Below are 576,716 nucleotides of genomic sequence, written 5' to 3'. Positions count from 1 at the left end.
TCAATTGGGGGGAGCGGGGAAGCAAATTTTTATTTTTATTTTTTCGTTTTTTCGAATTATTTTTTTCAGGCATCAAGATCGCACGAAAATATGAACATTTAAAAAATACACTTGGTGATGAATGTTATTATTTATGCAGGAAAACGATAGGCAAAAATAACATTCAAGATAATATTGATCGTGAAAAATGTTAATCTTCAAACGTTTTTTTTCTTCATGTTTTGTGAAGTAGTTTTTGTCAAAATTTAGCCCGATTTAGAGTTTAGGGTTTAGTGTTTTGGGTTTAGTCACTAAACCCTAAACCCTAAACCTTAAACTCCTAAACACTAAACTCTAAACTGTTCGTGTTAAAAACTCAATCTAAATCCTAAATGTAAACCTTAAATCTAAACTCTAAATTTCTAAACCCTAATATCTAAACCCTCAAAATACGCTCGAAAAACACGATAATTGTTATATATTATTTCTTCGAGCTTTTTTTTGCCAAAATAAAAACATTTATCACAAAGTGTATTTTTTTAAATGTTCATATTTTCATCCAATCTATAATGTTCCTGGAAAAAAAAATGAAAAAAAAATGAAAAAAAAAAATTGCTTCCCCCCAATTGGTTACTTCCTCATTAATCCTACCACTATATATATATATATATATATATATATATATATATATATATATATATATATAATTATAATACAATATTATAAAAATATGTAATAATACAATTTAGATTTTGCTAGCTGTGTATTTTACTCTCGTGTATAGGTGAATCCGATTTAGATATAAATTTAAGTAGGTTAGATGAGATGTCGTTTTGGAGAAGATTGAGAAGGAAACGACCATTTTCTGAATACCATTTAGTATATAGGATAATATATATATATATATATATATATATATATATATATATATATATATATATATATATATATATATATATATATATATATATATATATATAATTATAATACAATATTATAAAAATATGTAATAATACAATTTAGATTTTGCTAGCTGTGTATTTTACTCTCGTGTATAGGTGAATCCGATTTAGATATAAATTTAAGTAGGTTAGATGAGATGTCGTTTTGGAGAAGATTGAGAAGGAAACGACCATTTTCTGAATACCATTTAGTATATAGGATAATAATAGGTCAAAGTTTGTATGATCTCTTCTATATAATGAATTATATAGATATCATTACTTTACTTATAACTTATTATCTAACAAAAGCTTAAAATGATAATGTGACCTTAAATACTATTAATTTTTTCTTAAACAATATTATGTCATATGTCAACACAATAGTATCTTAAGTGATGTCATTTATAACACCATACTTTTTTAAATACACGCCGGAATATCATTTATCGAACAATGATACACAGAGTATGTATATATTAAACATATTATTGGTATACATTACAATTCAATTGATGTTACTTTTTAATACAGTTATACAAAGTTGTTTCAGTCATCGGCGTTTCTCACAATGTCAAACATAACCAAAACATAACTATCTTCTCTCATTCCAAGCATGCAAAATAATATAACCTGCAGAAAAGAAAATGTGAGGGATTAGTACAACGCTAAGTGAATGAGATACATCAATACATATCACTATATAGTATCAAGTCTAGCATCGGGAAACATAGCAATCGGCTAGCTATACAATAGCACTAAGCAGCTATTCACTAACAGGGCTAATAATAGCACTGAGCGGCTATTCAAATCACATAGCGTCAATCAGCTATACCACAAGAGGATCGTTGACCCTGCCAAGTCTACATCTACTAGCCGACCAGGCTAGAGCTCTACCGATAGCTCTAGTTGTCATACAGTATAATCCTCCTAACGTAATACATGTGTTGATTGCAATATATTATCTGATACAATAACATTTTTAGTCCAACCCATTTATTCAAGGTTGACCTCTTCCATCCCATCTATTCAAACGGTTCCGTCCCTTCTATTCAGAGACGGTACAACACTGTGCACATAAATCACATATAACCTAAGAGTATGTATCATAAACAATACCAACAGGGCAGTCTAAGCATGCAATCTATTCATGCAATATAATCATGCAACCTGACAGCAGTAGTACAACATACTATTTATCATTACAACACTAATCAAAATGCATAAATAGATTATCATAATCTATACTAAAAATACTAGCGGGTAGTAATTACACTTGTTAGTAAATATCAATACCCGTAAGTGTAACAACCCAACCCATATGCAAAATAAAAAAAAAATTGTATAGCATAGTGGCGCGGCGCGCCAAAACGGCCTGTCCAACTTTTCCTTTTTTGTGAAAAAGATCTTTGACTTCCCGACACATTTAGATCAAACGGTTTTCACAACATATTTCAATAGTTAAAACTAACACGTTCCAATAATAAAATGAGTCTTACGAGACCGGGCCCACATCGGCCGTTTTACGACTTTTGTACGAAAATACAAGTTTTCAACCACATGATTTGTAATACAAAATAAGGGCCGAGCATGGCGATTGGGGATACGCTACCCAATCCTAATCGAATCCAAAAGCAAGCCTTCTAAAGCAACTACGCAAGTCTACTAGTCTCCGCTTACCCGAGCCACTGCATCCATGTAAATCTATAAAAAGTCAACAACGAGAGGGTAAGCTAACGCTTAGTGAGTGATAACATACTACATACATATATATGTATAAAATGGACACACCACACAAATATCAAATACCGCATACTGAAGCATCCATGTATAAGGCAACTACACTAAGCATACCGTACGATCTCTAAGCAACAAGCTAAAGATATCAACAAAGTATAAGTTCACCAACGACGATGTGAACCACGACAAAAAGCTACACCCGGAGGGTTAGCTACAACATAACGATACATTAATATATATAGAACAATATATAATCAATAAGGTTAACCCCTTAACCCATTACCGAATACCAAAACATCACAAGGAAGATTGGCCGAACTACACGAGCCTTAGTAATCCGAAACCACATGAGACTACTATCTTCATTAACACAACATCGAGGTTGGCCGAACTACACGAGCCTTAGTAATCCGAAACCACACGAGATTACTACCTCAATAAGATGACCGAACTACACGATTCACCATGAATCCGAACTACACGAGATTTGTCTTTGATAAGATGACCGAACTGCACGCGTCATCGTGAATCCGAACTACACGCAATTCACTTCACCAACTCAAACCCACGGTTACGGGATTATAAAATCCACCACATCGGGGTTATCCACATCACGACAATATCAACCCTTCGCCATTGGGGTTATAACATCCAAATCACAACCACTGTGATAACGTACACACAAACGTGTACCTCGCCAAAGGTGGTCAACCAAAACGCACAACCGTGCCAATTGGACTCATACAAAAGTCCATCAAATCCACCTATATGTGAAGTGAGCTCTATAACCGAGAATCACTTCACCCGACCCGCACCCATCCTACACATACACATGTACATAGGATATTAACACTCACCTTGTCGCCTTGATGAACACTTCCGAATAATCCGCAACTCGCCGAAGGAATGTACCTATTCCATTATCATAAATACCACAACACAATTAGGATGGATTTACAAACCAACCCAATTCGACCCTTAGTGCAATTTCGACCTAATTGCACTTCCAAGCACAAACCGTGCCCAAACTAACCAATAATTACTAACACAAGTGATAATGGTCCTAATATGCCAATTAAACCCGAACACAATTGTTAAACACTTATCGTTCTCAAAATCGCCCATAAACCCTAATTTTGACCCATAAAGTCAAAATCTCACCAATTACAAGTTTTGACACCAAAACATATTTAACTCGGTTTTATACTTCAACTTAATCCATTTTAAGTTTATAAACCTCATCGAATCGACATTCGGGTCATAATCATCAACAAACCCTAATTTTGACTCTAGTCAAAATTAGTCAACCACAAGAACCCTAAAGGTCTCCAATACATCAATAATCACTAATACTAGTAATTATACACCATTCTCAAGTCTTAAACATGGTTAAATCATTAACTAACCCAAAACCCGCCTTTTAACACTTATAAACCCGAATCTTAGTGTTAATCTTCAATTAACAACTAAATGGGTTCCATCTATGAATCATACAATCAAAAGCCCCAAATTTGAATGATGAACACAAAAACGAAATTCGGAGTAAGAGCTTACCACTAGTATCACCGCGTAGCTAAGAACGAGGGGAACAAACTTGTCTACTACGCCAAAGATCAAAACCCGCTTCTTCCTTTCCAAAAATCCCTTAGAATCAAATGGGTGTTTGAGTTCTTAAGAGAAATATGAAAAGAAAAGGAAAAAGAAATGAATAAATGAAATGGGTGGATGAGGTTAAGTCCCCAAATCTGACTCAAATGTGAAAAGACCAAAATGCCCTTTTAAAAACTCTAAAATAGCCAAAGGGGTCTGCCAGCGACATATGGCGCGGCGCGCCATAGCCCCGCGCGGCGCGCCACTGGGCAGAATCAGAATCCAGGTCTTACAACTCTCCCCCACTTAAAATCGATCACGTCCTCGTGATCTTCACCACTTAACCAATCCGGACCCACTCAACGGTCCTCAATCATATCCCAATCCGAACTTTCCTAGACAATTCTTCCCAACAAATCGCCTCTAACAACTAAAATCGTCACCCGCGATTTATCAAACCCGTAATCCCGAGCACTAAAACCATGCTCAATCCCTCACACCGGGAAATACTCAACCAGTCTCGAACCGAGATATCAACCCCTAGCATACCATACCAAGTACATCACTAGTAACCACCGCACATCAAAATAAAGTCAACCATCTAAACTGACGAAGACCGAAAAGAAGCGAATCCTTACGGATTACCCTTAACACTAAACATCCCTTGTAGTGCGCAATGCGACCAATACGCAACTACCGTAACATCATAATCCAACGGTTAAAACCGATAGCGCCCAAAACGATTATGGCAACGCTAGATCCTAAGGTGTACAAAATCGACTATTGTCACACCCGTAACAACATGTGAGCGAAACACGGCTATCGCATAACTAAACATACAACATGGTCCTCGCGACCCCACCATTGGCGTATCAAACGACCAATAGATCAAACATCATGGCCCTCACGACCCCACCATCGGTGTATAAAACAACCGATAGATCACACATGGTCCTTACGACCCCACCATTGGTGTATAAAACAACCAATAGATCAAACGTTATGGTCCTTACGACCCCACCATCGGTGTATAAAACAATCGACAGATCACACAACACGAAGGCTGGCCGAAAACTACACTCGCCTTAGTGAATCCGAAACCACACGCGACTCACTACCTTCACCTCAACAACAATCGGGATTGGCCGAACTACACGCGCCTTAGTGAATCCGAACTACACGAGAGTCACTATCCCAGAGGAATGACCAAACTACACGAGTCATTTGTGAATCCGAACTACACGAGACTCACTCCTCAATACAATGATCGAAACCACACGAGTCATTTGTGAATCCGAACTACACGCGACTCACTTTCGCAATAAGATGACCGAAACCACACGCGTCATCGTGAATCCGAAACCACACGCGATCCACTACCATGATGAAGTCAGCGGACCCCGAAGGTCATGCTTCACCAATCTCAACACCGGATGAAGTCAGCGGACTCCGAAAGTCATGCTTCACCGATATAACACCACGCTCATGATGAAGTCAGCGGACCCCGAAAGTCATGCTCCACCAATCACGTACTACCATGATGAAGTCAGCGGACCCCGAAGGTCATGCTTCATCAATCAACGCCCTTTTGTCCTCGAACAACGAGTAGCGTAACATCACGCTCTGCTATGCCATAGTGAATCCTAACGGATACCACTAACCATTCACACAATCGAGCAAGAACCGCCTATATCAAACATAGGTACCCAACAATAGTTCTCTAAAAGAGAATCCGATACACACATCCCTTAACCGAGGAATTTCACCTTGCTCGCCAAACACGTCCTTTATCTCTCAACGAGATTTACCACATTACCACCTCGGTGGTAACTTACATCCAAAACCATAAGTACAATTTAACCGAAATTGTACTTTACCACAAATCGACCAAACTAGGTCCCAACGCAAACTTCTGGATCTACCAAAAGTATCATCCGAAGTCTCAAACTAAAAACCTCCCCGTGCGGGAGTGCAACTCTCCCACTTGGAACTACGTTCCATATCCACAACTCGTACAACCGTACAATGCTACCAAAGGTAGACTTTACCAACAATTGGGCTCACACGACCCATCACCATAACTTGCTCCAACCTTGAGCATACGAAGGATTTCAACCAATCCTTAAACACTTCGAACGAAAAGTGTGCCGCAAATTACACCACTCTACTCTCGTAATCATCCAATTGCTTTAGTTTGTCAAATTTCACCCGATCACTCATGTACCTAAGGGTTTCACTTCGGTACCCTAAGTACAATGTAACCGCAATACAATCGGAGTTGAACACCACGCTAGTAGGTATAAAAGAGGCACCTAATGTCGCGTCACGTAGACTCTTTTACCAACATACATCGAGATCCAAAACACTTGATTTCAAGGGTTTCATCCCACCCGCCGAACCTCATGGTTCATCAACTTCAACACACAAGCGAACACGCGCTTAACAACCGAACACCAAAACCCATTTCCATGGCTTGGTAGAAATATTTCCCAAATACTAAGGAATGCTTGGTTGCACCAAGTCTTACGCCCTTCGCCCGACAATCAAACGTCACCATAGGGTACTTCCATTAGGAACGTCACCCATAACAACAACATGCACAACACAATGCATTTAATAAACTCAAACTCAACGGCGCATAATAAATAATTAAAGGACATATTTATTAAAATGAAACGTTCCTTAACGTCTCCTTGCCGCACCCCTCCCCGCTAACTTGGGACATTCCGACTTACGATGTCCTTCCTCTTGACAATTGAAACACACCATGCCATCACCCTTTGGTACCGCACATTCCCAAGACTTGTGACCCCTCATGCCATAATTGTAACATCTAGATGCACTAGAATCCGATATACCCGTCCGTGTACCACCCGTGCTCACACTCGGACCCTTAGTCCTCTTACTCGGAGCACCATACCAAACAACCCTTCTCTCACTTGCAGGTTCACTCTTCTTGGATCGTGAATACGACTCGAAACCTCTAGCCAATTCGAATAACTCCGCAAACAATTTCGCTTGACCCCGGCTAATTTTATTCTTCAAGTCATCATTTAAGGTCCGATAGAAATCTTGCATCAACAAATGATCATTCCCCAAATACTCCGGACAAAAATGAGCCTTCGCCATAAAGGTCGTCTTGAGAGTATTCAAATCTATAGAACCCTGTTGCAAATTTCGCAACTCATTACGCAATTCCGACAAATCGGCTGAAGTTCGGAACTCCTCGAAGAATTCCTTCTTAAACTCGTCCCATGATAACGCCATAAACGGTTCACCACCGACAAGATCAATCTTACCATCCAACCAATCCTTTGCTCTACCCCGCAACAAGCTCGTAGCAAGCCTTGTCCTCTTCTCGGGAGGACATTTAATCGTTCAAAAACACCCTTCGACATCCGAGATCCAAGTGGTGCTTACGAAGGGATCCGGTTTCCCATCGTACATCGGAGGTTTAGTCCTCATGAAACTCTTAAGACAACGCTCCATTTCACTGCTACTCCAAATTTTGGAATACCTCCTATTCATTGTTTCTTCCAACGCACCCATTTGCTCCGCAACGGCGGCCGCAACTCTAGCGTTAAACTCCAAATTGTTCGTCTCGATCTCGTTTCCCGTCGTCATTCTAAGGAATGCAAAGCGATTAGATCACGAACGTATAAAGCACACACACAATACCGCCCCATCTTGCTAAACACTCATCGTACATCACTTGTTAGACACGATTTGCACCCGTAATAAGGTTTGCAAGTCCTTATTACGCACACACACCGTATCGACTTGTTAGTACAACGACCGTCTCGCTCGATGCTATAAACAAACACAAACGAAATTCTACGCGATATAAACACACGCGAGAATTATCATCACAACACAATCATATATTAATAATATCCACATTACTAATATAAACGTTAGTCAACCTATAAACAAGGCACTAACTAAACCCATTTCGACCCGTAATCCTACAAGTCCCGCAACAAATTAAGCACACACAAAAGTTTAAGTCTAGGCACCTATCTCAAGTCACCTAAATCCCTTAGACCATGCTCTGAAACCACTTGTAACAACCCAACCCATATGCAATCGAAATATGCAAAATAAAAAAAAAATTGTATAGCATAGTGGCGCGGCGCGCCAAAACGGCCTGTCCAACTTTTCCTTTTTTGTGAAAAAGATCTTTGACTTCCCGACACATTTAGATCAAACGGTTTTCACAACATATTTCAATAGTTAAAACTAACACGTTCCAATAATAAAATGAGTCTTACGAGACCGGGCCCACATCGGCCGTTTTACGACTTTCGTACGAAAATACAAGTTTTCAACCACATGATTTGTAATACAAAATAAGGGCCGAGCATGGCGATTGGGGATACGCTACCCAATCCTAATCGAATCCAAAAGCAAGCCTTCTAAAGCAACTACGCAAGTCTACTAGTCTCCGCTTACCCGAGCCACTTCATCCATGCAAATCTATAAAAAGTCAACAACGAGAGGGTAAGCTAACGCTTAGTGAGTGATAACATACTACATACATATATATGTATAAAATGGACACGCCACACAAATATCAAATACCGCATACTGAAGCATCCATGTATAAGACAACTACACTAAGCATACCGTACGATCTCTAAGCAACAAGCTAAAGATATCAACAAAGTATAAGTTCACCAACGACGATGTGAACCACGACAAAAAGCTACACCCGGAGGGTTAGCTACAACATAACGATACATTAATATATATAGAACAATATATAATCAATAAGGTTAACCCCTTAACCCATTACCGAATACCAAAACATCACAAGGAAGATTGGCCGAACTACACGAGCCTTAGTAATCCGAAACCACATGAGACTACTATCTTCATTAACACAACATCGAGGTTGGCCGAACTACACGAGCCTTAGTAATCCGAAACCACACGAGATTACTACCTCAATAAGATGACCGAACTACACGAGTCACCATGAATCCGAACTACACGAGATTCGTCTTTGATAAGATGACCGAAAGTCATACTTGATTTATAATTCGGGCGGATGAGCAGACTAAACTAAGAAATGGAACAGATTAAACAATATAAATCAAGTATGTTTCCTTTCATTGAGGGAAACCTACTCCATATATATATATATATATATATATATATATATATATATATATATATATATATATATATATATATATATTAGGTTTTAGAGCCCGTGCCTTGCACGGGTGGGTAAAAACCGTGCAAAAACATAAGTTGTGAAACTATCTGCGAAAAGCGTACCTAACCCACCCAAACTTATCATCTTTACACATATAGAATTACTCATATTTTAGTAAATTCATACCTTCCATCACTTTACGGGCTTATCATTACCTTACCTGAGATTAGAACATGGCAACGTTGGCAGTATGACACCATCAAATCTGACTCTGTTTTTATCATCTTTTCATATCTTGAATTAAATTTGCAATTTGATACTGATACCACGAGAAACCACATAAAACTAACACAACCACAAACTTGAGTACTTCATTTTTTAATTTTTTAATTTTTTAATTTTTTTATTTTTTTGAGAAGGTGTGTTTGTAAGTTTAATAACACTCTTCATCCAATTAGAAAATGTCTGTAATTGAAGCACACAATCTAAAATTAATGCAGATACTAAAAATTTATGTGCAACAATTAAGTTTAAATGTTCTTTATAATAACTCGTCTCATACTTACCAAAGCAATCATCATATCATTGAACTCCTCATTGCCCCAATGTTCCTTGTAGGCTCCCTGCTCGATCAGCGTGACAACTGTCAATTATTTCATGCCAATAGTGTGATCAATATAGCTTTACTAAATACCCTTTAATTGTTTTAGTCATAAGTACAATAGTTATTATGAAGCTCCTTTGGACTTGTTATCCAGATATCCAACCCGTTCATATTGTCACTTTACCTATGTTTTCCCTACTTCCCCAATATTTATAATAATAAAACTAATATATACGGGTTGTGAACCTATTATCATTACAAATACATTGATCGAAACAGACATTGATATAAAATAAAATTAATATACAAGATCTCAAGTAACATGTATATATTAGTATAGGATGATCAAAACGGGCAATGATCAAAAATAAAGTTTTAATGAAGTGATCACTTACCACTTATATATATATATATATATATATATATATATATATATATATATATATATATATATATATATATATATATATATATATATATATATATGTATATATATATGTGTGTGTGTGTGTATGTGTGTGTGTGTATTTATATATAAAAGGATTATTAAAACTGACCGAAAATTTGAGATCTCACGCTCAACTGTGTCAATCAAAATCGTTGTAAAAACTCAGTCGGTGCTAACCGTGGCTGACCTGTTAGGTGAAGAATTATAAATGGTGAATTTAAAATAACGTTGACAATATTTATATAGTAATAAAAAAATTCACTATATAGTGTTATTTAATATAAATCGATCAAAGCAACATTTATATATTTCGATGTCAGCTATTCTCCTTTAACATAAAGTTTGAATGGACTAAAACCATTGACTTTACAAAATCTCTTGTTCCTCATGCACCGTTGGGAACAATATGGCAATATCCCCATCCAGGCTTTTCCCAGTCACCATAAACTTTGCATTCATGTTCTCCTTCACTAACCTCCTCAGATTTGTCCTCACAACATAATATGCGCTCTTCTCCACCATATCCGAAAAAACACTCTTCATGTCCCTTTCTTTTCATTCAAAGATTCAATAAACGTTTGGTTTGTTACTTAAAAAAAGCTCTTAGAAGGAGATGTAATTGATATGTTCACAACCCTATGGCTTCTAAAAATCTAATGTGGACTTTTCCTAAGTTTAGAATCTCATACCAAGAGTAATCAAAATCTGTAATCCATTCATCCGCAATAAATGGCTCAGTCCCTCTAAAACTCACTATTATATCTGCACATTTTAGCTTGTCACTAAATATGGTAACTTGTAACTCACTATTATATCTACACCTTTTGGCTTGTCACTAAATATGATAAATTGTGTTTATCTCTCCTTTTGATATTGTGTCCACACACATAAATAATCTCATCACTTATTGGGATTGTAAAATACTTTAATCAATAAAGAAAACAAAACCAACTCAATCAAGTACATAAAGTTACGAATCTTTTTCGTACCATTTCAACCGTTGTAAAAGTCAACAAAATGCATATGTTAAGAAAATTCGATGGCAAAATAGTTATCATCTAAAATCAATAACTTTGAAACATATTATACTTCAATTGTCGACAATTGTTAATGTAAAAAATGTGTACGTAACTAGAGGGTGGTGAATAGTTACTTAATACTATTTTTAAAACTTTTTTAGTGATCAATAAGATTTGAACAATACTTGATCACATTAATCAACTCAAACAATTGTGTGGTGTGTTTATGTTTGTAATAATGCGGAATGTAAAGTAAAGAACATAAACAGAAGGATTTATAGTGGTTCGGGTGGATGTTAACTAATCTACCTTAATCCACTCCCCGATTCACTAATCGGGATTTTTGCTTCACTAAGCACATTTCTCCAAATCCAGTGGAGATCCGAATTACAAGCCTTGTACTTCTCCTTAGACAACAAACCTAATCCTTCTATCTCTTTGAAAGATTACCTCCAACTTAGATCAACTTGTTTTCACCTTGGACAAGTATTAATCTCCAATGAGATTAATCAACTTCCTAATTCCATTTAAGGAAGAAGATAGCTAAGCTAGCATATGCTTCTAATTACAAAGTACAAAGACTCCCCCTTTTCTACTGATGACAATCCTAAGAAAATTATAAGGATCATTACAACACTATGCAAACTTACAAAGATAAGAATTTGAAAGTAAGTTTACAAATACCCTTTTATAATCTATGAGATTATAAAACTTCTCTTGCTAATCACAAACATATTTAGAAGTGTTATGTTCTTGTGATTCTCTAATGATTTTGTAACGACCCGGCTTTTTCGACTTGCTTTTATGCTTGTTACTTTCACAAAACTGCGTATATGTGCGTACTGAGCTAGTTTATGCTCTGGGATCTTATTTAATGATTAATTACTTTCATTAATATCTTACAACGTGCTATTAAGTGTGTAATCACTTAACTTGATCCCCGAATACTTTTACGACTGTTGGTGTCACTTGACGTTTGGTCATAATCGGAATATTATGACTACGTAATACTAATAATTATTTTATAATAACAATTACTTGAGTTTTTGAATGCTTAATTATACTTAGTAATTTACTAGAACACAATAGTTAGTCTTGTTGGACTTTCTACCTTGTTGGACTCAAGCCCACCCTACTTTAGCTAATGGACTATTTAATTAGCCCAATTTTAATAAGTTTATGACCCATATTAATGAAAGACAAATGCCAATTTATTAGAGGGAATATACTAGCATTTTTGTTAACCATAATCACAATTATTGCATGTGATCCCAACATAAGCACCAACTTTAGACAACCATTAACCAAAAAGCAAAAGTTGTCCCCCTTGTCTCCCCCCAAACCCCACGGCCTAAGCACCCCTTCCCCTATAAATACCACACAAACCTCACCCATTTTACACTTCATCTCATTCACAAATTACACACACTTACTCTCTAATTCTCTCTCTAGTCTTTCTCACTCTAAAAAGTGTAAGTTTTAAATTTTCTTCTTCTTCTTCTCTTCTTCATATTCACGACATCATCATCATCATTTAAAGGATCAAGCTTTTTAGTTTTTGATCTTGTTATATCTTGTAGATTCAAACTTGGGTTTGAATCCTTCAAGAACATGAAAGATTCAAGCTTTCTAGCTTTGAATCTACATTTACTTGTTAGATCTAGATTTTCTAGCTTATGATTTCTTTATTTTGTTATAAAGATCAAAACTTGTATTTATGATCTTCATGTAACTTGAAGATCTAGTCTTTTGCTTTAAGGATCTTCAAGAGCATTAAAGATCCAAGCTTTCTAGCTTAGGGTTTCATTATTTTGTTAAAGATCTTAGCTTTCTAGCTTATGGTCTCATTACTTTTATTAGATCTTAGCTTTCTAGCTTATGGTCTCATTAATCTTGTAAAGATCCAAGCTTTCTAGCTTAGGGTTTTCTTAATACTTGATATCTAAGTTATCGTTGTAGATCTCACTTACTTGAAACCTTTTTGTGATTGTTGTGATGATAAGGATGCATGAACTTGTGTAAAAAGGACAAAGGTTGAAGCTTTATTGGGTTTATGCAATAAAGAGGCAACCTTGATGTTCAAAACTTGTAGAACGATAGCTTTTACTCTTAGTTGTGTGTTGATGGTTGAAACTTGGTCAAAGAGATGCTAAAACATCAAAGATTTGTACACTTGAAGCTTACACGCATCAAGGATGAGAACCGTGATGAGCATCAAGCACCAAGGAACCCACCGGAGCACTTGTTTACTGTTTTTTGGGGTCTGATCAGACTCCTGGACTTCTGTAAAATTGATTTTCGGATATTTCGTTTCGAGTAGGTGACTTTTCATTTAGGCCTCGCCTAAATCCGATATACGGTTTAGGATTTATAGCCTTCCAAAAGTCACTACGCCTTTGTAATGTTGTGCTGAAATTTCTGACCTACTCGCACTTAAATCGTCGCCACGGTCAAATAAAGACGAGTTAGGTTCTGAAAATTGGATAACGGTTAAAGGACTCACATACAGAGCCTTGGCCACTGACTACGTGTCTTTTAGATTTGTATAGAGGTCGTAACAGCTGTCCAAAGTCAGCCTATTGTTTCGATCTCTATTCTTGATAACTTACTTTAGCTTTGATGAATGATGATGATGATGATGATGATGATGACACTTAAACTTAATTTATGCCCTTTTAAACTTATGGGGACAACATACTGACTTAGTAACCTTTGACTTAGGCTGAGGACCTTTTGGATCGACCAACTTACTTGTCTGGACCGACTTACTACTTGCATACGTTTCATATCGACTTTTACTGCTTATTCACTGTGAGTTATAGCATCCCTTTACTACTTTTTAGTATTTTTGGGACTGAGAATACATGCGCTTTTTACGTTTTACATACTAGACACGAGTACTTAAACTTTATATATGTGTGGGTTACAAAACGGCACAAAGATTCCCCTTAGCTCGGTAACGTTTAATCATTGGTTTCCTAACCGTGAACGCGAATCTTAGATATGGATCCATAGGGTTTGACAACCCCACTCGGGCTAGTCGCGCTAGCAGACAACGGGTGTTTAATACTTTGAGGACAAACGCACTCGCCAAGTGCACTTTTAGGGGGTGATATACATACGTTAAGTCTAGTTACCGGGTGCCCACGGTTAAGCATATACTCTATCATACTGTTTTGAAATGCTGTTTGAAGCACTGAAATCTCGTGGTCTACATTACTTTACTGATTACAAACAAACTATTGATAGTGACTTGTCATACTCAAAGTAGAAAGTCTAACATTCTTGAATACAAGTCATGATAATCATTTGAGGCAATCTCAGTTTTGTCATAATCCTTTATTTGTAATTAAAACATTTGTTAAATCTCTATTGGTTGGTCAAAATGTCATTGATGATACAAACCCACTTTAATCACAAAGTATGCTAGTATTCAAATTTGAACTTGTTTGCAATTAATTAAGTGTGTTAATGATGTCTTGATAATTTAAGCAAGTAATAACAATTAAGCATGTTGCAAGACATCAAGTTAAATTAAGTTTAAGTTTATTCATAAACTTAATTTTAGACTTAGGCAAACCTATGTGTGTTAATTATTCATTGTCTTTTAAGATCACTAGATTATGATATTTTAAGCATTATCCAAGTTGCACAAGCATATATTGAAGTAGTCCAAATACTAGTTGGTGGAATCCAACTTTTACCATATAGCAAGACATGGTTCATACATATACATATTAAGTAACTACTTGGCATTTAGCACTTAGCACATAGTCAAATAATACACATATATTAATAGCAAGTAGTCATGTAATATCCATGTAATGACTAGCAAGAGATTACTAAATAATTTATAATTAAATATATAGTGATAACATAGCATTAAGCTAAGGATATGTAAGTTTTACTTGCAAAGTGGCATTTGCAAGATTAATGTATAAGTATACATTAATATCCAACACATGTACAAGGAAGGAGCAATTGTTGGTTGAGACTTGGTGACCATCCTAAGAATGTCTAGATACATTTTAGATGTACATGTTTTCCTAAAACTCTTATGTGTTATCCTTAATCAAGGCTTAATCGTCATTAAGGTGTCATAAGACGTGATTAACCAAGATTAGTGTTCTAGTGACCAAAACTCCTTTGGGTATGAAGGAGGCAACTATTCTAAGCATCTTTGAACAGGTTTCATGAATTATAGATGTCCCGAAGTATTCGAACTAATATCGATGGAATTTGGGACAGAAGCATCTACGGTCGATCCACGATCGGCTATGGAGTCGATCGTGCATTCCAGATTTAATAAATCTGGTTGCAAGTCTCCACGGTCTGACCTACGGTCGACCGTGGTCCTAACTGTGTAGCTCAGTTTTCATTTTAAGCTATTTGGTTTTGGTCTTTTGCTAGTGTATGTGTGGATTAATGAACTTGTATATTTATGTTAAGATGTCTACCATCACCTTTAGTTATGTGCATATGTCATCATTAAAATACTTATTGTTATGGGTTAAGATTAGTATAGTCATTAAGTATAATCCCACATTCTCCCCCAATAAAATGCATATAAGAAACATACATAACTTAATTCTGATTGCTTGACCCGCGTCCACATAATCGATATTACATTTGTTGTTACACAACCCAATGATTCATATCACAAATATAAAGATGCGTAAATAAAATAACAAAGAATCAATTTGTATGTAGATCGGAGTAATATTTTGTTTTTAAAGATTTCATTAATGAACCTCTTAGACGAAGGTGCAGATTGAAGATTGATTAAGTTAGATAAATAGAACAGATTAAAGATTGCCATACCTTTACAATGATTGAAGCGTGATTGATGATTTCAACAGTACAAACCATACTTCTGTTTTAAATGAAACGATTATGAAGCATTAAGATTTGTTAAAAAAAAAACCCTAATTGGTGTTCTCCAGATAAGAAGAAGCTTCGATGTTTAAGAGGATTGAGTAAATTTTGTTTTAAAACAACTGGTAAATCTGGTCGATGTTTTTGGTTGATGAATTAGGTCGATGCGAATCACCATCGTCAAAGGAAAAATATGGGTGTTTTTGGGGAGAGAACAAAAAGTTAACCTCAATTTAGTCTGAAAACTGATCGACCCCTCTTTATTTCTTGTTTCTAGATTTTTTTAAATTATAATTAAATGGATATACATATACCCTCTTTATTTCTTGTTTCTAGATTTTTTTAAATTATAATTAAATGGATATATATATATATATATATATATATATATATATATATATATATATATATATATATATATATATATATATAATCAGATTTAATCACAAAATGACACATCAGTAAAATACTTTTTGATTTATATATGTATAGATAGATATATAATAAAAGGATCATGAGAGAACTTAAGTAAGAAGAACCGATAGCATCATGCAATTGTAAATAAATAAATTTCGGGAAAAAAATTTGGAAGAAAAAATTGAAACTTTTTTCTTTAAAAAAATCGGTCTGACACGTGTCAATTTGTGTGACACAGATGGAGTCACGTGTCAGTCTGTGTGGAACAAACTGAGTCAAGTGTTTGTCTGTCTGGCACAAACCGAGCCACTTATTGCCATAATTTGCTAAGAACACAGCTTATGGCTCGCCACCCGCATCCGCCAATGTTCACAACTCGCCATCCACTCACATGCGTAAGCAGCAAATCGCCAAGGGTTCCTGATGTTAAAGCTAAGGGGTATAAAATACTATTAAATTTTAGCAGGAAATACTATTAAATACGATACAATTTTACACAAGATATTTATTTATTTATAGAATGGATATACTTAAACCTTGCTACAACACTTATAGGCAGTGTACCTAATCGTACAGTAGTGTAGTTTTTAGTAAGTCCGGTTCGTTCCACAGGGAAAATCTTTAAACAAAGCTTAACGCTATATTAGTTTACTTTTATAAAAATACAAATATATATATAAGTAATATTATTATTATAAAGGGGGGGGGGGTTTACCGTTTAATGACCGGTTTATCGATTTTAAAACTTTAGTCGCAGTTAAAACCAAATGTGAAATATTAAATAAATAAAAGACTTAATTTAAAGCGTAAAGTAAATAACGATAATGAAATTGTGATAAATAAAAGTGCGATCAAATAAACTCGCGATAATTAAAAAGTACGATAATTAAAAGTGCAATTAAATACAATAACAATAAAATAAAATGCGATAATTAGAAGTGCAATTAAATATAAAATAAAGGAAATTAAATATGAAATAAAAGAATTATGCTTATTTAAACTTCCGTAATCATGATGTTTGACGTGTTGATTTTAGTTTTATGCCCATGGGTTAATTGTCCTTTGTCCTGGATTATTTAATATGTCCGTCTGGTTTTTGTCCATAACAGTCCATCAGTCATAAATATAAAGTGCGAGTGTCCTCGTCAAATTATCCTTATACCCGAAGTCAAATATTCCAACTAATTGGGGACTTAAACTGTAACAAGATTTTAATACTTTGTTTAATAATTACACCAGGATGTCGACTGAGTGTAACCCAAGGTTTTAATACTTTGTTATCAATTATGCCAAGTGTCCTTGTACATAATTTCACCCCTGTTTTAATAATTCTAGTGACTATTAATCCATTCCCGTGTCCGGTTAAATGAACGATTATTCGTACATATAAATATCCCGCCCATCGTGTTCGATTGAGTGTATATGGTTATTTATAGGGACGTTCAATTGCAAATCTTTATATTAAAATTAACAAACTATCATTTAGTTAAACAAATATAAAGCCCATTAAATCCAAACCCCAATTATGGTACAAAGCCCAATTACCCAATTTTAGTAATTAGCCCAACATCATGATTACTTCGGATTAAATAAGCATAATAATAACTTAGCTACGAGACATTAAATTAAAAAGGTTGAACATAACTTACAATGATTAAAAATAGCGTAGCGTTACACGGACAGAATTTCAACTTACACCCTTACAATAATTGCTAACATACCCTTATTATTAGAATTATAATTAAAATTAAAATAAAAATATATATATATATATATATATATATATATATATATATATATATATATATATATATTACGTATATATTGAGAGAGAGATTGAATTATGGATTATTTTTTTACGATCAGAATGCGCGAGCTTTATAGGCTGTTTCAACATTTGGGGCTCCGCGACTCGCGTAATTTTTGCACTGCAAACTCCGCAACTCACGGAGTTTGCTTTTACAGCTCACACAAGTTTGGAGCCTTTCTTGCCGACGGTTTATAATATATTATATAATATATAAATAATTATAAGAATTATTTAAATATTATATTATATTTATGTGCATAGTTGACTTGTAATTTTTAGTCCGTTGCGTCGAGCGTTGAGAGTTGACTCTGGTCCCGGTTCCGGATTTTCGAATGTCCTTGCGTACAATTTAATATCTTGTACTTTGCGTTTTGAATCTTGTACTCTTGTAATTTCGAGACGTTTCTTATCAATAATTGGAACCTCTTTGATTGTATTTTGTACTTTTGAGCTTTTTGGGCGTTTGCGTCTTCAATTCATCGAATCTGTCTTTTGTTTTCACCTTTTATTATTTAAACGAATATCACTTGTAAATAGAACAATTGCAACTAAAAGCTTGTCTTTCTTGAGGAATAATGCTATGAAATATATGTTCATTTTTAGCATTATTAAATATTCCCACACTTGAGCGTTGCTTGTCCTCAAGCAATACATAACTTGAAATTAAATCACACAAATCACTTCTTTATTCTTCACACTTTATACATCAGTGATTTTGATACGGCGGTATAAACAATGATAGTAACGATGTGGTTTACAGTCCCACATGACTATAAAAATTTAGATCCATTAAGGAAATTGGATCTTTATGAAAACATTTGATCTTTTGAAAATTAAATCTAGTTTTTACCCTAGATAAGTTTTCTGGAATAACCCTTCACCGGTGTTTGCAAATTATTTTTGTGGGTTTGGTGGGTTTCATATTTGAAAATTTTAGCTCAAAACTTATGGTTTTGTGTCACCCACTTGCTAACCTTGTATTAGGAAAGCAACACGTCCAGTATACTTGTCCCATATATTACCTTTTGATAAACTACCATCCGGTTGTAAAGGAAAGCGTTGAACAAGCAACTGTTAAGGCAATGTCCCCTGACATGCTTTTCATTATGGTCTATAACGTGTCGGACGCAATTACTATCCTTGGTAGGAGCAATAGTAAAGCTCACCCTTATAATTTTTTGGTCTGGCACAAGGTCCTGTCTTTGACCATGCTATGCAACTACCGTTTTTACGGTTGACACCCGATTTGGTTCAGGTGACCTAATGAATTCCAGGTGAATTCCTAGGATTTTACGTTCAATGGTAATGAACGCATTGAAAATGGGTTTTTAGAAAACAAATCGGTTTGTAATTTTGATCAAAATATTTTCTCGTTCAGGCTCGAGTTTAGATATCATTGAATTCCATGAGTTTGTAATTCTCAATCTTTAAGGTCAATCTCAAGGATTGAGTAATATCAGGCTTAAAAGCTGATTTTTGATCTTTTAAGGAGATTATCCTTTCTGGGGATCTGATTCATTAGTCTTATCCAGCTAATTTGCACGGTGCCCCCCATTGTACGAGATAAATCCTTCTCATGGTTAGGATAAATCTGACCACTTGGCGACCCTATTTTATGCTGAGGTCCGTGGATTTCCTGCTGATTTTAGTGATGACTTTTCTAGATTTTTCGTCAACCTACAGCTGGTCTGGACGACAACTTCCTGACCTAAATCAAGAAGCGCGTTTCTTTTTCGGAAGACTTTACTTCCTTTTAATGATGGAATTGATTCATCGTGTAGATCCATCTCTTCTTTTCTTTCATCGGGTAAAACAGTTTAGTTTAGTCCAAAGCAAAAGTATTTTCAGTTATTTGTTACAGAAATATGTGACATATGTTTAAGATAACTTGGTAATTTTTCCCACACTTGGCTTTTATTTTCCTTTTTATTGTCCTCTATTCCATTTTAAATGAATTCTAACATTTTGGTTTGTTTCTCAATTTATGTCCTTTCCAAGGTAACAATAATTTCGGTGTTAACACCTAGTTTTATCGTTCATAAATATGTATAAACATGATTTTGAGTTCATTTAATTGAAAATTTTGAAAATTTTTACTAGAATTGGGTAGTCAGTATATAAGACTAGGGCTGTTCTTTATTATCAGAGAGCACTAGGTTCTAATACAACTAATGCTTTACTAGTATTTTTAATGGTAACCAAGTGTTTAAGATAAAAATTTTAAAAATCCGAAAGAATTTAACCCCTTCCCACACTTAAGATCTTGCAATTCCCTCATTTGCAAGAAATCAGTAACAATTTAAATTATTGAGGGTGATTTATGTGAAAATGATTAAATTTTACCAAAGTTTCCAAATATATTGGCATTTGTTTGCTGAATGATAAATGGTGCATATCATTTGTTCATTCCGTCTTGTTGTTATATCACATTTATTTTGCATCTTGTCGTCAAAATTAGTTGCTTTTGCTGAACTTAATGCCAGTCTTTGAAAATGCGTTGTTTTACCCTGTTGTATACATAAAATAAACTGCAAACATATATACATATTTTTGAAGTTTGGTATATTACCCCACATTCAAAAATTATTAAAATCTAATAATAAAATTTAGAAAATTATAAAAACTAATACAAATCCAACATAAGTATTAAATGTATCAACATTACAAATTATAAAATAAATAAAATTAAGTAGACTAGGGATGATACTGATACCAGAAGGGGTTCCATGCATAACCATATGTGCTATAAAATGCTTCGGCTGGGTTATACGTAGGATACGGTGGTTGGATCTCTATAGACCAGGGAGGGAATATGGGCGATGGAGTAGGAATATAGTTTCTACCTATATGTTGGCAATAAGCTATGATTTGGTTTTGATGAACTTGCCAATCTTCAAATGCTCTATGTCTAGCATTTTTATACTCTTGTGAAGCTATAAACCTTTGCATTTCTGCCATTTCATTTCCCCCTCCTACATTACCTTGCTGTTGGTTTCTCTCAACCTGTGGATGCCTACCATTATATTGTACTGCAGCGTTATTTCGCCTCTTCAAAACTTTTGCACCATGGTATACATTTAAACCTATTGTATCTCGGGGTTCTGGTTCTTCGATTAGTAATCCCCCCCGACTTACATCCACACCAAGATATTCAGCAATCAAAGTAATAAATATACCACCTCCTATTATGCTATGCGGTCTCATCCCCCTAACCATAGCTGATAAATAATAACCCACACAATAAGGTATACTTACAGCACTTTGTGGGTCTCGAATACACATGTGGTAAAACAAATCCTGTTCATTTACCTTTTCCTTGTTCTTACCTCGTTGTGTAATCGAATTGGCTAAAAACCTATGAATTACTCTTAATTCAGCTCTATCTATATCCAAATAAGAGTAATTTCCCCCTTTAAATCGGTGATGGCTAGTCATTTGACTCCATACACCATGCGTATCAAAATTTTCGTCTATCTTCCTACCGTTCAATATCAACCCTCTACAATCGGCAGATGCTAACTCCTCAGGTGTATATATACGTAAAGCTTGAGCCATGTCTAGTAAAGACATGTGGTGCATCGAACCTCCTAACAAAAATCTAATAAAAGATCGATCGGTTAAACTAGCTACCCGATCATTTAATTCTATACTACACAACAATTCTTCACACCATACTTTATATACAGGTCTACGCATGTTGAATAACCGTACCCAATCGTTAAAAGTAGAATTACCATACCTCTGTGCAAGTAATTCTCTAATTTGCCCGGCCAATTCTACAGCTTCTAATGGTCCCCATTCTATGACCCTAGGTACTTCAATAGCTTTAGAATGAAGAGTATGCAAACCCCTTTGGTATTTTGAATAATCTATCCAAAGTCTGTCAAATCTCAGGTTCGGGTGCAAATCTTCCAAGTGCATATCAGAAAATGTCATGACTGGATGAGGTATATCTTGTTTGTAGTAGTTATCCACCTCCTGTTGTTCCGTATTCTCAGCAGGAGCATTGCGAGCTTGGGATGAAGATTCACCCCTTTCAGTCTGCAAAACACATCAAACACAATTTTTGTGCATCCAAATATGCATTAGTGTCAGCAAAATCATCAATCAAAATAATTACAATGACATGTTTAATTTATATCAAACTTAAGCTCATTTTCATATTTTCATCAAATCTACACTTTTTCAAATAAGCATATACGAAAATGTTCGCCAAGTTCATAAGCATTCAACTCAAATAACATGTCAAAATAATCATTACTAGCAATTAAACAAGTTTCAAATGGCATTATCTCTCAAAAATCAAGTTCATGAATTTTAGACTTGAAAAAGTCCACTTTAATTCTCAAAATCATGCTTAGGCTCAAAGTTTGGATCATTTAACTACCTAAACATGTTACACTACTTAATTTAGCAACAATTCATGACAAAAATCGGCCATAACCTGTTTATATCAAAAAGCCCCAAATTGCTCAAGAACACAAACCCTAGATTACTCAAAATTTGAAGTTTAAGGCTTCTAATTATGTTAAATAGCATCAATCTAGGTTATACAAGCATAATACATAAATAATTTAAGCATAATTACACTAAAAAGCATCAAAATCAAATTGGGTATAAAATTGCTCAAGAACACTAATTTTCGGATTAAATGGTGTTTAGGTGTAGAAATTTACCGTTTTTCTTGAGTAATTCCTTGATAGCATCCTTCTCAACATGATTTTAGTAAAAGATTTGATGATTAACGGTCAAAAATTGCGAATTTGGTGTGTATTTTTCGGGGTTTTTTGGGTTATTTTCGCAGTTTTTATGGTGTTAGGATGTTCAACTAATCAGTTTTGGCGTTTTATTTTTTTTCTGTATTTTGGTCCCTCCGCGAGTCGCGGTGTTTGACCCTTCAAACTCCGCGAGTCGCGGAGTTTGTATTTTTTTTTTAAACATCTTATATTAATTAAAACAATTAAGTAATTAATTTTAAAATTTTGTTTCCCTTGTTATTTAGGACGAGGTCGTTTCGGATCGATGTCCTAGTCCGTCCTTCGACAAAATTTTAAAATTTGTCTTTTTGTAGCGATTGTTTTAAAAGCTAAGATTTTTGGGTTTTTTTAATGTTTTTGGCATACTTTAATTCAATAAGATTAAAAATAATGATAATAAAAGTTCTCGTTCCTCCCTCGGGTAAAGCAATTTCGGTTCAACGACCTAGTCTTCAACTTACGACGAATTTTAAAAATCATATTTTTAACTTAGCGACATAAAGTAAATTTTTGTTTTTAAATTCACACAACTTAAATATAAAATTCAAAATTAATATTAAAAATTCACACCAAACTTAAAATTTAAAATGCATAAAAATAAAATTCATATTTTAAAAATTAAAAAAATTCACACCAAACTTAATTTAAAAATTCATATTATAAATTCACACCAAACTTATATTAATTTTTCAAATATTTACAATTTTAAATATATTGATTTTACAAAGTTTACAATATTAATTTAAGATTTATATATTAATTTTAAAAACATGGTAAAAATAAAATTAAAAATCTTTTTGGCTTTTATCCCACTTTAATCAATCAAATATTATCAAAAATATGCGCCCCTTTTTTCGGTAAAGTAATTTCGGTTCCAAGACCTAATTTAACTCATGACGAATTTTTGAAATATTTTGGGTTGATTGATTAAAGATATTTATACCTTAAGAATAAACGTTAAATTTCGCAGTGATGTAATAAATTTTTGTATGATATCAATAATTTCGGTCGCCAAACCTAATTTTATTCAATACCAATTTAATACTTTATAGCGAACAAATTAGCGTTTATTATCAAAAGGTTAAAAATAAAAATAAAAACTGTACAGACTTACCTGTGAGATAGTATTCTTAGTTATATGATCTATCCCATTCATAAGATAGTCGGTTTAATTGGTTTTCCATAGCTACATAGGCGTAACCTCGAGCATTTAGTGTCTTTTCTTCTAAACATATGAACGGTCCGTCTCTGCATAAAGTAACAAATTCGGTATTTGAATAGATTTGATTATTTGAACATTTACCTCCATGTGACCATTTTCCGCATTTGTGACATCTTTCTAGGTGTCGTGCTCTTCTTTTCGCTGCGGATTTTGATTTTCCTTTACCAAATTGTAACTTATTATCTTCGCATCTGGATTCTTTTCTTACTCCGTCCAATCTTTCTCTGATTACTGATACTATTTCACTTGGAAGTGTGTCATTATTACGTTTAGTGATCAAAGCGTGTAGCATTAGACCATGGTTTAGTTCACAGGAAGTCTTCATTTCGTAAAAACCTAAAAAAATAAAAATTCAGAATGGGGGGAGAAGACTAGTTCTTTAGGGTCTGCTAGGGAAAGACCATTCGGGTTCCATTTTCGAGAACTACACGAAAACAGACAATCTAACTCTAACAGAAATACATATTATCCTTTAAAGACTTGATTCTCCCCACACTTAGTTAGCTGTGGTATCGAAATTGTGATTAACTTCGTTGTCAACTTCCATTGGACTATCTATGTAGTGTTTAACTCTGTGACCATTAACTTTAAATTCAATTCCATTTGAATTTATTAATTCTACTGTTCCGTATGGGAAAACTCTTTTGACTATGAATGGTCCAGACCATCTTGATTTCAATTTTCAAGGAAATAGCTTGAATCGTGAATTGAAAAGAAGAACTCTGTCTCCTTCTTTAAATTCTTTTGAACTTCTGATTCTTTTATCATGCCATTTCTTCGTTCTTTCTTTATAGATTAATGAATTTTCGTATGCTTCATGTCTTAATTCTTCTAATTCGTTTAGTTGACTTAATCATAGACGTCCAGCTTCATGTATATCAAGATTACATGTCTTCAAAGCCCAAAATGCTTTGTGTTCAATTTCTACTGGAAGATGACATGCTTTTCCATAAACAAGTCTAAAAGGTGTGGTTCCAATTGGAGTTTTGTAGGCTGTTCTAAAAGCCCAGAGTGCATCCTCCAATTTAATGGACCATTCCTTCGGATTTGATCCTACGGTTTTCTCTAGAATACGTTTTAAAGCTCGGTTGGTATTTTTAACTTGTCCACTTGTTTGCGGATGATATGCGGTGGAGATTTTATGAGTTACTCCATATCTTTTAAGAACTTTCTCAAGTTGATTATTACAGAAATGAGTACCCCGATCACTTATTAAAGCTTTCGGTGTTCCAAACCTTGCAAAAAGACGTTTTAAAAAGTTGACTACAACTCGTGCATCATTAGTTGGGAGAGCTTGTGCTTCCGCCCATTTAGATACATAATCAATGGCTACGAGAATATAGATATTATTTTGAGATTTTGGAAATGGACCCATAAAGTCAATACCCCAAATGTCAAATACTTCACATACTTGGATGACATTTTGTGGAATTTCATCACGTTGACTTATTTTTCTGGTCCTTTGACAAGCATCACAGGATTTGCAAAGAAGGTGTGCGTCTTTGTAAATTGTAGGCCAATAGAATCCAGATTCATAAACTTTTCTTGCTGTTAGTTGAGGCCCATAATGCCCTCCCGTTGGTCCTGTGTGACAATGGTTTAAAATTTTACTAGCTTCATCTCCAAATACACATCGGCGTATTATTCCATCTGGACAACTTTTAAACAGATGTGGATCTTCCTAAAAATAGTGTTTTATATCAGTAAAGAATTTCTTTCGTTTTTGGTACGATAATCCTTTTTCAAGGAATCCACAAACTAAGTAGTTTGCATAGTCTGCAAACCATGGAATTTTATTATAATCTATCTTCAATAGATATTCATCAGGAAAGTTGTCTTGTATGGCCGATTCATTTAGAACTTCTAACTCAGGATTTTCAAGACGAGAAAGATGATCAGCGGCGAGATTTTCTGCTCCTCTTTTATCTCGGATTTCAATATCGAATTCTTGTAAGAGTAAGATCTAGCGGATTAATCTTGATTTGGCATCTTGTTTTGAAAATAGGTATCTAAGAGCAGAATGGTCGGTATAGACCACCGTTTTTGCTAGAACGAGATATGAACGAAATTTGTCAAAAGCAAAGACAATAGCAAGGAGTTCTTTTTCAGTAGTTGTATAGTTCATTTGTGCTCCTTGTAACGTCTTACTAGCATAATATATAGGTTGAAATCGTTTTTCAATCCTTTGTCCTAAAACGGCTCCCATTGCAAAATCACTTGCATCGCACATTAATTCAAACGGTAGATTCCAATTTGGTGTTATCATGATCGGCGCATTAGTGAGTTTCTCTTTAAGAATATTAAAAGATTTGATACATTCATCTGAAAAGAAGAATGGAGCATCCTTTTCTAGGAGTTTATTCATAGGAGTGGCAATTTTAGAAAAATCTTTTATGAAACGTCGGTAAAAACCGGCATGCCCTAGAAAACTCCTAGCTCCTCTAACATTGGTGGGATGTGGAAGTTTAGTAATTACATCTACTTTAGCTCTATCCACTTCAATTCCTTCTTTTGAAATTTTATGACCAAGAACGATGCCTTCTTTAACCATAAAATGGCATTTCTCCCAATTAAGAACTAGATTTGATTGTTCGCATCTAATAAGCATTCGTTCAAGATTAGCTAGACATGTTTCAAATGTATCACCGAAGACTGAAAAGTCATCCATGAAAACTTCCATGCATTCTTCTATCATGTCGTGAAAAATCGCCATCATACATCTTTGAAAGGTTGCAGGGGCGTTGCAAAGTCCAAATGGCATGCGTTTGTAAGCAAAAATACCATAAGGGCACGTGAATGTGGTTTTCTCTTGATCTTCGGGTGCTATTGGAATTTGAAAATATCCGGAAAATCCATCAAGAAAACAATAGTAACTGTTTCCGGCTAATCTTTCCAATATTTGATCAATAAAAGGTAAGGGAAAGGGATCTTTTCTGGTGGCGTCATTTAATTTTCTATAATCAATACATACACGCCATCCTGTTACAGTCCTTGTAGGAATAAGGTCATTTTTTTCATTTGTAATGACAGTCATGCCACCCTTCTTAGGCACGCATTGAACTGGGCTTACCCATGGACTATCAGAAATTGGATAAATTAGACATGCGTCTAGCAGTTTAATAATCTCTTTCTTAACTACATCTTGCATATTAGAATTTAGTCTTCGTTGGCGTTGCACATACGTTTTATGACCTTCTTCCATAAGGATTTTATGTGTGCAATACGAAGGACTTATTCCTTTAATATCATGAATTTTCCATGCAATGGCTGGTTTATGAGCTTTCAACACAGAAATGAGTTGTGATTTCTCATTTTCAGTAAGAGAAGACGATATTATTACAGGTATTTCAGATTCACCATGTAAATAGGCGTATTCCAAATGGTTTGGAAGTGGCTTTAACTCTAATTTTAGAGGTTCTTCTATCGATGATTTATATCGATATCTGTCTTCTTCTTTTAGCATTTGAATTTCTTCTATTGTTGGTTCATATCCATTAGCTATTAGTGTAGCTAACATTTCAGCTTCATCAATTTGTTCAGTTCCTTCTCCTACAGAACATTCTCATGTTCCTTGTAATTCTGGAAATTCTTCTAATAATTCTGCATGTGCATCTATAGTTTGAATATAATAAAATGTATCATCTGCAGATTGTGGTTGTTGCATTGCTCTATCAACTGAAAAGGTAACACTCTCGTCCTCTATACTTAGGGTCAATTTCTTACCGAACACGTCTATTATTACTTTAGCCGTGTTTAAGAATGGTCTTCCTAATATGAGAGGAACTTAAGAATCTTCTTCCATGTCCAGAACAACAAAATCTACTGGAAATACTAAAGTACCAACTTTAACTAGCATGTTCTCCATTATCCCTCTAGGATATTTTATTGATCTATCGGCTAGTTGTATGCTTATTCTTGTTGGTTTCAATTCTCCAAGGTCTAGTTTAGTGTATAGTGAAAACGGCATTAGATTTATACTAGCACGTAAGTCTGCTAATGCTTCTATTGAACTAAGACTACCCAGAAAACATGGAATTGTGAAACTTCCTGGATCAGATAGTTTTTCTGGTATCTTATTCAACAGCACTGCTGAACAATTAGCGTTCATGGTAACAGTCGAGAGTTCTTCTATTTTCTTTCTATTCGTGATCAGATCTTTCAAGAATTTAGCATATCTAGGCATTCCTGAAATCACATCAATGAAAGGAAGATTTACATTTATCTGTTTAAACATATCCAAGAATTTGGATTGCTCGGCTTCAAGTTTCTCTTTCTTCATTTTACTCGGGTAAGGAAGTGGTGGTTGGTATGGTTTAACATAAGGTTTAGCCTTAACTGTGTTATCTTCATTAACCTTTTCAACTACCGGTTCTTTTTCCTTATCTTGATCAGGTTGTGGTTCTTGTGGAGTAGGAATAGCTTCATCAGAAGTTACAGGTATTTCAGGTGGTTTAAGTGTTGTACCACTTCTTGTGGTAATAGCTTTACTGTTTCATTCCGGGGGTTAGCATTTGTATCACTAGGTAGACTTCCCGGTTTTCTTTCACCTATTAACCTTGCTAGGTTACTTACTTCTTGTTCTAAGTTTTGAATAGAAGCTTGTTGATTTCTAAATGCTTGAGCATTTTGTTCATTGGTTTGTTTTTGAGATGTGAAAAACTGCATTTGAGTTTCAACTAGCTTTGTCATCATATCTTCTAAATTCGGCTTTTTATCATCGGGTTGTGGTGGTTTGTTTTGAAAATTAGGTCTTTGCTGGTTGTAAGTATTGTTGGATACTTGTTGATTGCTAGGACTTTGTTGGTTGTTGTATGGAATATTTCGATTATAATTCTGGTTTTGATTGTAGATCGGTCTTGGCGGTTGATAATTATTCTGATAATTATTTCCAGGCCTTTGGTTTATGTATGAAATATTCTCTCTTTGTTCCATTGTTAATTCAATACTGAGACAATCTTTTGTCAAATGTGGTCCTCCACACTGCTCACAACTAATTCGTATTGAGTGAATATCCTTAGTCATCTTTTCCATTCGTCTCTCGACAGCATCTATCTTTGCGGAAATGGAATCTAAGTCATGGCTAGAATCGGCTCTAGCTGCTTTAGATGATCTAACGATATCTTTTTCTTGGTGCCACTCATGTGAGTGGGAATCAGTGTTATCAATAATTTTATAAGCATCAGTTTCGGTTTTCTTCATAATGGAACCACCAGCTGCTATATCTATGTCTTTCCTTGTAGTGATGTCGCATCCTTGGTAGAATATTTGTACTATTTGACAGGTGTCTAAACCATGTTGCGGACATCCTCTTTATAACTTTCCAAATCTTGTCCACGCCTCATATAGAGTTTCATTCGGTTTCTGTGTGAACGTAACAATTTCTCCTTGAAGTCTTACGGCTTTAGATGCAGGAAAGAATTGTTTAAGAAATTTTTCAACTAAAACGTCCCATGTATCAATCGCCCCTTCAGGTAACGATTCCAACCAATCTTTGGCTTCTCCCTTTAAAGTCCAGGGAAATAACATGAGATATATCTGTTCATCCTCCACTTCTCGGATTTTAAATAGAGTGCAGATCCTATTAAAGGTACGAAGATGTTCATTTGGATCTTCCTTCGGTGCACCACTAAATTGGCATTGATTAGTCACCATGTGTAGAATTTGTCCTTTGATTTCATAATCTGGCGCATTAATGTCTGGATGAGTAATTGCGTGACCTTGGCCAGTGCGTTTAGCTCTTATTCGGTCTTCCATACTTAAAGGTTCTAGATTCTCCATAATTGAATTTGTTGAATCGGAAACATAGAGGATTCTGATTTAATGGTTCGTTCCTCAACAATCTCTGTTTGAATGATTGGTGGTTCTGGAGGAAAGTTTAGTGGTTCAGGATCTATGAATCGTCCCTGAATATTCTCCGGATTCTCAATTGTGAGGGCGGGTTCAAAAAATGGATTATCGAAAAATTTGAACTGGAGTACTTGGTCGACTGGATGACGATTCTAAAGAAAAATCAACGGCGGTAATATTTGCTAAATGTCTTGATCTAGTTACAGGCGGTGAACGTACAAAAGGTGGTGAACGTCTTGCTCGGTGCATTCACTGAATATCCTATTAGTTTTTAAAAGGAAAGAAAAATTATATAAGTTATCCAATTAATAGACTTTTCTGATTTTGCCCACGTTTCGAATAGCCAAAAGATGCAGCAGAGGGGCAGGATTCGTTTGGTCTCAATATAATTGAGGACTGTTTGGCTCCAATAACCCGGTCCACGTACAAATCCAACTATTACTACGAACCAGAAAATTTTGATGTCTATCAATTTAACCACTTAAAATAAATTTTCGTAATTTTAAGAAATTTAGATAAGAAGTAGAATAAAAATCTATGTCCTAAAACTAGAATAGCGAGAAATAAGAAAGAAAAAGAGCGTGTCGGAAAAAGATCGAAAAATAAAAATAAGAAAGAAAAAGAGTGACTTATAGAACTTAAAAACACTCGACTAACCCAACCTTATTACTATCACTAACTTAAAATTATAATCGCAAATTGAGATTACTAATTGGAATGATAATTGATACATAGGTAAAAGGCGTCTAAAAATATTAAAGCTTACAAGTAAAACTATATCCCAAATGGCAATAACTTAAAAAGAAACTAAAACTTAAAAAGGCGTCGCAAAATTCTAAAGCACCTAAATCTTAGTTTAAAGAAAAAGCACTTAAAGAATTTTACGGCAAAGTCTAAAAATCTAGAAATAAAAATATAACTATGGCAAAAACTAAGTTTAAAACTAAAAACGAGCGAAAAATACAAATATTACGCTAAAATAATTAAAAAGGAAAAAAAATATAAAAATATACAAAAAGTTGTAAAAATTACAATTTTTATAAAAATATTATTTTTATATTATTTATTTTATTAAACTATTAATTTTATATTTTAATTAAACTAATTTAACTAAAATACAATTTAATTTAAAAACTTAAAACTAATTATAATAATAAATAAGTAATTAGGGTTAATAATAATAAATAAATAATAATTACCCCGTATTTAATGCTGATTAAGGTTTCTGTCTGCGTGTCAGAGTGTCTCCGCGAGTCGCGGTATTCGAAGCTGCAAACTCCGCGAGTCGCGGGGTTTCAATTTTCAGATGATAGGTTGATTAAAATTCGACGTGTTTTTTTTTATATTCTGTTTTATATTTTCTGTTTAAATAAAAATATTTATATAATAAAAATTTATATTAAAAAATAAAAATAGAACTACTTTATAATTTTAAAAATATCTTAAAAATAGTTTTATATATATATTAATTTATTTTCGTTTTTTTTATGTTTTAAATAAAAATATTTAAATAAAACTTATATTTTTATAAATTAAAAATAAAGAAACTTTATAAAACTTAAATATTTAACAAAATCTTAAAAAAATATATAAATTTTTGTTTTCTTTTTATATTTTCGAATAATTAAAAACGTATTTTTACAAAAGTGAATTTTAATAAAAGTAAACTAAAAATAAAAATATTTTTTTTCTTTATTTGGCGTTGCGCTTCCTGCTTTTAAGTTTGATTGTTCCCCGGCAGCGGCGCCAAAAACTTGATGTTAAAGCTAAGGGGTATAAAATACTATTAAATTTTAGCAGGAAATACTATTAAATACGATACAATTTTACACAAGATATTTATTTATTTATAGAATGGATATACTTAAACCTTGCTACAACACTTATAGGCAGTGTACCTAATCGTACAGTAGTGTAGTTTTTAGTAAGTCCGGTTCGTTCCACAGGGAAAATCTTTAAACAAAGCTTAACGCTATATTAGTTTACTTTTATAAAAATACAAATATATATATAAGTAATATTATTATTATAAAGGGGGGTTTTTACCGTTTAATGACCGATTTGTCAATTTTAAAACTTTAGTCGCAGTTAAAACCAAATGTGAAATATTAAATAAATAAAAGACTTTGTAACAGACTGAAACCCGGGCTAGTTGTAAGTGGACTATTTTTGCCCTTTGGGTTTGTGCTTAGTCTTAAGTGCTTTTTATTTTAATTATTTAATTAGTGTTTTATTATATTTGTGTTGTGACCAGTTTGTGACAAGGGTCCCAGAACAGGTTTGTTTATTTTATTTGGACCTCGTTTGGGTTACCTAATCTTGTGCGAAAGATATCAGATAACTGGTAAATACCCGTGTGTTGTGAGGTGGGAAAATAGCAGCCTTAAGTGACTAGTGTACTGCCTTCTTCTTCCCATTTCTAGAAATTTCCCAAACCAAACCGTACGCACTTCATCTCCCATCTCTAACCCTAGATTCCTAAATTGTGTTCTAGAGCTCAAATTGTTCTTACCATCTTGTTTCTTACAGATTACTGAGTCTATCAAGGTAAGTAACATGTGTTTTTGTGTTCAATTCGTTGTTAAATTCATGGTTTTGTGTGAGTTTTGTAAAAAGCTTGAATTTGTGTCAAAACAAGTGATTCAAGTGTTGTTATGGTCAAATTATTGTGAATTTTGAGTCTATAACAAGTAGTGAACAAGTTGTGGTCGATTTTGGTGTTTAAAACGAGCTCTAGATCGAGATTTGAGGATTTCATCGTGAAGTCCGTAGCCTTTGTTCAGTTTCTGAGGAAGATGAACACAGTCGGCCGACTGTCGGTCGACAGTCGACCGACTGAGGGTGAACCGACCGACTGAGGGTGAACCGATCGACTGAGGGTGAACCGACCGACTGGCGAGTGAACCGACCGACTGAGATTTGCCTTCGGCCGATTGATGTATTACCCAATGAATCGACCGACTGGACAGGTCAGTCGACCGATTGTGTCGACAGTCGACCGACTGTAAGTGTCAGTCGATCGACTGTGTGTACAGGGCAGAATGTTTTACCAAAGTGCCTTTTTCTAGCCGTTATGCTGCCCGTTTATATTTTGGTGTTCAGGATGTAAATTTTGGAAGTGCATAAGTGTTAAGCATGAAACTTTTAGCGGACGCATTTTTATGCATTTGCTATAATTCGCTGTCAGTGTGTCTAATCTTGATGGGAACACTATTCTAACTTGGTTTTTGTTATTCTCAGGAGATAAGGACAAGGAAGAAGCTCAGAAATAATAACTGAGCAGTTGCTGGTAATTGGTGAGTGGGTCTATCTACGGATAGAGTTTAAGTAGCATATCATGCTACTGTGGTTGACTCTTTTACCATGCATAGTGTAGGAATTGTCACGATAGAATAATATCGTTTGCCTGATGTTGTATGTGAATTATGTGTACACTGTGTGAATGGCACCAGTCGGGCCTAGGGAGACTGGGGACTCGAGACCGTGCCTAGGAGAGGTTAGAGTCCGTATGAGGTCAACCGTGCATAGGGGAGGTTGGGTCCATAGACTGCTAATTGTAGAGTATAGTGTGAATGATGCATCCCCTGCATCTGGATAACTATACTATGAATTGAGTAGCAGGGACTATCGGTAGACTCAAGTCCGATCAGCTAGGAGTCGTGTGCTCGTACAAGCCGCCGATCCTCGTATTGTCTTATTGTATGCTAGTTGATAGTTAGCATGTGTTGTTGTTAGTGTATAGCTTGTGTGTGACTTAAGCTATATCTGTTAGATAGATTCCATTCACTTAGCGGTGCGCTAATCCCCCACATATTCTCCCCTTGCAGGTTTAGGTACTGCTAGTCGGGAAGGGTGCTTTTGCAGAAGACATGTTTGACAACCCAACTCTGATGTGGACTTTTGTATAAATAATGTTTTGTGATAACGTAACACCATTGTGTAAACTTAAACGTAATGACGTGACTTATATTGTGTTTGTTAATAAAGTCTTCCGCTGTGTATTTTAAAAAAAAAATGGCCGGTGTTACAAGTTGGTATCAGAGCATGGTTTGGCAGCAAATACGTGAGCGTACTTTGTTCCCAAACCCTGAGGCAAGTCAAACATGTCTGTGGGAGTGGGAGCTAAGTGAAAATAGGATATACGTGTGTTAGTTGTGATTGAACTAACTGTTATCCACTAAGCTTTTGTGTAAGCTGTTTTGTAGCACAGGTATGGCTGATAGAAACGCAACTGGCCCATCCAACCCCGGAACATTTAGAGCACCAGAAGAGGGTGTTGAGTCTGATGATGATCAGAGTAGTTACATCCTTCAATTAGAAAGTAAGCTAAAAGAGGCTGAGGACAAAATTAATGAGCTTGAATTGGCAAGGCATTCGGGAAATGATGATACACCACCTGGATTCCCAACCGCGCAATCCCAAACGATACCTAATGTGCACCAGAACCAGTTTCAGAATCAAATACCTAACCAATATTATATGCCACCGCAAAACACTTTTACTTACCAAAATCCCATGATGATGAACCCGTACCAAATGCAAATGTTTCAACAAGCTTACATGCAACCACCCAAAAGATGTACTTATAAGAACTTCCGTGATTGCAAACCCTCTGAGTTTTCTGGAAGTACTGATCCGACTGTAACTCTCAATTGGTTGCGAGAAATTGAAAGGGTATTTGAAGCGTGCCAGTGTGAACCCGAGCTGAAAGTGACATATGCTAGTCGAATGTTGAAAGGTAGGGCTATGATTTGGTGGGATTCTTTGATTTCCAGTATACCGAAAGAACAAGTGAGTATGATCACTTGGGAGCAGTTTCATGGAAAGGTGTGTGAACAGTACTGTAATCCATTTGATATGAATCGAATCAAGACTGAGTTTCTTGAAATGAAGATGACACCTCAAATGACGATCGATGAGGTAGTAGAGAAGTATATGGATAAACTAAGGTTTGTACAACAGTGGGTGCCAGACGAAGCGTCTCGTATACAACATTTTGTTAATATCATTTTGCCAGAGTACCGAACTTTTGTTAGAACGGCTACATCGTTGTCTCAAGCGGTTGTGATGGCTAAGATGGTAGAAAGTGATGTTCAGGCCGCCAGAAATATAATGTTTGGTAATGTGCTACAACAAGGTGGGCAAGTATCTGGTCAATCAGGATCTAAATCCAAGAAGTCTAGTGGGTTCAAATTGAAGGGTAAAAGTGGTCAGAGTAGTTCTGGGTCTGGATCAGGTAAAGGGAATTGGTGTCACACGTGTCGATCTTCTCACAGTGGTCAGTGTTCTGAGGCCACAAGAAGATGCTTAAAGTGTGGTATTGTTGGGCATGAGTCTTCAGCATGTCCGTATCCGAATAGTGTGTGTTGGAGTTGTCATAAACCAGGGCATCGTGCAGTTAGTTGTCCGTCGAAAAGTGGTAGTTCCGGGGCAGGGTCAGGGGCGCGTTCAGCATCAGCCGTAGGGTCAACTGCCTCGAGTGGGTAGAAGAGGAAGAACCCTCCAACAGCAGAGGCTAGAGCTTTTCAGATGTCAGTTGAGAATGCTGTGGCAACCGACGAAGTGATCACCGGTATGTTTCTAATCAACTCAATACCTGCTTGTGTATTGTTTGATTGTGGTGCCAATAGGTGTTTTATGTCCCTAGATTTCTATGCTAAGTTGAATTTACCAGCTAATGTGTTACCCAAGCCGGTTAGTGTAGAAGTAGCCGATGGTAAGATCACACCAGTCACAACATATGTGTCTGGGGTTTGTATAGAGATTGAAGGGAAGTCTTTCCCGGTGACTTGTTTAGTGTTACCTATTCCTAGCTTTGATGTAGTATTAGGAATGGATTGGTTGAGCTCGCTTAGGGCTAATATTAAGTGTGATAGGAAAATGATTACCTTTCGTTTGACCGATGGAACCCGTGTTGTGGCCCGAGGGGAGCGGGGCGGGTATAATTTTCCGTTGATAACCATGATGAAAGCGAAAAAGTCGATAGAAAAGGGTTGTGATTCATTTCTTGCGTATGTGATTGATGCGAAGAAAGAAAAGAGAACTGTGGCCGATATTCCAGTAGTATCAGAATTTCCCGAAGTGTTCCCAGATGAGTTACCAGGTCTGCCGCCGGTAAGGGAAGTCGAATATAAGATTGAGTTGGTTCCTGGAACAACTCCAGTTGCAAAAGCTCCATACCGATTAGCGCCGTCTGAAATCTGTGAAATGATGTCACAGATTCAAGAGTTATTAGATCGTGGGTTTATCCGACCGAGTTCTTCACCGTGGGGTGCTCCGGTATTGTTTGTTAAAAAGAAAGATGGGTCAATGCGTATGTGTATTGATTATCGTGAATTGAACAAAAGAACTGTGAAGAATAAGTATCCGTTACCTCGAATAGATGATTTGTTCGATCAGTTACAGGGTGCTTCATTCTTTTCTAAGATAGACTTACGATCTGGATATCATCAGGTTCGTGTTGCTGAATCAGATATACCGAAAACAGCGTTCAGAACAAGGTATGGTCATTATGAATTTCTTGTCATGCCTTTTGGGTTGACGAATGCGCCAGCAGTCTTCATGGATCTAATGAATAGAGTGTGTCGTCCATTCTTAGATAAGTTTGTGATTGTGTTTATTGATGACATATTGGTGTATTCGAAAACAGAGAGTGAACATGCTGAACATCTGAGGTTGGTTTTGAACTTGTTAAAACGTGAGCAACTATTTGCAAAATTTTCAAAGTGTGAATTTTGGTTACGTGAAGTGCAGTTTTTGGGTCATGTGATTTGTACCGAGGGTATAAAAGTTGATCTGACAAAGATCGAAGCGGTAATGAATTGGAATTCTCCGAGGACTCCGACTGAGATTAAGAGTTTTCTGGGATTAGCTGGTTATTATCGCAGATTTATCAAAGATTTCTCCAAAATAGCGGGTCCATTGACTAAGTTGACTCGTAAAGATGTAGCCTTTCGATGGACTGATGAACAGGAAAAGGCTTTTCAGATTTTGAAACAGCTACTGTGTCAGGCACCAGTGTTAGCTTTACCAGAAGGTTCAGACGACTTCGTGGTATACTGTGATGCATCATATGCTGGGTTGGGTTGTGTCTTAATGCAGAGAGATAAAGTAATCGCCAACGCCTTGTAATGACCCGCACTTTTTCGATCAATTTATACTTATAAGATTAATATTTACATAAATTAAACCTTACCAACATGATAAGCAATCCAAATTGTTGAGACTTATGTTTTCAAAGAGAGTTTTACACAACGATTGACCGTCTAGTTTGACCGATGATATCACGAACTATACAATATATGATAATTATACGTTTGTGTATATATATATGTATATATACATATTTAACATGATCTAAGGATGTTTTAATACCTCATTTTGTATTAATAACAATAAGTTATAAGTATATTTTGAAACTACTAACTTAAGTTTTCAAAACAATAACCATACGTAACGTTATTTGATATAAATACTTATAACCTATAATGTTTATACATATATCGTATATATAATGTATTTAATCACTTTTTAAAGACTTAAATACATAAAACAATATAAGTATATTCACAAAAGATAGCTATATTTGAATTCTCATTCCATTTTTCACAAAATTTCTATACGTATATCTAGAGTACATGTACTCGTATCATACCTAGCTTTTATACGTATTTACTATTGGTATATACACATCAAATCACCACCAACCAGCCCTTGTTCATGCCTTATGTATAAGGTAACTCTTTTGTTCATGCCTTATGTATAAGGTAACTACTTTTGATGTTTAGTATGACTAATTACATAAAAATACAACATGAAATTTTGTCCATGTTTTTCCATTAATCATGTTTTTATGGCCTTAAATACATCTTCCATTTTCAAATTTTACTACCTCATTTCTTTAACCAAAAACACACTCTTAAGAAACTCCATAACCATTCAGCTAAAATCCATGAAGATCTAGCCATAAAAACATCACTTAATCACCATAAGAAAACTCTTACAAAAACACTTCAAGAATCCTTCCAAGAACACAAGTTTACTTCCAATCTTTCATCCAATTCCATCACCCTTTTGGTTCTAGGTTCTTACTCCTCTTTTACAGCAATCTTGTCCAAGTAACTTGAGGTAGTAACTTTGTTCATAACCTTATTCGATTCATATATATATAGCTATCTTATTTTGTGGTATAAAATTTTAACAACAAGAACATAGTTTGAATGTTTTCAAACTTGTTTGCAAACTAAATAGATCCTTCTAACTTAACTTTTAAAATACTTCAAGACCTGTAATATAACATAAATATATGCTAATTTAACAAGGTATAACTTGGTTTTTCAAAGAACACCTTAAAAACTGTTTTTACGACGTCGGAGTGCAACCGGGGGCTGTTTGGGGTTGGATAATTAAAAACCATCTTGAACTTTGAATTGGAGGTTTATTTTCTGGAAAAATGATTTTTACTATGAATATGATAACACATAAAAATTTCATGATTTAACTCAAAGTATAAGTATTTTTAGAAAAATAATCATTTAAGGTTGTTTACATGATGGAAAATGATTAACTTCATAAGTTTCACTAAAGTTTGACCTATGACCTGTGATTTCGAATACAAACTAAGGTATTTACAGTTCATAGTCTTAAAGAGGGACTCGATCCAAGGAAGTGGCAAGTTGAATCAACGAAAACGGAGTTGTAACGAAGAAACTATGACCAAAACGAGATCGGATATCTAAGACTAGTTTAGCTACGAAAATAATTGGAGAAAATTAAATAAATCACATCTTTTTAAAATAATATGATATTTTATATATATGTACTCATAATTTAATTTTATATGGTTCAGGATCCCCCGTAAACAATACGATAAGATTAATCATAAGATCCCATGATTGTACGCAACACGTCATTTGACAACACCGGTACTTTATGTACGCAACACGTCATTTGACAACACCGGTACCGTGGGTCAAGATTAATCTCGACCAATATATATACGATGGGGGTTTTTATTTATTTCATTGGGGGTTTATTAAACACCTAAAAATGAACCATTAAAATTGAATTACTAACATCGGACTGCTAACTACGGACTAAGGAATTATTAAAAGTATTAAAAGTATTATAAGTATATATATGTGACGTTTGTTTAAAAAGAAAAGGTATTGATATATTATATATGGATAGGTTCGTGATATCAATCGGAGACCAAGTCAAAATTACATATCTTCAAGATGAAAGTGAGTATATAGTCCCACTTTTAAACTCTAAATATTTCGGGATGAGAATACATGTATTTTATGTTTTACGATATGGACACAAGTAACTGAAAAATATATTCTACGTTGAGTTGTACCACTGGCATACTTCCCTGTAGCTTGGTAACTATTATTTACAGTGGTATTGTAAACGCGAATCCTGTTGATAGATCTATCGGGCCTGACAACCCCAACCGGACTGGACGACCAGTATTCAACGGTTGCACAGTACTTCGTTTCGTGACTACACTTGGTACGGTGTAGTAAGATTTCATAATAAAGGGAATATGCGACGTGATTAAATGTTAAGTATGGTTACCAAGTGCTCAACCACTTAGAATATTCTTATTAAAATGTTTACATATGAAATCTTGTGGTCTATATTTATATCGCTGCCGGCATTAAACCTATATCTCACCAACTTTATGTTGACGTTTTAAACATGTCTATTCTCAGGTGATAACTAAAAGCTTCCGCTGCAACATGTTGAATTTAAGCAAGATCTTGAGTATGCATATTTGTGTCAAAAATAAAACTGCATATCCGAGGAATTGTAATGTAAAATATGCTAGAAATCGTATTGTTATCATCACATGTAAAGTTTGTAAGTCTAAGATTATCGCTAAACGATAATCATCTTTATATTGTCTAAAGCTTGTATTAACATAAGAGTTATGGTTTGTAATGTAAAATAAATGCAGTTGTTCTTTTAAAAATGTCGCATATAGAGGTCAATACCTCGCAATGAAATCATACGTTATCTAACACGTTCTTATGGTTAAGGACGGGTTATGACATGTGGTATCAGAGCGGTGGTCTTAGCGAACCAGGTTTGCATTAGTGTGTCTAACCGAGAAGTCGTTAGGATACATTAGTAAGTCTGGACTTTGACCGGGTCTGATTTTTAAAAACCATTGCTTATCATTGTTGGTTAAAATTTATATGTAAATATTATGTAGTACTAATGGGTTAGTTGTTGTGTGATAGATGTCGGGCTCAAAACTTATTATCACATTCAGCGACTCCGAACCAGAATCTTCAGATGGTGTTCCAGTCATTAACCTATCCGATGACGAAAATGATATCTTTGGGGAAGACTCACAAATTCCGGATGAACCGACTATAGAGAACCCGGAAAGTGAACCCGAGGAGGAAAGTGAACCCGAGGAGGAAAGTGAACCCGAGGAAGAAATACAGGAAATTACAAAAGACAAGTTCGAACTAGGAAAGAAACGAAAGGCTAATGAATTAGAAAATTCAAATCCCGAGTTTAGTAAGGATGATGTGGCAACAACTCCACTAGACACTACCACCCCTATTCCCGCTATTCCTATTCGTTCTATTCCGGCATCCAGTTCTTCAGCCCCACCGCCAAAATATAGGCAGATAGCTAGGATAAGTGTTAGGCCATTCCTTGAACCTAAACGTCCTAGAAAATAGACCAAACGATGCGCTGCCGTATTAAACCATGGGATCATATAATGTTTTGTATAATATTATTAGTGTGGTTTGCTTAATGTTCGATGTAAGATAAGCATATGTAAAATAGTGAAGTATGAAATGCAATAATTTTCCATGGTTAAGTATTATTTAGATTGTAGTAATTGGTTCTTTACTAAGCTATTAAGTATGAACATTAACGGGTAGGTACTACCCTAGATATAATTATAAAATGCTAATAAGAAGAAAAGGCTTTTATAATAATACCTGGTTCATATTATTAACAAGCTATAATGTACTATAAATACACACTACATCTATAATATTCCATGTGAATAATTATTTTCTTTCATTAGGAAATGGCGCGATTGAATCGAATGACGGAACAAGAAGTTGAGGAATTCATCAACCAGCGAGTCAACGACAGAATGTTATGGGTCGAAGCTGCAAGAGCTGCTGCAGTTAACCCAAATCCTCGTGTAGGATGTACCTACAAGACTTTTCAAGCTTGCAAGCCCTCATCATTCAGTGGAACGGAAGGACCGATCGGTTTAACCCGGTGGATAGAAAAGATGGAGACTGTGTTTAAAATAAGTGGTTGTGTTGAAAAGGACATGACCAAGTATGCATCGTGCACTTTACAAGATAGTGCACTCACGTGGTGGAAAAATTATGTGAAGGCTGTAGGAGGAGATGTAGCTTATGATACTCCATGGGAAGAATTCAAAACAATGTTAATCAACGAGTATTGTCCAAGGAACGAGGTTAGGAAGTTGGAAGATGAATTACGAAGCCTGAAGGTTGTTGGTACTGAAATCACCAACTACAATCAGCGATTCATGGAATTAGTTTTGCTATGTCCTGAATTGGTTCCAACCGAAGAACGGAAGATTGAAATGTACAAAGATGGTTTGCCCAAAAAGGTCAAGGCAAATGTTACAGCATCGGAACCTAAGACAATTCATGAAGCTATAACCATGGCAAACGAGTTAATGGATCAGGTCATCTTGGATAAGAAAGCATCCAATACTGATGTGAAGGTATCAGGTAACAAAAGAAAGTGGAATGGAAATTATGGTCGAGGTAACCAACAACAATCTTTTAAGAAACAAGAAATCACGCAAGGTGCGGGTAGTGGTTTAAGCTTTGGTTACAAAGGACAAAATCCTTTATGCAACCGATGCCACAAACATCACTCTGGTTACTGTAATGTGGTATGCAACAAATGTAATCGAAAGGGTCATCTTGCTGAAGATTGTAGGGCTCTCGTTACAAATACAAATGGTACCAAGACTCCTGCCACCAATGCAAATAGAACTGCTTTGGCTACCATTACTTGTTATGGGTGTGGAAAACAGGGTCATTATAAGAGCCAGTGTCCGAATCCAGAGAAGAATAATGGATCTGCACGTGGAAGAGCATTTGTTATTAATGCTAGAGAGGCGTGTGAAGAACCGGAGCTTATTATGGGTACGTTTACCATTAATAACTTATCCGCATCTATTATATTTGATACTGGTGCTGATAGAAGTTACGTGTGTAGAGACTTTCACGCTAAATTGAATTGTTCATCATTACCTCTAGATGCTAAGTACATGATTGAGTTAGCTAATGGTAAACTAATTAAAGCCGATAAAATTTGCCGTGATTGTAAAATAAATTTAGCCGGAGAAACATTTAAGATTGATTTGATACCCGTAGAATTAGGAAGTTTTGATGTAATAGTCGGCATGGACTGGATGTCCAAAATAGGAGCTGAAGTTGTGTGCGCCAAGAAGGCAATTCGCATTCCTCGTAAGGATAAAACGCCAGTAATGATTTATGGAGAGAAGGGTAACTCAAAGCTAAAACTCATTAGTTATTTGAAAGCTCAAAAGTGCTTGAAGAAAGGGTGCTATGCTATCTTAGCACATGTTAATAAAGTCGAAACGAAGGAAAAAGTGAAGAGCATCAATGACGTGTCTGTGGCAAGAGATTTTCCTGAAGTCTTTCCGGAAGAGTTGCCGGGATTACCTCCATTTAGATCTGTAGAATTTCAAATAGATTTAGTACCAGGAGCTGCACCAGTGGCTCGTGCGCCATATAGACTTGCACCGTCCGAATTAAAAGAACTTCAAAGTCAGTTAAAAGAATTACTGGACCGTGGATTCATACGACCAAGCACTTCACCGTGGGGAGCTCCAATTTTATTTGTTAAGAAGAAAGATGGATCTTTTAGGATGTGTATAGATTATCGTGAATTAAATAAGTTAACTATCAAGAATCGGTATCCACTACCGAGAATTGATGACTTATTTGATCAACTGCAAGGATCATGTGTGTACTCAAAAATTGACCTAAGATCGGGCTATCATCAATTACGCGTCAAAGAAGAAGATATACCGAAAACTGCTTTTCGGACACGTTATGGTCATTACGAATTTTTGGTCATGCCGTTTTGGTTGACAAATGCGCCAGCTGTATTCATGGACCTCATGAATCGAGTTTGTAGTCCATATTTAGATAAGTTTGTTATCGTTTTCATTGATGATATTCTTATCTATTCCAAGAGTGAGCAAGAGCATGAGCAGCATTTAAGGTTGATATTAGAGTTGTTGAGAAAAGAACAGCTATATGCTAAATTTTCTAAATGTACTTTCTGGTTGAAAGAAGTGCAATTTCTTGGCCACGTTGTTAGTAGCAAAGGAATTCAGGTTGATCCAGCAAAAATTGAAGCCATTGAAAAATGGGAGACTCCTAAGACACCAACGCAGATACGCCAATTTTTGGGTTTAGCCGGTTATTATAGAAGGTTTATTCAAGATTTTTCCCGAATAGCTAAGCCGTTGACAGCATTAACGCAAAAAGGGAAGAAATACGAATGGACCTCGGAGCAGGAGAACGCATTTCAATTACTGAAGAAGAAGTTAACTACGGCGCCTATTTTATCGTTACCTGAAGGGAACGATGATTTTGAAATATATTGTGACGCTTCGCGACAAGGTTTTGGTTGTGTTCTTATGCAACGAAAGAAAGTTATTGCATACGCATCCTGACAATTGAAGATTCACGAGCGGAATTATACGACGCACGATCTAGAACTGGGAGCAGTCGTGTTTGCGTTGAAGATATGGAGACACTACTTATATGGGGTTAGATGCACTGTGTTTACTGATCATAAAAGTCTTCAACATATTTTTGATCAGAAACAGTTGAACATGAGGCAACGTAGGTGGGTCGAGCTGATAAACGACTATGATTGTGAAATTCGTTATCATCCCGGGAAGGCGAACGTGGTGGCCGATGCTTTAAGCAGAAAGGAACGAGAACCAATTCGAGTTCGAGCGATGAACATAAAAATTCGCATGAATCTCAACTCACAAATCAAAGAGGCTCAACGAGAAGCACTTACTAAAGAAAATATAGGAAATGAAATAATGAAGAAGTATGAGAAGCAACTCGTTATGCGGGAAGATGGAACTCGATATTTTGCAAATCGTATTTGGGTACCGAAGTTGGGTGGATTAAGGAAGTTGATATTGAACGAGGCACATAAGACAAGATACTCAATACATCCTGGAGTTGGAAAGATGTATCAAGATCTTAAGACACATTATTGGTGGCCTAATTTAAAGAAAGACGTTGCAACATATGTTGGGGAATGTTTAACTTGTTCCAAAGTCAAAGCAGAACACCAGAAGCCGTCAGGGTTACTTCAACAACCAGAAATTCCAGAATGGAAATGGGACGGTATTATCATGGATTTCATCACGAAGTTACCAAAGACTGCCTGGGGATACGACACCATTTGGGTAATTGTTGATCGTCTTACCAAATCTGCACATTTCTTGCCTATAAAGGAAACAGATAGAATGGAGAAATTATTACGATTATATATAAAGGAAATAGTTTCAAGGCATGGAATACCTATTTCCATTATATCTGATCGTGATAGTAGATTTACCTCAAAGTTCTGGCAATCACTACAGGAGGCACTAGGAACTCGTTTGGATATGAGTACCGCATATCATCCGCAAACCGACGGGCAGAGTGAAAGAACAATTCAGACTCTTGAAGACATGCTCAGGACATGTGTGATCGATTTTGGAAACGGATGGGATAAATATCTACCATTAGCAGAATTCTCGTATAATAATAGTTATCATGCGAGCATTAAAGCTGCGCCATTCGAAGCATTGTACGGAAGGAAGTGTAGATCTCCTATTTGTTGGAATGAAGTAGGAGATCGACAATTAACTGGTCCCGAGATCATACACGAAACGACTGAGAAGATAGTACAAATCAAGGAGAGATTGAAAACAGCCCGTAGTCGCCAAAAGAGCTATGCCGATGTCCGAAGGAAACCATTAGAGTTTCAGATCGGTGACATGGTTATGCTAAAGGTGTCACCTTGGAAAGGTGTAATACGTTTTGGAAAAAGGGGTAAACTAAACCCAAGGTACGTAGGCCCGTTCAAGATCATCGAACGCATTGGACCGGTAGCTTATCGACTCGAGTTACCGCAACAACTCGCCGGAGTACATAATACCTTTCACGTCTCAAACCTTAAGAAGTGTCTTGCAAAGGAAGATCTCACCATTCCTCTTGAAGAAATCCATGTCGACGAGAAACTACAATTCGTCGAAGAACCAATCGAAATCAGGGACCGTGAAGTTAAACAGCTCAAGCAGAGCAACATACCGATCGTTAAGGTTCGTTGGAATGCTCGAAGAGGTCCTGAGTTTACTTGGGAACGAGAGGATCAGATGAAACAAAAGTATCCACACTTGTTTCTCGATGACGCAAAATAGGTACAATTTTAAAATTTCGGGACGAAATTTATTTAACGGGTAGGTACTGTAATGACCCGCACTTTCTCGATCAATTTATACTTATAAGATTAATATTTACATAAATTAAACCTTACCAACATGATAAGCAATCCAAATTGTTGAGACTTATGTTTTCAAAGAGAGTTTTACACAACGATTGACCGTCTAGTTTGACCGATGATATCACGAACTATACAATATATGATAATTATACGTTTGTGTATATATATGTATATATACATATTTAACATGATCTAAGGATGTTTTAATACCTCATTTTGTATTAATAACAATAAGTTATAAGTATATTTTGAAACTACTAACTTAAGTTTTCAAAACAATAACCATACGTAACGTTATTTGATATAAATACTTATAACCTATAATGTTTATACATATATCGTATATATAATGTATTTAATCACTTTTTAAAGACTTAAATACATAAAACAATATAAGTATATTCACAAAAGATAGCTATATTTGAATTCTCATTCCATTTTTCACAAAATTTCTATACGTATATCTAGAGTACATGTACTCGTATCATACCTAGCTTCTATACGTATTTACTATTGGTATATACACATCAAATCACCACCAACCAGCCCTTGTTCATGCCTTATGTATAAGGTAACTCTCTTGTTCATGCCTTATGTATAAGGTAACTACTTTTGATGTTTAGTATGACTAATTACATAAAAATACAACATGAAATTTTGTCCATGTTTTTCCATTAATCATGTTTTTATGGCCTTAAATACATCTTCCATTTTCAAATTTTACTACCTCATTTCTTTAACCAAAAACACACTCTTAAGAAACTCCATAACCATTCAGCTAAAATCCATGAAGATCTAGCCATAAAAACATCACTTAATCACCATAAGAAAACTCTTACAAAAACACTTCAAGAATCCTTCCAAGAACACAAGTTTACTTCCAATCTTTCATCCAATTCCATCACCCTTTTGGTTCTAGGTTCTTACTCCTCTTTTACAGCAATCTTGTCCAAGTAACTTGAGGTAGTAACTTTGTTCATAACCTTATTCGATTCATATATATATAGCTATCTTATTTTGTGGTATAAAATTTTAACAACATGAACATAGTTTGAATGTTTTCAAACTTGTTTGCAAACTAAATAGATCCTTCTAACTTAACTTTTAAAATACTTCAAGACCTGTAATATAACATAAATATAAGCTAATTTAACAAGGTATAACTTGGTTTTTCAAAGAACACCTTAAAAACTGTTTTTACGACGTCGGAGTGCAACCGGGGGCTGTTTGGGGTTGGATAATTAAAAACCATCTTGAACTTTGAATTGGAGGTTTATTTTCTGGAAAAATGATTTTTACTATGAATATGATAACACATAAAAATTTCATGATTTAACTCAAAGTATAAGTATTTTTAGAAAAATAATCATTTAAGGTTGTTTACATGATGGAAAATGATTAACTTCATAAGTTTCACTAAAGTTTGACCTATGACCTGTGATTTCGAATACAAACTAAGGTATTTACAGTTAATAGTCTTAAAGAGGGACTCGATCCAAGGAAGTGGCAAGTTGAATCAACGAAAACGGAGTTGTAACGAAGAAACTATGACCAAAACGAGATCGGATATCTAAGACTAGTTTAGCTACGAAAATAATTGGAGAAAATTAAATAAATCACATCTTTTTAAAATAATAAGATATTTTATATATATGTACTCATAATTTAATTTTATATGGTTCAGGATCACCCGTAAACAATACGATAAGATTAATCATAAGATCCCATGATTGTACGCAACACGTCATTTGACAACACCGGTACTTTATGTACGCAACACGTCATTTGACAACACCGGTACCGTGGGTCAAGATTAATCTCGACCAATACATATACGATGGGGGTTTTTATTTATTTCATTGGGGGTTTATTAAACACCTAAAAATGAACCATTAAAATTGAATTACTAACATCGGACTGCTAACTACGGACTAAGGAATTATTAAAAGTATTAAAAGTATTATAAGTATATATATGTGACGTTTGTTTAAAAAGAAAAGGTATTGATATATTATATATGGATAGGTTCGTGATATCAATCGGAGACCAAGTCAAAATTACATATCTTCAAGATGAAAGTGAGTATATAGTCCCACTTTTAAACTCTAAATATTTCGGGATGAGAATACATGTATTTTATGTTTTACGATATGGACACAAGTAACTGAAAAATATATTCTACGTTGAGTTGTACCACTGGCATACTTCCCTGTAGCTTGGTAACTATTATTTACAGTGGTATTGTAAACGCGAATCCTGTTGATAGATCTATCGGGCCTGACAACCCCAACCGGACTGGACGACCAGTATTCAACGGTTGCACAGTACTTCGTTTCGTGACTACACTTGGTACGGTGTAGTAAGATTTCATAATAAAGGGAATATGCGACGTGATTAAATGTTAAGTATGGTTACCAAGTGCTCAACCACTTAGAATATTCTTATTAAAATGTTTACATATGAAATCTTGTGGTCTATATTTATATCGCTGCCGGCATTAAACCTATATCTCACCAACTTTATGTTGACGTTTTAAACATGTCTATTCTCAGGTGATAACTAAAAGCTTCCGCTGCAACATGTTGAATTTAAGCAAGATCTTGAGTATGCATATTTGTGTCAAAAATAAAACTGCATATCCGAGGAATTGTAATGTAAAATATGCTAGAAATCATATTGTTATCATCACATGTAAAGTTTGTAAGTCTAAGATTATCGCTAAACGATAATCATCTTTATATTGTCTAAAGCTTGTATTAACATAAGAGTTATGGTTTGTAATGTAAAATAAATGCAGTTGTTCTTTTAAAAATGTCGCATATAGAGGTCAATACCTCGCAATGAAATCATACGTTATCTAACTCGTTCTTATGGTTAAGGACGGGTTATGACACGCCTCGCGACAGTTGAAAGTTCATGAGAAGAATTATCCAGTGCATGATCTTGAAATGGCTGCAGTAGTGTTTGCTTTGAAACTGTGGAGACATTATTTGTATGGAACTCATTGTGTTATTTGTACAGATCATAAGAGTTTGCAATATATCTTCTCACAGAAAGAATTGAATATGCGTCAGAGACGGTGGCAAGAGTTGATCAAAGATTATGATTGTGAAATTAAATATCATCCGGGTAAGGCAAATGTGGTTGCAGATGCGCTAAGTCGTAAAAAGTCAAGTGAAAATGTGAAATTCCTTCGTTTGAATATAACTTCAGATTTGATTAACAGCTTAAGAACCGTTCAGGCCTGTGCTTTGGAGGACGAACATATTAAATATGAATAAATGATCAAACGAAAAGTGGACTTAAGTGATGACTCACGTGGACTAAAGACTTTAAACAATCGTGTTTGGGTACCTAAGCTTGGAGATTTGAGGCATTTAATTATGACAGAAGCTCACAAATCCAAATTGACAGTACATCCGGGTAGTAATAAGATGTATCATGATTTGAAAGCAGTGTATTGGTGGCCGACAATGAAAACAGATATCGCTCGATATGTTGAAAAGTGTCATATATGTGCTCAAGTGAAGGCAGAACATCAGAAACCTTATGGTTCGCTACGTCAGTTACGGATTCCAGAGTGGAAATGGGAACATATAACGATGGATTTTGTGACCAAACTACCAAGAACTCAGAAACGACACGATATGATTTGGGTAATAGTGGATCGTCTAACTAAAAGTGCTCATTTTCTTGCTACTCGTGAAACAGCTTCGTTAAGTGAGTTAGCCGAATTGTATGTTAAAGAAATAGTTAGTCGACATGGTGTGCCGTTATCGATCGTTTCAGACAGAGATTCCAGATTTGTGTCGAATTTTTGGAACAGTCTTCAAAAAAATTTGGGTACACATGTGAATTTAAGTACAGCTTATCATCCTCAGACAGATGGTCAGAGTGAAAGAACGATACAGACTTTGGAGGATATGTTAAGGGCTTGTGTGTTAGAATACGGTGGTTCGTGGGATACACATTTACCGTTGGTCGAATTCGAGTATAATAATTCATATCATTCGAGTATAGGGATGCCGCCCTATGAAATGTTGTATGGTCGTCGTTGCAGAACTCCGACTTGTTGGTTAGAAGCTGGGGAGAAACAGTTTGCAGGTCCCGAAATTGTTCAAATGACAGCCGAAAAAGTTGCAATTGCGAGAGAAAAGTTGAAAGCCGCTAGAGATAGGCAGAAAATGTATGCTAATCCGCGTAGACGTCCGGTAACCTTTAATGTGGGTGAACGAGTGTATCTGAAAGTTTCGCCGTGGAAAGGGGTTATCAGATTCGGTAAACGTGGTAAGTTAGCACCGAGATTTATTGGTCCATTTCAGATCAGTGAAGTGTTGAATGATCAGACTGTGGTGTTAGATCTTCCGCCAGAGTTAGCCGGTATTCATAATACATTTAACGTGTGTTATCTTCGTAAGTGTAAAGTCGATGATGAAACGCAACTTCTTCCTTTAGAAGATTTAAGGGTCGATTTGAATAAGAAATTGGTGGAAGAGCCGGTCCGTGTAGTTGACCAAAAGGTGACTAAGTTGAGATATAAAGAGATATCGATGGTGTTGATTGAGTGGAAACACAGTTTGGGTTCTAATCTTACGTGGGAAACGGAAGAGTTGATGAGAAACCGCTACCCTCATTTGTTTGACCAAGACCAGATTCCGAGGACGGAATCTCCTTAAGGGGGTGGATTTGTAACAGACTGAAACCCGGGCTAGTTGTAAGTGGACTATTTTTGCCCTTAGGGTTTGTGCTTAGTCTTAAGTGCTTTTTATTTTAATTATTTAATTAGTGTTTTATTATATTTGTGTTGTGACCAGTTTGTGACAAGGGTCCCAGAACAGGTTTGTTTATTTTATTTGGACCTCGTTTGGGTTACCTAATCTTGTGCGAAAGATATCAGATAACTGGTAAATACCCGTGTGTTGTGAGGTGGGAAAATAGCAGCCTTAAGTGACTAGTGTACTGCCTTCTTCTTCCCATTTCTAGAAATTTCACAAACCAAACCGTACCCACTTCATCTCCCATCTCTAACCCTAGATTCCTAAATTGTGTTCTAGAGCTCAAATTGTTCTTACCATCTTGTTTCTTACAGATTACTGAGTCTATCAAGGTAAGTAACATGTGTTTTTGTGTTCAATTCGTTGTTAAATTCATGGTTTTGTGTGAGTTTTGTAAAAAGCTTGAATTTGTCTCAAAACAAGTGATTCAAGTGTTGTTATGGTCAAATTGTTGTGAATTTTGAGTCTATAACAAGTAGTGAACAAGTTGTGGTCGATTTTGGTGTTTAAAACGAGCTCTAGATCGAGATTTGAGGATTTCATCGTGAAGTCCGTAGCCTTTGTTCAGTTTCTGAGGAAGATGAACACAGTCGGCCGACTGTCGGTCGACAGTCGACCGACTGAGGGTGAACCGACCGACTGAGGGTGAACCGACCGACTGAGGGTGAACCGACCGACTGGCGAGTGAACCGACCGACTGAGATTTGCCTTCGGCCGATTGATGTATTACCCAATGAATCGACCGACTGGACAGGTCAGTCGACCGATTGTGTCGACAGTCGACCGACTGTAAGTGTCAGTCGATCGACTGTGTGTACAGGGCAGAATGTTTTACCAAAGTGCCTTTTTCTAGCCGTTATGCTGCCCGTTTATATTTTGGTGTTCAGGATGTAAATTTTGAAAGTGCATAAGTGTTAAGCATGAAACTTTTAGCGGACGCATTTTTATGCATTTGCTATAATTCGCTGTCAGTGTGTCTAATCTTGATGGGAACACTATTCTAACTTGGTTTTTGTTGTTCTCAGGAGATAAGGACAAGGAAGAAGCTCAGAAATAATAACTGAGCAGTTGCTGGTAATTGGTGAGTGGGTCTATCTACGGATAGAGTTTAAGTAGCATATCATGCTACTGTGGTTGACTCTTTTACCATGCATAGTGTAGGAATTGCCATGATAGAATAATATCGTTTGCCTGATGTTGTATGTGAATTATGTGTACACTGTGTGAATGGCACCAGTCGGGCCTAGGGAGACTGGGGACTCGAGACCGTGCCTAGGAGAGGTTAGAGTCCGTATGAGGTCAACCGTGCCTAGGGGAGGTTGGGTCCATAGGCTACTGATTGTAGAGTATAGTGTGAATGATGCATCCCCTGCATCTGGATAACTATACTATGAATTGAGTAGCAGGGACTATCGGTAGACTCAAGTCCGATCAGCTAGGAGTCGTGTGCTCGTACAAGCCGCCGATCCTCGTATTGTCTTATTGTATGCTAGTTGATAGTTAGCATGTGTTGTTATTAGTGTATAGCTTGTGTGTGACTTAAGCTATATCTGTTAGATAGATTCCATTCACTTAGCGGTGCGCTAATCCCCCACATATTCTCCCCTTGCAGGTTTAGGTACTGCTAGTCGGGAAGGGTGCTTTTGCAGAAGACATGTTTGACAACCCAACTCTGATGTGGACTTTTGTATAAATAATGTTTTGTGATAACGTAACACCGTTGTGTAAACTTAAACGTAATGACGTGACTTATATTGTGTTTGTTAATAAAGTCTTTCGCTGTGTATTTTTAAAAAAAAAATGGCCGGTGTTACAGACTTAATTTAAAGCGTAAAGTAAATAACGATAATGAAATTGCGATAAATAAAAGTGCGATCAAATAAACTTGCGATAATTAAAAAGTACGATAATTAAAAGTGCAATTAAATACAATAACAATAAAATAAAATGCGATAATTAGAAGTGCAATTAAATATAAAATAAAGGAAATTAAATATGAAATAAAAGAATTATGCTTATTTAAACTTCCGTAATCATGATGTTTGACGTGTTGATTTTAGTTTTGTGCCCATGGGTTAATTGTCCTTTGTCCTGGATTATTTAATATGTCCGTCTGGTTTTTGTCCATAACAGTCCATCAGTCATAAATATAAAGTGCGAGTGTCCTCGTCAAATTATCCTTATACCCGAAGTCAAATATTCCAACTAATTGGGGACTTAAACTGTAACAAGATTTTAATACTTTGTTTAATAATTACACCAGGATGTCGACTGAGTGTAACCTAAGATTTTAATACTTTGTTATCAATTATGCCAAGTGTCCTTGTACATAATTTCACCCCTGTTTTAATAATTCTAGTGACTATTAATCCATTCCCGTGTCCGGTTAAATGAACGATTATTCGTACATATAAATATCCCGCCCATCGTGTCCGATTGAGTGTATATGGTTATTTATAGGGACGTTCTATTGTAAATCTTTATATTAAAATTAACAAACTATCATTTAGTTAAACAAATATAAAGCCCATTAATAGCCCATAGTCTAATTTCCACAAGTGTCGTTCTTTTGTCCAAACTTCAATTATGGTACAAAGCCTAATTACCCAATTTTAGTAATTAGCCCAACATCACGATTACTTCGGATTAAATAAGCATAATAATAACTTAGCTACGAGACATTAAATTAAAAAGGTTGAACATAACTTACAATGAGTAAAAATAGAGTAGCGTTACACAGACAGAATTTCAACTTACACCCTTACAATAATTGCTAACATACCCTTATTATCAGAATTATAATTAAAATTAAAATTAAAATATAAATATATATATATATATATATATATATATATATATATTACGTATATATTGAGAGAGAGATTGAATTATGGATTATTTTTTTGCGATCAGAATGCGAGAGCTTTATAGGCAGTTTCAACATTTGGGGCTCCGCGACTCACGTAATTTTTGCACTGCAAACTCCGCAACTCGCGGAGTTTGCTTTTACAGCTCACACAAGTTTGGAGCCTTTCTTGCCGACGGTTTATAATATATTATATAATATATAAATAATTATAAGAATTATTTAAATATTATATTATATTTATGTGCATAGTTGACTTGTAATTTTTAGTCCGTTGCGTCGAGCGTTGAGAGTTGACTCTGGTCCCGGTTCCGGATTTTTGAACGTCCTTGCGTACAATTTAATATCTTGTACTTTGCGTTTTGAATCTTGTACTCTTGTAATTTCGAGACGTTTCTTATCAATAATTGGAACCTCTTTGATTGTATTTTGTACTTTTGAGCTTTTTGGGCGTTTGCGTCTTCAATTCGTCGAATCTGTCTTTTGTCTTCACCTTTTATTATTTAAACGAATATCACTTGTAAATAGAACAATTGCAACTAAAAGCTTGTCTTTCTTGAGGAATAATGCTATGAAATATATGTTCGTTTTTAGCATTATCAGTTCCGCTCGTTGGCCTGCAACGGACCGTTCACGAATTTATGTGGGTCCCGCGAGCAAGAAAGTCTTCTTTTTTTGTTCAATTTGTGCTTCAATCGCTTAAATCGTTCTATTTGTAATGAAGATTTTCTTGTTTTTCTATTTTTAATTCTGGGTTTTAAACTATTTTAATGGAGTATTGATGTATGATATGCTTTATCTATATTTAGAGATGAAAGAGACAGACCCACATAAATATATAACATAAATATTTAAATTAAATATTAAATATAATATTATGATAATATCCCTAATGACTTAAATTAATGAAACGTGTTTTTTTTTAAAATACTCCATAGTAAATAGTTGATGTTATAATAATAATAATAATATAGATATGGATAGTCAATTTTGGTGTATACATATAGTCAATTTTGGTACACAAAGTATGTATTTTTATATTGAGATTTTAGGCTATAAATACTCATGAATGCAAGCATTAAACTTGCACCATTTCTCACACTTACAAAGTGTTTCTTTCTTTCTCTCCATTATCATCTTTGTTCTTACACTTCATTATTAGTATTCTAAATCAAGAATCAAATCACTAAAGGTAGTTATAAGCCTACTGAATTATAACATCAAGAATCAAACCACTAAAGGTAGTTATAAGCCTACTGAATTATAACATCAAGAATCAAACCACTAAAGGTAGTTATAAGCCTACTGAATTATAACACGTTATCAGCACGATAATCTTAATACTAAATATGGTTGGCTCTGCCACCAAAATGATATATGGTCGGTTATACCACCAAAATGATATATGGTCGGTTATACCACCAAAATGATATATGGTCGGTTATACCACCAGAATGATATAGGTCGGTTATACCACCTGAAAAAATATATGGTCGACACTGTCGCCAAATTTTCATTTATGTTTACTAATATTTATATTTTTGTTATATAACATTTATTTATGATTGCTTACACATGGTCGACACTGTCACCTACTTATCATTTATGTTATATTAAATTTATGTTTAATGTTTATATACTTATGAATATAAATTGACTCAAATTTATCATGATGTTTGTTTTAATTTTTGATAATAGAAAATGTCGAATCTGGAAAAGCTTAAATTTACTCCTTTAGAATCAACTGGAAACAACTACATGCCATGGGTTATAAAAGTAAAAATGCATCTTAAATCAATGGGCATTCTTGAAACCATAAATGAAAACAACACTTGTTCTGAAAAAGAACAAGCTACGGCATGTTGCTTTATTCATCAACATATTGATGAATGCTTACAAAATAATTATGTGACTGTAGAAGATCCCCATGTTTTATGGGAAGGTCTCAAAAGCAGATTCAATAATCAAAGAGAAATTTTACTTCCAGCTGCAATGGAACAATGGAGAACATTAAGGTTCCAAGACTTTAAGAAAGTAAATGAATACAGCTCAGCTCTGTATAATACATGTTCATAACTTAAATTCTGTGGACATGAAATTAGTGATGCAGACATGATGGAGAAAACTTTCTCCACAATGAATGCTGCAAACATCACAGTGCAAAGAAATTTGAGAATGCTAAAGTTCAAAACATATCCTGAACTTAATTCATATCTCTTAGTTGCAGAGCAAAATGATGAGCTATTAATGAAAAATCAGCAATCCCGTCCTACTGGTACACTTGCAATCCCTGAAGCAAATACTGCAAATAATTATAAACAGGGACAAGGACGCGGGCAAGGTCGTGGTTATAATAACCATCACCATCATCATGCCAAAAGCCATAACTATGGTAGAAACCATCCTTATGGTAATGGTAATGGGCGTGGACGTGGTCGTGGTCGTGGCCGTGGTGGTCAAAGAAATAGTAATCCACGAAAATATAAATATCAACCACAAAACAAGCCCATTAAACAAGATGTTGAAGAAAATTCTTCTAAAAATTCTGAAGAATCTTGCTACAGATGTGGTAGAATGGGCCACTGGGCTAATACTTGCCGAACATCTAAACATCTTGTTAAGATGTATCAGGATTCGCTGAAAGGTAAAGAAAAGGAAGTAAATTTTGTGGATAATATTGATCCAACAGTCACTGAGAAACCATCTGATTTATATGAAGATTTTTTGAATGTTTAAGTTGTGTGTCTTTTGAAAAATAAACGATTTAATATCGTCTGTCTTTGTCATTATGTTTGCTAAATGTTTCAGTACTATCTATTTGCGTTTAAAATATTGTGTAATATTAATGTACTCACTATTTATTTCTTATATATGAAGTTCAATATGAATTTTGCTGGAATACAACATCAATCAAGTGGTGGAGATCTCTGTATAGCAGACAGTGGAACTACACACACTATACTTAAATCCGAGAAATATTTTATTGATCTAAAACCAACGGAAGGAACTATACATACAATATCAGGACCTGCTAACTTGATAAAAGGGATAGGAAAGGCAAATTTCATACTACCAAATGGTACAAAATTTTTAATAAATGATGCCTTATTTTCTCCCAAGTCAAGCAGAAATTTATTGAGTTTCTCCGACATATACCTTAACGGGTATGATTATCAGTCAGTGACAACAGAAAATGAGAAATATTTAAGTATCACTGACAAGAGTCATGTGGTTGAAAAACTGCCAAGACTTAGTTCTGGATTACATTATACACATATAAATGTACCAGAAATACATATGGTAGTTAACGAAAAATATATTGATCCTGGTGTATTCAGTTTATGGCATAACAGATTAGGCCATCCAGGATCAACAATGATGAAAAGGATTATTGAATGTACTCATGGACATCCACTAAAGGATAGAAAAATCCATCATGATACAATGGTTCCATGTACATCTTGCTCTCTTGGAAAATTGATAACTAGACCCTCACCACTTAAGGTTGAGAAAGAATCACCAATGTTTCTTGAAAGAATTCAAGGTGATATATGTGGACCAATTCATCCACCATGTGGACCATTTAGATATTTCATGGTTCTAATAGACGCATCTAGCAGATGGTCTCATGTTTGTCTGTTATCAAGCCGTAATGTGGCATTTGCAAAATTTCTTGCCCAAATTATTAAATTGAGAGCTCATTTTCCTGATTACACCATTAAAAGGGTGAGACTTGATAATGCTGGTGAATTTACATCTCAAGCATTTAATGACTATTGCATGTCTATAGGAATTGTTGTTGAACATTCTGTTGCTCATGTGCATACACAAAATGGTTTAGCCGAGTCATTGATTAAACGTTTACAGTTAATCGCTAGACCATTGAAAATGAGAACAAAACTCCCTGTATCTATATGGGGTCATGCAATTTTACATACTGCTGCATTGATTCGCATCAGACCAAGTGCAAGTCATAAATATTCCCCCCTACAACTTGCTTTTGGTCAAGAGCCAAATATTTCCCATCTTAGAACATTTGGTTGTGCAGTGTATGTTCCAATTGCGACACCACAACGTACAAAAATGGGTCCTCAAAGGAGGTTGGGAATATATGTTGGATATGAAACATCTTCAATATTAAGGTATATTGAACCTATGACAGGTGACGTTTTTACAGCACGTTTTGCTGATTGTCATTTTAATGAAACATTGTTCCCTAGATTAGGGGGAGAAATGAAAAATAAAGAAAATGATGTTTCATGGTGTGAACCTCAATTAAAGTATCTTGATCCTCGCACAAAAGAATGCGAGACAGAAGTTCAAAAGATAATGCATATACAAGAACTTGCAAATCAATTGCCTGATGCATTTACAGATACAAAAACGGTGACAAAATCATATATACCAGCAGTAAATACTCCAGCTCGAATTGAAATTCCAAAAGCTGGCAATAACGTCACTCATGAATCTTTGCCACGTCAGAAACGTGGAAGACCAATCGGTTCAAAGGATAAAAATCCTCGAAAAAGAAAATCAGCTGATAATGAAGTAAAAGAAAGTGTTCAAGAAGAACCACAAATCAGTACTCCTACTGCAGAGGAGATTGATGATGTCAATACAGAAATTGCAATCAATTATGCATATTCAAAAATATTATGGAACCGAAATGAAATGAAAAATCTTGATGAGAAATTTTCATTTAATGTTGCATATGACATCATGAATAATGATGATGATCCAGAACCAACATCTATGGTTGAATGTCAAAATAGACATGATTGGGCTCAATGGAAAGAAGCAATACGAGCTGAATTAGAATCACTCAATAAAAGAAAAGTTTTCGGATCCATCATTCTCACTCCTAAAGATGTGAAACCTGTAGGATACAGATGGATTTTTGTCCGAAAAAGAAATGAGAAAAATGAAGTTACAAGGTATAAAGCTAGACTTGTAGCTCAAGGTTTTTCTCAAAGACCGGGAATTGATTATGAAGAAACTTATTCTCCTGTTATGGATGCAATTACTTTTAGGTACTTAATCAGTCTGGCAGTTTCTAAAAATTTAGAAATGCATCTCATGGATGTTGTGACTGCTTATCTATATGGATCACTTGATAGTGATATATATATGAAGATACCTGAAGGATTTAAGGTACCAGAAGCATCAAATGCAAAACCCAAAGAAATGTATTCGATTAAATTACAAAGATCTTTATATGGGTTAAAACAATCGGGACGTATGTGGTATAACCGATTAAGTGATTACTTGATAAGCAAAGGGTATACAAATAATCTTACTTGCCCTTGTGTTTTCATTAAGAAAACAACATCCGGATATGTGATCATAGCTGTTTATGTTGATGATCTTAACATCATAGGTACAAATAAAGAGATCCATGAAGCCATTCAACTTCTAAAGAAAGAATTTGAAATGAAAGATCTCGGAAAAACCAAGTATTGCCTTGGTTTACAAATTGAGCATATGCCTAATGGTTTACTTGTACATCAAACAACATATACTGAAAAGATTTTGAAACGTTTCAATATGGACAAAGCAAAACCATTAAGTACTCCTATGGTTGTTAGATCACTCAATGTTGAAGCTGATCCATTTCGTCCATGTGAAGATCAAGAAGACATTCTTGGACCAGAAGTACCATATCTTAGTGCAATTGGAGCTCTTATGTATCTTACAAATTGTACAAGACCTGACATTTCTTTTGCAGTTAATTTGTTGGCAAGGTTCAGCGCTGCTCCTACCAAAAGACACTGGAATGGGATCAAACACATATTTCGATACCTTCGAGGAACTACTGATTTAGGATTATTTTATTCTAACGAATCAAAACAAGATTTGGTTGGTTATGCAGATGCAGGTTATTTATCTGATCCACATAAAGCTAAATCTCAAACTGGATATGTATTCCTAAATGGAGGTACTGCAATATCATGGCGTTCTCAAAAACAAACACTTGTTGCTACATCGTCAAATCATGCCGAAGTGATTGCATTACATGAAGCTACTCGAGAATGTTTTTGGTTGAGATCAATGACACAACTCATTACTGATTCTTGTGGACTAGAACGCGATAAAAGTCCAACAACTATCTATGAAGATAATGCAGCTTGCATAGCACAGATGAAAGAAGGGTATATCAAAAGTGACCGAACAAAACACATACCACCTAGATTCTTCTCATACACTCAAAATCTCATTAAGGACAACCAGATTGAAATGAGATATGTGCAATCTAGCAAAAACTCTGCTGATCTTTTCACGAAAGCCCTTCCAACTGCTATTTTCAGAACACACGTTCATAACATTGGCATGAGACATGTTCAAAAGATGTAACAGCTGAAGCGATGTCTACTTGAGGGGGAGTCAACTCCATGCTGCACTCTTTTTCCCTTAGCTAAAGTTTTTTCCCACTGGGTTTTCTTTAGCAAGGTTTTTAACGAGGCAGTAATTTATAGTTGATCTTCAACAAAATAAAATTGCTATCCAAGGGGGAGTGTTATAATAATAATAATAATATAGATATGGATAGTCAATTTTGGTGTATACATATAGTCAATTTTGGTACACAAAGTATGTATTTTTATATTGAGATTTTAGGCTATAAATACTCATGAATGCAAGCATTAAACTTGCACCATTTCTCACACTTACAAAGTGTTTCTTTCTTTCTCTCCATTATCATCTTTGTTCTTACACTTCATTATTAGTATTCTAAATCAAGAATCAAATCACTAAAGGTAGTTATAAGCCTACTGAATTATAACATCAAGAATCAAACCACTAAAGGTAGTTATAAGCCTACTGAATTATAACATCAAGAATCAAACCACTAAAGGTAGTTATAAGCCTACTGAATTATAACAGTTGATGATATTTATTCATAGTTTCTATTAAAATTCTATAATAATAATGTCATTATTAGGCTAATTTTTTTGTTAAAAGAAAATCAAAAAAAAAAAAAAAAAAAAAAATCTAAGCATGGTGAGTAATGTCATTAATCTAAATAATTTTGAATTAAAATTAAATCTTATTAATTATTATTATGATTAAATCTTATTAATAATTATTTTAATTATTAAAATTAAATAATTTTAAATTATTTTAATTAAAATTATTTTGAATTTTGAATTGAGTAACAGAAGGTATAAAAGCTAGGCAGAAGGAAACAATTCTATATTTATATTTTAATTTACACTTTTAAAATAAAATGACAACCAATACTATCACTTGATTGAATGTGAATTGTTTAATATGCATTTTAGGTGTTTGATGAAATGTTCAGGTGACGAGTTTCTTAGTCGGACTCTGTGGTTCCACGGGTCATTAAACTAAATGACTTTAGCATTTACGTTTACTTAATACCTAAAACATATCATTAAACTGTTTCGTTTAAACAAACCCGTGATTTCACGGGTCATTTACTAGTATAATATAATATTATGTAATGTTTTACTTTATTTAATAAAATGTTATTTTTAATTATAAAGTGTATTTAAATAAAAATTAAAAATGGATAAAGTTTGATGGTGAAGTTTATGATAGGGAGGAATCAGTGGTGGATCCAGGAAAAATTTTCATCGGGGGCGAATTTTTTTTTTTTTAAACGTGGGGATTTTTTTTGGAAAAATATTGAGGTTTTGGGGCAAAATATATAGTTTTTTGAGCAAAATTTGGAGGTTTTTGGGCAAAATACGAAGGTTTTGGGACAAAATATGAAGGTTTTGGGCAAAACATGAAGAGTTTGGGGCAAAAAAAAATTCCACCGGGGGCAAAATCGAAAAACCGAAAAAATTTGCACTAAAATTTCGAAATCCACCGGGCGCGGCCGCCCCCTCCTTAACACTTTGGATCCGCCTCTGTGAGGAATTAGTGAAAGTTAGTGAAATGAATGTTAAAGGTGTTTGTGGTGATGTGGTGGTGATGTGGAGGAGAGAATGTTAGTGAAAGAATAGAATGATAGGGAGCTAAGCATCATTTGGAGTACATCCGTATATGAATCTGTTATTTATTCCCTCACATTTTTGAGCTACGTCCTTACATTTTTATCTCATACTTTACTATTTGACTAAAAAAAAATAAAAAAAACAAATGATACTTTCTCCACTAAATTACCTCGTTGTTATAATTAAAACCACAAAGTTCAAGATAAACCCAACTTTACACCATTGAAAGATATGCATACCAACTATTGTGTCACAAACACATGTTTAACTACGTCCTCAAATTGCCAGAATCAAACCTAACACCACAACAATGACCTCAAATTCCTAGTGTCATGTTGGTGTGATTGTTAAAGACCATGTTACATTCAACGTAATATTTGGGTCACTAGCCGCGTTAACGAGTTAAGCAGGTAATAAATCTTTCAAGTTTTAGCTCATTTAAGTTGGTCTGGAATTTGATAATACGAAGTATCTGATGATATATGAGTCGGAACTAAACTTATTGTTTGATTATTTTACTAGTCGAGTTTTTTAAAAAATGATATTTTTCGACTCAGCACGTTTGAGTATATTTGTAAATTCTGAGTTGAAGGGGGTCTAGATAAAGGTCATGTCGTTAGAATCTTATATTGAATTTTAAATAACATGATTTTAACCCAAAATGTGGAGTATAAATGAGCTAGTATGAGTCTAAGCTCGAGCTATAAAAATAAAATAATAACAATAAAATAAAAAGGGGGATGATTCTCACACACACTTTTTTGATCCTCACACACCAATTGAGTATTATTAGAAGAGTAAAAGGTTAAAATAGGTGTGTGAGGATCAAAAAAGTGTGTGTGAGAATCATCCCCCAAATAAAAATAATGAATTTATCGAGTTAATTAATATTTGTGACTAAACAACTTGGACTTCAAAATTAGTGTTTTAAAACATTATTCAAATTACTAAACGACTCAAACTAAAACACACACACACACTCTTCTATGTATTAAAAAGAGTTTAATTTTTTTTTTTTTGAACGGCAAGCTTGCATCAGAAAAAGAGTTTAATTTTGAAGCAAGTAATTATTGAACGAGTTTGGGTCAGATTTCTCGATATTTAATTCAACTCGAAAGAGTGTATATCCATAAATATTATAGCCATTTAGCACATAAAGTACGTGCAAGAAAATACAGACTCCGTGATTACACTTATGACACCCATAAATAACACTAGATTATAAACAATCACCAAAACAAGTAATTTGTATATATTTTAAGCAAACTCATATCACTAGAAGCTGTTAAATTTTGACTTGTAAAACACTATTGATTAAACGCAAATTTAATAAAAGATGACATCTCAAAATTATAACCTTTAGATTTAAAAGTAATAATTGATCGAGCCTAGATTCATCTTCCTTACGGAATTGAATCTAGGATCGAGTGCAATGAGGAGGATTGGGGTGTTGATGTTTGTTTTGGGCCCGATCATCACTTTAGCAATCAAGTGATCAACCACCCCGACCCGGTCTTGATTATTGATTTGCACAATTCACGCTAACACAATGTAAAGATTCTTTGGGCAAGGTCACAAGTGAAAATTACAAAGGCTAGAGCAAATGGCAGAGAATCAACAACCTATAAATGAGAGGTCAAGCTCCCTATTTATAGTATTCAGAATATTCACGGATTCTTGCACTCCTGTGCGGATTCTTGCACTCTTGTGCGGATTCTTGCACTCTTGTGCGGATTTCAGCACACTTGTGCATTGCGGATTTCAGCACACTTGTGCATTGCGGATTTCAGCACAAGGTGCTAAAACTTAGTGCAATCCTTGTGCAATGCGCAAGCTAGTGTTATGCGCACTATCAATGTGAAGACCCGTCCTAATCCATCCAGACGAAGTCCATATCGATTATAAACGATTCACAACAGTTGATTACATCGCGAGGTACTTGACCTCTATATGATACATTTTACAAACATTGCATTCGTTTTTGAAAAGATAATCTTTCATTACATCGAAAGTTGACAGGCATGCATACCATTTCATAATATATCCAACTATAATTGACTTAATAATAATCTTGATGAACTCGACGACTCGAATGCAACGTCTTTTGAAATATGCCATGAATGACTCCAAGTAATATCTATAAAATGAGCAAATGCACAGCGGAAGATTTCTTTCGTACCTGAGAATAAACATGCTTTAAAGTGTCAACCAAAAGGTTGGTGAGTTCATTAGTTTAACATAAATAATCATTTCATAATTTTAATAGACCACAAGATTTCATATTGTCATTTCTCATAAACATACGTCCCATGCATAGAGACAAAAATATCATTCATATGGATTGAACACCTGGTAACCGACATTCACAATATGCATATAAGAATATCCCCATCATTCCGGGATCCTCCTTCGAACATGATATAAATTTCGAAATACTAAAGCATCCGGTACTTTGGATGGGGCATGTTGGGCCCGATAGATCTATCTTTAGGATTCGCGTCAATTAGGGTGTCTGTTCCCTAATTCTTAGATTACGAGACTTAATAAAAAGGGCATATTCGATTAGATAATCCAACCATAGAATGTAGTTTCGATTTACTTGTGTCTATTTCGTAAAGCATTTATAAAAATTGTGCATGTATTCTCAGCCCAAAAATATAAAGGGTAAAAAGGCAAATGAAACTCACCATACTGTATTTTGTAGTAAAAATACATAAGACGACATTTAACAATGCATGGTTGACCTCGGATTCACGAACCTATATCATTTGTATATATATTAAAACATATACTCGTATTCGAATGAATCTATATATTATTTTTAATAATATACTTGTTAAATTATTTGTTATATAGATATAGATATAGATATATTTGATTTATCTATTTGATTTAATTAGTGTTTATCTTTCATTATAACATATTAATAATAATAATTTATATTAGGGTTTATATAAAAAATATATATATGTATATATTAATTGATATATTTCATATATAGCTTAGTTACTATAAAATTATAGTGATATGTGATATTAACATTCTTGTAATGTATTTTTATATAAACATAATTATTTGTAATAATAATAATAATAATAATAATAATAATAATAATAATAATAATAATAATAACAACAACAACAATATTCTTAATTATAACTATAATCATACTAATAATAATGATAATATTCACAATACTTGATAATGTTAATAAATGATAACTTTTATAAGTACACTTATATTAGTAATAATAATAATAATAATAATAATAATAATAATAATAATAATAATAATAATAATAATAATAATAATAATAATAATAATAATAATAATAATAGTAGTAGTACTAGTTGTATTAACACTAATAATAATTCCTTTTCTAATATTACAAATAACAATAACTAATGATATCAATGATCAATGATAATAATGATAATAATAATAAAAATGAAAAGAAAGGTATACCCTCATGAAAAGCTTTTCTAAAAAGAATGACCTTGGACCGGACTCGAACCCATGACCTCCCGCTCAACCAATAACACCACAAACTATCGAACCATTCTTTTGTTCCTGAACTAATACCCATTTTAATTATTTGTAACCCTCCTTCTGTTTCTTCTTTATGAACAACCCATTTAACATTTTCATCTTCAAACCTTTTCATTTAAATCAACAACTAATTCGTCATTATCATCCTCACCGTATAACATAATCATCATCATTAATTTCGCATCATTATCATAACCATTTTATTTTCCTTCGATCACAGCTAACACGAAGAGAAAGAAAAAAAATATATAAATCATTCAATCGTTGCTGTAGGGCAATTGGGTGATAATTCAGCCTAATGGAACACAGGAGTTTGAACATGGCCCAATTAATAAATGAAACACAGCCCGTTTAACAATTGAAACACAACCCAACTAATAAATGAAATATGGCCCGATTAACAATTGAAACAAAAATCTGGAAACAAAAAATAGCAGGTGCAGTTTAATCATTTTCTTCGTGTGGGTGTCGATGGTGGCTGTTCCCAATTGACGGTGTCGGAGTGGTGGCTACAATCAGCAGTAACAGCGGCAATGGATGGTGGTTTCGGGGATGGTTAATCATGATGTATCAGAAATTAAACCTCAGAAGTTGTTTCGCGAAAAAAAAAAAATCATAGCAACAATGACTTTTTGCAGGTTTTAATGGCGGTGTGTGGTGGATGTTTGGATTTGGTTAATCGTAACAGAAAGTATAGCAGCTGTACAATGATTTGTCTTGGTGATTCATGAAGTAAATTTAGAGAGAGATAGGAGAGAGAGAAAGAAGGGTGACGGGATTATGATGGTTTTGGATGGTGGTTTAGTCCGACGACATTTGTAGTTACAAAATAATAGGTGTGGCAGTGGTGTTGTAGGAGTTGCGGGGTTGCGTGGTGTTAGGGTGGTGCAAGGTGGTTTGCTTCACGATTAAGTTTAAGAGAGAGAGGAAAGAGGTTGAGGTGGCGGTTGATGGTGGTATGGTGGCGACCAGTGGTGGCAGCGGTGGAAGAAGGTGGAGATGGTGAGGTGGTTCCCTGTTGAAGAGAGTGATGGTTTTCGGGTTGATGAGCAAGTATATCTATATGCATATGAGTTTCATGTATATATATATATATATATATATATATATATATATATATATATATATATAGATATATGCATATAATAAATATAGGATAGTTCAGTGAGTGGTAAAAGTAAAGGGATAAACACACAGCAACTAGCACACTTATTTCAAATTAAATTTTTCGGATGATTGAAAGACAAGTGGGTTATCCACTATATAATATATAATTTATGTCTAGTCATTGAAATATAGGAATCGAAACAAATTGTTAACAGTGTGTCACTAGTAAAGCAGCCCTCATTATTGTCATATACTACCGACAGTTTATCTAGGATGGCCATATCGTGTCCATTCCTAAACAGTTAATGTATAAAAGTGTCCCTAAACATCTCAAATTTTTAGATTAAACATATTTAATTATTTCACTCATTATCGTATAGAATTTGGTCATAAATTATTAAATAAAAATTACATCAACTGTCCCTCTCATTTATGAGTAAAATATAAAAAGTGTTAAAATTAAATACTTATATCCTAAATATACTTTTAATAAGCCTATAGCTTATATAACTCATTTTCGTATCACCGTTTATTTTAAAATTACATAAGTTGAATTTTAACTTGCTTAATATCAATCGGATCAGCAGACGAGTATTACAATCATTTAATATTTATTTTTAATATACTTTATATACATATATATAGATTCAGGCTTTATTATATAATTAAACACATTAAATATATGTTTTCAAATAAATAAATTTAATATTTAATCTTATATATTTACAATTAATATTCATGTACATATATATATATATATATATATATATATATATATATATATATATATATATATATATATATATATATATATATATATATATATATGAATCTATTTACAAACAGTTGTTCGTGAATCGTTGAGAGCAGTCGAAGGTCAATTGAATATTTGAATCAGTTCAAACTTTTGAGACTCAACATTACAGACTTTGCTTATCGTATCAAAATCATATAAAGGTTAAGTTTAAATTTAGTCGGAAATTCCCGGGTCATCACAATCAAGTCCCCCAAGTTCGGTATTATATATATTAAATATATAACGTCAAACTTGTAAATATGCAATCATAGGGAATATAGCAATATATACACTATCAAGTCCCCCAGTTCGATATTATAAACTGAAAGTATATGATGTCGAACTCTCAGTGTACAATGTGCTTTGTTCATGAAGTTATGCGCAACTCATGGCGCTTTTTTATCAAAGAGAAAATCATGTTGCAACGTTTATTTATATAACGCTTTGTTATATATTCATAATTTCTAGACTTGTCCTTTGCAATTTCCATATTCGTTATTGTGCACATAACAAACACGTACTTATGCGAAACAATCTTTTATATATTATAAATCTTCTAAGTCCACCGAAACGATCCTTACGCAAAATATGTGTTTTTTGCGAAGCATCTAAGCATGGCTAGATCAAATACTTAGGAAAAATGTCACAAGTTCCAAATTTTCGCAAACACTTGTAATTTTATGTTATTCATCCAAGCGGGCTTTCTTCAACGCTTAGGCATTCATTGCATTTTTGCACTCCAAGTGGTTTTCACTTGAAAAATTAAAGTACGCGTCCGCACTTGATAAAATTTGACCACGATTTGACACTTTTTTGCATAGTATAATATTCTTGAAAAATTTGCCCGAAGCATATATGAAGCAAGTCAATTGAAGCTTATGTTAATATAACATATAGCACATGACATATTTTAAGCCTATCTTGCCAATGTGCATTTGTATTATAGGAACATATGGTTTTAGCCTTCATGACTTCATGCACCGTGTGCAAAATCAACAACAATTGCGGCTATTATTTCAAGCAATGTAACAAAGAGCTTTTAGCACAAATAATAAAATTGACATAGCCAAATGCTCATGGACTTAGAAAATGTTGCACAAATAATAATTGTTGCCATGGCCATATGCTCATGGACTTAGACAATTTTGCAACGTGCGTTTTGCACAAATGATGATATTGCCATGGCCATATGCTTATGGACTTAAGTAATGTTGCGCAAAAAATATCGCAAAAATTAGTGCCTTCAAGGTAATGCTCAAAAGTTTGCGCAACGTATTGCATGAAATTCAATTATGCAGCGCAAAGCTTGCATTAAATCTTGCAATGTGCAGCCTTGCACAAAATTTTACCATGTTACATAAAATCTTGCAAACTTTCATAAAATCTTCTAATGTGCGAAAAATCATTATTGCACAAAAAATTTATTGTTGCACAAAATATTGCACTGTGCAGCGCTTAGCATACACAAAATTTCATTCCGCAAAAACTTTATTTTTGCATAAAAACTTCATTGTGCAAAAACTTTATTTTTGCACAAAATTTTGCAATGTGCAGCACTTAGAATGCACTAAATCTTCGTTGTGCAATCTTTTCTGATTGCACAAAATCATAAATCCGCAAAAACTTCATTTTTGCAAAAAATCATCGTTTTGTGCAAACTTTATTTTTTGCACAAAATCTTGCAATTGTGCAGCGCTTAGAATGCACTAAATCTTCGTTGTGCAATCTTTTCTGATTGCACAAAATCATAAATCTGCAAAAACTCATCGTTTTGTGCAAACTTTATTTCTTGCACAAAGTCTTGCAATTGTGCAGCGCTTAGCATGCACTAAATCTTCGTTGTGCAATCTTTTCTGATTGCACAAAATCATAAATCCGCAAAAACTTCATTTTTGTAAAAAATCATCGTTTTGTGCAAACTTTATTTTTTGTACAAAATCTTGCAATTGTGCAGCGCTTAGCATGCACTAAATCTTCGTTGTGCAATCTTTTCTGATTGCACAAAATCATAAATCCGCAAAAACTTCATTTTTGAAAAAATCATCGTTTTGTGCAAACTTTATTTTTTGCACAAAATCTTGCAATTGTGCAGCGCTTAGCATGCACTAAATCTTCGTTGTGCAATCTTTTCTGATTGCACAAAATCATAAATCCGCAAAAACTCCATTTTCGCAAAAAATCATCGTTTTGTGCAAACTTTAATTTTTGCACAAAATCTTGCAATTGTGCAGCGCTTAGCATGCACTAAATCTTCGTTGTGCAATCTTTTCTGATTGCACAAAATCATAAATCCGCAAAAACTTTATTTTTTGCAAAAAATCATCGTTTTGTGCAAACTTTATTTTTTGCACAAAATTTTGCAATTGTGCAGCGCTTAGCATGCACTAAATCTTCGCTGTGCAATCTTTTCTGATTGCACAAAAATTGCTTTGTGCGGCCTTTAACATGCACAAATCGGCCTTTAGAATCAGAAATTATGTCGGAATCAAAAGTTAAATTTGAATTGGAAAAGACTTACGAATCCAATCAGTAGTTTAATTTGATTACCGATGTGTGACTTAATTCGTCCCACGGATGGCGCCAATTGATCGAGCCTAGATTCGTCTTCCTTACAGAATTGAATCTAGGATCGAGTACAATGAGGAGGATTGGGGTGTTGTTGTTTGTTTTGGGCCCCGATGATCGTCTTTCACTTTAGCAATCAAGTGATCAACCACCTCGACCCGGTCTTGATTATTGATTTGCATAATTCACGCTAACACAATGTAAAGATTCCTTGGGCAAGGTCACAAGCAAAAATTACGAAGGCTAGAGCAAATGGCAGAGAATCAACAACCTATAAATGAGAGGCCAAGCTCCCTATTTATAGTATTCAGAATATTCGCGGATTCTTGCACTCCTGTGCGGATTCTTGCACTCTTGTGCGGATTCTTGCACTCTTGTGCGGATTTCAGCACACTTGTGCATTGCGGATTTCAGCACAAGGTGCGAAAACTTAGTGTAATCCTTGTGCAATGCGCAAGGTAGTGCTATGCGCACTATCAAGACCCCCAAGTTCGGTATTATATATATTAAATATATAATGTCGAACTTGTAAGTATGCAATCATAGGGAATATAGCAATATATACACTATCAATAATGATTTAGAACTATCAGATCAAATTAAATAATAATATTAGCAAATTTATACTATATTAAATATGGTAACTATAGATTAACATAATTTATTCATGATAACTACTAACCAAACAATTAACAATAACAATTTATTTTATGGTAACTATTAACTATTAACCTAATATTATCGTTAATACTTATTATTATAGTTAATCACACGTAGGCAAATATTTAAAATTAGTGTAATGACCCGTGAAACCACGGGTTTGTTTAAACGAAACACTTTAATGATATGTGGTATGTATTAAGTGAATGTAAATGCTAATTCATTTAGTTTAATGACCCGTAAAATCACGGATTCTAATAAATAAATTTCTCGTTGTTTTTACAAACATATTGAGACATGTATTTTCGCATACATATGTAACGTAATCAATCTCGTAAAGAAAATTCATATTTGAATATTAATAATAATTATAATTATAATTGATAATAAAAATAAATAATAGTAATAAAGTTTGCTTATAAATCAAATATTTATATTTTTGATAATAATTAATAATTATTAGTAATAAAAATTCCTCTTAAAATATTTTTAAAAATTATAATACAATTATTATATAAAGGTCATAAAATATGCTTCAAAATTTGTACATGTGTTCATTGCGTGTTTTGTAGAAGATTGTACAATTTATTTTAAAGTTTGTAAATATGGTCATTGGGGTGTTTTATCATAAGGTTGTACATAATGCATCAAATATTGTACATAAGGTCATGGGGTTGTTCAATCATAAAGTTGTATGTTGGTACGATTTTCCGTATAGCGACTGTAAGGTACCAGTACAAGATAATAGCTGCTCAGCGTGTGGCGTATGATGTTGATTGTTGTTTGCCCTCGAGAAATAATCTCTGCAGACCCAGAACACGGATGAGAGATCCGTGGGGTGGCCTCAATCAATCTGGGGATCAATATGTAATTGATCCGTCTAGCGTATTGCTGCTAAGCGGCTAATGTGCGTTGTAGTGACCCGAACTTTTCCATGTTTATATATATTAAATGAAATTGTTTTTTATATGATTAAGTGTTTCCAACATGTTAAGCAATCAAACTTGTTAAGGCTTGATTAATTGAAATAGGTTTCATATAGACAATTGACCACCCAAGTTGACCGGTGATTAACGAACGTTAAAACTTGTAAAAACTATATGATGACATATATATGATTATATATATAGTTAACATGATATTATGATAAGTAAGTATCTCATTGGTATTTTAACAATGAGTTATATACATAAAATTGTGTTTATTGAATTAAGAAACTCGAAACGATATATATAACGATTATCGTTATAACAACGTCTTACTAATCACATATGAATCATATTAAGATATTGTTACACTATGTTTAATCATGATAAATGATAAGTAAACATGTCATTATGTATATTAACAATGAACTACATATGTAAAAACAAGACTACTAACTTAAGGATTTCGAAACGAGACATATATGTAACGATTATCGTTGTAACGACATTTAAATGTATATATATCATATTAAGATATATTAATATATCATAATATCATGATAATATAATAATTTAACATCTCATTAGATATAATAAACATTGGGTTAACAACATTTAACAAGATCGTTAACTTAAAGGTTTCAAATCAACATTTACATGTAACGACTAACGATGACTTAACGACTCAGTTAAAATGTATATACATGTAGTGTTTTAATATGTATTCATATACTTTTGAAAGACTTCAAGACACTTATCAAAATACTTCTACTTAATAATTCTATACAAATCATATCCTAGCTAACTTATATTGTATTATACATGTATTCTAATATATTATGTAATCTTGGGATACCATAGACACGTATGCAAATATTTTGACATATCATATCGACCCATCTATATATATTATTTGAAACAACCATAGACACTCTATATGCACTAATGTTGGAGTTAGCTATACAGGGTTGAGGTTGATTCCAAAAATATATATACTTTGAGTTGTGATCTAGCCTGAGACGTGTATACACTGGGTCGTGGATTGATTCAAGATAATATATATCAATTTATTTCTATACATTTAAGTATGGACAACTAGTTGTAGGTTACTAACGAGGACAGCTGACTTAATAAACTTAAAACATCAAAATGTATTAAAAGTGTTGTAAATATATTTTGAACATACTTTGATATATATGTATATATTTGTTATAGGGTCGTGAATCGACCAGTGGCCAAGTCTTACTTCCCGACGAAGTAAAAATCTGTGAAAGTGAGTTATAGTCCCACTTTTAAAATCTAATATTTTGGGATGAGAATACATGCAGTTTTATAAATGTTTTACGAAATAGACACAAGTAAATGAAACTACATTATATGGGTGAATGATCGAAGCCGAATATGCCCCTTTTGCTTGGTAACCTAAGAATTAGTAAACCGATCTACTAATTGACGCGAATCCTAAAGATAGATCTATTAGGCCTAACGAACCCGATCCAAAGTACCGGATGCTTTAGTACTTCGAATTCGTTTTTATCATGTCCGAAGGATTTCCCGGAATGATAGGGGATATTCTTATATGCATCTTGTTAATGTCGGTTACCAGGTGTTCACCATATGAATGAATTTTATCTCTATGTATGGAATGTATATTGAAATTTGAAATCTTGTGGTCTATTTTTATGATTTGATAATATATAGGTTAAACCTATAACTCACCTACATTTTTGTTGACGTTTTAAGCATGTTTATTCTCAGGTGATTATTAAGAGCTTCCGCTATTGCATACTAAAATAAGGACAAGATTTAGAGTCCATGCTTGTATGATATTATGTAAAAACTGCATACAGGAAACTTATTTTTGATGTAATATATTCTTATTGTAAACCATTATGTAATGGTCGTGTGTAAACGGTATATTTTAGATTATCATTATTTGATAATCTACGTAATGCTTTTTAAACCTTTATCGATAAAATAAAGGTTATGGTTGTTTTAAAAATGAATGCAGTCTTTGAAAAACGTCTCATATAGAGGTTAAAACCTCGCGACGAAATCAATCAATATGGAACGTTTATAATCAATATGAACGGGACATTTCAGTTGGTATCCGAGCGTTGGTCTTAGAGAACCAGAAAATTGCATTAGTGTGTCTTACCGAGTTTGTTAGGATGCATAAGTGAGTCTGGACTTCGACCGTGTTTTTCTTCAAAAACGATTGCTTAACATTTTTTTGTTGGAAATTATATATTATTAACATGTAAATATAATGTGATATATTAATCTCTTAACGTGTTTGATATTGTGTGATAGATGTCTACCTCTAGTACAAATCCCATTGATTCATCTAATAATAATGAAGAGTCGAATATATTTTGGGAAGATTCACAAATTCCCGAAGAGGAACCGAAAGAGGAGGAACCGGAAGAGGAGGAACCGGAAGAAGAGGAATCAGAAGAGGAGGATTCGGAAGAGGTGGAACCAGAAGAAGAAGAGGTTCCGGAGGAAGAAATATTGATACCTATAGTAAATCGATTAAATAAAAGAAAATCCTCAACCAACGGACCAAAGTTAATAATGGTCAATGGTGTTTCCGCCGAGGAAGCAAAATATTGGGAAGATTACCAATTTTTCGATGAATCGGATCTCGATGAGGATTCCGATGATGTTATAGAAATTACCTCGACCCAATTTAATAAAGCAAAAGAAAATAATAAGGGAAAAGGTATAAAAATAGAGAAACCCGATTCCAACCCCGATGACCTTTATATGTATCGACAACATCCGTATTTCCTAAAGTGTAATAATGACCCGGGAACCTCTAAACCACCAGGTTTTTCTAAACCATTATGGAAAATGACGGCTCGGATTAGAGGAACACCATATATTCCTAGAAAATTAGGAAAATGAACCAAGTCCGAAGAAGAAGAAACCAGTGATTCAGATTAGAGTGTTGTAATCATGTTGTGTATTATATGTATTGTAGGGTGCTTGTACTTTTATGTTCTATGTAAAAATTGCTTGTATTGTTTGTTAATTATCTTTTACGAATCTAATCCTTATCTATTTTACAATATAAAAACAAAATGGACGTTAAGGGTAGACAACTGAATATTTTAGAAGACCTACCAGAGAATATGATTGAGGAAATCTTGTCTAGAGTCGGTCAGAATTCATCAGCACATTTAGTTATGGCGAAATTAACTTGTCAAACATTTGAAAGACTTTCTAGAAATGCCTTAGTTTATAAAAGGCTTTCTTTTGATAGGTGGGGTATATCACATTGGGGAGACCGTAAGTTACGCCGTGTTTTCTTTAAAGCATTAAATGCGGGGAACCCAAATGCAATTTTACGCTACGGGTTAAGAACCTATTTTGACTCAACTTATCCCAACATAGGATTTCGTGAATTAGAAAGAGCTTCTAACATGCAACATAAAGAAGCATGTTATGCTTACGGGTTAGTGATGTTCGCTTCTTACCAAAGTGAGAAAAAGAACATCGGATTGCAACTTTTAAATAAAACTTTCCCACAAGTGACGAATTCAGTAGTTGGGGTGAGAAACAAGGTTTTTAGATTATTACGGGGCTGTTGGACATTACGAAACCCTAGTCCTTTTGACGACATTACAACATGCTGCCTAGCCAATGGTCATAACGGTTATTTTCCACAAGACCAAGGATGGGAATTCGTCTTAGTAAAACCATAATGCATGACTTGTTTCTGGACTTATGAATTACGTGTCTTTATTTCCTTTGCTGAACAACTTGCGTATTAACTAGATTTATCTTCAAAACTGTCCTGTATCATAGTGTACTATATTTCATGTTATATGTAATATAGCGAAGTTGTAAGTTTGAAGAATATTTGTATGTGATATATTATTATAATCAGTTTTTCATATGGAATTGTAGTAGTTGAATTGTATATTAGCTACTAAGTATGAACTTAACGGGTAGGTTGTACCCGAATTTAAACTTATAAAACGCTAATATGAAGAAAAAGCTTTTATAAATGAGTTCATATTATGCTACGAAATACTATTGACTACTCTTAATATTCTATATGATTAACTCGATTTAGTTGGCTATTTTGAAGGAAATGGCACCGACTACTCGACACACCATGAATATGAGCGAAGAGGAATTTTGTACCTTTCTTGCTGCAAACATAGCCGAAGTACAGGCTGTGCTACATACCAACAATAACTCTGAATCTAGCAATGCAGCTAACGGTGCAAGAAATCGTGTAGGATGCTCCTACAAAGAATTCACTGCCTGCAAATCTTTGGAATTTGATGGAACCGAAGGACCAATTGGATTGAAACGGTAGACCGAGAAAGTCGAATCGGTGTTTGCCATAAGTAAGTGTACTGAAGAGGAAAAAGTTAAGTACACTACGCATACCTTCACAGGTACTGCGTTAACATGGTGGAACACCTATCTTGAACAAGTAGGACAAAATGCTGCTTACGCACTACTGTGGTCGGCATTCAAGCAATTGATGAACGAGCAGTACCGTCCTAGAAATGAAGTCAATAAACTCAAGGCAGAACTTAGAGAGTTACGAACACAAGGGTTCGACGTTACCACATATGAACGATGATTCACAGAGTTGTGCCTATTGTGTCCGGGAGCATTCGAAGATGAAGAAGAGAAGATCGACGCGTTTGTAAAAGGGTTACCAGTAAGGATTCAAGAAGATGTGAGTTCACACGAGCCCGCTTCTATACAGAAGGCAAGTCGAATGGCTCATAAACTCATAAATCAAATTGAGGGAAGAATTAAAGAGCAGGCGGCCGAAGAAGCCAACACGAAACAACTCAAGAGGAAGTGGGAGGAAAACGGTGACAAGAGTCACCAGTACAACAACAACAACAATTACAACCACAATCGCAACAACTATCCCAACAACCGCAACAACAATCGCAAGAATAACCGCAATCCTAACAATAACTACAACAAACATCCCAACAACAACAACAACTACAACAACCGTTTCAACAACAATAACAATCCCAACAACAACAACCTCAATAACAACAACGGTAACAAAAACTAAAAACAGCCATGTCATAGGTGTGAAGAAAATCATCAGGGGTTTTGCACGACATTTTGCAACAGGTATAAAAGAAATGGTCATAGCGCGACAAAGTGTGAGGTCTACGGACCAAAGTTTAACAGAACTAAAGGAAAAAATAATGTCGGAACAAGTAATGCCGAAACGAATAGTGTCGGAGCAAGTAATACCAACACTGTTTGTTATAAATGTGGAAAACCGGGCCACATTATTAGAAATTTCCTGAATCAGGGGAATACTAATGGGCAGGGTCGTGGAAGAGTTTTCAATATTAATGCGGCAGAAGCACAGGAAGACCCAGAGCTTGTTACGAGTACGTTTCTTATTGACGATAAATCTGCTTATGTTTTATTTGATTCGGGTGCGGATAGAAGCTATATGAGTAGAGAATTTTGTGCTAAATTAAGTTGCCCATTGACGCCTTTGGATAATAAATTTTTAATTGAATTAGCAAATGGTAATTTAATTTCAGCAGATAATATATGTCGGGATAGAGAAATTAAACTGGGTGATGAAACGTTTAAGATTGATTTAATACCAGTCGATTTAGGGAGTTTTGATGTAATAATTGGCATGGACTGGTTGAAGAAGGTAAGAGCAGAGGTCGTTTGTTACAAAAATGCGATTCGCATTATGCGTGAAAAAGGAAAACCTTTAATGGTGTACGGAGAAAAGAACAACGCGAAATTAAATCTTATTAGTAGTTTGAAGGCGTAAAAACTAATAAGAAAAGGTTGTTACGTCATTCTAGCACACATCGAGGAAGTTAAACCTGAAGAGAAGAACATCAGTGATGTTCCCGTCGCAAAAGAATTTCGCGATGTATTTCTGAAAGAATTACCGTGATTACCCCCACATCGATCCGTTGAATTTCAAATAGACCTTGTACTAGGAGCTGCACCAATAGCTCGTGCTCCACACAGACTCGCACCCAGCGAAATGAAAGAATTACAAAGTCAGTTACAGGAACTTTTAGAGCGTGGTTTCATTCGACCAAGCACATCACCATGGGGAGCTCCTGTTTTGTTTGTCAAAAAGAAAGATGGCACATTCAGGTTGTGTATCGACTACCGAGAGTTGAACAAACTTACCATCAAGAACCGCTACCCACTACCGAGAATTGACGACTTATTTGATCAAGTACAAGGCTCGTCTATTTATTCAAAGATCAATTTACATTCTGGATATCATCAAATGCGGGTGAAGAAGGATGATATTCCAAAGACTTCTTTTAGAACGCGTTACGGTCATTACGAGTTTATGGTTATGCCGTTTGGATTGACTAACGCACCTGCTGTGTTCATGGACCTCATGAACCGAGTGTGTGGGCCATATCTTGACAAGTTTGTCATTGTTTTCATCGATGACATACTTATTTACTCGAAGAATGATCAAGAGCACGAAGAACATTTGAGAAAAGTGCTAGAGTTGATGAGAAAAGAAAAATTGTACGCTAAGTTTTCAAAGTGTGCATTTTGGTTAGAAGAAATTCAATTCCTCGGTCATATAGTGAACAAAGAAGGTATTCAGGTGGATCCAGCAAAGATTGAAACCGTTGAAAAGTGGGAAACCCCGAGAACTCCAAAACGCATACGCCAATTTTTAGGGCTAGCTGGTTATTAAAGGAGATTCATCCAAGATTTTTCTAAAATAGCAAAACCCTTGACTGCATTAATGCATAAAGGGAGAAAATTTGAATGGAAGGATGAACAAGAAAAAGCGTTTCAATTGTTGAAGAAAAAGTTAACTACGGCACCTATATTGTCATTACCTGAAGGGAATGATGATTTTGTGATATATTGTGACGCCTCAAAGCAAGGTCTCGGTTGTGTATTAATGCAACAAACGAAAGTAATTGCTTATGCGTCTAGACAATTGAAGATTCACGAGCAGAATTATACGATGCATAATTTGTAATTAGGCGCAGTTGTTTTTGCATTAAAGACTTGGAGGCACTACTTATATGGGGTCAAAAGTATTATATAAAAACCACAAAAGTCTTCAACACTTATTTAATCAGAAACAACTGAACATGAGGCAGCGCAGATGGATTGAATTATTGAATGATTACGACTTTGAGATTCGTTACCACCCAGGGAAGGCAAATGTGGTAGCCGACGCCTTGAGCAGAAAGGACAGAGAACCCATTCGTGTAAAATCTATGAATATAATGATTCACACTAACCTTACTACTCAAATAAAGGAGGCGCAACAAGGAGTTTTAAAAGAGGGAAACTTAAAGGATGAAATACCCAAAGGATCGGAGAAGCATCTTAATATTCGGAAAGACAGAACCCGGTATAGGGCTGAAAGAATTTGGGTACCAAAATTTGGAGATATGAGAGAAATGGTACTTAGAGAAGCTCATAAAACCATATACTCAATACATCCTGGAACGGGGAAGATGTACAAGGATCTCAAGAAACATTTTTGGTGGCCAGGTATGAAAGCCGATGTTGCTAAATATGTAGGGGAATGTTTGACGTGTTCTAAGGTCAAAGCGGAGCATCAGAAACCATCAGGTCTACTTCAACAACCCGAAATCCCGGAATGGAAATGGGAAAACATTACCATGGATTTCATCACTAAATTGCCAAGGACTGCAAGTGGTTTTGATATTATTTGGGTAATAGTTGATCGTCTCACCAAATCAGCACACTTCCTGCCAATAAGAGAAGATGACAAGATGGAGAAGTTAGCACGACTCTATTTGAAGGTAGTCGTCTCCAGACATGGAATACCAATCTCTATTATCTCTGATAGGATGACAGATTTATTTCAAGATTCTGGCAGACATTACAGCAAGCATTAGGAACTCGTCTAGACATGAGTACTGCCTATCATCCATAAACTGATGGGCAGAGCAAAAGGACGATACAAACGCTTGAAGACATGCTATGAGCATGTGTTATTGATTTCGGAAACAGTTGGGATCGACATCTACCATTAGCAGAATTTTCCTACAACAACAACTACCATTCAAGCATTGAGATGGAGCCGTTTGAAGCACTTTATGGTAGAAAGTGCAGGTCTCCGATTTGTTGGAGTGAAGTGGGGGATAGACAGATTACGGGTCCGGAGATAATATAAGCAACTACCGAGAAGATCATCCAAATTCAACAACGGTTGAAAACTGCCCAAAGTCGACAAAAGAGCTACACTGACATTAAAAGAAAAGATATAGAATTTGAAATTGGAGAGATGGTCATGCTTAAAGTTGCACCTTGGAAAGGCGTTGTTCGATTTGGTAAATGAGGAAAATTAAATCCAAGGTATATTGGACCATTCAAGATTATTGATCGTGTCGGACCAGTAGCTTACCGACTTGAGTTACCTCAAAAACTCACGGCTGTACATAACACTTTCCACGTCTCAAATTTGAAGAAATGTTTTGCTAAAAAAGATCTCACTATTCCGTTAGACGAAACCCAAATCAACGAAAAACTTCAATTCGTCAAAGAACCCGTCGAAATAATGGATCGTGAGGTTAAAAGACTTAAGCAAAACAAGATACCAATTGTTAAAGTTTAATGGAATGCTCATAGAGGACCCGAGTTCACCTGGGAATGAGAAGATCAGATGAAGAAGAAATACCCGCACTTATTTCAAGAAGATAAGTCAACACCTCCAACTGCTTAAAATTTCGGGACGAAATTTATTTAACGGGTAGGTACTGTAGTGACCCGAACTTTTCCATGTTTATATATATTAAATGAAATTGTTATTTATATGATTAAGTGTTTCCAACATGTTAAGCAATCAAACTTGTTAAGACTTGATTAATTGAAATAGGTTTCATATAGACAATTGACCACCCAAGTTGACCGGTGATTCACGAACGTTAAAACTGGTAAAAACTATATGATGACATTTATATGATATTATATATAGTTAACATGATATTATGATAAGTAAGTATCTCATTAGGTATTTTAACAATGAGTTATATACATAAAATTTTGTTTATTGAATTAAGAAACTCGAAACGATATATATAACGATTATCGTTATAACAACGTCTTACTAATTACATATGAATCATATTAAGATATTGTTACACTATGTTTAATCATGATAAATGATAAGTAAACATGTCATTATGTATATTAATAATGAACTACATATGTAAAAACAAGACTACTAACTTAAGGATTTCGAAACGAGACATATATGTAACAATTATCGTTGTAACGACATTTCAATGTGTATATATCATATTAAGATATATTAATATATCATAATATCATGATAATATAATAATTTAACATCTCATTAGATATAATAAACATTGGGTTAACAACATTTAACAAGATCGTTAACTTAAAGGTTTCAAATCAACATTTACATGTAACGACTAACGATGACTTAACGACTCAGTTAAAATGTATATACATGTAGTGTTTTAATATGTATTCATACACTTTTGAAAGACTTCAAGACACTTATCAATATACTTCTACTTAACAATTCTATACAAATCATATCCTAGCTAACTTATATTGTATTATACATGTATTCTAATATATTATGTAATCTTGGGATACCATAGACACGTATGCAAATGTTTTGACATATCATATCGACCCATATATATATATTATTTGGAACAACCATAGACACGCTATATGCAGTAATGTTGGAGTTAGCTATACAGGGTTGAGGTTGATTCCAAAAATATATATACTTTGAGTTGTGATCTAGCCTGAGACGTGTATACACTGGGTCGTGGATTGATTCAAGATAATATATATTAATTTATTTCTGTACATTTAACTATGGACAACTAGTTGTAGGTTACTAACGAGGATAGCTGACTTAATAAACTTAAAACATCAAAATTTATTAAAAGTGTTGTAAATATATTTTGAACATACTTTGATATATATGTGTATATTTGTTATAGAGTCGTGAATCGACCAGTGGCCATGTCTTACTTGCTGTAACAACCCAACCTGTTAACCTTCCGAAAATGTGCCACACAAAAAAAAAATTTCTGGAACAGTTGATCTGGACGGCGTCCAAAAGCTTGGACGGCGTCCAGAACTTAAGACTGGGACGGCGTCCAGCCATCTGGGACGGCGTCCAGATGTACTAAAACATTCTGATCAGTTTTTCGAACACACGAGGGCGAAAACCCGTTTCCCGACACTTTTAAACCAAAACACTTTCACAATAGATTACAATAGTTTAAACTAAGAGTTTTTCACAATAAAAACCGATTTTACGACACCGGGCCCACATCAACCCAAAATACCACAAGTGACTATTTCGAGCCATTAGTTTATACAAAAACATAGACCGAGCATGGGATTGGGGACACGCTACCCAATCCTAATCAAATCCAAAAGCAAGTCTTCTAAAGCAACTACGCAAGTCCACTAGTCCCCGCGCTTACCCGAGCCACCGTATCCGTGCAATCTATAAAAATGTAAACAATGAGCGGGTAAGCTAACGCTTAGTGAATGATAATATACTACATACATATATATGCATAAAATAGACACCCCTCACAAAACCAAATATCGTATACCGGAGCATCCAAGCATAAAGGCAAGCTAGTCTAAGCATACCGTAAGATCACTAAGCAACGAGCTAAAGATACATCAACAAAATATAAGTTCACCAACAACGATGTGAACAATGCCAATAAGCTACACCCGGAGGGTTAGCTACATCACGACAATACAACATTATATGTATACAATATATATATATATATATATATATATATATATATATATATATATATATATATATATATATATATATATATATATATATATATATATATATATATATATATATATATATATATATATATCGAATAACATAATTTGCTTACGCTTACAACACAATAACCATGGTTAACCAAATCTTCGCAAGGGAATGACTTCGCGAAACATGTCATCGATGTTCATAACATCCGTTAGGGTACTTAACACCTCGTATCACTAACCCCTAGGGTGGCACCTTAACACCTCGGCACTTCACCCCGAGTGGCATCTTAACACCTCGATGCTTCACTCATTATTTTACAGAGTGGTGTCTTAACACCTCGACACTACACCCCTAGGTGGCATCTTAACACCTCGATGCTTCACCCCGAGTGGCATCTTAACCCCTCGATGCTTCACACATTATTTTACGGAGTGGTGTCTTAACACCTTGACACTACACCCCTATCTGGCATCTTAACACCTCGATGCTTCACCCCGAGTGGCATCTTAACACCTCGATGCTTCACTCATTATTTTACGGAGTGGTGTCTTAACACCTCGACACTACACCCCTAGGTGGCATCTTAACACCTCGATGCTTCACCCCGAGTGGCATCTTAACACCTCGATGCTACACTCTTCACGTGAAACGTGGTGTCTTAACACCTCAACACTACACATTTCACGCTACAACAAATAGATACATTATATACCTACGCATATAATTATTCCACTCACTATATTAACCCTTCGTCATTGGGGTTATATAAGTCCACATCACACTCCTATGTGATAACGTACACACAAAGTGTGCACCTCGCCAACGTGGTCAACCAAAATGCACAACCGTGCCAATTGGACCTATACACAAGTCCAATAATTCCACCTATACGAGAAGCGAGCTCTACAAGCAAGAACCCCTTCTCCCGACCCGCACCCATCCTACACATACATATGCATATAGGATATTAACACTCACCTAGTCGTCTTGATGAATGCTTCCAAGTAAACCGCAACGCGCCAAATGGAAAGTACCTATTCCATTATCACAAACACAACAACACAATTAGGGTTGACTTACAACCCAACCCAATAGACACCTAGTGCAAATTCGACCCATTTGCACTTCCAAGCACGTAACGCGCCCAAACTAACCAATAATCACTAACACGAGTGAAAATGGTCCTAACACACCAATTAAACTCGAACACAAGTGTTAAACACGTGTCATACCCATTTTGACACCAAAACCCTAGTTGTGACCCATTTCAAAATTAGTTAGCCAAACTCACCCAAAAGAGTTTCAACACTTCCATTATCACTAAACGTAGTGATTAAACTCAAGATCAAACCCTAATCAAGGCTAAAATGTCAACCAACCCAAAACCCGCCAAGTGACAAGATTAACAAGTCACCATGAACCTACTTCATCATCTAAAAGGGTTTCACAACACTCTAGCTCAAAACCCTAACTTGAACATCAAATCTAACAAATGAAATTTGGAGTTTGAGCTTACCAATACCACCATAACGTTGCTAGGAGCGAGATGAACAACTTTAGAACCCGAGCTTTTGCGAGAATCCGACTCCTTCTCCAAATCCACCTCTCTCTCTAGAACTTCTACTCTCTCTCTAAATAATGTTGGGAGTGTTTGTGAGGATGAAATATGATCCACAAATGACCAAGGAACCAGCCTTGAAGGCTCTAAACCGGCATCTAAGTGATTTTACCATTTTACCCCTTTTAAAATAATTAAAACAGCTGGCTCGATAGACCATTTGGACGACGTCCCAAACTTTGGACGGCGTCCCACCTTTTGTTGCTGGACGGCGTCCCCCCTATCGGGACGGCGTCCCACCTTTTTTTGCTGGACGGCGTCCCCCCTATCGGGACGGCGTCCCACCTTTTGTTTCTGGACGGCGTCCCTCCTATCTGGACGGCGTCCCGACCTACTGCAAAATCAGAAACAAAAACAGGGTGTTACAACTCTCCCCCACTTAGAATCGATAACGTCCTCGTGATCCTCGTCACTTAACCAAACGGACCTCACTCCACGATCCTCAACATAAGTCCCAATCCGACTTTCCTAGTCAACTCTTCCCAAGGAATCACCTTTAACAACTAAAATCGTCTCCCGCGATTTATCAAACCCACTATTCGAGCACTAAAACCATGCTCACTCCCTATCATCGGGAAAACTCAACCAATCTCGGACCGAGATATCAACCCTTCAGCGTACCATTATAGGTACAATGCTAGAAGCAACCAAGTCTCAATCCTAAAGTCAACAATCCGAAACGATGAAGACCGAACCACATGAATCCTTACGGATTATACTTACTACTAAACATCCTTTGTAGTGCGCAATACAACCAATACGCCACTATCCTAACATCATAAACAACGGCTAAAACCAAAAGTGCCCAAAACGACTATGGCAATGCTAATCCTAAGGTGTACAAAATCGGCTATTGTCACAACCGTGACAACATGTGAGCGAAACACGGCTATCGCATTACAAATCACACCACACGGTCCTCACGACCCCACCATCAGCGTATAAAACAACTGATAGTTCCCACAACACAACTCAAGAATGGTACTCTCATTTCCCACCGGTACTCGCATTTCCTGATAATGTTATGCCATGCCGACGTAACACTACTCTCCTGATGAAGTCAGCGGACCCCGAAGGCCATGATTCACCAATCTCAACACCGGATGAAGTCAGCGGACCCGAAAGTCATGCTTCACCGATATATCACCTCGCTCATGATGAAGTCAGCGGACCCGAAGATCATGCTTCACCAATCGCATACGCACTTTCGGCCTCAAACAACGAGTAGTGCAACATCGCGCTCTGTTACACTATAGTGAACCCTAGCGGATACCACTAACCATCCATAATCGAGCAAGAACCACCTATATCGAACATAGGTACCAAACAATAATTCTCCAAAAGAGAACCCGACTCACACACATCCCTTAACCGAGGGATTTTACCTTGCTCGCCAAACACGTCTATTATCTCTCAACGAGATTCACCAACATACCACCTCAGTGATAATTTACAAATCCAATATCATAAGTACAAGTTAACCAAAATTGTACTCTACCACAAATCGACCCAAACTGTGTCTCGACCAAATTTCCGGATCTACCAAAAGCATAATCCGAAATCTCACACTAAAACTTCCTCGTGCGGGAGTGTAACTCCCCCACTTGGAACTACGTTCCAATATCCACAACTCGTACAATGCTACCAAAGGTAGACTTTACCAACAATTGGGTTCACACGACCCATCACTACATCTTGCTCCAACCATGAGCATACAAAGGATTTCAAACGATCCTTAAACACTTCGAATGAAAAGTGTACCACAAAATGCACAAACTATACTCTCGCAATCATCCAATTGCTTTAGTTTGTCAGATTTCAACCCAGTCACTCATGTACCTAAGGGTTTCACTTCGGTACCCTAAGTACAATGTAACCGCAACACAATCGGAGTTGAACACCACGCTAGTAGGTATAAAAGAGGCACCTAATGTCGCGTTATATAAACTCCATTACCAACATACATCGAGATTCAAAACACTCGATTTCAAGGGTTCCAACCACCCGACGAACCTCATAGTTCATTAACTTCCACACTATAGCGTACACGCGCTTAACAATCGAACACCAAAACCCATTTCCATGGCTTGGTAGGAACATTTCCCAGATACTAAGGAATGATTGGTTGCACCAAGTCTTACGCCCTTCGCCCGACAATCAAACATCACCATAGGGTACTTCCATTAGGAACGTCACCCATAACAACAATATGCACAACACAAGGCATTTTACAAACTCAAATTCAACGGCACTTAAAAAATAATCAAAGAACATATTTATTAAAACGAAACGTACCTTAACGTCTCCTTGCCGCACCCGTCCCCGCTAACTTGGGACACTCCGGCTTACGATGTCCTTCTTCTTGGCAGGTGAAGCACACCATACCATCACTCTTTGGTACCGAACATTCTCAAGACTTGTGACCCCTCATGCCACAATTGTAACATCTAGATGCACTAGAGTCCGGTATACCCGTTCGCGTACCACCCGTGCTCACACTCGGACCCTTAGTCCTCTTACTCGGAGCACCATACGAAACAACCCTTCTCTCACTTGAAGGTTCACCAACCTTTAATCGCGTATACGACTCAAAACCTCTAGCCACGGTGAATAATTCCGCAAACGATTTCGCGTGACCCCGGCTAATCTTATTCTTCAAGTCATCATTCAAGGTTCGATAGAAATCTTGCATTAACAAATTATCATTCCCCAAATACTCCGGGCAAAAACGAGCCTTCGCCATAAAGGTCGTCTTGAGAGTATTCAAATCCATAGAACCCTGTTGCAAATTTCGCAACTCATTACGCAATTCCGACAAATCGGCTAAAGTCCGGAACTCCTCGAAGAATTCCTTCTTAAACCCGTCCCATGATAACGCCAAAAAATGGTTCACCACCGACAAGATCAATCTTACCATCCAACCAATCCCTCGCCCTACCCCGCAACAAACTAGTAGCGAGTCTCGTCTTTTTCTCGGGAGGGCATTCAATAGTGCGAAAACATCCTTCGACATCCGAGATCCAGGTGGTGCTTACCAGAGGATCCTGTTTCCCATCATACATTGGGGGTTTAGTCCTCATGAAGCTCTTAAGACAACGCTCCATTCCACTACTACTCCGAGATTCGGAATACTTCCTATCCATTTCTTCACGAAACGCACTCATTTGCTCCGCAACGGCGGCCGTAACTCTAGCGTTAAACTCCAAATCGTTCGTCTCGATCCCATTTCGCGTCATCATTCTAAAGAATGCAAAATGATTAGTCCACGAACGTATAAAACAACACGCATAACACCGCCCCATCTTGCTCAACACTCGTTGTACATCACTTGTTAGACACGATTTGCACCCGTAATAAGGTTTGCAAGTCCTTATTACGCACACAAGCTGTATCGACTTGTTAGTACAACGACCGTCTCGCTCGATGTTATAAACAAACACAAACAAAATTCTACGCGATATAACACACGCGAGAATTATCATCACAACACAAATAATATATTAATAATATCTGCATTACTAATATAAACGTTAGTCAACCTATAAACAAGGCACTAACTAAACCCATTCCGACCCGTAATCCTACAAGTCTCGCAACAATAAGCACACATAAAAGTCTAAGTCTAGGCACCTATCTCAAGTCGCCTAAATCCCTTAGACCATGCTCTGATACCACTTGTAACAACCCAACCCGGTAACCTTCCGAAAATGTGCCACACAAAAAAAAAATTTCTGGAACAGTTGATCTGGACGGCGTCCAAAAGCTTGGACGGCGTCTAGAACTTAAGACTGGGACGGCGTCCAGCCATCTGGGACGGCGTCCAGATGTACTAAAACATTCTGATCAGTTTTTCGAACACATGCGGGCGAAAACCAGCTTCCCGACACTTTTAAACCAAAACACTTTCACAATAGATTACAATAGTTTAAACTAAGAGTTTTTCACAATAAAAACTGAGTTTTACGACACCGGGCCCACATCGACCCAAAATACCACAAGTGACTATTGTCATAATCCGTCCTTAACCATAAGAACAAGTTAGATAACGTATGATTTCATTGCGAGGTATTGACCTCTATATGCGACATTTTTAAAAGAACAACTGCATTTATTTTACATTACAAACCATAACTCTTATGTTAATACAAGCTTTAGACAATATAAAGATGATTATCGTTTAGCGATAATCTTAGACTTACAAACTTTACATGTGATGATAACAATACGATTTCTAGCATATTTTACATTACAATTCCTCGGATATGCAGTTTTATTTTTGACACAAATATGCATACTCAAGATCTTGCTTAAATTCAACATGTTGCAGCGGAAGCTTTTAGTTATCACCTGAGAATAGACATGTTTAAAACGTCAACATAAAGTTGGTGAGATATAGGTTTAATGCCGGCAGCGATATAAATATAGACCACAAGATTTCATATGTAAACATTTTAATAAAAATATTCTAAGTGGTTGAGCACTTGGTAACCATACTTAACATTTAATCACGTCGCATATTCCCTTTATTATGAAATCTTACTACACCGTACCAAGTGTAGTTACGAAACGAAGCACTGTGCAACCGTTGAATACTGGTCGTCCAGTCCGGTTGGGGTTGTCAGGCCCGATAGATCTATCAACAGGATTCGCGTTTACAATACCTCATGTAAATAGTAGTTACCAAGTTACAGGGAAGTATGCCAGTGGTACAACTCAACGTAAAATATATATTTTTAATCACTTGTGTCCATAACGTAAATCATAAAATGCATGTATTCTCATCCCGAAATATTTAGAGCTTAAAAGTGGGACTATATACTCACTTTTGCCTTGAAGATATATATATTTTGACTTAGTCTCCGGTTGATATCACGAACCTATCCATATATAATATGTCAATATATTTTCATTTTAAACAATCGTCACATATATATACTTATAATACTTTTAATGTCTTCTTAGTCCGTAGTTAGCAATTCAATTTTAATGGTTCATATTTAGGTGTTTAATAAATAAATAAACCCCCATCGAAATAAATAAAACCCCCATCGTATTCGTATTGGTCGGGATTAATCTTGACCCATGGTACCGGTGTTGTCAAATGACGTGTTGCGTACATAAAGTACCGGTGTTGTCAAATGACGTGTTGCGTACAATCATGGGATCTTATGATTAATCTTCTCGTATTGTTTACGGGTGATCCTGAAATATATAAAATTAAATTATGAGTACATATATATAAAATATCATGTTATTTTAAAAAGATGTGATTTATTTAATTTTTCTCCAATTATTTTCGTGGCTAAACTAGTCTTGGATATCCGATTTTGTTTTGGTCATAGTTTCTTCGTTACAACTCCGTTTTCGTTGGTTCAACTTGCCACTTCCTTGGATCGAGTCCTTCTTTAAGAATTTGAACTGTAAATACCTTAGTTTGTATTCGAAATCACAGGTCATAGGTCAAACTTTAGTGAAACTTATGAAGTTGATCATTTTCCATCATGTAAACAACCATAAATGATTATTTTTCTAAAAATACTTATACTTTGAGTTAAATCATGAAATTTTTATGTGTTAACATATTCATAGTAAATATCAATTTTCCAGAAAATAAGCCTCCAATTCAAAGTTCAAAATAGTTTTTAATTATCCAACCCAAAACAGCCCCCGGTTGCACTCCGACGTCGTAAATTCAGTTTTTTTAAGGTGTTCTTTGAAAAACCAAGTTTTACCTTGTTAAGTTAGCATATATTTATGATATATTACAGGTCTTGAAGTATTTTAAAAGTTAAGTTAGAAGGATCTATTTAGTTTGCAAACAAGTTTGAAAACATTCAAACTATGTTCTTGTTGTTAATATTTTATACCATAAAATAAGATAGCTATATATATATGAATCGAATAAGGTTATGAATAAAGTTACTACCTCAAGTTACTTGGACAAGATTGCTGTAAAAGAGGAGTAAAAACCTAGAACCAAAAGAGTGATGGAGTTGGATGAAAGATTGGAAGTAAACTTGTGTTTTTGGAAGGATTCTTGAAGTGTTTTTGTAAGGGTTTTATTATGGTGATTAAGTGATGTTTTTGAAGCTAGATCTTCATGGTTGTGAGCTGAGATGGTTAAGGTATTTAGGGTTCATAAGTGTGTGTGTATTTAGCTAGAGATTTGAGGTAAAAATGAATCAAAAATGGAGTACTCTTAACCCCTTTAAAAACGTGAATGGGGGGAAGACAAAGACAATTTTCAAGTTTGTAATCTTGTTAATTAGTCATACAATAATACAAAAGTAATTACCTTATACATAAGGCATGAACAAGGGCTGGTTGGTGGTGATTTGATGTGTATATACCAATAGTAAATACGTATAGAAGCTAGGTATGATACGGGTACATATACCGTAGATATACGTATAGAAATCTTGTGAAAAATGGAATGAGAATTCAAATATAGCTATCTTTTGTGAATATACTTATATTGTTTTATGTATTTAAGTCCTTAAAAGTGATTAAATACATTACTTATACGATATATGTATAAACATTATTGGTCATAAGTATTTATGTCAAATAACGTTACGTATGGTTATCGTTTTGAAAACTTAAGTTAGTAGTTTCAAAATATACTTATAACTTATTGTTATTAATACAAAATGAGGTATTAAAACATCCTTAGATCATGTTAAATATGTATATATACATATATATACACAAACGTATAATTATCATATGTTATATAGTTCGTGATATCATCGGTCAAACTAGACGGTCAAACGTTGTGTAAAACTCATTTCAAAAACATAAATCTCAACAATTTGGATTGCTTATCATGTTGGTAAGGTTTAATTTATGTAAATATTAATCTTATAAGTATAGAATGATCGAAAAAGTGCGGGTCATTACAGTACCTACCCGTTAAATAAATTTCGTCCCGAAATTTTAAAATTGTACCTATTTTGCGTCATCGGGAAACAAGTGTGGATACTTTTGTTTCATTTGATCGTCTCGTTCCCAAGTAAACTCGGGACCCCTTCGAGCATTCCAACGAACCTTAATGATCGGTATGTTGCTCTGCTTGAGCCGTTTAACTTCACGATCCATGATTTCGATTGGTTCTTCGATGAATTGTAGTTTCTCGTCGACATGGATTTCTTCAAGAGGAATGGTGAGGTCTTCCTTTGCAAGACACTTCTTAAGGTTTGAGACGTGAAAGGTATTATGTACTCCGGCGAGTTGTTGCGGTAACTCGAGTCGATAAGCTACCGGTCCAATGCGTTCGATGATCTTGAACGGGCCTACATATCTTGGGTTCAGTTTACCCCTTTTTCCGAAGCGTATTACACCTTTCCACGGTGACACCTTTAACATAACCATGTCCCCGATCTGAAACTCTAATGGTTTCCTTCGAACATCGGCGTAGCTCTTTTGGCGACTACGGGCTGTTTTCAATCTCTCATTGATTTGTACTATCTTCTCAGTCGTTTCGTGTATAATCTCGGGACCAGTTAATTGTCGATCTCCTACTTCATTCCAACAAATAGGAGATCTACACTTCCTTCCGTACAATGCTTCGAATGGCGCAGCTTTAATGCTCGCATGATAACTATTATTATACGAGAATTCTGCTAATGATAGATATTTATCCCATCCGTTTCCAAAATCGATCACACATGCCCTGAGCATGTCTTCAAGAGTCTGAATTGTTCTTTTACTCTGCCCGTCGGTTTGCGGATGATATGCGGTGCTCATATCCAAACGAGTTCCTAGTGCCTCCTGTAGTGATTGCCAGAACTTTGAGGTAAATCTACTATCACGATCAGATATAATGGAAATAGGTATTCCATGCCTTGAAACTATTTCCTTTATATATAATCGTAACAATTTCTCCATTCTATCCGTTTCCTTTATAGGCAAGAAATGTGCAGATTTGATAAGACGATCAACAATTACCCAAATGGTGTCGTATCCCCAGGCAGTCTTTGGTAACTTCGTGATGAAATCCATGGTAATACCATCCCATTTCCATTCTGGGATTTCTGGTTGTTGAAGTAACCCTGACGGCTTCTGGTGTTCTGCTTTGACTTTGGAACAAGTTAAACACTCCCCAACATATGTTGCAACGTATGTCTTTAAATTTGGCCACCAATAATGTGTCTTAAGATCTTGGTACATCTTTCCCACTCCAGGATGTATCGAGTATCTTGTCTTATGTGCCTCGTTCAATATCAACTTCCTTAATCCACCCAACTTCGGTACCCAAATACGATTTGCAAAATATCGAATTCCATCTTCCCGTATAACGAGTTGCTTCTCATACTTCTTCATTATTTCATTTCCTATATTTTCTTTAGTAAGTGCTTCTCGTTGAGCCTCTTTGATTTGTGAGTTGAGATTCATGCGAATTTTTATGTTCATCGCTCGAACTCGAATTGGTTCTCGTTCCTTTCTGCTTAAAGCATCGGCCACCACGTTCGCCTTCCCGGGATGATAACGAATTTCACAATCATAGTCGTTTATTAACTCGACCCACCTACGTTGTCTCATGTTCAGCTGTTTCTGATCAAAAATATGTTGAAGGCTTTTATGATCAGTAAACACAGTGCATTTAACCCCATACAAGTAGTGTCTCCATATCTTCAATGCAAACACGACTGCTCCCAGTTCTAGATCATGCGTCGTATAATTTCGCTCGTGAATCTTCAATTGTCGGGATGCGTATGCAATAACTTTCTTCCGTTGCATAAGAACGCAACCAAAACCTTGTCGCGAAGCGTCACAATATATTTCAAAATCATCGTTCCCTTCTGGTAACGATAAAATAGGCGCCGTAGTCAACTTCTTTTTCAGTAATTGAAATGCACTCTCCTGCTCAGAAGTCCATTCATATTTCTTCCCTTTTTGCGTTAACACTGTCAACGGCTTAGCTATTCGGGAAAAATCTTGAATAAACCTTCTATAATAACCGGCTAAACCCAAAAATTGGCGTATCTGCATTGGTGTCTTAGGAGTCTCCCATTTTTCAATGGCTTCAATTTTTGCTGGATCAACCTGAATTCCTTTGCTACTAACAACGTGGCCAAGAAATTGCACTTCTTTCAACCAAAAAGCACACTTAGAAAATTTAGCATATAGCTGTTCTTTTCTCAACAACTCTAATATCAACCTTAAATGCTGCTCATGCTCTTGCTCACTCTTGGAATAGATAAGAATGTCATCAATGAAAACAATAACAAACTTATCTAAATATGGACTACAAACTCGATTCATGAGGTCCATGAATACAGCTGGCGCATTCATCAATCCAAACGGCATGACCAAAAATTCGTAATGACCGTAACGTGTCCGAAAAGCAGTTTTCGGTATATCTTCTTCTTTGACGCGTAATTGATGATAGCCGGATCTTAGGTCAATTTTCGAGTACACACATGATCCTTGGAGTTGATCAAATAAGTCGTCAATTCTCGGTAGTGGATACCGATTTTTGATGGTTAACTTATTTAATTCACGATAATCTATACACATCCTAAAAGATCCATCTTTCTTCTTAATAAATAAAATTGGAGCTCCCCACGGTGAAGTACTTGGTCGTATGAATCCACGATCCAGTAATTCTTTTAACTGACTCTGAAGTTCTTTTAACTCGGATGGTGCAAGTCTATATGGAGCACGGGCAACTGGTGCAGCTCCTGGTACTAAATCTATTTGAAATTCTACATATCTAAATGGAGGTAATCCCGGCAACTCTTCCGGAAAAACTTCAGGAAAATCTCTTGCCACAGGCACGTCGTTGATGCTCTTCACTTTTTTCCTTCGTTTCAACTTTATTAACATGTGCTAAGATAGCATAGCACCCTTTCTTCAAGCACTTTTGAGCTTTCAAATAACTAATGAGTTTTAGCTTTGAGTTACCCTTCTCTCCATAAATCATTACTGGCGTTTTATCCTTACGAGGAATGCGAATTGCCTTCTTGGCGCACACAACTTCTGCTCCTATTTTGGACATCCAGTCCATGCCGACTATTACATCAAAACTTCCTAATTCTACGGGTATCAAATCAATCTTAAATGTTTCTCCGGCTAAATTTATTTCACAATCACGACAAATTTTATCGGCTTTAATTAGTTTACCATTAGCTAACTTAATCATGTACTTAGCATCTAGAGGTAATGATGAACAATTCAATTTAGCGTAAAAGCCTCTACTCACGTAACTTCTATCGGCACCAGTATCAAATATAATAGATGCGGATAAGTTATTAATGGTAAACGTACCCGTAACAAGCTCCGGGTCTTCACACGCCTCTCTAGCATTAATAACAAATGCTCTTCCACGTGCAGATCCATTATTCTTCTCTGGATTCGGACACTGGCTCTTATAGTGACCTTGTTTTCCACACCCATAACAAGTAATGGTAGCCAAAGCAGTTCTATTTGCATTGGTGGCAGGAGTCTTGGTACCATTTGTATTTGTAACGAGAGCCCTACAATCTTCAGCAAGATGACCTTTTCGATTACATTTGTTGCATACCACATTACAGTAGCCAGAGTGATGTTTGTGGCATCGGTTACATAAAGGATTTTGTCCTTTGTAACCAAAGCTTGAACCACTACCCGCACCTTGCGTGGTTTCTTGTTTCTTAAAAGATTGTTGTTGGTTACCTCGATCATAATTTCCATTCCACTTTCTTTTGTTACCTGATACCTTCACATCAGTATTGGATACTTTCTTATCCATGATGACCTGATCCATTAGCCCGTTTGCCATGGTTATAGCTTCATGAATTGTCTTAGGTTTCGATGCTGTAACATTTGCCTTGACCTTTTTGGGCAAACCATCTTTGTACATTTCAATCTTCCGTTCTTCGGTTGGAACCAATTCAGGACATAGCAAAACTAATTCCATGAATCGCTGATTGTAGTTGGTGATTTCAGTACCAACAACCTTCAGGCTTCGTAATTCATCTTCCAACTTCCTAACCTCATTCCTTGGACAATACTCGTTGATTAACATTGTTTTGAATTCTTCCCAAGGAGTATCATAAGCTACATCTCCTCCTACAGCCTTCACATAATTTTTCCACCACGTGAGTGCACTATCTTGTAAAGTGCACGATGCATACTTGGTCATGTCCTTTTCAACACAACCACTGATTTTAAACACAGTCTCCATCTTTTCTATCCACCGGGTTAAACCGATCGGTCCTTCTGTTCCACTGAATGATGAGGGCTTGCAAGCTTGAAAAGTTTTGTAGGTGCATCCTACACGAGGATTTGGGTTAACTGCAGCAGCTCTTGCAGCCTCGACCCATAACATTCTGTCGTTCACTCGCTGGTTGATGAATTCCTCGACTTCTTGTTCCGTCATTCGATTCAATCGCGCCATATTCTTCTATAAGAATGAAAAGAAAATAATTATTCACATGGAATATTATAGATGTAGTGTATATTTACAGTACATTATAGCTTATTAATAATATGAACCAGGTATTATTATAAAAGCCTTTTCTTCTTATTAGCGTTTTATAATTATATCTAGGGTAGTACCTACCCGTTAATGTCCATACTTAATAGCTTAGTACAGAATCAATTACTACCATCTAAATAATACTTAACCATGGAAAATTATTGCATTTCACACTTCACTATTTTACATATGCTTATCTTACATCGAACATTAAGCAAACCACACTAATAATATTATACAAAACATTATATGATCCCATGGTTTAATACGGCAGCGCATCGTTTGGTCTATTTTCTAGGACGTTTAGGTTCAAAGAATCGCTTAACGCTTATCCTAGCTGTCTGCCTATATTTTGGCTGTGGGACTGAAGAACTGGATGCCGGGATAGAACGAATAGGAATAGCGGGAATAGGGGTGGTAGTGTCTAGTGGAGTTGGTGCCACATCATCCTTACTAAACTCGGGATTTGAATTTTCTAATTCATTAGCCTTTCGTTTCTTTCCTAGTTCGAACTTGTCTTTTGTAATTTCCTGTATTTCTTCCTCGGGTTCACTTTCCTCCTCGGGTTCACTTTCCTCCTCGGGTTCACTTTCCTCCTCGGGTTCACTTTCCGGGTTCTCTATAGTCGGTTCATCCGGAATTTGTGAGTCTTCCCCAAAGATATTATTTTCGTCATCGGATAGGTTAATGACTGGAACATCATCTGAAGATTCTGGTTCGGAGTCGCTGAATGTGATAACAAGTTTTGAGCCCGACATCTATCACACAACAACTAACCCATTAGTACTACATAATATTTACATATAAATTTTAACCAACAATGATAAGCAATGGTTTTTAAATCAGACCCGGTCAAAGTCCAGACTTACTAATGTATCCTAACGACTTATCAGTTAGACACACTAATGCAAACCTGGTTCGCTAAGACCACCGCTCTGATACCACATGTCATAACCCGTCCTTAACCATAAGAACGAGTTAGATAACGTATGATTTCATTGCGAGGTATTGACCTCTATATGCGACATTTTTAAAAGAACAACTGCATTTATTTTACATTACAAACCATAACTCTTATGTTAATACAAGCTTTAGACAATATAAAGATGATTATCGTTTAGCGATAATCTTAGACTTACAAACTTTACATGTGATGATAACAATACGATTTCTAGCATATTTTACATTACAATTCCTCGGATATGCAGTTTTATTTTTGACACAAATATGCATACTCAAGATCTTGCTTAAATTCAACATGTTGCAGCGGAAGCTTTTAGTTATCACCTGAGAATAGACATGTTTAAAACGTCAACATAAAGTTGGTGAGATATAGGTTTAATGCCGGCAGCGATATAAATATAGACCACAAGATTTCATATGTAAACATTTTAATAAAAATATTCTAAGTGGTTGAGCACTTGGTAACCATACTTAACATTTAATCACGTCGCATATTCCCTTTATTATGAAATCTTACTACACCGTACCAAGTGTAGTTACGAAACGAAGTACTGTGCAACCGTTGAATACTGGTCATCCAGTCCGGTTGGGGTTGTCAGGCCCGATAGATCTATCAACAGGATTCGCGTTTACAATACCTCATGTAAATAGTAGTTACCAAGTTACAGGGAAGTATGCCAGTGGTACAACTCAACGTAGAATATATATTTTTAATCACTTGTGTCCATAACGTAAATCATAAAATGCATGTATTCTCATCCCGAAATATTTAGAGCTTAAAAGTGGGACTATATACTCACTTTTGCCTTGAAGATATATATATTTTGACTTAGTCTCCGGTTGATATCACGAACCTATCCATATATAATATGTCAATATATTTTCATTTTAAACAATCGTCACATATATATACTTATAATACTTTTAATGTCTTCTTAGTCCGTAGTTAGCAATTCAATTTTAATGGTTCATATTTAGGTGTTTAATAAATAAATAAACCCCCATCGAAATAAATAAAACCCCCATCGTATTCGTATTGGTCGGGATTAATCTTGACCCATGGTACCGGTGTTGTCAAATGACGTGTTGCGTACATAAAGTACCGGTGTTGTCAAATGACGTGTTGCGTACAATCATGGGATCTTATGATTAATCTTCTCGTATTGTTTACGGGTGATCCTGAAATATATAAAATTAAATTATGAGTACATATATATAAAATATCATGTTATTTTAAAAAGATGTGATTTATTTAATTTTTCTCCAATTATTTTCGTGGCTAAACTAGTCTTGGATATCCGATTTTGTTTTGGTCATAGTTTCTTCGTTACAACTCCGTTTTCGTTGGTTCAACTTGCCACTTCCTTGGATCGAGTCCTTCTTTAAGAATATGAACTGTAAATATCTTAGTTTGTATTCGAAATCACAGGTCATAGGTCAAACTTTAGTGAAACTTATGAAGTTGATCATTTTCCATCATGTAAACAACCTTAAATGATTATTTTTCTAAAAATACTTATACTTTGAGTTAAATCATGAAATTTGTATGTGTTAACATATTCATAGTAAATATCAATTTTCCAGAAAATAAGCCTCCAATTCAAAGTTCAAAATAGTTTTTAATTATCCAACCCAAAACAGCCCCCGGTTGCACTCCGACGTCGTAAATTCAGTTTTTTAAGGTGTTCTTTGAAAAACAAAGTTTTACCTTGTTAAGTTAGCATATATTTATGATATATTACAGGTCTTGAAGTATTTTAAAAGTTAAGTTAGAAGGATCTATTTAGTTTGCAAACAAGTTTGAAAACATTCAAACTATGTTCTTGTTGTTAATATTTTATACCATAAAATAAGATAGCTATATATATATGAATCGAATAAGGTTATGAACAAAGTTACTACCTCAAGTTACTTGGACAAGATTGCTGTAAAAGAGGAGTAAAAACCTAGAACCAAAAGAGTGATGGAGTTGGATGAAAGATTGGAAGTAAACTTGTGTTTTTGGAAGGATTCTTGAAGTGTTTTTGTAAGGGTTTTATTATGGTGATTAAGTGATGTTTTTGAAGCTAGATCTTCATGGTTGTGAGCTGAGATGGTTAAGGTGTTTAGGGTTCATAAGTGTGTGTGTATTTAGCTAGAGATTTGAGGTAAAAATGAATCAAAAATGGAGTACTCTTAACCCCTTTAAAAACGTGAATGGGGGGAAGACAAAGACAATTTTCAAGTTTGTAATCTTGTTAATTAGTCAAACAATAATACAAAAGTAATTACCTTATACATAAGGAATGAACAAGGGCTGGTTGGTGGTGATTTGATGTGTATATACCAATAGTAAATACGTATAGAAGCTAGGTATGATACGGGTACATATACCGTAGATATACGTATAGAAATCTTGTGAAAAATGGAATGAGAATTCAAATATAGCTATCTTTTGTGAATATACTTATATTGTTTTATGTATTTAAGTCCTTAAAAGTGATTAAATACATTACTTATACGATATATGTATAAACATTATTGGTCATAAGTATTTATGTCAAATAACGTTACGTATGGTTATCGTTTTGAAAACTTAAGTTAGTAGTTTCAAAATATACTTATAACTTATTGTTATTAATACAAAATGAGGTATTAAAACATCCTTAGATCATGTTAAATATGTATATATACATATATATACACAAACGAATAATTATCATATGTTATATAGTTCGTGATATCATCGGTCAAACTAGACGGTCAAACGTTGTGTAAAACTCATTTCAAAAACATAAATCTCAACAATTTGGATTGCTTATCATGTTGGTAAGGTTTAATTTATGTAAATATTAATCTTATAAGTATAGAATGATCGAAAAAGTGCGGGTCATTACAACTATTTCGACCCATTAGTTTATACAAAAACATAGACAGAGTATGGGATTGAGGACACGCTACCCAATCCTAATCAAATCCAAAAGCAAGTCTTCTAAAGCAACTACGCAAGTCCACTAGTCCCCGCGCTTACCCGAGCCACCGCATCCGTACAATCTATAAAAATGTAAACAACGAGAGGGTAAGCTAACGATTAGTGAATGATAATATACTACATACATATATATGCATAAAATGGACACGCCTCACAAAACCAAATACCGTATACCGGAGCATCCAAGCATAAAGGCAAGCTAGTCTAAGCATACCGTAAGATCACTAAGCAACGAGCTAAAGATACATCAACAAAATATAAGTTCACCAACAACGATGTGAACAATGCCAATAAGCTACACCCGGAGGGTTAGCTACATCACGACAATACAACATTATATGTATACAATATATATATATATATATATATATATATATATATATATATATATATATATATATATATATATATATATATATATATATATATATATATATATATATATATATATATATATCGAATAACATAATTTGCTTACGCTTACAACACAATAACCATGGTTAACCAAATCTTCGCAAGGGAATGACTTCGCGAAACAAGTCATCGATGTTCATAACATCCGTTAGGGTACTTAACACCTCGTATCACTAACCCCTAGGGTGGCACCTTAACACCTCGGCACTTCACCCCGAGTGGCATCTTAACACCTCGATGCTTCACTCATTATTTTACGGAGTGGTGTCTTAACACCTCGACACTACACCCCTAGGTGGCATCTTAACACCTCGATGCTTCACCCCGAGTGGCATCTTAACACCTCAATGCTTCACTCATTATTTTACGGAGTGGTGTCTTAACACCTCGACACTACACTCCTAGGTGGCATCTTAACACCTCGATGCTTCACCCCGAGTGGCATCTTAACACCTCGATGCTTCACTCATTATTTTACAGAGTGGTGTCTTAACACCTCGACACTACACCCCTAGGTGGCATCTTAACACCTCGATGCTTCACACCTCGATGCTTCACCCCGAGTGGCATCTTAACACCTCGATGCTACACTCTTCACGTGAAACGTGGTGTCTTAACACCTTGACACTACACATTTCACGCTACAACAAATAGATACATTATATACCTACGCATATAATTATTCCACTCACTATATTAACCCTTCGTCATTGGGGTTATATAAGTCCACATCACACGTCTATGTGATAACGTACACACAAAGTGTGCACCTCGCCAACGTGGTCAACCAAAATGCACAACCGTGCCAATTGGACCTATACACAAGTCCAATAATTCCACCTATACGAGAAGCGAGCTCTACAAGCAAGAACCCCTTCTCCCAACCCGCACCCATCCTACACATACATATGCATATAGGATATTAACACTCACCTAGTCGTCTTGATGAATGCTTCCAAGTAAACTGCAACGCGCCAAATGGAAAGTACCTATTCCATTATCACAAACACAACAACACAATTAGGGTTGACTTACAACCCAACCCAATAGACACCTAGTGCAAATTCGACCCATTTGCACTTCCAAGCACGTAACGCGCCCAAACTAACCAATAATCACTAACACGAGTAAAATGGTCCTAACACGCCAATTAAACCCGAACACAAGTGTTAAACACGTGTCATACCCATTTTGACACTAAAACCCTAATTTTGACCCATTTTAAAATTAGTTAGCCAAACTCACCCAAAAGAGTTTCAACACTTCCATAATCACTAAACCTAGTGACTAAACTCAAGATCAAACCCTAATCAAGGCTAAAACATCAACCAACCCAAAACCCGCCAAGTGACAAGATTAACAAGTCACCATGAACTTACTTCATCATCTAAAAGGGTTTCACAACAATCTAGCTCAAAACCCTAACTTGAACATCAAATCTAACAAATGAAATTCGGAGTTTGAGCTTACCAATACCACCACAACGTAGCTAGGAACGAGATGAACAACTTTAGAACCCGACCTTTTACGAGAATCCGACTCCTTCTTCTCCAAATCCACCTCTCTCTCTAGAACTTCTTCTCTCTCTCTAAATAATGTTGGGAGTGTTTGTGAGGATGAAATATGACCCACAAATGACCAAGGAACTAGCCTTGAAGGCTCCTAACTGGCATCTAAGTGATTTTACCATTTTACCCCTTTTAAAATAATTAAAACAGCTGGCTCGACAGACCGTTTGGATGGCGTCCCACCTTTTGTTGTTGGACGGCGTCCCCCCATCAGGACGGCGTCCCACCTTTTGTTGCTGGACGGCATCCCTCCTATCTGGACGGCGTCCCGACCTACTGCAAAATCAGAAACAAAAACAGGGTGTTACACTTCCCGACGAAGTAAAAATCTGTGAAAGTGAGTTATAGTCCCACTTTTAAAATCTAATATTTTGGGATGAGAATACATGCAGTTTTATAAATGTTTTACTAAATAGACACAAGTAAATGAAGCTACATTATATGGGTGAATGATCGAAGCCGAATATGCCCCTTTTGCTTGGTAACCTAAGAATTAGTAAACCGATCTACTAATTGACGCGAATCCTAAAGATAGATCTATTGGGCCTAACGAACCCGATCCAAAGTACCGGATGCTTTAGTACTTCGAATTTGTTTTTATCATGTCCGAAGGATTTCCTGAAATGATAGGGGATATTCTTATATGCATCTTGTTAATGTCGGTTACCAGGTGTTCACCATATGAATGAATTTTATCTCTATATATGGAATGTATATTGAAATATGAAATCTTGTGGTCTATTTTTATGATTTGATAATATATAGGTTAAACCTATAACTCACCAACATTTTTATTGACGTTTTAAGCATGTTTATTCTCAGGTGATTATTAAGAGTTTCCGCTGTTGCATACTAAAATAAGGACAAGATTTGGAGTCCATGCTTATATGATATTATGTAAAAACTGCATTCAAGAAACTTATTTTTGATGTAATATATTCTTATTGTAAACCATTATGTAATATTCGTGTGTAAACGGTATATTTTAGATTATCATTATTTGATAATCTACGTAATGCTTTTTAAACCTTTATCGATAAAATAAAGGTTATGGTTGTTTTAAAAATGAATGCAGTCTTTGAAAAACGTCTCATATAGAGGTCAAAACCTCGCGAAGAAATCAATTAATATGGAATGTTTATAATCAATATGAACGGGACATTTCAGTTGTTATCCGAGCGTTGGTCTTAGAGAACCAGAAAATTGCATTAGTGTGTCTTACCGAGTTTGTTAGGATGCATTAGTGAATCTGGACTTCGACCGTATTTTTCTTCAAAAACGATTGCTTAACATTTTTTTGTTGGAAACTATATATTATTAACATATAAATATTATGTGATATATTAATCTCTTAATATATTTGATATTGTGTGATAGATGTCTACCTCTTGTACAAATCCCATTGATTCATCTAATAATAATGAAGAGTCGAATATATTTTGGGAAGATTCACAAATTCCCGAAGAGGAACCGGAAGAGGAGGAACCGGAAGAGGAGGAACCGGAAGAAGAGGAACCAGAAGAGGAGGATTCGGAAGAGGAGGAACCAGAAGAAAAATAGGTTTCGGAGGAAGAAATATTGATACCTATAGTAAATCGATTAAATAAAAAAAAATCCTCAACCAACGGACCAAAGTTAATAATGGTCAATGGTGTTTCCGCCGAGGAAGTAAAATATTGGGAAGATTACCAATTTTTCGATGAATTGGATCCCGATGAGGATTCCGATGATGTTATAGAAATTACCTCGACCCAATTTAATAAAGCGAAAGAAAATAATAAGGGAAAAGGTATAAAAATAGAGAAACCCGATTCCAACCCCGATGACCTTTATATGTATCGACAACATCTGTATTTCCTAAAGTGTAACAATGACCCGGGAACCTCTAAACCACCAGGTTTTTCTAAACCATTATGGAAAACGACGGCTCGGATTAGAGGAACACCATATATTCCTAGAAAATTAGGAAAACGAACCAAGTTCGAAGAAGAAGAAACCAGTGATTCAGATTAGAGTGTTGTAATCATGTTGTGTATTATATGTATTGTAGTGTGCTTGTACTTTTATGTTCTATGTAAAAATTGCTTGTATTGTTTGTTAATTATCTTTTACGAATCTAATCCTTGTCTATTTTACAGTATAAAAACAAAATGGACGTTAAGGGTAGACAACAGAATATTTTAGAAGACCTACCAGAGGATATGATTGAGGAAATCTTGTCTAGAGTCGGTCAGAATTTATCAGCACATTTAGTTATGGCGAAATTAACTTGTCAAACATTTGAAAGACTTTCCAGAAATGCCTTACTTTATAAAAGGCTTTCCTTTGATAGGTGGGGTATATCACATTGGGGAGACCATAAGTTACGCCGTGTTTTCTTTAAAGCATTAAATGCGGGGAACCCAAATGCAATTTTACGCTACGGATTAAGAACCTATTTTGACTCAACTTATCCCAACATAGGATTTCGTGAATTAGAAAGAGCTTCTAACATGCAACATAAAGAAGCATGTTATGCTTACGGGTTAGTGATGTTCGCTTCTTACCAAAGTGAGAAAAAGAACATCGGATTGCAACTTTTAAATAAAACTTTCCCACAAGTGACGGATTAAGTAGTTGTGGTGAGAAACAAGGTTTTTAGATTATTACGGGGCTGTTGGACATTACGAAACCCTCGTCCTTTTGATGACATTACAACATGCTGCCTAGACAATGGTCATAACGGTTATTTTCCACAAGACCAAGGATGGAAAGTCGTCTTAGTAAAACCAGAATGCATGACTTGTTTCTGGACTTATGAATTACGTGTCTTTATTTCCTTTGCTGAACAACTTGCGTATTAACTAGATTTATCTTTAAAACTGTCCTATATCATAGTGTACTATATTTCATGTTATATGTAATATAGCGAAGTTGTAAGTTTGAAGAATATTTGTATGTGATATATTATTATAATCAGTTTTTCATATGGAATTGTAGTAGTTGAATTGTATATTAGCTACTAAGTATGAACTTAACGGGTAGGTAGTACCCGAATTTAAACTTATAAAACGCTAATATAAAGAAAAAGCTTTTATAAATGAGTTCATATTATGCTACGAAATACTATTGACTACTCTTAATATTCTGTATGATTAACTCGATTCAGTTGGCTATTTTGAAGGAAATGGCACCGACTACTCGACACACCATGAATATGAGCGAAGGGGAATTTCGTACCTTTCTTGCTGCAAACATAACCGCAGTACAGGCTGCGCTACATACCAACAATAACTCTGAATCTAGCAATGCAGCTAACGGCGCAAGAAATCGTGTAAGATGCTCCTACAAAGAATTCACTGCCTGCAAACCTTTGGAATTTGATGGAACCGAAGGACCAATTGGATTGAAACGGTGGACCAAGAAAGTCGAATCGGTGTTTGCCATAAGTAAGTGTACTGAAGAGGACAAAGTTAAGTGCGGTACGCATACCTTCACAGGTACTGCGTTAACGTGGTGGAACACCTATCTTGAACAGGTAGGACAAAATGCTGCTTACGCACTACCGTGGTCGGCATTCAAGCAATTGATGAACGAGCAGTACCGTCCTAGAAACGAAGTCAATAAACTCAAGGCAGAACTTAGAGAGTTACGAACACAAGGGTTCGACGTTACCACATATGAACGATGATTCACAGAGTTGTGCCTATTGTGTCCGGGAGCATTCGAAGATGAAGAAGAGAAGATCGACGCGTTTGTAAAAGGGTTACTAGTAAGGATTCAAGAAGATGTGAGTTCACACGAGCCCACTTCTATACAGAAGGCAAGTCGAATGGCTCATAAACTCATAAATCAAATTGAGGGAAGAATTAAAGAGCAGGCGGCCGAAGAAGCCAACACGAAACAACTCAAGAGGAAGTGGTAGGAAAACGGTGACAAGAGTCACCAGTACAACAACAACAACAATTACAACCACAATCGCAACAACTATCCCAACAACCGCAACAACAATCGCAACAATAACCGCAATCCTAACAATAACTACAACAAACATCCCAACAACAACAACTACAACAACCGTTTCAACAACAATAACAATCCCAACAACAACCTCAATAACAACAACGGCAACAAAAACCAAAAACAGCCATGTCATAGGTGTGAAGAAAATCATCAGGGGTTTTGCACGACATTTTGCAATAGGTGTAAAAGAAATGGTCATAGTGCGACAAAGTGTGAGGTCTACGGACCAAAGTTTAACAGAACTAAAGGAAAAAATAATGTCGGAACAAGTAATGCCGAAACGAATAGTGTCGGAGCAAGTAATACCAACACTGTTTGTTATAAATGTGGAAAACCGGGCCACATTATTAGAAATTTCCCGAATCAGGGGAATACTAATGGGCAGGGTCGTGAAAGAGTTTTCAATATTAATGTGGCAGAAGCACAGGAAGACCCGGAGCTTGTTACGGGTACGTTTTTTATTGACGATAAATCTGCTTATGTTTTATTTGATTCGGGTGTGGATAGAAGCTATATGAGTAGAGAATTTTGTGCTAATTTAAGTTGCCCATTAACGCCTTTGGATAATAAATTTTTACTCGAATTAGCAAATGGTAATTTAATTTCAGAAGATAATATATGTCGGGATAGAGAAATTAAACTGGGTGATGAAACGTTTAAGATTGATTTAATACCAGTCGAGTTAGGGAGTTTTGATGTAATAATTGGCATGGACTGGTTGAAGAAGGTAAGAGCAGAGGTCGTTTGTTACAAAAATGCGATTCGCATTATGCGTGAAAAAGGAAAATCTTTAATGGTGTACGGAGAAAAGAACAACGCGAAATTAAATCTTATTAGTAGTTTGAAGGCGTAAAAACTAATAAGAAAAGGTTGTTACGTCATTCTAGCACACATCGAGGAAGTTAAACCTGAAGAAAAGAACATTAGTGATGTTCCCGTCGCAAAAGAATTTCCCGATGTATTTCTGAAAGAATTACCGTGATTACCCCCACATCGATCCGTTGAATTTCAAATAGACCTTGTACCAGGAGCTGCACAAATAGCTCGTGCTCCATACAGACTCGCACCCAGGGAAATGAAAGAATTACAAAGTCAGTTACAGGAACTTTTAGAGCGTGGTTTCATTCGACCAAGCACATCACCATGGGGAGCTCCTGTTTTGTTTGTCAAGAAGAAAGATGGTACATTCAGGTTGTGTATCGACTACCGAGAGTTGAACAAACTTACCATCAAGAACCGCTACCCATTACCGAGAATCGATGACTTATTTGATCAACTACAAGGCTCTACTGTTTATTCGAAGATCGATTTACGTTCTGGATATCATCAAATGCGGGTGAAGGAGGATGATATTCCAAAGACTGCTTTTAGAACGCGTTACGATCATTACGAGTTTATGGTTATGCCATTTGGATTGACTAACGCACCAGCTTTGTTCATGGACCTCATGAACCGAGTGTGTGGGCCATATCTTGACAAGTTTGTCATTGTTTTCATCGATGACATACTTATTTACTCGAAGAATGATCAAGAGCACGAAGAACATTTGAGAAAAGTGCTAGAGTTGCTGAGAAAAGAAAAATTGTATGCTAAGTTTTCAAAGTGTGCATTTTGGTTGGAAGAAGTTCAATTTCTCGGTCATATAGTGAACAAAGAAGGTATTCAGGTGGATCCAGCAAAGATTGAAATCGTTAAAAAGTGGGAAACCCCGAGAACTCCAAAACACATACGCCAATTTTTAGGGCTAGCTGGCTATTATAGGAGATTCATCCAAGATTTTTCTAAAATAGCAAAACCCTTGACTGCATTAACGCATAAAGGGAGGAAATTTGAATGGAAGGATGAACAAGAAAAAGCGTTTCAATTGTTGAAGAAAAAGTTAACTACGGCACCTATATTGTCATTACCTGAAGGGAATGATGATTTTGTGATATATTTCAAAGCAAGGTCTCGGTTGTGTATTAATGCAACGAACGAAAGTAATTGCTTATGCGTCTAGACAATTGAAGATTCATGAGCAGAATTATACGACGCATGATTTGGAATTAGGTGCGGTTGTTTTTGCATTAAAGACATGGAGGCTCTACTTATATGGGGTCAAAAGTATTATATATACCGACCACAAAAGTCTTCAACACATATTTAATCAGAAACAACTGAACATGAGGCAGCGCAGATGGATTGAATTGTTGAATGATTACGACTTTGAGATTCGTTACCACCCAAGGAAGGCAAATGTGGTAGCCGACGCCTTGAGCAGAAAGGACAGAGAACCCATTTGTGTAAAATCTATGAATATAATGATTCACACTAACCTTACTACTCAAATAAAGGAGGCGCAACAAGGAGTTTTAAAAGAGGGAAACTTAAAGGATGAAATACCCAAAGGATCGGAGAAGCATCTTAATATTCGGGAAGACGGAACCCGGTATTGGGCTGAAAGAATTTGGGTACCAAAATTTGGAGATATGAGAGAAATGGTACTTAGAGAAGCTCATAAAACCAGATACTCAATACATCCTGGAACGGGGAAGATGTACAAGGATCTCAAGAAACATTTTTAGTGGCCAGGTATGAAAGCCGATGTTGCTAAATACATAGGGGAATGTTTGACGTGTTCTAAGGTCAAAGTGGAGCATCAGAAACCATCAGGTCTACTTCAACAACCCGAAATCCCGGAATGGAAATGGGAAAACATTACCATAGATTTCATCACTAAATTGCCAAGGACTGCAAGTGGTTTTGATACTATTTGGGTAATAGTTGATCGTCTCACCAAATCAGTACACTTCCTGCCAATAAGAGAAGATGACAAGATGGAGAAGTTAGCACGACTGTATTTGAAGGTAGTCGTCTCCAGACATGAAATACCAATCTCTATTATCTCTGATAGGGATGGCAGATTTATTTCAAGATTCTGGCAGACATTACAGCAAGCATTAGGAACTCGTCTAGACATGAGTACTTCCTATCATCCACAAACTGATGGGCAGAGTGAAAGGATGATACAAACGCTTGAAGACATGCTATGAGAATGTGTTATTGATTTCAGAAATAGTTGGGATCGACATCTACCGTTAGCAGAATTTTCCTACAACAACAGCCACCATTCAAGCATTGAGATGGCGCTGTTTAAAGCACTTTATGGTAGAAAGTGCAGGTCTCCGATTTGTTGGAGTGAAGTGGGGGATTGACAGGTTACGGGTCCGGAGATAATACAAGAAACTACCGAGAAGATCATCCAAATTCACCAACGGTTGAAAACTGCCCAAAGTCGACAAAAGAGCTACGCCGACATTAAAAGAAAAGATATAGAATTTGAAATTGGAGATATGGTCATGCTTAAGGTTGCACCTTGGAATGGCGTTGTTCAATTTGGTAAACGAGGGAAATTAAATCCATGGTATATTGGACCATTCAAGATTATTGATCGTGTCGGACCAGTAGCTTACCGACTTAAGTTACCTCAACAACTCGCGGCTGTACATAACACTTTCCACGTCTCAAATTTGAAGAAATGTTTTGCTAAAGAAGATCTCACTATTCCGTTAGAGGAAATCCAAATCAACGAAAAACTTCAATTTTTCGAAGAACCCGTCGAAATAATGGATCGTGAGGTTAAAAGACTTAAGCAAAACAAGATACCAATTGTTAAAGTTCGATGGAATGCTCATAGAGGACCCGAGTTCACCTGGAAATGAGAAGATCAAATGAAGAAGAAATACCCGCACTTATTTCCAGAAGATACGTCAACACCTCCAACTGCTTAAAATTTCGGGACGAAATTTATTTAACGGGTAGGTACTGTAGTGACCCGAACTTTTCCATGTTTATATATATTAAATGAAATTGTTATTTATATGATTAAGTGTTTCCAACATGTTAAGCAATCAAACTTGTTAAGACTTGATTAATTGAAATAGGTTTCATATAGACAATTGACCACCCAAGTTGACCGGTGATTCACGAACGTTAAAACTTGTGAAAACTATATGATGACATATATATGATTATATATATAGATAACATGATATTATGATAAGTAAGTATCTCATTAGGTATTTTATCAATGAGTTATATACATAAAATTGTGTTTATTGAATTAAGAAACTCAAAACGATATATATAACGATTATCGTTATAACAACGTCTTACTAATTACATATGAATCATATTAAGATATTGTTACACTATGTTTAATCATGATAAATGATAAGTAAACATGTCATTATGTATATTAACAATGAACTACATATGTAAAAACAAGACTACTAACTTAAGGATTTCGAAACGAGACATATATGTAACGATTATCGTTGTAGTGACATTTAAATGTATATATATCATATTAAGATATATTAATATATCATAATATCATGATAATATAATAATTTAACATCTCATTAGATATAATAAACATTGGGTTAACAACATTTAACAAGATCGTTAACTTAAAGGTTTCAAATCAACATTTACATGTAACGACTAACGATGACTTAACGACTCAGTTAAAATGTATATACATGTAGTGTTTTAATATGTATTCATGCACTTTTGAAAGACTTCAAGACACTTATCAAAATACTTCTACTTAACAATTCTATACAAATCATATCTTAGCTAACTTATATTGTATTATACATGTATTCTAATATATTATGTAATCTTGGGATACCATAGACACGTATGCAAATGTTTTGACATATCATATCAACCCATCTATATATATTATTTGGAACAACCATAGACACTCTATATGCAGTAATGTTGAAGTTAGCTATACAGGGTTGAGGTTGATTCCAAAAATATATATACTTTGAGTTGTGATCTAGCCTGAGACGTGTATACACTGGGTCATGGATTGATTCAAGATAATATATATCAATTTATTTCTGTACATTTAACTATGGACAACTATTTGTAGGTTACTAACGATGACAGCTGACTTAATAAACTTAAAACATCAAAATGTATTAAAAGTGTTGTAAATATATTTTGAACATACTTTGATATATATGTATATATTTATTATAGGTTTGTGAATTGACCAGTGGCCAAGTCTTACTTCCCGACGAAGTAAAAATCTGTGAAAGTGAGTTATAGTCCCACTTTTAAAATCTAATATTTTGGGATGAGAATACATGTAGTTTTATAAATGTTTTACGAAATAGACACAAGTAAATGAAACTACATTATATGGGTGAATGATCGAAGCCGAATATGCCCTTTTGCTTGGTAACCTAAGTATTAGTAAACCGATCTACTAATTGACGCGAATCCTAAAGATAGATCTATTGGGCCTAACGAACCCCATCCAAAGTATCGGATGCTTTAGTACTTCGAATTCGTTTTTATCATGTCCGAAGGATTTCTAGGAATGATAGGGGATATTCTTATATGCATCTTGTTAATGTCGGTTACCAGGTGTTCACCATATGAATGAATTTTATCTCTATGTATGGGATGTATATTGAAATATGAAATCTTGTGGTCTATTTTTATGATTTGATAATATATAGGTTAAACCTATAACTCACCAACATTTTTGTTGACGTTTTAAGCATGTTTATTCTCAGGTGATTATTAAGAGCTTCCGCTGTTGCATACTAAAATAAGGACAAGATTTGGAGTCCATGCTTGTATGATATTATGTAAAAACTGCATTCAAGAAACTTATTTTTGATGTAATATATTCTTATTGTAAACCATTATGTAATGGTCGTGTGTAAATGGTATATTTTAGATTATCATTATTTGATAATCTACGTAATGCTTTTTAAACCTTTATCGATAAAATAAAGGTTATGGTTGTTTTAAAAATGAATGCAGTCTTTAAAAAACGTCTCATATAGAGGTCAAAACCTCATGACGAAATCAATTAATATGGAACGTTTATAATCAATATGAACGGGACATTTCATGCGTTTCGAGTGAGAAAGAGCTGTGTGAGAGAGAAAGTGTACTTCTCTCCGACTGAAGTTCAGATGTGAAATGTGGTGACCCAGGGGGTCTATTTATAGGCGCAGAATGCCCAAAATTCTCGGGATACACGTGTTAATTAATGAGTGGTTCTGTTACACGAAATATCCGGAAGGTCGGTGGCGTGTGCTGACGTGGCTGCGTGCCGTTCACGTGCTGAATTAAAGGGCTTAAGCATAGAAGCTGCCTGCAGGGCTTACGCTTGACGCTGGGCGGCCTGCTGCACGCTGGACGGCAAACACTGAAAACTGCCAAATTTTATTATCTTTTATGCTTTTTGATCCACCTTTCTATATAGAATTGGTGTTTTTATGCGTGTATCCCCTAGGATACACCATTAAGTCCCCCCAGTTTAATGCCTTTATTTTTGCAAAAGATAAAGTCATTAAACTAAAAAATAAAAGATGCCCTTTTTTCTCGAAGACATAAAACTGTTGTAGGCGTCTGCTTTCCTGCTCTGACGTCACATTTCAATAATGAAATTGCCCCCAAAATTTTTTTGATTTATTTTCAAAATTTAAATTTTTGTCCAATTGATCTGGCCCATACACGTGTATCAATCTCATCCCTTCATTATCAACATACTTGACTATAAATAGCCCGTTCCCTTTTCACTTTTTTCCTTTTTCGAAAACTGATTATTTGCTGTGAAGATAACTGCAATTATTTATTTTAGCGATCTGTTAAGTGCAAGGTCAGTGATCACTCATCTTTCTCTTTTGCTTGAATTTTTATTTTTCATACTACCATGGCCGAATCCAGCAGCACTTCTTCCCAAAGAAATAATCGTGACGTTAGCACCATCCCTTCCAGTATTACTGAAGCCGATATAGAACAATTATGTAGAAAGCACAGAAATCTTAGATTGTTAAATCCTATTGTTCCTTCGCCTAGCGATAGAGATAATAAACCTCCTAAGAAGATGATTGCTCTCTATAAGCTACAATTAACTGTAGGAAACCTCCGTATTCCTCTCTCCTCTTTTCTTCAACAGGTTCTTTCCCATTATGGAATAGGTCTTAGTCAAATTCATCCGTTAGGGTTACAAAAAATTATTCTTTTTGAAATGTACTGTAATGTTGTAGGAGAAGTCCCAAATGTAAATATTTTTCATGAACTGTTTAGAACTAGATTAGTTAGCAGATGCTGGTATACATTTGACTGTATGTCAAATAAGGCTTTTACTGGGGTGAAGGAAACTTCCTTAAAAAATTGGAAAGATCCCTATTTCTTTGTCAATGAAAGGGTTATTCAGGATGCTTGGGCATGTGTTCGTAGATGGAGAAAAACAACAATAGGAGTTAACAAGTCCATCACTTAATCTGATGGTGAAAATTCGATTCTTGAAACATTAAAGACTTTTCAGTTTCTACAAAGGTCATACAATGATTATGAAGCCATTTTGGTGCTCTGCAAAATGAGTAATAATTGGCGTGCTAGATATATGCCGGTGCTGTGCTGGGAAGGTCGTGGCAGGCACCTTTATTGATATATTTTGCCCATTGTTATGTTACCATGAGTTGTATATGTTCTTATATATATATATGTTTCTGATTGTTTGTATATTATCTGATTGCAGAAGAAGAGATGCAGGTCTACAAGACTTTTAAGAAAACCAATCTAGATCTGTTTATTATTTCTAAGTGTCCTAAGACCCTTGTTGAAATAGAGGCTGATAAAGCCAAGGATGCTGAATTAGAGCAACAACTGAAGAGCCCAGAGCGGCCTGTTGATGGTGGAGATGGTGGTATTGTTCAACCATCTCCTGATGTTGAAATTATTGAAACTACCCCTCAACCGTCCAGCACCAAGAAGTCTACGAGGCACTCTAAACGTGAGGGAAAGCGTCTAGCGAGTGAAGCTGCTGAAAAACCGAAAAAGAGAAGCATGCATCTTATTTGTACCTTTGTAAGTAAATTGAAAATTTGTATTGATGCTCATCTTGTATATTTATTTGTTTCTTCATTTTATAGGATTGATTCTTCAAGATGATGTTGTTGATACTACTGCTTGGAAAGACGATGATAGAAATAAGGCCGCTGATGTTGAAGGTGACAGTGATGATGATGATGAAGAAACTCAAGATGATGAATCTTTTGAAACTCCCCCTTTATCCACTTTACTTATCTCAAAGGGTACTGGTACTACCCAATCTTCATCCTCTTCTCAGCCACCATCTGCAGTGCCCTGGCTGGCTTGAAATCCTTTCTTAAAGACACCATCAACAAATCTGATAGCTTTATTGAATTTCTTAAGGTATCCGTTGTAATATTTATAATTCAATACCACTATTTCACTGTTAATTGTAGTTTTATTGTATTATTTATATATTATGCAGGCCAACACTCTTACTGATCTATCCTCCTCCCTTTCTACCATAACCCATAAACAAAGTTTCCAGTCTACATGAAATGTCCCGTTCATAATAATTATAAATGTTTCATTTTAATTGATTTCGTTGCGAGGTTTTGACCTCTATATGAGACGTTTTTCAAAGACTGCATTCGATTTTTGAAACAAACCATAACCTTTATATTTGCGATAAAGGTTTAAAATATTACGAAGATTATCAAATAATGATAATCTAAAATGTAGCTTTTTCACACGACCATTACATAATAGTTTAGAATAATATTACATAATAACTTAAGTCTTCAAATGCAGTTTTTAAACAATATTGTACAAGCATGCAGACTCCAATCCTGTCTTTATTTAGCATACAACAGCGGAAGCTCTTAATAATCACCTGAGAATAAACATGCTTTAAACGTCAACAAAAATGTTGGTGAGCTATAGGTTTAATCTATATATTAAATTATATTAATAGACCACAAGATTTCATTTTTCATAATTAACTGCAGGAACACTCATCTGCAAAAAAAATATAATACAGGAACATTCATCTGTAAAAAAATCATTCATATGAAGAACACCTGGTAACCGACATTAACAAATGCATATAGAATATCCCCAAATATACAGGTACACTCATCTGTATATAAAAATCGAAGTACTAATGCATCCATAACCTGGATGGGGTTCGTTAGGCCCATAGATCTATCTTCAGGATTCGCGTCAATTAGTGGCGTTCACTAATTCTTAGGTTACTAAACAAAAGGGTGATATTCAATAAGATAATTCAATCATAGAATGTAATTTTCAAGTACTTGTGTCTATTTTGTAAATAATTTATAAAACTACATGTATTCTCATTCCAAAAATATTCGATAGTAAAAATGGGACTATAACTCACTTTCACAGATTATCACCTCGTCGGAAAATAACACTTGGCCACTGGTCGATTCACGAACCTATAACAAATATATATATATATATATCAAAGTATGATCAAAATATATTCACAATATATTTTATTATGTTTTAACGATTTAAGTTTATTAAGTTAACAGTCCAACGTTCGTAGTCCACAATTAGTTGTCCACAGTTAGTAGCACAGAAATAAATCAATATATATTATCTTGAATCAATCCACGACCCAGTGTATACAAGTCTCAGACTCGATCACAACTCAAAGTATATATATTATTTTGGAATCAGCCTCAACCCTGTATAGCTAACTCGAACATTACCGCATATAGAGTGTCTATGGTTGTTCCAAATAATATATATAGATGACGTCGATATGATATGTCAAAACATAGTATACGTGTCTATGGTCTATCAAGATTACATAATATATGTTAGAATACATGTATAATACAATATAAGTTAGTTAGGATATGGTTAGTATAGATTTTTGTCAATTCATCCCGTAGTCAAATTAACCATTTTTAACCAATTTTGTTTTACTCATAACTTCTTCGTTTTAAATCCGTTTTGAGTGAATCAACTTGCTATGGTTTCATATTGAACTGTATTTTATGAAACTAAACAGAAAAAGTATAGGTTTATAGTTAGAAATACAGGTTACAAGTCGTTTTTGTAGAGGTAGTCATTTCAGTCGAAAAAAATGACGTCTTGATGACCATTTTGAAAAACATACTTCCACTTTGAGTTTAACCATGATTTTTTGGATATAGTTTTATGTTCATAAGAAAAATCATTTTCCTAGAAGAACAACTTTTAGATCAAAGTTTAACATAGTTTTTAATTATCTAACCCAAAACAGCCCCCGGTTTCACTACGACGGCGTATGTTCGGTTTTACGGTGTCCTTCGTGTTTCCAGGTTTTAAATCATTAAGTTAGTATATTATATAGATATAGAACATGTATTTAGTTGATTTTAAAAGTCAAGTTAGAAGGATTAACTTTGTTTGCGAATAAGTTTATAATTAACTAAACTATATTCTAGTTATTACAAGTTTAAATCTTCGAATAAGATAGTTATATATATATATATATATATATATATATATATATATATATATATATATATATATATATATATGAATCGAATGATGTTATGAACATCATTACTACCTCAAGTTTAGTAGGTAAACCTACTGGAAGTGACAAGAAATTATCTAGCTTCAAAGGATCTTGGATGGCTTGAAAGTTCTTGAAGTAGAATCATGACACGAAAACAAGTTCAAGTAAGATTTTTACTCGAATTAAGATAGTTTATAGTTATAGAAATCGAATCAAAGTTTGAATATGAATTATACCTTGAATTAGAATGATAACCTACTATAAATAACAAAGGTTTCTTGATCTAAGATGATTACTTGGAATGGATTAGAAAGATTGGAAGTAGACTTGCAAACTTGAAAGTATTCTTGATTTTATGAAACTAGAACTTATAGAATTTATGAAGAACACTTAGAACTTGAAGATAGAACTTGAGAGAGATCAATTAGATGAAGAAAATTGAAGAATGAAAGTGTTTGTATGTGTTTTTGGTCGTGACTCATGGATTAGATATAAAGGATATGTAAGTTTGTTTTCTTGTAAATAATTCATGAATGATTTATAATATTTTTGTAATTTTGTGAGATATTTCATGCTAGTTGCCAAATGATAGTTCCCACATATTTGATGACTCACTAAGGGCTGCTAAGAGCTGATCATTGAGTGTATATACCAATAGTATGTACATGTAGGAGCTGTGTATTGTACGAGTACGAATACGGGGGCATACGAGTAGAATTGTTGATGAAAATGAATGAGAATGTAATTGTAAGCATTTTTGTTAAGTAGAAGTACTTTGATATGTGTCATGAAGTCTTTCAAAAGTGTACTAATACATCTTAATACACTATATGTATATGCATTTTAACTGAGTCGTTAAGTAATCGTTAGTTGTTACATGTAAGAGTTGTTTTGAAACCTTTAAGTTAACAATTTCGTTAAATGTAATTAATCCCATTATTATTATATCTAATGAGATGTTAAATTATTACATTATAATGATAACATGATGTACTAATATATCTTAATATGATATATAAATATTAAGACGTTATTACAACGATAATCGTTACGTATAGATATTGTTTTGAATTTCTTAAGTTAGTAGTCTTGTTTTATGTATAAGGTTCATTGTTAATATACATAATTAGATACTTACTTATCATTTCATTATGTTAAACATATATATATATGTTTATATATATATAATATCATATCATATACAAGTTATAACGTTAGTGAATCATCAGACAAACTGGGTGGTCAAACGTTAACACAAAAACCCTTTCAATTAATCAAGTCTTAACAAGTTTGATTGCTTAACATGTTGGAAACATTTATTCATGTAAATATTAATCTCATATAATATATAATCATGGAAAAGTTCGGGTCACTACAGTACCTACCCGTTAAATAAATTTCGTCCCGAAATTTTAAGCAGTTGGAGGTGTTGACGTATCATCTGGAAATAAATGTGGGTATTTCTTCTTCATCTGATCTTCATGTTCTAAGGTGAACTCGGGTCCTCTACGAGCATTCTAATGAATCCTAACGATTGGTATTTTATTTTGCTTAAGTCTTTTAACCTCACGATCCATTATTTCGACGGGTTCTTCAATGAATTGAAGTTTTTCATTGATTTGGATATCGTCTAAAGGAATAGCGAGATCTTCTTTGGCTAAGCATTTCTTTAGATTCGATACGTGAAAAGTATCATGTACGCCGGTGAGTTGTTGAGGTAATTCAAGTCGGTAAGCTACTGGTCCGACACGATCTATAATTTTAAATGGTCCAATGTACCTTGGATTCAGTTTCCCCCGTTTACCAAATCGAACAACGCCTTTCCAAGGTGAAACCTTAAGCATGACCATCTCTCCAATTTCAAATTCTATATCTTTTCTTTTACTGTCTGCGTAGCTCTTTTGTCGACTATGGGTGGTTTTCAACCGTTGTTGAATTTGAATAATTTTATCGGTCGTTTCTTGGATTATCTCCGGAACCGTAATTTGTCTAACCCCCACCTCGTTCTAACAAATCGGAGACCTGCACTTTCTGCCATAAAGTGCCTCAAACGGTGCCATCTCAATACTCGAGTGGTAACTGTTGTTGTAGGAAAATTCTGCTAACGGTAGAGGTCGATCCCAACTATTTCCAAATTCAATAACACAAGCTCGTAGCATGTCTTCAAGAGTCTGTATCGTCCTTTCACTCTGCCCATCGGTTTGTGGATGATAGGCAGTACTCATATCTAGACGAGTTCCCAATGCTTGTTGTAACGTTTGCCAAAACCTTGAAACAAATCTACAGTCCCTGTCAGAGATAATAGAGATTGGTATTCCGTGTATGGAGACGACTTCCTTCAAGTATAGTCGTGCTAACTTTTTTATTTTATCATCTTCTCGCATTGGTAGAAAGTGTGCTGATTTGGTAAGACGATCGACTATTACCCAAATAGTATCATAACCACTTGCAGTCCTTGGCAATTTAATAATGAAATCCATGGTAATGTTTTCCCATTTCCACTCCGGGATTTCAGGTTTTTGAAGTAGATGTGATGGTTTCTAATATTCAGCTTTTACCTTAGAACACGTCAAACATTCTCCTACGTATTTAGCAATATCGGCTTTCATACCCGGCCACCAAAAGTATTTCTTGAGTTCTTTGTACATCTTTCCCACTCCAGGATGTATTGAGTATCTGGTTTTATGTGCTTCCTTGAGTACCATTTCTCTCACATCTTCAAACTTTGGTACCCAAATTCTTTCAGCCCTATACCGGGTTCCATCTTCCCTAATATTAAGATGTTTCTCTGAACCTTTGGGTATTTCATCCTTCAAATTTTCCTCTTTTAAAACTCCCTGTTGTGTCTCCTTTATTTGAGTAGTAAGGTTAGTATGAATAATTATATTCATAGCTTTTACCGGCATAGGTTCTCTGTCCTTTCTACTCAAAGCGTCGGCTACCACATTCGCCTTCCCCGGGTGGTAACGAATCTCAAAATCGTAATCGTTCAACAACTCAATCCACCTACGCTGCCTCATGTTTAGTTGTTTCTGATCAAATATATGTTGGAGACTTTTGTGGTCGGTATATATAATACTTTTGACCCCATATAAATAGTGCCTCCAAGTCTTTAATGCAAAAATAATAGCGTCCAATTCCAAATCGTAGGATTTTGTTCGTTAATATTCAATTGTCTGGACGCATAGGCAATTACCTTTGTTCGTTGCATTAATACACAACCGAGACCTTACTTTGAAGCGTCATAATAAATCACAAAATCATCATTCCCTTCAGGCAATGATAATATAGGTGCCGTAGTTAACTTTTTCTTCAACAATTGAAATGCTTTCTCTTGCTCATCCTTCCATTCAAATTTCTTCCCTTTATGCGTTAATGCAGTCAAGGGTTTTGCTATTTTGGAAAAATCTTGGATGAATCTTCTGTAGTAACCAGCCAATTCTAAAAATTGGCGTATTTGCGTAGCGGTTTTTGGTGTTTCCCACTTCTCAACGGTTTCAATCTTTGCCGGATCAACTTAAATACCTTCTTTGCTCACTATATGACCGAGGAATTGAACTTCTTCCAACCAAAATGCACACTTTGAAAACTTAGCGTACAATTTTTCTTTCCTCAACAACTCTAGCACTTTTCTCAAATGCTCTTCGTGCTCTTGATCATTGTTTGAGTAAATAAGTATGTCATCCATGAAAACAATGACAAACTTGTCAAGGTATGGTCCACACACTCGGTTCATGAGGTCCATGAACATAGCTGGTGCATTAGTCAAACCAATCAACATAACCATAAACTCGTAATGACCGTAACGCGTCTTAAAAGAAGTCTTCAGAATATCATCCTCCTTCACCCGCATCTAATGATACCCAGAACGTAAATCAATCTTCGAATAAACTGACGAACCTTGCAGTTGATCAAACAAGTCATCGATTCTTGGCAGTGGATAACGGTTCTTGATGGTAAGTTTTTTCAACTCTCGGTAGTCGATACACAGCCTGAATGTACCATCCTTCTTTTTGACAAACAAAACAGGAGCTCCCCATGGTGATGTGCTTGGTCGTATGAAACCACGCTCTAAAAGTTCTTGTAATTGGCTTTGGAGTTCCTTCATTTCGCTGGGTGCGAGTCTGTATGGAGCACGAGCTATTAGTGCAGCTCCTGGTACAAGATCTATTTGAAATTCCACAGATCGGTGTGGAGGTAGTCCCGGTAAATCTTTCGGAAATACATCGGGAAATTATTTTGCGATAGGAACATCATTGATGTTCTTTTCTTCGGAATTGACTTTCTCGACGTGTGCTAGAACGGCATAGAAAACTTTTCTTATTAGCTTTTGCGCCTTCAAGTTACTAATAAGGTTTAGCTTCGCGTTGCTCTTTTCTTCGTACACCATTAAGGGTTTTCTCTTTTCGCGCATAATGCGAATCGCATTTTTGTAACAAACGATTTCTGCTTTCACCTCTTTCAACCAGTCCCCATGCCAATTATCACATCAAAACTCCCTAACTTTACTGGTATCAAATCAATCTTAAACGTTTCGCTAACCAGTTTAATTTCTCTGTTCTGACATATTTTATCTGCTGTAATTAATTTACCGTTTGCTAATTCGAGTAAAAATTTATTATCCAAAGGCGTCAATGGACAACTTAATTTAACACAAAAATCTCTATTCATATAGCTTCTATCCACACCCGAATCAAATAAAACATAAGCAGGTTTTTCATCAATAAGGAACGTACCCGTAACGAGCTCCAGGTCTTCCTGTGCTTCAACCGTATTTATGTTGAAGACTCTTCCTCGGCCTTGACCATTATTATTCCTCGGGTTTGGACACGTAATTATGTAATGACCCTTCTTCTCGCATCCGAAACATGTAACGTTGGCAATACTTGTTCCGGCGTTATACGTTCCTTTATTTCTTCCGCTGGTCCGTAGAATTCACACTTTGTAGCACTATGACCCATTCTGTTGCATTTGGTGCATAACTCCCTACAAAAGTCATCCGAATGATATTTCTCACACCTTAGGCATCGATTTCTCTGCCTCTTGTTGTTGTTTTTATTGTCGGGGTTGTTGTTGCGGTTGAAATTATTGTTGGGACGGTTGTTGTAGCGGTTATTGTTGTTGTTGGGGCGTTTGTTGTTGCGATAAATGGTGCGATTGAATTTGTGATTATTGTTGTGATGATTGTTGAGGTGATTGTTACTGTTATTGTGTTGGTGACTTTTGTCACTGTTTACTTCCCACTTTCTCTTGACTTGTTTCGTGTTGGCTTCTTCGGCCTCCTGTTCTTTAATCCTTCCCTCAATTTGATTTATGAGTTTGTGAGCCATTCGACTCGCCTTTTGTATGGAGGCGGGCTCGTGTGAACTCACATCTTCTTGAATCCTTTCTGGTAACCCTTTTACAAATGCGTATATCTTCTCTTCCTCATCTTCGAACGCTCTTGGACACAATAGGCACAACTCCGTGAATCGTCGTTCGTACGTGGTAATGTCGAAACCTTGCATTCATAATCCTCTAAGCTCTACTTTGAGCTTATTGACCTCGTTTCTGGGATGGTACTGCTCGTTCATAAAGTGCTTGAATGCTGACCACGGTAGTGTGTAAGCAGCATCATGTCCCACCTGCTCGAGATAGGTGTTCCACCATGTTAACGCAGTACCTGTGAAGGTATGCGTAGCGTACTTTACTTTGTCTTCTTCAGTGCACTTACTTATGGCAAACACCGATTCGACCTTCTCGGTCCACCGTTTTAGTCCGATTGGACCCTCGGTTCCATCAAATTCCAGAGGTTTACAAGCAGTGAATTCTTTGTAGGAGCATCCCACACAATTTCTTGTGGAATTAGTTCCACTGCTAGATCCCGAGTTATTGTTGTTATTTTGCATTGCGGCCTGCACTGCAGCTATATTTACTGCAAGGAAAATACGGAAGTCTTCCGCGCTCATGTTCAAGTTCTGACGAGTAGTCGGTGCCATTTCCTTCAAAAATAGCCAAAAGAACCGAGTTAATCATATAGAATTTAAGAGTAGTCAATAGTATTTCGTAGCATAATATGAACTTATTTATAAAAGCTTTTTCCTCATATTAGTGTTTTATAGTTTTAATTCGGGTAGCACCTACCCGTTAAGTTCATACTTAGTAACTACTATACAATTCAGCTACGACGATTTTATATGAAAAACTAAATACAATAATATTTCGCGTTCAAACTTTTATACTATTTTTACAAATTTACAATATCGCTATTTTACATATAGCATGAAGTATAGTACCCAATAACTTTGATACAAGGCAGTTGTGAAGACAATTCTAGTTAATACGCAAGTCGTTCAGCAAAAGCAATAAAGACACGTAATTCATAAGTCAAGAAATAAGTCATGCATTCGGGTTTTACTAGTATTATTTCCCATCCTTGGTCTTGTAGAAAATAACCGTTGTGGTCGTTGGCAAGACAGCATGTTGTAACGTCATCAAAAGGACGAGGGTTACGTAATACCCAACAGCCCCATAACAATCTAAAAACCTAATTTCTCACCCCAACTACTGAATCCGTCACTTGTGAGAATATTTTATTTAACAGTTGCAATTCGATGTTCTTTTTCTCAATTTGGTGAGAAGCGAACATCACTAACCCGTAAACATAACATGCTTCTTTATGTTGCATGTTTGAAGCTCTTTCTAAAGAACGAAGTCCTATGTTGGGATATGTGGAGTCAAAAAAGGTTCTCAACCCGTAGCGTAAAATTGCATCTGGGTTTCCCGCATTTAATGCCTTAAAGAAAACACGGCGTAACTTAAGGTTTCCCCAATGTGATATACCCCATCTTTTAAAGGAAATTCTTTTATAAACTAAGGCATGCCTGGAATGTCTTTCAAATGTTCGACAAATTAATTTCGCCGTAAATAATTGTGCCGATAAATTCTGACCGACTCTAGACAAGATTTCATCAATCATATCCCCTGGTAGGTTTGCTAAAATTTTTGGTTGTCTATCCTTAACGTGCATTGTGTGTAGAACCAAAATATAACATCGAAGTACAAGCACACTACAATATATATAGAGTAAAGTGTATATGAGGCTGTTATATATGTAGTTGGGTGTAGAACCAAAATATGATTGGTTCATATGATTAAAAAATTTTAAAAACTTTGAAAAATGTGCACCCAACTTGTTTTTTAACCAATGACATGTTGGTTCTACACCCAGGTTATATGTATAACAGCCACATATTCTCCAACCTCATATATATATTACATAACATGATTACTACTCTTCATTCCGACTCACTTGTTTCTTCCTCTTCGGACTTGGTTCGTTTCGCTAATTTCCTAGGAATATATGGTGTTCCTCTAATACGAGCCGCTGTTTTCACAAATGGTTTAGAAAAACCTGGGGGCTTAGATGTCCCCGAGTTATAATTAAAACTTAAGAAATACGGGTGTTGACGGTATTTCCCATCGGGATATTTCATGTTAACATAAAGTTCATCGAGGTTGGAATTAGATTTTTATATTTTGATGCCTTTTGCCTTATTGTTTTCTTTTGCTTTTTCAAATTGGGTCAGGGTAATTTCTATAACATCATCGGAATCCTCATCGGGATCCGATTCATCAGAAAATTGGTAATTTTCCCAATATTTTGCTTCCTCGGCGGAAACACCATTGACCATTTTTAACTTTGGTCCATTGGTTGAGAATTTTCTTTTATTTATCTATTTTTCTATGATTCCTAATATTTCCTCTTCCGGAACCTCTTCTTCTTCCGGTTCCTCTTCTTCCGGTTCCTCTTCTTCCAGTTCCTCTTCTTCCGGTTCCTCTTCGGGAATTTGTGAATCTTCCCAATATATATTCGACTCTTCGTTATTATTCAGTGAGTCGATGGGATTTGTACTCGAAGTAGACATCTATCACACAATATCAAACACGTTAAGAGATTAATATATCACATAATATTTACATGTTAACAATTTGTAGTTTCCACAAAAAGTGTTAAGCAATCGTTTTTAAAGAAAATACGGTCGAAGTCAAGACTTACTAATGCATCCTAACAAACTCGATAAGATATAATAATGTAATTTCTGGTTCTCTAAGACCAATGCTCTGATACCAACTGAAATGTTCCTTTCATAATAATTATAAACGTTTCATTTTAATTGATTTCGTTGCGAGGTTTTTCCTTCTATATGAGATGTTTTTCAAAGACTGCATTCGATTTTTGAAACAAACCATAACCCTAATATTTGCGATAAAGGTTTAAAATATTACAAAGATTATCAAATAATGATAATCTAAAATGTAGCGTTTTCACACGACCATTACATAATAGTTTATAATAATGTTACACAATAACTTAAGTCTTCGAATGCAGTTTTTAAACAATATTGTACAAGCATGCAGACTCCAATCCTGTCTTTATTTAGCATACAACAGCGGAAGCTCTTAATAATCACCTGAGAATAAACATGCTTTAAACGTCAACAAAAATATTGGTGAGCTATATGTTTAATCTATATATCAAATTATATTAATATACCACAAGATTTCATTTTTCATAATTAACTGCAGGAACACTTATCTGCAAAAAAAAATATAATATAGAAACATTCATCTATATAAAAATCATTTATATGAAGAACACCTGGTAACCGACATTAACAAATGCATATAGAATATCCCCAAATATACAGGTACACTCATCTGTATATAAAAATTGAAGTACTAAAGCATCCATAACCTGGATGGGATTCGTTAGGCCCATAGATCTATCTTCAGGATTCGCGTCAATTAGTGGCGTTCACTAATTCTTAGGTTACCAATCAAAAGGGTGATATTCAATAAGATAATTCAATCATAGAATGTAATTTTTAGGTACTTGTGTCTATATTGTAAATCATTTATAAAACTGCATGTATTCTCATCCCAAAAATATTCGATAGTAAAAATGGGACTATAACTCACTTTCACAGATTATCACCTCGTCGGAAAATAACACTTGGCCACTGGTCGATTCACAAACCTATAACAAATATATATATATATATATATATATATATATATATATATATATATATATATATATATATATATATATATATATATATATATATATATATATATATATATCAAAGTATGATCGAAATATATTCACAATATGTTTTAATATGTTTTAACGATTTAAGTTTATTAAGTTAACAGTCCAACGTTCGTAGTCCACAGTTAGTAGTACAGAAATAAATCAATATATATTATCTCGAATCAATCCACGACCTAGTGTATACAAGTCTCAGACTCGATCACAACTCAAAGTATATATATTATTTTGGAATCAACCTCAACCCTGTATAGCTAACTCGAATATTACCGCATATAGAGTGTCTATGGTTATTCCAAATAATATATATATATATATATATATATATATATATATATATATATATATATATATATATATATATATATATATATATATATATATATATATATATATATATATATATATATATATATATATATATGACGTCGATATGATATGTCAAAACATAGTATACGTGTCTGATATCGGCTAAAAAGTCACATTTTTACCCCTGATATTGAGTCCCAAAGAGCATAAAGTTCAGAGCTTTGTCAGCAAAATAATCGCTTTTTCGGTTAAATTTGTAGGTAAAGTAATTACGAAGACGATGCAAAAAGAATCAAGAGAAACGGAGCTAAAACGAAGATTCTAGGGCGAAAACGGTGAAAGACAAGAAATCAAGTTACGATCCAGTGAATCAAGGCTGACCAGACCAAAAACGGCCTGCCATACAGCCTGCCAGTATATAAACAGCCTGCCAAATACGGCCCACCAAGCGGCCTGCCAAGCAAATGTCCTGCCAAATACGGGCCACCAAACGGGCTGCCAAATGGCCTGCCGGCCGTTTTCTGGCAATTTCCTACTCTATTTAAAGGGCTTTTTGTAATCCATTTTCCACACACCTCTCTTCACTCTCTCACTACAATACACTTTCTTCCACTAGAGCTTTCAAGGCCTTCTCACCTCCGAGCGGGAAATTAAGTACCCGGAGGCGAACACCGAAGATTGTACTAGGAGCGGTTTAGAGGTTGTCAGCACTTGTAATGGTCCAGATCTCATCTGTAAACGGTGAACGCTTTCCTTAATTTAATAAAGTTATTATCTTGAGTTGCTTTCACTTTTCATGATTATCTATCTATTACAATTGTTTATCATGTGTTGAATATGTTACGAACCTGAGTTATATTTACCACTTACTCGTTAAAAGGAAGACAAGTATGTGAGTTATAGCTAGGAACCCCAGCTAAATATAAATAATAAAACCATTACTCTCTTTTGGTAGCTAAATTCTGACGTATTACGACCTAACGACACCGCACAAATAAAACCGTCCGTTTTGGCCATATCATAAGTAAAAGTAAAGTTTTTGGCGCCGCTGCCGGGGACTCTTATTTTCTGTCTGTTAAGGTAATCGTTGATTCTATCAAGGTAACTGAGATTCTTGAGTGGTGTCTAAGAAAGACAATTATACACAGACTTGGTTGTTGGATTTTCTGAAGAGTTTCCAATTATATTGGAACCAAATGGATCCTGCCTCTCCGTTGTCCGCCTGGCCACTTGTTTCGAAGATAAATTGACAAGAATCACACATGCTTAACAAGTAGAGAGTTTGTCGGTATAGGATTTAAAGTCACCATTATAGTAAACCCTTTTCAAATTATAAAAACACAATATTAATTATGGTTTTAATTTTTGTAGTTTCCAGTTCAAACTTAACCGACTACGAAGAAAGTGCGAATGGCAGTTGCTCTCCCACAACTTTAGAAACCGGCGAAGTTTTTCTTTATAAACCTAAAACAAATCTAGACCCTGATGAATCTCATCAAGACTTAGTTCTTGATCTTTGTAGTCCAAGAAGCCTGATAATTTCATCTGACTTAGAGATTTCATTGCTTTTAGATAAGTTTTACTCAAATGAACCAGGATTCGACCCTCTTCATGATCCAAAAGGGAGTTTCAGTCTTAATAAACTCCTGATTATGGAAGATGAACTACGGGAAGAATATCCAACTATTTTCAACTATCCGGATTTGTTTGAATTTAATTCCAAAGAGATACGAAACCCAGATAAAACAAAAGCTCCGTTTATTGGAAATCTGTTAAATCCTAGCAGAAGGTTAGACGTCTATAGAGCATTCATTAGGCACCTCTATTTCTCAGACTTCCCATTTTCAACATTTCAAATCAATCTGTTAAAAGAGCTGCATTCTCAAATGCGTTCTCTTCACAAACTGTTAAAAGAATGTGGGAATGACCTTTTCGTCAAGTATCGGGATGCCGAAATTGATTTCAAATTCGATTTAGAGTCATTCGTCAGTTTTCTCCCTCACTTCACCAATAAGGAAATTTCTCCAATTCATATAAACCGTTATGTCTCGGCAATGATCTCTGAATTAGAATTTTGGATTGAAAGCAAGTAACCTAACCCTATTTCAAAATATGGAAAACGAGATTTCTTCTACTTTGATCCAGCCTCATTTCTCATCAAAAGATTAATTGAAGTTTTTCCGGATTCTACCGATGAAAGAATACATCAGAATTTCTTCGCAAAAAGAAAGGAAATATATTCAGAACTCTTGTAGATCCTCACTATGTAAAAATTTCCATTTACAACTCCGCAAAGGAAGATCATTCGGGAAATATCTACAAATTTTAAATTTACTATCGGTGATCCTGACTGCGCGGAAGATCTTTTATTTCAAGACACAGTGTCAAAACTTCTTTTCGAACTTAATTATAGAGATACTGGGCCAAGGGATGAAATTTCAAACACTAAGAAAGTTAAAAGGGCTTTGGTTAAACTTATGAACGATATCGGAGGTTTACAGAAGCGCGAGTGCAAGATGTTAAGTGATTTCGAAATATTTTTAGTACACTCTGCTGATTTATTCTGGATGGTCAAAGAAGCTTTAAACTTGTCTTTCTTTTCACGTCATTTCTGGAATTTAGAACCTGTGTAATTTGAGTTTTTAATAAAAATAAAATATTTTAATTTTACTCCATGTATTTGTCTTTTTTTATTTATTTATTATTTTAGATAGTTATATAAAAATAACCGGATTAAAATCCGAGGAAAAATTTTATTTGTCTTTTCTTAAACCCTTTTAAATTTTAAAATCTTAAAAAATTAAAAATTTCGCGAGTTGGGTCGGGAAAAAAAGCCCGCGCGCCACAGGGGCCACTTTCTTTTCTCTCTTTCTTTCCTTTCTCCTTCTTTTTCTTTCTTTTTTGTGTTCTTCTTCTCCCTCCTGCTTCCCCCTTCGACGAGCACCACCACCACCACACAAACCTCAAAACTCAACCATTTTCAACAAATCAAAGCTTAAATCTTATTCTCTCGTGCCTCCTAAACTCGATTCCATCATCAATTTGGCATAAAAGGTACTATTTTTTGGTTAAAATTCGAATTTTCTTGAAAAGACAAATTTTTGACTTTTTAGAAAAACTTTGTTTTTGACCAAATTTTGGATTCCTTTATGCTTAGATAGATAATGTGATTACTTTGTGTTAGTTTTTAGACTTGATTGAGGCATTTTGGATAGTTTTTTGCTCTCGATTCACTAGTTGAGGTTTTAGGTAGAATTTGGTGAAATTCTTGGAAATTTGATGTTTTGCTAGCTTAGTTAGGCTTAGTGATGCATTAGGAATGTTTAGAAACTAATTTTGTAACAAAGTAGGCTTGTTTGCTTGAATTTGGCATTTTGATCAAAACTAGACGTAATTAGGACTACGGTTTCTTCTATAGTTAAAACGTTTTTAAAACTTAGGATTGCCTTAAAACTAGTTCAAATGAGGATATCATTGATTTGCTCGCAAAAGTGTAGCTTACTCTTTGATTTTCCTTATTTTGTACATTTTGAACAAATTGATTATTTTTTGGATAAACGGCTTTAATCGTTGACTTTAAGATGTTATAGCTCGAGTTTGATGATTAAAAATAATTAAGGTAATTAAAAATGGTCATTAGAATCATTGTATGCTTAAAAATTATCACATTTGGTTCAAAATTGCTTGTTACGACTAACTTGCTATAATTATTATTTTTAGCATTATTTATTGTAATCACGGGTACACTTTGAATTTTGCTTAAAAGTAAGTTTATAGTTCGTTTAAATGTTGTTTGTGGTAATTTGGACTATATTTGACTATAACAGGATTTTGAAAAATGCCATTTTTAAAGCCCTCATTTCGAAATTTTTTAGAAAAATATATGCATTTTTTCTAAGTCTTAATTTTTGGAACATAACCTATGTTACTTGATCTCTGCAGATGGCTAATCGTTTACAACACGAGTATGAGTTGCCCCATTATCTCCGCGGGCAAGATAACCCGACTGATAATGAGCCGGTTATGAGAGTTTGGATTAATCGGCCTAAAGCCAGTAACAAATATATCAATTGTACGATCTTGGAACAATGTGGATGGGCCGATGAGCTTAGGGGACTCTTAACCTTTCAAGCTGAGGGTAGAACACACCGAGCCTGACAACATTTGTTTGAGTTAAATGAGACGACATACAATGAGCTGTATGCGGAATTTATGGCTACTTGGAGTTTTGATTCGGATGTTGACCAGGAAGATTATAATGATCAAGAGTGTATCCAACGTATAACCTAATTCTCGCACGGTTTGCGAGATACTTGGAGTTGTATAAACCTTCACAGCTAAACCGGTCAATATTCAAGAGGGGATCCACCACCTTAAATAACATAGATCACCAAGCTTTTTGGCGTGATTACACCACTGATAATGGGCCATGGAAATCGAGTAAAAAGGCATCTAAATTCACAAACCCCGTACTCCGAATCCTCCACCACCTCCTCACCAAAACCCTCCACCCTAAAGCCCAACATGGCGGCGCTGTTATGATTGGCGATATGCGCCTAATGCACGCCATGATACATAACCAAAATATGCAGGTAGCACGTCTCCTGGCTCAGGCTCTCAATAATGAGAAGAATTCGGCAAGAACAGTTGTGCTGGTTTTAGGGGGCGTTGTTACTAAGCTGCTTCATAGAATGCGTGTCTTGGGAGATGTAGAACGATTTAACTATAGGATCGGGGCCATGTCAGAGCAAATAGGGTATAAGCTGCTGAGCAACTTGGATTATATTCGTGTTGAGGGTGAACAGTTAATCATTTAGGCGAATCCAGAGATACCTGGTTCTGAAGATCGGACAGTGCCAGGGGTGAGAGTACAGGGTTTCAGACCAGATATGAGGACACGAGATGGTAGTAGGCGGTGAGGTTCTCAGGAACCAAGGGATGAGGATGATCCCACAGCGCATGGACGGCCCACTGACACCCGTCGACACTTATCAGTTGGGGAGGGTGATCGGCCCTGGTATCTGCCATACCAGTACCACATGGGAGACCTACCCGGGCACGAGAGTTGGTTTGCCCAACACGTGATTCTGCAGAATTTGGATCATTTTGCTCACTACGCAGGCAGACAACTCCACGTTCTGCCATACCCTCATGATTACCCAATACTAGAATCCCACCGTGATCTCGGGGGAGCAGGCCCAAGCCACCAGTTCTCAGGACCTCCACCTCCACCTACACATCACTACATGCAGCATACAGTTATCACATCGCCACCTCCACAGAACACAGGGACCGGGAATTTTGTCGAGGACCTGTTCAACACCGACCATTTAAACGTTAACAGAGATACATCTACCGATGCTCAAGAATCGGTATGTGATCAGGCGGTGCACCGAAGTAGGACTGAGGGGATTGCGCACGGTATTGATGGTATGGATGTTAACCTGCAGTGGGTAGGGGTAGAGATTTGCAGGAAGGAATGGGTTGGCAGACAGGGCCGATGGTTTACACGAGCACATCATCACTAACTGGGTTAATTGCACAATCGGACGAAATAGAGTTTAGAATATCCTTGGGCATGAACACAGAGGAGTTGGCAAATCAGTTTACCACGGACGAGGAAATGACCAGCGATGGTCAGTCTAGATTGAGAAACCCAGCCAGGCCCCGCACCAGCGTAATCTATTCTCCTCCGTACCCACCACCTCAGCCGTGACCATATTTATTTTGGAACATTCGTGTTAGTACTTATGCTACATTATCTTATTTTTATACTCCCGATTCCGGGCAAGACTATCTTTATGTTTTAGTGTGTATGGTTTCTTTTAGAATAAATATTGCATGAATAAAACGTCACAAAACAAACGATAATCGTGACCGTACGAGATGGAAGCACGACTTGGAGCAAGGACGCTTTGAACAAGGATGACGTCGGCACCAGAATTGAAGAACCAATAATTAGCGCGCCATCCGACTACACCATAGGGGAGTACTACGTCTTCATCACATTTTCAATAGAATATACACAAACTACTATACCACTTTAAAAACTAAGTGTGGGATTGGCAACCCCACCAACATAAACTTTAATAACAAAATGCCTCTTTTTTAAACCTAAAGTGTAGGGTACTCCGTATCCTTAACATTGAGGACAATGTTATTTTAAAGTGTGGGATAGCAAATATTGCACATAATGATTCTTGTAAAATCCTCAAGTTTTTCACAAAATTTAAAACTTTCCGAATTATAAAACACAAAGGATGATAAAATTCTACAAAAGATCAAAAAGTTTATGCTACAAAATAGACAAAAAGGGGTAAAACATGGTTGAAAACTTTTTGATAAAAATCAAAATCAATTTTCCAATAGAGCATTGCATAACGAAAGGCGCAATTCGACCTGCTATAATTGTTGTGAGGCACCCCCAAATAAAGCTTTATAAAGCACTCATTTTTAGTGCTTCACTATACTTCCGTTAAGCGCCCCGATGTTAACATCTCGGAATCAGAACTTTCTCTTGATCTACATTTCGGAATCACACATTTTGACGAGGATGACTAAGTTAAAACCTCAGCTATTCGTGAAGACAAAAACAACCTCCGCTACACACCTCCATTTCCATTTTCACTCCACAAATCCATTCACCTTTTCTTATTTACTCTATCCGTTTCATAAATAAATAAATCCCGACTAAATCATTCTTTTTCGGAAAAACCCTCTACAAAATCGCACGAGAAAAATGCGGGCATCCAAGCCAAGTATCAAAGAAGATCGCCAAAAGGAGACCTCGAAGAGAAAAGCAAAAGTTGCTTAAAAAAAACTAGAGCAAAGTCTCTATGAATAAAGGTTCTGAGAAAAGGAGCAGAACCAGAAAAGATTCGAGAAAAGAAACTCCGGACAGTCAAAAAGAATGATGCTCACCAAGAAATTCCGGACAAAAAGCTGAAAGGATCATTGAAATTGACCTTTCAAAAAGAAACTCCTATCTATCAAAACCTTTCACACTCTAGAAACTTCCAAACCCCCATCTCTTCACAATTCAAGCTGAGTCGATAACCGAAAATTCTCGCAAATAAGTGATGGAGATTTGAGTCTTGATCAAGCCTATGACGAAGAATGTAAGCATGACTGGCTAAGAGTGACTTCATTTCTTAGAACTATAGGACACCCTAAACACTTTAGAGAAATGAGTGACCCGAGTGAGATAGCCTCAGTTATGTAACCTCCTCTCATGCTTGCGGAAAAAATTCGAGAATAGCAAAAAGAATGAAAACTAAGTTTCCGCTTTTCCGTCTTGAGGAACAAAAATAGCTTGATCACTACGAATTAAAGTCTTCACGGTTTTAAGTTCAGAAGTTTGCTTGAGGACAAGCAAAGTCTAAGTGTGGGATATTTGATATCAGCTAAAAAGTCACGTTTTTACCCCCGATATTGAGTCCCAAAAAACATAAAGTTCAGAGCTTTGTCGGCAAAATAATCACTTTTTTAGTTAAATTTGTAGGTAAAGTAATTACGAAGACGATGCAAAAAGAATCAAGAGAAACGGAGCTAAAACGAAGATTCTAGGGCGAAAACGGTGAAAGACAAGAAATCAAGTTACGATCCAGTGAATCAAGGCTGACTAGACCAAAAACGGCCTACCATATGGCCTGCCAGTATGTAAACAGCCTGCCAAATATGGCCCACCAAGTGGCCTGCCAAACGGGCTGCCAAGCAAACGGCCTGCCAAATACGGGCCACCAAACGGCCAGCCAGCCGTTTTCTGGCAATTTCCTAGTCTATTTAAAGGGCTTTTTGTCATCCATTTTCCACACACCTCTCTTCACTCTCTAACTACAATACACTTTCTCCCACTAGAGCTTTCAAGGCCTTCTCACCTCCGAGCGGGAAATTAAGTACCCGAAGGCGAACGCCGAAGATTGTACTAGGAGCGGTTTAGAGGCTGTCAGCACTTGTATTGGTCCAGATCTCGTCTGTAAATGGTGAACGCTTTCCTTAATTTAACAAAGTTATTATCTTGAGTTGCTTTCACTTTGCATGATTATCTATCTGTTACAATTGTTTATCATGTGTTGAATATGTTATCGGAAACTTATCATATTGGTATGCTGAAACCTTGACGGTCCAGAAGTTTAATTTACGAATCACCCTTTCCGCTTATTCACGTGGCTAAAACCTAGTATTAGGACCTGATCAACCCTAGGATACAATGTAAGTAGTTATGTGTGCTTAACGTCACAATAGGGATATAGTACCTACGTACGAATAATCACTTGTTCGTTATAGAAGAGCTGCCCATTTTGGTTGTGGTTAGAGTTAGCAATAGACAGTTCAGTGAACACTAGCTTACTCAGAAGCATGATTCGCGTCAGAAGCAATGTTCTTGAGATGTTGTAAGATGATCCGGGGTTGAATAATTGATCGCAAAGGAGGGACTTCTATCCCAGTTAACAGTACCTTTGAATATCTAAGATTTCACATATGTTAATGTTAAGGCATAGCATAGTGATTGAGTGGTAGGATATTGCTTTAGTTAGACCAACTAGGATTAAGAAAAGCTGAGACTTTCCTTTATGGGTAGACCACTTTGTTCATGTACCTAGGATCCATTCCATAAGGTCGTTTAAACCTTTTAGGATTAACGTTGGGAGTAGGGATATCCATCTTAGCCAGAATATTCAAGGCCTAAACTCTTAGTGACAAATCAGTTAGGATCATAGCCCAGTTGATTGAGGTTTAGTGTTTATTCTAGGAAGTTGAACTCTTGCGATAATTCCCCTTCAGAATACTATTCTTCATACCTATCTATCTTTACTTTTATAGTTAAATTACTATTCTACTTAGTTAAACTTAATCTATCACCTCTTGTCATTAGGGTTAACTATATAGGCACTTTTGTCACACATTACTGAGCAAACATACAAAAATACGAACCTGAGTTATATTTACCACTTACTCGTTAAAAGGAAAACAAGTTGGTGAGTTATAGCTAGGAACCCCAGATAAATATAAATAATAAAACCATTACTCTCTTTTGGTAGCAAAATTCTGACGTATTGCGACCTAACGACACCGCACAAATAAAATCGTCCGTTTTAGCCATATCAGTGTCTATGGTCTATCAAGATTACATAATATATGTTAGAATACATGTATAATCCAATATAAGTTAGTTAGGATATGGTTAGTATAGATTTTTGTCAATTCATCCCGTAGTCAAATTAACCATTTTTAACCAATTTTATTTTACCCATAACTTCTTTGTTTTAAATCCGTTTTGAGTGAATCAACTTGCTATGGTTTCATATTGAACTGTATTTTATGAAACTAAACAGAAAAAGTATAGGTTTATAGTCAGAAGTACAGGTTGCAAGTCGTTTTTGTAGAGGTAGTCATTTCAGTCGAAAAAAATGACGTCTTGATACCATTTTGAAAAACATACTTCCACTTTGAGTTTAACCATGATTTTTTGGATATAGTTTCATGTTCATAAGAAAAATCATTTTCCCAGAAGAAAAACTTTTAAATCAAAGTTTATCATAGTTTTTAATTATCTAACCCAAAACAGCCCCCGGTTTCACTACGACGGCGTATGTCCGGTTTTACGGTATTCTTCGTGTTTCCAGGTTTTAAATCATTAAGTTAGCATATCATAAAGATATAGAACATGTGTTTAATTGATTTTAAAAGTCAAGTTAGAAGGATTAACTTTGTTTGCGAACAAGTTTAGAATTAACTAAACTATAATCTAGTTATTAAAAGTTTAAATCTTCGAATAAGATAGTTATATATATATATATATATATATATATATATATATATATATATATATGAATCGAATGATGTTATGAACATCATTACTATCTCAAGTTTAGTAGGTAAACCTACTGGAAGTGACAATAAATGATCTAGCTTTAAAGGATCTTGGATGGCTTGAAAGTTCTTGAAGTAGAATCATGACACGAAAATAAGTTCAAGTAAGATTTTTACTCGAATTAAGATAGTTTATAGTTATAGAAATCGAATCAAAGTTTGAATATGAATTATACTTTGAATTATAATGATAACCTACTATAAATAATAAAGGATTCTTGATCTTAGATGATTACTTGGAATGGATTAGAAAGCTTGGAAGTAGACTTGCAAACTTGAAAGTATTCTTGATTTTATGAAACTAGAACTTATAGAATTTATGAAGAACACTTAGAACTTGAAGATAGAACTTGAGAGAGATTAATTAGATGAAGAAAATTGAAGAATGAAAGTGTTTGTATGTGTTTTTGGTCGTGACTCATGGATTAGATATAAAGGATATGTAAGTTTGTTTTCTTGTAAATAATTCATGAATGATTTATAATATTTTTGTAATTTTGTGAGATATTTCAAGCTAGTTGCCAAATGATGGTTCCCAGATGTTTGATGACTCACTAAGGGCTGCTAAGAGCTGATCATTGAGTGTATATACCAATAGTATGTACATCTAGGAGCTGTGTATTGTACGAGTACGAATACGGGTAGAATTGTTGATGAAAATGAATGAGAATGTAATTGTAAGCATTTTTGTTAAGTAAAAGTACTTTGATATGTGTCATGAAGTCTTTCAAAAGTGTACTAATACATCTTAATACACTATATGTATATGCATTTTAACTGAGTCGTTAAGTCATCGTTAGTTGTTACATGTAAGAGTTGTTTTGAAACCTTTAAGTTAACGATTTCGTTAAATGTAATTAATCCCATTATTATTATATCTAATGAGATGTTAAATTATTACATTATAATGATAACATGATGTACTAATATATCTTAATATGATATATAAATACTAAGACGTTATTACAACGATAATCGTTACGTATAGATATCGTTTTGAATTTCTTAAGTTACTAGTCTTGTTTTATGTATAAGGTTCATTGTTAATATACATAATGAGATACTTACTTATCATTTCATTATGTTAAACATATATATATGTTCATATATATAATATTATATCATATACAAGTTATAACGTTCGTGAATCATTAGACAAACTGGGTGGTCAAACGTTAACACAAAAATCGTTTCAATTAATCAAGTCTTAACAAGTTTGATTGCTTAACATGTTGGAAAAATTTATTCATGTAAATATTAATCTCATATAATATATAATCATGGAAAAGTTCGGGTCACTACACTATAGCTGCAGCTTTGGTGCTTCTTAATCAGCATGTGATTCATGACCTTAAAATGCAAGAGGCCCAAAAATTGATTATTTCCAATGCTACCCACAATGTTACTAAAATAAAGAAACTAGAAGGTGATTTGGAAGATGCGAGTTCGAAACTGAGAACTGCAGTGGATGCAGCAAAGAAGAAGGATGATTTGTTGCTGGTGGTGGAAACAAAATGCGTTTCGAAGAGGGTGGAGAAAGAAAAGTTTATGGAGGAGAATGATAAGCTGCTGAAGGAGAATAAAGAATTGAAGAAAATGTTAGATGAAAAGAACCGATTGGTGGAAGAAAACACTGCTGCTGCTGCTAATGCTGAGAAGAAATTGGTGGACTTAAAAGCTGGTCTCCCTGCTCTTGTGCAAAGGGTGTTGAGTTCTCCTCTCGTTGGTCAAACTTTCCATAATATCTGGTGGCATCTATGGAGAGTGACCTTTCAGACGCTATGGAGGAAGTTTTGAATGCTCTTCCTGTGAGGCCTGACCCCTTACCAGCTGCAATATCGAAACATATCAAACCAGATGCTGGTGCCAAACTGCAGGTGGCCATGGATGAAGTGACTTCTCTGAAGATTGTCTCTTTAGAAGAAATATGTGATAGGGAAAATGTGTCTGTGAAGGACATTCTAGATGTGCCTATTTCCCATTAATCTGTAATACAATCATGTAACTACTGTATACTTTATCATATGTATATATTCTGCTTTTATATTTGACTTTGTCATGTTTTGTTGTTTTTCCATGATTAACATATCTCTGCTATATGTGTTTAACCATTGCAAGCTTATAGAAATCTTATATTTCATACATCACATCATATGAAATGATTTTTGCCTTGAACTGATTTTTTATATGATGCGTGTATTGCTCCGTCATCCGTAATCCGTTGTCCGTAATGCACCATTATATAATGCGTCTTTATGAATCAAAGGTGTATTGCTACTTAAATGGTATGATGTATACAGGTTATTAAAATTGTATATCTATTTTTTTACCTTCGCTCAGCAAAACGTGTATAACCTTGTTATTGTTGTATAAAGAATATACCAAACTATTTATCCGTTCTCCGTTCTGCATTGGAGCATTTGTTTTGTAAAGGAATATTGAGAATTTTCAAACAACTTCTGAAGTATGATATGAATCAATCATAATGTTTTTATGCTATTTATATGTCATAAAAACTGATAAGTCTGTTGGAAAAAATTCTGTTTATAGAATAAGTAATGATCCGTTTAGCGTGTTGCGCTCAGGTGTTTTGCGGCTTATAAAATACACTTGTATTTAATGTTTCTGCTTTCAAAAATATAAATGGATTTATGCCGTTGTGATAAACCATTCTGTATGTCATGACATTATGAGATCTTTATTTTTGCCTCGGTGCCATCTAGTGAAGTAAACACTTTACGCTAGCCAATCCCTTGTATCTATAATGTTGACACAACAACCTCTACCATCGGGGGCATAAAAATGCCTTACCTTATGTGGGTAGGTATGAATGCTATGCTTTACATTCGTAACGCGTAACGCTTTGCGTGAGAAAAATTAAAATTTTATTGATATTCTATTGCCGCACATACAACATTTTGTGCAACATCTTCATATGGGGTGATCAATACATATTAGAAAACTACAAAAAGTGTACTGTGCTTTGTCTGAACTGATGGAAAATAAAAAACATGATAAGCAAACTGCTCTGCACAGTTAATGCTAACATACTGTCTTCCGTGCAGCGTGTTGCATCGTGCCTTTTAATGCCCCCACATTTTGGGTGGTTTGAAGTACCCATTCACATCATTTCTGTTAAACAACTATCTTGATGGCCCTCCTTGAACAAAAGTTTCCTGAGCTTCATAAATAACTGATCTCTCCCTTGCCGATCCAACGTATTCAGAGTGTTTCACTGCTACACCATTTGGTGTTGGGAAATGTAATTCTGCATGCGGTGTAGAAGTAATTGCTCCAAATTTGTGAAGAGTTCGTCTACCAAACAAAGCAATAAATCTTGATCTGCCATCAAGAACCGTAAAGTCCATAATTTCTGTTCGTACTAAAGGATGTATTCCCAGTGTTACATCCAGTTTCACTTTACCAACTGCTCTCATTGATTCTCCCGTGATACCAGCAATCTTCAAGTTCATGTAGCGAAGCCTATACTTCATGCTGAACGGATAATCTTTAAAACAATGCAAATATAAAATATCTGCTTCACTACCTGTGTCAATATAAATTCGAATGATATTTTTGTTTGCAATTACAGCTGAGGTAACTACAGGCTCCTCTGACAGACGCCAATTTGAAATGGTATGAAATATGATTTTTAGCATACATCCACCTCTCCGACCTATGTTCTCCCTCTGTTTCATTTTCCTCCACCTCATTCCATATAACCTTGATGTGCATTTTAGGGGTTGGATCCCTTTCATCATTTCTTTCTTCCCTTCTGTTCCAATCACGCCGTCCATCGTGACGCACTTTTCCTTGCCAAGCAAAATGTTTGTTTGGATCATTTCTCCTATAATTTTCCCCTGGTAAAAGATGGTTTAACTCCCCAGCTTTAATCTTTGCGATGATTTCCCTCATCAACGACTTACAGTTATCAGTATCGTGTCCATATGCTTCGTCTCCAGTAATTAAAGCAAACAAATTATCTACAGCCGTTGCACGGATGGCTGGTTGTGCTAATTTCTGCTTATATCGTGATGGTGCCGTCTTGGTCAAAATTCCATCCAGTAACTTTCCTGCCATTTCCTCAATCATAACGAACTGCTCGTCTTCTTCTCCAAAATTCCAATCATCTTCCCCAAAACCTTCACCATTGTGTTGATTCTCAGTATCATCAACCAAAGTATTCAACAGATTGAATAATTTGAATAATTTTGATTTTGAAATTGACTTTCCTTTGCTGTTGTGCTTAACATTCATATCAGATGTCTTCTTAAAAGAAACTTGTGCGTTCCTCGCCTGACTTTCCACATTCCTCCACTAGAACTTCCCATCAATGGTTTTCTAAATCTTGGTATGGTTTCATGCACTTGGTCATCTGTGATACCAGTGTACAATTGGTCCTCTTCCTCCATTGAAGTTTCTTCAAGAGTTAGCTGATCCACTGGTATATTCTCAATGATGTTTTCATCGACTGGTTCGAGTGCTATTTTTGTTGAGGTTGTTTCAGTTGCCTTCACATTCTTGGTGTTTTTGCCTGGTCTTTGAGATGGATGGTGCCAATTTTCCGTATAGCGGCTGTAAGGTACCAGTACAAGACAATAGCTGCTCAGCGTGTGGCGTATAATGTTAATTGTTGTTTGCCCTTGAGAAATAATCTCTGCAGACCCGGAACATGGATGAGAGATCCATGGGGTGGCCTCAATCAATCTGGGGATCAATATGTAATTGATCCGTCTAGCGTATTGCTGCTAAGCGGCTAATGTGCGTTTAGAGTGAGAAAGAACTGTGTGAGAGAGAAAGTGTACTTCTCTAAGACTAAAGTTCAGATGTGAAATGTGGTGACCCAGGGGGTCTATTTATAGGCGCAGAATGCCCGAAATTCTCGGGATACACGTGTCAATTAATGAGTGGTTCTGTTACACGAAATATCCGGAAGGTCGGTGGCGTGTGCTGACGTGGCTGCGTGCCATTCACGCGCTGAGTTAAAGGGCTTAAGCATAGAAGCTGTCTGCAGGGCTTACGCTTGATGCTGGGCGGCCTGCTGCACGCTAGACGGCAAACACTGAAAATTGCCAAATTTTATTATCTTTTATGCTTTTTGATCCACCTTTCTATATAGAAATGGTGTTTTTATGCGTGTATCCCCTAGGATACACCATTATTGTACATAATGCTTCATATATTGTATACTTAACATATTTATATTTTTAGTTAAAAAAAATTAATTATATTAACGACATCATCATGAAGGGCTCACAATTTTTCTTTTTATTTTTGAATTATTTTTAGGTTTAGATAATTTTTAATTATGACATCAACATTATAGAGATTTAATAGATACTTTAGATAAAGAAGTTATAGTTATCTTATTTCGTTCTCCATGTTACGTTAGTTTTTGTTGTGTATATTACTATACTATCTAAAAGACAAAAATGATGAATAGTAACTAGGGGCATTTTTGTCATTTCACCATTTTTTAAAAATTATAATTAAATTTCACTACACCAACAAAGACCCCCACACTTTTTCAAATATTCAAATCGACCCCCCAATCAGGGGGTAAAGTGTCAAATAACCATTTCCATAAAAATCTTAAATAAACTCCACCCAAATATTCAACGGGTCATATCTTCTCGCTCGCAACGAGTAAATTTTTTTCGACACCATCGTTAAACTCGAAATAATTTTAGGAACACAATGTCACTAACTATATGCAAAACGGACGCTTTTTAATAAACGCTAAATATTTGGGGTACTTTTCATACACGTTGATTTTGCGTTAAATTTTTAAAAGTCGATAATTACATAGCTAAACGCAGAGATGGACATATATTGTTAATTTAAAATAACATTTAAATCTTTCACGGGTTATACCTTGTAGTTCGACTCGAGTTGCGCTTCAACGACATCATTCTTTAGCCACGAAATAATTTTACAAACTAAACGCAATAAAATAAATTGAAAATTGAACCCCCAGTGCGAAGCGAGGGTTCAACAACTAGTTCATATCCAATTCATTAGCTTGAGAACCCATTATTTGTATTATTATTATTATTTAAAACCTACCAAATTTAAGTAACATATATACTACATCAGTCACTGTAGACTGTGAGCCAAGCATAACAACAGCTATCCCATTAACTAAAACATCAAGAAGACCAATCAGAAGTGTAACGACCCAACTTTTCGACTTATATTTGTGCTTATCACTTTCACAAAACTGCGTATTTGTGCGTACGGTGTTAGTGATATTGCTCCAAATGAACATATATTTAGTCGCAATATCTTTTCAATATGTAAAGTTTTTAGTAGTAATTGTTCTATTTTTAAGTTGTAATCATTTATATTAAATAAGTGCGAAGACGGAAGACGAAAATAACGATTTGAAGACGCAAACGTCCAAAATGCTCAAACGTACAAGTTAAACTCCAAGTGACAATTTATCGTTGAATAACGTCTAAATATTGACAAGAGTACAAGCCGTGAAACGCAAAGTACAAGATATTAAAACGTACGTAAAGACGTTCGAAAATCCAGAACCGAGACATGAACCGAGTATCAAAGTACAACTCAACGGAGCTAAAATTACAAGTCAACTATGCATAAGAATATAATATAATATATAAATAATTATATATATTATATATTATAATATTCAGCAGCCCACGTTTAACTCAATTTGGTGAGCTGGAAATGAGGACTCTGCGATCACGGAGTTTAAAGGCACAATATACAGCGATCACAGAGCAGACATATTCGAATTCTACCTATAAAAGGCCACACATTCTGCTCGAGGAAACACACCATATCAATCTCTCTCTCTGATATATATATATATATATATATATATATATATATATATATATATATATATATATATATACACACATATATATATATATAATATAAATTAGTTTAGTTTTATATTAGATTAGTTTAGTTAATGTAACGGTTAATTACGGGTTTTAAAGTCGGAACTCTGTCTCTGTAACACTACGCGATTAATAATCACTGTAAGCTAAATTATCCCTTTTTAATTATGTATCGTATTTAAGTTATTATTATGCTTATTTGAGCTGAAGTAATCGTGATGTTGGACTAAATATTAAGACGGGGTTATTAGACTTTGGACCATAATTGGGGTTTGGACAAAAGACCGACACTTGTGGAAATTGGACTATGGGCTATTAATGGGCTTTATATTAACTAAATGAGATCTCGTTAATTTAATATAGAGATTTATAATTTGACGTATTTATATATAACTACCTACGCTTGACTGGGTACGGTGAGCGGGATATTTATAAATACTAATAATTGTTCATTTGACCGGACACGGGGATGGATTAATAGTCAATGGACTTATTAAAACAGGGGTGGATTACATTCAAGGGAAATTGGTGTAATTGTTAATAAAGTATTAAAACCTTATTACAGTTTAAATCCCCAATTAGTTAATATATTTAACTTCGGGTATAAGGTTAATTTGGCGAAGAACCTCGCACTTTATAATTATGACCGATGGACTATTATGGACAAAACCAGATGGACATATCAAATAATCTAGGACATAGAACAATTAACCCAGGGTAATAAATCAAAATCAAAACGTCAAACATCATGAGTACGGAAGTTTAAGTAAGCATAATATATTTTATTTCATATTTCCTCGTACTTTTATTTATTGTGATATTAATTATTGTTATTTATTTTACCATTAGTTAAATATCGTCATTTACTTTACGCTTTGCTTAAAATATAAAATCGATAAACCAGTCATTAAACGTTAAAAGCCCACTTTTATAATAATAATAATTGTAATATATATATATTTATATATTATACAAATATAGTTATATAAAAATATAGTGTAAAATAAGACGTCTCCCTGTGGAACGAACCGAACTTACTAAAAACTATACTACTCTATGATTAGGTACACTGCCTATAGTGTTATAGCAAGGTTTAGGTATATCCCATCCACTGTTGTAAACGGCGTCCGTAGCATCCGTTGCAATGCCTGTTGCGGCGTTTTGGTGACTAAACCGTTTCAACCCCGTCCCTTTTTCTTATAAGCTGGTCAACGGTCAAAGGTCAGTTCAAATGCAGGAAAAATTGGGTCAACGCCGGTCAATAGTCAGAAATTCTGTTAAAATCCATCATAAGTCGGTCAAATCAATCAAAATTGACTTAGTTTAGTATTACATTTTGTATTATATAAATGCTAATAGCAATTATAGGTACAAACTTGTCAACGAAGGTTTTTTAGCTCTAAAATATGTATAAATATATATTTATATATATAAAAGTCAACATTAGTCAACATCCGTTTCGACCCCGTCTCGGCCCCGTTTTTTCCGTTGCGACTTTTTGAGGTCGCTATCGTTTCGGCCCCGTCTCACGTCTTTTTCAACCTTGATCCCATCTGTAAATAAATTAAATTAAAACTTGTGTAATTTGTATCGTATTTCGTAATAAAAATAATAGTATTTCGTACTACACCTCGTACACATCAAGTTTTTGGCACCGCTGCCGGGGAACTCAGTGAAAATGCTATATTTTATTATAATTATATTTTTGTATAATTTCTTATTTAAAAAAAATATATTTTGTATTTATTATAAGTGTGTGTAAAAAATATATATATAAAAAATACAAATAAAAAATATATATATATATTTTTCAGATTTTATATATAAAATTAATAAGTACTTTTATTTTTAAAATATAAGTTTAATTTAATTTATATAAATATCTTTATAATAAAAAGAAAATTAAAATTAAGTGATTAAAAATAATAAACTGGGCCGAAGCCTGATCGAAGCCCAAAGACTTCCTGGACTGCCTGTCATGCGATCGCATGAGCCAACAACACAAAATCCATGCACTCGCATGGCATGATCTGACAGAACTGAATCCTTAAAACATAATTATGCGTAGGGTTTTATTAATTATTATTATTATTATTTAACCTAATTAGGGTTTTAATTATTTAATATATATTTGTACTTAGTTTTATTATTAATTTGTAATATTAAGTTTTATTATTATTATTAATTATATAGATTAATATTTTTATATAATAATAATACAAAAATAATATTTTTATATAAATTTTTTTTATCATTTTAGTTTATATCTTTTTATAATTTTTATTTTTTTTGTTATTTAGTTCTTTATTTTTTTTCGTATCGTTCGTAATTATAGTTTTAAATTTAGTTTTGCCATAGTTATTTTTATACTTCTAGATTTTTAGGTTTTGTCGTAAAATTCCTTAAGTGCTTTTTCTTTAGCTTTACAATTTAGGCGCTTTAGAATTTTGCAGACGCCATTTTAAGTTTATAGATTCTAAACTTTTTAATGTAATTGCCGTTCTCCGAATAGAATTGCATTTAAGTTTTAATACCTTTAGGTGCAGCTTTTTAGATTTAGTTTTTAGACTGTTAAGTTTCGACGTTTTTCTTTCTCATTTTTATTTTTCGACGTTTTTCGACGCTCTTTTTCTTTTTCGTTTCTACGCGCTAGTTTATAGGACATAGAATTTTTAAAATCTTTAAATTTTGATGAACAATTATTGTAAGCGATTGAATTAATAGACACCAATTTTCTGGTTCGTAGTAATAGTTGGATTTGTAGTAGCGAGTTGTGGATTTTTCGATTTAAAGGATCCTGGCTACCTGCTGTATCTATTGACTATTCGAAACGTGGGCAAAATCAGAAAAGTTTATTAATTTGATAACTTATATAATTTTTAGTTTTATAACTAATAGGATAATTAGTAAATGCACCACATTGTAGCTAAAATTTAGTAATAAGCGTACTATGGAAAATCTCGAAAATATTTTGGAAACTCTTTCTGACATGCAAAATCAATTAAATCAATACTTTCAAACGAGTGTTGATGAAAATTCGTTCGGTCAAACTTGGATCACTAATGACGAAACAATAACTGGTTGTGAAATCTGTGGAGATTATCACTCAACATGGGAATGTTATTATTACGTTCCTATAGAAAATTATGCACCCATAGAACCTGAATGGAATGATTATGAGAAATACAATTCAAATTGGGGCTATTCCCAAGAATATATCCAAACTCAACAACCAGAGGATGAGGAAAATTATGTGTCTGAAAATTTATTAGATTATATGAAAATCAAACTCGAAGAATTTGACACTCAAAATGAACAAATGAGAGAGTTTGCAAATAGGCAAGTTGAAACTCTATCAGACTACACACCTATTGATCTGAGGAGTCGTGTGCAAGAAAATCTCATATCATCGAATTTTGATGAATTCGAGAGCTCTGAAATCACCAATTATCCCGATGATACTTTTTATTCAGTTTTACCAATTTCACAACATATCGACACATTAGCCTCTACCGACGAAATCATCGATCCATCAGTGGATGAAGAAGAAGCAAGGGTGACAAATTGGTACTCTTGGGAAAACGATAACGTTGAAAATTTTACCCTCGAGACCAAAGTGGTAGGACCGATAAGGACCGTCAATGAAGAAGAATTTGTTTCGATCCCGAAATTCACCATTCCACAACCTTCCAACCCAATATTCTCAATAGACGAGTCATCTACCGAAGATGAACTAAGAGCTGTAATAGATAATGACACCTCAAATTTCACCCAATTAGGTAATAGAGGTGAAAACTTTGATCCCGAGAATGAACGAAAAGAAATGTTAGGAATTGTCCACCCTATAGAAATATGTATGTCGGTGTATAACGATCCATTTGACCAAGTACCAGAAAAGAGACATATCCATTTACTAAAAGCTACACTTAAAAAAGAATTAAGTAGTGACGCTCGAGTGGGTCTAAACTTTAAACCCATTGATATATTATACACTACCCGAGATGTAAATAACTGGCTCGCTATTCTAATTCGTGGAACTTATTCTACCGACTTCACATGTCGTTAGCTAAGTGTGGGGAAGTCTAACCCCACTTAACGTTAAATTTGAGGTTCAGGTTAGCGTATAACTTGTTAACAAAAATGCATGATAAGTTAGGGTAAAAGACGCATTTTCAAATATTAGCAAATAGTTCAGAAAAGCAACCATTTTTGAAGAAAAACATGAGTGATAAAATAACAAAAGTAATGAACGATGAGGAGCGCCATCTATCATTTGACGAGCTTTGAAATTACAAACTGGGTATTTTTAATCACTTTTCTACACTAATTACCCTCATGAATTTATAATTATATTCTGATTTCATGCAAATGAGGGCATTGCATGATCTCAAGTGTGGGGAAGGGTTACAAATTCTCTCGGGTTTGCACTTGGTTTATTTTCCAAATTTTGTGAAAATTTAAAAAATTTTCAACTAAATGAATTCAAAATCATGTTTATACATATTTATGAACGATAAAAACTAGGTGTTAATACCGAAATTGTCGTTACCTCGGAAAGGACATAAATTGAGAAACAACCTAAAACGCTTGAATTTATTTATTAGAAATAAAAAGACGCACGAGAAAAGCCAAGTGTTGGGAGAATGTACCAAGTTATTCAATTAAAAACTATCTATCACATGATTCTGTAAAGTTATTGCAAGTGCTTTTGTTTTGAACTAAATTAACTGTTTTACCCGGTATATTGTAATAAAGATGAAAGAAAAGATGGATCTACACGATGAATCAATTCCATTATTAAAAGAAAGTAAAGTCTTCTGAAAAAGAAATGTGCTTCTTGATTTAGGTCAAGAAGTTGTCGTCTAGACCAGTTGTAGAGTCTACGAAAAACCATGAAAAGTTTTCTCGAAAATCAGCTAGAAATCCACGGACCTCAGCATCAAACAGGGTCGCCATGTGGTCAGACTTATCCTATCCATGAGAGGATCTGTCTCGTAAAATGGGGAGAGCGCCGTGCAAATTAGCTTGATAAGACTAATGAATCAGACCCCAGAAAGGATAATCTCCCTAAAGATTAAAAATCAGCTTTTAAGACTGATATTACTCAATCCTTGAGATTGACCTTAAAGATTGAGAATTACAAACTCTTGGAATTCGATGATATCTAAACTCGAGCTTGAACGAGAAAATATTTTGATCAAAACTAAAACCGATTTGTTTTCTGAAAACCTATTTTTAATGCGTTCATTACCATTGAACGTAAAATCCTGAGAATTTATCAGAATTCATTAGGTCACCTGAACCAAATCGGGTGTCAACCTTAAGAACGGTGGTTGTATAGTATGGTCGAAGACATGACCTTGCTCCAGACCAAAAAATTATAGGGTGATCTTTACTATTTCTCCTACAAAGGATAGTAATTGCATCCGACACGATGTGGACCATAATCAAAAGCATGTCATTAGACATTTCCTTAACAGTTGCTTGTTCATCGCTTTCCTTTACAACCGGACGGTAGTTTACCGAAAGGTAATATACGGGGCAAGTATACTGGACGTGTTGCTTTCCTAATACAAGGTTAGCAAGTGGGTGACACAAAACCGCAAGTTTTGAGCTAAAATTTTAAAATCTGAAATCCACAAAACCCACAAAAACATTTTGCAAACACTGGTGAAGGGTTATTCAGGAAAAATTATCTAGGGTAAAAGCTAGAATGAATTTTCAAAAGATCAAATGCTTTCATAAAGATCCAGTTTCCTTAAAGGATCTAAATTTTCATAGTCGTGTGGAACTGTAAACCACATCGTTACTATCATTGTTTATACCGCCGTATCAAAATCACTGATGTATAAAGTGTGAGAATAAAAAAAGTGATTCGAGTGAAGTGTGATTTAATTTCAAGTTCTGTATTGCTTGAGGACAAACAACGTTCAAGTGTGGGGATATTTGATATTGCTTCAAATGAACATATATTTAGTCGCAATATCTTTTCAATATGTAAAGTTTTTAGTTGTAATTATTCTATTTTTAAGTTGTAATCGTTTATATTAAATAAGTGCGAAGACGGAAGACGAAAATAACGATTTGAAGACGCAAACGTCCAAAATGCTCAAACGTACAAGTTAAACTCCAAGTGATACAATTTATCAATGAATAACGTCTAAATATTGACAAGAGTACAAGCCGCGAAATACATAGTACAAGATATTAAAGCGTACGAAAAGACGTTCGAAAATCCGGAACTGAGACATGAACCGAGTATCAAAGTACAACTCAACGGAGCTAAAATTACAAGTCAACTATGCACAAGAATATAATATAATATATAAATAATTATATATATATTATATATATATATTATAATATTCAGCAGCCCACGTTTAACTCAATTTGGTGAGCTGGAAATGAGGCCTCGGCGATCGCGGAGTTTAAAGGCACAATATACAACGATCGCGGAGCAGACATATTCGAATTCTGCCTATAAAAGGCCACACATTATGCTTGAGGAAACACACCATATCAATCTCTCTCTCTGATATATATATATATATATATATATATATATATATATATATATATATATATATATATATATATATATATATATATATATATATATATATATATAAATTAGTTTAGTTTTATGTTAGATTAGTTTAGTTAATGTAACAGTTAATTACGGGTTTTAAAGTCAAAACTCTGTCTCTGTAACACTACGCGATAAATAATCACTGTAAGCTAAATTCTCCCTTTTTAATTATGTATCGTATTTAAGTTATTATTATGCTTATTTGAGCCGAAGTAATCGTGATATTGGACTAAATATTAAGACGGGGTTATTAGACTTTGGACCATAATTGGGGTTTAGACAAAAGACCGACACTTGTGGAAATTGGACTATGGGCTATTAATGGGCTTTATATCAACTAAATGATATCTCGTTAATTTAATATAGAAATTTATAATTTGATTTATTTATATATAACCACATACGCTTGACTGGGTACGGTGAGCGAGATATTTATAAATACTAATAATTGTTCATTTGACCGGACAAGGGAATGGATTAATAGTCAATGGACTTATTAAAACTGGGGTGGATTACATTCAAAAGAAATTGGTGTAATTATTAATAAAGTATTAAAACCTTGGGTTACACGCAGTCGATAACCTGGTGTAATCATTAACAATGTATTAAAACCTTATTACAGTTTAAATCTCCAATTAGTTGGAATATTTGACTTCGGGTATAAGGTTAATTTGGCGAAGACCCTCGCACTTTATAATTATGACCGATGGACTATTATGGACAAAACCATATAGACATATCAAATAATCCAAGACAAAGAACAATTAACCCAGGGTAATAAATCAAAATCAAAATGTCAAACATCATGCGTACGGAAGTTTAAATAAGCATAATATATTTTATTTCATATTTCCTCGTACTTTTATTTATTGTTATTTTAATTATTGTTATTTATTTTATCATTAGTTAAATATCGTCATTTACTTTACGCTTCGCTTAAAATATAAAATCGACAAACCAGTCATTAAACGGTAAAACCCCACTTTTATAATAATAATAATTGTAATATATATATTTATATTTTATACAAATATAGTTATATAAAAATATAGTGTAAAATATGCCGTCTCCCTGTGGAACGAACCGAACTTACTAAAAACTATACTACTCTACGACTAGGTATACTGCCTATAGTGTTGTAGCAAGGTTTAGGTATATCCCATCTGTAAATAAATTAAATTAACACTTGTGTAATTTGTATCGTATTCCGTAATAAAAATAATAGTATTTCGTACTACACCTCGCACACATCAGTTAGATTATATTCTGGGATCTTATTTCATGTTGATTACTTTCGTTTACATTTTAGAACGTGTTATTAAGTACGTAGTTACTTAACTTGATCCTCGAATGCTTTTATGACCATTAGTGTCACTTGACGTTTAGAACGAGCTATGTATTTTGGTACACGTTTAACTTTTGTCATAATTGAAATATTATGACTACGTAATAGTAATTGTTATTTTCTAATGACAATTACTTGGCTTATTGGTTGCTTAATTACGCTTAGTAACTTACTTATGCTCACTAGTTAGTCTTAGTGGAGTTTCTACCTTATTGGACTTAAGCCCACCCTACTCTAGCTAATGGACTCTTAAGCTAGCTCAAATTAAATGGATTAATGACCCATTAAGATGTAGGACAAAAACCCATTAAGATGAGCCAACATACTAGCATTTTTGTTAACCATTACTACAAATGTTGCATGAGATCCCAACAATAAGCACCACCTTTAGACCACCACCATGCAAAAAGCAAAAAGTTGTCCCCTTGTCCCCCCATGTAACCCACGGCCATGAGGCCTCACCACCACTATAAATATCAAGCTTATTTCACCCATTTCACACTTGATATCATTCACATTTTACACACACTTGCTCTCTAATTTTATCTCTAGCCTTTATCACACTAAAAATTGTAAGTTTTAAATTTTCTTCTTCTTCTTTTTCTTTCCATAATCACGACATCATCATCATGTTTAGATCAAGCTTTCTAGCTTTTTGATCTTGTTATATCTTGTAGATTCAAACTTTGATTTGAATCCATCAAGAACATGAAAGATTCAAGCTTTCTAGCTTTGAATCTTTATTAATTTTGTTGGATCTAAGTTTTCTAGCTTATGATCTCTTTATTTTATTCAAAAGATCAAAATTTGTGTTTATGATCTTCATGAAACTTGAAGATCTAGCCTTTTGCTTTAAGGATCTTCAAGAACATAAAAGATTCAAGTTTTCTAGCTTTGAATCTTCATTACTTTGATGGATCTAAGCTTTATAGCTTAAGATCACTTTGTTTTTGCTAATATTTCAAAACTTTTGTATATGATCTTCATGAAACTTGAAGATCTAGCTTCTTGCTTTAAAGATCTTCAAGAACATAAAAGATTCAAGCTTTCTAGCTTTGAAATCTCATAATTATTTGTTAAAGGATCCAAGCTCTCTAGCTTAGGGTTCCATTACTTTGATTGATCAAATTTATGTCTTGCTTGTTTGATTGAATCAAAGTTTGTAGCTTTAATCTTGAATGAAAGTTGTATTTGTGTTAAGACTAAGAACATGATGTAACCTTGGTTCATCATCCATCTAAAACTCTTAAGTGAGTTGTATTACTTCTTAGTCTTGACATTGTGTGTTGATAATTGAAACCCACCGGAGCACTTGTTTACTATTATTCGGGGTCTGATCATACACCTAGAACTTCTGGAAAGCTGATTTTCAGATAGTTCGGTTCGAGTAGATGACTTTTCGTTTAAGACTCGCCTAAATACGATATACTGTTTAGGATTTATAGCCTTTCGAAAATCACTGCGCCTTTGTAATGACGTGCTAAAATTTTGACCTACTCGCGCTTGAATCGTCGCCACGGTTAAACGAGATTGAGTTAGGATCTGTAAATTGGACAGCGGTACAAGGACTCACATACGAAGCCTTTTCCACTGACCACGCATCTTTTCGGTTTGTATAGAGATCGTAGCAGCTGCCCGAAGTCAGCCTTTTGTTTCGATCTCTATTCTTGTTGAAAACTTACTTTATCTTTTACGAATGATGATGATGATGATGATCCTTAAGACTTAATTTATTTACTTTAGAACCTTTTGGAACAATATACTGACTTAGTAACCTTTAACTTAGGTTGAGGACCTTTCGAACCAACTTACTACTTGCATACTTTTCATATCGACTTTTACCGCATTTATCACTGTTAGTTATAGCTCCCTTTCTACTCTACTATTTTTGGGACTGAGAATACATGCGCTTTTTATGTTTTACTTACTTGACACGAGTACTTAAACTTTATATATGTGTGGGTTATATAACTGCATAAACTTTTCCCTTAGCACGGTAACGTTTAACTATTGGTTTTTGAACCGGTAGACGCGAATCTTAGATATGGATCCATAGAGTTTGACATCCCCACTCGGGCTAGTCGCGGTAGCATTCAACGGGTGTTTAATACTTCGAGAACATACGCACTCGCCAAGTGTACTTTTAGGGGGTAATATATTATTTTTACGTTAAGTTAGTTACCGGGTGCCCATGGATAAGCATATATTTTACATACTGTTTTGAAAACGAAATCTCGTAGTCTACATTACATTGTTGTTTACAAAAACTATAGCTCACCAACATTCGTTTTGACTTTTTAGCATGTTTTTCTCAGGTGCTTAGACGTTGTTGCTTCCGCTGTTAGACTGATGTTAGACTGGCTGTTAGACCTGCTGTGTTAGACTTCCGCTGCATTGTTTAGAGATGTCTCAATCATGGAACTTTTATCTTGCATTCACAACTTATGTTATTTTTGAATAATGGCTTTGCAATGACCTTTGAGTCACGTGCTTATGTTTATGCTTTCTATTCGAAGAAGCACGTTATCTTTTGTAAAACTTTTGACGTTATCTTTTCATGAATGCAAAACTAGTTTTAAACAGCATATAGTGTTTGACCTTGTAATGATCCTGTTGTTGATGATCCGTACACGATGATTTTCTACGGGGTATCACATTTGGTATCAGAGCATTGGTTGTAGGAAATTAGGTTGCATTAGTGCGTCTTGACCGAGTCGAGTAGGATTCACTAATAGGACTAATCTACAACTTGTTCGTTTATTTATTTCTGTGGAACTGTTGCATGCTACTGCTTACTTTTATTGCTGTATGAACTTGCTGCATGCTACTGCTTACTTTTACTGCTATGTGAATTTGCTGTATGCTATTGCTTATTCTCTTTACTGCATGCTACTATCTGCTTTTGATTGCATGTTACTTCTGTTTGATACTGTTCTTATTGCCATGCTATGTACTGATGTAGACGATCTAGGCTGATGTAGTTATGCCTGATTACGTGCTTGCTATATGTCTTACTGACATGGAATAAGTAATTGATTGCTATATTACTATAGCATTATTACTTATTGGGTAACGGATTTTGACTTGAGTCAAAATTCTTGATTGGAAGATCAATGGCAAACGGAAGAGGTCCAAGTGGAACACCCACTGCAGCGCAAATTGAAGAGATGATAGCTGCTCGAGTAGCCGCAGCTATGGCGAATGCCAACCCACAAGCTCCACCGGCCAACCGGAACATTCAGAATGGGTGCACTTACAATAAATTTTAGAGTTGTAAGCCACACAATTTCAGTGGAACGGAAGGGCCAGTTGGGCTGACGAGATGGTTTGAAAAGTTAGAATCTGTGTTCCGTGTGAGTAACTGCTCCGAAGTAATTAAGACCAAGTTCGCATCCTGCACGCTATCAGATAGCGCTTTGACATGGAGGAACACGTTTCCCCAGGCTCGGGGAATTGATGAAGCATATGCAACACCCTGGGAGGAGTTTAAGAGGACTATGATCGAGGAGTACTGCCCCAGAACTGAAATTCAGAAAATGGAAGCGGAGTTTTGGGAACTGAAAGTCGTAGGAAATGACCTTGATGGCTATAATCGAAGGTACTTGGAGTTAGCCTTGATGTGCCCCATAATGGTTACTCCTGAGTTCAAACGAATGGAACAGTATCTGTGGGGACTCCCCAAGGACATTCAGGGAAATGTCACCTCTTAGAAACCAGCGAATGTCCCGGAAGCTATGCGCATGGCGCACACCCTGATGAATCAAATTACCCGCCAAGAGCCAGAGAAGGTGAAATCAGAATCAGGAGCTAGTAATGGGAAACGTAAGTGGGACGGAAGTAAGGGAAAAGGTTTTGATCAGAACCCTGCTAAGAGGCATGAGAAATTTAAGGGAAACAATGACTGGAGGATCCCTAGCCCTAACCCTAACTACAAAGGTAGCCTTCCTCAGTGTAAGAGATGCTACAAGCATCATACTGGATACTGCAACGTTGTGTGTGAGAAGTGTAAAAGGACTGGACACATCGGCAGAGATTGTAAGAGCAACACCCCAGCTGTGAGGACAAACCCGAATGGACCGAGGAAGTTCTTTGAGTGCGGCCAGCAGGGTCACTTCAAGAATGAATGTCCTAACAAGAAGAAGGATGGCGGGCCAGCACGTGGAAGAGTCTTCAATATGAACGCCAGAGATGCCCGCGAGGATCCTGACTTGGTCACATGTACATTCACTATCAATAACCTATTAGCTTCTGTCTTGTTTGATACTGGTGCCGATAGGAGTTATGTATGTAGACACTTTTACTCTAAGTTAGATTGGTCATTAGTTCCTTTGGATGCGAGTATACTTGTTGAGGTGGCCAATGGAAAACTTGGGAAAGTTGACCAAATTGGCCTAGGAGGTATTATAAACTTAGCTAGTGTGGATTTTGAAATTGATTCGATACCCATTAAGTTTGGGAGCTTTGATGTGATAGTCGGTATGGACTGGTTGTCCAAGGTAAGAGCAGAAGTTATCTATGGAGAGAAGATTCTTCGTATACCTCACGAAGATGGTGAGCCATTAATGGTTTACGGGGAGAGATGTAGCTCGAAGCTGAACCTTATTAGTTGCATGAAGGCATAAAAGGTCATGAAAAAGGGGCGTTTTGCTATTTTGGCGCATGTGAAGAAGTTATAAACTGAGGAGAAAAGTGTGGATGATGTACGAATTGTGAATGAATTTCCCGACGTCTTTCCAGAAGAATTTCCGGGATTACCCCCGCCGCAATCAGTAGAGTTCCAGATTGATCTAGTGCCGGGAGCTGCACCTGTAGCTCGCGCACCTTATCGACTTGCACCTTCCGAACTGCAAGAGTCACGGAGTCAACTACATGAATTGATAGACCATGGATTTATCCGACTGAGTTCATCGCCTTGGGGCAAGAAGGACGGATCTTTCCGCATGTGTATCGATTATCGAGAGTTGAACAAGTTGACAATCAAGAACCGGTATCCCCTTCCCAGGATTGACGATCTTTTCGATCAGCTGCAAGGATCGAGTGTTTACTCCAAGATTGATTTGCGATCAGGTTATCACCAGTTGAGGGTGAAGGAGAGCGATATGCTTAAGACTGCGTTCCGAACTCGTTATGGTCATTATGAGTTTCTCGTGATGCCATTTGGTTTAACTAACGCACCTATCGTGTTTATGGATCTCATGAATCGCGTATGCAAGCCGTACCTAGACAAGTTCGTTATCGTCTTCATAGATGATATCTTAATATATTCCAAAAGCGAAGAAGAACATGAGCAACATCTTCGACTCGTGCTTGAACTCTTGAGACAGGAGCAACTCTGTGCTAATTTCTCCAAGTGTGAATTTTGGTTGAAGGAGGTTCAATTTCTTGGTCATATCATGAGCGATCAGGGTATCAAAGTCGATCCCGCAAAGATCGAAGCCATCAGCAAGCGGGAAACCCCCACTACTCCTACTCATATCCGCCAATTTTTAGGTCTCGCCGGTTATTACCGTAGATTCATCGAAGGTTTCTCTCTGATTGCACGTCCCTTGACCGCGTTAATTCACAAGGGGGAGAAGTTCGTTTGGGCAACCGAGCAAGAATCGGCATTCCAAACCCTGAAGCAGAAGTTAACCACCGCACCTATCTTGTCCCTTCCCAAAGGTAGTGATGACTTCGTTGTGTATTGCGATGCCTCTCGACAAGGTTTTGGGTGTGTATTGATGCAATAGAAGAAGGTTATTGCTTACGCTTCCCGACAACTGAAGATTCACGAGCAGAACTACACGACTCACGATCTCGAACTTGGAGCCGTCGTCTTTGCACTCAAACTGTGGATACACTATCTTTATGGAACCAAGAGCACTATCTTCACCGACCACAAAAGCCTCAAACACATATTCAATCAGAAGCAACTGAACATGAGACAACGACGGTGGATCGAGACGTTGAACGATTATGATTGTGAACTTCGTTACCATCCTGGCAAGGCAAATGTTGTAGCCGATGCCTTGAGCCGAAAGGAAAGAATGGTACCTCTTCGTGTCTGAGCCTTAAACATCACCATTCACACCAATCTCAATAGCTAAATCCGTGTAGCTCAAGAGGAGGCTCTCAAGGAGGAGAATATTTCTCATGAGCACTTGAACATTCTCGTCTCTCGATTCGAGGTTAAGGAAACTGGACTCCGATATTTTGTCAGAAGAATTTGGGTGCTTAGTTATGGGGATTTACGAAGCCTTATTCTAGATGAAGCCCACAAGTCAAGCTATTCGATTCATCCAGGAGCTGGTAAGATGTACCACGATCTCAAAGACCAATATTGGTGGTCAAAGCTTAAGAAGGATTGATGTTTTAGCAGAGTGGTATAAAATAGTTATTAAATTTAGCAGGAAATACTATTAAATACGATACAATTTTACACAAGATATTTATTTATTTATAGAATGGATATACTTAAACCTTGCTACAACACTTATAGGCAGTGTACCTAATCGTACAGTAGTGTAGTTTTTAGTAAGTCCGGTTCGTTCCACAGGGAAATCTTTAAACAAAGCTTAACGCTATATTAGTTTACTTTTATAAAAATACAAATACATATATATAAGTAATATTATTATTATAAAGGGGGGTTTTTACCGTTTAATGACCGGTTTGTCGATTTTAAAACTTTAGTCGCAGTTAAAACCAAATGTAAAATATTAAAAATAAATACAAGACTTAAATTAAAGCGTAAAGTAAATAATGATAATGAAATTGCGAATAATAAAAGTGCGATAAAATAAACTTGCGATAATTAAAGAGTACGATAATTAAAAGTGCAATTAAATAAAATAACAATAAAAATACGATAATTAGAAGTGCAATTAAATATAAAATAAAAGAAATTAAATATGAAATAAAAGAATTATGCTTATTTAAACTTCCGTAATCATGATGTTTGACGTGTTGATTTTAGTTTTATGCCCATGGGTTAATTGTCCTTTGTCCTGGATTATTTAATATGTCCGTCTGGTTTTTGTCCATAACAGTCCATCAGTCATAAATATAAAGTGCGAGTGTCCTCGTCAAATTATCCTTATACCCGAAGTTAAATATTCCAACTAATTGAGGACTTAAACTGTAACAAGATTTTAATACTTTGTTTAATAATTACACCAGGATGTCGACTGAGTGTAACCCAAGGTTTTAATATTTTGTTATCAATTATACCAAGTGTCCTTTTACATAATTTCACCCCTGTTTTAATTATTCTAGTGGCTATTAATCCATTCCCGTGTCCGGTTAAATGAACGATTATTCGTACATATAAATACCCCGCCCATCGTGTCCGATCGAGTGTATATGGTAATTTATAGGGACGCCCAATTGTAAATCTTTATATTAACATTAACAAACTATCATTTAGTTAAACAAATATAAAGCCCATTAATAGCTCATAGTCTAATTTCCACAAGTGTCGTTCTTTTGTTCAAACCCCAATTATGGTACAAAGCCCAATTACCCAATTTTAGTAATTAGCCCAACATCATGATTACTTCGGATTAAATAAGCATAATAATAACTTAGCTACGAGACATTAATGTAAAAAGGTTGAACATAACTTACAATGATTAAAAATAGCGTAGCGTTACACGGACAGAATTTCGACTTACACCCTTACAACATTCGCTAACATACCCTTATTATTAGAATTATAATTAAAATTAAAATATAAATTATAAATATATATATATGTTTTACGTATGAGAAAAGAGAAAGATGGATATGTTTTTGGTGCACCAAAGCTCGATTTTTATAGGCATGTGGGCTGGAACTGGAGCTCATGCGATCGCATGGATTTTTGCCTTCCAGGCCATGCGATCGCATGGCCAGCTGGGGAGGCTCATTTTTGGTTGTTTTCTTCTGCCGACGGTTTTATAAATAATATAATATATTAAATAATTATAAGAATTATTTAAATATTATATTATATTTATGTGCATAGTTGACTTGTAATTTTTAGTCCATTGCGTCGAGCGTTGAGAGTTGACTCCGGTCCCGGTTCCGGATTTTCGAACGTCCTTGCGTACAATTTAATATCTTGTACTTTGCGTTTTGAATCTTGTACTCTTGTAATTTCGAGACGTTTCTTATCAATAATTGGAACCTCTTTGATTGTATTTTGTACTTTTGAGCTTTTTGGTCGTTTGCGTCTTCAATTCATCGAATCTGTCTTTTGTCTTCACCTTTTATTATTTATACGAATATCACTTGTAAATAGAACAATTGAAACTAAAAGCTTGTCTTTCTTGAGGAATAATGCTATGAAATATATGTTCGTTTTTAGCATTATCAAGGATGTTGCTACTTACGTTGGAATGTGTTTAACTTGTTTAAAGATCAAAGCCGAACATCAGAAGCCATCCGAGTTACTTCAGCAACCCGAAATCCCACAATGGAAGTGGGAAGGAATAACGATGGACTTCATCACGAAGCTACCGAAGACGGTAGGCGGTTATGATACCATCTGGGTTATTATTGATCGTCTTACCAAATCTACTCACTTCCTAGCCATAAAGGAAACTGATACGATGGACAAACTCGCACAGCTATACATAAAGGAAATTGTATCTCGTCACGGTGTACCCTTATCGATTATTTCAGACCGAGATGCCTGTTTCGCTTGTAGATTTTGGCGTTCTTTACAAGAAGCTTTGGGAACACGTTTGGACATGAGTACCGCATATCACCCACAAACCGACGGACAAAGCGAACGCACGGTTCAAACCTTGGAGGAAATGTTACGAGCTTGTGTTATTAATTTTAGAAAAGCTTGGGAAAAGCATTTGCCTCTAGCCAAATTCTCTTAAAACAATAGTTACCATTAGAGCATTAAGGCCGCACCTTTCGAAGCTTTATATGGCCGCAAATGCCGTTCTCCTATTTGTTGGGCCGAAGTAGGTGAAAAGCAAATCACCGGACCCGAAATCATCCATGAAACAACCGAGAAGATCGTTAAAATTCAAGCGAGGCTCAAGACGGCCCGTGATCGCCAAAAGAGTTATGCCGACTTTAAACGTAAAGATCGCGAATTCTAAGTAGGTGACTGTGTAATGTTGAAAGTCGCACCATGGAAAGGTGTAATCCGTTTCGGAAAGCGTGGGAAGTTAAATCTGCGATATATTGGTCCTTTCAATATCTTAGAGCGTGTTGGACCGTTGCTTACCGTTTGGATCTTTCGAATCAATTGAGCGTAGTTCATCCCACCTTCTACGTGTCGAATCTGAAGAAATGTCTTGCTGAACCAGAACTAGTCATACCTCTTGAGGAGCTTACGATTGATGACAAACTCCACTTCGTGTAAGAACCTGTTGAAATTATGGACCGTGAGGCCAAGACCTTGAAACGCAACAAGATTCCAATTGTCCGAGTGTAGAGACCCGTCCTAATCCATCCGGACGAAGTCCATATCGATTATAAACGATTCACAATAGTTGATTACATCGCGAGGTACTTGACCTCTATATGATACATTTTACAAACATTGCATTCGTTTTTGAAAAGACAATCTTTCGTTACATCGAAAGTTGACGGCGTGCATACCATTTTATAATATATCTAACTATAATTGACTTAATAATAATCTTGATGAACTCAACGACTCGAATGCAACGTCTTTTGAAATATGTCATGAATGACTCCAAGTAATATCTTTAAAATGAGCAATTGCACAGCGGAAGACTTCTTTCATACCCGAGAATAAACATGATTTCAAGTGTCAACCAAAAGGTTGGTGAGTTCATTAGTTTAACATAAATAATCATTTCATAATTTTAATAGACCACAAGATTTCATATTTCCATTTCTCATAAACATACGTCCCATGCATAGAGACAAAAATATCATTCATATGGATTGAACACCTGGTAACCGACATTCATAATATGTATATAAGAATAACCCCATCATTCCGGGATCCTCCTTCGAACATGATATAAATTTTGAAGTACTAAAGCATCCGGTACTTTGGATGGGGCTTGTTGGGCCCGATAGATCTATCTTTAGAGTTCGCGTCAATTAGGATGTCTGTTCCCTAATTCTTAGATTACCAGACTAAAAAGGGGCATATTCGGTTTAATAATCCAGCCATAGAATGTACCTTTAAGTACTTGTGTCTATTTCGTAAAACAGTTATAAAAGCAGCGCATGTATTCTCAGTCCCAAAAATATATATTACAAAAGCATTTAAAAAGGGAGCAAATGAAACTCACCTAATGTATTTTGTAGTAAAAATACATAGAATGACGTTGAACAAGTATAGGGTTAGCCTCGGATTCACGAACCTAAATCATTTGTATATTCATTAATACATATAATCGTATTCGAATGAATATATATATAAGTTTATTAATTACATTATTTTTATATTAATATTATATATTTTTAATTTGTATGTTTATTCAAATGGTTAATATTTTTATAGTTATATTAATATATTGATATACGTACTTGTTTGATATTATATTTAAAAATCGATAATTTATTGTTTGTAAATGTTTATATAAATAATTTTAGTAGGTTTTATATATATATATATATATATATATATATATATATATATATATATATATATATATATATATATATATATATATATATATATATATATATATATATATATATATATATATATATATATATATAAAGTTATGTGGAGTTTTAATATAAGTGTAGTATATATAATTAATATATTTTATGTACAAAATATTTATTTGCTTAAATATGATAGTATTTGAGATTAATAAAGATAATATTAATAATCATATTATTTAATATTAATACCTATATTGATAATAATATTATTAGTAATAACAATAAAAATATTAATTATAATTGTAACTAGGGTTATGTTAACGATAATAATAGTTGGTAATTACTACTTATATTAACGGTAGTAACAATAATAAGTAACATTCATAATGCTTATTAATAATAATTCAAATACTTAATAATAATAATAATAATAATAATAATAATAATAATAATAATAATAATAATAATAATAATAATAATAATAATAATAATAATAATAATAATAATAATAATATCTTAATCATAATAATGATAACTAATACTTATTTTAACATTAATATTAATAATAATTATAATACATGTGATAATAATAATAACTATAACTAATGATAATAATACAAATAACAATAACAAGAATAATAATTAATAATAATAATAATAATAGTTCTAATAATAAAATGATACTTTACTTAAATAATATAATGTTAATAATAACAATGTTAATACTAATAATAATAGTTTTAATACTTAATGATAATAATGATCATAACAATAATGATAATATTAATAGTAGTAATAATAGTTATATTAGTAATCTTTATTTACATGATAACAATTTAATTACTAATACTAGTATTAACAATAACCATAACAATAATAGTAACAATAATATTCTTAATACTTAATAATAATAACAATAATAATAATTGAAATAATAATAATAATAAGGAATAACAACCTTTGAAGATAGTCACACAAAAAAATGTCACTGACAGGACTCGAACCGGCGACCTTTCGAAACCCGACACCCTCTCTTAACCACTCCTCTGCTCACGAATTTTCTGATTTTATCCCAAATCAATTCATTATAACCCGTAAATATTTTCTTCTATATTTTATCTTCAATACTTCGAACACCAGGTACAAAAATCAATTCAATATCTATCAAATTGTGTTACCAACAATCATTTAGGCTTTAAAACAGAATCATTTATAGTAGGTTTAGGAAGAAAAAAATATACACAACCCAGCAATCTGCTGCCACTGTTCGTCAGTTAAAAAAAAACAAAAAAAAATAGCTTTTTGATTTCTATGATGTTTTAGCTAATTATTTCTACACGAAAAAGATTTGTAATCTTCCTTAGAAACTGTATCCATCGTCAATTAGAATGAAAACAACATAATGACTCCAAATTTTACGATGAACAAATATGTTAACTTTTTGATAAACCAACTTTTACTCCGAAATTCAAATTCAATAGAAAAAATTGAAGCTTCGTATTTTGCAGATATATTAAATAGACCATTCCTAACAAGATGGCATTTACGCAATTTGAAATAAACTTTGAACTCGTGTTTTTGATAATATGAAATAGGAACAGAGGTACGACCCCTTTAACTAACTTCTGTTTAAAAAAAATATATCAGACTCTATCTAAATAAATGTAATTGTTATTGAGAGAGGAAAGTCGATGGAATTCTTGATAACCAGTGGTTAATTGTTTGATTTATTGCAGATAAAAAGATGGACAGGTCAAAGAGCAGGTACCGAAATTTATAAAAAAAATCAAAAGAAGAAAGGGATTGCTAACTGATTTGTTGGTATCTGCAGATCCCTTTATGACTTTGAATCATTTTGGAGACAAGATTGATAATGTAGAACAGTTGGATAGATACTCCTAACAGATTCGTACAAGTTTCCTATTTTATATAATTAACTAATATTATTGATCAATAAATAATAATAATAATGATAATAATAATTGTATTAATAATAATAATAATATTACTATTAATCATAAAAATGATAATAAAGATATTAATAGTAGAGTGTGTTATTTTCTTATATTTATGACTATAATAATTCTAATGATATTAATAATATTAATAAAGAGATTAATAATTATAATATTCATAATAACTTAAATTTCTAATTTTACTACTAATTATAATGATATAACGAATTAGATGTATTAATATTATACTAATGTTAATATTATTATTATACTAGTATTAATAATTAAAATAAATATGATAATATTAATGTAACACTTACATTTTAATTTGTACTTAAATATTAATGTTACAATTTATTAATCATGTATTAGTTAATAATTTTATAATACATACATATATATATATATATATATATATATATATATATATATATATATATATATATATATATATATATTGAATGTTTAGTATTTATACTTTTCGATATAATAATAATTATTTATAGAAATCATAAATTTATAATAATATCATATGTATATATATATATATATATATATATATATATATATATATATATATATATATATATATATATATATATATATATATATATATTCATACGGTAGTAACTTAATTACTTTATTTATTATTTTACATTTTTATTCAAATGATTAAAGTATACCTTATTTATTTCAAAATGTTATATACACTTATATTTATATTTATATCTTTATTTGCACACAATTGTTCGTGAATCGTCGAGCACAGTCAAAGGGTAATTGATTATATGAATATAGATTTCAAAACTTTCGAGACTCAACATTACAGACTTTGCTTATCATGTCTAAATCATATAAAGATAAAGATTAAGGTTTAAATTTGATCAGAAATTCCCGGGTCATCACAGTACCTACCCGTTAAAGAAATTTCGTCCCGAAGTTTGATCGAGGTCGTCATGGTTAACTATAAAAATGTTTTCATGACAAACATGAGTTGATACATAGAGTTTTATCATCATTGAGTAATATAGGTAAAACAATTTGATCACGTGAAGAGTATAAGTGAAGCTATCGCAAGAGAGTGAAATGAGTAAATGTGGATTCCTTTTAACCGATGACGTAGTTACGATTGATTTCGGAATTCATGTGATTTAAAGAAAATTTTCGTAATAAGATTTGGTTCTTCGCCGATTAAGGAAATCAAGATCTTTTTTGATTAAATACAATAATCTGTTCCGATTTCTCTGTCGGATATGTCACTATAAATCCACCCTCTTCGTTTCCTTACAACTCACACCTTTTATTATTTCTTTCCCAAATCATATTTCTACAACATTCGTCAATATGCTCCATCCCGTTCTGATTCTTGATATACCTTTAACTTTCATTTCTGTCATTCTTCTCTTTCATCTGCCGCCAGAAGAATCCATTCACTTCTATTATTTCCTTGGGATTATAATGTTTTTAATTCTCCCGTGTCTTTACGTTGCAATACGTATTGATATACATGGTTTGTAATTTATGTGTTATTGTCGAGCTTTATATTTTCTTTTATATTCAAGAGTTCCATACTTTTGTCTCCTCTTCCCGACTTCAAGTCAAGCGAATAATGGTCCAGAATTCGTAGGTATGGATTTTTTTTTTAAATGAACATAGTTAATGTTCTAAGAAGAGAATTGTAATGGCACGATCTTGATTTTTCAAATTACCGGAATATCAGGAAAGATAGAACTATCAAGAAGATATGTTATCAATATGTTTGAAGATTGGGTAGAATGTAAGAGTCGTGTAAATGGCACATGATGACGGTATGTTCTGTGAATCATCACGTTCCATTAGAAACTCAGCATGAATTACTGTAATATAATCACATTGATCAAGTGTCATTATATTATACTAACTCATGCATCAGTTCCCAACACTACTTCAAAAACATTTATAATTTAAATTCAAAGATTTATAGAATATAGAAACTAAAACAGTTTCCTTTTATGAGATAACACAGATAGCGTGGAGAGATAATTAATATCGGGCGATAATATTTATGAAGATATCTTCAGAAATATTGAGGATATTAATAAAGAAAGGTACGATAATATCTTAAGATTTCAGAATCAAATTGTGATGGAGAAATTCATTCACAATGATTTAGAGCGGTTAAGGAGTAAGGTTTTCGCTAAAGATTTCATCAGAAACAGAATCATCAGGATTCTTTAAATACAGGGTGTGGTCCTTGTATTTGTCCTTAGTCTCCTTCATGTTTGCTCGATTCATTTTTCAAAACTCAGATATCTGATTTGTAAGCTCGAGTGCTTTTCAGAATTTCAGAATGAAAGTTCATAATTCTATGAGATAAATGTTATATGTATAAATATAACTGTTGATGTAGAAATGCTACGAGATTCAAAACACTGATTGCTGATTTCCTGTAATTGGTATGGCAATTCTCGTTACAAGGTGTAGATGAGTATATGATTGGATTTCACTGAATATAGTAATTTTTTGGAAAGTCAAAGATCAACAGAGTTGTTGGTAAATTTACTGCTAATGTGGCGAGATGTGAAAGGTTCTCTGGTAACAATGATGAAGGGGTAATCGTTATAATAAAGCTTAGTCGAATGAACAATTGAAGGTGATTTGCTGGAGCTGTGACAAAATTGGCTAATTTGGAAAGAGATTGAAAAGTTATTTTCGGTAATAATAACGCTAAAGGGATTAGCACAGCTACGCGTTAAACGTTTTCTCAGTTTCCAAGAGTTTTCAGGTACATATCTATACGCGTAAATCCTTTCTTTCGTAGATGAAGTGCGGTTGATTCATCCTCTCGATTGAGGTGTTTTTAAGAATCATGAAAGGTTTGAATGCAGATTGGAATCGTCAAGATACAAATGAGGTTTAAGATGAATCAAGTGGCAACTTGAAGAATTGTTTAGTTTCATATGTTATAATCAATTTTTTTAATTCATTTTAATTGTCCAATGTTATTAGTTCACAGTCGATAGTCCACAGTAACAGTCCAATAATTCATATATAGTTTAATATTTAATATTCGAATTAATTAATACGTATCGTGACCCGTGTACATGTCTCAGACTCGATCACAACTTAAATTATATATATTATTGTAGAATCAACCTCAACCCTGTATAGAGAACTCGATCATTACTGCATATAGAGTTTCTATGGTTATTCCAAATAATATATATAGATGCGTCGATATGATATGTCAAAACCTTGTATACGTGTCCCGATATTTAAAGTGCGTAAAAATAAATAACAGAAATTAAATGACGATAAATAAAGTGCGTAAAGTAAATAACAGAAATTAAATGACGATAAATAAAATTGCGAGAATGTAAATTGCAATAATTAAATTGCGATAAATAAATGGCGATACGGAATTAACAGTTAACTAGGAACAGTTAGCTAGGATTTTGTTAGCGTGGATTCTTAATAATATTTCTCATAGTTAATTTGTTTGTTTCTAACAAATTTTATTTTGTCCAATGTTTTCTTCATTATGCCACTTGTTGAATTCTGATAGGTCAAAATTCAATTATGAAATCGAATGAAACTGGTTATTTTGTGGTGAACAGATTTATATATCGGTGGTTATAAATAGGATAGTAAATGATTGTTGAATCAGATTCGAAGATGTACAATGTAACTTATTAATGTGAAATCTAAATATTCTTTGGGTATTACCTACCCGTTAAAATGTTTTCACCATTAGCAGTTTGTACAAAAGAATTTTTAATTACAATCTTTATGAAAACATATATACATATATATTTCTTCAGATGTAATCATGGATTTAATGAGTTAATATGATATTAAACTCACTTGATTTACCGTTAGAACAAGAATATATAATCTCTAAAACATTAGAGATTACATGATCGCCATGTCGAACGAAAATAAATGATGTAGAACGATATGTGGAACGATGATTATACTCGAGGTACAGATTGAGATGTTGAGGCGTGTGATGTTGAAACTTGGGTTGTTGGTGGTACTGATGTTGTCGGTGCTGTTGTTGAAGCTGGTAGGTTTTGCACCACGTTTTCCAAATTGATTATTCGAGCGCGAAGTTCATTGACTTCTTCTATTATTCCGGGTTGATTGTCGGTCAGACGAGCGGATGAATAAGGTTTAGAATCTGAGTTATGATATAGTCGTGGCGAGATATTCGGGAAATGAGGGTGAAAATGGTGTTACGAACAGGTTCGCCGGTAAGTGCTTCAGGTTCTTCATCAAGAAGTGAATTCGGTTAGTGGAAGGGATAGCCGTCTGCGCGTCTCCATCGATTAAGTCAACAACGAACCCATCAGATGAATTGGGGATGGATGATTGGTTGATTCATTCTGGTGACACTGCTTTCGGAGCTTAGGTGAAACTCCATATTGGAATAGCTGTCGAAATCCGAGGAATTCGAACTGGTTGAGGGATTCATCTCGTACGATCAGATGAATGATTTTCGATAAGAAATAGATTATAGGATGTAGATTAATACCTTGCAATACATAATTTACATATGCATATATAATACTAAAATCCCATAAGTTACGGAGGAATCAACGGAAGCTGTCAGGCAAAGGTAACAATAACAGATACGCTAAGATATGAATTTTTTTGTCTATACACTATTCATGCAGTCAATGCAGTAAAACGTGTCTAGACTAAGAATGATAAGCAGGTAATTTTCTAAGGATGATAAGCAGATGATTTCCAACTAGAAATGATAAGCAAAACTTTTGACATGCAGACACGGTCGAAGTCCAGACTCACTGATGCATCCTAACGACTATCAGTTAGACACACTAATGCAAGACCTGGTTCGCTAAGACCACCGCTCTGATACCAACTGTAGAGACCCGTCCTAATCCATCCGGACGAAGTCCATATCGATTATAAACGATTCACAATAGTTGATTACATCACGAGGTACTTGACCTCTATATGATACATTTTACAAACATTGCATTCGTTTTTGAAAAGACAATCTTTCGTTACATCGAAAGTTGACGGCGTGCATACCATTTTATAATATATCTAACTATAATTGACTTAATAATAATCTTGATGAACTCAACGACTCGAATGCAACGTCTTTTGAAATATGTCATGAATGACTCCAAGTAATATCTTTAAAATGAGCAATTGCACAGCGGAAGACTTCTTTCATACCTGAGAATAAACATGCTTTCAAGTGTCAACTAAAAGGTTGGTGAGTTCATTAGTTTAACATAAATAATCATTTCATAATTTTAATAGACCACAAGATTTCATATTTCCATTTCTCATAAACATACGTCCCATGCATAAAGACAAAAATATCATTCATATGGATTGAACACCTGGTAACCGACATTCACAATATGCATATAAGAATATCCCCATCATTCCGGGATCCTCCTTCGGACATGATATAAATTTCGAAGTACTAAAGCATCTGATACATTGGATGGGGCTTGTTGGGCCCGATAGATCTATCTTTAGAGTTCGCGTCAATTAGGGTGTCTGTTCCCTAATTCTTAGATTACCAGACTAAAAAGGGGCATATTCGGTTTAATAATCGAGCCATAGAATGTACCTTTAAGTACTTGTGTCTATTTCGTAAAACAGTTATAAAAGCAGCGCATGTATTCTCAGTCCCAAAAATATATATTGCAAAAGCATTTAAAAAGGGAGCAAATGAAACTCACCTAATGTATTTTGTAGTAAAAATACATATAACGACATTGAACAAGTATAGGGTTGGCCTCGGATTCACGAACCTAAATTATTTGTATATTCATTAATACATATATTCGTATTCGAATGAATATATATATAAGTTTATTAATTACATTATTTTTATATTAATATTATATATTTTTAATTTGTATGTTTATTCAAATGGTTAATATTTTTATAGTTATATTAATATATTGATATACGTACTTGTTTGATATTATATTTAAAAATCGATAATTTATTGTTTGTAAATGTTTATATAAATAATTTTAGTAGGTTTTATATATATATATATATATATATATATATATATATATATATATATATATATATATATATATATATATATATATATATATATATATAGTTATGTGGAGTTTTAATATAAGTGTTGTATATATAATTAATATATTTTATGTACAAAATATTTATTTGCTTAAATATCATAGTATTTGAGATTAATAAAGATAATATTAATAATCATATTATTTAATATTAATACCTATATTGATAATAATATTATTAGTAATAACAATAATAATATTAATTATAATTGTAACTAGGGTTATGTTAACGATAATAATAGTTGGTAATTACTACTTATGTTAACGGTAGTAACAATAATAAGTAACATTCATAATGCTTATTAATAATAATTCAAATACTTAATAATAATAATAATAATAATAATAATAATAATAATAATAATAATAATAATAATAATAATAATAATAATAATAATAATAATAATAATAATATCTTAATCATAATAATGATAACTAATACTTATTTTAATATTAATATTAATAATAATTATAATATATGTGATAATAATAATAACTATAACTAATGATAATAATACAAAAAACAATAACAAGAATAATAATTAATAATAATAATAATAGTTCTGATAATAAAATGATACTTTACTTAAATAATATAATGTTAATAATAACAATGTTAATACTAATAATAATAGTTTTAATACTTAATGATAATAATGATCATAACAATAATGATAATATTAATAGTAGTAATAATAGTTATATTAGTAATCTTTATTTACATGATAACAATTTTAATTACTAATACTAGTATTAACAATAACCAAAACAATAATAGTAACAATAATATTCTTAATACTTAATAATAATAACAATAATAATAATTGAAATAATAATAATAAGGAATAACAACCTTTGAAGATAGTCACACAAAAAAATGTCACTGACAGGACTCGAACCGGCGACCTTTGGAAACCCGACACCCTCTCTTAACCACTCCTCTGCTCACGAATTTTCTGATTTTATCCCAAATCAATTCATTATAACCCGTAAATATTTTCTTCTATATTTTATCTTCAATACTTCGAACACCAGGTACAAAAATCAATTCAATATCTATCAAATTGTGTTACTAACAATCATTTAGGCTTTAAAACAGAATCGTTTATAGTAGGTTTAGGAAAAAAAATATACACAACCCAGCAATCTGCTGCCACTGTTCGTCGGTTTAAAAAAAAAACAAAAAAAATAGCTTTTTGATTTCTATGATGTTTTAGCTAATTATTTCTACACGAAAAAGATTTGTAATCTTCCTTAGAAACTGTATCCATCGTCAATTTGAACGAAAACAACATAATGACTCCAAATTTACGATGAACAAATATGTTGACTTTTTGATAAACCAACTTTGACTCCGAAATTCAAATTCAATAGAAAGAATTGAAGCTTCGTATTTTGCAGATATATTAAATAGACCATTCCTAACAAGATGGCATTTACGCAATTTGAAATAAACTTTGAACTCGTGTTAAGAGAGGAAAGTCGATGGAATTCTTGATAACCAGTGATTAATTGTTTGATTTATTGCAGATAAAAAGATGGACAGGTCAAAGAGCAGGTACCGAAATTTATAAAAAAAAAATCAAAAGAAGAAAGGGATTGCTAACTGATTTGTTGGTATCTGCAGATCCCTTTACGACTTTGAATCAATTTGGAGACAAGATTGATAATGTAGAACAGTTGGATAGATACTCCTAACAGATTTGTACAAGTTTCCTATTTTATATAATTAACTAATATTATTGATCAATAAATAATAATAATAATAATGATAATAATTATTGTATTAATAATAATATTACTATTAATCATAAAAACGATAATAAAGATATTAATAGTAGAGTGTGTTATTTTCTTATATTTATGACTATAATAATTCTAATGATATTAATAATATTAATAAAGAGATTAATAATTATAATATTCATAATAACTTAAATTTATAATTTTACTACTAATTATAATGATATAACGAATTAGATGTATTAATATTATACTAATGTTAATATTATTATTATACTAGTATTAATAATTAAAATAAATATGATAATATTAATGTAACACTTACATTTTAATTTGTACTTAAATATTAATGTTACAATTTATTAATCATGTGTTAGTTAATAATTTTATAATACATATATATATATATATATATATATATATATATATATATATATATATATATATATATATATATATATATATATATATATATATATATATATATATATATATATTGAATGTTTAGTATTTATACTTTTCGATATAATAATAATTATTTATAGAAATAATAAATTTATAATAATATCATATGTGTATATATATATATATATATATATATATATATATATATATATATATATATATATATATATATATTCATATGGTAGTAACTTAATTACTTTATTTATTATTTTACATTTTAATTCAAATGATTAAAGTATACCTTATTTATTTCAAAATGTTATATACACTTATATTTATATTTATATCTTTATTTGCACACAATTGTTCGTGAATCGTCGAGCACAGTCAAAGGGTAATTGATTATATGAATATAGATTTCAAAACATTCGAGACTCAACATTACAGACTTTGCTTATCATGTCTAAATCATATAAAGATAAAGATTAAGGTTTAAATTTGATCGAAAATTCCCGGGTCATCACACCGAGTCCGTTGGAATGCTAAATGAGGACCCGAGTTTACTTGAGAGCGAGAGGATCAGATGAAGCAGAAGTATCCTCACCTCTTAACAACTCTACCGTCTACCTCAGCTTAAAATTTCAGGACGAAATTTTCTTTAACAGGTGGGTAATGTAACGACCCGACTTTTTCGACTTATATTTGTGCTTATCACTTTCACGAAACTGCGTAGATTATATTCTGGGATCTTATTTCATGTTGATTACTTTCGTTTATATTATAGAACGTGTTTTAAGTACGTAATTACTTAACTGTTTCTCGAATGCTTTTATGACCGTTAGTGTCACTTGACGTTTAGAACGAGCTATGTATTTTGGAACACGTTTAACTTTTGTCATAATTGGAATATTATGACTACGTAATACTAATTGTTATTTTCTAATGACAATTACTTGGCTTATTGGTTGCTTAATTACGCTTAGTAACTTACTTATGCTCACTAGTTAGTCTTAGTGGACTTTTTACCTTATTGGACTTAAGCCCACCCTACTCTAGCTAATGGACTCTTAAGTTAGCCTAAATTAAATGGATTAATGACCCATTAAGATGTAGGACAAAAATCCATTAAAATGAGCCAATATACTAGCATTTTTGTTAACCATTACTACAAATGTTGCATGGGATCCCAACAATAAGCACCACCTTTAGAACACCACCATGCAAAAAGCAAAAAGTTGTCCCCTTATCCCCCCATGTAACCCACGGCCATGAGGCCTCACCACCACTATAAATATCAAGCTTATTTCACCCATTTCACACTTGATCTCATTCACATTTTACACACACTTGCTCTCTAATTTTCTCTCTAGCCTTTCTCACACTAAAAATTGTATGTTTTACATTTTCTTCTTCTTCTTTTTCTTTCCATAATCACGAAATCATCATCATGTTTAGATCAAGCTTTCTAGCTTTTTGATCTTGCTATATCTTGTAGATTCAAACTTTGATTTGAATCCTTCAAGAACATGAAAGATTCAAGCTTTCTAGCTTTGAATGTTCATTACTTTTGTTGGATCTAAGTTTTCTAGCTTATGATCTCTTTATTTTATTTAAAAGATCAAAACTTATGTTTATAATCTTCATGAAACTTGAAGATCTAGCCTTTTGCTTTAAGAATATTCAAGAACATAAAATATTCAAGCTTTCTAACTTTGAATCTTCATTACTTTGATGGATCTAAGCTTTATAGCTTAAGATCACGTTGTTTTTGCTAAAATATAAAAACTTGGGTTTATGATCTTCATGAAACTTGAAGATCTAGCTTCTTGCTTTAAAGATCTTCAAGAACATAAAAGATTCAAGCTTTCTAGCTTTGAAATCTCATAATTATCTGTTAAAGGATCCAAGCTCTCTATCTTAGGTTTCCATTACTTTGATTGATCAAATTTATGTCTTGCTTGTTTGATTGAATTAAAGTTTGTAGCTTTAATCTTGAACGGAACTTGTATTTATGTTAAGACTAAGAACATGATGTAACCTTGGTTCATCATCCATCTAAAACTCTTAAGTGAGTTGTATTACTTTTTAGTCTTGACATTGTGTGTTGATGGTTGAAACTTGATCAAAGTGATGCTAAAACATCAAAGAGTTGTACACTTGAAGCTTACACGCATCAAGGATGAGAACCGTGATGAGCATCAAGCACCAAGAAACCCACCGGAGCACTTGTTTACTATTTTTTGGGGTCTGATCAGACACCTAAGACTTCTGGAAAGTTGATTTTCAGATATTTCGGTTCGAGTAGATGACTTTTCGTTTAAGACTCGCCTAAATCCGATATACTATTTAGGATTTATAGCTTTCCGAAAATCACTACGCCTTTGTAACGACGTGCTGAAAAAATTCTGACCTAATCGCGCTTGAACCGTCGCCACGGTCAAAAACATCGAGTTAGGATCTGAAAATTGGACAGCGGTACAAGGACTCACATACGGAGCCTTGGCCACTGACCACGCATCTTTTCGGTTTTTATAGAGGTCGTAGCAGCTGTCCGAAATCAGCCTTTTGTTTCGATCTCTATTCCTGTTGAAAACTTACTTTATCTTTTACGAATGATGATGATGATGATGATGATCCGTAAGACTTAATTTATTTACTTTAGAACCTTTTGGGACAATATACTGACTTAGTAACCTTTGACTTAGGTTGAGGATCTTTCGGACCGACTTACTACTTGCATACTTTTCATATCGACTTTTACCGCATTTATCACTTTGAGTTATAGCTCCCTTTCTACTCTACTATTTTTGGGACTGAGAATACATGCGTTTTTTATGTTTTACTTACTTGACATGAGTACTTAAACTTTATATATGTGTGGGTTATATAACTACATAAACTTTTCCCATAGCACGGTAACGTTTAACTATTGGTTTTTGAACCGGTAGACGCGAATCTTAGATATGGATCCATAGAGCTTGACATCCCCACTCGGGCTAGTCGCGCTAGCATTCAACGGGTGTTTAATACTTCGAGAACATACGCACTCGCCAAGTGTACTTTTAGGGGGTAATATATTATTTTTACGTTAAGTTAGTTACCGGGTGCCCATGGATAAGCATATACTTTTCATACTGTTTTGAAAACGAAATCTCGTAGTCTACATTACATTTTTGTTTACAAAAACTATAGCTCACCAACATCCGTGTTGACTTTTTAACATGTTTTTCTCAGGTGCTTAGACGTTGATGCTTTCGCTGTTAGACTGCTCTTAGACTGGCTGTTAGACCTGCTGTGTTAGACTTCCGCTGTATTGTTTAGAGATGTCTCAATCATGGAACTTTTATCTTGCATTCACAACTTATGTTATTTTTGAATAATGGCTTTGTAATGACCTTTGAGTCACGTACTTATGTTTATGCTTTCTATTCGTAGAAGCACGTTATCTTTTGTAAAACTTTTGACGTTATCTTTTCATGAATGCAAAACTGGTTTTAAACAGCATATAGTGTTTGACCTTGTAATGATCCTGTTGTTGATGATCCGTACACGATGATTTTGTATGGGGCGTCTCAAGAAGCCCCAAATCATGTATTAATTAACAGTACAAAATTCACTAATCTCTCTCATCCAACTGATATATAATACTCCCTCCGTTTCAAAATAAGTGTCTTGTTTGACTTTTGAAAGTTAATCTTTTAAGTTTTGACTTCAAATATTTTATGGTTTTTGCTATATAATTTTTGATGAAAATTATATGAATAGATTGATTTTTTAATTGTATTTTCATTGGTATAACTTTCATTAATTATTTTATAACACAAAGAAAGATATTCAAAGTTAAAGTTGACGAAGAAAGACCCAAAAAGTCAAACTAAGACATATATTTTGGGACGGAGTGAGTAAGAGATTTTTTACATGAGCGAATCAAATTAGACAAGTGTAGTGATGCGTTATCAGGTCTAACTCTCCCTTTAATTCAACATGTCAAAAAACAAAGAAGGTACATATTATACAAACTAATATATAAATCAAATTTCAGTAGTACTCGATGTTGATCTTGTCCTACTATAGACAACTAAGTTTAAGATTAATAATTGACAAATAACATACAAAAAAAAATTACGATCTACAATCAACCGATCAATATGTCGATCGATCATTATATATGAATCAATTATACAATATGTGAATTTTATATGTTATTGCTTAAAATCGATTGTATAATCGCGGGTTATAAACTAGTTAAAACGTTATTTAAATTACTAAACAACTCGAACTAAGACACACACTCTTCTATGTATTAAAAAGAGTTTAATTTTAAATCAAGTATTTATTGAACGAGTTTGGGTCTGATCTCATAGATATGTAATTCAACTCGAAAGAGTGTATATCCATAATTAATATAACCATTTAGCAGACGTGCATGAAAATACGATTCCATAGTTACACATACACTTATGCCACCCAAAAATAACGCAGATTACAAACAATCACCAAAACAAGTACTGTAATTTTTTACATATAATTTATGCAAACTCATATCACTAGAAGCTGTTAAATTTTGACTTGTTAAATATTGATTAAACAATACTTAGATATATTCTTGGAAATGTGTTTACTCATTTTAAAATGGTTTATATATTATTATTGTTATTGTTATTCTTATTTATAAATGGATAAATAAATAAATAAGATTCGTTATGTAGATAATTTCGAGGTTTAAATTTTACTTTATGTAGTAAGATTTGAATTTAAGATCTCTTATTAGACCATCTTTAACAATTATAGGCGTTGTGGTGTGTTGTTGGATAGGGGCGCCGTGATTGATGGACGTACTGGTAAACTTGTAAATAATGGGTGGCGTGTTGAGTGACGTGTTGCTGGGTAGGAGTGGAGTATTTTTCATTTATTTTTTAGTTTTCTTGTATTTAATTTAATTTGTTTAATTAGTTATATTATTTATAATGACAAATTAATAAAAAAACCCTAAAAATTAAAATTAATAATACGATTACATTAAAAATCCTAAAAACATATAATTAATACTTATTAAAAACATAAAATTACTACTTATTAAAAACATTACGGCTCTAGTTATTGAGTCGACAACAAGCGTCGATTTATTGGCGACTTGACTGACTCTTAGAGGCTAAATTAAATTTCAGGCAAGATTTAAAATGCATGGAAATTTGATTTTACCATTTTTAGGACGTCTCAATTTTCTTTTTTTAAAAAAAATTTCATACTTATTGGCTGGAGGTCCACTCGGAAGCAATCTCTCTATCCGTCGAAAAAAAGAGAGGGATGACTTTATCTACTTTTCACTACTTTTGAGAGTGTTTTCACTTTGAGTGGAGAAAATGACTTGTCTTTATTCTCAGATAGGGAAAGGATTTTTGTCTACATCTCACCTCCCTTATACACCACTTACGTAGTATTGGGTTTTGTTGTTGTTGTTGTTATTGTAAAAACATAAAATTGCTACCATTCAATCGACGCTCCCGATTCGGGACTACGTCCAGAATCGGAAGGGACCGGATTAACTGTCCACATGCTTAAATCCACAAGATATAACTGAATTCGATTACGGGTTACCCTGGCGTCTTTCTTAAGCGTCTTCCAAATGTTATTATGGCAGCGCGATATTTCATTCTTCTCTTCGTTTAGATACAAAATAGTCGACCATGAGACACGTATTTCGTTTTTGAGTAAATTTTTCAACTCTGTAAAATCAAATTCGTTAATGTATAAGTCGTTAAACAGCATTTTCTGACTGCCTTTGTATGACTTGATGTTGGTCGATAGCTTACCTCCGAAATGAACGTCGAAATTAGCTGACATCAGTGCTATTGAAATGAAGTTGAAATGTATATGTATGTGTATGTATATAGTTAATGAGTTTGGTTATCTTCGTCAGTATGTACATGTATATATATTTTCAAGTAAAATATGTAACCGTTGCAAACACAGTTAAAGTATATGTATGCGTATGTATATAGTTAGAGAGTTTGGTTATCTTTATCAGTATGTACATGCATATATATTGTCAAGTAAATAAGTAACCGTTGCAAACACAGTAAAATATATCCGTTTAATTTCAAATACATATAGCAACAACAAATAAAAACATTCCACGTAGCCTAAAAGTCTGGAACACGCTTGAAAACTTCCCGTGGATTCATCCAGCACACCGTGCCCTTCGACCCACCAACACACCTTGTTTCGAGATGGGATGATTTGTTACTGTTATTTATTATTTATATATTTATGTTTATTTTATATTTTATATTTTTTATGGACCATTTCTCTTTATATTTTATATAATATAAGATAATATTATATATTATATATTATATATATTATATAAATTATAAGCATATATATTATGTTCAAGTCAAAGTTTCATAATCGTTGATAAAGTACATCTCACGTCTAATAAATAAACTAATCAACGTAAGTACGACACTTTCAACAGAACAAGTCTTGACGGGGCTAGAATAAATATGAAATATTTAACATTTTATTTTATTGGCTTTTACAAAATGACTAAACATCTAGAAGTAGGGATGGCAATGGGCGAGAAAAAACCCGTGACCCGCGGGTACCCGATCCGCGATGGGCGGGTAAACTCATTGAATCTTACCCGCGGGCACGGGTACGGGTAAAAACTTTTACCCGCTAAAGGGTCGCGGGCGGGTCGCGGGTATATACTACCCGTCGCGGGTAAAACCCGACCTGTGAATACATGAGACTTTTCTTAATTTACCCACGAATTAATACTTACAATTATTAAATTTAAAAGCTATTTTACTAGTATTTGAATAGTGATTAAAAATATAATATTATATACAAGTAAAAAACTTAATTTTCACGTCATTATGCATATAGCTTGTACATATGGTTTTATAATTAATAAAATTATGTGGATTTCCTAATAAAAAAAGTTGTATATTAATATTACCCGCGGGTTACCCGTGGGTCACGGGTATCCGCGGGTCACGGGCATGGACGAAATTTTTTGACCCACGGGCGGGTAACGGGTTTCAATGAGCAAAAAAATAACCCGACGGGCGGGTCACGGGTATATAGAACCCGTGCCCATTACCCGCGGGTGCCATCCCTATCTAGAAGATCATCACCCCTATATATAAAAAATAAGGAGTAAAGTTATTGAAAAGGACAAAAGTTGTTTGTTCCATTATCATATCATTTTACCTTTTAACAATAAAAATAAATAAAATTAATAAAAGTTCAACAGCGTTGAAGAATTTTGTAGAAATAATGCGTTGTAAGATCTAAATCTAATCAAATTGAGAGGATAATAACGACAACTAAAAGTATGCAACAACGCTAAAGTAATCTAACTTGAACGAAGAATTTAGTTTTCGGATTTATCAATGACTCTATAGGTCTTCCAATTACGATGATATGGTTACAAAGTCAAACAATGACGGTTACACCTCATATGAGATCAATAACGGTCTTATTACTTTCTAGAAGTAGATAGAAGAGCATCGATTCATACCGATGTTTCGGTCTTAGAAACAATTGCGGGCAACTTAATCATTGCCACTATAAGACCATACATTATGCATTACAACGATGAGATTTCTTTGCCCCACAACGGGCACTGTGAGACCGTTGTGGGCTCCATTGTTGTGGGGCGAACAATAATTTTTACAATGGTTGAAATGGACACGTGACGATGTCTCATTTGCTAAAAATGATGACTGAATTCAAACCAAACCGGGGACTATCCATTGCATATATATTATTAAATAAAAAAATTAAATCCTTTTGCCATATAAACACATTCTCCATATCTTTTTCAAACACAATTCTACAAATTATATTCATTCTTCCAATCTTATCACTATGTCTTCATCAAATAACGAAAATCAAAATAATTAATTTTTAACAATTAAAACAATCAATTGTTAACAAATGATTTTGGTTTTTCTCCCGGTTCTTTGTCGGGTCTTTTGGCGTTCGGGACACCATATCATCGTGGTACGGCTTTCGCATCCCCACTTCAAACCCGAGCCTTCAACAAAATTTATTTGGAACAATCCAACAACCTTTGTCGCTCGAACAACAATCCGCATACATGCACCAACAACAACAACGATGACGACGACGACGACGACGACGAAAGTTTTCAACAATGACAACAACAAACTGAGCAACAAATTGATCAATAACAATCTGATCAACAAACTCGACAAACCCAAGTCTTAAAAAAGAGACGTCACAAATGAAAAGCTAAAAGTATAATTTTATCTATTTTTTTTAGTATATATCATATCTATATATGATTCATATGTTATCTACATATAGATATTATTATTATTATTATTATATTTATAAATTTATTAAAATTTATATAGATATATATGTATATATTTATAATTTTATATATATATATATATATATATATATATATATATATATATATATATATATATATATATATATAATATCAGAATATATATAATCTATTTAGTATATAATATATATATATCAATCTGATCAACAAACTCGACAAACTCAAGTCTTAAAAAAGAGACGTCACAAATGAAAAGCTAAAAGTATAATTTTATCTATTTTTTTTTAGTATATATCATATCTATATATGATTCATATGTTATCTACATATAGAGATTATTATTATTATTATTATATTTATAAATTTATTAAAATTTATATAGATATATATGTATTTAGTATATGTATATATTTATAATTATATATATATATATATTAAATATATCCGTATGTATAATATATATATATTTATAATTATATATATATTAAATATATCCGTATGTATAATATATATATATATATATATATATATATATATATATATATATATATATTACATCAGAATATATATATAATCTATTTAGTATATAATATATGTAATGCATATATATATATATATATATATATATATATATATATATATATATATATATATATATATATACATTATTTGTGATGATTCGTGTGTGTGTGTGTGTGTGTGTGTTGTAGGAAAACAAACGGCAACTTCAAAAAGTTGTTTCGAGACACCGTGGTCAAACAAAGAAATTGTTTGATTGGCTAAGTGATACGTCGAAAATTTCAAGCATGAGAATTCACAATGGGAAAGTACATTCATAGTCACTTTAATCGAGAAATTCAACAACAACCGATGTGGATGGAAACATAATCAAGATCAATTGATATATAAATGGAGAGATGTCAACAAGTTTTCCAATGAGTTATACGGTATTTATTATGATATTGTACGCAACTGGCTTAGTGCTGCAAACGATGAAGATATTTACGACAAAGCCCTTTAATCCTATCTAAATATTTATCTTCTAGAATATAAGTGAAAAGAATATTATATGGTTTTAAAGGAACATTCAGCTTGGTATGCACCACAATCGTCCCGTGCAGATCCGAACAACCTAGAAGAAATCACTTTATCTGAAGGTGATCCAGCTAATCCAATTGATCTTTCACAAACCCAACATGACGATATGTTTGGGGAAGACAAGCTTCCTCGACCACCCAGACGCGGGAAGGACTTCACATCGGTCAATTTCATTCAAATTTAATGAATTTATGGGAGACTACAACAAACAACAAACAGAATTCATCTTTAATGTCGAGGAAAGAAGAAGAGCCGGTTGAATTCAAAGAGCATGTTGCGCTCTAATCGGCTATATCGGGTATCGCTTTCTTGAACACATCAACCGACAACATGAAGAACAATAAAGATGTCAAACGCGTGAACAAGTTTAAACCATTTTTACGACGCAAGTTTCCAGAGTACATCGAGATATCAGATGACGAGAATGAAGGTGCGGGAAATGAAGACGACGACTAATACTTTTTATTTTATGTAATTTTAAATTTTATGAACTTTCTATGTAATTTTTGTTTTTAGTTTTTAAGTTTTAAATTATGTATTATTTTAAGATTTTAATTTATAAAATTCATGTGTTTTATAATTTATATTAAATAGTTTAATTAATTAAAATATCTTTTATTTAATTAAATCTTAAAGATGATAAGGAAATGCCAAGCCAGCTTAATTTCCTTCTACAATACCACAACAAAACATTTACTACGGTGCCCTCTCTATCCCACAACAATGCTACTCCATTGTTTGTCCGTATTCATATAATTGGTATTGTAATTGTAATAGGGGTTGTAGAATCATTTCAAGGAACTTGTGACGGTTAAAGCCTTTGTAATTTGCCTCTAGCGCCTTGCTAGAAGTTTGTTTTATTAATATTATTATCGTCCAAAAAATAATCCTAATTCCATTTAATCATTTACATATAATAATTGTTGCAACAAATTTACAACTTTTATAGAAAAGCGGCACAATTTTATTATATATATACGATGGGTTATTTGGGTTAATATATATACGATGGGTTATACGGGTTAATAGTTATTCAGTAGATAACTCATCGTTAGATTTTTTTTCAACTTCAAAATATTAAAAGTCGTCGCTTGTTATATGATTCTTTACTTACTTAAAAATTAGGCGTAACGTTTATTAACTATTTTCTCTAAATCACCTGATTGACTAGATGTCGTCACTTGTGTATGTGTGTGTGTGTATATATATATATATATATATATATATATATATATATATATATATATATATATATATATATATATATATATATATATGTATGGTATGATGGAAACAAATATACAGCCATAAATATTAGAATATGATCATTTTTAGAGTGTATCGATCGAAATATCAGTTAGATATGGGTGAAAATATCACGCCATTGAGACTCGGAAATATTAAAAAATTTAATGCAATAAAAAAAGAAAAGAATATATATATATATATATATATATATATATATATATATATATATATATATATATATATATATATAGACTCGGAAATATTAAAAAAGTTAATGCAATAAAAAAAGAAAAGAATATGTATACATATATATATATATATATATATATATATATATATATATATATATATATATATATATAACTAAGAGTAATTATAATTTTATATTTATATTTATATATTAAGTATTTCAGGTGATATTAGGTTCATCCATGGACATCAAATTGTCATTCATATACGATCCAATAAACATCATATCCATATCGATATCCAGTATTCATCAATTTACATTATCCTTTTTCACTTTAAGCGAAACGGATTAGATGAATATCTATCGTATCGGATGTTCATTGTCATCCCTAATTGTAACCATTCCATTGATACATGTTTCCCTCTGATCCAAGGGTGGAAATAAATGGGGACCGGGGGGTGCCCACCCTAGTGGATTTAAAATTATCATGCCAAATATTTTAGATGTTCATATTTTTCTCCAAAGCCTCCATATTTTGCCTCCAAAGTCTACATATTTTACCCAAAAACCTCCATGTTTTGCCCAAAAAGTTAGTGTGAATGTGAACGGTTTTTTTAAAAAAATCGCCCCCGTTGATAAACATTCCTAGTTCCGCCACTGCTCCGATCACGATCCAATCAAAGCCGGTACAATGAATTTTACGCAGAATCATTACAGCATCATATTTCTCTTTTTGAAAGACCCGATGGTTTCTATTGCCTCCTTACAATTAATGATGATTTATGAATTCAATGAAATGAATAAATTTACAACTACATGTAAGAATTTGTAACTGAAAAGGTAAAGCCAAAACCTGGTTGAAAAATTGTATTTCTACCACATTCTTCAATTTTCGTTTAGTTCATAAAGTGGTTGTGACATATTGCAAGAGGAGTCACACATAATTCGTTCTTGGTAGCTTTAGTAACACATTGTTGATACATATTTCCGGCCAGCGGTTAACAAGTATCAGTGCAGGTCCAGAACTACTTAGCGAGATGGAGTAGATTGACGATTGATGTTTACCCTTGGGACGGAGTCCCTGCAGACCCAGATCATGATCAAGTACCATGGGGTATCTTAATCAATCTTGAGGAACGAAACTGAGGATTGGTCCAACTTGTGCTATGCTGCTAATTCTTCATGTGTTCTATGCCACAACTCTCAGTCCTTGAAAAGTGATGGCCCAGGTGCCCTATTTATAGGCATGGGAGCTCCTGGATATTCGGAGAAATGTGCCGTATTATGATTGATTGATTTACACGAATAACTTATAACAGACTTTGTGCTTTATGTGAATGTGGCATGTGTGCTGCTCATGTGCCGTTCTCGGGACTTAAACATAGAATGCTGCCTTTAGGGCTTACACAAAATGCTGAGCGGCTTGAATATGATTTTTAATGCTTTCCTGGATGGAAAACGCTTCACGGGTATACATTGAAAATTTCATTCTATGTTATTTTTATGCCTTTCATACATCTTTTCCGGCTTATAGTGAGTTTTTTATGCCTCCAAACCATATGGCGCACCTGTAAGTAACTAGGGGGGGTGAATAGTTACTTAATACGAATTTTAAAACTTTTTCAATGATCAATAAGATTTGAACGATACTTGATCATCTTAATCACTTTTTTCGGGTGGATGTTAACTAATCCACCTTAATCCATTCCCGGATTCACTAATCGGAATTTCTTGCTTCACTAAGAACCTTTCTCCAAATCCGGTGGAGATCTGATTTACAAGCCTTGTACATCTTCTTAGACCACAAACCTAATCCTTCTATCCTTTTGAAAGATTACCTCCAACTTAGATCAACTTGTCTTCAACTTGGACAAGTATTAATCTCTAATGAGATTAATCAACTCCCCAGTTCCCTTTAAGGAAGAAGATAACTAAGCTAGCATATGCTTCTAATTACAAAGTACAAAGACTCACCCTAATCAAGTGATGATAATCTTATGACAATTCTAAGAATTATACATCACTATGCAAACTTACAAAAATTAGAATTTGAAAGTAAGTTTACAAACACCCCTTTTATAATCTATGAGATTATAAAACTTCTCTTGCTAATCACAAATATATGTATGAATGTTATGTTCTTATGATTCTCTGATGATTTTGAGTTGTAGCATGCAAGAGGTTCAAGTCTTCAAAGTTCTCCAAGTCTTGCAATTCATATGGAGAGATAATAAGTCAGCCCTGTCTACGACTTTGCCTATGGTCGATCGTGGGTCGACCGCACGTGGTTCAGTCCAAAATATATATCCGTTGTATAACCGTTTGAATCAGTTTTGGACATCATTCCTTGGAAACTTTACTTCATTTAACACCTGCAAAAAGATACCCAACATCCTATACATGTGCTATATGCATTAAATGTCCATTTACCTTGGATGTATTGCCTTGATAGTGACTTATCATGCTCAAAGAAGAAAGTCTAACATTCTTGGATACAAGACATGATAATCATTTGAGGCAATCTCAGTTTTCATAATCCTTTATTTGTAATTAACACATTTGCTAAATCTCAATTGGTTGGTCAACATGTCATTGATGACACAAACTCACTTTATAATTTGAACTTGTTTGTAATTAATAAAGTGTGGTAATGATGTCTTGACAATTTAAGCAAGTAATAACAATTAGGCATGTTGCAAGACATCAAGTTAATCAAGTTTATACTTATTCATAAACTTAATTGTAAACTTAAGCAAACCTATGTGTGTTAATGTTTTGTTTTCTTTCAAGTTTACTAGATTATGACATTCCAAATATTATCCAAGTAGCACAAGCATATAATGAAGTAGTCCAAACACTAGTTGGTGAAATCCAACTTGTAACACATAGCAAGACATGGTTCATACATATATTAAACAACTACATATCATTTAGCACATAACACATAGTGAGGTAATACACATGTACTAATAGCAAGTAGTCAAGTAATATACATGTAATGACTTAGCAAGAGATCACTAAGTAATCTTAGAATTAAGCACATAGTGATAACATAGCCTTAAACTAAGACTATGTAAGTTTTACTTGCAAAGTGACATTTGCAAGATTAATGTATAAGCATACATTAATGTCCAACACATGTACAAGGAAAGAACAACTCTTGGTTGGGACTTGGTGACCATCCTAAGAATGTCTAGATATATTTTAGATGTACATGTTTTCCTATAAAACTTACGTGTTTTCCTTTATCAAGGCTTAAGCGTCATTGAGGTGTCATTAGGCGTGATTAAACAAGATTAGTGTTCTAGTGACCAAAACTCCTTTGGGATTGAAGGAGGCAACTATCCTAAGCATGTTTGAAAAAATTTCATGATTTATAGATGCCCAGAAGTGGTAATACATTTTTCGATCAAAAACTCGAAAAATAGGTTTCTGCGGTCGATCCACGCTCATCTGTGGAGTCGACCGTGCAACTCAGATTTTGTAAATCTGGAGTGCAAGTCTCCACGGTCTGACCTGCGGTCGATCGTGGGTTAGCCGTGTACCCTGTTTTTCATTTTAAGCTTTCTTTTGGTTTTGGTCTTTTGCTTGAGTAAATGTGGATTAGTGAACTTGTATATTTATGTCAAGATGTCTACCATCACCTTATCTATGTGCATATGTCATCTTCAAAATACTTATTATTATGGGTTAAGATTAGTATATTCATTAAGCATAATCCCATGTTACCCACATTCTCTCCCAACATTTTCCCCCTTTTTGATGATGACAAACACATAAGTGATGGTGAACATTTATCTATAAATACATACAAGTGTTAACATCACTTATCCATCTTTCTCTCCATTTTGTCGAAGCAAAAATGTTAGCTCCCCCTGGAACTAAGCTCGCCCTAATACAAATGCTCCCCCTTGAATCGTACATGATGGAAAAGAATAACAACCACAACACATAAAAACACACATAATTCTATTCATTCCTAAGAAAAGGTGCACACGCAAACACCAAACATGGTGAGAATAAATAAAGAAGCATACATAGAGCAAATGCTCTTATTCAAAGCATTATACGAAGACAATATGCATAATATCTCACATGATATATGCATGAAATCGAGGCGATGGCACTTGCCATGTGCTTCATTTGCATGATTACGAGTGGTCGAGGACATCGCTAGGGGTACCACACGAAGAAGAGTAGTTGACAAGTAGATCAAGATACTTGAATATGCGTGTGAGAATTGCCCCATAGGGAAGTGGTTGTGAAGGATCCTGCTTCAGATCATCCAGTCGGGAAGCCATTAGAAAAGCAAGCTTGACTATTTTAGGCACCACATAAGTCCTAGTTCAGTCACAGATTGATGATCGTCATCATCTTTGCGAAAGAAGATGTTGCGACGAATGATTTCCTTCCATGTCTCAAATTCAATTTGAACATCACTGTCAAAAAGGCCCTCTTGATAGAGTGTACTCAGTTTGAGATTTGAATTGAGAAATAGAGACGTGAGTGCCCTTCGTGGAATGAAACGAGGTAGGAGTTGTATACAATTGTGGGTGGTATAGAACTCAACTCCTCTAGATGGCACTTTGAGGATTTTCCCGAATTGTTTGAGTGTCAAAAGATGTTCTTGATCAAACATTGTAAATTTCACTATGCGATCAGATGAGAATTTAAAGTTTGAGTAGAATTCTTTGACGAGAGTGGGAAAGACATGAGTCTCAGGCATGAGAAATGAGTTCCATCCTACTTTAAAAATCTCCTTTTGAGTAGTAGAATAGTCATAGAAGAATACTTCACATTCTTCTTGTATGAGTCTTAAATCATCACATGATGCTTTCTTCATGTTATTCGAGATTTTATTGGTGACCCTAGAGACTTTCAGATTTAAGTGATGCTTAGAGTTAGAGAATATGAAAGGTTTAGAGGAACTCATTGCTTTGGGTGCATGAAGATCTTTGATGACCTTTCTTTAAAAAGAGGTGGAGAGGCAAATGACATTTCACAATTTTGGGAGATTGATTCATCTAAGAGTTTCCAATTACAATTAATTATATAACAACCCTTATTTTTCCACTCTGAAATGACTATAATACCTCTAGGGTTTCATTGCTGTTTTATACTTCTGTGATATAACTATTAAGGTTGTTATCCGGACACAATAAATGAAGTAATTAATACTCGTTATTGATGAACTAAACCCTAAACGTAATCATTAAATGTAAACCCTAATTATTTAATGTAACCCTAACCCTAATAATAATAATAATAATAATAATAATAATAATAATAATAATAATAATAATAATAATAATAATAATAATAATAATAATAATAATAATAATAATAATAATAATAATAATATTATTATTATTATTATTATTATTATTATTGTTATTATTATTATTATTATTATTATTAAACGTATATACTACGTATTAAAACGTATATATTCTATATTAGTGTAAATAAAATGTAAATGAATTATAAATATGGGTATATATATAAAATAATTAAGTAATAGGTTATAAATGTAAATTTAAATATAAAGATATATGAATTTATATATATACCAAAAATAAATAAATAAATAAATAAATAAATAAATATATATATATATATATATATATATATATATATAGTAAATCATGTTAATTAAATAAAGAAAAATAAAATGCAAACTAATCTAGAATGTTCCATTAAATAAAAAAAAATAAAAAAATAAAAAGGCCGAGTAGGCCGAAAATAATAAAAAAAAGAAATTAAATTATTTTTTTAAAAAAGAATATATTTATCTTGTTTGCTAAGTATTATTCAACTATAAATACACCATTAAACTTCATTATTTTTCATTAAACTTTTGGAGCTCTCAAAACCCTAATAATATTTGTTGAGATTTCGATCACGTTTTTCCGTTCAATTCTTTTCGCTTGTGGAATAACTCTTCTGTGCTATTAAGGTGAACTCATAGCTCCGATTTTTACATATTTTAATGTATTTTATAAATCTTAGGGTAAGACACATGCTTGCTTTAAATGATTTACAATTTAGACACAAGTGCCTAAACTTTTTGATATGCAACTTCGTGAGACTTTTGTTAACTTGTATTCTTACATGCAAAACCCCCGCCATAATATCGTTAATTACTGGAATTGAAATGTTGCAAGCTTAATTATTGTGAGTATGCCTATTGAGAGTGACGTCTCTACCCATTGACTGATCGTCAAGGGGGTACATAATAATGATTACCGACACCCGTACAGTGTCAGGGGTTAATGTTTAGCTCGATATTATAATTCATGGCATATTGAATATTTTGATATTTTGAAACAAATCTTGTGGTCTAAAGCTTATTATTAAACCTATGATGTTCAATCAACCATTGTGTTGACATTTTAAGCATGTTTATCTCAGATGAAGAATAGCTTATGTGCTGCCCTATATTGCTTGCCTGCTGTTGCATCGAAGTCCGCATTTATTATATCTGATCATTTGTTAAACATTAATTACTTTTGGGTTTACCATGTAAAACAATTCGTTTTCCACTGCAATTAAATTACTGAATTTATTAGACGTCTCATTTAGAGTCATTCTCGTTTATATAACCGTGTGATGATATTGGAAAAGTCATATTTACCCCCGGCCCTATTTGGGGGGTATGACAGAGTGGTATCAGAGCACAGTTTGTTATAGAGAACTAGGATTGCATTTTATGTGTGCCTTATGTGTTAGTTAGGGTGCCTTAGCAATCTATAGGACTATAACCTTTCCTAGCTTAGCTTAAGTGCCTTTCTTATTTGTCTATATTCATGCCTTAGTTTTTAGTGCTTTCTTATTATACGTTTCTTTATATTTTGCCCTTATATCTTTCCTTAGCATCCCTCTCGATACCCTGCTTCCTTTCCTAAGGATGTCATTTATGACTTCTGAATTTCACTGACATTTTCCATGTCATTTATTACGGTCATGTACATAACATTATTCTTATAATACATACCGTGGTGCTTTGGTTTGCGAACCAGAAAACGTCCTTCTAGATTCATGAAGATTCTCTCCGTGCAATCTTTAGTGTGTTGGAAACGCTTTAGGTTATGAACTCTTTAAATGGTAATTGAGCTTTAAGTCCTTAGAAAGTTTTCTAATAAATAAAATTATGTAGTTTGATCACATATCCTGACCCTATGGAGTGACCTTGGAATGGAAGTGTGAATTAGTGAAACATAATGACGCCTGATCAACGTGATTATGTTACGGTAATTCATATAGAAATTCCAATATCATGACATATGGAATAGAAAGTGAATCAAAGAAAAATTCCCAAGCCACATTCGAAAATCTCAATGTTATTACATGAAGGGTAATCATCATCTGATTTGTAGATATATGAAGAGCTCGTTTCAACCAAACTATCTATCTCATACCCATGAGTAGATTAACAATCTTCCCTATATCATAAAGGTTGTGAACTTTGCATTCATTCTTTCTTAAAAAACCTATCTCTTTATCTTTGACGCTTAATTATCACGCTTAATCACCACCATATCCTCGCTGGAAGGAATGATGCGTATTCTTAAGCAACCTGGAGTGAAAACCCAAATCGTTCAAGGAGATATGAGTGGTTCTAAACTTAATATCATCTCTTGTATCAAGACCCGCAAGTATCTAATGAAGGGATACCAAGCCATTTTGTCTCACGTTAAGGAAGTTGAATCGAAAGAGAAACGCATTGAAGATGTGCCGATCATTAGATACTTTCCTGAAGTATTTCTTGAAGAACTCCCTGGTCTCCCTCCCCAACGACAGGTTGAGTTTTAGATTGATTTGACCCCCGGTGCTGCACCTATTGCAAAGGCACCATACCGCTTAGCTTCACCAGAGATGAAGGAATTATCTAACCAACTCCAAGAACTTTTGGAGAAAGGTTTCATTCGTCCTAGCTCGCCTCCATGGGAAGCACCCGTTCTGTTTGTCAAGAAGAAAGATGACACGTTGAGGATGTATATTGATTACTACGAACTCAACAAGTTAACCATCAGGAATCATTATCCTCTCCCGCGTATTAATGACCTGTTTGACCAACTGCAAGGATCAAGCATCTATTCAAAGATTGATCTTAGGTCCGGTTACCATCAGCTAAGGGTCAAGGAAACCGATGTTTCTAAAACTGCTTTCCGAACTCGATACGGACATTATGAGTTTCTTGTCATGCCTTTTGGTTTAACCAATGCTCCAGCTGTATTCATGGATCTTATGAACCGTGTATGCAAACCTTATTTTGACAAGTTCGTGATCGTCTTTATCGATGACATTCTAATTTACTCCAAGAGCGAGAAGGAGCATGAGCAACATTTGTGATTGATTCTAGAGCTCTTAAAGAAGGAACAACTGTATGCTAAGTTCTCCAAGTGTGAATTTTGGCTACGAATCGTTCAATTTCTCGGACATGTAGTTGATAGTGAAGGGATACATGACGATCCAGCGAAGATCACTGCTATTCAAAAATGGGAATTACCTAAGAATACGAAGCATATTCGCTAATTTTTGGGACTTGCTGGTTATTATCGAAGGTTTATCAAGGATTTTTCTATTCTAGCCAAACCTCTTACCAAGCTAACACATAAGGGGAAGTGGTCCAAAGAACAGGAATCTGCTTTCAAGATTCTGAAGGATAAATTGACCACAGCCTCGATTCTATCATTACCTAAAGGTACTGACATTTTTGTAGTCTATTGTGATGCCTCGAACCAAGGTTTCGGATGTGTTTTGATGCAACGTGAAAAGGTTATTGCCTATACATCTAGACAGTTGAAGAAACATGAGAAGAACTATACCACACATGACCTGTAATTAGGAGTCGTGGTATTTGCACTAAAGATGTGGAGACATTACCTCTATGGGGTTAGAATCACGGTGTATACCGATCATAAAAGTCTTCAACATATTTTTGATCAGAAGAAATTAAACATGAGACAAAGGCGTTGGATCGAGTTATTAAATGACTACGATTGTGAACTTCGATATCATCCTGGCAAGGCGAATGTAGTTGCCGACACCCTTAGTAGGAAGGATCGTGTCAAACCGATTCGAGTCCGAGCTTTAAATATACGTATTCGTACGAATCTTACGTCTCAAATTCGTGAAGCACAACTTGAGGCATTGAAGGAAGAGAATGTCCAGCTTGAGGGACTGAAGGGTCTTGAAAAGCAACTCGAACTTAAGGGAAATGTAACAAGGTATTTCAATAACCAAATTTGGGTCCCAATTTTCGGAAATCTTCGAGAACTAGTCTTGGATGAAGCGCATAAGACTAGATATTCTATTCACCCAGGCTCCAGTAAAATGTATCACGATGTGAAAGAATTCTATTGGTGGCCTAATCTAAAGTCTGACATTGCTGATTATGTGAGCAAGTGCCTTACTTGTCTGAAGGTTAAGGCCGAGCATTAAAAGCCATCTGGTTTACTTCAACAGCCGGATATTCCACAGTGGAAGTGGGAATGTATCACTATGGACTTCGTTACTAAGTTGCCTAAGACTTCAAACGGCAACGATACTATTTGGGTCATAGTTGATCGTCTCACTAAATCTGCACATTTCTTACCGATCAAGGAAACTGACAAGATGGATAAATTATCACAACTCTATATCAAAGAGATTGTCTCACGTCATGGAGTTCCTATCTCAATCATTTCTGATCGCGACAGTCGATTGTCTCTAGATTCTGGAAAACTTTACAATTTGCTCTTGGAACTCAACTCGACATGAGTACAGCTTATCATCCACAAACTGACGGTCAAAGTGAATGAACTATTCAGACGTTGGAAGATATGCTTCGTACTTGTGCTATCGATTTCGGCAAAGGTTGGGATAGACACTTGCCTTTAGCTAAATTTTCATATAACAACAGCTATCACTCAAGTACTAAGGCTGCACCTTTTGAAGCCTTATACGGACGAAAATGTAGATCTCCATTGTGTTGGGATGAATTAGAGGACAGACAGTTAACTGATCCTGAAATCATTCATGAAACTACCGAAAAGATCGCTCAGATTAAGAAACGATTAGAAACTGCCCGCAGCCGACAACAGAGCTATGCTGAAAAACGTCGGAAAGATTTAGAATTCTAAGTTGGTGATAAAGTCATGTTGAAAGTATCCCCTTGGAAGGGCGTTGTTCGTTTTGGTAAGCGAAGCAAATTAAGTCCACGTTATGTTGGACCTTTCAAGATTATTGAAAGAGTTGGTCCTGTGGCATATCGATTAGAATTACCCACTGAGCTTAGTAATGTGCATGATGTATTTCATGTCTCGAATCTTAAAAAGTGCCTTACTGATGACACACTCATTATTCCTTTGGATGATATCCACATTGATGATAAAATGCATTTCGTTGAAGAACCGATAGAGGTTATGGATCGCTAGGTTAAAAGCTTGAAACAAAGCTCTATTCCTATTGTTAAGATCCGTTGGAATTCACGAAGAGGCCCTGATTATACCTGGGAATGTGAAGACCAGATGAAGCGGAAATATCCTCATCTTTTTCCAATTACTGATACATCAGAGAAGTCTTCCTGAAACTTCGTGACGAAGTTTAAATTAACGGGGAGGTACTATAACAACCCTCATTTTTCCACTCTGAAATGACTATAATATCTAACAACCCCTCCTAATCCATCAGGACGAATACATTACATTTGGTTACATCGCGAGGTACTTGACCTCTATATGATACATTTTACAAACATTGCATTCGTTTTTTAAAAGATAACCTTTCCTTTCATCGAAAGTTGACGGCATGCATACCATTTCATAACATATCCAACTATAATTGACTTAATAATAATAATCTTGATGAACTCAACGACTCGAATGCAACGTCTTTTGAAATATGTCATGAATGACTCCAAGTAATATCTCTAAAATGAGCAAATGCACAGCGGAAGATTTCTTTCGTATCTGAGAATAAACATGCTTTCAAGTGTCAACCAAAAGGTTGGTGAGTTCATTAGTTTAACATAAATAACCATTTACACCATTTTAACAGACCACAAGATTTTCATTTTCATTTCTCATAAATATACGTCCCATGTATAGAGACAAAAATCATTCATATGGTGAACACCTGGTAACCGACCTTAACAAGATGCATATAGAATATCCCCTATCATTCCGGGACTCCCTTTGGACATGATAAATTCGAAGTACTAAAGCATCCGGTACTTTGGATGGGGCTTGTTGGGCCCAATAGATCTATCTTTAGGATTCGCGTCAATTAGGGTGTCTGCTCCCTAATTCTTAGATTACCAGACTAAAAAGGGGCATATTCGGTTTAATAATCCAGCCATAGAATGTAGTTTTAAGTACTTTTGTCTATTTCGTCAAACATTTATAAAGCAGCGCATGTATTCTCAGTCCCAAAAATATATATTGCAAAAGCATTTAAAAAGGGAGCAAATGAAACTCACCTAATGTATTTTGTAGAAGACTATATTGAATAACTGAACAATGCAGGGTTGGCCTCGGATTCACGAACCTATATCATGTATATATATATATATATATATATATATATATATATATATATATATATATATATATATATATATATATATATATATATATATATATATTAAAACCTACACTTGTAATTGACAAGTTTATGTATTATCATTAATTGTTATTTTAGTAATTTATATATTTTATTAATTACTAATTCAACTATATTTATTTTATATACTTTATTTATTATGAAATTATTAGTGTTATTATGTGATATGTACAAAATATATTCTTATATAGTTATTTATTTGGTAACATAAAGTATGTAGTAATTTGTATCTTTTTATGATAATAATAATACTAATAATTAGATTTTTAGCAATGATATTGATATTAATAGTTTTGATAATGGTAATAAAAGTAATGTTTGTTATAATAAAAATAAAAATAATGATAATAAGGATAAGATAAAATGTTAGTTTTCATAAAATATTACTTTTAATAATAATGGTGATTTTTATGAAAATGACGATTTTATTAGAAGTTTTAATAGTCATGTTAATGAAAATAACAATATTAAAGTTAAATGATAATTCTAATACTATTATTAATAAAAATGTTACTTTTAGTAATTATGGTTACTACAATTATACTGATAACAATAATAATAATAACTATAGTAATATAATTAAAGATATTGGTTTCATTCGTAATGCTATTACCAAATATAACCTACTTGATAGTACTAATAATAATACTTATACTAATAATAGTAATAAAAATCTTATTATTAATATTAGTGATAATAATTATTACAATAATAATTCTTATGATAATAATATTATTGACAGTCATAATACTTATTTTAATGATAATAATCTAAACTATATATAAAAAAATCATAATAATACTAGCTAACATAATAATAATAATAATTATAATAATAATAGTAATAATAATACTTGTAATAATAACAATTACTAATAATGATAGTAACATAACAATAATACTAATACTAATAATCATAATAATAATAACAACAATAATAATCCTACTCATGATAATAATAATGATACATATACTAGTAATAATAATAATAATATTAATAATTATAATACTTGTAATAATTATAATTAAATGAGTAATAATAATAATAACAATAAAAATAATAATAATAAAATAAAATAAAAAATAGAGAACAACCTTTGAAGATAAGCCTTTTTTCTAAAAAAAAATTTGTCATCGCCCGGGCTTGAACCCTCGACCTCCCGTTCCACACAAACACCTTAACCATCCAATCTGTTTCTGTATTCTGATTGAATACCCATTCGAATTAAATATAACCCATTTCTGTTTCTTTCCCCTCTCCTTCCTCTTAATCGGATTCGATAAATTAAAAATTTTATCAAACATAACCACGACTAACTAGTCTTTTTAGGGACTTCAACTTATGAAAAATTGACCTGTGTGTTTGATGTTTAATTAACAGAAAAAAATGGAAGTTGCAGACCTTCGAAGCACATAATGAACCCAATTTATGATTTTGAATTTAAGATATTTTTATACCACGACTTCTACATGAAATAGGTAGCCAGTGACGTATAGAAACTTTCTAAACCTTTAATTTATCCAAAAACTTCAACATGTTTACAAATTTCACGATGAACACAGAGTTTGACTTTTTAAACTAAAAATTTGACTATCAAAATTCGTCTTTGATTTTATGAATTGAGACCTGAAAATTTGCAGATAGTATCAAGACTTGATTTAGATCACAACTGCATTTTTAGATTTCAAAAATTTATTCGAATTTGATCAGTTATTTATCACCTTCAAGAACACCATGAACTCGTTACATGATTTTAAATTTAAGATTGTTTGGCTTATGGTTACAACATGAAATAAGTTCTAATTTATTCCTAGAAACTTTCTGGATCTTCAATTGATCCTAAAACTTCAAAACGAAATTAAATTTCACTATGAACAAAATCTTTGACTTTTTGATTTTAACATTTGACTCCAAAATTCTAGATTAATAAAAAGAATTGGAGCATGAAAACTTACAGATAGTTTGTTTAAATGATTCCTAACACAATTGCAATTATAGATTTTGAAAATTAACACAGATTCGAGCTTTTGGGAAAATTTGACACGAACAGAGGTAAGAGCTGTATACTTTTGGTTTCTATTTAAATTCATCATATAAAAGAAAGTGATATTGATTGTAACTGATAATGGTAATAATAAATTGAATGATGTTGTCAAAAACACTGTGAGTTTCGATTGTTTTATAGCAAAAGATGGTCGACAGAGTTCACAAGTAATACAAAAAATAAATAAAAAATATGAAATTGAAATCGATGGCTAACTGCTTCTGTCCTTGTTGATGCTTATGTACCGTATTTATATACATATTTATTTGTATATCAGTATATATATATATATATATATATATATATATATATTTGATGTATATCAGTATTTATATATCTGTATATTTTCTTATATTTATAGATTATAATAGATCTTATTAATAAATATAATTATAATAATAATACTCTTAATATAATCATTAACAATACAAATTTATAATATAATAGTAATAATAATAATATCATTACTAATGCTAATGATAACAATTACTATAACATTTATAATAATATTAATAATAATAATATTAATAATAATAATAATAATAACAATAATAATAATAATAATAATAATAATAATAATAATAATAATAATAATAATAATAATAATAATTCTTCTTAATAATATGTTAATAACAATATCTAATAATAATACTGATAATAAAATTATAACTTTACTACTAGTTATAATAATAATGATATTATTAATAATAACAATAATATTACTAATAGTGATAATAATATAACCAATCAAATGAATCAATTTTTATATTTTATATATAGTAATATTAATACCACTGATATCAATATTTATAAAAGTAATAATAATAATAATATTAGTATAACAACTATATTTTTAACTTGTAATTACATTTTAATATATTAGTTTATTAATTATGTAATATTTAATGATTATATCGTATGTTACATGATAACCTTTATTGAATTACAATATAATAATTATTGATAACAATCCTATATATATAGATAATAATATCATATATATTTTTATTATATATATTCTTTTTAATAATAACTTAATTATTCTATTTATTATTTTATATATTACTAATTAAGTTATTATTACATATTTATTTACACACAACTGTTCGTGAATCGTCGGGAGTGGTCGAAAGTCAATTGAATACATAAACACAGTTCAAAAATTTTGAGACTTTAACCTTACAGACTTTGCTTATCGTGTCGAAATCATATAAAGATTAAGTTTAAATTTGTTCAGAAATTTCCGGATCGTCACATAATACCCCTAGGGTTTCATTGCTGTTTTATACTTCTGTGATATAACTATTAGGGTTGTTATCCGGACACAATAAATGAAGTAATTAATACTCGTTATTGATGAACTAAACCCTAAACCTAATTATTAAATGTAAACCCTAATTATTTAATATTACCCTAACCCTAATATTATTATTATTATTATTATTATTATTATTATTATTATTATTATTATTATTATTATTATTATTATTATTATTATTATTATTATTAAATGTATATACTACATATTAAAACGTATATATTCTATATCAGTGTAAATAAAATGTAAATTAATTATAAATATGGGTATATATATAAAATAATTAAGTAATAGGTTATAAATGTAAATTTAAATATAAAGATATATAAATTTATATATATACCGAAAATATAAATATATATATATATATATATATAGTAAATCATGTTAATTAAATAAAGAAAAATACAATGCAAACTAATCTAGAATGTTCCATTAAATAAAAAAAAGAAAAAAAAGAAAAAAGGCCTAGTCGGCTGAAAATAATAAAAAAAAGAAATTAAATTGATTTTTAAAAAAGGAATGTATTTATCTTGTTTTCCAAGTATTATTCAACTATAAATACACCCTTAAACTTCATTATTTTTCATTGAACTTTTGGAGCTCTCAAAACCCTAATAATATTTGTTGAGATTTCGATCACGTTTTTCCGTTCAATTCATTTCTCTTGTGGAATAACTCTTCTGTACTAATAAGATGAACTCATAGGCCCGCTTTTTACATATTTTAATGTATTTTATAAATCTTGGGGTGAGACACATGCTTGCTTTAAATGATTTACAATTTAGATACAAGTGCCTAAACTTTTTGATATGCAACTTTGTGAGACTTTTGTTAACTTGTATTCTTACATGCAAAATCCCTGACATAATATCGTTAATTGCTGGAATTGAAATGTTGCAAGCTTAATTATTGTGAGTAGGCCTATTGAGAGTGACGTCTCTACCCATTGAACTATCGTCAAGGGGGTACATAATAATGATTACCGACACCCGTACAGTGTCAGGGGTTAATGTTTAGCTCGATATTATAACTCATGGCATATTGAATATTTTGATATTTTGAAACAAATCTTGTGGTCTAAAGCTTATTATTAAACCTATGAAGTTCACTCAACCATTGTGTTGACATTTTAAGCATGTTTGTCTCAGATGAAGAATAGCTTATGTGCTGCCCTATATTGCTTGCCTGCTGTTGCATCGAAGTCCGCATTTATTATATCTAATCATTTGTTAAACATTAATTACTTTTGGGTTTACCATGTAAAACAATTCGTTTTCCGCTGCAATTAAATTACTGATTTTATTAGACGTCTCATTTAGAGTCGTTCTCATTTATATAACCGTGTGATGATATTGGAAAAGTCATATTTACCCCCAGCCCTATTTGGGGGGTATACAAATTATTATTGTATTTGTTCATTGTATACAGAGAAATAGCATTAATTAAAAGTTGTTCCACATTTATTGAGAATACCAAAGAAATGTCAGTGGGTCTGCGGTTGACATCACGGTTGACTGTGGTTCGATCGTGTAGGGTCTGTGGGAAGATTCTAATATCATACATTCACGATAATGTTCAAAATAAGAGAAGTACGAATTACAAACCCAAATAAAACATGTTTTTAACACAAGTCAAGTTTCTCAATCACTTTCATCATCAGCATTTCCTTTTGATCAACAAGTGAATGACCTCAACATCCCCTTCAGTAGCTTCTTCACCTTGGATTGTTTCTTTGTGCACTTGATTTGACTTTTGTAAATGTGATCAAGTTTACCACCAATATCTAAGTTGCTTACGGGATCGGCTGTTGCTTCCTCATCACTGTCTGAGATTTCATTTGCCCTTCTGCTTGACTCACTCGGACCTGCTTCATCATCATTTTTCCTCTTTTTTGAAGATGAAGTTTTTGAGAGTCCCCCCTTAATGAAGTCATAAGTGGGTCGATGAGAGTTAGGATGAGTGATTTTAAGGTGCTCGAACATTCTGTTAAGGTGCATTCCATAAGGGAGTCCTCGAGTGGTTTAACTGATGAGATTGCTTATTCTTGAGGCCATTAGAAAAGCCATGTTAACAGGTTTCTTCTTTTTCTAGGCACCATAGCAAGGCAAGCTGAGTGGCATGAATGTTGGAATGATTTCCAGCTTTGCAATACACATTGTAGCTGATCACACTACTCCATAGTTCATACTTGGATTTTAGATGTCTTCCCAACACACCTTTTATGGAAATCTCCTCTCGTGGAGCATCTTCCTTACACAACAAATCAGAACTTCCTCTTCATTTGAAAGAAAGTATGGAATATTGCTTAGGTCATGATAACGACTGTAGAATTCTTCACCCATTTATGGTACTCCCATTATTTCACCAAAGTCCTTGAGGGAGTATGTGTGATATTTGTTGAGAAGTTAGAAGGAAATCATCCCATTCTCGAAGGTAAAGTTTGCGTAGAATTCTTGGATGATGGTTGGATAGATTGGTCCATCAATAGTAAGATAAGACTCCCACATGAGTGGAGAGAAAGCGGTCATAAGCTCAGGTAGTTGACCGTAGGCAACTCTTCTTCCTTCAACAATCTTCCTATCACTGAGGAATTATACGTTGTATTTTAGTTTGGCATTCAGCGTTTTTGGAGGATCGTATGCTTTCTTTCCTCTTGATTCTGCATCTTTTGTTCTTGCCATTTCCTATACAAAAACACTTCAATTTAAATCAAAGTGAACATATAAATGACACAATTGTGTAGTTAATGTTTTGCAAACTTAGCTAACACGAGCATGTTCTAGTGTTAACTTTCTTCACATTCTTACTCTTTTGGTAAGAGTGTGTTTGCAAATATATGAACACGTGTTCTCACAATATTCATATAACACAATGATTTGCAAACTTAGTTATCATAAATATCTAATGTTTTAATGTTAACATTCTTCATATTCTCACCCTCTTTTGGTGATAAAGCGTTTGCACTTTAGATTATTAGTGATTTTCATAATGTTCACATGGATTCGTGTTTTGCAAATTCGAGTTTCATCAATACGCATTTGTGAACTTGATTTTCATCAACACAAATGCTTTGATGTTACCAATTTCTACATTGTTACTCTTCATTAGTGACAATGTGTTTGAATCATGTGAGCAATGAACTTATGAAAACCTAATCTAGTTGTATGATGAACCATAGAATTCAAAGTCTTAAATTGATGCAATGCTAATCATGATTTCAAAGGTTTTTGAGGTTTTCATGAACACACTTGATATTAGCATCAATTTGAGTGGGAATTTCGAATTAGGGTTTCTTCAAGCAATGTTTGAAGAATTCATCATACTAACACAATTGAACAATGAGAATTCATAGATTAATCTTAACGAGATAGAAGATTAAGGATGAGAGGGAGCAGATTCGTTGGTGTGCGGTTGAAGATCTTGAGCCGTGGAGGAGAGGGAAATAAAAACGATTTTGAATAAAATATGGAATGAGGCAAGAACAAGGTTAAAAGACCCGTCAATACCCGTGCGTCGAACTGTGGTTGACCGTAGGTTGGGTCGTGGATAATTCATGCGGTTGATCCTGCGGTCCACCGTGGGTTGATCGTGCAGCAAGGAATAGTAGATTTCTTGTCCGTTTCTTCACATCGAACTCGTTTTGGCGATTTAGTCATTTCTATAGAATACTTGAGGACAAGTTTTCTTTGCTTAAAATTGTATGATCACATCCAACCGATGTTTCATCATCAATGACACGTATGTAGGCATGTATGTGTGTGTGTGTGTGTATATATATATATATATATATATATATATATATATATATATATATATATATATATATATTATACAAATAAGGCACATTGTCCTACAACTTGCATGTAATCCATTCAAGTAAGCGTTTATTCCTAAGTCAAGCATAACCTTATTGAGATATCCTTTTAACTAATTAGAGGATGTGCAATTTTTGAGATAATGACACATTAACTTAAAACACATTAAGTTTTAGATGCACATTCCTCTTTTCTTAACGTTTGATCATTGACTCGCATTTATTCTAAGATTACCCAACCCTTGACTTATCCCTCCTATAGATTTGCTATATTTGTTTATCCTTCCTAGGTTTTCAACTTTATTGATAATTGACCTTGGACTTAGAGTACTTTGTTTATGTTTACTAGAATTGTGACTAATTTTCAAAACAATTTTATATTTAGAACAATTTCTATCATTTAAAGATCTTTTCAAATAATTATTTTTATCACTTAAAATTTTATTGAGTTGATTAACCTTTTGTAATTCTTTTTCCAACAATTTTACTTTGTCACAAATTCTAGTATACACAAATTTTCCCACTTTGTACTCATCTAGCAAATCTTCATAATTAGAAGGCTAGAATATATGTACCTCATTGCTGATCAAGCATATTTTCACGGGGTCAGGGTGAACCTACGCTTGAGTGCATAAAAGGGATTTAAGGAGTAACAATATTCGAACCTCCGACACTTAGTTGTGGATAACCCATATCGGTATCATTTCGATTCTGACAGGGTGGCCGATTTAAGAGTCCACCAACAACCTAGCATACGAGGTTGAGTGGCCCTAAGGCATGAAGGTTTTATAGTTCGAGACATACCTGAAAGTCTTTAAGATCGTAAGAAGCTTTATTCATACGATGGAGATTTGTATGATGTGGTTTACGTATGAGTAAACGAATGAATATCTCTATTAGGGTTCATGAGCTATGTATTTATAGGCTCACGAATTAGGGTTTCGGTAGAATCTCTTCTCTAATTAAATGTGATCTTGTCCCAACTAACTTTCATTATTTAAGGAAAAGAATCCGAATTGATTATACCGTACATTCTTCTAGAATGTACTGGATCCTTATGCAAGTATATGAAACTCGCATCGGATGGTATAGGTGCACAAGGTGCGACTATACCCGTGACATATGCCTTTATGTGCGGCTTTAGGGTTTTGGATGCGCATCCACACAATCTTGCGGATATGCGTATCATTAAGTCCCCCCAGTTCGATGTTATATACAATGAAATATAGTGTATGATGTTGAACTAGTAAGAAAAAATGTATACACAATGAACCTTAACGACACCTTTAAATCAGATTAGCATGCTTAATAGTGCAAATATAAATCCTAGTTGGATTCAAATGTAACCGGACAGATTGTGAGGTTATTTAAATATATATGCGTAACCGGATATTGTATTAGCATTAAATGCAATGTAAGCGTGCAGTCACTAAACTATCTTTTCGGCTGCAATTCCTGCACCCGAGGTGACAACTGTCACTGTTTACCGAAAAGGTAATGATTGTAATTATGCAACCGCCTGTTAATGCTAACATGCACCGGACCTCTTAACAAGGTACTTAACTTGAGATTGATACACGTGTACGGCTATCATTATACCCGCGTTACCTTTTGACTCCCATTTTTTCTCTATAAATAGCCTTTTGGCTTTTTCGTATCTCACAATCCTTTTCCTTTTTTAAATCGGTCTTCCTTTTTCATCTTCTCTGCCAAAAACTCAAAAAGGTATATCTCATACTCTTACACTCTGCATGATGTAACTCTAGTTACAAATTTTATTTTTCACTAATTTGTTGTTTTGATTATTGTCTTTACAGATGAAGTTGGAATCTTACACACTGAATCCAACCATCGATTCTGGTAACCAGACAAGTTCACCAGCTAGTCGTTCAGATTCATTACCTTCATTGTACCAGACTCCTAGTTCAAGAGGGTTAGGTAACCAAAAAAGGTTACACGACGAAGGTATGAATTTCATCCGACGACCTTTCAGTTGAATTTGATGTTAAGATATTTATACACCGTGTTTATTGCTTTTGCAGGTCCAAGCGGTGCAGTTCATCCTTCAAAGCACGTGTTTCCAAACCCAGAAGATTTGTCTCTACTGATTACAAATATTGATGAACTCCCGAAGGTTTCTCTACCAGCATTTTCCCAACAGTTTTCTTTCCTACAATCATGCGCCCCCCAGCAATTGATTCAGAAGCTTTCTACACTTTCTCCTACCGAGGAACTGTATTTGGACACACAATCTACATTGTTTAACTTTTCCAAGGACCTCAACCATTTGCAACTTAAATCTACTGCGCTTGCTCATCCACCATAGCCGTCATCCACAGAGACTTCTTTGCAGTAGGAAAATGCCAAACTTACTGCTCAGCTTGCGTTTGCAGTAACCACGCACAAGCAAGCTGAAGATCGAATCAATGTGATGATGTTCAAGAGGAAATAGGATGAAGATCAGCATATGGCGGAAAAGGCATTCATGGAGTCCGAGATTGCGGCTCTCTCTGCAAAACTTAAAGAGGCAGAAGGCCATGTTGTGTTTTTGAACGAGAGTTTTAGCGACTGGATTTCAGCGCAAGAATCCTGGCGTGCCAAACACGGTGTTATAAAAGCACAATATGACATTCTTCGTCAGGGCATTCCGACAATCTTTCAACACGCACTCGACTGCAAAGCGGTCGAGCAGCGTTTTGGCGCAGCGATGGTTGCTGCCCGCGCCTATGCGCGGACCCTATTCTGGAATGTCATTTGCTGGGAGATGTGCGTACCCCCGTGATTCCCCCAATATTGCTGAGTTGCTTGTCGATAGAGCCAAAGAAAAATGTGATGAAGCTTGTTCCCAACTCCAACAAATCTCAATCACCCGTCTTCAATTTCTTGTTAACGATCCCACCATCTCCGCACAAGAGATAATTTCTAATAAACTCGACTGAGTTTGTTAAGCTACCTTGGGTGGATACTTTCAACCATCCTTGGTTGCTTGTTTTTTGCCAGCGAGGGATGGGCCTTGCAGTCTCGGAGGTTTCGCATCCCTATATTATATTTTTCTTTTTCTATTTACAGCGGAGTATGCGTCTGATCGCTGTGGGCGAGGATGGCATACTCTCCTTAGTATAGGGCAAACGTTCCCGCCAATTGCCACACCCCCCCTTTTTTTATTAGCTTATATTGGCATATATTAGGTCAAATTTTGGTATATGTCTCGCTTTTATGCTAAACGGTAGACTTTATATTCTCTAACTCTAATATGTTAGCTTTTGATTGAATATAATTTCGACAATTCTTTTGTTTAAGGCGCATTTATTATGTTTTTACGAAATCACTATGCGGTTATAATGATTTGTTACAATATTATGCATTCAATAACTCTTATGTAGAATAAATGCCATGACTTCATGACGGGAGCGACCCTTCAATCGTTTCATGATCTTTTTATTCTTGCGCCAACAATCCAATGTTGTACGCAAAAGTAGGCAAACCAATGTTTATAAGTTTATACTCAAGAATTTATAAAAAATTTTATAAGTATGTACGCGTATACAATCCAATGCAAATTACCCGTACTATAGACAAACCAATGTCTATACTCAAGAGTCTTCCGGCCACGCCAATGTCCGGGTTATTTAAAAAAGTAAACCAAACTTGTATTTTATAGTCTAGATTATTCAAGTCTCTGTCTTGCACGGTGTACAAGCGTTTGAAACAAACCAATGTTTTACTACTGTCACCATTAAAAATAGTATTAGTAACCAAACTAAACTATGCCACTTGAGACTCGGAGTGTGTCCCTGTGCAGCTTAAGGGGCATGCAATCAACAAATGTAAAAAAAATGCACAAGTTATTGGCTTAAATTGTATAATTCAATTTATATCTTTTGACCAGCACTTAGCTGTCATGTTTACAATGGAAAATAAAAATTCACATGATAAAAACTTTAAACAGTTGTTTGGGGTGATCAGCCCCTCTGTAGTTTTTCATATGTAGCACCGTTTCAGTGTCTGCGCTTGCCAGGTGCGCTTTATTGCTCTTCCATCCAAACTTGCTAGACGATACGCCCATGTATCGCTTAAGCCAATAACCTTGTAAGGTCCTTCCCATTTAGGTCCAAGCTTACCCGTATCCTCTGCCCTGCTTGCTTCGTTTTTTCGCCACACCAAGTTATCCAATTGGAAAGATAATGGTTGTACGCGCATATTATAGTAGCTTGCGAATCTTTGTTTGTTGATTGCTTCTTTTATGGCCGCCATTTCTCTGCGTTCTTCAACTAAGTTTAGATTTTCACGCAGTTCTTCGCTGTTGCTAATTTCATCGAAGGAAGCTATGCTCATAGTTGGCACATTTATTTCAGCAGGTATTACAGCCTCGGACCCGTACACTAAACTAAAAGGTGTTTCATTAGTTGCACCCTTTGGAGTTGTGCAGTGTGCCCACAAAACGTTAGGTAGTTCATCTATCCAACCCCTTCGACACAATCCCAGCCTTACTTTGATTCCTAAAACGATATCTCAATTCGTAACCTCACACTGACCATTCACCTGAGGGATATACGACTGATGTAAATGTTTGTTTTATATTCAATTCTTGGCACCAATCACTAAATGGATTACCTTCGAACTGCGTACCATTGTCGCTTACTATTTCATTTGGTATTCCAAAACGACAGACGATGTTTTCCCATACAAATTTCGAATTTGCTTGTTCGAAATTGTTTTTAGTAGTTTGGTCTCTACCCATTTCGTGAAATAATCAATGGCCATTACCAGAAATTTTACACCCCCTGGTCCTGCGGGGAATGGCCCCACTATGTCGATTGCCCATTTGCAGAATGGCCATGGAGACGCGACCGGTATCATAGGATGTTGCGGAGCCTTGCTTACCGGTGCATGAAGTTGACACGATTGACACTTGCGTATTACCTTTGCAGCATCTCTGTACATTGACGGCTAGTAATATCCAAGCTGAATTATTTTGGACGCAACTGTTTTGTGTCCCAAATGCAGAGCGCACATTCCCTCGTGTACTTTCCGTATGATTGACTCCGCATGAGTTGGATTAAGGCACCGCAAATGAGGTCCCAGAAAAGACTTTCTATATAGAATTCCCTTGTCTAACAGATACATTGGTTTTTTCATCTTAATCTTTCTTGCTTCACTTGAATCTATCGGCAATGTACCTTTGGTTAGAAATTCTATTATTAGTGTCATCCAACTCTACTCCTCTTCTTCAACTGCAGCCGAAACACTGTCTTCTTCAATAGATTTTACTTTAACTTCCTCAACCCAAATTTCTTTCTTAAAATGACTGAAAGTTAATGTGGCTAACTTACTTAGCGTATCCGCCTTTTTAATCAGCGTCCTCGAAACCTGAGTTATCTGGAATAAATCGAAGTGAACTGCTAGCTCTTTCACAAGCTTTAAGTATTTTTGCATTGATTCATCATGTGCTTCGAATATTCCATTAAATTGGTTTGCAACTAACTGCGAATCAACATATACTGACAGTTCTTTAATCTCCAAATATTTTGCTACCCACATCCAGATAACAATGCTTCATATTCAGCTTCATTATTTGTGACAGGGAAGCTGAATCGCAGTGCGAAGGTATATTCCTCTCCTTCTGGACTTTTTAGGACTATTCCTGCCCCTGCGCCTTCTGGGCCACAAGCCCCATCTGTGTGCATTTCCCACAGTTGTTTGGGCGGAGGTGGTATTTCTTTTGATTCATGCGAGACTTCGATATCTCCGGCTGTTTCAGCCAGATAATCTGCTAGGACTTGCCCTTTTACCGCACTTCGTGGTGAAAAACTTATTTCATGCTCTCCCAATTCAATAGCCCATTTGGCCATGCGACCAGAATTTTCTGATTTATATAGCACCTGCTCAACAAGTATCAGTGAATGTAAATTTGCTAGGATTTATCAAGCAATTTTATATTTGTTTGACGACAAATTGTTGTTTGTTGTACCCGCTTTATCAGCTGATCTGTTAGGACCCTTATTGGGTGCGCTTGGAAATACCTTCGTAAGCGTCTAGCCGTATGCACGAGTGCATAAACCAGTTTTTCAATTGCAGGATAGTTTAATTCGCTTCCTGTCAAAGCTTTGCTAATAAAATATACAGGCATTTGTACCTGTTCGCACAGCATAATTATATAACTTTAAATGCCTAATGATTGAAAATTAGCTATTTTTTATTTTATAGTGCGTACCTGTCCTCTGTCTGCTATTAATACTGAACTTATTGCTTCCTTCGATGCTGCTAAGTATAGTATCAACGTTTCTCCCGCAATCGGCACAGTCATTGTTGGCAGCTCTTTTAGCAACTTTTTCATTTGTTTAAACACCACTTCCGCTTCCTCCCTCTACTTGAAATCCGTTTTCTTTAAGTAATTCTTCAATGTCCCGAAAAAGGGGAGTGATCGCTCTGCTGATTTTGATAAGAACCTCGTTAATGCCGCCAACTTACGCGTTAAACTTTGTACTTCTTTTTTATTTCTTGGTGACGGCATATTCTTGATTGCCTCTATTTTCTTTGGGTTTGCACGTATCCCTCGCTCAGTTATTATATGACCAAGAAACTTTCCTTTTTCCTCTCTAAAACTGCACTTCGACGGGTTGAGCTTCATTTTAATCTTTCTTAACGATGCGAACGTTTCTAAAATGTCTACCAACATACCTTGTTCTGTTGTGCTTTTTATAACTAGGTCGTCAACGTATGCTTCCAAATTTCTCCCAATCTGACCTTTGAAAGCTTCGTCTATTACCCGTTGGTATGTTGCTCCAGCATTTTTTAAACCAAATGGCATTTTGGTATAGCAGTATATGCCCTGGCTTGTGTGGAAAGCAGTCTTATCCTTGTCATCTGCTGCCATCTTTATTTGATGGTATCCTTTGTACGCATCCAAAAAACATTTGTATCGGAAGCCAGCTAACGATTCAAATTTCCAGTCTATTTCTGGTAGAGGATAATTGTCCTTAGGGCAAGCTTTATTGATATCCGTGAAGTCAACACACATGCGCCAAGACCCATCGGGCTTTTTTTTACCAGCAATGGGTTTGCTACCCACGTTTGGTACCTTACTTCTCGCAAGATGTTTGCTTTGACCAACTTATCGGCTTCTGCCTTCAAACATTCGCTTCTTTCAGGAGCCATGCCACGTTTCTTTTGTCGCACTGGCATCAGACTAGGATTTGCGTAAAGCTTGTGCTCAGCAATTTCCCTTGGTACGCCCGTCATGTCCGCTTCTTTCGATGCGAAGACGTCCGTATTAGAAGATAATATATTACGAAGCTTAAACTTTGTCTCAACAGACAATCCTCCGCCAATTTTAATTTTCTGTTCTGGATGTCACGGGTTTGCGATGATCATGCAGCTTCGAATTTGCTCTACCTCACTCGGCTGTTGTTCTGCTTGTTCTACGGCCGCAATGATTTCATCTTGCTTTTCTGACCTTATCGTTGCAATTCCTAACGGTGTTGGGAACTTGATAAGGTCTTGTATCATGGAAGGGATGGCTGCCAATTTTTGCAAAGTCGTGCTCCCTAAAAGCGCATTGTATTTTGAGTAAGACCTTACGATGGCAAATTCTACTATCTTGCTTCTCACTAACTCCTTATTATCATCGTCCACCAGCTCCAGCTCTAATTCGATGATCCCGATTGGCCATGCGGACTCCCCAGAAAATCCTGATAACGCAGTGTTAGGAGCCACTAGCTTGGCTCGCACAGCCCCTGGCAGCAAGCGGAAACAGTGCTCGTACATTATATCAACACCGCAACAGGTGTCTACATGCAATCGCTTGATGATGTACCCGCTGCTTTTGACACGCCCTTTAATTGTGATGGGCGCATCTGAGGGTTCCTGTGCTATGTCCTGGAATATGATGGGAGTGTTTTCCCATTCCTCAGATACCTCTAACTTGCTCCTCTGATTTGTCCGTCCGCTGGTTACCATGTTTATGGTTTTATCCGTTTCCTTTCCCTCATTCTTCATTTGCCACGGATATTCTTTTTCTCCATTTGGCTTATCGACTTGTGCTCTTGCACTTTTCTTCAAGTGTTGCAATCTTCCTCTTTTGAGTTCAGCAACTACCCTTTCAATTAAGTGCCGACATTCATTGGTCTCATGACCGTAATCATCGTGAAAATCAAAAAAATTTCTTTTGTCTCTGTTTCCATACTTTGATAAAGGTACTGGGGGGTCGAAACTTTTGCACACTGCCTCTGTAGCCAAAATTTCTTTTGGTGTTTTTGTGAGGTCTTTTATTAACGCAACATTTTCAGTGTGGCTGCTTTTGAACCTCTGACTTCCTCCCCCTTTATTGTTGTTGAATTTGCGATACTTACCATTATGATAATTACCACTCCTAGGTTGGCCATTACCACCATAACGTTTGCCAGACTCTGACCCTCTTCCCTGCACTCGATAATAATCATTGTTGATGTCCATATTTGAAGAGGTACTTTCGCAATTCTGCTTTATATCTTCTTGTGCCCGCATGTAATCATGCGTTTCTTTTACGGCTTCCGCGAAGGTTTCTGGAACTCTTCCCCGTAACCGTTGCCATAAAGACAGGTGTCTTTCGGTATCTATACAATGTATAAAGTTGGATACCTTCTGGCTTTCTGGCAAGTCTTGTATTTTAGCCACCTCCTTGGTATATCTGTCTATTATTTCTCCCAAGCTATCTTTCGATTTCTTCTTAATGTCGTGACATTCGACATGTGTTCTTTTGCGTACGGAAAATTGTGAAAGTTTAATAAAAATCTTGAGCGCAAATCCGTAAAACCTGTAATGCTTTGGGCTGGCAAATTATTGAACCATTCCCTTGCTACTCCTTGCAGCACTATTGGTAGCATATGGCATGCTACCGCATCACCCCAGCTGTGTGTTCTTGCAGTTCCTTCAAATTTTTGTAAAATGTTGATATGGCCGAAACGGACGGTTTTATTTTCGCGGTTTCGTTGGGCCGCGGAACGTCAGAATCAGCTACCACGAGGGCGAGTAGTGGTTGTTTTATTATTTATATTTAGCTGGGGTTCCAAGCTATAACTCACCTACTTGTCTTCCTTTTAACGAGTAAGTGGTAAATATAACTCAGGTACGTATTTTTATATGTTTGCTTAGTAATGTGGGACAAAAGTGCCTATATAGTTAACCCTAGTGACAAGAGGTGATAGATTAAGATTAACTAGATGAAATAGTAATTAGACAATAAAAGTAAAGATAGGTGTGAAGAATAGAATTCTGAAGGGGAATTATCGCAAGAGTTTAAATTCATAGGATAAACACTAAACCTCAATCAACTGGTTTATGAACCTAACTGATTTTTCACTAAGAGTTTAGGCCTTGAAGATTCTGGCTAAGACAGGTATCCCTACTCCTAACATTAACCTGAAAGGTTTGAACGACCTTATGGATGAAATCCTAGGTACATGAACAAAGTGGTTTACCCAATAAAGGAACGTCTCAGCTTTTTTTAATCCTAGTTGGTCAAACTAAAGCAATATCCTACCATAACAATATAATAAGTTTCCCATAACAATATAATAAGTTTCAGATAAAATATTCAACACATGATAAACAATTGTAACAGATAGATAATCATGTAAGATGAAAGTAACTCAAGATAATAACTTTATTAAATTAAGGAAAGCGTTCACTATTTACAGACGATATCTGGACCATTACAAGTGCTGAAAAACCTCTAGCCCGCTCCTATTACAATCTTCGGCGTTCGCCTCCGGGTACTTAATTTCCCACTCGGATGTGAGAAGGCCTTGAAAGCTCTAGTGGGAGAAAGTGTATTGTAGTGAGAGAGTGAAGAGAGGTGTGTATTGGAATGAATGACAAAGACCCATTAAATAGACTTGGAAATTGCCAAAATATGCCTGGCAGGCCGCATGCCAGGGCGTATGGCAGGGCGTATTTGGCAGGCCGTATTGATGGCAGGCCGTTTAGTGAAGGCACTTGGTGGGGCGTATTTGGCAGGCCATATCCATACAGGCTGGCCGTATAGCAGCCCGTATGGCAGCCCGTATGGTGTGCTGGTCAGCCTTGATTCCCTGGATCATAACTTGATTTCTTGCCTTTCACCGTTTTCGCTCTAGAATCTTCGTTTTAGCTCCGTTTCTCTTGATTCTTTTTGCATTGTCTTTGTAACTACTTTACCTACAAGTTTAACCGAAAAAGCGATTATTTTGCCGATAAAGCTTTGAACTTTATGCTTTTGGGACTTAATATCGGGGGTAAAAATGTGACTTTTTAGCCGATATCAAATGTCATCCGGATCTGATAACCCATCATAACTTTCGAGTGTTAGAGGCAACACCGATGCGACTGTGAAGGGATGATTGGCGATGTGTGGCACAAACTTTTCTGTTATGGGAGCTAACTCAAGGCTTTGCTTAGCTTTTTGCCCTTGCATCACCGTGAACCAATTGCTCATAAATTCGTGTACCCGCGCTGGCTCATTGAAAGTGGGTACCAAGTGTGGTGGCGCGACTTGCTGTAGACTGGACTGCGGCATAGTGCGCCCCACTTTATTGATTTCTTGCAATAGTATGGACTGGTTGCGAAGACGTACACGCCGTTGACCCTTGTTGTGATGTCAGCATGATGTATGAACCATCTAGATTTCTCAGACCCATCTGCCTGATTATTTCCTGAGCTTTATTGGTAGTGACCCTTTCAATCGGTGTTTCGGGTTCAACCGAGGTGATAAGTGGTATTGTACCCACACAGGTAGTTTTAACTTTAAAGCCTGGTGGAACCGTTTCACTTGGAGAACTGAAGCTCATAATTTTTGGTGACAGATCCTCGAATGGTTTAAAGCTAGTTCCTGTTTCCAGTAAACTTCCATCGGGAGTGTGCCACTATCCCTTAGATGATTCATTCAGGACAGTTTCTAATGTAACCGGCCCTGTTTCAATACTTGGTGTCGATGGAGGCTTTGATGTGCCCTTGGTTGGTGCTGGTGGTGTCGATGGTGTGTTCGTAACAGTCGCCGTAGGTGTTTGAAACCTTGGACTTACTGGAGAGTCTGTTCGCCCTTGGTTCTTTGCATTCTTACTTCCTCCACCCATTCTTGCTAACAATTTAAAACCTGAAAGTGACCGATTTGTTAAACAAAAAAGTTTTATGTAAAAAAGATACGTACAATAAATCATATACAACATAAATTCTAATCTTCTTTGTTTTATATAACCGGTCTCACGGATGGCGCCAAATGATCAAGCATATTTTCACGGGGTCAAGGTGAACCTACGCTTGAGTGCATAAAAGGGGTTTAAGGACTAACAACATTAGAACCTCCGACACTTAGTCATGGATAACCCATATCGGTATCGTTTCGATTCCGACAGGGTGGTGTCAGCATGATGCATGAACCATCTAGATTTCTCAGACCCATCTGCCTGATTATTTCCTGAGCTTTCTCGGTAGTGACCCTTTCAATTGGTGTTTCGGGTTCAACCGAGGTGTTAAGTGGTATTGTACCCACACAGGTAGTTTTAACTTTAAAGCCTGGTGGAACCGTTTCACTTGGAGGTCTTTTGCTTTTCAAGATAGCATCTTTTGCTTTTCTCTTCGAGGTCTCCTTTTGGCGATCTTCTTTCGCTAATTGGCTTGGATGCTCGCATTTTTCTAGTGCGATTTTGGAGTTCTTCCCGAAAAAAATGATTTAGTCGGGATTTATTTATTGTGAAGTGGATAGAGTAAATAAGAGAAGGTGAAATGGTTTTGTGGAGTGAAAAATAGAAACGAAGGTGTGTAGCGAAGGTTATTTTTGTCTTCACGAATAGCTGAGACTTTAACTTAGTCATCCTCGTCAAAATGTGTGATTCCGAAATGTAGATCAAGAGCAAGTTCTGATTCCGAGATGTTAACATCAGCGCGCTCAATGGAAATACAGTGAAGCACTAAAAATGAGTGCTTATAAAGCCTTATTGGGGGGGGGGGTGCCTCACAACAATTATACCAAGTCGAATTGCGCCTTTTGTTATGCGCTGCTCTATTGGAAAATTGATTTTGATTTTCGCAAAAAGTTTTCAACCTTGTTTTACTCTTTTTGTCTATTTTGTAGCAAAAACTTTTTGATCTTTTATAGAATTTTATCATCCTTAGTGTTTTATAATTCGAAAAGTTTTAAATTTTTGAAAAACTTGAGGATTTTACAAGAATCGATATGTGCAACATTTGCTATCCCACACTTTAAAACAACATTGTCCTCAATGTTAAGGATACGGAGTATTCCACACTTTTAGTTTAAAAAGAGGCGTTTGTGTTATTAAAGTTTATGTTGGTGGGGTTGCCAATCCCACACTTAGTTTTTAAAGTAGTATAGTATTTTGCATGAATTCTATTGAAAAGGTGATGAAGACGTAGTACTCCCCTATGGTTTCAGGACGTGCAATTTCATGGCGTGCTAACTATGGATTCTTCAATTCTTGTGCTGGCGTCATCCTCGTTCAAGGTTTCCTTGCTTCCATTTGCTTCATTCTCGTACGGTCTCGATCGTCGTTTGTTTTGTGACATTTATTCATGCAATTTTTATTCTAAAAGAAACCATACATGCTAAAAAGTAGTTATGCCCGAAACCGGGCGTACAGAAATATAAGGTAATGTAGCATTAGTAATAATATTATGAATGTTCCAAAAATAATCATGGTTACGGCTGAGGTGGTGGATATGGAGGAGAATAGATCACACTATTGCGGGGCCTGGCTGGGTGCCTCAATCTGGACTGACCCTCCCTGGTCATCTCCTCGTCTGTGGCAAACTGGTCTGCTAAATCCTCTGTGTTTATGCCCGAGGATATTCTAAATTCTATATCATCCAATCTCGCGATTAACCCAGTTAGTGACGACGTGCTCGTATAAACCATCGGCCCTGTCTGCCAATCCATACCCTCCTATAAATCTCTACCTCTACCCCACTGCTGGTTAACGTACATACTATCGATACCCTGTGCAATCCCTGCAGTAATCTGTCGGTGCAATGCCTGATCCCATACCGACTCCTGAGCCTCAGTAGACGTGTTACTGTGGTCAGTGGTCAGTGCTGAACAATTCTTCAACAAAACCCCCAGCCCCTGTGGTCTGTGGAGGTGGTGGTGGTGGCGTAGATGTGATAACTGTACGCTGCGTGTAGTGATATGTAGGTGGAGGTGGAGGTCCTGAAAACTAGTGGCTCGGGCCTGCTTCCCTAGGATCACGGTGGGCTGTCATTACCGGGTACTCATGTGGGTATGGTGGGATGTGGAATTGCCTCCCCGCATAATGCGCAAAGTGATCCAAATTCTCAAGGATTGTGTGTTGGGAAAACCAACTCTCCTGTCCTGGTATATCCCCCATGTGGTACTTGTATCGGTATGGTGGATATCGTGGATGATCACCCTCGCCAACTGATGAGTGACGGCGAGTGTCAGTGGGCCGTCCATGTGCTGTGGGATCATCCTCATCCATAGGTTCCTGAGAACCTCGTCGTCTCCTACCATCCCGTGTCCTAGTATCAGGTCTGAATCCCTGTACTCTCACCCCTGGTACCATCCGATCTTCAGAACCGGGTATCTCCGGGTTAACCTGAATGATTAACTGCTCACCCTCAACACGAATGTAATCCCAGCTGCTCAGCAGTTTATACCCTATTTCCTCTGACACGGCCCCAGTCCTATAGTTAAACCGTTCAATACTTCCCAAAACACGCCTGTTCCGAAGCAACCTAGTAATAACGCCCCCTAAAATCGGCACAACCGTGCTTGCTGAATTCTTCTCACTGGTGAGAGCCTGAGCTAGGAGATGTGCCACCTGCATATTTTGGTTATTCATCATGGCGTGTATCAGGCACATGTCTCTGATCGTAACAACACCGCCAAATCTGGCTTTAGGATGAAGGGTTTTGGTGATTAGGTGGTGGAGGATTCGGAGTACGGGGTTGGAGAATTTGGATACCTTTTTACCCGATTGCCATGGCCCATTATCTATCGTGTGCTCTTGCCAGAAAGCTTGATGATCCATGTGATTCAAGGTGGTAGATCCATTCCTGAATATTGGCCGGGTGAGCTGCGATGATTTATACAACTTCAGGTGTCTCGCAAACCGTGCGAGAGTCAGGTGATACATGTGGTTTTGGTATCGGAAATGGATGCACTCCTGATTATTATAATCTTCTGGATCAACATCCGAATCAAACTCCAGGTGGCCATAAACTCTGCATATGGCTCGTTGTATGTTGTTTCATTTAATTCAAACAACTGTTTCCATGCCCGGTGCATTCTACCCTTGGCTTAGAAGGTCAAGATTCTTCTGAGCTCATCAGCCCAACCACATTGTTCCAATATCGTCCAATTGATGTATTTGTTGCCCGCTTTATTTCGGTTGATCCAAACTCTCATAAACGGCTCATTATCATCCGGATTTTCTTGCCCGCGAAGATAATGTGGCAGCTCGTAATCATTTGGTAATCGATTAGCCATCTTTTGTGCGAAATTGATGATGGAATCGAGTTTAGGAGGCTAGAGAGAACAAGTTTAAAGCTTTGATTCGTCGAATTTGGTTGAGTTTTGAGTGTGGTGTGTGTGTGTGGGCCATCGGTTGTAAGAACAGGGAAGGGGAGAAGAAACACAAAAAAGAAAAGAGAAAAAGAAGAAGGGAAAAAGAAGTGGCCTGTGTGGCTTGCGGGCTTATTTCCCCGATCCGACTTGCACAATTTTTAAATTTTTAAGATTTTAAAATTTAAAGGGTTTTAAGAAAAGATAAATAAAATAATACCGCAGATTTTAATCCTGTTATTTTATATAATTAACCAAAATAAACAGAGAAAAGACAACTTAACGGAGTAAAATTAAAATATTTTATTTTTATTAAAAACACAAATTACACAGGTTCTACAACTAAATTCCAGAAATGGCGCGGAAAGAAAGACACGTTTAAAGCTTCTTTGACCATCCAGAGTAAATCAGCGGAGTGTATTGAAAACAGTTTGAAATCTCTTAACATCTTACACTCGTGCTTCTGTAAATCTCCGATATCGTCCATAAATTTTACCAAAGCCCTTTTAACTTTCTTAGTGTTTGAAATTCCATCCCTTGGCCCAGTATCTCTATAATTAAGTTCGAAAAGAAGTTTTACCACAATGTCTTGAAATAAAAGATCTTCCGCGCAGTCAGGATCACCGATAGTAAATTTAAAGTTTGAAGATATTTCTCGAATGATCTTCCTTTGCGGATTTGTAAATGGAAATTTTGACATAGTGAGGATTTTCACGAGTTCCGAATATACTTCCTTTCTTTTTGCGAAGAAATTCTGATGTATTCTTTCCTCGGTAGAATCCGGAAAAGCTTCAATTAATCTTTTGATGAGAAATGCGGCTGGATCAAAGTAAAAGAAATCTCGGTTTCTGTAGGTTGAAATAGGGTTAGGTGTCTTGCTTTCAATCCAAAATTCTAATTCCGAGATCATTGCCGAGACGTAACGGTTTACATGAATTGGAGAAACTTCCTTATTGGTGAAATGAGGGAGAAAAGCGATGAATGACTCTAAATCAAATTTGAAATTAATTTCTGCATCCCGATACTTGACGAAAAGGTCATCCCCACATTCTTTTAACAGTTTGTGAAGAGAACGAGTCTGAGAACGCAGCTCTTTTAACAGATTGATTTGAAATGTTGAAAATGGGAAGTCTGAGGAATAGAGGTGCCTAATGAATTCTCTATAGACGTCTAACCTTCTGCTAGGATTTAACAGATTTCCAATAAACTGAGCTTTTGTTTTAGGGTTTCGTATCTCTTTAGGATCAAATTCGAACAAGTCTGGATAATTGAAAATAGTTGGATATTCTTCCCTTATCTCATCTTCCATAATCAGGAGTTCGTTAAGACTGAGCCTCCCTTTTGGATTGTGAAGAGGGTCGAATCCTGGTTCATTTGAGTAAAACTTATCCAAAAGCAATGAAATCTCCAAGTCGGATGAAACTATCTGGCTTCTTGGACTACAAGAATCAAGAACTAAGTCTCGATGAGACTCATTAGGGTTTAGATTTGTTTTATGTTTATAAAGAAAAACTTCGCCGGTTTCCGAAGTTGTGGGAGAGCAACTGCCATTCGCACTTTCTTCGTAGTCGGTTAAGTTTGAACTGGATACTACAGAAATTAAAACCATAATTAATATTTTGTTTTTATAATTCGAAAAGGGTTTATTATAATGGCGACTTTAAATCCTATACCGACAAACTTCCTTCTTGTTAAGCATATGTGATTCTTGTCAATTTATCTTTGAAACAAGTGGCCAGGCAGACAACGGAGAGGCAGGATCCTTTTGGTTCCAATATAATTGGAGACTGTTCAGAAAATCCAATAACCAAGTCCGTGTATAATTGTCTTTCTTAGAAACCACTCAAGAATCTCAGATATCTTGATAGAACCACGCATTACCTTAACAAACAGAAAATAAGTCCCCGGCAGTGGCGCCAAAAACTCTACTTACTCCTCGTGATATGGACGAAACGGACGGTTTTATTTTCGCAGTGTCGTTGGGCCGCGACACGTCAGAATCAGCTACCACGAGGGCGAGTAGTGGTTATTTTATTATTTATATGTAGCTGGGGTTCTAAGCTATAACTCACCTACTTGTCTTCCTTTTAACGAGTATGTGGTAAATATAACTCATGTACGTATTTTTGTATGTTTGCTCAGTAATGTGGGACAAAAGTGCCTATATAGTTAACCCTAGTGACAAGAGGTGATAGATTAATATTAACTAGATGAAATAGTAATTAGACAATAAAAGTAAAGATAGGGGTGAAGAATAGAATTCTGAAGGGGAATTATCGCAAGAGTTTAACTTCCTAGGATAAACACTAAACCTCAATCAACTGGGCTATGAACCTAACTGATTTGTCACTAAGAGTTTAGGCCTTGAAGATTCTGGCTAAGACAGGTATCCCTACTCCCAACGTTAACCTGAAAGGTTTGAACGACCTTATGGATGAAATCCTAGGTACATGAACAAAGTGGTTTACCCAATAAAGGAACGTCTCAGCTTTTCTTAATCCTAGTTGGTCTAACTAAAGCAATATCCTACCACTAAATCACTATGCTATGCCTCAACATTAACAGATGTGCAATATTAGATATTCTAAGGTACTGCTAATTGGGATAGAAGTCTCTCCTTTGCGATCACTTATTCAACCCCGGATCATCTTACAATATCTTAAGAACATTGCTTCTGACGCGAATCATGCTTCTGAGTAAGCTAGTGTTCACTGAACTCTCTATTGCTAACTCTAATCACAATCTAAATGGGCAGCTCTTCTATGATGAATAAATGGTTATTCATATGTAGGTACTATATCCCTATGGTGACGTTAAGTACATATAACTACTTACCTTGTATCCTAGGGTTGATCAGGTCCTAATACTAGGTTATAGCCACGTGAATAAGTGGAAAGGGTGATCCGTAAATTAAACTTCTAAACCGTCAAGGTTTCAGCATAACAATATAATAAGTTTCAGATAAAATATTCAACACATGATAAACAATTGTAACAGATAGATAATCATGCAAGATGAAAGCAACTCAAAAATAACTTTATTAAATTAAGGAAAGCGTTCACTATTTATAGACGAGATCTGGACCATTACAAGTGCTGACAACCTCTAGCCCGCTCCTATTACAATCTTCGGCGTTCGCCTCCGGGTAATTAATTTCCCGCTCGGAGGTGAGAAGGCCTTGAAAGCTCTAGTGGGAGAAAGTGTATTGTAGTGAGAGAGTGAAGAGAGGTGTGTGTTAGAATGAATGACAAAGACCCATTAAATAGACTTGGAAATTGCCAAAATACGCCTGGCAGGCCGCATGGTAGGGCGTATGGCAGGGCGTATTTGGCAGGCCGTATTGATGGCAGGCCGTTTGGTGAAGGCACTTGGTGGGGCGTATTTGGCAGGCCGTATCCATACAGGCAGGCCGTATGGCAGCCCGTATGGCATGCCGTATGGTGTGCTGGTCAGCCTTGATTCCCTGAATCGTAACTTGATTTTTGTCTTTCACCATTTTCGCTCTAGAATCTTCGTTTTAGCTCCGTTTTTCTTGATTCTTTTTGCATTGTCTTTGTAACTACTTTACCTACAAGTTTAACCGAAAAAGCGATTATTTTGCCAACAAAGCTTTGAACTTTATGCTTTTGGGACTCAATATCGGGGGTAAAAACGTGACTTTTTAGCCTATATCAAATGTCATCCGGATCTGATAACCCATCATAACTTCCGAGTGTTAGAGGCAACAACGGTGTGACTGTGAAGGGATGATTGGCAATGTGTGGCACAAACTTTTCTATTGTGGGAGCTAACTCAAGGCTTCGGTTAGCTTTTTGCCCTTGCATCACCGTGAACCAATTGCTCATAAATTCTTGTACCCGCACTGGCTCATTGAAAGTGGGTGCCAAGTGAGGTAGCGCGACTTGCTGTAATTGAGATATGAAGCTATTTGACTGGACTGCGGCATAGTGCGCCCCACTTTATTGATTGCTTGTAATAGTATGGACTGGTTGCGAAGACGCACACGCCGTTGACCCTTGTTGTGGTGTCAGCATGATGTATACCATCTAGATTTCTCAGACCCATCCACCTGATTATTTCCTGAGCTTTCTCGATAGTGACCCTTTCAATCGGTGTTTCGGGTTCAACCGAGGTGATAAGTGGTATTGTACCCACACAGGTAGTTTTAACTTTAAAGCCTGGTGGAACCGTTTCACTTGGAGAACCGAAGCTCAGAATTTTTGGTGACAGATCCTCGAATGGTTTAAAGCTAGTTCCTATTTCCAGTAAACTTCCATCGGGAGTGTGCCACCATCCCTTAGATGATTCATTCGGGATAGTTTCTAATGTAACCGGCCCTGTTTTAATACTTGGTGTCGATGGAGGCTTTGATGTGCCCTTGGTTGGGGCTGGTGGCGTCGATGGTGTGTTCGTAACAGTCGTCGTAGGTGTTTGAAACCCTGGACTTACTGGAGAGTCCGTTCGCCCTTGGTTCTTTGCATTCTTACTTCCTCCACCCATTCTTGCTAACAATTAAAAACCTGAAAGTGACCGATTAGTTAAACAAAAAAGTTTTATGGAAAAAAGATACGTACAATAAATCATATACAACATAAATTCCAATCTTCTTTGTTTTATATAACTGGTTTCACGGATGGCGCCAAATGATCATGCATATTTTCACGGGGTCAAGGTGAACCTACGCTTGAGTGCATAAAAGGGGTTTAAGGATTAACAATATTCGAACCACCGACACTTAGTAGTGGATAGCCCATATCGGTATCGTTTCGATTCCGACAGGGTGGCCGATTTGAGAGTCCACCAACATCCTATCATACGAGGTTGAGTGGCCCTAAGACATGAAGATTTTATAGTTCGAGACATACCTAAAAGTCTTTAAGATCGTAAGAAGCTTTATTCGTATGATGGAGATTTGTATGCTGTGGTTTACGTATGAGTAAACGAATGAATATCTCTATTAGGGTTCATGAGCTATGTATTTATAGGCTCACAAATTAGGGTTTCGGTAGAATCTCTTCCCTAATTAAATGTGATCTTGTTCCAACTAACTTTCGTTATTTAAGGAAAAGAATCCGAATTGATTATACTGTACATTCTTCTAGAATGTACTGGATCTTTATGCAAGTATATGAAACTTGCATCAGATGGTATAGGCGCACAAGGTGCGACTATACCCGAGACATATGCCTTTGTGTGCGGTTTTAGGGTTTTGGATGCGCATCCGCACAATCTTGCGGATATGCGTATCATTAATCGCTTTGAACGCTAGAGCTTTCGCCTTCTTCTCCTTGATAGCACGATTCAACCTCATCCTCACTACGAGCATCTTGACCTGGAGAGTATTTTGAACCCATGTGACAAAAGTCTTCAACTTCATCTCCATCTTGATCAACCAACCAATTCCCACTAAGTGATTCAAGTGTTGTTACCTTTTCTTCAAACACATTCTTTATTGAGCAACTAAAGGATTCTTCTACTTGAATACATAGTGTATCCCAACATTCCTTTGCACTTTCACATGAAAGCATTTTAACCCTTTCTTCACATGGAAGAACTCTATGAAGTAGTGATATAGCATCAAATTGCTTTAGCATTTTGTTCACTATTTCATTATTTTGAAATGTTGATTTCACCATGTTTGAAGATTCTTGAGAAACAAAGTCTCCTTCCTTGATGATTCTCCACATGTTATAATCTTTTGCTTTGACATAGATCTTAAATCATCTTTTCCACACATAGAAATTTTTTCTATCAAATATTGGTGCTTCATTAGCCAATCTTTCTAGGTATGCCATCGTTTGAGATGATCTCAAGAACGTTTAACTCGGGTTTTTGCCCAAATTGATTTTTGACTCAATCAAAAACGTTTCTAGAGCAAATGTACGAGCAACCGCTCTGATACCAATTGTAAGTCACTAGAGGGGGGGGGGTGAATAGTTACTTAATACGAATTTTAAAACTTTTTTGATGATCAATAAGATTTGAACGATACTTGATCACCTTAATCAACTCAAACCAATATGTGGTGCGTTTATGTTTATAATAGTGTGGAATGTAAATTAAAGAACATAAACACAAGGATTTATAGTGGTTTGGGGGGATGTTAACTAATCCACCTTAATCCACTCCCCGATTCACTAATCGGGATTTCTTGCTTCACTAAGCACCTTTCTCCAAATCTGGTGGAGATCCGATTTACAAGCCTTTACTTCTTATTAGACAACAAACCTAATCCTTCTATTCCTATGAAAGATTACCTCCAACTTAGATCAACTTGTCTTCAACTTAGACAAGTATTAATCTCCAATGAGATTAATCAACTCCCTAGTTCCCTTTCAGGAAGAAGATAGCTAAGCTAGCATATGCTTCTAATTATAAAGTATAAAGACTCACTCTTTTCTAGTGATGATAATCCTAAGACAATTCTAAGAATTATTACATCACTATGCAAACTTACAAAGATTATAATTTGAAAGTAAGTTTACAAACACCCCTGCTATAATCTATGAGATTATAAAATTTCTCTTGCTAATCACATACATATGTATGAATGTTATGTTCTTGTGATTCTCTGATGATTTTGAGCTGTAGCATGCAAGAGGTCCAAGTCTTCAAAGTTCTCCAAGTCTTGCTATTTATATGGAGAGATAAAAAGTCACCCCTGTATGCGGCTTTGCCTATGTTAGACTATGGGTCGACCGCACGTGGTTCAGTCCAAAATATATATCTATTGTATAGCCATTTGAATTAGTTTTAGACATCACTCCTCAGACACTTTACTTCATTTAACACCTGCAAAAAGATATCCGACATCCTATACAAGTACTATATGCATTGAATGACCATTTACCTTGGATGTATTGCCTTGATAGTGAGTTATCGTGCTCAAAGAGGAAAGTCTAACATTCTTGGATACAAGACATGATAATCATTTGTGGCAATATCAGTTTTGTCATAATCCTTTATTTGTAATTAACACATTTGCTAAATCTCGATTAGTTGGTCAACATGTCATTGATGACACAAACTCACTTTAATCACAAAGCATGCTAGTATTCAAATTTGAACTTGTTTGTAATTAATAAAGTGTGGTAATGATGTCTTGACAAATTAAGCAAGTAATAACAATTAGGCTTGTTGCAAGACATCAAGTTAATCAAGTTTAAACTTATTCACAAATTTAATTTTAGACTTAAGTAAACCTATGTGTGTTAATGTTTTATTGACTTTCAAGTTTACTAGATTATGACATTCCAAATATTATCCAAGTAGCACAAGCATATAATGAAGTAGTCCAAACACTAGTTGGTGAAATACAACTTGTAACACATAGCAAGACATGGTTAATACATATATTAAACAACTACATATCATTTAGCTCTTAACACATAGTGAGGTAATACACATGTACTAATAACAAGTAGTCAAGTAATATACATGTAATGACTTAGCAAGAGATCACTAAGTAATCTTAGAATTAAGCGCATAGTGATAACACAAACTTAAACTAAGACTATGTAAGTTTTACTTGCAAAGTGACATTTTCCAGATTAATGTATAAGCATACATTAATGTCCAACACATGTACAAGGAAAGAGCAACTCTTGGTTGGGACTTAGTGACCATCATAAGAATGTCTAGATATATTTTAGATGTACATGTTTTCCTAAAACACTTATGTGTTTTCCTTAATCAAGGCTTAATCGTCATTAAGGTGTCATTAGGTGTGATTAACCAAGATTATTGTTCTAGTGACCAAAACTCCGTTGGGAATGAAGGAGGAAACTATCATAAGCATGTTTGAATAGGTTTCATGAATTATAGATGCCCGGAAGTGGTCAAACAATTTTTGATCAAAAACCGGACAGTAGGTTTTTACGGTCGATCCACGGTCAGCCGTGGAGTCGACCGTGCAACTCAGATTTCGTAAATCTGGGGTGCAAGTCTCCACGGTCTGGCCTGCGGTCGACCGTGGGTTAGCCGTGTACCCTATTTTTCATTTTAAGCTTTCTTTTGGTTTTGGCTTTTGCTAGAGTAAATGTGGATTAGTGAACTTGTATATTTATGTCAAGATGTCTATCATCACCTTTAGCTATGTGCATATGTCATCATCAAAGCACTTATTTTTATGGGTTAAGATTAGTATAGTCATTAAGCATAATCCCATGTTAACCCATATTATCCCCCAACAACACCATTAAGTCCCCACAATTTGATGTTTTTGTTTTATAAAAATAAAGACATTAAACTAGAAGAAATAAAATGTCATTGCCTTGGGAAAAGACTTATGTTGCCATTGTCTTTTTCCTCTATTGGTTTGACTTCCAATCATGACTTTTAGCGATTTGACCACACATGTGTCCTTATTTGGACCCTTTATTTATTTTCACCGACTCTATAAATACCTTATATATTTCCTAATATTATTTTCCATAGATCTTTACCTTTTACTTTATATACGCTTTCATCATCATCTCTTTGCAATATTCTTTCGAAGCTTTTAGGTTTCATCTTTGTCACTTCAAGGTTAGTGTTTTACATTCTTCCACTATTTTGTAATTGTCTTATAATTCTACCATGGCAGAAAGTTTGAGTATTGTAGGTAAGAAGGATACAAAAGACGTAGGTACAATTTCTACTTCGATGACTCAAGAGAGGTTGCACTCTTTACGAAAAACATTTAAACATCTCGATAAATTTAACCCAGTCATTCGTTCTCCTTCTGACATAATTTATAACCCTCCCAAAAAGAAAATTACCCTTTATGCCCTTCAAATAACTGTCGAGAATCTTCAAATTCAATTTCTCCGTTTCTTTTGGATTTTCTAGAACATTACAATGTTATCTTAAGTCAAATACACCCATACTCTGTTCAGAATGTAATCCTTTTTGAAATGTATGTAAGTAACTAGAGGGGGATGAATAGTTACTTAATACATTTTTAATTTTTTTTCGATAATCAACAAGATTTAACCATCTTTGATAAACTTAATTAACTCAAATTCAATGTGTGTAGTGTGTATCTTTGAAGTAATGTTGAAAGTAATGTAAAGAACATAAACACAAGGATTTATAGTGGTTTAGGTGGATGTTAACTAATCCACCTTAATCCACTCCCCGATTCACTAATCGGGAGTTTGATTCACTAAGCCTTTTCTCCAAACCTTGTGGAGATCCGATTTACAAATCTTGTACCCCTTGTAGACAACACATCTAATCTTTCTATCCCTTTGAAAGATTGCTTTCAACGTAGATCAACTTTTCTTCACCTTGGGCAAGTATTAATTTTCAATGGAATTAATCAACCTCCTAGTTCCCTTTAAGGAAGATGATCCCTAAGCTAGCTTTTGCTTCTATTACAAAGTACAAGATTCACTCTTTAAGTAATGATATTCCTAAGACAATTCAAAGGATAATATCACACTAATACAATTCAACTACTATATGCATTAAGTGCTTGAATCCTCTTGGATGTATTACCTTGATAGTGACTTGTGATAACCAAAGAGGCAAGTCCACATTTCTTGCATACATTTCTTGATAATCATTTGAGGTAATCTCAAATTTTTCATAACCATTTGTTTGTATTTAACACACATGCTTATTGGCTAGTCATTTGTTTGCATTCTGTTAGAACCACGAGAAGGAGTAAAACGTGTTTCCCTAGTCTTATGGAGGAAACTTTGGATAAGGGCTATATAAAGGATCCAAGGCTCCATAGATTAACTAAGTTTAGCCACTGTTATGTAGTGATTTCAAGAGAGCCGTGGAAGTCAATCTAGACCGATTGACTTTCTCTCTCAATCTTAATGGTTAATCTTCACATTCATTGATATTCATGTGTTAAGGGTCATACAAGTGGTATCAAGAGCTTTGGCCTTCATCATATGAAGGAGATCCTTTGAATATCATGAATGTTTTCCCTCTACCTTCAAACCTTCAAACCCCAAATACATGCATCTTCAAACCTTCATCCTCAAACCTTCAAATCTTCATTATCTTCATCATGAAGATATGAAGATCTTCAAACTTTTTCAAAAAATTTTTAAAAAAATTTCGACACCGAATCCTAACCAAATCTCATCTTCGGTTTCCAAATTGAATTAAACCGAAACCTATTCAAATTCATATCACAATTCCTAAACACAACTTCACATATCATAAATAATAACACGAATCACAACACATATTCATTTCTGATTATCATTCATTTCATATAACAATTTCAAAATTAGAATTCAACTTCTCAAATTTATTACAAACAGTAACAGTACCCCTGTTCATTCGTGTTCTTCATCATTAACCTCAATATTTGAAGTTCATCATTCATGATCTTCAACAACATGTGAAATTAGGAGTGCTCTTCGCCTTTTACCGAAAACACAACTTGAGGAGTTTAGAATGATTTGCTCAATCACAGATCGATTTGTGTACAGATTTGGATTCCTGCTGATCAGTTTATGCTTCGTGACCTATTAATTCAAATGAAGAAACAACAATTGATTCTAGAACTCGAAGTCAATGTTCATACCTTTTTGGTCAACGATTTAATTCAATCGAATCTGTGAATTTCTGACCTAATTGGTGATTTACGAGTGTTATATGGATGATTTTCAGCAAGTTTCATGAAGCAATCGTGGTCTAATAGCATCTAGAAATCGTGTTTTAATTTCGAGTTCATAAGAAGTAGGTCGTCACTATTCATCTTTGATTTTCATTTTACTGATGTTATCGCGACTGTTTCTTCATGAAGGATGATTAAAGATGCTGCAGAAAAGTTGTTGAGTTCCCAAAATAATTAAGGATTTGATTATGACAAAATAGAATCTATTTGCACTAAAATGTTATGTGCAGCCAGCACAAGTTTGTTTATGTATAGACAGCAAATTTCGATGTGTCAAGTGTTTAGTATGCCGCCTAGTCTACCAGCACAAGGTAGACAGTATTCTTCAAATTAGCACAGGATGTATACCCAGCAATTCAAGAATATCAAGTGACTCAGCAATGAATTACCAGCATAGCTGGAATGCAGCTTACTACACAAGACAACTATGCTCCATTATAAGCATAGTGGTTTCCTGAATGGTCTACATCAATTGTACTATTCAACAGAAGTCAAAGACAAAATTGAACAGAAAAGGACATGCGTCGACGGCTGACAAGTGACCTTACAAGACCATGTGGGAATGCAGAAGTTTAACGCATGTGCAGACATGTGTTATCCTTTTTCAACGCCTAGGGAACACAACATTCTATTTGTTTAATCAAATAGTGGTGCCAAACCGAATTGTGGTGTTCTTGCAAATAGCTACTAAAGAGGAAAGAGGAGAGCATGCTCTCTGATGCAGTTGTCTCCACAAGTACAGACATCCTATGTACCAGTAGACAATAGAATAATTACACGGTCATTAGGACTACTATAAATTGATGTATCCACTATTGTAACAACTAGTGGTGTGGGTTTGTTTATTTAGAGTCCAAATGTGTAATATCTTAGAACACCCTCTGTAGCTATACTTAGGTAAATCTGTATCAACCAACTATCATTTCACCGAGGATAGTTGTAATTCTTTGTGATTTAATCAATAAAGAATAAACCATTGAAAATTACCTTTGACTCTATCTAATTTACTTGCTTAAATACTAAACTGTGTCATAACTGTTAAGTTAATTAAAAGAATTGTATTCACCCCCCCCTCTACAATACTCATGTTGTTTATCAAGGGACCAACAACTAGTATTAGAGCTTCAGTCTTGATAATTTAATATCTTGGATCAGAATTCTCTCATGGCTGCATATTCAAATACAGCTTACCTTGAAAATGGCTCATCCAATAGACCACCCAAATTTGATGAAGATGAGTATGAAACTTGGAAGGCAAGGTTCATGCTTCACCTGGAGTCTATTGACCCACTCATGCCTGGTATTGCCACAGATGGTCCATTTATCCGAACTGAGACTATTGATAGTATTTCAGCTACAGCTGACACTCCTGCCATTCCTAGTAGAGAGGTTGTTCTCACTCCAGCTAAATGGGATGCTGAGGACAAACGTCTTGTTGGACTTGACCCTAAGATCAGAACTCTGTTAGCTATAACATTACCTAACCACCTATTCAAACTGATTAAGAGAAAACTGAATGCTAAGCTTATGTTAGACTATCTAGATGTTACTTATGAAGGCATGGATGAGGTTAGGCAGAATAAGATTATTGCTTTGAAAAGAGAGTATGAAATATTCTTTGCCTATAAGAATGAGACCCTTAAGCAAACCTTCATTAGGTTTAACTCCTTAGTTGCTGACCTGCTTACTTTGAAAATCACATATACTGATTTTGAACAAGTAAACAAATTCATTGACTCACTGTCTGCTAAATGGAAACCTGTGACTGACCCTCTAAGAATCACCCAGACTTCAAAGAACTTTAACATGTCTTCTCTCTATGGTACACTTTGGAACCATGAGAAGGCAGAAGCTAAACTTGAACTAAACTTGAAAGAAAACTTTAAGTCTGCCCCCATGATAGTGCTCCAAATGAACATATATTTAGTCGCAATATCATCCCAATATATAAAGTTTTTAGTTGTAATTATTCTATTTTTAAGTTGTAATCATTTAAATAAATAAATTTGAAGACGAAGCACGAAGATTAAAGAATTGAGGAAAAAGTGCCTCTAAAGCTAAAAAAGTGCCACTAAAGCCATAGTGCACTTAAAAGTGCCACTAAAAGTGAGTTAAAGACTTGCGCGAATTTTGGGAGTTAAGGAAAATAATTTTTTGTGCAAATTACAAGTTGTGAAACATAAAGTACAAGATATTAAAGCGTACGAGAAGACGTTCAAAAATCCGGAACCGAGACATAAACCGAGCATCAACGCGCGACTTAACGGAGCTAAAATTACAAGTCAACTATGCACAAGAATATAATATAATATATATATAATTATATTATATTATATTATATTATATATTAATTATATATATATAATTATATTATATTATATATTAATTTAATCGAGCAGCCCACGTTTTGCAAAAGAGAATATCCTGATCCAGCTAGCCATGCGATCGCATGGCCTGGAAGAGAAAATCCCATGCGATCGCATGAGCCCAGAAACTTGGCCAAGTCCTATAAATTGCAGCATTTTCGGCCGAGTTCAGTGCACCTCTTCACACTCTTTCTTTCTCTCTATATGTAATATATATATTTATAATTTTAATTTTAAATTTAATTTAAGTTTAATAATAATTGGGTTATTGTAAGCAATGTTTTACGGGTTTTAAGTCGGAACTCTCTCCGTGTAACGCTACGCTATAAATAATCACTATAAGCTATATTCTTCCTTTTTAAATTAATGTCTCGTAACTAAGTTATTATTATGCGTATTTAAGCCGAAGTAATCGTGATGTTGGACTAAATATTAAGACGGGGTTATTGGGCTTTGGACTATAATTGGGGTTTGGAGAAAAGACCGACACTTGTCAACATTGGAGTATGGACTATTAATAGATGGGGGGTATTGTCTAATCGAATGATAACTCATTGGAATATGTCGAACCTATCTTCAAATTAGTTAATCTAATAATTATTAAATGATTATGCATGTCCTATTTAGTGACGTTTATACGACATCTTTTACGATCATTTAATTAATTATTCGGGTTGGGTAATTGATTATTCAAATTGATCAAGTGGGTAAATAAATGTTCATATCTCATTAAAATAGGGGTGGATTACATACAAGGGTAATTGGTGTAATTGTTAACAAAGTATTAAAACCTTGGATTACATGCAGTTGATAACTTGGTGTAATTATTAATAAAGTATTAAAACCTTGTTACAGTTTAAATCCCTAATTAGTTGGAATATTTGACTTCGAGTATAAGGTTAATTTGACGAGCATCTTATAATTATGACCGATGGACTATTATGGGCAAAAACTAGATAGGTATCAAATAATCCAGGACAAAGGACAATTAACCCAGAGTAATAAATTAAAATCAAAACGTCAAACATCATGATTACGGAAGTTTAAATAAGCATAATTATTTTATTATATTTCTCATCGTACTTTTATTTATATTTTATTTATTGTCATTTTATTTATCACAATTTTATATATCGTCATTTAAATATTGTTATTTATTTTACGCACTTTAATTATTGTCATTTATCTTTACGCTTAAAATATAAAATCAACAAACCGGTCATTAAACTGTAAACCCCCTTTTATAATAATAATATTACGATATATAATTATATATATTTTATATAAATATAATTGTAAAAATTTGACTCACTGAGTCGACAACAATCGTCGATTTATTGGCGACTTGATTGACTCTTAGAGCCTAAATTAAATTTCAGGCCGGATTTAAAACCCATGGAAATTTGATTCTACCATTTTCATGGCGTCTATTATTATTTTTATTTTTATTTTTAAAATTTCCTACGTAAAGGCTGGAGGTCCTCTCGGAAGCAATCTCTTTATCCGTCGAATAAAGAGAGGGATGACTTTCTCTACTCTTGAGAGTATTTCACTCTGGGTGGAGAAATGACTTGTCTTTATTCTCGGATAGGGGAAGGATTGTCTACATCTTACCTCCCCCATACCCCACTTATGTGGGATTGGGTTTTGTTGTTGTTGTTGTTGTGTATAGTTGTTAAAAATATAGTATGTAATCACTAGCTCCCTATGGAACGAACCAGACTTACTAAAAACTACACTACTCTACGATTAGGTACACTGCCTATAGTGTTGTAGCAGAGTTTAGGTATATCCCATCTATAAATAATTAAAACTTGTATCATATTTCGTCGTACTTCGTAATAAAAATAATAGCATATCACGTACCACCGCTCGCACATCACCCCACCACTTCAAATTCTTCTAAAACAGATGATACTGCTCTTATTGCTGCTGCTAAAAAGAAAGCTCAAAAGGCTTTACTGGTTCAAAAGTTGACAGCAGAAGAAGAGTCAGCAAAAGATGATATTGAGAGTGGTACTGGGTCTGAAGAGAGCAGTGATGATGAAAATGATGTGGAAGGGTTTGCTGAAGGTATGGCTTTGCTGGCTAGGCAGTTTAAAAGGTTCAATCGTAATAGAACCAGCAAGTCATACAAAGGGAGTAAGAAGCCGAGTTCTAGGTATAATAGCGAATCAGTCAAAGGTCCTAAATCTGAGTGTTACAATTGTGGGAAGGTTGGACATTTTGCTGCTGAATGCATGTCCAGAAAACCTTCAATCTCACATGCTAACTCTTTCTCAAAAGCCAATAAGTACCAGAACAAGTACAAAGCTATGAAAGCTTAGATGAAGGAGAGTGCAAAGACTGATAAGAAGGGAAAGAAGTCAAAAAAGGTTATAGTTGCTGAGCATCATGACTGAGATGAAACCAGCTCTTCTTCATCTTCTGACAGTGATACTGATGATGATGATGATGATGATGATGATGATGATGCTGGTTATGCTTCTGGTAAAAACCTGTGTTTAATGGCCAAGGATGTCGAGGAGTCTGATGAGGATGATAATGGTAGTACATTTGTGTCTGATATGAGGGAAGCTGACCTGAAAAAGGATTCACCTCAATGGAAAACTGAAATGCTGTATAAGGTTGATAATTTTCGAACTTATACTGATGATGAAAAAGCTGAAATGTTTGACTACCTAAGAGTTGATCTATGTAGAGGCAGTAAACGTGAAGAAGTTTTGAAAAATGATAACAAATCTTTAAATGATAAACTTAAAAGCAAAACTGATGAAATTAAAATCTTGAAGGATGAAATTTTAAAACTTGAAAAACAAAATTTTGCTCTAAAGTCCCTTCACGTTGAGGCAGCAGATGTTAAGAACCAGCTAAACGACCTTAAAAAGGTTGTTGCTTCATGGGGTAGATCCGCTCAACGCACAGCTAAATGTGTAAATGAGCAGGTGTCGGCCTAAGTTGAAGCTTTCTTTGCTGGTGACTATGATGCGGCTGCTGCTGCTCTTGCAGAAGTTACTTTTATGGACCCCATTCTTGAAACTGATCCTGAAGTTGTCTTGCCAAATACTTTTGCTAAGATAGTTAAGGGTAAAAAGGTCTTAACAAATAAGTTTTTCAGACCTACAGAGACCCCACCACCGTCCATGAAAGAAATTTTGGAGAATGAAGTAAAAGCCAAGGAAACCAGGACTTCAATTGATTAAACTACTGATCCCTCAAGCATTTACTATATGACTCTAAAAGAAAGACGCATTAAAAGGGAAATCCCTGAAAACAATCAAAGAAAGTCGAAATCAATTGATTCCCCTTCGTGTTCAAATTTCACCAATGCTGAGCCAGCTGATGAAAATTGTACTGGTCAACCAGTAGCTGCTGACAAGCCAGCAAAACGAAATAATGGCAAGTCAAAGGCAGCAATCAAGATTTATACTAGTCGACCGGTATCAGCTGATGGGTCAGTAACTTCCCACACTGGCTCGTCGAATAACAAAGGCAAAGCAGTATATCATGATTATGGTACTGGTTCTAAGTAGAAAGTTGCCCTTAAGGGAAAAGCTAAAGTGGACCAAATTGTGGAATCATGTGCTGGGTCATCTATCACTGAGATAATGACTGTCAAGCTTGACCAGCTCATAGCTGCCATATCTGAAAGCAGACCTGATCTTACTGCCCCCATTTACTCAGTATATGACCAGTCACCGATACCAAATGTGAGAAAATGCTACAAGTGTGGCAGCAAGTTTCACTTAGCTAACCGGTGTACTCTAACCCTAACCTCATCTGCTGCTGCCTCTTCAAGCAAACCAGCATACAGGAAGAGATCATCAAAGATGACCATTTCAGAACCCATCCTTGGATGGGTTCCCAAAAAGAACTAATATCTTAGCTACTGTGTAGGGCATTCAAAACAAGCAAATCTGGTATCTCGATAGTGGATGTTCGAGACATATGACCGGAAGTAAGTCCCTGCTAATGGACTATCAAGAAAAGGATGGTCCAGTTGTTTCATATGGAGATAATTCGTTAGGTTACACAAAGGGTTTTGGTACTTTAACAAATGGGAATGTTACATTTTCAAATATAGCATATGTCGTTGGGCTTAAACACAATTTACTCAGCATAAGCCAACTGACAAGCAAAAGTAAGATAATTCAATTCAGAAGGAAAATTGGCACTATTTTTAATAAGACAGGGAAGCAACTGCTGACAGCTAAAAGACATGAGAACATGTATCAAATTGACATGAACACAGCAGTCACAACAATTGATACTTGTTTTTATTCAAAGGCAGCAGACAACCTCAAATGGTTATGGCACAAGAGACTCTCACATCTCAAATTTAATGATATTTACAAATTATCTAGTAAAAGTTTGGTGTCTGGGCTACCCACAATGTCTTATATGAAGGACAGATTATGTCCTGGATGTGAAAAAGGGAAGCATCACCATGCCTCATTCAAGTCAAAGTAGATTTCACCTGTTGAGAAACCATTTCACCTACTTCATATGGATCTTTTTGGTCCTGTTAATATAGCCAACTGTAGTGGGAATAAGTATACACTGGTGATTATTGATGAATACTCCAGATACACTTGGGTATTCTTTTTGAAGCAAAAGAGTGAAGCTGCTGATGAAATTATCAATTTTATCAAAAGAATGGAACTACTGAATGGGCAACTGGTGAAGCAACTTAGAAGTGATCATGGTACAGAATTCAGAAATGCTACATTGGAAGAATTTTGTGCTGACAAAGGTATTTCACATAAATTTTTTGCTGTGAGAACACCTCAACAGAATGGTGTTGCAGAAAGAAGAAACAGAACTCTCATTAAAGCAGTAAGATCTATGTTGGCTGAGTCTGGGCTGAAAAATTCATACTCGGCAGAAGTTGTGAACACTGCTTGTTTTATCCAGAATAGATCTTTAATAGTGAAAAGACATCAGAAAACTACTTATGAAGTTCTCAAAGGTAGAAGACCCTCAATTTCATTTCTTCATGTATTTGGCACTCCCTGTTTCATTCTAAACAAAAGGGATCAGCTAGGCAAGTTTGATGATAAGGCTGATGAAGGTATATTTCTTGGATATTCCAACATGTCAAAGGCATATAGGGTTTTCAATAAAAGAAGGGGTTGTTTTGAAGAATCTATTAATGTTACATTTGATGAAACTGCCCCTACTTCATCTTCTGGTCAAGAAGATGAGGAGTTACTATTTGAAGAGCCAACTCAGCAAGCTCTAGATGACGAAGAAGAACCAGCAGCAAATCCCTCACCAATCCATGTTGCTGGGTTCTTTGATGATGAGATGGAACACTCTGTTCCATCTGTGCCTAAACCAGGTGGATCTACTGGCTCTACTGAAGTTTTACAACTTGAGCATAGGTCTACTGGTTCTGAAGGATCTCAAGCTGGTACTGGTTACACTCATAATGAACAGCTATCTCCCACTGCTGCTCATGCCTCTGAGCCAGCTGATGATCAAGATGTTGTGTATTCCACAACAAGCTTACCTGTTCATAACACTAGATGGACAGAGGAGCATCCAATTGAACAAGTTATTGGTAATCTGGCCAGTGGTGTTAAAACAAGAAGACATGCAACCAGCAATTTTTTATGCATGTAAACTTTGTATCTACCATTAAACATACATGTCCTGAAGAAGCAATCAAAGATCCAAGCTGGGCGGGAGCTATGTAAGAATAGATCTCCTAGTTTGATAGGAATAAGATTTGGACATTGGTACCTAAACCTGATGATGAAACTAAGAAGATCATTGGTACCAAGTGGGTTTTCAAAAATAAGATGAATGAAGATGGGATTGTGATCAGAAACAAATCTAGATTGGTAGCTTAAGGTTTCAAATAGGAAGAAGGATTGGATTATGGAGAGACATATGCACCAGTGGCTAAGATGGAAGCTATCAAATTGTTCTTGGCATATGCTGCTAAGATGAACTTTAGGGTATTCCAGATGGATGTTAAGTCTGCATTTCTAAATGGGAAGCTGCAAGAAGAAGTTTATGTCAAACAGCCTCCTGGTTTTGTAAGCACTAAATATCCAGACCATGTCTACAAGTTAGACAAAGCTCTTTATAGCCTCAAACAGGCACCAAGAGCATGGTATGAGACACTTCATGTGTATCTCACTGGTATAGGTTTTAAAGTTGGAACAATTGATACCACTCTATTCTCAAAAGAGATAGATGGTGATCTCTTGCTGGTACAGATATACGTGGATGATATTATTTATGAATCTAAAAATGAGAAACATTGTCAAGATTTTTTAAAACTTATGTCAAAGACATATGAAATGAGCTTACAAAGAGATTTGCAATACTTTTTAGGATTGCAAATTAAACAACTTGATGATGGAATTTTTATAAGTCAAGATAAATATATCAAAGATATGTTAAAGAAATTTGGTCTGACCTGTTTAAAAGATATAGGGACTCCAATGGCAGCATCTATCAAAATTGATGCTGATCCTAATGGTGAACCAGTCAATATCACTTAATATAGAGGTATGATTGGGTCCCTACTTTATCTCACAGCCAGAAGACCAGATATTATATTTGCCACTTGTCTCTGTGCCAGATATCAAGCTGATCCTAAAGAGTCACATTTGCTAGCAGTAAAAAGGATATTTAGGTATCTGAAAGGTACTGCTAAATGTGGTCTTTGGTATCCCAAAGACCAGGATTTTGAGCTAATAGGGTATTCAGATGCTGATTTTGTAGGGTGTAAAATAGACAGGAAAAGTACTAATGATGGTTGCCAGTTACTGGGTGGTAGGCTAGTCAGCTGGACGAGCAAAAAGTAAAATACTATGTCCACATCTACTGCTGAGGCAGAATATGTTTCTGCTGGTAGTTGTACTGCTCAAGTACTATGGATGCAAAGCCAGCTGAAGGACTATGGTATTCATGTTACAAAAACTCCAATCTACTGTGACTACACCAGTGCAATTGCTATTACCAACAATCCTGTTATGCATTCAAGGACAAAGTACATTGACGTTCGTTATCACTTCATAAGGGACCATGTTCAAAAAGGAGATGTGGAGCTACATTTTATTTCAACAGACCAGCAATTAGCCGATCTATTCACAAAGCCCTTAGATGAGAAACGTTTTAACTATCTCATCTCTAAGCTGGGTATGCTTGAACTTTAAAATAAAAGACAATTTTGTTGGTGTGCTGGTTCTACAACATGTAGGGCAACCCAGTAAGTCACAAATTCTTTACTTACTGCCTACATGTCAAATAATCAGCACAACAAGGTCTTTTATATCATGGTTATTCAATGTCTAAAATGAAATAATAAATAGCTTACAACATTAAATGATACCTTAAAACAGAAACTCATTTACTCCCAATGATTTAAAATTAAATCTATAACATATTAAATGTATCAAAGAATTTTTAAAACTTTGTTTTGTGTCTTTAACTTCATTTTGAATTAAAACCTGCTGCATTTAATGCTTAATGGGAGGTATGAGTGTTCAAGCTGATTATACGTCATGTCAACAGTCTGTGTCCCCTCGAAAACGTGCCAGTCTGTCACATCTGCCCGCGCGCCTGCAGATGACAGTTGCCATTTTTCTCTCTCCTGCACTTTTTTTTTACTAATCCGAAAGGTTAAATAAGGTGATCCATTTCTCATGATAACCTTCGATTATTAACTCTTCAATTTACCTTTCAAAAACACACTCTTCTCTCTAATTCCCCAAATCTTCAAATCATTCATATATTCATCTTCAACAATCTTCTCAATGGTAGACCAACAACAATCACCACCCGTCGAGAACCAACCGGAGGAAACACAACAACAGCAACAACAACCAGAACAACAACCTCCACCAGCACCGGAGGAACCAATTGAACAGGGACCATTATTCAACCTTCATCTAAGTCTTGTTAAGGCTATTAACGCACCTGCACATCATCTCATTCACCTATCTAGAGGCAATGCAGCACATGCTCTCTCTTTACCCAAGTCTAAAGCCAACATAGGCTATGAGACTTTGATCGACTACATCAGGCGTTGCCCTTTGGCGAGATCTATCACCGGAGTGCCTTCTCGACTTTATCCAGCCTGCTTAGCCCGATTCTAGTACACTGCCACTATGGCCACCACTCAACAGAATGCTCCATGTATTCGTGGCATGGTTACTGAAACCCTAAATTGCTCAATCACCATTGATGCCATTTGACGTGCCCTTCAACTGCCAGATGGACCATTTGTTAATTCACCAACGAGGGATGAATTCAGGTGGCAAGTGCGGGAAATGATTGGATATACTGGTCCAATTGGTCACACGCCATTAAGGAAGCACATGCCACCGTTGTAGTACTATTTCTTTGGACTGCTGACCCAGTGCATCAGCCAGAAGTCTGGTAGCTTTGATCAATGCTCAGATTTTGAGCTTAAAATCGGTCAAGGGTTGCTGTTCAACCGAAATATTGATTATGCTAATGAAATCTTTTTGAGGTTAAGGGAGATGGTGCTTGCACCCAAAAGAACACATTTAATCTCCTTTCCAAGGTTCTTGAGCCTTGTGTTTGAAAACGAGCTGGGTGATGCTTACCAGCAGATTGCTGATGAATTGTTTGAAGTGCCTTTAAAGCAAGGGGGATGCCAAAAGATAAACCGACTACTCCATATGCTGCCTTGACGCCAGCAATGCTTGAGTATCTAGCTGCTCAAGGTGGAGTTACCCAATCGACTGCCTCTGGTGTTGCACTAACTTAGGGGGAGGGAACTCAGCGCAAGCCAGCTACCTCAACTAGAACAGCCACCATCTCACATACTGGCAAATCCAAATGTGCTAAAGCTGTCTCCATGCAAGCCACAGGGGAGATTGCCCCAGTCTCAACTGCTGCTTCTGAAAAGAAGGCTGCTATGGAACCTGGTGTGTCTCTAGACCAAACAACAAAAATCTTTAACTTAATTAAAACTATTTTAACTGCTGACTTGAAAAATGAAAGTGGAGTTAAAGGTACAATCTTGACTCCCAAGCTGACTGGTTTTAAAACTAGTGTTAAGAAGAGTAGCATCCCATACTCTTCTATCCAGGCACTTCCACATTTTTCAAAATTATCCTTCAAGAAATATCCGCTGCTGACAGTACAACCAGCATAGAACATAACTGACCCCCAAAGCAGACTTGAGCTGGCTCCTCATCGTGTTGAATCAGTTCCGGCTACTGCACAGCCCAAATGTTACTTGGATCATGATAAGAGTCACACTCCTACATCATTACCAGCCAGAACTCTTACACAATCTGGGTCAACATGTGTTTCCAATGAGTTAGTAGAGTCACAGCTACACTTACAGACACCTTACTCTGTCTCAATCAAAGGGCTGACTAAATCACCAGTCTGTCCCCAGAGACCAACAACAGATGCAATTGTTGAGTCAAATTTATTTGGTTCTGCAGTTGTTAATATAAAATGTTCTTTTTTTCAGTTCTTAGCAAGGTAGATAAACAGGCAGAAGGGGAGAAAGAAAAGAATGTTATTGTTTCTACCGATGAGCTCTCTGTTTCTGCTACTGGTGTTGGTGCTACTGATTTGCCTACCGGTGGTGCTGATACTAGTGTTGTTGCTTCTACTGCTACTGGTGACACTGGGGATCTAGTTGATGCTGGTTCAACTGTTCCTACTGGTCATGAGGAGATGGTTTCTGATGTTACTGCTACTGCTATTCCTCCTCCTATTCCCACTATTGTTGTCTCAACTACTGATTCTGAAGTAGTTGATGAGATGATAATGGAACCTCCTCTTGCCCTTGAAAAAGTTATTGATACTATTGTTAAGGAGGTGCTTGAATCCGATGTTACTGGCTCTACCACTGTTATTCCTCCAGCTACTGCTACTGAGGAAATCACTACAAATGGTGACCAGGATGATGTGCTGGTAATCTACAGGTTTCTGATTCAACACCGAATACTTTCTTTAAAGGTGCTACAAATACTGCTTCTTCACCTACTGCACAGTCACATACTGCTGCTACTGGTTCTACGAAACCCACTATGGATGCTGGTACCTCTACTACTGCTACTACGGACACTACTCCGACTTCTGTTTCTGGTGAAAAGCCCAAGTATGTGTGCCAGATACCAGATCTAGATGAAGTTGTGCCCAACTTCATTTACAGAGGAGCCTCTATCACTCCCAAGATTGCCTTGCTGGTGGATCAGCTGACTATTGATCTTCAAAGTGCATTAGTTTCAGCCAGCCCCTCTCAGCTTGACCAACCAGCCCTTGAAGAGGTATATGAGAGGCTGGCCACTCTACAACAAATTAATGAGCAGCCATACTACCAGTACTTTGGAATGGCTCCAGTTGCTTCTCCATGGCCTGGTTCTTGGAAGCTTCTCAAGTTCATTATTGATCCTGCTACTGGTAAGTGTGTCATACAAAATTTTCCTGATTCGCTAGTGCCTTCTGATTCATCAGCTTATTCCTCATCATCTTCTTCATCTGATGATGATGCTGATAAAGGTACTGGTAAGGACGAGCCAGTCATTCATGATAATGTGACTGGCTCCAAGGACAAACCATTGGATCTCAGTGATGATGATAATGATGCTGCTGCAAAGGATACCAGTGGTTCTAAACCTTTGGGTGAAGGTAAAAATGGTGGTGATCATGGTGATGAGTTAGATTCTGACCTTCCACCTCCACCACCCCATGGAGGTACTCCTGTTGTAGTTGCTAGTAATCGCCCCTCAACCAGTAGTTTTGATCATATTGAGGTGGCTGCCATTTCTACTCTAGCTATTTATCGCACTGTAGCCAGAATCTCACCAGACATCCAGAGAACCATCCGCCATAGTCTCACTGATCGAATGACTGAAGCCATTCGCAGCGCTGGGAATGTTACAATGTCCACTATTGAAGCCCATCTCAAACAAGTATGTGCTTTTGCAGATCTAGCGGTAGATGCCATTTTCCAACACCATGAAGAAGAGGAGGATATTAAAAAAAATGAATCATCTCTCATAATGAATATGCTGATCATATTGCCCGTCTTCAAGCTGAACTTGATGCTGCTAATCGCAGGATTCTTTTTCTTAATGAGGAGAATAGGATATTAGAAGAGAGGTTAGATTCACAGGAACAACACATGGCTACAATGATTCCTGCCTCTGCTTATGCTCAAATGGTGGAGGTAATGCAATGCATGGCTGCTCTTCAAGCTGATGTAAAGGCCAGTGTAAATCAAATGGCCATGGGTGTTGCAAGGAATGAAGTTCGTTCTTCAAACCTATGCCTCAGACAATATGGCATGGATCCTGGTGCCCATCTATCTCCTGCTGATGCTGACTGGAACAACTTTTCCTTTTCTGTTCCAGAGTCGGATAGTGACCTTGATGCACATGTTTCCCCATACCATCCTTCTGCCCCTGCTGATGACAAAAAGGGGGAGAATAAATCTAAGAAGCACAAAAAGAGAAAACAAACTAAGGGGGAGCATGAGCATGAAAAAGCTCCAAAGCAGCAAAAGAGAGATGGCGATGATGGTGGTGATGGTGCTGATCAAGGTACTGGTACTAAGCCCAACAATGCTCATACTGAAGCAGGTGTCAAGACTTCTGGTGAATCTTAACCCAGGGTGTCTGTCACATCTGTAGATGATATTGGTTCTGGCAGTAAGCCCAGTGATGTTTCTGAACTGGCTGTTGCTGAATCTTTTGTTGTCTCTCAAACGATCGAAAGAAAAATGAAAAGGAAATTGGAGAGGCATCAGAAGAGACGGCATGAACTGAACGATGCCTTTAATGCAAAATGGGAGGCCTATGTTTCTCGCAAAAGACACGGAATTGAGCATAGAAGAAGCCTAGACCCTGAAAAGATGGATATTCATGATGAACTGCTCAACATAAACAAATACAAGAGAGATGCTCGAAAACGAAATGCTAAGTTCATGGTGAAATATGATAAAAAGAAGGCAAATCTGTATGCTGAGCGAGCAGACAGGATTAAAAGAAAGACACCTGAACAGATGCAAGATTATTTGCAATCTACTGAGTCATGAGGAGTTAGAGCTTATGTATTCATGAAATGGCTGGACGCTATGTTAGAAATCAGCCAATCCTCTTGACCAGCATCTTCTACTCAGCCACCTGCACCACAACAGCCAGCAGAAGTCATCAACCTTGATGATGATGTTATTGAGGGGGAGTATCTTGCTATTACTTCATATCTGCCTCCACAAGAACCAGTATCAACACAAGAACCACCAGCTGAACCCAAGCCAATAGAAAAACAAAGGGTAAAATCTGCCCCTAGGGATAATCAGCCCCTAAGGAAAGAGCCCTTATTTGAGGCAGCTGGTGAAGATACTGTGACAGTTGTGCCAGCTGATACTAATCAGTCAGCTGGTACTGAAGACACAGCAAGGAGTGCTGTAAATGAAGACCCAGCCAGAATTGTGATGCTGGGTGTAACAAGTGTTGAATACCCAGCAAAGGTGGATGAGCTGGGTGCTAACCAGGATACTGATTCTGTTGATGCTACTGATTTCACAGTCTGGGGCAGGGGGAGTTCAACCTTCATTCAATCACCAATTTCCGCCTGGACCCTTGCTTATTTTGATAGGATATGGGAAGAACCTGATTTTGAACCCGTGGGTCCTTCTGGCATAGCAGAATCATTCTTCAAATATCCTCCATCTTCCCCAAAACGTAATGATAAACACACTACTTGGGAAGATGATTCAGCTGCACAAAGAGAGCCAGACTTAAGAAAGATGAATCCAGATGAAAGAGAGGCTTACAGGCTGGAGATCATTGTTCCTGAACTGCTTGAACAAAGAGCAGCAGCTATACCTGAGAGGATACGCCAAATTAGATTGTTGTACCATCCACTTAATCGGCAATTCCAAATCAATGCTTTGGAATTCAGCATTGAAGTTGGTGTGTATCTACATAATGGTGGTCAAAGGCTACATAATGATGAAGAGAAAGCTCTCTTTTATGAGACTTTGCAGCTGGATATGGACTTAAAGCAATACTGTGATGCCATGACTACTAATGAAGGCAGACAGTTGATTGCTACAACAAAATCCCTGAATATGACGATTAATGAGTATATTACAAGGGTTCAGCTTGAACAGCAAATAAAGGATGATGCTGAATATGCTGAGAGGCTGATGCTTAAGGAAGAAGAAGACAAATTGGCTGCTGATAGAAAACAAGAAGTTGAATCTTTAAAGTTAGCAAAAGCCATTGTCAAAGCTCAGGATAAGGCACTTGATGAACAGGAATCAGCTGAGAAAGCACCTACTATAGCTCCTATAAAAACTGAACGAACAATAGAGCTATCTGATCATTACTATAGGAGCAAGTATGGTGATGTGATGACCAGAAGATCCAATCCTAGCAAGATCATCAAGGTGCACAAAGGCACGAAAAGGGCCTTCAGTGTTAGCAGGGAAAATAATGTTCATGAGAGGGTAGATTACACTGATCTAAGATCCTTAGGATTCAGTGAATGGATGGAGATACTGCAGTACTTTATTGGTAAAGGTAAAAGTGGTATTAAAGATACACTAAAACCAGAACTTCAAGAGCTGTTCAACAAAGCAGTAAAGTATGAGAATGCACCAGTAGTGAATGTAGAAGAAGTTATCTCTCAAAAGCCTAAAAGGAAGAAGTCTATTGGTGCAGGTCCACAAAGGAGAGATCCCATCATTCTACCCCTTTAAATTCCAGTGTATGACCCTGCTGAGCTACCTTACCTATTCCCTAAAGCCTGGGCAGCTCTCAAAGTAAAGGAAGAAGAGCTATCTGGTGATGAATAAGAGAAAGATAAAGATAAAGATAAAGATAAAGATAAAGATAAAGATAGATAGCCTTCTTGTAATTAACTGTATCTTTTGTTATTTCATCTTTCATTGTACTGTTTTGTAAATGTTTGTATATACTCTGCTGTAATGAAAATGAAATTAATCTATCTTCAAAATCATATCAATTTATAAGATATAGATAACTCAGCAAAAGATCTCAAAACAAACCATAAAGGGATAAATTTACTGCCTATTTTTCATTAGGTCCCTTAGTGTTGGCTTTAGTGTTTTCTCTTTATGTCATAGGTTTTGTCATCATCAAATAGGGAGAGATTGTTGAGTCCCCAAAATAATTAAGGATTTAATTATGACAAAACAGAATCTATTTGCACTAAAATGTTATGTGTAGCCAGCACAAGTTTGTTTATGTATAGACAGCAGATTTCGATGTGTCAAGTGTTCAGTATGCTGCTGATAATGCTAAAAACGAACATATATTTCATAGCATTATCCCTCAAGAAAGACAAGCTTTTAGTTGCAATTGTTCTATTTACAAGTGATATTCGTTTAAATAATAAAAGGTGAAGACAAAAGACAGATTCGACGAATTGAAGACGCAAACGACCAAAAAGCTAAAAAGTACAAAGTACAATCAAAGTGGTTCAAATTATTGATGAGAAACGTCTAAAAATTACAAGAGTACGAGCCACAAAACGCAAAGTACAAGATATTAAATAGTACGAAAGGACGTTCGAAAATCTGGAACCGAAACCAGAGTCAACTCTCAACGCGCGACGCAACGGACTAAAAATTACAAGTCAACTATGCACATAAATATAATATAATATATAAATAATTCTTAAAATTATATATATATATATATATATATATATATATATATATATATATATATATATATATATATATATATATATATTATATTTATTTATTAAAACCGTCGGCAAATAAAAAAACAAAAGCATGTGAGCTGTAAAAGGAGGCCATGTGATCGCATGGCCAGGAAGACCAAAAACCATGCGATCGCATGGTGCACAGTATCAGCTCAGGTCCTATAAAGTTCACGTGTTTTGGCCGAAATTCACACATCTTTTTCTATCCTCTCTATCTCTTAGGATATATATATATATATATATATATATATATATATATATATATTAATTTTAATTTTAATTTAATAATAATAAGGGTATGTTAGCGAATGTTGTAAGTTTGTAAGTCGAAATTCTGTCCGTGTAATGCTACGCTATTATTAATCATTGTAAGTTATGTTCAACCTTTTTAAATTAATGTCTCGTAGCTAAGTTATTATTATGCTTATTTAAATTGAAGTAATCATGATGTTGGGCTAAAATATTAAAGACGGGGTAATTGGGCTTTGGACCATAATTGGGGTTTGGACAAAAGAACGACACTTATGGAATTTAGACTATGGGCGATTAATGATCTTTATATTTGTTTAATTTAATGATAGTTCGTTAATTTAATATAAAGATTTACAATTGGACGTACCTATAAATAACCACATACACTCGATCGGACACGATGGGCGGGATATTTATAAGTACTAATAATCGTTCATTTAACCGGACACGGGAATGGATTAATAGTCAATGGACTTATTAAAACAGGGGTGAATTACATACAAGGAAAATTGGTGTAATTATAGTTTAAGTCCCCAATTAGTTGGAATATTTGACTTCGGATATAAGGATAATTTGACGAGGACACTCGCACTTTATATTTATGACTGATGGACTGTTATGGACAAAAACCAGATGGACATATTGAATAATCCAGGACAAAGGACAATTAATCCATGGTAATAAACTAAAATCAACACGTCAAACATCATGATTACGGAAGTTTAAATAAGCATAATTCTTTTATTTCATATTTCATCGCACTTTTATTTACTGTCATTTTATTTATTGCATTTTTAATTAGCGTACTTTTTAATAATCTCATTTTCATTTATCGTCATTTTATTTATCGCACTTTAATTTATCGCACTTTAATTATTGTCATTTACTTTACGCTTTAAATTAAGTTATATTTATTTTTAATATTTTACATTAGGTTTTAACTGCGACTTAAGACATAAAATCGACAAACCGGTCATTAAACGGTAAAAACCCCTTTTATAATAATAATAATACTACCTATATTTATATATATATTTATACAAATATAGTTTTTAAAAATATAGCGTTAAACTTGGCTAGTTCCCTGTGGATGAACCGGACTTACTAAAAACTACACTACTGTACGATTAGGTACACTGCCTATAATTGTGGTAGCAAGGTTTAGGTATATCCACTCTATAAATAAATAAATAACTTGTGTAAAATTGTATCGTATTTAATAGTATTTCGTAGTAAAAATATAACTATTTCGTATACACCTCTACGCACATCAAGTATTTTTGGCGCCGCTGCCGGGGACTCCTAAACGCCGAAAGCGCAATGCTATAAAAAAAGATTTTATTTTTTTAGTTTTAATTAAGTTTTTGTATAAAATATAAGTTTTAAATTTTTTTTAAAAAAATACAAAAAATACAAAAAACAAGAAAAAGAAAAATATATCTATATTTTAAAGTTTAGTTAAATTAAAACGTTTATATTTTTTATTTATTGTGAAAAGTTATAAAAATTAATAAGTAATAATTTTTTTTTATTTACCAATAATTTATATTTATATTTTATATATATTAAAAACAGAAAAGAAAAAAAAATATATAATAATCAATCGGGCCTGAGAACTGTAGCAGCACAATTTTTGAACCGGATCCGAGGCTCATGCGATTGCATGGTTTGAGTTGACAGCCCTAAAACCTTTGACTGCCGAATAGGTTTAGGGTTTAATATTAATTATTATTATTAATTAAAACCTAATTAGGGTTTTATTTATTTATTAATTAGTTTTAGTTTTATTATTTTGTATTTTTAGTTTAAAACTAGTTTTATTAAATTATAAAATTAATACTTTTATAAAATAAATAATACAAAAATTATATTTTTATTAAAATTATATTTTTATAATTTTAAGTTTCTTTTTATATTTATATCTTTTTAATCGTTTATTCGTAATATTTATATTTTTCGCTCGTAATTAGTTTTAAGTTATAGTTTTTGCCGTAGTTATTTATATTTTTAGATTTTTAAGATTTGCCGTAAAATCCCTTAAGTGCTTTTTATTTAGACTAAGAATTAGGCGCTGTAGAATTTTACGACGTCGCTTATCACTTAAATTTTAATATATTTTAGTACTTTTTAAATAATTGCCATTTTGGATATAGAATTCTTTTAAGCTTTAATACCTTTAGACGTAACTTTTAATTCATAGTTTTTAGACTTTTAAGTTTCGATGCGCTACGTTCTTTTTATTATTTTTCGACCTTTTATTTTTTTCGACGTTTTTCCGACGCGCTCTTTTTCTTTCTTATTTGTCGACACTCTAGTTTTTAGGACATAGATTTTTCTATTTCTTCTCTAAAATTTCTTTAAAACTTCAATGAAAAATTATTTTAAGCGGTTAAATTGATAGACATCAAAAATTTTCTGGTTCGTAGTAATAGTTGGATTTGTTAGTGGCGAGTTGTGGGCTTCCGATTTAAAGGGTCCTGGCTACCTGCTGCATCTATTGGCTATTCGAAACGTGGGCAAAATCAGAAAAGTCTATTAATTTGATAACTTATATAATTTTTATCTTTTATAAGTAATAGGATATTCAGTGAATGCACCGAGCAAAACTTTCACCACCTTTTATACGTTCACCACCTGTAACTCGATCAAGACCTCTAGCCAATATTGTCGCCGTTGATTTTTCTTTAGAATCGTCATCTAGTTGTCCAAGTACTCCAATTCAAATTTTCGATAATCCATTTTTTGAACCCGACCTCAAAATTGAGAATCCGGAGGATATTCAGGGACAATTCAGAGATCCTGAACCACAAATCACTCATCCAGAGATTGTCGAGGAAGAAACCATTAAATCAGAATCCTCTAGTGATTCAGATTCAACAAACTCAATCATGGAAAATCTGGAACCTCTAAGTATGGAAGACCGAATGAGAGCTAAACGCACTGGCCAAGGTCATGCAATTACTCAACCAGACATTAATGCGTCAGATTATGAAATCAAAGGACAAATCCTACACATGGTAACGAATCAATGCCAATTTAGTGGTGCGCCGAAGGAAGATACAAACGAACATCTTCGAACCTTTAATAGGATCTGTACTTTATTTAAAATCAGAGAAGTTGAGGATGAACAGATCTATCTCATGTTATTTCCCTGGACTTTAAAGGGAGAAGCCAAAGATTGGTTAGAATCGTTACCTGAAGGGGCGATTGATACATGGGGCATTTTAGTTGAAAATTTTCTTAAACAATTCTTTTCGGCATCTAAAGCCGTGAGATTTCAAGGAGAAATTGTTACGTTCACGCAAAATCCAAACGAAACTCTATATGAGGCGTGGACAAGATTTGGAAAGTTATTGAGAGGATGTCCGCAACATGGTTTAGACACTTATCAAATAGTACAAATATTCTACTAAGGATGCGACATCACTACAAGAAAAGACATCGATATAGCAGCTGGTGGTTCCATTTTGAAGAAAACCGCAACTGAAGCTTACAAAATTATTGATAACACTGCTTCCCACTCACATGAGTGGCACCAAGAAAAAGATATCGTTAGATCATCTAAAGCGGCTAGAGCCGATTCTAGCCATGACTTTGATTCCATTTCCGCAAAGATAGATGTTGTCGAGAGATGAATGGAAAAGATGACTAAAGATATTCACTCAATACGAATTAGTTGTGAGCAGTGTGGAGGACCACATTTGACAAAAGATTGTCTCAATATTGAACAAACAATGGAACAAAGAGAGAATGTTTCATACATGAACCAAAGGCCTGGAAATAATTATTAAAATAATTATCAACCGCCAAGACCAAACTACAATCAAAACCAGAATTATAACCGAAATGTTCCATACAACAAGCAACAAGGTCCTAGCAATCAACAAGTATCTAATAATACTTACAATCAACAAAGACCTATTTTTCAAAACAAACCACCACAAACCGATGATAAAAAGCCAAATTTAGAAGATATGATATCGAAGCTAGTTGAATCTCAAACTCAATTTTTTACATCTCAGAAACAAACTAATGAACAAAATGCTCAAGCATTTAGAAATCAACAAGCTTCTATTCAAAATTTGGAACAAGAAGTAAGCAACCTAGCAAGATTGATAGGTGAAAGAAAACCGGGAAGTCTACCTAGCGATACAAATGCTAACCCCCGGAATGAAACAGCTAAAGCCATTACCACAAGAAGTGGTATTACACTTAAACCACCTGAAATACCTGTAATTTCTGATGAAGCTATTCCCACTCCATAGGCACCACAACCTGAGCAAGATAAGGAAACAGAACCGGTAGTTGAAAAGGTTAATGAAGATAACACAGTTAAGGCTAAACCTTATGTTAAACCATACCAACCACCACTTCCTTACCCGAGTAAAATGAGAAAAGAAAGACTTGAAGCCGAGCAATCCAAATTCTTGGATATGTTTAAACAAATAAATGTAAATCTTCCTTTCATTGATGTAATTTCAGGAATGCCAAGATATGCTAAATTTATAAAAGATCTAATCACAAATAGAAAGAAAATGGAAGAACTCTCGGCTGTTACTATGAATGCTAATTGTTCTGCAGTGCTGTTGAATAAGATACCAGAAAAATTATCAGATCCAGGAAGTTTCACAATTCCATGTTTTCTGGGTAGTCTTAGTTCAATAGAAGCATTGGGAGACTTAGGTGCTAGTATAAATCTAATGCCGTATTCACTATACGCTAAACTAGACCTTGGAGAATTGAAACCAACACGAATAAGCATACAACTAGTCGATCAATCAGTAAAATATCCTAGAGGGATAATGGAAAACATGCTAGTTAAAGTTGGTACTTTAGTATTTCTAGTAGATTTTGTTATTCTGGACATGAAAGAAGATTCTCGAGTTCCTCTCATATTAGGAAGACCATTCTTAAACACGGCTAAAGCAATAATAGAAGTGTTCGGTAAGAAACTGACCCTAAGCATAGAGGACGAGAGTGTTACCTTTTCTGTTGATAGAGCCATGCAACAACCGCAATCTGCAGATAATACATGTTATTATATTCAAACTATAGATTCACATGCAGAATTGTTAGAAGAATTTCCAGAATTACAAGGAACAGGAGAATATTCTTTAGGAGAAGGAACTGAACCAATTGATGAATCTGAAATGTTAGCCACACTCATGGCTAATGGATATAAACCAACAACAGAAGAAATTCAAATGTTAAAAGAAGAAGACAGATATCGATATAAATCATTGATAGAAGAACCACCGACATTAGAGTTAAAGCCACTTCCAAACCATTTGGAATACGCTTATTTACATGGTGAATCTGAATTACCTGTAATAATATCGTCTTCTCTTACAGAAAATGAAAAATCTCAACTCATTTCTGTGCTAAAAGCTCATAAACCAGCTATTGCATGGAAGATTCATGACATTAAAGGCATAAGTCCTTCGTATTGCACACATAAAATCCTTATGGAAGAAGGTCATAAAACGTATGTGCAACGCCAACGAAGACTAAATCCTAATATGCAAGATGTTGTTAAGAAAGAAATTATTAAAATGCTAGATGCAGGTTTAATTTATCCAATCTCTGATAGTCCATGGGTAATCCCAGTTCAATGCGTACCTAAGAAGGGTGGCATGACTGTCATCATAAATGAAAAAAATGAGCTTATTCCTACTAGGACTGTAACAGGATGGCGTGTTTGTATTGATTATAGAAAATTAAATGACGCCACCAGAAAAGATCACTTTCCATTACCTTTCATTTATCAAATGTTGGAAAGATTAGCCGGGAATAGTTACTATTGTTTTCTTGACTGTTTTTCCGGATATTTTCAAATTCCAATAGCACCCGAGGACCAAGAGAAAACCACATTCACGTGCCCTGATGGCGAATTTTCATGACATGATAGAAGAATGCATGGAAGTTTTCATGGATGACTTTTCAGTCTTCGGTGATACATTTGAATCATGTCTAGTTAATCTTGAACGAATGCTTATTAGATGCGAACAATCAAATCTAGTTCTTAATTGGGAGAAATGTCATTTCATGGTTAGAGAAGGCATCGTTCTTGGTCATAAAATTTCAAAAGAAGGAATTGAAGTGGATAGAGCTAAAGTAGATGTAATTGCTAAACTTTCACATCCCACCAATGTTAGAGGAGTTAGGAGTTTTCTAGGGCATGCCGGTTTTTACCGACGTTTCATAAAAGATTTTTCTAAAATTGCCACTCCTATGAATAAACTCCTAGAAAAGGATGCACCATTCATCTTTTTCAGATGAATGCATCAAATCTTTTAATATTCTTAAAGAAAAACTCACTAATGCGCCGATCATGATAACTCCAAATTGGAATCTACCATTTGAACTCATGTGCGATGCAAGTGATTTTGCAATGGGAGCCGTTTTAGGACAAAGAATTGAAAAACAATTTCAACCTATTTATTACACTAGTAATACGTTACAAGGAGCATAAACAAATTACACAACTACTGAAAAAGAACTCCTTGCTATTGTCTTTGCTTTTGACAAATTTCGTTCATATCTCGTTCTAGCTAAAACGGTGGTCTATACTGACCATTCTGCTCTTAGACACCTATTTTTAAAACAAGATGCCAAACCAAGATTAATTCATTGGATCTTACTCTTACAAGAGTTCGATATTGAAATCTGAGACAAAAAGGGAGCAGAAAATCTCGCAGCTGATCATCTTTCTCGTCTTGAAAATCCTGAATTGGAAGTTCTAAATGAATCAGCCATACAAGATAACTTTCCTGATGAATATCTATTGAAGATAGATTATAATGAAATTCCATGGTTTGCAGACTATGCAAACTACTTAGTATGTGGATTCCTTGAAAAAAGGTTGTCGTACCAAAAACGAAAGAAATTCTTTAGTGATATAAAACACTATTTCTGGGAAGATCCACATTTGTTTAAAGCTAGTCAAATCTTAAACCATTATCACACAGGACCAACAGGAGGGCATTATGGGCCTCAACTCATAGCAAGAAAAGTCTATGATGCTGGATTCTATTGGCCTACAATTTTCAAAGACGCACACCTTCTTTGTAAATCCTGTGATGCTTGTCAAAGGGCCGAAAAAATAAGTCAACGTGATGAAATGCCACAAAATGTCATTCAAGTATGTGAAGTATTTGACGTTTGGGGTATTGACTTTATGGGTCCATTTCCAAAATCTCATAATAATCTCTACATTCTCGTTGCCATTGATTATGTATCTAAATGGGCGGAAGCACAAACTCTCCCAACTAACGATGCACGAGTTGTAGTCAACTTCTTAAAATGTCTTTTTGCAAGGTTCGGAACACCGAAAGATTTAATAAGTGATCGGGGTACTCATTTTTGTAATAATCAACTTGAGAAAGTTCTCAAAAGAAATGGAGTAACTCATAAAATCTCAACCGCTTATCATCCACAAATAAGTGGACAAGTTGAAAATACCAACCGAGCTTTAAAACGTATTCTAGAGAAAACCGTAGGATCAAATCCGAAGGAATGGTCCATGAAATTGGAGGATGCACTCTGGGCTTTTAGAACAGCCTACAAAACTCCAATTGGAACCACGTCTTTTAAACTCGTTTATGGAAAAGCATGTCACCTTCCAGTAGAAATTGAACACAAAGCATTTCGGGCTTTGAAGACATGTAATCTTGATTTACATGAAGCTGGACGTTTACGATTAAGTCAACTAAACGAATTAGAAGAATTAAGACATGAAGCATATGAAAATTTGTTAATCTATAAAGAAAGAACGAAGAAATGGCATGATAAAAGAATCAGAAGTTCAAAAGAATTTAAAGAAGGAGACAGAGTTCTTCTTTTCAATTCACGATTCAAGCTATTTCCTGGAAAATTGAAATCAAGATGGTCTGGACCATTCATAGTCAAAAGAGTTTTCCCATATGGAACAATAGAGTTGATAAATTCAAATGGGATTGAATTTAAGGTTAATGGTCACAGAGTTAAACATTACATAGATAATCCAATGGAAGTTGAAGATGAAGTTAATCACAATTTCGATACCACAGCTAACTAAGTGTGGAAAGATTCGAATCTTTTTAGGATAATATGTATTTCTGTTAGAGTTAGATATTCTGTTTTCGTGTAGTTTCCGAAAATGGAATCCGAATGGTCTTTCCCTAGTAGACCCTAAAGAACTAGTCTTCTCCCTCCATTCTGAATTTTTATTTTTTTTAGGTTTTACGAGATGAAGAATTTCTTTGAACTAAACCATGGTCTAATGCTACATGCTATGATTACTAAACGTAATAATGACACCCTTCCGAGTGAATTGGTATCATTTATAAGAGGCAAAATGGACGGAGTAAGAAAATAACTCAGGAAAGATCATCATAAGATACATTTTGGTAAAGGCAAATTAAAGTTCGCAACAAAAAGAAGAGCACGACACCTAGAAAGATGTCATAAATGGGAAAATGGTCACACGAAGGTAAATGTTCAAATAATCAAACATATTCAAATACTGAATTTGTTACTCTATGCAGAGAAGGACCGTTTATATGTTTAGAAGAAAAGATATTGAAGAATCGAGGTTACGCTTATGTAGCTATGGAAAACCAAATCACACGACTCTCCTATGAGTCAACTAAAGCAGGTCTCTGAGAATTCTATCTCATAGGTAAGTATGTACAGTTTTTAATTTTTTATTTATTGCTTTTAACCTTTTGATAATAAACGCTGAATCGTTCGCTATAAAGTATTAAATTGATATTCAATAAAATTAGGTATGCGTAATCGAAATTATTGATATCATACAAAAATTTATTACATCACTGCGAAATTTACTGTTTATTCTTAAGGTATAAATATCTTTAATTAATCAACCCAAAATATTTCAAAAATTCGTCAGGAGTAAAACTAGGTTATGGAACCGAAATTACTTTACCGAAAAGAGGGGCGTATATTTTTTGATAATATTTGATTGATTAAAGTGGGATTAAAGACCAAAAAGATTTTTAATTTTATTTTTACTATGTTTTTAAAATTAATATTGTAAATTTTTAAATCAATATATTTAAGTTTGTAAGTATTTTTAAAAAATATTTTCAATATAAGTTTGTATGTATAAAAATTTTAATAATATGAATTTTTAATTTTATGCATTTAAGTTTGGTGTGAATTTAAAAACAAAAATTTACTTTATTTCATTAAGTTAAAATTTTGATATCTAAAAAATTCGTCGTGAGTTAAAAACTAGGTCGTTGAACCGAAATTGCTTTACCCGAGGGCGGGACGAGAAATTTTGTTATCATTATTTTTAATCTTATTGAATTAAAGTATGCCAAAAACATTTAAAAAATCCAAAAATCATTGTTTTTAAAACAACGCTTTGAAATGACAAATTTTTAAAATTTTGTCGAGGGACGAACTAGGACATCGTTCTGAAACGCCCTCATCCTAAAAAAAAAATAAAATTTAAAAATTAATTTAATTATTTGTTTTAATTAGTTAAAGGTTTATATATATATATATATATATATATATATAAAAATAAAATAAAAAACAGGGACCCCATGCAATCGCATGGGGTTTACCCTTATTTACCATGCGATCGCATGGACTTGAAAATCTAGACAGGATCAAAAAGCTCAGCGAGTTCTCTGTTTCCACTCCAACACACACATACACACGAACAAACTCATAAACACACTCAAAAATTCTCATTTTTTCACCAAATTACTCCAAATTTCTCACAAAACTTCGCTACAATCATGCCTAGGTTTGGATTTTTTAGCAAGAATGTAAAAATTACACCCCTAAACTATTAAATTTCCTAGTTTTTGTGATAATTACCAATATTTTACCTAATTTGATTTTGTTAATTTCTAGTGTAATTAGAGTTAAATTGTTAGTAATTATGCATGTATAACCTAGATTGATGCTATTTAACATGATATGAAGCTAAAAACTTTAAAAATTTTAGAAATCTAGGGTTTGTGTTCTTGAGCAATTTGGGACTTTTTGATATAAACAGGTTATTGCCGATTTTTGTCACGAATTGTTGCTAAATTAAGTAGTGTAACATGTTTAGGTAGCTAAATGATCCAAACTTTGATCCTAAACATGATTTTTGAGAATTAAAGTATACTTTTTAAGTCTAAAATTCATGAACTTGATTAAATTGATGTAAATGCCATTTGAAACTTGTTTAATTGCTAGTAATGGTTATTTTAACTTGTTATTTGAGTTGAATGCTTATGAACTTTGTAAACATTTTCATATATGCTTATTTGAAAAAGTGTAGAATTGTAAAAATTGCGAAAATGAGCATGAGTTTAATATAAAGTAAACATGTTATTGTAATTGTTTTAATTTGATATTTTGCTAACACTAATGCATATTTGGATGCACAAATTTTGTGTTTAATGTGTTTTACAGAGAAATACCGATACTGATGGTGCATCATCATCATCTAGGCAACCTTCTCCAGAACCACAACCAGAAATGCAATATGAGCCACAATATGAACCGGAGCAACAATAGGAACAACAACAACAACAACAACCTGATCAACACGTACCATACTATGATCCGCAACAAGAATATGTTAATGCCTACGTACAATTTCCAATTCATCCGATAATAGAACACCCAACAATTCATGAAGAATAGTTGCATCCCAATTTTAGATTTGATCGAAGTTGGAGAGATTACCCAACGTATCAAAGTAACAAATTTAAACTGGTAACGAAAAATGTAGAAGTGCCAAGGGTAATCGATTGGGAGCCTTTGGAAAGGGTCCAACTAGTTAACTCAGTTAGGCAGCATCTGATTCAAAGGTATGAGAACTCTTCTTTTCCCGATTGGGAATGTTTGTTCACCATTCGTAGGCCTGTATATAAGGAATGGTGTGTTGAGCTTATGAGTACTATATCACTTAATGCGGATGTAGTTAGGTTAGATGATAGAAGTTTTTATAGATTTTTACTTGGCCGTAGGATATACAGGATGTCCATGCAGGACATGGCCAGAGCTTTACAGATTTACACTCCTGGTGAATTACTACTACCCGATTGTACAAATTTGATTTATCATGGGGAGCTGGTAGATAGGAATTTTGACTCGGATGCCGTCTGGAGTCGTATGTCAAATTATAATGTTTTTTCGCTGGGAGGAAGACACTCCTATTTAGATATTAACAAAGCAGAGCTAAGTATTATACATAGATTTTTAGCTAATTCGATTACACAAAGAGGTAAAAATAAGGAGAAGATGACCTTACACGATTTATTTTACCTTAAGTGTATTCGAAACCCTAGAAGCTTTGTTAATATCTCCTACTGTGTTGGTTTTTATCTGTCCAAAATAGTGGCAGGAATACAGGACGGGGGAATAATAGGAGGAGGTATTTTTGTTACTCTCATTGGAGAGTATTTGGGTGTAGATAGGGATCAAGGGGGTTCACTGATGGTGTGTAGGGAACATGATGAGACTTTAGGATTGCGGGTCTATCAAGGTGCAAAGATATTAAAGAGCAGACGCAATCAGGCAGTACCATATCAGGGCCCTCATCCACATGTAGAGAGAGGTTCAGATGAGGAAATGGAGGAAGCGGATGACATTAGGGATGTCATTAGGGAGGCTGTTACTGACGTTTATCAGCGTATAGATGAGGTAGAAATGACAAACGAGGCTAGATTTAGTCAGTTCGAGCAGTGGCACACCGAGAATGTGTACCAGCATTCCAGGCAACGACAGCATGATAGATAGCACTATCATCAGCATCAGATCATGAGCCATCTATCACCTCAGGTACCAAATAACTACGTACCGACCCGACCTGCTTACTATCCTCCACACCAGCCCGATATGCGACCACCATTTACTCTCTACGACCCTAACCAGGCCTATCAGTACACCTATAACCAACCGTGGAACCCGACCGACGACATGAACTGGAACCCCTATCCAGATTGATACAGTTCCCGTTGGTGATTTCTATGATTTTTATCTTTTTATTATTTTTATTTACTTATGTTTAAAACATATAATATTGTGATACTTTTAATGTAATGTTTAGTATTTTTATTATGTTGTACTAATATTTCATATTTGATTTGAAAGTGGGATGTTAAGTCTCATTTCAAATTACCATGCATGTTATTATTTGTATGTATGTATATTGTCAATTGTACACAACATGGTAAAACAGCGAATTTTCAAAGACTGGCATTAAGTTCAGCAAAAGCTACTAATTTTGACGACAAAACGAAAAATAAATGTGATGTAACAACAAGATGGAATGAACAAATGATGTGCACCATTTATCATTCAACAAACAAACGCCAATATGTTTGGAAACGTTGGTAAAATTTAATCATTTTTCTAAGCTAATCACCCTCAATAATTTAAATTGTACATATTTTTGTACAAATAATTGAAGATACTTTTGTTTTGGACAAAATTAACTGTTTTACCCGGTAAATTGTAATATATTTGAAAGAAAGATGGATCTACACGATGAATCAATTCCATCATTAAAAGGAAGTAAAGTCTTCCGAAAAAGAAACGCGCTTCTTGATTTAGGTCAGGAAGTTGTCGTCCAGACCAGTTGTAGAGTCTACGAAAAACCTTGAAAAGTTTTCTCGAAAATCAGCTGGAAATCCACGGACCTCAGCATCAAACAGGGTCGCCAAGTGGTCAGACTTATCCTAACCATGAGAGGATCTGTCTCGTACAATGGGGGGCACCATGCAAATTAGCTTATAAGACTAATGAACCAGATCCCCAGAAAGGATAATCTCCTTAAAGATCAAAAATCAGCTTTTAAGACTGATATTACACAATTCTTGAGGTTGACCTTAAACATTGAGAATTACAAACTCATGGAATTCGATGATATCTAAACTCGAGCTTGAACAAGAAAATATTTTGATCAAAATTACAAACCGATTTGTTTTCTGAAAAACCCATTTTTAATGCGTTCATTACCATTTAACGTAAAATCCTAAGAATTCACCTGGAATTCATTAGGTCACCTGAACCAAATCGGGTGTCAACCGTAAGAACGGTGGTTGCATAGCATGGTGAAAGACAGGACCTTGTGCCAGACCGAAAAACTATAGAATGATCTTTAATATTGCTCCTACAAAGGATAGTGATTGCATCCCACACGTTATAGACCATAATTAAAAGCATGTCACGGGACATTGCCTTAACAGTTGCTTGTTCAACGATTTCCTTTACAACCGGACGGTAGTTTACCGAAAGGTAATATACGGAGCAAGTAAACTGGACATGTTGCTTTCCCAATACAAGGTTAGCAAGTGGGTGACACAAAACCGCAAATTTTGAGCTAAAATTTTCAAATCTGAAACCCACCAAACCCACAAAAACAATTTGCAAACACCGGTAAAGGGTTATTCCGGAAAACTTATCTAGGATAAAAGCTAGATTGTATTTTCGAAAGATCAAATGTTTTCATAAAGATCCAATTTCCTTAAGGATCTAAATTTTCATAGTCATGTGGGACTGTAAACCACAACGTTACTATCATTATTTATACCGCCAAATCAAAATCACTGATGGTCAAAGTGTGAAGAATAAAGAAGTGATTCTAGTATTTTTATTTCAAGACTATATTGCTTGAGGACAAGCAACGCTCAAGTGTGGGAATATTTGATAATGCTAAAAACGAACATATATTTCATAGCATTATCCCTCAAGAAAGACAAGCTTTTAGTTGCAATTGTTCTATTTACAAGTGATATTCGTTTAAATAATAAAAGGTGAAGACAAAAGACAGATTCGACGAATTGAAGATGCAAACGACCAAAAAGCTAAAAATTACAACGTACAATCAAAGTGGTTCAAATTATTGATGAGAAATGTCTAAAAATTACAAGAGTACGAGCCGCAAAATGCAAAGTACAAGATATTAAATAGTACGAAAGGACGTTCAAAAATCCGGAACCGGGACCAGAGTCAACTCTCAACGCGCGACACAATGGACTAAAACTTACAAGTCAACTATGCACATAAATATAATATAATATAATATATAAATAATTCATAAAATTATATATATTATATTTATTTATTAAAATCGTCGGCAAATAAAAAAACAAAAGCATGTGAGCTGTAAAAGGAGGCCATGCGATCGCATGGCCAGGAAGACCAAAAACCATGCGATCGCATGGTGCACAGTATCAGCTCAGGTCCTATAAAGTTCGCGTGTTTTGGCCGAAATTCACACATCTTTTTCTATCCTCTCTATCTCTCAGGATATATATATATATATATATATATATATATATATATATATATATATATATATATATATATATATATTATAATTTTAATTTTAATTTTAATTTAATAATAAGGGTATGTTAGCGAATGTTGTAAGTGTAAGTCGAAATTTTGTCCGTGTAACGCTACGCTATTATTAATCATTGTAAGTTATGTTCAACCTTTTTAAATTAATGTCTCGTAGCTAAGTTATTATTATGCTTATTTAAATTGAAGTAATCGTGATGTTGGGCTAAAATATTAAAGACGGGGTAATTGGGCTGTAACAACCCAACCCGTATTAAAACCGGCTAATAAAAATTTTTCCTTTTAATACGCTTTAAATAACACTTTAGGTCCCAATTGTGTTTCCATAAACATCTTTAATACAATAGAAGGTTTAATAAACCTTAAAACATTTAATACATTGAATAATTGTCCAAACGGACATACACGACCCGACTAGTTTAGTTTCCAACCAAAACCGAGCATGGTGATTTGGGACTACGCTACCCAAATCCTAATCGAATACAAAAGCAAGATCTTCTTAGCAACCTAGCCAAGATCTCTAATCCCCAAGCTTACCCGAGCTGCCAAGCATGCGAACCTATAAAAATATCAACAACGAGAGGGTAAGCTAACGCTTAGTGAATGATAATATACTACATACATATATATGTATAAAATGGACACGCCACACAAAATATCAAATACTGCATACCGAAGCATCCATGTATAAGGCGACTACACTAAGCATACTGTACGATCTCTAAGCAACAAGCTAAAGATATCAACAAAGCATAAGTTCACCAACGACGATGTGAACAACGCCAAATAAGCTACACCCGGAGGGTTAGCTACAATACAACATTACATTAATATATATATATATATATATATATATATATATATATATATATATATATATATATATATATATATATATATAAAACGAATAAGGTTAACCCCTTAACCCATTACCGAATACCAAACGCCACAATGAAGATTGGCCGAACTACACGAGCCTTAGTAATCCGAACCCACACGAGATTACTATCTTCACAACATTGAGGTTGGTCGAACTACACGAGCCTTAGTGAATCCGAAAACATACGAGATCACTACCTCAATAAGATGACCGAACTACACGCATCATCATGAGTTCGAACTACACGAGAATCACTTCCAATAAGATGACCGAACTACACGCGTCATCATGAATCCGAACTACATGCGATTCACTTCTCAACATCAAAACCCACGGTCACGGGATTATAAAATCTACCACATCGGGGTCATGCACTTCACAACAATATCAACCCTTCGCCATTGGGGTTATAACATCCAAATCACAACCACGTGTGATAACGTACACACAAGCGTGTACCTCGCCAAAGGTGGTCAACCAAAACGCACAACCGTGCCAATTGGACTCATACAAAAGTCCATCAAATCCACCTATATGTGAAGTGAGCTCTATAACCGAGAACCACTTCACCCGACCCGCACCCATCCTACACATACATATGCACATAGGATATTAACACTCACCTTGTCGCCTTGAAGAAAATGCTTCCAAGTAATCCGCAACTCGTCAATGGAAAGTACCTAATCCATTATCACAAATTCAACAACACTCTTAGATTGTATCTGCAAACCAACCCAATTCGACACTTAGTGCAAATTCGACCCAAATGCACCTCCAAGTACAAACCGCGCCCAAACTAACCAATAATCACTAACACAAGTGATAATGGTCCTAATATGCCAATTAAACCCGAACACAAGTGTTAAACACTTATCGTTCTCAAAATCGTCCATAAACCCTAATTTTGACCCATAAGGTCAAAATCTCACCATTTACAAGTTTTGACACCAAAACATGTTTAACTCGGTTTTATACTTCAACTTAATCCATTTTAAGTTTACAAACCTCATCGAATCGACATTCGGGTTATAATCCTCAACAAACCCTAATTTTGACTATAGTCAAAATTAGTCAACCACGAAAACCCTAAAAGTCTCCAAAACACCAATAATCACTAATGCTAGTGATTGTACATCATTTACAAGTCTTAAACATGGTTAAATCATTAACCGACCCAAAACCCGACATTAACAACAATAAACCCTAATCTTGGTGTTAACCTTCAATTAACAACTAAATGGGTTCTATCTATGAATCATACAATCAAAAGCCCCAAAATTGAATGATGAACACAAAAATGAAATTCGGAGTTAGAGCTTACCACTAGTATCACCGTGTAGCTAAGAACGAGGAGAACAACCTAGTCAACTACGCCAAAGATCAAATCCCGCTTCTTCCTTTCAAAAAATCCCTTTGAATCCAATTGGGTGTTTGAGTTTTTGAGAGGAAAATGAAATGAAAAGGGAAAAGAAATTAGGAAAATGAATGAGTGGGTGAGGTTAAAGCCTCAAATCTGGCTCAAATGTGAAAAGACCAAAATGCCCTTGAACTTCATTTAAAATTACAAGAATCTGGTGCCAGTTCGTGCAGTATGTCGCGCCGCAGCCTTAAATGTCGCGCCGCGACATTTGACTAAGTATGGGATCATTTTATAACTAACTTCTGATCTGGATTTATTCGAAACGCCGCGCCGCGGCTTCCTTTGTCGCGCCGCGACACTCAACGTGTCCTGACTCATTTTCTCACATACAAGACTTTAACACCCGAACATGTATCGAACCCTTCATACGCCTGTCGTTCATACACAATACACCTATAAATCATATACGGGGAAAAATGGGGTGTTACAACTCTCCCCCACTTAGATTCGATCACGTCCTCGTGATCCTAGTCACGAACCCAAACGAACCCACACTCAATGGTCGTCGAACAAGCATTTCAAACCGACTTCTACCACAAATTCGCTAACCCGATGGTTAATCAAATGACAAATTACACACTTGATCGCATCCCGAGACGTACAATACACGCAACAACCGAAGTCTACAACGATCCCTTAGACAATTCTTCTCAAAGAGTTACCCTTAACAGCTAAATTGTCACCCGCGATTTATCAAATTCTACAATTTCCGAGCATTAACACTAACTCAATCCCTCATATCGGGAAAACTCAACCAATCTCGTATCGAGATATCAATTCCCTAGCATACCCTTACCGAGTACGACGTTAAAAACAACCAAGTCTCAACCTAAGGTCAATAACCCGAAGCGATGAAGACCGAACCAAACGAATCCTGACGGATAACACCAATCACTAAACATCCCTTGTAGTGCGCAATACGACCAATACGCAACTACCGTAACATCATAATACACGGTCAAGACCGATAACGCCCAAAACGACTATGGTAACGTTAATCCCAAGGTGTACCAAATCGACTACTGTCACACCCGTATCAACATATGAGCGAAACACGGCTATCGTATCTCTAATCACACAACATGGTCCTCGCGACCCCACAATCAGCGTATAAAACAACCGATAGTTCCCACAACACGGTCCTTACGACCCCATCATTGGTGCATAAAACAACCAATAGATCAAATCACACGGTCCTTACGACCCCACCATCGGTGTATAAAACAACTGATAGATCACACCACACGAAGGCTGGCCGAAAACACACGCGCCTTAGTGAATCCGAACTACACGCGACTCACTACCTTCACCACAACAACAATCGGGATTGGCCGAACTACACGCGCCTTAGTGAATCCGAACTACACGAGAGTCACTATCGCGGAGGAATGACCGAACTACACGAGTCATTTGTGAATCCGAACTACACGAGACTCACTCCTCAATACAATGACCGAAACCACACGAGTCATTTGTGAATCCGAACTACACGCGACTCACTTCCACAATAACATGACCGAAACCACACGCGTCATCGTGAATCCAAAACCACACGCGATCCACTACCATGATGAAGTCAGCGGACCCGAAGATCATGCTTCACCAATCTCAACACCGGATGAAGTCAGCGGACCCCGAAGGTCATGCTCCACCGATATAACACCTCGCTCATGATGAAGTCAGCGGACCCCGAAGGTCATGCTTCATCAATCGCATACTCCCATGATGAAGTCAGCGGACCATAAAGGTCATGCTTCATCAATCACCAATACCATGATGAAGTCAGCGGACTCCAAAAGTCATGCTTCATCAATCAACGCCCTTTTGGCCTCGAACGACGAGTAGCGTAACATCGCGCTCTGCTACGCCATAGTGAATCCTAACGGATACCACTAACCATTCACACACTCGAGCAAGAACCACTTATATCAAACATAGGCACAAAACAATAATTCTCTAGAAGAGAATCCGACACACACCTCCCTTAACTGAAGGATTTCACTTTGCTCGCCAAACACGTCCATTATCTCTCAATGAGATTTACCACATTACCACCTTGGTGATAATTCAAATCCAAACCATAAGTACAATTTATCCGAAATTGTAATCTACCACAAATCGACCAAACTAGGTCCCAACAAAATTTTCGGATCTTACTAAAACGTCATCCGAAATCTCACACTAAAACTTCCTCGGGCGGGAGTGTAACTCCCCCACTTGGAACTACATCACGTAACCGCATGTCGTACAACCGTACCATGCTACCAAAGGTAGACTTTACCAACAATTGGGTTCACACGACCCATCACCACATCTTGCTCCAACCGAGAGCACACGAAGGATTTAAATCAATCCTCAAACACTTCGAACGAAAAGTGTACTACAATTACACAAACCACACCCTCGCAATCATCCAATTGCTCTAGTTTGTCAATTTCCATCTAGTCACTCATGTACCTAAGGGTTTCACTTCGGTACCCTAAGTACAATGTAACCGCAACACAATCGAAGTTGAACACCACGCTAGTAGGTATAAAAGAGGCACCTAATGTCGCGTCATATAAACTCCATTACCAACATACATCGAGATTCAAAACACTCGATTTCAAGGGTTCCAACCACCCGACGAACCTCATAGTTCATCAACTTCCACACTATAGCATACTCGCGCTTAACAATCGAACACCAAAACCCATTTCCATGGCTTGGTAGGAACATTTCCCAGATACTAAGGAATGCTTGGTTGCACCAAGTCTTACGCCCTTCGCCCGACAATCAAACGTCACCATAGGGTACTTCCATTAGGAACGTCACCCATAACAACAATATGCACAACACAAGGCATTTTACAAACTCAAATTCAACGGCACTTAATAAATAATCAAAGAACATATTTATTAAAACGAAACGTACCTTAACGTCTCCTTGCCGCACCCGTCCCTGCTAACTTGGGACATTCCGGCTTACGATGTCCTTCTTCTTGGCAGGTGAAGCACACCATACCATCACTCTTTGGTACCGAACATTCTCAAGACTTGTGACCCCTCATGCCATAATTGTAACATCTAGATGCACTAGAGTCCGGTATACCCGTCTGCGTACCACCCGTGCTCACACTCGGACCCTTAGTCCTCTTACTCGGAGCACCATACAAAACAACCCTTCTCTCACTTGAAGGTTCACCAATCTTTGATCGCGTATACGACTCGAAACCTCTAGCCACGGCGAATAATTTTGCAAACGATTTCGCGTGACCCCGGCTAATCTTATTCTTCAAGTCATCATTCAAGGTTCGATAGAAATCTTGCATCAACAAATTATCATTCCCCAAATACTCCGGGCAAAAACGAGCCTTCACCATAAAGGTCGTCTTGAGAGTATTCAAATCCATAGAACCCTGTTGTAAATTTCGCAACTCATTACGAATTTTTGACAAATCGGCTGAAGTCCAAAACTCCTCGAAGAATTCCTTCCTAAACTCGTCCCACGATAACGCCATAAACGCTTTACCGCCGACAAGATCAATCTTACCATCCAACCAATCCTTCGCCCTACCCCGTAACAAACTAGTAGCGAGTCTCGACTTCTTCTCAGGAGGGCATTCAATAGTACGAAAACACCCTTCAACATCTGAAATCCATGTGGCGCTAACCAAAGGATCCGGTTTCCCGTCATACATCGGAGGTTTAGTTCTCATGAAGCTCTTAAGACAATGCTCCATTTCACCACTATTTTGAAATTCGGAATACCTCCTATCCATTTCTTCTCGAAATGCACTCATTTGCTCCGCAACGGCGGTAACAACTCTAGAGTTAAACTCCTCTTCATTCGTCTCGATCTCGTTTCGCGTCGTCATTCTAAAGAATGCAAAACGATTAGTCTACGAACGTATAAAACCATACGCACAACACCGCCCCATCTTGCTCGACACTCGTGGTACATCACTTGTTAAACACGATTTGCACCCGTAATAAGGTTTGCAAGTCCTTATTACGCACACACATCGTATCCCCTCGTTAGTACAACGACCATCTTGCTCGATGATATTCGCAACGCAACATAAACACAAACATAACACAATCATATATTAATAATATCCACGTATTAATATACACGTTAGTCCACCTATCAATTAAGGCACTAACCAAATTCCCATTCTGACCCGTAATCCTACAAGTCCCGCAACAAATAAGCACACACAAAAGTCTAAGTCTAGGCACCTATCTCAAGTCACCTAAATCCCTTAGACCATGCTCTGATACCACTTGTAACAACCCAACCCGTATTAAAACCGGCCCATAAAATTTTTTCCTTTTAATACGCTTTAAATAACACTTTAGGTCCCAATTGTGTTTCCATAAACATCTTTAATACAATAGAAGGTTTAATAAACCTTAAAACATTTAATACATTGATTAATTGTCCAAACGGACATACACGACCCGACTAGTTTAGTTTCCAACCAAAACCGAGCATGGTGATTTGGGACTACGCTACCCAAATCCTAATCGAATACAAAAGCAAGATCTTCTTAGCAACCTAGCCAAGATCTCTAATCCCCAAGCTTACCCGAGCCGCCAAGCATGCGAACCTATAAAAATATCAACAACGAGAGGGTAAGCTAACGCTTAGTGAATGATAATATACTACATAGATATATATGTATAAAATGGACACGCCACACAAAATATCAAATACCGCATACCGAAGCATCCATGTATAAGGCAACTACACTAAGCATACCGTACGATCTCTAAGCAACAAGCTAAAGATATCAACAAAGCATAAGTTCACCAACGACGATGTGAACAACGCCAAATAAGCTACACCCGGAGGGTTAGCTACAACACAACATTACATTAATATATATATATATATATATATATATATATATATATATATATATATATATATATATATATATATATATATATATAACAATATAAAACGAATAAGGTTAACCCCTTAACCCATTACCGAATACCAAACGCCACAATGAAGATTGGCCGAACTACACGAGCCTTAGTAATCCGAACCCACACGAGATTACTATCTTCACAACATCGAGGTTGGCCGAACTACACGAGCCTTAGTGAATCCGAAAACACACGAGATCACTACCTCAATAAGATGACCGAACTACACGCGTCATCATGAGTCTGAACTACACGAGACTCACTTTCAATAAGATGACCGAACTACACGCGTCATCGTGAATCCGAACTACACGCGATTCACTTCTCAACATCAAAACCCACGATCACGGGATTATAAAATCCACCACATCGGGGTCATCCACTTCACAACAATATCAACCCTTCGCCATTGGGGTTATAACATCCAAATCACAACCACGTGTGATAACGTACACACAAGCATGTACCTCGCCAAAGGTGGTCAACCAAAGCGCACAACCGTGCCAATTGGACTCATACAAAATTTCATTAAATCCACCTATATGTGAAGTGAGCTCTATAACCGAGAACCACTTCACCCGACCCGCACCCATCCTACACATACATATGCACATAGGATATTAACACTCACCTTGTCGCCTTGAAGAAAATGCTTCCAAGTAATCCGCAACTCGTCAATGGAAAGTACCTAATCCATTATCACAAATTCAACAACACTCTTAGATTGTATCTACAAACCAACCGAATTCGACACTTAGTGCAAATTCGACCCAAATGCACCTCCAAGTACAAACCGCGCCCAAACTAACCAATAATCACTAACACAAGTGATAATGGTCCTAATATGCCAATTAAACCCGAACACAAGTGTTAAACACTTATCGTTCTCAAAATCGCCCATAAACCCTAATTTTGACCCATAAGGTCAAAATCTCACCATTTACAAGTTTTGACACCAAAACATGTTTAACTCGGTTTTATACTTCAACTTAATCCATTTTAAATTTACAAACCTCATCGAATCGACATTCGGGTTATAATCCTCAACAAACCCTAAAATTAGTCAACCACGAAAACCCTAAAAGTCTCCAAAACACCAATAATCACTAATGCTAGTGATTGTACATCATTTACAAGTCTTAAACATGGTTAAATCATTAACCAACCCAAAATCCGACATTAACAACAATAAACCCGAATCTTGGTGTTAACCTTCAATTAACAACTAAATGGGTTCTATCTATGAATCATACAATCAAAAGCCCCAAAATTGAATGATGAACATGAAAATGAAATTCGGAGTTAGAGCTTACCATTATTATCACCGTGTAGCTAAGAATGAGGAGAACAACCTAGTCAACTACGCCAAAGATCAAATCCCGCTTCTTCCTTTCCAAAAATCCCTTTGAATCCAATTGGGTGTTTGAGTTTTTGAGAGGAAAATGAAATGAAAAGGGAAAAGAAATTAGGAAAATGAATGAGTGGATGAGGTTAAAGCCTCAAATCTGGCTCAAACGTGAAAAGACCAAAATGTCCTTGAACTTCATTTAAAATTACAAGAATCTGGTGCCAGTTCGTGCAGTATGTCGCGCCGCGGCCTTAAATGTCGCGCCGCGACATTTGACTAAGTCTGGGATCTTTTTATAACTAACTTATGATCTGGATTTATTCGAAACGCCGCGCCGCGGCTCCCTTTATCGCGCCGCGACACTCAACGTGTCCTGACTCATTTTCTCGCATACAAGACTTTAACACCCGAACATGTATCGAACCCTTCATACGCCTGTCGTACATACACAATACACCTATAAATCATATACGGGGAAAAACGGGGTGTTACATGGGCTTTGGACCATAATTGGGGTTTGGACAAAAGAACGACATTTGTAGAAATTAGACTATGGGTTATTAATGATCTTTTTATTTGTTTAATTGAATGATAGTTCGTTAATTTAATATAAAGATTTACAATTGGACGTACCTATAAATAACCACATATACTCGATCGGACACGATGGGCGGGATATTTATAAGCACTAATAATCGTTCATTTAACCGGATACGAGAATGGCTTAATAGTCAATGGACTTATTAAAACAGGGGTGAATTATATACAAGGAAAATTGGTGTAATTATAGTTTAAGTCCCCAATTAGTTAGAATATTTGACTTCGGATATAAGGATAATTTGACGAGGACACTCGCACTTTATATTTATGACTGATGGACTGTTATGGACAAAAACCATATGGGCATATTGAATAATCCAGGACAAAGGACAATTAACCCATGGTAATAAACTAAAATCAACAAACGTCATGATTACGGAAGTTTAAATAAGCATAATTCTTTTATTTCATATTTCATCGCACTTTTATTTAGTATCATTTTATTTATTGCATTTTTAATTATTGTACTTTTTAATTATCGCAATTTCATTTATCGTCATTTTATTTATCGCACTTTAATTTATCGCACTTTAATTATTCTCATTTACTTTACGCTTTAAATTAAGTTATATTTATTTTTAATATTTTATATTAGGTTTTAACTGCGACTTAAGACATAAAATCGACAAACCGGTCATTAAACGGTAAAAACCCCCTTTTATAATAATAATAATAATACTTATATTTATATATATATATATATATATATATATATATATATATATATATATATATATATATATATATATATACAAATATAGTTTTTAAAAATATAGCGTTAAACTTGGCTAGTTCCCTGTGGACGAACCGGACTTACTAAAAACTACACTATTGTACGATTAGGTACACTGCCTATAAGTGTTGTAGCAAGGTTTAGGTATATCCACTCTATAAATAAATAAATAACTTGTGTAAAATTGTATCGTATTTAATAGTATTTCGTAGTAAAAATATAACTATTTCATATACACCTCTACGCACATCAGCTGCCTAGTCTACCAGCACAAGGTAGACAGTATTCTTCAAATTAGCACAGGATGGGTACCCAACAATTCAAGAATATCAAGTGACTTAGCAATGAAGAACCAGTATAGCTGGAATGCAGCTTACTACACAAGACATCTATGCTCCATTATAAGCATAGTGGTTTCCTGAGTGGTCTACATCAATTGTACTATTCAACAGAAGTCAAAGACAAAGTTGAACAGAAAAGGACACGTGTCGGCGGCTGACAAGTGACCTTACAAGACCACGTGGGAATGCAGAAGTTTAACGCATGTGCAGAAATGTGTTATCCTTTGTCAACGCTTAGGGAACACAACATTCTATTTGTTTAATCAAATAGTGGTGTCAAACCGAATTCTGGTGTTCTTGCAAATAGCTACTAAAGAGGAAAGAGGAGAGCATGCTCTCTGATGCAGTTGTCTCCACAAGTACAGACATCCGATGTACCAGTGGACAATAGAATAATTACACGGTCATTAGGACTACTATAAATTGATGTATCCACTATTGTAACAACTAGTTGTGTCGGTTTGTTTATTTAGAGTCCAAAATGTGTAATAGCTTAGAACACCCTCTGTAGCTATACTTAGGTAAATATGTATCAACCAACTATCATTCTGCCGAGGATAGTTGTAATTCTTTGTGATTTAATCAATAAAGAATAAATCGTTGAAAATTACCTTTGACTCTATCTAATTTACTTTCTTGAATACTAAACTGTGTCATAACTGTTAAGTTAATTAAAAGAATTGTATTCACCCCCCCCCCCCTCTACAATACTCCTGTTGTTTATCAAGGGACCAACAAAAGTGTTAGAATCGGTTTGGATTGTCAATTTGGTGTTATGTTGATTCTGGTAAATGTGAGCTTCGTTGTTCTACTGTTACATCAGATTCGGTTGATTGCAACTCTGAATCTGATTCAGTATATGTTTATGAAATTGATTCGGTATGTATCATTTGGTATTGATTTTATGATTATGATTTACATGGCAGTTATTGATTTGGTATGGCAACTCTAGGTAGTTGCTTCAATACGAGTATGATTAAGATTTGATAATACTTCATTCGGCATGAGAGTAGCAGTTATGATTCAGTATGCATAATAATATGATTTGGTTACTATACAGTGTATGGTGTATGGTGATTCTTGGACTTTCAAGGCCCAAGATGATGATGAATTAAGTTTGGGCCAACCGAGTCTTACAGGCACAACAATGCTACACACTTACATATTATAGTCCACTACCGAATTTGGTGACATTTTAACAAGTCAAGTCCTTATCAGTTTTAAAATTTTGCAGCAATGGTCCTCTAACCGAATCTGGTGGAAATTTGATAGTTTCAGTCCCTGATAGTTTTATCATTTTGCAACAACGGTTCTAAACCGAATCTGAAAGCATTTTTGACAGTTTTGGCCCCTGCAGTATATCAGAATTTTCAGGGATGGTCCTTTACCAAATCTAGCCTTCCAAAGCGTATTTTTTCACTATTTTCGAGGCTCGAATTCATACGGCTTTTCTCATACACGTTATTTATGATATTTTGGATATTTACCAAGAACGTCAACCATTTTAAACAATGAAGCTTTTATTTCATGCAAACATCATTTGGGGGAGATATGTATATAGTTGATGTGCGTGTAACTTCAATACATGTACGGTATTGGACTAGAACTTCAAAGAGGAAAAATCGAAGCGTTACTTATTTGACGAGTGAGCAAAGGAAAATGAAAAGAACTTCCACATCCTTGGGGGAGTATTGGAGACGTTAGGAACTTCGAAGGAGCCAATGCTCAAAGCCAACTATATTGATACCGACAATATATGAATAAATGAGGCTATCAAAGATGTGATGAGTACACATTTGATTGGCCGTATTCCCCATACATTCCGGGAGGAGTTTCTCAAGTTTTCGAGCTTACTAATCAAGGCAAGTGTTGGGTGGGAGCTAAGTGATTTTGAAGAAGATCTTTCTCCATTGGAGTTTAGCCAAAAACCGGGAATTTAGCAATTTTTCGATAATCGTGCTAAGTTAGAAGATGCTTGTTTCAAGATCGTTCTTAGTTCACATAGGAAAGGCCAAGTACTTTGAAGGGGGAGATTCCAAGATTTCAGAGTCTTTTCAACAACATGAAGTGATGCAATGATGAATGTCTACCTTGCGCATTCCGTTGTGCAAACTCAAAGACCGTTGAAAGAACAATGACATCAAGTTTTGAAGATTTCAAGATCTTCATCAATGGCAGTACATCTTCGGGGGGGGGGGAGTTAGTTAGCAATAGTTGATTCTTTCTTTGTAATGTTGTATGTTTTAGGGAGTTAGTTTTTGGAAACCCGTCTCACTCATGGGGGGGAGATTGTTAGAACCCCGAGAAGGAATAAAACGTATTTCCCTAGTCTTATGGAGGATCCTTTAGATAAAGGCTATATAAAGGATCTAAGGCTCCCTAGATTCACTAAGTTTAGCCACTGTTATGTAGAGATTCAAGAGAGCCTTGGAAGTCAATCTTAACCGATTGACTTTCTCTCTCAATCTTAATGGTTAATCTTCACATTCATTGATATTCATGTGTCAAGGGTCCTATCACATTCAATACACATGCTTAAGTGCTATTGGTTAGTCAACATGTCATTAACACATTATCCCAATTAATCATTATAATTCATCTTTAAGCTTGCACATAGATTAATTAGGTGTGTTTATGATATCTTACTAAGTGAAACATGTAAGTTCAATTAAGCTCATTATAAGCAAGACATTATATTAAACAAGACTGGATCATACTTGGACATGTTGCTAGACTTAAACATGTTTCTTGTGATATTTCAATGTGTGTGTTAATAACCCTTTAAAAATACAAGACCATTTAATTATGAACCTTCAATTGTTATCAACCAAATTACACTTAATGCATTTGAGTAGGCTAAGTATACATTTGTGGTTTCTAAACTTATATCATAGCAAAACAAAGATCATATTATCATTCATACATATTAAATGAGTATAAGCAAGTTGGCATAGCACATAGTCAAGTAATACTCATGTAATGATAGCAAGTAGTCAAGTAATACTTATGTAATGATAGAAAGAGTTCACTAGTGATTAATCTAAGATGAAACACATAGTGATGACATAGAAATACACTAAGGCTATGTAAGTTTACTTACAATGTGGTACTTTGCAAGATTAATGTATAAGTATACGTTAATGTCCAACACATGTACAAGGAAAGATCAACTCTTCTTTGGGACTTGATGACCATCCTAAGTATGTCTAGATACATTTAGGAGCACAAGTTATCTTTTAACACTTATGTGTTATCTTTAATCAAGGCTAAAATGTCATTAAGATGTCATTAGGTGTGATTAACCAATATTAGCATTCTAGTGACCAAAACTCTTTTGGATATGAAAAGGGAAACTATTCTAAGCATGTTGAAAAAGGTTTCGTGAATTATAGATGCCCGAAAGTGGTCAAACATTATTTTGTCAAGAAATTTGGACTGAACAACTGCAGTGGATCCACAGTCAGCCGTGGAGTCGACCGTGTACCTGGTTTCTCATAAACCAAGGTACTAGACACCTACGACATGCGGTCGACCATAGAACCAAACCGTGTACCACCTGAGTTTTGTATTCCCTTTTGTTTTCCTAATGTTTTTACTCTAAGATTTATTTGGTTTGGTCATTTACTAGAGTAAGTATGGATTTGTGAACTTGTATATTTATGTCAAGATGTCTACCATCACTTTTGGTTAAGTGTGTGTGTCATCATCAAAACACTTATTATTGTTGGTTAATATTAATATTACCATGAAGCATAAACCAACATTCTCCCCTAACATTCTCCCCTAACATCCTCCCCCTTTTTGATGATGACAAATACATAAGTGATGGTGGGCATTTATCTATAAATACGTAAGTGTTAACATCACTTATACCCATAACTTTCTCAACCTTTTGTGAAATCAAAAAGGTTAGCTCCCCCTGGAACTAAGTGCGACCTAAGAACAATGCTCCCCTATGAATCGCACATGGTGGAAATTAACAACCACAAAACACAAATCTTAAACATTTTTTCATTCCCAGGATAAAGAAGTACAAGATAGGATCATGCATTCACAGTATCTCACTAGAGATTTGTATGATGGTTACATGGATGTTGTCTAGGGTTTTTCATAGGGATGAGATGTGCTTCCTCCACAAGTGAACTTGATTAAAAATTTTCTTAGCAGTTTGTGGATTCGGTAATTTTAACGATGAAGCACGACACGTTGGATGGGTGACAATAGTGTGATGAAATGATCATCATCCAAACTATCATCAGACCCGGTGGTGCTCCACACGGGTATGTTTTCATCTTCAGTCACTTCATTGAAGGCTCTAACCGAATCATTATTGATTGGAGAATTGGTTCTATTATCAAGATGTACAGCTTGAACACCCAAGTGCTGGAAGAGTTTGGTGAGATGAGCTCTGTAAGAAGAGGAAAAGTGAAATGTCCCGTTCTTATTGATTAAAAACGTTCCATATTAATTGATTTTGTTGCGAGGTTTTGACCTCTATATGAGACGTTTTTCAAAGACTGCATTCATTTTTAAAACAAACCATAACCTTTATTTCATAAATAAAGGTTTAAAAAGCTTTACGTAGATTATCAAATAATGATAATCTAAAATATCCTGTTTACACACGACCATTACATAATGGTTTACAATACAAATATGTTACATCGAAATCAGTTTCTTGAATGCAGTTTTTACACAATATCATACAAACATGGACTCCAAATCTTGTCCTTATTTTAGTATGCAACAGCGGAAGCTCTTAATATTCACCTGAGAATAAACATGCTTTAAACGTCAACAAAAATGTTGGTGAGTTATAGGTTTAACCTATATATATCAAATCGTAACAATAGACCACAAGATTTCATATTTCAATACACATCCCATACATAGAGATAAAAATCATTCATATGGTGAACACCTGGTAACCGACAATAACAAGATGCATATATAAGAATATCCCCATCATTCCGGGACACCCTTCGGATATGATATAAATTTCGAAGTACTAAAGCATCCGGTACTTTGGATGGGGTTTGTTAGGCCCAATAGATCTATCTTTAGGATTCGCGTCAATTAGGGTGTCTGTTCCCTAATTCTTAGATTACCAGACTTAATAAAAAGGGGCATATTCGATTTCGATAATTCAACCATAGAATGTAGTTTCACGTACTTGTGTCTATTTTGTAAATCATTTATAAAACCTGCATGTATTCTCATCCCAAAAATATTAGATTTTAAAAGTGGGACTATAACTCACTTTCACAGATTTTTACTTCGTCGGGAAGTAAGACTTGGCCACTGTTGATTCACGAACCTATAACAATATATACATATATATTAAAGTATGTTCAAAATATATTTACAACACTTTTAATATATTTTGATGTTTTAAGTTTATTAAGTCAGCTGTCCTCGTTAGTAACCTATAACTAGTTGTCCACAGTTAGATGTACAGAAATAAATCGATAAATATTATCTTGAATCAATCCACGACCCAGTGTATACGTATCTCAGTATTGATCACAACTCAAACTATATATATTTTGGAATCAACCTCAACCCTGTATAGCTAACTCCAACATTCACATATAGAGTGTCTATGGTTGTTCCGAAATATATATAGATGTGTCGACATGATAGGTCGAAACATTGTATACGTGTCTATGGTATCTCAAGATTACATAATATACAATACAAGTTGATTAAGTTATGGTTGGAATAGATTTGTTACCAATTTTCACGTAGCTAAAATGAGAAAAATTATCCAATCTTGTTTTACCCATAACTTCTTCATTTTAAATCCGTTTTGAGTGAATCAAATTGCTATGGTTTCATATTGAACTCTATTTTATGAATCTAAACAGAAAAAGTATAGGTTTATAGTCGGAAAAATAAGTTACAAGTCGTTTTTGTAAAGGTAGTCATTTCAGTCGAAAGAACGACGTCTAGATGACCATTTTAGAAAACATACTTCCACTTTGAGTTTAACCATAATTTTTGGATATAGTTTCATGTTCATAATAAAAATCATTTTCTCAGAATAACAACTTTTAAATCAAAGTTTATCATAGTTTTTAATTAACTAACCCAAAACAGCCCGCGGTGTTACTACGACGGCGTAAATCCGGTTTTACGGTGTTTTTCGTGTTTCCAGGTTTTAAATCATTAAGTTAGCATATTATATAGATATAGAACATGTGTTTAGTTGATTTTAAAAGTCAAGTTAGAAGGATTAACTTTTGTTTGCGAACAAGTTTAGAATTAACTAAACTATGTTCTAGTGATTACAAGTTTAAACCTTCGAATAAGATAGCTTTATATGTATGAATTGAATGATGTTATGAACATCATTACTACCTTAATTTCCTTGGATAAACCTACTGTAAAAGAGAAAAATGGATCTAGCTTCAATGGATCCTTGGATGGCTCGAAGTTCTTGAAGCAGAATCATGACACGAAAACAGTTCAAGTAAGATCATCACTTGAAATAAGATTGTTATAGTTATAGAAATTGAATCAAAGTTTGAATATGATTATTACCTTGTATTAGAATGATAACCTACTGTAATAAACAAAGATTTCTTGAGGTTGGATGATCACCTTACAAGATTGGAAGTGAGCTAGCAAACTTGAAAGTATTCTTGATTTTATGAAACTAGAACTTTTGGAATTTATGAAGAACACTTAGAACTTGAAGATAGAACTTGAGAGAGATCAATTAGATGAAGAAAATTGAAGAATGAAAGTGTTTGTAGGTGTTTTTGGTCATTGGTGTATGGATTAGATATAAAGGATATGTAATTTTGTTTTCATGTAAATAAGTCATGAATGATTACTCATATTTTTGTAATTTTATGAGATATTTCATGCTAGTTGCCAAATGATGGTTCCCACATGTGTTAGGTGACTCACATGGGCTGCTAAGAGCTGATCGTTGGAGTGTATATACCAATAGTACATACATCTAAAAGCTGTGTATTGTACGAGTACGAATACGGGTGCATACGAGTAGAATTGTTGATGAAACTGAACGAGGATGTAATTGTAAGCATTTTTGTTAAGTAGAAGTATTTTGATAAGTGTATTGAAGTCTTTCAAAAGTGTATAAATACATATTAAAACACTACATGTATATACATTTTAACTGAGTCGTTAAGTCATCGTTAGTCGTTACATGTAAGTGTTGTTTTGAAACCTTTAGGTTAACGATCTTGTTAAATGTTGTTAACCCAATGTTTATAATATCAAATTAGATTTTAAATTATTATATTATCATGATATTATCATGTATGAATATCTCTTAATATGATATATATATACATTAAATGTCTTTACAACGATAATCGTTACATATATGTCTCGTTTAAAAATCATTAAGTTAGTAGTCTTGTTTTTACATATGTAGTTCATTGTTAATATACTTAATGATATGTTTACTTATCATAGTATCATGTTAACTATATATATATATCCATATATATGTCATCATATAGTTTTTACAAGTTTTAATGTTCGTGAATCACCGGTCAACTTGGGTGGTCAATTGTCTATATGAAACATATTTCAATTAATCAAGTCTTAACAAGTTTGATTGCTTAACATGTTGGAAACATTTAATCATGTAAATATCAATCTCAATTAATATATATAAACATGGAAAAGTTCGGGTCACTACAGTACCTACCCGTTAAATAAATTTCGTCCCGAAATTTTAAGCTGTTGAAGGTGTTGACGAATCTTCTGGAAATAGATGCGGGTATTTCTTCTTCATCTGATCTTCACGCTCCCAGGTGAACTCGGGTCCTCTACGAGCATTCCATCGAACCTTAACAATTGGTATCTTGTTTTGCTTAAGTCTTTTAACCTCACGATCCATTATTTCGACGGGTTCTTCGATGAATTGAAGTTTTTCGTTGATTTGGATTTCATCTAACGGAATAGTGAGATCTTCTTTAGCAAAACATTTCTTTAAATTCGAGACGTGGAAAGTGTTATGTACAGCCGCGAGTTGTTGAGGTAACTCTAGTCGGTAAGCTACTGGTCCGACACGATCAATAATCTTGAATGGTCCAATATACCTTGGATTTAATTTCCCTCGTTTACCAAATCGAACAACGCCTTTCCAAGGTGCAACTTTAAGCATGACCATCTCTCCAATTTCAAATTCTATATCTTTTCTTTTAATGTCAGCGTAGCTCTTTTGTCGACTTTGGGCGGTTTTCAACCGTTGTTGAATTTGGATGATCTTCTCGGTAGTTTCTTGTATAATCTCCGGACCCGTAATCTGTCTATCCCCCACTTCACTCCAACAAATCGGAGACCTGCACTTTCTACCATAAAGTGCTTCAAACGGCGCCATCTCAATGCTTGAATGGTAGCTGTTGTTGTAGGAAAATTCTGCTAACGGTAGATGTCGATCCCAACTGTTTCCGAAATCAATAACACATGCTCGTAGCATGTCTTCAAGCGTTTGTATCGTCCTTTCGCTCTGCCCATCAGTTTGTGGATGATAGGCAGTACTCATGTCTAGACGAGTTCCTAATGCTTGCTGTAATGTCTGCCAGAATCTTGAAATAAATCTGCCATCCCTATCAGAGATAATAGAGATTGGTATTCCATGTCTGGAGATGACTTCCTTCAAAAACAGTCGTGCTAACTTCTCCATCTTGTCATCTTCTCTTATTGGCAGGAAGTGTGCTGATTTGGTGAGACGATCAACTATTACCCAAATAGTATCAAAACCACTTGCAGTCCTTGGCAATTTAGTGATGAAATCCATGGTAATGTTTTCCCATTTCCATTCCGGGATTTCGGGTTGTTGAAGTAGACCTGATGGTTTCTGATTCTCAGCTTTGACCTTAGAACACGTCAAACATTCTCCTACGTATTTAGCAACATCGGCTTTCATACCCGGCCACCAAAAATGTTTCTTGAGATCCTTGTACATCTTCCCCGTTCCAGGATGTATTGAGTATCTGGTTTTATGAGCTTCTCTAAGTACCATTTCTCTCATATCTCCAAATTTTGGTACCCAAATCCTTTCAGCCCTATACCGGGTTCCGTCTTCCCGAATATTAAGATGCTTCTCCGATCCTTTGGGTATTTCATCCTTTAAATTTCCCTCTTTTAAAACTCCTTGTTGAGCCTCCTTTATTTGAGTAGTAATGTTATTATGAATCATTATATTCATAGATTTTACTCGAATGGGTTCTCTGTCCTTCCTGCTCAAGGCATCGGCTACCACATTTGCCTTCCCCGGGTGGTAACGAATCTCAAAGTCGTAATCATTCAATAATTCAATCCACCTACGCTGCCTCATATTAAGTTGTTTCTGATTAAATATGTGTTGAAGACTTTTGTGGTCGGTATATATAATACTTTTGACCCCATATAAGTAGTGCCTCCAAGTCTTTAATGCAAAAACAACCGCGCCTAATTCCAAATCATGCGTCGTATAATTTTGTTCGTGAATCTTCAATTGTCTAGACGCATAAGCAATCACCTTCGTTCGTTGCATTAATACACAACCGAGACCTTGCTTTGATGCATCACAATAAATCACAAAATCATCATTCCCTTCAGGCAATGACAATATAGGTGCCGTAGTTAGCTTTTTCTTCAATAATTGAAACGCTTTCTCTTGTTCATCATTCCATTCAAATTTCTTCCCTTTATGCGTTAATGCAGTCAAGGGTTTTGCTATTCTGGAAAAGTCTTGGATGAACCTTCTGTAGTAACCAGCTAGTCCTAAAAACTGGCATATGTGTTTCGGAGTTTTCGGGGTTTCCCACTTTTCAACAGTTTCTATCTTTGTCGGATCCACCTTAATACCTTCTTTGTTCACTATGTGACCGAGGAATTGAACTTCTTCCAACCAAAATGCACACTTTGAAAACTTAGCGTACAATTCTTCCTTCCTCAATACTTCTAACACCTTTCTCAAATGTTCACCGTGTTCTTGGTCATTCTTTGAGTAAATAAGTATGTCATCAATGAAAACAATGACAAACTTGTCAAGGTATGGTCCACACACTCGGTTCATAAGGTCCATGAACACAGCTGGTGCATTAGTTAAACCAAACGGCATGACCATAAACTCGTAATGACCGTAACGTGTTCTGAAAGCAGTCTTTGGAATATCATCTTCTTTCACCCGCATTTGATGATACCCGGAATGTAAGTCAATCTTTGAATAAACAGACGAGCCTTGTAGTTGATCAAATAAGTCGTCGATTCTCGGTAGTGGGTAGCGGTTCTTGATGGTAAGTTTGTTCAACTCTCGGTAGTCGATACACAACCTGAATGTACCATCTTTCTTCTTGACAAACAAAACAGGAGCTCCCCACGGTGATGTGCTTGGTCGAATGAAACCACGCTCTAAAAGTTCTTGTAATTGGCTTTGCAGTTCTTTCATCTCGCTGGGTGCGAGTCTGTAAGGAGCACGAGCTATTGGTGCAGCTCCTGGTACAAGATCTATTTGAAATTCAACGGATCGATGTGGGGGTAATCCCGGTAATTCTTTCGGAAATACATCGGGAAATTCTTTTGCAATGGGAACATCATTGATGCTCTTTTCTTCAGTTTGTACTTTCTCGACGTGTGCTAGAACAGCATAGCAACCTTTTCTTATTAGTTTTTGTGCCTTCAAATTACTAATAAGATGTAGCTTCGTGTTGCCCTTTTCTCCGTACACCATTAAGGGTTTTCCTTTTTCTCGTATAATGCGAATTGCATTTTTGTAACAGACGATCTCCGCTTTCACTTCTTTCAACCAGTCCATACCGATTATCACATCAAAACTCCCTAACTCTACTGGTATCAAATCAATCTTAAATGTTTCGTTAACCAGTTTAATTTCTCGATTCCGACATATATTATCTGCTGAAATTAATTTACCATTTGCTAATTCGAGTAAAAATTTACTATCCAAAGGCGTCAATGGACAACTTAATTTAGCACAAAAATCTCTACTCATATAGCTTCTATCCGCACCCGAATCAAATAAAACGTAAGCAGATTTATTGTCAATAAGAAACGTACCCGTAACAAGCTCCGGGTCTTCCTGTGCCTCTGCCGCATTAATATTGAAAACTCTTCCGCGTCCTTGTCCATTCGTGTTCTCCTGGTTCGGGCAATTTCTAATAATGTGGCCCGGTTTTCCACATTTATAACAAACTACATTGGCATAACTTGCTCCGACACTACTTGCTCCGCCATTACTCGTTCCGACACCATTTGTTCCTTTCGTTCTATTAACCCCTGGTCCGTAAACCTCACACTTCGCCGCGCTATGACCATTTCTTTTACACTTGTTGCAAAATTTGGTGCAGAACCCCGAGTGATACTTTTCACACCTTTGGCATAGCTGCTTCTGATTGTTGTTGTTGTTGCGGTTATTATTGTTGTTGGGATGATTGTTGTAGTTGCTGTTGCTGTTGTTGTTGTTGTTGTTGGGCCGTTTGTTGTAGTTGCGATTGATGTTGCGATTGTTGGGATAATTGTTGCGATTATTGTTGTAATTGCTGTTGTTGTTGTATTGGTGATTCTTATCACCGTTATCCTCCCACTTTCTTTTGACTTGCTTCACATTGGCCTTTTCAGCAGTCTGTTCTTTAATTCTTTCTTCAATCTGGTTCACTAGTTTGTGAGCCATTCTACATGCCTGTTGTATAGAGGCGGGCTCGTGTGAACTTATATCTTCTTGAATTCTTTCCGGTAATCCTTTCACAAATGCGTCGATCTTCTCTTCCTCATCTTCGAATGCTCCCGGACACAATAGGCACAATTCTGTGAATCGTCTTTCGTACGTGGTAATATCAAATCCTTGGGTTTGTAACCCTCTAAGTTCTGTCTTGAGCTTATTGACCTCGGTTCTGGGACGGTACTTCTCGTTCATCAAGTGCTTGAATGCTGACCACGGTAGTGCGTACGCATCGTCTTGTCCCACTTGCTCTAGATAGGTATTCCACCATGTTAACGCAGAACCTGTGAAGGTATGCGTAGCGTACTTCACTTTGTCCTCTTCAGTACACTTACTTATGGCAAACACCGATTCGACCTTCTCGGTCCACCGTTTCAATCCGATCGGTCCTTCGGTTCCATGAAATTCCAAAGGTTTGCAGGCAGTGAATTCTTTGTAGGTGCATCCTACACGATTTCCTGTACTGCTAGATCCAAGGTTATTGTTGGTATGTAGCGCAGCCTGTACTGCGGCTATGTTTGAAGCTAGAAAAGTACGGAATTCCTCTTCATTCATATTCACGGTGTGTCGAGTAGTCGGTGCCATTTCCTTCAAAATAGTCAAATGGAACAAGTTAATCATACAGAATATTAAGAGTAGTTAATAGTATTTCGTAGCATAATATGAACTCATTTATAAAAGTTTTTTCTTCATATTAGCGTTTTATAAGTTTAAATTCGGGTAGTACCTACCCGTTAAGTTCATACTTAGTAGCTAATATACAATTCAACTACTACAATTCTATATGAAAAACTGATTATAATAATATTTCGCGTTCAAACTTTTATACAATATTTTACAAACTTACAATACCGCTTATTTTACATAAAGCATGAAATATAGCACATAATAACTTTGATACAAGATAGTTGTGAAGATAATTCTAGCTAGTACACAAGTCGTTCAGCAAAGACAATAAAGACACGTAATTCATACGTCCAGAAACAAGTCATGCATTCTGGTTTTACTAGGATTACTTCCCATCCTTGGTCTTGTGGAACATAACCGTTATGGCCGTTGATAAGACAGCGTGTTGTAACATCGTCAAAAGGACGAGGGTTACGTAATGTCCAACAGTCCCGTAACAATCTAAAAACCTCATTTCTTACCCCAATTACCGACTCCGTCACTTGTGGAAACGTTTTGTTTAATAGTTGTAGCCCGATGTTCTTGTTCTCACTTTGGTGAGAAGCAAACATTACTAATCCGTAAGCATAACATGCTTCTTTATGTTGCATGTTAGCCGCTTTTTCTAAATCATGAAGTCCAATATTCGGATATATTGAGTCAAAATAATTTCTTAACCCATTGCGTAAAATAGCATTTGGGTTCCCCGCAATATATGCGTCAAAGTAAACACATCGTAACTTATGGGTTTCCCAATGTGCTATCCCCCATCTTTCAAACGAAAGTCTCTTATAAACCAAGACATTCTTGGAACGTTCTTCGAATGTCTTACTAACTGATCTCGCCTTAAATAGTTGTGCCGAGGAATTCTGGCCGACTCTAGACAAGATTTCATCAATCATGTCTCCGGGTAGGTCTCTTAAAATATTGGGTTGTCTATCCATTTTGTGTTTTTAAACTGTAAAATAGACAAGAGTTAGATTCATAAAAAAATACTTATTAATACAAGCAATTTTTACATATATCATAAAGCATAAGAACACTATATTACATATATTACACCACACGAATACAACTATCTTATTCCGACTCGCTCGTTTCTTCTTCTTCGGTTTTGGTTCGTTTTGCCAAGTTTCTAGGGATATATGATGTTCCCCTAATACGAGCCGTCGTTGTCCACATTGGTTTAGAAAAACCTGGTGGTTTAGAGGTTCCCGGGTCATTGTTACAACTTAAGGACTTCGGGGGTTGACGATACATATAAAGTTCATCGGGGTTGGAATTAGATTTCTCTATTTTTATGCCCTTTCCCTTATTATTTTCTTTTGCCTTTTTAAATTCAGTTGGGGTAATTTCTATAACATCATTGGAATTCTCGTCGGAATCCGATTCATCGGAGAATTGGTAATCCTCCCAATATTTTGCTTCCTTGGCGGAAACACCATTGACCATAATTAACCTTGGTCGGTTGGTTGAGGATTCTCTTTTACTTAACCGTTTTATTATTTCCCCCACCGGTTCCGATTCTTCTTCCGGTTCCGATTCTTCGTCCGGTTCCGATTCTTCTTCCGGTTCCGACTCTTCTTCCGGTTCCTCTTCGGGAACTTGTGAATCAGTCCATGAATCATTCCAATTTACATTTGACTCTTCATTATTATTAGGTGAGTCAATGGGACTTGTTCTAGAGGTAGACATCTATCACATAATATCAAACACGTTAAGAGATTAATATATCACATAATATTCATATGTTAAAAATATATAGTTTCCAACAAAAATGTTAAGCAATCATTTTTAAAGAAAACACGGTCGAAGTCCAGAATCACTAATGCATCCTAACAAACTCGATAAGACACACTAATGCAAATTTTCTGGTTCTCTAAGACCAACGCTCGGATACCAACTGAAATGTCCCGTTCTTATTGATTAAAAACGTTCCATATTAATTGATTTCGTTGCGAGGTTTTGACCTCTATATGAGACGTTTTTCAAAGACTGCATTCATTTTTAAAACAAACCATAACCTTTATTTCATAAATAAAGGTTTAAAAAGCTTTACGTAGATTATCAAATAATGATAATCTAAAATATCCTGTTTACACACGACCATTACATAATGGTTTACAATACAAATATGTTACATCGAAATCAGTTTCTTGAATGCAGTTTTTACACAATATCATACAAACATGGACTCCAAATCTTGTCCTTATTTTAGTATGCAACAGCGGAAGCTCTTAATATTCACCTGAGAATAAACATGCTTTAAACGTCAACAAAAATGTTGGTGAGTTATAGGTTTAACCTATATATATCAAATCGTAACAATAGACCACAAGATTTCATATTTCAATACACATCCCATACATAGAGATAAAAATCATTCATATGGTGAACACCTGGTAACCGACAATAACAAGATGCATATATAAGAATATCCCCATCATTCCGGGACACCCTTCGGATATGATATAAATTTCGAAGTACTAAAGCATCCGGTACTTTGGATGGGGTTTGTTAGGCCCAATAGATCTATCTTTAGGATTCGCGTCAATTAGGGTGTCTGTTCCCTAATTCTTAGATTACCAGACTTAATAAAAAGGGGCATATTCGATTTCGATAATTCAACCATAGAATGTAGTTTCACGTACTTGTGTCTATTTTGTAAATCATTTATAAAACCTGCATGTATTCTCATCCCAAAAATATTAGATTTTAAAAGTGGGACTATAACTCACTTTCACAGATTTTTACTTCGTCGGGAAGTAAGACTTGGCCACTGTTGATTCACGAACCTATAACAATATATACATATATATTAAAGTATGTTCAAAATATATTTACAACACTTTTAATATATTTTGATGTTTTAAGTTTATTAAGTCAGCTGTCCTCGTTAGTAACCTATAACTAGTTGTCCACAGTTAGATGTACAGAAATAAATCGATAAATATTATCTTGAATCAATCCACGACCCAGTGTATACGTATCTCAGTATTGATCACAACTCAAACTATATATATTTTGGAATCAACCTCAACCCTGTATAGCTAACTCCAACATTCACATATAGAGTGTCTATGGTTGTTCCGAAATATATATAGATGTGTCGACATGATAGGTCGAAACATTGTATACGTGTCTATGGTATCTCAAGATTACATAATATACAATACAAGTTGATTAAGTTATGGTTGGAATAGATTTGTTACCAATTTTCACGTAGCTAAAATGAGAAAAATTATCCAATCTTGTTTTACCCATAACTTCTTCATTTTAAATCCGTTTTGAGTGAATCAAATTGCTATGGTTTCATATTGAACTCTATTTTATGAATCTAAACAGAAAAAGTATAGGTTTATAGTCGGAAAAATAAGTTACAAGTCATTTTTGTAAAGGTAGTCATTTCAGTCGAAAGAACGACGTCTAGATGACCATTTTAGAAAACATACTTCCACTTTGAGTTTAACCATAATTTTTGGATATAGTTTCATGTTCATAATAAAAATCATTTTCTCAGAATAACAACTTTTAAATCAAAGTTTATCATAGTTTTTAATTAACTAACCCAAAACAGCCCGCGGTGTTACTACGACGGCGTAAATCCGGTTTTACGGTGTTTTTCGTGTTTCCAGGTTTTAAATCATTAAGTTAGCATATTATATAGATATAGAACATGTGTTTAGTTGATTTTAAAAGTCAAGTTAGAAGGATTAACTTTTGTTTGCGAACAAGTTTAGAATTAACTAAACTATGTTCTAGTGATTACAAGTTTAAACCTTCGAATAAGATAGCTTTATATGTATGAATTGAATGATGTTATGAACATCATTACTACCTTAATTTCCTTGGATAAACCTACTGGAAAAGAGAAAAATGGATCTAGCTTCAATGGATCCTTGGATGGCTCGAAGTTCTTGAAGCAGAATCATGACACGAAAACAAGTTCAAGTAAGATCATCACTTGAAATAAGATTGTTATAGTTATAGAAATTGAACCAAAGTTTGAATATGATTATTACCTTGTATTAGAATGATAACCTACTGTAAGAAACAAAGATTTCTTGAGGTTGGATGATCACCTTACAAGATTGGAAGTGAGCTAGCAAACTTGAAAGTATTCTTGATTTTATGAAACTAGAACTTTTGGAATTTATGAAGAACACTTAGAACTTGAAGATAGAACTTGAGAGAGATCAATTAGATGAAGAAAATTGAAGAATGAAAGTGTTTGTAGGTGTTTTTGGTCGTTGGTGTATGGATTAGATATAAAGGATATGTAATTTTGTTTTCATGTAAATAAGTCATGAATGATTACTCATATTTTTGTAATTTTATGAGATATTTCATGCTAGTTGCCAAATGATGGTTCCCACATGTGTTAGGTGACTCACATGGGCTGCTAAGAGCTGATCATTGGAGTGTATATACCAATAGTACATACATCTAAAAGCTGTGTATTGTACGAGTACGAATACGGGTGCATACGAGTAGAATTGTTGATGAAACTGAACGAGGATGTAATTGTAAGCATTTTTGTTAAGTAGAAGTATTTTGATAAGTGTATTGAAGTCTTTCAAAAGTGTATAAATACATATTAAAACACTACATGTATATACATTTTAACTGAGTCGTTAAGTCATCGTTAGTCGTTACATGTAAGTGTTGTTTTGAAACCTTTAGGTTAACGATCTTGTTAAATGTTGTTAACCCAATGTTTATAATATCAAATTAGATTTTAAATTATTATATTATCATGATATTATCATGTATGAATATCTCTTAATATGATATATATACATTAAATGTCTTTACAACGATAATCGTTACATATATGTCTCGTTTAAAAATCATTAAGTTAGTAGTCTTGTTTTTACATATGTAGTTCATTGTTAATATACTTAATGATATGTTTACTTATCATAGTATCATGTTAACTATATATATATCCATATATATGTCATCATATAGTTTTTACAAGTTTTAATGTTCGTGAATCACCGGTCAACTTGGGTGGTCAATTGTCTATATGAAACATATTTCAATTAATCAAGTCTTAACAAGTTTGATTGCTTAACATGTTGGAAACATTTAATCATGTAAATATCAATCTCAATTAATATATATAAACATGGAAAAGTTCGGGTCACTACAAAAAGGGTCATCATTAACCAGTCCATTCATTCTCTTTTCCATGAAGTAAGTCATATTGAGCGAAAGATGGTGCTTGATACACCATAGAAGGGTAGCTTCACTTGCATGAACTTAAGAAGAGAGATCATCAGCTTTACAGTAAACATTCTTGCTTATGAGATTAAGCTAAAAGTCATATTTAGGAGCAAGATGATGAGCTTAAAGACCATTCTTTTGAATGGAGATGTGGTTGATAGGTGGTTGACAAAACGTTCGTATGATGTCACCTTTTGAGACAAACACGGGAAGACAATTGAGATTTAGGCTATGATTGAAGAATTCTACTCCTTCACATGGAACATACATGATTTTTCAAAACTCTTTGAGAGTCATGGAGTATTCCTTGTGAAACAAACGAAACTTGATTTCGTTTGTTGGATTGAGCTCATAGTTGGTGTAGAATTCTCGGACAATGGTGGAATGAATGAGACCTTTTAGTGTCAAAAAGGCATCCCATTGAATTGTGGCAAAATTCTCAATGAGAAATTCAGGAGAATTCTCAACTATGACTTGATAACCTTCGGCTATTAGTCATGATCTGACTAGTAGCCTATTGTGGTTAACCAAATCCCTGACGTTGTCTGGAGAGGACAAAGGAAGATCATCAAATGAGTCATAGATCGATGATGTTAGGTCAATTCGAAAGTGATGGTTAGGGGATTTGTTTGAGTGACTCATTGTGAGGGATGAAGTTGTGAGAATCTTGCATGATTGTGCATTTCTTATAAAGAGATTGAGATGAGTCTTCAAAACATCTCTCCTTCCCTTTTGAAGTAATTAAATGTGTTGAGAAAATGAATCATAGGTAAAGATGATAGTTCATACTCATTGGAGTTAGTTTCATCTCAGCCCTCTGAAGGCACTTGAATTCTTATTGGAGAACTTATTATGCATTCAATTCATTTTGAAGGGGAAAAGATAGAAATCGACAAAGTGTCCACGGTTTGGGCTGCGGTCGACCGTGGTTTCGAACGCACAAATTATGTCATTTCATTTGTTCAAATCATTCATTCAATTAACAACTATCTATTCAAATAAACTAAAGTTTAAGTGTTTATAAAAATAACTAGTCATTACATCAATACAAATCATGATTTTACTTCCTACGTCTTTGGCTTCCTTCCCCTACATGCCTTGAATATTCCACATCAACATTCTTTTGGCATGATATAGCCTTCATAACTTTCTTCATCAACTTCTTAATGTTGGATTGATAGTTCTTTACTTTGACTTGATTCAAATATATTTTCTCCAACTTTGAATCAGTGTCTAAAGCATAGAATGAGTCTCTTGATTTTTCCAAAATCTCCTCTTCATCACTTTCAAATATGTCTTTTAGGTTGATCTGAGCATTGATCATTTTCTCATACACCTGCTCGATCATATCAGAATCATTGTCTTTATCTTGTTGCCCCTCTGATTCATATCCCATCTTCATGATTGAATTTTGGTTAAATGTCAGATGAGATGGAAGAACATGATCATTATGAGTGATCTTCAAATAAGTAAATAAATTATTTAGATGCATCCCATATGGAAGAGCTCTAGATGTATATTTGGGAACATTACTCATCCTTGTTGCCATTAGATAGGCCATGTCAACATGCTCACTGTTCTCAAAGCACCAAAGAAGAGCAAATTGAGTGGCGTGGACATTTGCGTGATTTCCCAGTTTGCAGTATATGTTGTAATCAATTCGATTACCTTATTCCAAATGTCATATCTTTGACGCAAATGTCTCCCAAGGACTACATACTCATACATCTCTTCTCTTGATGCGTTTCTTAGACATGGTTCCTTAATTGCTTGTTCAACATTTATAAAGGATGGAAGATAAGTGAGATTGTGGCCTGTGATATCGGCTAAAAAGTCACGTTTTCACCCCGGTATTAAGGCCCAAAAACAAGAAAGATTCGAACTTTGTCAGAAAAATACCCACTTCATCGGTTAGAATTGAAGAACAAGTAATTACGAAGATGGTGCAAAAAGAATCAAGAGAATCGGAGCTAAAACGGAGATTCTAGAGCGAAAACGGTGAAAGACAAGAAATTAAGTTACGGTCCAGGGAATTCAGGCTGACCAGCAAGCCAAACGGCCTGCCATATGGCCTGCTACACGGCCTGCCAGTATGGAAACGGCCTGCCATATACGTGTCACCACACGAGCCACCAAATGGCCTGCCTTGCATACGGCCTGCCAAATACGGCCTGCCATACGGCCTGCCAAACGGCCTGCCAAACAGCCTGCCAGGCGTATTTGGCAATTTTCAAGTCTATTTAAAGGGTCTTTGTCATTTATTCTAACACACACTTCAAGTCACTTCTTTCTCTCTCTTGTACAATATTAGTCATACTTTTAAGGCCTTCTCACCCCCGAGCGGGAAATTAAGTACCCGGAGGCGAACGCTGAAGATTGTATTAGGAGCGGTCTGGAGTCTTGAAGTTATCACTTTTGTATTCGTAACTCGTTTAATCTACTGCTACTTCTATCCTTTATCTTATATAATGTTTTATGATATTATTGCCATGATTAGCGAGTAGTTATCTTTAGTGTATGCTATGATGTAAGCAGTTATAATGCCGAAATAATATTATGGTCTGTGTATGTTGTCGAAATGCTTTTCGATTATGCTTTAAACTCAATCGCTTTTCCAACTAATAGAACGTAGTTATAGGCTCTGTTATTGGGAAGTCGTGAACCCCGATTCAGAGTACACTATCTATGTCACCCCTTGGTAAGAGAAGTCTATCGGATACAACGTAAGATCGACCGAGGCACACCGGTTGTAGTAAGTCTATCGAGCTTTGGATTTCGACTGAGGACTCTTTCGTAGTGAAACATCTGACTAGACCCCTAGTACATTGTCGGTCCTAGACCATGCTAGTGTAGTCACCAAGCATATAAACTTCGTACGTGCACGCTGAAGCACATCGGTTGTTGTAAGCTGTACCTTTGCTAAGTAAGGCCATGGAACATGGTTAGTGTTGACCAGTACACTGCACCATAATGCGGTCTCAAGCATTGCACCCCGCTTGAGGGATTCTTAGTTAATTAAGGAACTGTTTGTTTAGACACATAAAGGATTGGACCGTTAGGATAACCGAACGTGTTCATGGAAGTCATCTTGACTTGGCCATGGTGTTCTTTATGGTTGAACTCTTTTTAAGGGCCTAACTATCTTTTACCAATCATTAACGAAAGCATTGAAGCACATCACGTCTCTCAGATATGGTAAACCATGTATTCTATTATTCTTAAGAAAGTTTAGACCATTTTGAAATGTTAATACATCACCCAACCGAGTCGCTCAATTGGATGAGCCATCTGAACGTGTATGCCTGTAGTCAGACTGTACGGGCGTCGGGGGTAAGGGACGTTGCTGTCTATTCAGAATCTTCAAGCCTAACGCAGTACCCAGTGACATGTCTTATGACAAGGGCGTTTAGGACCAGTGTAATGAATACAAGGCCTCTGCCTATTCATGAGCCAGCATTCCATAATCTCGGCAGAATAACTGATGAAGTCATAGTATGCACTTACTTTAACCTTATCTGAATTACAAATTTTATCGCATTTACTTTATATATCTTATAAATTAGAAAATTCCAAAATAAATATTCACTACTCCCTAACTATCTTAGGCTACAATATAGGTTCGATGTTACTGATATCTCAAAAATACGACTCTAGGTCATACTTCCCTTATTTATAAGGAGTAGTAAGATTTAGGCCCCGCTAAATATAAATTTAAAACAGTACCCTCTCCCACGAGTGGCTGATCCTGGCGAGCCGCGGCCTAACGACACCGCGCAAATAAAAACCGTCCGTTTCGGCCATATCAGGAGATTCTACTAGTTTTTGGCGCCGATGCCGGGGAACTGGTATCAGGAAATACTGTTTTCAATCAAACTTATTCACAAGCATTTAGTGGTGTCTAAGAAAGACAATTATACAAGGACTTGGTTATTGGATTTTCCGAACAGTCGCCAATTATATTGGGACCAAAAGGATCCTGCCTCTCCGTAGTCGGCCTGGACACTTGGTTTGTTGAATAGTTTGTGCTAAGCTTTGTTACCGAAATACCAGGGAATCAGTAGCCAGAACCAAAAACATATTCCACCATACGATAGTTAGTTAATTAGATTAGATTACTTTAGATTACTCTAGTTTACCTTAGATTAGACCACCTTAGATTACCTTAGATTTCTTTAGATTAAATTAGATTACCTTAGAATTAGATTAGTTTGGTTTAGCTTATTATAATTTAGCTTATTTGCGAAAATTAAAAACAAAAGGCATACATAGTGTATGACCCAAACCCGATCTAGACCAGGGCCATTGTTATTCGTACCTGATCCAGACGCAATAATCTCTAAAGCACACAAGGAAGTACGAATCAGAAACCAAATGGCGTTACGCGTTACTTTAGTAGAAAACTCCAAACCCTCGATTGAAGGTCGTGGAGGACCAATCAGATTTCCAGAGATTCAAGGAAACTCGTTCAAGTTAAAACATCACAACATCCAGCTCATTCAGAATAGCTGTCAGTTTCATGGATTACCGAATGACGATCCTAATTCTCACCTTGATAAATTCATATCTCTTTCGAACTCCTACAAACAGCCAGGGATAGGACAAGATATAGTCCGGCTATACTTGTTCCCCTATTCTCTCACTCATCATGCTCAAACTTGGTTTGAAGGACTGGAAAAAGATTCCATCACGTCATGGACGGAGATGGCGACTAAATTCCTAACCAAATATTTCCCTCCTTCTAAACAAACCAAACTGAAGAATGACATCATTAACTTCAAACAAATTTATGATGAATCTCTTTACACTGCATGGGAGCGTTTCAAAACCTGCTGAAGAAGTGCCCTAATCATCAGTTAGAACGGTCAGCCCAAATCTGTACCTTTTACAATGGTCTTACGGTAAATCATATGACGACGATCGATGCAGCAGCTCAAAGGAATCTGATGAACCAAACCGTAGATGAAGCATGGGAATTGCTCGAGAACATGACGATGCATCATCATGACTGGAACAGTGATGAAACAACTTCATCATCTGCCCCACTCTCTGCACTTAACAATCAAATGGAGGCCATCAAATCCCTCACGGATAAGATGGAATCTCTTGCAAAGCAACTCGGAGAATTGAAGACGCAACCGCAGCAGGTTAACCAAGCTCAGGCTTGTGTTAATTGTTCCAACCCACAACCTACTGAAGACTATCAAGTTGAGTACGAAAATCCTGACAGTTCAGTCTGTTACGTTCAATACCCAGCTCGTCCACCAAATCCCGGATACAATCAACCACCAAGGGTTAATCAATTTCAGCGAAGAAATCAACCTTTCCGCTATCGCTATCCACCTTATCCAGCCTAACAATCTCAATTGACCTACGATCAGCCACTTCCACTCACTGGTCCCCCAGTTGAGGAAAATTCCCCTACCAACCAGATTACAAAAGCAGCTAACCCAACTCTCGGAGCTGATGATCAGTTAACTCAGTTCATCCAAGGACAACAACAGTTAAATCAGAGAACTGCAACCAGACAAGATCAGACGGAGATACTAATGAGAAATCAATTGGCTATGCTCAAAAGTTTGGAAACGCAGCTCGGACAGTTATCACAGTGCCTTGAAACCCGACTGCAGGGAAGATTGCCAAGTAATACTATCCAGAATCCCCACATAGAAGAAGCAAAGCAAATGGATTCCGTAATCCCAGAAGAAGAACCACGGAGAAGGTCAACTAGGCTCAAGAATAAATCAACATATACTCAGAAACTGACCCCTGAAACTCCAGTTCGCGTACCTTATCCTGGAAGGCTACAAGAAAAACCATCCAAACTTGATTCCTTCAAACTTGATGGTAGATTCTTGGACACTATGTCCAAAGTTCCCAACCAGAAGAGATACATCTGAAGGCTTCTTTCTACAAAGGAGAGGATACCAGACTCTAACAAAATTCCACTGAGTGAAGAATGCTCTGCATTACTCAGAAACTCTCTACCACCTAAGCTAGGAGATACGGGTCGATTCGTTTTCCCGTGTTCAATCTACCCATCTGGAACCATTCATGCGCTAGCAGATTTAGGAGTAAGTATCAACCTAATCCCCTACTCTCTCTACAAGAGATTAGAGTTAGGAGACTTGTCACCAACCAAAATGACAATCCAACTTGCCGATCATACAATTCAATATCCTAAGGGCATAGTTGAGAACGTCTTGGTGAAAGTCGAAAAATTCATGTATCCTACGGATTTCGTAGTAATGGATATTAAGGAAGACCTACACACCCCAATAGTGTTAGGAAGACCTTTCATGAATACGGCTAGGACTGTCATTGATGTGTACAATTAAACCATGATCTTACGATCACATGGGGAGAGCGTTACCTTCAAAATTGACCGACCAACCGATCTTTCTCGACAGGCAGAGATGTTTTCTATTTCCACCAGACGGATCACTTCCGATGATGAGTCATTACCACCAGCCGACGATATCGAGATGGGTGTCGAATCACAGTCTGTAGACGACCCAGAAATGGAAGAAGAGGATCTCAGCGAAGAAATAGAGAAAGAGGAGGAATCTGAAGAGGAAGAGGAAATGGAAGAAGTAAAAGAAATTGCGACAACACCAGTTCCAAGCACTGAGCGTCATGAAGAAATAATGAGGCTTGAAACGGCAGATCACAGTTTAATCATTCGCTTCAAAAAGAAGAACGACAAGGCTTAGGTTAAGGATATAGAAATTGATCCTGTAAGTATCAAAGTGGAGAATCAGAATACTGAAGGAACCCGTTCATCAGACGCATCCTCAGAGGAACCGGATACCGATGATGACAAGGAAAAGCATCACGAAGACATTCTGACTAACTCACACTTTCCAACCGAAGTAGATCAAGGCGAGCCGGACTCTTCTTCAGATCGAATTCTGGTTATATCCACACATGCAGACATGATTACCTTCATCAATGATACCGATGAATTTGAAGACATTCTCGAAGCTATCCGAAAGTCAACCATTGATTTTTCGCTACGCTTAACAGAACGAATCATGGCTATCAGAGAAGAGCACCACCTCTATCTCTGAAGAGAAGACAATGATGTTGAAATCCTAGAAGAACGCATTCAAGACTTTATCAATTCGATTCACGATCATATCTGTCACGAAGAAAGGCAACGAGAGCATAATTCAGTGGTTCGCACTATTCTCGAGACAAGTTTCTGTCGAGATCAGAAGTTCATTTACTCTAAGGTTTATAATGCCTTAGCCGGATCTGCACTTCAGTTCTCACGAAACGAACGAGCACTACTGACTCTCATCCGAAAGCATATGGAACTTTCCACCGGCCGCCCAACTTTTCACTCTGATTTGCAAATGATCGAGGATATTCACAGTCTTTTCGCTCTTCTGGATAGAGATAATTTGGAAAGCACACCAGACAGACTAGTGATTTACGTAACAATTGATCACCACACTGATCTGATTATCAAAGAGTTACAAGACACTGTTATGGAGGAAGCAAGACGAAACAATCCGTTCTCTCACCTTGAACCAGATCAAGTCAACATTGCCACCGATGTTACGAAGCAGCTATCACGTATCTTCCACGAATCCACAGATCCTAGTTTCATATTTAAAGCTGGATGTCGAGAGATATACTCAAAGACGGTAAAATTAATACTCAGATCAGGATTGCTGTTCACTTCTTTCCAGCTTCGTCTCTTAACTAATCTGTGCAAAGCTACAGACTCTTACTGTGGAGATCACCGTTTTGAAGACTTCGAAATTCTAAAGATACAGTTTCTTACATTGTTTGAAGACCTCCGAAATGAGCATCCAGTCAGAGAAATCATCAACACCAGCACTGCAACCATGATTGACATTCATGGGTCAACCAGCAGAGCTGCGGATCACATTCTCATCAGACTTCAAGACTTATCAAGAGCCGAAACTGCGCACTACTTATCGTTCAGAAGATCTTCAAGAGAAGTACCAGACTTGTTACCACTATTGGTCCGACACTTTCTCAGGACTTATCCACCAAGACTCGCATTCCCTCAAGAAGACCAAGATCACAACCATCAACGAGGAATGTTTGCTTTTTGAAGAATCACTACGGTCGAGCCAACGACCTTAAACAAAAGCGCTTCCCGGGAGGCAACCCGTGCAATAAAGTAGAGTAGAAGAATAAAGGATGACAAATGAGCCGATAAAGAAGCAAGGAAACCAGCCGCATCTACTAGGGGTATTTCTTTCTTTTCGCTACTAGCTCAAGATTCAAACTATACCACATCCTAGCTTATCACTAAGTGTGGGATAACACCCAATTAAAACACTAGACAAACACTCCTAAATCTTCAACTAAAACTCCTAAGTGTGGGATACACTAGGAACATTGAGGAAAATGTTCGTCTAAGTGTGAGATGTTGGTATCTTTTTATGCTATATCATAATAAACCATTACGAAGATTCCAAGTCCTTAAGCCAAATTTCAAATTTTTTACAAAAGAAACCCTTTTCGAAAAAGTATTTTTGAAAACCTAAAACGTTTGTCAATAAAAATAAGGCTTAAGTAAGGTGGAAATCTTGTTAGATTGAAATCTCTAATAGAACATTGCATGACTAAGGCATTATCGACCTAAATTGATTATGGTGAGGCACCCCAAATAAAGACCAGCATTCATCTTTAATTCTTCACTATTTTCCGTTGAGAGTGCAGATGTCTGTGCTCAGAATCAGAACTTGCTTTAGATCTACATCTCCAATCAGCAAAGCGTTATTCGATTGTAATTAAAATAGCTACCCATTTGTCAAACATAAGCCTTCCACACCTCCACTACTTCTACTCCACCATCACATCCATATCACCTTTACTATTTCTAAAAAAACCCAGAAAATGAGATTTCTTCCGAAAACCCAATGTTATAAACCTCTCAAGTATCATGGCAAAGGTCTTGAAAAAGTTTACCGGCAAAAATTTTATCGAGATGAAGTCTCCAAAAAAAAAATGATGAAGTTCTGAAAAAAGGAGCAGAACTAAATAAGAGAAATTCCGAAGAGAACTCTACCGAAAATGATTATCAAATGAAGAAAAGTTCAAAAGTGCTTCTCAAAATATTTCAGCACTCCTATCTATCTGAATAAAAGTCTGTATAAAGACTACATTACCCATAAATTCCTACCACTACCACTCCAAAATTCCTTCTCCATCATTGACAAATAACCCATAAAAGCTGAGATTACTACCGTTCTCGCGATAGCAGCAAGGATTTAAGTCTTTATCAAGCCTATGACGATGGGTGCAGCATGACTGGCTATGAGTGTATTCATTTCTTAGATCGGTAGGGAACCCTAAACACTTGAGTGATTTGAGTGACCCGTGAAAGCTAGCCTATGTCATGTAACCTCCTCGCATGCTTGCAGAGATAATTTCAATCCTAACATAGATGACTCACCTTATCTTTTTGCTCTTATAATAAAAGCAAACCGCTTAGGCTATTAGAAAAGAAACGCCGAAAAAATTCTTTAAAATGAGAGTTTGCTTGAGGACAAGCAAATTCTAAGTGTGGGATATTTGATATCGGTTAAAAAGTCACGTTTTCACCCCGGTATTAAGGCCCAAAAACAAGAAAGATTCTAACTTTGTCGGTAAAATACCCACTTCATCGGTTAGAATTGAAGAACAAGTAATTACGAAGACAGTTAAAAAAGAATCAAGAGAATCGGAGCTAAAACGAAGATTCTAGAGAGAAAACGGTGAAAGACAAGAAATCAAGTTACGATCCAGGGAATTCAGGCTGACCAGCAAGCCAAACGGCCTGCCATAAGGCCTGCCATACAGCCTGCTAGTATGAAAATGGCCTGCCATATACGTGCCACCACACGAGCCACCAAAAGGCCTGCCTTGCATACGGCCTGCCAAATACGGCCTGCCAAACTGCCTGCCAGGCGTATTTGGCAATTTTCAAGTCTATTTAAAGGGTCTTTGTCATTCATTCTAACACACACTTCAAGTCACTTCTTTCTCTCTCTTGTACAATATTAGTCATACTTTCAAGGCCTTCTCACCTCCGAGCGGGAAATTAAGTACCCGGAGGCGAACGCTGAAGATTGTATTAGGAGCGGTCTGGAGTCTTGAAGTTGTCACTTTTGTATTCGGAACTCATTTAATCTACTGGTACTTCTATCCTTTATCTTATATAATGCTTTATGATATTATTGCCATGATTAGCGAGTAGTTATCTTTAGTGTATGCTATGATGTAAGCAGTTATAATGCCAAAATAATATTATGGTCTATGTATGTTGTTGAAATGCTTTCTGATTATGCTTTAAACTCAATCGCTTTTCCAACTAATAGAACGTAGTTATAGGCTCTGTTATTGGAAAGTCGCGAACCCCGATCCACAGTACACTATCTGTGTCACCCCTTGGTAAGAGAAGTCTATCGGATACAATGTAAAATCGACCGAGGCACACCGGTTGTAGTAAGTCTACCGAGCTTTGGATTTCGACTGAGGACTCTTTCATAGTGAAACATCTGACTAGACCCCTAGTACATTGTCGGTCCTAGACCATGCTAGTGTAGTCACCAAGCATATAAACTTCGTACGTGCATGCTGAAGCACAGGGGTTGTTGTAAGATGTACCTCTGCTAAGTAAGGCCATGGAACAAGGTTAGTGTTGACCAGTACACTGCACCATAACGCGGTCTCAAGCATTGCACCCCGCTTGAGGGATTCTTAGTTAATTAAGGAACTGTTTGTTTAGACACATAAAGGATTGGACCGTTAGGATAACCGAACGTGTTCATGGAAGTCATCTTGACTTGGCCATGGTGTTCTTTATGGTTGAACTATTTTTAAGGGCCTAACTATCTTTTACCAATCATTAACGAAAGCATTGAAGCACATCACGTCTCTCAGATATGGCAAACCATGTATTCTATTATGCTTAAGAAAGTTTAGACCATTTTGAAATGTTAATACGTCACCCAACCTAGTCGCTCAATTGGATGAGCCATCTGAACGTGTATGCCTGTAGTCAGACTTCACGGGCGTCGGGGGTAAGGGATGTTGCTGTCTATTCAGAATCTTCAAGCCTAACACAGTACCCAGTGACATGTCTTATGACAGGGGCGTTTATGACCAGTGTAATGAATACAAGGCCTCTGCCTATTCATGAGCCAGCATTCCATAATCTCGGTAGAATAACTTATGAAGTCATAGTATGCACTTACTTTAACCTTATCTGAATTACAAATTTTATCGCATTTACTTTATCTATCTTATAAATTAGAAAATCCCAAAATAAATATTCACTACTCCCTAACTATCTTAGGCTACAATATAGGTTCGATGTTACTGATATATCAAAAATACGACTCTAGGTCATACTTCCCTTACTTATAAGGAGTAGTAAGATTTAGGCCCCGCTAAATATAAATTTAAAACAGTACCCTCTCCCACGAGTGGCTGATCCTGGCGAGCTGCGGCGTAACGACACCGCGCAAATAAAAACCATCCATTTCAGCCATATCAGCCTGTGTGAAAGAACCTTTTTCCTTCAGTGGGAACTTCCAATATTCTGCCAAAGTCTTCAAGTGTTAAATTGTATCACTGCTTATTGATTCTGAATACAATATTTCCATCTTTGAATAGGAAACTTGGATAGAACTCACGAATCAATGTGGGATATATAGGACCTTCTAGATTGAGGAAAGGATCCCATCCCAAATTAGTAAAGGCATGAACCATCTCAGGAAAATATTCAATTTTGATCCTACATTCCCTTGGCAAACTTCCGGTAGCTTATGAAATCTCTATTATACACCGACTTCCTTTCATTTGGAGGAGGGTTGTAGATACCCTTTCCTTTGCTTGTCATTTTCTACACAATATCACTTTAACTCAAATTAAAGTGTACATATAAATGATTCAATTATGGAATCACTATTTTGCAAACTTAGTTAACATTAATACATGAGTATTTCGATGTTAACTTTTTGCACATTCTCACCCTCTTTTGGTGATAATGTGTTTGCATTTAAATTTATAATGATTTTCACAATGTTCACATGTGTTAATGTTTTTCAAACTTGATTATCATTAATATATGATTGAATTGATGTTAACATTCTTTACATTATCACTCTCTTTTAGTGATAATGTACTTGCAACATATGAACAATAATTTTATGAAAACCTAATCTAATTTTATAATGAACCCTAGAATTCATAACTTGAATTAATGCATTACTAATCATAATTTCAACGTTTTGGATGTTTCAATAACACATTTGATTGTTTGCATCAATTTAAAATTTAGAATTTTCTAGTTAGGGTTTCTTTAAATGATGTTTAAAGATTTCATCATATAAACACAATTGAATGAAAGGAGTTCATAGATTAATCTTACCGAGAGTGAAGATTAAGATTGAGTAATAGCGAGTTCTTTGGTGTGCGGTTTGAAGCCTTGAGCTGTGAGAGAGAATAGATGTATTTGATTCCGATGGAAAACGAAAAGTGAGGGTTTCATTTAAAATACAACAGCTGTCATGGAGCCTGTACAGTCGATCTGTGATCGACCGTGTCCAGCCGTGGAGGAGAAACACTTTACGATTGAGTGTGTGGTCTGTCGTGGTTCGACCGTGCAGCTTCTTGTAGAGAACTTTGACTGTGTTTACAAATCGAGCGTGTTTTGTTGATTTTCTCATTATATAGGATACTTGAGGACGAGTTTTCTTTACTTAACATTATATGATTACATCCAACCGATGTTTGATCATCAATGACACGTATGAAGGCACGTTTATATATATAGATACACATATACTATTGTATATACATAAGGAACTTTGACCTACATTTAGCATGCAATCAAATTTCACATCCTTTCAAGTTAAACATTCATTCCTATGCTAAGATTATTCACATTAAGTGTTCTTTATGGTCATTTTGAGGATGTGCTATCGATTATCAAGAATGACACATTCACTAATGTACTTAAGGACCATTAAGTTTTATATGCACTATATTATGCCTTTTCATTGTAAGAAAATCTTTCATTAGTTTAGAAAAGTTTTGACAAGATTATCCTTACGTGTATTATGATCATTGATTCCCATTTATCCTTAAACTACCCAACCCTTGCTTTATTTCTTCCATTGAATTATTATTGCTAGATTGATTTAACTTTCTCAAGTCTCCAATTTTCATAATAATTAACATTGGGCTTAGAGTACTTGTTTTGTAGGTATTAGAGTCGTGACATGATTTCAAATCAATTTTGTTTCTTGATGATTTAAATTTCTCTTTGGCCTTTAAAGACATTTTTAAATCATTGTTTTCATCAACTAAAACTTTGTTAAATTGATTGACCTTTTGTAATTCTTTTTCAACAATTTTATCTTGTCATGACTTCTAGTTTATACAAATTTTATCATTTTGTACTCATCTAGCAATTCATAATAATTAGTACGATATAATACATGTACCTCATTGCATTGAACGCTTGAGTTCTCCCCTTCTTCTTCTTCTTAAAAGCATGATTCAACTGCATCTTCACTGTGATCATTTTGAATAGGAGAGTTACTTGAAGTCATGAAACGAAGATCTTCATCTTCATCTTCCTCTTGAATATCTTCCCAAGCTTCTTCAAGAAGCTCAAGTCTTTCCAACATTCTCTTAAACAAATTTTTCTTCAAGCAACTTGAGGTCTCTTCATCTTGAGGGCATAGTGTATCCCAACATTCCTTTACACTTTCACATGAAATTATTATGATTCTTTCTTCACTTGGAAGAATTCTATGAAGTAGTGACATAGCATCAAATTTCTTTAGCACTTTGTCCATTACTTCATAATTTTGAAATGTTGAGTACACCACATTTGAAGATTCTTGAGGAACAAGGTTTCCTTCCTTGATGATCCTCCATATGTCGTAATCCTTTTACTTGACATCAATCGCAAATCTTAATTTCCACACATAGACATCCCTTTTATCAAATATTGGTGCTTCTCTAGCCAATCTTTCTAGGTATGCCATTGTTTGAGTTGATCTCAAGAATGTTTAACTCGGGTTTTTGCACAAAATCATTTGTGACACAATCAAAGATGTTTTTAGATCAAAGGTTTGAGCAACTGCTCTGATAGTAATTGTAAGTAACTAGAGGGGGGTGAATACTTACTTAATACGTTTTTAAAACTTTTTCGTTGATCAACAAGATTTAACCATCTTTGATCAACTTAATCAACTCAAACTCAATGTGTGTAGTGTTAATGTTTGAAGTAATGTTGAAAGTAAAGTAAAGAACATAAACACAAGCATTTATAGTGGTTGAGGTGGATGTTAACTAATCCACCTTAATCCACTCCCTGATTCACTAATCGGGAGTTTGCTTCACTAAGCCTTTTCTCCAAACCCGGTCGAGATCTGATTTACAAATCTTGTACTCCTTGTAGACAACACATCTAATCTTTCTATCCCTTTGAAAGATTTGAAAGATTACTTCCAACTTAGATCAACTTATCTTCACCTTGGACAAGTATTAATTCCCAATGGAATTAATCAACCTCCTAGTTTCCTTTAAGGAAGATGATCCCTAAGCTAGCTTTTGCTTCTATTACAAAGTACAAGATTTACTCTTCTAGTAATATTCCTAAGACAATTCAAAGGATAATATCACACTAAGTAAACAAACAAAGATAGTAATTTGAAAGTAAGTTTACATCAATTCTACAATCTATGAGATTATAGAATATCTCTCTTGTTAATCACAAACATATATGAGTGAAGGTCTTGTGATTCTTCTAATATATTTAGAGTTGAAGCATGCAAGAGAGTCCACATTTGAATCTCTTCAAGTCTTGCTATTTATAGTGAGAAATAAAAAAGTAGCCGCTGTCACGGCTCAGCCCACGGTCAACCACACGTTGTCTGGTCATTTTCACCTAGCCATTGTATGGCCGTTTGAATCCATTCAAACCTGATTCTTTTGGCCTCTTTACTTCATTTAATACCTGCAAAAAATATACCCAACATCCTATACAAGTACTATATGCATTAAGTGCTTGAATCCTCTGGGATGTATTACCTTGATAGTGACTTGTGATAATCAAATAGGTAAGTCTACATTTATTGGATACATTTCTTGATAATCATTTGAGGTAATCTCATATTTGTCATATCCATTTGTTTATATTTAACACACATGCTTATTGGCTAGTCATTTATTTGCATTCAATACACATGCTTAAGTGCTATTGGCTACTCATTTGTTGGCATTCATTACACATGCTTAAGTGTTATTGGCTAGTCAACATGTCATTAACACATTATCCCAATTAATCATTATAATTAATCTTTAAGCTTGCACATAGATTAATTAGCTGTGTTTATGATATTCTTACTAAGTGAAACATGTAAGTTCAATTAAGTTCATTATAAGCAAGATATCATATTAAACAAGAATAATTCATACTTGAACATGTTGCTAGACTTAAACATGTTTCTTGTGATATTTTAATGTGTGTGTTAATAATTCTTTAAGCATACAATACAATTTGATTATGAACCTTCAATTGTTATCAACCAAGTTACACTTAATGCATCTGAGTAGACTAAGCATACATTTGTGGTTTCCTAACTTATATCATAACAAAACAAAGATCATATTACCATTCATACATACTAAATGAGTATAAGCAAATTGGCATTTAACACATAGTCAAGTAATACTCATGTAATGATAGTAAGTAGTCAAGTAATACTTATGTAATGATAGAAAGAGTTTACTAGTGATTAATCTAAGATCAAACGCAAAGTGATGACATAGCAATACACTAAGGCTGTGTAAGTTTACTTGCAATGTGGTACTTTTCAAGATTAATGTATAAGTATATACATTAATTGTCGACTAAAGTTAAGAGGCAAACAAAGGCAACCTATTTTTTATAATTTAATTGAAGATTTTAACAAAAGTATATACAAATTCAAAATTTTAAGTACTTCTAAATTTTTGAGCCTTTGAATGATTGCACATTTTGTCTCTACTCGAAGACCGCATCTGAAAATGAGGAATCATTGTACTTTAACTAAAACTATGAATCACACAAAAATAATATATATGGTTTGAAACGGAGGGGTATGTACACGGTTCAATTTGGATAAGGTGGTTATGGTTTGGGTCTAATCGTGGACCATATGTGCCCAGTCCTGCTCGTGTGGTCCATGGCAATTTGGCACCCATGGTTCGCTTCAATTCTCATGCCTGCTCACTTTATTTTTTCTAAAATAACGAGAACTATTAAAAAATAGAAAACATTTTGAGACGAAAAATAAATTCTCACGCCTATTCACATCCATTCATATCATACCAACAATAAATAATGCACTTACTATATACTGTGATGTTCAATGTAAAAATCAAAGGAATTTTTTTTTTTTAACGGCGAATTTGTATCAGCTGATCATTTATTTCAACGACCCTCATCATTTGCACCCACGCACGCTAGAAGGAAACTCCTACCCGAATTGCTTGGCAACTAATCGCGGGATCTGAATTGCTTGGCAACTAATCGCGGGAAATTGGAGATAAAATACTATCAAAATATGATAACTATGACAATGACATGAAAAAATGCTAACGAAATATGTTGATAGATTAGAGATAGCTATCCACTACACCAAATAACTTATTAATTTATTGATGAGAGAAACTTTTTAATTATTGTAGCTATTAGATGACTAGAGTGCTCTTTCAAACCCACAGAAACTTTTTAATTCGGTTATGTCTTGGTTAGAGTGGTTTTTTTTGTCTCCGAGCCTTAATTTGTGGTGATCCTGTTGTAACTGGTATCTTATCTTCTTTTTGGAGTTCAAGTTTTTTATATGGTTTTTGTTTCTTTGCCAAAAAAAATAAAATAAAATAAAAAAGAATTATACAGGCATTCATTTTCTTTATAAAATTATATCGGTAAATCCTATAATTACGGAGTAAAATACACAGCAGTGATCCTAAACTTAACATCAATTAATTGATTAATGAAATAAATTAATCGGCATTAGAATTAAGATCACCGTTGTGCATTTTTAAAAGAAAAAAAATTACATGAGACATCCCTTAAGTTTACCCTAGATTTCATTCGAGGTCCATTCAATTTTTTTGACATAAGGATTCCCCGTACTTTTCACTCATTTCGTGAGGGTCCCTGTCAATAAACAGCGGTGTTCTACATGTTTCGAGATCTACCAACTGTTAGAAATCTACCCACCACCAAACTTAAAAAACATCATGAAAATGGGTAGTAAGAATGGATTGAAGATAAATATCCACTAACTGCTAAAAATTTCCGCTAACGTTCGTCATACCAATGGACTCTGTACGCAATATTTGTAAACCACAATGATTGTCCTTATCAAAAAAAAGTTATGTGACTAAACTGCAATTTAATACAGTACAAATCACGGGAATTGTCCTTGTAATTTTATCAAATTAAAATTTGCACTTTCGTCTTTTTCACTTTCCCTATTGCTCCCTATAAATTAACATTCATATATTTAATGCTCTATTTATGATATTACATTTTTTAGTTAAAAACTCCTATATCTACGAGTAACTAGTAAATAAATAGCCACATCTACAAACTTAATACTCCGTACTAAAGTTATCTCTAGAGGGAGGATAACTAAATGTAGAAGGTTCATTTGTTTCATTGTGTTCATCAAAGACCAAATAACAAAAATATTTGATTGAGGTTAAATATTACTAGTTAACTACTCATTACATACTCATGCACATTAAAAAAAGATTTTTTTTTTTTTCAATAATGAAGGCGAAATATCCGAAATCAAGCATTGGAATGCTAGGCGTTATGCCTTTGTGACATATTCAAACCCTGCTCATGCTCGTTTAGCTGTGACAAAATTCAATGGCTCCGGAATTTTCGGGAAAACGATTTACGTGGAATGCCCAAGAGTCTGATCGTCTAATGACAGAAGGTTTGTCGAGAATCATAAACACTCACTTTGTGCATTAACAGATTGTAGTAAACAATCTGTCAATGCATAAACTGAGCAGATCTATCAAAAGCATAGTTGAATTTATCACTACCCTTTTGTTTTTATCGAGACACTTGTCGTTAACATATCCACGAATTAATCGATGTTTCGTTAGTTGATTCGGGGATTTGTGTGAATACACATGTATGGGTTAATGAGTTAAACGATCCCAATTTAGTTAATCGTGTGCCGTTTGACGGTTTTGATGCAGAATGGGTTAAGAATTTAACTTGTGAAGTTTCAAAGGGTGGGGTAGATATTGAAGGAGCTAGTGTAGTTGATGTTGGGATTATAGTGATTGATGATGGGGATACAAGTTTGAAAGCGGTTGCTGACAATGTAACTGAGTCATTGGTTGCTGAGATGGATAATGTTGGTTCGGTTGCAGCTGTCTGTGCTGATTTCTAGTTCGGTTGCTGATTCCATTTCTATTTCTAGTGTTGCTCGAACGAGTAAGGTTGGTGTTGCAGCAAATGTTTCGGGTTCGAGACATGTAAATGAATTGGGTCGGGTTATGCCCGGTTTGCAGCAACCATTTCGGGTTTAGGAAATGCAGATAGATTGGGTTGGGTTAAGCCTGGTGTTAAGGTTAACGACAAGGTTCAGGAACAAACGATGATAGGAAATCAGTCGATGTTTGATAAAGCGGGGGATGATTTTTGTGTGAAACCAGTTGCTTATGATACATAATATAAGGATATTGATTTGGATCTTGAAGGTCAAGGGTTCGGCAACAAAAAAAAGGAAATTGAACGAGATTGTAAACGTAGTTTCGATGACAGATGCTTCTCATTCGAATGGTTTGAAGACGACATGTTTGCTTGATGATTTAGTTTCTGTTGATATGTGTAACAATGAGGGTAGAAATATTGTATTTGTTCGGATGCGTCGTGCATTGGTTTTTGTCGAGGTTGGGTTACGCAATGGAGTAAATTTCGTGGGCCTGGTATGAAGAGGTTTGGTTCAAAAGGCAAAGCAAAGGAAAAGGTTGTGAAGAAGGCTGCGTCGGGTAAGTCTTTTAGTCTACGGGATAAAATCGAGGACGATGAAGATGGGGTTGAGATTCAAAGTTTTTTTTAATGGCGCTCAAGAGGTGGAGTCTTGTAAGTGGTCTTAAGTGGATTCGGGATCAGGCCAGTCGTCATGTAAAGCATGGCATGAGTCCCCTTTCGTCGGGCACTATCATTGGTGACGGGACCAGAAACGGTTTGTCTTTTTCTTTTAAGGCTGGTGTGGGAAATGACATTGACATCAACAATGACGATGTTGAGGTTCCGGTGGTGTGCCCTAAAAATAGACTTGAGGATAATGCACTCGGTTATTGGGGTTTTTGTTTTGTTTCATTCGTATGGAGTTTGTTAGCATAGTTAGTTGATTTGTTTCTTTTTGGTTTCATCCATATCTTTAGTTTGGAAGTTTTCTATGTTTGTTTGGTTCATTTCGGGGATCAATTTTAGTTAGCTTGTGTTCAATTAGTTTCGTTTGGCTTAGTTTTCAGCTTTCAAGGCTCGTTGCGTTTTTTATTTGTACTTTGTTCTTCTTTTTCTCTTCCCGAGAAAAAGATTTAGTTATAAAATTTTAGTTTTTTGCCAGAAAAAAAGAAACATACTCATTCACATGTCACCATCGAAATAAGGATTGTTCGTCCCTTGATTAACAATAGGAGTATTGTCTAGGGGGTGAATACAATTCTTTTGATTAACTTAATTAATGCAACGGTTAAGTATTCAAACAGACAATTTAAATAAGAGTCAAAGGTAATTTTCAACGGTTATTCTTTATTAATATAAATCACAAAGAATCACAACTGTTTTTGGCGGAATAACAGTCGTTTGATTACAGATTAAGTTATATCTAGAGAGGATATCTTAAGCTATTACACGTTTGGACTCTATTTAAATAAACCCACACCACTACTTGTTACAATAGTAAATATTTCTATTTATAGTAGTCCTTTGATCTGTGTAATTAATCTATTGTCCACTGGTACATAGGATGTCTGTACTTGTGGGGACAACTGCATCAGAGAAAATGATATCTTCTTTACTCTTTGGTAGCTATTTACAGGAACACCCCAATTCGGTTTGGCACAACTATTTGAATAAACAAATAGAATGTTGGGTTCCCTATGCGTTGACAAAGAATTACACATGTCTGCACATGCATTAAACTTCTGTATTCCCACGTGGTCTTGTAAGGTCATTCGCCGACACGTGTCATTTTCTGTTCAACTTTATCTTCGACTTCTGTTGAATAGTACCATTGTTGTAGACCACTCAGGAAACTACTATGCTTGTAATGGAGCATAGGTGTCTAAGTGTTGTATGCTGCTTACCAGCTATACTGGTTCTTCAATACTGGTTGACTTAATCTTCTTAATTTGTTGGGCACTCATCCCGTGCTAAATGAAGAATACTGTGTACCTTGTGCTGGTAGACAAGGCAGCATACTATAATACTCGACACAAAAACAAGTGTTGTCTATACATAAATAAACCTATGCTGGCTGCACATAACATTTTAGTGTACATAATTGTTGTTTTGTCATAATTAAATCCTTAATTATTTTGGGAACTCAACAATCTCCCCCTATTTGATGATGACAAAACCTATGACATATAAAGAAAACTCTAAAGCCAGCACTAAAGGACTTAATGAAAATAAGCAGTAAAGTTTGTCCCTTTTTGGTTTATTTTGGGATCTTTTGTTGAGTTATCTATATCTTATAAATTGATATGATTTTGAAGATAAACTCATTTCACATTCATTATATGAATATACACAATAATTACAGACCAGTACAATGAACATGAAATAGCAAAAAGATATAATTCAACAATAGAAGGCTATCTATCTTTATCTTTATCCTTTTCTCTTTCTTCTCCAGATAGTTTTTCTTCTTTTACCTTTAAGGCTTGTCAGGTTTCAGGAAACAGTTCAGGCAGATCTTCAGGCTTGAAGGGTTTAAAGTTTTCTGGAATGATAATTGGATCTCTTCTGAATGGCCCACCAGTAGATTTCTTCTTCTTTTTTTTGAGCTAGTACTTCTTCTACTATTACTACTGGTGCATTACCATATTTAGCTGCCTTGTCAAATAGATCTTGTAACTCAAGGGTCAGTACATCCTTGAGATTACTTCTTGTTTTTCCAATAAAGTACTGCAACATTTCCATCCATTCATCAAATCCAAAAGTTCTCAGGTCTTTATAATCTACCTTCTCATGAATATTGTTATCTCTGCTGATACTGAAGGTCCTTTTAGTCCCTTTGTGACACTTGATGATCTTACCAGGATTAGACCTTCTGGTCATCACATCAACATATCTGCTTCTGAAGAAATGATCAGATAATTCTCTTATTCTTTCAGTCTCGAGTGGAGTTACTTCAGGTACCTTTTCAGTAGCTTCAAGCTTGTCCAGAGCCTTATCCCGAGCTTTAACTATGGCTTTTGATAATATGATTGATTCAGCTTCTTGAGATCTATCAGCAACCAATTTAGCTTAATGTTCCTGAAGCTTCATTCTTTCAGCATACTCAGCATCATCCCTTCTTTTTCGTTCCAGTTGAATACTTGTAATATACTCATTACAGTAATATTCAAGGAGCGTGCTGAGTGAATCAATTCCCTGCCCTCATCAGTAACCATGAGGTTGCAGTATTGTTCTAAATCCATGCCCAGCTGCACACCTTCATAGAAGAGTGCCTTTTCCCTATCATTATGGAGTCTCTGGCCATTATTTCTTAAATACATGCCAATGTCATTGTTGCAATCCATAGCATTAATATAGAATTGTTGATCCAGGGGATGATATAATAATCTGATTTGGCGTATTCTTTCTGTTCTCCTTGATACCTGTATGCTCAGCAATTCATCAATAGAAATTTTGAGCCTATGAGTATCACACCCCCAGTTAGGGCCTAGGCGAAATGTGACTTAATATCAAATAAACCAACATATTATAATATACGAGAACAATACTAAATGATAAAATAAAATTTATTGAGAGTACGCAGCGGAAAATGAAATGTCGTTACAATGATGGAAGTAACAATAATGTAAATGTTCAAATGCAAAAGTAAATAATGCGATATCTCTTGATCCTATGTCCAAGTAGCATCACATAAGTAGTAAGTAAGAAAGCTTGAATCAATCAGCACCTGAGACAAAACATGCTAAAGTGTCAACCAAAAAGGTTGAGTGAAGTTCATAGGTTTAACAAATAAGTTTGACCGTTATTTTAGACCACAAGATTTAGTTTGTAAAGTTGATCTCCCGCAGGATCAAAAAGTTATGCCAGTGCATGATATTTAGACTAAACGTTCAAGTTTGCCCCAAAGACAAGTTGTAGTTTATACTTGTCGGTTTAATTTCATTATTAAGTAATACAATAACTTAGTCAAATGTATCGGGGACGTTACTCTCGATAGGCCTACCCCAATAATTAAGCATGTAATCAACGAGCAATTAAAAATATCACTGTAGGGACTTAGTCGGACATAGCCGGATATAGCATAGTTTAGCAGTTGGTACTTGTGTCTAAATTGTAAATATTAAAAGCAGCATGTGTCTCACCCCGTAAAGTAAATAAGTTGTGCACAAAGTAAAGTGGGGCTATGAATTCACCTTAGTAAGTAGAGAGAGAGAGAGAGAGTTATTCCTCGGAATAGAAAGTTGGATGAGTGAGCAGAAAAGTCAACCTATTGACATTTAAGAGTAGTAAGTGTTTTTGACCAAGTTTAAGTAGATGTTTAAGTATGATAATGTTGTAAGTATAGTTCGTTTTACTAAGTTTCCTTTCCTAGTAAGTTTCTATTTTTAGAAAGTTTCCACTTTTAGTAGATTTCTTATCTTAGTAAGTTTCTATAACTAGAAAGTTTCTACTTTAAGAGTGTTTTCCATTTTAGGATACTTGCCGTATTAGATAAGCTTCCAATCACCCATTTCCCTTCGAATGGCCATTTCAGGTCTAGGGGCTTGAGCTATAGGATCCTTTAATCAGAAATCCAAACCCTTCCGCCTAGAGTTTCGTAGAAACCAATCGTCAAGAAAGTTCGAAGATCTATACATCTCTAATACATATCCCAAAATGTTTTTATGTGTTATAATATAAGTAGTAGGTTATAGGTGTTAGTAATAGTAATAGTGTATACATGTTAATTAATAGTATAACTAATATTAGGGTTTCATTAATTAGGGTTAGTTAATTAAATTAGTATTTTAATGATTAGGGTTTAGGGTTTTGAGGATCTAAATAATATGAATGTTAAGATCATGCACGAATATGATTATGAATATAAACATGAATTGAAAGAAATATTTAAAAGTTTTAAGATTTTGGATCATACCTTGTTAATGATGATGAAGATTAACAAGAAACAAGAAGAAAACTTGGTGATGAAGATCAAATAACCCAAATAATGAAGAACACGCTTGAAAATCTTGATGAACACGAAGAACAAGCTTGAAGATCCGAATACCACAAGAGAGGGAGAGGGATAGATTGTTTTTGAGAGAGGATTTTGGTGTGATTTGTGAATGAGAAACTAGGAGTCTAGGGGTGTTTATATAGTGCAAGTATTAGAGTGTTAGTCAACATAAGGATGTTCTAATTAATAATTTTAATTTATTTTATAATTTTTAGTCAACAATAGGTGGTACTAGTTTATATATATATATTATTTTATTTTTTTAGTCAACATAAGGATGTAATTGTTTAAGATTCTTTAATCTCATTATTATTATTATTATTATTATTATTATTATTATTATTATTATTATTATTATTATTATTATTATTATTATTATTATTATTATTATTATTATTATTATTATTATTATTATTATTATTATTATTATTATTATTATTATTATTATTATTATTACATTTACTACATGATAAGTATTATTTTCTTTTTACTAATTCATGACTTGTATATATATTTTTTATTTAGTTCCCAATTGTTTTATTATTTATATAAAAGTCACTTTTTATTTATTACTTATAGGTTATTAGTTATAATATTACATAAATGCATAAATTTTAATTAGCAGTGAGTGTCGACTAACAGTTTATTATTTTCATCTTTTATTAACTTGTCAATTATTGCACAAAGTTAATTAATATGTTTTATAACTCTTAACACTTAACAATTGTTGATTAAAGTTTAATCATTAAGTTTTAATTATATTGTTTGGACATTTAATATTGGAAAAAAAATATAGAATGGAAAAATGAGGGTCGTTATAGTACCTCCCCGTTATTAGAAACTTCGTCCCAAAGTTTTAAGTAGATTTCTTGTTTGCATCAGCAGTTGAGAAGAGATGGGGATATTTCAGTATCATTTGGTCTTTGCGTTCCCAGGTATATTCGGGGCCTCTACGCGAATTCCAACGGACTTTAATGATAGGTATGTTACTTTTACGCGTTTGTTTGACCTCTCCTTCCATGATTTCTATAGGTTCTTTAACGAAGTGCATTTATTCATCAATGCGGATATCATCCAAAGGAATAACAAGTGTGTCATCAGCAAGACACCTTTTAAGATTCGAGACATGAAACACATCATGTACTTGGCTAAGTTCAGTTGGTAGTTCTAATCGGTACGCCACGGGACCGACTCTTTGAGTGATCGTAAAAGGTCCAACATATCGTGGACTGAGTTTGCTTCGTTTACCGAAACGGATAACACCTTTCCAAGGGGATACTTTCAACATGACTTTATCTCCAACTTGGTATTCTATATCCTTTCATTTCTTATCGGCATAGCTCTTTTGTCAGCTACGAGCAGTTTCTAATCGTTGCTTAATCTGAGCGATCTTTTCGGTAGTTTCCTGAATGATTTCAGGACCAGTTAAATGTCTGTCCTTGAGTTCGTCCCAACACAAAGGGGATCTACATTTCCGTCCATATAAAACTTCAAAAGGTGCAGCTTTAATGCTGGAGTGATAACTGTTGTTGTAAGAAAATTTGACCAAAGGTAGATGTCTATCCCAACCTTTGCCGAAATCGATTACACAAGCACGTAGCATATCTCCATGGTTTGGATAGTTCGTTCACTCTGACCATCAGTTTGCGGATGATAGGCTGTACTCATGTCGAGTTGAGTTCCAAGAGCAGATTGTAAAGTTTTCCAGAATCTTGAAACGAATCGACTGTCGCGATCAGAAATAATCGAGATCGGACCTCCATGACGTGAGACAATTTCTTTAATATAAAGCTATGATAATTTCTCCATCTTGTCGGTTTCCTTATCAGTATGAAATGTGCAGATTTAGTAAGACGATCAACTACGACCCAAATAGTATCGTTACTGTTCGAAGTCTTAGGTAACTTAGTAACGAAGTCCATAGTGATACACTCCCACTTCCACTGCGGAATACCAGGTTGTGTCAACAGACCAGAAGGCTTTTGATGTTCGGCCTTGACTTTCAAACAAATGAGACACTTGCTAACATAAGTAGCAATGTCGACTTTCATATTAGGACACCAGTAGAATTGCTTCACATCGTGATACATCTTACTGGAACTGGGATGTATAGAGTACCTAGTCTTATGTGCTTCATCCAAGACTAGTTCGCGGAGATTTCCGAAGCGAGGAACCCAAATTCTGTTGCCAAAGTACCGTGTACCATTAGCTTTCACTTGAAATTGGTTCTCAAAACCTATAGGTCCTTCACCTTCGATAAGTGTCGATTTAATAGCTTCCAATTGAGCTTCACAGATTCGTGATATAAGATTCGATTTGATTTTCAGATTTAGAGCACGAACGCGTTTAACATCATCTTTTCGACTAAGAGCATCGGCAACTACATTTGCCTTGCCGGGATGATATTTTAGCTCACAGTGATAATCGTTCAGTAACTCGAGCCATCGGCTTTGCCTCATATTCAACTGTTTTTGATCAAAGATGTGTCGAAGACTTTTATGGTCAGTGTACACCGTAAAGTGAGTACCATATAGATAATGTCTCCATATCTTCAATGCAAATACCACGGCACCTAACTCAAGGTCATGTGTGGTATAGTTCTCTTCATATTTCTTCAACTGTCTAGATGCGTAGGCAATAACCTTTTCACGTTGCATTAAAACACAACCAAAGCCTTGCTTTGAGGCATCGCAGTAAACAACGAAGTCGTCAGTACCTTCAGGTAAAGATAGGATCGGGGATGTGGTCAACTTCTCCTTTAGAATCTTGAAAGCAGATTCCTGTTCTTCGGACCACTCAAATTTCTTCCCTTTTTGAGTCAGCTTTGTAAGAGGTTTAGCAATGAGAGAAAAATCTTTTATGAACCTTCGATAGTAACCGGCAAGTCCCAAAAATTGACGAATATGCTTTGCAGTCTTTGGTATCTCCCAGTTCTGAATAGCAGAAATCTTAGCTGGATCAACATGTATTCCGTTTCTATCAACAACATGTCCAAGAAATTGTACGATTTTGAGCCAAAACTCGCACTTATAAAATTTAGCATAAAGTTGTTCCTTTCATAAGAGTTCAAGAATCATGCGCAAATGTTGCTCATGCTCTTTCTCACTCTTCGAATAGATCAAGATGTCGTCAATGAACACGATGACAAATTTGTCAATATACGGTTTACAAACATGATTCATGAGATCCATGAACACGGCAGGAGTATTAGTTAAACCAAAAGGCATGACACAGAATTCATAGTGCCCATAACGAGTGCGAAAAGCAGTCTTAGGAATATCGGATTCCTTGACTTTAAGTTGGTGATAACCGGACCTTAAATCAGTCTTTGAATAAACACTTGACCCTTGAAGTTGGTCAAATAGATCATCAATACGTGGCAATGGATAACGGTTCTTGATAGTAAGCTTGTTAAGTTCGCGGTAATCAATGCACATCCTTAACGTACCATCCTTCTTTTTAACAAACAAAATAGGAGCTCCCCATGGAGACGAGCTTGGACGAATGAAACCTTTATCCAATAGTTCTTGGAGCTGATTGGAAAGTTCCTTCATTTCAGAAGGTGCTAAACGGTATGGTGCTTTAGCAACAGGAGCAGCACCGGGAGCTAAATCAATTTGGAATTCAACTTGTCGAGGAGGTGGAAGACCGGGAAGATCTTTGGGAAACACATCGGGAAAATCTTTAACCACTGGTACATCTTCAATACACTTCTCTTTCGATTCAATCATCTTAACGTGGGCTAGAATAGCTGGATAACCTTTCATAAGGTATTTGCTGGTCTTAATACAGGAGATAATGTTGAGATTTGAACCACTCTTTTCACCTTGGATAATAAGAGTCTCTCCATTTCCCAATGGAACATGAACAGTTTTATCGTAACACATGATTGCAGCTCTTAATAGACGTAACCAATCCATTCCAACTACGACATCGAAACTTCCTAGCTCGACCGGCAAAAGGTCTATCTTAAATTCTTTGTTGGCTAAGATTAGGTTGCAGTTTTTATAGATTTTATCGACTTTCATGATCTTTCCATTGGCTACTTCTACTAATCGTTTAGCTTCTAAGGGTTGAGGCTTTTCAGTAAATAGGGTACAAAATTCATTAGACACGTAATTTCGGTCGGCACCAGTATCGACTAAATTAGTTGCGTAACAATTATTGACAAGATACGTACCCGTGATGACCTCATCTTCATCTCGAGCTTCAGCAGCAGTAATAACAAATGCACGACCCTTTGCAACAGTAGTATTGGCTCTAGTAGCGGGATTATCTTTCTTCTTAGGGCAATTTGGACTAATGTGTCCCTTTTCCCCACAAGTATAACAAGTAGGAGGAGCTTTGGCAGGAACAATAGCTTTATCCTTCGGAGGAGTCTTACACGTCTTAGCTACGTGTCACACTTTCTTACACAACAAACAAGTGGCAGTACACTTCCCCAGGTGATGCCTCTCACAATGAACACAGAAAGGATAGGTACCCTTATAATTCGACCTTGTACTATCCGTAGACTTCTTACTAACATTCTGAGTTGAACCTTGAGATGGCTCAAACTTCCTTTTACCTTCATTACTCTTAGTATCAATCTGCTTACTAGCCGACGCTCTTCTTCTCTTGGCCAACATCAGATTTTGTGCCATGTGAATCACAGCATCAAGAGTAACCTTCTCGGCAGCAATAACGTTCCCCTGAACATCCTCGGGGAGACCTTCAATATATCTTTCAATCCTTCTAGCTTCGGTAGGAAACATCTCGGGACACAAAGTAGTAAGCTCAAGAAAATGGTTGGTGTAGTTTTCAATATCATTACCCTTCACCTTGAGCTCCCAGAACTCAGCTTCAAGTTTCTGAACTTGACTTCGAGGGCAGAATTTATTAATCATCATGCTTTTGAGTTCATCCCATGGAATTACATTAGCATTGTCAATCCCTACGGACTTGGCATGAGCAGACCACCAAGTTAAAGCATTACCACCTAATGAGCTAGTGGCATACTTTACTCGATCGTCATCACCACAGTTGCAAATACGAAAAATGGACTCTATCTTCTCGAACCAATGAACTAGTTCGACAGCTTCTTCATTTCCCTTGAATGCGGGAGGGTGACAGTTTGTAAAGTCCTTGTATGAACAAGGTTTCGGTTGAGAATTAACATTATTAGCTTGAGCGTTGCCTTGTGCGACAGTGAGTAACTGTTGGAATTGCTCAGTGGTCAACACTATGTTGTTAACGGTAGGTGCAGCTGGACGACCCATGATGTCACTACATAGAAGTGAACATAAGTTTGATAAGTTGACAAGTTATAGGTTTGAGCAATTTCAAGTATGAATAAAGTATTGATATCACATGATATAAATGAAGCACTCGATATTATTAGAAACGAGGCATTAAATAAGCCTTTATTACTCGAGAACGAAAAAAGGAAATAGTTTAAGGCATAGCCTTTACATCGATGGAAACTGGAAAAATAACTAAGAAATATTAAGATTGAAGTAGTCTTCATATTTCTTCTTCTCGTCCTCAAACTGCTTCATCACTTTTTCCATGTTATCCTTCACAAGTTTCTCTAGCCTTTCGGTTTGAGAGTCGAGAGACACTTTCATAAACTTCTCATATCGCTCGTTCTTTTATTTTTGCTTTTTGTAGAGGTACTCGAGATTGTCGTAAAGGTTGGTAACATGACTGTTAACGATATTGGTGTCGTACTCACTTAAAGTAAGCTGTTTATCGACTCGACTTCTCTCCATTTTCATTCGGACGTCAATATCCTCCTTGAGGTAAACAAGGGATTGCTTCCCTCAACGGGTGTTGCGTTCTTCTTCACACCTTAGCATCATTAACTCTTTTCTTAGCTTGACGTTTTCTTCCATAAGTTTCTCCATTTTAACTTCCATTCTCGCCACGTGGTGAAGCAAATCTCCAATGTTCCTCTCGGTATCATTTCGTAGACTCATGATTTCATACTTAGCACCATCATAAAAAGGAGATCGGGCGCTATTTCTTGACGGACCAACCTCTTCATGACGTTTTCCTTTATCTTCGATTCTCGGAGTTGGGTAGTATTGAGGAGACCCATTAGGAATAATATTTGGGCTATAGTTTGGTGACGGTGAGGCAGGACTGTAGAAAGGACTTCGAACAAGTCTCAAAGTTGAAGAATGTCCAACACCTACTTCGGTGGTAGGGTTTTGAGTTGCCTTGTTGGGCTTGTTAACACTTGAGCTTGACATCCTATCATTAGGAAAGAGACTTTGATTAGAATCTTTAAGTCAAGTTTAGTAAAGCATAAGTGTTAAGATTATAGGGCAATCCTAAGTGCTTTAAGTCTAAGGCAGGAAAGGTTATAGTTTCCTAGATTACTAAGGCACCCTAGCTAACAAGTAAGGCACACATAAAAATGCAATCATGGTTCTCTATAACAGCCTGGTTATGCTCTTTTACCAATCTATCACACCCCCAGATAGGGCCTGGGCGAAATGTGACTTAATATCAAATAAACCAACATATTATGATATACGAGAACAATACTAAATGATAAAATAAACTTTATTGAGAGTACGCAGCGGAAAATGAAATGTCGTTATAATGATGGAAGTAACAATAATGTAAATGTTCAAATGCAAAAGTAAATAATGCGATATCTTTTGATCCTGTGTCCAAGTAGCATCACATAAGTAGTAAGTAAGAAAGCTTGAATCAATCAGCACCTGAGACAAAACATGCTAAAGTGTCAACCAAAAAGGTTGAGTGAAGTTCATAGGTTTAACAAATAAGTTTGACCGTTATTTTAGACCACAAGATTTAGTTTGTAAAGTTGATCTCCCGCAGGATCAAAAAGTTATGCCAGTGCGTGATATTTAGACTAAACGTTCAAGTTTGTCTCAAAGACAAGTTGTAGTTTATACTTGTTGGTTTAATTTCATTATTAAGTAATACAATAACTTAGTCAAATGTATCGGGGACGTTACTCCCGATAGGCCTACCCCCAATAATTAAGCATGCAATTAAAGAGCAATTAAAACTATCACTGTAGGGACTTAGTCGGACATAGCCGGGTATAGCATAGTTTAGCAGTTGGTACTTGTGTCTAAATTGTAAATATTAAAAGAAGCATGTGTCTCACCCCGTAAAGTAAATAAGTTGTGCACAAAGTAAAGTGGGGCTATGAATTCACCTTAGTAAGTAGAGAGAGAGTTATTCCTCGGAATAGAAAGTGGGATGAGTGAGCAGAAAAGTCAACCTATTGACATTTAAGAGTAGTAAGTGTTTTTGCCCAAGTTTAAGTAGATGTTTAAGTATGATAGTGTTGTAAGTGTAGTTCGTTTTACTAAGTTTCCTTTCCTAGTAAGTTTCTATTTTTAGAAAGTTTCCACTTTTAGTAGATTTCTTATCTTAGTAAGTTTCTATAACTAGAAAGTTTCTACTTTAAGAGTGTTTTCCATTTTAGGATACTTGCCGTATTAGATAAGCTTCCAATCACCCCTTTCCCTTCGAATGGCCATTTCAGGTCTAGGGGCTTGAGCTATAGGATCCTTTAAATCGGAAATCCAAACCCTTCCGCCTAGAGTTTCGTAGAAACCAATCGTCAAGAAAGTTCGAAGATCTATACATCTCTAATACATATCCCAAAATGTTTTTATGTGTTATAATATAAGTAGTAGGTTATAGGTGTTAGTAATAGTAATAGTATATACATGTTAATTAATAGTATAAGTAGTATTAGGGTTTCATTAATTAGGGTTAGTTAATTAAAGTAGTATTTTAATGATTAGGGTTTAGGGTTTTGAGGATCTAAATAATATGAATGTTAAGATCATGCACGAATATGATTATGAATATAAACATGAATTGAAAGAAAGATTTAAAAGTTTTAAGATTTTGGATCATACCTTGTTAATGATGATAAAGATTAACAAGAAACAAGAAAAAAAACTTGGTGATGAAGATCAAATAACCCAAATAATTAAGAACACGCTTGAAAATCTTGATGAACACGAAGAACAAGCTTGAAGATTCGAATACCACAAGAGAGGGAGAGGGAGAGATTGTTTTTGAGAGAGAATTTTGGTGTGATTTGTGAATGAGAAACTAGGAGTCTAGGGGTGTTTATATAGTTCAAGTATAGAGTGTTAGTCAACATAAGGATGTTATAATTAATGATTTTATTTGATTTTATAATTTTTAGTCAACAATAGGTGGTACTAGTTTATATATATATTTTATTTTATTTTTTCGTCAACATAAGGATGTAATTGTTTAAGATTCTTTAGTCTTATTATTATTATTATTATTATTATTATTATTATTATTATTATTATTATTATTATTATTATTATTATTATTATTATTATTATTATTATTATTATTATTTTTACATTTACTACATGATAAGTATTATTTTCTTTTTACTAATTCATGACTTGTATATATTTTTTTTATTTAGTTCCTAATTATTTTATTATTTATATAAATGTCACTTTTTATTTATTACTTAGAGGTTATTAGTTATAATATTACATAAATGCATAAATTTTAATTAGCAGTGAGTGTCGACTAACAGTTTATTATTTTATCTTTTATTAACTTGTCAATTATTGCACAAAGTTAATTAATATGTTTTATAACTCTTAACACTTAACAGTTATTGATTAAAGTTTAATCATTAAGTTTTAATTATAATGTTTGGGCATTTAATATTGGAAAAAAAATATAGAATGGAAAAATGAGGGTCGTTATAATGAGTCTCCCTTTCATCTGGATTCATCTTCCTAGGATCAAGCTTCTTGTGTGCAGCTAGCTCCTCTTTCCAAGTAGTATGCTTATAATTTTTCTTTGGGGAAGATGGAGGATATTCAAATGGTGATTCTGCTGTACCAGAAGGACCCACTGGTTCATAAGGATGAGGAACACCCAGTGTCCTATCAAAGTCAACACGAATGACTGCAGGTAGTGGAGATAAAACAAAAGTTGAGTTGCAACTACCCCCAGACAGTAAAATCAACAGCAGCAGAATCATTATCAGATATAGCTCCCAGCTCATCCTCCTTTGCTGGGTCTTCTACTCTTCTGTCACCCAGCAGCACACTTATGGATGGGTCTTCTGTCACAGTACTACTTGTTGTTTCTTCACTACCAGCTGACTGATTAGTATCAGCTGGTGATACAACTGCCACAATATCTTCATCAGTTGCCTCGAATAATGGCTCTTTCCTTGGGGGGCAGGTTATCCCTAGGGGCAGATTTTACCCTTTGTTTGAAAATAGGCTTGGGTTCAGCTGATGGTTCTTGTGTGGATATTGGTTCTTGTGTAGGCAGTAGGGGAGTTATTGCAAGTTGCTCCCCCTCAGTAGAAGACATATTTGTCTTTATTGGTTTCTCTTCATCGTCAGATAGATGAATCACTTCTACTAGATGTGGTTGAGTTGCTGATTGAGTAGGGACTGTTGGCTGAGAGGATTTACTGGCTTGCATCATGCCAGCTAGCCATTGTAGGAATACATTAGTCTTTTCTCCTCTAGACCTATCAGAATCCATATATTTTTTAGGTCCTGCAGCAGTCATATTTCTTATCTTTTCAGCTCACTCAGCATACATTTTAGCCTTTTTCCTACCATACTTCACCATAAACTTGCCATTTCTTTTTCTTTCAGCTTTCTTGTGTTGTTCAATGCTAAGTAAACGGTTGTTAATTTCAAGAAATCACCAGAGAGACCTCTTCTATGTTCAATTTTCTGCTTCTTCTTCTCAGCATAGGCCTTAAACTTAGTGTTAAAGGCATCATTGATATACTACTTTTTCTTCTGGTGTCTCTCCAATTTTTTTAAGTCTCCTTTCAATAGTTTGAGAGACATCAAAAGATTCAGCCAGCACAGTAGAAATAGTTTTACTGGTCTTACGGCCAGAACCAATATCATCCATAAATGAGGCAGATATGCTGGGTTGAGATTCAACAGCTCCCTTAACACCTGCTTCAGTATGAGCGTTGTTGGGCTTTGGGTCAGTCCTTCCTTAGACATCACCATCATCACCATCACCATCTCTCCTCTGCTGCTTTGGAGCCTTTTCATGCTCATGTTCCTCCTCAGATTATTTTCTTTTATTTTGTCTTTTAGATTTCTTCTCCCCCTTTTTGTCATCAGCAGGGGCAGAAGTGGAGCCTGTGGGAACAGTAACATCTAGATCACTGTCAGATTCAGGCATGGAATATGTAAAATTGTTCCATTCAACATCAGCAAGAGTTAGTTTAGCACAAGGGTCAACGCCATATTGTTGAAGACAAAGGTTGGATGTTCTTACTTCATTTCTTTCTACACCCATGGAAATTTGATCAACACTTGCTCCAACATCAGCTTGTAGATCAGCCAATCTGTGCATTGTCTCAACCAATCGAACATAAGCAAAAACAGGAACCATGTTGGTCATTTGTTGTTCATACGATTCAACTCTTTCTTCCAGCACCCTATTCTATTCATTCAAGAATTGAACCCTTGATCTCTCAAGATCCAACTCTGCTTGAAGTCTGGTGATATAATTAGTATATTCATTGTAAGAGATGATTCACTGCTTGAGTTCCTCTTCTTCTTCTTCATAGTGCCCCCTGATGGAATCAACTGCTAAGTCAGCAAATGCATTTGTTTGACGCAGCTAGGCTTAAATAGATAAAGTGGTAATACTTTCAGCATATCTAATAGCTTCACTAACACAGTCAATGATGGTTTCCCTGATGGTATTATGGACATCAGGTGTGATTCTGGTAACTATCCTGTATACAACAAGAGTAGATAACCCTTCCATTTCAACAACATCAACTGCACTGGTGGATGGTGGTGCAGTAGCAGCTAGAATAGGAGTACCACTGTGGGGTGGTGGAGGTGGAAGGTCAGAATCTGACTCATTACCATGATCACCATAATTTTTACCTTCACCCAAAGGTTTAGAACCACTAGTATCCATATCAGCAAAATCAGCTTCAAGATCCACATGTTTGTCTTTAGAATCAGTAGCATTATCAAGAACTACTGGCTCATCCTTACCAGTACCTTTATCAGCATCACCATAAGAAGAAGATGACGATGAGGAAGAAGCTGGTGAATCAAATGTTATTGGCGAATCAGGAATATTTTGCATGACAACCTTACCAGTATCATGATCATATATAAACTTGAAATGCCTCCAAGTACCGGGCCATGGAGAAACAGTAGGAGCCATACCAAAGAAGTGGTAGTATGACTGCTCATTAACATTATCAAGTGTGGTCAGCCTCTCATATACCTTCTCTCTAGCTGGTTGATCCAGCTGGTGAATCAGTTGAGCCAGCTCCTCATCAGGCAGCTTGCTGGCTACAACTAGAGCACTTTGGGGATCTATAGTTAGCTGATCCACCAGGAGAGCAATTTTGGGAGCAATAGATACTCCCTTATACACAAATTTTGGCACAACCTCTTCTGGATCTGGTACTCTTGGAACAAACTCAGGCTTTTTGGTATGACTGGCAGCCTTAGGAGTTTCAGATGTAATAGCTGTAGCAGTACCAGCATCTAATTGAGTATCCTGGGTACCAACTTCAGGGGCAGTACCAGAGATGACAAGATTACCAGCTACATTAGGGACAATGGTTTCAAACTCCATGTCATCAGCATCAGAAGTAGCAGCAGGTGTTTGTTCATCAACATCCTTTAGATCATCCTTATAAAATGTATCTGGTGTTGTATCAGAAACAAAAATATTACCGACAGCATCCACAATAACGAAATGCCTAGTAGAAGTAGCAGTAACATCCAGATCACCAATAGTACCAGTAGACTCAGTAACCATTGCCTCATCAGGAAAAATAACATTAACAGCATCCTGAGTACCACCAGCAATGGTAGTATCAACAACCCTATCAACAATCACTTCACCAATAGTAAGAGGGGGTTCAACAATCGCATCATCAACTACTTCAGGAATAATAGTTGAAGCACCAATACTGGAATAATAGGAGGAGTAACAGAATCATCGGCAGTAACCATCTCCTCATCAATAGAATGAACAGTTAAACCAACATCAACATCAACCCCAGTATCACCAGCAGCAGCAGACTCATCAACAACAATATTAGGACCAGTACCAGTAGCAGCAGTAGGCTCACCAGTACCAGCCTCAGCACTAGTAGAAACAATGTCATCTGCCCTGCTAAGATCTGAAACAATGGAATATTTTATGTTAGAAAAAGAAGAACCAAATAAATTTAACTCAACAATTGCATATGATGTCGGTCTCTGATGTGTGCATCAGCGTATACGAAATAGTTATATTTTTATTACGAAATACTATTAAATACGATACAATTTTACACAAGTTATTTATTTATTTATTTATAGAGTGGATATACCTAAACCTTGATACAACACTTATAGGCAGTGTACCTAATCGTACAGTAGTGTAGTTTTTAGTAAGTCCGGTTCGTTCCGTAGAGAGCTAGCCAAGTTTAACGCTATATTTTTAAACTATATTTGTATAAATATATATATATATATATATATATATATATATATATATATATATATATATATATATATATATATATATATATATATATATATAAGTCGTATTATTATTATTATTATAAAAGGTGAGTTTTTAGCATTTAATGACCGGTTTATCGATTTTAAAACTTAAGTCACAATTAAAACCTAATGTAAAATATTAAAAATAAATATAACTTAATTTAAAGCGTAAAGTAAATGACGATAATTAAAATGCGATAAATTAAAGTGTGATAAATAAAATGACAGTAAATAAAAGTTGCGATAATTAAAAAGTAGATAATTAAAAAGTGCGATAAATAAAATGACAGTAAATAAAAGTGCGATGAGATATAAAATAAAGAAATTATGCTTATTTAAACTTCCGTAATCATGATGTTTGACGTGTTGATTTTAATTTATTACCATGGGTTAATTGTCCTTTGTCCTGGATTATTCGATATGTCCATCTGGTTTTTGTCCATAAAAGTCCATCAGTCATAAATATAAAGTGCGAGTGTCCTCGTTAAATTATCCTTATATTCGAAGTCAAATATTCCAACTAATTGGGGACTTAAACTGTAACAAGGTCTTAATACATTGTTTAATAATTACACCAGGATATCGACTGCGTGTAACCCATGGTTTTAATACTTTTTTAACAATTACATCAAGTATCCTTGTACATAATTCACCCCTGTTTTAATGAGTCCATTGACTATTAATCCATTTCCGTGTCCGGTCAAATGAACGATTATTAGTATTTATAAATATCCTGCCCATCGTGTCTGATCGAGTGTATATTGTTATTTATAGATACGTCAAATTGTATATCTCTATATTAAATTAACGAACTATCATTCAGTTAAACAAATATAAAGCCCATTAATAGTCCATAGTCCAATTACCCCATCTTTAATATTTAGCCCAACATAATGATTACTTCGATTTAAATAAGCATAATAATAACTTAGCTACGAGACATTAATTTAAAAAGGTTGAACATAACTTACAATGATTATTAATAGCGTAGCGTTACACGGACAGAATTTCGACTTACACACTTACAACATTCGCTAACATAACCTTATTATTATTAATCTTAAATTAAAATTAAAATTATAATATATATATATATATATATATATATATATATATATATATATATATATATATATATATATATATATATATATATATATATATATATATATATATATATATATATATATATATCGTAGAGAGTGAGAGAGATTGAATATTGTGTGATATTTCGGCCAGAAAACGTTGCCTTTTAAAGAATGTGGCCTGCTACACTACACCACGCGACCGCATGGTTTTTATTCTTCCAGGCCATGTGATCGCCTGGCCAGCTGGATCACACCACATTCACTTGTTTGCTAGTTTGCCGAACGTTTTTAATATATAATATAATATATATATAATTTTAAGAATTATTTATATATTATATTATATTCATGTGCATAGTTGACTTGTCATTTTAGCTCCGTTGCGTCGTGCGTTGATAGTTGGTTCATGTCCCGGTTCTGGATTTTTGAACGTCCTTTCGTACTATTTAATATCTTGTACTTTGCATTTCGTGGCTCGTACTCTTGTAAATTTTAGACGTTTCTCATCAATAATTTGAACCACTTTGATTGTACTTTGTACTTTTTAGCTTTTTGATCGTTTGCGTCTTCAAATCGTCGAATCTGTCTTCACCCATTAATATTTAAACGAATATCACTTGTAAATAGAACAATTTCAACTAAAAGCTTGTCTTTCTTGAGGGATAATGCTATGAAATATATGTTCGTTTTTAGCATTATCAAATATTCTCACACTTGAGCGTCGCTTGTCCTCAAGCAATATAGAACTTGAATAAAACTTTACTAGAATCACTTCTTTATTCTTCACACTTTATACATCAGTGATTTTAATACGGCGGTATGAATAATGGTAGTATCGATGTGGTTTACAGTCCCACATGACTATAAAAATTTAGATCCTTTAGGAAATTGGATCTTTATGAAAACATTTAATCTTTTGAAAATTTAATCTAGCTTTTACTCTAGATTAGTTTTCCGGAATAACCCTTTACCGGTGTTTGCAAAATGTTTTTGTGGGTTTGGTGGGTTTCAGATTTGAAAATTTTAGCTCAGAACTTGCGGTTTTGTGTCACCCACTTGCTAACTTTGTATTAGGAAAGCAACACGTCCAGTATACTTGCTCCGTATAATACCTTTCGGTAAACTACCATCCGGTTGTAAAGGAAAGCGTTGGACAAGCAACTGTTAAGGCAATGTCCCGTGACATGCTTTTGATTATGGTCTATATCGTGTCGGATGCAATTACTATCCTTTGTAGGAGCAATAGTAAAGATCACCCTATAGTTTTTCAGTCTGGCACAAGGTCCTGTCTTCGACCATGCTAGGCAACCACCGTTCTTACGGTTGACACCCGATTTGGTTCAGGTGACCTAATGAATTCCGGTGAATTCTTAGGATTTTACGTTCAATGGTAATGAACGCATTGAAAATGGGTTTTCAGAAAACAAATCGGTTTTAATTTGATCAAAATATTTTCTCGTTCAAGCTCGAGTTTAGATATCATTGAATTCCATGAGTTTGAATTCTCAATCTTTAAGGTCAATCTCAAGGATTGAGTAATGTTAGTCTTAAAAGCTGATTTTTGATCTTTAAGGAGATTATCCTTTCTGGGGATCTGATTCATTAGTCTTATAAGCTAATTTGCACGGTACCCCCCATTGTAGAGACAGATCCTCTCATGGTTAGGATAAGTCTGACCACTTGGCGACCCTGTTTGACGCTGAGGTCCGTGGATTTCTAGCTGATTTTTGAGAAAACGTTTCAAGGTTTTTTGTAGACTCTACAACTGGCCTGGACGACAACTTCCTGACCTAAATCAAGAAGCGCGTGTCTTTTTTCTCAGAAGACTTTACTTCCTTTTAAATTCTATTTATATTACAATAAACTGGGTAAAACAGATTAATATCGTCCAAAACAAAAGTATCTTCAATTATTTGTACAAAAATATGTGATATATGTTCTAAATAACTTGGTAAATTTTTCCCACATTTGGCTTTTATTTTTCTTTCTTTGCCTTTTTATTTTCCTCTATTCCATTTTAAATGAATTCAAGCGTTTTGGGTTGTTTCTCAATTTATGTCCTTTCTGAGGTAACAATAATTTCGGTGTTAACACCTAGTTTTATCGTTCATAAATATGTATAAACATAATTTTGAGTTCATTTAATCGAAAATTTTGAAAAATTTTACTAGAATTGGGTAGTCAGTATATAAGACTAGAGCTGTTCTTTATTATCAGAGAGCACTAGATTATAATACAACCACCGCGTTACTAGTATTTTTAATGGTAACCAAGTGTTTTAAATTTAAAATTTTAAAAATTCGAAAGAATTTAACCCCTTCCCACACTTAAGATCTTGCAATGCCCTCATTTGCAAGAAATCAGTAACAATTTAAATTATTGAGGGTGATTAGCATAGAAAAATGATTAAATTTTACGAAAGTTTTTAAACATATTGGCGTTTGTTTGTTGAATGATAAATGGTGCACATCATTTGTTCATTCTGTCTTGTTGTTACATCACATTTGTTTTTCGTTTTGTCGTCAAAATTAGTAGCTTTTGCTGAACTTAATGCCAGTCTTTGAAAGTTCGCTGGTTTACCATGTTGTGTACAATTGACAATATACATACATACAAATAATAACATGCATGGTAATTTGAAATAGGACTTAACATCCCACTTTCAAATTATAAATACGAAATATTAGTAACAAAAAAAATGTTAAAAATTACATAAAAGTATCACAATATTATATGTTTTAAACATAAGTAAATAAAAATAATAAAAGATAAAAATCACCAACGGGAACTGTATCAATCTGGATAGGGTTCCAGTTCATGTCATCGGTCGGGTTCCACGGTTGGTTATAGGTGTTCTGATAGGCTGGGTTGGGGTCGTAGAGAGTAAATGGTGGTCGCATTTCGGGCTGGTGTGGCGGATAGTAAGCAGGTCGGGTCGGTACGTAGTTATTTGGTACCTGAGGTGATAGCTGGCTCATGATCTAATGCTGATGATAGTGCCATCTATCATGCTGTCGTTGCCTAGAATGCTCGTACACATTCTCGGCGTGCCACTGCTCGTACTGACTATGTCTAGTCTCGTTTGTCATTTCTACCTCATCTATACGCTGGTAAACGTCAGTAACAGCCTCCCTAATGACATCCCTAATGTCATCCGCTTCCTCCATTTCCTCATCTGAACCTCTCTCTACATGTGGATGAGGGCCCTGATATGGTACTGCCTGATTGCGTCTGCTCTTTAATATCTTTGCACCTTGATAGACCCGCAATCCTAAAGTCTCATCATGTTCCCTACACACCATCAGTGAACCCCCTTGATCCCTATCTACACCCAAATACTCTCCAATGAGAGTAACAAAAATACCTCCTCCTATTATTCCCCTTTCCTGTATTCCTTCCACCATTTTAGACAGATAAAAACCAACATAGTAGGGGATATTAACAAAGCTTCTAGTGTTTCGAATACACTTAAGGTAAAATAAATCGTGTAAGGTCATTTTCTCCTTGTTGTTACCTCTTTGTGTAATCGAATTAGCTAAAAATCTATGTATAATACGAAGCTCTGCTTTGTTAATATCTAAATAGGAGTGTCTTCATCCCCGCATAAAAACATTATAATTTGACATACACCTCTAGACGGCATCAGCGTTAAAATTCCTATCTACCCTTTCACCATGATAAATCAAATTTGTACAATCAGGTAGTAGTAATTCAGCAGGAGTGTAAATCTGTAAAGCCCTGGCCATGTCCAGCATGGACATCCTGTACATCCTACGGCCAAGTAAAAATCTAAGAAAACTCTTATCATCTAACCTATCTACATCCTTATTAAAAGCGATAGTACTCATAAGCTCAACACACCACTCTTTATATACAGGCCTACAAGTTGTAAATAAACGTTCCTAATTGGGAAAAGAAGAGCTATCATACCTTTAGATTAGATGCAGTCTAACTGGGTTAGCTAGTTGGACCCTTTCCAAAGGCTCCCAATCGATTACCCTCGGTACTTTCACATTTTTCGTTACCAGTTTATATTTGTTACTTTGGTACGTCGGATAATCTCTCCAACTTCTATCAATCCTTAAATTGGGATGCAACTGTTCTTCATGAATTGTTGGGTGTTCTACTATATGATGAGCAGGAAATACTACGTAGGTAATAATAAATTGTGGGTCAGGCTCATAGTATGGTATGTGTTGATCAGGTTGTTGTTGTTGTTCCTGTGGTTGTTCTTGTTCAGGTTCTGGTTCATATTGCATTTCTGACTGTGGTTCGTTTTCAGATTGTCTGGATGATGATGCACCGCCAGATTCGGTATATTTCTGCCAAACACATTAAACACAAAATTTGTGCATCCAAATATGCATTAGTGTTAGCAAAATAACAACTTGAAACAATTACAATAACATGTTTAATCCATATTAAACTCATGCTCATTTTCATATTTTTATCAATTCTACACTTTTTCAAATAAGCACATATGAAAATGTTTACAAAGTTCATAAACATTTAACTCAAATAACATGTCAAAATAATCATTACTAGCAATTGAACAAGTTTCAAATGGCATTTATATCAAATTAATCAAGTTCATGAATTTTAGACTTGAAAAGTCCACTTTAATTCTCAAAAATCATGTTTAGGATCAAAGTTTGGATCATTTAGCTACCTAAACATGTTACACTACTTAATTTAGCAATAATTCATGACAAAATTTGGCCATAACCTGTTTATATCAAAAAGGCCCAAATTGCTCAAGAACACAAACCCTAGATTTCTAAAAATTTTGAAGTTTTTGGCTTCAAATCATGTTAAATAGCATCAATCTAGGTTATACATGCATAATATACTAACAATTTAACTCTAATTACACTAGAAATTAATAAAATCAAATTAGGTAAAAATTAGCTCAAGAACACTAAAACTGAAAAATTTAAGAGTTTAGGGGTGAAATTTTTACCTTTTTGCTTCCCCATCTGAGAAAAGGCATGATTATATCGGATTATTGTGAGAAATTTGGTGAATTTTGGTGAAAAATGGCGAATTTTTTAGGGTGTTTGTGTGTGTGTTCGTGAATATGTGTGTGTGTTGTGAAGATATAGAGAGCAGCTCGCTGGTTTAATGTTTCTGCCCAGCTTTTTACCTCCATGCGATCGCATGGTTTTAAGGTGTAAATCCCATGCGATCGCATGGAGTCAGGTATTTTTTTTTAATATAAAAACCTTGTACTTATAAAACAAAAATTAAATAAATTTAAAATTTTGTTTTCCTTGTTATTTAGGACGAGGTCATTTCGGATCGTTGTCCTAGTCCGTCCCTCGACAAAATTTTAAAATTTGTCATTTTAAAGCGTTATTTTAGAAAGTAAAGATTTTTGGGTTTTTAAATGTTTTTGGCATACTTTAGGTCAATAAAATTAAAAATAATGATAATAAAATTTCTCGTCCCTCCCTTGGGTAAAGCAATTTCGGTTCAACGACCTAGTCTTCAACTCACGACGAATTTTAAAAATCATATTTTTAACTTAGTGAAATAAAGTAAATTTTTGTTTTTAAATTTACACCAAACTTAAATTTAAAATGCATAAAATTAAAAATTCATTTAAATATAATTAATATTTTTAATTTTACAAACTTATATTAAAAATATTAGTTTAAAATATTTACAAACTTAAATATATTGATTTTAAAAATTTATAATATTAATTTTAAAATCATGGTAAAGATAAAATTAAAAATCTTTTTGGTCTTTTATCCCACTTTAATCAATCAAATATTATAAAAAATATACGCCCCTCTTTTCGGTAGAGTAATTTTGGCTATTTTACCTAGTTTTACTCCTGACGAATTTTTGAAATATTTTGAATTGATTGATTAAAGATATTTATACCTTAAGAATAAACGGTAAATTTTGCAGTGATGTAATAAATTTTTGTATGATATCAATAATTTCGGTTTCGCATACCTAATTTTATTGAATATCAATTTAATACTTTATAGCGAACGATTCGGCGTTTATTATTAAAACGTTAAAAGCAATAAATAAAAACAAATAAAAACTGTACATACTTACCGGTGAGAAAGAATTCTCAGAGACCTGCTTTAGTCGACTCATATGAGAGTCGTGTGATTTGGTTTTCCATAGCTACATAAGCGTAACCTTGATTTTTCAATAACTTTTCTTCTAAACATATGAACGGTCCTTCTCTGCATAGAGTAACAAATTCGGTATTTGAATATGTTTGATTGTTTGAACATTTACCTTCGTGTGACCATTTTCCGCATTTATGACATCTTTCAAGGTGTCGTGCTCTTCTTTTTATTGTGGATTTTGATTTTCCTTTACCAAAATGTGTCATATGATGATCTTTCCTGAGTTCTTTCCTCACTTCGTCCATTTTTCCTCTTATGAATGATACCAGTTCACTCGGGAAGATGTTATTATTACGTTTAGTAATCATAGCGTGTAGTAGTAGACCATGGTTCAGATCAAAGGAATTCTTCATCTCGTAAAACCTAAAAGAAATAAAAATCCAGAATAGAGGGAGAAGACTAGTTCTTTAGGGTCTGCTAGGGAAAGACCATGCGGATTCCATTCTCAAAAACTACACGAAAATAGAATATCTAACTCTAACAGAAATACATATTACCCTTAAAAGATTCGAACCTTCCCACACTTAGTTAGCTGTGGTGTCAAAATTGTGATTTACTTCATCTTCAACTTCCATTGGATTATCTATGTAATGTTTAACTCTGTGACCATTAACCTTAAATTCAATCCCATTTGAATTTATTAATTCTACTGTTCCGTATGAGAAAACTCTTTTGACTATGAATGGTCCAGACCATCTTGATTTCAATTTTTCAGGAAATAGCTTGAATCGTGAATTGAAAAGAAGAACTCTGTCTCCTTCCTTAAATTCTTTTGAACTTCTGATTCTTTTATCATGCCATTTCTTCATTCTTTCCTTATAGATTAACGAATTTTCGTATGCTTCATATCTCAATTCTTCTAATTCGTTTAGTTGACTTAATCGTAAACGTCCGGCTTCATGTAAATAAAGATTACATGTCTTCAAAGCCCAAAATGCTTTGTGCTCAATTTCTACTGGAAGATGACATGCTTTTCCGTAAACGAGTTTAAAAGGTGTGGTACCAATTGGAGTTTTGTAGGCTGTTCTAAAAGCCCAGAGTGCATCCTCCAATTTCATGGACCATTCCTTCGGATTTGATCCTACGGTTTTCTCTAGAATACGTTTTAAAGCTCGGTTGGTATTTTCAACTTGTCCACTTATTTGTGGATGATAAGCGGTTGAGATTTTATGAGTTACTCCATATCTTTTGAGAACTTTCTCAAGTTGATTATTACAAAAATGAGTACCCCGATCACTTATTAAAGCTTTCGGTGTTCCGAACCTAGCAAAAAGACGTTTTAAAAAGTTGACTACAACTCGTACATCGTTAGTTGGGAGAGCTTGTGCTTTTGCCCATTTAGATACATAATCAATGGCAACGAGAATGTAGAGATTATTATGAGATTTTGGAAATGGACCCATAAAGTCAATACCCCAAATGTCAAATACTTCACATACTTGAATGACATTTTGTGGCATTTCATCACGTTGACTTATTTTTCCAGCCTTTTGACAAGTATCACAGGTTTTACAAAGAAGGTGTGCGTCTTTGAAAATTGTAGGCCAATAGAATCCAGCGTCGTAAACTTTTCTTGCTGTGAGTTGAGGCCCATAATGCCCTCCTGTTGGTCCTGTGTGACAATGGTTTAAGATTTGACTAGCTTCATCTCCGAATACACATCGGCGTATTATTCCATCGGGACAACTTTTAAACAAATGTGAATCTTCCCAGAAATAGTGTTTTATATCACTAAAGAATTTCTTTCGTTTTTGGTACGACAACCCTTTTTCAAGGAATCCACATACTAAGTAGTTTGCATAGTCTGTAAACCATGGAATTTCATTATAATCGATTCTCAATAGATATTCATCAGGAAAGTTATCTTGTATGGCCGATTCATTTAGAACTTCTAATTCAGGATTTTCAAGACGAGAAAGATGATCAGCGGCGAGATTTTCTACTCCCTTTTTGTCTCGGATTTTAATATCGAATTCTTGTAAGAGTAAGATCCAACGGATTAATCGTGGTTTGGCATCATGTTTTGAAAATAGGTATCTAAGAGCAGAATGGTCGGTATAGACCACCGTTTTAGCTAGAACGAGATATGATCGAAATTTGTCAAAAGCAAATACAATAGCAAGGAGTTCTTTTTCAGTAGTTGTGTAGTTCGTTTGTGCTCCTTGCAACGTCTTACTAGTGTAATAAATAGGTTGAAATCGTTTTTCAATCCTTTGTCCTAAAACGGCTCCCATTGCAAAATCACTTGCATCGCACATGAGTTCAAATGGTAGATTCCAATTTGGAGTTATCATGATCGGCGCATTAGTGAGTTTTTCTTTAAGAATTTTAAAAGATTTGATGCATTCATCCGAAAAGATGAATGGAGCATCCTTTTCTAGGAGTTTATTCATAGGAGTGGCAATTTTAGAAAAGTCTTTTATGAAACGTCGGTAAAAACCGGCATGCCCTAGAAAACTCCTAACTCCTCTAACATTGGTGGGATGTGGAAGTTTAGCAACTATATCTACTTTAGCTCTATCCACTTCAATTCCTTCCTTTGAGATTTTATGACCGAGAACGATGCCTTCTCTAACCATGAAATGGCATTTCTCCCAATTAAGAACTAGATTTGATTGCTCGCATCTAATAAGCATTCGTTCAAGATTAACTAGACATGATTCAAATGTATCACCGAAGACTGAAAAGTCATCCATGCATTCTTCTATCATGTCGTGAAAAATCGCCATCATGCACCTTTGAAAGGTTGCAGGGGCGTTGCAAAGTCCAAATGGCATACGTTTGTAAGGAAAAGTACCATAATGGCACGTGAATGTGGTTTTCTCTTGGTCCTCGGGTGCTATTGGAATTAGAAAGTATCCGAAAAAACCGTCAAGAAAACAATAGTAACTATTCCCGGCTAATCTTTCCAACATTTGATCAATGAAAGGTAAGGGAAAGTGATCTTTTCTGATGGCGTCATTTAATTTTCTATAATCAATACAAACTCGCCATCCTGTTACAGTCGTAGTAGGAATAAGCTCATTTTTTTTCATTTGTGATGACAATCATGACACCCTTCTTAGGTACACATTGAACTGGGCTTACCCATGGACTATCAGAGATTGGATAAATTAAACCTGCATCTAGTAGTTTAATAATTTCTTTCTTAACAACATCTTGCATATTAGGATTTAGTCTTCATTGGCATTGCACATACGTTTTATGACCTTCTTCCATACGGATTTTATGTGTGCAATACGAAGGACTTATGCCTTTAATATCATGAATCTTCCATGCAATAGCTGGTTTACGAGCTTTTAGCACAGAAATGAGTTGAGATTTTTCATTTTCTGTAAGAGAAGACGATATTATTACAGGTAATTCAGATTCACCATGTAAATAAGCATATTCCAAATGGTTTGGAAGTGGTTTTAACTCTAATATCGGTGGTTCTTCTATCGAAGATTTGTATCGATATCTGTCTTCTTCTTTTAGCATTTGAATTTCTTCTGTTGTTGGTTCATATCCATTAGCCATGAGTGTAGCTAACATTTCAGCTTCATTAATTGGTTCAGTTCCTTCTCCTAAAGAACATTCTCCTGTTCCTTGTAATTCTGGAAATTCTTCTAACAATTCTGCATGTGAATCTATAGTTTGAATATAATAACATGTATCATCTGCAGATTACGGTTGTTGCATGGCTCTATCAAAAGAAAAGGTAACACTCCCGTCCTCTATACTTAGGGTCAGTTTCTTACCAAACACGTCTATTATTGCTTTAGCCGTGTTTAAGAATGGTCTTCCTAATATGAGAGGAACTCGAGAATCTTCTTCCATGTCCAGAATAACAAAATCTACTGGAAATACTAAAGTACCAACTTTAACTAGCATGTTTTCCATTATCCCTCTAGGATATTTTACTGATCGATCGGCTAGTTGTATGCTTATTCGTGTTGGTTTCAATTCTCCAAGATCTAGTTTAGCGTATAATGAATATGGCATTAAATTTATACTAGCACCTAAATCTGTCAATGCTTCTATTGAACTAAGACTACCCAAAAAACATGGAATTGTGAAACCTTCTGGATTTGATAATTTTTCTGGTATCTTATTCAACAGCACTGCAGAACAATTAGCATTCATAGTAACAGCAGAGAGTTCTTCCATTTTCTTTCTATTTGTGATTAGATCTTTCAAGAATTTAGCATATCTTGGCAATCCTGAAATTACACCAATGAAAGGAAGATTGACATTTATTTATTTAAACATATTCAAGAATTTGGATTGCTCAGCTTCAAGTCTTTCTTTTCTCATTTTACTCGGGTAAGGAAGCGGTGGTTGGTATGGTTTAACATAAGGTTTAGCTTTAACTGTATTATCTTTATTAACCTTTTTAACTACCGGTTCTGTTTCCTTCTCTTGCTCAGGCTGTGGTGCCTGTGTAGTGGGAATAGAGTCATCAGAAATTACAGGTATTTCAGGTGGTTTAAGTGTAATACCACTTCTTGTGGTAATGGCTTTAGCTATTTCATTCCGGGGGTTAGCATTTGTGTCGCTAGGTAGACTTCCCGGTTTTCTTTCACCTATCAATCTTGCTAGGTTGCTTACTTCTTGTTCTAGATTTTGAATCGAAGCTTGTTGATTTCTAAATGCTTGAGCATTTTGTTCATTCATTTGTTTCTGAGATGTCAAAAACTGAGTTTGAGATTTAACTAGTTTTGACATCATATCTTCTAAATTTGGCTTTTTATCATCGGTTTGTGGTGGTTTAATGGGAAAAATAGGTCTTTGCTGATTGTAAGTATTATTAGATACTTGTTGATTGCTAGGACCTTGTTGGTTGTTGTATGGAATATTTCGGTTATAATTCTGATTTTGATTGTAGTTTGGTCTTGGCGGTTGATAATTATTCTAATAATTATTTCCAGGCCTTTGGTTCATGTATGAAACATTCTCTCTTTGTTCCATTGTTTGTTCAATACTGAGACAATCTTTTGTCAAATGTGGTCCTCCACACTGCTCACAACTAATTCGTATTGAGTGAATATCCTTAGTCATCTTTTCCATTCGTTTTTCGACAGCATCTATCTTTGTGAAAATGGAATCAAAGTCATGGCTAGAATCGGCTCTAGCCACTTTAGATGATCTAACGATATCTTTTTCTTGATGCCACTCATGTGAGTGGGAAGCAGTGTTATCAATAAATTTGTAAGCTTCAGTTGCGGTTTTCTTCATAATGGAACCACCAGCTGCTATGTCGATGTGTTTTCTTGTAGTGATGTCGCATCCTTGGTAGAATATTTGTACTATTTGATAAGTGTCTAAACCATGTTGCGGACATCCTCTCAACAACTTTCCAAATCTTGTCCACGCCTCATATAGAGTTTCATTTGGCTTTTGTGTGAACGTAACAATTTCTCCTTGAAGTCTCACGGCTTTAGATGCAGGAAAGAATTGTTTAAGAAATTTTTCAACTAAGATAACCCATGTATCAATCGCCCCTTCAGGTAACGATTCTAACCAATCTTTGGCTTATCCCTTTAAAGTCCAAGGAAATAACATGAGATAGATCTGTTCATCCTCAACTTCTCTGATTTTGAATAGAGTACAGATCCTATTAAAGGTTCAAAGATGTTCGTTTGGATCTTCCTTCGACGCACCACTAAATTGGCATTGATTAGTTACCATGTGTAGGATTTGTCCTTTGATTTCATAATCTGGTGCATTGATGTCTGGTTGAGTAATTGCATGACCTTGGCCAGTGCGTTTAGCTCTCATTCGGTCTTCCATACTTAGAGGTTCCAGATTTTCCATGATTGAGTTTGTTGAATCTGAATCGCTAGAGGATTCTGACTTAATGGTTTCTTCCTCGACAATCTCTGAATGAGTGATTTGTGGTTCAATAGGAATGATTAGTGGTTCAGGATCTCTGAATTGTCCCTGAATATCCTCCGGGTTCTCAATTTTGAGGTCGGGTTCAAAAAATGGATTATCGGAAATTTGAATTGGAGTACTTGGTCGACTTGATGACGATTCTAAAGAAAAATCAACGGCAACAATATTGGCTAGATGTCTTGATCGAGTTACAGGTGGTGAACGTATGAAAGGTGGTGAACGTTTTGCTCGGTGCATTCACTGAATATCCTATTAGTTATAAAAGATAAAAATTATATAAGTTATCAAATTAATAGACTTTTCTGATTTTGCCCACGTTTCGAATAGCCAATAGATGCAGCAGGTAGCCAGGACCCTTTAAATCGGAAGCCCACAACTCGCCACTAACAAATCCAACTATTACTACGAACCAGAAAATTTTGGATGTCTATCAATTTAACTGCTTAAAATAATTTTTTCGTTTTGAAATTTTAGAGAAGAAATTGAAAATTCTATGTCCTAAAAACTAGAGCGTCGAGAAATAAGAAAGAAAAAGAGCGCGTCGAAAAATGTCGAAAAATAAAAGGTCAAAAAATAAGCGTCGAAAAATAAATGTCGAAAAACAATAAAATGCAGCGTCGAAACTTAATAGTCTAAAAGCTAAAATTTAAAACTTACGTCTAAAGGTATTAAAGCTTAAAAGGTATTCTATATCCAAAACGGCAATATCTTAAAAAGTACTAAAATCTTAAAACGGCGTGGCAAAATTCTAAAGCACTTAAATCTTAGTCTAAAGAAAAAGCACTTAAGGGATTTTACGGCAAAGCCTAAAAATTTAGAAATAAAAATAACTACGACAAAATACTACAATTAAAACTAATTACGAACGAAAAACATATAAATTACGAATTAACGATAAAAATATACAAAATGTAAAAATAAGCTTAAAGTTATAAAAATACAATTTTTATAAAAATATTATTTTTATATTATTTATATAAAAGTATTAGTTTTATATATTTAATTAAACTTAATAAAACTAATTAAAACTAAAAATAAAACTACATTAAAGTAATTATTATTTTAATTAACCCTAATTCTAATTAATTAATAATAATAATTAATTTTAAACCTAACCCTAATCGTACCAGTTTAAGGATCAGGCATGTCAAGTCACTCCATGCGATCGCATGGAGTGTTAGTTAAAATTTCATGCGGTCGCATGGCAGTGGATACCATGCCAAATATTTGGGCTGCTACAGTGTTCGGCCAAATAGTTAGTTACTTTCTTTTTTTTATATTTTTGTAAAATATTTATATAAAACTTAAAAATAAGAAAACTTTACTTATTAGTTTTTATAACTTTTCACAATAAAAAGAAATATAAACTTTTTAAATTTAACTAAACTTAAAAATATAGATATATATTTTTCTTTTTCTTGATTTTATATTTTTGATTGTATTATATAAAACGTATTTTTATAAAAATGAATTAAACCTTAATAAAAAAAATTTATAGCGTTTCGCTTTCGGCGTTTAAGTTTCCCCGGCAGTGGAGCCAAAAATACTTGATGTGTGTAGCAGCGTATATGAAATAGCTATATTTTTATTACGAAATACTATTAAATACGATACAATTTTACACAAGTTATTTATTTATTTATAGAGTGGATACACCTAAACCTTGCTACAACACTTATAGGCAGTGAACCTAATCGTACAGTAGTGTAGTTTTTAGTAAGTCCGGTTCGTTTCGCAGGGAGATAGCCAAGTTTAACGCTATATTTTTAAACTATATATATATATATATATATATATATATATATATATATATATATATATATATATATATATATAAGTCGTATTATTATTATTATTATAAAAGGGGAGTTTTTACCGTTTAATGACCGGTTTTCGATTTTAAAACTTAAGTCACAATTAAAACCTAATGTAAAATATTAAAAATAAATATAACTTAATTTAAAGCATAAAGTAAATGACGATAATTAAAATGCGATAAATTAAAGTGCGACAAATAAAATGACAGTAAATAAAAGTGCGATGAGATATAAAATAAAGAAATTATGCTTATTTAAACTTCCGTAATCATGATGTTTGACGTGTTGATTTTAATTTATTACCATGGGTTAATTGTCCTTTGTCCTGTATTATTCGATATGTCCATCTGGTTTTTGTCCATAACAGTCCATCAGTCATAAATATAAAGTGCGAGTGTCCTCGTCAAATTATCCTTATATCCGAAGTCAAATATTCCAACTAATTGGGGACTTAAACTGTAACAAGATCTTAATACTTTGTATAATAATTACACCAGGATATCGACTGCGTGTAATCCAAGGTTTTAATACTTTGTTAACAATTACGCCATGTGTCCTTGTACATAATTCACCCCTATTTGAATGAGTCCATTGACTATTAATCCATTCCTGTGTCCGGTCAAATGAACGATTATTAGTATTTATAAATATCCCGCCCATCTTGTCCGATCGAGTGTATATGGTTATTTATAGATACGTCAAATTGTAAATCTCTATATTAAATTATCGAACTATCATTCAGTTAAACAAATATAAAGACCATTAATAGTCCATAGTCCAATTTCCACAAGTGTCGTTCTTTTGTCCAAACCCCAATTATGGTCCAAAGCCCAATTACCCCTTCTTTAATATTTAGCCCAACATCATGATTACTTCGATTTAAATAAGCATAATAATAACTTAGCTACGAGACATTAATTTAAAAAGGTTGAACATAACTTACAATGATTAATAATAGCGTAGCGTTACACGGACAGAATTTCGACTTACACACTTACAACATTCGCTAACATAACCTTATTATTATTAATCTTAAATTAAAATTAAAATTATAAAATATATATATATATATATATATATATATATATATATATATATATATATATATATATATATATATATATATATATATATATATATATATATATCGTAGAGAGTGAGAGAGATTGAATATTGTGTGATATTTCGGCCAGAAAGTGTTGCCTTTTAAAGAATGTGGCCTGCTACAGTACACCATGCGACCGCATGGTTTTTGTTCTTCTAGGTCATGCGATCGCATGGCCAGCTGGATCACACCACATTCACTTGTTTGCTAGTTTGCTGACGGTTTTTAATATATAATATAATATATATATATAATTTTAAGAATTATTTATATATTATATTATATTCATGTGCATAGTTGACTTGTAATTTTAGCTCCGTTGCATCGCGCGTTGATAGTTAGTTCATGTCCCGGTTCCAGATTTTCGAACGTCCTTTCGTACTATTTAATATCTTGTACTTTGCGTTTCGCGGCTCGTAATCTTGTAACTTTTAGACGTTTCTCATCAATAATTTGAACCACTTTGATTGTACTTTGTACTTTTTAGCTTTTTGGTCGTTTGCATCTTCAAATCGTCGAATCTATCTTGTGTCTTCACCCATTAATATTTAAACGAATATCACTTGTAAATAGAACAATTGCAACTAAAAGCTTGTCTTTCTTGAGGGATAATGCTATGAAATATATGTTCATTTTTAGCATTATCAGTCTCTGGGGACAAATGAGTGTTTTAGTTAGCCCTTCGATTGAGACAGAGTATGGTATTTGTAAGTGCAGTTGTGATTCTGCTGACTCATTGGCAACACATGTTGACTCAGATTGTGTAAGAGTTTTAGCTGGTTTAAATATGTTAGTGTGATTCTTATTATGATCCAAGTTACAAGTGGGCTGTGCAGTAGCCTGAGCTGGTTCAACATGATGAGGACCCAACTCAAGTCTGCTTTGGGGGTCAAGTATGTGCTCTGATGGTTGTACTGTCAACAGAGGATATTTCTTGAAGTACAATTTTAAAAAATGAGGAAGTGCCTGGTTAGAGGAATATGGGTTGCTATTCCTCTTAACACTAGTTTTAAAACCAGTGAGCTTGGGAGCAAAGGGCATACCTTTAACTTCACTTTCAACATTTAAGTCAGCTGTTAAAAGATATTGAATTATGTTAGTAATTTCTACTGTTTGGTCTATAGAAGCACCAGGTTTCATATCCAGCTCCTTTTCAGGAACAACAGTTGAGACTATTGCTTTCTCCCCTTTGGCCTACTTGGAGCCAGCTTTCAATCATTTAGCTTTGCTTGTTACCAAGAAATGGATGAGGAACAGATTCCAACACTAGAGGTGGGTAGTCAGTATATAAGACTAGGGTTATTCCTTATGATTAGAGAGCACTATATTCTAATACAACTACTGCTTTACCAGTTTCTGCAGCGGTGGTTGTTCCAGTTGTGATAGCTGGCCGCTTCTTACGTGTAGCTGGCTTACGCTGAGGACCCTCCCCCTCAGCTGGTGCAAGGACCAGAGGCAGTCGATTGGGTTGCTCCTCCTCTAGCAGCAAGGTACTAGAGCATTGCTGGTGATGGACCAGTATGTGGAGCAGCTGGTGCTTCTTTTGTCATTCCCCCTTGTTTCAATGGAAAGTCAACAGATGGATTAGTGATGGTCCCATAGCCATCACCCAATTCATTTACAAACACAAGGTTCAAAAACCTCGAAAATGGTATTAATTTACTTTGTTTAGGTGCAACCACCATTTCCCTAAATCTCAAAAAGATTTCAGCAGGATAATCAATATTGCGATTGAAGATCAAAGCATGACCAAATTTGAGCTCAAAATCAGAGCCTTAGTTAAAACTACCGGACTTTTGACTCAGGCATTAAGTCAGTATCCCAAAGAAATAATACCACAAGGGTGGCATGTTTTTCCTTAAAGGGTTATGGGAAACTTGACCAGCATAATTAATAAACTCCGGCACCTCCCTTCTAAATTCATCACTAGTTGGTGAATTAATGAATGGTCCACCTGGCAATTGAAGGGCTCGTCTAATGGCATCGAAGGTGATAGAGTAGGTTAGGGTTTCAGTCACCATGCCTTGAATGCATAGAACATCATCTTTGGTAGTGGCAAGTCCCGCCGTTTACCAGAATCTGCCCAGACAGGGAGGATAGAAACGTGAAGGAACGCCGGTGACGGATCTTGAAATTGGTGATTGCCTCAAATAATCGATGATGGAGTCATAGCCCATGTTAGCCTTAGACTTTGGAATTGAGAGGGAGTGAGAAGCATTGCCTCTAGAAAGGCGAATTTTTTTATCATAATCTAGTGCCGAAGTAGCCTTAACAAGGCTTGGATGAAGAGAAAACAATGATTCTGGTTCATCTTGCTCCTTTGTTTGTGGTGGTGGTTGTTATTACTGCTGTTGTGATGGTTGTTCCTGTTGCTGTGGTTGCTGTGGTTGCTGTTGTTGTTCCGCCGGTTAGTTATCGATGGGTTGTTGTGGTTGTTCTGCCATTGTTGATTAAAGAAAAGATGAATGCTAAAAAGTATGAATATTTAGGGATTTTGAGAGAGAATAGGGATTTTGAAAGTTGAATAACCGAAGGGTAAAATGGAAAGTGGATCACCCTATTTAACCTTTCGGATTGATGGAAAAGTGTAGGAGAGAGAAAATGGCAACTGTCATCTGCAGGCGCGTGGGCAGATGTGACAGTCTGGCATGTTTTCGAGGGATATCAGACTGTTGATAAGACGTTTAAACCTCTTGGACACTCATGACCTCCATTAAGCATTAAATGCAGTAGGTTTTAATTCAAATCGAAGTTAAAAACCACAAGATAATTCCTGTATTTAATTACAAAATTTTTTTGTTACATTTAATATGTCTTGAATTTAATTTAAATCATTGGAGGTAAATGAGGTCCATTTTAAGGTATCAATTTAATGTTGTGAGTTATTTATTACTTCATTTTACACATTTATAACCAGCATAAAAGACCTTGTTGTGCTGGATGTTCTGTATATAGGCAGTAGACAGTAAAAGTGTGTCATACTGGTTTGCCCTACATGTTGTTTAACCAGCACACCAACAAAGTTGTATTTTATTGTAAAGTTCAAGCATACACAGCTCAGAGATGAGATAGTTAAAGCGTTTCTCATCTAAGGGCTTTGTGAAAAGATCTGCTAACTGTTGATCTGTTGAATAAAGTGTAGCTCCACATTTCCTTTTTGAACATGATCCCTTATGAAATGATACGACCGAAACAGACGGTTTTATTCTTGTGGTGTCATTAGGCCGCAAGGCGTCAGAATCAGCTGATCAGAGTAGCAACAGTCGTTTATTATTTATATTTTTGCGGGGCTTAAATTTACTTTTAACTTTCTAAGGTAGAAGGTGTAAGTTAACCTACGATTATACTTTTGAATGGTTTAACGAATTGAAGATCAAATGGATAATTGTCTTTGGATTAAATTACCTAGATAAAAGATAGTAGTTGGTTTTGAACTAATATTCCTAATTGCGGAAAATTAAAGAAAGTGGAAGGATATCCGGAGTATGCAGATCCGGGAAATATTGACCAAGACATCAGTTTGGGCTAGGAAAAGGTAATTATGTTTATTTTGGGCCTATGATTAGAATGGTGTAGATCTGGTTGGATGAGCCAATTACACAGACCTACTTATCTCTAGACTCTCAGAGTTCTCGTTGAGTAGTGAAAAGTATGTCACTTGGTTGCATAATTGAAAGGTAACTATACCTCAGAGGTTATCCTCGGTAAAGCACTAGGTTTATTAGTGAGTTGAGTTCTAATCCTAACCCTCGTTATCAGTTTGGATAACTGAATAACAACTTGCCGTGTTGATTGAACACTGATCACAAACGGAAGGAGTCCGTCGGGTCAAGTTGACAAAACCTTAAATGAAAACTAACAACCATTACATCATACTAATGAGATCATACCAATCTAAACATTATACATCATTACAGTTGATATACTGAAAGTAAAGCAGATAGAAAACTAATAGATACCTAAATAGTTGATATGACTTAATCCTAAGGCATCAATCAAACAAGAACATGCAACAGGTGTGGGTCATACAGTCAAGGCACTAACTAGATCTTAACAGCTCCTAAGAGGTCTCTTCGAAACAGTCAATAGGCATACTAGGTCATTCATGTCTCAATTCCTAGATTTCGTGTCCTAAAAGCGCATTAGATGCCTCTCGGGAACTCCGGCGATACCGAGTTCATAGAATCTTTAGATACAGTATAATTAGGGGTCTTAATCCTATGAAGTAACTAAGTTCATATATGTGGATATGTCCTGATCACAACCTAGGTTGGTCAATCCTTAAGATGCTAGCATACAAACCTATCGGGGTCACTAATTCAGCATAACAACAGTAACCGTACTAATTTAACATAACTACGCTAACCCAAACTTCTATCATGGCAACATACAAATTAATTAAGCTAACATGGTAATATCAGAACGCATTATTAAACATAAATGATAAAATACATGTTTAATTAATAAGACAAGCGTTTCTGATAAAAAGCTGAAAAGGCTGAAGAAATCTGCCCGAAATCGCAGGGACTCGCCGGGATATCCTCCAGAAAATAAAAGCTAAGCTAGCCACTATTAAAACTAACTAAAAAGCTTGAAAATCTAAATTGAAGTACAAACTGAGTGTGTGTTAAAAAGAATGGAAGAGGCCCTTTAAATAGACTTGGATTTTGCTGCCATATGGCTAGCAAGCCGTATGGAAAGTCGTATGGCAGGCTAGCAAGCCTTATGGAAAGTCGTATGACAGGCCGTTTTTGGAGGCCGTTTGCTTTGGTCAGCCGTTTTGCAAGACCGTTTGCCCTGGCCGTATGGCAGGCCGTTTTTCATACTCGCAGGCCGTATGGTAAGCCGTATAGCCTGCTCTGGTTAGCTTTTTTCCTGGATCGTAACTTGATTTCCTTGGTCGTAACTTGTCTTTCACTGTTTACGCTCTGGATTCTTCGTTTTAGCTCTATTTTACTTGATTCTTTTTGGATCGTCTTTGTAATTACTTCATCTACAAAATCAACCGACAAAGCGATTGTTTTGCTAACAAAGTTTGGAACTTTATTGATTTAGGGCTCAATATCGGGGGTAAAAACGTGACTTTTTTGTCGATATCAATGGATGCTGCCATTGGAGTCCCTATGTCTTTTAAACAGGTCAGACCAAATTTCTTTAACATATCATTGATATATTTATCTTGACATATAAATATTCCATCATCATGGTGTTTGATTTGTAATCAAAGAAAGTATTGCAAATCTCTTTATAAGCTCATTTCATATATCTTTGACATAAGTTTTGAAAACTTTTGACAATGTTTTTCATTTGTAGAACCATAAATAATATCATCCACATATATTTGTACCAGCAAGAGATCACCATCTATCTCTTTTGAGAATAGAGTGGTATCAATTGTTTCAACTTAAAAGCCCAAACCAGTGAGATATACATGTAGTGTCTCATACCATGCTCTAGGTGCCTATTTCAGGCCATACAGAGCTTTGTCTAATTTGTAGACATGGTCTGGATGTTTACTGCTTACAAAACCAGGTGGATGCTTGACATAGACTTCTTCTTGCAGCTTTCTATTTAGAAATGTAGATTTAACATAAATCTGAAACACTTTAAAGTTCATCTTAGGAGCATATGCCAAGAATAATCTGATAGCTTCCATCCTAGCCACTGGTGCATATGTTTCTCCATAATCCAACCCTTCTTCTTGTCTAAACCCTTGAGCTACCAATTTAGCTTTATTTCTGATCACAATCACATCTTCATCCATCTTGTTCTTAAATACCTACTTGGTACCAATGATTTTCTTCTCATCATCATCAGGTTTGCATAGCTCCTGCCCAGCTAGGATCTTTCATTGCTTCTTCAAGAGAAGTAGGTTCATTGGTTGACACAAAAGTAACATGCATACAAAAGTTGTTGGTTGCATGTCTTCTTGTTTTAACACCACTAGCCAGATTACCAATAACCTGCTCAATTGGATGCTTCCTTGTCCATCTAGTTTTATGAACAGGTGAGCTTGTTGTGGAACACAGATTATCTTGATCATCAGTTGGTTCATCATTATGCACAGCAATCAGAGACTGCTCTTCATTATTAGTGGAACCAGTACCAACTTGTGATCCTTCAGAACCAGTAAACCTCTGCTCAAGTTGTAGAACTTCAGTACAGCCAGTAGGTCCACTTGGTTTAGACACAGATGGAACAGAGTATTCCATCTCATCTTCAGAGAACCCAGTAACATGGATTGGTGAGGTAATTGCTGCTGGTTCTTCTTCATCATCGTGAGCGTGCTGAGTAGGCTCTTCAAATAGTAACTCCTCATCTTCTTGACCAGAAGATAATGTGGGGATAGTTTCATCAAATGTAAAATTAATAGATTCTTCAAAGCATCCCCTTATTTGTAGTAGACCCTATATGCCTTTGACATGTTGGAATATCCAAGGAATATTCCTTCATCAGCTTTAGCATCAAACTTGCCCAGCCGGTCCCTATTGTTCAGAATGTAACGAGGAGTGCCAAATACATGAAGAAATGAAATTGAGGGTCTTCTTCCTTTGAGAACTTCATAAGCAGTTGTATGATATCTTTTCACTATTAAATATCTATTCTGGGTAAAACAGGCAGGATTCACAGCTTCTGCCCAGTATGAATTCTTCAACCCAGACTCAGCCAACATAGATCTTGCTGCTTCAATGAGAGTTCTGTTTCTTCTTTCTGCAACACCATTTTGTTGAGGTGTTCTCACAGCAGAAAAGTTTTGTAAAATACCTTTGTCAGCACAGAATTCTTCCAATGTTGCATTTCTGAATTCTGTACCATCATCACTTCTTAGCTGCTTCACCAATTGCCCATTCAATAGCTCCATTCTTTTGATAAAATTGATAATTTCATCAGCAGCTTCACTCTTTTACTTCAAAAAGAATACCCAAGTGTATCTAGAATATTCATCAACAATGACCGATGTATACCTCTTCCCACTACAGCTGACTATATTAACAGGATCAAAAATATCCATATAATGTAAGTGAAATGGTTTCTCAACAGATGAAATCTACTTTGATTTGAATGATGCATGGTGATGATTTCCTTTTTCACAACCAAAACACAATTTGTCCTTCACATAGACATGGTGGGTAGCCCAGACACTAAACTTTTAATAGAAAGTTTATGAATATCTTTAAAGTTGAGATGTGAGAGTCTCTTGTGCCATAAGCACTTGAGGTTGTCTGCTGCCTTTGAATAAAAACAAGTATCAGTTGTTGTGACTGCGGTGTTCATGTCAATTTGATACATGTTCTCATGTCATTTTACTGTCAGCAATGGCTTCTCTGTCTTATAAAAAATAGTGCCCATTTTTCTTCTGTATTGGACTATCTTTCTTTTGTTTTTCTTTTGTTTGTCAGTTGGCTTATGCTGAGTAAATTGTGTTTAAGCCCAACGACATATGCCACATTAGTAAATGTAACATTCCCATTTGTTAAAGTACCAAAACCCTTTGTATAACCCAACGAATTATCTCCATATGAAACAACTGGACCATCTTTTTCTTGATAGTCCATTAGAAAGGACTTACATCCAGTCATATATCTCGAACATCCACTGTCGAGATAGCAGATTTGCTTGTTTCGAATGCCCTGCACAGTAGCTAAGAGATTATTTCTTTTTGGGAACCCATCCGAGGATGGGTTCTGGAAGGGTCATTTTTTATGATCTCTTCCGTTCTGCTGGTCTGCTTGAAGAAGCAGTAGCAGAGGGGGTATGGGTTTGAGTATACTGGTTGGCCAAGTGATCCTTGTTGCCACATTTATAGCATTTTCTCACTTTTGGTCTTGGTGACTGATCATACGCAGATTTGATGGGTGTCTGAAACTGTGGCTGGCTTTGAGCAACAGCCTTTATGAGCTGGTCAAGCTTGACAGTCATTATTTCTGTGATAGACAACCCAGCACATGATTCCACGATTTGGTCTACTTTGGCTTTTTCTTTATCAGTTGATTTCGTTTTGGAGTCAGTACCATAATCATAGTATACTGCTTCGCCTTTATTATTTGACGTACCAGCGTGGGAAGTTGATGGTTTCTTGGCTGATACTGGTTGACCAGTACGAATCTTAACAGCTGCCTTAGACTTACTAGCATTGGGTTTTACTGGCTTATCTGCAACTACTGGTTGACCAGTACGATTCTCATCAGCAGGCTCAGTATTTGTGGAATTTGAACATGAAAGGGAATCAGCTGACTTTGAATTTCTTCGATTATTTTCAGTGATTTCCCTTTTGATATGTCTTTCCTTTGGAGGCATGTAGTAGATGCTTGAGGGGTCAGTACTCTCATAAGTTGAGGTACTGGCTTCTCTTTCTCTTTCTTCATCCTCCATAATCTCTTTCATGGTAGGTGATGAGTTAGCAGTAGATCACACAAACTTATTTACGAAGAGCTTATTACCATTAACTATCTTAGCAAAGGTATTTGGCAAGATAACATTAGGATCAGTTTCAAGGACAAGGTCCATGAAAGTGACTTCAGTATGAGCAGCAGCAGCAACATAGTCACCAGCAAAGAATGCCTCAACTTGGGTAGGCACCCGCTCATTAACACATTTAGCTGTGCGTTGAGCAGATGTACACTAAGAGGCTACCACCCTTTGAAGGTCGGTAAGCTGGTTCTTGACTACTGCTCCATCTGAGTGAAGAGATTCTAAAGCATAGTTTTATTTTTCAAGTTTAGAAATTTCTTATTTCAAAATCTTAATTTCATTAGATTTGCATTTAAGTTTTTCATTTAAAGATTTAATTTCAGTTTTGAAAACTTCTTCACGTTTGCTGCTTCTGCTTAAGTCAATTCTCAGATAGTCAAACATTTTAGCTTTTTCATCATCAGTATAAGTTTGAAAGTTATCAACCTTATACAACATTTTAGATTTCCATTGAGGTGAGTCTTTTATCAGATCAGCTTTCCTCATATCAGCTAAAAATGTACTACCACTTTCTTCCTCATCAAACTCCTCTACCTCTCTGGCCATCAAACACAGCTTTTTCAGTAGCATAACCAGCACAATCCTCGTTAGTTTCACTATCAGAAGATAAAGATGAACTGGTTTCATCCCAATCATGATGTTCAGCAACTAGTACCTTTACTGGTTTCTTCTCCTTCTTATCAGTCTTTGATTTTTCTTTCATTTGGGCCTTCATAGTTTTGTACTTATTTTTGTACTTCTCAGCTTTAGAAAAAGAGTTAGCATGTGAAGTAGGTTTTCTGGACATGCATTCAGATGAAAAGTGTCCTACCTTCCCACAATTGTAACACTCAGATTTGGGGCCCTAGACTGATTTACTACCATACCTAGCACTTGGTTTCTTGTTCACTTTGTATGGTTTACTGGTCATAGTACGGTTGAATTTCTTAAACTGCCTAGCCAGTAAAGTCATCCCTTCAGCAAACCCTTTAACATCATCATCATCACTTCTTTCCTCAGACCCAATACCACTACCCTCATCATCTTCAGCTGCCTCTTCTTCTGCCATTAGCTTTTTGAACCAATAAAGCTTTTTGAGCTTTCTTTTTAGAAGCAGTAACAAGAGCAGTATCATCTGACTTTACAGTTTTTGAAGGCAGACTTAAAGTTTTCTTTCAAGTTAAGTTCAAGTTTTGCTTCTGCCTTCTCATGATTCCAAAGTGTACCATATAGAGATGACATGTCAAAGTTCTTTAAAGTCTGTGTGGTTCATAGTGGGTCAGTGATAGGTTTCCATTTAGCAGGCAATGAGTCAATGAATTTGTTGACCTGTTCAAAATCAGTATATTTGATTTTCAAGCTATCCAGGTCAGCAACTAAGGGGTTAAACCTAATGAAGGTTTGTTTAAGGGTTTCACTCTTGTAGGCAAAGAAAATCTCATATTCTCTTTTCAAAGCAATGATATAATTTTGCCTAACTTCATCCTTACCATCATAAGTGACATCAAGATAGTCTAAAATTGCCTTAGCAGTTGGTTTTCCCTTAATCAGTTTGAACACATGGTTAGGTAAGTTTATTTCTATCATGGTTTTGATCTTAAGGTCAAGTCCAACACGACGTTTGTCCTCAGCCTCCCATCTAGATGGGGGAAGGATAACCTCTCTACCAGGAATGGCAGGAGTGTCTTTAGTAACTGGAACATCATCAACTGTTCCAACAGGGATGTAAGGGCCATTTGCAGCAATGCCAGGCATGAGTGGGACAATAGACTCAAGGTGAAACATGAACCTAGCCTTCCAAGTTTCATATTCGTCTTCATTAAATTTAAGTGATCTATTAGATGAACTATTTTCAAGGTAAGCTGTATTAGTGTATGCAGCCATGAGAGAATTCAGATCCAAGATATGAAATTATCAAGACTAAAGCTCCGATACCAGTTATTGGTCCCTTGATTAACAACAGGAGTATTGTAGAGGGGGTGAATACAATTCTTTTAATTAACTTAATTAATGTAACGGTTAAGTATTCAAACAGACAATTTAAATAAGAGTCAAAGTTAATTTTCAATGGTTATTTTTTATTGATATGAATCACAAAGAATCACAACTGTTCTTTGCGGAATAACAATTGCTTGATTACAGATACACCTAAGTTATAGCTAGAGAGGATATCTTAAGCTATTACATGTTTGGATTCTATTTAAATAAACACACACCACTACTTGTTACAATAGTGAATACTTCTATTTATAATAGTCCTTTGATCCGTGTAATTGAACTATTGTCCACTGGTACATAGGATGTCTGTACTTGTGGGAACAACTGCATCAGAAAGCGTGCTCTCTTCTTTCCTCTTTAGTAGCTTGCAGGAACACTCCAATTTGATTTGGCACTACTATTTTAATAAACAAATAGAATGTTGGGTTCCCTAGGAGTTGACAAAGAATTACACATGTGATGATGTAGCGTGAGGGTACGAAATAGTATTATTTTTACTAGGAAATACTACAAAATATGACACAAGTTTTATTAATTTACGGATGGGATATACCTAAACCTTGCTACAATACTATAGGCAGTGTACCTAATCGTAGAGTAGTGTAGGTTTTAGTAAGTCCGGTTCGTTTCACAGGGATAAATGACAATAATTAAAGTGCATAAAATATATAAATGACGATAAATAAAATAACAATAAATAAAATTGCGATAGAATATGAAATAAAAGGATTATGCTTATTTAAACTTCCGTAATCATGATGTTTGACGTTTTGATTTTAATTAATTGTTACACGGGTTAATTGTCCTTTGTCCTGGTTTATTTGATACCTATCTGGTTTTTGTCCATAATAGTCCATCGGTCATAAATATAAAGTGCGAGTGTCCTCGTCAAATTACCCTTATACCCGAAGTCAAATATTCCAACTAATTAAGGATTTAAACTGTGACGCAGTTATCACTTCTGTCAACAATTACACCAGTTATCACTGTATGTAATCCACCCCTGTTTTGATTAGATATGAATATTAATTTACCCACTTGATCAGTTTGAATAATCAATCACCCAACCCGAATAATTAATTAAATGATTATAATAGATTCCATATGAACGTCACTAAATAGGACAACCATAATCATTATTAATTATTAGGATAATTAATTTAAAGATAGGTTCGACAGACTCCAATGAGTTGTAACTCAATTAGACAATACCCCCCCATCTATTAATAGTCAATAGTCCAATTTCCACAAGTGGTGGTCTTTTGCCCAAGCCTTAATTATGGTCCAAAGTTCAATAACCCCATCTTAATATTTTAGCCTAACATCACGATTACTTCGGCTCAAATAAGCATAATAATAATTTAGTTACGAGACATTAAATTAAAAAGGAAGAACATAGCTAACAGTGGTGATTAATCACGTAGCGTTGCACGGACAGAGTTTCGACTTTAAAACCCGTAAAACATTTCTTACAATAACCCAACTAAACCATAACTTTATTATTAAAATTAACTTATATTAAAATTATAATATAAATATATATTACATATTACAGAAGAGAAAAAGAAATATGAAGAAAGGTGTACATAAATCGATCAAATGAATTGCCTTTTATAGGCAAATATTGAATTGAAATTTTCACTTATGACCCCTTAACTATGCTCAATTAACAACTGTTTATTATTTATTATTATTCTTATTATGAATTATTTAAATATTATATTATATTCTTGTGCATAGTTGACTTATACTTTCAGCTCCGTTGCGTCGAGCGTTGATAGTTGGCTCGGGTACCGGTTCCGAATTTTCGAACGTCCTTTCGTATAATTTAATATCTTGTACTTTGCGTTTTGTAACTTGTACTCTTGTCATTTTTAGACGTTTCTCATCAATAAATTGAACCTTTTGAATTGTATCTTGTACATTTGAGCTTTTTGGACGTTTGTGTCTTCAAATCTTCGTTTTCGCCTTTTGTATTCGCACTTATTTATTTAAACAATTACAATGAAAATATAATATAATTACATATGAAAACCTATTATTTAGAAGGGATATTTCTATGAAATATATGTTCCTTTTTAGCCTTATCAAATATCCCCACACTTGAGCGTTGCTTGTCCTCAAGCAATACAGAACTTGAAATAAAAACATACATGAATCACTTTTTTATTCATCACACTCTGTACATTAGTGATTTTGATATGGTGGTATAAACAATGATAGTAACGATAGAACCATGGTTAAAGGTGGGTATGTCATCCACAGTTTCCTTGGGTTTTGGTCAACGACACTTGCAATCAAATAGCCGATTTACTTTCGGTTTTCAAAGCAAAGTGCACATTTGAAAGGTGGTTTACAGTCCCACATGACTATGAAAATGTAGATCCTTAAGGAAATTGGATCTTTATGAAAACATTTGATCTTTTTGAAAATTTAATCTAGCTTTTACCCTAGATAAGTTTTCCGGAATAACCCTTCACCGGTGTTTGCAAAATATTTTGGTGGGTTGTGTGGGTTTCAGATTTGAAAATTTTAGCTCAACACTTGTGGTTTTGTGTTACCCACTTGCTATCATTGTATTAGGAAAGCAACATGTCCAGTTTACTTGTCCCATATATTACCTTTCGGCAAACTACCGTCCGGTTGTAAAGGAAAGCGATGAACAAGAAACTGTTAAGGCAATGTCTAATGACATGCATATGATTATGGTCTTAAAACGTGTCGGATGCTAGTACTATCCTTTGTAGGAGCAATAGTAAAGATCATCCTATGATTTTTCGGTCTGGCACAAGGTCCTGTCTTCGACCATGCTATGCAACCACCGTTCTTACGGTTGATACCCGATTTGGTTCAGGTGACCTAATGAATTCTGATGAATTCTCAGGATTTTACGTTCAATGGTAATGAACGCATTAAAAATGGGTTTTCAGAAAACAAATCGGCTTGTAATTTTGATCAAAATATTTTCTCGTTCAAGCTCGAGTTTAGATATCATTGAATTCCATGAGTTTGAATTCTCAATCTTTAAGGTCAATCTCAAGGATTGAGTAATATCAGTCTTAAAAGCTGATTTTTAATCTTTAAGGAGATTATCCTTTCTGTGGATCTGATTCATTAGTCTTATCAAGCTAATTTGCACGGTGCCCCCCATTGTACGAGATAAATCCTTCTCATGGTTAGGATAAATCTGACCACTTGGCGACCCTGTTTGATGCTGAGATCCGTGGATTTCCTGCTGATTTTAGAGATGACTTTTCTAGATTTTTCGTCAACCTACAGCTGGTCTGGACGACAATTTCTTGACCTAAATCAAGAAGCGCGTGTCTTTTTTGGAAGACTTTACTTCCTTTTAATGATGGAATTGATTCATCGTGTAGATCCATCTTTCTTACAGTAAATCGGGTAAACCAGTTAATTTAGTCCAAAGTAAAAGCACCTGCAATAACTTTACAAAAACATGTGATAGATAGTTTTTAATTGCATAACTTGGTACATTCTCCCCACACTTGGCTTTTTTCATGCGTCTTTTTATATCTTAATAAATAAATTCAAGCGTTTTAGTTGTTTCTCAATTTATGTCCTTTCCGAGGTAACAATAATTTCAGCATTAACACCTAGTTTTATCGTTCATAAATATGTATAAACATGATTTTGAATTCATTTAGTTAAAAAATTTTAAAATTTTCATAATATTTAGAAAATAAGCCAAGTATAAACCCGAGAAAATTTATACGTAAATATATATATATATATAATTTATATTTTACTTTTAATTTTAATTTTAAATCCTAATAATAAGGGTATGTTAGCAAATGTTGTAAGGGTGTAAGTTGAAATTCTGTCCATGTAACGCTACGCTCTTTTTAATCATTGTAAGTTATGTTCAACCTTTTTAATTTAATGTCTCGTAGCTAAATTATTATTATGCTTATTTAATTCGAAGTAATCATGATGTTGGGCTAATTACTAAAATTGGGTAATTGGGCTTTGTACCATAATTGGGGTTTGGACAAAAGAACGACACTTGTGGAAATTAGACTATGGGCTATTAACGGGCTTTATATTTGTTTAACTAAATGATAGTTTGTTAATGTTAATATAAAGATTTACAATTGGGCGTCCCTATAAATTACCATATACACTCGATCGGACACGATGGGCAGGGTATTTATATGTACGAATAATCGTTCATTTAACCGGACACGGGAATGGATTAATAGCCACTAGAATAATTAAAATAGGGGTGAAATTATGTACAAGGACACTTGGTATAATTGATAACAAAATATTAAAACCTTGGGTTACACTCAGTCGACATCCTGGTGTAATTATTAAACAAAGTATTAAAATCTTGTTACAGTTTAAGTCCCCAATTAGTTGGAATATTTAACTTCGGGTATAAGGATAATTTGACGAGGACACTCGCACTTTATATTTATGACTGATGGACTGTTATGGACAAAAACCAGACGGACATATTAAATAATCCAGGACAAAGGACAATTAACCCATGGGCACCCTTCCCCACACTTGAGATCATGCAATGCCCTCATTTGCATGAAATCAGACTATAATTATAAATTCATGAGGGTGATTAGTGTAGGAAAGTGATTAAAAATACCCAGTTTGTAATTACAAAGCTCGTCGAATGATAGATGGTGCGCCTCATCGTTCATTCCTTCATTTATTATATCACATTTGTTGTTTTGCATCTTGTCGTCAAAATCAGTAGCTTTTGCTGAACTTAATGTTAGTCTTTGAAAGTGCGTTGTTTTACCCTGTTGTTTACATGATAAAATACAAACATATATACATATTTTTAAAGTTGGGTATATTACCCCACGTTCAAAAATTTATAAAATCAAATATTTTTTTTTTTGCATACTTTAAATCAATAAAATTAAAAATAATGATGACAAAATTTTTCGCCCCGCCCTCGGGTAAAGTAATTTCGGCTCAACGACCTAGTCTTCAACTCACGACGAATTTTAGAAATCATTTTTTTTCAACTTAATGAAATAAAGTAAATTTTTGTTTTTAAATTCACACAAAACTTAAAAAGAAAACATATTAATTTCATATAAAACCTAAAAAACAAAAAAATTCAGAATGGGGGGAGAAAACTAGTTCTTTAGTGTCTGCTAGTGGAAAAGACCAATCGGATTCCATTCTCGGAACTACACGAGAACAGAACAACTAACTCCAAACAGCATTTTCTTTTTAGAATATTTGAATCTCCTCACACTTAGGTAGATGTGGTGTCGAAATTGTGATTAACTTCATCGTCAATTTCTCTTGGACCATAATCAACTTGCATATCTGTGACTTTTGCTTTAAGCCAATGACCAGCTTTTTCCGTAATATCCACAAATTCAACTAGCTTCGCCTTTTCTTTAGGCGACAGATTGGATACTAACCGGTTATATAACTTAAAGTTCCCCTTACTTTTAGCATCAATAACCCGTTTAAAAAGTTTCTTCATTGAACTGTTAATAACGGGGTCATTTAATTTCGTATCAACTATGGGGTTCTTTATTATCAAGTCATCATTAGGTGTTACTTCATTTTCCCCACACTTAGGCATTCTATTATTGTTAAGCATTACCGTTGGAGTTGGTAAAACAACATGGTTCTTACCAATCATTTTTGTCGGTTCAACGGTTTTGGTTTGTGGATATTTAGACTTTCGAATCATAAAGGTGATCGATTTCTCATCATTACTAAGTGTCATTCTACCCTTTCTTACATCAAATAACGCCCCGGTGGACGCTAAGAATGGTCGACCTAAAATTAGAGGAACGTTTGAGTCCTCTTCTATGTCAATGACAATGAATTCGACTAGAAAGGTTAAATTACCTACTTGAACGGGTAGGTTGTCAGCAATTCCAACTGGGTGCTTAATGGGTTGATCAAGGAGTCGAACACTCATATCCGTTGGAGTTAACTCACCTACACCTAATCTCTTATATAATGAAAGAGGCATAACACTCACACTTGAACCTAAATCTGCTAGTGCATCTTACATGACACAGTCACTAAGTAGACAAGGAACAATAAATTCACCAGGATCACCTACCCTAGGTGGAGGATTTGGTGGAACTGTCTTCACCGGGTTTACTTCTACTGTTTTTGTTTCTTGCACTTTTTTATTCTTCTTCTTCTTCTTTCCAGAGGTATCACAAACTTTATTACCTATTACTTGCTCATACTCAACTCCTTTTCTTGGAAACGGGATGGGTGGTCTGTATGGTGCCACCACTGGCTTTACATACTCGGGTGGTGGTGGTGGTGTAACTTCTTCATTGTTACTTACATCTAAAACCTCCCCATCTTCTGATGCTGGTTTTTCAGAATTTGTTGAAACCATATTAACATTTTCATTCCGAGGATTTACTTCAGTATTACTCGGTAGCTTTCCTTGTTTCCTTTCACTCATCAATCTAACAAGAGTACCTACTTGTTTTTCTAGATTCAAAATAGAAGCTTGTTGAGTTCTAAATGACTGATCAAACCTCTCATTCATTTGAGTTTCAATAAATTGTGTTTGAGATTCAACTAGCTTAAATACCACTTCTTCCAGATTTGACTTTTTCTCTTAGGTTTGTTGTGGTGGTTTATACAAGCCAGGTCTTTGTTGATTGAAAGTGTTGTTTTGAGTTGGTTGGTTATTCGGACCTTGTTGGTTATACGAGTTATTGTCGGGTCCATTTGGATTGTAAAGAATGTTTTGATTTCGATTGAAGTTTGGCCTTGGCGGTTGATAATTATTCTGATAACTATTTTCCAGCCTTTGGTTCATGTAGACAACATTCTCACGTTGTTCCATCGTTTGTTCAATGTGACAGTCTTTCATTAAGTGTGGTCCACCGCATTGCTCACAACTGATTCGTATTGCGTGAATATCTTTATTCATCTTTTCCATTCGTCTCTCGAAAGCATCTATTTTTGCGGAAACGGAATCAAAGTTATGGCTAGAATCGTCTCTAGCCGCTTTAGATGAACGATATATATCTTTCTCTTGGTGCCACTCATGAGAGTGGGAGGCTGTGTTATCAATAATTTTGTAAGCTTCAGTTGCGGTTTTCTTCATAATGGAACCACCAGCTGTTATGTCGATGTCTTTTCGTGTAGCAACGTTGACACCTTAGTAGAATATTTGTACTATTTGATAAGTGTCTAAACCGTGTTGAGGACATCCTCTCAACAACTTTCCAAATCTTGTCCACGCCTCATATAGAGTTTCATTTGACTTTTGTGTGAACGTAACAATTTCTCCTTGAAGTCTCACGGCTTTAGATGCCGGAAAGAATCTTTTAAGAAATTTCTCAACTAAAACATCACATGTGTCAATCGCCCCTTCAGGTAACGATTCTAACCAATCTTTGGCTTCTCCCTTTAAAGTCCATGGGAACAACATAAGATAAATAGTTTCATCCTCAACTTCTCGGATTTTAAAGAGATTACAAATCCGATTAAAAGTTCGAAGATGTTCGTTTGGATCTTCTTTTGTTGTACCACCAAATTGGCACTGATTGGTGATCATGTGTAGGATTTGTCCTTTGATTTCAAAATCTGATGCTCTAACATCTGGCTGAATAATGGCGTGACCTTGACCTGTGCGTGTGGCTCTCATTCGATCTTCCATACTTAGAGGTTCCGTTACTTCCATAATTGAATTTGTTGAATACGAATCACTAGAAGATTCTGATTTAACGGTTTGTGGTTCAGGAGGAATGATTAGTGGTTCTGGATCTTAGAATTGTCCCTGAATATTCTCCGGATTCTCAATTGTGAGGTCGGGTTCAAAAGATGGATTATCGGAAATTTGAGTTGGAGTTCTTGGTCGACTAGATGATGATTCTAAAGAAAAATCAACGGCGACAATATTGGCTAGATGTCTTGATCGAGTTATAGGTAGTGAATGTATGAAAGGTGGTGAACGTTTTGCTCAGTGCATTCATAGAATATCCTATTAGTTATAAAAATAGAAAAACTTATATAAGTTGTCCAATTAATAGACTTTTCTGATTTTGCCCACGTTTCGAATAGCTAAAAGATGCAGCAGAGGGGCAGGATTCGTTTGGTCTCAATATAATTGAGGACTGTTTGGCTCCAATAACCCGGTCCACGTACAAATCCAACTATTACTACGAACCAGAAAATTTTGATGTCTATCAATTTAACCACTTAAAATAAATTTTCGTAATTTTAAGAAATTTAGATAAGAAGTAGAATAAAAATCTATGTCCTAAAACTAGAATAGCGAGAAATAAGAAAGAAAAAGATTGCGCGTCGAAAAAGGTCGAAAAATAAAAGGTCGAAAAATAGGCGTCGAAAAATAAAAATAAGAAAGTAGCGCGAAAAACGGCGTCGCAAAATTCTAAAGCACATAAATCTTAGTCTAAGGAATAAGCACTTAAGGGATTTTACGGCAAACCTAAAAATTCTAGAAATAAAAATAACTATGGCAAAACTAAACTTAATACTAAAAATTGTAACTAGAGTCTAAAAATCTAAAGGTAATAAAAAAAAACTTTTTTATTTTATAGTTCGTTTTTTAAGGATTTTAAAAAAAAAATTTTGAAAAATTTTTTTTTATATTTTTTTTTAAAACTTTTTTTAAAAAAAAAAAATTTCTTTAAAAAAAACGATTTTTTTACAATTTTTTTTTAAAACGAATTTTTTTTCTTTAAAAAAACGATTTTTTTTACACACTTTTTTTTTTATCATTAAAAAATTTTTTCAAAACTTTTTTTACTCATTTACTATTCATGAATAGTAAATGAACAGAAATTATTAATTTACTATTCACATAAAAGCGACATGATGGAAATTATTAATTGCAAGTTACATAATATACCCCTGAAATATTTAATAAATACGACTTTTTTAAAACTTTTACGATTCAAAATAGTAAATGAAAGAAATTAATTAATTTACTATTCACATGAAAGCGACATTATAGAAATTATTAATTATAAGTTACATAATATACCCCCTGAAATATTTAATAAATACGACTTTTTAAAACTTTTAAAACTTTTACGTATCAAATTTGATTCTAAAATATTATTATATTTTATTTTAATATTATTATATTATTATATTTATTAAATTATTATATTTAAATTAATATATCTTTAATCAATCAAAAACTAAAAAAAAAACTTAAATACCCCGTGAAAACACAAAAAGTGTCCCCGAAATTACTTTTTTTTATAACTATATTTTTACAGATATAAATTAAAAATATAGCGTTTTAGCGCTCCCCGGCAGCGGCGCCAAAAACTTGATGATGTAGCGTGAGGATACGAAATAGTATTATTTTTACTAGGAAATACTACAAAATATGACACAAGTTTTATTAATTTACGGATGGGATATACCTAAACCTTGCTACAATACTATAGGCAGTGTACCTAATCGTAGAGTAGTGTAGTTTTTAGTAAGTCCGGTTCGTTCCACAGGGAGCTAGTGATTACGTACTATATTTTTATAAAACTATATTTATATAAATATATATATATAAGTAGTAATATTATTATAAAAGGGGGTTTTTTACCGTTTAATGACCAGTTTGTCGATTTTATATTTTTAAGCGTAAAGATAAATGACAATAATTAAAGTGCGTAAAATATATAAATGACGATAAATAAAATAACAATAAATAAAATTGCGATAGAATATGAAATAAAAGGATTATGCTTATTTAAACTTCCGTAATCATGATGTTTGACGTTTTGATTTTAATTAATTGTTACTCGGGTTAATTGTCCTTTGTCCTGGTTTATTAGATACCTATCTGGTTTTTGTCCATAATAGTCCATCGGTCATAAATATAAAGTGCGAGTGTCCTCGTCAAATTACCCTTATACCCGAAGTCAAATATTTCAACTAATTAAGGATTTAAACTGTGACGCAGTTATCACTTCTGTCAACAATTACACCAGTTATCACTTTATGTAATCCACCCCTGTTTTGATTAGATATGAATATTAATTTACCCACTTGATCAGTTTGAATAATTAATTACCCAACCCGAATAATTAATTAAATGATTATAATAGATTCCATATGAACGTCACTAAATAGGACAACCATAATCATTATTAATTATTAGGATAATTAATTTGAAGATAGGTTCGACAGACTCCAATGAGTTGTAACTCAATTAGACAATACCCCCCATCTATTAATAGTCAATAGTCCAATTTCCACAAGTGGTGGTCTTTTGCCCAAACCTTAATTATGGTCCAAAGTTCAATAACCCCATCTTAATATTTTAGCCTAACATCACGATTACTTTGGCTCAAATAAGCATAATAATAACTTAGTTACGAGACATTAAATTAAAAAGGAAAAACATAGCTTACAGTGGTGATTAATCGCGTAGCGTTGCACGGACAGAGTTTCGACTTTAAAACCCGTAAAACATTTCTTACAATAACCCAACTAAACCATAACTTTATTATTAAAATTAACTTATATTAAAATTATAATATAAATATATATTACATATTACAGAAGAGAGAAAGAAATATGAAGAAAGGTGTACATAAATCGATCAAATGAATTGCCTTTTATAGGCAAATATTGAATTGAAATTTTCACTTATGACCCCTTAACTATGCTCAATTAACAACTTTTTATTATTTATTATTATTCTTATTATAAATTATTTAAATATTATATTATATTCTTGTGCATAGTTGACTTGTACTTTCAGCTCCGTTGCGTCGAGCGTTGATAGTTGGCTCGGGTACCGGTTCTGGATTTTCGAACGTCCTTTCGTATAATTTAATATCTTGTACTTTGCGTTTTGTAACGTGTACTCTTGTCATTTTTAGACGTTTCTCATCAATAAATTGAACCTTTTGAATTGTATCTTGTACATTTGAGCTTTTTGGATGTTTGTGTCTTCAAATCTTCGTTTTCGCCTTTTGTCTTCTCACTTATTTATTTAAACAATTACAATGAAAATATAATATAATTACATATGAAAACCTATTATTTAGAAGGGATATTGCTATGAAATATATGTTCCTTTTTAGCCTTATCAACATGTCTGCACATGCATTAAACTTCTGCATTCTCGTGGTCTTGTAAGGTCACTTGTCAGCCGCCGACACGTGTCCTTTTCTGTTCAACTTTGTCTTCGACTTCTGTTGAATGGTACCATTGATGTAGACCACTCAGAAAACTACTATGCTTGTAATGGAGTATAGCTGTCTAAGTGGTGTATGCTGCTTACCAGCTATACTGGTTCACTTGATCTTTTTGATTTGCTGGGCACTCAACCTGTGCTAAATGAAGAATACTGTCTACCTTGTGCAGGTAGGCAAAGCAGCATACTATAACACTCGACACAGCAACAGATGCTGTCTATACATAAATAAACCTATGCTGGTTACACATAACATTTTAGTGTACATAATTGTTGTTTTGTCATAATGAAATTCTTAATTATTTTGGGGACTCAACAAGGATGCCAAAAAGAAAAAAAACTTTTACCGCTTGATGCCTTACATTTTCTAAATCAACCAAGCCATTTATAAAAAAGTGATTTTTACTGTCATGAGGAATTGTGCGTTATTATTGTATAATACATTATTATTAAGAAAATTGACTCTGAGACCGAATAACCACCAGATAACCAAGGTTGAAAAAGGTACGAGAAGGAATCGAGACAGTCGGGATCTTGAAGCGTCACAACGGTCAAGACGGGTTCGAGATGAATGTTGACCAACATTGACTTTTTTATATATGTTTCAAATATAAACATTTCGAACATAAATATTTCAAATTAAAGACAAATACATTGCATAGATATTTCAAACATAGACATTTAAAAAAAAATCCAAACATGTTCAATACTTTAAACATAGACATTTGTCTTTAATTTTGAAATATCTATGTTTGAAATATATATATATATATATATATATATATATATATATATATATATATATATATATATATATATATATATATATATATATATATATATATATAAATATATATATATATATCAACGTTCATCAACCTCCATCTCAGCCCCGTCTCAACCTTTTTTTAGGTTTTGACCGGTTTTTACCATCGTTGATCGTTGGTTTAATCGGTGATCGTTTTTTACCCAATTATAGATTCGTTGCGACGCTATACTAGTAAATTGTTGCGACGGCCGTCTCGGGCATTTTTTGCATAAGATTTGAGCTTCAATTTGTTCTTGAAAGAATAAAATGAACTATGACCCGTAAAAACACTTGTTCGTCAAAAAACAAACAAATAAATTGATGTAAGCACTAAGAAATATAACTTATCGTCAAAAGTTTTAGAGAAACGCAATATGGTAGCATAAACGGCTCAACAATTATATGTTACCATCCAACAATGACTAAGATTAACAATGCTACCATCCAAAAATTCAACACATTCAAATATGACCCGTAAAAACACGAGTTTGTCAAAAAAAAAAAAACAAACAAACAAATAAATTGGTGCAAGCACTAAGAAATAAAACTTATCGTCAAAAGTTTTAGAGAAACGCAATATGGTAGCATAAACGGCTCAGCAATTATATGTTACCATCCAACAATGACTAAAATTGACAATGCTACCATCCAAAAATTCAACACATTCAGATACTATTCAAAATTTTAACATAGCCACTCATTCAAATCTATGTACCTATATGCACCAGAATTGACTAAAATTCATTACGATTCCTTCCAAATTAAAATGTTGTATTTTGAATATTTACTCATTAAAAGCATTCCATTATAACTCTTTCAATCCATAATTGCATATGTGAAAAAAAAAAGTCACAACACCAACCCAAATTTCCTTCATCGCAAGCTTTCCGCTAGCCACAAGACCTACACAAAATCAGTAGCAAAGAGTATATATCTGTTGCAAATTATTGGTTTAATGCAAGTGATATTGCTCAAATAACATATGTTTTCTATCACAATATCGGTCCCGTTTGCATTAGTTTCGCGATTATTCAAAGCTATATTGATTTGGTTTTGTGAAAGATAACGCCTTTTGTGTTAAGATGATTCTTAAGGTGTTTTGGGTGGATTATGCTTGTTGCGGATCTTAAAAGTCAGAAATATTGGTCCCTGTTCGAGTCGGAATCAAAATATAAGTTCAAGTTATTTTTTAGGCAAAAAGTGAGTTTTTGAAGCTTCCCGTTCGCGAGGTTTTTCTCCAGTTCGCGAGGTCAACATCGAGCTCATCTTGCGACACGAAATATTGGAAATCGCACGCGAACACCATAACAACAGGGGTCTCGCGATCGCGAGTCCCTCTCCCTTTATTTTTCGTGATCGCGATGGTTGGCCGGGCAGAGCAGAAGTATAGATTTCGCATGTCAAGCAGTTTTTAGGTTATCACTTCTCTATTCGTTCTTAGGCGAATTATGGGCGATTTTGAGGGCTCCAAACCCATTATTCATTAATTTCAAGAGATTCAAACACCAAAGTGAATATTTGATCATAGGTTATTCATTGGTACATTATTTTTCATAAATATTAGTGATTTTATTATGGATTTTATTGTCACCACTTATTCGAATGCTATATCCATATACATGTTAGGCTAAATCTCTTAATGTTTTCTTGGGTGTGACACTATTAATGGTTGGATTGTTCTATATATTGGATTATTATGTTCGAGTGATTATTAATTGTTGAGTTTGATCAAAAGATTCAAAATTGGGCCTATTTGTTGCTTTGATTCAATTATATTGTGAGTTATGGTGATAAACATTCTATATTTCAACACTTGGGCGATCTAAAGATTTGCATTTGCATGTAAATGGTGATTGAATGGTAATTGAATATCAAAATCATGTAGTTAAGGTTGAATCTCAATAGCTTATTCAACATATTATTTTGTCTTTTGAATGAGATTAAAGTGAATTGGTCAAATTTGATTGATTGAATTATAATTTATCAGACATTTAATCGGCTTTAATTGTTAAGAACAATCCACTGTAATTGTGAATCATCTGAGTAAATATTGCTCTTTATCTCTGGTTATTGTTTATTTTATTTCACGTGTTTTAGTTTAATTAAGAATCCAATCTTTACAACCTTTATCTTAGATCAATTTTTAGTAATTAGAATTCTGAATATTGCGCTCCCTATGGACGAATTTGTACTTGATAAAGACTTCACTGCATTGATCAGGAATAATTTCCCGAATTTGTGTGATAAAATCGTGTAGTCTAGTTCAATAAGACTAGGTGTGATAACACACAACTTTTTGGCGCCGCTGCCGGAAAGTGGTATTTTTTAGGATTTTAAAGCTTTTAGTTGTTCGATCCTTTCTGGGAAGTTATTCAAATCATTGTTAGAACCCGTCATCTCGAAAAATGCATGTTATATCCATAAATTAAATGAAGCAATAGCTTCAAGCAAGATCGTAGGACGTTTTTGGTCACTCCTAGTATATTGTTATTTCTATCCATTAGGAAAAAAAATTTCATTCCCAATGCATACAATCAATACCATGGTACCCAACATCCCTTTGAACCCGTGTTTCTTTCATGTGCACTATATAAACGTGCAATGTCTTATTCCATCAGCCTTCTCATATACTTTGAGCTATATAAGTCGATGATACATTTACAAAAGTTGTCAATACATAGTATTGATGATTGTTCGCTCATTTGTAAATATTCATCATATATATTCGCAGACGTTTCATACGCCAATTGGCGTAAGGTAGAAGTGCATTTTTGAAGAATAGTAAAAGATTGTCTATCGGTTGCATACTCAATTTCTGCAAAATATTTATAATGATCGAGAATATTATTACTAGAGAATTGAGATATACCATTTGAAATTGGGATGAATAATTGACAACTCGGAAAAATAATCATTTCATAAACGTTGTGCTGCCTCCTCTCGTTGTCCTAGAATGTATGCTTGAGATCTTGAAATACGCTCCAGTTCGTCGAGCATATAATCCTGTACTAAATCTATAATAGCTTCATGAAGTTCTTCGTAGAAAGCTAAAATAATATCGTAAGACTCAAACATATGAGTCATTAAATAATATATTTTTTAGTAATGACAGTTGAAGGGTTAAAGCTATAATTAGACTATATAATTTCACTTTCCAATGTAAGTTATAAAATAATTTGAGTTTAGATTATAAACATTCAAAGAGTGTACTCATGTCAACAAAAATTACCTGCCACCGGTACAATCGGTTAAATTAATTATGTAGAAATTTTCTTTTCCTTTTAAATATGACATGGAAAAAGATTTTTCTTTTAAATATAATGTGTATCTTCCATATCATTTTTCCCCTTTTCTTCTTCTTTGTCTCTTTCTCTTCCTTTTTAATGTAATACCACTTGTACCGTTGTTAAATTAAAACTTCATCTGTTGCTTACTAAATAAAAACACACCCAGGTTCATTTTTGGTTTGAAGAATTTTGTCGATTTGGGGTTCGTTTGCGAAGGGTCGGGACTGTTGAACTCAATGAATTTCGTCCTTAACATAATAGTGGGTTCTGATGTTACAACCCTAAATTATCCTATAATTAGAATTGCAACCGCCTTTCATTACTCGACTGAGAGTTTGACGCTTCCTCCTTTTAATGTTTCTTTTTTTTCTTCATATATTTTGTTGATTGATGTTGCTACTTGATGCTGCCTGTTGTTGTTGTAGGGATTTGTATAAAATTTCTTAAAATAATTTTTCAGCGGAAGCATGTACAACAATTTTTAAACCTTTCAAAAACTCTCCACCAAAGATCCAATTGCATGTTGTTAAGAAAACTAAATAATAAATAGTGAGTTTAAAGACTATAACCTTTGAAGACTTTGAACTTGAGAAGAAATAGATGCTTAGGATGTAGGAGCCAAAATAGCCTCCCTCTATCGGTAATTCACACTTGAGCAAAATTTCAATACCAAATAGATGCTAGTCCTTATCATCCAATAATGAGTGAAATAACAAGATGAAGAACACTAACACTTTTACTTACTAAAAGAGTTACTTGAAAGTTATTTGCATGAGTAAGAATGAAATGATACTTCAATGCATACCTTTCAAAATATATGTCCGTATGTTTTATAAATGATCATTTAAAACATCCACACATAAGAAGTCAATAATACTTGCAAAAGCAAATGATTATTACCAACTCCATGATGACTTTACAAACATACACACATAAGATTGTGTGTAGAAGTATCCAAAAGATGACTAACCACTTTGACTAATCACTTTGGCCTTTTTGCACAATTTGTTTATATTTGTCAAATATAACACAATCAAATGTTACTTGCAACATTACTAAGTGTATATATATTGTTACTTCATTGTACATAACTATTTCATCTAAATAATAATGTTTATCATACATGTTAGGGTTGATCATATTTAAATCACATTTAAATACTTAATTGGTATCTAGTTGCTCTATGTGTGTGACCCTATAGGTTTATATATGTTAGTAGTGTAAACATAAGTTAAGGCTTGGGCATTAATAACCAACAATCTCCCACTTGCACAAGATTTAACATATGTCTACACAGACAGTGGTAAACGTCTAGCAACATGCCACTGCCCCTAACAACATATAAAATGTGTCATTCCGAGCATCCATTGATTCTCAAGTTAGAGAAACTTTAAATCAATATTAAGGTAGAGTATCAGTTATCCCTTTGTTACTGACATCTTGTTGAGCATGAGACATTGATAGTAATCAATCTCATATTTAGCTCATACATTCTTTTACTCGATCAAGATTGAAATGATAAAACAAACACCATTGAATACACCAATTTGTTTGAGCGTGGCCACGCATATTAATCACTTCGAATCATCGAGGGGCCCATAGATGCCATTCTCTTATCCAGATGAAAGGAACAAATCCCGTCTAGACTACACACGTCTCTCATGTGTCTCATATTATACTTAACAATAGCTTTTATGATTGCCTGGCTAAAGAACAACGTTTGACTATGTCAAAGTATAACAATCCTCACACTTAAGACCCAATATGTATCTACGGTCTAAGGATATAAAGATATTACCATTTTCAAGAATCACTTATGACATCGATCTATGAAGTGATCTTGAAAGCGGGTCATGTCCAATGTTTATTCTCTAATAAACACACATGAATTTGGCTACAACTCCCTTGCTCCACTTTCATCTCCATGAAAGTTAACCAACTTATTCACATTAGTCTTATGTCATAATTATTCCCATAATTGTGATCGACTATGGACGTTTTAGAATAACGATGTTATTCAAGGATTTAAACATACTAATAAAGAACACAGCAATTATTAATGAGTATGATTATCTCCAAATACATCATATCATTTAATATAAATGTTGCTTAAATGTTCCAAATATTCAAATACATAAATTACAAACCAATCCAATCACATTCAAAACGTAGTCCTATGGACCGAGCATGACCCTCATGTTTTGATTGTGCCAAGGCCTTTGTAAAAGGATCGGCAAAGTTTTGATCTGTGTGAACTTTGCGAATACAAACATCTCCGTTTTCCACTATGTGACGTATGTAGTGGAATCTCCTAAGGATATGTTTGGTGCTGTGATGCGATCTAGGTTCTTTTACTTGAGCAATAGCACCATTGTTGTCGCAAAATATTTCTATGGGGTCTTCTATGCTTGGCATCACCCCTAAATCAGTAATGAACTTTTTCATCCACGCAGCCTCTTGTGCTGCCTCCGATGCAGCAATGTATTCAGCTTCTGTAGTAGATTGTGCAACTACTTTCTGCTTAGAACTTTTCCAAGTTATAGCTCCTCCATTCAAGATAAAGACATATCCAGATTGTGATCGTGAATCATCTCTATCAGTTTGGAAGCTAGCATCTGTGTAGCACTTTACAGTAAGATCTTCTTCCACACCACCATAAATCAAGAACATATCTTTAGTCCTTCTCAAGTACTTTAGAATGTTCTTGACAACCATCCAATGGCTTTCACCCGGATATTGTTGGTATCTACTCGTCATGCTCAAAGCATACGATACGTCTGGTCTTGTGCATAACATGGCATACATAATGGATCCAATTGCAGAAGCATATGGAGTTCCATTCATTCGTCTAAGCTCATCATTTGTGCTAGGACTTTGAGAATTGCTCAATATTGTACCATGTGACATTGGCAAAAATCCGCGTTTGGAATCTTGCATCTTGAATCTTGAATCTTTTTAGAATCTTTTCAATATATGCACTTTGGCTCAAGCCGATTAGCCGCTTTGATCTATCTCCATGAATTTTTATTCCTAGAATATAAGCAGCATCGCCAAGATCTTTCATTTGAAAACACTTCCCAAGCCAAGACTTTACCTTTTATAAAGTTGGGATGTCATTTCCAATAAGTAGTATATCATCTACGTATAAGATTAAAAATACTACTATGCTCCCACTAGCCCTTTTGTAAACACATGGCTCATCTTCATTTTTGATAAAATCAAACTCTTTTATTTTCTCATCAAAATGAAGATTCCGCTTCTAGATGCTTGCTTTAATCCGTAAATGCTCTTTTAAGCTTACACAGTTTATTAGGATACTTAAGATTTACAAAATCTTCTGGTTGTTCCATATAGACATCTTCACTTAAGTGTCCATTAAGGAATGCGGTTTTGACATCCATTTGCCTTATCTCATAGTCATAATATGCGGCTATGGCAATGAGTATTCTAATTGATTTTAGCATGGCTACTGGAGAGAAAGTTTCGTCATAGTCAATACCATGAGTTTAAGTGAAACTGTTGAGTCCTAAAAATAATTAAGGATTTAATTATGACAAAACTGTAATTTATTTGCACTAAAATGTTATGTGCAGCTAACACAAGTTTGTTTATGTATAGACAGCAGATATTGCTGTGTCGAGAGTAGTTTGCTGTTCAGTCTACCAGCATAAGGTAGACAGTGTTCTTCAATCAGCACAGTATGTGTACTCAGCAGTTCAAGAATATCAAGTGTCTCAGCAATGAAGAACCAGCACAGCTGGAATGCAGCTTCCTACACAAGACTGCTATGCTCCATTATAAGCATAGTAGTTTCCCGAGTGGTCTACATCAATTGTACTATTCAACAGAAGTCAAAGACAAAGTTGAACAGAAAAGGACACGCGTCGGCGACTGATAAGTGACCTTACAAGACCACATGGGAATGCAGAAGTTTAATGCATGTGCAGACATGGGTTATACTTTGTCAACACCTAGGGAACACAACAAACTATTTGTTTAATCAAATATTGGTGCCAAACCGAATTAGGGTGTTCTGCAAATAGCTACCAAAGAGGAAAGAGGAGAGCATGCTCTCTGATGCAGTTGTCCCCACAAGTACAGACACCCTATGTACCAGTGGACAATAGAACCATTACACAGTTAATAGGACTACTATAAATTGTTGTATCCACTATTGTAACAACTAGTGGTATGGGTTTATTTATTTAGAGTCAAAAACGTGTAATAGCTTTTAGTTTACCTCTTAGCTATATTCTAGGTAATCTGTATCAACCAACTATCATTCCGCCAAGGATAGTTGTGATTCTTTGTGATTCAATCAATAAAGAATAACCGTTGAAAATTACCTGTGACTCTATTTAATTTACATGCTTGAATACTAATCATGTTTAACTGTTAAGTTATTTAAAAGAAATTGTATTCACCCCCCTCCCTACAATACTCCTATTGTTATCAAGGGACCAATACCTGGTATCAGAGCTTCAGTCTTGATAATTAATATCTTGTATCTGAATTCTCTCATGGCTGCATATTCAAATACAGCTTACCTTGAAAATGGCTCATCCAATAGACCACCCAAATTTGATGAAGATGAGTATAAAACTTGGAAGGCAAGATTCATGCTTCACCTTGAGTCTATTGACCCACTCATGCCTGGTATTGCTACAGATGGTCCATTTGTTTCCACTGAGACTATTGGTAGTGCTCCAGCTACAGCTGACACTCCTGCTGTTCCTGGCAGAGAGGTTATTCTCACTTCTTCTAGATGGCATGCTGAGGATAAACGTCGTATTGGACTTGACCCTAAAATCAGAACCCTGTTAGCTATAACTTTGCCTAACCCACTGTTCAAACTGATTAGGAGAAAATCAAATGCCAAGCTTATGTTGGACTATCTAGATGTCACCTATGAGGGTATGGGAGAAGTAAGGCAAAACAGAATGATAACTTTGAAAAGAGAATATGAAATGTTTTTTGCCTACAAGAATGAAACCCTTAAGCAAACCTTTATTAGGTTTAACTCCTTGATTGCAGACCTGATCACTTTGAATGTCACCTATACTGAATTTGAACAAGTAAACAAATTCATTGATTCACTGCCTACTAAATGAAAATCTGTTACTGACCCTTTAAGAACCACTCAGACCTTAAAGAACTTTTACATGTCTTCTCTCTACAGTTCACTATGAAACCATGAGAAAGCAGAGGCTAAATTTGAACTTAACTTGAAAGAAAACTTTAGGTCTTCCCCCACCACTTCAAAATCTTCTAAGACAGATGATATTGCTCTTATTGCTGCTGCTAAAAAGAAAGCTCAAAAGGCTTTACTGGTTCAAAAGTTGTTGGCAGAAGAAGAGACAGCTGAGAGTGATGTGGATAGTGGTACTGGGTCTGAAGAAAGCAGTGATGATGAAAGTGATGTAGAAGGGTTTGCTGAAGGTATGGCTTTTCTGGCTAGCCAGTTCAAAAGGTTCAATCGTAATAGAACCAGCAAGTCATACAAAGGGAGTAAGAAACCGAGTGCTAGGTATAGCAGCAAGTCAGTCAAGGGTCCTAAATCTGAGTGTTATAATTGTAGGAAGGTTGGACATTTTGCTACTGAATGCATGTCCAGGAAACCTTCAACTTCGCATGCTAACTCTTTCTCAAAAGCTGATAAGTACAAGAACAAGTATAAAGCTATGAAAGCTCAGATGAAGGAAAGTGCTAAGACTGATAAGAAGGGTAAAAAGCCAGAAAAGGTTCTAGTTACTGAGCATCATGATTGGGATGAAACCAGCTCGTCGTCATCCTATGATAGTGATACTGATGATGATGGTGCTGGTTATGCTTCTGATAAAAAGCTGTGTTTAATGGCCAAGGAGGTCAAGGAGTCTGATAAGGATGATAGTGGTAGTAAGTTTTTGGCTGATATGAGGGGAAGCTGATCAGAAAAGAGATTCACCTTAATGGAAAACTGAACTGATGTATAAGGTTGATAATTTTTGAACTTATACTGATGATGAAAAAGCCAAAATGTTTGACTACCTAAGAGTTGACTTATGTAGAGGCAGCAAACGTGAAGAAGTTTTGAAAACTGACAACATATCTTTAAATGAGAAACTTAAAAGCAAAAATAATGAAATTAAAATCTTGAAAGATGATATTTCCAAACTAGAAAAACAAAACTTTTCTTTAAAGTCTCTTCACGTTGAGGCAGCAGAAGTCAAGAACCAGCTAGATAATCTTAAAAAGGTTGTCGCTTCGTGGTGTACATCTGCTCAACGCACAGCCAAGTGTGTTAACGAGCAGGTGCCTGCCCAAGTTGAAGATTTCTTTGCTGGCGACTATGCTGCTGCTGCTGCTATTACAGAAGTTACTTTCATGGACCCAATTCTTGAAACTAATCCTGAAGCTGTCTTGCCAAATACTTTTGTCAAAATAGTTAAGGGTAAAAAGGTCTTGACAAATAAGTTTGTTAGACCTGCTGTGTCCCCACCACCTGCCATGAAAGAGATTTTGGAGGATGAAGTTAGAGCAAGAGAAGCCAGTACCTCAATTGATGAGACTACTGACCCCTCAAGCATCTACTACATGACTCCAAAAAAAGACGTATTAAAAGGGAAATCACTGAAAATAATCTAAGAAAAATCAAACCAACTGATTCCCCTTTGTGTTCGAGTTCCAATTGTGCTGAGCCAGCTGATGACAAACTTACTGGTCAACCAGTAGCTGTAGACAAGCTAGTCAAACGAAATACTGACAAGTCCAAGGCAACAGGTAAAACTTCTTCTAGCTCATCAGCTTCAGTAGACAAGCCAGTAACTTCCCACGCTGGCTCGTCAAGTGATAAAGGCAAAGCATTACGCCATGACTATGGTATTGGTTCTAAGAAGAAAGTTGCCCTTAAGGGAAAAGCTAAAGTGGACTCGAATGATGAGCTGTCTATCACTGCGATTATGACAGTCAAGCTTGACCAGCTAATTGAGGCAGTAACTAAAAGTCGAACCGATCTTACTGCACCCATTTACTCAGTGTATGACCAGTCACCGATACCAAATGTGAGAAAATGCTACAAATGTGGCAGCAAGTTTCACTTAGCCAATCGGTGCACTCTAACCCTAACCCCATCTGCTGCTGCTTCTTCAAGCAAACCAGCAGACGGGAAGAGATCATCAAAGATGACCCTTCCAGAACCCATCCTTGGATGAGTTCCCAAAAAGAACTAATCTCTTAGCTACTGTGCAGGGCATTCAAAACAAGCAAATCTGGTATCTCGATAGTGGTTATTCGAGACATATGATCGGATGTAAGTCCCTGCTGATGGACTATCAAGAAAAAGATGGTCCAGTTGTTTCGTATAGAGATAATTCGTTGGGTTACACAAAGGGTTATGGTACTTTGACAAATGGGAATGTCACGTTCTCAAATGTTGCATATGTCGTTGGGCTTAAAAATAATTTACTCAGCATAAGCCAACTGACAAGTAAGAATAAGATAGTCCAATTCAGAAGGAAAATTGGCACTATTTTTGATAAGACAGGGAAGCCACTGCTGACTGCAAAATGTCATGAAAACATGTATCAAATTGACATGAACACAGCAGTCACAACAACTGATACTTGTTTCTATTCAAAAGCAGCAGACAACCTGAAGTGGTTATGGCACAAGAGACTCTCACATCTCAACTTCAAAGACATTCACAAATTATCCAGTAGAAGTTTAGTGTCTGGGCTACCCACTATGTCTTATGTAAAGGACAGATTGTGTCCTGGCTGTGAAAAGGGAAAACATCACCATGCCTCATTCAAATCAAAGCAAATCTCATCTGTTGAGAAACCATTTCATTTACTTCATATGGATCTATTTGGTCCTGTTAATGTGGCCAGCTGTAGTGGGAAGAAGTATACACTGGTTATTGTTGATGAATATTCCAGATACACCTGGGTATTCTTTTTGAAGCAAAAGAGTGAAGCTATTGATGAAATTATCAATTTTATCAAAAGAATGGAGCTTTTAAATGAGCAACTGGTGAAACAGCTAAGAAGTGATCATGGTACAGAATTCAGAAATGCTACATTAGAAGAATTTTATGCTGACAAAGGTATTTCACAGAACTTTTCTGCTGTGAGAACACCTCAACAGAATGGTGTTGCAGAAAGAAGAAACATAACTCTTATTGAGGCAGCAAGATCTATGTTAGCTGAGTCTGGGCTGAAAAATTCATATTGGGCAGAAGCTGTGAACACTGCATGTTTTACCCAGAATAGATCTTTAATAGTGAAAAGACATCAAAAAACTGCTTATGAAGTTCTCAAAGGAAGAAGACCCTCAATTTCATTTCTTCATGTATTTGGCACTCCCTGTTTCATTCTAAACAATAGGGATCAGCTAGGAAAGTTTGATGCTAAGGCTGATGAAGGTATATTCTTGGGATATTCCAACATGTCAAAGGCATATAGGGTTTTCAATAAAAGAAGGGGTTGTTTTGAAGAATCAATTAATGTTACATTTGATGAAACTACCCCAACTTCATCTCCCAGTCAAGAAGATGAAGAGTTATTGTTTGAAGAGCCTACTCAACAAGCTCTTGATGATGAAGAAGAACCAGCTGCAAATCCCTCACTAATCCATGTTGCTGGGTTTTCTGATGATGAGATGGAACACTCTGTTCCATCTGTGTCTAAACCAAGTGAACCTACTGGCTCTACTGAAGTCCTTCAATTTGAGCATAGGTCTATTGGTTCTGAAGGATCACAAGCTGTTACTGGTTACATTAATAATGAACAGCTGTCTCCAACTGCTGCTCATACCTTTGAACCAGCTGATGATCAAGATGCTATGTGTTCTACGACAAGCTCACCTGTTCATAACACTAGATGGACAAAAGAGCATCAAATTGAGCAAGTTATTGGTAATCTGGCTAGTGGTGTTAAAACAAGAAGACATGCAACCAGAAACTTTTGTATGCATGTAAATTTTGTGTCTATCATTGAACCTACATGTCCTGATGAAGCAATCAAAGATCCATGCTGGGCAGGAGCTATGCAAGAAGAGATCTCCCAGTTTGATAGGAATAAGGTTTGGACATTGGTACCTAAACCTGATGATGAAACTAAGAAGATCATTGGTTCCAAGTGGGTTTTCAAGAACAAGATGGATGAAGATGGGATTGTGATCAGAAACAAAGCTAGATTGGTAGCTCAAGGATTCAAACAGGAAGAAGGATTGGATTATGAAGAGATATATGCTCTAGTGGCTAGGATGGAAGCTATCATATTATTCTTGGCATATGCTGCTAAGATGAACTTTAGGGTATTCCAGATGGATGTTAAATCTGCATTTCTAAATGGGAAGCTGCAAGAAGAAGTTTATGTCAAACAGCCTCCTGGTTTTGTAAGCAGTAAATATTCAGACCATGTCTACAAGCTAGACAAAGCTCGTTATAGCCTCAAACAGGCACCAAGAGCATGGTATGAGACACTTCATGTGTATCTCACTGGTATAGGTTTTAAAGTTGGAACAATTGATACCACTCTGTTCTCCAAAGAGATAGATGGTGATCTCTTGCTGGTACAGATATATGTGGATGATATCATTTATGGATCTAAAAATGAGAAACATAGTCAAGATTTTTCAAAACTTATGTCAAAGACATATGAAATGAGCTTACAAAGAGATTTTGCAATACTTTTTAGGATTGCAAATTAAACAACTTGATGATGGAATTTTTATAAGTCATGATAAATATATCAAAGATATGTTAAAGAAATTTGGTCTGACTTGTTTAAAGGATATAGGGACCCTAATGGCAGCATCTATTAAAATAGATGTTGATCTCAATGGTGAACCAGTCAATATCACTAAATATAGAGGTATGATTGGATGCCTACTTTATCTTACAGCCAGCAGACCAGATATTATGTTTGCCACATGTATCTATGCCAGATATCAAGTTGATCCTAAAGAGTCACACTTGCTAGCAGTAAAAAGGATATTTAGGTATCTGAAAGCTACTGCTAAATGTGGTCTTTGGTATCCCAAAGACCGGGATTTTGAGCTAATTGGGTATTCAGATGCTAACTTTGCAGGGTGTAAAATAGACAGAAAAAGTACTACTGGTGGTTTCCAGTTACTGGGTGGTAGGCTAGTCAGCTGGACGAGCAAAAAGCAAAATACTGTGTCCACATCTACTGCTGAGGCAGAATACATTTCTGCTGGTAGTAGTACTGCTCAAGTACTATGGATGCAAAGCCAGCTGAAGGACTATGGTGTTCATGTTACAAAGACTCCAATCTACTGTGACAACACAAGTGCAATTGCTATCACCAACAATCCTGTGATGCATTCAAGGATGAAGCACATTGACGTTCGATATCATTTCATAAGGGATCATGTTCAAAAAGGAGATGTGGAGCTACATTTTATTTCAATAGACCAGCAGTTAGCAGATCTATTCACAAAGCCCTTAGATGAGAAACGTTTTAACTATCTCATCTATGAACTGGGTATGCTTGAACTTTAAATAAAAGACAATTTTGTTGGTGTGCTGGCTCTATAACAAGAAGGGCAAACCAGTAAGTCACATTTATTAACTTACTGCCTACATGTCAAACACTCAGCACAACAAGGTCTTTTATACTTTGGTTACTCAAAATATTTTAAATAAAATAATAAATAGCTCTCAAAATTAAATGATTCCGTAAAACTGAAACTCATTTACTCCCAATGATTTAAATTAAATTCATGACATATTAAATGTAACAAAGTATTTTGTTTTTAATACAAAACTTATTTTGAGGTCTTTAAATCAATTTTGAATTAAAACCTGCTGCATTTAATGCTGAATGGGAGGTATGAGTGTTTAAGCCGTATATACGTCATGTCAACAGTCTGTGTCCCCTCGAAAATGTGCCAGTCTATCACATCTACCCACGCGCCTGCAGATGACAGTTGCCATTTTCTCTCTCATGCACTTTTTCACCCAATCAGAAAGGATAAAAGAGTGTTTTATCTTCCATAATAACCTTCGGTTATTCATTATTCAAAATCACACACTCTTTTCTCTCAAAATCTTCCAATCTTCCAATTTTCACAACTTCATATCTTCATCTTTACCTATCATCAATGGCAGACCAGCCACAATCACCACATGTTGAAAACTAGCTAGAGGAACAACAACCGACACAACAACCTAATCAACAACTACAACCGGCACCGGAGGAACATGTTGTTCAAGGACCACTGTTCAATCTTCACCCAACTCTGATTAGGGCTGCTAATGCACCTGAACACACGACTATTCGCCTATCGAGAGGCAATGCTGCTCATTCACTCTCCATTCCCAAATCAAAAGTCAATATGGGTTATGAAACGCTAATCGACTACATCCGGAAATCCCCTCTGGCTAGAGCTATCACCGGTGTACCTTCACACTTATATGCTGCCTGCTTGGCACGATTTTGGTATACTGCCACCATTGCCACCAATCCCCAGAATGTTCCATGTATTCATGGCATGGTAACTGAAACTCTAACTTGCTCCATCACCATTGAGGCCATCCGCCATGCCCTTCAATTCCCAGATGGACCGTTTGTCGATTCACCAACCAGCGATGTATTCAGATGGGAGGTGCTAGAAATCATTGGGTTTTCTCAACCAATAGCTCATACACCTTTGAGGAAGCATATGCCACCTCTTTAGTACTATTTCTTTGGGCTGCTGACCAGTGCTCAGATTTTGAGCTTAAAATTAGTCATGGTTTGTTGTTCAACAGAAACATTGATTATGCCGAGGAAATTTATTTGAGGCTAAGGGAGATGGTGCAAACACCTAAATGAACACATTTAATCCCCTTTCTAAGGTTCTTAAGCCTGGTTTTTGAAAATGAGCTGGGTGAAGCTTACCAGCAGATTGCTGATCAATCATACGACCTGCCTCTAAAACAAAGAGGTATGCCAAAAGATGCACCTGCTGCTCCATATACTGTTTTAACACTAGGCATGCTCGAGTATCTTGCTGCTCGGGGTGGAGCTCACCAATTGACTACCTCTGGTGTTGCACCAGCTAAGGGGGAGGGTTCTCAGCATAAGCCAGCTACGCGTAGGAAGCAGCCAGCTACCTCAACTAGAACAGCCACCGTCTCACATATCGGGAAAGTAGTAGTTGTATTAGAATCTAGTGCTCTCTGATAATAAAGAACAGCCCTAGTCTTATATACTGACTACCCAATTCTAGTATTGGAATCCATTGCTCATCTATTTCTTGGTAACAGGCAAATCCAAACGTGCAAAGGCTGGCTCCAAGCAAACCACAGGGGAGATTGCACCAGTCTCAACTGCTGCTCCTGCAAAGGATGTGGCTATGGAACCTGGTGCATTTCTAGACCAAACAGCAAAAAATTCTAACTTAATTGAAAATATTTTAACTGCTGACTTGAAAAATGAAAGTGGAGTTAAAGGTATAACCTTGGCTCCCAAGCTGACTGGTTTTAAAACTAGTGTTAAGAAGAGTAGCAACCCATACTCTTCTAACCAGACACTTCCACATTTTTCTAAATTGAACTTTATGCTATATCCTCTGCTGACAGTACAACCAGCAGAGCACATAACTGACCCCCAAAGCAGACTTGAGCTGGGTCCTCATCGTGTTGAACCAGCTCAAGATACTGCACAGCCAATATGTTACTTGGATCATGATAAGAGTCTCACTCCTACATCATTACCAGCGAGAACTCTTACACTATCTGGGTCAACATGTGTTGCCAATGAGTCAGCAGAGTCACAGCTGCACTTACAGACACCTAACTCTGTCTCAATCAAAGGGCTGACTAAACCACCAGTCTGTCCCCAGAGACCAACAATAGATGCAATTGTTGAGTCAAATTTATTTGGTTCTACAGTTGTTAACATAAAATGTTCTTTTGTTTCAGTTCTTAGCAGGGTAGATGAACAGGCAGAGGGGGAGCAGGAAAAGGATGTTAATGTTTCTACTGATGAGCTCTCTACTTCTGCTACTGGTGTTGGTGCTACTGATTTGCCTACTGGTGGTGCTGATACTAGTATTGTTGCCTCTACTGCTGCTGGATCTACTAGAGACAATGTGGTTGCTGGTTCCACTGTTCTTACTGATAATGAGGAGTTAGCTACTGCTGATATTTCTGCTACTCCTCCTACTATCTCTGGTATTACTGCTTCAACCACTGATTCTGTAGTGATTGAGGAGATGATAATGGAACCTCCTCCTGCACTTGAAAAAGTCATTGGTAATATTGTTAAGGAGGTTCTTGATATTGATGTTACTGGTTCTACCACCGTTACTCCTCCAACTGCTGTTTCTGAGGAAATTAATACAGGTGGTGACCAGGGTGACGTAGTGCTTACTGATGAGCTTATTGCAGTAAATGCTACCTATTCTGCACATGTCACTGGTTCTATTAGTATTCCGGATATTTCTGATCTTCAATCGAGACAATTTATTACTGTGGATCCCGCTGGTAATCTACATGTTTCTGATTCAACACCTGATACTTTCTTTAGAGGTGCTTCAGATGCTGCTTCTTCACCTACTGCACAGTCACCTACTGCTGCAACTGGTTTTACGGAACTCAATATGGATGCTAGTACCTCTGCTACTGCCACTACTGATTCGTCTCAGGCTACTGCTTCTTCTGAGAAGAAGCCATATGTGTGCCAGGTATGTGACAACCCGGAAATTTCCGACCAAATTTAAACTTTAATCTTTATATATTCCCGACACGATAAGCAAAGTTTGTAAGTTGAATCTCAAGAATTTGAAACTGTGTTCATACATTCATTTAACCTCGACCAAATTCCAATGATTCACGAACCATTATATGAATGAATATGATTATATATGTATATGTGTATATATTATAACTTGAAAACATTAACAAAGTATTAGACGTATAATACTTTACATAAATGTATTTGTTTCTTAATATATTCAAATAGTCATCGATGGAATTAAAAGATATATCAAATGATTGATTCATCAGATACATTGAATTATAATTACGAGTCTCTGTTAAGAGGTCCACTTTGATTTAGAAAACCTTTCCTTTTTAACGGCATTCGGAATATTTGGTAAAAGTGATTTACAAAAATGTTATTTACGAGAGTTAGTCAAAAGTTAGTAATCATTTCTGTATAAATTTCAAAAGTGTACTTACTTTGATTAACTTGTGTCCCTCGATAAACCGACTATTTAGTTTTCATATTAAAAACGTTATTGGTAAAATAACTACTTTTACATAAAACGAGTGAAATTATATAAAACGGACTTTGAAATATATTTGGTTTTGAAAGACTAAATATTATATCATTAGTTAAAATAATTCAAATATATTTATGTACAAATTTACGATTCTAAATAAAAATATATATATTTTAACTTAGTCATAAAACGTCCCAATTTAAAATAATATATTTTGGTAAACAACGAGTCATTGATTTATAGAAGCAAATGACCACGACGCTCAAATTTTATAAGATACATTTTCATAAAGTAAATTTTTGATAAATAAGTCAAATTATTATTAAAGGTACACGTCGCGTAATGTAAAAGGCTAGTTTTCTAAACGTACGAAAGTGCGCTCGAAAAACCGAAAGTGGTACATGAGTCGAGTGACAACGTACGAGTCATTTGAACAAAAATTATATTTTTACTACGTACGTAAATATAATATAATATTTAATTAATTCTAAAGATTAAATATAATATATATTAAATAATATATAATCTACGCATCATGTGTAAATATAAGGAAAAGGGGTGTCGATAGCCTTTTAGTCATGCAAATGAGCTGGAAAACTAGGCCATGCGATCGCATGGCCATTCTCCTTTCAAACCATGCGATCGCATGGGGGTGGTTAGGTGGCTCAGTTCCTTTAAAAGTCGAGCGATGCAGTTTGTGTATTCATAACTTCTTCTATCTATCTCTCTGCAACATATATACATAAATATATATTATAATTAATATTATTATTATTATTATTATTAAGATTAATATTATTATTATTAATCATATTTAGTAGTAGTATTATTATTAGTAATATACATAAAATACTACGACGAGGTTATGGGCAAATTCTTTTCAAACGTATTTTTCGAGTGGAATAGCGCTAAGGAAATTATGGGTTATAGCTATGGAGATGATGGGTATGGTTCATGGGTATGCTCGTGAGATTAATTTAGTGTTTATCATCTCCGTTGCGTCTACGTACCTTTCCTGCAATATTGAATCTCAATATTGATACGTGAGTACTCATTATTTAACTTTTACATACTAATAGTGTATCCCTGACTAGTGCTCGAGTATATGGATTATGCATGTTTGTACTTTTAATATCGCCCTTAGATAAGTTATATTGAATCTTGAATTAGCTACTTATGCGGTTGAGATAAGGTATAAGATATGCATGTCGTTGGAAAGCTAGCGAAAAATTAAGAGCTTTTCATTTAGATATCGAATGGTTTCGACGAACGGATTAGAAGTTATAGTCAATTGAATTTTTGTAAAAATGATTATTATTATCGTCGTTATTATCGTCGTTCTAGTTTTTTATCTAATTATTATTATTATTATTATTATTATTATTATTATTATTATTATTATTATTATTATTATTATTATTATTATTATTATTATTATTATTATTATTATTATTACTAATGTCATTATTATTATAAAATATCATTATTATTATCATTTTAAATAGAATTATTATATTAAAAAGTATCGTAAATATTAAAGTTATCATAATTAGAATTATCATTTTATAATAATGTCATCTTAGTAATTATAAATATTGATATTTTTTTATTAATATAATAATAATAATTATTATTACAAAATAAAGGGGGATGATTCTCACACACACTTTTTTGATCCTCACACACCAATTTAAAGAAATGGAGTATTATTAGAGGAGTAAAAGGTTAAAATAGGTGTGTGAGGATCAAAAAAGGGTGTGTTAGAATAATTCCCCCAAAATAATACAAATTTTACTTACTATTATTATAGATATTATTTTATCAAATAAATATGTGATACAAACATATTTTACTACGTGTAATAAAATTTCTTTAATAATACCTATCATATTATCTTTATCATATTAAATGAACTCTATAAATTTTATTACTTAATATATATAAAATTATATTTTATTATATAAATTTTAATATAAAATTTTATTTATTAATAAATGAATTATATTATTTACTCTAGTAAATCTTTTAAAAATATTTAAAAATATAAAACGACGATATTTAAACTATATATTAATTATGTATAGATTTTTGGTAATTATTTTGAGTCAAATTGACTTTTGTTAACTTTTGCATATTAGTCTCGAGCATTAGGATTGTGGTACACTATGACTTGACCTAATTTGTTAGAAAAATTTTGACCAACACATAAATATATATAATTAATTTAGGTTCGTGAATCCGAGGTCAACCTTGCACTTGTTCAATGATGTTATATGTATTTTTACAACGAAATACAGTATGGTGAGGTTCATTACTCTTTTTTTAAATGCTTTTGCAATATATATTTTTGGGACTGAGAATACATGCGCTTTTATAAATGTTTTACGAAATAGACACAAGTAATCGAAACTACATTATATGGTTGAATGATCGAAGCCGAATATGCCCCTTTTGCTTCGTAGCCTAAGAATTAGTAAACCAGTCTACTCATTGACGCGAATCCTAAAGATAGATCTATTGGGCCTAACGAACCCCATCCATGATTGCGGATGCTTTAGTACTTCGATGTTGTTTTATCATGTCCGATGGATGTCCCGGAATGATAGGGGATATTCTTATATGCATCTTGTTAATGTCGGTTACCAGGTGTTCACCATATGAATGATTTTTGTCTCTATGCATGGGACGTATATTTATGAGAACTGGAAATGAAATTCTTGTGGTCTATTAAAATGATGAAAATGAATGGTTATGATAAACTAATGAACTCACCAACCTTTTGGTTGACACTTTAAAGCATGTTTATTCTCAGGATTGAAAGAAATCTTCCGCTGTGCGTTTGCTCATTTTCAAGATATTACTTGGAGTCTTTCATAGCATATTTTGAGAACGTTGCATTCGAGTCATTGAGTTCATCAAAGATTAGTATTAAGTCAATTTATAGTTGGACAGTAGATATTATGAAATAGTATGAATGCCTGTCAATTTTTGATGTAAAGAAAGTTTGTCTTTTAAAAACAAATACAATGTTTGCAAAATGTATCATATAGAGGTCAAATACCTCGCGATGTAATCAACTATTGTGAATCGTTTATAATGTATATGAACGGGTCCTTTCAGTTGGTATCAGAGTGGTGGTCTTAGCGAACCATGTCTGCATTAGTGTGTCTAACTGATAAGTCATTAGGATGCATTAGTGAGTCTGGACTTCGACCGTGTCTGCATGTCAAAAGTTTGCTTATCATTTCTAGTCGGAAATCATCCACTTACCATCTTTAGGAAATTACCTGCTTATCATTATTAGTCTAGACACGTCTTGCTACATTAATTGCATGAGTAGTGTATAGACAAAATTCATATCTTAGCGTATCTGCTAAATCATATCTTATCGTATCTGTTACTTTAAACTTTGCCTGCTATATTTCGTAAATTCCTCCGTAATTTACGAAATCTTTTGCTCTATATATATAGATATTCTATGTAATTAGAATACCATCCGATAGCCAGAAGATCATTTCATACCGAAAAATTCTTTATTCAATCGTACGAAATGGAATTCGCCATTAGTTCAAGTTCTTCGGATTCTGAAATGGAATCCCAATCAAGCTCCGAAAGCAGTGTGACCGGAATGGATCAACCAATCAGTCATCACCTATTCTGGATGAATTGGGGATGGGTTCGTAGCCTCCTCAATCATTGGAGACAAGAAGAAGGCGATCCTTTCCATCCACCACACTGCCTCTTGACGAAGAACCTGAAGCACTTACCGGCGAACCTGTCCGAAACACCATTTTCTCTCTCATTTCTAGAGTATCTCGTCATGATTATATACTACATCAAATTCTAGATTTTATTTATCCACTCGTCCGAACCGACAATCACCCCCGTGTAACAGAAGAAGTCAACGAGCTTCGCGCTCGGGTAGTGGCTTTGGAGAATATGGTGCAGAGATTACAAACAACAGCAGCAGCACCAGTAGCATAATCAGTACCACCATCATCAATGCCAACAGTACCATTACCACCTCCAACCACAACCGCGTCGTAAACCTCAACTTCACAATCTGTCCCACGAGCATCAACGTCATACGCACCACAGATACCAAGGAGTACCAACAACAATAACTGATGAAGTATTAATTCATAACTTCATTGGAGAAACATTCCGAGGCGATTATGTAATCTCTAAAGTCTTAGAGATTATCTAATCTAGCCCTAACCATAAATCAGTTAAGCGAACTAAAATGATAGAAGGAAGAGTAGAAACCCTGACAAAAATGGTGTGTGATTAACAAGCTAAACTTGTTTTACCAACAACATCAACAGTACCGTCAGCGTCACCAGCATCATCAGTACAGTCAACATCAGAATCAACAACACCTATAACATCACAAACCCCGTCAGTTCAAGAATCACCGTGGACATCATTACGAATCAATAACGCGTATATTATATCAACGAGTTATGAAGAATTAACTCATTCCCTCTGAAGAAATTATATGTATATTTTATTTATATATATATATATATATATATATATATATATATATATATATATATATATATATATATATATATATATATATATATATATATATATATATATATATATATATATATATATTTTGATATAAAAATAAATCTTTCTGTGTTAAGCTATTGTGTGTGAATCTTAACTACTCGGTTAATTCATATTACAATATGCAATAATGTACGTCCTTTGCCCGCAACTTAACCATCGTTAACTACAATCTTTGTCTCAACTCAACAAATTTTAATTCCTAATAAATCAAGTATATATTTGATTTTACACTTTCATCATCGATGTAACCGAAACTTTTCAGATAACATCATTCGTACTCTGCGAAATTCACAAGAATGTAACGAAAACCAACATCACGCCTCAATAAATAACGAAGTATTGATTCATAATTTCAATATTATTGAAGAAATACTTATGTAATCTCTAAAGCCTTCAAGGGATTATTCAATTCTGGTTCCAACCGTAAATCGAATGAGTTAAATTTAGTATTAACTCATTGAAATCTATGTTACATCTGAAGAGAATATATACATATATATTTTCATAAAGACTGTAATAAAATTCTTTTGTACAAAATATTAATTGTGAAATTTTTTTAACGGGTAGGTAATACCCGAGATATATATATATATATATATATATATATATATATATATATATATATATATATATATATATATATATATATATATATATATATTCACAATTAATATGTTACATTCTTCGAATCAGATTAAGTAATTTATCAACTATACTTCCTACTTTCACAATATTATACATTCCTTTATAAAAATCAAAACAACCACACTCATTCAAACCCAATTACATATTCTGATTTTGAAACCTCAAAATTCAAATCAAGATATAACTGGTACCATCACTTTTAGACTCCTACATCTTTCAAAGATATACTTTGACTTTAAAACTGTGTTAGAACATCAAATGTATATTAACGATTACAATCTATGTTCAAACCCTTCGAAAAATTCTGAAGACACTTCAAATAATGAGTAATCAAGATGATGATTCAACCACATATTACCCACAGTTATGTACTTAAAAAGCTCTCGAAACCAAAGTCATAATTCAACACATATCTGTGCCAGATCCTTTGGCAATTATTAGCAAAAATAACTCTGCAATTCCTTTTTCAAAGTAGCAAATTCTATCACAGCTCCAGCAAGACAACTTCAATTTTTCATTCGAAGTAGCCTTATCATAATCTTGATATATATTTTGCCCTTTCGCCATTGTTACCGGGAACCTTTCATATCTCGCCACATTAGCAGTAAACTTATCAGCAACCGTAATGATCTGAGATTTTGCGAAAAATCATTATATTTATCAAAACCCCATCATTTACTCATCTGCTTCTAGTAACGAGAACTGCCATACGAATCATTGGGAATTAGCAATCAGTATTTTGAAATCTCGCAGCATGTTGACGCCAACAGTTATACATATAACGTCTATCTCCAAGTTTACATACTTCGAATGTGAAGTTTCTGAAAAACACTCTGAACCGCGAACTAGTTCTCGAAATGTTGATGAAGTAATAAAAACTATAAACGACTTTAACAGTAAAAGTTTGATAATGATGAATAAGTGTGCTGGCAAAGCGCAGAAAAAGAGAAGTCTTGGAACTGGAAACCGGATTGAGCAAAGTATGAAGGAGGCTGTGGACAAATCACAAAGACTAAACCTAACTTCAAAGAATCCAAATGATTCAGTATCTGCTGAAGTCATTAACGAATACCTTGCTCCTGACTCTAAACCCCAGCGGACAATATTCTTCATCACCCTCTGATATTAGAAATTCTAAGATATCATCGTATCTTTCATTATAAATATCCTCCATATTTCTGAAGATATTTTCATAATTATTCTTATCTGAAATTATTTACCTCTTCGCGCTATCTGTATTACATCATAAAAGAAACTATTTTAGTTTCTAAATTCTGAAACATTCGAGTTTAAAATATGAATATTTTTGAAGAAGTGTTGGGAGCTGAAGCATGAGTTAGTATAATATAATGACACTTGATCAACGTGATTATATTACAATAAGTCATGTCGAGTTTCTAAATGGAATGTGATGATTCACATATCATAACATCATCATGTGCCACGTTATACGACTCTTGTATTCTATTTAACCTCTAAAATATCAAGAAAATATTTCTTAATGATTCGGCTTTTTCCGAGGTATTCTGGTAATTTGACAAGTCAAGATCGTTTCATTACAATTTCCTTCTTACAACATTAACAATGTTCATTCCGAAATTCATATCTGCAAACTATGGACCATTATAAGCGGTACTTACTCACAAGAAGAAGAAACGAAAGGACAAAAACTCCGAAACAAAAATTGGAGTATAAATCGCAGCAAATAAAAGAAAGCATTAACTGGAGATGACAATGATTATAGAAGACAGAAGCCGGGACATAAAAATATAAGGGAAGATATAAACCCCAACAACAACCCAGAAACTATAAACCATATATATATCGATGCATATAGCAATATAAAGACACAGGAGAACTAAAAACATTATAAAACCAAGTGTATAGTAGAAGTAAATAGATTCTTCTGGAGGCAGGTGAAAAAGAAGAATTACAGATATGAAAGTTAGAAGTATATCAAGAATTAGAACCGGATGGAGCATATTGACGAATGATTCAAATTATGAATTAAAGAAGAAAGAATATAAGGTGTGAATTGTACGGAAACGAAGGAGGTGGATTTATAGTAAAATATCCGACAGAGAAATCAAAACAGATGATCGCATTTAAAGCGGATCCTAATTTCCTTGATTACCGATGAATCAAACCTTATTACGAAGATTTTCTCCAAATCCCTTGAAATCTGGAAATCAATCATATCTACGTCAAATGATAAGACAAATCTACACTTACTCATTTCACTCTTCTATGTTAGCTTCATTCGTACTCTTCATATAAATGGATTGTTTATCCAAATTATTCGCTGATGATAAAACTCTAATTTTCAGCCCGTATGCATCATGAAAACTTTCTTATTATCATTCACGACCTTTCCACTCAAATTTCGGGACGAAATTTCTTTAACGGGTAGGTACTATGACAACCCGGAAATTTCTGACCAAATTTAAACTTTAATCTTTATATATTCCCGACACGATAAGCAAAGTTTGTAAGTTGAATCTCAAGAATTTGAAACTGTGTTCATACATTCATTTAACCTCGACCAAATTCCAATGATTCACGAACCATTATATGAACGAATATGATTATATATGTATATGTGTATATATTATAACTTGAAAACATTAACAAAGTATTTGACGTATAATACTTTACATAAACGTATTTGCTTCTTAATATATTCAAATAGTTATCGATGGAATTAAAAGATATATCAAATGATTGATTCATCAGATACATTGAATTATGATTACGAGTCTCTGTTAAGAGGCCCACTTTGATTTAGAAAACCTTTCATTTTTAACGGCATTCGAAATATTTGGTAAAAGTGATTTACAAAAATGTTATTTACGAGAGTTAGTCAAAAGTTAGTAATCATTTCTGTATAAATTTCAAAAGTGTACTTACTTTGATTAACTTGTGTCTCTCGATAAACCGACTATTTATTTTTCATATTAAAAACGTTATTGGTAAAATAACTACTTTTATATAAAACGAGTGAAATTATATAAAACGAACTTTGAAATATATTTGGTTTTGAAAGACTAAATATTATATCATTAGTTAAAATAATTCAAATATATTTATGTACAAATTTACGATTCTAAATAAAAATATATATATTTTAACTTAGTCATAAAACGTCCCAATTTAAAATAATATATTTTGGTAAACAATGAGTCATTGATTTATAGAAGCAAATGACCACGACGCTCAAATTTTATAAGATACATTTTCATAAAGTAAATTTTTGATAAATAAGTCAAATTATTATTAAAGGTACACGTCGCGTAACGTAAAATGTGATGCCCCGTACAAAACCATCGTGTATGAATCATCAACAACAGGATCATTATAAGGTTAAGTACTACATGTTGTAATAAAAGAAGTTACATTCACGATAAAAAGATGACTACATGTTGTAATAAAAGAAGTTACATTCACGATAAAAAGATGACGTCATAACTGACATCAATTGTTTTACACCAACAGTATGCTTCTACGAGTAGCAAGCATGAATAAATGTATGTGACTCTTAGGTCGTTACAAAACATAGTTTCAAATGTAATTAAGTTTGAATGCAAGATAAAGTAGTTCATGCGGTGATAACACTAGAGCAGCGGGTGTCTACGGCAAGACTAGTACTCAGCGGAAGCAAACCTTAAGCACCTGAGAAAAACATGCTTAAAAACGTCAACACAACGGTTGGTGAGCTATAGTTTAAGTATAACAGTATGTAAGGTAGGCCATGAGATTTCAGTGCTACAAAGAGCGTTTCAAAACAGTATGATAAAGTATATGTTAACCGTGGGCACTTGGTAACTAACTTAACATTTATACCCCCTGAAAGTACACTTGGCAAGTGCGTATGTTTATGAAGTATTAAACACTCGTTAAATGCTAGCGCTACTAGCCCGAGTGGGGATGTCAAACCCTATGGATCCATATCTAAGATTCGCGTTCACGGTTCAAAATCCAATGATTAAACGTTACCGAGCTAAAGGGAATGTTTATGCCGTTGTATAACCCACACATATATAAAGTTTAAGTACTCGTGCCTAGTATGTAAAACATAAAATCCGCATGTATTCTCAGTTCCCAAAATAAGTTAAAGTAAAAATGGAATGCTATAACTCACAATGATAAAGTAGTGGTAAAGTATGACTCGGGAAATAAGCAAGTGTGTAGGTCCGGGAAGTCCTCAACCTAAGTCAAATAGTACTAAGTCAGTAAATCGTCCGAAAAGGTTTAAAAATTATGTAAATAAGGTCTTAAGGGTCATCATCATTCATCATCAAACAAAAGGTGTAAAGTAAGTTTCGTTTATGAAAGTAGTTTAAAACAAAGGCTGAGTTCGGTCAGTCACCACGGCCTCTATACCTACTGAAATAAGGTGAGACCAATGTCCATGGCTCCGTCTATGAGTCCTTTAAATGTGATAAAAATTACAGAAGCAAACTCGTCTTCGTTTGACCGTGGCGACGGTCTAAGTGCGAGTAGGTTAGAATTTTCAGCACAACGTTAAATGGACATAGTGACGATCGGAGGGCCATAAATCCTAAACCGTAACTCAGATTAAGACGAGTCCTATATGAAAAGTTATCTACTCGAATAGAGCTATCTGAAAATCATAATTACAGCAGCCCAGGTTGTATGGGTCAGACACAGAAACAGTATAATAGTAAGGTCAGTAGGTTCCGGTGGTTCTTGGTGCTCGATGCTTATCATGGTTCTCATCCTTGATGCATATAGCTTCAAGTGTACAACTCGTTGATGTGTTTGCATCATTTTCACCAAGGTTTGACCATCATAACCCAAGTGTAAGTCGAAGACATGAAGCACAACTCACTTAAGTGTTGCAAGTGTTTTGATGAACCAAAGTTACATCAAAGTCTTAGATCTAACACATACATGAACTTTAAAACTAATAATAAGTTACAAACTTGAAAGTGAACTTATGAAATCAAGATCTTAAGTTGTAGAACATAGTTCTTAGTTTGATCTTGAAGATCCAAGACTCAAAAGTCTAGATCTAACATAAGTGTACAAAGTTATAATTAAAGAAAGCTTACTTACATGTTCTTGAACTTTCAAAGTTAACTTTTAGTTCAAGATTAATGAGATCAAGGTTAACTAGTAACACTTGACCAATAACAACCAACAAACATGAAATTAAAGTGCATAATATGAAAAAATAAACTAAGTACACAAGTAAATAAGTTCATGGGTTGCATACTTTAAAGATTCAAACCAAAGTTTGATCTTTAAGAAAGTAAACTTTAAAGTTTACTAACGTGAATTACAAGTATGATTTACAACACATGAACCTTAAATCTTTTGAAACAATAAAGTAGAATCATAAACTAGTAAGTTTATGTTCTTGAGTGATCTTGTAAAACAAGATAAAAGAAGAATGAAACTAGTAAGTTTGATTCTTGAAACTAGTAAGTAAATAATAAATAACAACTAGTAAGTAAGTAACAACAACAAGTAAATAACAACAACAAAGTATGATGATGATTAAGGGAGGTATATGAATCGGTTTTTACAAGCAAAGAAGAAGAGAAAAGTTGCTCAAGTTACTTACAAGAAAGAGAGCAAAAGAAAGAAAGAAATGAGAGAAAAGTTGAGAGGATTTTTGCAAGTAAAGTGTGTGTGTAATGAATGAAGGATACAAGTGAACAAGTAATAAAAAAAAGATTTTGAATCCCTTCTCTCCCATGGGATCCCACGGCCAGCAGAAAAAAAAGAAGGGGAGGGAAGTGTTCAATGGTTACAAGCATGTTAAAGCTTAAAAGAGTGGTTATTAGGTGGCCATGCATGGGGAAGATGTCTAACTAGATTCCAAGTGTCTTAAACTAGCTAGTTATGCTTGAAAGTATTACTTACAAGTGTAATGGGATAAATTAATCCACTAAAGATGTAGGGTGGGCTCTTTAAGTCCATTAACACTAATAAAGCCCAAGTTCCACTAATTAACAAATAAATCCAACAAGAGCCCAAGTAATTAACCAATAACCTTAGTTAATTAAAATGATTAATAAACTTAATCATGAATGTAAATAATACTTGAAAATATTATTCGTGCAAGTTTCGTGTGTCACAAAGACGTTTCGGGCATTTAAAGTCAAGTACGGGCAATCATGGCAACATGTAAATGTAATAACATACATTCGTTTAATCACAAGTATTAATAATAACAATTATTAATAAATAAACGTTGGAAAATCCAGGGTCGTTACATAAAAAGCTAGTTTTCTAAACGTACGATAGTGCGCTCGAAAAACCGAAAGTGGTACATGAGTCGAGTGACAACGTACGAGTCATTTGAACAAAAATTACATTTTTACTACGCAAGTAAATATAATATAATATTTAATTAATTCTAAAGATTAAATATAATATATATTAAATAATATATAATCTACGTATCATGTGTAAATATAAGGAAAAGGGGTGTCGGCAGCCTTTTAGTCATGCAAATGAGCTGGAAAACTAGGCCATGCGATCGCATGGCCATTCTCCTTTCAAACCATGCGATCGCATGGTGGTGGTTAGGTGGCTCAGTTCCTTTAAAAGTCGAGCGATGCAGTTTGTGTATTCATAACTTCTTCTATCTATCTCTCTGCAACATATATACATAAATATATATTATAATTAATATTATTATTATTATTATTATTATTATTATTATTATTATTATTATTATTATTATTATTAAGATTAATATTATTATCATTAATCATATTTAGTAGTAGTATTATTATTAGTAATATACATAAAATACTACGACGAGGTTATGGGCAAATTATTTTCAAACGTGTTTTTCGAGTGGGATAGGGCTAAGGAAATTATGGGTTATAGCTATGGAGATGATGAGTATGGTTCATGGGTATGCTCGTGAAATTAATTTAGCGTTTATCATCTTCGTTGCGTCTACGTACCTTTCCTGCAATATTGAATCTCAATATTGATACGTGAGTACTCATAATTTAACTTTTACATACTAATAGTATATCCCTGACTAGTGCTCGAGTATATAGGATTATGCATGTTTGTACTTTTGATATCGCCCTTAGATAAGTTATATTGAATCTTGAATTAGCTACTTATGCGGTTGAGATAAGGTATAAGATATGCATATCGTTGGAAAGCTAGCGAAAAATTAAGAGCTTTTCATTTAGATATCGAATGGTTTCGACGAACGGATTAGAAGTTATAGTCAATTGAATTTTTGTAAAAATGATTATTATTATCGTCGTTATTATCGTCGTTCTAGTTTTTTATCATATTATTACTATTATTATTATTATTATTATTATTATTATTATTATTATTATTATTATTATTATTATTATTATTATTATTAATGTCATTATTATTATAAAATATCAATATTATTATCATTTTAAATAGAATTATTATATTAAAAAGTATCGTAAATATTAAAGTTATCATAATTAGAATTATCATTTTATCATAATGTCATCTTAGTAATTATAAATATTGATATTTTTTTATTAATAGAATAATAATTATTATTATTACAAAATAATACAAATTTTACTTACTATTATTATAGATATTATTTTATCAAATAAATATGTGATACAAACATATTTTACTACGTGTAATAATTTTTTTTTAATAATACCTATCATATTATCTTTATCATATTAAATGAACTCTATTAATTTTATTACTTAATATATATAAAAGTATATTTTATTATATAAATTTTACTATAAAATTTTATTTATTAATAAATGAATTATATTATTTACTCTAGTAAATCTTTTAAAAATATTTAAAAATATAAAATGACGATATTTAAACTATATATTAATTATGTATAGATTTTTGGTAATTATTTTGAGTCAAATTGACTTTTGTTAACTTTTGCATATTAGTCTCGAGCATTAGGATTGTGGTACACTATGACTTGACCTAATTTGTTAGACAAATTTTGACCAACACATAAATATATATAATTAATTTAGGTTCGTGAATCCGAGGCCAACCTTGCACTTGTTCAATGATGTTATATGTATTTTTACAACGAAATCAGTATGGTGAGTTTCATTACTCCTTTTTTAAATGCTTTTGCAATATATATTTTTGGGACTGAGAATACATGCGCTTTTATAAATGTTTTATGAAATAGACACAAGTAATCGAAACTACATTATATGGTTGAATGATCGAAGCCGAATATGCCCCTTTTGCTTGGTAGCCTAAGAATTAGTAAACCAGTCTACTAATTGACGCGAATCCTAAAGATAGATCTATTGGGCCTAACGAACCCCATCCATGGTTGCGATGCTTTAGTACTTCGATGTTGTTTTATCATGTCCGATGGATGTCCCGGAATGATAGGGGATATTCTTATATGCATCTTGTTAATGTCGGTTACCAGGTGTTCACCATATGAATGATTTTTGTCTCTATGCATGGGACGTATATTTATGAGAACTGGAAATGAAATTCTTGTGGTCTATTAAAATGATGAAAATGAATGATTATGATAAACTAATGAACTCACCAACCTTTTGGTTGACACTTTAAAGCATGTTTATTCTCAGGATTGAAAGAAATCTTCCGCTGTGCGTTTGCTCATTTTCAGGATATTACTTGGAGTCTTTCATAGCATATTTCCAGAACGTTGCATTCGAGTCATTGAGTTCATCAAAGATTAGTATTAAGTCAATTTATAGTTGGACAGTGGATATTATGAAATAGTATGCATGCCTGTCAATTTTCGACGTAAAGAAAGTTTGTCTTTTAAAAACAAATACAATGTTTGTAAAATGTATCATATAGAGGTCAAATACCTCGCGATGTAATCAACTATTGTGAATCGTTTATAATGTATATGAACGGGTCCTTTCAAGGTAACAGATCCTGATGAAGTTGTACCTAACTTCATCTATCGGGGAGAATCCATCACTCCTAGAGTTGCCTTACTGGTGGATCAGCTGACTATTGATCCCCAAAGTGCTCTGGTGGCAGCCAGTAAACTACCTAGAGAAGAGCTGACTGAAATGCTGTCTCAGCTTGATTGACCAGCAAGAGAAGAGGTATATGAGAGGCTGGCTACTTTAGAATAGATCAATGAGCAGCTATACTATCACTATTTTGGTATGGCTCCAGCTGCTTCTCCATGGCCTGGTACATGGAGGCCTCTCAAGTTCATCAGAGATCCCACTACTAGTAAATTTATAATGCAACAACTTCCTGATTCGCCAGTACCTTCTGATTCATCAGCTTCTTCCTCATCATCTTCTTCATCTGATGGTGATGCTGATAAAGGTACTGGTAAGGAAGAGCTAGTCATTCATGATAATGTGACTGGCTCCAAAGATAAACCAGTGGATCTCACTGATGATGCTGATAATGATGCTGACAAGGATACCAGTGGTTCTAAACCTTCGGGTGAAGGTAAAAATGATGGTGATCATGGTGACGAGTCAGACTCTGACCCTCCACTTCCACCACCCCACGGCGGTACTCCTGTGTTAGCTTCTAGTGATCGCCCCTCCACCAGTTATACTAAGTTTAATGCTGATGAGGTGGCTGCCATCTCCACTTTGGCTGTATATAAGACATTAGCTGAAGTTACACCAGATCTACAAAACACCATTCGCTCTGCAATTGTTGATAGAATGACTAAAGCCATACAACAAGCTGGGCAAGTTACAACTTCATCCATTGAAGCCCAGCTCAAACAAGTATGTGCCTTTGCAGATCTTGCGGTGGAAGCCGTTGTCAAACAACATGAAGAGGAGGAGGATTTAAAGAAGTGAATCATCTCTCACAATGAGTATACTGAGGATATTACCCGTCTTCAAGCTGATTTGGATGCTGCTAATCGCAGAATTCTCTTTCTTGATGAGGAGAATGGGGTATTGTCAGAGAGATTGGATTCGCAGGAACAGGAAATGGCTACTATGATTCCTACCTCCGCTTATGTTCAAATGGTGGGGGTAATGCAATGAATGGCTGCTCTTCAAGCTGATGTTAGGGCTGATGTCTAACAAATGACCATGGGTGTTGCTAGAAATGAAGTTCGAACTTCCAACCTCTGCCTAAGACAATATGGCGTAGATCCTGGTGCCCATCTTTCTCCTGCTGATGCTGACTGGAACAATTTTGCTTTCTCTGTTCCTCAGTCAGATAGTGACCTTGATGCACAGGTCTCCCCTGCTCAACCTTCTGCCCCTGCTGATGACAAAAAGGAGGAGAAGAAGTCTAGAAAGAAGTCCAAAAAGAGAAAACAATCTGAGGGGGAGCATGAGCATGAAAAGGCTCCTAAACAGCAAAGGAGAGATGGTGATGATGGTGGTGATGGTACCAGCACTAAGCCCAGCAACGCTCATACTGAAGCTGGTGTACAGGTAGCTGGTGAATCTCAACCCAGTGTGTCTGCCACATTAGTGGATGATATTGGTTCTGGCAGTAAGCCCATTGACGTTTCTGAATTGGCTGTTGCTGAATCTTTTGTTGTCTCTCAAACCATTGAACGTAAATTGAAAAGAAAAATGGAGAGACATCAGAAGAGACAGCAGGAATTAGATGCTGCTTTCAACGCTAATTTTGGGGCCTATGCTGCTCTAAAAAGACTTAAAATGGAGTGTAGACGAACCCTCACTCCTGATAAGCGTGAAATTAATGATGATCTGATTAGCATTGAAGAATATAAAAGGGCTACCCTGAAAAGAAATGCTAAGTTCATGATCAAGTATGATAAAAAGAAAGCCAAGCTGTATGCTGAGCGAGCAGATAGAATAAAGAAGATGACTCCTAAAGAGATGAAAGACTATTTAGCTTCTACTGAGTCAGGAGGAGTTAGAGCTGATGTATTTATAAAATGGCTAGATGCAATGTTAGAAACCAGCTCATCTTCTCGACCAGTATCGTCTATTCAACCAGCTACACAACAACAGCCAGCAGATGTTGATGTTCAGGGGGAGCATCTTGCTATTGTTCCCTATCTGCCACCACAAAAACCAGTATCAACACAAGAACCATCAGCTGAACCCAAACCAATTGACAAACAAAGGGTGAAATCTGCTCCTAGGGACAACCAGCCCCTAAGGAAAGGACCCCTATTTGAGGCAGCTGATGAAGATACTGTGGCAGTTGTGCCAGCTGATACTAATCAGTCAGCTGGTACTGAAGACACATCAAGGAGTGCTGTGAATGAAGACCCAGCCAGTAGTGTGCTATTGGGTGAAACAAGTGTTGAAGACCCAGCAAAGGTGGATGTGATGGGTGCTAATCAAGATGATGATACGGTTAATCCTGCTGACTTTACAGTCTGGGATAGAAGAGATCACTTATTTGTTCAATCACCTATCTCTCCCCGAACCCTCACTTATTTTAACAGAACACAAGATAATTGTGTTAATCAGTTTCTAGTGAGTTCATCTGGCATAGGTGAATCAATCATGTATCCTCCATCTTCCCCAAAACGTCATGGTAAACACAGATCTTGAGAAGATGATTCAGTTGCCCGTGGTGAGCCAGATCTATTTAGAATGAATCCAGATGAAAGAGAGGCTTACAGGCTGGAGATCATTGTACAAGAATTGCTTAAGCAAAGACAAGTAGCTATTAATGAAAGGATACGCCAAGTTAGATTGCTGCATCATCCTCTTGATCAGCCATTCTACATCACTGCCTTGACTTATGGCATTGAAATTGGTGCATACTTAAATAATAGTGATAATAGTGGTCAAAGGCTCTCTACTGATGAGGAGAAAGCTCAATTTCAAGAGGCTCGCCAGCTGGGTATGGATCTAAGGGAGTATCGTGCTGCCCTTAGAACTGAAGAGGGTAGAAAGATGATTGAAACAGCAAAGTCCCTAAAAATTACTGCCGATGATTATCTGTTGGGCTTAGAACCTAAAAAGCAAAGAAGGTAGGCTGCTGATGCTGAACTCGCTGAGAGGTTAAGGCTTTAGGAAGTAGAAGACAAATTAGCTGCTGAAAGAAAGCAAGAGGCTAAGTCCCTCAAATTAGCTAAAGCCATTGTCAAGGAACAGGAAAAGGCCCTTGATGAACTAGAAGCTGCTGAGAAAGCACCTGCTATTGCTCCTATAGAAACTACCCGAACCTTAGAACTATCTGATCATTATTATAGGAGCAGGTATGGTGATGTGATGAATAGAAGATCAAATCCCAACAAGATCATCAAAGTGCACAGAGGCTCAAAAAGAGCTTTCAATGTCAGCAGGGAGAATAATGTTCAAGAAAGGATAAATTATAATGAGTTACGATCCTTAGGATTCAGTGAATGGATGGAGATGTTGGAGTACTTCATTGGTAAAGCTGAAAGTGGTATTAAAAAGACATTGAAGCCAAAACTCCAAGAACTCTTCAACAAAGCTACAAAATTTGGGAATGCACCAGTAGTAAACGTAGAAGAAGTACTTTCTCAAAAACCTAAAGGAAAGAAATCTACTGGTGAAGGCCCACAAAGAAGAGATCCCATCATTCTACATCCTCATATCCCTGTATTTGATCCTGCTGATATACCTATCCTATTTTCTGAAGCCTAGAAAATCAAACAAGAGGAGCTATCTGAAGAGGAATTAAATAAAGATAAAGATAGATAGCCCTCTGGTGCTCAAATTGTATCTTTTGTTTATTTCATTTTTCATTATAGTGTTCTGGTAATTACTGTATATACTCTACTGTAATGAAAGTGAAATGAGTTTATCTTCAAAATCATATCAAATTATAAGATATAGATAACTCAGCAAAAGATCCCAAAAACAAACTTAAAAAGGGACAAATTTACTGCCCATTTTTTCATTAGGTCCCTCTTTGCTAGCTTTAGTATTTTCTCTATACGTGATAGGTTTTGTCAACATCAAATAGGGGGAGATTGTTGAGTCCCCAAAATAATTAAGGATTTAATTATGACAAAACTGTAATTTATTTGCACTAAAATGTTATGTGCAGCCAGCACAAGTTTGTTTATGTATAGACAGCAGATATTGCTGTGTCGAGAGTAGTTTGATGCTCAGTCTACCAGCACAAGGTAGACAGTGTTCTTCAATCAGCATAGGATGTGTACTCAGCAGTTCAAGAATATCAAGTGTCTCAGCAATGAAGAACCAGCACAGCTGGAATGCAGCTTACTACACAAGACTGCTATGCTCCATTATAAGCATAGTAGTTTCCCGAGTGGTCTACATTAATTGTACTATTCAACAGAAGTCAAAGACAAAGTTGAACAGAAAAGGACACGCGTCGGCGGCTGATAAGTGACCTTACAAGACCACATTGGAATGCAGAAGTTTAACGCATGTGCAGACATGGGTTATACTTTGTCAACACCTAGGGAACACAACAAACTATTTGTTTAATCAAATATTGGTGCCAAACCGAATTGGGGTGTTCCTGCAAATAGCTACCAAAGAGGAAAGAGGAGAGCATGCTCTCTGATGCAGTTGTCCCCACAAGTACAGACATCCTATGTACCAGTGGACAATAGAACCATTACACGGTTAATAGGACTACTATAAATTATTGTATCCACTATTGTAACAACTAGTGGTGTGGGTTTATTTATTTAGATTCAAAAACGTGTAATAGCTTTTAGTTTACCTCTTAGCTATATTCTAGGTAATCTGTATCAACCAACTATCATTCCGCCAAGGATAGTTATGATTCTTTGTGATTCAATCAATAAAGAATAACCGTTGAAAATTACCTGTGACTCTATTTAATTTATATGCTTGAATACTAATCGTGTTTAACTGTTAAGTTATTTAAAAGAAATTGTATTCACCCCCCCCCCCTCTACAATACTCTTGTTGTTAACAAGGGACCAACAGAAACCTTTCGCCACTAGTCTTGCCTTAAATGTATGTACATTTCCGTCCATATTAGTTTTCTTCTTGAAAATCCATTTGCTCCCAACAGCCTTGCTGTCAGGAGGTAGATCAACTAAGTCCCATACTTCGTTGTCATACATGGACTGCATCTCGTCATTCATGGCTTCATGCCATTTCTTAGATTCAGGATCTAATGTAGCATCTTTGTAATTAGTGGGCTCACTTTCATCCACCAAGAAAATTTCATCATATCTTTCGGGACTATGACGAGGTCTACTAGATCTACGAATGTCTTGTGTTACTTCAGGTTCCTGAGCAACCATTTGTTCAGGTTCTTCAACAGTTTGTTGATAGCTAGTGCCAACCTCAGGTGTGATATTTTGTGGTTCCTGAATTTCTTCAAGTTCTACATTACTCCCACTTGTTTTATTTAATAGAAACTCTTTTTCTAGAAAAGTAGCGTGTCTAGAAACAAACACTTTGTTCTCGGTAGGATTGTAGAAATAATATCCCATAGAATCCTTTGGGTATCCCACAAAAATGCATTTGATAGATCTGGGATCAAGTTTGTTGGAAGTTTCTTGTCGAACATGAGCTTCGCAACCCCAAACTTTCAAATAAGATAAATTTGGAACTTTTCCATGCCATAACTCGTATGGTGTCTTATTCACCTTTTTGGTTGGTACCATATTTAATATCCGAGCAGCTGATAATAAGGCACAGGTCCAGAAAGATGGAGGAAGTGTAGTATGATTCATCATAGATCGAACCATATCTAGTAAGGTTCGGTTCCTCCTCTCATAAACACCATTATGTTGTGGTGTTCCGGGTGGAGTGCGTTGTGAAATAATTCCATAATTCTTTAGATGATCGTCAAACTCTTGATACAAGTACTCACCTCCTCGATCTGATCGAATGACCTTTATCATTTTGCCGAGCTGATTTTGAACCTCATTTTGAAACACTTTGAACGTTTCAAATGCCTCGTGTTTATGTTTCAATAAGTAAATATAACCAAATCTACTAAAATCATCAGTAAATGTAATGAAGTATCTTTCACCATTTCTTGACATAGTTTTAAAAGGACCGCATACATCAGAATGTATAAGTCCCAAAAGATCCTTTGCTCTTTCTTCGGAACCGGAGAAAGGTGCCTTTGTCATCTTCCCGCTTAAACAATATTTACATACATCAAATGACTCAGAGTTAGTTGATTTTAAAATTCCATCAGATTGGAGTTTGGTTATGCATTTCTTGTTTATGTGACCAAGACGACAATGCCATAGATAAGTTTGGTTCAAGTCACACTTATATCTTTTGGTGTTTATGTTATACATAGAACTATTTTTGGATGAATCTCGTATGTCAACTTCATATATGCCATTGTGAGGGCGTGCCTCAAAATAAAAAACATCTTTATTGAAAACTAAAATATTACCATTAGGAACAGCATACGAGTTACCAAATTCATACAAACGTGCAGCTGAAATAATGTTCCTAGTTAGACTAGGTACATAATAACAATTATTTAATATTAAATACAGGCCATTTGGTAACAAAAGTTCATAAGTGCCTATTGCTACGACCGCAACATATGCTAAGTTGCCAACATGCAATACCAAATCGCCTGGTTTTAGCTGCTTAATCTTTCTTAGTCCCTGCACATTATTACAAATGTGAGTTCCACAACCAGTATCAAATACCCATGAATTACTAGAGAAAGCAAATAGTTCTATCATATAGATACCTGAGGTGCTAGCATTGCTAGCCTTTGTCTTTTTCAGCTCTGCAAGGTAAGTCGGGCAGTTTCGCTTCCAATGACCAATTTCTCCACGATGGAAACAAGTGGCATCTTTGGCAGGTTTTTCTTTCTTCTTGACAGAATCCTTTGGGACAAACTTTTTGCCTTTGTAGTTGCCTTGACTCTTAGGTTTGCCTTTACCTTTGCCTTTGGCTTGTGGCTTCTTGATTTTTCCTTCCCGAATCATGAGGACTTTAGAGGTTTTGGATGGAATATTCTTCTCGGCAATCTTAAGCATTAAATGCAACCCCGAGATAGATTTCTCCAAATTGTTCATATTGTAGTTCAAGACGAACTGGTCATATGACTTTGGTAGTGAGTTGAGGATCAAGTCTATTGCCAACTCAGAACCAATGGAAGATCCAAGCCTCTTAAGCTGGTCTATGTAGCTCTTCATTTTTAGAACATAAGAGCTTACAGATGTCCCCTCTGTCATCTTGCATGCGTGTAACGCTCTGACAGTTTCAAAGCGTTGTTGCCTAGCTTATTGCTGGAACATTTCCTTTAGCTACTTAAGCATCTCAAAGGCATCATGATGTTCCAGGTCCTTTTGCAAGTCTGGAATCATGGTGGCTAACATGAAGCAAGCTACCTCTATGGAGTCATCCGTGTGCTTAGTCCAAGCATCTCGAATGCTCTTAGTGGCATTAGCAGGGGGTTCCTCGGGAACGGGTCCATCAAGTATATACGACTTCTTTTCGACTTTGAGAACAATTCTCAAATTACGATACCAGTCTAAAAAGTTCGTATCATTGAGTTTTTCCTTCTCTAAGACAGATCGTAGAGAAAGGTGGTGAACGAGTGTAGTTGCATTGGGTGACATCTACAAAATTAACAAAGTTCTTTTAGTATTTTAATATTTGATCCTTTAATAATTGATTACCCTAACTTTCTTATGAAAAATTAATTTGTTAAAGGCTAGAATCCAAGTTACATTTAACCTTGAGTAGTTGGCTGATGCTCTCTCCACTAAGTTTAAATTAACAAGGTAGGTAGCGATTACCAATTGCAAGTCTAATACAATTTCTATATCTTAATGGGATCCTTAACAATAATTGTCAACTGGTATGTTTAATCCCATCTATGCCTTGGGCATCTTGTGTTTGGCTGATGCTCTCTCCACAAGAAGCACCAATTAAGTTGTCCTATTTAAAACTTATGGTGTTCAGCCCAAGACTGTCATGGGAATCGCGAAACACCATCTCGGTAATCACAAGACGACCGTGGTGGTTGGCTGATGCTCTCTCCACAACGACATACAAATGACAAGCGAGTGTCTTAAAAAGGATGGCATAAACTTACATTTTAAAAGGGATTTTGTGTTTTGTATTATTTCAATTTAACAAAACATTTTGTATAATAATTGTTGCATGCATTCGACAATATATTATACGTATACTTTAGATAAAATCATATTTTATATGTTGGTCTTGAATTTATAGAATCTCTATTGTAGTCACTCACGGCGTGTTCAATTTTAAACTAATATCCTATATTAATATGTATGTATATATTGAGCGCGCTAACTTAAGACCAATTTTTAGTTTCTAATAAAACTCATTTTATTTAAAACTTTATACAAGAGTTTGGTTTAAATTTATTAAATTCATAATTTATTAAAATTCAAAATTTTAATGTTAACTTTGAGCTTTATGTAAAAACTCCTTTTTATTAAAACTCATTTTTTACTTTTACGAAAAACCATTTTCAAAATTATATATAAATTTACCAAACTCTTATTTGTGTTTGATTTGTAAAAAAAAATTATTTTCTAGCATGCAAATATCCTATATTTAAACATGCAACATACAAACATAAACACAACAATTAATAGGTGCATAGCCAAGCGTTTTCCTAATCGGTTTTCGTGAGCCAAACGAAGGGACCGGGTCAATCTAAAGACATAACAAATATCCATGCTCCATTGTGATGTCTTGAAGCTCCCACTTGCCTAGTCAAAATTTGGTGTTTCAAATGGCTCCAAAATTGCTTAGAACTCCATCTTGAATTTTCTTCATGTCTTGTTACATTTTTATAGATAAAATATACAAGTCTACACTAATACTTTTACATCTCCAAATTAAACAAAACATGAAAAATAAAATTATTACAAACCATTATAAATGAAAGAATAATTTACAACCCAATCGAATTTCAACACAACCAAACATCACAAAATGGTCTAAAGGCTTTCTATGCACCATGCAACATAATATATCAACTAGTATATATATAGCAACTTCTACAACCATACATGCATTTAAAAGGAATGGTTGTAGCAAATAAATAACTAAGTTGCATTTTAGAAATCTACAACTTTTCCTTTTTTTAAAAAAAGTTGTTCATTTCTAATAATAAGAAAAAGTTCTTATTGTATATAACATAAGTTTCTTAACACATGCAAAAGCGGCTCTTGTACCACTGTAGGGATTTGTATAAAATTTCTTAAAACAATTTTTCAGCGGAAGCATGTACAACAATTTTCAAACCTTTCAAAAACTCCCCACCAAAGATCCAATTGCATGTTGTTAAGAAAACTAAATAATAAATAGTGAGTTTAAAGACTACAACCTTTGAAGACTTTAAACTTGAGAAGAAATAGATGCTTAGGATGTAGGAGCCAAAATAACCTCCCTCTATCGGTAATTCACACTTGAGCAAAATTCCAATACCAAATAGATACTAGTCCTTATCAACCAATAATGAGTGAAATAACAAGATGAAGAACACTAACACTTTTACTTACTAAAAGAGTTACTTGAAAGTTATTTGCATGAGTAAGAATGAAATGATACTTCAATGCATACCTTTCAAAATATATGCCCGTATGTTTTATAAATGATCATTTAAAATATCCACACATAAGAAGTCAATAATACTAGCAAAAGCAAATGATTATTACCAACTCCATGATGACCTTACAAACATGCACACATAAGATTGTGTGTAGAAGTAACCAAAAGATGACTAACCACTTTGACTAATCACTTTGGCCTTTTTGCACAATTTGTTTATATTTGTCAAATATAACACAATCAAATGTTACTTGCAACATTACTAAGTGTATATATATTGTTACTTCATTGTACATAATTATTTCATCTAAATAGTAATGTTTATCATACATATTATGGTTGATTATATTTAAATCACATTTAAATACTTAATTGGTATCTAGTTGCTCTATGTGTGTGACCCTATAGGTTTATATATGTTAGTAGTGTAAACATAAGTTAAGGCTTGGGCATTAATAACCAACGGTTGTAACAACTTAGATCTTGCGTATATTTTATGATTAAAAAAACATACGGAGTAATAGAACTACATATGGCAATAGGTTAACAGAATAAAATTTTATTTCAAATGAAGAAGAAAATAGAATATTGAGTTAATTTTTATGGATGAAGATGATGTTTTGAGAAAATACAAATTAATTTTGCAGAAAAAGTTTAATTCATCGAGAGAGAAAAGCAGAAAATGTGAGATGGAGAACCCATTTAGGACAATGGTGAATTAGTGAGAAAACCCTATTGGTGGGTGATGATCACGATGAAGATAAAGAATGAATTGACGAGAGAAATAAGGTGAAGTTTAAAAATTGGGGTTTTTGGTATTAGAGAAAACACGTCAAAGGCTAGAAAGATGACATATCCATTGTATGTTTCATATCACAATTAAAAAAATATATATCACGTGATCTATACTTTTCTAATAAATCTCTCTAAAAATAATGTCATACATAAAAAATTTACAAGCTTAAAAAAAATCAAAAATAAAAAGAAAAATTCTGAGATACTCATGATAATATATCAAATTAAAATAATTAATTATATTAATATGTTAATGTGACGACCCCGTCAAAACACTTAACGGATCCGTCAGTTGGTCTCACAGCTTGATCGGACTTAAATGAATTAAATAAACAAAGTTGCATTCTTTTATATCAAATGTTTTCCAAAAAGGAAACAAAACAAAATATGTAGTTTCAAAACAACCAACCATAGTAATAAACCAAAAGTTGACACAAAACCTTGCCAACAAACCCACAAGTTTAAATTATCCAAAAATAGAATGCAAGCTTAAGTTTCATAAATTGTTTCATAAAATCTGCCCAAATGCATGCAGACTCTTCTAAACACATCGGAAGCATCACAAAACTCAAGTACCTGTGAAAACATGCAAGTAAACTGTCAACACAAAGGTTGAGTGAATTATAGGTTTAAATAATAAGTAAACTTTAGACCACAAGATTTAAAAATGTTAGAAAACATTAAACATTATTCCATTATCAATGAGCCACCTGGTAACCACTTAACCCTTTATTTACCCTTGCCAAACACAATAAAAATATACACTTGGACAGTGTATCTACAACAAATTACGAAGTACTAAACATTCCGATTATAAATTGCTAGCGCGACTAGCTCGAAATGGGGTTGTCAAACCCGATAGATCTATCCGTAGGATTCGCGTTCACCGGTAGAAACCAATGATTACAGTTACCAGACTAGGGAATATTTTTGTCCAACTCACAATGAATAATTTAAATTTAATTGTCACTTGTGTCTAAACGTAAATAAAATGCATGAAATCATATCCCAAAAATATACTTTGAAAAGTATGTAAAAACGGGACTATAACTCACCTTAAAAGCAACTGAAGAAACCAAACAAACAAGCGAACAGCAAATAGAGTAAAGTGATCAGGAACGATCACAACGCCGACCTATAAATAAAGCAGGTCGATATAAATAACTAACTTAGGTCAAGTCTTAGTATGATAGCTATTGTACATGTTGCAAGTAGACATAGAACAATACTCGGCAAGCATCGGTTTGACTGGAACAGCGTACGGACACATACTTTCTATTTTTAGAAAGTTTCTATTTTTAGCAGGTTTCCATTTTTGAAAAGTTTCTATTTTAGGAAAGTTTCTATTTTTGGAAAGTTTTCAAATTTAGAAAGTTCTATTTTTAGAAAGTATTTAAGTTAGGAAAGTTTCCTTATTTAGAAAGTCAACAAAAGTCAACTGAAAGTCAAAGTCAACCGAAAGTCAACTCAAAAGTCAAACTTGGTCAAACATAGTCAACGTTAATTTGAAAAGTGTAAGTTATAATAATAACATAAGTTATAATGTTTATTAAAGTTAAAAGTGTATAATTATGTCATAACATAAGTTTAATTAAATAAAATGAATTTTTAAAGTTAATATAAGTTGAAATGATATAATTAATATAACATAAGTAGTTAATTAATTAATTAAATATTAGTCATAATATAAATATTATTAATTAATAATAAATTTTAAATCATATCATAAGTATTATTAATTAATAATGAATTATTAATCATATCATAAGTTTCTAAATATAATTATTAAATCATAAGTATTTAATAATTAAATCATAATTAAATAATAATTAAGTCTTATAATAATTAAATAATTATTTAATCTTTATTATAAGTCTTATAATACGATTCTTATAAAATAAATTTAATACTTATCATAAGTATTTTCCATTAATAATAAAAGTGTTATTAATCATACGTTAAATTAAAAGGTTAATTAAATCATAAATAATAATTAAATGATATAATAAATATTTATATCATAAGTCTTAAATAATAATAATTACTTATTTTACCATATGAAATTAATTAATAATGAGTTTCATTATTTTTATCATAAGTTTTAGAATTAATCATAAGTTTTAATTCAAAAGTTCATCGGGTCGTATCTTGAGCCCCGGGTGTCGATTTCTGGCGAGCCTTGTATGCATCTCCGCCTATTCAAACCACCCGACACAATGGTGCACTCAATAACACACCAAGAACAGTCTTCAAGTAGTGGTAATCAGCCATGACACCACTTGGACCTTCAATTTACTCAAAACCGTGTTTTAGTCATAACGGGTGAACCGTGGCTCGGATTTAGGTGACCCGAACATGAAAGTTCGTCCCACCATCAGTCCTAACACACTAACACACCCTAAAGACTCCAAGGATAAATTACCCCATGGGTCCACTTTTGATAAATTATAATTTCCTGATGGCCCGAAAGCCCGAACGAGTCCCGAAACGCGAAAACACGCTTACGCGATTAAAAATCCGGAAAGATAACAAACGCGCGACGAAAAAAAAATATAAATACACTATATAATAATATGATCTTAAAATATCATATTTAAAATATTTAGGATTTAAATGTCCCAAAAACTCGACCGTTGGTTTGAAAACCAAAAAGATTCGCCAGATGGAAATCCGCTAGACGTAGAAACGTATAAATTAAAATATGAACACAAATATTCACATAACACATAATAATTTATATATATATATATATATATATATATATATATATATATATATATATATATATATATATATATATATATTATAAAAATAATAATATAGGTCATAGAAATGACGTGGCACACTAACAGTTAACGGCCGTTAAATAATTAACGGAAAAGATAACGGAAAAAGTAGGGTCGTGACAGTACCTTCCCGTTACGGAAATTTTGTCCCGAAATTTAATCAGGCGCAGGGGTTGACTCGGCATCTGAGAACAAATGCGGGTATTTCTGCTTCATCTGGTCTTCACGCTCCCAAGTGAACTCGGGACCGCGTCTAGCGTTCCATCTGACCCGAACAATAGGAATTCTGCTCTGTTTAAGAGTCTTAACCTCTCGGTCCATGATTTCAACAGGCTCCTCAATAAAATGCAATTGCTTATCAACTTGAAGTTCCTCCAAAGGAATAGTCTGATCAAATTCAGCCAAGCACTTCTTTAAATTCGAAATATGGAAAACATCGTGAACAGCACTGAGTTCTTGTGGCAATTTCAAACGATAAGCCACCGGTCCAACTCTTTCAATTATCTCAAAAGGTCCCACGAAACGAGGACTTAACTTCCCTCTTTTACCAAAACGGATTACGCCCTTCCAAGGCGAAACCTTTAACATAACACGATCACCAACTTGAAATTCAACATCTTTCCTTCCCTTATCGGCATAACTCTTTTGCCGACTTCTAGCAGTTCTCAACCTTTCTTTAATTTGTACAATCTTCTCAGTAGTCTCGTGAATAATCTCTGGACCTGTAAGTTGAGCATCCCCAACCTCATTCCAACAAATAGGAGACCTACATTTCCTACCGTATAAAGCTTCAAACGGTGCGGCTTTAATACTTGCGTGGTAACTGTTGTTATAAGAAAACTCAGCTAGCGACAAATATTTATCCCACCCATTTCCAAAATCGATGACGCACGCTCGCAACATATCTTCTAATGTCTAAATGGTCCTTTCACTTTGACCATCCGTTTGAGGATGATAAGCAGTGCTCATAACCAACCTAGTACCCAAGGCTTCCTGTAAAGATCGCCAAAACCTCGACACAAATCGACTGTCTCGGTCGGAAATAATGGAAACAGGAACACCATGCCTAGAAACAATCTCTTTCAAATACAAACGGGTGAGTTTCTCCATCGAATCCGTTTCCCTAATCGGCAAAAAGTGAGCCGACTTAGTGAGTCGATCTACAATCACCCAAATCGCATCATAGCCACCCGAAACTCTTGGTAACTTAGTAATAAAATCCATAGTGGTACCTTCCCACTTCCACTCGGGAATTTCTGGTTGCACCAAAAGTCCAGACGGTTTTTGATGTTCAGCTTTGACCTTAGCACAGGTCAAACACTTAGTCACATACTTAGCTACATCACCTTTCAAATTATGCCACCAATACAGCTCCTTAAGATCCTGATACATCTTTCCTGAACCAGGATGAATAGAGTATCTAGACTTATGAGCTTCATCCAAAACAAGTTGTCGAAGACCTCCAAATTTCGGAACCCAAAGACGTCCAGCAAAATACCTAGTACCATCAGCTCGTACTTCAAACTTCTTAGCTACCTTTTCTACATTCTCCTTTACGAAATTCTCCTCCTTTAAGGCTTCTTGTTGTGCCTCAAGAATCTGCCTTGCGAGGTTTGATCTAACTATTATATTCAAGGCCCTAACCCTGCGAGGTTCAGTCCTTTCTTTACGACTCAATGCATCAGCCACAACATTGGCTTTACCCGGGTGATACAAAAGGTCACAATTATAATCATTCAACGTCTCAATCCATCTTCGTTGTCTCATGTTCAACTGTTTCTGATCGAGGATATGAAGACTCTTGTGATCGGTGTACACAGTACTCTTAACACCATAAAGATAGTGTCTCCAAATCTTAAGCACAAAAACAACAGCCCCCAACTCTAAATCATGAGTCGTATAGTTCTGTTCGTGAATCTTCAACTGTCGTGACGCATACGCGATAACCTTCTTCCATTGCATTAAAACGCAACCATAGCCTTGTCGCGATGCATCACAATAAAAAACAAAATCGTCATTACCCTCCGGTAGTGACAAAATCAGAGCGGTAGTCAACTTCTTCTTCAAAATCTGAAAAGCATTCTCTTGTTCATCCTTCCACTCATACTTCTTCCCCTTATGCGTTAAAGCAGTCAGAGGTTTCGCAATACGAGAGAAATCTTGAATGAACCTTCGATAGTAACCTGCCAACCCTAAGAACTGCCGAATCTGAGTAGGAGTTTTCGGGGTTTCCCACTTTTCAATCGCCTCAATTTTAGCAGGATCAACTTGTATTCCCTGTTTATTAACAATATGACCAAGGAACTGAACTTCTCTTAACCAAAAAGCACACTTAGAGAACTTAGCGTACAACTCTTCTTTCTTTAACAAATCAAGCACTAACCTCAAGTGTTCTTCGTTCTCTTCATCACTCTTAGAATAGATAAGGATGTCGTCGATGAAAACAATAACGAACTTGTCCAGATAGGGTCTACACACACGGTTCATGAGGTCCACGAACACAGCAGGTGCATTTGTCAATCCGAACGGCATAACAAGAAATTCAAAGTGACCGTAACGGGTGCGAAAAGCAGTTTTTGAAACATCAAATTCTTTAACATGCAACTGATGATAGCCAGAACGAAGATCAATTTTTGAATAAACAGACGAACCCTGAAGTTGATCGAACAGATCATCAATTCTCGGAAGAGGATAACGATTTTTAACAGTGAGCTTATTTAGTTCATGATAATCAATGCATAAACGAAAAGAACCATCTTTCTTCTTAACAAACAGAACGGGAGCTCCCCAAGGGGACGAACTAGGACGAATAAAACCTTTGTCTAACAACTCACGGAGTTGACTCGACAATTCTTGAAGTTCGGAAGGCGCAAGACGATAAGGAGCACGTGCTACAGGAGCAGCGCCGGGAACAAGATCAATTTGAAATTCTACCGCGCGTTGCGGCGGAAGGCCAGGTAAGTCATCGGGAAACACCTCGGGAAAATCCCTAACAATGTGAACGTCATCAACGTTCTTTACTTCCTTATTAGGATCAACAACATGAGCAAGAATAGCATGACAGCCTTTGCGGAGATGTTTACGAACTTTCATACAGCTAATAAGATTTAACTGTGTGCATTTCTTATCTCCAAAGACCATCAGTGGCTCTCCAATCACATCAGTAATACGAATAGCCTTATCATAACACACGATCTTAGCACGGTTCGCAGACAACCAATCCATACCAATAAAAATATCAAAACTACTAAGTTCAATCGGTATCAAATCTATCTCAAAATCCCTACCACCCAGATTAATGTTACATTTACGATGTACAATCTTAGCAGTAAGTTCCTTACCATTAGCTACTTCAACAACATAAGTATTGTCTAAGGGAGTTAACGGCGTTTTGATTCTCGGACTTAATTTACTCGACACGAAACTTAAATCAGCCCCTGAATCAAATAATACATAAACTGATAAATCGTTGACTGAGAACGTACCAGTAACAAGCTTAGGATCTTCCTCCGCATCCTTAGCATTAATGTTGAACGCTCGGCCGCGTGCAGTTTCAGCAGTCTTCTTATTGGGACAAGCATCTCGAAAATGCCCCGGCTTCCCACACTCATAACAAACCCTTTGATTACTTCCATTATTCGGTTTCCCATTACCGTTACCGTTACCACCTCTATTACCAACATTATTATTATTACCACCAGCCGCGGGAGTAGCAGAACCTTGCAAAAGCACTGTACAATCTTTAGCAATGTGCCCTTGCTTGGAGCACCTCTTACAAGTAACTGTGCAGTAACCATCATGAGCCTTATAGCAACGAGGACACACACGCTGATTTCTGTTGTTAGCACCCGAGGTATCCTGTTTCTTCTGGTGATTTTGGTTTTGATTGCGGTTGTTATCCCACTTTCGTTTCCCATTATCAGCCTTCTTGACAACCTCCTCACTAGTTTCAACAACTGTAGTCTTGCTTCTTCTTAACACCTTGTCATTAAGTTTGTGGGCCATAGACATAGCCGCCTCAATAGTTTAGGGTTTACTAGACTCAACCCCATGTTCAATCTTCTCGGACAAACCATCAATGTAAGCCTCAATTTTGCGGTCCTCGTCCGCATAAACCCTAGGACACAGCAAGGTTAACTCGAAAAACCTTCGTTCATAGGCATCTAACTCGGTGCCATGTATTTTCAAATTCTTGAGCTCAACCTCTAGCTTCTTAAGTTCACCCCGAGGTCTATAGCGGGTGATCAATCTTTCCTTAAAATCATTCCAGGCCAAACCATAAGCTACATCACTCCCCAAACTACTAACCAGATTGTTCCACCATGTCAAGGCACTATCCTTGAGAGTGCAACTAGCGAAACTAACTTTGTCCTCTTCACGGACCCGACTGACCCTGAAAATGGATTCGATTTTTCTCGAACCAACGAGTAAGCCCTATTGGTCCTTCCGTACCACTGAATTCTTGGGGTCGACCAGCCATAAAAGTTTTGTGGGAGCATCCCACCTGGTTGTTGTTGTTGTTGGCGTTAACATTTGCATTTGCTGCCATAGCAGCAGCAATTCCTTCATTGATCAGGCGTTGCATACGCGCTTCAGTGGACTCTCTTGGAGGCATGATCTTCAAAATAGAATAACACATACGTTAGTACCAAGAATAATACTAGTGTCATAAAGGAATAGATCAAAACACGAAAAGACTAACCATTAAGATATTAGTCAACTAACACTATGAGTAATAACATGACAGTTATGATTGTTATAGAAATAACCATCACATGCATACATATTTTATGATAACATCATACAACATACATAGCACCTAACATACATGAACATATATTACGCATAATATAACATGCCAAGAGCCACAACATCAGAAATATAACATGATAATGATAATAGACGTCATAAAAATAACCATCCATACATAATGAAAAAAATATCCCATAACAAAATCTTAATAAAATCCTCGGCAAAACGCCGTACATAACCCAAAATGTATGTATAAAAAGGACATTAAGTCTGATGAAATAGATAATCAATATGAATAATCATATCACATTCGCTTAGAGCGGGTGTGATAAGCTGGTCCAGCATGAGTCTAGGCAGGATCCTCATACTTACGCAACTTCCCTTTCACAACATCCAACTCTTCCTTCAACCCATGGACAGTGCTCTCGAGAGCCTCGAACTTAGCCTTAACTTCTCGATCACGCTTACGGTTCTCATCCTCAACCCTATGCTTGAAAGTGATAAAGTTACCCATGTCGGCACGGATCTCGTCCATAACTTCATTATGTGGCAAAGTGTGCAAACAATCACTAAGGGCGTTAATACGTGTCACCTCATTATAAGCCCGGTTCATATGAGTAATGGTAGAAAAATAGTAATGAACAGGATCATCGATCTCTGGTTGATTAGCACGACGTCTAGCAGGAGACGGTGGAGCAGGAGCAGCAACAGAGTTATCGCTCGAAGTCGACATCTGCAAACAGCAAAATCGCAAACCACATACCAAAAAGATATAAAAGCTAATAATATAACTTATACGAAATGAAATGCATATTAATGCTATAGCAAAAAGGTCGGGCTGTAGACTAGACTCTAATGCACCCTAAAAACCACGGGTTGACCACATTAAGACCGCCTAGTTCCCTACAACCAATGCTCTGATACCACATGTGACGACCCCGTCAAAACACTTAACGGATCCGTCAGTTGGTCCCACAGCTTGATCGGACTTAAATGAATTAAATAAAGTCGGACCAAACCTGTCCTAACACACTAACACACCCTAAATACTCCAAGGAAGGTCACAAAGTCGGACCAAACCTGTTTCATGTCAATCCACATTTCAATTTTAACAAAATAGTAATTTGATCATAACTAGGGCTCCGGGAATCGAAACGACATGAATTCGGAGTCTAAAATTAATGTCTTGATGAGAGGAACTCATTTACATACTTTATTTTAACATTTATCTCAGTCACAAACCCAGAATACACGAAAAAGCTGCTGTCCAGAATTTAACAAACTGAAAACATGTGATTATGAGTACATCTATGCATACAAACACCATTACAATAATCCACAAATATCATACTACTAAATAATCATCAAAATACAGTAAATAAATGAAAAATTGAAAATTCTAGGGTTAGGGTTTATACCTTAATCGAGAAACGATTTATGTAATCGCGTAGAGAAGAACGAGAGGAACGCGTTGGTACTAATCACTCCTTGATCTAAGCTTTAATTTTAGATGATGATGCTGATGTTGGTGATGTATGGCAATGGTAAGGGGAGAGCAAAAAGGGAGAATACAAAATAGAACTAGGTTTTTGGATAAATTTAGAAGTGATAAGATAAAAATATCAAATAAAGAAAAATAAGGAGTGTTAACCCCCTCCCCCCCTTGGCTTCGGCTGAAACTTGCATGGGGGTGGGCCCCATGGGTCCACTTTTGATAAATTATAATTTCCTGATGGCCCGAAAGCCCGAACGAGTCCCGAAACGCGAAAACACGCTTACGCGATTAAAAATCCGGAAAGATAACAAACGCGCGACGAAAAAAAATATAAATACACTATATAATAATATGATCTTAAAATATCATATTTAAAATATTTAGGATTTAAATGTCCCAAAAACTCGACCGTTGGTTTGAAAACCAAAAAGATTCGCCAGATGGAAATCCGCTAGACGTAGAAACGTATAAATTAAAATATGAACACAAATATTCACATAACACATAATAATTAATATATATATATATATATATATATATATATATATATATTATAAAAATAATAATATAGGTCATAGAAATGACGTGGCACACTAACAGTTAACGGCCGTTAAATAATTAACGGAAAAGATAACGGAAAAAGTAGGGTCGTGACAGTACCTTCCCGTTACGGAAATTTCGTCCCGAAATTTAAGCAGGCGCAGGGGTTGACTCGGCATCTGAGAACAAATGCGGGTATTTCTGCTTCATCTGGTCTTCACGCTCCCAAGTGAACTCGGGACCGCGTCTAGCGTTCCATCTGACCCGAACAATAGGAATTCTGCTCTGTTTAAGAGTCTTAACCTCTCGGTCCATGATTTCAACAGGCTCCTCAATAAAATGCAATTGCTTATCAACTTGAAGTTCCTCCAAAGGAATAGTCTGATCAAATTCAGCCAAGCACTTCTTTAAATTCGAAATATGGAAAACATCGTGAACAGCACTGAGTTCTTGTGGCAATTTCAAACGATAAGCCACCGGTCCAACTCTTTCAATGATCTCAAAAGGTCCCACGAAACGAGGACTTAACTTCCCTCTTTTACCAAAACGGATTACGCCCTTCCAAGGCGAAACCTTTAACATAACACGATCACCAACTTGAAATTCAACATCTTTCCTTCCCTTATCGGCATAACTCTTTTGCCGACTTCTAGCAGTTCTCAACCTTTCTTTAATTTGTACAATCTTCTCAGTAGTCTCGTGAATAATCTCTGGACATGTAAGTTGAGCATCCCCAACCTCATTCCAACAAATAGGAGACCTACATTTCCTACCGTACAAAGCTTCAAACGGTGCGGCTTTAATACTTGCGTGGTAACTGTTGTTATAAGAAAACTCAGCTAGCGGCAAATATTTATCCCACCCATTTCCAAAATCGATGACGCACGCTCGCAACATATCTTCTAATGTCTGAATGGTCCTTTCACTTTGACCATCCGTTTGAGGATGATAAGCGGTGCTCATATCCAACCTAGTACCCAAGGCTTCCTGTAAAGATCGCCAAAACCTCGACACAAATCGAATGTCTCGGTCGGAAATAATGGAAACAGGAACACCATGCCTAGAAACAATCTCTTTCAAATACAAACGGGTGAGTTTCTCCATCGAATCCGTTTCCCTAATCGGCAAAAAGTGAGCCGACTTAGTGAGTCTATCTATAATCACCCAAATCGCATCATAGCCACCCGAAACTCTTGGTAACTTAGTAATAAAATCCATAGTGATACCTTCCCACTTCCACTCGGGAATTTCTGGTTGCACCAAAAGTCCAGACGGTTTTTGATGTTCAGCTTTGACCTTAGCACAGGTCAAACACTTAGTCACATACTTAGCTACATCACCTTTCAAATTATGCCACCAATACAGCTCCTTAAGATCCTGATACATCTTTCCTGAACCAGGATGAATAGAGTATCTAGACTTATGAGCTTCATCCAAAACAAGTTGTCGAAGACCTCCAAATTTCGGAACCCAAAGACGTCCCGCAAAATACCTATTACCATCAGCTCGTACTTCAAACTTCTTAGCTACCTTTTCTACATTCTCCTTTACGAAATTCTCCTCCTTTAAGGCTTCTTGTTGTGCCTCAAGAATCTGCCTTGCGAGGTTTGATCTAACTGTTATATTCAAGGCCCTAACCCTGCGAGGTTCAGTCCTTTCTTTACGACTCAATGCATCAGCCACAACATTGGCTTTACCCGGGTGATACAAAAGGTCACAATTATAATCATTCAACGTCTCAATCCATCTTCGTTGTCTCATGTTCAACTGTTTCTGATCGAGGATATGTTGAAGACTCTTGTGATCGGTGTACACAGTACTCTTAACACCATAAAGATAGTGTCTCCAAATCTTAAGCGCAAAAACAACAGCCCCCAACTCTAAATCATAAGTCGTATAGTTCTGTTCGTGAATCTTTAACTGTCGTGACGCATACGCGATATGTGATGCCCCGTACAAAACCATTGTGTACGAATCATCAACAACAGGATCATTACAAGGTTAAGTACTATATGCTGTAATTAAAGAAATTGCATTCGCGATAAAAAGGTGATGTCATAACCGACATCAAATGTTTTACATTTCAAAAGCATGCTTCACTAAGTAGAAGCAAATAATAAGTGTACGTGACCACAATGGTCGTTACAAGTCATATTTCAAAAGTACGAATGTTTGAATGCAAAGTAAAGTAGTTCATGCGTGGACAACTCTAAGCAGCGGGTTCTACAGCACGACTAGTACACAGCGGAAGCAACCTCAAGCACCTGAGAAATACATGCTTAAAAACGTCAACACAACGGTTGGTGAGCTATAGTTTAAGTATAACAGTATGTAAGGTAGGCCACGAGATTTCAGTGCTACAAAGAGCGTTTCAAAACAGTATGATAAAGTATATGTTAACCGTGGGCACTTGGTAACTAACTTAACGTTTAAAATACCCCCTGAATGTACACTTGGTGAGTGCGTATATTTACGAAGTATTAAACACTCGTTGACTGCTAGCGCGACTAGCCTGAGTGGGGATGTCAAACCCTATGGATCCATATCTAAGATTCGCGTTCACGGTTCAAAAACCAATGATTAAACGTTACCGAGCTAAAGGGAATGTTTATGCCGTTGTATAACCCACACATATATAAGTTTAAGTACTCGTGCCTAGTATGTAAAACATAAAATCCGCATGTATTCTCAGTTCCCAAAATAAGTTAAAGTAAAAAGGGAATGCTATAACTCACAATGATATGTAGCGGTAAAGTAGTAGTCGGGAAAGGTGTGCAAGTAAATGGTCCGAAGTCCTCAACCTAAGTCAAATAGTACTAAGTCAGTAAATCGTCTTAATAGGTTTAAAAGTATGTAATTAAGGTCTTAAGGGTCATCATCATTCATCACCAAACAAAAGGCGTAAAGTAAGTTTCGTTTATGAAAGTAGTTTTCAACAAAGTCTGACTTCAGTCAGTCACCACGGCCTCTACCCTTACTGAATTAAGGTGAGACCAGTGGCCATGGCTCCGTCTATGAGTCCCTTAAGTGTGGTAAAATTTATAGAAGCAAAATCATCTTGGTTTGACCGTGGCGACGGTCTAAGTACGAGTAGGTCAGAAATTTCTGCACAACGTTAAAGGACATAGTAACGATCGGAGGGCCATAAATCCTAAACCGTAACTCGGATTAAGACGAGTCCTATATGAAAAGTTATCTACTCGAAAAGTTCTCTCTAGAAATCAAGGTTAGAACAGCCCAGGTTTACTGGTATGTTCCAGAAGCATCAGGTCAGTAGGTTTTGGACAGAACAGTGAGTTTAAAAAGGGTTCCGGTGGTCTTGGTGCTTGATGTTCATCATGGTTCTCATCCTTGATGCATATAACTTTAAGTGTACAACTCATTGATGTATCTACATCATCTTAACCAAGTCTTGACCATCATAACCCATGTGCAAGTCTAAGACATGAAGCACAACTCACTTAAGAGTTGTATGAAGTTTGATGAACCAAAGTTGCATCAAAGTCTTAGATCTAACACATACATGGACTTTAAAGCTAATAACAAGTTACAAACTTAAAAGTAAACTAACTAATCAAGATCATAAGTAGTAGAACATAGTTCTTAGTTTGATCTTGAAGATCCAAGACTCAAAAGTCTAGATCCAAAGTTATATTTAAAGAAAACTTATTTGTGTGTTCTTGAACTTTCAAAGTTAACTTAATTTGTTCAAGAGATATGAGATCAAAACTAACTTGTAGTACTTGACCATATAAAATAACTACATGAAATTAAAGTGCATAAATTGAGGAATTAAACTTAAATAAACAAGAAAAGATTCATGGTTGTTCATACTTTTAAAGATTCAACCAAAGTTGATCTTTAAGCAAAGTAAACTTTAAGTTTACTTCCATGACTTACAAGTATGTCTTTAATCAACACAAGAACTTTATAATCTTTGAAACATTATATGTAGAACTTAAACTAGAGAGTTTAGTTCTTGATTGTTCTTGTTAAAACAAGATAAAAGATTAATCAAACTAGAAAGTTAGATTCTTGAAACATGTAAGTAAATAACAACAATTAGCAAGACAAGTAACATTAACAACAAAGAACAACAAATGATGATGATGATTTGCATGTATGTATAAGGTTTTAAGAAGAAAAGAAGAAGAGAAAAAGTCTTCAAGATTACTTACAAGAACTAGAGAAAAGAGAGAAAAGAAATGTTGCAAGTAAGAGTGTGAGTTGGAAATGAGAGATGCAAGTGAGTACTAGTGAACAAGTAGTGTAAAAAAAATTCAAAACACCACTAAAGGGTCACCATGGTTTCGGCATTCAGCAGAAAAAGGGAGGGGGAAGGCTAATGTTTAATGGCTCTTCATGTGTTAAAGCTTAAAAGTTGGATAATGAGGATGCATGCATGGAAAATGTATGTTAACTAGATTCCAAGTGTTGAAACTAACTAGTTACCTTACTAAATGATACTTACACTTGAAGACATGGGCTAACTAAGTCCACTAGTAGTATAGGGTGGGCTTGGAAGTCCAATAACATGAGTCCATTACACTAACAAAGCCCAAGTTCAAATAAATCACAAGTTAAACCAATTAAAGCCCAAGTAACTAACTAATAGCCTTAGTTAATTAAAATGATTAATAAATTTAATCATGAATGTAAATAATATCTAAAAATATTATTCGTGAAAGTTCCGGGTGTCACAAAGACGTTTCGGGCTCTTAAAAGTCAAGTACGGGCAATCAAGGCAACATGTAAATGTAATAACATACATTCATTTAATCACACGTATTAATAATAATAATTATTAATAAATAAATGTTGGAAATTCCAGGGTCGTTACATTACCCACCTGTTAAAGAAAATTTCGTCCCGAAATTTAAGCTGAGGTAGATGGAGGAGTCGGGAAAAGGTGAGGATATTTCCGCATCATTTGATCCTCTCGTTCCCAAGTAAACTCAGGTCCTCGTTTGGCATTCCATCGTACTCGAACGATCGGAATCTTGTTGCGTTTCAAAGTTTTGATCTCACGATCCATAATCTCAACTGGTTCTTCCACAAAGTGGAGTTTGTCGTCAATCGTAAGCTCCTCAAGTGGTATGATAAGTTCAGGTGCAGCAAGACACTTCTTCAAGTTTGACACATGGAAGGTAGGATGAACTGAGCTCAATTGTGCTGGTAGATCTAATCGGTAAGCAACGGGTCCAACACGTTCCAAGATCTCAAAAGGACCAATGTATCGTGGGTTCAACTTCCCACGTTTTCCAAAACGGATCACACCTTTCTAAGGTGCAACCTTTAACATTACACGATCACCAACGTTGAATTCAAAGTCCTTACGTTTAAGATCGGCATAACTCTTTTGACGATCACGGGCAGTCTTAAGTCTAGCTTGGATCTGAGCAATCTTCTCCGTGGTTTCGTGGACTACCTCGGGTCCGGTGATTTGCTTTTCGCCTACTTCTGCCCAACAAATAGGAGATCGGCACTTACGGCCATACAATGCTTCAAAAGGTGCAGCATTAATGCTAGAGTGATAACTGTTGTTGTACGAGAATTCAGCGAGTGGCAAATGTCTTTCCCAGGCCTTTCCAAAATCAATGACACATGCACGCAACATGTCCTCCAAGGTCTGAATCGTGCGTTCACTTTGCCCGTCAGTCTGAGGGTGATAAGCAGTACTCATGTCGAGACGAGTTCCCATGGCTTCTTGCAAGGAACGCCAAAATCTAGAAGCAAAACGGGGATCGCGATCGGAGATGATCGATAAAGGTACACCATGATGAGATACAACCTCTTTGATGTACAGCTGAGCAAGTCTTTCCATTGTATCAGTTTCCTTCATCGCCAGGAAGTGTGCAGATTTGGTAAGGCGGTCAACAATAACCCAGATGGTATCGTATTCGCCCACCGTCTTTGGTAGCTTGGTGATGAAGTCCATTGTTATCCTTTCCCACTTCCATTGTGGGATTTCCGGTTGTTGAAGTAAACCAGAAGGTCTCTGATGCTCGGCTTTAACCTTCGAGCAAGTCAAACACTTACCAACATAAGTCGCAACGTCCTTCTTAAGATTCGGCCACCAATACTGTTCTTTAAGGTCGTGGTACATTTTGCCCGCTCCAAGATGAATCGAATATCTTGATTTGTGTGCTTCATCAAGTATCAGGTGCCGTAGATCTCCATAATAAGGTACCCAAATTCTTCCGGCATAATATCGGAGTCCAGACTCCCTAACCTCGAATCGGGAGACAAGTATATTCAAATGTTCGTGAGATATGTTCTCCTCCTTGAGAGCCTCAACTTGGGCTACTCTGATCTGGTTGTTAAGGTTCGAATGAATGGTGATGTTCAGAGCCCTAACACGAAGAGGTGTCGTCCTCTCCTTTCGGCTTAAAGTGTCAGCTACAACATTGGCCTTGCCATGGTGATAACGGAGTTCACAATCGTAGTCGTTGAGCATCTCGATCCATCGACGCTGTCTCATATTCAGTTGCTTCTGATCGAAGATGTGCTGGAGACTCTTATGATCGGTGAATATAGTGCTCTTAGTTCCATACAAATAATGTCTCCACAATTTGAGTGCAAAGACAACGGCTCCAAGTTCAAGATCATGTGTTGTGTAGTTCTGCTCGTGAGTCTTCAATTGACGGGAGGCATAGGCAATAACCTTTGATCGTTGCATCAGTACACAACCAAAACCACTCTTCGAAGCATCGCAATAAACAACAAAGTCGTCACTGCCTTCAGGAAGTGATAGGATAGGTGCGGTGGTTAACTTTTTCTTTAAAGTTTGGAATGCTGATTCGTGTGCGGGTTCCCAAATGAAGTTCTTGCCCTTGTGAGTCAGCGCGGTCAAAGGACGCGCAATTAGAGAAAATCCTTCGATGAATCTTCGGTAATAACCGGCGAGACCTAGGAATTGGCGAATGTGAGTTGGAGTAGTGGGGGTCTCCCACTTGCTGATGGCTTCAATCTTGGCGGGATCAACTTTGATACCCTGGTCGCTTACAACATGACCCAAAAATTGTACTTCCTTCAACCAAAATTCACACTTGGAGAATTTGGCGTAAAGTTGCTCTTGTCTTAAGAGTTCAAGCACTAATCGGAGGTGTTTCTCATGTTCTTCTTCGCTCTTAGAGTAGATGAGGATATCATCTATGAAGACGATAACAAACTTGTCCAAGTAAGGCTTGCAGACATGATTCATGAGGTCCATGAACACGGCAGGTGCATTTGTCAAACCGAATGGCATCACGAGGAACTCATAATGACCATAATGGGTTCTGAATGCAGTCTTCATCACGTCACTTTCCTTCACCCTCAGCTGGTGATATCTGGATCGCAAATCGATCTTTGAATAAACGCTCGATCCTTGTAGTTGATCAAAAAGATCATCAATTCGCGGAAGAGGATACCGATTCTTGATTGTCAATTTGTTGAGCTCACAGTAGTCGATACACATACGAAAGGATCCATCCTTCTTCTTCACAAACAGAACAGGTGCGCCCCAAGGCGAGAAACTTGGTTGGATAAACCCTCGATCTAACAGCTCTTGTAGTTGACTCTGTAATTCTTGCATCTCGGAAGGTACGAGTCTATGAGGTGCGCGAGCTACAGGTGCAGCTCCTGGCACTAAATCAATCTGAAATTCTACGGCTCTCGGCGGTGGTAATCCAGGCAATTCCTCTGGGAAGACATCGGAAAATTCGTTCACAATTCGAACGTCGTTCACGCTCTTCACCTCAGTTTCTACCGCTTTCACATGTGCTAGGACAGCAAAGCGTCCCTTCTTCATAATCTTTTGCGCTTTCACGCAACTAATGAGGTTCAACTTCGAGGTACATCTCTCTCCATAGATAACCAGTGGTTCACCATCTCCATGTGGTATGCGAAGTGCTTTATCTCCACAAATAACATCGGCCTTTATCTTGCTCAACCAATCCATACCGACGATCACGTCAAAACTTCCCAGTTTGATAGGTATCAAATCAATTTCGAAATCTGCACCAGCTATGTTGATAATAGCTCCACGACTAATATGGTCAACCTTTTCAAGTTTTCCATTGGCGACCTCCACAAGCATACTTTCTTTTAACGGGATTAATGACCAATTAATCTTATCGCAAAAATGTCTACATACATAACTTCTATCCGCACCAGTATCAAACAAGACAGAAGCTAAAAGATTGTTGATTTTGAATATACCTATCACAAAGTCGGGGTTATCGCGTGCATCCCTTGCATTAACATTAAAAGCTCTAGCACGCGGTGGTCCGCCATCCTTTCGTTTGTTCGGGCACTCGTTTCTGAAATGGCCCGTCTGCCCGCATTCGTAACACTTTTTCAGCCCGTTGGTGTTCGGCCTCCCTGTCATCGTGGTAGTCTTGCAGTCTCTATCGATGTGCCCTCTCTTCTTGCACTTCTCACAAACAGCATTACAATACCCGGTGTGGTGCTTGTAGCACCTCTTGCATTGTGGTAGCGTGCCTTTGTAGTTCGGGTTAGAGTTGTTGTTGTTGGGGTTGGGGTTGTTGTTGTTTTGCCTGAACCCTTCATGTCGCTTCGCCGGGTTTTGATCATAGTTTCTACCCCTGTTGTTGTTATTGTTGTTGTGGTTGTTATCCCATTTCCTCTTTTCGCTACTACCAGCTTCAAACTTAGCCTTCTCCGGCTCATCAATAAGGATCTGATTCATGAGAGTATGCGCCATGCGCATTGCTTCGGGAACATTTGGTGGTTTGGATGAGGTAACATTACCCTTGATGGACTTAGGAAGTCCCGAGAAGTATTTCTCCAAGCGCTTAAATTCGGGGGTGACCATGGTCGGACACATCAGTGCTAACTCCAAAAACCTACGATTGTAACTGTTAAGGTCGTTCCCTACGGCCTTCAACTGCATGAATTCAATTTCCATCTTCTGAATTTCGGTTCTTGGACAATACTCATCGATCATAGCCGCCTTGAATTCCTCCCATGGCATAGCATACGCCTCATCGATACCTTTCGCTTGAGCTAACGTGTTCCACCACGTTAGCGCACCGTCAGATAGCGTGCAAGATGCAAACTTGGTCTTATTGTCCTCCGAACAGTTGCTAACTCGGAATACTGATTCAAGTTTCTCGAACCATCTGGTGAGACCAACTGGTCCCTCGGTGCCACTGAAGTTATGCGGTTTGCAGCTCTGGAATTCCTTGTATGTACACCCATTTCGAACGGGTGGAATAACCGGTGGTGGTGGCGGTGGAGCTTCGAGATTTCTTTCTGCTAGGGCTGCAGCGACCCGTTCGTTGATCATGTCCTCAATCTGGGCGGCGGTAGGTGTGGATCTTCCGTTAGCCATGGTATTCTAAACAAAATTTTTGACTCAAGTCAAAATCCAGTATGCAAGTAGTAATAATACAGTATATAGTGACCAACATGGAATCAAAACATCATATGTTATTAAATAATGCATCTAGGTATAAATACCACAGAATCATCGTACAGCAATGTAAATAGAACATCGTGCAAGAATTAAATAACGCAAAGTTCCATTCATTAATAATAATAAGTTTCATACATCTGAATAAGTTCGTACAATACATATGAAATACATGAAACTATAACTAGATTACATCATGAAATCTAAATACAAAGTCCTACGGTGAAGGCGGGTGAACTGCTCCTCGAGCCAACTGCTCCTCGAGCTTAGTGACTCGAGCTCGGAGAGTCTCAATCTCCCTCATCAGTTCCTCGTTAGAGGGAGCTGGTGGGGCAGGCGGTGCAGGTGGGGCGGGTGGTGCGGGTGGTGCCGGTGGTGCTGATGTAGATGGTCCGGCTCCGGATGTAGACGGTACGTCCCTAGATGTAAGTGGTCCGTATCTAAATCTAGGTGGTACGGTTCCAGGAATAGTCAATACGTAACGGGGAACCTTACGTATCTGTGGGTCGGCAGGGTATGGCACAACTCGTTTACGAGCAGTAACCCTACGACGATGGCCAAATGCGTCAGTAAAAGCACGTCCTCCATTCACCCCTAGAATGACGGTGCCGTCGAAACGGTACCGCTTCTTCGGCGGGGTAGAGGGTGCCTGAATAGGTCTATCAGCAGGATCCTCATCATCGCTGGAGTCGTCTGATGATGAAGAATCGGTGGATGATGAGTCATCCGATTCGTGTGGCGGTGACACTGGTGGCTGAGCTGGTAATCCGAAGCGTCCGAAGGCGGCCAACATCTGTCTGTGTCTGCCTGGCGGAATCACGACTAAACGTCCGTCGGGAGTGCGTCGGCAAGGCGTGCGCATGTGGTTACGAAACGGCCCTTCCCCGAACTCCGCGGGGATCTCAATACCACCAATGTGGGGCTGTGACCCCGAGGGTCCGGGAGCAGACACTGGGGCAGGTGCACTAGTACCAGCTCCGGAAGTGGAAGCACCGGGATCACTAGTGGGTGTCGGGGCCGGTGTATCAGCAGTAGCAGCAGCATGTGTAGCAGTAGGTAGGGCGACGGGGTCTGAGTCTGTACTGCCCGAAATGCCAGCAGGTGGAACATCCGACATCTGAACAAGGAAAAATAAATTTTCCATGTCAGTATGTCATAAAGCAAGCAAATAATAGGCCAACAGTTTAAATCATGTATAACGGTAACTAGCATGGCAATAACAGTAATTCGTATGAAAGTAGCATGCAATCGAAAGCAAGTAGCATCATGCAGTAGTGAAATCATGTAGTAGCATACGGCATATAGCGGAAAAAGTAAGCAGTAGCATGCAGTAAATTCAGCGGAAACAAGTAAACTAGCAAGTTGTAGATTAGTCCTATTAGTGAATCCTACTCGGGTCGGTCTTAGACTCACTAATGCAACCTAATTCCCTACAACCAATGCTCTGATACCAAATGTGATGCCCCGTACAAAACCATCGTGTACGAATCATCAACAACAGGATCATTACAAGGTTAAGTACTATATGCTGTAATTAAAGAAATTGCATTCGCGATAAAAAGGTGATGTCATAACCGACATCAAATGTTTTACATTTCAAAAGCATGCTTCACTAAGTAGAAGCAAATAATAAGTGTACGTGACCACAATGGTCGTTACAAGTCATAGTTCAAAAGTACGAATGTTTGAATGCAAAGTAAAGTAGTTCATGCGTGGACAACTCTAAGCAGCGGGTTCTACAGCACGACTAGTACACAGCGGAATCAACCTCAAGCACCTGAGAAATACATGCTTAAAAACGTCAACACAACGGTTGGTGAGCTATAGTTTAAGTATAACAGTATGTAAGGTAGGCCACGAGATTTCAGTGCTACAAAGAGCGTTTCAAAACAGTATGATAAAGTATATGTTAACCGTGGGCACTTGGTAACTAACTTAACGTTTAAAATACCCCCTGAATGTACACTTGGCGAGTGCGTATATTTACGAAGTATTAAACACTCATTGACTACTAGCACGACTAGCCCGAGTGGGGATGTCAAACCCTATGGATCCATATCTAAGATTCGCATTCACGGTTCAAAAACCAATGATTAAACGTTACCGAGCTAAAGGGAATGTTTATGCCATTGTATAACCCACACATATATAAGTTTAAGTACTCATGCCTAGTATGTAAAACATAAAATCCGCATGTATTCTCAGTTCCCAAAATAAGTTAAAGTAAAAAGGGAATGCTATAACTCACAATGATATGTAGCGGTAAAGTAGTAGTCGGGAAAGGTGTGCAAGTAAATGGTCCGAAGTCCTCAACCTAAGTCAAATAGTACTAAGTTAGTAAATCGTCTTAATAGGTTTAAAAGTATGTAATTAAGGTCTTAAGGGTCATCATCATTCATCACCAAACAAAAGGCGTAAAGTAAGTTTCGTTTATGAAAGTAGTTTTCAACAAAGTCTGACTTCAGTAAGTCACCACGGCCTCTAACCTTACTGAATTAAGGTGAGACCAGTGGCCATGGCTCCGTATATGAGTCCCTTAAGTGTGGTAAAATTTACAGAAGCAAACTCGTCTTGGTTTGACCGTGGCGACGGTCTAAGTGCGAGTAGGTCAGCAATTTCTGCACAACGTTAAAGGACATAGTAACGATCGGAGGGCCATAAATCCTAAACCGTAACTCGGATTAAGACGAGTCCTATATGAAAAGTTATCTACTCGAAAAGTTCTATCTAGAAATCATGGTTAGAACAGCCCAGGTCTATTGGTATGTTCCAGAAGCATCAGGTCAGTAGGTTTTGGACAGAACAGTGAGTTTAAAAAGGGTTCCGGTGGTCTTGGTGCTTGATGTTCATCATGGTTCTCATCCTTGATGCATATAACTTCAAGTGTACAACTCATTGATGTATCTACATCATCTTAACCAAGTCTTGACCATCATAACCCATGTGCAAGTCTAAGACATGAAGCACAACTCACTTAAGAGTTGTATGAAGTTTGATGAACCAAAGTTGCATCAAAGTCTTAGATCTAACACATACATGGACTTTAAAGCTAATAACAAGTTACAAACTTAAAAGTAAACTAACTAATCAAGATCATAAGTAGTAGAACATAGTTCTTAGTTTGATCTTGAAGATCCAAGACTCAAAAGTCTAGATCCAAAGTTATATTTAAAGAAAACTTATTTGTGTGTTCTTAAACTTTCAAAGTTAACTTAATTTGTTCAAGAGATATGAGATCAAGACTAACTTGTAGTACTTGACCATATAAACTAACTACATGAAATTAAAGTGCATAAATTGAGGAATTAAACTTAAATAAACAAGAAAAGATTCATGGTTGTTCATACTTTTAAAGATTCAACCAAAGTTGATCTTTAAGCAAAGTAAACTTTAAGTTTACTTCCATGACTTACAAGTATGTCTTTAATCAACACAAGAACTTTATAATCTTTGAAACATTATATGTAGAACTTAAACTAGAGAGTTTAGTTCTTGATTGTTCTTGTTAAAACAAGATAAAAGATGAATCAAACTAGAAAGTTAGATTCTTGAAACATGTAAGTAAATAACAACAATTAGCAAGACAAGTAACATTAACAACAAAGAACAACAAATGATGATGATGATTTGCATGTATGTATAAGGTTTTAAGAAGAAAAGAAGAAGAGAAAAAGTCTTCGAGATTACTTACAAGAACTAGAGAAAAGAGAGAAAAGAAATGTTGCAAGTAAGAGTGTGAGTTGGAAATGAGAGATGCAAGTGAGTACTAGTGAACAAGTAGTGTAAAAAAAATTCAAAACACCACTAAAGGGTCACCATGGTTTCGGCATTCAGCAGAAAAAGGGAGGGGGAAGGCTAATGTTTAATGGCTCTTCATGTGTTAAAGCTTAAAAGTTGGATAATGAGGATGCATGCATGGGAAATGTATGTTAACTAGATTTCAAGTGTTGAAACTAACTAGTTACCTTACTAAATGATACTTACACTTGAAGACATGGGCTAACTAAGTCCACTAGTAGTGTAGGGTGGGCTTGGAAGTCCAATAACATGAGTCCATTACACTAACAAAGTCCAAGTTCAAATAAATCACAAGTTAAACCAATTAAAGCCCAAGTAACTAACTAATAGCCTTAGTTAATTAAAATGATTAATAAATTTGATCATGAATGTAAATAATATCTAAAAATATTATTCGTGAAAGTTCCGGGTGTCACAAAGACGTTTCGGGCTCTTAAAAGTCAAGTACGGGCAATCAAGGCAACATGTAAATGTAATAACATACATTCGTTTAATCACACGTATTAATAATAATAATTATTAATAAATAAATGTTGGAAATTCCAGGGTCGTTACACGATAACCTTCTTCCGTTGCATTAAAACGCAACCATAGCCTTGTCGCGATGCATCACAATAAAAAACAAAATCGTCATTACCCTCCGGTAGTGACAAAATCAGAGCGGTAGTCAACTTCTTCTTCAAAATCTGAAAAGCATTCTCTTGTTCATCCTTCCACTCATACTTCTTCCCCTTATGCGTTAAAGCAGTCAGAGGTTTCGCAATACGAGAGAAATCTTGAATGAACCTTCGATAGTAACCTGCCAACCCTAAGAACTGCCGAATCTGAGTAGGAGTTTTCGGGGTTTCCCACTTTTCAATCGCCTCAATTTTAGCAGGATCAACTTGTATTCCCTGTTTATTAACAATATGACCAAGGAACTGAAATTCTCTTAACCAAAAAGCACACTTAAAGAACTTAGCGTACAACTCTTCTTTCTTTAACAAATCAAGCACTAACCTCAAGTGTTCTTCGTTCTCTTCATCACTCTTAGAATAGATAAGGATGTCGTCAATGAAAACAATAACGAACTTGTCCAGATAGGGTCTACACACACGGTTCATGAGGTCCACGAACACAGCAGGTGCATTTGTCAATCCGAACGGCATAACAAGAAATTCAAAGTGACCGTAACGGGTGCGAAAAGCAGTTTTTGAAACATCAGATTCTTTAACACGCAACTGATGATAGCCAGAACGAAGATCAATTTTTGAATAAACAGACGAACCCTAAAGTTGATCGAACAGATCATCAATTCTCGGAAGAGGATAACGATTTTTAACAGTGAGCTTATTCAGTTCACTATAATCAATGCATAAACGAAAAGAACCATCTTTCTTCTTAACAAACAGAACGGGAGCTCCCCAAGGGGACGAACTAGGATGAATAAAACCTTTGTCTAACAACTCACGGAGTTGACTCGACAATTCTTGAAGTTCGGAAGGCGCAAGACGATAAGGAGCACGTGCTACAGGAGTAGCGCCGGGAACAAGATCAATTTGAAATTCTACCGCGCATTGCGGTGGAAGGCCAGGTAAGTCATCGGGAAACACCTCGGGAAAATCCCTAACAATGTGAACGTCATCAACGTTCTTTACTTCCTTACTAGGATCAACAACATGAGCAAGAATAGCATGACAGCCTTTGCGGAGATGTTTATGAACTTTCATACAGCTAATAAGATTTAACTGTGTGCATTTCTTATCTCCAAAGACCATCAGTGGCTCTCCAATCACATCAGTAATACGAATAGCCTTATCATAACACACGATCTCAGCACGGTTCGCAGACAACCAATCCATACCAATAACAATATCAAAACTACCAAGTTCAATCGGTATCAAATCTATCTCAAAATCCCTACCACCCAGATTAATGTTACATTTACGATGTATAGTCTTAGCAGTAAGTTCCTTACCATTAGCTACTTCAACAACATAAGTATTGTCTAAGGGAGTTAACGGCGTTTTGATTCTCGGACTTAATTTACTCGACACGAAACTTAAATCAGCCCCTGAATCAAATAATACATAAACTGATAAATCGTTAACTGAGAACGTACCAGTAAAAAGCTTAGGATCTTCCTCTGCATCCTTAGCATTAATGTTGAACGCTCGGCCGCGTGCAGTTTCAGCAGTCTTCTTATTGGGACAAGCATCTCGGAAATGCCCCGGCTTCCCACACTCATAACAAACCCTTTGATTACTTCCATTATTCGGTTTCCCATTACCGTTATCGTTACCACCTCTATTACCAACATTATTATTATTACTACCAGCCGCGGGAGTAGCAGAACCCGGCAAAAGCACTGTACAATCTTTAGCAATGTGCCCTTACTTGGAGCACCTCTTACAAGTAACTGTGCAGTAACCATCATGAGCCTTATAGCAACGAGGACACACACGCTAATTTCTGTTGTTAGCACCCGAGGTATCCTGTTTCTTCTGGTGATTTTGGTTTTGATTGCGGTTGTTATCCCACTTTCGTTTCCCATTATCAGCCTTCTTGACAACCTCCTCACTAGTTTCAACAACTGTAGTCTTGCTTCTTCTCAACACCTTGTCATTAAGTTTGTGGGCCATAGACATAGCCGCCTCAATAGTCTGGGGTTCACTAGACTCAACCCCGTGTTCAATCTTCTCGGACAAACCATCAATGTAAGCCTCAATTTTGCAGTCCTCATCCGCATAAACCCTAGGACACAGCAAGGTTAACTTGAAAAACCTTCGTTCATAGGCATCTAACTCGGTGCCATGCATTTTCAAATTCTTGAGCTCAACCTCTAGCTTCTTAAGCTCACCCCGAGGTCTATAGCGGGTGATCAATCTTTCCTTAAAATCATTCCAGGCCAAACCATAAGCTACATCACTCCCCAAACTACTAACCAGATTGTTCCACCATGTCAAGGCACTATCCTTGAGAGTGCAACTAGCGAAACTAACTTTGTCCTCTTCACGGACCCGACTGACCCTGAAAATGGATTCGATTTTTCTCGAACCAACGAGTAAGCCCTATTGGTCCTTCCGTACCACTGAATTCTTGGGGTCGACCAGCCATAAAAGTTTTGTGGGAGCATCCCACCTGGTTGTTGTTGTTGTTGGCGTTAACATTTGCATTTGCTGCCATAGCAGCAGCAATTCCTTCATTGATCAGGCGTTGCATACGCGCTTCAGTGGACTCTCTTGGAGGCATGATCTTCAAAATAGAATAACACATACGTTAGTACCAAGAATAATACTAGTGTCATAAAGGAATAGATCAAAACACGAAAAGACTAACCATTAAGATATTAGTCAACTAACACTATGAGTAATAACATGACAGTTATGAGTGTTATAGAAATAACCATCACATGCATACATATTTTATGATAACATCATACAACATACATAGCACCTAACATACATGAACATATATTACGCATAATATAACATGCCAAGAGCCACAACATCAGAAATAAAACATGATAATGATAATAGACGTCATAAAAATAACCATCCATACATAATGAAAAAAATATCCCATAACAAAATCTTAATAAAATCCTCGGCAAAACGTCGTACATAACCCAAAATGTATGTTTAAAAAGGACATTAAGTCTGATGAAATAGATAATCAATATGAATAATCATATCACATTCGCTTAGAGCGGGTGTGATAAGCTGGTCCAGCATGAGTCTCGGCAGGATCCTCATACTTACGCAACTTCTCTTTCACAACATCCAACTCTTCCTTCAACCCATGGACAGTGCTCTCGAGAGCCTCGAACTTAGCCTTAACTTCTCGATCACGCTTACGGTTCTCATCCTCAACCCTATGCTTGAAAGTGATAAAGTTACCCATGTCAGCACGGATCTCGTCCATAACTTCATTATGTGGCAAAGTGCGCAAACAATCACTAAGGGCGTTAATACGTGTCACCTCATTATAAGCCCGGTTCATATGAGTAATGGTAGAAAAATAGTAATGAACAGGATCATCAATCTCTGGTTGATTAGCACGATGTCTAGCAGGAGACGGTGGAGCAGGAGCAGCAACATGAGTTATCGCTCGAAGTCGACATCTGCAAACAGCAAAACCGCAAACCACATACCAAAAAGATATAAAAGCTAATAGTATAACTTATACGAAATGAAATGCATATTAATGCTATAGCAAAAAGGTCAGGCTGTAGACTATGAAATGTCCCGTTCTTATTGATTAAAAACGTTCCATATTAATTGATTTCGTTGTGAGGTTTTGACCTCTATATGAGACGTTTTTCAAAGACTGCATTCATTTTAAAACAAACCATAACCTTTATTTCATCAATAAAGGTTTAAAAAGCTTTACGTAGATTATCAAATAATGATAATCTAAAATATCCTGTTTACACACGACCATTACATAATGGTTTACAATACAAATATGTTACAACAAAATAAGTTTCTTGAATGCAGTTTTTACACAATACCATACAAGCATGGACTCCAAATCTCGTCCTTATTTAAGTATGCGACAGCGGAAGCTCTTAATAATCACCTGAGAATAAACATTCTTAAAACGTCAACAAAAATGTTGGTGAGTTATAGGTTTAACCTATATATTTCAAATCATAATAATAGACCACAAGATTTCATATTTCAATACACATCCCATACATAGAGATAAAAATCATTCATATGGTGAACACCTGGTAACCGACATTAACAAGATGCATATATAAGAATATCCCCATCATTCCGGGACACCCTTCAGAAATGATATAAATTTCGAAGTACTAAAGCATCCGGTACTTTGGATGGGGTTTGTTAGGCCCAATAGATCTATCTTTAGGATTCACGTCAATTAGGGTGTCTGTTCCCTAATTCTTAGATTACCAGACTTAATAAAAATGGGCATATTCGATTTCGATAATTCAACCATAGAATGTAGTTTCACGTACTTGTGTCTATTTTGTAAATCATTTATAAACCTGCATGTATTCTCATCCCAAAAATATTAGATTTTAAAAGTGGGACTATAACTCACTTTCACAGATTTTTACTTCGTCGGGAAGTAAGACTTGGCCACTGGTTGATTCACGAACCTATAACAATATATACATATATATCAAAAGTATGTTTAAAATATATTTACAACACTTTTAATATATTTTGATGTTTTAAGTTTATTAAGTCAGCTGTCCTCGTTAGTAACTTACAACTAGTTGTCCACAGTTAGATGTACAGAAATAAATCGATAAATATTATCTTGAATCAATCCACGACCCAGTGTATACGTATCTCAGTATTGATCACAACTCAAACTATATATATTTTGGAATCAACCTCAACCCTGTATAGCTAACTCCAACATTCACATATAGAGTGTCTATGGTTGTTCCGAAATATATATAGATGTGTCGACATGATAGGTCGAAACATTGTATACGTGTCTATGGTATCTCAAGATTACATAATATACAATACAAGTTGATTAAGTTATGGTTGGAATAGATTTGTTACCAATTTTCACGTAGCTAAAATGAGAAAAATTATCCAATCTTGTTTTACTCATAACTTCTTCATTTTAAATCCGTTTTGAGTGAATCAAATTGGTATGGTTTCATATTGAACTCTATTTTATGAATCTAAACAGAAAAAGTATAGGTTTATAGTCGGAAAAATAAGTTACAAGTCGTTTTTGTAAAGGTAGTCATTTCAGTCGAAAGAACGACGTCTGGATGACCATTTTAGAAAACATACTTCCACTTTGAGTTTAACCATAATTTTTGGATATAGTTTCATGTTCATAATAAAAATAATTTTCTCAGAATAACAACTTTTAAATCAAAGTTTATCATAGTTTTTAATTAACTAACCCAAAACAGCCCGCGGTGTTACTACGACGGCGTAAATCCGGTTTTACGGTGTTTTTCGTGTTTCCAGGTTTTAAATCATTAAGTTAGCATATCATATAGATATAGAACATGTGTGTAGTTAATTTTAAAAGTCAAGTTAGAAGGATTAACTTTTGTTTGCGAACAAGTTTAGAATTAACTAAACTATGTTCTAGTGATTACGAGTTTAAACCTTCGAATAAGATAGTTTTATATATATGAATCGAATGATGTTATGAACATCATTACTACCTCAATTTTAGTAGGTAAACCTACTGGAAGTGACAAGAAATGATCTAGCTTCAAAGGATCTTGGATGGCTTGAAAGTTCTTGAAGTAGGATCATGACACAAAAACAAGTTCAAGTAAGATTTTTACTCGAATTAAGATAGTTTATAGTTATAGAAATTGAATCAAAGTTTGAATATGAATATTACCTTGAATAAGAATGATAACCTACTATATATAACAAAGGTTTCTTGATCTTAGATGATTACTTGGAATGGATTAGAAAGCTTGGAAGTAAATTAGTAAACTTGAAGGGATTTTTGAAGTGTTCTTGAAGTGTTCTTCCTATGATGATTATAGCTTGATTCTTGAAGTGATTTTTGATGAAGATGATGATTAACTACTGGAAAAATACATTCATAATAGTGTGTGTGTGTTGAGAGAGAATTAGAAAGAGAATTGGAAGTGAAATGGAGTGAATGATGAGTGGTAATTGGTGAGTGGTGAGTGGGGTTAAAAGGAGTTCTAGTTAGTTGACTAGCTCATGGTAGAAGTTAAAATTGATTAGTCATACATGACATAATCAAGAGTGGAATCCCATGCTAGTTCCTATTGGTATATACTCATAGTAAGTACGTTTTGAAGCTGTGTATAATACGGGTAAGAATACGACAAGAATTCTTGATGAAAGAAAAGAATGGAAAAGTAACTGTAACCATTTTTGTTAAGTATGAGTGTTTTGATATATGTATTGAAGTCTTCCAAAAGTATTTTAATACATCTAAATACATTACATGTATATACATTTTAACTGAGTCGTTAAGTCATCGTTAGTCGTTACATGTAAGTGTTGTTTTGAAACCTTTAAGTTAACGATCTCAATTAATGTTGTTAACCCATTGTTTATTATATCTAATGAGATGTTAAATTATTATATTATCATGATATTATGATATATTAATATATCTTAATATGATATATATACATTTAAATGTCGTTATAACGATAATCGTTACATATATGTCTCGTTTCGAAATCCTTAAGTTAGTAGTCTTGTTTATATGTATATAACTCATTGTTAATATACTTATGGAGATACTTACTTATCATAATCTCATGTTAACCATATGTATATCCATATATATATCGTCATGTCATTTTTACAAGTTTTAACGTTCGTGAATCGCCGGTCAACTTGGGTGGTCAATTGTCTATATGAAACATATTTCAATTAATCAAGTCTTAACAAGTTTGATTGCTTAACATATTGGAAACATTTAATCATGTAAATATCAATCTCAATTAATATATATAAACATGGAAAAGTTCGGGTCACTACAGTACCTACCCGTTAAATAAATTTCGTCCCGAAATTTTAAGCTGTTGAAGGTGTTGACGAATCTTCTGGAAATAGATGCGGGTATTTCTTCTTCATCTGATCTTCACACTCCCAGGTGAACTCGGGTCCTCTACGAGCATTCCATCGAACCTTAACAATTGGTATCTTGTTTTGCTTAAGTCTTTTAACCTCACGATCCATTATTTCGACGGGTTCTTCGATGAATAGGAGTTTTTCGTTGATTTGGATTTCATCTAATGGAATAGTGAGATCTTCTTTAGTAAAATATTTCTTCAAATTCGAGACGTGGAAAGTGTTATGTACAGCCGCGAGTTGTTGAGGTAACTCAAGTCGGTAAGCTACTGGTCCGACACGATCAATAATCTTGAATGGTCCAATATACCTTGGATTTAATTTCCCTCGTTTACCAAATCGAACAACGCCTTTCCAAGGTGCAACTTTAAGCATGACCATCTCTCCAATTTCAAATTCTACATCTTTTCTTTTAATGTCAGCGTAGCTCTTTTGTCGACTTTGGGCGGTTTTCAACCGTTGTTGAATTTGGATGATCTTCTCGGTAGTTTCTTGTATAATCTCCGGACCCGTAATCTGTCTATCCCCCACTTCACTCCAACAAATCGGAGACCTGCACTTTCTACCATAAAGTGCTTCAAACGGCGCCATCTCAATGCTTGAATGGTAGCTGTTGTTGTAGGAAAATTCTGCTAATGGTAGATGTCGATCCCAACTATTTCCGAAATCAATAACACATTCTCGTAGCATGTCTTCAAGCGTTTGTATCGTCCTTTCGCTCTGCCCATCAGTTTGTGGATGATAGGTAGTACTCATGTCTAGACGAGTTCCTAATGCTTGCTGTAATGTCTGCCAGAATCTTGAAATAAATCTGCCATCCCTATCAGAGATAATAGAGATTGGTATTCCATGTCTGGAGACGACTTCCTTCAAATACAGTCGTGCTAACTTCTCCATCTTGTCATCTTCTCTTATTGGCAGGAAGTGTGCTGATTTGGTGAGACGATCAACTATTACCCAAATAGTATCAAAACCACTTGCAGTCCTTGGCAATTTAGTGATGAAATCCATGGTAATGTTTTCCCATTTCCATTCCGGGATTTTGGGTTGTTGAAGTAGACCTGATGGTTTCTGATGCTCAGCTTTGACTTTAGAACACGTCAAACATTCTCCTACGTATTTAGCAACATCGGCTTTCATACCCGGCCACCAAAAATGTTTCTTGAGATCCTTGTACATCTTCCCCGTTCCAGGATGTATTGAATATCTGGTTTTATGAGCTTCTCTAAGTACCATTTCTCTCATATCTCCAAATTTTGGTACCCAAATCCTTTCAGCCCTATACCGGGTTCCGTCTTCCCGAATATTAAGATGCTTCTCCGATCCTTTGGGTATTTCATCCTTTAAATTTCCCTCTTTTAAAACTCCTTGTTGCGCCTCTTTTATTTGAGTGGTAAGGTTATTATGAATCATTATATTCATAGATTTTACTCGAATGGGTTCTCTGTCCTTCCTGCTCAAGGCATCGGCTACCACATTTGCCTTCCCCGGGTGGTAACGAATCTCAAAGTCGTAATCATTCAATAATTCAATCCACCTACGCTGCCTCATATTCAGTTGTTTCTGATTAAATATATGTTGAAGACTTTTGTGGTCGGTATATATAATACTTTTGACCCCATATAAGTAGTGCCTCCAAGTCTTTAATGCAAAAACAACCGAGCTTAATTCCAAATCATGCATCGTATAATTTTGTTCGTGAATCTTCAATTGTCTAGACGCATAAGCAATCACCTTCGTTCGTTGCATTAATACATAACCGAGACCTTGCTTTGATGCGTCATAATAAATCACAAAATCATCATTCCCTTCAGGCAATGACAGTATAGGTGCCGTAGTTAGCTTTTTCTTCAATAACTGAAACGCTTTCTCTTGTTCATCATTCCATTCAAATTTCTTCCCTTTATGCGTTAATGCAGTCAAGGGTTTTGCTATTCTGGAAAAGTCTTGGATGAACCTTCTGTAGTAACCAGGTAGTCCTAAAAACTGGCGTATGTGTTACGGAGTTTTCGGGGTTTCCCACTTTTCAACAGTTTCTATCTTTGCCGGATCCACCTTAATACCTTCTTTGTTCACTATGTGACCGAGGAATTGAACTTCTTCCAACCAAAATGCACACTTTGAAAACTTAGCGTACAATTCTTCCTTCCTTAATACTTCTAACACCTTTCTCAAATGTTCACCGTGTTCTTGGTCATTCTTTGAGTAAATAAGTATGTCATCATTGAAAATAATGACAAACTTGTCAAGGTATGGTCCACACACTCGGTTCATAAGGTCCATGAACACAGCTGGTGCATTAGTTAAACCAAACGGCATGACCATAAACTCTTAATGACCGTAACGTGTTCTGAAAGCAGTCTTTGGAATATCATCTTCTTTCACCCGCATTTGATGATACCCGGAACGTAAGTCAATCTTTGAATAAACAGACGAGCCTTGTAGTTGATCAAATAAGTCGTCGATTCTCAGTAGTGGGTAGCGGTTCTTGATGGTAAGTTTGTTCAACTCTCGGTAGTCGATACACAACCTGAATGTACCATCTTTCTTCTTGACAAACAAAACAGGAGCTCCCCACGGTGATGTGCTTGGTCAAATGAAACCACGCTCTAAAAGTTCTTGTAATTGGCTTTGCAGTTCTTTCATCTCGCTGGGTGCGAGTCTGTAAGGAGCACGAGCTATTGGTGCAGCTCCTGGTACAAGATCTATTTGAAATTCAACGGATCGATGTGGGGGTAATCCCGGTAATTCTTTCGGAAATACATTGGGAAATTCTTTTGCAATGGGAACATCATTGATGCTCTTTTCTTCAGTTTGTACTTTCTCGACGTGTGCTAGAACAGCATAGCAACCTTTTCTTATTAGTTTTTGTGCCTTCAAATTACTAATAAGATGTAGCTTCGTGTTGCCCTTTTTTCCGTACACCATTAAGGGTTTTCCTTTTTCTCGTATAATGCAAATTTAATTTTTTTAACAAACGATCTCTGCTTTCACTTCTTTCAACCAGTCCATACCGATTATCACATCAAAACTCCCTAACTCTACTGGTATCAAATCAATCTTAAATGTTTCGCTAACCAGTTTAATTTCTCGATTCCGACATATATTATCTGCTGAAATTAATTTGCCATTTGCTAATTCGAGTAAAAATTTACTATCCAAAGGCGTCAATGGACAACTTAATTTAACACAAAAATCTCTACTCATATAGCTTCTATCCGCACCCGAATCAAATAAAACGTAAGCAGATTTATTGTCAATAAGAAACGTACCCGTAACAAGCTCCGGGTCTTCCTGTGCCTCTGCCGCATTAATATTAAAAATTCTTCCGCGGCCTTGTCCATTCGTGTTCTCCTGGTTCGGGCAATTTCTAATAATGTGGCCCGGTTTTCCACATTTATAACAAACTACATTGGCATAACTTGCTCCGACACTACTTGCTCCGCTATTACTCGTTCCGACACCATTTGTTCCTTTCGTTCTATTAACCCCTGGTCCGTAGACCTCACACTTCGCCGCACTATGACCATTTCTTTTACACTTGTTTCAAAATTTGGTGCAGAACCCCGAGTGATACTTTTCACACCTTTGGCATAGCTGCTTCTGATTGTTATTGTTGTTGCGGTTATTATTGTTGTTGGGATGATTGTTGTAGTTGATGTTGTTGTTGTTGGGCCGTTTGTTGTAGTTGCGATTGATGTTGCGATTGTTGGGATAATTGTTGCGATTATTGTTGTAATTGCTGTTGTTGTTGTATTGGTGATTCTTATCACCGTTTTCCTCCCACTTTCTTTTGACTTGCTTCACATTGGCCTCTTCAGCAGTCTGTTCTTTAATTCTTTCTTCAATCTGGTTCACTAGTTTGTGAGCCATTCTACATGCCTGTTGTATGGAGGCGGGCTCGTGTGAACTTATATCTTCTTGGATTCTTTCCGGTAATCCTTTCACAAACGCGTCGATCTTCTCTTCCTCATCTTCGAATGCTCCCGGACACAATAGGCACAATTCTGTGAATCGTCTTTCGTACGTGGTAATATCAAATCCTTGGGTTCGTAACCCTCTAAGTTCTGTCTTGAGCTTATTGACCTCGGTTCTGGGACGGTACTTCTCGTTCATCAAGTGCTTGAATGCTGACCACGGTAGTGCGTACGCATCGTCTTGTCCCACTTGCTCTAGATAGGTATTCCACCATGTTAATGCAGAACCTGTGAAGGTATGCGTAGCGTACTTCACTTTGTCCTCTTCAGTACACTTACTTATGGCAAACACCGATTCGACCTTCTCGGTCCACCGTTTCAATCCGATCGGTCCTTCGGTTCTATCAAATTCCAAAGGTTTGCAGGCAGTGAATTCTTTGTAGGTGCATCCTACATGATTTCCTGTACTGCCAGATCCAAGGTTATTGTTGGTATGTAGCGCAGCCTGTACTGCGGCTATGTTTGAAGCTAGAAAAGTACGGAATTCCTCTTCATTCATATTCACGGTGTGTCGAGTAGTCGGTGCCATTTCCTTCAAAATAGTCAAATGGAACAAGTTAATCATGCAGAATATTAAGAGTAGTTAATAGTATTTCGTAGCATAATATGAACTCATTTATAAAAGCTTTTTCTTCATATTAGCGTTTTATAAGTTTAAATTCGGGTAGTACCTACCCGTTAAGTTCATACTTAGTAGCTAATATACAATTCAACTACTACAATTCTATATGAAAAACTGATTGTAATAATATTTCGCGTTCAAACTTTTATACAATATTTTATAAACTTACAATACCGCTTATTTTACATAAAGCATGAAATATAGCACACAATAACTTTGATACAAGATAGTTGTGAAGATAATTCTAGCTAGTACACAAGTCGTTCAGCAAAGGCAATAAAGACACGTAATTCATACGTCCAGAAACAAGTCATGCATTCTGGTTTTACTAGGACTACTTCCCATCCTTGGTCTTATGGAACATAACCGTTATGGCCGTTGATAAGACAGCGTGTTGTAACGTCGTCAAAGGGACGAGGGTTACGTAATGACCAACAGTCTCGTAATAACCTAAAAACCTCATTTCTTACCCCAATTACCGACTTCGTCACTTGTGGGAACGTTTTGTTTAATAGTTGTAGCCTGATGTTCTTGTTCTCACTTTGGTGAGAAGCGAACATTACTAACCCGTAAGCATAACATGCTTCTTTATGTTGCATGTTAGCCGCTTTTTCTAAATCATGAAGTCCTATATTCGGATATACTGAGTCAAAATAATTTCTTAACCAGTTGCGTAAAATAGCATTTGGGTTCCCCGCAATATATGCGTCAAAGTAAACACATCGTAACTTATGGATTTCCCAATGTGATATCCCCCATCTTTCGAACGAAAGCCTTTTATAAACCAAGGCATTCTTGGAACGTTCTTCGAATGTCTTACAAACTGATCTCGCCTTAAATAGTTGTGCCGAGGAATTCTGACCGACTCTAGACAAGATTTCATCAATCATGTCTCCGGGTAGGTCTCTTAAAATATTGGGTTGTCTATCCATTTTGTGTTTTTATACTGTAAAATAGACAAGAGTTAGATTCATAAAAAAATACTTATTAATACAAGCAATTTTTACATATATCATAAAGCATAAGCACACTATATTACATATATTACACCACACGAATACAACTATCTTATTCTGACTCGCTCGTTTCTTCTTGTTCAGTTTTGGTTCGTTTTGCCAAGTTTCTAGGGATATATGATGTTCCCCTAATATGAGCCGTCGTTGTCCACATTGGTTTAGAAAAACCTGGTGGTTTAGAGGTTCCCGGGTCATTGTTACAACTTAAGGACTTCGGGGGTTGACGATACATATAAAGTTCATCGGGGTTGGAATTAGATTTCTCTATTTTTATGCCCTTTCCCTTATTATTTTCTTTTGCCTTTTTAAATTCAGTTGGGGTAATTTCTATAACATCATCGGAATTCTCGTCGGAATCCGATTCATCGGAGAATTGGTAATCCTCCCAATATTTTGCTTCCTTGGCGGAAACACCATTGACAATAATTAACCTTGGTCGGTTGGTTGAGGATTCTCTTTTACTTAACCGTTTTATTATTTCCCCCACCAGTTCTATTTCTTCTTCCGGTTCCGATTCTTCTTCCGGTTCCGATTCTTCTTCCGGTTCCGACTCTTCTTCCGGTTCCTCTTCGGGAACTTGTGAATCAGTCCACGAATCATTCCAATTTACATTTGACTCTTTATTATTATTAGGTGAGTCAATGGGACTTGTTCTAGAGGTAGACATCTATCACATAATATCAAACACGCTAAGAGATTAATATATCACATAATATTCATATCTTAAAAATATATAGTTTCCAACAAAAATGTTAAGCAATCATTTTTAAAGAAAACACGGTCGAAGTCCAGACTCACTAATGCATCCTAACAAACTCGATAAGACACACTAATGCAAATTTTCTGGTTCTCTAAGACCAACGCTCGGATACCAACTGAAATGTCCCGTTCTTATTGATTAAAAATGTTCCATATTAATTGATTTCGTTGCGAGGTTTTGACCTCTATATGAGACGTTTTTCAAAGACTGCATTCATTTTAAAACAAACCATAACCTTTATTTCATCAATAAAGGTTTAAAAAGCTTTACGTAGATTATCAAATAATGATAATCTAAAATATCATGTTTACACACGACCATTACATAATGGTTTACAATACAAATATGTTACAACAAAATAAGTTTCTTGAATGCAGTTTTTACACAATATCATACAAGCATGGACTCCAAATCTCGTCCTTATTTAAGTATGCGACAGCGGAAGCGCTTAATAATCACCTGAGAATAAACATGCTTAAAACGTCAACAAAAATGTTGGTGAGTTATAGGTTTAACCTATATATTTCAAATCATAATAATAGACCACAAGATTTCATATTTCAATACACATCCCATACATAGAGATAAAAATCATTCATATGGTGAACACTTGGTAACCGACATTAACAAGATGCATATATAAGAATATCCCCATCATTCCGGGACACCCTTCGGATATGATATAAATTTCGAAGTACTAAAGCATCCGGTACTTTGGATGGGGTTTGTTAGGCCCAATAGATCTATCTTTAGGATTCGCGTCAATTAGGGTGTCTGTTCCCTAATTCTTAGATTACCAGACTTAATAAAAAGGGGCATATTCGATTTCGATAATTCAACCATAGAATGTAGTTTCACGTACTTGTGTCTATTTTGTAAATCATTTATAAACCTGCATGTATTCTCATCCCAAAAATATTAGATTTTAAAAGTGGGACTATAACTCACTTTCACAGATTTTTACTTCGTCGGGAAGTAAGACTTGGTCACTGGTTGATTCACGAACCTATAACAATATATACATATATATCAAAGTATGTTTAAAATATATTTACAACACTTTTAATATATTTTGATGTTTTAAGTTTATTAAGTCAGCTGTCCTCGTTAGTAACCTACAACTAGTTGTCCACAGTTAGATGTACAGAAATAAATCGATAAATATTATCTTAAATCAATCCACGACCCAGTGTATACGTATCTCAGTATTGATCACAACTCAAACTATATATATTTTGGAATCAACCTCAACCCTGTATAGCTAACTCCAACATTCACATATAGAGTGTCTATGGTTGTTCCGAAATATATATAGATGTGTCGACATGATAGGTCGAAACATTGTATACGTGTCTATGGTATCTCAAGATTACATAATATACAATACAAGTTGATTAAGTTATGGTTGGAATAGATTTGTTACCAATTTTCACGTAGCTAAAATGAGAAAAATTATCCAATCTTGTTTTACCCATAACTTCTTCATTTTAAATCCGTTTTGAGTGAATCAAATTGCTATGGTTTCATATTGAACTCTATTTTATGAATCTAAACAGAAAAAGTATAGGTTTATAGTCGGAAAAATAAGTTACAAGTCGTTTTTGTAAAGGTAGTCATTTCAGTCAAAAGAACGACGCCTAGATGACCATTTTAGAAAACATACTTCCACTTTGAGTTTAACCATAATTTTTGGATATAGTTTCATGTTCATAATAAAAATCATTTTCTCAGAATAACAACTTTTAAATCAAGGTTTATCATAGTTTTTAATTAACTAACCCAAAACAGCCCGCGGTGTTACTACGACGGCGTAAATCCGGTTTTACGGTGTTTTTCGTGTTTCCAGGTTTTAAATCATTAAGTTAGCATATCATATAGATATAGAACATGTGTGTAGTTAATTTTAAAATTCAAGTTAGAAGGATTAACTTTTGTTTGCGAACAAGTTTAGAATTAACTAAACAATGTTCTAGTGATTACGTGTTTAAACCTTCGAATAAGATAGTTTTATATATATGAATCGAATGATGTTATGAACATCATTACTACCTCAAGTTTAGTAGGTAAACCTACTGGAAGTAACAAGAAATGATCTAGCTTCAAAGGATCTTGGATGGCTTGAAAGTTCTTGAAGTAGGATCATGACACAAAAACAAGTTCAAGTAAGATTTTTACTCGAATTAAGATAGTTTATAGTTATAGAAATTGAATCAAAGTTTGAATATGAATATTACCTTGAATAAGAAAGATAACCTACTGTATATAACAAAGGTTTCTTGATCTTAGATGATTACTTGGAATGGATTAGAAAGCTTGGAAGTAAATTAGTAAACTTGAAGGGATTTTTGAAGTGTTCTTGAAGTGTTCTTCCTATGATGATTATAGCTTGATTCTTGAAGTGATTTTTGATGAAGATGATGATTAACTACTGGAAAAATACGTTCATAATAGTGTGTGTGTGTGTTGAGAGAGAATTAGAAAGAGAATTGGAAGTGAAATGGAGTGAATGATGAGTGGTAATTGGTGAGTGGTGAGTGGGGTTAAAAGGAGTTCTAGTTAGTTGACTAGCTCATGGTAGAAGTTAAAATTGATTAGTCATACATGACATAATCAAGAGTGGAATCCCATGCTAGTTCCTATTGTTATATACTCATAGTAAGTACGTTTTGAAGCTGTGTATAATACGGGTAAGAATACGACTAGAATTCTTGATGAAAGAAAAGAATGGAAAAGTAACTGTAACCATTTTCGTTAAGTATGAGTGTTTTGATATATGTCTTGAAGTCTTCCAAAAGTATTTTAATACATCTAAATACACTACATGTATATACATTTTAACTGAGTCGTTAAGTCATCGTTAGTCGTTACATGTAAGTGTTATTTTGAAACCTTTAAGTTAACGATCTCAATTAATGTTGTTAACCCATTGTTTATTATATCTAATGAGATGTTAAATTATTATATTATCATGATATTATGATATATTAATATATCTTAATATGATATATATACATTTAAATGTCGTTACAACGATAATCGTTACATATATGTCTCGTTTCGAAATCCTTAAGTTAGTAGTCTTGTTTATATGTATATAACTCATTGTTAATATACTTATGGAGATACTTACTTATCATAATCTCATGTTAACCATATGTATATCCATATATATATCGTCATGTCGTTTTTACAAGTTTTAACGTTCGTGAATCGCCGGTCAACTTGGGTGGTCAATTGTCTATATGAAACATATTTCAATTAATCAAGTCTTAACAAGTTTGATTGCTTAACATGTTGGAAACATTTAATCATGTAAATATCAATCTCAATTAATATATATAAACATGGAAAAGTTCGGGTCACTACAGACTAGACTCTAATGCACCCTAAAAACCACGGGTTGACCACATTAAGACCGCCTAGTTCCCTACAACCAACGCTCTGATACCACATGTGACGACCCCGTCAAAACACTTAACGGATCCGTCAGTTGGTCCCGCAGCTTGATCGGACTTAAATGAATTAAATAAACAAAGTTGTATTCTTTTATATCAAATGTTTCCCAAAAAGGAAACAAACCAAAATATGTAGTTTCAAAACAACCAACCATAGTAATAAACCAAAAGTTGACACAAAACCTTGCCAACAAACCCACAAGTTTAAATTATCCAAAAATAGAATGCAAGCTTAAGTTTCATAAAATCTGCCCAAATGCATGCAGACTCTTCTAAACACAGCGGAAGCATCACAAAACTCAAGTACCTGTGAAAACATGCAAGTAAACTGTCAACACAAAGGTTGAGTGAATTATAGGTTTAAATAATAAGTAAACTTTAGACCACAAGATTTAAAAATGTTAGAAAACATTAAACATTATTCCATTATCAATGAGCCACCTGGTAACCACTTAACCCTTTATTTACCCTTGCCAAACACAATAAAAATATACACTTGGACAGTGTATCTACAACAAATTACCAAGTACTAAACATTCCGATTATAAATTGCTAGCGCGACTAGCACGAAATGGGGTTGTCAAACCCGATAGATCTATCCGTAGGATTCGCGTTCACCGGTAGAAACCAATGATTACAGTTACCAGAATAGGGAATATTTTTGTCCAACTCACAATGAATAATTTAAATTTAATTGTCACTTGTGTCTAAACGTAAATAAAATGCATGAAATCACATCCCAAAAATATACTTTGAAAAGTATGTAAAAACGGGACTATAACTCACCTTAAAAGCAACTGAAGAAACCACACAAACAAGCGAACAGCAAATAGAGTAAAGTGATCAGGATCGATCACAACGCCGACCTATAAATAAAGCAGGTCGATATAAATAACTAACTTAGGTCAAGTCTTAGTATGATAGCTATTGTACATGTTGCAAGTAGACATAGAACAATACTCTGCAAGCATCGGTTTGACTGGAACAGCGTACGGACACATACTTTCTATTTTTAGAAAGTTTCTATTTTAGCAGGTTTCCATTTTTGGAAAGTTTCTATTTTAGGAAAGTTTCTATTTTTGGAAAGTTTCCAAATTTAGAAAGTTCTATTTTTAGAAAGTTTTTAAGTTAGGAAAGTTTCCTTATTTAGAAAGTCAACAAAAGTCAACTAAAAGTCAAAGTCAACCGAAAGTCAACTCAAAAGTCAAACTTGGTCAAACATAGTCAACGTTAATTTGAAAAGTGTAAGTTATAATAATAACATAAGTTATAATGTTTATTAAAGTTAAAAGTGTATAATTATGTCATAACATAAGTTTAATTAAATAAAATGAATTTTTAAAGTTAATATAAGTTGAAATGATATAATTAATATAACATAAGTAGTTAATTAATTAATTAAATATTAGTCATAATATAAATATTATTAATTAATAATAAATTTTAAATCATATCATAAGTATTATTAATTAATAATGAATTATTAATCATATCATAAGTTTCTAAATATAATTATTAAATCATAAGTATTTAATAATTAAATCATAATTAAATAATAATTAATTCTTATAATAATTAAATAATTATTTAATCTTTATTATAAGTCTTATAATAAGATTCTTATAAAATAAATTTAATACTTATCATAAGTATTTTCCATTAATAATAAAAGTGTTATTAATCATAAGTTAAATTAAAAGGTTAATTAAATCATAAATAATAATTAAATGATATAATAAATATTTATATCATAAGTCTTAAATAATAATAATTACTTCTTTTACCATAAGAAATTAATTAATAATGAGTTTCATTATTTTTATCATAAGTTTTAGAATTAATCATAAGTTTTAATTCAAAAGTTCATCGGGTCGTATCTTGAGCCCCGGGTGTCGATTTCTGGCGAGCCTTATATGCATCTCCGCCTATTCAAACCACCCGACACAATGGTGCACTCAAGAATGTAGTGACTCGAACTTTTCCGAACCTTTCTATGATTATATGTTTAATGAAAACTATATTTACATGATTAAATATTTCCAACATGTTAAGCAATCAAACTTGTTAAGACTTGGTTAATTGAAAACGAAAATTTTGTAAACGTCGGATTACCCAGTTTTACCAATGATTCACGAACGCTATAAGTTGTATATGACATGATTATACATAAATGAATAAATATATATATGTTTAACATGATATAATGATCATCAAGTATCTCATTAAAAATAGTAACAATAAGTTAAATACTTAAAAAGGAGACTATTGACGTATGAAACTCGAAACGATACATATAACGATTATCGTTATAACCACATCTTACTAAATATATATGAAGCATATTAATACATTATATATAACATGATAATATGATAATTAAATATATCATTAAGTGTATTAACAATTAACTACATAAGTAAAAACAAGACTACTAACTTAAGGATTTCGAAACGAGACATATATGTAACGATTATCGTTGTAACGACATTTAAATGTATATATCATATTAAGATATATTAATATATCATAATATCATGATAATATAATAATTTAAAATCTCATTTGATATTATAAACTTTGGGTTAACAACATTTAACAAGATCGTTAACCTAAAGGTCTCAAAACAACACTTACATGTAACGACTAACGATGACTTAACGACTCAGTTAAAATGTATATACATGTAGTGTTTAAATATGTATTCATACACTTTTGAAAGACTTCAAGACACTTATCAAAATACTTCTACTTAACAAAAATGCTTACAATTACATTCTCGTTCAGTTTCATCAACAATTCTACTCGTATGCACCCGTATTCGTACTCGTACAATACACAGCTTTTAGATGTATGTACTATTGGTATATACACTCCAATGATCAGCTCTTAGCAGCCCATGTGAGTCACCTAACACATGTGGGAACCATCATTTGGCAACTAGCATGAAATATCTCATAAAATTACAAAAATATGAGTAATCATTCATGACTTATTTACATGTAAACAAAATTACATATCCTTTATATCTAATCCATACACCAACGACCAAAAACACATACAAACACTTTCATTCTTCAATTTTCTTCATCTAATTGATCTCTCTCAAGTTCTATCTTCAAGTTCTAAGTGTTCTTCATAAATTCCAAAAGTTCTAGTTTCATAAAATCAAGAATACTTTCAAGTTTGCTAGCTCACTTCCAATCTTGTAAGGTGATCATCCAACCTCAAGAAATCTTTGTTTCTTACAGTAGGTTATCATTCTAATACAAGGTAATAATCATATTCAAACTTTGGTTCAATTTCTATAACTATAACAATCTTATTTCAAGTGATGATCTTACTTGAACTTGTTTTCGTGTCATGATTCTGCTTCAAGAACTTCGAGCCATCCAAGGATCCGTTGGAGCTAGATCCATTTTTCTCTTTTCCAGTAGGTTTATCCAAGGAACTTAAGGTAGTAATGATGTTCATAACATCATTCGATTCATACATAAAAAGCTATCATATTCGAAGTGGTAAACTAGTAATCACTAGAACATAGTTTAGTTAATTCTAAACTTGTTCGAAAATAAAGTTAATCCTTCTAACTACACTTTTATAATCAACTATACACATGATCTATATCTATATGATATGCTAACTTAATGATTTAAAACCCGAAAACACGATAAACACCATAAAATCGGATTTATGCTGTCGTAGTTACAACCGGGGGCTGTTTTGGTTTGGATAATTAAAACTTTGAAAAACTTTGATTTAAAAGCTATACTTCTGGGAAAATGATTTTTATTATGAACATGAAACCATATCCAAAAATCATGGTTAAACTCAAAGTGAAAGTATGTTTTTCAAAACAGTCATCAAGATGTCGTGCTTTCGACGGAAATGACTACCTCTTTTAAAAACGACTTGTAACTTGTATTTCCGACGAAGTAAATATATATGTTGAACATACTTTGATATATATGTTTATATTGTTATAGGTTCGTGAATCAACCAGTGGCCAAGTCTTACTTCCCGACGAAGTAAAAATCTGTGAAAGTGAGTTATAGTCCCACTTTTAAAATCTAATATTTTTGGGATGAGAATACATGCAGGTTTTATAAATGATTTACAAAATAGACACAAGTACGTGAAACTACATTCTATGGTTGAATTATCGAAATCGAATATGCCCCTTTTTATTAAGTCTGGTAATCTAAGAATTAGGGAACAGACACCCTAATTGACACGAATCCTAAAGATAGATCTATTGGGTCTAACAAACCCCATCCAAAGTACCGGATGCTTTAGTACTTCGAAATTTATATCATATCCGAAGGGTGTCCCGGAATGATGGGGATATTCTTATATATGCATCTTGTTAATGTCGGTTATCAGGTGTTCACCATATGAATGATTTTTATCTCTATGTATGGGATGTGTATTGAAATATGAAATCTTGTGGTCTATTGTTACGATTTGATATATATAGGTTAAACCTATAACTCACCAACATTTTTGTTGACGTTTAAAGCATGTTTATTCTCAGGTGAATATTAAGAGCTTCCGCTGTCGCATACTTAAATAAGGACGAGATTTGGAGTCCATGCTTGTATGATATTGTGTAAAAACTGCATTCAAGAAACTTATTTCGTTGTAACATATTTGTATTGTAAACCATTAAGTAATGGTCGTGTGTAAACAGTATATTTTAGATTATCATTATTTGATAATCTACATAAAGCTTTTTAAACCTTTATTTATGAAATGAAGGTTATGGTTTGTTTTAAAAATGAATGCAGTCTTTGAAAAACGTCTCATATAGAGGTCAAAACCTCGCAACGAAATCAATTAATATGGAACGTTTTTAATCAATAAGAACGGGACATTTCAGTTGGTATCCGAGCGTTGGTCTTAGAGAACCAGAATTTTGCATTAGTGTGTCTTATCGAGTTTGTTAGGATGCATTAGTGAGTCTGGACTTCGACCGTGTTTACTTGAAAAATGATTGCTTAACAAATTTTGTTGGAAACTATATATTTTTAACATGTGAATATTATGTGATATATTAATCTCTTAACGTGTTTGATATTATATGATAGATGTCTACCTCTAAAACAAGTCCCATTGACTCACCTAATAATAATGAAGAGTCAAATGTAAATTGGAATGATTCGTGGACTGATTCACAAGTTCCCGAAGAGGAACCGGAAGAAGAGTCGGAACCGGAAAAAGAATCGGAACCGGAAGAAGAATCGGAACCGGAAGAAGAAATAGAACCAGTGGGGGAAATAATAAAACAGTTAAGTAGAAGAAAATCCTCAACCAACCGACCAAAGTTAATTATGGTCAATGGTGTTTCCGCCAAGGAAGCAAAGTATTGGGAGGATTACCAATTCTCCGATGAATCGGATCCTGACAAGGATTCCGATGATGTTATAGAAATTACCCCAACACAATTTAATAAGGCAAAAGAGAACAATAAGGGAAAGGGCATAAAAATAGAGAAATTTGATTCCAAACCCGATGAACTTTATATGTATCGTCAACACCCGTATTTCTTAAGTTGTGACAATAACCCAGGAACCTCTAAACCACCAGATTTTTCTAAACCAATGTGGAAAACGACGGCTCGTATTAGGGGAACATCATATATCCCTAGAAACTTGGCAAAACGAACCAAAACCGAAGAAGAAGAAACGAGCGAGTCGGAATAAGATAGTTGTATTCGTGTGGTGTAATATATGTAATATAGTGTGCTTATGCTTTATGATATATGTAAAAATTGCTTGTATTAATAAGTATTTTTTTTTTATGAATCTAACTCTTGTCTATTTTACAGTATAAAAACACAAAATGGATAGACAACCCAATATTTTAAGAGACCTACCCGGAGACATGATTGATGAAATCTTGTCTAGAGTCGGTCAGAATTCCTCGGCACAACTATTTAAGGCGAGATCAGTTTGTAAGACATTCGAAGAACGTTCCAAGAATGCCTTGATTTATAAAAGGCTTTCGTTCGAAAGATGGGGGATATTACATTGGGAAATCCATAAGTTACGATGTGTTTACTTTGACGCATATATTGCGGGAAACCCAAATGCTATTTTACGCAACGGGTTAAGAAATTATTTTGACTCAATATATCCGAATATAGGACTTCGTGATTTAGAAAAAGCGGCTAACATGCAACATAAAGAAGCATGTTATGCTTACGGGTTAGTAATGTTCACTTCTCACCAAAGTGAGAACAAGAACATCGGGCTACAACTATTAAACAAAACGTTCCCACAAGTGACGGAGTCGGTAATTGGGATAAGAAATGAGGTTTTTAGGTTATTACGAGACTGTTGGTCATTACGTAACCCTCGTCCCTTTGACGACGTTACAACACGCTGTCTTATCAACGGCCATAACGGTTATGTTCCACAAGACCAAGGATGGGAAGTAGTCCTAGTAAAACCAGAATGCATGACTTGTTTCTGGACGTATGAATTACGTGTCTTTATTGCCTTTGCTGAACGACTTGTGTACTAACTAGAATTATCTTCACAATTATCTTGTATCAAAGTTATTGTGTGCTATATTTCATGCTTTATGTAAAATAAGCGGTATTGTAAGGTTGTAAAATATTTTATAAAAGTTTGAACGCGAAATATTATTATAATCAGTTTTTCATATAGAATTGTAGTAGTTGAATTGTATATTAGCTACTAAGTATGAACTTAACGGGTAGGTACTACCCGAATTTAAACTTATAAAACGCTAATATGAAGAAAAAGCTTTTATACATGAGTTCATATTATGCTACGAAATACTATTAACTACTCTTAATATTCTGTATGATTAACTTGTTCCATTTGACTATTCTGAAGGAAATGGCACCGACTACTCGACACACCGTGAATATGAATGAAGAGGAATTTCGTACTTTTCTAGCTTCAAACATAGCCGTAGTACAGGCTGCGCTACATACCAACAATAACCTTGGATCTAGCAGTACAGGAAATCGTGTAGGATGCACCTACAAAGAATTCACTGCCTGCAAACCTTTGGAATTTGATGGAACCGAAGGACCGATCGGATTGAAACGGTGGACCCAGAAGGTCGAATCGATGTTTGCCATAAGTAAGTGTACTGAAGAGGACAAAGTAAAGTACGCTACGCATACCTTCACAGGTTCTGCGTTAACATGGTGGAATACCTATCTAGAGCAAGTGGGACAAGATGATGCGTATGCACTACCGTGGTCAGCATTCAAGCACTTGATTAATGAGAAGTACCGTCCCAGAACCGAGGTCAATAAGCTCAAGACAGAACTTAGAGGGTTACGAACCCAAGGATTTGATATTACCACGTACGAAAGACGATTCACAGAATTGTGCCTATTGTGTCCGGGAGCGTTCGAAGATGAGGAAGAGAAGATCGATGCGTTTGTGAAAGGATTACCGGAAAGAATCCAAGAAGATATAAGTTCACACGAGCCCGCCTCCATACAACAGGCATGCAGAATGGCTCACAAACTAGTGAACCAGATTGAGGAAAGAATTAAAGAACAGACGGCTGAAGAGGCCAATGTGAAGCAAGTCAAAAGAAAGTGGGAGGAAAACGGTGATAAGAATCACCAATACAACAACAACAGCAATTACAATAATAATCGCAACATCAATCGTAACTACAACAAATGGCCCAACAACAACAACAACAACAACAACAACAACAACAACAACAACAACAACAACAACAACAACAACAACAACAACAACAACAACAACAACAACAACAACAACAACAACAACAACAACAACAACAACAACAACAACAACAACAACAACAACAACAACAACAACAACAACAACAACAACAACAACAACAACAACAACAACAACAACAACAACAACAACAACAACAACAACAACAACAACAACAACAACAACAACAACAACAACAACAACAACAACAACAACAACAACAACAACAACAACAACAACAACAACAACAACAACAACAACAACAACAACAACAACAACAACAACAACAACAACAACAACAACAACAACAACAACAACAACAACAACAACAACAACAACAACAACAACAACAACAACAACAACAACAACAACAACAACAACAACAACAACAACAACAACAACAACAACAACAACAACAACAACAACAACAACAACAACAACAACAACAACAACAACAACAACAACAACAACAGCAGCAGCAGCAACTACAACAATCATCCCAACAACAATAACAACCGCAACAACAACAACAATCAGAAGCAGCTATGCCAAAGGTGTGAAAAGTATCACTCGGGGTTCTGCACCAAATTTTGCAACAAGTGTAAAAGAAATGGTCATAGCGCGGCGAAGTGTGAGGTCTACGGACCAGGGGTTAACAGAACGAAAGGAACAAATGGTGTCGGAATGAGTAATGGCGGAGCAAGTAGTGTCGGAGCAAGTTATGCCAATGTAGTTTGTTATAAATGTGGAAAACCGGGCCACATTATTAGAAATTGCCCGAACCAGGAGAACACGAATGGAAAAGGCCGCGGAAGAGTTTTCAATATTAATGCGGCAGAGGCACAGGAAGACCCGGAGCTTGTTACGGGTACGTTTCTTATTGACAATAAATCTGCTTACGTTTTATTTGATTCGGGTGCGAATAGAAACTATATGAGTAGAGATTTTTGTGCTAAATTAAGTTGTCCATTGACGCCGTTGGATAGTAAATTTTTACTCGAATTAGGAAACGGTAAATTAATTTCAGCAGATAATATATGCCGGAATCGAGAAATTAAACTGGGTAGTGAAATATTTAAGATTGATTTGATACCAGTAGAGTTAGGGAGTTTTGATGTAATAGTTGGCATGAACTGGCTGAAGGAGGTGAAAGCAGAGATCGTATGTTATAAAAATGCAATTCGCATTGTACGAGAAGAAGGAGAACCCTTAATGGTGTACGGAGAAAAGGGCAACATGAAGCTACATCTTATTAGTAATTTGAAGGCACAAAAACTAATAAGAAAAGGTTGCTATGCTGTTCTAGCACACATCGAGAAAGTACAAACTGAAGAAAAGAGCATCAATGATGTTCCCGTCGCAAAAGAATTTCCCGATGTATTTTCGAAAGAATTACCGGGACTACCTCTACATCGATCTATTGAATTTCAAATAGATCTTGTATCAGGAGCTGCACCAATAGCTCGTGCTCCTTATAGACTCGCACCCAGCGAGATGAAAGAACTGCAAAGCCAACTGCAAGAACTATTAGAACGTGGTTTCATTCGACCAAGCACATCACCATGGGGAGCTCCTGTTTTGTTTGTCAAGAAGAAGGATGGTACATTTAGGTTGTGTATTGACTACAGAGAGTTGAACAAACTTACCATCAAAAACCGTTATCCACTGCCGAGAATTGACGACTTATTTGATCAACTACAAGGCTCGTCAGTTTATTCGAAGATCGATTTACGTTCTGGATATCATCAAATGCGAGTAAAGGAGGATGATATTCCAAAAACTGCTTTTAGGACGCGTTATAGTCATTACGAGTTTATGGTTATGCCGTTTGGATTGACTAACGCACCAGTTGTGTTCATGGACCTTATAAACCGAGTGTGTGGGCCATATCTTGACAAGTTTGTCATTGTTTTCATCGATGACATACTTATTTACTCAAAGAATGATCAAGAGCACGAAGAACATTTGAGAAAAGTGCTAGAAGTATTGAGGAAAGAAAAACTGTACGCTAAGTTTTCAAAGTGTGCATTTTGGTTGGAAGAAGTTCAATTCCTCGGTCACATAGTGAACAGAGAAGGTATCCAGGTGGACCCGGCAAAGATCAAAACCGTTGAAAAGTGGGAAACCTCAAAAACTCCGAAGCATATACGTCAATTTTTAGGATTGGCTGGTTACTACAGAAGATTCATCCAAGATTTCTCTAAAATAGCAAAACCCTTTACTGCATTAACGCATAAAGGGAAGAAATTTGAATGGAAGGATGAACAAGAGAAGGCGTTTCAATTATTGAAGAAAAAGCTAACTACGGCACCTATATTGTCATTGTCTGAAGGGAATGATGATTTTGTGATTTATTGTGACGCATCAAAGCAAGGTCTCGGTTGTGTATTAATGCAACGGATGAAGGTGATACCTTATGCGTCTAGACAATTGAAGATTCACGAGCAAAATTATACGACGCATGATTTGGAATTAGGCGCGGTTGTTTTTGCATTAAAGACTTGGAGGCACTACTTATATGGGGTCAAAAGTATTATATATACAGACCACAAAAGTCTTCAACACATATTTAATCAGTAACAACTGAATATGAGGCAGCGTAGGTGGATTGAATTGTTGAATGATTACGAATTTGAGATTCGTTACCACCCAGGGAAGGCAAATGTGGTAGCCGACGCCTTGAGCAGGAAGGACAGAGAACCCATTCGAGTAAAATCTATGAATATAATGATTCACAATAACCTTACTACTCAAATAAAGGAGGCGCAACAAGGAGTTTTAAAAGAGGGAAATTTAAAGGATGAAATACCCAAAGGATCAGAGAAGCATCTTAATATTCGGGAAGACGGAACCCGGTATAGGGCTGAAAGGATTTGGGTACCAAAATTTGGAGATATGTGAGAAATGGTACTTAGAGAAGCTTATAAAACCAGATACTCAATACATCCTGGAACGGGGAAGATGTACAAGGATCTTAAGAAACATTTTTGGTGGCCAGGTATGAAAGCCGATATTGCTAAATATGTAGGAGAATGTTTGACGTGTTCTAAGGTCAAAGCTGAACATCAGAGACCATCAGGTCTACTACAACAACCTGAAATCCCGGAATAGAAATGGGAAAATATTACCATGGATTTCATTACTAAATTGCCAAGGACTGCAAGTGGTTATGATACTATTTGGGTAATAGTTGATCGTCTCACCAAGTCAGCACACTTCCTGCCAATAAGAGAAGATGACAAGATGGAGAAGTTAGCACGACTGTATTTGAAGGAAGTCGTCTCCAGACATGGAATACCAATCTCTATTATCTCTGATAGGGATGGCAGATTTATTTCAAGATTCTGGCAGACATTACAGCAAGCATTGGGAACTCGTCTAGACATGAGTACTGCCTATCATCCACAAACTGATGGGCAGAGTGAAAGGACGATACAAACGCTTGAAGACATGCTACGAGCTTGTGTTATTCATTTCGGAAACAGTTGGGATCGACATCTACCGTTAGCAGAATTTTCCTACAACAACAGCTACCATTCAAGCATTGAGATGGCGCCATTTGAAGCACTTTATGGTAGAAAGTGCAGGTCTCCAATTTGTTGAAGTGAAGTGGGGGATAGACAGATTACGGGTCCGGAGATAATACAAGAAACTACTGAGAAGATCATCCAAATTCAATAACGGTTGAAAACTGCCAAAAGTCGACAAAAGAGCTACACCGACATTAAAATAATAGATATAGAATTTGAAATTGGAGAGATGGTCATGCTTAAGGTTGCACCTTGGAAAGGTGTTGTTCGATTTGGTAAACGAGGGAAATTAAATCCAAGGTATATTGGACCATTCAAGATTATTGATCGTGTCGGACTAGTAGCTTACCGACTTGAGTTACCTCAACAACTCGCGGCTGTACATAACACTTTCCACGTCTCGAATTTGAAGAAATATTTTGCTAAAGAAGATTTCACTATTCCGTTGGACGAAATCCAAATCAATGAAAAACTTCAATTCATTGAAGAACCCGTTGAAATAATGGATCGTGAGGTTAAGAGACTTAAACAAAACAAGATACCGATTGTTAAGGTTCGATGGAATGCTCGTAGAGGACCCGAGATCACCTGGGAACGAGAAGATCAGATGAAGAAGAAGTACCCGCACTTATTTCCAGAAGATGAGCCAACACCTCCAATCGCTTAAAATTTCGGGACGAAATTTATTTAACGGGTAGGTACTGTAGTGACCCGAACTTTTCCGAACCTTTCTATGATTATATGTTTAATGAAAACTATATTTACATGATTAAATATTTCCAACATGTTAAGTAATCAAACTTGTTAAGACTTGGTTAACTGAAAACGGAAATTTTGTAAACGTCTGATTACCCAGTTTTACCAATGATTCACGAACGCTATAAGTTGTATATGACATGATGATACATAAATGAATAAATATATATGTTTAACATGATATAATGATCATCAATTATCTCATTAAAAATAGTAACAATAAGTTATATACTTAAAAAGGAGACTATTGACGTATGAAACTCGAAACGATACATATAACGATTATCGTTATAACCACGTCTTACTAAATATATATGAAGCATATTAATACATTATTATATTATATATAACATGATAATATGATAATTAAATATATCATTAAGTGTATTAACAATTAACTACATAAGTAAAAACAAGACTACTAACTTAAGGATTTCGAAACGAGACATATATGTAACGATTATCGTTGTAACGACATTTAAATGTATATATCATATTAAGATATATTAATATATCATAATATCATGATAATATAATAATTTAAAATCTCATTTGATATTATAAACTTTGGGTTAACAACATTTAACAAGATCGTTAACCTAAAGGTCTCAAAACAACACTTACATGTAACGACTAACGATGACTTAACGACTCAGTTAAAATGTATATACATGTAGTGTTTTAATATGTATTCATACACTTTTGAAAGACTTCAAGACACTTATCAAAATACTTCTACTTAACAAAAATGCTTATAAATACATTCTCGTTCAGTTTCATCAACAATTCTACTCGTATGCACCTGTATTCGTACTCGTACAATACATAGCTTTTAGATGTATGTACTATTGGTATATACACTCCAATGATCAGCTCTTAGCAGCCCATGTGAGTCACCTAACACATGTGGGAACCATCATTTGGCAACTAGCATGAAATATCTCATAAAATTACAAAAATATGAGTAATCATTCATGACTTATTTACATGAAAACAAAATTACATATCCTTTATATCTAATCCATACACCAACGACCAAAAACACCTACAAACACTTTCATTCTTCAATTTTCTTCATCTAATTGATCTCTCTCAAGTTCTATCTTCAAGTTCTAAGTGTTCTTCATAAATTCCAAAAGTTCTAGTTTCATAAAATCAAGAATACTTTCAAGTTTGCTAGCTCACTTCCAATCTTGTAAGGTGATCATCCAACCTCAAGAAATCTTTGTTTCTTACAGTAGGTTATCATTCTAATACAAGGTAATAATCATATTCAAACTTTGGTTCAATTTCTATAACTATAACAATCTTATTTCAAGTGATGATCTTACTTGAACTTGTTTTCGTGTCATGATTCTGCTTCAAGAACTTCGAGCCATCCAAGGATCCGTTGAAGCTAGATCCATTTTTCTCTTTTCCAGTAGGTTTATCCAAGGAACTTAAGGTAGTAATGATGTTCATAACATCATTCAATTCATACATAAAAAGCTATCATATTCGAAGTGGTAAACTAGTAATCACTAGAACATAGTTTAGTTAATTCTAAACTTGTTCGAAAATAAAGTTAATCCTTCTAACTACACTTTTATAATCAACTATACACATGATCTATATCTATATGATATGCTAAATTAATGATTTAAAACCCGGAAACACGATAAACACCATAAAATCGGATTTACGCCGTCGTAGTTACAACCGGGGGCTGTTTTGGTTTGGATAATTAAAACTTTGAAAAACTTTGATTTAAAAGCTATACTTCTGGGAAAATGATTTTTATTATGAACATGAAACCATATCCAAAAATCATGGTTAAACTCAAAGTGAAAGTATGTTTTTCAAAACAGTCATCAAGATGTCGTGCTTTCGACGGAAATGACTACCTCTTGTATTTCCGACTATAAACCTATACCTTTTCTGTTTAGTTTCATAAAGTCAAGTTCAATACGAAACCGTGGCCGCTTAAATCACTCAAAACGGATTAGAAACGAATAAATGGCGAGCAAAACAAAATTGGTAAAAACTACTCATTTTAGCTACGTGAAAATTGGTAACAAATCTATTCCAACCATAACTTAATCAACTTGTATTGTATATTATGTAATCTTGAAATACCATAGACACGTATACAATGTTTCGACCTATCATGTCGACACATCTATATATATTTCGGAACAACCATAGACACTCTATATGTGAATGTTGGAGTTAGCTATACAGGGTTGAGGTTGATTCCAAAATATATATAGTTTGAGTTGTGATCAATACTGAGATACGTATACACTGGGTCGTGGATTGATTCAAGATAATATTTATCGATTTATTTCTGTACATCTAACTGTGGACAACTATTTGTAGGTTACTAACGAGGACAGCTGACTTAATAAACTTAAAACATCAAAATATATTAGAAGTGTTGTAAATATATTTTAAACATACTTTGATATATATGTATATATTGTTATAGGTTCGTGAATCAACCAGTGACCAAGTCTTACTTCCCGACGAAGTAAAAATCTGTGAAAGTGAGTTATAGTCCCACTTTTAAAATCTAATATTTTTGGGATGAGAATACATGCAGGTTTATAAATGATTTACAAAATAGACACAAGTACGTGAAACTACATTCTATGGTTGAATTATCGAAATCGAATATGCCCCTTTTTATTAACTCTGGTAATCTAAGAATTAGGGAACAGACACCCTAATTGACGCGAATCCTAAAGATAGATCTATTGGGCCTAACAAACCCCATCCAAAGTACCGGATGCTTTAGTACTTCGAAATTTATATCATATCCGAAGGGTGTCCCGGAATGATGGGGATATTATTATATATGCATCTTGTTAATGTCGGTTACCAGGTGTTCACCATATGAATGATTTTTATCTCTATGTATGGGATGTGTATTGAAATATGAAATCTTGTGGTCTATTGTTACGATCTGATATATATAGGTTAAACCTATAACTCACCAACATTTTTGTTGACGTTTAAAGCATGTTTATTCTCAGGTGAATATTAAGAGCTTCCGCTGTCGCATACTTAAATAAGGACGAGATTTGGAGTCCATGCTTGTATGATATTGTGTAAAAACTGCATTCAAGAAACTTATTTCGTTGTAACATATTTGTATTGTAAACCATTAAGTAATGGTCGTGTGTAAACAGTATATTTTAGATTATCATTATTTGATAATCTACGTAAAGCTTTTTAAACCTTTATTTATGAAATAAAGGTTATGGTTTGTTTTAAAAATGAATGCAGTCTTTGAAAAACGTCTCATATAGAGGTCAAAACCTCGCAACGAAATCAATTAATATGAAACGTTTTTAATCAATAAGAACGGGACATTTCAAAGAACACACCAAGAACAGTCCTCAAGTCGTGGTAATCAGCCATGACACCACTTGGACCTTCAATTTACTCAAAACCGTGTTTTAGTCATAACGGGTGAACCGTGGCTCGGATTTAGGTGACCCGAACATGAAAGTTCGTCCCACCATCAGTCCTAACACACTAACACACCCTAAAGACTCCAAGGAAGGTCACAAAGTCGGACCAAACCTGTTTCATGTCAATCCACATTTCAATTTTAACAAAATAGTAATTTGATCATAACTAGGGCTCCGGGAATCGAAACGACATGAATTCGGAGTCTAAAATTAATGTCTTGATGAGAGGAACTCATTTACATACATTATTTTAACATTTATCTCAGTCACAAACCCAGAATACACGAAAAAGCTGTTGTCCAGAATTTAACAAACCGAAAACATGTGATTATGAGTAAATCTATGCATACAAACACCATTACAATAATCCACAAACATCATACTACTAAATAATCATCAAAATACAGTAAATAAATGAAAATTTGAAAATTCTAGGGTTAGGGTTTATACCCTAATCGAGAAACGATTTATGTAATCGCGTAGAGAAGAACGAGAGGAACGCGTTGGTACTAATCACTCCTTGATCCAAGCTTTAATTTTAGATGATGATGGTGATGTTGGTGATGTATGGCGACGGCAAGGGGAGAGCAAAAAGGGAGAGCACAAAATAGAACTAGGTTTTTGGATAAATTTAGAAGTGATAAGATAAAAATATCAAATAAAGAAAAATAAGGAGTGTTAACCCCCTCCCCCCCTTGGCTTAGCCGAAACTTGCATGGGGGTGGGCCCCATGGGTCCACTTTTGATAAATTATAATTTCCTGATGGCCCGAAAGCCCGAACGAGTCCCGAAACGCGAAAACACGCTTACGCGATTAAAAATTCGGAAAGATAACAAACGCGCGACGAAAAATAAATATAAATACACTATATAATAATATGATCTTAAAATATCATATTTAAAATATTTAGGATTTAAATGTCCCAAAAACTCGACCGTTGGTTTGAAAACCAAATAGATTCGCCAGATGGAAATCCGCGAGACGTAGAAACGTATAAATTAAAATATAAACACAAATATTCACATAACACATAATAATTAATATATATATATATATTATTATAAAAAATAATAATATAGGTCATAGAAATGACGTGGCACACTAACAGTTAACGGTCGTTAAATAATTAACGGAAAAGATAACGAAAAAAGTAGGGTCGTGACAGTTAATTATACAATAATTAAAGCATTATGTATAATCTTATGCTAAAACACTTCCATAACCATATTTACAAGATTTGAAGCATTATATGTACATTATGTACAACCTAATGGTAAAAAAAAAAAAAACTAAATGACTATATGTACAATATTACAACATTATGTACAAATTGTACAATATGTTTTGAACGGCGATTATTTTGCATCAGTAGATCATTTATTTCAACAACCCTCATCATTTGCACGTAACACACACGTTCGGGTGAAAACCCGAACCCAATCGATGGTACACGGTACCACATCCATTCGGGCGGTGTTCCGGGTAGAGGTCCGTGAACGAATCCAGTAAAACCTCTCTATAGGGTAAATATATAACACTATTATTGGTGTTCAATTGGTTTAAAGAAATTCATATCATCCCTAAAGATCGAACTCATGACCTCTCCCTATCCCATGATTCAAATGACATGTACAAAACACACCATAAAAACATGTACCATTTTAAAGCATATTATAGAACCTTCATATAATAATTGTATTTTAATTTTTTTTAAAAATTCTACAATCATTTGTTAGTTCTAATAATTATTATTAAAAATATAAATATTTACTTTTAGTCAAACTTTATTATTATTTTATTATTATTAAAATATAGGATGTCTTTACGGGATTAAATACGTTACATATGTATGCGAAATACTGTCTCAATAATAGATTGTAACGTAGGCTTTTATGTCAAGGAAAATAGTAATTGTGAAGAAAATTAGAAGAGGATGATGGAAGAATGAAGGTAGTTCACTTATTATGTTAAATATGTTTGTAGTTCATTTTTTATTATTTCGGATACATATGTTACGGACAAAATATTTGTGATATGCTTTCGTTATAATTATTTGCTATTTGCATATTATAAGCTTCAATGATTTGGTTATGTTTCTCAATTGTTTGATAAGTATTCTCGATAAGTATTCTCGATACCGTACCGTACCGATACCAAAAATAAGGAAAATCGAGAACCGAATACCGTACTGAATACCGAAATCGGTACCGGTTTGGTACCGGTATTTTCGGTATTATACCAGTTTGTCCCGAATTTATAACTTTTTTCGATTTTTACAACTTTTCCTTTTCAATTCACATAACTAATATTGTCACACAGCTAATATTGGTACACTCTTTGAATTATATTCACGGATATATCTTTTGACAAGTTTTTCATGGCATTTTGAGAAATAGAAGGTAGTGTGAAAGTTGTATGAAGTGATTTGCATAGGTACGGATATCGAATGGTACCGATACTGCACCGGTACCGATACCGAATGGTACCAGTACCGATACCGAATGGTACCAATACCGAAATCATCTCAAATCAAGAACCGATACCGAAATCGTCTCAAATCAAGAACCGATACCGATACCGATACCGAATACCATTGGTACGGTATTTCGGTACCGGTACTGGTACGGTTTCGGGATTTTTGCCCATCCCTATGTTAAACTTGAATTATTTAATAAAATTCGTGATTTCACGGGTCTTTATGCTAGTTAATTTTATAGGTACAACACGTAGGAGGTAATTTTTGTTGACATGAATAAATTTTTTTAAAATTTGTAACCTACACTAAAATTATTTAAGATATATAGCCTATAATGGGACAAAAATAAAAGTATACAGTTTATTTCTACCTTAAATTCATAATTAAAATATAAGTTAGAAATGATAAGCGGAATGTGAAAGGAAATGAGAAATGAAGTAATATTTATACTTAAAAAAAAATTGGGAAGGAAAAAAATCAAACGATAATATATGTGATTGAAAAGCGATATATTACCCGACCAATCAGGTGAAGCTACGTAACCCAAATGCTACAATCTTTCTCCTACTGGCTAGGCTTGACTAACGCAGCGAGTTTGTCACAAGTAATGCTACGTTAGAGAAGTTAGCTCGCGTTTCAGTCCGTTAAAGCGTTAGGAATAGTCTAAGCAAAAAAAAAAAATTTAAAAAATTATGGTCCTTGGCATTTGTACAGTTCCAACTGCACAAATGACAAATCTGAGTGCGCAGATTTGTCATCTCACCAGTAAGTAGTCATACATTCAATGGCGGAGCTAGGGGGTAGCTTGGGGGTGTTGAGCTACCCCCAAGTGAATCACCAACAACAAATACTATATGTTAATTTTTGTCAAGTGTTTGTGAGCACCCCTCATAAGTGCATAGCATACTACATACCAACTTTTTATTTTATTGTCTAGTCTAAATGGGCTAGCATATTCAATTTGTATATTATATACTACAATTTTAAATGAACATCCCCTTATTCGTATCATATAGTTCAATTGTTTATGGACTTCTTAATTTTAGTTTCATTAGTCTATTAGTCTAAAGGGCCCATTACCCATAAATATTAAACCTCAATTTTATACCCCCGTACTAAATTAGGTGTAAATCAGGTGTGAATTAGTACTTAGTAGATGGATATTGAAGATTTGGGAATAGATTGATTCGTCTTATATTAACTCTTCCCGTTTCAACTGCCACAAGTGAAAGAGCTTTCTCATCAATGAAAATTGTTAAAACAAAGCTTCATTGCAGCATGGGTGACGATTTTCTTAAAAATTGCTTGATTCTTTACATTGAGAGAGACGTGTTAAATATTAATCTATTTTTTGATGATTACTTTTGGAAAAAACTTGTTCTTATTTAAGAATTGTGGTCGTTTATGTTCTTTTGTAATGATACATTGTTATTATATCTGGATGGATTTGTTATCGTTGATCGTCTATTACGTAAATGGAATGTTTATTATCGATAGAGTAATTATATCAATTTTTTTATCGCGTAAGCAACCCCTATCATGAAATCCTCCTGGCTTCGCCTCTACATACATTCTTTGTTTAATTGTAAGATTTGCGAAAGCTAAATGCAAGCATCCATAATTCATACTTAATCATCATAAAAAATTCCAAAACTAAACATATCCAAAAAAAATCCAACTTAAACAAGCTAAAGCAATCAAAAAAAGGTGTCATAGTTATACAATCAAGACTAAAAGATGACATATATCATAAAAATTTGCAACTCATTTAAGAAAAATGAATACCCGCTTGGTTAAATAAAGATAAAAGATGCATAAAATCAGCTTGTGCAAGCTTTGAAGATCTCTTGTTTTCAAAGTCACCTTGTTTCAACACACCCATAACTTTATTCTTAAACTCCGACCCCTTCGTATCACCATCATCATCATCATCATCATCATCATCATCATCATCATCAGTCTCCATAGCTAACTCACCCGAATCTCCAAGAACAGATGCATCAGTCGCCATTTGATTCTCACCACCCTGAGAAACTTGTAACGCTTGAAGGGTTTTGTAGTTTTTCTCCAACACTGAAAGCACGTTTTTTTGCTTGAAGATTGCGCCAAGGGTTTTGTTCTTCCTGATGAAACACATTCGAACCAACCCGTCCCATTCTTTAAAGTTGACAAGCGGGCCGGGTTTTCTTGGCTCGATTCGGACAACAGATGAGTCAACCTTTGGTGGTGGTCTGAAGTTGTTTTTTCCTACTTTTAGTAAGTGGGAAACACGAGCCATGAGTTGGGTGTTTACTGAAAGACGGCAGTAGAGAGTGTCACCAGGTTGAGCCACTAATCTCATTGCAAATTCCCTTTGGAGCATTATTACGGCACACCTAAATAAAGGTCTGTGATTCAATAATTTAAATATAAGAGGAGATGAGATCTGATATGGAATGTTGGCTACACAAATGTCGAAGTACGGAAGATCGCACTTGAGCACGTCTCCTTGGATAACCTGTAAGCAGATTAGTGCATTTTGTTAGCTTGCATTCGAGATTAACATATTACATATGCCATGAATTTATTATTGCTCTTTGGGTACTGTAGGTTGTAAAAATTAGGACTTTCAAACAGTATTTTGAAGTGAAATAAAGAAAAAAACTATATTTGTTATTGATTTATAAACATAATCTTTTCTTGCGTATTGTACATCCTACACAGTTCATGAATGAAGTTTTCAAATTTAAGTGCAGTTTGGGATCAGACTGACGTGCAAATAAGAGTTATAATCAGCAGAGTACAGAGTACTGAACCTATGATTATTGTATTGATATCATTTATCATCATTTCCCAAACATATAAACACTTGTATCGCAATTTGTAAACACGATTGGTTAAGATGTTGCAAAATGCAAATCGGTGACATCAAAATCAGGTTGTACCAAATTCCATTTAATGGAAAAAAGCATAAATTGAATAAAGGAGTAACCTTTATTGACCGCATAAGTTGTTTAAAGCTCACAATAGTTTACTTAAACTTGGGCGTTTGGTTCGTGGATTTCAATTCCCAGGATTTGAAATCCCATAGGATTTGAAATCCTGGGATTTGAAATCCTATCGTCTGTTTGGTTCGAGGTTTTCAAATCTCAAATTTGTAATGCGAACTCGAACGGGAACGCGATCGCAAAACAAAAACCCGAAATCGAAACGTGAATCCAAAATGAGAATGCGACCATGATACGCGAACCCGAAATTGAAATGCGAACCCGAAATTGAAATGCGAACCCGAATGGACAAGGAAACACGAACCCGAAACGCGTACTCGAAATGCGAACCCAAAACGCTATCCCGAAACGTGACCCCGAAATGCGAACCTGAAACGCGAGTCCGAAACTTGAACCCGAAATGCGAGCCCGAATCGCGTATCCGAAATGTGAACCCGAAACTCGAACCCGAAACGCGAACCCGAAACGGGAACCCGAAACCCGAAACGTAAATCGTAAACGTAAAATCATAGAACATGGGATTTCAAATCTCTCATATATACAAAGGATTTTCAAATCCTTCATCTATGGGATTTCAAGGGATTTGAAATGCAAATCCCACGAACCAAATCCTCCAACCAAACATGGGATTTCATGGGATTTGAAATGCAAATCCCTCCAAATCCCACGAAATCCCACGAACCAAACGCCCATGTTCTATGGGATTTGAAATGCAAATCCCTCCAAATCCCACGAACCAAACGCCCCCTTAAGTGTCATGGATTCTGTGCATCACCGAAGGGAATTAAAACATTTCATCGTTGGCATTATAAATATATATTATATTCTGCAAAGGCACATGTAACCTTTCGAAAAAATAGACTTAAACTAACTTTTAATCGGTTTGCTCGTATAAAAAATAGTCGGCTTTGTTGCTTGACACGTAAACTCTAGAAAGGAATTCACAGGCAACAATTTAAAAGTCTACTGACAAAAAAGCATATAACATAAACACGAATGATGCACCATTAAACATTTGAAAATAAACAAAATTACAAGATATTACTTGCCTTGAGTCGATTAGAATACGGAGTGCCTTGAAAACGACGCTGCAACTCGAGAACCATACGTGGATCAAGCTCGACAGCAATAACAGACTTCCCAGCCTCTAGAAGCTTCTTCGTCAAATTACCAGTACCAGGACCAATTTCGAGAACGACATCTGTACTGTTGATACCGGCTTTCTGAACAATGGAGTCAACTAGTAAAGGATTCTTCAGAATATGTTGACCTTTAGATTTGTGAAACTGTATACCTCCTTGATAGTGATTGGTAGAGCCGCCACCGGCCCCACCACGCGAAGGCTTCTCCTTCCTAATTTTCCCTCCAGCCATACTACAATCAACAAACAAATTTACTATCTAATCTCGAGATTCGAGCCTTGGTTATATATAATATATAATATCACATTAATAACCTTAAAGCTAACAACCTGTGATTCTACATTACAATTAGTGAGGTAGTTATTTGAGATGTTTTAATTATGTACATGAAAATATGCATGTCCTAAATTCTTAAGCATAGCCTTATGTTTAGAAAAATCCACAATTAAAACGACAAAAACACAATTTGAGGTCAGAACTAAACTAACTATGGCTTAAAAATCAAGGCGACTTTAAAGCATACTAAAAGTGATTACACTTGTAAGTAATAGCATTTGAATCATAAAATTTGTAATATGTAATTCGTAAATTAGCACAATCAAACACTAGAAGCATTTAGCTCACAGATAATTAATCTAACCTTAGAAGTTTCCGATCCGATTGCGGTTGCGGTTGCGGTTGCGGTTTCGGGTAGCCGACGGCGAGCGGCGAGTAGAAGTCTGTGGTGAGAGGAAAAACAGGGCAAAAAATGTGTTGTTAGTTTTGTAGATCTAACACTTTGTAAATAAACAAGTTCAGCCCTTTTAGTTTCATAAAATTAACAACTTATTGACCTGCTAATTGAAGAAATTGGTCAAAATACCTGGTATATCCAAAGTGTTTAACAATATACCTTCGAAAAATTGTAATTGCATAAATATCCTCTATCATGTACCATGTGTGATGCTTGGTATTTGGTGTTTGTTATCGAGATAACCTATTATCCTTGACACTCGTGCAAAACACGTGTGCAGTGCGTGGTGTGAGTTGCACCAAAACTTTGAATATTGACCACTCATAACTAAATATTGAATATTCTAATTTGTAATTCGTTAAATTTATTACCAATGTTGACTAAAAATACATGTAACTCCTCATTAACTTTGAATAAATAACACATTTCGCAGATCGAACATTTTCTACGTTTGACGTAGATCGTAATATGATGTCTAATTTCAAAATTATTTCTGTCACTTCAGCAGCTTTCCAACAAATAAATCTCTAGAAAATACATGTTTAAAAAAACGCTTACTAAATCGGAGCAAGGAATCAAAAGATACTCCATCCAAAGTTCCGGTGCAACTCGCACCACGCACCAAACAGTGTGCATGTTGCTCGTGTTTGGTGCGAGTTGTGAAGATAATAGGTTGTCTTGGTGATTATCTCGGTAGTACGCACCACGCACGGTGCATAGTGGATGATGCGAAAGCATTTTTACAATTATAAAATATAAGGGCATGTCATTAAACGCTTTGAGATGTAGGTACATTTTAATTTTTTCAGTCTGGCAAACTTAACAAATCGGCTTCTTGGTGGAATTTGGATTATGTGAAAAGGCATCAGCCTATCAACTATATGAAGCATCACCAGCGAATAACGTTTTTTCTAAAGATTTTTGGTTAATTTTTTCGTATAAAAACTTTGTAAACAGTCAGTAGTCCCAACAAAAGTTTTGTATAATCTAAATTTAATATAAATTAATTGATAGTTTAAATAAATAAAAAAGTTTATATATATAGGCCTCAAATTTCCTAAACACATAATCGCCATTATCTTTTCAATGATACAACTAGCAAGTTTGTGTAGACTAGAGTGTAAACGAGTCAAGTCAAGTCAAGTTCAAGTTCGAGCTTAGCTCGTTTCGAGCTTAATATATGAAAACACATAAAGGAGAATAATAACCAATAATTAATACGCATACATGAAATGTTTGTTTAGGCTCTCGAGCTTATGCGAGCTCGATATAAAAAGCTTGAGCTCGAACTAGTTGGTTTGCTAAAAGATTAGTCAAAATATGTTCAAGCTCGGGCTCAATCTTGTTTACGCTCGGCTTGATTCGAGCTCTTCACGATTTGTGCTCGACTAGCTTGCAAATCCTATGTAGAACTAATATCATATGCCAACATTTAACGATTGACAGATAAATTTTACACACCTTTGGCAACTTGACCTGTGTTTTTATTTGAACTCGCTATATAGCTCGTATATCATAAATGGTCTTCACCGTCACTAAACTAACTCGCTATCGTACCTCTATCATACATTTTTATATTTTGTATTCATGAAGACACTCAATAACCACAAGACATGTATAACAGAAGTAACAAATTAGATTGCACCACAAAATGACCATATGTATATACAAGTAATGTTTTTTGTGCATGTACTATGAATTATAAATAGATCTTGAAAGTTAGAACAACTCAACAAAGTTCATCAAGTAACTTTTGAGTTTCCTTAAACATGAATACCCAATGTTGTTTTCGTATAAATTATTATTACTATTATACAAGTGATACATATATTAAAGCTTCATAAAGTAATGAATGACTATCGAAATCCCAAGACGGGCAATCCATCTACACCCTACACTGTGAAAACTCCGGCTCTTTTTCAGTTATAATATACAAATACGACAATATCAAAATTCTATGTTTCAGTGGTTGTGGCTGTGTTTGTGTTTGTGTTTGCGTTTGATGAATTCGAAGAATTTGATGACCTTGAAAAACAAGGTGTAACTAAAGACGAAGTTTCGGGTGATTTCCTGCATACCGGACAAGTTACATTTAACTTGAGCCACTCGTCTATACACTCTGCATGAAAATAGTGATTACACTCTGGGATTGTTCTTATTTCCTCCTTAGGCTCGTAGTCTGAAAGGCATATAGCACAAGTGCCATTGTCTTTAGGTAATGTACAACTCTCCCCCAAAACGGTTTTTGGGTAGGACGCGATTGTGGGTCCATCTAGGCCGGTTGTTGTGGGTGGTTGTGGGGTGATTGCAATCGAGAAAAGGTCAATGCTATGACGTTGACCTTGATTATAATCCCTCACCCTGACAAAAATGTAGCATATAAGCCCAACGATGCATACTAGTCCAGGTACGCCTATACCTATGCTTAGCCCGTACTTGGCACCCTTCGGGATACCTGTATATATCAACAACCAAATAAGCACAATCCACAATGAAGTTATTTTAGTACTCACTCTAATAGATTATAAGTTAAAACTGAGAGGTGGTAAAATGGATCTGGGTTAAAAAATAGCTAGTTTGTTGATTATGTCAAAACAGGTTGGCTTTGGTTTGGGTTGTGTTGGCCTAGAAACACTTATGCCCAAAGAAATTAATTAATTACTACAATAAAATAAAGGATTAATTTACTCCTCATCAGTTGGATGAGACTATTCAACTGTTGACTGGTACTATAAGAGTAGTCAGCAATCTACAAATATTAAAAGCGTTCAATATGCACACAGTTGTCATCTGCGAATATTAAAAGCATTCACTTAACATTGTTTAATTACCTTAAAGCTGTAGTCAAATCATGCATAATGATACCAACAATCATACAAAAAAAGTGACTAAACCACATTTACAGAAATTGTGTTACTATCTTGATTCTGGTTACCTTTGCTCATTTAAAAGGTGTAACCTGATAAGCTTATGTTATAACCATCTTAGATCGACTCGTATCGTTGTTATATTACTTACAGAAATAGCAATAAAAAAATCAGCATGATCAGGAAAAAAAAACAAAGATATAAAATTATATATACAAACATAAATATTGAACGATACATATACTTCCTGAAAAGTCATGGATACCATAATGATAGGATACTCCCGAACAAAACTAACATATAAAGATTAAAATTTGCATACAAATTGGAGTACCATTTCGTACATAATAAATAAATATAGCAAATTTAGCAATTATCAGTAATGTTCAAATTTTGTGATAATATTTATCTAACAATCAAACAAACTAGCAGAGTTTTTGCAACGTATATGATCTACCAACTACCTACTTCAATTATATAAAGTTTTTTGACATAGTGAAAGGCTGAAAGCTCAGAAACCAAGTTAAAAATGTAATAACACAATCAAGATAAGTAATCTACCAATCTAGCGGTTGGGGTCTGAGTTCCTTGGAAGAGGTCTTAGGTTCGAATGTTGTCTAGGACGAATAGTTTATGGTGGCCTGGGAAGGGTTGGAAACTGCCAGGGATTAATCTGGTGGACTACGTACATCAGAGTATAAGGTCGGATTACTCGCCCTCCTGGGTAGCCCGAATAGGGAAAACCTTCTACCTATAAATCTACTAATCTAGCGGTAGGATTAGTACCTTACGTATAAAAACGTGTACCGTTATCGAAAAAGAGACTTACCATCTTTTGAACCATCAGAACAAACAGTCTCTCCATCATCACTTTTCAATTCACAAGTTTTACCATCAATTTCACAAGATCCGCAAAACGGCCTAAACCACACCAACGTCAATTCGCTACTGATATCATTTAACCGCCTAAAGGGCACCGAAACTGTCGTTATAGCCTGACAAGTGGCCGGTACATTTCCAAACCTAATCCAATCTGTCCGTACAGCATACACTGAATAATTCAAACCTCCTAAACAAGGAAACGGTATCGCCGGTACCATAAACCCTACATTCTGTGATGAACAGTTAAAAAATGTGTAACTTTCAATCATACTGAAATCAAACGGTGTGCCTAGTAATTTGATATCCCCTAATCTCCCCGGCGAACAAAAGTCTGGATCGATGTTCATCGCCTGTTAGCATCATTCATGAACATATAATTCACTCAAAAACTATTATTAATTAAATTATTTTAATACTTCAATTGATAGATGCAAGTGTTTCTGCAACGATAGATAATTAAATAATAAGTAAAATTAAATCAAACCTGCGAAGTGTATGAAATTTGCTTAACGACGAATGATCTAGCTGACGCAAGCTTTATAAGTGTTTGATTTTTGTTATCACAAGTTAGATCAAAACCGGGGAAGCCACAGCTAGCCGGTTGTCGGTTACTGAGCCGGAAGGGGAACCGGATTTGAGGTCCGGTTGGGCTGCAGAAGGTTGGACTACAGTCATCTTTGCCGGAGATAGGTTTAAGTAAGAAGAAGAAAAGAAATAGTGGTATGGTTATTTTGTACTTCATAATAGGATTAGGATTAATAATAAAAATTGGATTGCTGGATTTGGGCACCACTGTTAGATAAAGAAATGTTGCAGTAGTGGTGAAGTTTGATGAGTATCGATTCCATGGAAGTTTTTTGCATTTTTTTTTTTTACACGCGGTAAGTCTATTTTTGTTTGGTAACATATAGTGACTACTTTGTTTTTAGTCAGCACACTCGTCTCAGTTTCCTAATACGATTCAAATAGATGGATTTTATCAAAGGAATTAAAATAAAAATTATTACTCTTTTCAAGCCAAACATATTAAGTTTAAATAACATACTCGTGGTTTAAGAACATCTTTAATCAATCATAACGGGTAAAATGGGCGTGTTGATAGGTAGAGGTAAGGTGTTTACGTTCTAGTAAACTGGAAAATAATTGGGTGACGTGTTGAGTGGTGTGTTGAGTGATAATTTTAATCTGATTGGAAGTTGGATGAAAAAAATATAAAAAATAACTAAAAAAGAAAACTGAACCAATCAAAAAAAGAAAAATCCTTGCACGCCTTCTTTCTTCCACGTGCTCCTGGCACACGTCGACATTGAAGACCTCCAACATGCCTTGTTAGTGGCGTGTTGGGTGTGTGTTGGTGACACACAAGCTTGTGCACGCCTTGTTATAGATGATCCTAAGTTAGCTTGACTTGTTTCGAACTTAATATATTAAGTTCAAGCTCAAATCCATTAATATTCTATAAAGATGAATTCGATTCAAACTCAACTTGTTTAAATGTATACTCTGTGATAGTTACTGTTATTTGAACGAGATCCATGAATAAGCTTAAAAGGGTACAAACTGGATAAGTAAAATTTCAAAATAATATATATATATATATATATATATATATATATATATATATATATATATATATATATATATATATATATATATATATATATATATATATATATATATATATATATATATATATATATATGAAAAAAAATTATCTATTTAGGATCTCTTAATATGCAAATGAAAGAAAACGCAAAATTTATAAAATAATAATAATAATAACAAAATCGTTAAAAAATCGGTGATAAATGATAATAATCGTGATGAATAATTAGTTTATCATTCATCAACCGAGTGATGAATGATTAATTAATCATTCATCATGATTATTATAATTAATCATTCATCATGATTATTATCATTCATCATCGATTTTTTAACAATTTCGAATATTTTTAGCTTATAATAATATAGATTAGGAAAGCATTTTGATGCAGATTTATGAATATAAAACATGCAACAACAAAAAAAAAAATGTGATTATCCGACTTATACCCCTAAAGTTGTTTATCCCTGAATCCGTTATATATATATATATATATATATATATATATATATATATATATATATATAAATTTTTGAAACAGTTACCGTTATTAACAAATAAACCCGCATAGCAAGGAGCTAGGAAAAGCAAACGATTACAATGGTTTAATGCGCCAAGAATTTCAATTTACATTGAATTTACTTCTACTACTAATCCAAATGAAAGACATGAAAAATACCATAATCAAACAACAAGTTCTTCTTCATCGGAGGGAAGAAAATCACGCTAATACAAAATCTTCATAAGTGTCAAACCAAAGAGGCAATTATCATATATAACATGTCTTTAACTTTCAATCTTCATGCCAATCATCAAGCCAAGACATCAACTCGGACCAATCACGAAATTTCAGAATGGGCCTATTAAACCACACTCGAATACATCGTCAAAGATCTTTCGCTACCTAGCAATCAAACATTACGTGATTTAATGACTCAATACCATACCTGCACAATGCACATCCTATTTGGTCAATGTCGATGCATCTTCATGATAAATTTTGACGAGTCGGTAACCGGTCTCTAGCAATCCTCCACAAAAGAATGTTGATTTTACGATACAAATACTTGCACCATCTTGTACACGACTAGGAAGTAGGCAACTGGATCTCGTCCATATATCGTCTGGAGCAGGAAACTGAAAAATTAATATCATCACTGATTTTCCATCTCCACGAATCTAGGGTCTGATTCATTAACATCTGACCCAATATTGCAAGCATGTCACTCATAACTCATGAGGGACTTATTCCTGGCACCATTGTCCACTCTATTCCATGACTACATCCATGAACCATCCACAAATCGATCTGCAATCTTACACTCTTTATTCGTTTCTAAATGATAAAGGTGTATGAACTTGTCTTTAAGAGTACCTTCATCCAACAAGTTAAATCATTTATATATATATATATATATTTATAAATGAAAAACTCATTTAAACTCACGAGCTTATTCGAACTCAATATAACCAGGATTGTAAGTGGTTAGTGTCACAAAATATTACGTACTTAGACAGATATAAACATTAAAAAAAACGTAAATGTTTCGTACGTTATTTTTTTTTTGATAAATAAAAAAATTATATTATAGTAGATAAATACCTTGAGTGAACTTCAAAAAAAATTTCAAGATTTAACTTTTGATGATGGTAAAATTCAAAAGAGTGTAAACTTAAACATACACAAAAAAAAAAAAAAAAATGAAGCAAACCACGAAACATCATCCCATAGTGTCCCTTGATGTTTTAGAATACCAAGCAGAAAAATAATTGTAATAAAAGAAGTAGGAAAAAATGTTTGTAAACAAGTTTCGAACATGCACCCTCTAATAGTATATGCTTCACCAAAACCAACTGAACTGGAGAAAAATGTTTACTGATTTTTACATACACATAGTAATATATCTTGAAATTTCGTTGGGGTCACTTGACCCCATAGTCTTCTACATGGCTCCGCCAATAGGAACCTCAAACTCATATATACTACGCGATCTTCGATATATGTTCGATTTCTACTTTGAAACAAGCTTTTAAATAGTTGAGCTCAAGTAGCTTAGCTAACTTGGTTAAGTAAATTTTAACTTACAAAGAATTAACTAACTTGAATTAATTAACATGAGTACTATGATAACTAAATTTGAATAAGTCTTAGTTGGTAATCAGTAGTCATCTTTTTATAATTAACTTTTTGTTGATCTATCGAGTACGACAAGGACAAATTACATACCGACAAATATGGTACAAAAAATAATATATACGAAAAAATAGTCACTATACGAGTATAAGACGTCAATGATTTCAAATGTTTACGAATAAATAAACACTGCCCTTTAATTATATTACATTAAAAAAATCAAAATGTGAGATTTCCAAAAATAAACAAACAAATGTGTCAATTACATGTTTCAGATATTGTATTTAAATTTATAGAGTATCTTTCTTTCATAATGTGATAACAACGTTTTTTTTTTCCCGGTAAATCTAGCTCGTTTAGTGCTTAACACTTCTCTTTGAATAAAATATAAGTTTGATGAGTATGTTGTTACTGTAACTAATGACATTGATGATTTAGTGATTTATTGAGCTATGCAAATTGTAATGCGACGAATGAAACTTACCTTGTGGATATCGAAAATGATAAAACTCCCTCAAGTGAGGTTTGAACGCAAGACGTCCGCATTATGAGGTCCATAACATGGGCAGGTAAGAACAAGGGAAATTTGGTTAGTTTATGATGGATACATAAATTGATAATGGGTTGATCGAAATACTACTTGGAGGCAAGAAATTCAGGAGATGAAAAAGGGTTTTTGTTCTTTTTTTTAGTAAAATGAAGATGAAGAACGTCAAAGAAGAAGAAATGATAATGATGATTTTACTCATCATGGACAAGTCTTTTGATCTAGCTGAACGAAATAAATTAACGCTTGTGAGACGGAGTGACTAAACGTGCAATATTGAACCTCACTATTTAAATAAATAAATAAATAAATAAATTAGTGACTAAACGTGCAAGATCACACAAACCATATGGATTATCTATGTAGCTTTGTCTTTTCGGTATGAAATTGATTTTATGTATCTTTTAATGAAATGGGTACACGAGAGTTTTAGTACCTAGATTGAGTTATTTGATAGTATCTCTTTTTAGTTAGGTATATATGTATATACAGTGGCGAAGCTTGAAAACATGTGTTGAGGGGGCGAGTGTAAACGATAGGAAACCTTCTAATAAAAAGTACGATAAATTTTAACGCAAAATGATTTAAAATATGAATGATTATCTAAAAAGCAATAAAATGTGTACTATGATAGACATAAAAAAAATTATTACAAACATCATTCAAACTCAAAATATCAAAATTGGGTAGATTATGATATAAGAAAATAATATAGATAAAAAAAAATTATAATACGGAGTACTAATTATTACAGAGTAAAAATTAAGCATACTATTTAGAAGTTGAAGCATGAATCGAACCCTCGCCAAAATACAGGCACTATAAAGCTTTAGCATTAAAGAAACCACTTAACCATGCCCTTTCATTTATATAATTATCTGAATGGATAAGTTATAACCGAAACTTTTTTTGGGGGGCCCTCCCATGCCCTCAAGAAGCTTCGCCATTGTGTATATATGTTGTTCTTAAATGTTAAGAAGGATATATCATATACGATATTTGTTGAATATATCATATATATATATATATATATATATATATATAATTTTAAAGGTTAAGAGGGAATCTATGATCGATGTTCTCCCTAAAAATGATAGATATACAAGTCACAACACACATATAATACGTTGTTACAAAGTGAACATCAAAGGATAATAAAACTGCAATTTGTTATAATGAATATGGAATCGTGGTGAACATGGTATCGCCAACCGATAATGGAGTATATGTTAAAAGAAGGATATGTTAGAGTTTATTCATTGAATAGTTGTGATGAATGATGAGATGAATATATGATATGATATATACAACTTGTGTTATTCCAAAATTTTTGTGATTCACTTTTATTTCATAACAAAAACTATGATTCTAAATATTATTTTATTACGTAAAAAATTATATAATGGTGTGGTGCAATTATTTTTTATTTTCATAACCAAACCGTTGGTTTACCCGAAAATGTGAACCACATCCGTAGCTATATGTTCGATTTAGTTAATAAGGTTCAGTTTTAGCAGTTAATTCGGTTTTTTTCTCCGCCCTAGTAGAAACACATATTTCGGGTTTTATTTTTAATCTTGAATTTTCCATTCTGTATTAATTATTTCCTTTTTAGATTCTTCTTGTGCATCATTTGTGTTGTTCCTAAAGGTAACATGTAAGTAACCAGGGGGTGAATAGTTACTTAGTGTAATTTTGAAAACTTTTTCGATTTAGAACTTGAGATTACTATAGTGTGATTTGAATAGTTTGTTCACAAGTATAATAAATACAAATATAAGGGATAAGAGAACAAACACGAAGATTTATAGTGGTTCGGGAAGACGTTAACTAATTTTCCTTAATCCACTCCTCAATTCTAGCGAATTGAGAGTTAGTTTCACGATGATGCTCCAAACTCGGTGGAGTGTCCGGATACAACACTAGCTCCTTGATAAGCCGCAACTTATGAACCCTTACGTCCCATTGAAGAATTCACAATCACCAAAAGCTCTTATCATAAGATCCTAATGCTTTAACTAAGTGAAACCTCACTTTTCTTCTAGATCCCTTTAAGAAGATAATGTACAAGTAAACTCACAACTAAGTTTACAATCACTCTTGATTGAATCACTCTAAATTGATTATAATGAAAATTTGAATGATATCAGTAAATGTATAGAAATGTAAGTGCAAGAGGTAAGTCTTCAAGTGCTCCAAGGTTTGGCTTTTATAGGCAAGAGAAATTCAAACTCGGATGACTGCGGCTCACCCCATGGTCGATCGTGGGTTGACCGTGCAGCTCTGTTCTCTGAATTTTGTAGCCGTTTGAGATCTTTTACTTTGGCCTTTTCCCTTATTAGATGGCAGCAATTAGATGTCAAAAACATCTGAAAAGACCTGCATTACCCCTTTTATCTTGGAAGCATTCTTTGAAGTTGACCTTAGCTTGAAAGAGGTAAGTCACTTTGTACTATAGGTGTGTTATTAATCTCCTTTTAAGGCAAGTGCAGAATTTTGATCTCATGACAACCATATGCTTCCAAACTTCAAGTCACTAGTCTTCAACCCTTTTGTCAACATTAGTTTTGCAAGTATGTGTTCTTATTGGCTACTTTCAAGCTTCAAAATTAGAGTAACTTTATTTTATATGAAGACTTTTGGGAGTTTACACTAAACTCTTATCAAACACATAATTAGTGCTTAATGGTTAATCAAGTGTAGAGCATCTCTTTAATTGGGAATTAATGACCATCTTTATGTTTCATTACTTTTAAATTAGATTTGAAAATATAGTTTGAAAAATAACCTTAGCCATACTTGAATGTTTAACTTTTTTCATAAGCTAAAAGTGTCATTAATGTGTCATTAGATGTGATTAACCAAGATTAGTGTTTTAGTGACCAAAACTCATTTGAATATGAAGGAGGCAACTATTCTAAGTATGTTTAAACAAGTTTTGTAAATTATAGATGCCCCGAAGAGTAGTCAAACATTTTTCAATCAAAAATCGGGCAGTAGTTTTCTACGGTCGACCCACGGCTGAATGTGGAGTCGACCGTGTACCTTGTTTCGAAGAACAAAGGTACAGGGTATCCACGGTCTGGCCTACGTTCGACCGTGGACTGACCGTGCTCCTTCAGTGTGTTTTCAAATGACTCTTTTGACTTATCAGTTTTGTGTATTGTTCGTTTGCTAGAGATAGTGTAAGCTTATGAACGTGTATTGTTGTATACCTTGGTGTAAGCACACGAGACTTGGTGTCATCATCAAAATAAAGTGTTTAACTTTGAATATTAATATCGGATTACTAACCAACATTCTCCCCCTTTTTGATGATGACAAACCTATGTAAGTGTGCTTAAGCATATAATACAACCCATGTGTTAACATCACTTACCGTACACTTTCTCCCCCCTTTTGTTGAAGTAAAAAGGTTAGCTCCCCTACTAAGCGCGCCCTAGAGTAATGCTCCCCCTTGAATAGTATGTAGCGGTTGATGATATAGCTCCTCCTTGAAATGTGCAATATAAAACTCATAGAAAAGATCATTAGTACACATAAGTCGTAATAATAATAATACATTACACATCTCAATCATAAGTCTTAATCATGAACTAGATTTAACATAACAACCCGCCCTTACGAAAATTCTAACCAACATTTTTAAAGATAATTAGCATTGGTGCTGACGGCATTCGAGATTTTCGAGTCCTCAGGGTCGGAAGAAAGGATAGTGATAGGAGTGACGATCCAAAAGGTAAGCGGGGTGGTTGACACCGGGCGAGGAATCTCTAAGGGAGTTATCATCCCTAGGTGGCGGAAGATGCGACTTAGGTGAATGGAATAAGGAAGCGGATGATTAGGAAGATTTCAAAGACTTTCCATTCGTTGAGTTACAACAAAGGCTAGGTTTATGGCCTCGTTTGAAAAAAAGGACCATAGGATGGCTACTTCGGTTTCCAAGAGATGATCAACCGAATTCTCCCTACAAAAGATATTGTGTCGGATGACGGTTAGAATGAGTTGAAGATCATTGCGGATCTTGGAATCTTGAATACGAATGCAGCGATTGATATTTTGAGGTGCTTCCGAATGAGTGATGGTAGAGAGCACTTCTTGTACGGGATAAGTTGGGTGCAAGGATCTAAGGTCGATTCGATGGGTGTAGAAATTATGACCTTGTGAGGAAATTTTCATGACCGTAGCAAAGTATGAAAGAGGCCAAGTGTGAAACTTCCTACCGAGTTTAAATTTAACTTAATTAGTGTTGACAAGTTCAAAGTTGGCTTAAAATTCTCGGATAAGAGGTAGGTAGATAACCTCATCTAGATTTAAGAATGACTTTTTGAGTGAATGTTTTGTGGAGGTTTGGAAATTCGTCATAGTGAACAACTCTTTCTTCATTAAGTGGTCGAGTTTCCATTTGTCATTGGTGATATGCCGCACATTGCCCTCGTGTGTTAGTTATTTCCTAGGAACATAAGTATTTTAGCAAAATCCATGTTGATAACATGATTTTGAAAACCTATATGATGGACATATGTCGATTAATTCTTGTCTAGACACATTTTTAAAAACATGTAAGGTGTGTCATTTTGAAAAGTTACACAAGGTTCATCATTTCAGTTTTTGTTTACCATTGCTTGATAAGTATCATGAGATTGATTTTTATCATAAGATATTGGTCAAATATTTGTGTGTGCATGAGTGGTTTGAAAAGAAAATTAACTTGTAGATTATGCAAGAAAAAGTTCCTACTTGGCACTCTATGAGTTGAAACTTGTATAAGTTACTTTTTCACACAATTGATAGGTTATGCATCAAAATAAGTGTTCCTATTAGTTATGAAAAACACAAAAATTATTCTCATGTGTGATTATGCAAGTGATTGAGGATTACATGATAAAATTTAAAAGTAAGCAAAATAAACAAAATTTGGAAGCTTACCTTTTGAGGACCACTAGATGTTGGAGAGAAGGAAGATAATGAATGTCTAGAATCTAGTGGTTGGGGTTTATGAAAGGAGTGGGGTTGGTAAAAAGGTGGTTTAGATAATAAAGATGGTGAGGAAAAGGATAAAACAGCCGTTAACTGTTGTGCGGTTGACCCCACCATCGATCGTGGTTCGACCGCACATCTTCAGTAAGCTTATTTAAGGCACAAGTTCCATCATACCCAACCCATTCCTAAGTAGAGTAATGGTCTCCTTTTTCAGAGGACTAGTAAAGATATCAGCAATATTTTCGGTGGAGTCTACCTTATCCATCACAATATTTCCTTTTTGGACATGATCACGTAAAAAGTGGTGCCTAATGTCTATGTGTTTAGTCCTAGAGTGTAATATTTGATTTTTAGATAAATCTATAGCACTCTTATTATCACGACAATTAGGTTTTTCAAAAGAGATGATACGGTAATCGATGAAGGTTTGTTTCATCCATAGCACTTGCGCACATGCTCTTCCTGCGATAACATATTCCGCATCGGTAGTGGATAGTGCAACGGATGTTTGCTTCTTAGAGAACCATGATGTTAAGCAAATTCCGACAAATGCACATACACCACTTGTCTCTTTCGATCAATTAACGATCCTCCATGGTCGAAATCCGTAAAGCATATAATGTCAACACCGGTGAACTTTGGATACCATAGACCAAGGTGCATGGTACTTTTCAAATATCTACAGATTTGTTTGACCGCTTCTACGTGAGACATTTTGGAATTCTCTTGGAATCTTGCATATAAGCACACACTATACATTATATGGGGTCAGCTTGTCGTTAAGTATAGAAGAGATCCAATCATTCCTCTATACTTCGTGCTATCGAATGAATCTCCTTCTCCTTCAAGAGTAAGCTTGACATTGGTGGCCATAGGAGTGGCCATAGGTTTTGAGTTCTCCATCCCAAACTTTTTAAGCATATCATGTATATACTTTTGTTGATTAATGAACGTTCCATCTTCTAGTTGCTTAACTTGAAGTCCGAGAAAGAACTTGAGTTCACCCATCATGCTCATTTCAAACCCATCATGCATTAACTTAGAAAACTCATTGATAAGAGATTCGTTAGTAGAACCAAATACAATATCATCAACATATATTTGAACAATAATCAATTCATTTTCATGCTTTTTGACAAATAATGTATTATCAATTTTTCTCATTTCATATCCATGATCAATAAGGAAGGTTTTAAGTCTCTCATACCAAGCTCTAGGTGCTTGTTTGAGTCCATATATGGCTTTCTTAAGTTTAAACACATGATAAGTTTTTCAAAGTCTTCAAAGCCCGGGGGTTGTGACACATATACTTCTTCGTTTATGACCCCATTTAGAAAAGCACTTTTAATATCCATTTGATATAGTTTTAAGTTGTTAGCACATGCATATGCAAGGAGTATTCTAATGGACTCTAGTCTAGCTACGGGGGAAGGTCTCACCATAATTGCTTCCTTCTTGTTAACTATATCCTTGTGCAACCAACCTAGCTTTGTTTCTAACAACCTTTCCATCTTCATCTAGTTTGTTTCTATATACCCATTTGGTTCCTATAATATTTTGCTCACTTGGTAAGGGAAACAAATCCCATACATCACTCCTTTGGAATTGGTTTAATTCCTCTTGCATGGCTTCTACCCAACTTTCATCTAATAATGCTTCCTTGACATTTTTGGGTTCTATTTGGGAGATGAATGCATAGTTTGCAACTAGATTGAAGATTTGTGATCATGTAGTTCTAGTGTTGATGTCTCCTATGACTTGTTCTATTGGATGATCCTTAATATGTTTAAGGTCGGTTCTGAATTCTAAGTTGTCTTTACTAGGATCGTTTTCCAAGTGATATTCTCTCTCATTGGTTTCTTCGACTTCTTTAGACTCATTTTGGTTTGTGCTAGTCACAATGGCTTCTTGTTCAATCACATCATCATCTAAAATTGGTTTAGACTTAGGTAGAAGAGTCTCATCAAAGGTGACGTCTAATGACTCTTCTATGACATTAGTGTATTTGTTTAGAACCCTATAGGCTTTGCTTTCTAAAGAATATCCTAATAATACTCCTTCATAGGCTTTAGGTTCAAACTTGGTTAAGTATTCTTTTTTGTTCAAGATGAAACATTCACATCCAAATACCCTAAGATGACTTACAGTGGGTTTCCTACCATTTAGAATTTCATAGAGTGTTTTATCCATTGAAGGTCTAATTAGGACTCTATTTTGAATATACGTAGAGGTTGCGACCGCTTCACACTAAAAAATTTTAGGGATTGATTGTTCATTTAACATTGTTCTACTCATTTCTTGAAGAGTTCAGTTTTTCCTTTCAACAACCCCATTAGTTTAAGGAGTGCGAGGAGCCGAGAAATTATAAGAAATTCCATGTAAATCGCAAAAGACTCCAAATTGGTCATCATTATCAAATTCTCTTCCATGATCCGTTCGTATGGTGGCAATTGTACACTCAAGCAAGTTTTGTATTTTTGTAGGAAAAATTATGAATCTTTCAAAAGCTTCATTTTTGTGTTTTAGAAAAAGTGTCCAAGTATATCTTGAAAAATCCCCAATAATTACTAGGGTGTAGAAATTCCCACCATAGCTTTGAACGGATGATGGACCAAACAAATCCATGTGTAAGAGTTCTAGATATCTTTTAGTTGAAATGAAGTTCTTAAGTTTATGACTAGCATGGATTTGTTTTCCTACTTTACATGCATCACAAAAATGACTTTCATATTTTTGCTTAGGTAAATCTCTAACCATTTCTTTAGAAGATATATTGTGAATTAATTTCATGTTAGCATTCCCAAGTCTCCTATACCATAAAGTAGTAGCTAGTGTCATGAATGGAAGTGAGATAAATATCTAAATGTTTAACATCATTTAGTTTACATGTGTAAAGGCCCTTTTTCCTAATTCCGTTTATAACGTTTTTACCATCTTTGGTTATATGTGAACATAACCTAGTGAATGTCATGTTATACCTTTATCACATATTTTCCCAATACTTTGCAAATTAAAACTTAGATTCTTAATATGCAACACATCTTTAAGTGTAATTTTAGAGTTAGTGATGTTACATTTACCGACGATTTTACCTCGTACGTCACCACCAAAGATTATGTCACCACCATTATGAACTTTGTACCTTGTGAAGAAGTCTTTGTTCCTCGTCATATGTGTTGTACATCCACTATCAATAATCTAATCTTCTTCTTGTACAACGCCATTTAGGAAAACCTATATTTGGTTATTAATGACTTTGGTACCCAATGTTTATTGGGTCCGGGATGATTAGCATTGAATACTCCTACTCTAACCCATCTTTTTACTACTTTAGCGTTGTAGTTTCCTTTTGGTTGAGCCCTTATTTCAATGATTTTCTTCCCAGGGTTTCTAGAGTGATTAGTCTTATTTTCTAAGAAATTCCCTTTAGATTCTACCCTTTTTGGTGGTTTAGTTTTTGGAAAAGGGCTTGCAGTCGACTTCACGGTCGGACCGTGCTTCGACCGCACACTTCGTGTAACATTTTGATTTTCTTGAGACTTAACAAACACTATAGGTTGTTGTTTTGATGATTTAATTTTGAGGGTGCTTTTTTTAAACCCTAACCCATGTTTGTTATCGCTAGTTCGTTGAACACTTAAGGTGTCTTTTGGGAGTTTTTCACTTTTATTAAATATTGAAAACTTGATTTTATTCTCAAGTAGTTTGACGGTTTTGTTAAGTGTTCTATTTTCATGCTTTAGATCATCACAAGTAAGGCATTCATGTGAGTTAGCTATTCTTTCCTTTAGCCTAGACACTTCTAGCTTAAGTGAGCTCTTTTCTTCTTTTAAGTTGGTATTACTAGTGCAAACTCTACTACTTAAATCATAAAGCTTAACGAAATTATCAAAATTGAATTCAAAAGAGTTTGAAAGAACCTCATTGTCGATTTGTCCGACTAGGTGAAACGTCTCGTCATAATAATCCATGACGACCAACATTTACTCGGTCCTACAGCATTGATCAATAACTCTATATGAACATTTTTAAACAAACATTGCATTCTTTTATTGAAAGGAATTACCCAAAAAGGAAATCCAACATTTAAAAGTTTTAAATACAAACCAAAAGAAATAAATGTTGGCTCAAACATCAACCAACAACCATAATAACTGAATGTATGAAAACTGAATGCAACAGTAGCAAATGTCTTAATAAAATTTGCGACACAATGCAGACTCTCTAATACCAGTGTAAGCACATAATCAATCATCACCTGAGAATAAAACATGTGAGGAAAAGTCAACAAAAATGTTGAGTGAATTATAGGTTTAGTATATAAACTGTATAAAATTAGACCACCAGATTTAATGTTGAGAAACGTCTTAAAATGATTATTACATCTTCCGTGAGCACTTGGTAACTTAACTTGTCTCATTTTATTTACCCTTGCATTATATAATATACACAGAAACATGTGTATCTTCTAACAAAGTACTAGACATTTCGTTAAAAACTAGCGCGACTAGCACAAAATGGGGCGGCCAGGCCTGATAGATCTATCCATAGGATTCGCGTTTACCAGCAAAAACCAGTAATTAAAAGTTACCAAATTAGGGAATATTTGTGTTTCAACTCACAATGAATAATTTACCATGATTTGCCACTTGTGTCTAATATGTAAAACAAAAAGCATGTATTCTCATCCCAAAAGATTTAAAAGAGTAGAAAAAAGTGGGACTATAACTCACTTGTAAATCTTAGAGAGTAAATAATATGATTTTTCAATATGTTGAAAAATATGACTTGACCTTCGACAGATTCACGAACCTATAATGTAACGACCCAAACCTCGTTATGCCAAAAACACGCCCATTTTTTTTTTGGATGAGTACATCTGGACGGCGTCCAGAATACTGGACGGCGTCCAGCTCTGAAGGCCAGGACGGCGTCCAAACATTTAGGATGGCGTCCCAATGAACTGTCAGTTTCTGCTCCCCGTGCTCAACTTACGTGAGCGGAAAACCCGCTTCCCGACACTTTTAGACGAAACCCTTTTCACAACATGTTAACATAATTAAAACTAAGAGTTTTCCACAATAAAATCAAGTTTTACAACATCGGGCCCACATCGGCCGTTTTACGAGTTTCGTTCAAAAATACAAGTTCGACCATAAGAGTTTAAATTCCAAACGACACCTAGAGCATAGTGTTTGGGGTTAAACTACCCACATCTTGGCCAACTTCAAAAGCTAAACATTCCCAATGCGTCCCCTATCAAAATAAAGCGGGAGGCCACTAATCTAACCGAACACCCTTACCCTTGTCCACGCCGGAACCTAAAAAGAGTAAACAACGAGAGGGTAAGCAAAGCTTAGTGATTGCAATAGTTATACACATGCATATATAACCTACTTACTTGCAAACACTTATACCAAATCCGCATACATACTAGCAATTTAATTAGCATACCTTCATTATGTATAACGCTAAATCCTCGATAACACAAGCTAGTATAACAATAGCATATAACGCAAACAATACAACATGCTACAACACAATACACATCATTGATGTTCACAACATCCATTAGTATTCAAATCCCAAGGCTAGCCCAACGAATGGTATCGTCAACATCGAACTTATTCCCCATCCGTCCTAATTAATGTGGTATCGTCAACATCGAACTTAAACCCACATATGAGGTATCGTCAACATCGAACTTAAACCCTCATCGAATGTCACTACAATAGTGGTATGGCTTCGTCAACATTGAACTTTAAATCCATACATGAGGTATCATCAACATCGAACTTAAACCCTCATCAAAATGAACAAACAATATACTCTAGGATATGGTATCGTCAACATCGAACTTTAACCCATACCCCACAAGTAAATAAATCATATACATACATATATAATTATTCCACTCACCTTAACGCCTTTGGTGAGTTAATCAAGCACGCAACCTTCAACGCAATGTACCTAGTACATTATGTATATAATTAATATACAATTCGTTGGCTTAACACCAACAATACACTCTTGTGCATTTAATGACTTAAATGCATTAGTTGACCAATTTATACCAAAACCGTCCAATTAAGGTCAAGACCCATCATATATCACTAAAACCTAGTGATTAAGGTCTAACAACACCGACTAACCGAAACTTAGGACATTTCACACTCATCTTGCCCAACTAGGTCAACAATTACCCATTTAATCATTTTAAAGTCAACACGCCCATTTCGGGTCATCCACTAACCAAATTAACACACTTTCACATAATATCAAGGTGTGCTAGTAATTTACTTAACTAATTAGGGCTCATAAGTTCAAATTTACCATTTCAAACCCTAGGTTAGTCATCATTGAGTCTTTGTGACCCAAACTCACCCAAAACCCCCAACTCACAAACAAACGGGTTTTTAAGTTCACCACTAACCCAAACCCTAACCCTTAAATAATTAAATTAAGGAAATCGAAGTTAAGGCTTACCACTACAATCAAAACGTAGCTAGGGAGTAGATAAACAACTTTAAAACACTCACTTTGACCCGAAACTAGCTTCTTCCTCTTTGGATTGAGCTTTCTCACACTAAAACCCTTCTCTCTCTCTAGAATTTAAGTAGATAAGAAGTGGTGGTTGAAAATGGAGTGATGACACTCAATGAACTGATCTAGGGGCCTTAAACTCGTTCCATAAGTAAAATTACCAAAAAGCCCCTTTAATATAACCAAAGTAAGACAGCTGGCCCGCCAGTACATCAGGACGGCGTCCAGAATACTGGACGGCGTCCAGTCCTTCAACACAGGACGGCGTCCCACACATTGGACAGCATCCCAACCATCTGGGAAAATAGGATGTTACAACTCTCCCCCACTTGAACTGGATTGCGTCATCGCGATCCAAGCTACATGACAAGCAGGAAGATATACCAAAACAAACTCTTCGGGCTCCCACGTAAACTCGGAACCCTTAATATGACGCCATTGAACTTTAAAAGTTCTCACCTCTTTGTTTCTCAACCTTTTGACCTTCTCATCGAGTATAGCAATCGGCTCCTCAATATACTCTAACATATTGTTTAGCTCAATCTCGTCTAAAGGCACCCATGAAGAATCATCCGCAAGACACTTACGGAGATGGAAAACATGAAATGTATTATGGATCCCCGCAAGCTCTTCGGGTTATTCCAAACGATACGCAACTTCACCAACACGAGCTAAAATCTTAAACGGTCCAATAAACCGAGGAGCTAACTTTCCCCGTTTTCGAAATCGAATAATACCCTTCCATGGCGAAACCTTAAACATCACCATGTCACCTTCTTGGAACTCAATCAATCGCCTACGTTTGTCGGCATACGACTTTTGTCTATCTTGAGCCGCTTTCAAATGAGTCTGAATCTTCTCAATCTTGCTATTCGTCTCTAGAACCAAATCGGTACTCCCGATTTCTCTTTGACCAACTTCACCCCAACAAATCGGAGTTCGACACCTACGCCCATAAAGAATCTCATAAGGTGGCATCCCGATATTAGTATGATAACTATTATTGCACGAGAATTCCACCAAAGGCAAGTGCTCATCCCAACTACCGCCGAAATCAATAATTGTGACAACCCGGAAATTTTTGACCAAATTTAAACTTTATCTTTAAATGATTTAATGTTTTCGACACGATAAGCAAATTCTATGAAGTTGAATCTCAAAATTTTAGAACTGTTTCATTACATTTGACTGCTCTCGTCGATTTATGAACAATTATATTTATGTATATATATATATATATGTACAAGTAAAAACGACTTTCCTACAGTAAAACACTATTTGCTACAGTAAAATGACTTTGCTACAGTAAAACACTATTGCTACAGTAAACACTATTTGCTACAGTGAGACCGTATTTTGCTACAGTGCTGCAGTGAAACACTATTTTGATACAGTTCTACAGTGATTTGCTACAGTAACACTATTGCTACAGTAAACACTATTTGCTACAGTAAATACTATTGCTACAGTAAACACTATTTGCTACAATAAACACTATTTGATGTCGACGAACTAGCAAACAAAAACAGATAAGGCGACCATGCAATCGCATGGCAAAAACACTGAAAACTCATGCGATCGCATGAGGTACTGTAGCAGGCCACATACTATAAAAGCTCGATTCATTCCTCCGTATTATTATTTTTTTATATTATTATTATTATTATTATTAAGATTAATATTATTATTATTAATCTTATTATAATATTATTATTAGTAGTATATATACCTAAAATACTACGACGAGGTTATGAGCGTGTCACCTTCAAAATGGATTTTTGAGCGGGATAGAGCTAAGGAAATTATGGGTTATTGCCAAGGAGGTTATGGGTAATGTTCGAGGGTATATTTGTGAATCAAATCTAGTGTTTATCATCTCTGTTGCGTCTACGTACTTTCCTACAATATTGAATCTCAATATTGATACGTAAGCACTCATATTTTATCTTTTATACATTAATTGTGTATCCATGTCTAGTGCTCGAGTATATATATTTATGCATGCTTGTATGCTAAATTTTGTCATTAAACAGTTATGATGAATCACGAAGTAAATACATATATTACTGATAAAAGGTAATTGATATGCATGTTTTTGGAAAGCTGGCGAAAAATCAATAATTTTTCATTTAGAAATCGCTTAATTTCGGTGAACGAATTAAAAGATATGATCAACTGAATTATGATTGACATTGATTGAAATTGCTTTTGAAACTTGGTTGTAAGAATGATAAATTGGATTTTTGAATATTACCAGCCAAGTAAATGAATCCATATATAAGGCACGTCTCGTTTTGTTGAATTATTGTCAAAATTGACTTTTTGAAACGACTTTGGATAACTTTTGTATGTCGATCTCGAGCATTAAGATTGTTATACACTATGACCTGACCTAGCTTGATAGACATTTATTGACCAACATATGTTCTCTAGGTTGAGATCTACGGTTATTTGGTAATCCGAGTTGCGATCACATTTTGGTGAATGACTTTATATGCTGCTAAGGTGAGTTTCATTTGCTCCTTTTTTAAATGATTTTGCAATATATATTTTTGGGCTGAGAATACATGCACTTTATTTTAAAAACAATGGACACAAGTACATACTAAATTCTATACTGAGTTTGAACCGAAAATCCCTTAGCTTTGGTAACTGTTAACTGCCAGTTATAAGAATTGGTGGGCGCGAGTAGTAGTATATGGATCCATAGGGCTTGATATCCCCGTCTGAGCTAGAGCACTAGCCTTTTAACGGACGTATGCTATTTGAGAAGTGTACACGTTGGTTTGCGTGTATTATTAAGATGATTATACAAAGGGTACAAATTATATATACGTTAAGTTTAGTTACCAGGGTGCTCAATTTCGTAGAATATTTTGATAAACGTTTATGGATTGAACAGCTGAAATCTTGTGATCCACCTTTATATACAGATTATGCGCAACATTAAAACTATGAACTCACCAAACTTTGTGTTGACACTTGTTAGCATGTTTATTCTCAGGTTCCCTAGAAGTCTTTTGCCGTTTGCTTATATGTTAGACAAGCTATGTGCATGGAGTCATACATGGCATATTTTTCAAGGAAACGTTGCATTCACCAAATTATCACCATGTATCTTATTTTGACTGCATTATCAACGGAAGTATTATTGTAAATTATTATATTACGGTGATTGTCTATATGTAGAAATCATCAGATGTCAAAAACCTTTGATTTAAATATTCATTTATGGTGTGTCTTTTCAAAAGAATGCAATGTTTACAAAACATATCATATAGAGGTCAAATACCTCGAAATGAAATCGATGAATGACGTGTTCGTCCATATGGATTTGGAGCAATCGTCACAGTTGGTATCAGAGCGTTGGTCCTAGCGAACCAGGTCTTGCATGAGTGTGTCTAACTGATAGTTGTTAGGATGCATTAGTAAGTCTGGACTTCGACCGTGTCTGCATGTCAAAAGTTTTGCTTATCATTTTTGTCGGAAATTACCTGCTTATCATTCCTAGTCTAGACACGTTTTACTGCATTGATTGCATGAATAGTGTATAGACAAAATTCATATCTTAGCGTATCTGTTACTGTAAACTTTTCCTTACATCTTTCGAAAATTTCTCCGTGATTTATGGAATTTGGTATTATATATACATATGTAAATTATGTATTGAAGAATACCAAACTAAATTCTATAATCTAATTCATATAAAAAAAATTATCTCCCTAATTATACAAGATGGATCCCGTATCTAGTTCAAATTCTTTAAACTCTGACAGCTATTCCGATATGGATATTCACCTGAATTCCGAAGACAGTGTAACCAGAATGGATTAACCAATTAGCCATCATCTATTCTGGATGAATTGGGGATGGGTTCGAAATTATTGGAGACAAGAAGAAGGCGATCCCTTCCATCCACCACATTGCCCTCTTGGCGAAGAACCTGAAGCACTTACCGGCGAACCTGTTCGTAATACCATTTTCTCTCTCATCTCCAGAATATCTCGTCATGATCATATACTCTCTCAAATTCTGGATCTTATTCATCCACTCGTCTGAACCGCCAATCATCCCGGTGTAGTAAAAGAAGTCAACGAGCTTCGCGCTCAGGTAGTGGCTTTGGAGAATATGGTGCAAAGGTTACAAGCACCAGCAGAATCTCCGGCATCAACAGTACCACCGACAACAACACCAACAGTACCATTACCACCACCAACAACATCCGCACCGCAAGCCTCAACATCACAATATGTACCTTGAACATCAACGTCATACGCATCGTAGTTACCAAGAAATACCAGCAACAATAACCGATGAAGTATTAACTTATTTCCCCTGAAGAAATTTTATGTATATTTAATATATATGAATTTTGAAATCAAAATAAATCTTTTCGTACTAAGCTATTACGTGTGAATCTTAACTGGCTGGTACTACTCGGTTAGTTCATATTACTAATATGCAATGATGTACATCCTTCCTTAACAACTTAACCGTTGTTAACTACAATCTTTGTTTCAACTTAATGAATTCCATTTCATAATAAACCAAGTGTATTATTCAATTACATAATTGATTTTACATTTTCATTTTCGATGTACTCGAAACTTTCCAGAAAACATCATCTGTGCCTTGTAAGGTTCACAAAGATTCCACAAGCATCAACATCCTTCACCGAGAAATAAGAATAAATAATGAAGTATCGATTACATTAGCGAAATACTCCGCAAAGATTATGTAATCTTTAATGTTTTAGAGATTAATCATTTCTAAGTCAAGTCGAAAATCAAATGAGCTTAATATGATATTAACTCATTAAATCTGTATTAGATTTGAAAAAAATATACATACATATATTTTCATAAAGACGGTAATAAAAATTCTTTTGTACAAAGTATTAATTGTGAAATCTTTAACGGGTAGGTACTACTCGAGAAATATTTAAGTTCACAATTAATATGTTACACTGTACATTCTTCAATTTTGATTCAAAAATCATTAACTATACTCACTATCTTCACAATGATACACAATTATTTCATACAAATTCAATCACATATTCTGATATCGACGGATCAGAATCCAAGCCATAACTCTGAACCGGTGACATCATTCTTAGATCTCTACATCTTTCAAAGCTATACTTTGACTTCAAAACTATGCAAGATCCTTTAGCATTGTTTTTACCAAAAATAACCTTGAAATTCCTTTTCAAAGTATCCAGTATTATCAACCATTCAATCAGTCAACGACGACCTTTCAGGCTTGTAATTTTGGCATATACGTTTTCGTTACTGGGGAACCTTTCATGTTCCACCACATTAGCAGTAAATTTACCAACAACTTCATTGATCTTTGACCTTCCGAAAAATCCTTATACTCATTGAAACTGTATTATGTACTCATCCACATCTTGTAACAATAATTGCCATATTAACTACCGGGAATTAGCAATCAGTATTTCGAATATCGCAGCAATTCTACGTCAACAGTTATATATACATATAATGTCTATCTTCTAGACTTACATACTTCGAATGTGAAGTTTCTGAAAAACATCCCAACCTATGAACTAGTTCTCTGAAATTGGAACAATGCTGATGAAGCAGCAAAAACTGTAAACGACCTTAACAGTCAAAAGTTTAATGATAAAGAATAGTATGGTGGTAAAGCTGAGAAAAAGAGAAGGTTTGGAACTGGAAAACGGATTGAGCAAAGTATGAAGGAGGCTGTGGATAAATCACAAAGACTGAACCTGCCTTCAAAGAATCTAAATGATTCAGTGTCTGCTGAAATCCTTAGTCAACACCTTGCTCTTTACTCTAAAACCTTTGCGGACAATATTCTTCATCATCATCATTATCTTAAATATTCTAAGATATCATCATATCTTTCATTATAAATATCCTCGATATTTCTGAATATATTTTCATAACCATTCTTATTTGAAATCATTCATCTCTTCGCGCTATCTGTGTTATAACATAAAAGAAACTATTTTAGTTTCTAAAATCTGAAAAATTCGAAAAAATTTAATGTTTTGAAGTAGTGTTGGGAACTGAAGCATGAATTAGTATAATATAATGACACTTGATCAACGTGATTATATTACAGTAAGTCATGCGGAGTTTCTAATGGAACGTGATAAGGGTTCACAGATTCCACCCTCATCATGTGCCATGTTACACGACTCTTACATGCTAATCTCTAAACATATCAAGAAAATATTTTTCTTGATGATTCGGTCTTTTCCAGATATTCTGGTAATTTGGCAAATCAAGATCGTGCCATTACAATTTCTTTCTTAGAACGTTAGTATTGTTTATCCAAAATTTCATACCTACGAATTCTGAACCATTATTCGCTTGACTTAAAGTCGGGAAGAGAAAACGAAAGCATGAAGCTCTGAAATATAAAGGAGAATATAAGCCCGATAACAACCCCGAAATTTACAAACCGTGTATATCAATGCGTATAGCAATAGAAAGACACGGGAGAATGAAAAACACTATAACCCCAAGGTAATGGTAGAAGAAAATAACTTCCTCTGGTGGCAGATGAAAAAGAAGAATGAATGATATGATAGCCAAGAAAATATCAAGAATCAGAACTGGATGAAGCATTTTTACAAATCTTTTGTAAGTATGAAATAAGAAAGAAGAATGAATGATATGATAGCCAAGAAAATATCAAGAATCAGAACTGGATGAAGCATTTTCACAAATCTTTTGTAAGTATGAAATAAGAAAGAAGATTATATAAGGTACGAACACGTCATTCATCGATTTCATTGCGAGGTATTTGACCTCTATATGATACGTTTTGTAAACATTGCATTCTTTTGAAAAGACACCATAAATGAATATTTAAATCAAAGGTTTTCGACATCTGATGATTTCTACATATAGACAATCACCATAAATAATAGTTTACAATAGTACTTCCGTTGACAATGCAGTCAAAATAAGATACATGGTGATGATTTGGTGAACGCAACGTTTCCTTGAAAAAATATGCCATGTAAGACTCCATGCACATAGCTTGTGTAACATATAATCAAACAGCGGAAGACTTCTAGGGAACCTGAGAATAAACATGCTAACAAGTGTCAACACAAAGGTTGGTGAGTTCATAGTTTTAATGTTTCGTATAATCTGTATATAAAGGTGGATCACAAGATTTCAGTTGTTTCATCCAGAAACGTTTATCAAAATATTCTACGAAATTGAGCACCCTGGTAACTAAACTTTAACGTATATATAATTTGTACCCTTTGTATAATCATCTTAATAATACACGCAAACCAACGTGTACGCTTCTCAAATAGCATACGTCCGTTAAAAGGCTAGTGCTCTAGCTCGGACGGGGATATCAAGCCCTATGGATCCATATACTACTACTCGCGCCCACCAGTTCTTATAACTGGCAGTTACTAGTTACCAAAGCTAAGGGATTTTCGGTTCAAACTCAGTGTAGAATTTAGTATGTACTTGTATCCATTGCGTTTAAAATAAATTGCATGTATTCTCAGCCCAAAAATATATATTGCAAAAGCAATTAAAAAGGGAGCAAATGAAACTCACGCATATAAATATTGTATATCGGTTAATAAAGCATTTGCATGTATTCTCAGCCCAAAAATGTAGAGAGTAAAAGGGATCTTCTGAAACTCACCTTAGCAGCATATAAAGTCGTTCACCAAAATGTGATCGAAACTCGGATTACCAAATAATCGTAGATCTCAACCTAGAGAACATATGTTGGTCAATAAACGTCTATCAAGCTAGGTCAGGTCATAGTGTATCACAATCCCAATGCTCGAGATCGACATACAAAAGTTATCCAATGTCGTTTCAAAAAGTCAATTTTGACAATAGTTCAACAAAACGAGACGTACCTTATATAAGGATTCATTTACTCGGTTGGTAATACTCAAAAATCCAATTTATCAATATTACAAACAAGTTGTTTAAATATTAATTGCAGATTCAAAAGCAATTTCAATTAACGTCAATTATAATTCAGTTGATCATATCTTTTAATCCGTTCATCGAAACTATTCGATATCTAAATGAAAAGTTATTTATTTTTCACCAGCTTTCCAAAAACATGTATATCATATACCTTTTACCAGTAATATATGTATTTAATTCGTGATCTATTATAAACTGTTTAACGACGAAATTTAGCATACACGTATGTATAAATATATATACTCGAGCACTAGACATGGATACACAATTAATATATAAAAGATAAAATATGAGTGCTTACGTATCAATATTGAGATTCAATATTGTAGGATAGTACGTAGAAGTAACGGAGATGATAAACACTAGGTTTGATTCTTAAATATACCCCCGAACATTACCCATAATTTCCTTAGCTCTATCCCGTTTGAAAACCATTTTGAAAGTGACATGCTCAAGACCTCGTCGTAGTATTTTATGTATTATACAAATTAATAATATTAATAATAATAAGATTAATAATAATATTAATCTTAATAATAATAATAATAATAATAATAATAATAATAATAATAATAATAATAATAATAATAATAATAATAATAATAATAATAATAGAGAAAGAGATCGAGATAGATGGATGTACACTGGAACCAGAATTCGCGTTTTATAGTATGTGGCCTGCTACAGTACCTTATGCGATCGCATGAGTTTTCAGTTTTTTTGCCATGCGATCGCATGGCCGCCTTATCCATTTTTGTTTGCTAGTTCGTCGACATCAAATAGTGTTTAATGTAGCAATTCACTGTAGCAAAGTCGTTTTCACTGTAGCACTGTAGCAAAATACGGTTTCACTATAGCAAATAGTGTTTTACTGTAGCAAAGTCATTTTTACTGTAACAAATAGTGTTTTACTGTAGAAAAGTCGTTTTTACTTGTATATATATATATATATATATATATATATATATATATATATATATATATATATATACATACATATAATTGTTCATAAATTATCGAGAGTAGTCAAAGGTAATTGTATATATGAAACAGTTCTAAAATTTTGAGATTTAACTTCATAGACTTTGCTTATCGTGTCGGAAATGTTAAATCATTTAAAGATAAAGTTTAAATTTGGTCAAAAATTTCCGGGTTGTCACAGTACCTACCCGTTAAAGAAATTTCGTCCCGAAATTTGAGTGAGGTCGTCATGGCTGACAATAAAAATGTTTTCATGACGAATATGAGTTGGTAAATAGAATTTTATCACCGTTGAATAATATGGATAAAACAATCCGATTATTTGAAGCGTATAAGAGAAGTTATCGTAAAAGAGTGAAATGAAGAATAGAGATTCGTCTTAACTCTTGACATATTAACGATTAATTTCCGTAATTTAAGGAATAGAAAATCTTCATAATCTAAATAAGATTTGATTCTTCGGAAATAAGGAGATTAAGATCTTCTTTAATTAAATGCGTAATCTGCCTCGATTGCTATGTCTGATATTTTACTATAAATTAACCTCTTCCGTTTCATTTATTTTCACCACTCCTATAAGCTTCTTCCTTATTTCATACTTCCTAATAGATTTTGAAAATGCTTAATCCAGTTCTGATTCTTGATATTTTCTTGGCTATCGTATCCTTCATTCTTCTTTTTCATCTGCCACCAGAAGAGGTTATTTTCTTCTACTATTACCTTGGGGTTATAGTGTTTTTCATTCTCCCGTGTCTTTATATTGCTATACGCATTGATATACACGGTTTGTAATTTCGGGGTTATTTTCGGGCTTTATATTTTTCATTTATATTTCGGAGCTTCATGCTTTCGTTTTCTCTTCCCGACTTTAAGTCAAGCGAATAATGGTCCAGAATTCGTCGGTATGAATTTCGGAATAAACATAATTAATGTTCTAAGAAAGAAACGGTAATGGCATAATCTGACTTGTCAAATTACCAGAATATCCGGAAAAGACCGAATCATCAAGAATTATATTTTCTTGATATATTTAAAGATTATATAGAATGAAAGAGTTATGTAACATGGTTCATGATGAGGGTGTGATATGTGAACCTTTGTCACATTCCATTAGAAACTCAGCATGACTTACTGTAATATAATCACGTTGATCAAGTGTCATTATATTATACTAATTCATGCTTCAGTTCCCAACATTACTTCAAAACATCCATTTTTCGAATTTTTCAGATTTTAGAAACTAAAATAGTTTCTTTTATGATGTAACAAAGATAGCGTGAAGAGATAAATGATTTCAGATAAGAATAGTTATGAAAATATCTTCAGAAATATGGAGGATATTTATAATGGAAGATACGATGATATCTTAGAATTTCTAATATCAGAGGATGATGCGGAAAATCTGTCTGTGAAGGTTTAGAATAAGAAGTAAGGTTCTTACTAATGGTTTCAGTAGATACTGAATCATTTGGATTCTTTGAAGGTAGATTTAGTCTTTGTGATTTGTCCACAGCCACCTTCATGGTCTGCTCAATCCGTTTTCCAGTTCCAAACCTTCTCTTTTTCTCAGCTTTACCACCATACTATTCTTTATCATCAAACTTTTGACTGTTAAGGTCGTTTACAGTTTTTTCTGCTTCATCAACATTTTTCCAAAATTCGGAGAACTAGTTTCGTAGTTTGGGGTGTTTTTCAGAAACTTCACATTCGAAGTATGTAAGTCCAGGAGGTAGACGTTATATGTACACATATAACTGTTGGCGTAGACGTGCTACAAGATTTCAAAATACTGATTGCTAATTCCCGATAGTTGGTATGTCAATTGCCGTTACAAGATGTGGATGAGTACATGATACGGTTTCAATAAGGATTTTTCGGAAGGTCAAAGATCAATGAAGTTGTTGGTAAATTTACTGCTAATGTGGTGGAACATGAAAGGTTCCCCAGTAACAAAAACGTATATATCAAGGTTATATATGGTTTTACTGTAGCAAATAGTGTAGCACTGTAGCAAAATACGGTTATATACGGTTTTCACTGTAGCACTGTAGCAAAATACGGTTTCACTGTAGCAAATAGTGTTTTACTGTAGCAAAGTCATTTTTACTGTAACAAATATTGTTTTACTGTAGGAAAGTCATTTTTACTTGTACATATATATATATACATACATATAATTGTTCATGGATCGTCGAGAGTAGTCAAAGGTAATTGTATATATGAAACAGTTCTAAAATTTTGAGATTTAACTTCATAGACTTTGCTTATCGTGTCGGAAACGTTAAATCATTTAAAGATAAAGTTTAAATTTGGTCAAAAATTTTCGGGTTGTCACAGTAAGTATGAAATAAGAAAAAAGATTATAGGAGTGGTGAGAATAAATGAAACGAAAGAGGTTAATTTATAGCAAAATATCAGACATAGCAATCGAGGCAGATTACGCATTTAATCAAAGGAAATCCTAATTTCCTTAAATTTCGAAGAATCAAATCTTATTTAAATTATGAAGATTTTCTATTCCTTAAATTCTGGAAATCAATCGTTACTACATCAAAAGATAAGACGAATCTCTATTCTCCATTTCACTTTATTACGATAACTTCTCACATACGCTTCGAGTAATCGGATTGTTTTATCCGTATTATTCAATGGTGATAAAATTCTATTTACCAACTCATATTCGTCATGAAAACATTTTTATTGTCAGCCATGACGACCTCACTCAAATTTCGGGACGAAATTTCTTTAACGGGTAGGTACTGTGACAACCCGGAAATTTTTAACCAAATTTAAACTTTATCTTTAAATGATTTAATGTTTTCGACACGATAAGCAAAGTTTATGAAGTTGAATCTCAAAATTTTAGAACTGTTTCATTACATTTGACTGCTCTCGTCGATTTATGAACAATTATATGTATGTATATATATATATATATATATATATATATATATATATATATATATATATATATATATATATGTGTGTACAAGTAAAAACGACTTTCCTACAGTAAAACACTATTTGCTATAGTAAAATGACTTTGCTACAGTAAAACACTATTGCTACAGTAAAACACTATTTGCTACAGTGAAACCGTATTTTACTACAGTGCTACAGTGAAACGCTATTTGTTACAGTGCTACAGTGATTTACTACAGTAAACACTATTTGCTACAGTCCACTATTTGCTACAGTAGCACACTATTTGATATCGACGAACTAGCAAACAAAAACGGATAAGGCGGCCATGCGATCGCATGGCAAAAACACTGAAAACTCATGCGATCGCATGAGGTACTGTAGCAGGCCACATACTATAAAAGCTCGATTCATTCCTCCGTATTATTATTTTTTATATTTTTATTATTATTATTATTATTATTATTATTATTATTATTATTAAGATTAATATTATTATTATTAATCTTATTACAATATTATTATTAGTAGTATATATACCTAAAATACTACGACGAGGTTATGAGCGTGTCACCTTCAAAATGGGTTTTTGAGCGGGATAGAGCTAAGGAAATTATGGGTTATTGCCAAGGAGGTTATGGGTAATGTTCGAGGGTATATTTGTGAATCAAATCTAGTGTTTATCATCTCTGTTGTGTCTACGTACTTTCCTACAATATTGAATCTCAATATTGATACGTAAGCACTCATATTTTATCTTTTATACATTAATTGTGTATCCATGTCTAATGCTCGAGTATATATATTTATGCATGCTTGTATGCTAAATTTTGTCGTTAAACAATTATGATGAATCACGAAGTAAATACATATATTACTGATAAAAGGTATATGATATGCATGTTTTTGGAAAGCTGGCGAAAAATCAATAACTTTTCATTTAGAAATCGCGTAATTTTGGTGAACGAATTAAAAGATATGATCAACTGAATTATGATTGACATTGATTGAAATTGCTTTTGAAACTTGGTTGTAAGAATGATAAATTGGATTTTTGAATATTACCAGCCAAGTAAATGAATCCATATATAAGGCACGTCTCGTTTTGTTGAATTATTGTCAAAATTGACTTTTTGAAACGACTTTGGATAACTTTTGTATGTCGATCTCGAGCATTAGGATTGTTATACACTATGACCTGACCTAGCTTGATAGACATTTATTGACCAACATATGTTCTCTAGGTTGAGATCTACGGTTATTTGGTAATCCGAGTTTCGATCACATTTTGGTGAACGACTTTATATGCTGCTAAGGTGAGTTTCATTTGCTCCCTTTTTAAATGATTTTGCAATATATATTTTTGGGCTGAGAATACATGCACTTTATTTTAAAAACAATGGACACAAGTACATACTAAATTCTATACTGAGTTTGAACCAAAAATCCCTTAGCGTTGGTAACTGTTAACTGCCAGTTATAAGAACTGGTGGGCGCGAGTAGTAGTATATGGATCCATAGGGCCTTATATCCCCGTCCGAGCTAGAGCACTAGCCTTTTAACGGACGTATTCTATTTGAGAAGCGTACACGTTGGTTTGCGTGTATTATTAAGATGATTATACAAAGGGTACAAATTATATATACGTTAAGTTTAGTTACCAGGGTGCTCAATTTCGTAGAATATTTTGATAAACGTTTCTGGATTGAACAGCTGAAATCTTGTGATCCACCTTTATATATAGATTATGCGCAACATTAAAACTATGAACTCACCAACCTTTGTGTTGACACTTGTTAGCATGTTTATTCTCAGGTTCCCTAGAAGTCTTTCGCTGTTTGCTTATATGTTAGACAAGCTATGTGCATGGAGTCATACATGGCATATTTTTCAAGGAAACGTTGCATTCACCAAATTATCACCATGTATCTTATTTTGACTGCATTATCAACGGAAGTATTATTGTAAATTATTATATTACGGTGATTGTCTATATGTAGAAATCATCAGATGTCGAAAACCTTTGATTTAAATATTCATTTATGGTGTGTCTTTTCAAAAGAATGCAATGTTTACAAAACGTATCATTTAGAGGTCAAATACCTCGAAATGAAATCGATGAATGACGTGTTCGTCCATATGGATTTGGAGCAATCGTCACAATAATACACGCTCGTAACATATCCTCTAATGTTTGATTCGTATGTTCGGTTTGACCGTCCGTTTGAGGATGGTACGCCGTGCTCATTCTCAATTGTGTACCCATATCTTCATGAAACTTATTCCAAAATCGAGAAGTAAAACGAGTGTCTCGATCCAAAATAATCGATATGGGAACCCCATGTCTCGATATCACCTCCTTGATAAATAATTTAGTTAAAGTCTCCGAGGTTATCGTTTCCCGAATGGGAAGAAACAAGGTACTTTTTGTCAACCGATCAACTATCACCCAAATCGAATCAAATTGGGTTCTCGCAGTCTTTGGTAACTTTGTAATGAAATCCATGATAATGTGCACACATTTCCATTTCGGGACTTCCAACGGTTGTAACTTACCATACGGCTTTTAGTGCTCGGCCTTAACTTGTAAACACGTGACACATTGTTCAACATACTTTACAACATCACGTTTCATGCCCGGCCACCAATACTCTTTCTTTAAATCAAGATACATTTTTGTCGGGCCCGGATGAATGGAATACTTTGACTTATGTGCTTCATCAAGTAGCACTCGTCGGAAATCTCCCATTCTAGGCACCCACACTCGTCCTTGAAAGGATAACAAACCATGTGGGCCTAAGGTAATAAACTCCATTTGCCCCACGATTCGTTCTTCATGCTTATTATTAACGAAAGCTTCAATTTGAATCTCACCAAGCTTTACAAGAAAATCGTTTGCAATAATCATGCGTAACGATCCTACTCGTATCGTCGGATGTTGACTCTTCCGACTTAACGCATCCGCGACCACATTCGCCTTACCCGGATGATAAAGTATTTCATAATCATAATCTTTTACCACATCCATCCACCAACGTTGTCGATAATTCAAATCTCATTGATCAAAAAGATGTTTTAAGCTCTTGTGATCCGAATATATCGTACACTTGACACCGTACAAATAGTGGCGCCAAATTTTCAACGCATGAACAACCGCCGCTAACTCAAGATCATGAGTCAGATATCTCGTTTCGTGTTCCTTTAATTGTTGAGAGGCATAAGTGATGACTTTACCTCTTTACATTAGAACACACTCGAGCCCATTTAAAGACGCATCACAATAAACTGTCATGTCTTCTACCCCTTCCGGCAACACTAACACCGGAGCTTGACATAAATTCTCTTTTAGCAATTGAAAAGCAATTTCTTGCTCGTTCTCCCAATTAAATCTCGCGTTCTTTCTCGTCAACTTCGTCAAAGGAGAAGCGATTTTAGAAAAGTCTTGGATAAACCGACGATAATAACTGGCCAATCAGAGAAAACTTTGAATTTTTGTAGGCGTAGTCGGTCGTCCCCAACTCTTTACCGTCTCAATCTTCCCCGGATCTACTTGAATACCATCTTTGTTCACAATATGGCCAAGGAATTGAACTTCCCTTAGCCAAAATTTACATTTGGAGAATTTTGCATACAATTTCTCCTCCTGCAACGTCTTCAACACACCACGTAAATGATGTTCATGTTCCTTCATACTCTTCGAATAGAGAAGTATGTCGTCAATGAACACAATCACCGACTTGTCCAACATAGGTTGGCACACTCGGTTCATAAGATCCATGAATGCCGCCGGTGCATTTGTAAGACCAAGAGGCATAACTACAAACTCAAAATGCCTGTAACGAGTTCGGAAAGCCATTTTCTCAATATCTTCCTCACGGACTCGCATTTGGTGATAGCCGGACCGTAAGTCAATTTTAGAGAAATACGTCGCACCTTGGAGTTGGTCAAACAAATCGTCAATCCTAGGCAATGGATGACGATTCTTGATCGTCACTTTGTTCAACTCTCGATAATCGATGCATATCCGCATACTACCATCCTTCTTCTTCATAAATAAAACTGGAGCGCCCCACGGCGAAGCACTCGGTCGAATAAAACCATTTTCAAGCAACTCTTGGGTTTGATTTAACAACTCTTGCATCTCTGTTGGTGCTAAACGATAAGGAGTTTTAGGAATGGGAGTAGCACCCGGAACCAACTCGATGTGAAATTCAACTTGTCTTTCCGCCAGAACACCCGGTAATTCATCCGAAAAAACCGCTTCGAATTCACTAACCACCGGAATTTCATGAATGGATGGTGGCTCTTCATGAGTATCAACTACATGAGCAAGAAAAGCCATGCCACCGCTAACAAGAAAATGACGTGCCCGTGCATAAGTGCATAATGGCACAAGTCTTCTCCGTCTCTCACCATGAATAATTAACTCTCCCCCACTTGGGGTCTTCACATGAATAGATTTTTCATGGCATGCAATATCGGCTCTATAACGATCGAGCCAATCCATACCAACGACAATATCAAATTCACCCAAGGTCATCGGGATAGGATCAATTTTAAACGTTTCAGAACCAAACACAATATCACAATCATTACACACATCAACCCCTAGCACCGTCTTACCATCCGCTATTTTGACTTCTACCGGATGACTTAACTTAGCTAGCAATTTATCAAGCTTAGACACAAAACGCGGAGACACAAACGACAAATTTGCACCGCTATCAAATAGTATCCTTGTCGGATTAGAGTTAACCATGAAAGTACCTGAGACGACTTCGTTAGATTGCTTGGCCTCATCATTCGTCATCAAATAATTTCGTCCTCTAGCCGTACCCGCCACCTTCTCTAACCGTTTAACATGGTCGGTGTTTAAATCGGGACATTCCGACTTTCGATGTCCTTCTTTGTTGCAATTAAAACAAGTGAGTTTGTTTGTCGAAGAAGGCTTCGTACAATCCCGAGCCAAATGACCTCGTACCCCACAATTGTAGAAAGTCGGGATAAAGTTCCCGAAACCTCCCTTCTTCGCACTATTCACACTTTCGGAACCCTTCTTGTTTTTCTTATTGGAAAAGTTCGAATGACTCGAACCTTCAAATTTTCTCTTCGAGAAAGAGAAATCGCTTCTTTTTTGAACCTCCGGATCGAAACCCTGAGCCAATTCAAATAACTCGTCAAAAGACTTAACCATACCCCGGCTAATCTTACCCTTCAACTCATCGCTTAGTGTACGATAAAAATCTAGCATCAACTTGTGATCATCACCAACATACTCCGGACAAAAACAAGTCTTTGCCAAGAAGGTAGACTTGAGAGTAACCAAGTCCATTGAACCTTGTCGCAAATTGTGCAAATTGTCCCAGATTCTATCAAGGTAGGATTAAGTTCGGTATTCTTTAAAAAATTCCTCTTTAAACTCTTCCCACGTCAAGCTCATGCATTGCTCTTCCCCATATAATCGGATTTTATCATCCCACCACAACTTGGCCTCTTCATGCAACATACTAGAACCGTACCTCGTCTTCTTCTCGGGAGGACACTCCGCGGTATGGAAAGCCCCCTCGATGTCGGAGATCCAACATGTGCTTTTCAACGGATCCCTTACTCCATTAAACATAGGAGGTTGAGCATCCTTGAAATTTTTGTAATGGAAGTCTCGCCTTCCATGTCCACCGTTGTGATGGCCCCATCAAAACACTTAACGGCTCTGTCACTTGGTCCCACAGCTTGATCGAACTTAAATGAATTTAATAAACGACATTGCATTCTTTTATTTCAAAAGTTTTCCCAAAAAGGAAAGCATACCAAAATATGTAGTTTAATTAACCCAACATATTAAATAACCAAAGTTGACATAAAACATTGTCAACAAACCCACAAGTTTAAATTATTCCAAAAACAGAATGCAAGTTCAAAGTTTCATAATTATTTCATAAAATCTGCCCAAATGCATGCAGACTCTTCTAACACAGCGGAAGCATCAATTAAACTCAAGTACCTGTGAAAACATACGAGTAAACAGTCAACAAAAATGTTGAGTGAATTATAGGTTTAAATAGTCGAATAAACTTTAGACTACAAGATTTAAAATGTTAAAAATCATTAAACATTATTCCATTATCAATGAGTCACCTGGTAACCACTTAACCCTTTATTTACCCTTGCCAAACACAATAATAATATACACTGAACAAGTGTATCTACAACAAAATACGAAGTACTAAACATTCCGATTATAAATTGCTAGCGCGACTAGCTCGAAATGGGGTTGTCAAACCCGATAGATCTATCCATAGGATTCGCGTTCACCAGTAGAAACCAGTGATTACAGTTACCAGACTAGGGAATGTTTTTGTTCAACTCATAACGAATAATTTAAATTTAATTGTCACTTGTGTCTAAACGTAAAATAAATTGCATGTAATCACATCTCAAAAATATACTTTGAAAAGTATGTAAAAATGGGACTATAACTCACCTTAATAGCAAATGAAGAAACCACACAAATAAGCGAATAGCAAACGAAGTAAAGTGATCAGGATTGATCACAACGCCGACCTATAAATAAAGCAGGTCGATATAAATAACTATCTTAGGTTAAGTCTTAGTATGATAGCTATTATACATGTTGCAAGTAGACATAGAACAATACTCAACATGCATCGGTTTGATCAGAACAGTGTACGGACACACACCTTCTATTTTTAGAAATTTTCTATTTTTAGCAGGTTTCCATTTTTGGAAAGTTTCTATTTTTGGAAAGTTTCTATTTTAGGAAAGTTTCTATTTTTGGAAAGTTTCTATTTTAGGAAAGTTTCTATTTTTAGAAAGTTATTAAGTTAGGAAAGTTTCCTATTTTTAGAAAGTTATTAAGTTAGGAAAGTTTCCTTAATTAGAAAGTCAACAAAAGTCAACTGAAAGTCAAAGTCAACCGAAAATCAACTCAAAAGTCAACCTTTGTCAAACATAGTCAACGTTAATTTTTAAAGTGTAAGTTATAATAATAATATAAGTTATAATGTTAATTAAAGTTAAATATGTATAATTATGTCATAACATAAGTTTAAATGATATAATTAATATAACATTAGTAATTAATTAATTAATTAATTAAATATTAGTCATAATATAAGTATTATTAATTAATAATAAAATTTAAATCATATCATAAGTATTATTAATTAATAATGAATTATTAATCATATCATAAGTTTCTAATTATAATTATCAAATCATAAGTATTTAATAATTAAATTATAATTAAATAATAACTAAGTCGTATAATAATTAAATAAATAATTAATCCTTATTACAAGTCTTATTATAATAATCTCATAATATAAGTTTAGTACTTATCATAAGTATTTTTCATTAATAAAAAAAGTATTATTAATCATAAGTTTAATTAAAAGTTTAATTAAATCATAAGTAATTAAATAATGATATAATAAATATATATCATAAGTCTTAAATTATAATAATTACTTTTTATATCATAAGTAATTTAATAATAATGAAAATCATTATTTATATCATAAGTTTTAATAATTAACCATAAGTTTTAATTAAAAGTTCATTGGGTCATATCTTGAGCCCCAGGCGTCGATTTTCGGCGAGCCTTATATATATCTCCGCCTAATCAAACCACCTGATACATTGGTGCACTCAAGAACATCCCAAGAACAGTAACCAAGTCGTGATGATCAGCCATTAAACAACTTGAAACTTTAATCCGTTCAAAAACACGTTTTAGCCATAACGGGTGATCCGTGGCTCGGATTTTGATGACCCGAACATGAAAGTTCATCCCATCATCAATACTAACACACTAGTACACCCTAAGGACTCTAAAAATGGTCACAAAGTAAGACCAAATCTGGTTCAATTCGTTTTCATAAATTAATCTCAACAAAACACCATTTTAATCATAACTAGAGCTCCGGAAATCGAAATGACATGAATCCGGAGTCTAAAATTAATATCTTGATGAGAGGAACTCATCTAGACTCTTTAATTTCACTTTTATATCAGTTACATAACCAGAAATGAACAAAAATGCTGCTGTCTCAAATTAATCAAACCGAAAACATGTATAATCGAGCATTTCTATGCATACAATCATCAATACAATAACATGTAACTATCATACTATCAATATAACATTAAAATACAGAAAAATAAAGAAAAATTAAAAATCTAGGGTTAGAGTTTATACCCTAATCGAGAATCAAGTGATGTAGATGTGTAGAGGAGATCGTATAGAACGCATTTATATATATTAATTGATGATCCAAGCAAGCTTTTTGATTGATGATGATGATGTTGGGGTGTGGTTAGGGCGACAGCCAAAGGGGAAAGGGAGGAAGAAGAGAGCAATTTCTAATATTTAGGTTTAAGTGAAATTGATGAAATGAAATTGAAATTGGAAAATGAAAAAGCAAAGGGAGTACTCCCCTCCCTTGTTTCGGATGAATGGGTGAGTGGGGTGGGCCCCACTTTGCCCAATTTTGATAAATTATAAATTCCTTGTGGCCCGAATGCCCGAACGAAACCCGAAACACGAAAACACGACTACGCGATTTAAAATTCGGAGAGATAACAAATACGCGACGAAAAATATATATAAATACTATATATAATCATATGACATTAAAATATCATATTTAAAATAATTAGGACTTAAAAATCCTAAAAGCTCGACCGTTGGTTTGAAAACCGAAAAGATTCGCCGGATAGAAATCCGCGATTCGTATAAACTTACATTTTAAAATATGAATACAAATATTCATTTAACACATAATAATTAATATATTATTACTAAAATAATAATATAGGTCATAGAAATGACATGGCACGAACAATAGTTAACGGTCGTTAAATAATTAACGGTAAAAGATAACGGAAAAAGTAGGGTCGTGACAACCGTTACCATCACCCCCTTCACCACGAGGATAAATATTTCTAGCTTCTAATGCCTCCTCGATCGCGGCATTCATTTGTTCATTTATTAACTCGGTTACTTGTCCATCAACCGATTCTTGAAAACCTTTCGGACATCCTCAAGAAATTCCGCTCTTTGCTTTTTAATGATGGCCTCAACTTTGGCCGTAAACTCGAGGTCCTCGCTCGTACCTCCTTCATGGTTCTCGGGTCTGTTTCTCGTCTTCATACTATAAAACGGAAATAGATTAAACAATGAAACGAAAGGATACAACATAATATTCATATACACCTCACCGCCCCATCTTGCTTAACAATAGTCGTACATCGCTTGTTTGACACGATTTGAACCCGTAACAATGGTAGCTAATCATTGTTTCATGAGCACGTCGCATTAACTCGCTAGTATAACGTCTATCTCGCTTGATGATTACAAAACATAACTCAATACAATTAGCGCATAGTTAGTTCACTTAAACCTAGGCACTAACCAATCCCCGGTCCGACCCGTCTCCTACAAGTCCTGCATAAAGCGCATACACAATAAAGTCTAAGTCTAGGCACCTATCTCAAGCCGCCTAAATCCCTTAGAACATGCTCTGATACCACTTGTAACGACCCAAACATTGTTATACCAAAAACACGCCCCAAAATTTTTTTTTGGATCAGTACATCTGGACGGCGTCCAGAATACTGAACGGCGTCTAACTCTGAAGGCCAGGACGGCGTCCAAACATTTGGGACAGTGTGCCAATGAACTGTCAGTTTCTGCTCCCCGTGCTCAACTTACATGAGCGAAAAATCCGTTTCTCGACACTTTTAGACGAAACCCTTTTCACAACATGTTAACATAATTAAAACTAAGAGTTTTCCACAATAAAATCAAGTTTTACAACATCGAGCCCACATCGGCCGTTTTTACGAGTTTCGTTCAAAAATACAAGTTCGACCATAAGAGTTTAAATTCCAAACGACACCTAGAGCATGGTGTTTGGGTTTAAACTACCCACATCTTGGCCAACTTCAAAAGCTAAACATTCCCAATGCGTCCCCTATCAAAACAAAGCGGGAGGCCACTAATCCAACCGAACACCCTTACCCTTGTCCACGCCGGAACCTAAAAAGAGTAAACAACGAGAGGGTAAGCAAAGCTTAGTGATTGCAATAGTTATACACATACATATATAACCTACTTACTTGCAAACACTTATACCAAATCTGCATACATACTAGCAATTTAATTAGCATACCTTCATCATGTATAACGCTAAATCCTCGATAACACAAGCTAGTATAACAATAGCAGATAAAGCAAACAATACAACATGCTACAACACAATACATATATTGATGTTCACAACATCCATTGTATTCAAATCCCAAGGCTAGCCCAACGAATGGTATCGTCAACATCGAACTTATTCCCCATCCGTCCTAAATAATGTGGTATTGTCAACATTGAACTTAAACCCACATATGAGGTATCGTCAAGATCGAACTTAAACCCTCATTGAATGTCACTACAATAGTGGTATGGCTTCGTCAACATCGAACTTTAAATCCATACATGAGGTATCGTCAACATCGAACTTAAACCCTCATCAAAACGAACAAACAATATACTCTAGGATATATTATCGTCAACATCGAACTTTAACCCATACCCCACAAGCAAATAAATCATATACATACATATATAATTATTCCACTCACCTTAACGCCTTTGGTGAGTTAATCAAGCACGCAACCTTCAACGCAATGTACCTAGTACATTATGTATATAATTAATATACAATTTGTTGGACTAAACACCAACAATACACTCTTGTGTATTTAATGACTTAAATGCATTAGTTGACCAATTTATAACAAAACCGTCCATTTAAGGTCAAGACCCATCATATATCACTAAAAGCTAGTGATTATGGTCTAACAACACCGACTAACACAAACTTAGGACATTTCACACTCATCTTTCCCAACTAGGTCAACAATTACCATTTAATCATTTTAAAGTCAACACGCCCATTTCGGGTCATCCACTAACCCAATTAACACACTTTCACATAATATCAAGGTGTGCTAGTAATTTACTTAAACAATTAGGGCTCATAAGTTCAAATTTACCATTTCAACCCTTAAGTTAGTCATCATTGAGTCTTTGTGACCCAAACTCACCCAAAACCCTCAACTCACAAACAAACGGGTTTTTATGTTCACCACTAACCCAAACCCTAACCCTTAAATAATTAAAGTAAGGAAATCAAAGTTAAGGCTTACCACTACAATCAAAACATCGCTAGGGAGTAGATGAACAACTTTAAAACACGCACTTTGACCCGAAACTAGCTTCTTCCTCTTTGGATTGAGCTTTCTCACACTAAAACCCTTTTCTCTCTCTAGAATTTAAGTGGATAAGAAGTGGTGGTTGAAAATGGAGTGATGACACTGAATAAACTGATCTAGGGGCCTTAAACTCGTTCCATAAGTGAAATTACCAAAAATCCCCTTTAATATAACCAAAGTAAGACAGCTGGCCCGCCAGTACATCTGGACGGCGTCCAGAATACTGGACGGCGTCCAGTCCTTTAACACAGGACCGTGTCCCACACATTGGACGGCATCCCTGTAGAAACCCGTCCTAATCCACCTGGAAGAAGTCTTCAACTTTGGTCCCAGTGCGAGGTGCTGACCTCTATATTCCATGAACGACTCCAAGTAATATCTTTAAATTGATCAAATGCACAACGGAAGATTTCTTTCATACCTGAGAATAAACATGCTTAAAAGTGTCAACCAAAAGGTTGGTGAGTTCATTAGTTTATCATAATAATCATTTCCATAATTTTAATAGACTATAAGATTTCATATTTATAAACATAACCTCTCGTCTGTATAAAAATAAAATCATTCATATGGATTGAACACCTGGTAACCGACATTAACTTTAATGCATAGAATATCCCCAAATAGAACCTCTCGTCTGTATAATATAATCTCGAAGTATTAAAGCCATCCATAACCTGAATGGGGGTTGTTAGGCCCAATAGATCTATCTTTAGGATTCGTGTCAATTAGGCACAGAACCTCTCGTCTGCCTAATTCTTAGGTTACCAAGCTAAAAAGGGTGATATTCGATTTAATAATCCAACCATAGAATGTAGTTTTGAGTACTTGTGTCTATTTCGTCAAACATTTATAAAAGCAGAGCATGTATTCTCATTCCCAAAAATATATATTGCAAAAGCATTTAAAAGGGGAGCAAATGAAACTCACAATACTGTATTTCGTAGCAATTATTCATATGTTGACACTGAATAAGTGCAGGGTTGGCCTCGGATTCACGAACCTATATTAAGTATATATATTAACACATATAATATTAATCAACTAAGTTTATATATATTTTATAATGTATTGAGATTAATATTTTTTTTATATAATTATATGTAATAGTATGGTATTTGTAATAAATATATTCTTATATAGATAATATTTATTTGTTATAATAATATTGTTAATATGAAAAGTAATAGAAGTAATGATAATAATAATATTAACGTTAATGATAATAATAATAATAATAATAATAATAATAATAATAATAATAATAATAATAATAATAACAATAATAATAATGATAATCTTAATAAAAATGATAGTTTTATTAAAAAAATGATAATTTTAATAATTTTAATAATAATAATTAATAATAATAATATTAATAATAATATTAATATTAATAATACTAATAATATTAATATGAATATATTTATCAAAATCATAATAAGTAGTTAAAGATAAAATCAAACATATGGATTAAGGTTTATACCCTCGGTGTAAATCCAGTGAGAGAGTTGAACATTAGTTGCACTTGGGTTTTAAGAGGATTTTTAGCAGCCCATTAAGAATAACAATTTTGTTGGGAAAAAATTACACAAAGCTTAAGCCCATTAAGAAAAGCACTTCGATGGCATGTCTTAAATTACTCGAGTTCTGTGTGTGTACTAGTTGATTCATCCCTCAACCATTTCGATACCCCAATTCCTCCAAGATTAATCTCCATAAAATCAAGTCACAAGATCAAGTGAACTGGTTTCCTAGACCCGCGTTTAAGAAGTTTTGTGAAGGAATCAAGGCTAAGAACAACAACAAATTCCAAATTTTGGTTAAGAACAGTGGCGATGGTGATGATGAAAATGAAAGTCAGAAATTGAAATTCAAGCATTTCAGGTATAGGTTTCTTCATGAAAAGTGTTTAGAATCTCTCATAGAACACTCGTAATTGATCAATTATTTCAGAAACACCTTAGAGTTTATGAATTGAAATGTTGACCGAAAGGCTTTAATCGTTGACTTTGAAATCTGAAAATCTTTGATTTATTTCAAATCAATTTAAAGCACCACAAATCTTGAGTGAACGAGAAGGAATCATAATCTAAGTGTAATTTATTCTGAAAGTCAATGTGTCACTCCAGGAACCGAGACGAGCTCGAATATGAACTTGAATCAATTAGTAATGAATCTGGTATTGTTTATACTTCCTGATGATTTATGACTGTTATGTTGTTGTTATTATTCAAGAATTTGATTACATAAAGTGTTGATGTTTATAATTTGAGTGATATGAAGTTTGAGTTTATGATGATATTGAATAGAATATACGATACAGAATTTGTTGAATAATATGAATATTTGTTTCTCTCTTCTTTTCTGTTTTATTTTTCGAATAGCAGTAGTTAAAACAGGTGACCGAAATAAAAAGATTACAGTGATAGTTGCAGGTGTTCGTTTGAAGTAACCGAAGGTGAGTTTAGTGGGTTGAAATCGAAACAGTAGCAACAACTTGTAGTAGTAATGATCTTGTTTAGGGTTGTGTGGTTGATGGGTTTAAAATAGAAAAGATATATAGTAGCAGCAGTCATGTGGGTGTGTTTGATCAGGAAAGAAATAGGAACAAGCGAACAAGTTGTAGCAGAAGTATGTAGCTGCAGTGTTGCAGCTGCAACCATCGAATAGAACAGAAAAACATGGTGGTGATGTAGATTGTACCTCAAACAGCAATAGAATAACAGGTGCAATAGATAGATGGCGGTCTTTGGTGATCTAGATAGAAAAATTGAGCAGTTGGTGGCTTGGGTGATCGAAGGTTGTTGAATAAAAAAATATATAAATCATGGAGGTGGTGATCAAAATTGCAGGTGGTGGTTGGTGGGTTTGTAAATGTAACAAAATGAGATGTAAGATGATGGTGGTTATGTTGATGGTTGTACCCGAAGTTGGAACAGAAAAAAAAAACGAGTACAAAGGTGTTAGTTATGAAGTTGGTGGATTGAACAAAAGAAGGAATCATGAGCAGTAGTAATTCACGAGTGAAGTATTAGAGTGGTTTATTGTGGTGATCTTACTCGTCAAATATATCAACCATCAGGGTGATGGGTTCGGGTGTGGGGATGTCGAACAATCATGGGTTGGTTTGATGAAGATGCTCTATGATGGAGTGATAATCAAAGAAACATGGTACTAGTCATAAGGTGAAGGTGAGATTGTTTTGAATGGTAATAGCAAAAGTTTCAAATGGTTTAATGAGTATATGATTTTGCAAGTTTTGTGGGTTTTCGAGCTTCAAAACATAAAACAAAAGTAGTAGCTAGTTTGGTTTTGTATGGCGATTAAAACGGAAAAATAAGATGCATATTTGTCGATCAAGATTAAAGAATAGAAAAGGCAAGGTGACGGATGGATGATGGTGTTGTGATTGAGATTTATAGTAGAAGTAACAATAGAAACAATCATAAACTCGATCATGGCAGCAGCTGAATGAAGCAAAAGGAAGTTATTTTGGGGTCTCGTGAAATGTCCTGTTCATAATGATTATAAACGTTTCATATTAATTGATTTCGTTGAGAGGTTTGACCTCTATGTTTTTCAAAGACTGCATTCGATTTTTAAAACAACCATAACCTTTATTTTATCGTTAAAGGTTTTAAAAACATTACGACGATTATCAAATAATGATAATCTAAAATATAGCGTTATCACACGACCATTACATAATGGTTTACAATAATATTACACATCAACTTAAGTCTTCGAATGCAGTTTTTAAACAATATTATACAAGCATGCAGACTCCAATCTTCTCTTTATTTAGCATGCAACAGCGAAAGCTCTTAATAATCACCTAAGAATAAAAATGCTTAAAATGTCAACAAAAATGTTGGTGAGTTATAGGTTTAACCTATATATTTATCAAATCGTAATAATAGACCACAAGATTTCATATTTCCATTTCTCATAAACAACATGCAATCTGCATAAAAATTATTCATATGATGAACACCTGGTAACCGACATTAACAAATGCATCTAGAATATCCCCAATATACAGGTACACTCATCTGCATATAAAATCGAAGTACTAAAGCATCCATAACATGGATGGGGTTCGTTAGGCCCATAGATCTATCTTCAGGATTCGTGTCAATTTGGGGGTCTGTTCCCAAATTCTTAGGCTACCAAGCTGAAAGGGTGATATCTGATATAATGATTCAATCATAGAATATAGTTTCAAGTACTTGTGTCTATTTTGTAAAACATTTATAAAACTGCATGTATTCTAATTCCAAAAATATTAGATTTTAAAAGTGGGACTATAACTCACTTTCACAGATTTTTCCTTCGTCGGAAATAAGACTTGGCCACGGGTCGATTCATGAACCTATAACAAATATATACATATATATCAAAGTATGATTGAAATATATTCACAATATGTTTTATTATGTTTTAACGATTTAAGTTTGTTAAGTTAACAGTCCAACGTTCATAGTCCACAGTTATTTTCCACAGTTAATAGTACAGAAGTAAATCAATATCTATTATCTCGAATCAATCCACGACCCAGTGTATACAAGTCTTAGACTCGATTACAACTCAAAGTATATATATTATTTTGGAATAAACCTCAACCCTGTATAGCTAACTCAAACATTACCGCATATAGAGTGTCTATGGTTGTTCCAAATGATATATATAGATGACGTCGATATGATATGTCAAAACATAGTATACGTGTCTATAGTCTATCAAGATTACATAATATATGTTAGAATATATGTATAATACAATATAAGTTAGTTAGGATATGGATTAGTATAGATTTTTGTCAATTCATCCTGTAGTCAAATTAACCATTTTTAACCAATTTTGTTTTACCCATAACGTCTTCGTTTTAAATCCGTTTTGAGTGAATTAACTTGATATGGTTTCATATTGAACTATATTTTATGAAACTAAATAGAAAAAGTATAGGTTTATAGTCGAAAATATAGTTTACAAGTCATTTTTGTAGAGGTAGTCATTTCAGTCAAAAAAACGACGTCTTGATGACGATTTTGAAGAACATATTTCCACTTTGAGTTTAACCATGATTTTTGGATATAGTTTCATGTTCATAAGAAAAATCATTTTCCCAGAAAAACAAATTTTAAATCAAAGTTTATCATAGTTTTTAATTATCTAACCCAAAACAGCCTCCGGTTTTACTATGACGGCGTATGTCCGGTTTTACGGTGTTCTTCGTGTTTCCAGGTTTTAAATCATTAAGTTAGCATATGATATAGATTTAGAATATGTGTTTAGTTGATTTTAAAAGTCAAGTTAGAAGGATTAACTTTGTTTGCGAATAAGTTTAGAATTAACTAAACTATGTTCTAGTGATTACATGTTATAAACTTCGAATAAGATAGTTTTATATATATGAATCGAATGATGTTATGAACATCATTACTACCTCAAATATAGTAGGTAAACCTACTGGAAGTGACAAGTATGATCTAGCTTCAAAGGATTCTTGGATGGCTTGAAAGTTCTTGAAGTAGAATCATGACACGAAAACAAGTTCAAATAAGATTTTTACTCGAATTAAGATAGTTTATAGTTATAGGAATTGAATCAAAGTTTGAATATGAGTATTATCTTGAATTAGAGAGATAACCTACTGTAAATAACAAAGGTTTTTTGATCTTAGATGATTGATGGGAATGGATTAGAAAGCTTGGAAGTAGACTTGCAAACTTGAAAGTGTTCTTGAAGTTTTCTTGAGTAGTTGTTTTGTAAGTTGATATAGGTTAGAATTTATGAACAAGATTGATGATTATGAAGAAAATGATGAAGAACACTTAGAACATAATGAGAGAATAAGAGAGAGATCAATTTGATGCATGAAAGTTAAAAATGAAAGTGTGTTTGTGTGTGCTCTTTCACGTGAAAGATGGCTTGTCATATAGCCTCCATTAGTTTGTAATTTTGTGAGATATTTCATGCTAGTTGCCAAATGATGGTTCCCACATGTGTTGGTGACTCACAAGGTCTGCTAAGAGCTGATCATTGGAGTGTATATACCAATAGTAAATACATTTAGAAGCTGTGTATTGTACGAGTACGAATACGGGTGCATACGAGTAGAATTGTTGATGAAAATGAATGAGAATGCAATTGTAAGCATTTTTGTTAAGTAGAAGTACTTTGATATATGTCTTGAAGTCTTTCAAAAGTGTACTAATACATCTTAATATACTACATGTATATACATTTTAACGGAGTCGTTAAGTCATCGTTAGTCGTTACATGTAAGTGTTGTTTTGAAACCTTTAAGTTAACGATCTCATTTAATGTTGTTAACCCAATGTTTATTATATCTAATGAGATGTTAAATTATTACATTATCATGATATCATGATGTATGAATATATCTTAATGTGATATATATACATTAAAATGTCGTTACAACGATAATCGTAACATATATGTCTCGTTTCAAAATTCTTAAGTTAGTAGTCTTGATTTACATATGTAGTTCATTGTTAACACACTTAATAATATATTTAATTATCATTTTATCATGTTAAATATAGTGTAATAATATCTTAATATGATACATATGTATTTAGTAAGACGTTGTTATAACGATAATCGTTTCGAGTTTCTTAACTTAGTAGTCTCATTATTATATATATAACTCATTGTTAATATACCTAATGAGATACTTACTTATCATAATATCATTTTAACTATATATATATATATATATATATATATATATATATATATATATATATATATATATATATATATATATATATATATATATATCATATGGTTTTTACAAGTTTTAACGTTCGTGAATCACCGGTCAATTTGGGTGGTCAATTGTCTACATGAAACCTATTTCAAATAATCAAGTCTTAACAAGTTTGATTGCTTAACATGTTGGAAACATTTAATCATGTAAATATAGTTTTTATTTAATATATAAACATGGGATAATCATGGAAAAGTTCGGGTCACTACATCTCAGTTGTAGTATATAGATGATTTGTATCATGGTGACTAATTGTTTATATATATATATATATATATATATATATATATATATATATATATATAATATCCTTGTACTAATAATATAAATATAAATAGATAGTTGGACATGTGTTAGTTGATTAATATCAACTAGTTGATGGGATTAGAAATTGACATCAAACAAACTTTGAATATGGCAGACAAATTAAGTTGGAATCATATGCACTATCTTTCAGTATACAATAATATACTCTGTAATGTTTTAATATTATTAGTACAAATCAAATACAGTGATCAGTTAGTAATTTCCATATAATTAGTCAAAAGGTAATAGTAATACTAAAAGTTTGGATTCAATTCACGGAGGCAAAACAGAATAATATTAATAATATAATAATAATTATAATATTATTTATAATTAAAAACGTTTGCAATTCATAGCCGCCATCAATTATTCATTTACGGACTAAAATTAATGCTCCATTGATAATCAGCGACGGATAAAAGGCTTCGGAAAAATCTCAAATTTTCATATTAAGTTTCTTTAATTATTTCATTCATTATGGTATAAAATTTGTCCATTTATTATTTAAAATTATTAATTAAAAATTACTCCCTCCATCCCAATTAGATAGTCCTGTTTTTCCATTTTGGGATGTCCCAAATTAATAGTCCACTTCCATAAATAGAAAGGAAAGAAGATATTTGATTGGTGGATCTAGAGAGAGAAGATATTTCATTGGTGGATAAATGAAGTTAGTGGAATTTCCTAAAACTGCGTGCCCTTTTGTCTGTGGACTATTAAATTGGGACGGAGGGAGTAACTCAACTGTCCGCGCTCGATTCCCGGGTAAAATATAAAAAGTGTTAAAATTTAACAACTAGTTCCTAAATACATTTTTAGTAACCCTAAAATTTATAGAACTCATTTTCGGATCACTGTTTATTTTAAAATTATATAAGTTTGAATTTAGACTTGTCTAATATCAATCGGAACATCCCACAAGTATTACAATCATTTAATATTTATTTTTAATATACCTTTATTTATATATAGATATGTTTTTAAATAATAATTATTATAATATCATAATAATTCATAACAACAACATTTAATATTTCAAATGATACTTCCAATTATTATTTATATATATACACACATATCTATTTACAAATAGTTGTTCGTGAATAGTCGGAAATGGTCGAAGGTCAATTGAATATATGTAACAGTTTAAAAATTTTGAGACTCAGTTTAACAGACTTTGCTTATCGTGTCAAAAATATAATATCGTATCGAGAGTTTGGTTTAAAATTAGTCAAAATTTTCCGGGTCATTACAGTCCCAACCATCTGGGAAAACAGGATGTTACATATAATAATAATATATATCAAATATACTACAATTATATTCAAATAATAAATATATCATACTTATATGATACTTTTAATTAGTCAAGTTAGTAGTCCTTTGTTAGTAGTCCAAAAGTTCAATCTGTAATCTTAGAATTATTCAAGATGTGTTGTATACTTATTGTTGTAGACTCAATCGCGACCCATTGTATACATATTATTTTATAGTCAATCACGACAAATTGTATACATATTGTCTTAGAATTAACCAAGATGTATTATATACATATTGTCTTATGATTTATCCGAATGTATTGTAATCATGTTGTCTTATGATTTATCCGAACGTATTGTATACATGTTGTCTTATAATTTATCCGAACGTATTGTATACGTGTTGTCTTAACTAATCAAGACTATATTATATTGTCTCAGAATTAACCAAGATTAGTGTATTCTATATACCTACAAGGAATAAGTCATGACATGTATAAATACATGTAGGATATAGGAAAAGTTAGTTAGGATATGGTTAGTATAGTTTTTATGTAGTTAAAACTGTAGCTAAAAGTCATCATTTCTAACCAATATTGTTTTGCCCATAAATTCTTCATTACAAACTGGTTTTGAGTGATTCAAGTTGCTATAATTCTCTAATGAACTCTATTTTTTGATACTAAATTGAAAAAGTATAGGTTTATAGTCAAGATTAAAGGTTATATATGAATTAAGTGACGGTGGTCATATCCATCGTAAGTTTGACATCTTGTCGATCAATTTGAAAAACATACTTCCACTTGAGTTAAACCATAAATTTTGGATATATTATCATGTCCATATAATTTTCCAGAATATATATCCCTAATTCAAAGGTTAAGATAGGTTTTTAAAATCAAACCCAAAACATCCCCCGATTTAACAATAACGGCGTATGTTAAGTTTTAAGGTGTTCTTCATATATACAAGTTATATATTCTTATGTTAGCTTAACATACTATTATGATACATATATTTAAGTGTTTTTAAAGTCAAGTTAGAAGGATTAGCTTAGTTTACAAACATGTTTATAATTAACCAAATTATGTTCTAGTGATTACAAGTTATATATTCTTATTAAGATAGCTATATAGATATGAATTGAACAAGAGTTTTAATAATGTTATTACCTCAAGTTTAAAGAGTGATGTTACTGGAAAAATAAGAAAAAGATCTTGAGCTTGATGGTGTTCTTGAAAGCTTGAAAAATCTTGAAGTAGAAGCTTGGAATGAATAAAAGTTTAAGTAAGGTTACTACCTTGATTTAAGATAGCAACTAAAATAGAAATTTAACAAGAGTCTTAAGAAGTGTTTTACCTTGATTTTGAAGCTAGATGATGAGGAAAATGCTTGGTGATGATCTAGTATGAAGATAGAAGTATTTTGAGAGAGTAATTTGAAGTAAAGAATGAGAAAATGGAATGAAAAAATGGGGTGGTATATATGGACGAATTTTAAGTCCATAATGGAGTTAGTAAACTTGTGATTTTTTGTCTCATGACTCATTAACAAGACAAAATATGCTAGGATACAAATGGGGCTTCTAAGGAGTGTATTTTCCAATAGTTATACATCTAGAAGCTTGCACATAATACGCATATAAATACAACATAAATACGAGTAGAATATTTGATGAAAACGAATCGGAATACGAATGTTGTTATCTTTAATAAGTATAAGTAAGTTAAAGTATGTATTCATAGCTTTCAAGAGTGTATTTATACATTCATAATACATTATATATAAATACATTTTAATATAGGTTTAACTACGTCGATAAATATTACATATATATAGTTTGAAAACCTATAAGTTTGCAGTATGAAAACGTAGGTGTAATACTTTGTTAATATACTTCAGGAGATACTTAATTATTGTATTTTCAAGTTATATATATATATATATATATATATATATATATATATATATATATATATATATATATATATATATATATATATACAAATTGTCCCGAAAGATTAAACTGAACACGATCCGATAAATAAAGCCTTACGCGATTTATAATATGATGGATGAATAATAATCCAAGAAATAAAACCTATGAATATTTTATTATTTCGAATGACATAGGAATTTCGTATAAAAGAATTCGGATTTGGAAATCATGAATATATAATCATTGATTTGGAAACCGAGACGATTCTTTGAATAAAAACATTATACGTAGGAACGTACTAACACATAGTCACACCTTTTCATTTAATAAATAATATAGGAATATTATTTAATTTATATAGAATATAATCTAGTCAAATAAAATGACATGGAAAGGATACCAGTTAACGATAGTCAATTACTTAACAGAAAAAGATAACGAAAAAAGTAGGGTCGTGACACTAGGCAAGCTTCATTATCTCTTTCTGAGTTTGGTGCATCGATGGCCATGAGACATGTTTCCTTTCCTTCTTCTTGTGTCTTATTCTCTTCATCGTCCCAAGCACCTCCTAGAAACGCCTTCTCGTTCTTTCTTTTGGGACATTCACTTATCAAATGATATGGATCACCGCATCCAAAATATTTCCTTACGAACTTCTTCTTAGAATCAAAGGGTGCTTTCTTTGAGTCCATTGGAGTTCGGACATGATTCCCGAGTCTTCAGTAAAACTTCTAGAACGATCGAACAATAAATGCAAGTTGTTCATCGTCATTTAGGATATCATCTTCATCCTCTTCGTATTCACCTTCTTCACTTGCTTTTGCTTTCAAAGCAATTAACTTATTTTTTTCTTTCTTGACTTTGTCTGCTTCTTCATCTTTGTCTAGGATGACCTCATGGAATTTGAGATTTCCAATGAGTTCATCAAGTGACAATTTTTCCAAGTCCTTTGACTCATTTATTGCTGTCACTTTAGGTCTCCATTTGGAAGGTAATGCTCTTAAGAATTTACGAACATATTGCTTGTTCGTGTAGATAGTACCTAAGGCTTTCAAACTTGAACAAATATTGTTAAATCTAGAATAGGCAATATCAATTTTCTCATCATCTGATATAACAAATTGTTCATATTGAGTTAATAGTAGTTCAATTTTATTCTCAATGACTTGCACATTTCCTTGATGAGTAACTATTAAACTATCCCATATTTCCTTTGCATTCTTAAGCATAAAGACTCTTTCATATTCTTTTCGAGGCAAAGCGTTAAATATGACTAGTTTAGCTTGGTAATTTTTCCCTACATCCGTTTTATGTTCTTTGGACCAATTTTCTTTAGGCACAATTATTCTAGTTTTCCAATCCTCACTTAGAGTGAATGGGACATAATCGCCCTTAGTAATAATGTTCCAAACGTCTATATCTTTAGCACGAACATATGTTTCAAATCTTTGTTTCCAATAGCAAAATCTTTCACTCTAAAGTAGTGGATGTCTTTGCATAGAGGAACCTCACTATAGCTCAAGTTCTCAAATTTTTGTTCCATGATCTTTAACTCAAAAGTTTGCAAAAATTAATCTTTATCTCATAAATTATAATTTTAGCAAAACGTTTAGAGCAACCGCTCTGATACCAATTGTAAGTAACTAAAGGGGGGGTGAATAGTAGTGTAATTTTGAAAACTTATTCGATTTAGAACTTGAGATTACTATAGTGTGATTTGAATAGTTTGTTCACAAGTATAACAAATACAAAGATAAGGGATAAGAGAACAAATACGGAGATTTATAGTGGTTGGGGAAGATGTTAACTAATCTTCCTTAATTCAATCCTCAATTCTAGCGAATTGAGAGTTAGTTTCACTATGATGCTCCAAACTCGGTGGAGTGTCCGGATACAACACTAGCTCCTTGATAAGCCGCAACTTATGAACCCTTATGTCCCGTTGAAGAATTCACAATAACTAAAAGCTCTTACCACAAGATCCTAATGCTATCACTAAGTGAAATCTCACTTATCTTCTAGATCCCTTTAAGAAGATAATGTACAAGTAAACTCACAACTAAGTTTACAATCACTCTTGCTTAAATCACTCTAAATTGATTACAATAAAAATTTGAATGATATCAGTAAATGTATGAAAATGTAAGTGCAAGAGGTGAGTCTTCAAGTGCTCCAAGGTTTGGCTTTTATAGGCAAGAGAAATTCAAACCCGGATGACTGCGGCTCACCCCACGGTCGACCGTGGGTCGACCGTGCAGCTCTGTTCTCTGAATTTGTAACCGTTTGAGATCTTTTACTTTGGCTTTTTCCCTTATTAGATGGCTGCAATTAGATGCCAAAAACATCTTAAAAGACCTGCATTATCCCTTTTATCTTGGAAGCATTCTTTGAAGTTGACCTTGGCTTGAAAGAGGTAAGTCACATTGTACTAGAGGTGTGTCATTGATTTCCTTTTTTGATCCTATGACAAGATATGCTTCCAAACTTCAAATCACAAGTCTTCAACCCCTTTGTCAACATTAGTTTTGCAAGTATGTGCTCTTATTGGCTACTTGCAAGCTTCCAGTTTAGACTAACTTGTTTTTGTATGAAGACTTTTGGGAGTTTATATTAAACTCTTATTAAACACATAATTAGTGCTTAATGGTTAATCAAATGGAGAGCATCTCTTCATTTGAGACTTAATGACCATCTTTATATTTTATTACTTTTAAATTAGGTTTGAAAATATACTTTGAAAAAGAACTTTTAGCCATACTTGAATGTTTAACTTTTATCATAAGCTAAAAGTGTCATTAAGGTATCATTAAGTATGATTAACCAAGATTAGTGTTTTAGTGACCAAAACTCATTTGAATATGAAGGAGGCAACTATGCTAAGTATGTTTAAACAAGTTTTGTAAATTATAGATGCCCTGAAGTAGTCAAACACTTTTCGATCAAAAATCAGACAGTAGGTTTCTGCGATCAACCCACAGCTGAACAAAGGTACATGGCATCTAAGAACAAAGGTACATGGTATCTACGGTCTGGCCTACGGTCGACCGTGGACTGGCCGTACTCCTTCAGTGTGTTTTCAAATGACTCTTTTGACTTATCGATTTTGTGTATTAGTCGTTTGCTAGAGATAGTGCAGACTTATGAACATGTGTTGTCCTATACCTTGGTGTAAGCACACGAGACTTGGTGTCATTGATATCGCCCCATTTATATATTTTTTTATCTCGCGATATCTCCCTCACTTTGTTCGATTTTTGATGATCTTGGAGATTATTTTGTGTGCTATTGAGCTAATTGGTAAATTGGGGGCTAAGGGCTTGATTTGGTGTAAAATTGACCAAATCTTGATCAAAAGTGGCTAAGAAATTGGAAAGTGCAGAATCAGCTCAAAAAGCGCCGCTTCTCAACTAAGAGCGCCGCTCCTATGGAGCAAGAGCGCCGCTCCTGTGGAGCAAAATCGCCGCATCAACATGAAAAGCGACGTTCTTATGCACATTTCAGCTCCATTTTCCATTAGTGAGCAATAGCGACGTTTCTAAAGCCAAAAATGCCGCTCCTATCCAGCCAAAAGCATCGCTCCTGCAACAAAAGTGTCGCCCCTGTCGCTGTTTTAGCCCAGATTTTCAGCACAATAAAAGGAAAGAGATTAGGTCATTTTTCATATGCATCTTTAAAGAGCAGCTGTCTTAGGTCTGAATTTCACATACAAAACCCTAATTTCATCATCCATTGATGTTTAAGGATGGATTCAAGGAAGCTAGCTCTAGATTTATCATTGTTTAGCTTAGATCTTCATCTTCTTTACATTTAGGGTTGTAATCTTCACTTTACTTTACATACTTTGCATTAATTACTTGTAATAACTTGAAGATGAAGATTATTTATGTTTCTATGCTTATTATTAGTTTGATCTTAGCCATGATTGGCTAAATCTCTTGTGTTTTCTTATCTATGAATCTCTAATGCTAGTGTTTACCCCAAAATCAATTGAATAACGTTGTTTGAATGAATTATATGATCACGTGTTATTGAGTTAGCTAAAGATCCATTGCTATGAGTTTGTTTTAGGATTGACTTTGATTACATATGTTGAGTAGCTCTCTTAGTGATTTGAGAAGTGAATCAATGTGTGCTTCAACACCTTAGGTGATATAGACAACTAGTTTAGGAATTTCAAGTGATTGTGTTCTTGATCTAGGTTGGTTTTTAATTGACCTTTAGTCAACATAGTAGTGTCAATTATCTTAAGTGATTTCGATAATTGGGGGTTTTAAGTGATTTCAACCTAGGCATAATCTCAATAACCAAATCGTGCTTAACTCGATCTTAGAATACAATGCTTATGTGAATTCGCGGAGTGTTATTTGATTTGAATTTTAGTAGTGATGCTAAACATTTAATAGTTCAACAACTATTGTGACAACAAAATAGGCAAAATGAGGCAAGCCAAGCATAGAGAGGATTCGATAAGTGAACACTTCTTAGTTAATTTGATTTAAGTCTTAATACTTCGTTACTTGTTTCTTGCTACTAGTTCACTTGTTTAGTTTAAGTTTGTCTAATTGCGCAATTTTTAGTTGTTAGTTAATATCAATCAATACCCCCCAATCAAACAAACCCTAGGACAATTGATAGTTTCAAATATTCGACTTACACCGCTCCCTTGGGACGAACTTGATAAGAATACTTACATTGAAGTGCTATAATAACCGGGTTCTAAGCGCTCGTTAGTTGTGTGTGCTTATTTATGGTGTTTAAATCATATATAAATTTTGAGGGTAAAAGATGTACGTTGCACAAACACCATCACACTTTTTAGTGCCGCTGCCGGGGAGCGGTTAGCTTAGTTGGGTATTTGGTTTAAACTTTAGATTGTTCGATCCTTTTGTAGGGGTTTACCCTTACAAAAGTTACTTTTCGTGTTTTATATATTATTTTTGTTTGGAAAACCGCTTATGTTTGTGTTGTGATTGAAGGATAGGTACCTTTGGTGTATGAAAACAAGGTCTCACAAGGATCAATAGTTCACACATCCATTCTCTGATCCGAAAAACACGTGTACGGGGTTTATAATTGTAGAGAAGAAAGGGTATTAAGGAAAAATTTTGAAGCTTTGCCATTTTGTTTAGAATACATGGATCCTAATGGTCAACCAATTCTCAATGAAGAGGGTAATCCAATCAACCATGGTCCACTGGTTAATCAAGAGTTATTGAATGATCCGAACGACACACCGACGTGGAACGCTAGATTAGTTGCACCAACAATGATAGCACCAGCTATTACAAAACCACCAATCGAAGTGGAAAATTGGAAGATTGAAGGTAACTTTTTCACGTTGATCAAGGATACATACTTTCAAGGGTTGATAGATGAGAATCCGTTCGAACACATCCAACACTTTAATGATCTTTGTGATATATACAAATACAAAGATGTCATCGATGACGCTTTTAAGTTAAGGGCATTCCCTTTTACACTTCAATGAGAAGCAAAAGTTTGGTTAAGGAGCTTACCATCCGATTCCATAAGAACGTTTCAAGATTTAACCAATGAGTTTATCAATCACTTCTTTCCACCGTCAAAAGTAGAAAGACTTCGAATGGAGATTAATGGGTTCACCCAACGGGGTGATAAATCTTTGTATGATGCGTGGGTACGAATCAAGAAAATGTTAAGAGCTTGTCCACCGCACGATTTGACGATAAAGGAGTACATCAACACATTTTACCGGGGTTGTAATGCTTTGACTAAGCAATATTTTGATTCTTCATCCGGTGGGGTATTTATGTATAAATCACCAAATGCGGCCGAAATCTTATTAGAAGATATGTCGGTTGACACATATGAATGGGCAACTTCACTGTGAGATTTGACAAGGAAAAGTGTAGCACAAATCGAGAGTGATAATGGGCAAGTGACGCTTGCATGCTTGAACAATCAATTTCAAACATATGGGAAAGAGTTGAAAAAGATTCAATAAATGATAGTCGCAATGCAAGTAGGTTGTCAACAATGCGAGGGTCCACATCTCACAAAGAATTGTCCTCAAATTACTCAATGCAGTCATGTTGATCTAGATGACATTCCTATGAATTTGGATGCTCATGTGAACTACGTGAGTAATCAAAACTATCAACTGGGAGGAACATCAAACCAAGGCTACTACAATCCTAATCAAAACAAGTGTCATTCAATAACCAAACCAATACACCACCCGGATTCACAAACTAAAACTGAAACCAAGGTTACAACAACAACTATCACCAAAACCGAAACAACAACTTTCAATACCAAAACCAATAACCTTACAACCATTAACCTTATAACAACCAAGCTAATTCGAATTATCAAAACAGCCAAGGTTATAGTCAACCAAAAATAACCAAGGTTACAATCAACAACCTTAACAAAACATTCAACAATCCCAACCTTCGAAAAGTTTAGAAGAAATCATGCAAAACTATATTAAGAAGGTAGAATCAACCGAAGCTTTCCTAATGAAAGAGAATGAACTCTTGAAGCAACAAATACGAAACCAACAAGCTTCATTTCAAAACCTTGAAAGTGCCGTTGGAAGACTTTTAAATCAAGTTGCCGAAAGACCACAAGGAACTTTACCTTCAAATACTCAAGTTAACCCGATCAACAATTACAACAATAGCCGACAACACAACCAAAATCAACAAAACAACAACACAAGAGTGATTCCTATCGAAGGCACAAACCAAAACCCTAACTACCCAAACCGAAACGAAAATGTCAATGCCATAACCACTCGAAGCGGTTTAACCACAAAAGAGATTGAAGATCCCCATCCACAACCCTTTATAACCCATGAACCACTACCAAGTTTTATTGAAGACGAAAATGTCAACGCCATAACCTGCATGCTTGCTATTTTCTCGGATATGGTTGAGGAAACTATGGAGGTATTCATGGATGACTTTTCGGTATTCAGAGATTCATTCGACCATCGTCTTAAAAATCTTGATAAAATGTTAACGTGTTTTGAAAGTGCAAATTTGGTTCTTAATTGGGAAAAATATCATTCATGGTCAATGAAGGGGTAGTTTTGGGACATAAAATTTCTAAAGCGGGATTCGAGGTAGACAAAGCTAAAATTAGTGTGATAAAAGATTTTCCAAAATCATCGGATGTGAAAGCAATCCGAAGTTTTCTTGGGCACGCGGGATTTTATAGACGGTTCATAAAAGATTTTTCGAAAATCGCTCGCCCTATGACCAAGTTGTTAGAAAAAGACCAACCTTTCTTGTTTGATGAGGAATGCACCATAGCTTTTAACTTGTTGAAAGACAAGCTCATTAACCCACCAATTCTTGTTTCTCCCGATTGGGATAAAGACTTTGAATTGATGTGCGATGCGAGCGATTACGCGCTTGGTGCGGTGCTTGGTCAAAGAGTTGACCAACACTTTAGACCGATTTACTATGCAAGCAAGACCTTAACAGGGGCATAATTGAATTACACCACTACTGAGAAGGAGCTTCTCGCGGTAGTATTTGCATTTGATAAGTTTGGATCTTATCTTGTACTTTTCAAAATGATCGTATACACGGACCACTCCGCGTTACGATATCTTTTTCAAAAACAAGATTCAAAACATCGTTTAATTAGATGGGTCCTTTTGTTACAAGAGTTTGATATAGAAATAAGGGATAAAAAGGGAGCCAGGAATGTGGCGGCCGGCAATTTTTCAAGGTTAGACAATCCCGGGCTTCAACCTTTAGACGAATCAAAGATTCGGGATACTTTCCTCGATGAACATTTAATGAGAATTGACCTAGTCGATGGTTCGCCGATTTTGCAAACTACTTGGCCTCAAACATTTTACAAAAAGGTTTGTCATATCATCAAAAGAAAAAGTTTTTCAACGATTTACGGTGTTACTTTTGGGATGACCCACACTTGTTCCGCATCGGGGCGGATCAAGTAATTCGGAGATGTGTTTATGGGCAAGAAGCCCGTGACATTCTAAGAAGTTTTCATAGTGGGCCAACGGGAGGCCACTTTGGTCCGAATCACACGGTAAAAAAGGTGTTCGATTCCGGGTTCTATTGGCCTACTATCTTCAAGGACGCACACGAATTTGTTCAGCAGTGTGACTCTTGCCAAAGGTCGGGATCTATCTCCAAAAGATATGAGATGCCCCCAATTGGCATTCAAATATGCGAGGTATTCGACGTGTGGGGTTTAGATTTCATTGGTCCATTCCCGAACTCAAATATGTGCGTTTATACTTTGGTGGCAATAGATTATGTTTTGAAATGGGCAGAGGCCAAAGCCTTGCCAACCAATGATGCGAGAGTAGTTGTTAATTTTTTGAAAGGGTTGTTTGCTAGGTTTGGTGTACCAAAAGCGTTGATCTCGGATCGAGGGATACATTTTGCTAATAGTCTTATGGAGAGAGTCATGGAAATATATGGTGTAACACATCATTTTTCGACCCCTTACCATCCCCAAACTAGTGGTCAAGTCGAGAACACAAATCGTGCTTTGAAAAGGATTTTGGAAAAGACGGTTAGTAATAATCCTAAGATTTGGTCAACAAGCTAGATGAAGCATTACGGGCATTTAGAACCGCTTAGAAGACACCCATAGGAACCACACCGTTTCGTCTAGTGTATGGGTAGGCATATCAGATCCCGATTGAGATAGAACATAAGGCATTTTGGGCAATTTAGGTAAAAAAATTTAGACCTAGAAAGAGCTAAGGAAAAATGGATGACGCAATTACACGAATTAGAGGAGCTTAGGTTAGAGGCATTCGATAACTCTTTAGCATACAAAGAGAAAACTAAGCGTTGGCACGATGCTCGACTCAATGATCCTAAAGAATTTCATCCAAACGATAAGGTCTTAGTTTTCAACTCCCGCTTTAAGTTCTCACCCGGTAAGTTGAAGTCTAGATGGACGGGTCCATACATTGTTAAGAAAGCTTATCCTACGGGTTACGTGGAGTTATATGGGAATGGGAACACTTTCAAGGTAAACGGTCATAGATTTAAGGTTTATAGGGATGACATCAATGCTATTTAGCTTGATGACATCAAGCTCTACCCAAAGTAACACCTTTGCGCTAGAACGGGTCAAGTGATAGACCCGTGATCGAAATAATCATATTTGTATATATTTGTGCATTTAGGGTTGCATTTCATTGAGACTTATATGATATTATGTTTTTATACGTTGCATTTGCATGTAGTTGCATTTCATGCAATTGGGTAAATTGGAAAAACTGCAAAAATAGCTTTTGAATGAGTTGAATTGAATTTTGAAACTGCAAAACTGCATCAGGTACAAAAGCGGCGCTTTTGTCCTAGAAGCGGCGCTTCTTGGATTACAAGAGTGGTGCTCCTGCTTCAACAGCGACGCTTTACCCTGTGATTTTGGACCAAAAAGGGACAGTGGGCAAAAGCAACACTTTTTAATTGAAAAGCGGTGCTTTTATTTTCTCAAGAGCGATGCTTTATTTTGAAAAGCGGCGCTCCTGATTCTTCAGGAACGGCGCTCCTATTCCAAAAGCGGCGCTCCTGGACCTGGGCAGTCAAGTTTTAAATACCACTCAAACACTTCATTTTCTCCACCCACTTCATTTATTCTTCCATATTGCGACCAAAGCTCAGCTACTTTGACCCCTAACACCAAGTTAACATCTTTTGTGAAGATTTCTTGCATTCTTATCATCATCTAACATGAGTAAAGTAAGATTCATGCTTCATTAATAGTTATCTTCAATTAATTGCATGATTCTTGTTATATTCTTGTTTCTTCTTATTTCTAGATCTCTCAACAACTGATGATGATTATGTTAAATTGGTGATGAAACCTTGTTATTATCATGATTCCTAACATGATTTACATGTTTGATTTTAAAAATTTGCACTTTGAATTTTTAGGGTTCTTCCCAATTTGGGGGTTTTCAAAGATGATGTTTAATTGAGAATATAATGATATAATTGGTCACTCTGTGCTTATATGTTATGTCTAGATCAAAAAGAAACCAACTTTCATGCTTATATGCGACTAAATTTAATATGTTATGTCTAGATCAAAAAGAAACCAACTTTCATGCTTATATGCGACTAAATTTAATTTAAGGTTCTTGATTCCTTGACTTTTGACTAAGTTTGACCAATTGGGGTGCAATTGCAATTGAGCTTTACTTGTTGATGATTATACTTGTTGATTTGGCTAATTGCTACACTAAAATGCATGCTCCTAGTTCTAAGCTTAAATTGACCTTTGACTTTGACTGGAGTTGACTTTTTGCAATTAAGTCATATTGTTCATGATTGCATGTTGTGAAGTACTTGCCCTGAAATTAAATGTAGGGGGCATGTTGCTCCATAAATGGTTGGCAGCTATATATTTAATCGATGCTAATGTCAAAGAAACAATTTTGCGTGTATTGTTTGTTGCGTCTATTTCAGGGAAGTGATAAAGGAGAGGGATATATAAGATCTACTGATGTTCATGAGTGGTTGCAAGTGCTTCTAAAGGATGAAACGATCCAAGATCAAGTGGTTAATAGGATTCACATGCCAGTGTGTCCGGCCAAGTACATCAATTGGACAGACTTTGAATTGGCGGGGTTAGGTCATCAGATTAGGGATACGTTCACGGTTGAAGAGGGTAATAAGGTTATGCTCCCATGGGAGTTCCTCCTTTACATGAAAGAAAGTGTCTACGCGTTGCTAACTCGTGAATTCGTAGTAACTCTGAGGGTTAATTTCAAGGTCGACTCTCCATGGCTATACAACTACCTCACATTCAGGCTAGGGGATGCGGAATGGCAAATGAACATGAGCCAATTCATGACTTGCCTAGGTTTTTACACGGATTCTCATCCAAATTCCACCTTCAAGTACTTAGAGAAATGTGAAACCTTTAACCCAAACAAGTTCAATCCCAAGCAAGCGTGGAGTGAAATTAGTCATGTCAAGTTAACCCCCGCTAATCAAGTTCCTAGTGCGCTCAAGAGCCCCATACTTAATTGTATCCAACGGTTATTCACCCAATCAGTCTTCCACCGAACAGAGGATGTTGATAAGATGACAATGTTCGATATTTGGTTGATTCATAACATTCACAAGAAAAAGCACATTCACATTCCTAACCTTATCGCAAGTTATCTATTCAACGCAAGTGGCGAGAAGTCGGGACTCCCAAGTGTTGGTGGTAATTACGTGACTCGAATCGCGAAGTTTTTAAAAGTCAACTTCAATGAGTCGAAGGAGATGCCCATGGAGCATTTGGGTTATCATGAGTGCATTTGGAGGTGCGTCTAAATGTCAAGCCAACACTCTATGATTATTTGGTAATCAATCTTCATCATGGTTTGTGAACAATTTATCTTATGATTTGGCATGTAACTTAACTTAATTTGGTAATTGTGTGTGTGAAACTTGGAATTATCGATTCAATGTGAGGTAGTATACCTATATTGCTACTCTCACACATGATCATCTCTATGTTTGTAATAATTTGACAATGGGCTTGTGTGGATATTCTTGTGGTTGTTTGTATTTCTCTTGCTTGTTGTGGTTCTTAGTGGCAGGATACACTTATTGATGATTTATCCAAGCCTGGCATTAATTTCAGGCGTCAAGCTCATTGACTTGCATTCTTTGGTGATTAAGTTTCTCGAATGGTGACAACAAAGATCGTTTGATCTTAGCCGATTTTGACATTCTTTTCTCTCAACTTTTCTATTTCAAAATGTCCCTCATTTTCTCTTATTTTATCATTTTAATGTAATGAGGGCATTGCATACACTAAATGTAGGGGGGAGAGTTAAAATATCGGGTCATTTTGAACTTTTTTGGGTAAACATATCACATACACTACAAAGTTTGAAGCTTGCATTGTCGAACAATTTTTTGGAACAAGTCTTTAAGCATCATATTAATTCATATCATAAACACTTAAGTGGTTAAAACTTGTAAAAATTTTCAAAATTTTTGGGAAAAGTAAAGTCTTTTCCTTGTTTTTCAAAATGTAAGGAAGTAAAGTCTTCCTTTTGTTTCACTCTTGCAATTCACAAGTGAAAGTAAAGTCTTTCACTTTTCATACTATTTTGTGCGAAAATGATAAAATCTTGAGGAAAAATCAAACTTGTGTTTGAAAGTTAAAGTCTTTCATGCATGTGCAACAAAACTAAGTGTTTAAAGCTTCGTGCTTTAACACTTTCGGATGAATCGAGTCTATCCATTATAGGGAGTCAAGTCTCCCGAATTTCGCATTACTTGGTGTAGGAGACTTCTTAATCTACACCATTTCATATTGACATTGGTTGTCTCATCATTTCACGATGTTTCAACTGATGATCATACCGTGGTAAGAGGAGCCACCGAGCTTCACAAAGTGCTATCCTTTTTAGGAGCAATGGCTTCGTACTAGTGTTGCTAGACAACACAACCCATAGCCAAAAGCTATGGCACCCTTGTTCAATCAATGAACGGAAAGGTAGTAACTACTTCCTACCTTTTCTTAAAATAAGTATAAAAGCTTGTTATGTGGGAAGTAGATGAGTGAGTACAAGCTTCAAGCTTTGACACTTCTGGGAGAGTCAAGTCCTCCCAATGTCTCATTTTGGAAGTCAAGTCTTCCAAACTTGGAAGTAAAGTCTTCCAAGTTATGTGTGTTCCAAGCTTGGGAGTAAAGTCTCCCAAATCAAGCTCAATCCTCTTAAAAGAAGTTAAAGTCTTCCCAGTGCTTCAAAATTTGGAATTGGCGGACTCTCTTATTTAGCCACGTGGGGCCCTAATTCCACGAACCTCCGTTAATGCTTTCGCCCTACTATGAGAGAAACCATAGAGTTATGATAGAAAGCTTTATGAGTGCCGGTTATCCCGAGCCCGGGGTGACCAATAAAGGTGGGGTACCCAGTCCCTTACCTTTAGCACACCCACCTTAACCCTATACTTGGAATTGACGATTATCATTTGGAATTGACGACCATTATTGGAATTGACGAAAATAGGTGTTTTGGGGGCATGGAGGTGGAAGAGGGATAGCTATCGCGGGTTGATGAGTTGAGCATTCTTTTTGGAGGCGTATACTTTACACAATGCATTTCTTGACGATTGGTGATTGGTATGATACTTATGGCCCTTATTCATTTTGGTGTGCTTTTTATATATATTGTGGATACACCTTGAGTACATTTGATAGTTTTGTATTAGATTATGATTGATTTGGAGATTTGATGTGATTGATTAGTTTGATGAGTTTATGGCTATCCCGTGAATCCTACATATTTGGTCAAGGTCAAGGAGGTCTAAGTTGAGTTTGTAAAGATTTAATACTTTGTGATTGATGTTTGTTAACCTTCTCGAAGAAGAAGTTGACTTTGGTCAGGGGAATGATTGGTTCGAGTAGACTTGGGCTTGAAATACTTTTGTGTTAGTGATTGAGGATTGAAGATTTGAAGTCATAATTAATTGAAGATATTATGTGAAGCTTGCATTGAGCTTGTGTTAGAAGAAGAAGAAGATGATGTTTGTGCTTGGTCCTAAGCAAGTGCAAGTTTTTGGAGAACACTCTAGCCATCAAGTGCATATTCATAGAAGGTATCAATTTGTGCCCAAACTTTTTGCGCTTTAGCATTGATCACTTATTTGTTCTGTATCTCTAAAGCTTGTTTTGTCGATTGTTTGCTTGAGGACAAGCAAAGATTCAAATGTAAGGGGTTTGATATCGCTCCATTTATATATATATATTTTATCTCGCGATATCTCCCTCATTTTGTTCGGTTTTTGATGATCTTTGAGCTTATTTTGTGTGCTATTGAGCTAATTGGTAAATTGGGGGCTAAGGGCTTGATTTGGTGTAAAATTGACCAAATCTTGATCAAAAGTGGCTAAGGAATTGGAAAGTGTAGAATCAGCTCAAAAAGCGCCTCTCCTTAACTAAGAGCGTCGCTCCTGTGGAGCAAAAGCGCCGCACCAACATGAAAAGCGACGTTCTTATGCACATTTCAGCTCCATTTTCCATCAGTGAGCAATAGCGCCGTTCCTAAAGCCAAAAACGCCGCTCCTATCTAGCCAAAAGCGTCACTCCTACAACAAAAGCGTCGCCCCTGATTTGAGCAAAAAGCGGATTTCCTGATCAAAAGCGCCGTTCTTCATTTAAGCCAAAAGCACCGCTCCTGAGTCAAAAGCGGCACTCCTGTCGCTGTTTCAGCCCAGATTTTTAGCACTATAAAAGGAACGAGATTAGGTCATTTTTCATATGCATCTTTAGAGAGAAGCTGTCTTAGGTCCGAATTTCACTTACAAAACCCTAATTTCATCATCCATTGGTGTTTAATGGTGGATTCAATGAAGCTAGCTCTAGATTCATCATTGTTTAGCTTAGATCTTCATCTTCTTTACATTTTGGGTTGTAATCTTCACTTTACTTTACATACTTTGCATTAATTACTTGTAATAACTTGAAGATGATGATTATTTATGTTTTCATGCTTATTATTAGTTTGATCTTAGGCATGATTAGCTAAATCTCTCATGTTTGCTTATCTATGAATCTTTAATGCTAGTGTTTGCCCCAAAATCAATTGAATAATGTTGTTTGAATGAATTACATGATCATGTGTTATTGAGTGAGCTAAAGATCCATTGCTATGAGTTTGTTTTAGGCTTGACTTTGATTACATATGTTGAGTAGCTCTCTTAGTGATTTGAGAAGTGAATCAATGTGTGCTTCAACACCTTAGGTGATCTAGACAACTAGTTTAGGAATTTCAAGTGATTGTGTTCTTGATCTAGGTTGGTTTTCAATTGGCCTTTAGTCAACATAGTAGTGCCGATTATCTTAAGTGATTTCGATAATTGGGGTTTTTAAGTGATTTCAACCTAGGCATAATCTGAATAACCAAATCGTGATTAACTCGATCTTAGAATACAATGTTTATGTGAATTCACGGAGTGTTATTTGATTTGAGGTTTAGTAGTGATGCTAAACATTTAATAGTTCAACAACTATTGTGATAACAAAATAGGCAAAATGGGGCAAGCCAAGCATCAGAAGAGGATTAGATAAGTGAACACTTCTTAGTTAATTTGATTTAAGTTTTAATACTTCATTACTTGTTTCTTGCTACTAGTTCACTTGTTTAGTTTAAGTTTGTTTAATTGTGCAAGTTTTAGTTGTTAGTTAATATCAATCAAAACCCCCCAATCAAACAAACCCTAGGACAATTGATAGTTTCAAATATTCGACTTACACCGCTCCCTTGGGACGAACTTGATAAGAATACTTACATTGAAGTGCTATAATAACTGGGTTCTAAGTGCTCGTTAGTTGTGTGTGCTTATTTATAGTGTTTAAATCATATATAAATTTTGAGGGTAAAAGATGTACGTTGCACAAACACCATCACACTTTCTTGGCACCGCTGCTGAGGAGCGGTTAGCTTAGTTGGGTATTTGGTTTAAACTTTTGATTGTTCGATCCTTTCGTAGTGGTTTACCCTTACGAAAGTTACTTTTCGTGTTTTATATATTATTTTTGTTTGGAAAACCGCTTGTGTTTGTGTTGTGATTGAAGGATAGATACCTTTGGTGTATGAAAACAAGGTCTCACTAGGATCAAGAGTTCACACATCTGTAACGACCCAAACCAAACCACAATCGAACCCGCGAAAAATTATCACACAAAAAAAAAATTTGTTTGATCAGCAAGTGGCGCGGCGCGCCACTGACCTGCGCAGCGCTCCAAACCGGCCTGTCTAACTTTTCCATTTTTGCGAAAAAGATCGGCCACTTCCCGACATAATTAGACAAAACGCTTTTAACAACATATTCAAATATGTAAAACTAATACGATTCAAACATAAAATAAGTTTTACAAAGCGGGGCACACATCGGCCGTTTTACGAGTTTCATACAAAAGTTTGAGTTTCGACCACATTAGTTTAATTTCCAAACGACACTACGAGCATGGTGTTTGGGGTTAAACTACCCAAGTCTCGGTCAAACTCCAAAAGCTAACACATCCGAAAAGCGTCCCCTAACAACAAAACGGGATCTCTATTCCAAGATAATGCCCTTACCCTTGTCCACACCGGAGCCTATAAAAAGATAACAACGAGAGGGTAAGCAAAGCTTAGTGAATTGAATAAATATATACATGCATATAAGACTTACCTACTCGCATCCACGATATCATACAACGCATAAAAACGCAAAACATCTTGATAAACAAGCTAGTATCATCAAATCTTACAACTAGCAACATTAATAGCATAATAATCATAACATTAATCAAATGCTAACGTTAACAACTATAAACCATGGTTAACCAAATTCTTCGCAAGGGAATGACTTCGCGAAATAAGTCATCGATGTTCATAACAACCGTTAGCTCCCAAACACGGCTATGGTATACTAACCCCCGAGGTGTTCCAAAAACGGCTATGGTATCACCCCCAAGTGTTCCAAAAATGGCTATGGCATCACTTGATCAACGTATGAGTAAAACACGGCTATTACTCACAATCATGTACATAAACACGGCTATGTGCACAATTAATGCAAATAACAACGTGGGAGTAAAACACGGCTATTACTCGCCATCATATGCACAAACACGGCTATGTGCATAAACATCAAATGTGGGCAAAACGGCTATGCCTCACAACTATGGTCACACAACGGCTATGTGACACCATTGATACGGCACATAAATCATATACATACATATATAGGTATTCCACTCACCTTAAGTCTTTGTGAGAGTTAACCAAGCTTCCAAATCCTTCAAAGTAACGTACCTATTACATCAGGCACATAATCAATCACACAATCGACTTGGTCAACTAACTCACTCAACATCCTTGAGTCATTGTGACCCATGGTGCAATTTCGACCCATTCGCACCCTTAACCCTAATACTTGGGTTAACATCACCGAAACTCTAATATTAGCCAAGTTAGGTCCTAGAACACTTTTCAACACTAAGTGTATGCATCTTACACATACATTCACAACCTTAGGTCTATTATTACCCATTTGACCAATTTAAGGTCAACACACCCATTTTGGGTCATCCACAACCCACACAACACCCATTTACTTATATCTAGGTGTGCTAGTAATTAACTAACCAATTTAAGCTCAAAATCATCAATTAATACCTTGAAACCCTAGGTTAGTCATCTTTGAGTCTCATGACCCAAATTCACCCAAGAAATCCCCAAATCACTAACAAAATGAGTTTTAAGTCCATCATTAACCCAAACCCTAACTCTTAACAAAATTAAATTAGGGAAAACAAAGTTAGAACATACCACTACACCCAAAATGTAGCTAGGAAGTAGATGAACAACTGTAACACTTGAGCTTAAGCAAGAATCCTCCTTCTTCTTCTCCAAAACGAGTTTTCTCACACTAGGATCTTACTCTCTCTCTAGAATTTAAGTGATAAGGTTGAAGTAGATGAAAATGGAGTAAATGAGGCTCCACCAACTGATCTAGAGCCATTAATTCGGGTCCCATGTGATTTTACCAATTTACCCTCAAAATATCTATTTTAAAAGGAAGGAATCTGTCACAGACCAATGGCGCGGCGCGCAACACCCCCAGATCAGATTTTGTCTCCGTTTGAATATGTACAACAAAACCCCCACTTCAAGTATCTTAAATACACTTTTGTACACTACAAATAATTGGGTCTTACAACATCCATTCTCCGATCCGGAAAAACAAGTGCACGGGGCTTATAATCGTAGAGAAGAAAGGGTATTAAGGAAAAATTTCGAAGCTTTGCCATTTTGTTTAGAAGACATGGATCCTAACAGTCAACCGATTCTCAATGAAGAGGGTAATCCAATCAACTATGTTCCACCGGTTAATCAAGAGTTATTGAATGATCCGAACGACACACCGATGTGGAACGCTAGATTAGTTGCACCAACAATGATAACACCGGCTATTACAAAACCACTAATTGAAGCGGAAAATTGGAAGATTGAGGATAACTTTTTTACGTTGATCAAAGATACATACTTTCAAGGGTTGATAGATGAGAATCCGTTCGAACATATCCAACACTTTAATTGCGGTTAAAGAAAAAAAAATAAGCAACAACCATCATGATTATACTCGTGATTTCTATGCCATGCCGCAGTACACACACAACACTTATAGTGATCATATTATGTTGCCACCTCATGGCTTAAGCCCAATTTGATTAAATTATGTAATTAGGGTTATTTTTGTAGAGAAATTCTATGACTACAAAATGTTTTTTTGAGTAAAGGGTATTCACCCGGTAAATATATAAATTCACAAAAGATTACAAGAATGTCTAAAAGCCAAAACGCCTATAGACAAGAGACAAACCAAAGGCACAAAGGCGAAAACAAGTAAAACTAAGCCAACACAACACTACAAGCACTAAATCTTCCAAGCCATTTTCAAGCACCGAACATGATTAAAGTCCTTGAACTTCACTGATAATGCTAAAAACGAACATATATTTCATAGCATTATTCCTCAAGAAAGACAAGCTTTTAGTTGCAATTGTTCTATTTACAAGTGATATTCGTTTAAATAATAAAAGGTGAAGACAAAAGACAGATTCAACGAATTGAAGACGCAAACGACCAAAAAGCTCAAAAGTACAAAAGACAATCAAAAAGGTTCCAATTATTGATAAGAAACGTCTCGAAATTACAAGAGTACAAGATTCAAAACGCAAAGTATAAGATATTAAATTGTACACAAGGACGTTCGAAAATCCGGAACCGGGACCAGAGTCAACTCTTAACGCTCGACGCAACGGACTAAAAATTACAAGTTAACTATGTATATAAATATAATATAATATATAATTAATTATATTAATTATATATATATTATATTTATAAATAAAAACCGTCGGCAGAGAAAGACTCCAAGGGACTGAGCTGTAATTTCATTCTCCGCGACTCGCGGAGTTTGAAGGCCAAAATGGCCGCGAGTCGCGGAGCCCCCAGTTTTGAAACTCCCTATAAAGCAAACCGAATTCTGATCATTTTCATCATCTTTTTCTTCTTCTTCTCATACGTAAATTATATATATATATTTATAATTTATATTTTAATTTTAATTATAATTCTAATAATAAGGGTATGTTAGCGAATATTGTAAGGGTGTAAGTCGAAATTATGTCCGTGTAACGCTACGCTATTTTTAATCATTGTAAGTTATGTTCAACCTTTTTACATTAATGTCTCGTAGCTAAGTTATTATTATGCTTATTTAAAACAAAGTAATCATGATGTTGGGCTAATTACTAAAATTGGGTAATTGGGCTTTGTACCATAATTGGGGTTTGGACAAAAGAACGACACTTGTGGAAATTAGACTATGGGCTATTAATGGGCTTTATATTTGTTTAACTAAATGATAGTTTGTTAATGTTAATATAAAGATTTACAATTGGGCGTCCCTATAAATTACCATATACACTCAATCGGACACGATGGGCGGGGTATTTATATGTACGAATAATCGTTCATTTAACCGGACACGGAAATGGATTAATAGTTAATAAACTTGTTGAAACAGGGGTGAATTACATTCAAGGGTAATTGGTGTAATTGTTAACAAAGTAGTAAAACCTTGGTTTACACGCAGTCGATAACCTGGTGTATTCATTAAACCAAGTATTAAAACCTTGTTACAATTCGAATCCCCAAATAGTTGGAATATTTAACTTCGGATATAAGAATAATTTGACGAGGACACTCGCATTTTATATTTATGACTGATGGACTGTTATGGACAAAAACCAGTTAACCCATGGGCATAAAACTAAAATCAACACGTCAAACATCATGATTACGAAAGTTTAAATAAGCATAATTCTTTTATTTCATATTTAATTTCCTTTATTTTATATTTAATTGCACTTCTAATTATCGCACTTTTATTTATTGTTATTTAATTGCACTTTTAATTATCGTCCTTTTTAATTATCGCAAGTTTATTTTATCGCACTTTTATTATTCGCAATTTCATTATCGTTATTTTCTTTACGCTTTAATTTAAGTCTTGTATTTATTTTTAATATTTTACATTTGGTTTTAACTGCGACTAAAGTTTTAAAATCGACAAACCGGTCATTAAACGGTAAAAACCCCCCTTTATAATAATAATATTACTTATATATATATATATTTGTATTTTTATAAAAGTAAACTAATATAGCGTTAAGCTTTGTTTAAAGATTTCCCTGTGGAACGAACCGGACTTACTAAAAACTACACTACTTTACGATTAGGTACACTGCCTATAAGTGTTGTAGCAAGGTTTAAGTATATCCATTCTATAAATAAATAAATATCTTGTGTAAAATTGTATCGTATTTAATAGTATTTCCTGCTAAAATTAATAACTATTTTATATACACCCCGCTGCACATCATTCACCGACATCAACTTTAACCGAACGGTTCCAAAGATGATATTAAAGACCTGATCCGGGTTCCTTGATTCGCCCTTGAAAAATCTAGCATTCTGCTCTTGCCAAATGAAATACACGGATGCTGAAAATAACAATTTGAACACCAAAACTCGCGCCACCTTTCTATGAGCAACCAGAAGCAGCACTCCCAGAATGTCTCGCCATTTGTGATTGATCCCCATAATAGCAACATACCACTTGCACAATTCCCACACTTTCTTTGAATAAGCGCATTCAAAGAATAGGTGGTTATGAGAATCTTGTTGAGCTTGGCATAAAGCACAGACCATTGACCCGTTATTTGTTCCACCCACATCCCATGGGTGCAATTTATCTTGCGTTTTTAATTTCTCCTCCATAAGTAACCATGAAATAAAAGCATGTCGAGGGATACAACCTGCAAACCAAATGAACGAATGCCAATCAACTATGTTACCTCAAGGTCTAAAAGAATTCCACGCTGCTTTTGTTGAGAAATCAACTAAACTTCCATCTAAAGCTTTCCACATCTTTTTGTCTTGACTAACCATATCCGGAAGTGGTATATTGAGCAGCATGGGATATTTTATGACCCATTCTTGAGGCCATTTCCACCCCATAGGCGAGAGCAGTTCCGAGACTTTGGACCCATAATTCAATCCAGCTCCATGGATTTCTCTTGTTGTAATAAAGTTATCAAGGGGCCCGAGACCATGAGTCATGCCATGCAAAATTAGAAGTACCATTACCGATAACATGGACAATCTGGTTGCGGATAATGTTACCAATATTCAATATTTTGTGCCATACCCAGCTAGCTGATGGGACAATGTCCACTGCCCAAAAATGTCTATTATGCAATCCATAAGTATGTATCCACTTAACCCAAAGAGATCGTTTATGGTTTAGGATACTCCGAATATGAAATGACATTAACACAATATTACACTTTTTAAGGTTTTTTCCCTAAGCCCCCTTCCTCCTTAGGTAAACAAACCTTTGACCACTTGACTTTAGCCTTCCCCCGCTTTATCTCACCCTGACACCATAAAAAAACCACGCATCAACTTCTCCAGGTCTTTGATGACACTATCTGGAAGGATAAAAACTGAAGACCAATACACTTGCATAGACGAAAGAACGGAGTTTATGAGTTGCACACGTCCAACAAATGATAAAAATTTGTTCTTCCAGTTATCAAGCTTAGCCTTCATACGATCAAGAGGCCCCTTACAGTCCTTATGATATAAAAGAGTAGTAATGAGCGGAACTCCCAGATATATAACATGTAACGAACCCTCAGTGAATGGCATAATCTCAAGAACAGCCTGCTTCATATACAAATTCACGTTAGCAAAATACGCCATACTCTTTTGGACACTTGGCACCAGCCCTGAAATTTTTTTAAACTCTTCTAGGGCATCTGCAATAACCTTAACAAAACCTTTGCTAGCACGAGAGAATAAAAATAGATCATCCGCAAAACAAACATTTACAATTTCTTGACTTTCGCACTTATGATGAAATCTAAATTCCTCCGACCGATGGATCTTTCGTTTAATCAACCGAGTGAGAATCTCCATTACCATTGTGAAGAGATATGGAGACAACGGATCGCCTTGTCTCAAACCACGCTTGCCCATGAAGTGACCATGTAGGTTCCCATTAATACTAATAGAGAATGATGTGGTTGTAACACACTTCATAATCTACATAACCATAGTCGGATGAAACCCAAAACCATGGAGAATATCATTCAAAAATATCCAATCCACCGTATCGTAGGCCTTTTGGATGTCTACTTTGAAAGCACATCGAGGGCTACCCCTATTTAAGTGGTAGCTTTTCATAACTTCTAGAGTAAATAAAATATTATCCGTAATTCTCCTCCCCGGGACAAAAGCAGATTGAATCTCACAAATTATGACATCCAACGAATCCTTAATCCTGTTAGAAATGATTTTGCTAATACAGTTATACACCACATTACAACACGAGATAGGACGATAATCATTTACCTTAGATGGCTATTCCACCTTTGGCAATAAACTAATGATCTTGTGATTAATCTCTTTTAACATTTGCCCATTGTTGAAGAAATCTTTAACCGCTTGGCACACCTCCGCTTTTACAATATCCCATGCTTTTTTGAAGAAGGTTGAAGTATACCCATCTGGCCCCGACGCTTTGTCATCACCAATGTCAAATATTGCAGCTTTAATTTCTCCGTCTGTTACAGGGCGCACCATAAAAGTAGCGACGTCAGTTGATAATTTCGAATCAAACATGGACTGATCAATTGGCATTCGCATACAAGTAGAGTTGGTTCCCAGGAAGTCAATATAATGTTTAACAAAAACATGTGGAACGTCATTTCCTTCTACCAAAATGCCTTCGCTGTTCATTACCGCATTAATACGGCATCTATTGTTCTTCGCTTTGACCACCTTATGGAAGTAGCTAGTATTATCATCACCCGCCTTTAACCATTCCACTTTAGCCTTTTGTTTTAGGAATCTTTCCTCATCCCATAACGCATCATTATAAGCCTTTAGTGTTTTTATTTCTTCATCTCTAGTATCTTGAGAGTGAGGATGCTCATCTAGCAACTTCTGAATACGATCCAAATCCTCCCTAATCTTTATAACATTAGCATGCAGACAATCTTTCGACCACATTAGCTTACAAAGAGGTTTTTTTTTAAGAAGACGTAACTTTTTCACCACCCTATACATAGCATGGCATTCGATTACATTATCCCAGCCTTCTTTAACACATGCTAAAAAATTCTCATTATCAGCTACATAGTTACTAAATCGAAACATCTTTGGACGAAACCTTACACATGAAGGAATTTTGACAACCGTAGGACTATGGTCTGAAATTCTATACGGTTGGAAATTGCGTGAGTGTCGGCGTGGGCATACTACAAAATGTTTTTATAAACGAAATTATACCAAATGACTGAGCTAGTTATGTTAGAAGAGGTAATGTAAGAAAGGGAAAAATACATAATCTTTGATTGATTAAATATGATGTCATTTTGCAAGTGTTTCTAAGATATTTTCAAGTTTAGATTTTTTCATTTCTTCGTCTCAGAATTTATGTGTAGGAGTTCTCTTTCGATTTACACAACGTTCACGATTAAAAAAAAAAAAAAAAAAAAAAAAAAAAGTGAACACTTAAAAAGAGTCCAAGACAACAAATTGGATTGGGCTTTTATTTATGGCGGGAAAATTGCACAATTTTACCCCTCTTTTTTCCTTATTGAGCCCTAATAATATTCTTACGGCATCGGAGTAAATGCTTTTAGTTGTCTTCAAATTCACGATATCTTCAAATTCAATAGCTATATGTATAAATCATCGATCAATTCACGTGCTGTCTGATCCACTCACCACTACACCAGCGCGAGATTACGTCATTCGATTAAGTACCTAGGGTTTCGTTTCACAAACGTCTTCGGTTATCGTAAATCATCGATTCCGTTATCTATAATATATATTTTTTCGAATTACGTTTATGTTTACAGCTTAATTGTGTTATTTTTTCCACTGTAAAACTAACGCTGTCGTTTAATTCAGTTAAAATGGCGGATGTGTTTGAAGAGGAAACTGAACAAACGGTTTCTCTGAATGAGTACCTTGATGAAGTTGAACATCAGGAACTTGTAAGTATACCGATTTATCATCATCAATTAGTATGATTATTGTATTTTTATGTCGATTTTAGGTTGTTAATATGCTATTAACCGGAATTAGACTGTAAGGCTTATATATTTTTGCTCATAGTTTAAATAAATTGAAGATTTTTCTTACATGATACAGCTGATGAGTAGCAAAATATTGTTTTTTTTGTGTGTGCATAATTTTTTGAAATGACATGTTAAATTAATGCAGTTGTCACAGTAACAGCTTTACCTGGCAAACCAAACCCAAAGTGCTTAATTTGGGTCTAATGGGTCTTGCATATTGGCCTAACGGGTCGAGTTGTAAAGTTTCCAGTTTTAAGATTCTCATCCCCAAAGATCGGTCCAATGAGTTTTTTTTGAAACATATAGGGTTTTACACAAAAAAATAAGAAATGGGTCGATCGGGTTTAAATCCACCAAGTCCAATAAATAGAGACGGGTCCAACGGGTCTTGTATATGGGCCCAACGGGTCAAGCTGTAAAATTTAGAATTTTAGTTACAAGATGTAATTTTTTCAAAATAAAATAAAAATAATAAAATAATAAAAATGATAAAAAAGTATTTAAAACTAAAATTTTAAATATTAAGTAACAGCTCATTGGGATTTGGATGAAATAAATACTTTAGTAACACTACTGTATTAACTATTAAGTTCGTTAGTCGGTTAGTACATGTTGTTTGCACCTTATGTTAAGTTTACATCCAAACTGCAGAATCTAATTGCACGTGGTTTGATCATTTGGAGTTTTTTTTTTGCTGCCTTTTTGTGTATCTGTGATTGAAAGGAATACATACAGTGTTTTCGATTCCATAAAATAACATATCTTGTGATATGGACTTAACTTTAGTTGTATGCTTGCTGAAAGATGGAAAGGAAGGACAGCACATGATGCTTTGACTTTTTTTTTTTATGTAGTTCATTTCTGTATGTGAAAGAAGCTTTAACCTAATATATTTAAATATGTCATTTCTTTAGGTCGCAGTTTATTTTGAAAGGCTTAAGATAGAACTACACAGGATTATTGATATATAGTGAGCTTTTGACATCTTTCAACACGAGGCTGTCAAATATCTATAATTTATGTAGTTCAAGGTTTTCCCGAACAGGGAAAACCTTAGAACTTTTTTAATGTAGGCAGACACAAATCTAACTTAATTCTGAAACAGCATTTTGTTGTAAACACTGCTTACGTAGATTTACACAAAACTAAGGAACTTCATAGAACTATGTTCATGTATATGATAAACATGAACTTCTGACACTTGTTCACTGCAGGAGCAAGAACTCTATTTTCCTACTTTACATGAGACGATGCTTCAAACATTACATTGCTCTATGTTGGACTATTAAACAGTTGCCATTAGTGAAATATGTTTTTTTATACATCTGAAGTTTTCCAAATTATTATAGTGTACTTTTGTGATTTTGGACTACAAGCTAAGTTTGATTGTTGATGCACTTTTTGTACTTTCTTTCATCTCATTAAAGGAAGCAGATTTAGTTTTGGGTGGTGATGAGGGAAAGGAGTGCACCTATGTCAAAGGTTATATGAAGAGGCAGGCGATTTTCTCATGCTTAACTTGTACCCCAGATGGAAATGCAGGCGTTTGCACAGCGTGTAGTTTGTCTTGCCATGATGGACACGAGGTTATCCTTTCTGAATTATTGATATTATATTACTTTATCATTTGGTGTATAATCAACGAATAATCTTAAATATAGCTTGTAATACACACACTGATCCTGATATCTACTTTTTGTTTTGTTTTGGCCCCCATCTTTCCAATATGGATAGATAATAGAACTTTGGACCAAGAGAAAATTCAAGTGTGATTGTGGCAATTCAAAGTTTGGAGAGACCTACTGCAAACTCTTGCCAAGCAAGGATATCGAAAATGAAGAAAACAAATACAACCATAATTTTAAGGGAAAGTACTGTACGTGTGGCCGTCTGTATCCTGATCCAGATGTTGAGGAGCAAGTAGAGATGATCCAGTGCTGCATTTGTGAAGATTGGTTTCATGAGGCACATCTTAGCGTTGAGTGTACTAAGGAGGTTAGTATTGTTATTTTGTTACTTATAAATCATGTTTTTATTTTATTTATTTATTTTTTTTTTGAAAGGCAAGGTCCCAAAGTGATGTTGGTGGGGATTGAACCTGGGTCTCCTTATAAATCATGTAGTTATCATTTTTTATTTGCTGAAGGTCATGTTGGGACATGGTATATATATCAAGAATATTATTTCAGGTTATGACTGCTTAAGAATGGATACAAACCGACGTCAGTTTGCTAGTTATGTCAACATGTTCAATTTAGGTTGGGTTGACTTGTAAGGCTGAAACACTATTTGTCTATTTTTGTTACTTTTATAAATAATTGAGGTGTCACATATGATTAAACACTACTCTATATTATTTCAATGATATTTTATTCTTTTTTTAAAATGATCTAGGAATTTACTTGCCGCACTTTGGGTGACTTTGACCAGTTCTGTCCGTTTCATATTTGGTTTCTTCATATTGTCCCATTAGAGATGCAATATTAGTACATAACTAATGGAACTATTTAGTAATTGGTTTTCATCACTTACCGTTTTCCATTTCTACATACATCTGTGCCTTTAAATCATGTTTCTGATAACTAAATGCTTTGTCGTTGAAACTTTTAGTTACAGATCCCAAGAGACGAGGATGGTGAACCTCTGTATGAAGATCTTATCTGCCACATGTGCTCGTCCATCTGTTCTTTTCTTCACCTGTACCCTCAAACCATATTTGCACCACATCAGCAACCAAATACTGCAACTGATTTAAAAGAAAAAGGCGTGGAGGCTGCACCTTCGGGTTCTGGTACTTCAGAGGTTCATAATGCAGACTCTGCAGTACTTGAACCCAACTTTGAAAACGTGGATGATGATAAAACTATGCTTGTTGGAGAGAAATCTGATAAATGTCTTCTTGGTGTTGACCTTTTGACTACTGAATTGACTTCAGATAAAAGTCAACCGATGTTTCTTTCAAAGAATTGGAGGGAGGCGATATGCGTGTGCGAAAAGTGTTTGGGATTTTACGAAAAGAAAGGAATAAGTTTCTTGGTTGATAAGGAGGATTCGATTGCCGAGTATGAGAAAGTTGCAAAGCAAAGGCGGGATGAAAAAATGCAGCAGCAAGAAGGTGAAGAAATGAATTTTCTTAGTAATCTTGGTCATGTCGAAAAGATGGAAATACTTTCGGGCATTGCTGATATGAAAGATGAAATCCATACATTCCTGGTTAGTTCACCACTTATCAAAAGTTAATTTGGATAAGTATGACTTTTACTTCTTGTTGTTCAACCTTATGAGCTATATGCGTAGGGATGGCAATGAGCGAAAGAAAACTCGTGACCCGCGGGTATTTGTGCGTGTGACGAGCGGGTAAAGTTAACAAAATCGACTCGCGGGTACAGCTTGGGTAAAATTTTGTACCCATTAGCGGCTCGCGGATATTTCATTCCCGCTGTGGGAAAAATCCAGACCTGAGAACCCGTCATACCCGTTTGTGATACCCATGGGGATATATTCGCGGGTATACCCATTAACCCGCATACATATATTTAATTATAAATTTATAATTTCAATGTAAATACGTAGTTATCCGCCGGTTTTCCCGTGGGTCTTGGGTATCTGTGGGTATGGATTAGTTGATATCTATGTCTTTTAAACCCGTGGGTCGCGGGCACGAGCGAAAAAATTTACCTGGTGGCCGGTAGACGGGCTCTGATGGATGAATAATCTTGACCGGCGGGTCGTGGGTATAAAGGATCCATGCCTATTACTCGCGACCAAATCATGACACGAATGTGTAAAGGGCACAAATGTACAACGGGCGCGGATCTCATGACTGGTTGGTACAACGGGCACAAATGTGCAACTCGCCTTCGGTTACATACCATTGTTGTAACAAAAATGCAAAATAAGAAAATAAGTTTGTGCATGCACGAGGAACCTTTTAAAAAGAAATGTCAAGTATGGTGGAATTTACATTTGCATTTTATAACACTTCCCAGATTACTAATTGTACTATTTTCTTTATACATAATTGATGATTAGTTTGCCACATGAAGTCTTTGCTCAAAACAGGGAAAAAAATTTGAAACAAGAAGTCCAACATTAAGCTTTATAATCTCTAATTGCATTTGTGCAAAATGCTTAATTTTCATTCACTTAAGCAGTTACTATTCCTGTCTTTTACATGGCACTTACGTTTTTTCCCCTATAAATTAGAAGTTTTATACTTTACATTTTACATTACATTTCTACATTATACAGATAAGCTTATATTTGTTTGAACTAATATATGCGTGGCTTTTACAGCAATCCTTCGATGCATCGAAGCCAATCACATCTGATGATATCCACCAAGTATTTGATAATCTTAAGAAACGTCGACGGATGGACTGATCTGTACAAGCCATAAGCTTTTGCTACCAACTCGTTTGAAATGATGGCTCTGTTCTGTTGTTATGTATGTTAATTTGCAGCTAAACTTTTTTATTTATCTTCCTTTAAGTTAAGAATTGTACTAGATCTTGGTTCAGACATGATATGCTTGTTACCTGTTCATGACTTTTAAGCTAAAAAGTTGACTTTTACTTGGTGCTCGACACTTGATGACCTTGCAATATATATAACTATCTGCAACGTTTCTTATCATGAGGTGTTTTATTCCTCAAATTCGTTTTGTTGTACAAAAAATTCAATCTGCAATCCCTTGGCGATTGGCACTGCAATAGTTTGATTTTTCGTCGTCTAAGACCCTCTGCCTGGGGTTTAGCCATAGGGTTCGCCATTGCCCGCTATGTCTATGATACCAGCTAGGCAGCTAGCCATGATCATGGCACCAGCTACCCATAGGATACCTCCAAGCAAGGTTGAAAAAGACGTGAGACGGGGCCGAAACGGTAGCGACCTCAAAACATCGCAACGGAAAAAGTGGGGCCGAGACGGGGTCGAAACGGATGTTGACTAATGTTAGACTTATATATATATATATATATATATATATATATATATATATATATATATATATATATATATATATATATATATATATATATATATATATATACACACACACATATTTTAGAGCTAAAAAACATTCGTTGACAAGTTTGTACCTATAATTGCTATTAGCGTTAATATAATACAAAATAGATTACTAAACTAAGTCAATTTTGATTGATTTGACCGACTTATGACCTATTTTAACAAAATTTCCGACTTTTGACCCGCGTTGACCCAAATTTTTCCTTCATTTGACCTGACCGTTGACCGGCTTATAAGAAAACGAGACGGGGTCGAAACGGTTTAGTCACAAAAACACCGCAACGGACGCAACGGACGCCGTTTACAACAGTGCCTCTAAGGCTCTAACTAGCCATGATTATGGCACCAACTAGCCATAGGGTAAATAGTACTCCCTTCATCCTACTATAAGTGACTTTTCAAAGTGTTGTTTTGTTAATTTTGAGTGTATATATTCTTATTTGTGTTATATAATATCTGGTGAAAATTATATGAATGAATTGAGTTTTTAAATGTTTTATCATTAATATAATAATTTTCATTAAATAATATGTAATACAAATTGTGATGACCCGGGAATTTTCGACCAAATTTAAACTTGATCTTTATATAATTTCGGCACGATAAGCAAAGTCTGTATTGTTGAGCCTCGAAAACATTGGAACTGTTTACATAGATTCATTTACACCTTCGACCATTCCCGACGATTCACGAACAGTAGTTTGTAAATAAATATGTATATATATATATATATATATATATATATATATATATATATATATATATATATATATATATAATTAAGGGTATATATATATATATAAATTTGAGATGATATGATACTATCTAATCAGTTGAATTGTATTGAATATTTAAAATAATACATAAGATAATTAAGTTGCAATTCAAATGAATATATATATATATAATGTAATATATAATAAATATTCAAGATATATTATCATAGAATAGGTTATCAATACGACATAAATAATAATATATAATAGTAATATATTTAATTTAATTACAAGTTAAAATATAATTATTATATTAATATTGTTATTACTACTCTCATTAAAATTATTGAAATAAATACTAGTATTAATATTGAAAAATCAGTATTGTTAATATTACTATATATAGTATATAGGTATGAAATTTTATGCTATTAATGTGTATAATTATTAATGTTATATTTATCATTTTTAATATCATTTTTATTATAATTAGTAGAAGAATTAAAATTTTAGTTATTATTATGATTATTAGTAATATTACTCAAATTATTCAAATCATTATAAATATTGTTATTCCCATCATAATGTGACTAATTATCACTATCACTAATAAAATTATTATTATTATTATCATTGTTATATTATATTAGTATTATTATTATTGTTATTAAAATAAACTGTATTACAATTATTAATATGTTTATTTGTGTGAAATATTAATTACTCCGTATAATATATATATATATATATATATATATATATATATATATATATATATATATATATATATATATATATATATATATATATATATATATATATATATCAAATGCAGGACTATCTCGCGTAATATATTTGCATCGCTATTTATCTGTTTGGAATCAATCTAATTTTTTTTTGTTATTATTCATCTTTTTCTTCTCCCCTTGGTTACTCGTGAATACTTGTCTAGCTCTCTATTATTTTTCTCATCATCAGTCGCTTGATTATAAAGTGAACCATTCGATTTCTATCATCAAACACCCAACTATATATACAAATTACCTACTGCAATTTCAAGGAAATCAAACTGATTTTTTTTTAGAAAGGAACTCGATACCTCTGTTGAGTTACTTTTTACTCGTTATTTGAAATCAAGTCCTTTTTAAAAATCTAAAAATACAAAAGTATCCTAAATCACGCCTTGAATGTTTTCTAAAATTTTCAGATTCCAATCCGCTATATCAAGCTCAAATTCTTGAGTCAAAGTTTTGAAACTTAAAAGTCAACCCTGCGTTCATGATCGAATTCGAGCTTGTCATGATAATTCAGATTAAATTGATGTTTGATTAAGTTTCTAGGAAGGATTTTGAACCTATTTCGTGTTGTAACATTTGTCCAAAACTGTGATGACCCGGAAATTTCTGACCAAATTTAAACTTAATCTTTAACGTTTCGGACACGATAAGCAAAGTCTGTAAAGTTGAATCTCAAAATTTTTGAACTATTCAATTACCTTTCGATTGTTCTCAACGATTCGCGAACAATTTTATGTAAATAGATACATATATATACCATAACTTGAAAACGTAACAAAGTGTTGAGTATATGATATTGTGCATTAAACTTATTGGTTTGATTATCTGATTGATATATTTAGATACAGAGTTAAAAGATTATGCCAAACGATTGAATTAAAAGATAATTATTGAGTCCTTTAAAGATTATGATATTATTACGGGTCTCTGTTGTAAGGTCCACGTTGATTTGGGAAATCATTCATTATTAACGGTATTCGGAATAAATGGTAAAGTGTTTGTTTAAATAACGTAATTTGGACACATACAATAATAAGGAATATCAACTGTTGGAATTAGATATATGAATAACTTGCGATATGTATTTTAAAACGTGTTTATTAATATTGAAAATATATATTTAACAATACGATAAAATATAATATTAACTTGGTCATAAAAACGAATTGTTATTATATATATATTAACAAATAGCGAGACGATGATTTATAGAAGTAAATGATCAAAATACTCGAAATTTTAAGATATACTTTGAGTGGTATAGTTTATGGATAACTTAAGGCTATATTTTGACAAAGGTACGTGACACGAAACGTAAAATGCAAGTTTTCTAAAGGTACGAAAGGACATTCGAAAAACCGGAACCGGGACATAAGTCAAGTGATGACGTACGACTTATCGGAACAAAAATTACAAATCAACTATGCACGGGAATAAAATATAATATATAATTAATTAATTTAAATTATATATTATATATATATTATTTAATTATGTCGACAAGCATTAGGACAAAATTATGTGAGCTGGAAAAATGGGCCATGCGATCGCATGGCCAATGGCCTTCAGAACCATGCGATCGCATGGGGTCTGGGGACAGGCCACACCTATAAAAACTCGATCATTCTGCTTCTGTTTTAACATATATTACTCCGTATTTATTTTATTTATTATTATTATTATTATTATTATTATTATTATTATTACTACTATTATTATTATTATTATTATTATTATTATTATTATTATTATTATTATTATTATTATTATTATTATTATTATTATTATTATTAATATTATTATTAATCTTATTATTATTAATATTATTAATTAGTATTATACATAAAATACTACGACGAGGTCTTGAGCGTGTCACTTTCAAAATGGTTTTCAAGCGGGATAGAGCTAAGAAAATTATGGGTAATGTTCGGGGGTATATTTATGAATCAAACCTAGTGTTTATCATCTCCGTTACGTCTACGTACTTTTCTGAAATATTGAATCACAATATTGATACGTAAGCATTTATATTTTATCTTTTATATACTAATAGTGTATCCATGTCTAGTGCTCGAGTATATATATTTATACAAGCTTGTATGCTAAATTTCGTCGTTAAACAGTTTATAATGAATCACGAATTAAATACATATATTACTGGTAAAAGGTATATGATATACATGTTTTTGGAAAGCTGGCGAAAAATCAATAACTTTTCATTTAGATATCGAATAATTTCGATGAACGGATTAAAAGATATGATCAACTGAATTATGATTAACGTTAATTGAAATTGCTTTTGAATTTACAATTAAGATTTAAACAACTTGTTTACGAGATTGATAAATTGGATTTTTGAACATTACCAACCGAGTAAATGAATCCTTATATAAGGTACGTCTCGTTTTGTTAAACAACTGTCAAAATTGACTTTTTGAAACGACTTTGGATAACTTTTGTATGTCGATATCGAGCATTAGGATTGTGATACACTATGACCTGACCTAGCTTGATAGACATTTATTGACCAACATATGTGTAGCGACCCCGACAAATCGTCAAGTGACGGCGTCGGCTACGTGGGTCCCATTACCTGATTATAAGTCTTTAAGATAACGTTTGACCAAAATATGTCGCCTTCATTTCCAAATAAAGATTGTTTCAAAGTTTACAAGAATTGTTCAATCAAAAGTTAAGTTACAACGTTATAAGTACGATTGAAATCTAGGCGACACGGTTTAAAGTAAAGTCAAAAGACGCTCCATGAAATGCATGTATACCCGACATCGGATGCAAGTATCAAATAGTAAGCGGAAGCATGTTTCACATATCGTGCAAGACCTGAGAAAAACATAGAAATCTGTCAACGAAAACGTTGGTGAAATCATAGGTTTAGTAAGTAAATTGTATTGAACCACAAGGTTCTTTATGAATTGCTTAACCAAAATCGTTCACATTCCAAAATAGTATTTGTATCACGAGCACCCAATTATCAAGGCTTAACCGAATCTTCCCTCTGAATTTTGAATTTAGTGTTAGAACTTACACTATACATTGTTGAAATTATATTTCATTCACTAACGGTAGCGAACCGTCTGAATGAGGGTTTGTTAAACCCGTATGGCCATACAACATAATTACACGCTTACACTTACACCCTGCAAGTGGAACTAATGATAATTGGATTGAGGACTTTTGTTCAAACTCGTATGCATCTTTGTATTCGTATTTGTTCACAATGTAAAAGCATGAAAAGTAAATAAGTATGAAATGTATGTGTTTCTCAGCCCACGATGTAAAGAATAAAAGTGATTGAAAAAGTGGGACTATGATCTCACATTGAGTGCAAGAGTTAATAAAGTACTTCGACAAGTAAACGCGTGCAAAGACAAAGCTAGTCTTGACCTAAACATATAGGTTATATCAATAACGGTAAACACAAAATGGTCAAAGATGTTCAATTAGTCCTATGGCTCGTTACGACTCGATTATGAAGCATGTGAGTCAAATTGTCAAGTTTCATGCAAGATACAAGTATAGAATCATGTTAGAAAGATTGCATAATTAATTGGTTAAGTTTGACAAAAAGTCAAACTTGGTCAAAGTCAACGAAAAAGTCAACATGTTCGGGTCGGGTCCCGGACTATTTTTCTATGCTAATTATTCATATACAAGTATAATAGAACAAGTTTCATGTGAATTGGGGGTCGGTAGCTAGTCAAACATTTCACGTGAAATGGGACAAAGAGGTCAGAATCTGACCAGGCCAATCCGCGCGCCGCGCGGGGATGGGGCGCGCCGCGCCACCATCTGGGCAGAGAATTCTGGCCAGTTTTTCAAAGTATGCACGAACCAAAACCTTTTCCAACCCAACTCTTGACCCGCAAACACTTATAATACCTATCATATATCGTTGGAAAGGTATTTTGACGAGGAATACAACTAAGCACTTATGGTCCAACAATAACATCATTTACAATAGCCGAAATCTCATCAAGCGAACAATAAAAGTCCATTTCCTAATTTTCAAGTTCATCAATTGCATTTTGAGTTTCGGGAAACCAATTCACACATATGATATGCCGTTTTGAAGGTAATGAAGCATACATTACTACTAAACACTAACAATTAACATTCCATGACATTCAAGCATCCAAAAATTCATGTCAAGAACTATCAAACCCTAGTCAAACATCTCAAAATCAATAATCATGTTTTTGAAGTTTTCTTAATCAACCTACACATCAATTTGAAGCTAATGATGCTAGTAACACATTTAATACATGGACTTTAACAATTAAACAACTTTTAATCATCCAAAATCAAAGATTAAGCAAGCAATTTTCATATTCAAGCTAGTTACACCAAAAACAACAAATCGAGCATACAAATTACATACACGACATCACAATGAGCCATAGACACTAATTAACACACTTTTAAGTCAAGAACACAAATTTAAAGAAATCTAGTGTTTTAGAAATGTTACCCAAAATCGAAGTAGTTAGCATCAAATCGAAGAGGATGATGAGAGGATCAAGAATATGTAATTTATTTGGTTGCTAGCTCCCTAATCCGGATTTAGATGATGAATGAATGAATTTGGAAATTGGGTGTGTTCTTGCTAGAGAGAAAGAGAGAGAGAGTGAGAGGTGGTGGAATGGTGGTAATTGGGGTAGACTAGGTGACCTAGTCAACTAGTTTGCCCCGTGTCAATTTTAGTCCCTCGAGTTTGTAGTCGGGTGCGGAAAATACCTAAACGGAATATTTTAAATTACACGAGAGTACGGGAGACGTTATCTTCCAACAACGAGAATATTTAAAATGTTACATAACAAAGGATACGAATCTAGATACGAAGGGTATTATTTAAAAAGAAAAAGACGGGCGTTAAAATAATTTAACGGAAAAATGCGGGATGTTACATTATCCACACCTCAAAAGAAATTTCGTCCCGAAATTTAGTTGGAAGTAGTAGTCGATATCTCTTACTCGAGACTTTACGTTGTCAATGCTATGAATAAGTGAAAGTACGTTCTTGAGGGTTCTCATGAATTGGGATAGTCAGGGTTTTACGTTGCATTAAGGTTCGGTTTTTACGATCCCCGGTTTCAACTGGTTTTCCTATGAAGAGAAGTTTGTCATCGATAGTTGATGTATCCAGCAGGATTGCACGTTCCTGTTCCGCAGGACACGTTTCTAAGTTTGTTACACGAAATGTAGGGTAAACGGAAACTTAATTGAGTCGGAAGTTCTAAACGGTAGGGAGCGGTTCCAATACGCCCCAAGGTTTCAAAAGGGTTAACATGTCGCGGGTTTAACTTTCCCTGATTCCCGAAACGGATTACACCCTTCCAAGGTGCGGGTTCTCAATATTACGCGGTTACACACTGGGATTTGCGAGGTTCTCCTCTAAGTTTGGTATAACTCTTCTGGCGACAATGGGTTGTCTCGAGCCCTTCTCAGACTTGAACGATCTCAATTGTTGTTTCTTGATGGAGTTCAGATTTCGGTGGTTGATGCTTTGGTTAAATGAACAGGGGTATGACATTAGCGGTCATATAAGGTTTCGGAAAGTGCGCGTGAACACACGAGTGGTAACTACTGTTGTAAGAGTGATCTACTAAAGGTGACAATACGAGTTTGTGACATGTCTTTCCAAGACGTAAATCGTTCGTTTGCTCGGTTCGTCAGTTTGTGGGTGGTACGCGGTACTCATGTCTAAGCGGGTTCCCAAGGTTTCTTGTAACGCTAGAAGTGAAACGAGTATTTCGATACAGGATAAATGACGAAGATACACCGTGTTGGAATAGAATCTCTTAAGATATGTTTGAACAAGTCAGTTAGGGTTCGAAAAATGTTCGTTAGGACTATTCACCCTCGTGGTGAATACTAATGTAATATGAGGAGTTTATCTATCCATGGAGAAATGTTACAAGGAGTTTCCTTAAACGGAAATGCGAGCGATGAGGATAGGAGTGAAATGAGGACTTTGAATAGGATGAGCTTACATCTCGAGGTTGCCATAACGTGCCTCTAGTTGTCAAAAGTTGAAGTCTGAAAGAGAAACGAGATAGTACAAATAGTTGTATAGTTCGGGGTTGAATAATAGTTGGCCGATTATCAAAAACACAAGGGCGTTAAGTCAAAGAAGAGTGAAGTATCGTTGGATTGTGTGTTATCTTAAATTCCAGTAATATCAGACGGTAACGGTGAAATATCAGAGGTATGTAGTGTGGTACGTGATGACGAGAAAATTGATCGGATCCACAATTTAGTATTCGACTTCTTCGTGCAAAATAACGAATTTAACTAGAAATGTTGGTGTGAAGAATCACGCTCAAGGCTCGAACACGGAGAGGTTTATAGTTTTTCCTTAGTGAGTTAACGAGTTTAAAAGTCGTGTAACACGAGAAAAGTCAGAAATGAATCTTCGGTAATAACAGACGAGATCTAAGATTTTACGAATACAAGTCTGGGTGGGGAGAGTTTCCTGATTACATGTGGCTTGATTTCGAGATTGATTGTAATGCCTTGACCATTAACATTATGGTCTAGAAAATTGGACTTCGTTCAACAGAAATTCTCACTTGGAGAATTTGGTATAGAGTTGCTCTTTTCTCAAAAGTTCGAGCGTAAGATGGTGATGTTGTTCGTTTTCCTTCTTTACTTGAATAAGTTAAGATGTCATCTATAAATACGATAACAGATTTGTCTAGATAAGTCTGCATACGTGGTTTAGGAGGTTTATGGATACGGACGGAGTCCCAAATAAATCGACGGTACTAAGAGAGATTTACAACTAACGTTGCGAGTTCGGAAAGTGGCTTAGGAGACATCGTCTCACTTAACCCCCAATTGATGATAACCGGAACGGAGGTCGATTTGGAACATACGGGATTCGTGCAAATAATCATGAGGTCATGGATGCGAGGGAGAGGGTATCGGTTTCCAACCGAAAATTACCCAGTTCACAATAATCTATACAAGATGATGGGGAAACATTTTTTTTTTTTTTTTTTTTTTTTTTTTTTACGAATAGGTTCCGAGCTCCCTAGTTCTATAGGTGTCAAGTCAAAAGTCTTAACGTATTTCCTCCAATAAAATTTATAGGCACACAATATTTTTCCGTTGGTCACTTAAATTGCCTAAGTAGTGTCTAGGGGAAAAAGGTGAAGTGCAAAGAGTATGAGTCAGAGCCTTGTTTATAAAACGTCTAATGGTAACCGAATCGAATAAACATGAAACGTGAGAATTTCGAGAAGAAACATACCCGTGACTAGTCCATCGTCGTCTCGGGCATCCTAGGCGTTGATGTTGAAAGTTTAACGGCGTGCGTTGGGGTTGATTTTCTTATTTGGGCATTCATTCCTAAAATGACCCGTTTGGCCACATTCAAAACAAACACCCGTCTTGGGTGCATTGGGCTCCTTTTGAGCGACGGGAGTGGTATTCCTACAATCGTGGGCTACATGGCCACTTCTTTGACACTTCAAGCAAAATGGTTTGCCACATTCGCCTAAATGATGTTTGTAGCACTCGTTACAATACGGTAGGTGTCCGGTATAACCTTTCTTGCCGTTGGGGATGAAGGGCTTCTTGGCGAGGTTGTTGTAATTGCTTGATTGGGGGGCTTCCCATTTTCTTTTGTTGTCACCCGACTTATCCTCGGCTTTAGGTGCCGGCACTTCAATCTCGTCCACTGTTTCAATCAATTGGCGGGCCATATTCAAAGCCTCTTGGTGGTTAGCGGGTTTGGATGACATTACTCCTTGTTTGATGCTCTTGGGGAGACCATCCATGTAAAGTTCAACCCTTAAAGATTCGGGGTTCACAAGATTTGGGCACATCAAAGCAAGTTCGGAGAATCGTTGATTATAGGCCTTAAGGTCGTTCCCGACCGCTTTCAGAGCTCTTAGTTCTTGTTCGAGCCTTCGGGTTTCTTCGCGAGGAAAATATTCGGTGATCATCTTTCCTCTTAAGTCGGTCCAAGAGAGAGCGTGGGCTTCGTGGATACCCACCGATTGTACATACGAATTCCACCATGTGAGAGCGATACCGGCGAAGGTGTGAGTGGAATATCTAACCTTGTCTTGATCTCGACAACCGCTTATGCTAAAGACGGCTTCCGTTTGCTCAAACCATCGGGTGAGCACAACCGGTCCCCCGGTTCCATCGAAAGTGTGAGGTTTGCACCCCATGAAATTCTTATAGGAGCATCCTTCGTTGGAATTTCCGGCTCCATTGTTGTTGTTGTTGTGATGATTGTTGTTATTGTTGTTGTTGGAGGAGTGACCGGCCATGGCCGCATCCACGGCAGTGGCTATCATACGTTGGAGGGCTTGTTCGGGAGTTTCGGGAGGAGCGCGTCGACGAGCCATTGTTCCTTCATGACACAAGAATATCGTTGGTTAGTATTTTCAACAATACTAACCGGAATATGGAATAAGGATAGAGAGAAAATTTTCCTTGACTCGCCCTAAATTCTTTATGTCATAATGTCGGAACGTCCATGTGAATCACCGTAATATAATCCCGGAAATTATATTACCCTGATTCTCATGTGCATTTAACATTACTTCATAAAGTCAAGGTGGCGCATCAACAAAATTTATCAACGTAAGATCAAGATCGAATACGAGTTAGATATGATAGAAGAGTTCGAGTATAAATGCACAAATAGTCATGTAATTCCTACTTCAGTCTATATGCCAGTTGTAGTCTAGATTCACCTATGTACCTTATGACTCGGGGTGGACATAAATGAACTCTAAATCCCTACAACCAAGGCTCTGATACCACTTGTAGCGACCCCGACAAATCGTCAAGTGACGGCGTCGGCTACGTGGGTCCCATTACCTGATTATAAGTCTTTAAGATAACGTTTGACCAAAATATGTCGCCTTCATTTCCAAATAAAGATTGTTTCAAAGTTTACAAGAATTGTTCAACCAAAAGTTAAGTTACAACGTTATAAGTACGATTGAAGTCTAGGCGACACGGTTTAAAGTAAAGTCAAAAGACGCTCCATGAAATGCATGTATACCCGACATCGGATGCAAGTATCAAATAGTAAGCGGAAGCATGTTTCACATATCGTGCAAGACCTGAGAAAAACATAGAAATCTGTCAACGAAAACGTTGGTGAAATCATAGGTTTAGTAAGTAAATTGTATTGAACCACAAGGTTCTTTATGAATTGCTTAACCAAAATCGTTCACATTCCAAAATAGTATTTGTATCACGAGCACCCAATTATCAAGGCTTAACCGAATCTTCCCTCTGAATTTTGAATTTAGTGTTAGAACTTACACTATACATTGTTGAAATTATATTTCATTCACTAACGGTAGCGAACCGTCTGAATGAGGGTTTGTTAAACCCGTATGGCCACACAACATAATTACACGCTTACACTTACACCCTGCAAGTGGAACTAATGATAATTGGATTGAGGACTTTTGTTCAAACTCGTATGCATCTTTGTATTCGTATTTGTTCACAATGTAAAAGCATGAAAAGTAAATAAGTATGAAATGTATGTGTTTCTCAGCCCACGATGTAAAGAATAAAAGTGATTGAAAAAGTGGGACTATGATCTCACCTTGAGTGCAAGAGTTAATAAAGTACTTCGACAAGTAAACGCGTGCAAAGACAAAGCTAGTCTTGACCTAAACATATAGGTTATATCAATAACGGTAAACACAAAACGGTCAAAGATGTTCAATTAGTCCTATGGCTCGTTACGACTCGATTATGAAGCATGTGAGTCAAATTGTCAAGTTTCATGCAAGATACAAGTATAGAATCATGTTAGAAAGATTGCATAATTAATTGGTTAAGTTTGACAAAAAGTCAAACTTGGTCAAAGTCAACGAAAAAGTCAACATGTTCGGGTCGGGTCCCGGACTATTTTTCTATGCTAATTATTCATATACAAGTATAATAGAACAAGTTTCATGTGAATCGGGGGTCGGTAGCTAGTCAAACATTTCACGTGAAATGGGACAAAGAGGTCAGAATCTGACCAGGCCAATCCGCGCGCCGCGCGGGGATGGGGCGCGCCGCGCCACCATCTGGGCAGAGAATTCTGGCCAGTTTTTCAAAGTATGCACGAACCAAAACCTTTTCCAACCCAACTCTTGACCCGCAAACACTTATAATACCTATCATATATCGTTGGAAAGGTATTTTGACGAGGAATACAACTAAGCACTTATGGTCCAACAATAACATCATTTACAATAGCCGAAATCTCATCAAGCGAACAATAAAAGTCCATTTCCTAATTTTCAAGTTCATCAATTGCATTTTGAGTTTCGGGAAACCAATTCACACATATGATATGCCGTTTTGAAGGTAATGAAGCATACATTACTACTAAACACTAACAATTAACATTCCATGACATTCAAGCATCCAAAAATTCATGTCAAGAACTATCAAACCCTAGTCAAACATCTCAAAATCAATAATCATGTTTTTGAAGTTTTCTTAATCAACCTACACATCAATTTGAAGCTAATGATGCTAGTAACACATTTAATACATGGACTTTAACAATTAAACAACTTTTAATCATCCAAAATCAAAGATTAAGCAAGCAATTTTCATATTCAAGCTAGTTACACCAAAAACAACAAATCGAGCATACAAATTACATACACGACATCACAATGAGCCATAGACACTAATTAACACACTTTTAAGTCAAGAACACAAATTTAAAGAAATCTAGTGTTTTAGAAATGTTACCCAAAATCGAAGTAGTTAGCATCAAATCGAAGAGGATGATGAGAGGATCAAGAATATGTAATTTATTTGGTTGCTAGCTCCCTAATCCGGATTTAGATGATGAATGAATGAATTTGGAAATTGGGTGTGTTCTTGCTAGAGAGAAAGAGAGAGAGTGAGAGGTGGTGGAATGGTGGTAATTGGGGTAGACTAGGTGACCTAGTCAACTAGTTTGCCCCGTGTCAATTTTAGTCCCTCGAGTTTGTAGTCGGGTGCGGAAAATACCTAAACGGAATATTTTAAATTACACGAGAGTACGGGAGACGTTATCTTCCAACAACGAGAATATTTAAAATGTTACATAACAAAGGATACGAATCTAGATACGAAGGGTATTATTTAAAAAGAAAAAGACGGGCGTTAAAATAATTTAACGGAAAAATGCGGGATGTTACAATATGTTCTCTAGGTTGAGATCTACGGTTATTTGGTAATCCGAGTTTCGGTCACATTTTGGTGAACGACTTTATATGCTGCTAAGGTGAGTTTCATTTGCTCCCTTTTTAATTGCTTTTGCAATCTATATTTTTAGGCTGAGAATACATGCACTTTATTTTAAACGCAATGGATACAAGTACATACTAAATTCTACACCGAGTTTGAACCGAAAATCCCTTAGCTTTGGTAACTAGTAACTGCCGGTTATAAGAACTGGTGGGCGCGAGTAGTAGTATATGGATCCATAGGGCTTGACATCCCCGTCCGAGCTAGAGCGCTAGCCTTTTAACGGACGTGTGTTATTTGAGTTTAGGACACGTTGGTTTGCGTGTATTAAAACGAATGGGGTATTTATCATTATAACGTTAAAGCTTAGTTACCAGGGTGCTCTGTTATGTAGAATCTATTGATAAACGTTTCTGGATGAAACAACTGAAATCTTGTGATCCACTTTTATATACAGATTATGCGAAACACTAAAACTATGAACTCACCAACCTTTGTGTTGACACTTGTTAGCATGTTTATTCTCAGGTTCCTTAAAAGTTTTCCACTGTTTGCTTACATGTTATACAAGCTATGTGCATGGAGTCTTGCATGTTTTATTCAAGAAAACGTTGCATTCACAAAATCATCACCATGTATCTTATTTTGACTGCATTGTCAACGGAATTACTATTGTAAACTATTATTTACGGTAATTGTCTATATATAGAAATCATCATATGTCGAGAACCGTTGATTTAAATATTCATTGATGGTATGCCTTTTCAAAAGAATGCAATGTTTACAAAACGTATCATATAGAGGTCAAATACCTCGCAATGAAATCGATGAATGACGTATTCGTCCATATGGATTTGGAGTGATCGTCACAGTTGGTATCAGAGCATTGGTCTTAGCGAACCAGAATTTGCATTAGTGTGTCTAACCGGTTATTGTTAGGATACATTAGTGAGTCTGGACTTCGACCATGTCTGCATGATAAAAGTTGTTGCTTATAATTTTTTTGTTAGAAATTACCTGCTTATCATTCCTTGTGTGGAAAATTACCTGCTTATCATTTGTAGTCTAGACACACCTTATTGCATGGATTGCATGACTAGTGTATAGACAAAATGAATATCTTAGCGTATCTGTTACTGTTACCTTTGCTTGACAGTTTCCGAAAGTTTCTCCGTAATTTACGGATCCTTTGTACTATATAAAGGTATTCTATGTAATTAGAATATCATCCGATATCCGAAAATCATTTCACATCGAAAATTATTTATCTAACCGTGTAAGATGAATTCTGCAAGTAATTCGAGTTCTTCGGATTCCGATATGAATTTCCACCTGAGTTCCGAAAGCAGTGTAACCGGAATGAATCAACCAATCAGTCATCACCAATTCTGGATGAATTGGGGATGGGTTCGTAATCAACTTAATCAATGGAGACAAGAGGAAGGCGATCCTTTCCATCAACCGAATTCACCTCTTGGTGAGGAACCTGAGGCACTTACCGACGAACCCGTTCGAAACACTATCTTTACCCTCATTTCCAGGATATTTCGCAACGATTATATGATAACTAGAATTTTAAACTTTATTCATCCTCTCGTACCAACCGCCAATCATCCCGGAATAATAGAAGAAGTTAACGAGCTTCGCGCTCGAGTTGTGGCTTTGGAGAATATGATGCACAATTTGCAGGCATCACAGGCAGCACCGGTAGCACCACCAGAACCAGCAGCACAACCAACAACAGTACCAGTACCACCAACAACAACATCCGCACCGTAAACCTTAACCTCACAATCTGTCCCGCGAGTATCAACCTCATACGCACCGTAGGCACCGAAGAATACTAATAACCATAAACGATGAAGTATTAATTCATAACTTCATTGGAGAAATATCCTGCGACGATTATGTAATCTTTAATATAGAAGAGATTATTCGTTTCTAGTTCCAACCGAAAACCAAATGAGTTTAATAACTCATTAAATCTATATTACATCTGAAGGAAATATACATACATATATTTTCATAAAGATTGTAATTGAAAATCCTTTTGTACAAACTGTTAATGATGAGAATATTTTAACGGGTAGGTAATACCCTAGAAATATATAAATTCCACATTAATATGTTACACTATACATTCTTCAATTCTGATTCAGCAATCATTAACTATACTGCTCAAACCTATAGATATATGTATCTGTTCATCGCAGAATAACCATTTTCATTCAATTTCATATTCTGATTTCGATAGATCAGAATCCAAGTCAAGATTAAACGAAAAACATCACTCTTAGATTCCTACATCTTTCAAAACCATGCTTCGAAAACCATGCTTTGAATTCAGAACAGTACTAGAACATCATATGATTAAATTTTGCGTTCAAACCCATCGAAATTCTTGGAAACACTTCAACTAATGAACAAACGAGAAGACAAACCAACTACACGATATCTACGAGAAGAAAGATTTGTACTTATAATCATATATCTGGAAAGCTCTCGAAACCTAAGTAAAACTTTAACACGTATCTGTGATAAATCCTTCGGCATTATTATTACTGAAAATAACCTTGCAATTCCTTTTTAAAAGTATCCAGTATTATCACCCATTCAACTAGTCAACGACGACCTTTCAGACTTATAACTTTGGCATATACGTTTTTGTTACTGGGGAACCTTTTATGTTCCACCATATTAGCAGTAAATGTACCAGCGACTCCGTCACTCTGCTATTTTAATCTCTCCGGAAATCACTATATATACATTGAAACCCTATCATGTACTCATCCACATCTTGTAAAAATAGTTGCCGTTCCAACTATCGGGAATTTGTAATCAGTATTTTGAAATCTTGCAGCACGTCTACGCCAACAGTTATATGTGTACATATAACGTCTACCTCCTCGAATTACATACTTCGAATGTGAAGTTTTCGAAAAACACCCCAAACTATGAAACTAGTTCTCTGAAATTGGAACAATGCTGATGAAGCAGCAAAAACTGTAAACGACCTTAACAGTCAAAAGTTTGATGATAAAGAATAGTATGGTGGTAAAGCAGAGAAAAAGAGAAGGTTTGAAACTGGAAAACGGATTGAGCAAAGTATGAAGGAGGGCTGTGGATAAATCACAAAGACTAAACCTGCCTTCAAAGAATACAAATGATTCAGTATCTGCTGAAGTCATTAACGAATACCTTGCTACTAACTCAAAATCCGTTACGAACAAATCTTCTTCATCATTCTTAGATATTAAAAATTCTAAGATATCATCGTATCTTTTATTATAAATATCCTCGATATTTCTGAAGATATTTTCATAAGCATTCTTATCTGAAATCATTCATCTCTTCGCGCTATCTGTATTACATCATAAAAGAAACTATTTTAGTTTCTAAATTCTGAAGCCTTCAAGTTTAAAATTTGAATGTTTTGAAGTAGTGTTGGGAACTGAAGCATGAATTAGTATAATATAATGACACTTGATCAACGTGATTATATTACAGTAAGTCATGCTGAGTTTCTAATGGAACGTGATAAAGGTTCACAGATCCCACCCTCATAATGAACCATGTTACATAACTCTTTTATTCTATTTAACCTCTAAACATATCAAGAAAATATTTTCTTGATGATTTGGTCTTTTCCGGATATTCTGGTAATTTGACAAATCAAGATCGTACCATTACGATTACCTTCTTAGAACATTAACTATGTTCATTCTGAAATGTATAGCTACAAATTCTGGACCAGTATCCGCTTGACTTAAGGTCGGGAAGAGAAAATGAAAGCATGAAGCTCCGAAATATAATGGAAAATAAAAGCCAGATAAAAACACATAAATTTACAAACCGTGTATATCAATGCGTATAGCAATATAAAGACACGGGAGAATGATAAATACAACTATCCCTAGAGCATAATAGAAATAAACAGATTCTTCTGGTGGGAGCTGGAAAAGAAGGATGAGTGTGGCAAACGTCAATATTAGGTCAAGAACCAGAACTGGATTAAGCATTTTCACAATTTTTTTGAATGTATTAATTGGGAAAGAAAGTAGGAGTGGTGAAAATAAATGAAACGAAAGAGGTCAATTTATAGAGAAATATCAGACATAGCAATCGAGGTAGATTACGCATTTAATCAAAGGAAATCAAAATTTCCTTAATTCTCGAAGAATCAAATCTTATTTAGATTATGAAGATTTTCTATTCCTTAAATTCCAGAAATCAATCGTTACTACTTCAAAAGTTAAGACGAATCTCTATTCTTTCATTTCACTCTTTTACGATAACTTCTCTCATACGCTTCGAGAAATCAGATTGTTTTATCCATATTATTCAACGGTGATAAAATTCTATTTACCAACTCATATTCGTCATGAAAACATTTTTATTGTTAGCCATGACGACCTCACTCAAATTTCGGGACGAAATTTCTTTAACGGGTAGGTACTGTGATGACCCGGAAATTTCTGACCAAATTTAAACTTAATCTTTAACGTTTCCAACACGATAAGCAAAGTCTGTAAAGTTGAATCTCAAAATTTTTGAACTATTCAATTACCTTTCGATTGTTCTCAACGATTCGCGAACAATTTTATGTAAATAGATACATATATATACCATAACTTGAAAACGTAACAAAGTGTTGTGTATATGATATTGTGCATTAAACTTATTGGTTTGATTATCTGATTGATATATTTAGATACAGAGTTAAAAGATTATGCCAAACGATTGAATTAAAAGATAATTATTGAGTCCTTTAAAGATTATGATATTATTACGGGTCTCTGTTGTAAGGTCCACGTTGATTTGGGAAATCATTCATTATTAACGGTATTCGGAATAAATGGTAAAGTGTTTGTTTAAATAACGTAATTTGGACACATACAATAATAAGGAATATCAACTGTTGGAATTAGATATATGAATAACTTGCGATATATATTTTAAAACGTGTTTATTAATATTGAAAATATATATTTAACAATACGATAAAATATAATATTAACTTGGTCATAAAAACGAATTGTTATTATATATATATTAACAAATAGCGAGACGATGATTTATAGAAGTAAATGATCAAAATACTTGAAATTTTAAGATATACTTTGAGTGGTATAGTTTATGGATAACTTAAGGCTATATTTTGACAAAGGCACGTGACACGAAACGTAAAATGCAAGTTTTCTAAAGGTACGAAAGGACATTCGAAAAACCGGAACCGGGACATAAGTCAAGTGATGACGTACGACTTATCGGAACAAAAATTACAAATTAACTATGCACGGGAATAAAATATAATATATAATTAATTAATTTAAATTATATATTATATATATATTATTTAATTATGTCGACAAGCATTAGGACAAAATTATGTGAGCTGGAAAAATGGGCCATGCGATCGCATGGCCAATGGCCTTCAGAACCATGCGATCGCATGGGGTCTGGGGACAGGCCACACCTATAAAAACTCGATCATTCTGCTTCTGTTTTAACATATATTACTCCGTATTTATTTTATTTATTATTATTATTATTATTATTACTATTATTATTATTATTATTATTATTATTATTATTATTATTATTATTATTATTATTATTATTATTATTATTATTATTATTATTATTATTATTATTAAGATTAATATTATTATTAATCTTATTATTATTATTATTATTAATTAGTATTATACATAAAATACTACGACGAGGTCTTGAGCGTGTCACTTTCAAAATGGTTTTCAAGCGGGATAGAGCTAAGAAAATTATGGGTAATGTTCGGGGGTATATTTATGAATCAAACCTAGTGTTTATCATCTCCGTTACGTCTACGTACTTTTCTGAAATATTGAATCACAATATTGATACGTAAGCATTTATATTTTATCTTTTATATACTAATAGTGTATCCATGTCTAGTGCTCGAGTATATATATTTATACAAGCTTGTATGCTAAATTTCGTTGTTAAACAGTTTATAATGAATCACAAATTAAATACATATATTACTGGTAAAAGGTATATGATATACATGTTTTTGAAAAGCTGGCGAAAAATCAATAACTTTTCATTTAGATATCGAATAATTTCGATGAACGGATTAAAAGATATGATCAACTGAATTATGATTAACGTTAATTGAAATTGCTTTTGAATTTACAATTAAGATTTAAACAACTTGTTTACGAGATTGATAAATTGGATTTTTGAACATTACCAACCGAGTAAATGAATCCTTATATAAGGTACTTCTCGTTTTGTTAAACAACTGTCAAAATTGACTTTTTGAAACGACTTTGGATAACTTTTATATGTCGATATCGAGCATTAGGATTGTGATACATTATGACCTGACCTAGCTTGATAGACATTTATTGACCAACATATGTTCTCTAGGTTGGGATCTACGGTTATTTGGTAATCCGAGTTTCGGTCACATTTTGGTGAACGACTTTATATGCTGCTAAGGTGAGTTTCATTTACTCCCTTTTTAATTGCTTTTGCAATCTATATTTTTGGGCTGAGAATACATGCACTTTATTTTAAACGCAATGGATACAAGTACATACTAAATTCTACACCGAGTTTGAACCGAAAATCCCTTAGCTTTGGTAACTAGTAACTGCCGGTTATAAGAACTGGTGGGCGCGAGTAGTAGTATATAGATCCATAGGGCTTGACATCCCCGTCCGAGCTAGAGCGCTAGCCTTTTAACGGACGTGTGTTATTTGAGTTTAGGACACGTTGGTTTGCGTGTATTAAAATGAATGGGGTATTTATCATTATAACGTTAAAGCTTAGTTACCAGGGTGCTCTGTTATGTAGAATCTATTGATAAACGTTTCTGGATGAAACAACTGAAATCTTGTGATCCACTTTTATATACAGATTATGCGAAACACTAAAACTATGAACTCACCAACCTTTGTGTTGACACTTGTTAGCATGTTTATTCTCAGGTTCCTTAAAAGTTTTCCGCTGTTTGCTTACATGTTATACAAGCTATGTGCATGGAGTCTTGCATGTTTTATTCAAGAAAACGTTGCATTCACAAAATCATCACCATGTATCTTATTTTGACTGCATTGTCAACGGAATTACTATTGTAAACTATTATTTACGGTAATTGTCTATATATAGAAATCATCATACGTCGAGAACCGTTGATTTAAATATTCATTGATGGTATGCCTTTTCAAAAGAATGCAATGTTTACAAAACGTATCATATAGAGGTCAAATACCTCGCAATGAAATCGATGAATGACGTATTCGTCCATATGGATTTGGAGTGATCGTCACAAAAACGTTCCCGAAGTCAAAATCATTATATATTTTTTTCTTCACTTGCGACGAGCAGTAGCAGCATCGATGCTGTGATAATTTTTTCTTTTTTTTCTTTTCCTTTTTGTGTTTTCATAAAACGAATATCATAATCTGATTATTTTGTTGCTTTTGCAATTTAAAAATCTATTTTGATGTTTTGAGGAACTAAAGAAGAATATCAACTGGTTGGAAATTGGGAAGAAGAAGTAGGAAACAGTTGCACCAGTTAAATAAGTTTAAGTATGGATTTAAAACAGAAAGGTTACGGGTAGTGGAGTGGTGTGGGGTGATTTATGTTATCGAGAGGTAGCGGGTTCGAATCCCGGCAGTGGCACTTCTTTTTGATCATTTCTTCAAAGGTTGTAACCATTTATTAATTTTATTATTATTATTATTATTATTATTATTATTATTATTATTATTATTATTATTATTATTATTATTATTATTATTATTATTATTATTATTATTATTATTATTATTGTGATTATTATTATTATTATTATTATTATTATTATTATTATTATTATTATTATTATTATTATTATTATTATTATTATTATTGATGATATGAGAATTATTATTATTAGTAATATCATTTTTATTATGATTAGGGTTATTAAAATTGTTATCGTAAAACTTATTATCATTATTAAGAATTATTTTAGTTATGATGTAAATTATTATTATTATTACAAATATTAATTATACAACTATTATTATCACAAATATAACAAATATTACTAATATTATTGTTATTACTAAGTATCATTTTATAGATATCAGTATTAATACTATCATTATTACTAAAGGTACTATTATTTTAAACCTATCACTTTTATTAAAATTAGTATTATCGTTATTATTATAAATATTACAAAGTATCATTATTATCAATACTAGTAATAGAATGAAACAATCCAACCCGTATTAAAACCGGCCCATAAATTTTTTTTCTTTTAATACGCGTTAAATAATACTTTAGGTCCCATTACACTAGTTCCAAAACATATTTGTTACCAAAGTAAGTTCAATGAACTTATAACATACATCAATAATTTAAACTCCCTAATACAATGGTTCATTAATTAAATCGTAATCCGGTTGTAATCATTATGACCCGACTAGTTACGTTTACACAAAACCGAGCATGGTGATTTGGGACTACGCTACCCAAATCCTAATCGAGTCCAAAAGCAAGATCTTCTAAAGCAACCTAGCCAAGATCTCTAATTCCCAAGCTTACCCGAGCCACCAAGCATGCGAACCTATAAAAATATCAACAACGAGAGAGTAAGCTAACGCTTAGTGAGTGAAAATATACTACATACATATATATGCATAAAATGGACACGCCACATAAATAAACAAATACCGCATACCGGATCATCCATGCATAAAGCAACTACACTAAGCATACCGTACGATCTCTAAGCACAAGCTAAAGATATCAACAAAGTATAAGTTAGTTCACCAACGACAAGGTGAACAACGCCAATGAGCTACACCCGAAGGGTTAGCTACATCACAACAATACAACAATATACGTATACAATATTTAACATGCTAAACAATATCCAACAACATAATATGGTTAACCATAACACTATGGTGCTACCGGCACGTGGTTCAAACCATACGTATTTGAGTCTCACTCTTTTATAGTGCTACCGGCACGTGGTTCACACTTCGACGCTACCGGCACGTGGTTCACACTCATTTTATAGTACTACCGGCACGTGGTTCACACTCGATGCTACCGGAACGTGGTTCACATCATTATATTTATAGTGCTACCGGCACGTGGTTCACACTCGATGCTACCGGCACGTGGTTCACATCATTATATTTATAGTGCTACCGGCACGTGGTTCACACTCGATGCTACCGGCACGTGGTTCACATCTTATCGTACACATGTTATGGCACTACCGGCTCGATAGTTCATGCCATAACACCCACAAATAGATACACCATATACACGTACGTATAAATACTCCACTCACAATATTAACCCTTCGCCATTGGAGTTATATAATCCACATCACACACCCATGTGATAACGTACACACAAAGTGTGCACCTCGCCAAAGGTGGTCAACCAAAACGCACAACCGTGCCAATTGGACCTATACACAAGTCCATCAATCCACCTATATGTGAAGTGAGCTCTATGACCGAGAACCACTTCACCCGACCCGCACCCATCCTACACATACATATGCACATAGAATATTAACACTCACCTTAAGCCTTGATGAATGCAACCAAGTAATCAGCAACACGCCAATGGAAAGTACCCATTCCATTAACACAAATACAACAACACAATTAAGGTGGATTTACAAATTGACCTAAATTGTTAAATAGTGCAATTTCGACCCAAATGCACTTCCAGGCTCAAACCGCGCCAAAACTAGCCAATGATCACTAACACAAGTGACAATGGTCCTAATATACCAATTAAACCCAAGCATAGGCGTTAAATACCAATCTTGCCCAATATGACACCTTAACCCTAATTTGACCCATTTCAAAATTAGTTAACCAAAATACACCCAAAGTGGTTCCAACACTTCTATAATCACTAATACTAGTGATTACAAGCTACATACAAGCCTTAAACATGGTTAAATCATTAACCAACCCAAAACCCACCAACATCAACAATAACTAGTTTCAATTACCCATTTCACCTCCTAAATGGGTTTTACAACTAACTAGCTCAAAACCCTAAACTTGAATATCAAATTACAAAGATGAAATTCGGAGTTGAGACTTACCAATACCACCAAAATGATGCCGTTGACGAGATGAACAACTTTAACACTTGAGGTTTGACACGAAACAACCTCCTTCTTCTCCAAATGGAGTTCTCTCTCTTCAATACTCTCCTCTCTCTCTAGGGTTTGAAGGTGAAAGTGTTTTTGAGTGAAAATGAGGATAATATGAGCCTTGAATCAGTCTTATGGCTTAGAACCGGCCATAAGTGAATTTACCAAAATACCCTCAAAAGATTCCATTAAAATGGGTTAATAATGTCATTACAGCGACATTTGTCGCGTTTCGCGACACCTTGCCGCGTTTCGCGACACCAATACGCGACACACAACACTCAAACGCGACAAAGTGGACAGAAATCACCATCAGAAGTTGTCTCGTTTCAAGCATGTTTGTCACGGAACGCGACGCACCAGAACGCGACAAACTGCACTCAAACTCGACAGTTTACCTGATGTACTCCAATTTCACTTTTAAAACATCCCAAAGTCAATCGTGGTCAATGCATTACATCCAAACTATTAAATAATCATTCTTGGGCTTCAAATGACGCCCCGAGCGTCATGTTTAGAAAAACGAGGTGTTACAACTCTCCCCTACTTAGATTCGATCACGACCTCGTGATCCTAATCACTTAATCAATCCAAACCGACACACTACAGTTCTCAACAAGCGTTTCAATCTGACTTTCATCACATTACTCATTAACCCAAGGACTAATCCATTAACTAAGACACACACTTGCACGCATTCCGAGCCGTGCAATACACGCAACAACCGAAGGTTACAACAATCACTTAGAATACGCGAAATCGCCACGTATTCTTCCAATTCCGTCTGGCAATTCTTCTCAAAGAGTTACCCTTAGCAACTAAATCGTCACCCGCGATTTATTAAATCACAATCAGAGCACTAAAACCTTACTCATTCCCTCGCATCGGGAAAACTCAACCAATCTCGAACCGAGATATCAATCCCTTAGCGTACCCTTACCGAGTACAATGCTAAAAGCAACCAAGTCTCAACCTAAGGTCAACAACCCGAAACGACGAAGACCGAACCAAACGAATCCTTACGGATAACACTTACCACTTAACATCCCTTGTAGTGAGCAATACAACCAATACGCCACTATCCTAACATCATAAGCAACGGCTAAAACCAAGAGCGCCGAAACGACTATGGCAACGCTAATCCTAAGGTGTACAAAATCGACTATTGTCACACCCGTAACAACATGTGAGCGAAACACGGCTATCGTATCACTAATCACACAACATGGTCCTCACGATCCCACCATCGGTGTATAAAACAACCGATTAATCACTCAACATCGGATGAAGTCAGCGGACCCCGTCAACGGTCATGCTTCACCGATATGTCACTACTCCCATGATGAAGTCAGCGGACCCCGAAAGTCATGCTTCACCAATCAACAATACCATGATGAAGTCAGCGGACCCCGAAGGTCATGCTTCACCAATCAACAATACCATGATGAAGTCAGCGGACCCCGAAGGTCATGCTTCAACAATCAACAATACCATGATGAAGTCAGCGGACCCCGAAGGTCATGCTTCACCAATTAACGCCCTTTTTGGCCTTGAACAACGAGTAGCGTAACATCGCGCTCTGCTACGCCATAGTGAATCCTAACGGATACCACTAACCATTCACACAATCGAGCAAGAACCACCTGTATCAAACATAGGCACAAAACAATAATTCTCTAGAAGAGAATCCGATACGCACATCCCTTAACCGAGGGATTTCACCTTGCTCATCAAACACGTCCATTATCTCTCGACGAGATTTACCACATTACCACCTCGGTGATAATTTAAATCCAAACCATAAGTACAATTTAACCGAATTTGTACTCTACCACAAATCGACCAAAACTAGGTCCCAACACAAGTTTCGGATCTACTAAAACGTCATCCGAAATCTCACACTAGAACTTCCTCATGCGGGAGTGTAACTCCCCCACTTGGAACTACGTCCCATATCCACAACTCGTACAACCGTACAATGCTACCAAAGGTAGACTTTACCAAATAATTGGGTTCGCTCGACCCATCACCATAACTTGTTCCAACCTTGAGCATACTAAGGATCTTAACCTATCCCTAAACACTTCGAACGAAAAGTGTACCACAAATTGCACAAACCATACCCTCGCAATCATCCAACTGCTATAGTTTGTCAACTTCCACCCAGTCACTCATGTACCTAAGGGTTTCACTTCGGTACCCTAAGTACAATGTAACCGCAACACAATCGGAGTCAAGCACTACGCTAGTAGGTATAAAAGAGGCACCTAATGTCGCATCACGTAGACTCCTTTACCAACATACATCGAGATCAAGCACTCGATTTCTCGGGTTTCATCCCACCTGTCGAACCTCATGGTTCATCAACTTCAACACGAAAGCGAACACGTGCTTAACAACCGAACACCAAAGCCCATATCCATGGCTTGGTAGAAACATTTTCCAAATATTAAGGAATGCTTGGTTGCACCAAGTCTTACGCCCTTCGCCCGATAATCAAACGTCACCATGGGGTACTTCCATTAGGAACGTCACCCATAACAACAATATGCACAACACAAGGCTTTTAATCAACTCAAATTCAAACAGCACTTAATAAATAATCAAGGGACATATTTATTAAAACGAAACGTACCTTAACGTCTCCCTGCCGCACTCGTCCACACTAACTTGGGACATTCCGACTTACGATGTCCTTCTTCTTGGCAATTGAAGCACACCATGCCATCACCTTTTGGTACCGAACATTCCCACAACTTGTGACCCCTCACGCCACAATTGTAACATCTAGCCGCACTAGAATCCAATATATTCGTCCGTGCACCACCCGTGCTCACACTCGGACCCTTAGTCCTCTTATTTGGAGCACCATACGAAACAACCCTTCTCTCACTTAAAGGTTCACCGACCTTCGATCGCGAATAAGACTCGAAACCTCTAGCCAAGGCGAATAACTCAACAAATGATTTCACTTGACCCCGGCTAATTTTACTCTTCAAGTCATCATTCAAGGTCCGATAGAAATCCCCCATCAACAAACGATCATTCCCCAAATACTCCGGGCAAAAACGAGCGTTCGCCATAAAGGTCGTCTTGAGAGTATTCAAATCCATAGATCCTGGTCGCAAATTTCGCAACTCATTACGCAACTCCCACAAATCAGCTGAAGTTCAGAACTCCTCGAAAAATTCCTCCTTAAATTCGTCCCACGATAAAGCTATAAACATTTCGCCACCGACAAGATCAATCATACCATCCAACCAATCCTTTGCCCTACCCCGCAACAAACTAGTAGCGAGTCTCGTCTTCTTCTCGGGAGGGCATTCAATAGTACGAAAACACCCTTCGACAGCCGAGATCCAAGTTGTGCTCACTAAAGAATCCGGTTTCCCATCATACATAGGGGGTTTAGTCCTCATGAAGCTCTTAAGACAACGCTCCATTTCACCACTACTCCGAGATTCGGAATACTTCCTATCAATTTCTTCCCGAAACGCACTCATTTGCTCCACAACGGCGGCCGCAACTCTAGCGTTAAACTCCGTTTTGTTCGTCTCGATCCCATTTCCCGTCGCCATTCTAAGGAATGCAAAGCGATTAGATCACGAACGTATAAAGTTATGCACACAACACCGCCCCATCTTGCTAAACACTCGTTGTACATCACTTGCTAGACACGATTTGCACCCGTAATAAGGTTTGCAAGTCCTTATTACGCACACACGCCGTATCAACTCGTTAGTACAACGATCGCCTCGCTCGATGATATAACAAACATAAACAAAATTCTACGTGATATAAACACACACGAGAATTATTATCACAACACAGTAACATATTAATAATATCCGCATTACTAATATAAATGTTAGTCCACCTACAACAAGGCACTAACTATAACCCATTCCGACCCGTAATCCTACAAGTCCCGCAACAATTTAGCACACACAAAAGTCTAAGTCTAGGCACCTATCTCAAGTCACCTAAGTCCCTTAGACCATGCTCTGATACCACTTGAAACAACCCAACCCGTATTAAAACCGGCCCATAAAATTTTTTCCTTTTAATACGCGTTAAATAATACTTTAGGTCCCATTACACTAATTCCAAAACATATTTGTTACCAAAGTAAGTTCAATAAACTTATAACATACATCAATAATTTAAACTCCCTAATACAATGGTTCATTAATTAAATCGTAATCCGGTTGTAATCATTATGACCCGACTAGTTACGTTTACACAAAACCGAGCATGGTGATTTGGGACTACGCTACCCAAATCCTAATCGAGTCCAAAAGCAAGATCTTCTAAAGCAACCTAGCCAAGATCTCTAATTCCTAAGCTTACCCGAGCCACCAAGCATGCGAACCTATAAAAATATCAACAACGAGAGGGTAAGCTAACGCTTAGTGAGTGAAAATATACTACATACATATATATGCATAAAATGGACACGCCACATAAATAAACAAATACCGCATACCAGAGCATCCATGCATAAAGCAACTACACTAAGCATACCGTATGATCTCTAAGCACAAGCTAAAGATATCAACAAAGTATAAGTTAGTTCACCAACGACAAGGTGAACAACGCCAATGAGCTACACCCGGAGGGTTAGCTACATGATGTTATGCGAGGTGTATATGAAATAGCTTATATTTTTACAACTAAAATACTATTAAATATGATACAATTTTACACAAGATATTTATTTTTTTATAGAATGAATATACCTAAACCTTGCTACAACACTTATAGGCAGTGTACCTAATCGTACAGTAGTGTAGTTTTTAGTAAGTCCGGTTCGTTCCACAGGGATCTCTTTTTAAACAAACTTAACGCTATATTAGTTTTAATTTATAAAAATACAAATATATATATATAAGTAATATTATTATTATAAAAGGGGGTTTTTACCGTTTAATGACCGGTTTGTCGATTTTTAAAACTTTAGCCGCAGTTAAAACCTAATGTAAAAAAAAATTAAATAAATAAAAGACTTAATTTAAAGCGTAAAGTAAATAACGATAATGAAATTGCAATAAATAAAAGTACGATAATTAAAAATTGCGGTAATTAAAAAGTACGATAATTAAAAGTGCAATTAAGTACAATGACAATAAATAAAAGAGCGATAATTAGAAGTGCAATTAAATATGAAAATAAAGAAATTATGCTTATTTAAACTTCCGTAATCATGATGTTTGATGTGTTGATTTTCAGTTTATTCCCATGGGTTAATTGTTCTTTGTCCTGTATTATTTAATATGTCCGTCTGGTTTTTGTCCATAACAGTCCATCAGTCATAAATATAAAGTGCGAGTGTCCTCGTCAAATTATCCTTATACCCGAAGTCAAATATTCCAACTAATTGGGGACTTGAACTGTAACAAGGAATTAATACTTTGTTTAATAATTACACCAGGATATCGACTGCGTGTAACCCAAGGTTTTAATACTTTATTAACAATTACGCCAAGTGTCCATGTACATAATTTCACCCTTGTTTTAATAAGTCTATTAATTATTAATCCATTCCCGTGTCCGGTTAAATGAACGATTATTCGTACATATAAATATCCCGCCCATCGTGTCCGATCGAGTGTATATGGTTATTTATAGGTACGTCCAATTGTAAATCTTTATATTAAAATTAACAAACTATCATTTAGTTAAACAAATATAAAGCCCATTAATAGCCCATAGTCTAATTTCCACAAGTGTCGTTCTTTTGTCCAAACCCCAATTATGGTACAAAGCCCAATTACCCAATTTTAGTATTTATCCCAACATCACGATTACTTCGGTATTAAATAAGCATAATAATAATTTAGCTACGAGACATTAAATTAAAAAGGTTGAACATAACTTACAATGATTAAAAATAGCGGAGCGTTACACGGACAGAATTTCGACTTACACCCTTACAACATTCGCTAACATACCCTTATTATTAGAAATTAAAATTAAAATTAAAATTAAAATATAAATATATATATATATATATTTACGTATGAATGAAGAGAAGAAAAAGATGTTTTTTACTTTGATCAAAACCGCGAATTTTATAGGCATGTGGGCTGGAAAAGTTAGCCATGCGATCGCATGGCTTTTGTGCCTCCAGGCCATGCGATCGCATGGGGGTAGGTAGCAGCTCACATTTCTTTGTTTTCTTGTTTGTCAACGTTTTAATAAATAAATATAATATATAAATAATTATAAGAATTATTTAAATATTATATTATATTTATGTGCATAGTTGACTTGTAATTTTTAGTCCGTTGCGTCGAGCGTTGAGAGTTGACTTTGGTCCCGGTTTCGGTTTTTCGAACGTCCTTGCGTACAATTTAATATCTTGTATTTTGCGTTTTGCACCTTGTACTCTTGTAATTTTGAGACGTTTCTTATCAATAATTGGAACCTCTTTGATTGTATTTTGTACTTTTGAGCTTTTTGGTCGTTTGCGTCTTCAATTCGTGGATTCTGTCTTTTGTCTTCACCTTTTATTATTTAAACGAATATCATTTGTAAATAGAACAATTGCAACTAAAAGCTTGTCTTTCTTGAGGGATAATGCTATGAAATATATGTTCGTTTTTAGTATTATCAAATATTCTCACACTTGAGCGTTGCTTGTCCTCAAGCAATATAGTCTTGAAATATACTAGAATCACTTCTTTATTCTTCACACTTTGTACATCAGTGATTTCTATACGGCGGTATAAACAATGATAGTAACGATGTGGTTTACAGTCTCACATGACTATAAAAGTTTAGATCCATTAAGGAAATTGGATCTTTATGAAAACATTTGATCTTTTGAAAATTAAATCTAGCTTTTACCCTAGATAAGTTTTCCAGAATAACCCTTCACCGGTGTTTGCAAATTATTTTTGTGGGTTTGGTGGGTTTCATATTTAAAAATTTTAGCTCAAAACTTGCGGTTTTGTGTCACCCACTTGCTAACCTTGTATTAGGAAAGCAACACGTTCAGTATACTTGTTCTGTATATTACCTTTCTATAAACTACCGCCCGGTTGTAAAGGAAAGCGTTAAACAAGCAACTGTTAAGGCAATGTCCCCTGACATGCTTTTAATTATGGTCTATAACGTGTCAGATGTAATTACTATCCTTGGTAGGAGCAATAGTAAAGCTCACCCTTATAATTTTCCGATCTGGAACAAGGTCCTGTCTTTGACCATGCTATGCAACCACCGTTCTTACGGTTGACACCCGATTTGGTTCAGGTGACCTAATGAATTTCAGGTGAATTCCTAGGATTTTACGTTCAATGGTAATGAACGCATTGAAAATGGGTTTTCAGAAAACAAATCGGTTTGTAATTTTGATCAAAATATTTTCTCGTTCAAGCTCGAGTTTAGATATCATCGAATTCCATGAGTTTGTAATTCTCAATCTTTAAGGTCAATCTCTAGGATTGAGTAATATCAGGCTTAAAAGCTGATTTTTGATCTTTTAAGGAGATTATCCTTTTCTGGGGATCTGATTCATTAGTCTTATCCAGCTAATTTGCACGGCATCCTCCCCATTTTACGAGACAGATCCTCTCATGGTTAGGATAAGTCTGG

The 576,716-nt window shown here is 35.1% G+C and overlaps 5 protein-coding genes and 2 non-coding genes across 8 annotated transcripts; 1 reads left to right on the top strand and 6 right to left on the bottom strand.

Moving 5' to 3' along the window:
* Positions 1–203,818: 203,818 nt before the first annotated feature.
* LOC139888471 (uncharacterized) lies at positions 203,819–204,578 on the bottom strand. Its single transcript, XM_071871478.1, has 3 exons — positions 204,452–204,578; positions 204,127–204,336; positions 203,819–203,979 (listed from the first exon to the last, which is right to left on the bottom strand). Exons 1-3 carry the CDS (start codon positions 204,576–204,578, stop codon positions 203,819–203,821), a joined length of 498 nt encoding a protein of 165 aa, XP_071727579.1.
* An 84,666-nt stretch (positions 204,579–289,244) lies between these two features.
* LOC139894793 (small nucleolar RNA R71) lies at positions 289,245–289,350 on the bottom strand. The gene has a single exon (XR_011775276.1). It is a non-coding gene; the product is annotated as a small nucleolar RNA R71 (small nucleolar RNA).
* Positions 289,351–460,667: 171,317 nt separating this feature from the next.
* LOC139891600 (ribosomal RNA small subunit methyltransferase-like) lies at positions 460,668–463,913 on the bottom strand. The gene is made up of 3 exons (XM_071874577.1): positions 463,835–463,913; positions 463,102–463,426; positions 460,668–461,562 (listed from the first exon to the last, which is right to left on the bottom strand). The coding sequence occupies exons 2-3, from the start codon at positions 463,423–463,425 to the stop codon at positions 460,834–460,836; spliced, it is 1,053 nt and encodes a 350-aa protein (XP_071730678.1). The 5' UTR covers position 463,426; positions 463,835–463,913; the 3' UTR covers positions 460,668–460,833.
* On the bottom strand, positions 461,801–461,902 carry LOC139895402 (small nucleolar RNA Z122). The gene has a single exon (XR_011775855.1). It is a non-coding gene; the product is annotated as a small nucleolar RNA Z122 (small nucleolar RNA).
* A 1,681-nt stretch (positions 463,914–465,594) lies between the features above and the next one.
* Positions 465,595–468,496, bottom strand: LOC139891599 (RING-H2 finger protein ATL22-like). The gene is made up of 3 exons (XM_071874576.1): positions 468,161–468,496; positions 467,624–468,026; positions 465,595–466,382 (listed from the first exon to the last, which is right to left on the bottom strand). The coding sequence occupies exons 1-3, from the start codon at positions 468,416–468,418 to the stop codon at positions 465,883–465,885; spliced, it is 1,161 nt and encodes a 386-aa protein (XP_071730677.1). The 5' UTR covers positions 468,419–468,496; the 3' UTR covers positions 465,595–465,882.
* A 70,941-nt stretch (positions 468,497–539,437) lies between these two features.
* On the bottom strand, positions 539,438–540,235 carry LOC139888470 (uncharacterized). The gene has a single exon (XM_071871476.1). It carries the CDS (start codon positions 540,233–540,235, stop codon positions 539,438–539,440), a length of 798 nt encoding a protein of 265 aa, XP_071727577.1.
* Positions 540,236–540,670: 435 nt separating this feature from the next.
* On the top strand, positions 540,671–545,752 carry LOC139891598 (uncharacterized). 2 transcript variants are annotated; one of them, XM_071874575.1, is made up of 6 exons: positions 540,671–540,881; positions 540,995–541,080; positions 542,592–542,750; positions 542,899–543,159; positions 543,781–544,377; positions 545,461–545,752. In XM_071874575.1, the coding sequence occupies exons 2-6, from the start codon at positions 541,000–541,002 to the stop codon at positions 545,545–545,547; spliced, it is 1,185 nt and encodes a 394-aa protein (XP_071730676.1). In that variant the 5' UTR covers positions 540,671–540,881; positions 540,995–540,999; the 3' UTR covers positions 545,548–545,752. The 2 variants fall into 2 exon arrangements, with proteins under 2 accessions (XP_071730676.1, XP_071730675.1); XM_071874574.1 differs by having other exon boundaries at positions 540,673–540,881; positions 543,775–544,377.
* The last annotated feature ends 30,964 nt before the right edge of the window (positions 545,753–576,716 follow it).

This window comes from Rutidosis leptorrhynchoides, chromosome 2 (assembly GCF_046630445.1).
Source record: "Rutidosis leptorrhynchoides isolate AG116_Rl617_1_P2 chromosome 2, CSIRO_AGI_Rlap_v1, whole genome shotgun sequence".
Taxonomy (NCBI): domain Eukaryota; kingdom Viridiplantae; phylum Streptophyta; class Magnoliopsida; order Asterales; family Asteraceae; genus Rutidosis; species Rutidosis leptorrhynchoides.
Note: the sequence above shows the minus strand (reverse complement) of the source record. Positions and strands in the feature narration are given on the sequence as shown.

Excerpts from the sequence above, each read along its gene's own strand:
- LOC139888471 (XM_071871478.1), bottom strand. The coding sequence starts at position 204,578 with ATGGGTAGAGACCAAACTACTAAAAACAATTTCGAACAAGCAAATTCG. Across the intron at positions 204,337-204,451 it reads CAATGGTACGCAGTTCGAAG|GAATCAAAGTAAGGCTGGGA; the intron begins GTAATCCATTTA and ends ATATCGTTTTAG. Across the intron at positions 203,980-204,126 it reads TAGCAACAGCGAAGAACTGC|CAAGCAGGGCAGAGGATACG; the intron begins GTGAAAATCTAA and ends GAAAAAACGAAG.
- LOC139891600 (XM_071874577.1), bottom strand. The coding sequence starts at position 463,425 with ATGGCTGGAGGGAAAATTAGGAAGGAGAAGCCTTCGCGTGGTGGGGCC. Across the intron at positions 461,563-463,101 it reads CGTATTCTAATCGACTCAAG|GTTATCCAAGGAGACGTGCT; the intron begins GCAAGTAATATC and ends ATCTGCTTACAG.
- LOC139891599 (XM_071874576.1), bottom strand. The coding sequence starts at position 468,418 with ATGAAGTACAAAATAACCATACCACTATTTCTTTTCTTCTTCTTACTT. Across the intron at positions 468,027-468,160 it reads AAATTTCATACACTTCGCAG|GCGATGAACATCGATCCAGA; the intron begins GTTTGATTTAAT and ends TGATGCTAACAG. Across the intron at positions 466,383-467,623 it reads TTCTGATGGTTCAAAAGATG|GTATCCCGAAGGGTGCCAAG; the intron begins GTAAGTCTCTTT and ends TGATATATACAG.
- LOC139888470 (XM_071871476.1), bottom strand. The coding sequence starts at position 540,235 with ATGTTTCGATTTAGTAACTATGTAGCTGATAATGAGAATTTTTTAGCA.
- LOC139891598 (XM_071874574.1), top strand. The coding sequence starts at position 541,000 with ATGGCGGATGTGTTTGAAGAGGAAACTGAACAAACGGTTTCTCTGAAT. Across the intron at positions 541,081-542,591 it reads AAGTTGAACATCAGGAACTT|GAAGCAGATTTAGTTTTGGG; the intron begins GTAAGTATACCG and ends ATCTCATTAAAG. Across the intron at positions 543,160-543,774 it reads GCGTTGAGTGTACTAAGGAG|TTACAGATCCCAAGAGACGA; the intron begins GTTAGTATTGTT and ends TGAAACTTTTAG.